A 544,905-nucleotide genomic window follows, 5' to 3' on the forward strand; every position below is an offset into this window, starting at 1 on the left:
CTGTCTTTTATTTATTGCCTTAGATATTCAGTAAATGACCTCCAGCTGCTGGCGTTAGGGTCTGCCAAAAGGCTGTCCATCTATGTTGGAAACTTTGGCCGCTTTTTGTGTCCATCTTAGGGTTCTCCACTCTCTCCATTCTCATTAGTTGTATCATCTGCGCTCTCCACTGTATTATGGTAGGAGGTTTCCTGGATAACCATTCCTCCAAGATGACCTTCTTTGCTACTACGGTGGACCGTTTTGCAAAGGCTTTATATCCCTTTGGCGCCGGTGCAGTTATCTTGAAGTGGTCGAAGAGTAATTTGCAATCTGGCTTCCACTGCACTCCCATCTGCGAGCTTCTTTGTAGTAGTGTTTTCCAGAATTTATTTATTTGAGGGCAAAGCCAGAACATGTGTCCCAGTGTTGCACCCACCATGTTACATTTTGGGCATTCTCCTGCCGGGGACAGTCCCATGTGGAAGGCCCGTCCGGGTGGCATATGCATTCTCAATGCTGTCTTGTACTGGACTTCCCAACTCCATGTGAAGTTTGTCGTGCTCCTTATTGTTTTGATATGTTTCTGGAATAATTCTGTGGGCAGACTGATGCCTAAGTCAATTGACCACACCTTTGCTAACTGTGCAAAGTGTAATTCTGCTGCCGTATCTCTAATATAGTAACATAGTAACATAGTAGATGACGGCAGAAAAAGACCTGCATGGTCCATCTAGTCTGCCCAAGATAAACTCATACCTTGAATTTGTACCTGTCTTTTTCAGGGCACAGACCGTATAAGTCTGCCCAGCAGTATTTCCCGCCTCCCAACCACCAGTCCCGTCTCCCATCACCGGCTCCGCCACCCAATTTCAGCTAAGCTTCTGAGGATCCATTCCTGCTGCACAGGATTCCTTTATGCATATCCCACGCATGTTTGAATTCCGTTACCGTTTTCATCTCCACCACCTCCCGCGGGAGGGCATTCCAAGCATCCACCACCCTCTCCGTGAAAAAATACTTCCTGACATCTTTTTTGAGTCTGCCCCCCTTCAATCTCATTTCATGTCCTCTCGTTCTACCACCTTCCCATCTCCGGAAAAGATTTTTTTGCGGATTAATACCTTTCAAGTATTTGAACGTCTGTATCATATCACCCCTGTTCCTCCTTTCCTCCAGGGTATACATGTTCAGGTCAGCAAGTCTTTGGTCATACGTCTTGGAACGCAAATCCCATACCATTCTCGTAGCTTTTCTTTGCACCGCTTCCATTTTTTTAACATCCTTCGCAAAGTACGGCCTCCAAAACTGAACACAATACTCCAGGTGGGGCCTCACCAACGACTTGTACAGGGGCATCAACACTTCCTTTCTTCTGCTGATCACACCTCTCTCTATACAGCCTAGCAACCTTCTCGCTACGGCCACCGCCCTGTCACACTGTTTCGTCGCCTTCAGATGTCTATGATGGGCTGATAATGGTGTCTTGTTCTGGGCTGCCAGCGAGTATGCTGTTGCTAATTCCTCTTGCACATCTTCTGTTAAGTTTTGCCACTTCAAGCTAGTCGCATAGTGCTTCAGTTGCTGGTAGTGGAAAAGATCAGAACTTGGTATGGAATAAGAGCGCTGTAACTATTGAAATGTCTGTAGACGGCCTTCCTCTGTTAAGATCTGATATAGGTACTTGATTCCTTTTTTTCTGCCATTTTTGGAAGGCAGGATACATGTCTCCTGGGGGGAACGCAGGATTTCCACAAATGGAGAGATACGGAGTGGCCCTTGCCGAGAAATTGTGGAGCTTGCACATCCATTTCCACACTTTTTTTGCTGTAGGCATTATGGACGTTGTCACTAGCACCTGTGGGAGAGGCCCTCCTGCCCCATGCAGTAGACTGCTAAAATGTCAGTTCCACAGGGGTTGCCGTAAAATCTTGTGTTTCTCTGTACCAATCTGCTATGTGCCTCATGCCACTGGCTACTGTCATATGTCGAATGCTGAGCAAGCCCAATCCCCCATGCTCCACTGGTACTTGCAGGATTCTCAGAGGGGCCCTGGGTTTTTTCCCCTTCCACAGAAACTTCTGGAGCTGTCTATTTAAAATGTTTTCATCTTTGTTTTTCAGGTATAGCGGAAGGACCTGCAACACATATAGCCATCTAGGGATAATTAGCATATTGTATATGGCTATACGTCCCATCAATGATAGTGGATTTCCAGTCCACGTCTTTAATCTGAAATTGGGTGGCAGAGCAGGTGGGGGGAAGAGGGGTTGGTGGTTGGGAGGCTAGGATAGGGGAGGGCAGACTTATACGGTCTGTACCAGAGCCAGTGATGGGAGACGGGACTGGTGGTTGGGAGGTGGGAAATACTGCTGGGCAGACTTATACGGTCTGTGCCCTGAAAAAGACAGGTACAAATTCAAGATATGAGTTTATCTTGGGCAGACTAGATGGACCATGCAGGTCTTTTTCTGCCGTCATCTACTATGTTACTATGTCCATTGTTTCATTCAATAACCTGGTTCTGTTCAAGGCATACAGTTTGCTCAAGTCCTGTGAGATATAAACACCCAAATATCTAAGAGGTTCGTCTTTTTGTAGGATAGTGATATTTTTCCCTCCTGTCCCCACCGATTTCCCTTGCACTACTAAAGCCTTTGTCTTTTGCAAGTTTAATGTGAATCCTGAATGTCTCCCGTATCGTTCTATTTCTTCAAATAGTCTTGGCATTGATCTTTGCGGATTTTGCAATAAAAGTAACAATTGTAATTATTTTATTAGTTCATTGTAAGCCGCTTTAGGGCTGCGAAACTGCGGCAAAAGGCGGGGTATAAATGACCTAAAATAAATAAATAATTTTGATTGTACCACAATCAAACCATAAGTTGTATTTCACTACTTATCACCCTCCCCTCCCCACAAACATCCTGCTAGACTAGGGAATGCTTTGAAGTCCCCATACACATCTCCTACCCACCCTGCTAGACCATCTATGAGGGACTGATATATACACTGTCAGCTAACACATTTGCTTATTTCCGATCTGAGGAAGAAGGGCAACCTTCGAAAGCTAATCAAGAAATGTATTAAGTTATGTCCAATGAAAAAGGTATCATCTTATTTTCTTTTCCATGTTTTATTTTGTTTGATTTCTATAGATTCTACATGGAATGTTGCTATTCCACTAGCAACATTCCATGTAGAAGTCGGACCTTGCAGATCACCAATGTGGCCACGCAGGCTTCTGCTTCTGTGAGTCTGATGTCCTGCACGTACGTGCAGGACGTCAGACTCACAGAAACAGAAGCCTGCGCAGCCTTCTACATGGAATGTTGCTAGTGGAATAGCAACATTCCATGTAGAATCTCCAATAGTAGCAACATTCCATGTAGAATCTCCAATGGTATCTATTTTACTGTCATAGTAATGCTTGAATGTTTTCACTTATATACACTGTCAGCTAACACATTTGCTTATTTCCGATCTGAGGAAGAAGGGCAACCTTCGAAAGCTAATCAAGAAATGTATTAAGTTATGTCCAATAAAAAAGGTATCGTCTTATTTTCTTTTCCATGTTTTAATTTTGTTTGATTTCTATTGATTGCACCACAGAAAGGCAGTATATCAAATGCATGACCCATGACCCCTGAGTGTTGGTGTCATTGACCCCTCTCTTTGGAATAATTTTTCCTGGGAAACATTTAAGAAAGGCCTGAAAACTTAATACCATTGAGGGGACAAACAACATGGGACTGTAATACATTGAAGACTTCCTTTTCACTTGTTTTTCATACCCCTACTGATGACAAAACCTTCTTTTTCTTTTTCTTTTTTTTTTTGCTTTATTATTGTAACTACTTAGCTGTTGTTATGATAGGTAGTATCAAACATATAAACGGCGAGTGACCGTACTCACTCGCAAATGCGCAGTAGAGACCTTCTCTGCCCCGCCCCCACGTCAATACGTGATGACGGGGGGCGGAACACAGAGGGTCTGTACTGCGCATTGCTGAGGGAGGGACACCGCCGTCTAACGCTCCCCCCACCCGAGTCGCCGCCGCCACCCACCTTCTACCCGGTCGGGCCCTCGCTCCACTATTGAAACAGCGAGGGTCCGGGAACGCAGCACTGAGCTCTGCTGAGCTGCCGACATCGCCCTTCCTTCTTCTTCTCTGCCTCTGTCCGCCCTCGACGACGTTACGTCACACGAGGGCGGGACAGGCAGAGAAGAAGAACGAAGGCCGACGTCGGCAGCTCAGCAGAGCTCAGTGCTGCGTTCCCGGACCCTCGCTGTTTCAATAGCGGAGCAAGGGCCCGGCCGGGTGGAAGGTGGGTGGTGACGGCTCGGTGGGGGGGGCGCGAACTCGGAGGGGCAGCGGCAAACTCGGCGGTGGGGGCGGGCCTTTCAACCCCCCCCTTCCTATAATAGCCCGTTTTTACGGGCTCAAAGTCTAGTATCAAGAATAAAGTGAATTTGAACTTAATCATGTATTGATAATGCATGTGACTATGCTGCAGCCATAATAATAAAACCACTCCAAACTATGGGGATAGTGTTGTGGTATTGTGTTCCAAGACTGTAACACTGCCTATATGTGGTTGGCATAGTTGCAAATTGCAGGCTGCCCTGTCTGTGATATCAGTGTTTAATCATGAAGGAATGTAACCTGCACAGAGTGGCAGGTGAGGTTGTGGCCACCTTGTTGAGCAGATTGGATGGACTGTGCAGGTCTTTGCTATCATTTACTATCTTCTAATAAAAGAGCTATAGAAAATACGAATGGCTAGTATCGGCATATAATACTCCAATTGTGCCTCAGCTTATCATAATCAGCTCCACCCACACCCCACATTGTCAGCAACAAGTAAAACAAATTCCAATTCATAGGGTAAGGGAGTGGCTTTGTGGTTAAAATAATGACATGAGCCCTAGGACATCTAAGTTTAAGATCTGTTTTTACCACCAACATTTATTTGACCTTGAACAAGGTGTTGGTGGCATACGCCTCAGGCACCCAATTAAATTATAAACTCTTTATACAGGAATTAGTTATGTGTGTTTTTGTTTTATGGCACCTTGTTTCAGGATGATACATAATGCTGAAATCAGGGCTGGCTTAACCATTGGACAAGGTGAGACTCTGACCCAGAGCGCTGGCAATTAAAGGTGCCAAAATACCCAGCCTGTGACCGCACCTGGTGTGCAGGTTTCTTCCCCCCACCCCCAGTCCAGGCTCTCCAGGTCCGGAACTGCTCCTTCACCTCTCTCATTCCCCCACAGTCCTGTAAAGTTTATGTTGGGCAGCAGCGGGGGGGGGGGGGGGGGGGGGGGCAGAGAACATGGGAAAGGGAAGACCCAGGAGCTGGCTGAAGACAGCCTGTCATTTGCTGCTGCTGCTGCTGCTTGCAAGGTAAAATTTACAGGACAATGGGGGAGTGAGACTGGTGAGGAAGCAGTGCTGGACCCACAGGGAGGGGGGACAGGACAGAAGAAAAGGACAGAGGAACTAGACTGGGGGGAAGGATACCTGTCCAAGGGAGGGAAAGGGGAGGAGCACCACTAAAGCAAGTTGGTTCAGGGTGCCACTATCCCTTGAGCCAGCCCTGGCTGAAATCAATACATAAAAACAATCTGGGCTTAAACATCCTACCGTAGAATTTGCAAACATTTTGCAGAATCTAAAAATCTGTCATAGGAAACAAGGGGCTGTGAATATGGGGAACTGTGTACAATTCTGAGGGTGTATAAGCTACAGGCACTGCCACCCTGTTCAGAAGGAATGGATCCTAAGGAGCTTAGCCGAGATTGGGTGGCAGAGCCGGTGGCAGGAGGCGGGGATGGTGCTGGGCAGACTTATACGGTCTGTGCCAGAGCCGGTGGTGGGAGGCGGGACTGGTGGTTGGGAGGCGGGGATAGTGCTGGGCAGACTTATACGGTCTGTGCTGGGGCTGGTGGTTGGGAGGCGGGGATAGTGCTGGGCAGACTTGTACGGTCTGTGCCCTGAAAAAGGCAGGTACAAATCAAGGTAAGGTATACACATATGAGTTTATCTTGTTGGGCAGACTGGATGGACCGTGCAGGTCTTTTTCTGCCGTCATCTACTATGTTACCATTTGTTCAACTACCTGAAAATGTTAGGGCTCATTTTCAAATGTTATTTTCCATCTCTTCATATTACATATTATTACAGCATATGCCTGTTTGTTTCACAGAGTGCATGGCCCACCTCTACAGATGGCATCACGCCTGTTGAGTGATGTATATATTTATTAAAACTCTGGTTCTTTTTGTTATATTAAACCAGTTCTTCTTAGCCCTCTCCTGGAGGCAAACCTAGCCAATTGGCTTTTCAGGATTACTACAATAAATATGCATGGATAGATATGAATATATTGCAGGCCTGGTGTGCCTCCAGTCCAGGGAAAGGTTGAGAAGCACTTATTAGATGTCTTGCTCTGAAATCTGAAGAGCTATTAGCAGGTTTTGATGGAAATGAATCAATCACACAGACAAGGCCATTTGTTCCGTAATCCCTTATATATTGCCGAGCATTAAAACAAACATCATGACGACACTGTACAATAAATAAAACATATTTTAATCAAAATCAGTGGTTCTCAACTCAGTCCTCTAAACACACCCGACTAGCTGGGTTTTCAGGATATCCATAATAAATATTTACAAGATTGATTTATATAAAAAATCAGTCTCATGGGATTTCCACAGGTGTGGGTGGAGATCCCCTGAACTAAGTTTAGCATGCTCTAACAGAATTAGCACATGCAAAATGCTGTGCATCCTATTGTATACCTATGAATGGAAAACCCTTCCATTATGCTGAATTGTTTACTGGGGAATACAAATATATACTCAGTTTCAATGGATTACAATTCCTTGTTTCTGTGATATTTGCTCCCAGTCCTGGAGGGCTATAAACCAGACAAAAGATTGCCAATTAATACTGTCAAGTACTAAGCATGATGTACTTAGGAACAACAAACATAGTTTGAAATGTCTATATGCGAATGCCAGGAGCCTAAGAAATAAGATGGGGGAGTTAGAATATATTGCACTAAATGAAAAATTAGATATAATAGGCATCTCTGAGACCTGGTGGAAGGAGGATAACCAGTGGGACACTGTCATACCGGGGTACAAATTATATCGTAGTGATAGGGTGAATCGGATTGGTGGAGGGGTAGCATTGTATATTAACGAGAGCCTTGAATCAAATAGATTGAAAATTCTGCAGGAAGCAAAACACTCCTTGGAATCACTGTGGATTGAAATTCCATGTGCAAAGGGGAAAAGGATAGTGATAGGAGTGTACTACCGTCCGCCTGGCCAGGACGAACAGACGGATGCGGAAATGTTAAAGGAAATCAGGGACGCAAACAAACTGGGCAACACAATAATAATGGGGGATTTCAATTACCCGCATATAGACTGGGGTAATGTAACATCTGTACACGCAAGGGACATAAGATTTCTTGATGAAATCAAGGACAGCTTCATGGAACAGCTAGTTCAGGAGCCGACAAGAGAAGGAAAAATACTAGACTTAGTCCTTAGTGGTGCTCATGATCTAGTGCAGGGGGTAACGATACGAGGGCCGCTTGATAACAGTGATCATAATATGATCGGTTTTGATATTGGCATTGAAGGAAGTGAAACTAGGAAATCAAGTACGCTAGCGTTTAAACTATAGAAAAGGTGATTACGACAAAGATGAGAAAAAATGGTGAAAAAAAGACTGAAAGGGAGCAGCTCGCAGAGTAAAAAACTTGCATCAGGCGTGGATGCTGTTTAAAAACACCATCCTGGAGGTTCAGGACAAATATATTCCACGTATTAGAAAAAAGGGAAAAAAAGGACTAAACGTCAGCCGGCGTGGCTAAACAGTAAGATAAAGGAAATCATTAGAGCCAAAAACCAATCCTTCAGAAGTGGAGAAGAGAACCAACTGAAAGTAACAGGATAGATCATAAGGAATGCCAGCAAATGCAAAGCGGAGATAAGGAGGGCAAAAAAGGACTTTGAGAAGAAATTAGCGTTGGAAGCAAAAATACATAGTAAAAACTTTTTTAGATACATTAAAAGCAGGAAACCGGCCAAAGAGTCGGTTGGGCCGCTGGACGAAAATGGTGTTAAAGGGGCGATCAAGGAGGACAAAGCCGTAGCGGAGACAATTAAATGAATTCTTTGCTTCGGTCTTCACCGAGGAGGATTTGGGGGGGACACCGGTGCCGAAAGAATATTTGAAGCGGGGGAGTCGGAGAAACTAAACAATTCTCTGTAACCTGGAGGATGTAATGGGTCAGTTCAGCAAGCTGAAGAGTAGTAAATCACCGGGACCTGATGGTATTCATCCCAGAGTATTAATAGAACTAAAAATGAACTTGCGGAGCTACTGTTAGAAATATGCAATCTGTCCCTAAATCGGTGTAGTACCGGAAGACTGGAGGGTAGCCAATGTTACTCCGATTTTTAAGAAAGGTTCCAGAGGGATCCGGGAAATTATAGACCGGTGAGTCTGACGTCGGTGCCGGGCAAGATGGTGGAGGCTATTATTAAGAATAAAATTGCAGAGCATATACAAAAACATGGACTGATGAGACAAAGTCAGCACGGATTTAGTGAAGGGAAGTCTTGCCTCACCAATCTAATGCATTTTTTGAGGGGGTAAGCAAACATGTGGACAATGGGGAGCCGGTTGATATTGTATATCTGGATTTTCAGAAGGCGTTTGACAAAGTGCCGCACGAAAGACTCCTGAAGAAATTGCAGAGTCATGGAATCGGAGGTAGGTATTATTATGGATTAAGAACTGGTTTGAAAGATAGGAAGCAGAGAGTAGGATTGCGTGGCCAGTATTCTCAGTGGAGGAGGGTAGTTAGTGGGGTCCCGCAGGGGTCTGTGCTGGGTCCGTTGCTTTTTAATGTATTTATAAATGACCTAGAGATGGGAATAACTAGTGAGGTAATTAAATTCGCCGATGACACAAAATTATTCAGGGTCGTCAAGTCGCAGGAGGAATGTGAACGATTACAGGAGGACCTTGCGAGACTGGGAGAATGGGCGTGCAAGTGCAGATGAAGTTCAATGTTGACAAGTGCAAAGTGATGCATGTGGGTAAGAGGAACCCGAATTATAGCTACGTCTTGCAAGGTTCCGCGTTAGGAGTTACGGATCAAGAAAGGGATCTGGGTGTCGTCGTCGATGATACGCTGAAACCTTCTGCTCAGTGTGCTGCTGCGGCTAGGAAAGCGAATAGAATGTTGGGTGTTATTAAGAAGGGTATGGAGTCCAGGTGTGCGGATGTTATAATGCCGTTGTATCGCTCCATGGTGCGACCGCACCTGGAGTATTGTGTTCAGTACTGGTCTCCGTATCTCAAAAAAGATATAGTAGAATTGGAAAAGGTACAGCGAAGGGCGACGAAAATGATAGTGGGATGGGACGACTTTCCTATGAAGAGAGGCTGAGAAGGCTAGGGCTTTCAGCTTGGAGAAGAGACGGCTGAGGGGAGATATGATAGAAGTGTATAAAATAATGAGTGGAATGGATCGGGTGGATGTGAAGCGACTGTTCACGCTATCCAAAAATACTAGGACTAGAGGGCATGAGTTGAAGCTACAGTGTGGTAAATTTAAAACGAATCGGAGAAAATTTTTCTTCACCCAACGTGTAATTAGACTCTGGAATTCATTGCCGGAGAACGTGGTACGGGCGGTTAGCTTGACGGAGTTTAAAAAGGGGTTAGATAGATTCCTAAAGGACAAGTCCATAGACCGCTATTAAATGGACTGGAAAAATTCCTCATTTTTAGGTATAACTTGTCTGGAATGTTTTTACATTTGAGGAGCGTGCCAGGTGCCCTTGACCTGGATTGGCCACTGTCGGTGACAGGATGCTGGGCTAGATGGACCTTTGGTCCTTCCCAGTATGGCACTACTTATGTACTTATGTACTTATGTTCAAGTTATGTATAATTAAAATTAATGAGAGATCTGCATACAATGGAGGTGGTAGGCATTCAAGTCGCTCATATTCATACTCATTAGGGATATCCTGAAAAGCTAACAGCCCTCCAAGAATGGAAGTGAAATCCTCTGCCATATTCAAAAATGTTTTAAGAAAATGATAATGTTACTGAAATTTAGAGCCAAATATACTTAACATTTTCCTCCCAATTATATAAAATGGGAAAACCTCTTTCCGGCACACATAATTATAGATTTTTCTATTTATAGCATTTGTACCCCACATTTTCCCACCAATTTGCAAATTTTGAAAATGCAGTATGGAATTTCTACTTGTCAAAGGCTTTACTGGGCATATTACCTCCTCCTCTACCTCATCCCACACGAATATTTTTCAGTGTAGTATGAAGGTCATATTCCAAGGTGTACAATTTTAAATAACGCTTAAATAGTCTTTGTAGAGTTACAGCATCCAATCCTAAACTGCTTGTTTTAAATATCAAAAATATTAGGCTTGCGAAGTGCTCCTACTGTTGGATCCTACAATAAGTCAATTTGAAAGCAACTTCATAGCTATCAAACGCACACAATAGCCTCGAAGACAAGATTATTATGAAATAAGAGCAGTTACTTAATAATGTTTTATGCTTTTACAAAATAAAATATGTGTGAATTTAGAAACAGCTTTCTGGTTGAACAAAAAAAAAAAACCTTTGGGAAGTCAATGACTTTTGCGCTCCAATGCATCTATGAAAGTAATGGGACGGTGTAAAAGCCAGATCTGCAAAAAAAAAAAAAAAAACTTTTGAAAGGTTTTGTAATCGAATTCGGGAGGATCCCGCTGTACCCGTCTTTCATATTTTGCCGAAAGTAAAACACTTCCAAAAGGACTTAAAACTGAAGCCCTACATACAGGTCATGGGGCAATGCAATGCGAAAGCCTATACACTCGGCCCTAATCTGCAACTATTACAGGAAACTCGGCTCCGACAAAGGTGACTTTCCTCAGATAACCTTGAGAAATAGAAAACAAATGACCTCTGTCCGGCAAGGAAAGTGCCTGGTTCCCTCCCAATAGGGCGCTGCAATGAGAGCTTGTCCCATACCCTTGGCTCCTCAATAACACTCAAGGCCTGCTGGGGTTTGTACTAAAACTTTGTCCCCCCCGCCACATGGCAACTAGTCCTCTAAAGAGCGAGCGCGAGCACGGGTTTTCTTTGCGTAGTAGGACAAGACAAGAGACACTAAAAGCTCCCCATGTGACGCGCGCGAGACAGACCCAGCGCGAAAAGGATCTTTCCGAGGGAACCTTGTTACGTCGGCGTGACGAGCGCAATGACGCTAGGCGTCACGAGACGCAACTAAGCGCGAGCGGTGGGCGGAGGCGAGGCGAGCGCGGAGGCGTGGGAGGGGGCTTGGTTCCCGGCGGCGGCGGTTGCGTCTGGAACACGCCGGCGAAAGCGGAAGATGGCGGTGGGTTGGCTTGTCTTGCGGCAGCTGCGCAGGAACCGGCTCTGACGGGCTTGGCCCTCCCTCTTCACTTCCCTCTGACTGTCCCCTGGATGGTGAACGGCCTCCCTACCTGCCGGTGCGGTAAGAGTTAGACGCCTCTCTCGCGGGCTGTCGGCGGCGCCATGTTCTCGGTGCTGTCGTACGGCAGGCTGGTGGCCAGGGCGGTCCTTGGCGGCCTTTCTCAGACGGACTCCCGCGATTATAGCCTGGTGACGGCAAGTTGTGGCTTTGGCAAGGACTTTAGGAAGGGCATCCTGAAGAAAGGCATGTGCTACGGGGATGATGCCTGCTTCGTGGCCCGGCATCGGACGGCGGACGTGCTCGGTGAGTCGGACTCTCTGGGGGGGCGCAGGGGAGGGTTAGTAGCGTAGGAGAGCGGGAGCTCCCCGTGAACGAGTGAAAGGAGCGTCGCCCACCAGAGCCGCTGAGGCCTAACGTGTGTGACTTTCACCCTGACCTATAAAGGGCACGGTGAAACCTTTCAGTTCCGGATTTCCCACAGACACCGGGAGTTGCTACGCGAGGTTTGTTTTAAAGATGATCAAAGGCGAGTCACAGCCTGGTTCACTGTGCCTCTCCTGCTGGGTGCAAGCTTCTCCCCTCCTTGACATTGTCTCTGACCGGCAGTTGTCAGACTTTCATTTTCTCTCGCCAAGTGTGTGCTCCCTGCAAAGCTAAGAAGTGATTGGACTTTGTCCAAAATTTAACTTGGCTGCCTTATTAACCTAAGTACAAACACATTTAAATGTAAAAAAAACATTTAACGCTCTTCCACTGGTTTTTTTTTTTTTTTTAGTGAATTTTTGCTGTTCGGAGGGTGGAATGGCGAGGTGAACTTGCTGTCCAGTGGGGCTGTTCTATTTTTGTTTTTTGTTTAAATGCATTTGGAGTTGGACTCTTCTTTCCTGGAAATCCAGGAGAAAATTATATGAGCTTAGTGACAGAGAGAAACGATCCCAGATCACCTAGGGAATCCAGGTGCATTCCTGTTTTTACAGTAGTGTAACTGATTTCTGTTTGTTTATTAGCAGTAAAGGAAGGGATGCACGTTGTTTGAAAATTCTAGGTCATAACAAAACTACATTTGCTTTTAGAAACTGTGGACCTACTTAATCCTCATTAAAATGTTTTGCACTAGAAAACCTTGAATTAGAAGAGGTGACTTTTTAAAAAAATCTCTAAATTAGAATTGGCTTCTCACACATTGAGGCGTATTATGTACATCTCATCTACTCGCTATTTCTTGACAGTAGTATCCTTTCCAAAATCCATTGCCAAGTTCTGATTAAGTTTATTAAAAGTGGTTGGTGGTGTTTGGATGCGAGTGTAGCAGATCACATTGAAAACAGCCACTCCCATCTTATGTAAAAAGCGGTTTAGATGTGGAAAACAACATATTTTTGGAAGAGGAAAAGAAAGCATATCCAATACCTTCTGACTCATTTTTGAGCCTAAAATACATTCCATATTGTAAAAAAAAAAAGTTTTGTTCAAGATTGACTTTTATAGCTAACCACAATACTTTCTGGAATGCATCAGGTTTTTGTTGTAATATTCCTGACAGAAATATAATTATCCTGTGTTTATGGTATTTTAAAACAAATTAGCTGAAATGCTGCCCTTTATAAAGTGAATATACAGACACATTCGCTTATTGTATCAAGTCACACCTGTAAGTTATACAAGCCTAAGCTTTTTGTGTCAGCCACTGTATTGGTATTATGTAATAGTTATAGTTTAAGCCAATGTGGTATAGCAAGCTTAATGCATTTGCAAGAACACTGCAATGTACATCTTGAAAATGTAAGACTGAAAAGAGCACCATTTAAAATATGAAAGACACAGCTACACAAGATCACTCTAAAAAAAAATAACAAAGCAAAGCACGTTAAAAAATCGAATATATTCAAAGATGTACAGACTTGGCAGTGGACGGCACACTGTGTGTGAATGCGCCCCCCCACCAAAAAAAACCCCAAATAAACATGGTGTATAATTATTGCTGAGCATATATTGTATTGAGTGAAATTAGCTGGAAAATAGCCACAAATATAGATGTATTCTACACATCATAGTTAAGACTTCTAAAAAGACTTATGAAGGACTTGGGGGGGGGGGGGGGGGGGCATTTATGAGATGTGATATCTGTGTGTGTGATAAATGTTTCAGATCTCTCGAGGTTTGCAGCTATCTAAGATTATCTTAGAAGCCTGGTCTCAATCTCTTATGACCATGGTGAATGAAAATTAAAACAATCTGTGTTTATGTGGTGGCAAATGGAAATAAAATTTTATAATTCAAAACTCGCTTTGCTCCAAAGACACTGTTGGTAAGGTAGTGTATTTTACGTAGTAGATGAGGACACCCAAGATGATAATGTTATCTAGTTAGCAAGTTACAGCCTAATGGGAAAATGCATTCTGACACCACCTGACTGGAACAAACTAGGCTGTCTTTCAGCAGTTTGTAGGCAGCTGAGGCTTATGCAATTTTTAAAGTATTTTTTGTTGTCCTCTGTTTTCTTCCTGCTTGCTTTTGGATTCCAGCTTAAAAGGAGCCAGATGTAGAAGTAGTATTTAGTAGAGGTATATAGCCCCAAAATGTTCATTTCATTCTGTTTATAGTAATCTTTTTTTTTTTTTTTTTAGATATATAGTTTTTTTTCTTAAATTTGCTGTTACAGGAGCAATATCATTGGAAGTGCGCCCTCTTTTGGGAATGAGGCACATTATTACCACACACAAAAAAAAAATGTTGAAGTTTTTCTCCCTATCTTTTCAGGCACAAAACAATAGAAGGGAAGGGAAATGGGACTTGATATACTGCCTTTCTGAGGTTTTTGCAACTACATTCAAAGCGGTTTACATATATTCAGGTACTTATTTTGTACCAGGGGCAATGGAGGGTTAAGTGACTTGCCCAGAGTCACAAGGAGCTGCATTGGGAATCGAACTCATTTCCCCAGGATCAAAGTCCACTGCACTAACCACTAGGCTACTCCATGTGGGAAATGTCATTTCAAATGAATGCACATCCCTAGTATTTAGGGCTCCTGGTGGGAGACAGAAGGTGAGAGGAAGTGACACCTACCCCTTTATGGGTAAATAAATTAATTTGCATGAACAAAATGTAAATCAAGGTAAGAGAAAATAAATAGCAGAAATATAAAAAAAGAAAAAAACCCTCTCCCCTATCCAGACTCACCCCATCCCACTCCCATATCCAGACTCACCTCCTCCCACGATACCTCACCCTAAATGTTCAGTGATCAACCTTCAGGCCACTGGAGAAAAGTGTGTTCCAAAGTTGCTCCAGATACATTGCAGTCGGACTCCTGGTAGAGTGGCGCTATCATGAAAAGCTAATCACTCCATCCATAACGAGATAATCTTGTGAAAACGCCATTGCTGCAAGAATGAGGCTTGAGGAGAGAGCCAACACAGCAAGATGGACTTTTTTCCCATTAATACTGCACAATGTAAGAAGCCCTTCATCTCCCGTGGTACAGGAGTTGAGAGAGTACAACAGTCAAACAGGAACAGAGGAGTAGTCCATTGTGATGAGATACTAGAAAGTAGTTGTTGCCAAAGCTAAATACTACTGTACAAAGACAGACCAGGCTTATTTTCGAAAGAGAAGGGTGCCCATCTTTTGACACAAATCGGAAGATGGGCGTCTTCACAGGGTCGCCCAAATCGGCATAATCGAAAGCTGATTTGGGCATCCTCAACTTGCTTTCTCGTCACGGGGGACGACCAAAGTTCACGGAGTCATGTCGGAAGCATAGCGAAGGCGGGACTGGGGCATTCTTAACACATGGGCATCCTCGGCTGATAATGGAAAAAAGAAGGGCGTCCTGACGAACACTTGGGTGACTTTACTTGGTCCTTTTTATTTTTACAACCAAGCTACAAAATGTGCCCTAAAATGAACCAGATGACCACCGGAGGGAATCGGGGATGACCTCCCCTTACTCCCCCAGTGGTCACTAACCCCCTCCCACCCTAAAAGAATATTTTTTCCAGCCTCTATGCCAGCCTCAAATATCATACCCAGCTCCATGACAGCAGTATGCAGGTCCCCGGAGCAGTTTTAGTGGGTACTGCAGTGCACTTCAGGCAGGCGAACCCAGGCCCCCCCCTCCTGTTACAGTTTGTGGAGGAAACAGCCGAGCTCTCCAAAACCCATCAGAAACCTACTGTACCCACATCTAGGGTGCCCCCCTTCATCCCTAAGGGCTATGGTAGTGGTGTACAGTTTGAGGGAGTGGGTTTTGGTTGGGGTTTGGGAGGCTCAGCACACAAGGTAAGGGAGCTATGGCACCTGGGAGCTTTTCCTGAAGTCCACTGCAGTGCCCATAGGGTGTCCGGTTGGTGTCCTGGCATGTGAGGGGGACCAGTGCACTACAAATGCTGGCTCCTCCACGACCAAATGCTTGGATTGGTTGTTTCTGAGATGGGCTTCCTCGGTTTCCATTATCACCGAAAACCGGGGATGACCATTTCTAAGGTCGACCTAAATGTTGAGATTTGGGCGTACCCAACCATATTATCGAAATGAAAGATGGCCGCCCGTCTTGTTTCGATAATACGGGTTTCCCCGCCCCTTCGCGGGGACGTCCTGCGAGGACGTCCTCAGGAAAACTTGGGCGCCTCCATTCAATTATGCCCCTCTATGTGTCCCAGAGTTGCCTCAGTTGATGCATACTTCAAACAGGCACCGATCTTTGCAGTGTCGATGAGAATGCGTCCGAGGTGACACAAGCAAGGCAAAGGTTATGCTGCCATTCCCAACCACTTGGCATTCTCTATAAAGCTGTCTATGAGCAATACATGAGCTTGGAATTGTGCCGATGAAAGCACGACAAAAAGGAGGCATTCGATAGGGTTGAATGGCCGTACTTGTGGGAGGTTTTGCGATTTATGGGTTTTGGCCCGCAAATTCATCAGTTGTTGCAGTGTCTCTATGAAGTCAATGGAGGTACTCATCACTATTCTCCATTACGAGGGGAACCAGACAGGTTTGCCCCCTTTCTCCTTTATTATTAGCATTGTCTATCAGATCCTTTGCTGAAAGGATTCGATCCCTTCCTGATATAAAGGGGATACAGATAGGGGGTATGGAACACAAAATTGCTCTATTTGCTGATGACATACTATTTATGTGAGAGCAACCAGCTGACACCTGCCTATAATAATAAGGGAGCTTGATAGTTTTGGGGGAAAATGTCGGGCTTTAAAGTTAACTATGACAAGTCAGAACTCAAGGGGTGTCACCATATCAGAGGAGGAGGAGGATAGATTGTTACAGCCTTTACCTTTCGCAGAGCGCGGGTTAGCTTCCGTTTCTGGGTATACAGATATCTAAAGATCTGTTTAAATTATATGCTTTCAACTATACCCCCTTATTCCCAGCAGTTATTACGGACCTGAAACAATTGGAAGAATAGCTGGCCGAACTTGTTGGCTAGGTTATTATTCCTGTTTCAGACTCTCCCCTTGGCAGTACCGAGAGTGGAATTCGTGCAACTTAAGTCTGAAATCTCCAGCTTTGTTTGGGGGAGTTGCTCTTTGAGACTAGCTAAGAAGGTGCTGTGGGGATTGGTGGATTTTTGGAGGAAGGGGAATGCCCAGTTTAGTGTGGTACTATTGGACTGCACAATTAAAGCTTATTATTTTATTTATTTTATTTTTTTTACATTGTACCCCGCGCTTTCCCCACTCATGGCAGGCTCATGCGGCTTACATGGGGCAATGGAGGGTTAAGTGACTTGCCCAGAGTCACAAGGAGCTGCCTGTGCCTGAAGTGGGAATCGAACTCAGTTCCTAGTTTCCCCAGGACCAAAAGTCCCACCACCCCTAACCACTAGGCCACTCCTCCACTGGTGCCAGAGGGGACCGACAACCCATTTTAGAACAATATTTTGTTAAGGATTTTTCCCTTGACGTTGCTCTTTGGGCATCGCTCTGTAGTCAGCCTATGAACAGTTGACATCCAATCCCTTGTCCTACATTTGTTGTCTCCGTGGAGCCTCTTAAAAAACAGCTGACGGGCTCTCGTGCTTCCTCCTCATTTGCACATACTCACTCAGGAACAGGATTTCCGGCAGGTCCGAGACAAGGGATATTTGTTGACTAGGTTCATCATGGCCTCCTTAAATTTGGGGATTTCTTAGATATTGGAGAAATGCACTCCTTTGAGGACCTAAGGGAGTCTCATGGGCTATCTCCCACAGATCTATTTCCCTACCTACAAGTTAAGCACTACCTCTCTAGTCAGGGGTGGCTGAAAGTGGACCCTGATGAAACTGAACTACTTTGAAAACTTATGGGCCTCCTTGGCAAAGCTAGGGGGACCATCACTCATTTATACTGTTTTTATAAGGGGGGATGACTTCTTTAAGTTTCCTTATGTGCAGGCATGGGAAAGGGAACTGGGTTTGTGAATTAAGTGTAAGTGACTGGAAAGCAATTTGCATGGAGGTGAAAAAATCTATATGTGTCTTGATTAAAGAAAATGCATTTAAAGTACTGAGTAGATGGTCTAACACCAGGCAGGGATAAAGGTTATGTTCCCTGCTTCCACAGACCTGTGTTGGAGGTGTGGATGGGACGTAGGCACCTTTTTCCATGTCTGGTGGTCATGGCAGGGAATTACACAAAGCTCGTCCTCAACTCTTGATGTACCGTTCCCTTATGATCCTAAATGGTGTTTTCTTGGTTGGGGTAATCGAAGAGACTTGCAATGGCAGCGCCGTCTCAAACACCTATGCTTAGTGGCGGCGAAGACTGTTATAGCTGCTCACTGGAAACAGGATAGAGGACCTTCCCTAACCAGCTGGCTCTTGAAATTAAAATTGTTGGGAGAACTGGAGAAATTAACAGATCGTTGACTGGGTCAGTAGGACCCCACATTTGGATCGGTTGTTGAAAGACATTTAAGCAAACCTGGGGGTGGGGTGGACTTAGGGTTGGTTGTGCCTTAGAAGAGTTGTTGTTTTGGTTTTTTTGGGGGGGGAGGGGGTGTTGCCTGAATGGGGTGATGTACTCTGAAGGAATCATGGAGTGCTTGGAACTTGCTTCCTAGGCACCGGGGGGGGGGGGGGGGGGGGCGGGGGGGGGGGGGGGGGGGGGGGGGGGGGGGGGGGGAGGGTTAGCTTTGTATTTGGAAGATTACTTTCTGCTCAGTACCAGGTTATTGCTGTATGTTACACAAAATTTGTAATGTTTAAGCCCTTAATAAAAATGTAATGTAAAAAAAGAAAGCATGACAGAAAGGTCTCCACTCCAAAGCATGAAAAACCATAGATACCTACCCCTTTAATCTGTAATCTCGTGTGTACAATTTTACGCTTGGTGCACAAAATTGTGCATGCAGGTTATAGAATATCTACAGTTATGTCCATAACTTAACAAATTAGCTGCTAATTGGCACTAACAACCAATTGCTGATAATTAGCACTATGTAAGTGCACTTAGTTGGTATTCTATAATGTGTAACTTCAAGGGGGGTGGACATGGGAGGGGCCAATGGTGGGTCAGGGGCATGCACAGAATTTACACACTAAGGTGTTAGAATATTGCAGTTATATGAGCAACTGACATTTCACACCAGTCATTAACATATTCTTAAATGTTGGCATGTAAATTCTGACTTACATTAGTATTCTAAGACAGCAGTTACAATTGTGGATACAAAATTTATGCTTAGTGTGCAGCAACCCAGCACCTAAGTTTTGACGATCTGTAGAGAATTATCCCTCTAGTGTCCATTCTAAGAGTGATTCTGTACCTCGCAAGTATATTGTTGGATTGGCTTATGGGCTTTCTTTAATAATGGCTGCACTGTTCTGAAAATATGGGGTGTTTACCTCCATCTGCTGGTGGGAGGGGATGAGAAAAAGGCTAGCCTTTTCAGTGAACTCACCGGTATAACCTGCTGGGACACTGGGAAAGTTCCAGTATGCCTCTGCCACAGCTTCACAAGGTCCCCTTGTAACGCATACTCATGCCTGTGTGCATGACAAAGGAACCTGCTGCTGCTTTGCCAGGTAGCAGAAGAGAGGGTCCAGGGGTACACAAACAAGACCAGCAAAAAAGCACACAAGGGCAGAGGCGTACTGAAACTTTCCCAAAGCACCAGCAGGTTATACCGATGAGTTTCTGGAAAAGCCTAGCCTTTACTTACATCTCCTGCAGCCGACTAAATTATCAGGTAAGATGTAGTTTCATCTTGGTTGGTAAGGCAGTTATCTGTAACCTAGTCAGTGGAACAAGGAGTGTCTCAGGGCTCATTGTCACCTATTTTATTTAAACTATATTTGAGTTGTGTGGGACCTGTTCTGTGATCTTTGGGGAATGCCATATTACTGATATGCTGATGATACCCTTTGAAGACTACTATTCAAGGTACATGCATTACATTGTGCATATTTGATTAAATGTAGGACTGGATGCAAGAAAGTAGCCTAAAATTAAGTCCTGTGAAGACTAAAATTCTGTGACTGGGAGGCCAAAATTCTGAATTTGCTAGGGTCAGTCCAGTATTAGCAGTGTTTGTGTCCTGTTATGTCCAGAGTCGAAGATTCTGGAGGTGGTACTGGAATCCATATTAAGCATAGAATCACAAATACTTATGTTGATTTTAGGTTTTTAATCTAAAATAAATTTATTATATTAAACAATTTTTGTGCTTGGATACTTCCAACTAGTTGTACAACTGTTTTGACCCACTTAGAGTATTGTAATATAACAGTGTGGTAGCTAAGTTGATTTGGGTGGGGTGGGGGGGAGGCAATCAAGCTACTCCCTAACTTTTGAGATTACGTTGGCTTCTGATAAGAGCATGTGTTATGTTTAAACTTTTTTATTGTTTGTTTTTTAAAATATTGCGAGGTTTGCCCCCCCCCCCCCCCAAATGACTGTTATACTCAACAGATTACATTTTGGCTTCAAATATCAATTAAAGAACTTCAGTTACAGAAAGCACGTCATAGTGGAAGGGTACCAGAAGAATGGAATTATTTGCTGAATGATTTGTTATGCTTATCCTGTAAGGATCTTATGCCTTAAAATGTGGTTGTTTCAGAGGTATTTCTTTTTAAGTTTATCATGATTTTAGTGTAATTGTATGATGTGTGGGATTTAAAATGCTGATATATATTGCATTAATGTCGGCTTAATCTGCCTTGTGTCCATATTATAGCCTGTGGCCCCCCCGGTAAAAGCTGTTCCTGTAATGACAGGGCTAAACAGAGGGATTGGTGGGGTTATGAAATTGAGTGGTAAGTCCTGGATATTATGTATGAAAGCTCCCTGTTGGACTATGACACAAGAGCTTGAAGAACAAAGGAGCAGGAAGAAACTGCCAGCAAAAAAAAAATGATTTATTGGTTGTGAGGGTTTCTCCACCTCCATTGTTAATTGGTATGAATCTTAGACTACCAAATGTGTGTTTTGGGATTAGTAATATGATGCCATCCTCCTCTTTATAGCACAGGGCCTTTAAACATTTCAAAGTAGGAGCCATCTCATGCTTTTGTTTTTTTTTTAATCCAAAATAATTTAGAGAGTTGCAGCCATTTCCTAAATTCTTGCACTCTTTTACATCACTTCCTAATCTTTTCCCTCCCTGCACCTTCAAACATTACCTCTAGCAGTCAGACATTTTCTTTATTTCTGACTCCTCTAACCCTAACACATTTTGTCTGCTCTTCTCCTTGCCTCTTACCTAGAGCAGTTAGTCTCCATTCATGCCTCTCCATCATCAGCCTCTTTTTTTTTCTCTTGAGTCCATGTTGTGCATCAGTGCCTCAAGAGTTGCTTTCAGATCTTCAAAGAATTTGAGGCTTCAAACTCTTGATCAGTAAACACAATGTAAAATGTACAAGTCCTAGAAGTTTGTTATACCATCTTTACTTAAAAAAAAAAAAAAGGGTTGAGGCAATTTACAAGTACAGTACGGTCCCGATTATCCTATGTAAACAGGATCGAGCTGTTGGATAATATGGAAAACAATGGTAATCCTTAAAAATGCATGGAATACATACTTTATGCATAAAGAAGAAGCATAGGGTATCTGTATTTAAAATACTGTTTATTAACACTAACCAGCAACAGATCAAGCATGGCTTCCTTGCGGCATGTGAAGCCGGAAAACAGGAAGAGAACCTGCGCGCACTTAATGGCAATGTGGTGATGTCGCAGGGTGGGGGTGTCGGATATGCCAGCCGGATTAGTGAAGGTCAGATAATAGAGACTGTGCTGTTTGTTAGAGGAAAAGATGCCAATAGCATGAAAGAAAAGTCAGTTACTCATACCAAGAACTTCTAAAGAGTCTAGCAGGAGAAGGTGGTCACTGGTGGCTGCTATCCTAGAGTCTGGGGTCCCTTGTCACCAAAGGCCATAACAAAAAAAAAAAAAAGTGTTTTCAGTAAAGTTTTAAACTTGGAAAATGTTTGTTTTCTTGTGTGAGGCTGTGGTTGAACTTCATTGAGCAAGGTACACCACTGGAATAGAAACTGCAAAGGTCAGGCAGCTCTCCACTCATAGACCTACATGTTGGGAAGGAGTAGAATTAATTTTGAGTTTATAACAGAGAGCCTGCCATACTGCTGAATTAGAATTTAAAATGTGGCACACATACCACACATTTCTTCACGCTTTTCCTCCTAAGGTTATGAAGTCTCTGGAGTCACATTTTCCCCTGCTATTCAGAATACATCTGAACAGCAGGGTAATTCAGGGTCAGTTTGGAACTATTATTGGTACTATTTTAGGTCAGCCAGCAAAGTCTCAATTCCTGGAACATGAGCATAAAATATTGCCAATATTATAATGAACCTGCAGACTATCACTTGCACAAGTTGCTTATTAGAAACCGAGTGGCTAGAGTGCAGCTCAGATGAAATAATGCTTCTAATTTTATACAAGCAGTTAAATAGAAGGGAATATTCATTTAGATTTTATTTTTGTATTTTATATTGTAATAAAGGGGGGAAAAAGAATGATGACTCAGTAGATTAATATTTTTCAATGAAAAATACTTAAGGAAACTTCAGGAACATACCAGGATGGAAAACATTTGAAATTAGAGTGATAAATACTTTGAAACTACCACAAAGGGATTCGGTATATAATTGGCTTTCTTACCCATTATCAGATATAGGGTCATTCAACTCTGAAATTTTGTTGTCTCATCTCACCTCTGTCTACCCCTTCCCATGTTTTTACTGAACTATAATGGTATATGCAGACATCCCATGACACAAAGCAAGCTTCTGCTATTTAAACCTAATGTAACTATTGTTTTATCATTGACATAAAGAAGTGACGATATGTTTGTCCCACCAGTTTCTAAACTGAAGACTAGGTTTGACAAGAAACTCTGCCTTCCATTGCACAACTTCCCACTATTCCCGAACCCGTGGGATAGTTGTGTCAATCAGCCAGCAAGTGGCAATAGAAAATACTGGATGCCGAGAGAGAGATGTCTCGCCCCAGTTTTCAGTTCTCCATCGTCAGCAAGTGGATGGACACACTTTTCATCCTCTGAGTCTGAGTACTTTTCTCCTGGTCCAGTTGTCAGCTGGTCCCCAGTTAAGCTTTGTGACTGGCTTGAGTCTGCAGAATCATACCTGGAGGTCTTCAGATCCCTGTCTCTGGTGCCCATGAATTTACTTCTTCCCTCCCTTCATCTCTTCCCTGTTTCTGTGGAGCTCTCCTCTTCCAGCACAACAATCTTAAGAAAAAAAGAAGGAAAGAGGTTTGCTGGAGAACATGGGACAGAATCAGTCTTTAGCCTTTCTCATCATCTATGGTAAGACTTGTGGAGACTGTGAGCTTGGGGGGAGCAGCCAGCAGTGGTAAGTCTGATTAAAGTTTGAGGCAGAACCGCTTGGAGGGCTGCAGGGGAGGGATCCTAACTCACTGCTTCAGACACATTGTGCTGTGCTTGTGACAGTCGAGATGAATTGTGACTCCCGCGAAAGCAGTGAAGCGGTGTTCCTGCTGTGGGCCCCACCGGCCTGCGTTGAGGCGTTGCAGTGTGTGCATGCAGGGAATCCCACGGGAGGTGGAGGAAACAGTCGGTGGCAGCACATCTTTGGATTTGGAACAGTATCCGAATATGCCGGGTGGACTCCCTAGTTACTGCAGTGACTAAGAAGACCACCTTGCCAGTGGAAATGGGATATTCCCCTAAAAGACGTACAGGATAGGAAACTAGAAGGCTTGCTGAACTTCGAAGTGGCCCCTTTGGCCCTTCGAGCGAAAGTGGACAGCTCATTTGTGGCAAGAGCATGTCTGAAGTGGCATCAAGCCCATCTTTGCCTCCCGTACCTTTCCCTTCTTACCTTGTTCTCCCGCCCTAACTACTGAAATGTAACTGTAATGTATTTATTTTAATTAGTTCATTGTAAGCCGCTTTGGGGCTGCAAAACTGCGGCAAAAGGTGGGGTATAAATGACCTGAAATAAATAAATAAAGACGAGCGCCATAACACCCAGCTGGAAGTGGGATTGGCCTACTTGGCAGATACTATTATGACATGTCTATGCCTGTCACAGCATATTGGCAACTCTGGTTGCAGCATCGGGTCATGGCTCCAAGACATATACCAAGGTTATAGTGGTGGTGGTGATGGCAGCGTCCTTCCTTTGGCACCAAAGAATCAGTTCACCCGTATCTTGAAGGCTGGCTCATTCATGTGTCGTCCTATTAGGACAGCATGGTTGTGCCCGGACAAAGTTGTCCATCTTCTGCAGTTGTTAGTTGGGTGATCAATTTTGAGAAAAGCAGACTAAGTCCATTGCAGACGCTGGAGTATCTGGACGTTCAACACAGCACTGGAGAGGATCTTCCTCACGGAGTGCAAGAGGTCAAAGCTGTTCAACAAATTAATCTTCTCCTTAGCCAAGGCAGGCCCAAGGTCTGGGACTACATCCAGGTTCTGGGGTCAATGATGGCAGCGATGGAAGTGGTGCCATGGGAAAGGGCTCATATGCAGCCTTTACAGGAATCTTTTCTCAGCTGCTGGTTTCCAGTGTTGCAGAAGTGTGACCTTCATCTTCCTTGTACGCTGGTTGCTAGATGGAGTATGTAGCTGTGGTTGTCACCCAGGAATTTCACTATTAGAACTCCGTTTCCAATAACACAATGGGAGGTGGTCACAATGGATGCCAGCAAGTACAAGTTCCATGTTGCATAGAGCACCTGGATGAGACAGGAGTCTTGGTGGTTGATAAATGACTTGGAGCTCAGGGCAGTGTGGAATGCATTATGAAACTTCATTTCCTTTTGTGGTGGGGGCTCCTGTCTGAGTTTTTTCTGACAATACAGCAGTAGTGGCTTATATTAATTAGCAAGGTGGGACCTGTAGTCATATGGTGGAGGCGATCTCCTTCATGAGTTGGGCGGAAAAATCTTTTCTGCTTGTCGGCAGCTCACATCGCAGGGTCTTTGAATGTGGAGGTGGATTTCTCAGCGGGCACTCCTTGGATCCAGGAGAACTACCCAGACAGGGTTTTTCAGCTGATAGTGGATCGATGAAGGTTCTCCGCTTCTGGGCTTGATGGTGGTGAAAAGGAATTCCAAAGTGATCAAGTTCTTCTGAAAGAATTGGGCTTGATGGGGATCAATGCTGTACTGCAGCTGTGGCCTGAGAATTTGATTGTATGTCTTCCCTCCTTTTGCCCATGGTAGGCCGTGTGTTGAAAAAGGTCACATTGCACAGGGGTTGAATAATTCTCGTAACCCTGGATTGTCCATGGTACATAGACTTTAATTGCTCGACAGTGGTCCTGTCCATCTTCCGCAGGTTTGCAGCCTACTAAAGCAAGGTCTGGTGCTCAAGGAGGATCCTTGTCCCTTTAGTCTTATAGCTTGGCCACTGAAAGGGCTCAATTGAGACGAAAAGGTTATTCTGATTCGGTCATGGCTACCTTGCTTCAGGCTCTGAAACTATACATCCATGGCGTATGGAAGAGTGTGGAGGACATTCAAGGGCTGGTGTTCTGAGCGTGGACTTCTCTACTCAGATTGCACGCATCTTAGCATTTCTCCAGCCAGGTCTTCAGAAAGGATTGGCATTGGGTTCTTCAATTTCAGGTTGCGGCTTTGGCCTGTTTCAGGTGCCAGCTATAGAAGACATCTCTTGTGGCTCACCTGGGTATCATTCGATTCTTGTCGGAAGTGGGCTGCTTGCGGCCTTCCTTTTGTATGCCATGTCCAGAGTGGAACCTACACGTGTTTTAAGACTTGTCCGCAGCATGTTTATTTTCTGAGACCTTTTCTTGAGGTCCTTAGCCCTGGTTTCTGTTTTAGAGTATTACTAGCATTTGCTCCTTTTGGTTTTTCTCTCCTCTTCTGCTGCTTGTTCTATTTTCTATTCTCTACTTGGAGTTTTTATGTTATTTTATTGATTTTTAATTGTATACCTTTTTGATTATTCTGAAATGCGTTATATCAAATGCCAATAAACTGAACAAAACTTAGTCCAAGCTCTTCAGAAGCCTCTTTCTGAGCCACTCCGGAAGGCCTTCTTGGAAGCTCTTAAACTGAGGATAACTTTCTTGGTGGCTAGTGCATCAGCACATAGAGTTTTGGAACTTTAGCCTCTCTTGTCAGAATCCCTTTCTTTGCTTTTCAGAGGCATGGATCTTCCTGTGCATGATTCCTTCTTTTCTTCTGAAAGTGGTATTAGCATTGCATATCAACCAATCTGTGGAGCTTCCATCCTTTCCTTTTGCAGAGAAGAGGGAGAGGCTCAATATTCTTCCTTGAAGTTTCTCGATATGCAGAGTTCTCAAATGAGTTTCGCATATTGGACAGAGTGTTTGTGCTTTTTGGTAAACAGAGGCTTGCCCTCATGGCTTCCAAGCCCACAGTTGCTAGATGGCTGAATGAAACTATTGTGCCAGCTTATTTGCTTGCAGGCTCCTCGTGCCATTCGGGCTCATTCTGTGAGGCGTACAGCAATATCCTGGGCGGAAATTACTGTCTCTGGCAGATATTTGTAAGGCATCAACTTTGTCGATGCTGCATACCTTTGCCAAGCAAGGTGGACATTGCAACGTACTCTGAAGCCAATTTTGGGGCTATGATCCTCAGGGTGACAGAACCAGGATCCCACCCACTCTAGGGATTATTTTTGAACATCCGACAGGTTCAGGAATAGTGGGAAGCTATGTAAATGAAGGAGAAATTTAGGTCTTAGCTGATCATTTTCTTTCCATTAGTCCTTCCTACTATTCCAGAGGCCCACCTGAGGTTTCTGAGATGTTTAGTCGGTGCAAAGTAATGGGTCAAATGACTGTTAACTTTGCATGGTGCTTCCTGCATATCTCTTGTTCTCTACAAGAGATGAGAGGTCCACACATTTGCTCTTCTGATTAGTGTTAGGTCAGCGAGTTAAGATTGTTGTGCTTATTCTGAGTTTCTCCTTAATGCTTGTCTAAGTAAAAACTGAGCAACTGGACTGTATGCCAAGAGGGATGTCTCGGCTCAGTTTTCAGTTCTCTGTCTCCACCTGCTGGTTGATGGTCACAACTATCCCATAGGTTCTGAAATAGTGGGAAGGACTAATGGAAAGAAAATTATAAAATAAGACCTAATTTCTCATTTTATTGGATGCAGCTTTGCAAACCTGTGATTTCTTATGTTGAAAGGCAGTAATCAAGATTATCTTAATGAAAAGGTCTTACTTGTTTTGACCCTCTTCAGGTATCCAAGTGGACTAGCATAGCAACCACAATTCTATGCTCACATATGTCTCCTGGTTTTTATGTGGAGGTTTTGAATTGTTTAATACGGACACTGCTTTGTTTTCAGTGCTGGAAGTAAGTGTGTGCACTTTATTTTAATATTTATTTTAATAAACTACAATGGCATATTTCAGGCATATCTCCCCCTTCTGAACTTCTTTGGGTGTGCCTTTGGTGTGTAGAGATACAGGTGCCAGAAATGGTTTTCAACGCTGACGAGTCGGAGAAACTGAATCAAATCTCTATAAACTTGGAAGATGTAATAGCACTATTTGACAAACTGAAGATTAGCAAATCGTCTAGACTGGATGGTATTCATCCCTGAGTACAGATAGAATTGAAAATGAACTTGCAGAACTATTAGTTATGTAATTTATCTTTAAAATCAAGCATGGTACCGGAAAATTGGAGGGTGGCCAATGTACTGCTGATTATTATTTTTTTAAAGGCTCCAGAGGTGATCCGGGAAATTATAGACCAGTGAGCCTGACATTGGTGCCAGGCAAAAAATGGTAGAGATTATTATAAAGAACAAAATTATAGACCATATTCACAAGCATAGATTGAGACAAAGCCAACATGGATTTAGTGAAGAGAAATTTTGCTTCACCAATCTACTATATTTCTTTGAAGGGGTGAACAAACATGTGGATAACGGTGAGCCGGTCGATATTGTGTATCTGGATTTTCAAAAGACATTTGACAAATTACTTCATGAAAGACTCCAGAGGAAATCGGAGAGTCATGCGATAGGTTCTATTATGGATTAAGTAGAGAGGTGTGGTAGCCGTGTTAGTCCACTCTTAAAGGTTATCAATAGAAATCAAACAAAATAAAACATGGAAAAGAAAATAAGATAATACCTTTTTTATTGGACATAACTTAATACATTTCTTGATTTAGCTTTCGAAGGTTGCCCTTCTTCGTCAGATCGGAAATAAGCAAATGTGGTAGCAGATAGTGTGTGTGTGTGTGTGTATATATATATATACAGTGGGGGAAATAAGTATTTGATCCCTTGCTGATTTTGTAAGTTTGCCCACTGACAAAGACATGAGCAGCCCATAATTGAAGGGTAGGTTATTGGTAACAGTGAGAGATAGCACATCACAAATTAAATCCGGAAAATCACATTGTGGAAAGTATATGAATTTATTTGCATTCTGCAGAGGGAAATAAGTATTTAATCCCTCTGGCAAACAAGACCTAATACTTGGTGGCAAAACCCTTGTTGGCAAGCACAGCGGTCAGACGTCTTCTGTAGTTGATGATGAGGTTTGCACACATGTCAGGAGGAATTTGGTCCACTCCTCTTTGCAGATCATCTCTAAATCATTAAGAGTTCTGGGCTGTCGCTTGGCAACTCGCAGCTTCAGCTCCCTCCATAAGTTTTCAATGGGATTAAGGTCTGGTGACTGGCTAGGCCACTCCATGACCCTAATGTGCTTCTTCCTGAGCCACTCCTTTGTTGCCTTGGCTGTATGTTTTGGGTCATTGTCGTGCTGGAAGACCCAGCCACGACCCATTTTTAAGGCCCTGGCGGAGGGAAGGAGGTTGTCACTCAGAATTGTACGGTACATGGCCCCATCCATTCTCCCATTGATGCGGTGAAGTAGTCCTGTGCCCTTAGCAGAGAAACACCCCCAAAACATAACATTTCCACCTCCATGCTTGACAGTGGGGACGGTGTTCTTTGGGTCATAGGCAGCATTTCTCTTCCTCCAAACACGGCGAGTTGAGTTCATGCCAAAGAGCTCAATTTTTGTCTCATCTGACCACAGCACCTTCTCCCAATCACTCTCGGCATCATCCAGGTGTTCACTGGCAAACTTCAGACGGGCCGTCACATGTGCCTTCCGGAGCAGGGGGACCTTGCGGGCACTGCAGGATTGCAATCCGTTATGTCGTAATGTGTTACCAATGGTTTTCGTGGTGACAGTGGTCCCAGCTGCCTTGAGATCATTGACAAGTTCCCCCCTTGTAGTTGTAGGCTGATTTCTAACCTTCCTCATGATCAAGGATACCCCACGAGGTGAGATTTTGCGTGGAGCCCCAGATCTTTGTCGATTGACAGTCATTTTGTACTTCTTCCATTTTCTTACTATGGCACCAACAGTTGTCTCCTTCTCGCCCAGCGTCTTACTGATGGTTTTGTAGCCCATTCCAGCCTTGTGCAGGTGTATGATCTTGTCCCTGACATCCTTAGACAGCTCCTTGCTCTTGGCCATTTTGTAGAGGTTAGAGTCTGACTGATTCACTGAGTCTGTGGACAGGTGTCTTTCATACAGGTGACCATTGCCGACAGCTGTCTGTCATGCAGGTAACGAGTTGATTTGGAGCATCTACCTGGTCTGTAGGGGCCAGATCTCTTACTGGTTGGTGGGGGATCAAATACTTATTTCCCTCTGCAGAATGCAAATAAATTCATATACTTTCCACAATGTGATTTTCCGGATTTAATTTGTGATGTGCTATATCTCACTGTTACCAATAACCTACCCTTCAATTATGGGCTGCTCATGTCTTTGTCAGTGGGCAAACTTACAAAATCAGCAAGGGATCAAATACTTATTTCCCTCACTGTATATATATATATATATATATATATATATATATATATATATATATTATGGATTAAAAACTGGTTAAAGAATAGAAAACAGAGAGTAGGGTTAAATGGTCAGTATTCTCAATGGAGATAGTGGGGTTCCCCAGGGGTCTGTGCTGGGACCGCTGCTTTTTAACATATTTATAAATGATCTAGAGATAGGAGTAACTAGTGAGGTAATTAAATTTGCTGACAAAAAGTTATTCAAAGTTGTTAAATCGCTAGAACATTTGTGAAAAATTACAAGAGGACACTGGGAGACTGGGCATCTAAATGGCAGATGACACTTAATGTGAGCAAGTGCAAAGTGATGCATGTGGGAAAGAGGAACCCGAACTATAGCTGCGTAATGCAAGGTTCCACGTTAGGAGTCACCGACTAAGAAAGGGATCTCGGCGTCGATACGTTGAAACCTTCTGCTCAGTGTGCTGCGGCAGCTAAGAAAGCAAATAGAATGTTAGGTATTATTAGGAAAGGAATGGAAAACAGAAGTGAGGATGTTATAATGATTTTGTATTGCTCCATGGTGTGACCACACCTCAAATACTGTATGCAATTCTGGTCACCGCATCTCAAAAAAATATATAGTGGAATTGGAAAAGGTACAGAGAAAAGTGGCAAAAATGATTAAGGGGATGGGACAACTTCCCTAAGAGGAAAAGCTAAAGCAGCTAGGGCTCTTCAGTTTGGAGAAAAGACAGCTGAGGGGAGAAATGATAAGAGGTCTATAAAATGTGGAGTGGAACAGATAGATGTGACTTGCTTGTTACTGTTTCGAAAATATTAGGACTAGGGGGGCACGCAATGAAGCTACAAAATAGTAAATTTTAAAACAAATCGGAGGAAAATATTCTTCACTCAATGTGTAATTAAACTCTGGAATTCATTGCCATAGAATGTAGTAAAAGCAGATAGCTTAGTGGGATTTTAAAAGGTTTGGATAGCTTCCTAAAAAAAAATTCCATATAAACATTATTACGATGAACTTGAGGAAAATCCAGTGCTTAATTCTAGGATAAGCAGCATAAAATGTATTGTACTGTTTTGGGATCTTGCCAGGTACTTGTAACCTGGATTGACCACTGTTGGAAACAGGATGCTGGGCTTGATGGACCTTCAGTCTGTCCCAGTACGGCAACTCTTATGTTCATAAATGCTTTAAGAAATACAGATCTGTAATTCAAAAACCATTAAGACTGAATAGTTTCTTTCATGTCGACAATCGCTTATCTATATAAATAATTCTCACTTCAAACATTCTGAAGCTCACTCTGTGGCAGGGAAACACTGAAGCCCTGCACTGTTGGTAGGTTAGGCTGTCAGCACCACTCACTGTCACTCATGCACCACTCACTGTCACTCATAGACCCGCCCTCAGCCACGCCCCTTCCGCACATAATTCACAACCCCAACGTTCTAATGAAGCTGCAACTTCCGAGGTGGCATAGATCGGAATTTTTCCCCATGAGTGTCTGCCCCACCCTCGCGTCATGATGTCGAGGGCGGGGCGTGACACTCAGCAAATCGCATCGCCACACCCACTACTCAACCTCCAGCACAGATCGCCGCTGCTCCCCCCCTCCCCTCCGTCCGACGTCAGCTGTTTTGTTTTTCAACAAACATGGGGAGGGGGTTGTTTTCCTTCCTCTGGCGGACGGCCGTTAAATGGAAACTGCAACTATCTGGAGGACCAGGTGAGATTGGGTGCTGTGAGAACTCACACTCCCCCACCCCCTTTCTATTTTTCTCTTGCCTGCGTTCGGCGCTCATACAGCAGCAAAACGGCCGACAACATCCGAGCCCTATGACGTCGCCGTCACACCGAGCCAGCCCGTAGCGAGGACTGATCCCTCAGTCAAAGGGCACGAATCTCTAGCCTGCCTGAACGTTACCTGCCAGGACCAGCGCGGAAAACCTTGCTAGCGCCCGTTTCATTTCTGTCTGAAACGGACCTTTTCTACTAGTATTACTATAAGCTCATTCCTGTAGATTTTACTCCATATGGTATAGGTTCACAAGTGAGAAATAGTTTTTGTTTAGTGTGTGTATGTGGCTCAGAAGCTTAAAAGGTCTGTACATGTGCAAAGTAGTAGAAGTCTAGTAATGTACACCTGTTACCTGTTTCAATTAAACATTAACTTGCACAATCATATCTATTATGTGATGAAGCAGAGAAAGTTGGGGAGATACAGTACAGATTTTGTTGTGTGTGTTACATATTATTAGAACCTGTCTAGGTTATAGGAAACTACAAAGAAAAATTAATAAATGGTTTTGTCTTTGACATTCTAATCATTTCTCCAGAATGCTGGGAGCAACCATGTAGAGAATATTGTTAAAATATTACACCACACAGAGCAGGATTTGATTAGTTGAAACCTCATGTGCGATTCTTCTGTTGTAAAATTGCGATCATTATGTTTGTTAGATCCAACGTACAGCAGCTAATAGTCGGTACTCTTCTGCCTGAAACTGAATATGTCTAAGACTGAACTTATTGTCTTCCCACCCAAACCCACTTCCCCTCTCCCTTCACTCTCTATCTCAGTTGAGAACACCCTCATCGTCCCCGTCTCATCTGCCCGCAACCTCGGTGTCATCTTCGACTCCTCCCTCTCCTTTTCTGCGCACATCCAGCAGATAGCCAAGACCTGTCGCTTCTTCCTCTATAACATCAGCAAAATTCGCCCCTTCCTCTCCGAGCACACCACCCGAACCATCATCCACTCTCTCATTACCTCTCGCCTTGACTACTGCAACCTACTCCTGACCGGCCTCCCACGTAGCCATCTACTCCCCTTCAGTCCATCCAGAACTCTGCCGCACGTCTATCTTCCGCCTTAACCGATATACTCGTATCACACCTCTCCTCAAGTCACTTCACTGGCTCCCAATCAGATACCGCATACAGTTCAAGCTTCTCTTACTCACCTACAAATGCACTCGATCTGCGGCCCCTCCGTACCTCTATACCCTCATCTCCCCTTACGTCCCTTTCCCTGTAACCTCCGCTCTCAAGACAAATCCCTCCTTTCAGTACCCTTCTCCACCACCTCCAACTCCAGGCTCCGTCCCTTCTATCTCGCCTCACCCCATGCCTGGAACAAACTCCCTGAGCCCATACGCCGTGCCCCCTCCCTACCCATCTTCAAATCAATGCTCAAAGCCCACCTCTTCAATGTCGCCTTCAGCTCCTAATCACTACACCTCTTCTCAGAAAACTTATCTACCCCAACTTGACATTTCGTCCTTTAGATTGTAAGCTCTTCCGAGCAGGGACCGTCCTTAATTGTTAATTTGTACAGCGCTGCGTAACCCTAGTAGCGCTCTAGAAATGTTAAGTAGTAGTAGTAGTATATGGGAACTATATAACTTCAGTGTTTGGTTTTTTTTCTAATCAAGAGGCAGAGTATGATTATTTTGCTATGTGCCTTGTGAAATATTGTGTGGAGTACTTGGTAAGTACAATTTTCTTTTAAGATATACCAGGCTTTGACTGGCATGCAAAACTGTAAGCAAATTTCTGGTATGTGGGAAAGATTTGAGTAGGAAAAAATACAGGTCATGTTAATGTAGTGCAAACTGCAAATATGAGTTTTCTGTTCCTCTACATTGATTTTGTAGTTTAAGGATGTATCAGTAGTTTTAGAAAATTCACACTTTGACATATCAGGCCTTTAGTTTAGAAGTGAATCTAGTCAAGTGTTGGTTTGAATGCAAAGAAATATATTTGCCATAACCGAATATCCTGCTTCCCACAGTGGTCAATCCAGGTCACAAGTACCTGGCAGAAACCCAATTAGTAGCATCTTTTGAATATTCTGAAATATAGGAGCTAGGTAGAATACATGACAGCAGCCTTGCAGCATGACCCCTGTGCCACCTCTCCATTGTCTTCTCTTCTTACTACTTTGCTAAAAACATCCTGCATTGTTCCTCTCAGTAAGGATCAGCACTGATAAGCAAGACGTGAATAAACGTGGTTAAAGGTGAGCCAATTGGTCTAGTGCTGTGATGGCGAACCTTTCAGAGGACCGAGTGCCCAAACAGCAACCCAAATCTAATTATGTATCACGAAGTGCCGGTACTCATTATGGGCAGGGTCACCACATATGACTCCACCCCTATGATAGCCACACCCCCTCACACCAGCCGTGGTGCAGATAAACAGACATCATTGAAAATATTATACTTGTATAGGAGAAAAAAAATAACATGATTTTCTTTCATTATAAATCATTTCTGTAAGTTGTTACAGCTCCAGTATACCCAGTGCAAAATAAGACAGCAGATGTAAATTCTCAAATTGGACATATTCCAAACACTAAATGAAAATAAAATGATTTTTTTTCTACCTTTGTTGTCTGGTGATTTTGTTTTTCTATCCATATTGGTCCTAGTCGCTGATTCTGCTGCTCTCTATCTGTTCTCTTAACTCCGTTTCCAGGGCTTCCTTTCCATTTATTTCTTTACTTTCCTTCTTTCTTCTTCATTTCTTGCCCTCCATCCATGTCCAGCAACCCTCCTCTCCCCTCCAGCCACAAATGTCCAGCCACCCTCCTCTCCCCTCCAGCCACAAATGTCCAGCCACCCTCCTCTCTCCCCTGCCCTCCCACCGGCAGGCCTCCCTCCCACCCAGCTCCAAGCCTCCCTCCCTCCCACCCACCCAGCACCAGGCCACCCACCCAGGCCTGCCACCCACTACCAAGCACCAGGCCTCCCTCCCAAGCACCAGGCCTGCCTCCCTCACACCCAAGCACCAGGCCACCCATCCAGGCCTCCCACCCGGCAGCGGCATCAGGCCACCCACCCACCCGGCGCCAAGCATTCCTCCCTCCCTCCCACCTGTCACCAGCCCGCCCGGCCTCCATCCCTCCCTCCCTCTGAGCACGAAATTTAAAAGTCTTCCCTTGTCTGAGTTAAGGCGGCATCAGCAGTAGCAGCGAAAAGCGTGCTGCTGATTCGGCACGCCTTCAGCCTTCCGTCTCTCAAACTCTGGTCCTGCCCTAACAGGAAATGAGGGCGGGACCAGAGTTTGAGAGATGGAAGGCTGAAGGTGCGCCGAACCAGCAGCACGCTTTTCGCTGCTACTGCTGACGCCGCCTTAACTTGGACAAGGGAAGACTTTTAAATTTCATGCTCGGAGGGAGGGATGGAGGCCGGGCGGGCTGGTGCCAGGTGGGAGGGAGGGAGGAAGGAATGCTTGACGCCGGGTATTTGGGATGGACGACGGAGGGCTGGAACGGGCTGAGGCGACTGGCGGCGCGCGTGCCAACAGAGGGCTCTGCGTGCCCTCTCTGGCACGTGTGCCATAGGTTCGCCATCACTGGTCTAGTGTATTTAGACTTTCAGAAAGCTTTTGACAAAGTTCCTCATGAGAGACTCCTGAGAAAATTAAAAAAAATTATGGGATAGACAATGTTCTGTTGTGGATTAGAAATTGGTTATTGGACAGAAAACAGAGAGTAAAGGGCTATTTTTCTCAATGGAGGAGGGTGAATAGTGGAGTGCCGCAGCTATCTGTACTGGGACTGGTGCTATTTAACATATTTATAAATGATCTGGATATCGGTACGACGACTGAAGTGATTAAATTTGCAGATGACACAAAACTATTCAAAGTTGTCAAAACATGTGGACTGTGAAAAATTGCAGGAAGTCCTTAGGAAATGAAGACTGGGCATCCAAATGGCAGATGAAATTTAATGTGGACAAATGCAAAGTGATGCATATTTGAAAGAATAATCCAAATCATAGTTACCTGATGCTAGTGTCCACTTTAGGAGTTCGCACTAAAAAAAAAAAAAAAAGATCTAGGTATTGTAGACAATGTGCTGAAATCTGCCCAGTGTATGGCAGCAGCCAAACAAACAAGCTAGATGGTAGGAATTATTAGGAAAGGGATGGTAAATAAGGTCAAGAATACTATAATGCCTCTGTATCACTCCATGGTACAACCTCACCATGAGTATTGCGTTCGGTTCTGGTCGCTGTATCTCAAAAAAGATATAGTAGAATTAGAAAAGGGTCAAAGAACAGCAATCAAAATGATAAAGGGGATGGAATTCCTCTCATATGAGTCGATGCTAAAGAGGTTAGGGCTCTTCAGCTTGGGAAGAGAGACGGCTGAGGGGACATATGATTGGGGTCTACAAAATCCTGAGTGGTGTAGAATGAGTAGAAGTAAATTGACTAGGGGACACTCAATGAAGTTACATAGAAATAGTTATAGAACAAATAGGAGGAAATATTTTTTTACTCAACAAATAGCTCTGGAACTCTTTTTGTGGACAAGTTTCTGGAGGAAAGTCCATAGACTGCTATTGAGACAGACATGGGGGAAGCCCATGGGGGATTGGTAGCATGGAATATTGCTATTTAGGATTCTGTCAAGTACTTGTGACCTGAATTGGTCACTGTTGGAAACAGGATACTGGACTAGATGGACCATTGTTCTGATCCAATATGGCTATTCTTATGTTCTAACAGCCAGCAGTTGATTTTTGCCCATGTATATGTCTGATACTTTGGCGTAGTCAAAAGGATATAAACCAGAGTGTCTGTCCATCTACTAAAATGATCAGTGGTCTTTATGATAATGAATATAGGGATTGACATGGACAAATATGTATAACCTGGAAAAAGGCAGGATAGTGAAGACATGATGGGACATATAAATACCTGCAAATTATGGAACATGTAGAATATGATCACCACAATTCTGAAGATTCTACAATGACTCAAGTGTTCAAGGGTGACTATAGACACCCAATTATGAAAGTTGGTGGAGAAAAAAGACCTCAGTGAAACTGGACACTCCTCTTTTAAAGGACACACCTTTTAGAGAGGGGACCTCCTTAATCATCAGTCTAAAAAAAAAACTCCTTTCATACTGTGTATGCCATAGCACCCTTTCAAACACTCGTATCTGAAGACAATACAATGTAACAAAAAACCGTTACTTAGTTTGGATGGTGAAACAAACTTAGTCTTCTTCCACGTTACCGTGCATAATCTTGCTTAATCCTTTTCTGCACTCTCATCGATTCCCGACAGGGAAGCCCTGTTTCGCCACGAAATGGCTGCGTTAGGGGAAAGTATTTCAAAAGCACCTGCATGTTACTAACACGCCTTCAATGCGCCCTCTGGCATCCAAAATGAAATGGCGGTCGGCTTCTTCCTCCAGCTTCAGTGTTTAAATACTCTACGTCTGACGTCATTCCGTGGTATGTAAATCTCTGTATAGGAAGGCTTTCCATTCAGTGGAAACATTTAAATCCCCCCCCCCCCCTCCGGTATTACAGATTGCAAGGTAAATATCCATCGTTGCTCTTTTTGTTGTAATAAACTTCTAATATCTCCTTTTCGTTCTGTGATGTAAATCTGCTCGATCACAATACATTTCAATTCAGAAAAGTTATGATGTTTGCTCATGCAGTGAGACACCATGGGTTCATATATACATATAATACCTCCAAGGTATAAATGCACAGGCAGAATCCTTTCAATGGAAATTAAGCTCTAGTGCAAGAGATTATAAGATGATGTTGAAAGGGGGGAGAATCGAGAGTCATCTAAAGAAATACATAATTCTCAGGCAAAAGGCTGGATAATGCAGCCACACATTTCTGAATACAAGAAAGCGTAACACAAGCACAGAGGATTTCTGAAGGACATGGAGGAAGTGTTAAGCTTAGTAGTTGGCAAGGATAGGCAGACTGCATAAGCCATATAGTTTTTATCTGCCTTTTTTTTTTTTTTTTAGGGGGGTGGTATTTAAAATAAGAGACTGAATGAAGATGAAGATTTTTTTTTAATGCTTTTACTTATCTTTTTTTCTGCTTAGAATTAAAGCATTTTGTATACAATGTAAGGTGTATATCAACTTAAGCTATAATGAGGATGGGGCAGCTGCCAAGCGCACCAAGCATGATGAGCTGCTGGTTCCATATGATGCACAGACTGGAAGCCGAGCAGTGTCTAACAGAAGTGAAGGGGGAGCAGCTGGTGTAGATTGACTTGCACCCCAACCCCCCCCCCCCCCTTACCGGAAAAAAAATTAGGAGGATGTCCTAAAATACTATCTATGCTTCCTTGCCCCAAGGAGAGCTGCAGAGAGTCAGTCTGGTCTCCCTCCCTACTGGAAAAATTCTGCAGGGAAACACATGTTCATCCACCCTTGGAGGGAGGAAGTGTGCTATGTTGTCAGTTCATGCCTCTAGGTCTTCCTCTTCAGGAAGTGGAGGGTACTGGTCCAATTTGGAGAGGAGTGTGTGTGGGGTTTTTTTTTTTTTTGGGGGGGGGGGCTCTCTGTTCTATGGGGCTAGGTGAATCTGAACTGAGCAGAGGGTTTCATGAATCCACAGGAACAAAGGAAGGGCTTAAGGACCTCTGAGGGGGATTTTGTTTGGGAAGGGAGGAGAAATTACTGTTGGGAAGTGGAGAGGACTTGAGGGCCATTGGGGCAATCAGGTAGAGGTTGACCGCTAGAGACATTTGAAATTGTTTTAGTGCCGTGGATGCAGTGGTGTGCTGGAGCAGGCTCTCACAGGCTCGCAAGAGCCGGTTGTTAAGTTTTTAAGAATTTTGGGAGCCGGTTGTTACAGTAGGGCCCTCCATGGCTACTTTAACAACTGGCTCCCAAAATGCGGGCTTGGCCCCCCTGCTGAATTCTCTTTTACTTTGCTGGTGGGGATGCTGAGCCCTGCCAGCCAAGTAAATAGACTACTGCTGCTCCCTGCTCCTTGTTTCCAGCTCTGGGCAGCAGGCTGGGACTTCTCGAGCATATGAGAGAAGTTCCAGCATGCTGCTCAGAGCAAGACATTGGGAGTGGTGGCAGTCCATTTATTGGCTGCCAGCAAAGGTATGCCTAGTGTGCCCGCACAATGGGCGGGAGGAGAGAGGCAAGTGTTGCTCCCCCCCCCCCCCCCGGCCGCCCCTGGCCCTTCCAACTGCAGAGCTGGCTACGTCCGGAGAAAGAGCCTGTTGTTAAAAATTACCAGCACACCCCTGCGTGGATGGCAATTTTCATGAGTGTCAGACTTAATAGGTACAGTGGAATCCCAATATAACGCTATGATTGGGATAAATCACGTTAAATGTGGGGTTAAGTTAAGCAATGGTCAATAGAATATGAACACAGTTGAACCAAAAATTGATTTCTTGAAAAGGAAGCTGTATTTAAACAAAAAAAGGGGGAGGGGTGAGCCAAGACATTATCGCATTATGGGGGTCTTTTCTAAGCCATGGTAACATTTTTAGCTCGTGGTAGAGCTCAGCTGGTGGTAAATGCCGAGATGCCCATTATATTCCTATGGGCATATCGGCATTTACCGCCACCTTATTTCTACCGTGATTTATTTATTTATAGCATTTGTATCCCACATTTTCCCACCCATGGGCAGGCTCAATGTGGCTTACATCAGTCTGAAAGACATACATCAAACAGGCAATAAACAATCAAGTACATTGAAGTTGAAGAGGTTAGGGAGTAATTACAGAGGAGAAGAGAAGGAGATGGACAATAGGGTTCAATAAGTCATTATGATATCTAAAAAGGTAAAGATTTACTAAGCTGTGGTAGCATTTTTAGAAGGCCACCCCCCTCTATATGCGGATTCATGTTACTGCGGGGAGCACTGTATCATGGTTCCACTGTATTAATGAAGGCACTGAATTTATGGAAGTATGCCTGTTTAAATAATGGCATCCTACTTTAAGGTTCAACTGTAGCCTGTGCATAACTTTTGTATCTGGTCTCGAGAGGGGTTGTCAGTAAGGAAACTAAGGAGGTTGTACACAAGATGTACTTGTTTTTGTAGGATTTTTTTTTTTTCAATGAATACTTTGACAGTGCAAGATTTCTTTTCCTTTCTCTTTTTATTCAAAGAAAGGACACAATGTCGGGCAGCTCATTTATATTACTAGGCATTCCATCCTATCCCCATGATAATAGCAAAGAAAAATACTATTTTGGCATTCAGCTCAGGTTGATAGCCTGTAGATGAGTCCAGAGTTGTTGCTTCTCTGCTAAATGAATGCAGTAAGTAGCTTCCTAAAAGAAAAGTCCACAAGCCATTATTAAGAGGGACTTGGGGAAAATCCATTGCTTATCATAAACAGCATAATTCTGCCTTGCCTCACCCTATGCCTGGAACAATCTTCCTCAACCCCTACGCCAAGCCCCCTCCCTACCCATCTTCAAATCTCTGCTTAAAACTCACCTCTTCAATGCTGCTTTCGGCACCTAACCTTTCGAGAAATATAGTATGCCCTATCAGATTGACTCTAGATTGTACACCTGTCTTTTAGATTGTAAGCTCCTTGAGCAGGGACTGTCCTTCTATGTTAAATTGTACAGCGCTGCGTAACCCTAGTAGCGCTTTAGAAATGTTAAGTAGTAGTGTTAAGTAGTAAACAGCATAAAATATATTGTACTATTTTGGGATCTTGCCATTTACTTGTGATTGGCCACAGTTGGGAACAGGATGCTGGACTTGATGGACCTTCGGTCTGTCCCAGTATGTTAACACTTATGTTCTTACATCTTGGAGATGCGTTTAGCCTAAAGTGTGATATATCCTTTTAGGTGAGTGGATGTGGGTTCCAAACATAAATCTTAGTAGCTCCTCGGAAAATGTTACTCCATGTAGTAATATTTGGGCTGAAAGTGAAATTGGAAAATTATTATTTGTAGCATTTGTATCCCACATTTTCCCACCGATTTGCAGGCTCAGTGTGGCTTACATTTCCGTAACGGCATTTGCCATTTCCGGGTAACAGAATACAAAAGTCGTTGCATTAAGGTACATACATACATGGTGAAGAAGAATACATTGTGGTAGTGCATATTGATTCCTGCGTGATAGATAGGATTGTAACATACATTGGGTCATTGACTGTAGAGAAACCATATTCAACATAAGGGTTAAAGTGAAGGAGGTTAGTCAGTCAAGTGAGAGTTCGATTTTTCTAGTTCATGTGTAGTCTCATTATTTAGTAATGAGAATGAATGTTATTGAATGAATGAATGTTAATGGAACCAAATCCAAAGGGCCAGATCTCTTAAGCCCCCTCCGCCCACAGCATTGAACATAAAGCTCTAGTAAATCTGTCTGTAAGTGGCTGATGCACAGTGGCACCTGTTAAATATGGGTGCCATGGTAAACATTAACAGATTGCAAACAGTGACCAATGCACAAAAGGAATCGCATGCAAATGAGATGCACCAATCTCCCTTTGTGCATTGGTCGCTGTTTGCAATTCCAAGCTGTCAAATGCATTTGACAGGTTGCTTGCCGAAAACATGTGCCCCCAGATTCTTTTTTTAAAACTTAACCAGGTGGTCCAGAGGAACCTGACCCTCCCCCCCCCCTTTTTTTTTAAATTAAGTTTCCCTGATGGTCCAGTGCACCACATCCCTACCTGTACCTTTACGAGGTGGAGGCAGGACCACACGTCCTGCCTCAGGCCCGCCTGGAACAAAGTAATGGCGCCCAGGCCCTGCCCATGCATTCTGGAATGCACTGGGTAGGGCAAAACACCATATAAGGATTTTTTTTCCTTGTATGGTGCTTAGCCCCGCCCAATGCAACCTATTTTGTTCCGGCGAGCCCAAGGGAGGAGGTGTGGCTCCACCTTGTAAAGATACGGGGGAGGGGGGGGGGGTCAGGACCGGGAGAGGTGTGTTTGCAGCTTCCTTGTTCTTACCTCCTCTCGACAGCTCTATACTGAGCAGCTGTAAAATTTGCTCATTAAAGCTAAGTGCTCTGGAGCTATGCATTGCCTGGAATGCTCATTAGAATAATAATGAGCTCATTGTAATACATTTGCATGGGTTTCTCAGTGGCTGCTAACGACACATGTTACTGTGTTTCCCTCAAAATAAGACACTCTTATATTAAATTTTGCCCCCCAAAATGCGCTAGGTCTTATTTTCAGGGGCTGTCTTATTTTTCGGGGAAACATCGGGGTTGGCCCTCCTGCCCTCTGTCGCTCCCAGAACTAACCTTAAATGCCTCCTTTCACCTTCGCAGCAAGCAGCAGCAGGGCAGGCCACTCCTTCCTTCCGTGTCCTGCCCTTGCCTGATGTAACGTCCGCGAGGACGGGGCACGGATGGAAGGAGAGGTCTGCCCTGCTGCTGCTTGCTGCGAAGGTGAAAGGAGGCATTTAAGGTTAGTTCCGGGAGCGACGGAGGGTGGGTGGAGGGGGGGCCTGGTGACCTCGGGTGGAGGGGGGGCGGCCTTGTCCGGCTTTCGGCGGCCTTGCTTTCAAACAAAAATTTGCTAGGTCTTACTTTCGGGGGAGGCCTTATATCTACCAATTCAGGAAAACCTCTACTAGGTCTTATTTTGGGGGGATGTCTTACTTTCAGGGAAACAGGGTAGATCCACGGAAACCCTTTTGTGCATTACTAGCTAAATAACATTTGCTTTAGTCTAGAACTAGCTTTGTGCATCAGGGCCTCAGTTTAGTGCATTTATTGACACAACTCTTTGGTACTGGACTGGTGTACTACGACTTGAGGAAAGGAAATTTTGCCTTGCTCTCCCTCCCTTTCACTGCTTTAAGAGCAGATGCTTAAAAGATTTGCACTTGTCCAATTTAATGTTGATAGCTGTGTTGTCTGGCTTTAGTTTGCTATCATGCTACATCACTCGTGAATGTCAAATCTAAATGTCCTGGTCTTTCTCATTTGGCTTTCCATTGGAAGGCTATTCTTGAAGCCTCAAATGGCACTCTGCCACCTAAACTATTAGTACTCCGTAAGAGACTGTTGCCTGTTTAAAAGGAAATTCCTTTTGAGGAGATGGGACAGTTGGATCTGGGGTAACTGTTGGATGTGAGACCTATGGCCCATCAATGTGATGAAAGTAAGACCACTACTGATTTAGGTCAGAGTGACTCTTAAAGCCTTTGAGCTTGAGTTATTTAACTAGTGCTTTGTATTACCCAGGCAACACAGCACAACAAATGATACTAATTTCTGTTCTGTGGAAGTACAGATTTATACTGTAATACATTGGAGGAAAATACAAAGCACACCACAACAAGGGAATCTCATTTAGACATTAGGTAGAGGGCAGTTCATCAATTATATATACATTTCCCCCAAATTCTATATATGGTGTCTTAGGTTGTACGCACTAATTTGGCTGCATAGCCACATTAGGTGCACAACTTAGTTGATTAGCAAGCCAATCAGTGCTGATAATTGGAGGATAATAAGCAATTAGCACTATTTGGCTTTAATTAGAATTTATGCGCAAAACTTTCTAGGCATATTCTATAACGCAGTACGTGTAAATTCTAGTGCGCACAATTGAAAAGGGGCATGGCCATGGACGTGGAATTCGGTGGGTTGTGAGCATTTCAAAAACTATGCGCACTATTATATAATATGCCCGATATGCGCCTAACTTAGGGGCAGGTATTTAGGCCTGGTTTTAGGTGGCTAAATGGGTGCACCTAAATTTTAGGTGCAAGAACGGTACATGAGTGTATTCTATAAAGTATGCCTAACTTTAGGCATAGTTTGTAGAATCATGCTAATTACACAGAGTTTTACGGTGACTATTTTTAAGGTGCCATAGATAGAATTTCCCTCTTTGTGTTTTTTAAAAAACCCCTTTTGTGGGACAATAAAAGTATCATATTATCCAGTATCATATATTATCCAATATGGGAAAGTGCCCTATTGGACAAGCTAAAGTTTTGCCCCTGTCAAGGCAGTTGCTGCAGAAACATCTAGATGTCGGATGTTCCTCTTGAAAGCTTCTAGTCTGCTTAGTTGGTAAACTAATAAATTTCAGCTTCTGTGTTACATTGAACAGTCAGCATTATGTATTTTGAATGGAACTTCTATTTAATTCATCTTGAATTTCACATCAAGCTTTTTCAGGAAGTTCAATTTAGTTATATTGTGGGGGGGGTTGGGGGGAGGGGGTTGACATTTGAAAAAAGGGTGATTCTGGGAATTGCTTATTCTACAATAAGAAGGCAGATTAAAGGTTTTTGCAGTTTAAAATATAATCTGGCAAATTTGAATGTGCTGGATTATATGCAGCATTGTATATAATACTTTCTAAGTGTTCACTTGTGTGATTTGTTCTTGGGAACCTTTGAGATTAGAAATTAATACTATTTTAGCAAATATGTACTTGATTTTTAATGTTTTGAGAATAAGAAATACTACTTTAGTAATGTTGAAAATGTTTTGTGTTCTCTGTATGAAAATTTTAACATGCAGTTTTATAACTGTGGAAGGTGAAATATCAAACAATAGCTGTACTTTCATTTTCTTTGAAGTGTAAAATAAAGCCTTGTTGATAGGCAGTACTGCTCACAAGTTTCAGTCTTGTGTGGATTTCCCTCTTTCCTGTTTTATGCAACCATGTGTCCAGTATCGCATGTGTTGCTGTGTTTCACTTCTATGCTTCTGTGTTTGATTGCTATCTTGGTTCTAACAAAACTCAAAACTGTGTACCACATATAATTTGATTGTCATACTGATATATCGACCTTGCTTGTATATTCATGCTACAATATCTGCTGCTTTTATTTGCAGGTGTAGCAGATGGTGTAGGGGGTTGGCGAGACTATGGAGTTGACCCTTCTCAGTTCTCAGGGACCCTAATGCGAACATGTGAGCGCCTAGTTAAAGAAGGACGGTTTGTACCAAGCAATCCTATTGGAATTCTCACGACAAGTTATTCTGAGTTGCTGCAGAACAAGGTACCTTTGCTTGGTAAGTGAAATACTTTTCCTGTATGCAGTTTCTAGTGCTTGCTTTAATCATTTCTTTCTGAGGTCTTGGCCAAGATCAGCAAAAAGTCCTGGCTTTTAGGATATCCACTATGATCATAAGATTATAGTTATAAAGTCAGATGCTGACGCCTTAAATATAACAAAAAAAACAAACAAACCCAGATAAGATGCCATCAATGAAGAAACTGGGTTTTTTCCATTGTGGCAACATTTATGTTGACCAGTGTTTCTCTTCCTATCCCCATCTGCTGCTCATCTTGATTTTTCATAATTTAAAACCAGTAGCTGCAGCACCCAAAACTGCAGGGGAAGATGATGTGGTTTGAGGCACTTATACTACAAAATCAGAATAGCTGATGTGGACAGGAAAAAGACGTGTTGGCTGGATTGATTTGTCTTTTTCCTTTGCTCATGCATTTATATGATTTTTCTTCCAGCACTGTTATGCTACTACATGCACTGATTTGTACCTGCAACCCACCACAGATTAGTAAACATCTAAGAAAATAGGGTGGTGAGGTCCTCCTGCAGTCAAGAGGCAGAATGATTCAATCTGCGAAATTAAAGGTTCTGCAGTAGATGTCCCTAGATAAACGCCTCTCCTGAATCCCAGCCCTCTTTTATAAAACTGAATCAACTGAAAATATACCCAGGAGGTATTCCTAATGTGAAAACACCAATAAAACTTATTTTCAGGATCTTCCCAAAACACCTACATTGCAGTGAATAAACATTCTATAACGAGAAGCTGTAGCTACGTTTACATATACTAGATTTGACCTAATTCTTGCATATTTCTCAGGATTCTATATAGTGCGCTTTAAATTGTGTGCACAAATCCAGTTGTAGTGCACATGCAACTTAATTTGCTAACAAGCCAGTCAGCGTCAATAATTGCCACTTAGGCAATTATTGACATTAATTGGCTTTAATTAGAGCTTATATGCAGAACTGTCTAAGCGTATTCTGTAACATCATGCGTGTAAATTCTAAGTTGCATAGTTGAAAAGAAGGTGTGGCCATGGGCATGGAATGGACAGGTTGTGGGCGTTTCTAAAATCTGTGTGTTGTTTTAGAATACACCCAGTCTATGCATAATTTAGGCGTCAGCATTTATATCAAGTTTTACTTGGAGTAACTGTCTTTGACTAAATTTAGTTGTGTGGACGGGCACTCGGCATATTCTATAAACTGTGCGTAAATTTAGGCTTATTCCATAAAGTACGCCTAGGTGTATTTTGTTTCAGTACTAGTTATTTTAGGCATCATACATAGAATTTAATCCATTATGTGTACTGTAAAAATCAGGAAGAACTGCCATAAAGGCAAAAACCACAATAAAGGAAAATGATAATTTCCTTGTCATCAAGCAGATGAAGCCATTACGTATGGGTTGTGTCCATCAACCAGCAGGGGGAGATAGAGAGCACTCAATTTTTCACAGTGCCTCATGGCCAGCTAGCTCCACTGCCTCTTCAGTATTCTCTATCTCCCCAAGCAGGGTGGCTGCAGCTTCTTTGAGCTCCATCAAAAATCTGCCTGGGGGTGGCTCCTGGCTTGTCAGTTGTTAGCCGGGGTGTTAGAGGTTATAGCAGCTTCACTTTGAAGGCACATAGGTTAGCCCTTTCCCTGCCTTACCCATGCCCCCGTGGATGTGGACATATTAGCTTGCTTTTCCCTGTCCTTTCCCACTCAGTGGATGCAGGCACATTGGTTCGCCTTTCCCTGCCTTTCCCACTTATCTAAGCCTCCCGGGTGTTTTTATTTACCTCTTTTGCCTCTGCTTTCCTCACAGCGTTAACAAAAAAAAAAATAATTAAAGTCGCGCTTTAGCGCAGCGATCTTGGAAAAGAGGTTTTTTTTCTTGAGATTCTTCTGCAGGACCAGTGCTGTGATACTCGGTCTAGTGAGGTAAGAGTGTTTTCTGACTTCTCGGGGGTGGGCCCGCGATCAGGGCGTTTTTGGCGCGAACCGCCATTTTTGAAGTTTACCGCCGTTTTCGGCGATGGCTGCGGAGACTGTAAAACGCTGTTCTAAATGTGGCAAGCGCAAATCAGCAGCGGGGCTCTGTAATTTGTGCTATACAGACGGTAGAGCCGGCCCGAGCATGGTGACCGGTGATCTGGCAGCGGACGCCATTTTGGATTTTCCACATGGTGCGGCCTCCGTTGCGATGGAGAGCCCTGAATCCGGGGGGGGGGGGTCCTCTGAGTGAGGTTAATAATAGAGCTGAGAGCCCTGGGCAGGATCCGGGCGGTCAGGGAGCGTTTTTCTCCCCCCCCCCCCCCCCCCCCCCCGTGGATCCTGGCCTTTTGGAGTTGGCTTTGCCTGTTTCTTATCCTCCTGATAAACGCAGAAGCGCTAATTCCCCTTTGGCGCACCCCACCCCCACCCCCTTGGTCGGGCTTTGAGGATTCTGAGGGGTCTGGCAGAACGTCTTGGGCTGAGGAGCCAGTCGGGTGCAGAATTGCCACAGGAACTTGATGATCCGTCTGCGGTGAGGATTTTTCACCGCGAGGAGCTGCCAGCGCTTATTTCAGATGCCTTTTAGGTATAACTTGTCTGGAATGTTTTTACGTTTGGGGAGCGTGCCAGGTGCCCTTGACCTGGATTGGCCACTGTCGGTGACAGGATGCTGGGCTAGATGGACCTTTGGTCTTTCCCAGTATGGCACTACTTATGTACTTATGTACAAGCCCTCTGGATTGAAGATCCTGGGAGTGGCACAGCCTCCTCTGTTAATCCAAGGATGGCTAGTACCAGAAAGCCTGCTCGAGCCTTTCCTTTGCATGACTCCATCCAAGAGCTTATTTCGGCTCAATGGGCTGACCCCGAGGGACCTTTGAAGGTTGCCAGGGCTATGGGGCAATTATACCCTCTGAGTGAGGAACATTTGGCTCGCTTTGCAATGCCTAAAGTGGATGCCCTGGTCACGGCTGTGACAAAGAGAACTACCCTCCCTGTTGAAGGAGGTGTTGCCCTGAAGGATATTCAAGACCGCAGGCTTGATTCAGCTCTGAAGCGGTCCTTTGATTTGGCATGTCTCACTGTTCGGGCGTCTACATGCAGTTGTTATGCTGCTAGAGCCTGCCTGGCTTGGTTACAGCAGGCAGTGGAACAGCCCGGTGATGGAGCGGAGACCTTATCTGAAGTGGCTCCGCGGATGAAGTCGGCCTTGTCCTTTTTGGCTGACGCCCTTTATGATATGGTCAGAGCTTCGGCTAAACAAATGGCTGTAGCAGTGGCGGCTCGCCGCACTCTTTGGCTACGACATTGGGCGGCGGACATGGCCTCTAAGCAAAGGTTGGTGAAGTTGTCCTTTCAAGGCCTTCTCCTGTTTGGTGAGGAGCTGGAAAACATTGTTAAAGGCCTGGGGGATTCCAAACCTCAGCGCTTGCCCGAAGATAGGCCGAAGCCTTTTGTCTAAGGGTCAGGCGGTCCGCTCCTCTTACAGACCTCGCTTCCGTGAAGCTAGAAGGTACCGCCCGGGGCGTGCTGCTGGGTTCATTTCGCATGCCCGCTTTCAGCAGAGAAACTCCTTTCACTCGGACAAACGTTCCGCAGCTGCCCGTTCAAGGCCTGGAGTTCAGGGGCGACCCTCTCAATGATGGTGTGCTGGCCCCCTCCTCGTTTCCTGTCATCGGAGGAAGACTTTCCCTCTTTTTCGAGGAGTGGGCCAAAATCTCCGCAGATCAGTGGGTCTTGGACCTGATCAGAGACGGATACCGAATAGAATTCGATGCCCTGGTGAGAGACATGTTTGTGGAGTCCCGATGCGGTTCTGCAGCCAAACGGGCGGCGGTAGAGGAGACTTTGCACAGTCTGTGCCGGATAGGGGCTGTGACCCCAGTGCCTCCCACCGAACAAGGTCTAGGCTGCTACTCCATTTACTTTGTGGTGCCATGAAAAGGCGGGTCCCCGATCCTGGACTTAAAAGAGCTAAACAAGTCCTTAAGAGTGCAGCATTTTCACATGGAAACCCTGCGCTCCGTTATTGCGGCGGTACAGCCAGGAGAGTTTCTCACGTCTCTGGACCTGAAAGAAGCTTACTTGCACATACCAATTTGGCCCCCGCACCAGAAGTTTCTGCGGTTTGCGGTGTTGGGAAAACATTTCCAGTTTCGGGCCTTGCCTTTTGGCCTCACCACAGCTCCCCTAACCTTCTCCAAGGTAATGGTGGTAGTAGCTGCCTTTCTCAGGCGAGAGGGTATCCGGGTTCACCCTTACCTAGACGACTGGCTCATCAGAGCAGAAAAAGAGAGTCATCTAGCTACAGCCAGAGTGGTTTCAGTCCTTCAATCTCTGGGCTGGGTCGTCAATATGGCCAAAAGTTACCTGACCCCCCTCGCAATCTCTAAAATATTTGGGGGCCAGGTTCGACACAGCCTCGGACTATGTGTTTCTTCCCAAGCAAAGGCGGTGCAAGCTTCAGAATCAGGTCCGTCTGCTCCTGAGGATGCCCCGCCCGCGAGCTTGGGACATTGTCCAGCTGTTGGGATCGATGACGGCAACCTTGGAAGTGGTGCCATGGGCGAGAGCGCACCTGAGACCTCTACAGTATTCTCTACTTCAACGATGGTCTCCAGTATCTCAGGATTATCAGTGCAGACTTTCTTGGCTTCCTGCGGCCCGCCTCAGTATGGAGTGATGGCTCTCGGACAGCATGTTGCAGCGGGGAATGCTGACCAACTCTCTTGGCTCTAATCCTCGACTTCTCTTCACCACATTGAACTCTCTCCTCAAGGTGCCCCCTCCCCCAACTCCACCTTCATTATCTCCTCAGACCCTTGCTGAATTCTTTCACAACAAGGTTCAAAAGATAAACCTTGCTTTCTCTACCTCACCAGCTCTCCCTCCACTAGTCCGTTCCCCTCTCTCTCCTTCCCCTCATTCCCTTTCCTCCTTTCCTGAAGTTACTATTGAGGAAACTACACTTCTCCTTTCTTCCTCAAAATGTACCACCTGTTCCTCTGATCCCATTCCCACCCACCTTCTTAATGCCATCTCTCCTACTCTTATTCCTTTTATCTGTCACATTCTCAACCTCTCACTTTCCACTGAGACTGTCCCTGCTGCCTTTAAACATGCTGTGGTCACACCTCTCCTTAAGAAGCCTTCACTTGACCCTACTTGTCCCTCTAATTACCGACCCATCTCCCTCCTTCCTTTTCTCTCCAAATTACTTGAGCGTGCTGTTCACCGCCGCTGCCTTGATTTTCTCTCCTCACATGCTATTCTTGACCCATTACAATCTGGTTTTCGCCCTCTCCACTCAACCGAAACTGCGCTTACTAAAGTCTCCAATGACCTATTACTGGCTAAATCCAGAGGTCAATATTTCATCCTCATTCTTCTTGATCTTTCCGCTGCTTTTGACACTGTCGATCACAGCATACTTCTCGATACCCTGTCCTCACTTGGATTCCAGGGCTCTGTCCTTTCCTGGTTCTCTTCCTACCTCTCCCTCCGCACCTTTAGTGTTCACTCTGGTGGATCCTCTTCTACTTCTATCCCTCTGCCTGTCGGCGTACCTCAGGGTTCTGTTCTTGGTCCCCTCCTCTTTTCTATCTACACTTCTTCCCTTGGTTCATTAATCTCATCCCATGGCTTTTCCTACCACCTCTATGCTGATGACTCCCAAATCTACCTTTCTACCCCTGATATCTCACCTTGCATCCAAACCAAAGTTTCAGCGTGCTTGTCTGACATTGCTGCCTGGATGTCTCAACGCCACCTGAAATTAAATATGACCAAAACCGAGCTTCTCATTTTCCCCCCCAAACCCACCTCCCCGCTCCCCCCCCGTTTTCTATTTCTGTTGATGGCTCTCTCATTCTCCCTGTCTCCTCAGCTCGAAACCTTGGGGTCATCTTTGACTCTTCTCTCTCCTTCTCTGCTCATATCCAGCAGACCGCCAAGACCTGTCGTTTCTTTCTTTACAACATCCGTAAAATCCGCCCCTTTCTTTCCGAGCACTCTACCAAAACCCTCATCCACACCCTTGTCACCTCTCGTTTAGACTACTGCAATCTGCTTCTTGCTGGCCTCCCACTTAGTCACCTCTCCCCTCTCCAGTCGGTTCAAAACTCTGCTGCCCGTCTCATCTTCCGCCAGGGTCGCTTTACTCATACTACCCCTCTCCTCAAGACCCTTCACTGGCTCCCTATCCGTTTTCGCATCCTGTTCAAACTTCTTCTACTAACCTATAAATGTATTCACTCTGCTGCTCCCCAGTATCTCTCCACACTCGTCCTTCCCTACACCCCTTCCCGTGCACTCCGCTCCATGGATAAATCCTTCTTATCTGTTCCCTTCTCCACTACTGCCAACTCCAGACTTCGCGCCTTCTGTCTCGCTGCACCCTACGCCTGGAATAAACTTCCTGAGCCCCTACGTCTTGCCCCATCCTTGGCCACCTTTAAATCTAGACTGAAAACCCACCTCTTTAACATTGCTTTTGACTCGTAACCACTCGCCTCCACCTACCCTCCTCTCTTCCTTCCCGTTCACATTAATTGATTTGATTTGCTTACTTTATTTATTTTTTGTCTATTAGATTGTAAGCTCTTTGAGCAGGGACTGTCTTTCTTCTATGTTTGTACAGCACTGCGTATGCCTTGTAGCGCTATAGAAATGCTAAATAGTAGTAATAGTAGTAGTAGTAGTAGTGGTGCTCCCCGATTGGTGCCTAGTGGTGATAGATGCCAGCCTGAAGGGCTGGGGCGCATATTGCCAGGGGAACCATGCCCAGGGTCTGTGAACGCCCGACGAGTTGGAGTGGTCTATCAACCGCCTGAAGTTGAAAGCGGTGTTTGTGGCTCTTCTGGCCGTTCAAGTGACCCTGGAAGGATTGGCTGTCCGAGTGATGTCAGACAACATGACAGCAGTGGCCTACATAAATCGAAAAGGCGGCACTCAGTGCAGAGCTCTAGCCGCGCAGGCCGAACAAATTTGCCACTGGGCCGAGCTGCATCTAAAGTCCCTGTCAGCAGCTCACATTGCAGGTCAGAGCAACGTGCAAGCCGACTATCTAAGCAGGCATTAGATTGATCCAGCGGAGTGGGAGCTAGCAGACGAAGTATTCCTGCAGATATGTGCCAAATGGGGCAAGCCAGTGATGGATCTTATGGCGACCAGTTCCAATGCCAAAGTCCCGTGCTTCTTCAGCAGACGGAGGGATCCTCGCTCTGCCGGGTTGGATGCCTTGGCTCAACCCTGGCCCCTGGGCTTGCTGTATGTCTTCCCTCCGTGGCCCTTGATAGGGCGAGTGCTCCTGCGGATTCGGCTGCATCCAGGAGAAGTGGTGCTCATCGCCCCGGATTGGCCCAGGAGGCCTTGGTATGCGGACCTCCGACAGATGCTAGTGGAGGCTCCCCTTCCTTTACCTCTGGTTCCGCACCTGTTGTCACAGGGTCCGGTGGCCATGGAGGACGCCTGCCGCTTTGGTCTTATGGCATGGCGATTGAGAGGGCGCAATTGAGAGATAAAGGCTACTCAAATAAGGTAATTTCCACTCTCCTGCAGGCCCGTAAGTGCTCCACTTCCGTGGCTTATGCCAGGATTTGGCGCCAGTTTGAAGTCTGGTGTGCTTCAAAAGTGATCACACCCATGGGGGCTCCTGTCTCGCCGATTCTGGACTTTTTGCAGAATGGTATACAAATAGGCTTGGCCTATAATTCCCTGCGGGTGCAAGTGGCAGCGTTGGCCTCCCTTCGTGGTAAGGTTGAAGGCGTGTCTTTAGCTGCTCATCCAGATGTGGCATGGTTTCTTAGTGGGGTGCTTCGGCTCCGGCCTTCCGTGCGAGCACCCTGTCCAGCTTGGAACCTGGGGCTAGTTTTGAAGGCCCTGCAGGCTTCTTTTGAGCCGCTTCGGCGAGCATTGGAGAAAGATTTGACACTAAAGGCCGTTTTTCTTGTGGCCATTACTTCGGCGAGACGGGTGTCAGAGCTCCAGGCGCTGTCCTGTAGAGACCCATTTCTGCAATTCTGAGTCTGGGGTCACGGTTCGGACCGTGCCTTCCTTCATGCCTAAGGTGGTTTCAGCGTTTCACCTAAACCAGCCTATTTTCTTGCCCTCCGTTGATAAGGAGGAGTTTCCAGAATCTTTTGGGCAGTTGCACCTGTTGGATGTGCGCAGGACTCTGCTGCAGTATCTGCAAATAATTCTTTCAGGACCTCTGATCATCTTTTTGTGCTGTTTGCAGGTCCTCGCAGAGGGTCTTCAGGTCTAAAGCCACTATTGCCCGTTGGCTCAAAGAAGCTATCTTTTCAGCATATCTGCTGTCTGACCGGGCTCCGCCTGAAGCCCTTAAGGTACATTCCACAAGAGCGATTTCTTCCTCTTGGGCTGAAACTGGAGCACTCTCTCGTCAAGAGATATGCAGTGCAGCAACATGGGCTTCTAAGCTCTCTTTTGCCCGACATTACAGGCTGGATGTGGCTGCTAGGAGGGATGTGCATTTTGGAGCACAAGTGCTAGCGCGTGGGGTGACCTGTTCCCACCCTATATAGGGATTGCTTTGTTACATCCCATACGTAATGGCTTCATCTGCTTGATGACAAGGAAGGGAAAATTAGGTTCTTACCTTGGTCATTTTCTTTCCTTTACTCATAGCAGATGAAGCCATGAGCCCTCCCTGTATGATTGTCTGTATGCTGTGAATCTGTTTCAGGTTCTGTTCTTGTTTCCTGAAGTTCCTTCCTTGGGAGAAAGTTGGAAAACAGTCTTCAGGATTCATGTTCACTTATAGGAGGATGAGTCCATTCCCTCCAGCTTATGTTTTGGAGGATGAGTTTATTCCCTCCAGGAGGTTGCGTGTATCCCCTCCAGTTATACAATAAGGAGGACGAGTTTATTCCCTCCAGGAGGATGTGTTCATTCCCTCCTTTTGAGTTCATGCCCTTGTTAAGGGGCCATCGTTCACTGTGAGGAAAGTTCATGTTATTGCCATTGCGGTTTGCCATATTGCTTTGGAAGCTTCAAATACTGAAGAGGCAGTGGAGCTGGCTGGCCATGAGGCACTGTGAAAAGTTGAGTACTCTCTATCTCCCCCTGCTGGTTGATGGACACAACCCATACGTAATGGCTTCATCTGCTATGACTAAAGGAAAGAAAATTACCAAGGTAAGAACCTAATTTTCCCTTATCCAGGTAAGATGAAATGAGTTTTTGAGGTTTCACATGGACATCTTGAAGGAGCAGTGTATGTAATCTTGAAAGCTTATGAACTCTTGGTGGCTGGATAATTCTCTAGAGTCAGTAGGCTACATTTGTTTGTTTCTTTTTATTGGCTGGTATCAGAGAATCATTCACTTGTCTGATTCTAAAGATGCTACAGTCATGTTAACTATGTGTACTAGAAGACCATCTGTGCACTTCAGATCTTATGATGTAGCATATGCTGCTGTTAATGTGAACTTAAAGGTCAGACCAAACTTGGATGTACTATTCTATTTATTTCTGGGGCAAAGGGCAACTTGTCATACAAGGTGTCTAGCAGGTATTTATAGTGAGAAAAGACAGTTCTCTGTTTTTTTCCATTATAAATCAGAATTGAACTTTAGGAGGCAAATGGTAATATGGAAAACAGTGGACGTTAAAGATATACATTTTTTAAGGTGTTTGGCTTATACTTCAAAGAAAAATATGCAACTTAAGTTACAAGGAGATGCAGTGAGTATTGTTCACAGTTACAGCTATTATAAAGCAGCATTTTGGTTTAGCCAAAGGTCACATTTGTCAAAATGTGTTTTAATCCTCCCCCCCCCCCCCCCCCCCCCCCCTCTTTGTCAAAATGCATTTTAATCCCTCCCCCGGACTTTGGAGCAAGCTTGTGTGTGTATAGAATTTTTTACGTAAAATATTTTCTCCAAGGACAAGCAGGCTGGTTGTTGTCGCATGTGGGTTGATGTCTGCGTCTGCCCAGGAATCGGCAAATTTTTGCAAGCAAAAACGTAAAGTTTTGCCAGAGTCTTCTGGCATGCGAACACCGCGCATGCACGGACAACTTCCTGCCCGTCGCGTGAGCGTGCCTCCTCAGTTTTTTCTTGTCCACAGCAGAGAGACAGCGTACTTCGGTTCGTCTCTTTGTGTTTTTGGCCCAGGAAGAGTCTTTTGACGATTTATCTTTATATTTCTACTTTCTTTTTGTCCTTTCTTTAAAAAAAAAAAAAAAATGTACCTTCCCTTATTTTTCTTAGTTTTTAGACCCCTTTTGTAAGTTTTCTTTCTTTTTCGAAGCAGCCATGTTTTAGGCCTCTCGGGCAGGTCTTACCCCTTTTCTTTTGTGCCTTTCTTATTTTCAAGGGCACAATCACGTCTTTTTCGCCGAAGCCGTTTTCCTTCCATGTCATCGAAGACACCCAGCGGCTTCAAGTGTTGTATGCTATGCAACCGGACTATCTCGGGTACCGATACCCACACCTGGTGTATCCAGTGCCTTGGGCCCGATCATAGCCCAGCCGCTTGTAGTCTGTATCGTCTCGAGAAGCCCAACGAGAGAAACTTTTTGGGGCTCAGTCCGGTCGTCCTTCGACATTGGTACCGAGGTCGGTGGCATTGACGTCAACATCGACAGGAGTATCGACGTCGGGAGGGAAGGTAATGGCTACTGAGAGACGCGCTGGGAGCAGTGAGGTGTCGAGTGGGTCTCCACCTACATGTGAGAACAATCAGCCTGCTGTCCTCGGAGAATACCCGCTACAGCTAAGTATCTTCGCTTTCTCTTGCAGAAGTGTTGAGAGATCAAGTTGTTGCCAAAATGTTAAAATGGGGCAAATGATCTGACTTGCAGGATTTCAGGGGTTTTGTTTTATTTGTACTACTTCTTGCTCCTTAAATCTGATCCTGCGTCTGAGAGAGTGAGCATGAAGTCAGTTGAGGGAAGATGTTCTTTTAGGTCAATGTCACAAAGTTGTTTTGTGATGGTAGCCCTAAATACAGCCATGCTGTTAATAGATGCTTTAGATCAGTGTTTATTCCAGGACTAGCTTCAGACACCCCAGCCAGCCCGGTTTCAAGATATCGGCAACAAATACGCATGAGCTAGATTTTCATGAAAGAGATTTTCCATACAATGGAGGCGCTGCATCCAAATCTAACTCGCTCATATTTGTACTGTTTCGCAAATGCAGGATCAGATTTAAGGAGCAGGAGCAAGAGTCCCACAGCATGAGGACTATTTCAGATGCGGGACTGGGCAGTAGTGACTCATTACAGCATTTTTTAAAAAACTTGCTGCTCCACTAGCACAGTAATGCTAGGCAGAACATTGGTTCATGAAAAGTTTTGTTTGATAGGGCACAGTGTATTTACTGTCACATAGCCTAAGTAAGTTGGCAGTGAAGAGGAGATGCATCGTGCCCTGATCCCTAGAAGGAGGGTAATTTTAGTTCTTTCCTGAAATATAATCGCTCATCTAGCATGGAATTTCAACTGACCAACACTTACTCTTAGTATCTGGTTAAACATGCTGGAGCTGTCAGATCACAGTTGCACTTCAGACAGCAGCTAGCATTAATAATGAGAAGATATGCATTCCTGGAGTCTGGAGGTAATTTTATATAGTAGAAATAGATAAACCTAGAGTTTAATTTTTATTACAAACTTCATTGGCCTCACAGTTATAGCCTGGATTATGCCCCTCTACTAGTTTGGAAATCTGGATGTGGACACAGAAGTTTTAAATAAATTTTATTCAAGAAAAAAAGTGTTGGTTGAAGATTGTATGATGGTTCTCAGTACTGTTAAGAGGAATAGTGTTTAATTGCTATATTCAGGATGAATGCCTACAATATGGAATTATTTAACATAGAAACAGATAATGATGGCAGATAAAGACCATGCAGCCTGTCAAATCGGTTCATCCATACCATCTAATAAGCCCTGCGATCGTCTCCTCTCCCTTAGCGATTCCCTATGCTTGAAGCATACTTTTTAGAATTCAGATACAGCCCTGTCTTCACCACTTCTGCACAGGGACTGTTCCGTATCCCTACCACCCTTTCTATAAAGAAATATTTACTTTATGGTCTCTCCCTTTTCACATTCATCCTATGCCTCTTTCCAGAGCTTGCTTTCAATTGAAAGAGCCTCGCCTTGCCTCCTGTGCACTTATGCTGTGTAGGTATTTAAACATGTCTATCATATCTCCCTTCTCTCCCCTTTCTTTCAAAGTATACATATTGAGATATTCAAGTCTGTCCCCATGCACTTTATGACAAAGACCACTGACCATTTTAGTAGCCATCTTCTGGACCAATTCCATCCTGTTTATATCTTTTTGAAGGTGTGGTCTCCAGAATTGTACACAGTATTTTAAATGAGGTCTTGCCAGAGTTTAATACAGGGGCATCATCTCTCTTTTTTTTTTTTTCCACCTACTGGCCATTCCTTTCCCTATGTACCTAATCATCCTTCTAGTTTCCACCATCACCTTTTCTACCTGTTTGGCCATCAGAGGATCATCACACATAATCACACCCAAGCCCCAGTCCTCTTTCGTGCGCAAATGTTCTTTACCCCCTAAACTGTCCTGTTTCCTCAGATTTTTACAGCCCTAAGGAATGACCCTGCTTTTTTTTTTTTTTTTTTTTTTTTTTTTTAAGCATTAAATCTTAACTGCCAAATTCTGGGCCATTCTTCAAGCTTTGCTAGGTCCTTCCTCATGTTATCCACACTATTGGGATACAATATGTCTACTTTATTGCAGATTTTGGTATCATCTGCAAAGAGGCAAACCTTACCAGATAGCCCTTCAGCAATATTGCTTACAAAAATGTTTAAAAGAACTGGCCCAAGAACCAAAGCTTGTAGCACACCACTGGTGAGCCCCATGCCCACAATTCCATTCCATTCCGTTAAATTTCTATGTTATTTTGCCCCCCAGAGGGGACATTCATGATCCCTTGGTGGTATTCTTTCTAACTTTGAATGGAGCGGGCTTTGGGAGAGAGAAGAGGTTACTTCTGTGTGGCAGGATTACTTGAACTGCTTTCACTAAAAGAATCTGATTACTTTTAATTTTGTGCAAACTGTGGTTTCCTTTTGGTTGTAGAGTAAGGAGAGCTAGAATCTTGCCATTTTTTGGATTTCAGTTAGTACACAGAGCAGTCCAAAAGACTGTGCTAAAACCATTCCCAAGATGTTTTATGTGCATAGAAGTACACGCTGCTAGCACATAGTGTTTTTACATGGTATATGCATAGACATTGGGGGCAAATTTGCACTAAGCACGGATTTGTGCAATCCTCAATGGAAGTTACATCAGAGCAGATGTAACTTTGTGTGGAAGCTTTCAGGGAGGCAATTTCAGAAAAGCACATGGGCCAATGTGTTGCCTTTTCATAAAACAGGTGCAAAGTTTACTTGGGTGCCTTCACGGCATAGACTGACTCTCCTGGCACTTCTGAGTTTTGAAAAATATGCCATGCTTTTAAAAACACTTTTAAAATTCAACTTCTTATGGGCATTTAAAGGCTGAGATTCTTTTATAACTTTTAAAGCCATTTTGACATGAGAAGCATGCTTTATGCTGGATGCACATGTAGGTTATAAATTGGAAGATCGGGTCAAAGTTAAAATGCAGTGAATGAATAAATGTGCAGTTAGACTTTGAAATTAATGGATTTATAAACTTGATGTTAACAGGAGAGCCAACACCATCTCTTTTCCTCCAAGGTAACCACAGAAAACCATTAAGAAAACCAAAGAATATTTTGAAATTTTGTACTACTAGAACTTCAGAACTTATCTTCATGTAAACTTCTCATTACCATATTTACTTTATACATCTGTGTTAGACAGTTAATTCACCAGACTCATTGAGTTGGTATAAACTTGAACAGTGAAATCCTACCCACGGGCCTGTAGCACTGAAAGACGTTGCTTATACCTACGATTGCTTTGAGGCCTGCTGCTGAATGGCAGGGCAGCTGACTTTCACACTTCCTGCAAGATGTTATCTGGGGACTGTAGTAGCAGTGTAGGATTGTTGAGGTGACAGCATGAATTCTCCTGGTGTGCAAAGCTAGAAAACAAGTTCACTCATTTCTCAAGAAAACAAGTTCACTCTTTTCTCCTTTTTGGGGGGGGGGGGGGGGGACTGTAGCACTGTGGACCCATGGAGATGTTCAGTCTTACTGACCATTTCTGTCAAAGATTGAAGTAGCCTGACATTCAAAATTCTTGGCTGTTTGAAGTGTTGAAATTGCCGTGCAATTTCTCCCAATATTTAGCAAATGGTTATGCAGAAAGGTTAAAAATAGTGCGAGACTCGCAATCTTTTTCCAATCAGGGAAGCCTGTGACTTTTGAAGATTTTATGGTTTATCTGGAATCGGTAAATTTCAGTGAAACCCACACACAAGTTTGATATGTTTTTTAAAAAGTTATTGTCCTATAGGGTGGAATAATACCAATTAGGAGGCCCTTGTTTAGTTTGGAAAATTGTTATAGAGTGTATGGTTCTCAGTGAGTAATAAGATGTTTTGTGTGACTGACCAGGTGAATTTGTTGCAGGTTTCTGAAAATGGTCCACATTCCGGTATTGGTGACCATCAACGTCTTTCAGGTTGAAAACTATTGAATTCTCTCTGGCCTGTCACGTGTAATTAAAATGATTCCAAATTGGATGACAGCCAATAGGTTTCAATTGAATGTTTGAAAAACACAAGTTCTTGTTTTTGTCAAGAATGGGATGGTCAAATTGTCCTTTAAGACTTTTTCATGTAGATGGATGTACCGTTCTGATTTTGAAAAAAATTAGGTATCTCGGGGTATGGCTGGATATCACATTGTGAAGTCACATTGGATATGCAATTAGACTGTTTTGTTTTTGTTAAACTAAGATTACTGCGTAGGTTACGGGATTTACTCTTTTGAGAATTTTCAAGCAACTTTGCAAGCTGCTATTTTTCCCCACTTTATTATAATGTTTTATTATTTGACTTGCTGGGCTATATGCTATAAGCACTCCCAGGTTGCCCAAAATTCAGTGGTGAGATTTTGTAATATTTTCCTTACTTAGTTTTCCTGTTAACATCTACAGCATCATTGCACTGACTGCCAGTTTATAGGATTAAATTTAAGGTTCTTACAAACATTGAATAATGTCTCTGCTTCCTCTCACTCATAACATTTATAAACCTACCCTTTTTTTTTAAGGTCTGAAAACAAGTATTTATTGGTTGTTCCAAGTTTTCGATCGATGAGGTTTTAGGTATCCATGCTACTATTTTTACCAATTGTGGGGCCTAAATTATAAGAACATAAGAATAGCCATAAAGGGTCAGACCAATGGTCCATCTAGCCCAGTATCCATCCTCCTTCCAACGGTGACCAATCCAAGTCATAAGTACAGAGCAGAAAACCCCAATTAGTAGCAGCATTCCATACTACCAATCCTGGGGCAAGCAGTGGCTTCCCCCATGTCCATCTCAATAACACAGTATGGACTTTTTCTCCAGGAACTTGTTCAAACCTTTTTTTAAAACTCCGATACCTTATCCGCTGTTACCACATTCTCCTGCAATGAGTTCCAGAGCTTAACCTTTCTTTGAATGAAAAAATATTTCCTCTTATGCGTTTTAAAAGTATTTCCACATAATTTCATTGCGTGGCCCCTGATCTTTGTACTTTTTTGAAAAAGTGAAAAATCTATTCACTTTTACTCATTTTATACCACTCAGGATTTTATAGACCTCAATCATAGCCCCCATCAGCTGTCTCTTTTCCAAGCTGAAAAGCCCTAACCTCTTTAGCCTTTCCTCGTATGGGAAGAGTTCCATCCATCCCCTTTATCATGTTGGTTGCTCTTTGAACCTTTTCTAATTTCGCTATATGTTTTTTGAGATACGGTGGCCAAAATTGAACTCAATACCTCAAGGTGAGGTTTTACCATGGAGTGATAACAGAGGCATTATAATATTCTCAGTCTTATTTTTCATCCGTTTCCTAATAATTCACAGCATCCTGTTTGCTTTTTTGGCTTCCGCCACACACTGGACAGAAGATTTCAGCGTGTTGTCTACAATAACACCTAGATCTTTTCTTGAGTGCTGACTCCTAAGGTGGATCCTAGCATCAGGTAACTATGATTCAGATTATTCTTCCCAATGTGTATCACTTTGCATTTGTCCACATTAAATTTCATCTGCCATTTGGATGCCCAGTCTTCCAGTTTCCTAAGGTCTTCCTGCAGTTTTTCACAGTCCGCATGTGTTTTGACAACTTTGAATAGTTTCGTGTCATTTGCAAATTTAATCACCTTGCTCATCATACTGCTTTCCAGATCATTTATACATATGTTAAATAGCAGGAGTCCCAGTACAGATCCCTGCAGCTGTCCACTATTCACCCTCCTTCATTGAAAAAAATGTCCCTCTAACCCTACTCTCTGTTTTTTGTCCAATAACTAATTCCTAATCCACAGAAGGAAAATACCTCCTATCCTATGACTTTTTAATTTTCTCAGGAGTCTCTCATGAGGAACTTTGTCAACAGCTTTTTGAAAATCTAGATACACTACATCAACTGGCTCATCTTTAGCCAAATGTTTATTCACGTCTTCAAAGAAATGAAGCAAATTGGTGAGGTAAGACTTCCCTTGGCTGACCCCATGCCTATCCCATTAAACCATGTTTGTCTGTGTGTTCCATAATTTTATTCTGTATAATAGTTTCCACTGTTTTGCCCAGTACTGACGTCGGGCTTACCAGTCTGTAATTTCCAGGATCACCCCTGGAACTCTTTTTAAAAATGTTACATTGGCCACCCTACAATCTTCAGGTACTGTGGACAATTTTAAGGACAGTTTACAGATCATTAACAGCAGATCAGCAATTTTGTGTTTTGAGTTCTTTCAGTACCCTGGGGTGTATACCATCTGATCCAAGTGATTTATTTCTCTCTAACTTGTCAATTTGGCTCAGTATGACTTCCAGGTTCACCAAAATTTCTTTCAGTTCCTCTTGTAAGAGATCTACCTGTACTGGAAATGGTTTTCATCTTCTTCCATAAAGACTGAAGCAGAGAATTCATTCAATCTCCCTTCTATGGTCTTATCTCCCTGAATGGCCCTTTTTGCTTCTTCGTGATCTAATTGTCCCACAGATTCCCTTGCTATGAGTGTTTTGTCTCCATGGCAAATTTATCTTCCTATTCTCTTTTAGCCTTCTTTATCAGTACTTCGCAGCTATTTGACAGTGCTTATTTTCTTCATTCGGATCCTTTTTCCATTCTTTGAAGGATGCTCTTTTTGGCTCTCATAGCCTTTTTTACTTCACCTTTTAACCACGCTGTTGTTTGCTCTTCTTCCACCTTTGTTAATGCGTGGAAATTATGCAGTAGTTTACCACTTGAAATGCGAAAAAGTGAGGCATTGTTTTCTTTCAGAAAACAGTTAAAAACATTTTTATTCTTAAAAATATTTTTCAAAGCAGGGGGCTCTAAGGGAAAATAGAGGTGAAGGGCTGATACATGGCTACCTTGGATCAATCACTGTAATCAATGAATCTTTGTTTAGAGATTTTGTTTTGTCTTGGAGATGTGTTTTAATGATTGTATATGATTTTTGTAATCTGCCAAGAACATAGGATTTTGAGAAGTAGAAATTAGGTAGATAAATTTGTGGGGCTAGTGTGGAGGAATTTTCTCAGCTATGTAAGAGATGTTTCAAAAACAAGTTAATCTTTCTGCTGTACAAATAAAAATCACATTCAAGGGAGTTGTAAGGGAGGGTATATCTAGGCATTAGGGAGCTACGAGTCCAAGCTACCTAATCATGCAGAATGGTGAATTGGAGAAGGAGGAGGATGGCAACAGTTTCCATTTCTCCATTTAGTTTTTAGTAATGGTGGGATAGGGAATCTTGGGAAAGTAAAAGGGGGTTAATGAAGTAATTTGTTAATATAAAATGGTGATGGATTATAATCATTTAAAGTGGTACAACACTCTAAATATTTTGTCCTTTGCATTTGTGATTATATTTGTAAGCTTACAGTTTTGCTCCTTGATACCATAAACTTAAATATTAAGATATCCCCCCCTCCACCCCTCCCTTTGAAGGGTACAGAGTGCATGTGCATATACAGATTTGCCATTTCTAACACAGGCTGGTTTTCTCTTTAGGAAGCAGCACGGCCTGCCTAATAGTTCTGGACAGAGCAAGTCATCGGTTGCATACAGCGAACCTGGGGGATTCTGGTTTCTTGGTAGTGCGAGGAGGCGAAGTGGTCCACCGGTCTGATGAGCAGCAGCATTACTTCAACACTCCATTCCAGCTGTCTATCGCACCCCCTGAGGCGGAAGGAGCCGTTTTAAGTGACAGGTATGGGGACAGGTTTTATGCAGATGTGTAGCCAAACGTTTGAGATGCCATACATTCACCAACTACGAAGTGCATACCTACAATCCATGAGTTGAAGTTTTATTTTAACTACTTAATTATTTCTAAGATTCTGAATCTGTTACATTCCATTAAAACTAAAGTCCACCATCAACCTCCTCTGTATTAAGAGGCAGATGCAGCAACCAAACGTAAAAAAATCAAAATCGTTAAAGTCCCTAACGATTTTTAAAAAACGAAGAATGCACCAAAAAAAAAAAGTCACACATGCTCAGATCGGTATTCAAACGTACAATGTATCAAAGAATCACAATACACATCGGTAATCGGCCCCTAAATCATGCGCAGAGCAGCCAAGTGTTTTGCTGGCTGCTCTGCGCATGCTGCAAACGTAAAAACAAACAAAAAAAAAAGCCACAACAAATACACGTGGCTACCCGGTCAGCAAAATCCAAAAACAAAGGATCGGGAGGGGGCAAGGGCGCTCATCAGGAGCGTCCTGTATGGACGGCCTTGCCCCCCCCCCCCCCCCCCCCCCCCGCTGCTCCCCACTTTCCGCCGCTCCCCCCCCCCCCCCCCCCCGAAAAAGCAAAATGCTAGCTGCCCCGGTCCCCCTCCCTTCCTGTTCCTGTGTTCTACAGAGCTAACTCCGCCTCCCGTCATTCTTCTGCCCCGTGCCCCGCCCCCGCTGCCCCCCCTGCGGTCGACTACGCCGCCCCCCCCTCCACCGAGACCCCCCTCCCTATTAACGACCCGAGCAGCGCCTCTCACCTCTTTCTGAAGCGCTGCACGGGCAGGAAGATCTATTGTGTTGGTTGTAGTCTCCATGACGTCTCTTCTTCCCTGGCCTAGGCCCCGCCTCCTTCTGACGTAAGTAACCTACGTCAGAAGGAGGCGGGGCCTGGGCCAGGGAAGAAGAGACGTCATGGAGACTCTACAACCAACACAATAGATCTTCCTGCCCGTGCAGCGCTTCTGAAAGAGGTGAGAGGCGCTGCTCGGGTCGTTAATAGGGAGGGGGGTCTCGGTGGAGGGGGGGAGCGGCGTAGTCGACCTCAGGGGGGGCAGCGGGGGCGGGGCACGGGGCACGGGGCACAAGAATGACGGGAGGCGGAGTTAGCTCTGTAGAACACAGGAACAGGAAGGGAGGGGGACCGGGGCAGCTAGCATTTTGCTTTTTCGGGGGGGGGGGGGGAGCGGCGGAAAGTGGGGAGCAGCGGGGGGGGGGCAAGGACGTCCATACAGGACGCTCCTGATGAGCGCCCTTGCCCCCTCCCAATCCTTTTTTTATTTTTTTTATTTGATGTGTTTGCTGAGGTCCTTTGGACCAATCACAGCGCTTTTAGCTCTGCTAATGCGCTGGGATTGGCTCAAAGTTTGTTTATTTTTTCACTTTACTATTTTTCCTGGCACAGAGCTGTCCTAACGAGAGGTCCAGACCTCTCGTTAGTTTTCCTGCCTTTTTCCTGCGTAAAGGCAATCGGAAAAGGTTAGTGCATGTCGTTTCAATGGGGTTTTCACACTAATTGCTCATCTCCATTCCGTTTTCGTTAGCTGCTGGCTTCCTCGGTAAAAGCCCTTTGCATGCAACGGATCAAATTTTCCTCGTTGGAGGGTCATTAAAGGCTCATTTAGCTTTAGTGCATCTGCCTCCAAGTCTCCAAAGAAATTCACATAGAAGTGCTAAGTAAGCCATTTGTCTCTATTACTGGAAGCCTTTGATCTCTCAAGCCTGGTCTGAATGTACAACTTTAAAAAGCAGTTGATTTCTTAAAGCCTTAATCCTACATTGCCATCTAGTAAGACTGCTGATCCACAGAGTGCACTGCAGTGCCACCCAGTGAAATTTGCCTAACTAGCTTCTGACACAAAGAATGTGCCTTGGTCCGGCAGACCAAGAGACATCAGGGATCCCGGTGGTGTGTAGGAGAGGAAACTATAATCCCCACCAACCAAAGAGAAGGCAAAAGTGCAAGAGGTCAAACACCTACATAACAGTACTTATGTTTAACAATTTTTATTGATGACCACACCAACAGTACAAAGCCACCGGAACATGTCAATCTCGAAACATTTGTATATAACTCAGTGGAACATCACTTAAAACAAGTATCAGTACATACAGCCATCAAATTTTGTCATATAATATTGTCCCTCCCTCCCCCCAACCCCTATTCGGTATTTATTTTAATAATAAAAGAAGAAGCTATTGTATTGATATTACATTCAATTGCAAATATAATCAATAAACATTTACCTGATACAACTCTTCGTCTGTTTTTTCCGTTTTGTTTCTTATCATAATCTAATCTAGAATGTCATCAAAGGTTTCATTAAATGTTCCTTTCCCCCCTTCCCCCCCCCCACCCCTCCCCCCCTGTACCTATACCATGTAATTCTATATCAACGTTAACCATGTAACATATAAAGCCATTTATCTTCCCCTACCTTCCTCTCCCATGAGTGTGTTCACCAATAAGCTGCGAGCTCTGCTTGATAAAGCCTGTACGTATGGTTCCCAGACTTCCCAAAAACGTTGTCTACTTCTAGGACTACTAGTCATAGCACGTGCTTCCATTCGCACCAAGGAATGAAGCGAGCTCCTCCATTGCCAGAAGGAGGGCCCTATGTCTTGTGTCCAGTGTTGTAATATACATTGTTTCCCAACCATTAGTACCTTATAGATAAATATGTTTTCTTTATGTCGTAGTGTTGACCCTCTTCCCCTTAATCCAAGCACTACAGTTTTAGCCTCTAACCAAAGCTTCCTGTGTAGCACGGCCTCACAGTATTCCAGCACTGGACCCCAGAAATCTTGTATGGCTGGACATCCCCAAAACATATGATATAGTGTTGCTCTCTGAAAATGACATTTACTACAATGTGTTTCTTGCAATCTACCTGCATAATAGGCCTGTATGGGAGACATATATGCCCTCAGAACAATTCTAAATTGTATCTCCCTATATCGGGCACTCACCACTTTATGTACTATCTCCTTTAGAGATTGGACTATATCTCCACTGCTGATCTCTACCTTTAAATCCTCAGACCATCGTCTTGCCACTGCTTCGTAACTACGATGCTTGGCTATCAAATTTAACTGTTTATATAGTATGGATACCGTGGTCTGTTCTCTTCCCTGTGGCAAAAACAGATTCACCAGCAGCTCATATATCCCTCTATCACATTTTCCCCTATGTAGTTTCTCAATATAGCTGTGGATCTGGCAGTAATCATACCATATCACATTCTCTACTCCCACCATGCCCTCTAAGGTTTCTCTTGATATAATCTTTCCCGTGTCTTGCATAACATCTGCCACTAGTACCACTCCCTCCTGTGCCCACTTGGCAAATTTCGGGCACGTATTCCCTGGTTCGAATGCTCCATTCCCAACCAGTGGGAGGAGATCCGTACATCGTGGGTTTTTATTAAATCTCCTCAATATGTACTGCCATATACTTCTCATTGGGTGCAATAAAATATGATGTTTCCATTCCTTTGGTATCTTTGTACTCTCAACATGCATCATATAATAAGGGTGATATGGTCTAAACAGTGCACTCTCAATATTCCATTCCGTATGCTCTTCTGTTTCCATAATCCAATCTGCTAAGTGTCTAGCTAGACAAGCCCAGTTATACTGTTTAATGTCAGGCAACCCCAATCCTCCCTCAGATCTTTTCCCATAGAGATATTCCAATTTAACTTTAGCCTTTTTCCCACTCCAACAGAATCTAGTCAACATTCCTCGAATCTTCTTTATATCTTTAGTCTGTATGACTAGTGGCAATTGTCTTAATACATACAGCCATTTTGGGAAAAGTATCATTGCAAACAAACCCACTCGCCCGCTTAAAGTTAAGGGCAGTCCCTCCCATATTGCTAATTTATGCCGCGTATATTGCAGTAACTGGTCAATATTCTGTCTATATAAGCTACTCATATCACTTGTCAGTGTTATGCCTAAGTATTTAAATTCCTTGTTCGCCCATCTCAATGGGAACCTACCCTCCCATTTCTCCTTTACCTGAGTTGTTGTGGGCAATCCCTCTGACTTTTGAAAATTCAATTTAAATCCCGAAAAGGCCCCATATTCTTCAAAAACCTCCATCAATACCGGCAGCGATCTCTCCGGTTTAGCTAGGTGAACCAAAATGTCATCGGCGAACGCCGATATCTTAAATTCTCTGGTTCCCAGATTTATACCTTCAATCTCAGGGTTACTCATGATGTCTCTAATCAACGGGTCTAGCGTTATAGCAAACAGTAAGGGAGACAGAGGGCATCCCTGTCTGGTACCTCTATTAATTACAAAATTTCGAGAGTACGCTCCGTTAACCAGCACTCTCGCCATAGGATTCTTATATAATATAGATATTGCTTGTGTAAAGTAACCTTCAAATCCGTACGCTCTTAGTGAAGCAAACAAGAACTCCCACTCTACTCGATCAAACGCCTTTTCGGCGTCGAAACTAATCAATAAGGAATCTCCACCCCCTCTGCGCACATTCTCTATTGATGCCAGTATCAGTCTAATATTTTTCCCACTCTGTCTCCCCTGTATAAATCCCACCTGAGGGGTCGCCACTATGCTTGGTAGCACTTTTGCCAATCTTGAGGCCAGAATTTTAGCTAGCAGCTTAGCTTCATAACTAATCAGTGAGATTGGTCTATATGAGTCTGGTATGGTCGGATCTCTCTCAGGTTTTGGGAACACCACAATATCCGCTAATCGCAGAGACCGTGGAAGTTCACCTAATTCGACTGATCTATTAAAGAACTTTGTTAAAGGGCCTCCTATATCCTGCATTAGAATTTTATAGAATTCAGCCCTATAGCCATCTGGTCCCGCCGCTTTATGCAAGGCACTGGCTTTAATTTCTTTGAGGACCTCCTCCGTCTCAATCGGTTTATTTAGCTCCCTCTGCTGTTGCTCTGAGATCTTCGTCTTAATATTTTCTAAATATATATCAGGGTCTAGATCATCGTCATCATTTTTGGCATATAGCCTAGCGTAATAATCTTTAAATACATCTCTTATCTCTGTGTCATTATGCACTAGGTTCCCCCTCTGTGTCTTGATCCCCAACACTCTCCTCTGCCCCTTCATCTTCCTCACCAGCCCTGCCATGAGTTTCCCGGGTTTATTCCCAAATCTATGCAATTGATATTTATAATATTCAACAGATTTACTGGCTCGCTGATGTATCAGTTCATTTAAATTTACCTGAGTAGCTAATAGTTGCTCTCGGATATGATTTGCTACCCCTTGTCCGTATGCCCTCCTCAATTGCACCAACTGCTCCCCCAATCTAATGATCTCTCGATCTCTCTGTTTTTTCTTTCTGACACTGTATGCTATGATCTCACCTCTTAACACAGCTTTCCCAGCCTCCCAGAACAGTATTGGTGTATCCATATGTGACTCATTATTTAGTTCATATTCTTCCCACTTTCTCCTAATAAATTGCCTAAAATCCTGATCATAATACAGATCTAAGGGGAATATCCATCTGAACTCTCTGCTTTGCGAATTCAGATCTTTAAACTCAATCGATATTGCCGCATGATCCGAAATTATCGTGGGATCTATTGCTGCCTCTAAGATGTCTGCAAAGCTGTCTTCATCTATCAGTATGTAGTCTATTCGCGATTGCGTGTGGTGAGCTCTAGAATAGTGCGTAAAATCTTTAATAGTAGGGTTAAGAACCCGCCACACATCAACCACTCCCACAGCCCCACATATCAAATTGATACCTTTATCTATCCCTCCCATCGCACCTGCTATATGATGTGATTTATCTATGGTGGGATCAGCTACTACATTGAAATCACCCCCAATTATCTTCTTCGACACATTAAATTGCTGTATCTTGCTTATGAGAGAATGGAAGAATTTCTTATTGTACACATTAGGGGCATATATGTTGCTAATGAGGTAGGTAGTGTTATTCACCTTGACCTGTGCCAGAATATATCTCCCTTCGGCATCAATACATGTCTGCCCCACCTCAACCTGGAGTGATTTATGAAACAAAATCACTACCCCAGCCTTCTTTCCCACCGCTGGGGTCTCCAGTACTGTTCCCACCCACCAGGTTTTAAGCTTAAGGTGCTCCTGAGACGACAGATGTGTCTCCTGGAGAAGTGCTATATCCGCTCTTTTCTTTTTAAGACTATGTAATATTTTCTTTCTCTTAATGGGAGATGAGATACCCCCCACATTCCAAGAGTATATCCTTAATCCCATCAGTCTCCTAAGTCTCGCTTATGCATCCGCCACTGTTCCACATTCACATAAGAGCAGTCGTGGTGTCCCAGCAGCACCACTCCCGCTGTTTGTACAAGCAGCCACTCCTCATTCAACTCACTCATATTTCTCTTCTGACTCCATATGTCTAATTGAGGTTCTGTTAACCTAATTTTATGTATCCCCCTATCTCTCCTCCCCCCCCCCTCTCTCCCCCCCAGCTCCCATCCTTCAAAGCCTCCCTCCCTCCCTCCTGTTCCAAGAACTAGTCACTTATTAACCCCTACACTCACCCTGCCGTGATTATTAACCCCTCTAACTCTTCCCAGTCTTAACCACCAACTTATTCACAAATTTACATATCACTTTTCGTATACCAGTCTTTGATCATCTTCTTTCACCACATCCTAGCAATGGTTCAGCACCCTGTGCTGTGATTCAGTTCTGTATATTCTTTCAGCCTCATATTGCATTCCGCCTCTCCATGCACATACGACCCTTGTAATTCAATATTATATTCCACAGTCCATGTCTGATTCCTCTGTTGTATATATATATCATATCGTCTACAATATCCCATATATTCAAGCATTGATCAGGGCGTAGCTGAATCTCTGTTTCATCCTTCAATGTTCCATCCTAGAGAAATCAAAAAGTTTTCCGGGGAAGATTCCCCATAGCAAATTAGTTTCAAGTAAGCCCCCGTCTTGTAGAGCTCCCTCGAATGCTTCTGTAGTTATATCCTTCCCATTAGAGGGTCTGTTCTCCACCATGTTGTTGAATGTATGTTTTAGCTGCTTCAACTGTGTCCAAAAATTTGGTAACTCCATTTATCGTGAGACGCAGCTTAGCCGGATACAAGAGCGCAAATTTTATTTTTTTATTGAAAAGGTCCGTACATAAAGGGGCAAAGGACTTCCTCCTCGCCTGAACCTGCTGAGAATAATCCTGAAAACAAAGGATCTTCTTATCTTGGTAGGTGAGAGTTTTGCCTCCTCTTATCGCTTCCAGAATTTGTTGTTTATGCCGAAAGTTCAGAGCTTTTAGTATGACTACGCGCGGCCTGTTCTCAGGCTGTCTCGGAGGCCCAACTCTATGGGCTCGTTCAATACAAAAACTCTGTAGTTTGTCCTCTATATGTAATGATTTCGGCAGCCAATCCTCCAAAAAGGTAGGCAGATCTTTATCGATAAGCGATTCTGGCAAGCCAACCAAACGCAGGTTATTTCGCCTGCTCCTATTTTCCAAGTCATCGATCTTTGTCTCCAGATCCTGTACTTTCCTCTCCAGTTTCTTGTTGATCTCCTTCTGCGCCCCCACCGTCTCCTCCAACTCTGAAATCCGCTGTAATCCTTCAACTAGCTCCATATTTATACTGTCTATACGCTCATGAGCCTCCTCCGCCCTATCGAGCAATTGCTGAAGCTTTTTGTCCAAAGCGGCCTCGACCGCCGCTGTAACCTCGGCCGTGATCTCCGTCAGCCATGCGGAACCCACCGCTAATTCGCCGGGGTCTCGCTGGTCGGCCATCTTGGTTTCTGGCGGTTTCGATTTGTCTCGCTCTCTTCTCACTGATTTTGCTGCCATTCTCGGTTTCTTCACTCAATCTCTACTCGCCAATCGCTTTCCCACCTTTTAAGTTCAAAATTGTGGCGTTTCGCTCCCTGGGTAAGTCAAATTATCTGATTTCCGGGTGAGTGTGCGCGGAGCTTAGCTTTCCAGCGTCAGCCCCGCACCATGGCGTCACGTGACCTCTCTACATAACAGTACTTAAAAGAGCACCTCAATGCCATACCAAAGCTACCACCAGCACCCCCACACCCCCCCCCCCCTTGGAAAACTGTAGGACTAGTGAATGCTAGATCAGCTGCAAAGGAATCCTCAGTGATCCTTGATGTCATACATGATCAGCATCTTGACATCCTAGGAATATGTGAAACTTGGCTACATGAAAGTTGGGGTTTACCACTGGCTGAACTATGCCCAACAGGTTTCAATATCCAACGTTAGCCAAGACCAGGAAGACGGGGTGGAGGGGTAGCAGTCTTGATTTAGGATACAGTCAAACTGCGCAGAATCTCTACCCCTCAGCTAAATGGATCGGAATCTCTTTTAATCCAGCTTGAAGGGTAGAAAATCTGGCTACTCATGGTATACCGGGCACCTCGTAACAACACATTATCTGTGTAAGAACTCCTAGACCTGATTACTCAAGTGACCATGAATTACCCTACGATGGTGATCATGGGAGATTTCAGTCTACACATCGAATCCCCAGATACCACCACAGTTGCCTTTCTGGACACGATGACGGCACTATGATTCACACAGGTGATCAATTCTTCAACCCATGAAAAGGATCACATACTAGATTTGGTATTCTACAAAGGGGTTTACATCCCAGAATTCTGGATAGTAGTATTGAAATAACACCCCTATCATGGTCAGACCATTTCCCAAGTGACCACTTGAAACAAGTGGCACCTCCCAGAGTTGAGAATTTCCTAGAGGCCTTGGACTATCCACATGTGGATGAAAAAACAACTACAGTGTTAGAACAGGTTAACATTTGGAATACACGCTTAGCCAAGATCTCTCTAAGATGTTAACCTCTCTAAGAATGGCACCACTAAAAAAGGTCTTATGCCCCACTCACAAACACTCATCTTGGATTTCTCCAGAACTTCGGATCCTTAAGCGCAAAGGACGGAAACTGGTGGAAATCTTGCCTGGATGAAGACAAGGCTAAACTGTAGGAAGCACATGACAAAGTGTTGCCAAGCCTAAACAGCAACCAGAAAACAATACTTCTCTCAGTGCATTGCACAGGCAGCCAATTCAGCCAAGCAGCTATTTAGTATAGTAAACAGCGTACTACAACCCCCACAACAGAACCAGCCTGCCCAGTGAAAATTGAACTGCAATGATTTTGCTGCATACTTTGCCAACAAAATGTAAAAGTTTCTGCCAGGATTTACAGGCAGTCCCACCCAGCCTCAAATCAGTTAACCAGGTGTGCACAAACTCTGCTCCTCCTGGCGGAGACATATAGGACACTTTTAACCCAATAACAGAGGAGAGCCTTGACAAATTCCTAAGAGACTTTTGACCAGCTACCTGCTCCCTCGACCCCTGCCCATCAAAGATAGTGCAGCAGGCAAGTATGGGCCTCACAGAAGGTGCCAATAAAATTGAGAACTCCTCTGTTTCTAATGGGCAACTGCCAACAGCATTGAAAAGGGCAGTGGTTCACCCTTTGAATTGGGGAGACGGAGATTTATGGTGTGCACTTGTCAATTTATGGGCTTTATCTTATTACAGAAAGTGCTAGTCCTATGGGGTGGACTAATAAAAATGTATTTCTGTTGCATGTCCTACAAATACAGGAAACGTACACCCCTGTTGGAATAGAGCAAAAATGCCCAATATCTTATGTATGCTACAAGCTTCAACACTGCTGAAAACTAGAAGATGCTAAAATAGTTTCCTTGACTTTCTTTCATCTCAAGCTATTGTTGAGCCACTTCAGTCTGGCTTTCGCCCCCTTCATTCAACTGAAACAGCGCTTGCTAAAGTCTCCAATGATCTGTTCCTGGCCACATCCAGAGGTCTCTATTCTATCCTCATCCTTCTCGATCTATCTGCTGCTTTTGACACTGTTGATCACAACCTACTCCTTGATACGCTGACCTCACTTGGATTTCAGATCTCTGTTCTGTCCTGGTTTTCTTCGTATCTCTCCCAGCGTACCTTTAGTGTATACTCTAGTGGATCCTCCTCTACTTCTATCCCACTGTCAGTTGGTGTACCTCAGGGATCTGTCCTGGGACCTCTTCTTCTCTCCATCTATACTTCTTCCCTTGGTACTCTGATCTCATCCCATGGTTTTCAGTATCATCTTTACGCTGATGACTCCCAGATCTACACACCAGAAATCTCAGCCGAAATCCAGGCCAAAGTATCAGCCTGCCTGTCTGACATTGCTGCCTTGATGTCTCAGCGCCATCTGAAACTAAACATGACCGAGCTTCTTATCTTTCCCCCTAAACCAACCTCTCCTCCTCCCCCATTCTCTATTTCTGTGGATAACACTCTCATCCTTCCTGTCTCATCAGCTCGTAACCTTGGGGTCATCTTCGACTCCTCCCTCTGCTTCTCTGCACATATTCAGCAGACTGTCGTTTCTTTCTCTATAATATCACCAAAATTCACCCTTTCCTTTCTGAGCACACTACGAGAACTCTCATCACCTCTCACTTAGACTATTGCAACTTGCTTCTCACAGGTCTCCCACTTAGCCATCTCTCTCCTCTTCAATCTGTTCAAAATTCTGCTGCACGACTAATATTCTGCCAGTGTCGTTATGCTCATATTAGCCCTCTCCTCAAGTCACTTCACTGACTTCCTATCCGTTTCCGCATACAGTTCAAACTCCTCTTATTGACCTATAAGTGCATTCACTCTGCAGCTCATCAGTACCTCTCTCATCTCTCCCTACATTCCTCCCCGGGAACTCCGTTCACTGGGTAAATCTCTCTTTTCTGCACCCTTCTCCTCCACTGCTAACTCCAGACTCTGTTCCTTTTATCTTGCTGCACCATATGCCTGGAATAGACTTCCTGAGCCGGTACGTCAAGCTCCATCTCTGGCCGTCTTCAAATCTAAGCTAAAAGCCCACCTTTTTGATGCTGCTTTTAACTCCTAACCCTTATTCACTTTTTCAGAACCCTTATTATCATCCTTACTTTAATATTCCCTTCTCTTGTTTGTCCTGTTTGTCCTAATTAGATTGTAAGCTCTGTTGAGCAGGGACTGTCTCTTCATGTTCAAGTGTACAGTGCAGCGTACATCTAGTAGTGCTTTAGAAATAAGTAGTAGTAGTAGTATAGTTTTTATTGCCTTGGTAATGAAGATTTCTTTTTGTGTGTGGGGGGGGGGGGGGGGGGGAGGATAGGTCATAGAATGCTGAAACATGATTATGACTTATGTTTCAGTCACAGCCACCGATAGTTGCCAGCAGCACATTGTGTACTATATCCAAGAAAAAAGCTGGTGTTCTGCCAAGTGCAGACTCCTAGATGGGTGTGTGAAGATGAAAGCATGTTCTGTCCAATGGCAGACGCACAAGAAACAGCACAAAAAATATATCACAATAGTAGCCTGGTCATTGGATTTAGACCTCTGAACTTGTCAAATTAAAAAATCTAAAACAAACATAGCTTGAGGCCAGTTTTCAAGCTTTCCTTTCCATTATGTAGCTTTCCACTATTCCAGAACCTGTGAGGAGACAGAGAACTGAAAACTGAGCCGAGACATCTCTCTCTTGGCATCCAGTCTAGCTCCTCAATATTTTCTATCTTCAGCAGGTGGGTGGACAGTTTTCAGCCTCTGGTTCTGGTGATTTGCTCCTGGTCCAATTAGTCAACGGTTTCCCACTTGAGCTTTGCAGGTGGCTTGAGTCTGCAGAGTCATATCTGGATGTCTTTGGTGCCCCGCAAATTTACTTTTTCCCTCTGTTCATCTCTGCCCTGTTTCCTATGGAGCTCTTTTTCCAGCACAACCTTAAAAAAAAAAAAAAGGGAAAGAAGTTTGCTGGAGTTTGAGGGACAGAGTATCGGTTCTGAGCCTTTCTCACCTGGCGCAAGACTTGTGAACTTGGGGGGAGCAGCCAGCAGTGGCTAGTCTGACTAAAGTTTGACTCAGAACCACTTGGAAGTTTGCAAATTCTGCTTGGTGCAGGGGAGGAATCCTGACTCACCACTTGGGACCACATTGTGCTGCGCTTGTGACAGGGTGAATGGCAACTCCCATGAAGGCAGTTAAGCGGTGTTCCACTATGTGAACCGCCAGCCAGCGTTGGGGCATTGCAGTGTGTGCAAGTCAGGAATACTGCGGGACACAGAGGAAATGGTTGGTGCAGCATCCGAATATGCCAGGAACTTCAGGCTTTCCGGCAGGACCAGTGCACAGTTTGATGCAGAAGAGCTTGGGAACGGGCACCATTTTGTCAGGGCTCACTGGCAGTGAGGAATTGCCTCTGTCTGATCACGTTCTGAGCACAGCCGCTATTTTACAGTCTCAGGGCCTGACAGAGCCTTCAGCTGCATTGGAATCTTTGTTTTCAATGGAATTTATATTACTCTTGATGACTGTCTCTGCTTCAGTAAGTAGGCCTGGTGTAAGAGTTTGTGCAAAGGCGTTTCAGTTTCTCACCTTGCCAGTAGCATAGCTAGAAGGCAACTTTTGGGTGGGCCAGTGGGCAGGTTTGGTGGGCATTCATTTCCTCTTCCCTCCCCCCACCCCCCCAAGCCATGAACTTTAAAAATTAAATATTTAGCTGAAAAAGGCCCTAGCCCACTGACCCCTGTGTAGAAAAGCACAGCAGTCAAAGGCAGTGCTTCAAGCCAGTGACACTGACATTGGCACCACAGGCACACTCAGTTCTCATGCATGAACTGAACATGCATGAGAACTGAGGTATGCCCACAGTACTGGTATTAGCAGTTTGGAGCACCACCACTGACTACCATGGTTTTCTAACTGAAGATTCAATGCACTGTGGATGTCTTTAATTGGTGAGGGCTTGGTGATCCTCGCTATGTGAATGATGCACCTAGGGTTGCCAACGTTTTGAAAGATAAAACCTAGCACCTACCATCACCCTACACCACCACTGTGCTGCGCATCCCACCCCTAACAAATAACTGATGTGAGGGCAGTAATACAGGATTCAGCAGTTGGTGTAAAAATAGCAGATGTCAGGGTCAGCACACAGGGGAGAGGGGAGAATTGCTACCAGGGCAATTGCTCTGGGCCTTCAGGCCAGAGAAGGCAGGTGTCCATCTCAAATTTCTGACTTGGGTCCTGGCCTAGTCTAACACCAGTTTTGTACATTCTAAAAAGTGACATATTCCAATCACTAAATAGAAAATAAAATTCTTTCTACCTTTGTTGTCTGTCATTTTATTTTTCTAATCACGTTGTCCCAGTCTCTGGTTTCTGCATTCGTCTGTCTTCTCAACTTTTTTTCCAGTATCTCCTGTCCATTTGACCTTTGTTCTCTCTCTCCATGTCCGTCATCCATCTCCCTTCTGTGTCCATGTCTTTATCCTCCCTCTGTGTCTTTGCTCTTATCCTCCCCCATGTTCAGCATCTCACCTTTTATGACCCTGGTCTTATCCTTCCCTGTGGTCATAATCTCCCCCTGTTCCTTACCTCATGTCCAACATGTCCTGCATCCTGTCCTTCCTTTTGTGCAGAATCTCCTCCCATTCTTTCATTCATGTCTATCATCCCCTCTCTGTGTCCAGTCCTTCCCTGCATCCATTCTTCCTTCCATTCCTTTCCTCATCTCCAGCATGCCCTGTGTTCTATCTCTCCGTGTGTCTAGAATTTCCCTCCATTCCTTCCCTTATCCAGCAACCCTTCTGAGCATTCATTCTGAGTATCCAAAATCTTCCACCATTCCTTCCTTCATAACCAGCATACCCTCTATATGTCCTGTTCCTCCCTGTGTCCATCCCTCCCCCCCCCCATTCCTTCTTTCATGATCAGCATTCCTTCCCTATATCTGTTGTTCCTAATCTAGCATCTCCTCTATTTTCTGTCCTCCTCTGTGTCCTTTTTCCTCACCCTCAATCCAGCATATCTTCTATTTTTCTGTTCTCTTTGGTGTCCTTCCTTATTCCCCATTTTCCCTTTCTTGTTTTCTGGCACTCTAAAAAAAAAAAAAAAAAAAAAAAAAAAAAGTATTTTTGTCCCCTGCAGCATCTCTGTCCCCTGCAGCCGCCAACAGCTCCTTACCCGTTATTACCACCGGACCACCCAACGATGCAGCACCAATGCAGTCTTTAGAAAGTGGTGTGGGATCTCAGCCGCATCATGCTGATGGCTCTGTGGCGTGTCGTCCTTAAGACGCAGACTTCCTTTTTCTGTGAGGGCGGGACTCCCACCCTCACAGAAACAGGAAGTCATGTTGGACGTTACAGAGCCATCAGCACAACGGGACTGGGAGGTCCTGCAATGCTTTCTAAGGATTATGTCATCGCTGCAGGCTGTCGGGCAGCCAGATGGATGCCATGACACCTGTGGAAGAGGGAGGAGGTCTGGAGGGAGTGCGATCTGTGTCTGGCAATCTTTTGCCAATCAGGCCAGCTGCTGCTGGGTAGGCCTGGGACAAAGGTGGGTGGGCGGGCCTGGGCTACGCCCCTGCACCTTGCTGCTGCTGCTCCAGTTCTGGCCCTGGCTCCTAAGAGATCTCATTTAGACCTCCAGGAGTCTGCAGATGAAGCTGTCTCTGCTTTTCCCTTGGCATGTTCAGAGGAGCCATTAGTGGCGGGGGATGATCTGAAAGTACTGAGATTTTTTAATAAAGAGGAGCTCATTACTCATATTTCTGAGGCACTGGTGATGCTTTCCATTGAGGAGCCGCCGCCTGCTTTGGCGTCAGTTCCATCTTTGTTGATCATGAGGAGCCTTAGAAGTTCTTCTATAAGCCTTCCCAATGCATCTAGACATTCAGGACCTGATTACAGCAGAATGGGTCTCGCTGGATGTGGGGCTGAGAATGGGAAGAGCCATGACTTGCCTCTGCCAGTTGGTTCTGGAAGAGAAAGAGAAATGCAGCTTCCCAGGGTGAACTCCCTGGTTACAGCAGTGACTAAGAAGGACCATATTGCCCTAAAAAAAATCTACAGGATAGAAAGGTTAGAAGGCTTTCTGAAATAAGCCTTTGAAGTGGCTTCTTTGGGCCTTCAAGTGACAGTGTGTGCATCTCTTTCGTGTCAAGAACATGCCTGAATTGGCATCAGCAGTGTGCAGTGCAAGACAGGTGCGATAATGCACAGCTGGAAGCAGGGTTGGCCTACTTGTGACATGCTATTTGACATGTTACGGGTTATGGCCTGCAGTATGTCTTTGGCTGTCGTGGCACATATGCAACTGTGGTTATGGCATTGGGCAGTGGATGCAGCGTCAGTCACGTCTTTTGGGGCAAGTGGGCTATTTGGAGACGATCTCAGTAACTTGATGAAAGAACTGGGAGAAACTAAACCACAGTGGTAGCTGTGGAGGATAAGCTGAAAGACTCTGGTCATCTGTCTTCATGGGGCTCTCGATCTCAATGGTACTGGTCTTGGTAGTTAGCAGTATGGTCTGAAGTCCCGCTTTCAGTCACACCAGTTTTCCTTTGGTGTGGACAGGAAGTCCTCCTCTCAGCTAGCGCGCCCAATGCCTCCAGAGCTTCACAATAATGCAAGGGCTGGTACACCCTTTTCTTCCTCCAGATATGACAGAAGTTCACACGTATTTGCTTGTCAGGTTAGTGTTAGGTTAACGAGTTGTTTAAGGTTGGTGGTTCTGAGTTTATCCTTACTGCTTGTCTAGATAAATACTGAGGAGCTGCCAAGAGAGAGACGTCTCAGACAGTTCAGTTTTCTATCTCCACCTGCTGGTTGATGGACACAACTGAAATAGTGGGAAGAGCTAATGGAAAGAAAATTTCTCCTTAAGGCCTCACTGACTATGATTTAAAGGGTGCAATAAATGTCCCAATTGACCTATTTTTAAAAAAAATCTAATTCAGTTTTGTGTATCATAGAATTTGATTTGTTCTAAATGCACAAGCTGCTGTTGTATGTGGGGGCGGGGGGGGGGGGGGTTCAGTTTAAAGAGGTCTTTATTAAACAGTATGCAGTTAACATTACAATACGCTTTAGAGTAGTTAAAATAGTAGAAAACTAACACAAAAGAAGAAAGTGTGTTGCTTACAATTCTATTATCCTCAACCATGAACATCCAAATAACCGAATGCTTACAAGGTGTACCCACATAGTAAAACCCTCAAGATGTATAAAATTTTTAGAGACCATAAAAATGAAATAAAGGTCCCCCCTCCAAAATAAAACTCTGCCTATCATGATTCATGTGTGTATTTTCTAATTTGTATATGAAAATCAGTTTGAACTACCAATCATTCTGTTGGGCACCATTTTTTTTCTTTGTAGAAGAGATTCAAGGGTCTAATGTTTTATCCAGCAAATCTTGCTCACGCAGAATTTATTTTAAACTAGGAAAAAAGGCCCGTTTCTGTGCGCAATGAAAAGGGCGCTGGCAAGGTTCTGTAATGGTAATTTTGTCGTTCCCCCCCCCCCCCCCCCCGGAGGTTGCCACTCACCCCCCGAGGTCGACGGAGGCAGCGCTTTAAAGTAATGCCAGCTGAGAGGAAGAGAAGCACAGTACAGCAGACTCGCGTTCAGCTTTCCCCTTCTCTGTCTGCGAAACAGGAAATGAGGGCGGGACGCAGAGAGAGAGAAGGGGAAAGGTGAACGTGAGGCTGCTGTACTGTGCTTCTCTTCCTCTCAGCTGGCATTACTTTAAAGCGGTGCCTCCGTCGACCTCGGGGGGGGGGTGAGTGGTGGCCTCCGGGGGGGGGGGGGGGAGGCAAGTGAGCGATGGCCCTGGGGGGGGGTGCAGGAGCGACTGCGCGTTGACCCTGTGTTTGGGTGGGTGGGAGGGGTTGCAGTTGCTGTACTGTGCTTCTCTTCCTCTCAGCTGGCATTACTTTAAAGCGCTGCCTCCGTCGACCTCAGGAGGTTTGTGGCCGCCTCACACATCTGGTTGAGGCTTCATTTAGAACGTTCGGGTTGCGAATTATGTGCGGAAGGGGCGTGGCTGAGGGCGGGTCTATGAGTGACAGTGAGTGGTGCATAAGTGACAGCCTAGCCTACCAACAGTGCAGGGCTTCAGTATTTCCCTGCCACAGAGTGAGCTTCAGAATGTTGGAGGTGAGAATTATTTATATAGATAGATATTGCATCCAAAGAAATGACTTGCTTTGTATATTTTTAGACTATAGAAATGGTTTTACTTGCTACCTACAAAGTATTACGTGTGGGCTGCGATTTGCATAGTGAAGGCTTTTCTCAGAATTTCTTTACATAATAGGATCTCGCAGCTTTACCTCTACCTTTTTTAGCTAATTACTCTAGCTGTTAACATTGGAGCTGATGCATAGTTTTACAGCAGGAAAAGGTGTCTCTTAATCATTCTATAGTTCTTCATGCAAGAAGGATAGTTATGTTCATGGTTGGAAGCTTTAATTGAAAATGAGATCCAAGCACACTGCTTTGATATAGCATTTCATTGGTTTCTATTTTGCTGCTGATTTAAATGTTAAAGAGAATTTTCTATTTATAACATGGTAGTGCATTCCTCAGATTCGGTGTTATTTTTTTCACAGCCCTGATGCTGCGGATAGCAGCTCCTTTGATGTTCAGCTAGGAGACATCATTCTCACTGCAACAGATGGCCTGTTTGACAATATGCCAGACTACATGATCCTTCAGGAGCTAAAAAAATTAAAGGTAACTGAGGGAGTCGGCAGATGATGTAGTTAATTTTAAGAGTATTAAATTCTTGTTTATAATTGTTCTTTCTGTACCTGAATGTAACTTCCCTTGAGCTACAACTAAACAAAGTTGTGAGCCAAATACAAATAAATATTTGAGCTAGAACTGAAAGCCTTGAAAATGGAAAGAGATGGTCATTTTTCTATAACTGAGCTTGGGTGCATTCATCTTTTTTTTTTTTCTACAGATGCAACTGTTTTGAAGATGTCTGTTAAATATTTCAATATTTAATATGGGTGAACCTCTTCATAAAGGTGGTTAATAAATCCCAATAAATAAGATATAACCAACTAATATGAAGATATAACCCATCTTTTTAACAAGGCATACCACAAAGATCAACAAATATGAACTCCTACACATATATCCAGTATTGCCTTATGAAACATGCTTGTTAAACCACTGTCATGCTTTATCTTTATCATTTTACCCAAGATCCTTATGTAATACTAAATGTCTATTGTATTATGTATTTCCACTATTCATGATGTATTGTAAGCCACATTGAGCCTGCAAAGAGGTGGGAAAATGTGGGATACAAATGCAGTAAATAATATCAGACTAGTTAATTTGAAAGAGATTTTTCTTCAAATGCAACCAATTTAACTTTTGAGTCTTTAAAAGTGAGTTTTTAAACAGTAAATTACCACTTGAACTTGAAAAGTATCTTTTAATAACCACTTTAGTTTCAAGAATGCAATTGAAGCACCTTTTTCTTTCTCTAATTTGACTTACAGGTCAAAGTATAATTGCATGAAGAGTAAAAAGAGTACAATTTAGCAACTGTAATCAATGACTTTTTTAAATTTTAGAATTCAAACTATGAGAGTGTGCAACAGACTGCACGGAGCATTGCTGAACAAGCTCATGAGCTAGCCTACGACCCTAATTACATGTCCCCTTTTGCACAGTTTGCATGCGACAATGGTTTGAATGTGAGAGGTATGTATTTTTAATACTTTCAGTCCATGTGCTCTTTAAAGGAAGCTATTTTTAATAGACCTTTGTATTCTTTGATGGATTCCAACCACCCCATCCCTCTCCAGGAATAAAACTCTGAAAATCTAGTGGAGTAGGACCAAATTTTGTGTAGGGGATAAACCTGGCTGAAAAGCCAATTGTTGAGACTAAAAATGGGCCAGAGATTTCAGAGAAAAACTCCCCTTACCAGTGCATCTATGGGTAGAGGCTTTGATGCACAAACATATTTAAATAATTGCTTCTTCTGTTTTCCCAGGCCCATGCACATTCCCTGTAAGTGAAGCATGGTCTGCATACTTTCCCCATATGCTTCTCTATTCCCCACCATCCTGTGTTGCCACACCCCTAGCCCTGCTGTACTGCCTTTATATTTTGTTTTCTTTGTTGTAAATGTCGCTGAAAAAATAAGTTACTTACCTGTAAGAGGGATTCTCTTTGGACAGCAAGATAAATCGGCCACGGAGATGTAATGAAACCAATGTAATCTGACTGCCAGGATGGATTAGCTCTCCTAGATCATGGAAAGACCTTTTGAAAAGGTCCTTCTGAACATGTGCCTGCAGCCCCCACCCTTAAACCAGCACACTTCACTTCCTCCTTCAGTTATTCCAGAGCTTTGACAGGTTCATCAAGAGGGGTGGTGGGTGGGTTATTGTGGTTGACTTATCTTGATGTCCACGGAGAACCCATTTCAGGTAAGTAACTTTGCTTTCTCCTTGGACAAACAGGACAAGTCAGCCACACATGGGTGACTCCCTAGCTAGGGGATGTGAAGGAAGTTCAGTTACTCTTTAGGGATGAAGCTGTAAATAGCATTAGAGAGCTGGGCAACCACTGTTTTTGGTGAGTGTTGTTCTAGCTTAGGGATGGGCAGCCACAGTTCTCGTGGACAACAACCCAGTCAGGTTTCCAAGATTGCCACAGTGAATATGCATGAAATCTATTTGATTTGCATGTGTTGCTTCCATTTTATGCTGTCTCATGCACCTTTAGACATTCGTATCTCAGACTGAAGGCAAGCAGCTGAGGACAGAGGGAGCTGAGAATCCACAGCCAATGAGAACGAAAAGAAAATATGGTAGATCACTTTTTGTCCTGTATAGTCCTTGTAAGCTCCAATGAGGGGTAAACAGAATTGGATATAAGGGTAACCCTGGGGGAGATAAGAGCAGACTTGGGGCTGTCTCACTGTAAAATTCCTGGAATGGAATCTGTCGTTTTGCAGTTTGGGGGCTATAGAGTGGGCCACATGCTATGGACATGAGTGGAGACAGGAGCTCCATTTACTTAGATGTGCAAGATGTTGCAGTTGGGATAGTGTGGGTATCGGCATGAGCGGAGATGGGAACTCCATTGGTTGGTTGGACAGGACGGTGCGTTGGTAGACCACAGGCCTATGATTGTGTAGAATGCTGCCCCAGTCTATAGGGGATTGGTGCTGAGAATTTTTCCCTTGGTGATGAGCCTTAAATGAAAGAGTGAAAGCAAAGTTGGAGCCAACCCCTGGATGTGAAGGTACAGGCAGAGCCTCTTGAAAGTGCTCAAAGAGAAGCAGATAATTGTGATGGAAAAACATTTTCTGAGCAGTTTGGGTTTTTTTTTACCAGGACAATGGAAAAAGTAGTGTGGCTCTAGACCACCAGGGAGACTATCCTTTATGATGGGCAGACAGCGTGGTGGCTAAAATGAAGGGACTAGATGCTGACATGTGTCCTAGTAGAAATGGTGAAGGTAGTGAGCCTGAATGATTTTTGGTGGAACTCAGCATTCCCAAGAGAGGGAATGAGGGGATGATCTGGACTGTTTCTCTCCAAAATGGCCGTCACTGAAGTTTCTATCTAATGGTGAAGGATGAAGGGAGAACTGTAACCACTGCCATTTGGGAATGCTTGATAGTGGCCTTAAAAAAGGTACCTTGTACAGGTGTTTTGCCCAGGTGAGAATAAGTGCAAAGGTTTTTCTATGAGTGGATTTATGCCAATATGTAAGAAGAGGTAGAAGAGGAACTTCATCCATTCATATATGGTGCCGATTTTGCAAAGGAGATCACACCCCAGAGCCCTGGGTGTGCTGGTGGAGCCAGATTTGTGGAGCCACAATCATTATAAAGGCAGGCAACTAGAATGCAGAAATATATCCTCTTGAAGAGGCTAAGAGTGTGTGGAGTCAATGTAATTTTGCTGGAGTGTGAAGGGAGAAATCTGAAGAGTGGTAGGAATTTCAATAGAATGAGAGGCACGGTGAATGGCAACCGCAGCATAACAGATTTTGGGGTTGCTTACTTGGGGATGCTTATAGCAGTGGCTGAGTCCTTGCAGGGAGTTGGAATAGGAAGTGTGTGCCCAGATAATTCAGTATTCCATTGTTGTAACTGCATAGCAAATTTGTGGACCCAGTTTGATTCTTTGTAATATGTTGTGATTGAAACATTTTTTTTTTACTCAGAGCTTGCAGTGCTCCAGAAATAGAGATAAGTTTCATTCAGGAAAATTAAGGTGTTCTGTGCCCCTCAGAAGGGGGTCACAATCGGAACTGGTGTCAGAGGCAACTGAGTGTAGAAAACTAGGCATAAGTAGGTCCCCCAGCTTTCCAGTGTTGGCTCAGGACAAATACAAGTTGCGGGTTGTATTCATAAAAGTAGATGCTTTTCTGCCTAGACCAGTAATAGATCTGACCCAGGTTTGTTTGTATTCAGTGCACATTTGATGTAGTGCTGTAAGAGTGACCAGTGGACTCTCGTTGAGAAGGCCTGGCTATAGCTCTAATGAATCACTGGGAGGCCATCTTACACCCTCATAAGAGGGTGCTCATGCTCTACTTAAAGAAAGGGGAGGGGTTCAGGCTGTTCCCAGGAGGGTGAAATGATGATTCACCAGTGGTAATTCTCCTGTTGAAACAACCTGAGCCATGGTGTGTAATGCCTTTAACATCACTACCCAGTTAGGGATTAGTTTTTTGCCATGATACTTTAGCGAATTCTTCCTTTTGGAGAGAACTTGTGCAGGGTGTTGAAGGGGACCTGCATGTGTTGGATGTTTTCTCAGAGGGACTTGTACCTATGTGGTACCAAAGAAGGGCTTATAGAAGTGAGGGGGAAACATGTCGTGAAGACTAAGACCTTTGGTCCCTTCCAGCACATAGAACAGTGCTTCCCAATCTTTTTGTGGTGGTTTCTCCCATGATTGTGACCTGAAGGTGCAGAATGATGCACCTATAGAGAGCCCACCTAGGTCATAAAGAGATAATATCCTTGATCATCCTGAACACGTGGGGAATTCCAGAACAGGCAAATGAAAATAAGGCTGAGGCGTTAAAACAGGAGGAACCATTTGGAAGGAAGAGGTTGCTTAGCTCCTGTCCCAGGTGAGTAGTTGGGGCAGGGATCACATGAGAAGTGAAGGCAGTAGAACTCTACATTGTATGTGTGCTGCTTGGTACTTGTGGTTGGCTTCCTGACTCTGAGGTTTTTGATGATTGATAGCCTCTTTTTTTGGAGGCTAAGAGTGTGTGGAGTTTTGGAAAGTGATCTTAAGCTTTCTGATTGCCTAGTTGTGGTTCCTATAACATCCTTCAAAAAGAGGTCATAAGAACCTAAGAATCGAGGTCCTGGGTCATCCCAGAGGCTTATCAATTCCTGTATCATTTCCAGCAGGGCCAGTCCAGTACATAAGTACCTGCTGGCTTCCTGATTTGCTATTCCCCCCCCCCCCCCACCACCACCACCAAGGATGAGCAACAGCTTTTGTCTTGGTCCCTACCTGAAATAAGTTTAGGAGTTTCCCAGTGTCATGTCCCACTGGCTTTGAGCCACAAGGGAAACTAAGGAGACAGAAGTCAGAAAGAGATGACTTAGATGCAGGGAAGGTCAATCCACGAGCAAGGTGAACCAGGACATGGATTAGGGATAGGTGGGAGACCTGCCAGATCTCTTGATAAGTACTCTCAATGCAGTTTTTGGAGTGTGGGATGGAGAATTAGGGAGAGGGTCCCAAAACAACAATTGAAGACTGGCGTAATTGGACTCACCTTAAGCATGTGCTCTGCTGCTGCGCCTGCTGTATCTAGTGCCAATATTGCAAGGTGGCACTGATTAGGGCTCTAATGTTGGCACTTGAGTCTAGATGCAGGACTGTATTGCAGATTACAACTCCTCCCTCCCCTCAATATGGGCTCAGCACGGGAGCAACCTTGTCAGATAGCAGGGGCATGTCTGCATTTGGGGAGAGAGAGAGACTGGAAATGGAAATGATGCTGTAGAAGTGCTCATAGCATTAATGACATAGCAAAAGCCTCAGGCTGCACTTGTAGAAACTGTCGGTGCTGGATTCTTGGTGCAGTACTCTCATTTTTGCTCTCTGGGTTTGAGCACTGTGAAGCACAATTGACCCGACCTCTAAGCAGCAAGCTTACCTGTTCCATTCCCTGCACCAGCATACTCGGCATAGTGGGTGGCATCTAGAGGCAGTTCCTGTGATGGTAGGAGGAGCGTTTCCTGCATCAGGCAAAGAAAGGTACTAGCATAGAGAGTGTAGTCTATCCTTAGGGGACCTACACTACTCGGTGCCAGCATACTCAGAACAGTGAGTGGCACCTTGAGTGGACACTCAGTGAGCGCCATCAGATGATTCATGGCATGATTTAGCTTGGTCCTCGCTTGTTCTGGAGCTTATACCATGCTTGTGGGTCTTTGTCAGTGAGATCTCTCAGAGTGGCCACTTAGATGCAAAATCTTTGCTGCCCCTACTGCTTAGATGCACTCTGAAGCTGGAGAGCTGTATTCTCCTGCATGCAGCACAGTAAACAAGAAGAGCTCTTACGATGAATCTTCCTGTCTCATGTGATCCCACAGTCAGTAGAATATCAGGCCCTATGGGAGGTCAGCATTTGAAGTCGCCTGGTTGTGAGCTCAGCAGAGGAGAAATCCCTGGATGTGTGGATCAGTTCCTGCCTTGCCTGGGAGGGGGAGAGGGGTACATGGTAGCATTGCTGAGTCTCTTGTATCTGCCCTGGGGGCAGAATTCCCAAGGGGAGCAGATTTTCTTGTGTTCCTTGAACTTGGAGAAAGGAAAAATTAAGAAAAGGAGAGCAGGGAGATCATCCATCTGATGAGGCAGATAGAACAGACTGAGGGAACAAGTTAGCTGGATCAAGAGTGCGGACTGCTGGCACATGCTCTTTCCATGAATTTGTCCTGTCCTGTCAGATGTGGCTGGCTTGTCTAAGGAGAACCTAGTGACAACTGTAGTTTTCTTAAATGTTTGCTATGTATTATGACACCTAGTGACTGAATTGTATAGTTAACAGCCACAGTAGTAGAGGTGGAGAGGTACAGTAATTGCTTCTGTGGAACCTTGGCACCCTGTGGTTGAACTGTAAAATCTATTATTTGAAATCCACACACACATGCTGGAAAGAATTTTATGAGCCGTTCCCTGCATGCTTTTTCCCACCTTACTGATACCTGTTTTCTTTGTGTAAATATAGCAACCATCTCATTGAGTGTTTTTGTTTTATTTTTAATTTATTTCAGGAGGAAAACCAGATGACATCACTGTTCTTCTTTCTATAGTAGCTGAATATACAGACTAAGTGAAATGTGGGCTTTTGACACTTTTTGCTCATTATTCCAAACCTCTACCTTCACATCCACAGTTTCCTGCTGGCAGGACCATCTACTTTCCTTGCAACTCATTCAGTGGCCAGTTACTCATTTAGCTGCTTTGCCTCACTTCTTAAAACAGTTGAGGTCCTTCTAAGAAACACTAGTTATAATAACTTTAATTGTGCAGTATCTGCCAGCTATCAAGAACTGAAGAAAATGAGACTTGAAGCTTTTTCTTCATGGTTTAATTATCCCAAGATGGGGCAAACTTTAGCCATGTGGTTGCTACTTAAAGAAAAGTTCTGAATTTGAATGAATAACAATGAATTTTACAGCAAAATGCTGAACTGAATGTAGAAAACTAATATCCACCTTTCTCATCCAAATTTTATGAAACGTTTGCACTTAGAAAATGTGTAGCTATGTAGAAATGTCACCTTTTTTGCTAGGCACAGTAAGGCTTTCTTGCATTATATTTCCATTTGTTTCTTTCGCTTTGTGCATACAATTCAGGGTGCTTTCCCAAATTCACTTCATTCTTTGAAGAGGAGGGAAAGACCCCACCCTATCACATTTATTCTGTGTCACAAGCGGTAGGTACAAGCCTAGTAAATTTACCCCATTTCTAATATTGCATTATTTATAATTGACATTTGGAAATTTTGAGAATCATCTCAGTTTACATTTACTTAAGTCATTATGAAATACATCATTTCCATGAGATTGTAGTAGCTTCCATATTTCTAAATTTTTCCAACTAGCTTTTATTTTGGAGGCTAATATACAAGATAACTGCTGTAAGGTTCCATTCTTGGTTGGTGTTCCCTCATTAACTGTTTGTTGCTAGAAACATTATATAGCTACTGAAGCCTAAACTAAAGCCATGTTTTATATATATATGTGTACAAAACAGTGGGTAGCATCTGATGTTTAGATATGTACATAGTGAAACCATAGCAGCAGTTATCCTTTAAGATAAGAAGCTTGTTTTTCCAAATTCAGGTATTTCTTACAGGTTAGGTACAGGAAATGTGTAGTTTTAAAAAGGGTGATGTATTGCCTGGTTTCACTGTGTTTAATAATTGTTTTGTTTGATATGTTACCTCAACTTGTATATGATTTATTTTGAAATGTTTGTGAAGTTGTACTGTATATTTGCATAACTGTATGTCTAAACTTTTATTTAAAATTGTTTAACATGTACTATGTACATGTCATTTTACTATATCTGTGCATCATGCTTGTAACAGGCAATTCATTTATAGTGTTAAGTATTTGTGAGACAGTTTATGTACTATTCCTAAATTGGCATATTTGGTATACATTTGAAATCACCATAAATGACTTGTCAGAATGCCTTAAATACCCTCAGCAGGCAAAATTGTGAAACTTCTAAAAGAGCATCTTAGCGGTGCAAATCAATGCTATGATAAAATGTGATACGTGGTAATAGGCAAGTGGCAGACAATTTGTTTGCTTACATAACATAGTAAATGACGGCAGATAAAAGACCTGTACGGTGCATCCAGTCTGCCCAACAAGATAAACTAAGTTCTTCTTATTTAAAATGTTTGCCCAGCTTCATATCCGATCTGCAGCTTTCTCAACCCTTAGCATCTACCTCTCCCATGCAAGCACCAGCAGAGGGAAGAATCCAGAGCTGAGGAAGTAAGGGGTCCAAAAGCTGAATGCAGAGGTTTGTAGTTTGCCTATGTGTTCTAATTTCTCTCTCCTTCCCTATACACACTAGTTCTTACATTAATGAGCACTCTTGCAGCACAATACTGTGCTTTCTGAGGGCAGCAGCTAATGTTGCTGCTGTTGTGTGGAAACAGTGGGTGGCAAGGGGGAGTGTTCCAGGGCACATGACTAGTCCCAAGTCCAGATTCCATATATATATATATATATATATATATATATTTTACGGGAGGATACATTGTTTTGTCTAGTTTTATTTGTGCAGTACATGATACTGCAAGATGTTACTGTCTTGGTCTCTTTTTTTCATATCCTAAAAAAAAATCTTTTAATTTTCTCCCTCCTTTGTAATAACATTAGTGTCAGAGGCCAGATTGCATCAATCTACTTAAGAACTTGGCCAAACACTACCCTGTCAGAGGCAGGCTGATAGTACGTTTCAATATGTTTTGTTCTTTAAATGAAAGGATTTACAAAAAAAACACCTTACATTGTAGTAGCATGAAAAGAACACCCTTGGAAGTAGAATATAGACCCCAGCTCTGGAAATGTATCTGATATGGTCATTTTTCACAACCAACCCACTATTACTGCTAATTTGGGAACACTCTTTGTGGACCAGTCAGCTCCTTTTCCCTGAAAAAAATAGTTGCCATATGCAAAAATATCCAGTCTCTAGTGATTCAGGGTCTGCCGTTGAGATCGTGAGTTTCATGAACTAATGACATTAATAGCTATCACCTGATAGGTCTGATTTTTTTTTTTTTAACCTTGTGGTAACACAGTTACACAAAAGTAAACAGTATGTTTTAAGCCATTTTGCCTTGCATCACATAAGATCAAATTTGGAAGTAGCAAACTTATCTGTCCCTCACCAGACACACCAAAGACCAGTAATAAATGCTTTTCCATCTATATTTGTAAAGCAATACTGTATTATAAAGAATTAGTATTTTTTCATTATATGCCTGAGTGTTCATTTATTCAGTGGTTTTAAGATGTGCATTCTGAATATACCAGCCTGATTTCTTCCAGTAACCTTATTAAAGCTGTCTACGCACAAAGTAGTAACAAGAACAAAATGGCCCCAAGCAGGTTTTATAAGATTATAATGGGAGTAATGTTACCTAAGAATTAGGTCATGGGATCTAATGCAGTAATTAGACCAGACTGATTAGCTCATTTTCATAAGACTAGAAATATGGTAGCAAATGCATTGATTAAAGTTAGTTGGTTCATGACTAATTGGATCCCAGCCTTTAGAGATGGTGCATTTCTGCAGCTAGGGTACAGAATAATTTGCAAGGTTAAAACTTATCAGTTAGTGGTATACAAAGTAACATTGTGTCCGTTACACAATTTCATTTGGAGCAGCCCACAAACCTGCTGGTGTTATAGGTGGTAATTGTGAGAAAAGAGGGTGTAGGCTATTGAATTCCTAATGGAAAAGAAAACGTGTCGGTTCCAACATAATTATCCATGAACTACTACTGAGATTACATGAAGGAAGATGTATGGAATGAAGCTTTCCATAAAGAGATGTTTTTAAAAGAATGTACAGACATAGAAAAAGATGACAAAGTGGCAGGATACCCTGCTTACTGCAGGTTTTGCAGGGTAGGAAGCTTGTGGGATTCTATTAGATTAAAATTTTTCTCTGTTTGCTTAAAAACAGACCTATCAAAGCTAATCTATTGTTTGCATAAACTGATATTTTGAGGGTAAGAGAAAATGCTGGCAGGCAAAGTCACTAGTTGACTGCCACTTCAAAGGCTCCTAACATAGCACTAAGCAATGCTGTAGCCTGATGTCTAGCATTTTCTCTGATCTCATTTATTGTAAAAATTTCTTAGGATCTGCTGGATCTCTTTAAGAAGGGACCCAACCACTGTTACATGGGGTTTCGCAAGTCTCCAGCGCACTATGTATTTTAATTATGCAGAGTAGAGACTCTGCTACAGTAATGTCTGGTAAATATGTAGCTTCTAATCTGAAAAGCAGATTTTGAAAGCTGGCTGCATGAAGCAATTCACAATGACAGCAAAAAAAAAAAAAAAAAAAAATAGCCTAAAGAACGAAGCAAATCTATTAGTTTGTGTAAAATATTTTTGTGTTTTTGTTAAGAGACTATCATTGCTCACATAAGAGGTGATTATCTGAATTTGATGTGTGATGTGTAACTTTATGCAGGAATAGTGCTGTAAATACATTTAAATTGTAAAAATATTTAATAAATATAGTATTTGAAGTAAAATGCCTTTTTAAAGAAAACTAATCTAAAAGTGTTAACTATTTTTTTTTAAGTCTCTTAAAACCTAGGCTGTGATCTATCACAATGCAGGAAACTTTTTGTGTTGTGTAAATACATGATCTCTCACATATCTGGCTAGGGAAGTTATGCACTGACCTGGTGATTCATTTTGAGCACAGAAATAGTGACTTATCTGGACAAAGGAGAGAGGAGTACATAGCTGTCTGTTTCCCCTAGACTTGTATATTAGGAAAATATATGCTATTTTGTAAAAGTAAAACCTTTGGATTATAACATTTCTTTGACTTTAATGAAACAATATGCTCAATTTTAATAGTTAAACATCATGAGGTGAATATTCGGAGACCCACCAACTGTATAACTTTAGGAGAATAAGCTATCTATATAAAGTTGTTTATAGTCATTTATGAAAATACGTGGTCATGTGGTAAGAAAGAATCCAACAAATGCCATGAGCTCCTTGGCGCACAGACTCTAGAAGGTTTGAGAGAGTTGATCATTATTGAAATACTCCTCTTCATTGTCACTTGCTGTTGCCAAACTGCATAATGTCTGATTGAAGTTGTCTTCATTGGCTGAAACTGCTCCAAAGAAGAAGGAACAAAACTAGAAAATAGAAATTAAAAGGGGAAATGTGTTCAGTAGCTGAAATTTTAAGTCACACTTAAATTCTGTATAACAAACTGCACCTTAGGCTATTTCTCACTTGGACTTTAACCTTGTGTAAGCAATTTTAAAACCTGACTGTTGTTGGCCAGGATGCAGTGGTGCTTACACAATGGAGTTTTTCATGCCCAGATCTACCTCCAAACCTCCAGTTGGTTGGGTTTCTCATACTCATTCCCAGCTGCTGTTTCTGCTCATCTCCCTCCCCACAAGGGTAAAAAGAAAATTAAAGTAAACATGATGATGTGGATTTAATATTTATTCCAAATTTACCAGCTAAGCCATGGCTATCATTAACCAAAAATGGATGGGAGAAAATGGAAAATATTCAAAAATAACGTATTATCAAATGTTTTACTTCTGAAGATTTAACTTTGTTTTCAGAAATACTCAGTATCTCACAGCAACCTTAAGCTTTGGAACAAGAGTATTTGTGGATGTTGGAGTGCTGTAGCTTTCGTCTGGATAATAAATGCACGTGAATGCTTCATAAGGCCAGAAACAGCCAGTTTGAATGTGAGCAGCACCTCTTTCTGTGGATGAGCTTTTGCTGTTTAAGTAACTTGCACTATCATCGTTGCTTGCTGTTTTGCCACCACAGGTTTTTGTGTATTTCCATTAACTAATGTATTTCTTTTACCCTAAAAAATGCACAGGACTGTTCATGACCCACATAAATTATCATATGGAAAAACGTGACCCCATGGCAGAGAACTGCTGTAGACTACACAATTCACACAATTAAGGTTTTTCCTGAATTTGAACTGGTTTTTTATTGCAGTATAAGTAAAAAAAAAAAAAAAAAGTACAGAGAAGTTAAAATTGAAGACTTTGCTTTAAGGTAAGTCTTCTTACTGGATATTCAAAGTTGCAGATGAATTGATGCACATAGAATGAGTTTCATTGTAGAGAATAGTGCTTGAAAGGCTGAGCTTTAAAAAAAATATTTTGGATGGGAGTGCTTTTAAGGAGTGTGGTAAAAAGGGATTCCACATTCTCAGGAGGAGAGGGTAGTGGGCCAAGGTGAAGCATCTGCCTTGCAGAGAGGAGGGGAGTACGAAGGAGAAGACCCACAAGGCTACAGAGCAAGGAAAGGGATTACTACGGACCGTGCCTGACACTAGGTCTCAATGAAGATCACTTGAGGCAGCACTTGATTGGAGGGGAGGCAGTTGCATGCATCTGCTAGGACTTCAGTGATTGCAGACAGGGTCCATGCAGGGGTTGACAATCAGAACGTAGATTTTTGTAAAGGCAGTCAGTAAGTGAATAATAGAGCAATGGAAGACCCAGGCTCTGCTGATAGGGGAGGAAGTCATCACATGCAAGGGAATGATCACTTGGAGTAAAGATTCACACTTAAGGAAGTAATAGTTATATACTAGACTTGACTACACTACGCACAATGCACTGCACATACATTGTGGGGGCAGAACAGTTGCAGAATAAAATATTTAGCCAACCAACTGAAAGAAATTAAGCTTTATGAAGTCAATTTGTGTTACAGTTAGGTGCAGGAACATGCCACAAGGCACTTGCCCCGATATCATTAGCATATATACAGATCACTTTTACTAGGGCAGTGACTCCTAAACATATCCTAGGGGGCCCTTGGTCACTTTCTCATGCAAATTTCTCATGCATCTTCGTTGTGGATATCTTAAAACCCTGAGTGGCTGAGGGTCCCCCAGGACAAGTTTGGGAACCATGCTGTTGTAATCACTCACGTACTATGAAATGACATTAAATCATTCTCTTCCTACCTTGTCATATCTAGGACTGCTTGCCACTACTTCCTCTGTGCTGCTACTGCCTTCTTTTGGGAGCAATGTCTTTTCTTCTGAGAAGACTCTAAAGTTTTCCCTTTGTTTGTTTAGCAGTGGTCTGCTAATGTCTCTTAACAATATTTGGTTTTCATTTTGTCTTCCATTTTCACATGTTGCTGTTTCTTTAGTATCCTTTTCTAGGTCATTAAAGTCATCTTCAGTAGTATCGAACAGGGTTTTCAAGCCTAATCTGGATGTTAAAGTCAGCAAAATGGTTAATTGCCCTTGAGTGCGGTTATTTGGTAATCAAAGATCATTCTGGGCTGGTTCATTGTTTTTCATTTGTTCTTTCACCCAGCTTTGCAAATCATTTTGATAAGTTCTAAAATATTTACCCCCCCCCTGTTTACTAAGCTGCGCTAACAGCTACCGTGTGCTAATGCCAACACAGCCCATTCACTTTGAATGAACTGTGTCTGCACTGCCGTGCGGCAACTGCTAATATAGCTTAGTAAACAGGAGGGGTTTAGCTTTACCTAATTTCAAACTCTTTCTGGCATTAACCTAAGAAAGGGATTTTAGAAACATAGAAACATGATGGCAGATAAAGGCCATATGACCCATCCAGTCTGCTCATCCTCTGGTAACCCCTAATTCTTCGTGTTCCTAAGCGATCCCACATGCTTATCCCATGCCTTTTTAAATTCAGAACAGTCCTCAACTCCACCGGGAGGCAATTCCATGCCTCCACCACCCTATCAGTGAAATAATACTTCCTTAGGTTACTCCTAAGCCTATTCCCTCTTAACTTTGTCATATGCCCCCTCATTCCAGAGCTCTCCTTCATTTGAAAAAGGCTCTCTTTCTGTACATAAGTGCCCTTGAGATATTTAAACGTTTCTATCATGTCTCCTCTCCATTTTATTTCAAAAGACTTTGTCTTTTGAAATAAAATAGCTACCCTGAGCTGAGATTGTAATTCTATAAAATGGATAGGGTTGGTGCAAGAAGTTTGCAATTACAAATTGTGAATCATTGTTTGAAAAACTGTTCACTTTGAAAGTGTACTGTGTAATTTATTTTTTGGATGGTATGTTTGACAGCTGAATGTGAAAAATGTATTTGTATATATATAAAATTTTAAACCAGATAGAGATATCATATTGTCCCAGTGTTTTTATTCTGAAATCTGGGCATTTTTGCACTGAACAAAATTCAGATTATCTGTACTACATGCTATAACAGTGGTATGCCTGCAGTAGACTTCCAAAAAAGCTGGAGTAATCTGTATGGAGAAATCATATTTACAAGTGCTCTGAATTCTGCTGACCAGTGGCGTACCAAGGGTGGGGGGGTGCCGCGGCGTGCGCCTGCTCCTCCGAGTTCGCTAAACTTTGTTCGTTCGCTGCAGCTCCCTCTGCCCCGGAACAGGTTACTTCCTGTTCCGGGGCAGAGGGAGCTGCAGCGAACAAATGAAGCTTAGCGAACTCGGAGGAGCAGGCGCGCGCCACGGCACCCCTCCCCCAAGCGGCGTGCACCCGGGGGGGTGTCATTTTGCCGGAGGGGGGGAAGGTGTCATCTAGCGGGGGGGGGGGGGGTGCATCAGCTCTCCGCCCTGGGTGCCATCCAGGCCAGGAATGCCACTGCTGCTGACCTATAAGGGAATATCTCTTATACCACAGAGTCATTAGGCAGGTTCCTACTCCATTGAATAAGGGGTCAATGCAGAAAGCCATGCAATAGAGCTGCACACAGATTGCCGAGCATGTGCCTGCTACTGCAAGATTAACAAAATATTCCACAGTGATGCAGTAAGTTAATGAAATGTAAATTCCAAAACACACAGAACTTATGCGCTCATCAGGGAAAGCCTGCCAGACACATGCACGCAAAGGTTCTCTGGTAAGGATGGCTTCACTGTGCACATGTCTGAGGAAAACAAGTGCCAGTACATATTTATGCATGAACTGGAATGTTCTGCGCATAAATATTTGCCTTGCAAAAATACCTTGCACTGTTTAAGATAATAAGCAATACTGGTACTTGCCAAATACAAATTACCTGGTAGCAGTCTGAGAAATTGCCTGTACTCTTTGAGTGGAGGCTCTGCTCTCTGCATCAGCTAATGTAGCAAGCACAAAATATGCTTCTAACACCATGTCATCAATACTGAATGCTATAGGTCTACAATGTACAAGATAAGACACATTATTTTATGTCATGTGATGCATATGGTAGCATTCTAACATCAAACATGATACAGATCGATTTTTATTTAGCAAAAATGTTGGCCATGCTCAAAATTCAGCGAGATTTAATCACAGAAAGATTAACTACACCTTATATTTACCATTTCCTTTTGTCCATACCAGACTGGTCCAAACCAATGGATTATATTCATCTACCAGCAGAAGGAGACTGAGAAAAATATTACCCAGTAATTTGCCCCTTAAGGTTATCGTGCAGCTTGGGATGTTCAGTATTTTTCTCTGTCTCTAAGCAGATGGTACACGGAATATGCAGCCCTTCCTTGGTGCTTATCTCTAAGCTCCTGACCTGGTTCTGGGTGTCACTTGAGCAGTGGGTTACTACTGGTGAATTCTGCTCATTTCATTCCTGGCGTTATATATGGTGCCAAGTCCCTCATCTCCCCTCCCCCCCCCCCCCCCCACACACCATATACTCACACAGCTAGGGTGACACCTGGTGGTGCTGGGTTCCTCCCCCCCCCCCCCCCCATCTGCTCACACTCCTGTGGGGCATCATAAGGAGTCAAATGTGGCTACAGATCTCTGTGCCATTGTTTACTTGTGTCAGCATCACTGAGGTAAGTTGTGTTCTTTTCTCTCTTCAGTCTCTGCTGGTTTTTATTTTGCCAGCAGTTCAGAAATCAGCAATTTAAAGCTTTTAGCAGATATGGTCCTGTTCTCTGGCTCCCAGCTGTCAATGGACAGTGGGAATTCTCTTTGCTCTGAGCTTTTCTGCTGAGGGTAGCGGTTCTAGCTACCTTCTTTTTGGCGTGTCTTCCCCTTTTCTTGTGTCCTTTTTTTCTGTTTGCATTTTATGGCTGTACAACTCGGCTGGGTAGCCTTTTCAGCAATTTCCGTGGACTAGCAGGTTCTCTTCCTGCTGCTTCTATTTGGCTTCATCTATTGGCTATAAGACATGGATATGGTTGTAGTTAGTGTGGCTCTAATGATACAGCTGCATGTAGGATATGGTTTGGGCATACAAGGAGGTGGCTTTAAATTCTGGCTTGACTCTAAATGCAGCATCCTCATACGTGGTTTCAGATTAATCCTATTCAGTTGTGACCTTGGATGCAGCATCCTCATCTGTGGAGTCAAATACAAAATATCCTCAGGGGTGGACTCATCTGACACACAAGTGTGGCATCAGTTACAGTGTGAACAGAAGTGGTTTCATGACAACCTTCACAGTTCTGTATGAGATACAGTGGTCTCTTCTCTGGCCTGTTGCCACATTCAACTATAACATGTATCCACACCACATGTATGTGACCCCATGCTGCAGTCACCTATCTATCTACAATTCTCACAGCTACCTCATTTTGAGCAGGAGTAACTTCATGGTTAGCCTGCTAGGAGCCAGCACAGGGAACTAGACTTTGCCAATTCTGGTTCTGCTGCTTTTTACTCACCTGTGTGTGGGAATGTCTTGTGTAGTACCGCTTTCATCCCTTCATATCCTCTAGCGCAATAGCTGATGTACCAGCTATGACAATTGTCTTGTTAGAAATAGCCACAATAGGCGCTGGCTTCCATGACCACCTCTAGGGCTTTGACTCTAGCAATGGCTGGAGGCCACTTGTATGACACTGGCTTTGGATATGGAACAGCCTGTGAGGCACAAGCTGCCACAGTTACCTTGGGGCTGGATAATCCAGACACCTATGGAACATTGTATGGATGTGTTTTATTGATGTATTTATTAATTTATATATAACTAGTAAAAAAAAGGCTCGTTTTGGTGAGCAATGAAACGGGTGCTAGCAGGGACGACGCGACGACCCTTTGGGGGGGGTGGGGAGGAGAGGGTGGTGTCCTGTACGTCCGGAGGTGTATCGTGATGGGAGGGTGGAGGGTAGGAACGAATTGTTTGCCGATTCGAGAGGGAGTGTGTGGGGGAGGAGGGGGATGTCCGAAGTGGTAGAGAAGAGGGCGGGGGTCCGAAGTCAGATGAGGGGGACGTGGTGAAGTGGCACCTCGGGAGGGCCGAGTGACAGAGGTCCGGAGGGGGGGGGAACTTACCGGCACTGCTCTTCTGTTTTAGCGCCTTTGGCGGTTTTTTGTTTTTAATACTTTTTTGGTCCGCTGTGACTCCGCCCTCGACGTCATGACGTTTGACGCGAGGGCAGGGCACACAGTCATGGCGGAATTCCGAACTACACCATGACTGAAGTTGGAGATTAGAAATTTGGCTTCATTAGAACGTTGGAGTTGTGAATTATGTCCGGAAGGGGCATGGCTCAGGGCAGGGTCTATGACTGAGGGTGAGTGGTGCTGACAGCCTAGCCTAGGAAGAGTAGATTCAGTGCTTCACTGAATGTTGGAGGTGAGACTTATTTATATAAATTATGCGTCTTTATTTATGGTATTATGAAGCTATTAGCAGAAGTTTTAAAAGGATTTTGATGTTCATTTATTATGTACCTTTTAATGCTTTTATTTAGTGCTTGTTTTCTTTGCCCCTGACGCAGCCGGTTTTTGGCAAAACGTGGCTACGTTGGACACATATGTGAATCCTTAACATATATATGCACATGATATGTCTATACCATGATCTGTTCACGAATGTTACATGTATGTTACCATGAATGTATGCAACTTAACACATTACCATTTGTAATTCTGTTACCCGGAAATGGCAACCGCCATTACAGCAAATGTAAGCCACATTGAGCCTGCAAATTGTTGGGAAAATGTGGGATACAAATGCTACAAATAAATAAAGAAATAAAATAAAGACTGCTTTTCTTCATAAGGTCTGCTTTTCTTTTTGTTCCATGTTGGATCTAATAGACCATTTGCCTTCTTGTTTTCTCATTCCTATGTTGGATGCTGGCTACAACAGAAAACCTGTTAGGTGCTGGCTCCAGCAGCCTGTAGGGTATTGGCTGCAGCGGTCACTTTTGGGGCCTTAACAGCACCAGTTGTCTGTATGTGCTGGTGTCTACAGTCACCTGTTTGGTACTGCTTAAGGCAGACGTCTTTTGGACCCTGTATGGTATGGTCTTCAGTAGACATCTGTATTCTTCTCCCTACTTTCCTGCAGGTTTGTTATCTGTGAAGATGGCAGCCTATATCTTTCTAATTACAACCGCTGCTTCCAATTTTCCTACTGTCACTCCCCTTTGTAATTTTTCAGTTCTCCCATGGTGCCTGACAGCTCTGGCACACTCACTGGATGTCTCTCATAACTCGCTTACTTTGACCTTATTTGGCATTGTTTTGTGGGCAATCTATTTGCTCCTCTTATTCAGACCACATGGGTATAACCTGCAGCTTAGCTGTTTCCACTACTCTCTCAGGGACACAGAGGCCTTGGCCAGCAGTTACACAGCTTCTGAGGTCTGTCAAATTGAGACCCTTGGACTTTGGGTTCAGCCTATGGGTTTTCCTCTATTTATCCTGGCTGTGTTTCCCTCATTTCATACACTTTTTCATGCACTTTTCAAGCCCTTAAGTTACTTTATTATTCTTATGTAAATATTAGAGTTTGTGAATATGGCCTTATAGGTAATTCACCCAGACTCTTACCATTTTATTTGGGCCTCACTGGCTTTACTTCTTTGTTTTATTCTTCCGGGACTTTCAGTTTACTATTTGTTTTATGGCTCTCCCTGTTTCACCTCCTCTGGCACTCTATTTGAGGATTAGGTGTTCCCCTTCCTAAACTGTCCTTTATTTGTGGATGGTTTTTGTACAACATTCTTTAGTACTCAGAACTGTTTTTCCTCTGTCTCCTCCTTCTGGTAGATGGACAAAAAACATTGGTCTGGTAGGACTAAAGGAAAGAAAATTATCAGGTAAGACATAATTTCGCCATACAACAAGCATCCAGTAAGCAGAACTGGTGTAGTTGGAATTTGTTGTGAATAACATTTAGTACCCTAAGAGCTAATTTTTTTTTTTATAAGTGTCCTTATAAGTTGCATCCCAGTCACGTTTTGTTGAGTGTTCCATGACTGCTTCAGAGGATACTCAATTGTACAGATGCAGAAAAACACCACTTGCATAGCACATTTACTGTCCAAAAGTAGCCTAGTGGTTAGTGCAGTGGACTTTGATCCTGAGGAAGTGAGTTCGATTCCCACTGCAGCTCCTTGTGACTCTGGGTAAGTCACTTAACCCTCCATTGCCCCTGGTACAAAATAAGTACCTGAATATATGTAAACCACTTTGAATGTAGTTGCAAAAATCTCAGAAAGGTGGTATATCAAGTCCCATTTCCCTTCCCTTCCATAGCCTATGTACTGGTACAACTCGCAAGGATGCGTTCATGCCACTGTCACTTCAAGATAACAATGTGATATATTTAGTATTTTAATTACCTTTGGAAAAAAAAAAAGCTCAGGATGACCTTGAGACTGCTGATCGTAGTTCAACACACAGATTGTAGAAATTTTCCTCCCTTTCTGAGGTCTAATATATCTTGCTCTTTGAAGATGGGCTGAGTCTATAGATACAGTGTCTGCAGTGTGAGGTGGTCCTCCTCTTTGTTCAAAAACTATCCCCCAGGTCATCCAGAGGGTTAACTATGGTGTGTAGTCTTTTAGTTCGTCCACTGACCACTCAAACCTTACTGCTTTGAAAGGTTCTGACCTTACCTTAGCCAAAAGCAATGACTTCATCAGAAAATTAATGAGTCTATATTCCCCTATTAAGGGCATAGTTTTCATTATTATTCTGTGCTACTATAGTGCATAGTGCTGAGAAGATGCAGATTTTTCTGTGTGATCTTCAAGCAGTTTCAACACACAGGTTCCCACAATTCACAAAATATCTCAAAATGAAAATGTACTTATGGCCCCATTCACTAATACTCTTTCCCCCCTCAACCTTTTCCCTTTCTGGGCCTAGCTTTGCAAAAATAAATATGAAATGGTTGGTATTCATTATTTTAAAATAACTCATTGTATCCATATTGTGCAAATATAAGCATAAAAATTCCTGCAATAGTACTAACTGCTTGAATTGGAAAACTTACTTTCCAGACATTCCAAAATGAATTGAGATGGAAGTACTGACTGCTTCTGCAAATGTCAGGAAACCCTATACATAAACAGGAGAAAACTTTTAGTAGCAGTTTGTTAAAGGCAATCGTGACTACATCATGTTGGATTTTCTTAAGCTTGCCCTATTCAGTTCATTTTCACTTAGATGAAGTGCTGGGGCCAGATGATATTTTAGGGCTAAAATGCCTTCTAGGCATAAAACGCATGAAGCTTGAGCTTTGTACCTTTAAGCAAATCTACTTTCTAGTCAATGAATAAACTCTGGGATAGTCATCTGACAAGGGGCTGTGTGTACCTTTTTAGATATGATAGAGGTCTATAAGATAATGAGTGGAATGGAACGGGTCGATGTGGAGCGTCTGTTTACACTTTCCAAAAATACTAGGACAAGGGGGCATGCGATGAAGCTGCAGTGTGGTAAATTTAAAATGAATCGGAGGAAATTTTTATTCACTCGACGCGTAGTTAAACTCTGGAATTCGCTGCCGGAAAAGGTGGTTAACTTAGTGGACTTCAAAAAAAGGGTTGGACGGCTTCCTGGAGAAAAAAAAGCCATAGAATGTTACTGAATGGACGAGGGAATGGATGGGCGGGACAAATTGCTTGTTCTTTTGGCTGCTGTCGGTGACAGGGTGCTGGGCCCGATGGACCCTTGGTCTGTCCCAGCATGGTGATGCTTATGTACTTAATCTGTCCTTTCACCCTCATTCCTTATTCCACAGCCTCTCTTCCATTGAAAAAGGCCAGACTCCTATATTATCTATACCTTGGTGGTATTTAAATGTCTGTTTCATATATCCCAGACCACAAATATAGAGGCTGAAAAAGTAATTACTTTTCAAATTAGGAATAAATAAGGATATTTCTTACTGTATTTAAAAAGTGAATATGCTGGCTTGATGTGATCTTGCAAGAGACTGGAGTGTCAGAAGAACACCATGTCCTCTATCACATGGTCTAGTGGCACCTCGGAGTGTTGAGATGCCATTATAGAAAAATGTGCTGGTCATACATGCTGAAGAGCGAGAACTAGCTCTTGAATACAGAGAACTACTGTTTGAGGTTTGTTTTGTTTTAGTGCTCTTTTACCAAACTGTGCTGATTCCCAGCATGTCAATGCCCACTAAGCCCATTCACCTTGAATGGGCTTTGTTGGCAGTTGGCATTGCCACTGCCATGTGGGAAGCACTAGTATGGTTTTGTAAAACAGGCTCTTAATTCACAGCTCCATAAAATTTGGTGACTCAACCTATGAGCCCTTGATACTAAACTACATTATTGGTATATAAAAAACGTTTGAGTAGTGGAGTGCCTCAGGGATCGGTGCTGGGGCCGATTCTGTTCAATATATTTGTGAGTGACATTGCCGAAGGGTTAGAAGGTAAAGTTTGCCTATTTGCGGATGATACTAAGATTTGTAACAGAGTGGACACCAGGGAGGGAGTGGAAAATATGAATCTGTGGAAGCTAGAAGAATGGTCTAAGGTTTGGCAATTAAAATTCAATGCAAAGCGATGCACCTAGGGAGTAGAAACCCATGAGAGACGTATGTGTTAGGTGGTGAGAGTCTGATATGTACTGAGGGGGAGAGGGATCTTGGGGTGATAGTATCGGAGGATCTGAAGGCAACGAAACAGTGTGACAAGGCGGTGGCCGTAGCGAGAAGGTTGCTCGGCTGTATAGAGAGAGGTGTGACCAGCAGAAGAAAGGAAGTGTTAATGCCCCTGTACAAGTCGTTGGTGAGGCCCCACCTGGAGTATTGTGTTCAGTTTTAGAGCCCATACCTTGCTAAGGATGTAAAAAAAATGGAAGCGGTGCAAAGAAAAGCTGGTATGCGATTTGCGTTCCAAGACGTATGAGGAGAGACTTGCTGACCTGAACATGTATACCCTGGAGGAAAGGAGGAACAGGGGTGATATGATACAGACGTTCAAATATTTGAAAGGTATTAATCCGCAAACAAATCTTTTCCGGAGATGGGAAGGCGGTAGAACGAGAGGACATGAAATGAGATTGAAGGGGGGCAGACTCAAGAAAAATGTCAGGAAGTATTTTTTCACAGAGAGAGTGGTGGATGCTTGGAATGCCCTCCCGCGGGAGGTGGTGGAGAAGAAAACGGTAACGGAATCCAAATATGTGTGGGATATAACAAAGGAATCCTGTGCAGAAGGAATGGATCCTCAGAAGCTTAGCCGAAATTGGGTGGTGGAGCCGGTGGGGGGAAGAGGGGTTGCTGGTGGGGCGGCGAAGATAGTGGTGGGCAGACTTATACGGTCTGTGCCAGATCCGGTGGTGGGAGGTGGGACTGGTGGTTGGTAGGCGGGGAATAGTGCTGGGCAGACTTATATGGTCTGTGCCCTGAAAAAGACAGGTACAAATCAAGGTAAGGTATACACATGAGTTTATCTTGTTGGGCAGACTGGATGGACCGTGCGGGTCTTTTTCTGCCATCATCTACAATGTTACTATGTTTTTGGTTTTTTTTAGGGGTGGGCTGTTTACAATGACATGGAAAATGTTACAACATATTCTATATCACTGAATGAAAATGCACAAAAAAAGAACATGTTGTGCTTTTGTTTGCTGATAACCTGTGCTCTTTTTTTAAAGAGTGCACTATTTGCAAAGAGGGTGCACTTTTTCAAAAAAGTATGCGCTCTTTTCCTGAAAGCATACCCACTTGAACCATTGTACATCTGTGAACCCCTCTTTCCAAAAATGTGCTGTCTTTTCAAACAGTGACAAAACAAAGAAAAAAGCAACATTCCTGGAAACAACAAGGGAAAGTACATGAAATTAAAATTTTTTCTGGTTACCTATCCCTACCTTTTTTTGGTCCAGTTAAAAAAAAAAAAACTTTTTTCAAAAGCTCTTGCTTGTTAATACAAAAGTTGGTGGAGGTCACAAATGGCTTAGAAAATATGAACAAATATCTATAATTAGTTTTACTATAATATTTAAAATTATATTCACCCTTAGTTCCTTAAGGCAAAATGTTACTTCAGAGTCAACTCCTACTTGAAAGTAATCAAATTCATCAGGACTTAGGTGTACTTCAGTATGCATTACCTTTGGAGAATCTGTAGAAACAAACAACCAACCCATCAGCCCTTGTCCCAGAAGCTGTGTTTACTAACACAGTCTTTTACAAAGCCACATTAGTGTTTTTAGTTTGCCGTAAAAATTAGCTGGTGGTAAATGCTGACACGCCCATGGCTGTCTCTGCATTTATTGCCAGCTGATTTTTTACCACAAGCTAAAACTGGTAGTGTGGCTTTGTAAAAGGCCCCCTAAATTTCTGAAGCCTATAAGTGCACATACATTGCAAGTTTTAGAGAATGATAAATTGAATAGGCTGGCAATGTCATTACTCTGTCCAATTTTGTTTGTTTTATTTTGCAAAGAAATAGAAACAAACCAAGTTGAAAAGTACATACAGTGTGCTAAAATGGTGCATTTTCCCTTTCTCTGCAAACTCATGCATGTCTGTGCTGGAACTGGGTATAAAAAGACATTGTAAAGTGTGTCTCAGGATGACAGGCTATATGAGGTGGGTGTGGTATGTCTTTCTACCTATGCCTAGAGACAAAGATAGACAGAGCTTCCCCAATAGGTGGCATTGCTTGGGTGAAACTCATTTAAAAAAAAAAAACATTTGCAGAAGTCTGTTTTGCAATAATACCAGCTTATATAACATATCATTTTTAAAAATTCACAAAGAAACCAAACAATTGAAAAGCAGACTTTGTTGGGTTTCTTTGTTGTGATGTGCTATACCAGCTTCAGGCTCAGGGTGGCTTGGGAGTTTTTTTTTTCATTATTACCAAGTGGCACACCTTAGGATCTTTGCAGACTGGTTCTGAGGTCATCCTAAGGCGTGGAAATGTGGTTGGCTTTGTTCCCCTTGTGGGCAATCCCATGGCTTCCATGCCTGCTCCTTTGGGGAGGTAGCTTGGGGGGGGGGGCCTCCTCTGCTTTGCTGACTCCTTTTGGGGTGGAGTCGGATCTGGGCTCAATTCTACCCTGACAGAACCTTTTTTCTACACACTGGGAACGTTGGCTCCTTAGGGAGCTGGGGCAGGTCTGGGAGGAAGGGGAGTTCTTTTCCTTTAGGGATCTTCAGCAGGAGTGATCCTCCCTTCTCATGTATTTCCAAATCAGCAGCTGAGATTATATTACTCAGGTGAAGGAGAGTTGAGTTTCACAGAGACTCTCCTGGAGAGTACAATAGGAGTTGGGGGTGGGAATATCTCACTAGCGGGAAAATGTGGGGTATAAATGTATTAAATAAATAAATATAGAGCTCTCTTATCAACCCATTTTGCATTATGTTGAGAAACAGGAAAGAGATCTATAGGCCTCTTATGAATATCCCAGTTGGGAGCATGCCTTTAAATATCTTCTTAAGGTACCTATCACCAGACGGTTGATAGACAACGGTTATAAAATCCTATATCATTGGTACTATATCCAATGGCTTGACAAAATGTTTCACCAACGTTCTGTCTTGGAAACAGTGTGACCAAGTGGGAGTTATGTTTCATAGATAGTGGACATGCCCGAAGGCACAGCTGTACTGGGCCATGGTGTTGAAATTTATCATTAGCCTTACTCAAGTTTCTTATCCCTTGAAGGCAGAATATTGTGTGTTGCACTTTAAACCTTATGGGGCGAAACCAGCAATCTATAAACTAGTGACTCGTGTCTTTGTGGCTAATAAGATAGTGCTGACGGCAGCATGGAAGCAGCCCACATTGTCGGACCTCCAAATAATATTGAGAAAATTGGCATACATACAACAGATGTCCAGCTAACTGTTATTCGGACTGGTAACATTCTTTCCTATCATAAAGTATGGAACTCTTATACAACTTGGACCTTGCACTCAAATATTTTTTCATATCCTCCTATGATGTTACCACCTTTTTCTTTGCACCACTAGGGGTTGTGGGTGAGGGGAGGTTTCACTGTTGATTTATGCTTGATTTGGTAGAAGAGGGGGTTATATTGGAGGGTGGGGGAATTGTAAAGGAAATAGGTATCTGATGGGAGTGGGAGGTTTCTTTCTTTTTCATTACTGTTTATGGTCTCTTTTTATATGCTACGGTAATGTTGCTGTTTTTCAGATTTGGATTATTTTGGTACATTTAAATAAACTAAAAAAAACAAAAACAAAGACGACCACAAGGTGAGGGGAAGGGAGGGAGAAGGGGAAGAGATGCCTGGACTGTGTTGTAACAACATGCAGATGGAAAGATGGGGTGGAGGGGGGGGATCAGGAGTCCCCCTCAATTTCTGCTTAATTGGCAATAATTAGGATGTGCATTGGAAGATGCCCAACACCCTATTCCAGTGGTTTGCAAACCTGGTCCTGGAGGCACCCCAGGCCAGTCAGGTTTTCAGGATATCCACAATGAATATTCCTGAGAGAGATTTGCATGCAGATCTCTCTCATGAATATTCAATGTTGATATCCTAAAAACCTGACAGGCTGGGGTGCCTCCAGGACCAGGTTTGAGAACTACTGCCCTATTGTACAACACACGTGCCTAAATTTCATAGTGTACAACTCAAAAGAGTGTGTGGCCATGGGTAGGGTAATTTCTAATTCCTAGAAATTACAGACCATGTTATAGAATACCTGCATTTGCGGGCACTAGCATTTACATCAACTTTGGCAGGCATAAGTGCTTGTGTGTAAAACAGGCTAGCATTCTGTAAAGGTTGCTCTGTTCAAGGCATCCTTTGCAGAATGTTATCTTAATGTGGAACTGTGGATCATAACAGCGCCTAACTTTTATCATTTACTGAATCTGGCTCTATATGTGTACTCATACAGAATCCATATTTGGGCACTCATATATTATATACTATATTACATGATCTTATGGAAATCCTTGCTAGTACTAATATCAGTGCTTTTTTTGTAGAAAAAAAGGTGCCGGTACTCATTGTGGGCGGGGTCACCACACATGGCACCGCCCCTATTATAGCCACACCCACATTAGTCACACCCCTTATACCAGCCATGGCGCATATAAACAGACATCATTGAAAATATAAAACTAGTATAGGAGAAAAAATAATGTGATTTCTTTTCATTATAAATAATTTCTGTAAGCTGTTACAGCTCCAGTATACCCAGTGCAAAATAAGACAAATTCCAAACACTAAAATGAAAATAAAATGATTTTTTCTACCTTTGTTGTCTGGTGACTTTGTTTTTCTATCCATATTAGTCCCAGTCTCTGATTCTGCTCCTATCTGTTCTCTTAACTCCATTTCCAGGGCTTCCTTTCCATTTATTTCTTTACTTTCTTCCTTTCTTCTTCTTTTGTTGCCCTGCATCCATAAGTAAAAGCTGGGTCCTCCTCCATGGAATTGACTGGAGGAGGTATAACATGGATCCAGCTTTTGCCTATTTTCTCCATCCATGTGCAGTTTTTCTCCTCTTCCCTTTCCCTCAGCTCCATCCATGTGCATCTTCTTTTTTCTTTCCTCCCCTCCATTCATGTCCAGCACTTCTCCTCTCTCCTCCCCTCTATCCATGTCCAGCATTTCTCATCTCTCTTCCCTCCTCTGTATCCATATAAAGCAATAATTCTCTCTCCCCTCTCCTCCATCCAAGTCAGCATTTCTCCTCTCTCCTAGCCAACTCCTCCATCCATCCATGTCCAGCAATTCTCCTCTATCTCCTGCTCTCCTCTCCATCCATTTCTAGCATTTCTCCTCTCTCCCCTCTCATCCATGTCCAGCAATTCTCTCTTCCCTGTCCTCCCCTCCCCATCCAGCGATTCTCCTCTCTCCCCTCCATGTCCAGCAATTCTCTCTTCCCTGCCCTCCCATCCCATGTCCAGCAATTCTCTCTCCCCTGCCCTTCCCTCCCATCCCATGTCCAGCAATTCTCTCTCCCCTGCCCTTCCCTCCCATCCCATGTCCAGCAATTCTCTCCCTTGCCCTTCCCTCCCATGTCCAGCAATTCTCTCTCCCTTGCCCTTCCCTCCCATCCCATGTCCAGCAATTCTCTCTCTCTTGCCCTTCCCTCCCATCCCATCAATTCTCTCTCCTCTGCCCTTCCCTCCCATCCCATGTCCAGCCATTCTCTCTCCCCTGCCCTTCCCATGTCCAGCCATTCTCTCTCCCCTGCCCTTCCCATGTCCAGCAATTCTCTCTCCCCTGCCCTTCCCTCCCATCCCATGTCCAGCAATTCTCTCTCCCTTGCCCTTCCATGTCCAGCAATTCTCTCTCCCTTGCCCTTCCCTCTCATCCCATGTCCAGCAATTCTCTCTCCCCTGCCCTTCCCTCCCATTATTTCCAGCGATTCTCTGCCTCTCCCCTGCCCTCCCATCGACGTGCGATTTTTCCGTCCCTCCCCTGCCCTCACCTCTCCCATATCCAGCGATTCTTCGTCCCCCAGCGTCCTCCTTCACTGCCTGCCAGCCAGCATCGGATGCAGAAGTGAACGGTGCAGGCAGCGATTGGCTGGCAGCGTCGTAGCTTCCCTCTGCAAGTCCCACCTACAACTTCCTGTTTACGCATAGGCGGGACTTGCAGAGGGAAGCTACGACGCTGCCAGCCAATCGCTGCCTGCACCGTTCGCTTCTGACTCCGACGCTGGCTGGCAGGCAGTGAAGGAGGACGCTGGGGGACGAAGAATCGCTGGATATGGGAGAGGTGAGGGCAGGGGAGGGACGGAAAAATCGCTGCACGTCGATGGGAGGGCAGGAGAGAGGCGGAGAATCGCTGGAAATAATGGGAGGGGAGGGGAGGAGGAGAAAAAGGTGCCGGTACGCCATACCGTTGCGTACCGGCACAAAAAAAGCACTGACTAATATATATATTCATGCAATTTTTTGGATCAAATATGTTTTCAATTTTTGAAAATTTAGTTGTGGCTTCCTAATTATTCATTATTACTACTACTACTACTTAACATTTCTAAAGCGCTACTAGGGTTACGCAGCGCTGTACAGTTTAACAAAGAAGGACAGTCCCTGCTCAAAGGAGTTTACAATCTAATGGACAAAATGTGCAGACAATCAAATTGGGGCAGTCTAGATTTCCTGAATAGAGGTATAATGGTTAGGTGCCGAAGGCGACATTGAAGATGTGGGCTTTAAGCAAGGATTTGAAGATGGGCAGGGAGGGGGCTTGGCGTATGGGCTAAGGAAGTTTATTCCAAACATACGGAGAGGCAGAAGGGGAAGAGCCTGGAATTGGCGGTGGTGGAGAAGGGTACAGAGAGGAGGGATTTGTCCTGTGAGCGGAGGTTTCAGGTAGGAGCGTAAGGGGAGATAAGGGTACAGAGGTAATGAGGGGCTGCAGATTGAGTGCATTTGTAGGTTAGCAGGAGAAGCTTGAACTGTATGCGGTACCTGATCGGAAGCCAGTGAAGTGACTTGAGGAGAGGGGTGATATGAGCATATCGGTCCAGGCGGAAGATAGGACATGCAGCAGAGTTCTGAACAGACTGAAGAGGGGATAGATGGCTAAGTGGGAGGCCAGTGAGGAGTAGGTTGCAGTAGTCAAGGCGAGAGGTAATGAGAGAGTGGACGAGAGTTCAGGTGGTGTGCTCAGAGAGGAAAGGGCGAATTTTGCTGATGTTATAGAGAAAGAAGCGACAGGTCTTGGCTATCTACTGGTTATGCGCAGAGAAGGAGAGGGAGGAGTCGAAGATGACTCCGAGATTGCGGGCAGATGAGACGGGGAGGATGAGGGTGCCATCGACTGAGATAGAGAGTGGAGGGAGAGGAGAAGAGGGTTTGGGTGGAAAGACAATAATAGAACTAAAAAATGAACTTGCGGAGCTACTGTTAGAAATATGCAATCTGTCCCTAAAATCGAGTGTAATACCGGAAGACTGGAGGGTAGCCAATGTTACTCCGATTTTTAAGAAAGGTTCCAGAGGAGATCCGGGAAATTATAGACCGGTGAGTCTGACGTCGGTGCCGGGCAAGATGGTGGAGGCTATTATTAAGAATAAAATTGCAGAGCATATACAAAAACATGGACTGATGAGACAAAGTCAGCACGGATTTAGTGAAGGGAAGTCTTGCCTCACCAATCTAATGCATTTTTTTGAGGGGGTAAGCAAACATGTGGACAATGGGGAGCCGGTTGATATTGTATATCTGGATTTTCAGAAGGCGTTTGACAAAGTGCCGCACGAAAGACTCCTGAAGAAATTGCAGAGTCATGGAATCGGAGGTAGGGTATTATTATGGATTAAGAACTGGTTGAAAGATAGGAAGCAGAGAGTAGGATTGCGTGGCCAGTATTCTCAGTGGAGGAGGGTAGTTAGTGGGGTCCCGCAGGGGTCTGTGCTGGGTCCGTTGCTTTTTAATGTATTTATAAATGACCTAGAGATGGGAATAACTAGTGAGGTAATTAAATTCGCCGATGACACAAAATTATTCAGGGTCGTCAAGTCGCAGGAGGAATGTGAACGATTACAGGAGGACCTTGCGAGACTGGGAGAATGGGCGTGCAAGTGGCAGATGAAGTTCAATGTTGACAAGTGCAAAGTGATGCATGTGGGTAAGAGGAACCCGAATTATAGCTACGTCTTGCAAGGTTCCGCGTTAGGAGTTACGGATCAAGAAAGGGATCTGGGTGTCGTCGTCGATGATACGCTGAAACCTTCTGCTCAGTGTGCTGCTGCGGCTAGGAAAGCGAATAGAATGTTGGGTGTTATTAAGAAGGGTATGGAGTCCAGGTGTGCGGATGTTATAATGCCGTTGTATCGCTCCATGGTGCGACCGCACCTGGAGTATTGTGTTCAGTACTGGTCTCCGTATCTCAAAAAGATATAGTAGAATTGGAAAAGGTACAGCGAAGGGCGACGAAAATGATAGTGGGGATGGGACGACTTTCCTATGAAGAGAGGCTGAGAAGGCTAGGGCTTTTCAGCTTGGAGAAGAGACGGCTGAGGGGAGATATGATAGAAGTGTATAAAATAATGAGTGGAATGGATCGGGTGGATGTGAAGCGACTGTTCACGCTATCCAAAAATACTAGGACTAGAGGGCATGAGTTGAAGCTACAGTGTGGTAAATTTAAAACGAATCGGAGAAAATTTTTCTTCACCCAACGTGTAATTAGACTCTGGAATTCATTTCCGGAGAACGTGGTACGGGCGGTTAGCTTGACGGAGTTTAAAAAGGGGTTAGATAGATTCCTAAAGGACAAGTCCATAGACCGCTATTAAATGGACTGGAAAAATTCCTCATTTTTAGGTATAACTTGTCTGGAATGTTTTTACGTTTGGGGAGCGTGCCAGGTGCCCTTGACCTGGATTGGCCACTGTCGGTGACAGGATGCTGGGCTAGATGGACCTTTGGTCTTTCCCAGTATGGCACTACTTATGTACTTATGTACTTATGTACTCTGTCTTGGCCATGTTCAGTTTCAGGTGGCGGTTGGACAGCCAGGCAGCAATGTCGGATAAGCAGGCCGATACTTTGGCCTGGGTTTCCACCATGATGTCTGGTATGGAGAGATAAAGCTGGGTGTCGTCAGCATAGAGATAATAGTGCAAACCATGAGATAAGATCAACGAGCCCAGGGAAGAGGTGTAGATTGAAAAAAGAAGGGATCCAAGGACAGATCCCTGAGGAACTCCAACAGAGAGCGGGATGGGGGTGGAGGAAGACCCATGAGAATGTACTCTGAAGGCACGGTGGGAGAGATAAGAGGAGAACCAGGAGAGGACAGAGCCCTGGAACCCAAATAAGGACAGTGCAGCAAGAAGTAAATTATGATTGACAGTGTTAAAAGCGGCAGATAGGTCAAGGAGGATGAGGATGGAGTAGTGACCTTTTGGATTTGGCAAGGAACAGGTCATTACAGACTTTAGTGAGTGCCGTTTCTGTCGAGTGTAGAGGGCGAAAACTGGATTGAAGCGGATCAAGGATGGCATGAGAGGAGAGAAAATCAAGGCAGCGGCTGTGAATGGCGCGTTCAAGTATCTTGGAGAGGAAGGGTAGGAGGGAGATGGGGCGGTAGTTGAAGGGACAGGTAAGGTCTAGTGATGGTTTTTTGAGGAGTCATGTGACTACAGCATGATTGAAGGTGTCATTAACAAGTTACATTTCTTCTTTAATACGTCATAGCACTATTGTTTCTTAAATGTATTCCCTTTTAAGAGAAATCTTCTGTAGTCCACCTAGGTGAAAGTCTGCAAGGTAGTATTGTACTTGTGAACCAGGTAGGCTGTTTTCAGAGGAGACTATCAGGGCAAATCTAGAACAGTGCACCTATTCTATAAAATAAAATAGGTGCCTACTTTCCTTTATGGAATACTAGTGTAAAGCTAAGTGGTGGGAGGCGGGGCTCGTGGTTGGGCGGCAGGGATAGTGCTGGGCAGACTTATACGGTCTGTGCCCTGAAGAGGACAGGTACAAATCAAAGTAGGGTATACACAAAAAGTAGCACATATGAGTTTATCTTGTTGGGCAGACTGGATGGACCGTGCAGGTTTTTTTCTGCCATCATCTACTATGTTACTATGTTTTCTTACCTGTAGCAGGTGTTCACAGAGGACAGAAGGCATATATTCCACGGAGCTTGGTGTGGACACTGCCATAGTGCACTGTCACTTTAAAACGTTGAAACAGTGCCTCTGCCATGCATACACAGGTGAGTTCCTGCCCAACGCCGGAGCGTGGGACCAGCAGTACAATACTAAACCTAAGAAGACAACTCCAAGGGGAGGCGGGAAGTAGGCATAATATTCTCACAGGTGGGTCTCACTTGCTACCAGGCTTACAACAGAATTAATTTTTGGCAACTAAGCAGAAAGTGAGCCTGGTGGGCAAAAAAAGGGACGGAGGACAGAGTTGACTTTTAAGTAGTAAAAACAAATCTGCAGGACTGCTTCAGACAGTAGTGAGCAGTGAAGGAGTGGATAAAAGATCATGTTTGCTGTCTTGCAGATTTCTTCAATGGAGGCAGAGGGGAAATGGGCTACTGAAGCTGCCATGGTTCTTACATTGTGAGCAGTGACCTGGCCATGATGGGTCAGCCCAGTCTGAGTACATGTGTAGAAGATACAAATATAGTGCCTTTGGGAAAGGGTATCCCCAATCTGTTAGGGTCGAAGGATACAAACGCTGGGCGGATTTTCTATGATGTTTTTTTACGCTACAGGTAATACGCTAGAGCATGCCTGCAGTCTAAGGTATGCAGTGCTGCTTCTCCAGGATGAGAATGTGGCTTAGGGAAGAAGACAGAAAGTACTATGGACTAATTGAGGTGGAACTCTGATACCACTTTCATGAGGAATTTGGAGTGGGTTCAGAGTATGACCCTGTCACTGTAGAGTCTGGTGTAAGATGGGTCTGCCACGAGGGTTTGATTACTCTACTGGCAGAAGTAAGAGCTATTAAGAACACTACCTTATATGTGAGGAACTTCAGAGAACAGGAATTAAGTGGTTCAAAAGAAGGTTTTATGAGAGCTGTGAGGATGACATTAAGATCCCAAACAACAGGTGGTGGTTTGATAGGAGGTTTAGAATGAAATAAACCTTTTATGAATCTTACATCAAGGGATGAACAGAAGCTGGCGTATCAACCTTGAAGTGAAACACTAATGGCACTCAAGTGTACTCTGAGTCAGTCTTGAGGCTAGTATCTGAAAAATGGAGAAGATACTCCATAAGGGTAGCCTGCCTGTACACCAGAGGGAAAATCTTTTCCACTTGAAATGGTAACATTTTCCAGTAGAAGGTTTCCTAGAGACTAGGAGTAATCTAGAGACTCTGGCCCAGATGTATAAAACCTAACAAGCCAGCAACGTGGTTTTTAAACTGGTTCTAGCCAGTGTAGTGAACAAGAAGTACAGCGAGGCATGCACAAAAGGGTTCTCTGAGCTCTTTTCCTATCATGATAGCAGCTAACGAAAATAGAATGCAAAGCTATTATAATGAGCTAATTACTATACAAATGTGCATGCAAAGTGATGCACAGCCATTTTCCAACCCAATGCACAGAAGCAGATCCTACCTTTACCTGACAGTTCTTCATGCTGAGTGAGCTTCACATAACAAAATATTAGTGTAGAGTGCTGTAGGCAAATGCACTGTAACAGCAGGGCCTGCTTTTAACCCGAACACAAAAAAAAGTGTGACACAAATCCAACCTGTAAGGCTGTAGAGAGCTGGTGAGTCCCTGCGATGGAAGGACCAGGCAAATAAAGAAACCAAGCTGATAAAAGTTACACCCTCAATTTAATTGCTTACCTACTGTTCAGGCCACAACTTTGTCAGTAACCTGCAGCTGAAGAGTTCACATGCACCACTAAAGGTCTCCCTAATGAGATGGTACCTTATTGCTCTGTCTGTGCTGGGATTCCTCCTTTGAAAACGCATATCCTGTTCTCATTTTTTAAGTGAAACCAGCAAATATGATCCATCTGAATGACAGCTGAAAGTATTTGCCCTACAGCCGGCTGCCCTTCTTGTAATCTCCTAGGCTATGCAAGCAGTCTCAGCAGCCATGAGATGGGTATCTCTAGCAGCTAATTGCTGCCAACCCAACACAAAGACCTTTTCGGTTGGTAGAATTTCAGACCTTGCCAGACAAGAGTGGAGGCTTGTGAAAAAAAAAAAGTTACCTCTACTGCTTTCATAGACACAGCTTGTCTGCGTATATGAAAGCTGTTTGTAACATGTGCAGTGCAGCCACGCTTAGCAATAGGCTGCTCTGCACATCCTCAGCTGACCGAGTGGCTTCCCCCCCCCCCCCCATGAAGAAAATCGCATGCAAATGAGCTAACAATAAGCAGCTCATTTGCATGTGATTTCCTTCATGCATGCCTGGCTTTTTCAAAATTGCTAAGCTGCAATGAGGATTGGTAAAGTAAGGGCTTTTTGCGTGGAGATTAGAGCATCTTGACCTCCATCAGGAAGGTTTAAGGAACGTAAGTCTATGTCATGAGGAACCAAGCTGTCAAGCTAGAAAGCATGGGTCTGGATGGAGAAGGGACCCCTCATTCTGTGTTATTAGGACTGGAAAAGGATCTAACCTCAATGGTTCTTTGGAAGATAACTCTAGGAGAAGAGGGAACCAGACTTGATGCATCCAACAGAGAGCAATTAGAATCATAGTCCCTTGGTCTTGACACAGTTTGAGAAGAGTTTTCCCTAGGAGAGTTAGTGGGGGGAAGGCGTATAGAAGATCTGTTCCCCAGTGGTGTAAGAAAGTATCTGGGGATGCACAGTTGGGAGCACATACCCTGGAACAAAAGCGGGGAAGCTTATTCTGAGAAGTGAACAGATCTATCACTGAGGACCCCCACTGCTGGAATATTTGATGAACTACAGAGATGTTGAGGGACCATTTGTGAAATTGAAGAACTCTGCTTAGTTTATCTGCTACAGCATTCTGCTTGCCGGCTCTTATAGAGATGTTTCAAGAAGCTGCCCAAGTCCTTATCTGGATTGCTTAACCCGATGTTGATGTCAACACTAATGCAGGTTCCACATTGAGTACCGAATCCCCTGCCGATGTTGATGCAGAACTAAAAAGGTTTTCAGGCTGGACTCTGTGGGCTTTAAAGGTCCTTGTTTGCATGCACAGGCTGAATGTATGCCACTGTATGTCCCAGTGCTCCAGCCCCAAGCACTGAACACACTAATTATGGGGGTCTGTGCCTGAAATAGTCCTACTGCATCAAGTATATTTCTTAAAGCCACTTGGCACCCTCATTGCCATGAAGGGAAAAACAGTCGACGCAAGGCCAAAAGGCTCTATGGCCCAGGGAGCTCAAGTAGTCACAAACCCAAAAATGGCGGATGCTTTCTGGCCAAAAGAAGGACTTAAAGGCCCAAAGGCTGAAACATGAAAAATATTTTGACAAAATGAATAAATTAAACAAAATTAATTAAAAAAAGAAGAATCTGAAGAAAAATATCCCCAAAAAAGGGAAGGCACCAAAAGTCAAGTTTGATGCACTGAGGAGAGATTAGAACAGCAACCTCTCTGCTGTACAGAAAACAATAGACTGCTGGTCCCGTGCTTTGGCATTGAGCAGGAAGGCACCTACGCATACGTGGTGGGAGTACTGCCTCAAAGTTTTAAAGTGACAGTACACTATGGCAGTATCTGCACCAGGCTCCGTGGATGACATCACTCACATATGAGAATATTATTCCTGCTTGTCCTCAGAGAACAGATCTAATATGTACATGTAATTTAGGCACAAGTACTTACGCCAGCCATAAGAGGTGGTGTAAGTGCTCATGCCAAAGTGCCAGAGATACAGGGGCAACTTATAGTAGTCTATAAGTTACATGTGTAAATGTGAGTCTCATCCAGACTCCACCCATGAGTACCCCTTCCTGTCAAATATACACTATGTAAGATATACATATATTTACAGAATAGCTTGTAAGTGGAATTTCAGCCTGTACGCCGATAATCTACTCATTTACACGTGCAATCAGAACATCAGTGTTACAGCCTTATTTAAAGAATTCCCCCCTCTGTGTGTAGTTTTTCTTCTAATAATTTGCCTACATGAGTAAAGGATGCAAAATTCCTTGTGGATCCTGCAGCTGCTTTTATGGAGACAGAGAAGGGGGAAAATATATATATATGTAGATTTGAAAATGCCATTCTGCACTTGAGCCCACTTAAATGTGCCCCCTGCCCAATGCTCCTTTTAATGTGACTAAAAGACTGTTGAATCCTCTGTATATTTTTAACAACGGTGAGGAAGGCAACTTTCAGACAGTTCAGCTTACTGAGGTAAATCATTGTATACCTGCACAGTACGTTTTGTTTACTGAATTTATGTGCTGTTGTGTATATTGAACCGTCCTACAAGGATTTAAAAAAAATCTTAAGCAATTGTTCTTCAGAAAAGTAGTATGTAACACATACACTTCTAAGCAGGCCAATGCAAATATATAAGCTATACTTTAGTAATCATATGCTTTTGTTTCTTACCTGTTACCTCTTCAACATAACTCATGAAGCAGACTTTCAAAGGACTAACTGCTAATGTAATTTCCACCTGATATGCTGGAAAATGAATCATCAAATCTGACAGCACCCTAAGAAACATTTTGTAAAGAATACCTTTTTAAAGATATAAATTATTATTCTTAAAAATTGATTTAAATTATAAACAATTAGGGGTAATTTAAAAAGATTTCTATGTGCACAAACGACCTTTTTCTAAAGGCCATTATGCTCATACACACACTATATGCATAAGTTATCCAACCTGAATGGAGGCATTCGTGAGGCCATAGTTTGGACTGATTAATGTACTTTATAAAATATGCATGTATATATGCAAAAAAAAAACTTTTGTGTGTGCCAAACAGCAGGTGTAAATACGTGGAAGTATTTTCCATGAGGTAATTTTCAAGCAGAAAGAATGCACATATGTTCTCTTAGAAAACTGGTGTAACTTATACATGGGCCCAAGCAGGGTTGCGTAAGTTGGGTCAATTATGGAAAGATGGGGAAATGATACACTTTACAGATCTTCAGGAGGAATATGGCCTGGTGGACAGAGACCTTACCTACTACTGCAACCTGCGTAGCTTCCTTAAGAAGAAAGCCCAGGATGAATTAGACCTAGCTGAAACAGCCCTAGAATTAGCGGTCAGTAGAGGAGGAGGTAGGGGAGGGATAACCCGTATATACTTGGCCCTGCTGGGTACGGACAAATCCTCAGGTACTATATCAAGCGAAGTGGGAGGAGGTGCTACAAACCACCTATCCAGAAATAGTTTGGAAGGGGAACTACAAATATTTGCTTAAACCATCCCTAGCACAAACGGTGAATGAAAATGGTTTTAAAATGCTCTATTGGTGGTACTACACCCCTGACCAGCTACAAAAGCTGTACCCAGAAGTGTCAGGGCAATGCTGGCGGGAGTGTGGCCACAGAGGCACATTCTATCACATTTGGTGGTCCTGCGAGAAAGTTGAAATGTATTGGAAAGCTGTAATGCAACTGGTTAATAAAGTTCTACAGAGGACATACCCATGGGGGGCAGAACACTGCCTATTACACTTTAGACCAGTGGCAATACCTTGCTGGCAGCATAGGCTGGCGATTCAATATTTTGTAGCGGCAAGACTGGGGCTGGCTCGTGCATGGAGGCAAGTGGAACCACCATCACTTCAGGTGGTAAATAGGAAAGTGGAGCACCTTTATCAAATGTCAAAACTAACAGCTATGCGAAGAGGGTCCATGCTGGTCTTTAACAAAATTTGGACACTTTATGAACAATATAAGGAACAGATTTATTCACCACCGGAATAGGGAGGGAAGGGAGGGAGGGAAGGTTAAAGTTGGGGATAGGAATAGATTGATGTAAAAGCAATATGTAAATGTGCAGTTGGTTGTCTGTTAAGATGTATTTGCGAAAATTTCAATATAAAAATACAATAAAAAAAAAGCTAGAAAACTGGTGTAACTTAAGCAATCTGTTATAAAATTAACCTTCCTATAACTCCAAACAATTACAGAGGAAAACAGCAACTTTTGACGAATAAAACTACCTTATATTTTTTGTGTCTGAAATGTTTGAAAACAAAATCTGTGCTCCTAAATTTGTGACCTATTTTTAGCCAAATTTTGGAGCCTAAGGGGCCCTTTTACTAAAATGAATTATACACTTAGCACATTTTAACACGGGACTTTCACATATTTTACACGGCAGTATACTAAGGATTTTCCCTTTCTTTTTGGAGGTCCTGTGCTTTCTATTAGTATGTATTGTAGGACTTGCAAATAAATAATGTGGAAGCACTTACCGTCTCCTATTCAGGAGGCGGTAAATGCTCTAATAAGTCCACGTTATTCAGTTAGCACATGCTAATCAGAACACACTAGTCGGATAACTCTTCCACGTCCATTCCCTCCCATGGCATGCCCCTCCCACAAAAACACGCAATTAGTGCATGCTAACAGGCAAATTACCACAAAATGCTTTAACACAATGTACAAACTCTTTTTTCCTGTGTTAATCGTGTGTTAGTGCTTAGAGTAGTTTAGTAAAAGCGCCCCTAAGGTTTCAGCAGAAAATTCATCTTTAGAATCTCTAAAAGTTATGCTTATAAATTTAGGCCTTCCGCTCATCAGACAACACGCTTCCCAACTCCAGTAATGATTTTAACAAATGATATACAAATACTGGAGTCCAAATCACATTCTAACAGACCTCAGTAGTGCAACTCAAACCTCATGTGTTTCGCTTTGAGAATTAAGCACTCAGTTCAGTTCGTCATCAGTCTTCTTATAGACCATATTTTACTTTTATCCTTATAAATTATTACTGTAGTTTTTCATAGAGCAAATTTGTTTAATAGAAATCTTCTGTGGGTAGTAACAATAAACTTAGCTGTGTCGGCTCAGGGGCAGCAGTCCGACATGACGCATGTTTCGCATGAACCTCCTGAGCCGACACAGCTAAGTTTATTATTACTACCCAAAGAAGATTTGTATTAAACAAATTTGCTCTATGAAAAACTACAGTAATAATTTGTAAGGATAAAAGAAAAAAAATGATCTATAAGAAGCAAAACACCTGAGGCTTGAGTTGCACCACTGAGGTCTGTTAGAAGTATATTAGAGCTGCTTATATCATGCATAAATTTAGGCCTGCCATACGTTTTATGAATATAGTGCTGAAAATCGGTGCTAAGCTCTTATCCTTTTCCCCACCCTTAACCCGTTCCTATTGTGACCCATTTTTTATGCTTCTAAATTTGAGTTTAGTGAAATTTTGAATACAAGTTAAGGCACTCAGCCACAGTAAATTTTCAGAGAGGCAATTTAGGAGCATAACTCTCAAAGTTAGGATCATAAATCCCTTGCATATTGGGCCTTTTGTTTTTTATTTATCAAACTTTATTTCTATACATTTAACAAAAAAACACTATGTAACAGCATAAGAAATGCTGTGCTGGGTCAGATCGAAGGTCCATAAAGCCCAGCATCCTGTCTCTGACAGTGGTCAATCTGGGTCACTAAGAAATACCTGGCATATCTTAAGGTAAAATTATGTCTTACCTGATAATTTTCTTTCCTTTAACGCAGCAGATGAATCCAGGAACTAGTGGGTTAAGTCCACCTACCAGCAGGTGGCGATAGAGATAAACAAACTAAAGGCAGTGATGCCAGATGGCCAGCTCCTTCCTTAGTTAGTATGTCATTCGTAAGCATTTGCCAAGGCCAAAAATATGAAACCAATAACAACCAGAAACCATCCTCACTATGAAAAACAGAGAACCAAAAAAGAACTTCAAAATAACTGCAACTTGATCCAGAAATTGGAATCCTTTCCATGGTCCCATATCTGTCTGAACTCTGCAAAAGAGAACCCGGAAGGAAAAAATAGCCACACTGCACAGAAAATGAAAAAAAAAAAAAACGTCGGTTGAACTAGGGAAGGATCCTGGATTCATCTGCTGCATTAAAGGAAAGAAAATGATCAGGTAAGACATAATTTTACCTTCCTTGTCACTTGCAGCAGATGAATCCAGGAACTAGTGGGATGTACCAAAGCATTCCTTAAGTAGGGTAGGAAGCCAACGCTCCCCGCGCCAACACTCCCGCCCCAAAACTCGCATCCTCCCGAGCAGACACATCTAGCCTGTAATGCTTCTCAAAAGTATGACGGGACACCCAAGTAGCCGCTTGACAAATCTCTTCCAGAGATAAGGCTGACACCTCCACCCAAGAAGCCGCCTGTGCCCTAGTAGAATGGCCTTCAGGGCCACTGGAGATGCCCGTCCTTGTAGCAGATACGCCGCTCCAATGGCTTCCCTAATCCAGCGAGCAGTGGAAGCCTTAGAAGCCGCCTCACCTCTTTTCGATCCTGACAAGAGCACAAAGGGATGATCCGAGCATCGAAACTCGTTAGAGATCTGCAAGTACCGAAACAAGGGTCTCCGCACATCCAGGAAACGTAGCGAGGCAAACTCCCCCAGATAATCCTCTCTTTGAAAAGACAGAAGATAAACCGCCTGATTGACATGGAAAGCCAAAACCACTTTAGGTAGAAATGATGGCACCATCCGGATTGACACCCCTGCTTCAGAAAACTGCAAAAGAGGATCTCTGGAAGACAAAGCCTGAATTTCAGAAATCCTCCTAGCCGAAGCAACGGCCACAAAAAACACTGTCTTAAGTGTGAGATCCTTCTCAGAAACCTTATTCAACGGCTCAAACGGTGGGGCCTGGAGGGCTCGCAGTACCACATTCAAATGCCACGCTGGGCACGGCAGCTGCAGAGGAGGCCGAAGCCGAAAAGCCCCGCGTAGGAAACGGACCACATCAGAGTGAGCTGCTAAAGAGGAACCATCCAGTTTGCCTCTAAAACAAGCTAGCGTGGCCACCTGCACTCAAAGGGAATTATATGCCAATCCCTTTTGAAGACCATCCTGAAGGAACTCCAGAATAACCGGAATTTCCGCCCGAAATGGCGATTCAGCACGCAAAGCACACCATGCCGAGAAAGCTTTCCACACTCGCGCGTACGCTGCTGAAGTAGACTGCTTCCGTGCCCCCAAAAGAGTGGCAATAACTGGTCCTGAAAATCCCTTCCTCCTCAGCTGCCGCCTCTCAATAGCCAGGCCGTAAGATCAAAGCGGGGGAGATTTTCCATCTGAACTGGCCCTTGATGCAGCAGATCGGGAGTCACCGGAAGTCGCAATGGTGGCTCTGAGAGTGCTCGAACGAGATCCGCATACCACGGCCGTCGGGGTCAGTCTGAGGCCACTAGAACAACGGTCCACGATGCCACCCTATGTGGCAAAGAACTCTCCCTATCAGAGGCCACGGAGGAAAAACATACAGTAGCTGTTGTTCCGGCCATGGCTGGAGAAGAGCATCCAATCCTGCGGATCCTGGCTGCCGTTTGCGGATGAAGAACTGGGGAACTTTGGCATTGCAAGCCATGGCCATGAGATCCACTACTGGTCTTTTCCAACATTGACAGATCAGTGGAAAAGCCGAGTCCGACAGCGTCCACTCCACAGCGTCCAAAAGAGTACGGCTGAGAAAATCCGCTTGAACATTGTCTTGACCCGCAATGTGCGCTTCCACCCATACTAGAAGACGAGATGCTTCCACTGCCAAGGGAAGACTGTGAGTGCCCCCCTGCCGAGTGATGTAGGCCACTGTCATGGTGTTGTCCCAGAATACACGAACCGCCTGCCCCTGCAGAAGGTCCTGAAAACTCCGCAGCGCATTCATGACTGCTCGCAACTCCAGACGATTTATCGGCCAAGTCGCTTTGAGAGGGGTCCACAATCCCTGGGCTACTCGATGAAGACAATAAACTCCCCAGCCCGCAAGGCTGGCATCCGTCATGACTACCATCCAATTGGGAGGCGCCAGAGAAACACCCTTCTGCAAATTGGCTGACCGGAGCCACCACATGAGACTGTCCCTGGCCCGGCTCGACTAAGGAAGGCATCGTTGATAATCCAGCGACGTCGGCGACCATCTGCTCAAAAGGAAATTCTGAAGAGACCGCATGTGAGCCCCTGCCCGTGGAATGACCTCCAAGGTCGCCGTCATGGAACCGAGGAGCTGAACATAGTCCCACACTCGGGGAGCGTGACGACTCAATAAGGTTCGTACCTGAGAAAGCAATTTGATCCTTTGCCCCTCGGGGAGAAACACCTTCCCCTGCTTCGTATCGAATTGCACTCCAAGATACTCTAGACTCTGAGTAGGAACCAAATGACTCTTGTCCTTATTGACCACCCAACCTAAGGATTGCAACACCACAATCACTCGGTCGGTGACCACTTGACTCTCCTCTGCTGTCGTCGCCCGAATCAGCCAGTCGTCAAGATATGGATGCACTTGAATCCCCCCCCTCCTTCCGCAGGAACGCCACCACCATGACCTTGGAAAAAGTGCGTGCGGCAGTGGCCATTCCGAAAGGAAGGGCCCAAAACTGGAAGCGGTGACCCAGCACCGCAAATCTGAGAAATCTCTGATGGGGCTGCCAAATGGGAATGTGCAGGTAAGCTTCCCTCAAATCGAGAGCCGTCAAAAACTCACCTGGTTGAACAGCAGCAATAACTGCCCTTAATGTCTCCATAAGGAAGTGACAAACCCGCAAAAACTGGTTTACTTTTCTGAGATCGAGAATAGGCCGAAAAGCCCCTCCCTTCTTTGGAACCACAAAGAAGATGGCGTACTGACCTGTGCGGCTTTCGAGAGGAGGAACAGGCACGATAGCCCCTATCCTTAGCAGGTCTCGCAAACACTGCAGAACCGCTGTCCTCTTGGCCCATAATACACAGCGGGACTCCAGAAAAAAGTCTGTGATGGGAGAGAAGAATTCTAGCTTGTAACCTTCTCGCACCACATCGAGGACCCACTGGTCCGAAGTAATTCTGTCCCACTCTGGAAGAAACAGAGAAAGCCGACCACCGATCTGCTCTCCTCCCAAGTGGACCTGTGCCCCATCATTGGGAGGCCCGAGAAGGAGCCCCCTGACAAGAGGGGGGTCCAGCCGGACACTTCTCGTTGTGAAAGGAAGAACGCTGCCCAAAATGAGGACGCTGAAAGGCTGCGTTGGACCACCCCGGGCAATACTGTCGCATCTCTGAAACTTGACCTCGAGGCTCCCTGCCCAGAAGTAGACTTGGGTCTATCCTCCGGAAGATGCTGAGATTTGGAATCCCCCAAATCTTTAACAATCTTTTCTAGGTCTTCCCCAAAAAGCAATTTCCCTCGGAAAGGCAATTTAATAAGCCGTTGCTTAGAGGCCATATCTGCGGCCCAATGACGGAGCCACAGAAGATGCCGAGAGGAAACGGTCAAGGCCATGAGTTTGGCCAAAGCACGAACCAAATCATACAAGGCATCCACCAAGTACACCAGCCCAATATCCCTCAGTGACATCTGAGGAGTTCCCGGCATATCAGACTCTGAAATCGAATCCATGACAGAATGTAGCCAACTGAGACAAGCTCTAGCCGCATAAGAACTACAAACAGAAACTTGCAGTGTCAAAGTGACCACCTCAAAGGCACGTTTTAAAGAGCCTCTAGCCATCTGTCTTGCATATCCTTAAGTGCCACACCACCTTCCACTGGAAGAGTAGTCTTCTTAGTGACCGCCGTCACCAGGGCATCCACCCTAGGCACAGCAAACTGCTCTAAACGGTCCGCTGAAACCGGATACAGCCGGGCCATAGCCCTGGCCACTTTCAGCCCCCCATCCGGATCGCCCACTGGGCCGAAATTAACTCTTCAATAGCTTCATGTACCGGAAAGACCTTAGAAGGTCATCTGGTACTAGCCATCTTAGGGTTGACCACCTGAGAAGCCGCAAGCTCAGGGTCCTCTATATTCAGGGCTTCCAGCGCCTGAGAGATAAAGGAGGACAACTCCTTATGGAAAATCCTAACTCCTTATGGAAAATCCTCACGGCGGAAGAGTCCTCCAGGTTGGTGAGTGAGGACACCGTCCTCCACGTCCTCTACCCCCGTCTGCTCCAAGAGAGCCACCACAGAGGAAGCTGCAGGTGACCGTATGCAGGACCCCTCCTCAGACCCCAAAGAAAGCCTAGGCTTTTTAAGGGAGGAGAAATCCGCTGGGGGACAACCCAAAATCTCTTGGTTACCCCCAGACCCCCTGAGAGGATCAAAGGCCGAAGCTGTCGCAGCCGCGTGAAGGGGGGGGCAAGGCCCTTTTAAACAAAAACGCCTGATAGAGTAGCAAAATAAACTCTGGCGAAACCCCTCCCCTGCAACTGAGGAGGTCGCAGCCATGGCACCTGCACCACCGCCCACAGTGCCTGACAGCCCCCCCCCCCCCCCCGACTCCCCTACCAGCAGAGAAGAAGCTTTGCCCAAAACCGCTACCGGAGCCGGCTCCATGACCGATCGCAAAATGGCGCGAGAATCGCCAGGCTCTGGGCAGGAAAGCACGCTCTTGGGGGGAACCACCGCTCCGTCGAGTCCCGCCAAATCAGCGCACCCTGCACTGCAAAGGCCCGCCGCTGAACGCCATTTTACGCATCGGGAACAGCGTTTTACCGCCTCCACTGCCATCGCCCGCCCCCGAACAGGAGCCCAGCAGGACTTACCCCAGACCGAGAAAGCGCGGGAACTGACAGCTGAGCTGAAGAAAAAACTCTCCAACTCCACTTCGAGGCAGGCTCAGACAAGCAGGCAACAGAAAACAGGACTCGGACTGCAGTAACCAGGGCCGCCGAGAGGGGGGGGACAGGGGGGACAAAATTCCCGGGGCCCGGGCCTCCAAGGGGGGCCCAGCGCCGCCACAGGGCCAATTCCACCCGAACCCCCGCCAGCAGAAGTGATGTCTTCTGTTCTGACTCCAGTGTGCGTGGCCCACACAGACGCGCTCCTCTCAGCTGATCTTCGCTGTACTCTGCAGGGCTTCTGTGCATCTGACGTCCTGCACGTGCAGGACATCAGACGCACAGAAGCCCTGCAGAGTACAGCGAAGATCAGCTGAGAGGAGCGCGTCTGGGTGGGCCGCGCACGCCGGAGTCAGAAGACAGCACTTCTGCTGGTGGGGGTTCAGATGGAAAAGGCCCGGCCCGGTGGCGGAGGCGGGTGGGACTGTGGCGGGGGGCCGGCGACAACCTGGGGGGGGTGGCAGTGGGGGCGGGGCCGGGGGCCCAGGGGCGGCCTTGTCCCTGCCCCGGCCCAGTCTCTCGGCGGCCCTGGCAGTAACACAAACCTGCTCTCAGCAAAAACACACTTCCCTGTGCTTCTCTGTTTCTCTTTTAAACAAATTCTATGGTTCTCTTTTTTTTTTTTTTTTAGCGAGGAGGCAGAAACAAACAGGGAAGGAAAGGAACAGCAAAAGCCTGTTCAGAGGGAATTTGAGGTGCAGCATGGACCCAGCAACTGCGTATGCTGCCAAAGGGCTCAAACTGGCTCAAACTGGCCACCGGCCCAGGAGCACCCTCAGAGGCCTTGGGCCCAGGAGCTGGAGAAAAAGCCATCCACCACCTGCTGAGATAGAGACATACTAACTGAGGAAGAAGCTGGCCGTCTGGCATCACTGCCTTTAGTTTGTTTATCTCTATCTCCACCTGCTGGTAGGCAGACTTAACCCACTTGTTCCTGGATTCATCTGCTGCAACTGACAAGGAAAGAACAGATCCATTTATTGCAGTTTCTTCTAGGGATGAAGAGTATTCTGAGATCTACTTAGTTAATGATTATTTATGGGCCTCTCCTCAAGAATTTGTTCAACCCCCTTTTAAACCCGTTAAATGCCTTTTTTGTAATCTGCTTTAAATCCTTTGGGGTAAATTTAATATAGGGTATTATAACCCACTACTTTCAATCAAAAAGATTATATAGACTGGGTTACAGCTATCAATCCTCCTAAATCTCCCTACAGCTAAAACTACAGCCAGGTTGAAGTGGATCAAGAATAGCTTCAGATGAAAAAGTCAAGACAATGGCGATGAAAAGCACATGCCAGTATCTTGGATAGGAAAGGGAGGAGGAAAACAAGCCAAATAGACACCTCCAAACTGAACTGAGACTCGGCATAAAACTGGATCAGGAGCACAAAACCCCCAAAGGGTACTTAAAGCTCAACTGGAACTAGTTAGAAACCAGGTCAGGAGCAGAGATGTTAGCCCATCATCCATCCACTTGGGAGACAGAGGAATACAGAGCATTCTATGCTACACAATACCTTTAAGGGGCAAGTCACAAAACTATTTTCGTCCTCTGTTTCCATCCACTGGTGGAGGGACAGAACCCATTTGTTTGGACTGGTCTTATGGGATGCTATGGAAACCTCCTTTGGATTTTTACACCCTAGGTGCATCACTCTGCATTAAATTTTAACTCTAAACATTAGACCACTATTCAAATTTTTGCAGATCGCTTCTCATGTTGTCTGTTTCCTCTGGGAGTGTCTACTCTTGCAAATCTTCATATCATCTGCAAAAAAGGCAAACTTTTCCTTCTAGCCCTTAAGAAGTGTATAATCTTAAAGGATATACTAGTAAAATTTATATTTCATTTTGCAATTCAACATTCATGTTTTGAAACTAATTATGATTTACTCTCAGAACCTTTCAGCAAAATCGCAGACTAATATTTCACATGCAATGTAGCCTTCTTTATGTTTCTAGAAATGTAAAACTTATTACCTTGATTGTACTTTCAATACATTAGGACATAAATGCTTTGCAAATACAACTTGTAAAGGTTCACAATCTTGAAAGGTCAAATTATGGGTTTTTGTAATACCTGGAAAAACACAGATGATCAAAGTGCAAATTTATACATATATCACCATTTTCAGCAGAGACTAAAAAGGGGAAAGTCAAAGCTAACAGAACATTTTCTACAAATAAAAGTAACCAAAATGTCAATGTGAGCTTTTGTGAAACACAAAAGTAGAAAGAGGAGGATTTATACATTATGAATGTCTATAAGTTGAGGCCTCTTAACAAACCACGCTAGCAGTTCCCTTGCGGCAATGTCGACAGAGCCCATTAAAAGTGAATGAGCTTTGTCAGAATTTCTACACCAGGATCCGCTAGCGCAGCTTGATAAAAGAGGCCCTTAATTATCAAGTTGTATTTTTAATAAAGTTCATTCTTTAATGTTTCAACAATTTTTATTGAACGAACATAGAAATTAACATCTTGAGTAAGGTAATCAATAGAAATCAAACAAAATAAAACATGGAAAAGAAAATAAGATGATACCATTTTTATTGGACATAACTATCATCTTATTTTCTTTTCCATGTTTTATTTTGTTTGATTTCTATTGATTACCTTTAAAAGTGGACTAACATAGCTACCATACCTCTCTACATCTTGAGTAAGAAACAATGAGTCGTTCAGTTTTGTATACATATAATCCCACCTCCTTCCCCACCCCTCACCTGCCAATATTAGTGTACAATGATTAAAGTGAACAAAGTGAAAAATATAATCACTGACAATAACTCAAAGATATTACCCAAGTTAACAAAAATACCATACTATCTGGCAGTGGCGTAGCCAGACAGCCAATTTTGGATGAGCCTGAGCCCAAAGTGGGTGGGCACAATATTTTCTCTGCCCTGCCCTACCGCAAAATATAAATACATTAGCTAATAAGGATCCTCAAGCTCTGTCAGCTGAAGACTTTCTCTGAAGGTGGCCAGAACTCCCTTTTACCAAACTTGGCAGGCAGCAGCAACATCAGTAAGCCACTGATGCCAGCACCCTATGCGTGCTTAGCTGTCGGTGACTCAAGCATGCTGTCACCAACTGCAGAGTTTGGTAGAAGGAAGTTCTGGCCGTCTTTGGAGGAAGTCCTCAGCTGGGGAGGCTTGGGATCCCTACCAGCTATACAGCAAGGGTCAGAACTGGTGTTAGACATGCTAGGGCCCCCTCCCTGATCCCCTCTCCTCCCTGCCTGCCCTCCGATTTCCCAACCTGCCATTACTGTCACACCAACAGACCCTCACCAAATACAGAACAAGGGATCATGTATCAGAAATAAAAATATTTAGACAAAAATTGAACTCGGAACCCCAAAAAGTTAAACTTAGCATGTACTTCAACACTGGAGAAATAAAAACAGAAATGCATTTCCTTTCTCCTGAACACGATACAAACACTTTTGCTATGTAGATTTCCCAAAGCCAACATATTCCATTAAAAACATTCAAAATACATTGCTTTTTTCTACCTTTGTGGTCTGGACATTGTATTTTTCCATCATGTTGGTTGCAGTTTCTTTTCTGCTTTCCTGTCTGTCGTCTTCTAATTCTCTTTCGAGCAGCTGCTGTCCATTTGTCTTCTTTTACCTTTACTACACCTGCTTCTGACATATTGACTTCTTATTTTTAGCTCTTTCCTCTCTTTTTTCTTCTTTCTGCCTTGCTGTCAACTCAAATTTCACCCTCTCACTGTTCTCCTCCTTTTTAATTTACAGCTACCTATCAGATTTTCATCTTTTTCTCTCACCCACTAGCTTTTCCATTTCCCCATCTTACTCCTTCCTCAGCCCTCCATTCCCTTTCATTACCATATTTCTATCCTCTGTAATCACTATCTTTTTATTTATTTCCTTGCCACCCTCTTCCTCTCCCTCCTGGTTCCGCCATCTTCCTTTCCTCCACCCTTCTAGCCCAGCATCTGCTCCCTCTTTCTCCCCACCCCACTCTTGCAGCCTTACATCTCTCTGCCCCTTCTCTCTTCCCTCCTGCCCTCTCCCTCATGTTCCAATGTTTCTCCCTCTCTCTTCCCTCACTCCCACTGTCCGGCACCTCTCTATCACCCTTCTGCTCCTGAATCCAACATCTCCTCCTTTCTCCCCTCTCCAGCTCCTGTGTTTTTCTTTCCCTCTCATTCACCGCCAGGTCCAGCATATCTCCCTCTCTCCCACTTTCTACCATTTCTCCCTCTCTTGTGCCATGGGTCCAACACTTCTCTTCCCCCTCCCCCCATGCAGCATTTTCTCTCTTCCTCCCTTCCACTGCCATGCCCAACATTTCTGCCTCTCCCCCTCCCTTGTGCCCCATCCAACATCTCTTCCTGCCCTCCACCATCATGTCCAATTTTTCACCATCTATCTTCTCTTCCTCACCACCCCCGTCCAAGTCCAACATTTACCATTTCTCCTTCCCCACTACCCCCCTATGTCCAACATTTCTCCCTCTCTTGTCCCTTTCCCCTCCCAATGCAAGATTTTTTCCTTTCTTACCCCTCTCTACCCTATGTCCCACAATTCTCTCTCTCTCTCTCTTGCCCCTCTCCACCTCATGCCCCCCCTTCCAGCATCTATCTTAAGAAGACCTTCCCCCAACTCTCCATCTCTTCAATGGGGCACAGCACCACCCTTAGCAGGCTGAGGTCCGATCCTGCTTCTGCCTCCCTCTCTCCCACAGCGCTTCTCAAACGCTGCCTACCTACCGCCGCCACGATCTAGTATCTTCCTCCCGTCTCAGCACTGCAGCAGCGGAGCAGCGGTAGCGATTCATGCTGCCTCCTGCTTCGTTCTAACCCGGAAGCGTCTCCTCTGCCGCACGCCTGCGTCCTGCCCCAGCAGAAACAGGAAGTTGTAATAATGGGGGCGGGACGCGGCAGAGGAGACTCTTCCGGGTTAGAACGAAGCAGGAGGCAGCATGAATCGCTACCGCTGCTCCGCTGCTGCAGTGCTGAGATGGGAGGAAGATACTAGATCGTGGCGGCGGTAGGTAGGCAGCGTTGCTGTGGGAGAGAGGGAGGCAGAAGCAGGATCGGACCTCAGCCTGCTCCCTCCACTGCCGAAATTGAAGCTCTCCGCTGCTGGGTGGGCCTGAACCCCAACTGGGTGGGCCTAGGCCCACCCAGGCCCACCCATGGCTATGCCCCTGCTATCTGGCCCATTATCTGGTCTGAAGCCAGTGGGCAGAGCTTGCCGCCATACTGAGTCATCCAAAACATTAGCAAACACTATTGAAAACAGAACTTCGGATCCTTAAACATGAAAGACGGAAGCTGAAAAGGAGATGGTGTAAATCTCACCTGGATGACGACAGGCTAAACTGTAGGAAGCACACAACAAAGTACTGCCAAACCTTAACAGCAACCAAAAACCAATATTTCTCTCAATGCTTTGCACAGGCTGCCAATTCAACCAAGCAGTGGTTCAGTATAGTAAACAGACTACTGCAACCCACACAACAGTCTCCAATCAATTAAGAAGGCATACACAAACTTGGCCTCTCCTGACAGAGGTTCCCCAACAAGGAAAGCACTGTCAGTTGAATTAGAGCCGGTATACCCCACCAGACACTGCCCCGCCGTTGCTCTGTGCTTCCCACAGTGAGGGCAGTGTTTTACAGTCTCTGCCACCATCAGAACTAAAGTGAAACCAAAGATGCAAGGTCAACCCAAAGATCAATTAAAATTTAAAGTAACACATACAATGCAACAAATTATAAGAATGCCATACCCTGGAAGAGCAGACTATTGCTTACTTCACTTTTAAGCCTTCTGGGATCAAGGTGGAACATCATATGCTGGTGATGCATCTTTTCACATCAAGTAAACTGGCCTTAGCACAATCTTGGAAACAGCCTTTATAAAGTTTGATGTATTGATGAGGCTTGGAGAGTCATGCCCAGCCAGGGCCCACAGTAGGGGGGACACTAGTAATGAGTCACTGTTTTTTAAATGTTTTGTATGGCCACATATGAAATTTTGAAGTTTAGCCACCACTACATTCTTGGGTTGTAGGGTGGGGAAGGGGTTTGAGAGGATAAGGGTTGGTAGGGGATTGTTGACAATGCTCTATTATGTTCATGTTATTCTGCTTCTGTTGTTCTTTATGAATACTTTCAAAATAAAACTTAAAACTAAAGTAGCACTCATTCCAGCACTTAAAATGAAGTAGAGACAGTGGCGTACCAAGGGCGGGGCGGTCCGCCCCAGGTGCACACTGCTGGAGGGTGCAGAGAGCAGCCGCGCGCCTGTCAGCTCCGCTGGTTTCCTGCTCCCTCTGCCCCGGAACAGGTTACTTCCTGTTCCGGGGCAGAGGGAGCAGGGAGCCAGTGGAGCAGACAGCCGCGCAGCTGCTCCCAGCAGCTAAGAATGCACTCGGAGGGGGGGTGTCATGCTGCACCCTGGGAGGACGGACGCCGCTGCACTCGGGGTGGGGGGTGCAGCGGCGATCCACCCTGGGTGGCAGCCGACCTAGGATCGCCACTCAGTATAGAGCCACTTTTCTGTAGAAAAAAGAGCCAACATCCCTTCCAAGAAGTAACCACAGCCATAGAAAAAGCTGCTGAAATGCCTCTTTTCCTCCCTTTCTAAGTTTTTTTTTTTTTTTTACTGCTGTGAGGAAGAAGAATGGAGGAAGCAGCTGGAGAGGGGTAAGGGGTGGGGGAGGGACCTGGCATCACCAGATGTATTCCTTAAAGTCGGCACCACTTAGCCAAAGACACCCCCAAGCTCAACTTAGGCTAGGAGACCCAGAACAGGAGCTGAGACATGATGAGACCAGGAGCTTGTGAGAGCCCGTCCATCTGCCTGCTGGATGGAGATAGAAATATACTAACTAACCATAGAGCATACCGTCCTATAAGACAGAGTTCAGTTCAGTGCTCTCTATCTCTATCTCCTGCTGGTAGATGGTCATACCACACAAGCCTCTGGCTTCATCTGCTGCAGACGCTAAGGAATAGCACTGTGAGACCCCCGGGTGAGAGTTATGGGGGGCCCTCTCTATAATACAGTTGGACAATATTGTAAATATGAAATAAGTGCTTTTATTAACTTAAATCTGAGGCCTGTTCCTTAACAGGCCTAGCACAAAAGTAAAGTCTCTTATCTTCAGAGAGGGAAAAGAGTTTGCATGGGCTCGTGGCCTACATGACCCAAAGCACAGTCTATTGCCTATGACAGCTATGCCATAAACACAGTTTGTAGTTTCTCTCTTTCTCTCTTTCTATTTCCAGATCTGGCTCCAGCCAGACCTCAGAACAAGGATCACAATTCTTCAAATAAACGACTGGCTTAACTCAGCCAGATCACAGCAGCTAGAAGTGTTCAGTAAAAGCATATACCGGGGCATCAGTTCTTCTTTCCCTGGGCCTCCTTAACCTCAGCCTAGCCCTATCTTTTAAACTCCCAGGTATTGACTCCACCCCTCCAGGCTCACTTCTTCCTGGGGCGGGATCAGTGCTCTTAAGGTAGTTCAGGCTAGTTAGAGAAGGCCTTTTCTTAAGGCTGAGGGGAAGTGTTCTATAAACCCCGTCACAAGCACATAGCAAGATGCACACCCAAATTTAAATTACTGTCAATTAATGCCAATCAGCACCCAATTATTGCCATTAATTGGTCTGGTAGACAATTTAGTTGGGTTGCACATCTTGGATCGGCACCCAATTTTGGGTGCCATATATAGAATTTGGTGGATTATGTTAAAGTGTTGCCTTAAAACTTTCTTTAAGTTAGTCCCCTTATTTTCTAACTCATGTTGCTCTCTACCTTATCTATCTATATGTTCCATGTTTGTTTACACCCAATGTTATTAAAATATTTTATCACATATTGTGTTGACATTGTAATGTAGCATACTATGCCATGCTTTATATTGTTGTTTGAATATTTTTCCTGCTGTAATTGCTTATGTTTGACTTATTCTTGCTGTATATTGTCTTGAGTGAATTTCTTCAAAAATGCAGTAAATAAATAATACTAATAATAATTAAAAATAGATTATATGTAGTCAACCTACCATGTTTGCAGAAGAGCTGAAAATCCACACGGCATGAATTAAAATTTGTGTAAATGTTACATTTCTCCACATTCCTTTCTAATATAGTAAGACATCTAAAAACAGGAAGAATTGACTGCAAGAAACAAGTATACTACAGCACTGAGAAACTTATTTAAAATGTTATGGGAATTAAAGAATTATTAAAAATCAGTCAAAGGCAAGAAAATGACATGAAAATTATATTCAACACAAATATTAGCAGCCCACATTATTCTTTTCTTCTCAGACCTATATGATTTTAATAATAATGGAAGTATTGCTTTTTAAGATATGCTATATACTAACTAGAAATCAATGTAAAATAAACATAAATATATGGGGAGGTAGAAGGCTCTTGTAAAATTGGAGAAGGATTGCACATCCCAGCCCTTCATAGCCAGAGGAACAAATGAGTTTAGAAAGCTGCATGTGGGAGGAAAATGCTAATATTCCCGCCCCCCCCCCCCCCCCAACACACACACACACACACATATACATAGACCTGGAAGCAGCTTTCTAAAATTGTTGCTCCCTCAGCTAAGGCTCTGATGCCAAATCTCCTCATTCCTCCCCTCCCCCCCCTCAGGGCCTAAGGTCCTTAACAATATCACTCAGCCCAACAACTTCCCTGATTTACCAGGGGTCCCTGGTTTCCAGTAAAGTGAGAGTGATACCCACTCACTCCCGCCACATGTCTGGGCCAAACATAAAATGGACATTGAGACCTCTAGTGGTAATACTACAATATTACTGGTGGAATCAGGCTTCCATATTGGGCCTGACCCCTAGTGTTAATATCATAATATTACCACTAGAGATCTCAACATCTAGTTTTCCCAGTGCAGACATGGATTCCCTATGTGGAATAGGAAACACATATCTGTATTGTAGTCTTGCCCAGACCACTCCCTCTCCCCGTTCTCCCCATACCTCCTTGCCATCTACACATACTAAGCTTCCCCACATTTGAGTGGCCCATGTTCTGAAATGGCATTTAAACAACTGGGTCTTTTCAAATGTTAAAACGCAGACAGCTACATGATGGGGATGCTTTTATAATAACCACCATGACACCACAATTTTTGATATATGAAATAAAAAATTAAGATGTCTTCTTACCTATCATTAAGGTAAATAATATAAAAGTTTCATAAGACCATTAAAATATGCAGTCTGACTTAGTTGTTAATGTCAAAATTGATCTGTTTTGAATGATTACCATCGTTCTTGGCATTAATCTATCATTTCACAACAGTTTCCAGTTCTTAAAGTGAATGCCTTACTTTTCCTTCTTTCTAAATGTATTCTGATTATGTGCTTAACTGTTTAAAAAGTTAAAACAATTCTTGTTTGGGCAGACTTTGATTTAAAAACAGTTACACCAGTCCTTCCTAATTGCTTATATCTGCAACATAACTGATTAAACAGTTGGAAAATGTCAACTGTTGTGTGTATTAATTACTATGCAATTAAGTAACTTTTGTAGTCATTAATTCACAATATGATGAGATACATTTTCTGGGCTGAAAACCAGATTGTCTGCTAAAAGACAATTTATGGACAGGATCAAAACTTCAGGAACTGGAGATGATATGTGGAAGCATACGTATTTTAATTTGCTGGTACTTCCATTTTTAATCTGTGACATGTCAATTAAATTTAACAAAGGTGAACAGCACTTGAAAGAAAAACCATTGATCATTCTAGGTAGCACCATCAGGCTGTTGACACTGCTCCTTATTTTTTACACCTTCCAGCAAAGTGTAAAAAAAATATATATATATCCAACGTGAATTGCCCATCTATAGCATAAAGAAATAGCGGTACACACGAGAAACACTATAATATTGAAGGAATTTTAGATCCTTTTTAGTCAAAAAGCTCTCTGTGAATATTTACCTTCATTGCAAATTTACATTTGAAATGCACCTGTACATCCCCCTGACCTGGTTCCTGAATGGTCACCCTGCTGTAGTGCTGAAAAAACATACATGAGAAGAAGACAGAGGCATATGCTGACCTGGAAGAATTCACTGATCTCAGAGCAAGCTAAAAAAAAAAAAAATAAATAAATGTGTAAACAAAATGTTCTATTAATGTGAAACCTCACTTAAATCATGTAGAGGACAATAGTGAATGCACTTTCCTTCTTATGGAAGTCAAGGCTTTTAACTATTGCCAACCATCTGGAGGTAGAAGTGTGTGTTGTTCAGCAATGCACATACCTTTTGTCCACAGACAGCAGAGGCAATGCTGGGGATGAGAGACTGCAGGTTCATGAACAATATATGTAGTTTTGCATTATCAAAACTGCATGTTGTTTCCTACAGAAATATTATGCACACAATCTGTACAGGTAATTTTTCTGAGGAGCATAATAAAATCCCACACAGGCTTTTATTGTATTGTATTTTATTGTATTGATACAAACTCAGTGGGTAGTTTTGATCATTGGTCTCATAAAAATATTACAGGCAGTCAATTGTGTGCATAGATAGGTATCAAAAGAAAAAATGAAAATACACTCCTATTCCAAGTAATGTGGAAGCTGTTTATTTATATGGATAAATCAAACGCTTCAAAACTTCCAAGGCCAGCTGTAAGAAAATGATATATAGGGGCCCTATCTGCACAGCTGACTATGTTTTAACTTTGAATGTGTTAGTAATATTTGAGTAATTTTGAAAGGCAATTATGTGGGTAAGAGTAATTTACATGCAGAAATAGCCTTTTATAAAATTGTCCAGACTATAAGGAGGTCATTTTAGAAGGGTTATGTAGCATTTGCATACATAAATAGTGGCTTTAGATGTGTAAAGGGCCCTACGTGTCTAAAAGGCCCCTTTACTAAAGAGTGGAAAAAATCTGCAGTTAGAGTGTGTCAGTTGCTAAAATGAATGCATGGCACCTGCAAAGCATCTGTTGGGGGCATTCCCAGCATCTGCCCATGCAGTTAAACAAAAAACTTTTACGTGATGTGTATGACAGATAATTCAAATACACTTAATGCACACAACCGTACCCCATTCCATGCTATGCACTAACCACATTAAATAGCATCTGCTATACTCCAACAACCTCAGTCCATGGGTAATATCTGGTCAGGGTCTACGATTGCCACCATAGACCCTGACTTGTTTTTGACCCCTCTCTAATTTAAAACACATTTACCCCTTTTTCATTTGGGTCAAACCACAACTCATCGCTAATTCTTGCAAGGGCGTGAACTGCTCTCCCAAATACTGCAAAGAGAAAAGAATATAAACTATCACAATTTTGTATTTCATTCTCAATATAGCAAACATAGGGCCATAAAGCTTAGAGCATGCTAATTACCAAGCAGCACATTTTATTCCTATGGGCCATACAGAATTTAACGACAAAGGCACATTAAGGTTCAGTAAACAAGGCCCATAAACAGAAAGTGCCTCCTACATGTATTCATTGTTATAGTAGTCTCATAAATGTTTTCTTTCATTCTAAATAAAAGGAAACTTTCCACCAATCAACCAGCTGGTAGCTTTCAAAAGCAGATCAAGAAGAATAGATACAGAGCACAGCAGTAAGGTCAGAGAGGAAAGTATCAGACAGAATGAATGGAAGAGAGGATAGGCCAGATTTCAAATGTTTGCTCAATAGCATGGAACAAGACATTATCAAAAAGAATTAAAGAAAGGTCAGTGTCCATAAAGCAGCAGTAGACCTACTTCAACTCTCTAAGAAGTACAGGCAAGATTAATCAACATAAAACTATAACAGGAGACCACATGATGCTTTGAGGTGCTTAGACATATGGAAGAGTAGCTCCAGCCCCCCTGCTCCTGTACCCTAAACACTTACCTTTAATTTCACTATTTTTGACACAGAGCTGCTTTACCAGAATCTCTGTGCTGAACAGGGACAAATTCTTAGCGAAACCAGATGGAACCATGGCGGCAAAGGGAGATAATAGGGACAAGGACAAATTGAAGTGTGGAGAAGACAAAATGGTGGAGCTCACAGTGGCACCAGCGTCCTCGTTCTCCAAGGCCCAGATCGCACAGCTTTTCTTGGCAATTGTGCAGGTCTTGGAGCTTCAGTTGGCGCAGATATCTGGACAAATGACCAAATGAAGAATTACTGCTTTCGGAGACTACTCGCCGCACTGGAGAATTAGAACGATGGGTCTCGGCAGCGAAGGACTCTTTCACCACCATGAGTGCACTGGTTAACGCCCTACAGGCCACCTTAAAGCAGCATGAGCAAAAGCTTGAAGATCTTGAGAATAGATCGAGGTGCAGTAATTTGCGTTTTATTGGACTCCCTGAATCATTGCTGGAGCAATATTTGGGGAAGCTGTTGGAAGCTTGGCTGCAAAAAGAGTTTCCAGCTTCTGAAGGTTTGGGCCCTGTTAGCCTCAAACGCACACACTGCCTGAGATGTTGCTGAGATGGAGCTGTAAGGCCCCACTGGGTATGACAAACGTTCACAATTACCTACATCAAGTGGCCATTTTGCGAGAGTTTAAAAACAAAAGGGAAACTTTGGAGCATGATGGCCTTAAAATCTAACATTTTCAAGGTTATTCACAAGCATTGTTGGAACAAAGGTGTCATTTTACACCTTATGTGCCCTTTTTAGTGAGCATAACTATCGCTTCATGCTGTTTTACCCAGCGGTTTTAAAAATTATGGTGGAGGGCCAGTGGCACACATTTGTCATTGCAATTGGTGCAAGATTACATACATGGGCCTTTGTTTCCTACTCCTGATTCTCCTTCTTGATTTGGATACAGTTCCAGAGCTGCATTGACTGTTTTCTGATTTACTGCCATCACTGCTTTTGACAGTTCTGACTTTTTTGGGTTGTTTTTTTTTTTTTTACTGTTTTTGTCTTTAATAGCTATATTATTGTACTGCAGCTTTTTATTGCATTGTTCTGGCTATGTGAAATATTTTGTTTTGCAAAGTGGTGGATCTAGATTGTAAGCTCTTTGAGCAGGGACTGTCTTTTTGTGTATGGTGTACAGCGCTGCATATGCCTTGTAGTGCTATAGAAATGATAAGTAGTAGTAGTAGTTGGGAGTTGGAGAGCTCCCTAGCATGGACCGTGTGTCTCACTAATTGACGTCTTATGTGTTGGCTAGTTGTAGGATTACAGTGTGATTGGGTATTGGATAGGGGTTAGGGGATGAGTTTATTTTTTAGTGAGTGTTTAGTGTTTTCGGGGGGTGCAGTGGGGTACTGTAATGATATCTGTACTGTTTTGGGGACTGTGGTCACACTTCCTTCTTTTGCTTCTGGAAGTCCGTAAAGCGAATGCTACATACCTGTAGAAGGTATTCTCCGAGGACAGCAGGCTGATTGTTCTCACTGATGGGTGACGTCCACGGCAGCCCCTCCAATCGGAAACTTCACTAGCAAAGGCCTTTGCTAGTCCTCGCGCGCGCATGCGCGGCCGTCTTCCCGCCCGAACCGGCTCGTGTTCGTCAGTCCCATATGTAGCAAGACAAAGACAAGGGAAAACACAACTCCAAAGGGGAGGCGGGCGGGTTTGTGAGAACAATCAGCCTGCTATCCTCGGAGAATAACTTCTACAGGTATGTAGCATTCGCTTTCTCCGAGGACAAGCAGGCTGCTTGTTCTCACTGATGGGGTATCCCTAGCCCCCAGGCTCACTCAAAACAACAAACATGGTCAATTGGGCCTCGCAACGGCGAGGACATAACTGAGATTGACCTAACAATTTTTCCAACTAACTGAGAGTGTAGCCTGGAACAGAATAAAACATGGGCCTAGGGGGGTGGAGTTGGATCCTAAACCCCGAACAGATTCTGAAGCACTGACTGCCCGAACTGACTGTCGCGTCGGGTATCCTGCTGCAGGCAGTAATGAGATGTGAATGTGTGGACAGATGACCACGTCGCAGCTTTGCAAATCTCTTCAATAGTGGCTGACTTCAAGTGGGCTACCGACGCTGTCATAACTACACTCATGGCTAACTTTAGACGTGACATCAGTGCTGGCAAGAAGATCATAGTCCCATTCAACAATGACATTCACATCATCCAGGACAACATCAAGTCGGACCTGACTTGATGGAATCTTGGGCAGCTGCTTTTAAACTAAAACCTAAGAGAAAACAAAATTTTTGGTCTTAACCAATCCTTTTCACACCATCTCATACAAACACTTCACAACTGACCAAACTAATTATCCCCTTGAGTCAAGCATAAAAATCTTGGGAGTAATCTTTGACCAACAACTATCACTAGAACCTCAGGTGTCTCAAATGGTGACAAAAATCTTCAGAACACTATGGAAATTAAAAAGGATTAGATCCTTTTTTTCAACCGAAACCTTCTGTACTTTTCTGCAATCCCTAGTTTTATCCCAAATAAATTATTGCAACGTGATTTACACCGGCTGCAAAGAAGCAACACTAAAAAACCAATCAGGTGCTACTTTTAGTATGTGACTCGGGCTTATATCTAATGTGCAGTGTGATGACGAATATTTAAGTAGGAAAGATTTTACTTGGGATAATGTAGGTAGTGTGAATGTACACCAAATAAAATCTGCTTTAATGTCTGTATTCCAATGGTAAGTTCTGGAATGAAGTTTATTGAGTCAGTGTTAGGATGGCACGTACACACTAATTCTTTAATGTGCACTAAATATGTTAGCACACCTTAGTAAAAGGACCTGTAAAGATAGGGAAGAGAAGAGAGGAGGGGATGGGGGAGATGGAAATCACTGTACTCATCAAAAATAATTCAAGAAAAAATGTTGAAAATAATGTCCAGTCAGTGGAAAAAAAGGTTCTATGGTAAACTGAAATGTCAAGGAGTAGCCTAGCCTAATGGTTAGAGTAGCATGTTGAGAACAAGGTAGAACTAAGATTGTAAACCCTTTGTAGACAGGAAAATACTTATTGTACCTGAATGTAGCATGCCTTGATCTACAACTGAAAAAAGGCATAAAAGTACAAAAAAAATCCCTTCCCTTCCATCCCCCTTAACACATATTTGTAATTTTTTTTAATTTTTGTGCCTATTTTCATTCACTTTCCTCATTTAAATAACAATGCCTTAGGTCAGTGGTATCCACTTTCAGTCCTCAAGGGCCACAAATGGCTTGATGTTCCTGCTTTCCCTGAGATACAAACCTATTTCATGCATATTCATTATGGTTACTGTAGGTATAGCCCTTGAGAACGGCCTGTGAATACCATTGCCATTGGTCAATAAATTAAACAACAGGCCATGGGGAGAAGAAGTAGCCTAGCAGTTACAGTAATGGCCTCACACCCAGGCAACCAAGGTTAAAATTGACCACTTCCCAGCATCTGCTGTCCTGATCTTGGGTAACTCATTTTAGGGTCCTTTTACTAAAGTGTGTTAAGTGTTAATGTGTAAACCACTATTGCTATTGCAGAAGCATGCTATGAGTTACCGTAGCGACATGACAGTTTGTATGTGCTAATTCCCACGCTAACTGCATCTTGTGTTAGTGGGCAGGAACTAGACGGATCATGGGTGAAGAATAGATATGGACTGCATAATGCAGTGAGTGCACCATACAAAGTTTGGCAATTAAAATTCAATGCGAAGAACTGCAAAGTGATGCACTTAGGGAATAGAAATCCATGGGAGACGTATGTGTTAGGCAGGGACAGTCTGATAGGTACGGATGGGGAGAGGGATCTTGGGGTGATAGTATCTGAGGATTTGAAGGCGACGAAACAGTGTGACAAGGCGGTGGCCGCAGCTAGAAGGTTGTTAGGCTGTAAAGAGAGAGGTGTGACCAGCAGAAGAAAGGGGGTGTTGATGCCCCTGTATAAGTCGTTGGTGAAGCCCCACCTGGAGTATTGTGTTCAGTTTTGGAGGCCGTATCTTGCTAAGGATGTAAAAAGAATTGAAGCAGTGCAAAGAAAAGCTACGAGAATGGTATGGGATTTGCGTTACAAGACGTATGAGGAGAGACTTGCTGAACTAAACATGTATACTCTGGAGGAAAGGAGAAACAGGGGTGATATGATACAGACGTTCAAATATTTGAAAGGTATTAATCCGCAAACGAACCTTTTCTGGAGATGTGAAGACGGTAGAACGAGAGGACATGAAATGAGATTGAAGGGGGGCAGACTCAAGAAAAATATCAGGAAGTATTTTTTCACGGAGAGAGTAGTGGATGCTTGGAATGCCCTCCCGCGGGAGGTGGTGGAAATGAAAACGGTAACGGAATTCAAACATGCGTGGGATAAGCATAAAGGAATCCTGTGCAGAAGGAATGGATCCTCAGGAGCTTAGTCGAGATCGGGAGGCGGGGCTGGTGGTTGGAAGGCGGGGATAGTGCTGGGCAGACTTATACGGTCTGAGCCCTAAAGAGCACAGGTACAAATCAAAGTAGGGTATACACAAAAAGTAGCACATATGAGTTGTCTTTTTGGGCAGACTGGATGGACCATGCAGGTCTTTTTCTGCCATCATCTACTATGTTACTATGTTTTTTGTGACCAGCTTCTCCATGCATTAATTTCAGAGGACATAATAGGCACACCCTAACAATTAGTACACATGCTAATTGTTACTGTTTGGGCACTTAAGTGCAAAAACTTAAGCACACTTTAGTTAATGACCCCTTTTACCTCCTGTTGTCTGAAAACCACATCTACATTAACACTTTGGATCCTGAACTTAATGTACAGCACCCTAAATACTGCAGCAACTCCAAAATAAACCTGCTAGGATGATCATAATTAATCAACTGATTCAATCTACTAGCTGGGGAACGCTTAGCCTGCTACCTTTAACATTATTGCCGGGAATTGTGCACTTCATGCTCACGTTGATTTTCCACCTCGAGATATCACCAGCGGCTCCCAGCACGTTTTTAAAACTACGACTTCCTATCTCGATGCTTTCAGGAACCGGCCCAGGGCTTATGCTATACTTGGGGGCTTTGCCACCAGCCTCCCTGTTGCTAGGGCAGACTAGCAAGTATAACCTTCTTAAATGTTTATCTGTGATTATGCTGTGAGTTAAGCTAATTATAAAACGCACAAAACATAGCTCTCTCTAATCACAGATATGATACTAGCTGGTCGACGTCGACTCCACACAGCTCAGCACAGCCAACCCAGAGGGCGGGAATGGCGGAGGCGCGCGCAGCACTGCAGTCTGCGCCTGCGCTTCTGAGCTGCCCTAACTGCCGTCGTTGTGTCGCTCGACTTGGGCCTTGAGTTGCGTTTTAGCCTTTGCTGCCAAATTTTTTCTGGTCGGACAACGTCATCTGTTCGAGCCTTCAGTATTTACATTCTTGAGGGGGGAAAAAAAGCGAATTCTACAGATGCAAAGCGGTCGTCAACCTTCCCGCTTTCGCGCAGGCGCTTTTTTTTGGGCCTGAGCAGCTGCCGTAGCGACTCGTAGTAGGTCAAGAGGTTGGCGTTAGCTGCTCCTACTTCTTGTCCTGCGGCGGCGGCTGTTGGTGCTGCTTTTCTTGCTTCCTGTCATTCCTTCGCACCCTCAAACAGCATGGTAGGAAGGTGTTGCCCTTGTTCTTGCTCTTACTGTCGGCAGTGGGCACCTACTGTGAATGAGACCGGGTTCCGAAAAGTCTCAAACGATGCTTGTGGGGAAAGGGTAGGGGTAGTCTTTCGAGGGGCCTGGCAGCTGCTGTCACATGATCTCTGCTGGGGGAGCGATCACTTACATGGGAAATCATTCTGAGACGTGGATACAGGCATATCGGTTATAGGGCTCTATGTTCTTTTGCCATAACGTTCTTTCTCATGATGGGGATGCCCATATTTTAAAAAAAACCTCTTATACAAACCCAGTTTATGCTCTATTTTTAATTTAGAATTCTGAACGTAGATGGGCCAATGAAAGAGGATCACATGGGTGTGTCAGTCATCAAATTTGCTAGCCGATATTTAAAACCTCCTTTTAGTTTTGGTAACTTTAGTAGTAAGAACATAGTTCCTGGACCCTTATGTTTATTGAATGCTTTGCTATATTGCCCTTCAATAGGATCTGTATGTTTCCGAGATTGTTTTCTTTGTATTCGTGTGGCATATCAAGCCAGATTTGCTTCCGATTTTCACTAAAAACACGTGGTAGGCCATTCAAAATAGTATATAGCATAGGTACATAATATCTGCTTGTCTTAAAATAGAACTTGTCAAGGATGTTGTAATAGGATGGAGACAAGGGAATTAAAATGTCCAGGTCGAGATGTAAAAAAATTCCTTTAATATTTTCCAAAGGCTGTTCCAAACACAAGCCTTGTGTAAAATACCTGTAAGGACACACAAGACTGCATGTCCAAGTTTCTCCATATCCAGCAGGAGCAGTAGCAAGTTCTAAAAAGCTGCGCATAGGGGGAGAAAAAGTGTTCAGCCTTTTAAAATTGGTGCTCCTGTCAGCATTCATCCCCCCACCACCACCTAATCCCCCTGCTCTATCACAGCAGCTGTTCAGTTTCCCCACACCCTTTGACATTTTGCCTCATTTTTTGGTAGCCTAAACCCTAGTGATGGTGTAAGATTATTGTTAGGGATCAAGGTACCAGTTTGAACGTAGTATTTGCAACAGCAGGAGTGAATGGAGATCACACCTGCTCCCACTAGACTACTAGGGGCCCTAGTAAGGTTTGCCAGGGGAGAGCCTTTTTGGGGTTGTGGGGGAGTGTAAGGCCTCGGCTGTGGATCACCACTTGTAAAAAGTGGCATTTACATATAGGGTTCCTCATAAAATAAGGCCTTATGTCTAGAAAACTGTATCAGGTAAAAATCAGTACAGTCCTGTAGCCTTATTCCTTGTGTCTCTAGTCTTGCAAAAATAACGGCCAAATTAAGACTTTCTCCTATAGATACAAATTGAGAGAAAGCCTTTGTTTATCATTTATTAATTTTACTGTACTGTCACGTTTTGCAAGGCAAATCAGAACGGCAAATACTACACTAAAATAACCATAAAATGAATTATTTAAGAACTCCATTAAAAGATAGGAAAGGACAGACAAATCTTTTATACTAAAGAAAATAATAAAAACAGAAACAATCAACTTTACAACAGTCATGCATAAACACAACACAATCCAAAAACTTCCGAAACATCTCAGGAACCTGTGCAGTCAACCCACTAAAGTTCAGTGGCAGATGTTAAAAGCTGTTTGGTAGTAGTGCTACACGGAAGAGAGAGTAATATATTTATAATCTGATTAGCTGTGGCAATGAATTCCATAACGCTGGGGAGAGAAAGTAAAAAGCTGACGTACGGGTGGAATCCCATCTAGCCCTAGATGGCGTGGGTAAGACCAGTCTATTGTCAGCTAATGAATGAAGGGTACGGACAGGTGTATATGGGAATGGGCAGAGCCGCAAGATAAGATGGGTTAGCAGTATGAAGAGCCTTATGTGTCAAAGTGAGAATTTAAAATTTTACTCTGAATTCAGTTGTTGAATGGGACCGTTAATGAGTTAGGCCCTGTTATTGGATTTATGAATGTGTGCCCTGTTCTTCACTAGTAACAGCAGTTTAAGTTAAATTGTAAACAGAAATGAGGCCTTATGTTTCCATTCAGGTATTTGTGTTTTCAGGACAAAAAGATGAGTCTTGTATTTGATATCGAAAGAGAGAATATTCCTGTTTTAAGATGGATTAAGACAATCTCAGGATGTGATACTTTTTAAGATAACAGCTCCAACCTGAGATTTTCAAAGATTACAAAACAAGCAGATTGATTTTGAGACTGAGCACATTTTGTGGATGTACTGGTTTTATACTGTATAAAATGATGCATATTTTTTTCAGACATCATGTTGAATAATGCACTTTTATATTCAGAGATGCCCAAGTGTCCCATTGTAAGATGAGACCCTAGACCAGTCCTGAATTTCTGGCAATGCCGTCCTGATGATGCATATGTTATCTGCAGCATTGATTCTAAATGGTACAGGCAGGGACTACATATACCATGAAACATTGTGATGTAATTACAAAAATATATAAAGTAGACTGGGCAAGTGTCTTCATGTATTTAATTGGGTTACTTGACAGCTCTTTCAGAAAGAAATGGTTTAGTTTAAAATAGTGAAGAGTCAAACTAGGTTTAGGATTTTTTTTTTTTTTTATGTGGGAAGCATTTTCAGATTGCTTTAGCAAAATATAATGTTCTCCTTAATTGACCAAAAATGATAGGTTCTAGTGCTGTCACTCCTTATCTAATTTGGCTTAAAAACCTTCTAAAAAGCAAGAGGTAAATTTTAGTTGAAATTTGATGTGTTGTTATTCACACATGAATATGTAACTATTTCTTGCCACTTTGCTTTAACACAAGTTGATTAAAAATATTGTTTTGGGGGGAAAAGTGAGAATAAGTAGATACTTTCTTGGAACGAGAAAGTATTCTGTTCTAAACCCTTTACTAAGAATTGCTACTTAATGAAAGGACTTCTGCCATTTAACACTTTTCTTTCATAACATTCAGAATTCATTCATTGTTTGCAAATTCAGTTGGCTAAAGATTATTTTCTTTTGCTTTCTTTAATTTAACATTCGTCATCTTTCACCCTGTTTTTATTCCTGCCTCCCTCACCCCTCCTTGTCTGCAATCAACCTCTTCATTCCAATGAGGCTGGGCACAGAGTAAGTTCCTCCTCTTAGCTTCTGCTAACACTGGTGAAGGTGAATGATTTTCAGCATTATTAGCTACCATGCATCTTATTTGCCTATTTGCATTGATATTTGAATACAATCGAGGTTTGTTTGTTTTTTTTTTCCTTTTTTACACATTTCCCCCCCGGATTCTATGTAGTGCGCCTAGAAATACGTGTCGAAATCAGGTGTATTTTATAACAATGCGTGTAACTTAATTGGCTTAAGCTAATTAGCATTGATAACAGCACTTAACAAGCAATGAGCACTAATTGGCTATAATTATAATTTATGCGCATAACTTGCTAAGTGTATTCTGTAATGCACTGCGCCTAACTTCTAATGTGCAAAGACAAAAAGGGGCATGTTATAGGTGGGAAAATGGGTGTTTCGTGGGCGTTCTGAAATTTACACACACAGAGCCCTGTTTACTAAGGTGCGCTAGCATTTTTAGCGCGTTTGCAAAATTTGCGCGTGTGCAAAATTAGCGCACGTTAACTGTAGGCGCCCATAGAAATATTGTGGGTGCCTACACAGCGCGCACTAATAGCATTAACGCGCCTCTAGCGCAGCTTAGTAAATGGGGCCTATAGTTTTAGAATATAACCCAGTGCACAAAAATGTACGCGCCGGGATTTGCATCACATTTTCATTGGTGTAAATGGAGGCGCATAGTTTTAGGCGCTGGAATATCAACTGTGTTCTAAACCTTGCCTAAGTAGGTGCCGCTTATAGAATATGCTTGGTTGGCAATGTTTTTCTACGTGGATTTATAGGCGCCATATATAGAATCTCCCCCTTTATATTTTCTGTTTTATAGTTTTGACAACTTGCCCAACCCTGCACTTGTCTACAAGTTCCAGGCAAGAGTAATTCATCTGTTCTTCCTGAATTCCATCCTTTCCCTATATCCCCCAATCTCTCTGTAAGATGACGCAATATAATGTAGGAAGGAAAACTGCTGTCTCTAGCGCCACATTTGAACAGACCTGCCAAGATGGGCATCCACCATGTTCAGGAAGCTAAGGCAGGAGTCACAGTTGTGCTTCCTGTATAGCACACTAGATTAGCTATTAGGGAGGCCACTGCTGTAGATTTGAGTGCAGTGCCCTAATCCAAAATGTAGCAAAGCAGAGTTCTATATTAATATTAAGGAAAAACTTACAAGCCATTATTTTACTGACCTGTTTGGCAGTAAAGGGGGTGAGGGTTACCTTATTTAGCCATACCTAGAGCAAAAAAAGCTTTGATTCATAAAATGACCAAAGGCTCATATGAGCATAAAACAATTGCAAAGGAAGTACATTTAAAAACCATCATGTAATCAAAACATGCATTCTGTACAAATATATTTATGCAGATCAAAAACACTTCTGAGCCCTGAAGTTTCTGTATTTCGTTTGCACTTGTAGATTTTAAACACCTAGCACAAATAACTGTGATAAGGTAAACGAAACCGAACATGATCTTAAATTCAAGAAATAGGTCACCAAGTTTAAGTAGGTTTTCATTCCTGTTAGCTGTTAACACAAATAACTGACAGAGCCCAAGACGTTTTCAGTATGCTGTGTTCTTATCCTAGCACTTTCTGGCTAAAATCAAATGTACGGTTTGAGCCATGTACTGAAAATATTCTCAATATCAGCCCAAAGACCAAGAAAGCACCATGTTCATTATTGGGGAGAAATGGGTAGGCTTAACTGCCTTACCACCTGACCACTTTTGAGATATGAATACATAACATGGCCAAAGTAGGATGAAATCTCCTGTTAAATTAAAAAAGTAAATACATCGTGCAATTAAGAAATATAAGAAAAAGATGACATCCACGTTAATTCATGCACATGCTGCTTTGCTGTCTTCAGGTTTCACAAAGATTGATTTAAATCATGAGGTGTAACTAAAAGCAGTTGATTACTCTAATGCCATGATCCTGTCTTGCTCTGAAAGCCTGCCATGCATTTTGGTTTTATAGAATCAAAATCTCACATTTCTACTTTCTTGCATGATTGTGTTTATTTTATTTTTCTCTTAACATTCACATTGAATTTAGAATCTGCAGCCTTGGTCAGTTTACGTAGTTAAAAAAAGAAGATGCAAGGTCTAGGAATTCTTAAGGAAATGATAATCTAGGTGTTAATTGGGTTTTCAACATTAGTAGCTTAAGATGAGGTATATTTGGGTACACTAGGTATTTTTCCTGTTCTTGGAGGGGTTGCTATCTTTGTGAAAGGGGCCCTGTACTAAGATACGCTACAAAATGAGCTTAGTGCATCCTAACATGGGACTTTCCCATGCATGAAGCCCATTTCTACTGCATCTATAAAACAGAGCATTTTTTTTTAATTTGAAGGTTGTTCACTAATGTCGGGCACAACAACTGCAAATAACACAGGAGCACTTACTGCCTTCTATTTAGAAGGTGTAAAGGCTCCTACGTTAACCCTGCATTATTCCGTTAGCTTACACTAATGTGAGCATGCTACCTGAATAGGTCTTCTACACCCATTCTCTGCCCCTGACATGCCCCCTCCAAAAAAAAAAAAAAAAAGGCAGCACACGAAAGGGAAAATTACTGCAAAACACTTTAATGTGTTTTGAGGTAATCCTTTATTCCTGTGTTAAACACATGTTAGCACATAACACAGTGACCGCTAAGTTTGTACTTGAGGAAATGGAGAGTTAAGGGCCCTGTTTACTAAGGCGCGTTAGTGTTTTTAACGCACCTACAATTAACGCACATACTAACCATGTAGGTGCCTATAGGGAAATTGTAGGTGCGTACATTTTATTTATTTATTGCATTTGTATCCCACGTTTTCCCACCCATTTGCAGGCTCAATGTGGCTTACAGAGTTTTGTTATGACATAGACATTTCAGGATATCAGATACAATTGGTAATGTACAAAGATTGGTAAGGGAAGAGAGAAGGAAGGTTAGCGCACGTTAAAAATGCTAACACGCCTATAACGTGGCTTAGTAAACAGGTCCCTAAGGGACTTGCCCAGAATCATGAAACAACTAGCCAGAGTAGTGCTTATCCATTTGGGGTTTCTTTGGGTGAAGGCGTCAATTAGAATTTTTTTTCCATTAGCCAGAATGTTGGCAATGTGCGTACAGTGCTCTATTTTGGCCAAATGCACTTTTAAATTGTGTATCTCTACTAGAAGAAAGGTTGCGGAAGACCAGTGCAGTCTTCTGCTTCAAGCTTTATATTGAAAAGCTTCCCATTAGAAAGCAGCTACTACTGGTGACCAGCCAAACCATTTTATATCTGGCTTTGTGCAAGGTTGCTCTGGGATTGCTTTAGGTTATTGTATAAACAGAAACAAGAGCTAAATTAATGAATCAAATACATGTTGATTGAGGATTTTTAAAACAAAATATAGAAGAATAGCCTTGGGGGTATTTTAAAAAGTCTGTAACGAGGCATGCCATGGGTGATTATGGGGCTCATTTTTAAAGCACTGGAACTTTGTAAGTCCAAGTGCTTTGAAAATATGCCTCTATGTAACTCAGTGTCAGAGATGAGCAAAACCAGTTGTGGTTTTACACCATTGCATGCTGGGATGTAGTCCTTTTCACACAAGCAACTGAGGGCATAGTTAATGTGGGCTATCATTAAGATAGATGGATTATTTTATAATTAACTTGTGCTATTTTAGCATAGGCCCCATTTTATTCAATGAGGTCTGGTTACTAATGACTGGTATTAACAGTGAAATAACGTGCCTTAGCGGTAGCCCGCATTGATAACTTCCCTCTCAGTTGGGAGAAAAGCAGATATCATCTTCATTCATGCACTGGGGTAAACCAAGACTCATTCAGCTTGTACTCCTACATATGGAGGCACCCTAGGCATAGCTGATACAACAGCAAGTGATCATGCTTGATACTCTCATTTACACTATTCTTTGCTAAATTTTTTTTTCTGTGTATCTGTGGCACCTGATAAGTTGGTGTTAGTATTAGGAGACCTCCATATCCCACATCGCTGCAACAGTCTGCCAGCAAAGTTCAAAAAACTGCTGGTTCCAGGAAAGATCCAGCATATTCTCTGCACAGGAAACCTCTGCACCAAGGAGAGCTATGACTATCTGAAGACCCTGGCTGGGGATGTCCACATTGTCAGAGGGGACTTTGATGAGGTGATGCCTTTTCTGCAAAAATGATGGTCATTTGTTATGGTTTTGTATTTTGTATGAAATGGCAAATATTTCCATAAGGATTAACAGAATTAGTAACATGTGAGGTCCCCCACCCCATGCAACTTAGTAGGTGCTTAACTTGCATTGCGCTGCATTTATACATTAGCAACTGCTGTGATTGTGTTCTCTCGAGGGTAATTTCTCCAAATGGTTTATCTTTGTGCATACAATGATAGTAATGAACCTCACTCCTAAGCCAGGGTATGTGGAGTATGATTTTAGTCTCTCCAACCTACTGCTAATGCTAACCACAATAAGTACAAAAGTATTGCCATACTGGGACAGACCAAAGGTCCATCAAGCCCAGTATCCTGTTTCCAACAGTGGCCAATCCAGGTCACAAGTACCTGGCAGGATCCCAAAACAGTACAATACATTTTAAGAAATGGATTTTCCCAAGTCCATTTTAATAATGGCTTATGGACTTTTCTTTTAGGAAGCAATCCAAATCTTTTTTAAACCTTGCTAAGCTAACTGCTTTTACCACATTCTCTGGCAACAAATTCCAGAGTTTAATTACACGTTGAGTGAAGAAATATTTTCTCTGATTTGTCTTAAGTTTACTACTTTTGTAGCTTCATTGCTGGGCTTGATGAACCTTAGGTCTGTCCCAGTATGGCAATACTTATGTAATTTTTAAGTCTTTTTATATGGAATAGGGAAAAGACCTAGTATTGCTTGACAGGTTCTTAAAATGAAAAAAAGTACAGGGGAGAATTCAAGGTTTATTGTGATACACTATTGTGCCTCTAAGTTGGGATGTATCAAGCTGAGAGGGGGGAGGAGTGGGGTGGGTTTGGTTATTGAATAATAGTATATTCAACTTGAAGGCTATTTTAATAAAAAGAAAATGCAGGAGTTGGAAACTAGACAATTGGCAATTCAAAAACTTGTATAAAGAACATTACCAAAAAAAAACCCTATGTTTTTGTTCACTGTATTAACTAGTAGTTCAGAATAGTATCAACCAGTAGCTCAGAACAGTTTACAAGGCAGTAGTTATCAAAAACCAATATATTACATACAATTAATGGTACTAGAATTTTGCTAACAAAATTCAGTCTAACAGTTTAAATCCAATGCTTTGCTCTCTATAAAATATATAAGTTGGTAAGACAAAGTGAAGATAAAAAAAAGTAACAATATTTATAAAGAATCATATTAGCTCAGACTAAAGGTCCATAAAGGCCACTATCTCCTCTCCAACAGTGGAATCCAAGTCACTAGGAAGAAAGTCCTTGTTGCTCATTCCCAGAGTTTTCTTCAGGTAGACTTTTCCTCCTAAAACTTGTCAAAACCCCTTGTAAACACAGTTGTTAAGATGCCATGACCACATCCTCTCTCAGAATATTCCATAGCCTAATTGTGCACTGAGTGAAAAAATATTTGAATAGGTAACTAACTAACTAACTAACTAACTATTCCCTACTACATGTTCACCTCACTCATAGTTTTATAAACCTTTGTTGACTCTTATCCAAGTTAAAGAGCTTTCACCTGTTTGGCCTTTCTTCCTAAAGGAACAATTGTGTCCTTTTTTTATCATTTTTCTTATCCTTCTCTAATTCACCTAAGTGTTTGAGATAGGGCAACAGGAACTGCATAATCTCATTGAATGTGAAGGTGCCTCCTAATTTATTTTCCATTCCTTTCTGAACAATTCCTAATGTTCTATTTGCTTTTTTGATGACCACCACACACTGAGCTAAGGATATGAATAAATTGTCCAGAAAGGCTCCAAGATCCTTTTCTTTGATGGTGACCCCTAATATAGATCTCAGCATTGTGAACATGTAACTTGGAAGAATTTTCCCTACGTGTATCACTTTGTGTTTTCCCATAGTAAATTTAATTTGCCAGTTAGATGACTGGTTCTTCAGTCTGCTTGAGTTTTAATGGCTTTAAATATTTTTGTGTCATCTGCAGGTATAATTGCTTCACTCGTTGCACTTTTCCATTAGTGTTGGTACAAATCCCTGAGGCACTCCACTGTTTAACCTCTTTTCACTGGACCATTTAGCCCTATTTATTGTTCCCTTACCTTTTAGTCAGCTACCAATCCACAGAAAGATGACACCTCCTATTCTGTTTAAATATTGCCCACTATTTTATTCTTAATTATACAGCGTTCACCTGATTCCTTAATCACTAACAAATAATATCACTGCATTTTTTAATTATTATAAAAAAATTTTTAACAGACCTCAGAGGTGTTGTTGGAATAGATTTCCACTTTGATGTTAACACACCAAAAATCAATCATGTGTGCCTCTCGTCATTGGTCTCCACTTTATGAATTATTTTTTTATAAATTAAATATATTATTAATCGATTTTCTAATGTGACTCTACCTAAATCTCATAATCCATAGCATAAAACTTCTCCATATATATGTATCCCCTTACTGAAGTTCACTTATTATAGTATGAAAATATCTTTATACTTAGCTTTTTTTTAAAAAAGCTTCCATCCAATAGCGTTGCTGTCACTCCAAATCCGATTCATTGGACTTTGCTATCGCTCCAAAGTTGAAATTAATTCACTCCAAAGAATCATCTTTCAGCTAACGAATTATCTCTCGCTCCAAAGGCTTACATCAGGGCTTAAATCGACACGTGTTTCGCCATCCAGCTGTTTCAAGACTATATGCCCTCTCTCATATCCGAGTAGAATCTCTGTAGTGTGCCTCTAGGGGAATAAATATAGCTTAATTCAATGTATTTTATATGTCCAAACCATTCAACGTCGGGTCTGGTCTCTTACTCTCTCGTATCCGAGTAGAATCTCCGTAGTTGCAGGCCACCAAAATGGCCGCGGCTTTTTATTTTCATTCAAACAAAATCAGATGACTCAACCAACCAATCACAGCTACTTCCCGTAATGGTATCGTTATAACAATGTATTCCATTCAATTTCCCTATTCAATCCATAGGGTTCAACTGATTTTAATTTATATATCCAATTTTGTTCCTTAAAGTTTAAAATGGACTCTATGTTGCCCCCTAATTCATTAGGGATAACAATGTCAATAATTCTCCATCTCAAATCATTATAGGTATGTTGTTTTTCCATCCAATGTTGGACAATAGGAGCTTCAATTGTTTGTGTGTTAATTTTTGACTTATGTTCATTTAATCTAATTCTGATGGGTCGGCTGCTTCTTCCAACATATAGCATATCACACGGGCATTGAATTATGTAAACTACATAAGACTACTGAGACCTCCTATTCTGTGACATTTTAATTCCTTAAGGAGCTTCTCATGAGGAACTTTATCAAATGCCTTCTACAGATCCAAATACACTATGAGGCTCATTTTCAAAACACTTAGACTTACAAGTTCCATACTAACCTGTGGAACTTTGTAAGTCTAAGTGCTTTGAAAATATGCTTGCATGTAACTTTGCAAGATTGTGATTTGAAAACGAGCAACTATATTCACATCTGCATGTTTGTTCACACTTTAAAAGAATTCTCTCATATGACTGAGGCAGTATGCCCCCCCCCCCCCCCCCCCCCATGCTGGCTGTTCTGTTAAGAGGAAGGCATATAGGCACGTATGCTGCACCTCTTTTATGTAAACAAAATATATCGGTATTTATGCTCTATCATCTGTACATAGCACTGTACAGCAATGTATCTTTTACACCCTATAATTTTTTTTTAAATTCTACAGAATCAATTGACATTTATTCTGAAGATCAATAAAGACATCAGCATTTGTAGGACCTCTTAGCTGATTACACAGCAAACTAACCCCCCCCCCCCCCCCCCAGTTTACTATGCCGCATTTAATGCAGACACAGCCCATTCACTTTGAATGGGCTGTATTGGCATTGCCGCACAGCTTAGTAAACGGGGGGGGGGGGGGGGTGAGGGGGTAAGTATTATAGCACAGCAATAGAAAACTCACAAGGATACAGTTCCAGAAATTGCAGTAAAATGTCTGGAATGAATTCATGAAAAATTGAATGTTGTCATGCTTTACAAGATAAGATGAATACTTTTCTGCTGCTGTAAATCTTGAACAATATCTGAATCTTTCTTCTAGAATCTCAATTATCCAGAACAGAAAGTTGTCACCGTTGGCCAGTTTAGAATTGGTTTAATCCATGGGCATCAGGTTATTCCTTGGGGTGATATGGCCAGCCTGGCTTTGCTACAGAGGCAGCTGGATGTGGACATTCTTATATCAGGACATACGCATAAATTCGAGGCATTTGAGCATGAAAACAAATTTTACATCAACCCAGGATCAGCTACCGGTGCCTACAATGCTTTGGAAAGGTAAATTGGCAATATTTCAGTGTCATGTCATCTTAGGGCTCATATGTGCTACCTGTATTACTTCTGGGCTAAATATTTTGGGCTGTGCTTGATGTCCTGGGTGCTATTTTGTTATGCGATCCATTATGCTTACTCCAAGGCAAAAGGACAATCCAGATTTGGTGCACAGATTACTCTTATTGCCTGTAACAGACTACAAGCTGCTACGGTCACACACTTAAGTATTACCCTTACCTATATTCTCAACCTGTGCAATCAGTTAAACTTTGCCCTTGGGACAACACAGATCTCCTTGATAGCAATCCTATATCTATTTTTAAGACAATCACCATTGGCTGTCCCTTCACTAGTAGGAGTGAAAGGATATGCTTTTGATGTTTGAAACTTCAGTCGGGGAGGAAGTAGGGGAGTTCTTAAAGGCAGAAGGTAAAGACTGTGAATATATTACAGCAAAATTAAAATGTTCCCTTGTTATCCCAGCTTGGAATAAGGAGAACAAATGTCTGAAAAACTAATCATTTACTGGTTGTGGAATTGGGGAAAAATCTTGAATCTTCTCCCCCCACCCTCATGCCCCCTTCCCCTCTGTGCCTTAGGACTGGGCAATCCTGATAGCTTTTAGAGTGAAATAATGAACTCTGAATGCATACACTGTCTGAATAGTATCTGCAATGCAGCACAGTGAATCTGTGAAATGTCCCAGTATACTATTACCTTGGCTCCTCCCACCCTTCTCTACATACATAGCTTGACCTGGAGGACTTAGGTAGCTACCAGCTGTATTTTCAGAGAATGCTGTATGAGTGCAAGAAGTAGAATCTTTATATTGCGTTATTATATATTTTATTATTGCTGATAGATGCTCCAAGATGTTAAAATACCTCAAAGGGATAATAAATGCACAAGAAACAAACCTTTTTTTTATTCAGAAGAAAGAAGGCTCTAGAACAGGGCTTCTCAAATCTGTCCTGAAGTCCCCTCACCTAGTCTGGTTTTCAGGATATCCACAATGAATATGCATGAGACAGATTTGCACCCACTGTCTCCATTGCAAGCAAATTTATCTAATGCGTCATCACAGAGATCCTGGAAACCTAACTGACTGGGAGGCCCCAGTGACAGATTTGGGAGACACTGTTGTAGAACAAGAGGTCGGGAGCAACCGCAGAAAATATTTCTTTACTGGAAGGGATAGTGGATGCATGGAATGGCCTTGGCAGTGGAGCCAAAAACAGTACAAGAATTCAAAACACCTGGGATTAATAAATCGGATTTATAATCAAAGATGTGAAGGGAAAACCAGAGATCAATTTGAGCCTACAGTGCATACCAAGTAATAATTTGGGTAGGTTAAATGGGTCTTAAGGACCTCATCTGCCCTTTGATTTTAGATTTCTATGTCAAAATATTTATAAAACAATTGTTTTCTTAGCATCTGCGCCACTGTTCTGACCCAATGGGGGTTATCGCTTCCTACCAGCAGGTGGAGGTAGAGATCAGCAGCATAAACAGAGGTGCTCCCTGGAACAATATTTTTCTCTACCTTCAGCAGGTGGTAAGTTGTGTTGATGGTTCTACTGTCCCTGGCCTAGCTCCCTGCGCTGCTGGCTGCGGCCGCACAGCGTGGTTGAGCCTAATGGCCGCTCCCAGGTCACGTTCTCAGGACCGTACCTATTTGAGCGTGGAACTTGGCTCCAAAGCCCCCAGTCACACTACTTAATACCACTGTGTGAGGCTTTGGTTTGGTCCTGTGGGGCTTTGCCCAAGGGATGTGGGTCCCTCCCCCCCCCCCCCTTACCTGTTCACCCGGTTTGGGTGTATTCCCCATAGGCGCCTCCTGCAGCTCCCAGGCTTTACAAAAGTGCTCACTTCAGCAGCACATACAGTGGTGGAAATAAGTATTTGATCCCTTGCTGATTTTGTAAGTTTGCCCACTGACAAAGACATGAGCAGCCCATAATTGAAGGGTAGGTTATTGGTAACAGTGAGAGATAGCACATCACAAATTAAATCCGGAAAATCACATTGTGGAAAGTATATGAATTTATTTGCATTCTGCAGAGGGAAATAAGTATTTGATCCCCCACCAACCAGTAAGAGATCTGGCCCCTACAGACCAGGTAGATGCTCCAAATCAACTCGTTACCTGCATGACAGACAGCTGTCGGCAATGGTCACCTGTATGAAAGACACCTGTCCACAGACTCAGTGAATCAGTCAGACTCTAACCTCTACAAAATGGCCAAGAGCAAGGAGCTGTCTAAGGATGTCAGGGACAAGATCATACACCTGCACAAGGCTGGAACGGGCTACAAAACCATCAGTAAGACGCTGGGCGAGAAGGAGACAACTGTTGGTGCCATAGTAAGAAAATGGAAGAAGTACAAAATGACTGTCAATCGACAAAGATCTGGGGCTCCACGCAAAATCTCACCTCGTGGGGTATCCTTGATCATGAGGAAGGTTAGAAATCAGCCTACAACTACAAGGGGGGAACTTGTCAATGATCTCAAGGCAGCTGGGACCACTGTCACCACGAAAACCATTGGTAACACATTACGACATAACGGATTGCAATCCTGCAGTGCCCGCAAGGTCCCCCTGCTCCGGAAGGCACATGTGACGGCCCGTCTGAAGTTTGCCAGTGAACACCTGGATGATGCCGAGAGTGATTGGGAGAAGGTGCTGTGGTCAGATGAGACAAAAATTGAGCTCTTTGGCATGAACTCAACTCGCCGTGTTTGGAGGAAGAGAAATGCTGCCTATGACCCAAAGAACACCGTCCCCACTGTCAAGCATGGAGGTGGAAATGTTATGTTTTGGGGGTGTTTCTCTGCTAAGGGCACAGGACTACTTCACCGCATCAATGGGAGAATGGATGGGGCCATGTACCGTACAATTCTGAGTGACAACCTCCTTCCCTCCGCCAGGGCCTTAAAAATGGGTCGTGGCTGGGTCTTCCAGCACGACAATGACCCAAAACATACAGCCAAGGCAACAAAGGAGTGGCTCAGGAAGAAGCACATTAGGATCATGGAGTGGCCTAGCCAGTCACCAGACCTTAATCCCATTGAAAACTTATGGAGGGAGCTGAAGCTGCGAGTTGCCAAGCGACAGCCCAGAACTCTTAATGATTTAGAGATGATCTGCAAAGAGGAGTGGACCAAAATTCCTCCTGACATGTGTGCAAACCTCATCATCAACTACAGAAGACGTCTGACCGCTGTGCTTGCCAACAAGGGTTTTGCCACCAAGTATTAGGTCTTGTTTGCCAGAGGGATTAAATACTTATTTCCCTCTGCAGAATGCAAATAAATTCATATACTTTCCACAATGTGATTTTCCGGATTTAATTTGTGATGTGCTATCTCTCACTGTTACCAATAACCTACCCTTCAATTATGGGCTGCTCATGTCTTTGTCAGTGGGCAAACTTACAAAATCAGCAAGGGATCAAATACTTATTTCCACCACTGTATACCAAAACAAAATTTAATTTAATTGACCTGGCTAGCTTCATGCCCTTTGTCAGGGCTAATACTATTGTAAAGTACTAAGTAAGGAATTTCCGTCTTGGTACACCCAGAGGCAGCAAAGATGCTGGAGCCCCAGGCCAAGGTAGACCGGGGCAGTTAGGCAGGCCAGCACACATCTGCAATGGGGTAGGGCATGTTGCTGAGCAGGTGTCATGGATTATTTTTATAGTGTGTAAATGTGGCTCATTCAGGCTGTCTGACTTTCAGTGAGCATTTTTATATGTTCTGTTCCTTTCCCCACTTCAGCTAAAATGGATATCTGGGCTTCTATGTGTTGGGGCGGCATTTTCAGTTTTAGGCTTTGCCCTTTGGTTGGGCTAAGGCACCCTGCACGTTTTCCAAGATAATGGAGGTGGTGGCTGTGCACCTCCTGGCATCGGGGTACTCTGCTTCATCCTCACCTGGATAACTGGCTGATTTGGGCACATTCGACTTCAGAGGTCAGATTGGCTACCTCGCATGTTGTTTCCTTCCTGTAATTCCTGGGCTGGGTAGTGAAGCGGCCCAAGAGCCATCTGGCCCTGTCTCAGTCCCTGGAGTATCTCAAGGTCCTCTTCGACACGACCAGAGAGATGGTTTTTCATCCAGAGGAGCGGGCAGAGATTCTTCGGGTGCAGGTGTGTGATCTCCCAGAGCCCACGGTTTGAGATTACTTGCAGCTCTTGGGCTGAATGGATGCAAATCTAGAGGTGGTGCCATGGGAGAGGGCTTGCATGGATCTGCTAAAGTAAGCCCTGTTGTCTTGGTGGACTCTGCCTTCTCAGGACTTCCATCATTCTCTCCCGGTCACGGCCAGGATGAGGATCAGTCTGGCCTAATGAGACAGTCTGGTGGATCCTCTCAGCTGGTCACCATAGATGCGAGAGTTGGGGAGCTCGCTATCTTGAGCATGGGGCTCTGGGTCCAACAACCACCTGGAGTTCCAGGCAGTCCATCTGGCTCTTCAGGAGTTTCAGCCACTCTTGGGAAAATGGTCAGAGTGCTGTCGGACAACACCATGGCGGTGGCATATATCAACAAGCTGGGCGGAACCGGAGTCTGGCAGTGGCCCTGGAGGTGGGGAGACTCTGTTGGTGGACAGAGATGCATCTGCAGGCTCTCTCAGCAGTCCATATTGTAGACAAAGACAATGTGCTGTTGGACTTTCTCAGTCACTCTTTCCTGGATCTGGGAAAATGTGATCTAGGGCTTCAGGCCTTCTAGCTTCTTGCCCACTGGGGGACTCCTCAGTTTCAAGATGGCATCCAGAACCGATGCGAAGATGGAGCACTTTTCAGTCACTGGAGGGTCCCGACCTCTCTCAGGATAGATTCCCTGGTACAGTCTTGGTCGGTAGTGGACCCTCCCAAGTCTTCATGGCCTCTCATTGGTCGCTTGTTGCACGGTATTGCACACCATCCTCATTTACTTGCTGGTGGCTTCAGATTTGCCTTGCAGACCTTGGTATGCAGATCTCCAGCGTCTGCTGTTGGAGGATGTGGACCACTTTTGGCTTATGGTACGGCGATTGAGAGGTGATGATTAGAAAAGAGCAGGTTTTCCTTTGCAGTGTTTTCTACCCTGCTTCACTCCAGGAAGTCCACTATGTCCCTGACTATGTCAAGGCTGGGCATGTGTTTGAATGCTGATGCGGGATATGGTCCCTATATCCCTGGAGGGCTCAGGTTCCTGATGTTTTGGGGGGGTTTTGCAGCAGGTCTGGAACAGGGGCTGGCCTTGAGCTTCCTGAGGGTCCAGTTGGCTGCATTGTCCAGCTTTCAGGAAAAGGGGAAGGACATCTCTCTGGCTTTGCTTAGAGAGGTAGCTCTGTTTCTGAAGAGGGGGGTGCATTTCCAACCCCCCCCCCCCCCCCCCCCCCCCTCGCCTTTTTCCTTCCTTTCCTTTTTGGGACCTCAATCCTGTCCTCTGGATGCTGTCAGAGATTCTGTTTTAGCCGGTGTGCTTGGCTTCCAGCAAGGATCTAACCCTCAAGACAGTGTTTTACTACTACTACTACTTATCATTTCTTTAGCGCTACCGGACGTACGCAGCGCTTCACACTTGAACATGGAGGGACAGTCCCTGCTCGATAGAGCTTACAATCTAATTATGACAGACAGACAGGACAAGTAACATCACCGCATTCATTTCAAACTCCTCTTACTGACTTACAAATGCATTCACTCTGCAGCTCCTCAGTACCTCTCCACTCTCATCTCTCCCTACACTCCTCCCCGGGAATTCCGCTCACTGGGCAAATCTCTCTTATCTGCACCCTTCTTCTCCACCGCTAACTCCAGACTCCGTTCCTTCTATCTTGCTGCACCGTATGCCTGGAAGAAACTTCCTGAGCCGGTACACCAAGCCTCATCTCTGGCCATCTTCAAATCTAGGCTAAAAACCCACCTCTTCGATGCTGCTTTTAACTCCTAAACCTAAACCTTCAACTGTCCCCTATCCCTGATATGTCCTGTCTGTCCTAACCCTTATCCCTTACTTGTCCTGTTTGTCATAATTAGATTGTAAGCTCTATTGAGCAGGGACTGTCTCTCCATGTTCAAGTGTGAAGCGCTGCGTACGTCCGGTAGCGCTATAGAAATGATAAGTAGTAGTAGTAGTAAGGGTTAGGACAGACAGGACATATCAGGGATAGGGGATAGTTGAAGGGTTAGGTTTAGGAGTTAAAAGCAGCATCGAAGAGGTGGGTTTTTAGCTTAGATTTGAAGATGGACAGAGATGAGGCTTGGCGTACTGGCTCAGGAGGTTTATTCCAGGCATACGGTGCAGCAAGATAGCCACCAAAAATCCTTCTATCACCTCTGCTAGGTGGATTTTCTGAATTGCAGGCCCTGTCATGTCGGGATCCTTTTCTCTCCTGCTCGGAGTATTCCATGTCCTTGCGCACAGTACCATCTCTTCTTCTGAAGGTGATGTCTATTCTATGTGAATCAGGAGGTTTATTTGTGCTCCTTGGTGGCATAGGGATCGTCGCCAGAGGGTCAGAGGTTCACGTGCTGGATATCCAGAGGACGCAGGAGATGAACAAGTTTTGTTTCTGTGACCTCCCCCTTTGTACTTTTTCCATGGCCCTTGGAAGAGCCAGGTGGCCTCGAAGGCCCTCCATTGCAAGGTGGATTAAGGTAGCTATTGAATCCACTTACATTGGCAAGAATCATCCAGTGCCTCAGGGGCTCAAAGCCCACTCTGCAGACTGCTTCCTGGGTGGAGGCCAGATCCTGCAGGGTTGTCGCTTCATTTGTTTGCTACACACTACAGATTGGGTGTGCTGGCTAGAACCTGTTTGGACTTTGGCAGAGCTGTCATTCAGGGGGCCCTGTTTTCCCCCACCCAGTATATCTGCTTCAGTACATCCCATTGGTTCAGAACAGTGGAGCTGATGCTAAGAAAGGAGAAATTATGTCTTACCTGATAATTTCTTTTCTTTAGTCAGTGACACTGTCCTGAAGTCCCTCCCTTGGAAGACCTCAGCCTGGGATTCTGGGTGTGCTCTGTACTTTAAAAAAAAAAAAAAAGAGGAATTCATTTTGTGATTGTCAGCCATATGGGTTCCCATGATATGGCTATATCCTGATATATGCAGGTTAGTGAGTGCCACTCTGTTGTTTTGTTCTCTTGATTATCATTGCAGCTGCACTTGTTGATGGGGCATGGGTGTATTACAAGGGAACCTTCTGCTACTTGGGCAGATGCCTAGTGGATTGTTCCAGGGAACACCTCTGCTTATGCTGGTGGTGTCACTGGCAAAAAAATAATTTTTTTTTCTCTACCTCCTCCTGCTCGTAGGAATGGATAACGCCCATTGGTTCAGAACAGCGTCACTGACTAAAGAAAATAAAATATATCTGGTAAGATAGAATTTCTCCTTATGCTATCCTTTGTTTTAAATGTGTTTTTGTTTTGTTTTAATTTTAAAGCAATATCATCCCTTCGTTTGTGCTGATGGACATCCAAGCTGCCACAGTCGTCACATATGTGTATCAGCTAATTGGAGATGATGTGAAGGTGGAAAGAATTGAATATAAGAAGTCCTAAAGCAAACCCTTCTCACTAATGTTCTTCACCTTTCCTTCCTTTTGTTTTTCTCCAGTCAAATCAAATCTCTAAATATTTTAAGGTCCATAAAGAATTTATTGTAACGTGTCTGATATTTTGCTTCCTATACTCACCTGGCTGTCTTATTTGCTAACAAATACTGCTTTTACATCTACTGTAAGCAGCAACTCAATGTTTTACAAAATACATTTCTAAGAAAAGATGCGTGCCACATAATAAACGGATCTGTGTATAAAATACTGTCTTGTAAATATCGTAAATATTAATGTTCACCCTAATGTTATCAAAATAGGAAGTTAAGTTAGAAATGTACGAATAGACTCAGATTTTGCCTTATGAAATTTCACTGTACTGTAATAAATCCTTTTCTCATGTATATACAGTTAATGCATTCTTTTTATGGGCTTTTAAAGGGTTTCTAGTTAAAAATAGTTACATAGTAAAGATAAAGACCAACATGGCGCACCTAGTCTGCCCAGAAAGATTGATCTGTGCAAGTAACCTCCCTTCCATGCCTTTTTTTTTTAAGTGTGAAAGTCGGAACTGAGATGGACATTCTTTCAAAAATGCCCCTTCCTATTTATCATTGCTGATTTCCAGGGAAGAGAACATAAGAATAGCCATACTGGGTCAGATCAATCCAGCCCAGTATCCTGTTTCCAACAGTGGCCAATCCAGGTCATAAGTACCAAATGCCTCCCAAGGCCTATCCGGTTAATTTTTTATGGACTTTTCATTCGGAAACTTGTCCAGACTTCTACTGAACCCTGCTATGTTAGTCACCATGACCACATTCCCAGGTAGCATATTCCAAAGCTTAATTATGTGCTGCATGAAAATATACTTTCTGATTTGTGTTCTGTCTGCTGCTTGTTGGTTTTCTGGCGTGTCTTCTTGTTTTAGTGTTGTTTGAAAGAAACCATTACCTGAAACCATTCCACTCCACTTATGATTTTATAAATGTCTCCATTGTCTTTTCTCCTTGCTGAAGAGCCTTAAGTTCTTAAGCATTTCGTTATGGGGATCCAGTTTATCGTCTTTATCATTTTCGTTGTCCATCTCAGAATTTTTATTCAATTATATCCTTTTTGAGATGGGGGTGACCAGACACAATACACAAGCTGGAGACACACCAGGGACCTATACAGAAAGATAAATTATATTTTCGGTTTTGTTCTCTATTTCTTTTCAATAAGCCCTAATACTCTATTTGCCTTTTTGGCAGCTGTGGCACACTGGACTGAAAATTTCAACATATGGAGTGATTCTGAGATCTTTTTCTTGGGTTAATTCCCCAAATCCAAATCAAGCATTATGTACCTGTGGTTGGGATTATTGTTCCCTTTATGCATCACTTTGCAGTTGTCCACATTAAATGTTATCTGCCACTTAAATGCCCAGTCTCTTAATCTCGTCACCATCCTCTGCTGTTTCAGAATATGACCGAGTCCAACTGGATTGTGCTACTGAAAATGTCCAGTTTAGCACCTGAGCCAAAACAGGCTATTATGGGGGCAGAGTCGGCACTTAACTAGTTATGATAACTGCATAAATAGAACCACATAAAACACGTTCTATCTTTTGTGCAGTTCTCCATAGCCGGTTAAGTGTCAAAATACTGCACTTAACTGGCTATGTTTTTGCTGGCTCTATACCTGGAAATTCAATGCCAGAGCCTGTATATGGCTTGGTATTGAATTTCTGGGGTTAACACTGATGGCAATCAGTAAAACACTTATCACTGCCGGCTGAATAGTTTATTCTTCTTATTAGACCGCCTCTACTGCAAAACGGGCGAAAGCGGTCTAAATACTAACATAAAAATTGGAAAAGAACGCCATCGAGGGGCAAGATGGCAGCCGAATGAGAAGTGCGGGAAGTCGCTCCACACCTACCTTTAAAGTTTTTCTAAAAACCTTATTTCCCGATGCCAAAAAGACGAGGCAAGCAACGCCCTAGCCCTGCGGCCCAGCCTGTGTCTTCGGTGGGAACGTTGGACCGCTTTCTGCAATCAAGTGCAGCGACGGGAGCTTCTTCGCAGCCGGTGAGCCTGGGGAGAGGATTGCCATTCTCCTGACTTGAAGCCAAAACAACTTTAAGCCCCGAGACACGGAAACCCCGAGTGCGGCTCTGGAGACACCGGACGCCAAAGAGCCGATAGGGTTTCCCCGCGTTTGGAACAGTGGATGACGGAGGGGAGAATATCATTGGGGGAAATCAAACTGCATTTGAAAGTCAGCCATCGATGGAATCAACATTTGCAATTGGGCTAGCAAGTAAGTCTTTTTTGCCACTAAAACCGGAGACTATAACTTTGGACACAATTTGGCAAGCATTAGTGGGTTTAGAAGCTTCCTTTTCACAGAAATTTACATCAATGATTCAACATTCTAACCAAATGCTTGAAAAAATACCAACACTCAAAAAAAACAAATTATAACCATGGGTAATGAAATGGAAAAAAATTCTAAGACTTTACAAGATTGCCAACAGATCCAAGTTTAACGTGATTAAAGAAAATCTTGTTCTTCAAAACAAGATTGAAATCCTGGAAAATTATCAAAGGTCCAATACCCTTAGGCTTATAAATGTTCCTAAGCAATTGTCAATCTCACCTCTTATAACTTTTAAAAAATATCTAACAGAGGTTTTGAAAATTCCGGAACAGTCACATCCTCCTATATCCAAAATATACTACATTTCGTCTTTCCAGAAGAGAGAATTAGACTGAGGAAATAGACTTGATGAACCTGTGGAAACCTTATACCCGAATTTAACACAGATCTATGAGGATGATAATGTGGGACTGACAACTGCTACACTTAAAGTAACTTTATTTTACAACCCAATAGAGACTGGATACTTAAGCAGTATTTTCTAAATAGAGATCAAAATTTCCTTGAATATAAAATAAGAATGTATCCAGATGTATGTAAAACTACTCAAAAGAAAAGGCAAGAGTTTCTTAAATTGCGCCCTAAAGCTTTGCAGCTGGGCGCTTTATTTTGGTTAAATTTTCCTTGCAAATGTGTCCTAAAGTTAAACTCTGTTAAATATATATATTTTTGATCCTAAGCAATTTAACTTTTTTCTGAAATCCAAGACTGCTGACTTATCTATGCCACAGCCAAGGAATATAAGAACTTCAATGCCGTGATAATTTAAAGATCACTCGAACTTCTTTTCTGCCGCCTTTTTCTTAAATTTATTTAATAAATTAAAAAAATTTTCCTATGTATTGAGGAATTGCCTCCTAATAGTGGACTAAAGATGAGCAAAGCCAATGATTTAGTAAGATGTAGTAATTAGTTTCCTTAGTCTTGCAAAGTCTTATAATCATCTATTCTGTATCAAGCTTTCTACTTGAAAATAATATTGTAAATCTAATAAAAACAAAAAAAGGAAAAGAACGCCATCAATTAAAATGGAACAGAAATAAATATCCCAAACATTCAATGTCAGGAAAGACATAACCAACAACATCTAAAACATAATAATATATCAAGTAAAACCACAGTCAATCTAGACCAAAAAAAAAAAAAGTCTTTGTCATCATCTCTCCTGAACTAGCCACCAGTTGTGGTTCTGGCTTCATTGTAGAACACGGTCTGTCTGTCTTTTCCTAGGTCTGCTTAAGTCTAGGTTGAGAAAATATTCAATTTAATTTAGTGTCTAAAAATAACATCTTCCAAAAAGCTGGATTCACTCATGTACAGTTAACTATTGAAGGCAGTTTAAAAAGACAATTGCTTCGGCAGCCTGATTCAGCGTTCACAATGTGATGACTGTAAATTTCTGTCTCAGGATTTGTGAAGCGTTGCTGATTAGACTCTCTCTTAATCAGCTTCTATTGATATGGAATTCAGAGATTCACTCATCAACTCATCCTCTGTCTTTTGTTCACTTTCACCGGATGCAGACTGATGAGCAGAAACTGAAAGAATATACAGAATGTTCTGGTCAGATTTGCAACAAATGAGACTGAAATTAAAATAGCTTTCAGTGCTTAACCAAATGACATCTGGAGACTTACCCAGCTGTTTAAGAGGTTCTCTATCTCTCGAGGACTGTTGAATTCGATGTGATTTATTTTCTGTTCTAGGTAAAGCTCCTGGCTTTAGCCTGTAATAAATACATGGGGCAGTGTGAATTCTCCTTTATTACTGTTTTCCCTTTCAGGCTATGCTTAAAGAGGATCATATGTAAAAGGATTTGCCTGGTTAACATCAGGTGTTAACTGGATCAGTCCTTTGCTGTCAATATTAAGGTTGTTGAATGGAAAGTTTTTGGCCAGATGTCCTGATCTCTAGAGAGGCCGCCAAGGTGAATTTTCCCTTTATCTGGATAGTGGCAGTATCCAGATCCTGACGAGTTTATCTGAATAAGTCAACTACAAAGATAGTGAGCCTGAGATATTCGGATAAATGTACCCAGATATCTCAGGTCCACTGTCTCTGTGGCTGATTTATCCAGATAGCTGTGATTATCCAAATCCCGACCAGTTTATCTGAGTAAGTCGGCCACAAAGATCGTGAGCCTGAAATATTCAGATAAATGGATGAAGATATCTCAGGTCCACTATCTCTGTGGCTGACTTATCCAGATAACTTTATTAGCTAGATATCACAGATATCCGGACAGGTCACGCTTTCCAAAAATACTAGGACTAAGGGGCATGCGATGAAACTACAGTGTAATAAATTTAAAACAAATCTGAGAAAATTTTTCTTCACCCAACACGTAATTAAACTCTATAATTTGTTGCCGGAGAATGTGGTGAAGGCGGTTAGCTTGGCAGAGTTTAAAAGGGGGTTAGACGGTTTCCTAAAGGACAAGTCCATAAACCGCTACTAAATGGACTTGGGAAAAATCCACAATTCCGGGAATAACATGTATAGAATGTTTTGTATGTTTGGGAAGCTTGCCAGGTGCCCTTGGCCTGGATTGGCTGCTGTCGTGGACAGGTTCCTGGCCTCAATGGACCCTTGGTCTTTTCCCAATGTGGCATTACTTATGTATGTACTTATAAAGATAGTGAACCTTATTTATCCAGATGTCTCAGATTCACTATCTCTGTGGCTGACTTATCCAGATAGCCGTGATATCCAGCTCATATCCAGTTAAAGTTCTCTGGCCAATGGGCAACCCTACCTCTGTTTTGCCTCCAACAGTTCTTTATTTTGAATGCACAAAACTTTATCCATTCAGTAGCTCAAACATTGACAGAAAGGGTTTATCCGGATACCACCAGCTGTGAATTGGATAAATCCATTTAGACGTCAACCCCCATATGTTCACCCTATATTTTCTTTTATCAGGAGACTCTTGATGTTTTATTTGGAGATTATCATAATTAAAACTTTAAAAAGGAAATAAATCAGGTATCAAAGGAGGAGAGAGGCTTTCAGCTCCCAGTTATCTATCTGGCCAAGTATTATTGCCAATGAAATACCATTTATGATGTGAATAAGTTGTTATACTCCATCCATCGCATAGAAAATCCATACAATTACAGAGAGGTTATGAAATAAGTCAGGACAGCACAATGTATAGAGTTAGGGTACATTGGTAAGTTAGTATGGGAAAGCTGGTACATTCACTCAACAGCGTTAATAAAGATCTTCAGTTTCAATATTTTCAATTGAACACATTTACTGAGCACCTAAATCCACTATCAAAAGAATTAAAGCACATTGGTGAGTTAATTGGGAAAGGTCGTACATCCACTCAACCGCCTGAATAGATGGAGGTCTTCAGTTTCAATATTGTCAATCAAAATATTTTTAATGAGCACCGTCCTCACCCCACTATCAAAAGGAATGTTTCTTTTGATAGTGGGGTGAGGTGCTCGTTAAATGTTTTTAATTGACAATATTGAAACTGAAGACCCCCATCTATTCAGGCTGTCGAATGGCTGTACGACCTTTCCCATCAAAAGAAACGTGAGCTCCTAGCTTTTACTCGCATCTCATGGAGGCGCTCCAAAGTCCCTGCATTATAGTACCCACAGAAAAAGTAGGTATAAATATCAATAGGGTACTTTGCTCTGGGCAGTAGAATATACCTTTCCATTGAAAATGGATGCAAAGTCTGTGTGTAAAAAATAACCACTGGACTTTGCAGTTATGCAAGCAAAATGGAAATTTTCTTCCTAAAACACTACCATGTTCTGGGAGCTTTAACATAACACTGGGATGTGTATTTGCTCACATTTGGGGTGAACCTCTTCATAAAAGTGGTTAATAAATCCTAATAAAGAAAGAGGCCTGTTTACTAAAGCTTAGCACGTGCCAATTCTGTTTGCACACTCTTTATTAAAAGGGCCCAAAACAAACAAACCTGCCTTAAAAATGTGCATGCAAAATTAATTTAATGCCCATTAATTTGGGAATCAATATCTGGAAAGTTGATTTGAATATGCTAAGAAGTTCCAATGGATATAAAAAAAATGTTATTAACAAAAATGTGTGAAACAAACCAAAAATTAGGGAAAAGGGTCAAAAATCCCAAAATGAACTTTTTCCCTGTGCATGTCTCTAGCATAAAAGGGTCTGACAGCTCAACATGGCCAAATTTAATTACTTGAGCATTTTTTTCCATTTTACTGCTAAGCAGGGGCGTAGCCAGACCTCGGCGGGAGGGGGGTCCAGAACCCAAGGTGGGGGGGCACAATTTAGCCTGCCTCGCGCCCCACCACCACTGCCAACCCTCCCCCTTTGCTGCCGCCAGGTACCTTTGCTGGCAGGGGTCCCCAAGCCCTGCCACCTGAAGTCTTCAGCGCCTGTCGACTCCAGTGCCTTCGCTGATCTGTTTCTAACTCCTGATGTCCTGTGTGCACGTCCTGTATGTAGCCCGTGCAGGACGTGCATGCAGGACATCAGGACTCGGAAACAGATCATCAGCGAAGGCGCCGGAGTCAACCAGTGCTGAAGAAGACTTCAGCTGGCGGGGGTTGGGGACCTCCGCTAGCAAAGGTACCTGGTGGTGGGAGGGGGGTCAGCGGCTTGGGGGGTCAAAAGTAAAAGGGGGCCAGGGCTTAATCTGTGGGGGCCCAAGCCCCCGTGCCCCCACCTAGCTACGCCCCTGCTGCTGCTAAGCAAACTCCTCTCTCTAAAACAAAAACTCATTTCATCAGAAAAAGAGTTGAAACCTTGACATCTGACTCTACTGCTCACACAGTCCAAACTTTGATAATTCAACCTGTGTTCCGGACAGCAGTGAGGGAGAAGTACAGCACACCTTTGCTTGTGTGGAAAGTTTAATTTTCCATCCCTTGCACTCGGTGAATGCGCAGAGGAAATGGGGGTAAGAGTTGGTTTCGCACTTTGTGAAGTTTTCTTCCTTTTAATCCAGGTGTGTTGCCTTTGCGAAGACTCTGGCTTGGCCTGATTTTCCTGGGATGTATTGAGACCTTCAGACCATAGAACAAATACAAAGTATCACCTATCTGCTAATGTATCGGTGTATCATTTCTACAATGAGTAGTGAATTCTTCCATACCAGTACATCTCGGTGCTCCAAGTTGTTTCTGGTGATGAGATAAAGTCGTGTACTGTCTTTTTATACATGTCCGCATGAAGCTGGTGCTGTAGATTCTGGCAATGCTCCAGAGATATCTCTTTTGTCCTAGGGTAAGGTCTGGATGCTGCAACATAAAATGAAATACAGAAAATATTCAATCAACCCTATGGGATAGCAAACTACAAATTTAAGCAAATACCTCCATAAAATAGTTTTGAAAACTCTCATTCACCCTTCCTATAAATCATTCATTAATAGACATATGATCAAACAGCGCTGGAATAGCACGGAGTTTTACTGCACTTATGATCAGAGATAATTGCATGCAATTCTCTCTGATCATGGGGTAGAAGTGTGGGAGGATTGTGCCTGAGCACATTCCTGCACTTGACAAGCCTCCCGCACTTGTTTGACAGGTCTAGGCTGTCAAAAGCCCAGATCTGTCAAACAGGGGCTGGAGGTCCATTGGACCACCAGACCCCAACTACCCAAGCCCCGAGCCAAGCAATATATTAATAAGATTGCTAGATAAGTTTGGGATTGGTGGAAACATACTTAGCTGGATCAAGGGTTTCCTAACCACATCAAGTAAAATCAAACTCAAACATATCACCATGGAAAGCAGACTGCGGAGTACTACAAGGATCACCACTACAACCGATCCTCTTCAACCTAATGATGACCCCACTAGCCCTTATCCAACCAAGGCCTTAACCCCTTCATCTATGCAGACGATGTCACAATATACATTCCTTACAAATCTAAACTGACAGAAATCACCAATGAAATCAAGATCAGCTTGATCATCATGGACTCTTGGGCAAATGCATTTCAACTAAAACTCAACAAAGAAAAAACACACTGTGTTATCCTCTCATCCCAACACAGCGCGCATAACCCCACAATTATCAACACCCCAGATTACACCCTCCCTATCTCAGACGGCCTGAAAATCCTCGGCGTTACATTGGACCGCAACCTTACACTAGAGAACCAAGTGACATCCACAACAAAGAAAATGTTCCACTCAATGTGGAAACCCAAAAGCATGAAACAATTCTTCCCGAGGGAAACATTTCGCAACCTGATACAATCAATGGTACTAAACCATGTAGACTACTGCAATGGAATTTATGCGGGATGCAAAGAACAAACATTAAAGAAACTTCAGACCACTCAAAACACAGCAGCTAGGCTTATCTTCGGAAAAACGTGATCTGAAAGCGCAAAACCCCTCCGCGAAAAACTACACTGGCTCCCAATCAAAAAATGCATTGCTTTCAAAATCTGCACTCTGGTTCACAAAATTATCTACGGTGAAGCCCCGGGATACATGATAGACTTGATCAACCTACCAACTAGAAACACATCCGAATCAACACGGACGTACCTAAATCTGCACTACCCAAGCTGCAAAGGACTCAAATACAAATCAACTTGCACATCCAGCTTCTCCTACATAAGCACACAACTGTGGAATGAATTACTAAAAGCCTTGAAAACTACGTACGACCACCTAAACTTCCGGAAAAAAAAAATAAAAACTAACCTGTTTAAAAAGGCATACCCTACCAACCCAACATAAATGCCTGATCTCTGCAACACAACAAAACTAAAGTACGTAAAGGACATAACACAACTCCTCCGTTGTACGATTCCCTAATGTGGCTGTACCACATGAACTTTATCTTACCACAACATCACTTTGTATTTGTGGAATAGTACCGGAATCTGCAAACGCCTCTCCGGTACTATGTAAGCCACATTGAGCCTACAAATAGGTGGGGATATGTGGGATACAAATGCAACAAATAAAATAAATAAATAAAAACGGGGGCTGGAGGTCCGGTGGACCTCCTGTCTCCCCGACACAAATTTGGGGGGGGCGCTGGAGATCTGGGGGTCTCCAGCCCCCCTAACCCCCCCCCCCAACATCCCTTAGATGTCCCTGGTGGCCCAGTGGGCTGTGGGTCAATCCCCCCACCTGGTGGTCTAGTGGCCCTTCCCCACCCCCCTACCTTCAGTGGTTAGTGGGGATGTGGTGTGGGACTCTCACAATCAGAGACTCCCCTATGCAAACTGCTCTCACAGTATGTCTCAAAAATTATGCTTTCCCCTGGAAACTTCTCTTTTTTTTTTTCTCATGGTTGGTATACCTTTAGAAACGGTGCTGCCGTTGTGGTCTTGGGGATGTGAATTGTTTTGACTTGTGCAATATGAGATGAGATTGTTCTAGACTCCTTCTTGTCCTCAAATTTATCAGGTTTGCCAGTCATACTTGCAGGGGCTGAAGAAAGGGAATAAGAAACCCTGAAATCAACAGTGGTGATCTAGTACAGCATGCAGCAAAACTGGAATAAACACAGCAACTAGAACACAGATCAAATACATGGTAACATCAGTATGGGTTCACATATTCTGCTAACGAGGAAAGTAAGCATTAATGATACACCGATACATTAGCAGATAGGTGATACTTTGGAGATGAGTGGATGTGGTCCCTCTTCACAAAAGCGGAGACAGGGAAGAAGTGGGAAACTAAAGACCGGTAAATCTCACGTCAGTGGTAGGAAAAATAATGGAGTCGCTGCTGAAAGAAAGGATAATTAACTTTCTAGAAGCCAACGGGTTACAGGACCCGAGGCAACACGGCTTTACCAAAGGAAAATCCTGCCAAATGAATCTTATTGACTTTTTTGACTGGGTGACCAAAGAACTGGATGAGGGACGTGCGCTAGATGTAATCTACTTGGACTTCAGCAAAGCCTTTGATACGGTCCCCCACAGAAGACTCGTGAATAAGCTGAAAGGGTTGAACTTAGGACTGAAAGTAGTGAACTGGATAAGAAACTGGTTGACCGACAGGTGGCAGAGGTTGGTGGTAAATGGAATCCGCTCGGAGGAAAGGAAGGCGAGCAGTGGAGTTCCTCATGGGTCGGTGCTGGGGCCTATTCTGTTTAATATATTTGTGGGAGATATTGTTGAAGAGTTGGAAGGTTAAGGTGTGCCTTTTTGCGGATGACATGAAAATAGCCAATAGAGTGGATACCCTGGAGGGAGTAGAAACGATGAGAAGGGATCTCCGAACATTAGAAGAATGGTCGAGGGTCTGGCAGTTAAAATTTAATGTACTATTCAAAATTCTGGGTTTACTAAAAAAAAACAAAAACGGTTTCTAATGACTCAACTGGTAAAGAAGTTATAGAAACCAAAAGAATATGGTAAACAGGTATCAGACAAACAATTACAAAAAACGTTCTATTTTTTTATTTTTCATATATATGCAGTGTATAATATTATATTGTGCTCAGTTTATTTTGGTGTATTACAATGACCCAAAGATTCAGGATGTGTTAAAAACACCTTACCGACATCATCGCACACCCTGCCTCCAACCTAAACGTAGCACTCCAGTACTAAAGTAGTTTCTACAAAAATAAAAATAAAAATAATGAAATATGAGCTACTTAGCTTAGGCGGATTTCAGAGGGCGGAATAGTTCAGCAGTCTCAATGTTGTTGACAAATCAGGAGGTAAAGTGAGGTCCCGGTCAATGCAATACAATTTTTAAAAGTAACCAATTAGTGCGTGATTACTCCATCAATCTTATGATCAGTGTCCAAAGTTCCCTTTTCACGGAGAGAGTGTGGTGGATATGTGGAATGCCCTCCCGCGGGAGGTAGTGGAGATAAAAACGGTAATGGAATTCAAACATGCGTGGAATAAACACAAAGGAATCCTGTTTAGAAGGAATGGTTCCATGGAATCTTAGTGGAGATTAGATGGCGATGCCGGTAATTGAGAAACAAAATGGGAGCTGGGCAGACTTCTACGGTCTACGCCCTGATCATGATTGAATAGATAGGGATGGGCTAGAGTGTAAATTTTAAGGGGCTTTGATGTTAGCTTCAGAACTTAGTACAAGAACAGTACTGGGCAGATTTCTACGGTCTGTGCCCTGAGAAAGGCAAGGACAAATCAAACTCGGGTATACATATAAAATATCACATACCATGTAAAATTAGTTTATCTTGTTGGGCAGACTGGATGGACCGTACAGATCTTTATGTGCCATAATTTACTATGTTACTATATTAAGAAGCGTAAAACATCTGAAGAAAAGGGGTCAGATACAGCTGGTTGTACTGATCTTTAACTGTCACTACATAAGTATTGCCATACTGGGACAGACCAAAGGTCCATCAAGCCCAGCATCCTGTTTCAGCAGTGGCCAATCCAGGTCACAAATACCTGGCAAGATCCCGAAAAAGTTCAACACGTTTTATGCTGCTTATCCTAGAAATAAGCAGTGGATTTTCCCCAAGCCAATTTAATTATGGTCTATGGAATTTTCCTTTAGGAAGCCAGCCAGACCTTTTTTTAAACCCCGCTAAACGCCTTTACCACATTCTCTGGCAACGAATTCCAGAGTTTAATTGCACATTGAGGGAAAAAAATAATTTCTCCGATTCGTATTACATTTACTACTTTGTAGCACTCATTATTTTATAGACCTCTATCATATCTCCCCTCAGCTGTCTTTTCTCCAAGCTGAAGAGCCCTAGACGCTTCAGCCTTTCCTCATAGGTAAGTCGTCCTATTCCCTTTATCACTTTCGCTGCCCTTCTCTGTTCAGGGCCAGCATCAAATATGATTAGGAACCCATGCAAGGAAAAAGCCCTTTCAGGATCAAAGGCCATTAACAACTCAAGTTTCCAAGTTTAATTCATATTTGATATGCCACTCAATTTGTAAGATGTTCTAAGCGGTGTAGAATTATTTGAAATAGATTGTGCAGAAGGTTAAAAGAACATGGAGTGCAGAGATACCCCCATCTTACCATACTGACTATGCTTCCTGTGGTGTTCTGTATATTTCTATTACTTGATCTACTAGGGTGCAAACTCACCCCACCAGTTAGAAAAGCCCTTCAGGATTGGCCTGCTTAACAAAATCACTACTGTACACTGTACACACTTTGGAGTGGAGGAGTCGCCTAGTGGTTAAGGTGGTGGACTTTGGTCCTGGGGAACTGAGTTTGATTCCCGGCACAGGCAGCTCCTTGTGACTCTGGGCAAGTCACTTAACCCTCCATTGCCCACCGCATTGAGCCTGCCATGAGTGGGAAAGCGCAGGGTACAAATGTAACAAAAAAAAAAAAAATAGATACTATTGGAGATTCTACATGGAATGTTGCTACTATTGGAGATTCTACATGGAATGTTGCTATTCCACTAGCAACATTCCATGTAGAAGGCTGCGCAGGCTTCTGTTGCTGTGAGTCTGACGTCCTGCACATACGTGCAGGACGTCAGACTCACAGAATCAGAAGCCTGCGCGGCCACATTGGTGATCCATGTAGAATCTCAAATAGTAGCAACAGTGGAGGAGTGGCCTAGTGGTTAGGGTGGTGGACTTTGGTCCTGGGGAAGTGAGGAACTGAGTTCGATTCCCGGCACAGGCAGCTCCTTGTGACTCTGGGCAAGTCACTTAACCCTCCATTGCCTGCCACATTGAGCCTGCCATGAGTGGGAAAGCGCAGGGTACAAATGTAACAAAAAAAAACAACTGAAGATAAGCTGGATGAAGCCAGAGATCTTCTGAGACAATGTCCTAGGGTACTTTATATCTGTGATCTTTGCCCCAGATTTAAAAAGAGAAAGTACATGCATATTTTCACCATGAAACTTCTTGCAGGTTTAATGTTCCCACAGACATCGGCCCCTGCTTTTTGTGCGAGTTGTTTATTCAAAGCAAATAATGCACGTGATAGAGTTAAAATACAATCTATGGCGGGGGGGTGGGGGGGGGAATTCTTTTAATTGTGCCCAAACTTAGGCGCCAGGAAGATCTCCACTAAACTGGTATTCTGCAAAGGCCGCTCTGCAAAGAGCATCCTTTAAAGAATAGTAGTTTAGTTTAGCATGGATCTCGTGCCTAACTTTGGGCGCTGCACTTACGCCTGCTGAAACCTGGCGTAAATGCTGGCGTGCGACTAAATGGCAGTTGGGTGCATAAATGACCCTATTCTGTAACATCGCACTTAATTTCTGGGACGGTCCCTGACCCACCCATGCCCCTCCCATGGCCACACCCCCTCTTGAGTTGCACACTTTATAGAATAGGCAGGTGAACAAGTAAACCGAAATTAGTATCAACTAACACTAATTACTGATTGTAAATGAGTCATTAACTAATTAATCTGCATGTGGATCTGGGATCCAGTGACCAAATTTTAACGACATATAAAAAATCCAGGGATATGTGTGTTATTTTTTGACCCCCCCCCCACCCCAAATACAGGGAACACCCCCTCTAAATATGACTAAAAAGACAGCACAATCATTTCAGCTACATCGAGGGTGTGAGGAGGAGAGGTGCAGTGGGGTAGCCATGGGTGGGTCCACCTAATTTGGGCTCAGGCCCACCCAAAATCGTAGCACTCTTGCCATAGCTAGTGGGGATCCCTAAACCCTGCCAACTGAAGACTTCTTCCTTCTTGGGCACCCAGCGCTCTTCCAAATGGCAGCCAGCAGCACTTACCTCAAGCTGATGCTAACACCGGCCCCTCTGCACATACTTGGTTTTCACAATTGTGTGGCCTGCCAGTGGTGGCCTCGGCTCAAGGCAAGTGCTGCCAGCTGCTCGAGGAGGAAATCTTTAGCTGGCGGGGTTTGGGGATTCCTGCAAGCTCAGGTATTTAATATTTTGGTTGGTAGGTGGGAAGGGGCAGAGAGCGTAGCCAGGGAGGATGAATTCCATACCCACCCAGCTTGGGCTCAGGCTCACCCAAAATTGGCCGTCAAGCTATGCCCGTGGAGAGGTGATTCTCAAACAGCACATATTTCATTATTATCTGCTTACACAGCTTGGAAAATAATCCTCACTGTGTGCTACTTATAAAATGCGTTTGCATGATGTTGGTTTCTCTGTGACCCTGTAAAAAAAATTATTCTGAAAAATAAACTTTAGCTCAGAAAATCTTGTATGGGATAAGTAGGCTAAGTTCTATTAAAAGAATGGGTCTTTTTTAAACTAATTATCTCTTTCAATTCTATGTGTTAATTACACTTATTATCACAATCCTCAGGGTACTACTTACCAGTATATTTTTGGTTCTGGTAATGATGGTACCCAGCTAATCTGTGAAAAGAAACAGGCACTGTGAGTAACAGCATAGAATTAGCTCTGACTACTGAAAAGAACCAAAGAAAGGAAAAGGGACATTTAACCAGCCTCATCTGTGTCCCAGTAACACCTAATCTTGGTAGAAAATCTCAATGTATTGTGCCATAACATATTTCAAACTTGCTACTCCCTTTCCTAGGTAACAGACAGAGAGGGAGAACCCAATTGCAAATACAAAAAGCAATCAGGAAACTATATGTCAAATAATTTCAAACATTACAAAAGTCTTTCTTACAAAACTAAATGTACATAAAACTACATATACAAAGCTATAACGCAGTGGGGCTGCCACATATGATATACGGTGGAAATAAATACGATAGTCATTCCCTGTTATGAGAGTATTCTCATTTTTATAGCCAGGGCCGGTCTTAGCAAGTGCGGGGCCCTGTGCAGACCAATTTGGTGGGGCCCCATCCTAGCCCTGCCCCCACCCTAGCTCCACCCCACCCTAGCTCCACCCCACTGATAAGATTATTCTATTTTTAGAAAATTTTTTTTATTTATGAAATTTAAAATAAAGACAAATGAAGCTAAACTTGTACAAAAAAACTGATTGAAATAATAAGCACAATGCTCTCATCATGAAACCTCCCCTCCCCAGAAATTATTCAGTTCAAGTCCACTACAATTAGTAGTTCCAATTCTCATAACAAAGGAGAAAATAAGGAAAAATATTAAGAAAAGATCCAGCACAGTGCTACAGTGTATACCAGGAATGCTTTATCTGCCTATGGCTGGAGAGAGGTTGACTGACTCGATGCGGTCCCGGTCCGGGTCGGAGCGGAGACATAAGGCAGAGTTGAGGCACACTGAGCGGGGGCCCCTTAGGCGCGGGGCCCTATGCGGCCACCTTGGTCGCCTCTGCCTAAGACCGGCCCTGTTTATAGCAATCCACTGCATTGTAACTTCCTCGAGCACTGTTCTCTGCTGCATTGCCTACCCTGCTTCCCCTCACGTCATGCCAGTGGCATAGCTAGGTGGGGCCACGGGGGCCTGTGCCCCCCAAAAATTACCTCCAGGGCCCCTGGTTTTGCTGGCGGGGGGTCCCCAACCCCCGCCAGCTGAAGCGTTGTCCAGCGCCAGTCTCCGGCGCTGCCGAGTTGCCTGCCCTGCTCTCTCTTCCCCCTCACGTCCTGCACACTCCTTTTAGTGAAATTCAGTTTCACTTATGTTTCAACATTTTTATTGACCAACCAATACAGAAATAAAATTTTGCACACATGAATCTACAAAGGCAATTGTCGTCTGTGATCATTATCATAATCCAACATTATTTCCCCCCCCCCTTTTCACCCTCCTCCCCCCACCCCTCCTTCCCTCTTCTTTCCAGTGATACCATCCAATTGTTTACCCCTTCACCCCTCTCTCCCCGATCTCCCTCAATTCAGTTTCACTTAAAGGAGCATGCAGGACGTGAGGAGAAAGAGAGCAGGGCAGGCAACGCAGCAGTGCCAGAGACCGGCACTGGAGAAGGCTTCAGCTGGCGGGAATTGGGGCCCCCCGCCAGCCAAGGTACTTTGCTGCAGCAGTGGGTGGGGAGCGGTGAGGCGGCGAGGGGGGATGGCGGCAGACTAAAATGTGTCGTCGTCCCCTACCTCGGGCTCTGGCCCTCTCCCACCGTGAGGTCTGGCTACGCTCCTGCATCACGCATGCTCAATTTCACTAAAGCTGAGTATACCCGCAATGTGAGGGGAAGCAGGGCAGGCAATGTGGCAGAGAACAGGGGCCACAAATCTAATTTGGAATCCTGTGTCTGCTCCTCCCTGACCCCTAAGGGTGGTCTGGCACTGGGGTCTGTCTTTCTCCTGCTCCTGTTGGGACCCAGGTTAATGTGATCACCCGAGTTCCATCAGAAGCAGGAGAGAGACAGACCCCAGCGCTGCCCCCCCCCCTTGGAGGCCAGGCCCTGGGGAATCTTGCCCCCCCCCTCTCAGCAGCCCTTTCAATCTCGCAGTTCACATACCATTAGCATTGAGAATTGGGAAGATAAGTTTTGCTTCTGCTCCCGTGGTATGTGTTGGGCACAGTTCCCTCTACAGTAAGGGAGTGCAGAGCATCGGCCTATCGATGACCTCTGAACCCCTTCTATGGATTTCCAAGGAACAGCATACTGCAGCCGTCTTTCTTACATAAGAAGGGGGAGGGGGTGAACTATTAGTAGGTACAAATCAGCGTCAAAGGCAGTGACAGATTAAAAAAGTCACAAGGATGGATAATGGCCAGGACACAGCCTGGGGGACCAAGACCCCTTTAATACTTCTCTGGTCACAACATATAACCTCTGCCTTGCTGAGGAAAAAAAGCTCTACCTGCAAATTAAGGTAAGTTTCCTGCTCATTGTTTATTTATTTATTTATTTATTAGGATTTATTTACCGCCTTTTTTAAATCATTCACTCTGCTAACCTAAGCCTCTCATTCCCAAAAGTTAAACCATCAGCTACAGCAGCATTTCTCAACCAGTGTGCCATGGGAATTTTCTGTCACTCCTTTCCCATCTCCAGCCAGTGGCCCGGCATTATAAGATTTCTTCTGTAGTGGTTGGCAGCAGCGGACGACGATTCAGACAGCATCAAACCCTGAGTCTTCTCTCTGATGTAACTTCCTGCTTCCACATTATAGGTAAGAAGCATCAGAGAGAGGGCTCTAGTTGGTGCGAGCAGGCTGTTTGAATCACTGCCACTGCTGCCCACTGCAGGAAAAAAGGTGAGGGAAAAACAGACAGGCTAAATTTCCCAGTTTGTGTGTACCCAGATAGCATGAGGAAGTTAATGGATCCTTCATACTAAATCTACTTTAACTTGGCCATACATTGGCTCAATGTAACAAATGACACAAACAAGTGGAGGCCATCTTTACTTGCTTTATTTTTTGTCTATTAGATTGTAAGCTCTTTGAGCTGGGACTGTCTTTCTTCTATGTTTGTGCAGCGCTGTGTACGCTCTGTAGCGCTATAAAAATGCTAAATAGTAGTAGTAGTAATTATAGTGAGTCCTTGGGTTGGATGTGTGTATTCCTGTGGCAGTTTGCCTAGCTCTCATCACAAATTTTAACCAGATTATTATACTGAAAATTGTATGACATTTAGATTGTGTCCATTTGGTATGATCTCATTACTTTGTCATTAGGGGGGGGTAGGTCTATAAATGTGTGCCTGGAGTCTATTATAAAGGAATTTAGGCCTACAGGCTGAATGCAGTGAAGGGATGTGAATGTGATCAACACCAGCACTGTGGTGGGTGGGTGGGTGGGTTCGCTTTAAAATTGTTTTTGAATGCATGTTATTTTTGGCTAATTTTGTTATCTTTGCCATGTATTGTTGCCCTTTTGCCAACTTGTGATTTCAATACAAAAAATTATTCAACTCTAAAGATAACACAATTATTAAAAATTTAATTGAACTTAAAAACATAATCTTACTAATTATTGGTTACATGATAAAATACATAACCCTAAAATGCTGATGGTGTGTGTCTCCAGTTCAAGATGAAAGGTTGGCTTGTAGCCATTTCTTAACTATTGGCTACCTACATTCAAATATGACGCTTATAAAGATTGACATTTATCTTTTAAACCGCTTTGCTCATATTCTATGCTGATCGAGCTCTAGACACGGTGGAAAGCTAGCTGGCTCCAGAAACAACTTTGCAGGATGTTATTCTAATGATTCATGTAGAGAGGGCCTCTGCACACGATGACTCAGTTCCAGAAACGGCCTCTAAAAGCATCACTTAAATACAATGACTTAGTGACGGTGACGGCTGGAGTTAGATGAACTATCACGGCACATCCCCCTCACCTACCTGGTTGTTGTTAAGCGCTTTTCAGCTGGGCACTGCCAAGTCTGTCCTTTGCAGACTTTCAGGCTCCTGTCATCCTGTGCAATGAACGTGACTTGTTTTTTCATGGTCTTATTATAGGATTGTAAAACAAAAATAATAATACAAATTAGCTTTTATCTGGCAGCCCCCGCATAAAACAACGATGCACAGACTGCATTACCTGGGCAGTATAAATAACATCGGCTTGCCTTCATCAGCTGAGCACGACAAGCGCATGCGCAGTCTGGGGTCAGGCTGAGGGTCAGAGCTACGAACAATATTCAGAAGCAACAAGCAGCTGCATTACACGTCAAAAGAAGCACATTTTCTTTCATTTGTGCTATGCACTGAAAACGAGGCACAGAACAGCGCAATTTTCTATAGATTTCTACAACTAAATATGTTAACTGTCTTTCCCCCAACCAAACACAATCAGTATTTTAATGATATTTGTTTATTATGGGAACAACTGGTGTGTAATGCATTGGTTGTGCATATAGCGAACATGTAACTAAAACCAGAGCAACTGATTGGCATAATTTTCAATAAATAAAATGCCTTTTCTTGTAGAGATGCCAGAATTCCAGTGATATAATCTGAAAGCAGACAAATGTATAGTTTTGATAAACGTATGCATTTTATTTAGAAAAAAACTGTACCTTTTATCTAGTGAGTAGATACACAGAAAACAGTAATATGTAACCACCAGAAATAGAAGGGATGCACCAGCCTGCCAACAATAACTTTATTTAAGAGAAAATCAACAGCGTTGTTGGATGTAACTGAATGAAACCGTTATTGAACTGACCAATGTTTTGTATTAAATGCAAAATACTGACTCACAAGAAAAGCAATTCTGTTACAGAAATATCAATGGTAATCCTATTCCTAATAGAGAAAAGCATCCATTACTAGCAAAAAAAGAGAGAGAGAGAGGAAACAAAAACAAGTTATCCATTTATTTTGGACAATCAATCATAAAGGCGGAAGAGATCAACAGATTAGAAAGCAAAGAAAAGGCATAATCTGATTCTCCCAGGGTACTTAACATTCCCAGACCAAGCAATGGGTTGTGTGCATGCTGACCCCATAGCTTGTTTGCCCATTTAACAAGTGACTCATGTCACCCACCTACAATATATTGAATATAATCAATTACAATTCATTCCATATTCGACAAGGAGAATGCTATTCTCAAGCATTCTGCTACCTTGCTAAACGTGGGAACGCCACTCCCAAGTGTGCTCACCTTGAAATGACCACTGTAGTAGATAATTGTGAAGTAATATTTAAAATGGAACTTCAATATATAGGCCTTTAATTTTAATATACAGACTCATGACTCATCTGGCCGTTACAACTCATTTGACCCGCTGATCCAATTTGAGAATCTGAATAATATGTCTGCTTTTAGCAATTTAGGGGAACTGCATGGGAACTGTGTGACCATAGTGCCAGGGGTCTGCTGCATACCTTGGGGCCTTACTCCCTTTTGCTGGCTCTTTTGAAAGTGCATGATGAGTTACAGATGGGGAGGGAGAATCTGGGATCTAGTCTAGTCAATCAAAGTAAACAGGGTGTAATCCAGTATGCTGACATGGCTATTGTATCAAACTCACTAAAGTAAATAAGGATATTGTACTCGTTTTGACATGGCTAGATTAACACAACGCGGGCTTACTAAACAGAAAGTACCGTCAGGCTACCACAACAGCCTGGCAGTACTTCCCACCCCTAGCGCATTGTCATATTTGGCACTACAAAAATGGAGTGTACTCAATGGGAGGTGGTAAGGGCTCCCCCCCCCCCCCCAAATGACCAAAATAAAACATTTTGCTCTCTATGGTACTTCTGAAAAATGTTCAGTGGAATTTGCCTGGGAAACTTAATTCTGAGTTAATTTCCTGGGTTGAAAACTTTATTTAGTATTTGCACAGATGCATTTGTACCAGTGGACTTCTCCACTACAGCCCAAGTTTTCAAAGGAAATTCTATTTATTTCAAACTGCTCCCTCTCCCCCCCCCCCCCCAGCAAAGACACCCAAACTTACATAAAGCTCTCTTGTCTAGTGCTGTCCTGCTGCTCATGTGCTCATTCAGGCAGTGCCTCCACCCCCACCAGCTCTGTCCACCATCATGTAAAATTCTTGCATTTTGTTGCCAGTTCCTTTTTCAGCCTGCACAGACCCTTCACACCAGGGGCGTAGCCAGACAACAGATTTTGGGTGGGCCTGGGCAAGACGTGGGTGGGCACCAAGTGTTCTCCCTCCCCCACCACCATGAAAAATATATCTCAGCTGGCAGGAAAACACTTCTTTCTACCTTGGCCGTCTGCAGCAGGCTTATGCTGAAAACTGAGCATGTGCAGGTGCCAGTATCATGGAGAGTAGCGTTTTCATTACCATCAGGGGGAAGTCTTCAGCTGGCGGAGCTTGGGATCCCCACCAGCTACTGCTAAACATGTGCTACTGATGGGTGGGCCTGAGCCCTAAATGGGTGGGGCCCGGCCTACCCAGGCCCACCTGTGGCTATGCCACTGCTTCACACTTTCTCAGATTATTCTTAAATTCCCACTTCTTTTCAACAATCTCTCTCCCTCTCAGAACACTTACTGGTTCCATAGTTCTCTCCAGAGACCCATGTGTTATTCAACCCGCACCCCTCCCCCTACTCCAGCACTTGCATCTGAGCACCTCCTTCCTGTAACTAGAGCAGCATTTACCTGGATCCTCCTATCACTTGAAGGGGAAAGGATTGGAGAAGCTCCCTATACTCTGAAAAATATCCACACACTTTAGCCATTCTTCTGGCTTGGTAAGTTTGTAGAATCTTAAAAAAAAATCCAGACAGCTGACAATCCTTACCTCTTGAGTCGTGAGCACATCTGGCAGCCCCCCCCCCCAAACCTTTGGACCCTAGGCACATGTCTAGTTTGCCTAGGCCTTCATTTGACCCTGAGTTTCAGTGTGTAATAATTGAATAATGTCTGATGAAACTAAGAGCAAAGAGGAAGCAAATCAAGTAATGTGGACATCAGATAGTTTAAAAGAGGAGATGTGAAAAGGACAGGTGATACTGGAAGAGAATACAGATGGTCAGTGGTGTTCCTAGGGGGGCTGGCACCCGGGGTGGATCGCTGATGCACCCCACCCCCCTGGGTGCAACGCCCCCCCCCCCCCCGATGCCACGCGGACCCCCCCAGTGAAAGGACACCCCCGCGAAGGAACCCCCTTCCCCCCGCCGGGTGCACGCCTTTCCTCTGTTGTTCGATGCTTCTTCTCTGCCCCGGAACAGGTTCCAGGGCAGAGAAGAAGCATCGAACGGAGGGCAGGCGCGCGCGGTACCCCCCGGCAGCGTGCACCCGGGGCGGACCGCCCCCCCCCCCTAGGAACACCACTGCAGATGGTAAATCCGATGGCTGGAAGAAATTCCATGTTGTGGAAACTAATGAAGGCAATCCTGTGTTCGGGTGGGATGTGTGTAGTGACCAAGGCTTTTTTTTGAGGGTGTACTGAGTACCGGCACCTTTTCCATTGTCTGCTAAAATTGACCCATGGTCCCCAAGTTTTAATGAAAGAGCTCAGGCTCTGCACAACAATTCTGCCTTGTCATCGATTCTGTGACTGGTTACAGGGGGCCTTGCTATTGTGAGGTGGGTCCCTCAGTGATCACCCCACTGCTGAAGGGTGGCCTAGCATTTGAGTACCAGCACCTTTTTTGCTAGAAAAAACGCACTGGTAGTGACTGTTACACCTGCATAATGTAGAAATCCAAGGCTCAAGATGTCTCAGTAAAATTATACGGAACAAAGAATATGAAAAATCATATGAAGTCATATTTCACCAGTTTTAGTAAGCGACTGACAATGACTAGTTTTGTGAAACGAGTTCCAGGTAGGAATTTCAGTGAATCAGACAGAGCAACTGTAAAAACAAAGCTGAAATGTGGCTTGTGGTACAGTCTACTTATCATTTCTATAGCGCTACTAGATGTATGCAGCGCTGTACACTGGACATAAAGAGACAGTCCCTGCTCGAAATAGCTTACAATCTAAGTAGGATAGACAAACAGGACAGATAAGGGAATTACAAAGGTGGGAATGATAAAAATGGGTACTGAACAAGTGAGTAAAAAGCGGCATCAAAAAGGTGGGCTTTTAGCCTAGATTTGAAGAAAGCCTGAGATGGAACTTGACGTACTGGCTCAGGAAGCCTATTCCAGGCATATGGTGCAGCAATATAAAAGGAACGGAGTCTGGAGTTAGCAATGGAGGAGAAGGGTGCAGATAAGAGAGATTTACCCAGTGAATGGAGTTCCCGAAGAGGAGTGTAGGGAGAGATATGAGCGGAGAGGTACTGAGGAGCTGCAGAGTGAAAGCACTTGTAAGTCAGTAAGAGGAATTTGAACTGTATGTGGAAATGGATATGGAACCAATGAAGTGACTTAAGGAGAGGGCTAACATGAGCATAGCGACAATGGCAGAATATAAGTCATACAGCAGAATTTTGAACAGATTGAAGAGGAGAGAGATGCCTTAGTGGGAGACCTATGAGAAGTAAGTTGCAATAGTTTAAGCGAGAGGTGATAAGGGTCCTGGTAGTGTGCTCAGAAAGGAAAGGACAAATTTTGGTCTATGTTGGTAGCTCCTTTGCTATCATCGATAATCCAGGATTTCGTTCCTTTGTTCAGCTCATGATTCATATTGGTAGCAAAGATGGCAACATAAGCATCAATGATGTTTTATATGGGTCTCACACCATTAGAACTGCTATATTTGATACAATGAAGAAATGCCAAGAGGAAATCAAGAAACAAGTTTCTTTTTCACCTAAATAGAATGCTGTATCTTTCTGCATTGATACATGCATGTAGCGATTTCACAGTTTTCTGGGTTCAACACTGGCAAGTGAAACATGCCATGTACAAGTGTGAATACTTTCCAGAAAGGCACATGGCACAAAATATACAGAAATTTGTTGGTGAAACATTTAATGAACTGGGGTTGAGTTGTCTTGATACCCCATGTACAATCAATAAAGTCTCCAAAATTGTTGCTTCAGCGGCATCAAAGATCCATGTGGATTGCTCCTGTCATCACCTAAATATGTCCATAGATACAGCCTGGAAAAGAAACATTCTGTCTTTAGATGCTTATCTTCGTCGTCTTGATAGTTTGTGCCATGAGCTCGTAAATACATAAACGAAACATCTGGAATACAATCACTTCTACCTACATTGCTAAAACATGGTGGTGAAACAAGGCCATGAAGCATCTTAGGTGGAATATTTGCTTCTATTTACCAGCACCGTGAAATTCTTCTGCATGTTCTAAGAGACAGGAAAAAAAAAAGATGTAGTAGCTCAAATTGATTTTGATTTGCTACACAAAGTTGTATCGTTCTTAGGTGTGTTTGTGTTCCCAGCTCTTTTTGATGTTCTGGAATATGCCAGTGTTCCTACTCTGCAGAACGTCTTGCCTGTGGTTTACATTCATGAAGCGTGGCAGCCAGAGTCTTTGGATAGTATCCAGATTTCTCTGCTAAAGAAAGAGTTTCTAGCAGCCTTAATCAGCAACTGTTGGTGGAGTTTAAATATGCAGCATTTTGTTGGAACATTCCTTGATCCTACTTTACGAGACTTGAGACGGTTTTCTCAAACAGAGCAAAGAAAATGAAATGTCACTAGTGAGTGAAGCATCAGAACAGGGGCATCAAGTTTGTCAACACGTGAAGTTACAAATTCTGTTTCCACATTAGGAAGCATTAATGCACCTGCAACCAAGAAGATAAGAAGCAATCCATTTGACTGGTTTCAAAGTGCTACAGGGCCCCTGGTGATGCACAAGCAAAACATGTTGCATCACTGGCTGACAAGACTTATGATGCGATAACGAAGTACACTATGGAACTGATTCCACACATACTGTCCCTCCTGGAGAATTTGATCCACTTCAATGGAGGGGGCAGCAGAGTGACAGATGTCCCTTACTTTCAGACATTTTGCCAGAAGGATATTTGTGTTGCCTGCTTCATTTGTTGAATGCAAAAGGCATTTCAGTGCCTTCAATGCTCATCATATCATTACTCCATATACAAACTACTTCCCATACATATGGAATTTATCATAGACCTCAGCAGCGTCACTTACTGAAGGCTTTTCTGTCAGTAAGATTTACACACTCACCTCCTCATTGGTCTAACGGTAGAACCATTTTCAGCTTTCATATTCAATTTTTAAAGACTTTTTCAACTTCTTTTTTGATATTTATTTATTTGCTGCATTTGTATCCCACATTTTCCCACCTATTTTCAGGCTCAATGTAGCTTACATTGTTCCGTCATGGCTATCGCCAATCCAGAGTTAAAGATACAAGTGGTGATACATAAAGAACATGAATAACATAGTAAAATTAATCAAACAAGTATGAAGAGATCACAATTCGGGACTAGAGAAAAAGTGGTATTGCATTAGGGTTTATATGATGGATCATTGCGGTATGCTTTGATGAAGAGGAAGGTCTTCAGTGATTTCCGAAAGTTGGTTAAGTCTGGAATTTTTTTTCACACCAAATGGTAGTGCATTCCACAGCTGCGTGCTTATGTATGAAAAGTTGGATGCATGCGTTAATTTGTATTTTAGTCCTTTGCAGCTGGGGAAATTGAGATCACATGTGAATAAGCGTAATTTTCTCTTTAACACTTCAGTAAAATTAATTTAGTCAAAATACTCATCTCCAGATGAAGACCATAACCATCAGTCAGGGAATTACTTAATCCAACATAGACTATGTTTTGCCCTGGAGCTGTTTCAAGGAACATCCCCTGCTTTAGACAGCGCCAGCTAGTTATGTGGAGGGCTGAGAGAATTAAAATGTTAAAATTCACATATAAAAAAGAAGTTGAAAAAGTCTTAAAAATTGTAATATGAAAGGTGAAAATGGTTCTGCCATTAGACCGATGAGGAGGTGGATATGTAAATCTTACTGATAGAAAAGCCTTAGTTCAGTAAGTGAAACCGCTGAGGTCTATGGTAAATTCTATATGTATGGGAGGTAGTTTGCATATGGGATCTATAAGACCCTCCTAAAAGATTGTTGCTATTGGAGTTGGGCATCATATCAATACAGCACAACAACGTGACATCATGCATCCCAAAACTGTACAAGCATTGTCAATTGTCCTCAAAGGATATAAGAAAAAGAATTGTCACTGATTATATTCAATATATTGTGGGTGGGTCATGGATAAAGGAGGAGTGGCCTAGTGGTTAGGGTGGTGGACTTTGGTCCTGGAGAACTGAGGAACTGAGTTCAATTCCCACTTCAGGCACAGGCAGCTCCTTGTGACTCTGGGCAAGTCACTTAACCCTCCATTGCCCCATGTAAGCCGCGTTGAGCCTGCCATGAGTGGGAAAGGGTACAAATGTAAAAAAAAAAAAAAATGGGTCATGGGTCAACTTACATTACTTGCTCTGGTCCCTCCATAAGTAGACCATTACTAACCATTAAGGGCAGGAGCCACAAGGACAGTGTACGAAGTACAGTAAATTCAACAAAATGATGTTAATGACTCTGACAATAAAGGACTTAGGGCTCCTTTTACAAAGCTGCACGGCAAATGCGACGAAGCCCATTCAGTTCCTATGGACTTTGTCACATTTGCCCTTCAGCTTTGTAAAAGGAGCCCTTAATGAACTGAACCTGAATTAGTGGGTAAAACAGGTAAAAACTGTGAAAATGTTACTGTATGCAAACTGTCATTTAGATATGTATTTGTTTTTGTTGAACACAATACATTAGAACTTTATAGATTTATGTTTTATAGATTAGCTTTGTGCAATTTGTTAATAATGCTGCAGCTAATTTTGTACACCCCCGAGAGGTACAGTATTCTTTTAAGCAAGGGAGCAGTGAACTGTCACGTTTTATCATTTAAAAATGTGAACATTTATAATATCCTGAGGTTTTTATATTATTTTAAAATTAGTATGCATGATACAATCATATTTAGGTGCTAAACATCTTTCTACAGGTTATGTTGAGGATTAGATTTAAAATTCCTTACTTAGTTTTAAAGTACTGAATCATGTTAATCCATTTTATTTAAAAACATTTTTGATGCTCTGTGTCCCCCAGTGGGCTCTTCCAGCTACTGCTGGTCATATCTGTTTGGGAAGCCAGATTATCATGGTACCTCATTTTCAGTTACAGAGCCCACTTCCTGGGGGGGGGGGGGGGGGGGGGCAGGGAAGGAAGAAGGGTGAGGGAGGGGTTGCATGATGAGAGTAATTATATGAAAAATTGTAAATGACTGAAGGTGATGTTTGAACAGACCTTTGTATAGTTTTGGGAAGGTTAAAGTTTTATGTTATCTTTTAGGGCTAAATTCAGTAAATGGCATCCAAATAGCACTGGGATCTGTGCTCAGTTATGGGCACGAGGATTTACATCAACTGAAACCTGGTGTAAACCTTCATGCCTAAATTTGGTGCAGATCCCCTGAATTCTACAATACTGTGTGCATCTTTAGTGAATGCCCCTGACCCACCTATGCCCCTCCTATGGCCACACCCCCTTTTCAGTTGCACGCTAAAAGGTTTATGCATGCATCTTTATAGAATACTGCTTAACAAGATGCATGCGTAAATTCAAATTGTTGCCAATTAATGCCAATAATTATTAGCGCTAATTGTCCTTTTACGCAAATTGCACAAATTAAGTGCCCGCCCAAATTTGCTCATGCAGTTTAGAGCATCATTTATAGAAGTTGGGGGTTAGTGTCTAGGTTTTTGCTGCATGTTTTTATTATGATTAGTGTCTACTGGATTTGTGGTCTGTAAGTGTAAGTGGAACTATAACATTAACAAATAAAAAGTAGTGTAGAGGTAGCCAACTAATGTGCATTTACATTAAATACTAAGACCCAGATGCAGAAATCCTAATGAGCCAGTAACGTTTTTATACCAGTTCTAGCCGGTTTAGCGAGCAAGGAGTAAAACGAGACATGCATAAAGGGGTTCTCCAAGCTCTTTTCCTATCATGGTAGCAGCTAATGAAAATGGAATGCAAAGCTATTATAATGAGCTAATTACTATACAATTGTGCATGCAAAGCGATGCACAGCCATTTTCCGACCTGATGCACAGCAGTCCCTAGCTTTACCGTGGAAAAGTTGTCGGTCCTGACAGCTCTAGACCTCCCGTTAAATTTGAGTGAGTTTCACACAACAAAATATCAAAGCAGAGGGACTGCTTTTAACCAGAACACAAAAAAATGTGAAAAAAATCCAACCTGAAAGGCTGTTGGGAGATGGTGAGTCCCTGCGGTGGGAGGAAAGGATCCTGCTTCAGCTCTCTGGGGTCAGGCAGAGATGAGGGAGAGTTGCAGGAGTTATTGTGCTGCCGCTGCCCTGTCCCTAGCAAGGAAGTGGGGGCAGCAGAGAACCCTGAAGCACACAGGAGCTAACTCCAGGCTCCTGGCATCAGTGGGACCCCCCCCAGCTCCCCCCATAAACTGGGTCGCAAAAGCAACGAGCAGCTCATTTGCATGCGATTCTCTTTGGGAATAATTTCCAAATTGGTAATTTGTACCGATTTGAAAATACGAATGGATTCTTAATGGGAATCTTAGTGAATCAGGGCCTAAGTACTTTAATACTAGTAAGGGTTGTTTTGTAAATAATCTTTATTAAAGTTGACATAATTATGCAAAACCATATAAAGCTGGTTAATTATCATTAATAACAAGTTATGTATGCATATAACAAGGAACAATAGGCTTCAAACATGAAGCATAAACAAGAGAACAAATGAGCAGATAAAGATAAAACTTCTCACTTACCAGTAATGGTTTTTATTTTACGAGACTGAGACGTGACAGTGCTGTGAGTTCCTTTCAACATCCAACAGTATTTGAACCACAATGACAGAACTCCCAAAATTTTATTAAGTTAGCCTAATAAAAAGGAATCACATTATTATGTTTACATTTCTGTCTGCATTTATTAAACTTTCATTGGTACTCTCTTCCTTCCCGTTCACATTAATTGATTTGATTACTTTATTTTTTGTCTATTAGATTGTAAGCTCTTTGAGCAGGGACTGTCTTTCTTCTATGTTTGTGCAGCGCTGCGTATGCCTTGTAGCGCTATAGAAATGCTAAATAGTAGTAGTAGTAGTAGTAGGTACTTGGAGAAATGAAAAGCTGTTAAACTGGATTTTGGTAGTGGGTTCAGGACACTTTTAGGAAGTAGAAAAACTTAAGAAACGGGAACATTAATAACGCAAAACAGGGGACAAAGCAGTGACATCTCTGAAACAACTCAGCCCAGGTTAAGAGTTCTAGGGCAGGGCACTGTACAGTTCGCATCTCTTCAGAGCTAATAACGACGAGCCTGCGCATAAACTAGGGACTAGGCCATTCCAGGGACTTCCGGTGGGCGTCACACATTCGTACTGCGTGGTTTGAGTCAAGGAGCTTTGAGAACAGGCGCCGGCATGATGTCACAAGGCTGAAGTCGGTCTCCAAGGAGTTTTTAATTCTAACTATGCAGCCGCCGCCATCTTTCTACATCCAAAACTATTAAAATTGATAGGGTGATAAGTTCCGCCTACTGGTTTCAGCCTACATAATAGGCCAGATAGGCACATGCCGCCTCCTGTTATTAAACCTTTTTGTCACTTTTAGCGCTCCGTAAGAGCTTGCGCGAGAGTGACTCCACGGTCCCGGAAGTGGGGATTGGGAAGCTCAAAGGCGAGCGGCGAGCGCACGGCTGCGGCCATGCCGCGGTATGCGCAGCTGGTGATGGGCCCGGCGGGCAGCGGTAAGGTGAGAGAACAGCTGTGCAAAGTCATCATTCCTCTTTCTGGGGTTGAGGGTGGATGCATTATACCCTTTCATGAGGATAGTGCCCTGGCGGTGGACTTGCAATTATTTTATCAATCCTGGAGGGCGGGAGAGAGATGGTCGTTATATTCCTCCCTGGAGTGACATGGGCTGGAAGGGGGGGGGGGGGGGGGGTTAATTATTATACCCCTCTCAGGAAGCGTTTAGTATGTGGGAAGAACTTTGGTGTGGGTCTCCCAGAATAACATTAGTTTTGTTTATTAATCAGTGTTGTATATCTCCTCTCCCACCAGGCGAGAAATAAAATTAATTTAAAGCAACACACATATTTAAAATGATTAAAAGAGACACTAAATGAAAACTGTACAGCTTGTGTGTAAAGATAAGCTTTCGGGTTTGTTCAGGTTGTCTAGCCTCTGCAACTTCAAACCCATCTTAACCATATAACGTCACCTTGTCCATCCAAATATTTAATTGGTTTGCTTGATGGGCTCATGGATCTGCATTCCCAGTTGAATGGTTTATAAATCAGAGAGGAATTAGAATTGTCTTTAACGTTTCTGTAAGTCCTGTAAGGCGCAGATGCACAAAACTTTAACGACCCTTTAACGAAGAAATTTTAAACCGTAGCATGCATTAAAGGCCATTTTACGACGACGCTAGCAGCTAACGAAAACGGAATGCAAAGGAGGCACTTCCAATTGAAATGTGAATAATTCGCAATGCACTAACCATACTGACGATTGCAACGAATCATTTACCGTGATATATTTAACGTGAAGTCAGACCTGTCGTTAAGGCCTGAGCTGTCATACAGACACTGCTCCCCGCTTCTCCCTGCAGCATAAAAATCCAAGCTGGCATGTTTGAAAATAAAAAAAACCCCCACACAAACACGTGTCTCCCCGCTTCCCCCTGCATAAAATTGAAAAAAAACCTCCCAAAAAGCAAAAAAGGATCGGGCGAGGGGGCGGCAAAGGCGCTCGTCAGGAGCGTCCTGTATGGACGCCCTTGCCCCCCCCCCCCCCGCCCAAGGTCGACGCTGCTCCCCGCTTCCCCCTGTATTAAAAAAAAAATCAAAAGAAAACTCAAAACTGTAGCAGCCACGGCCCCCTCCCTTCCTCTGTCTAGTTCTCCTTTTCCCACAGCTTTAAAAATTAACACTCTGCTCTCCTCTGAAGCCAATTTCCCCGGTTCTGTAAACAACTTTAAGCTGCCCCAGTCCCCCTCCCTTCCTCTGTTTCCCCCAGCTGGAGGCGGGCCCAGGTCTCTCTGCTGAGCTAAAGGGAATCACAGTGAAAGAGGTCTTTTGTTAGAAAGGGGGGTTTATGAAGGACGTCCTTTTTGGAGTCTTGAGGAGGACGTCTTTAACTGCACTCTCCTGCTAGGATCACAGAGCTAAACGCTCGCACGTCCCGATCCCCCCCCCCTCGCACGCCCCCGTCTGACGTAAGCAACCTACGTAGGTTTAATACGTTTGTGTTGACGTTTGTGGCATGTGCAGAGCAGCCAGTATAACGCTTGGCTGCTCTGCGCATGTTTTAGAGGCCGATTACCGACGGGGATTACGAATCTGTAATGCATTGTACTTTACAATACTGCACCGAACATGTGCGACTTGTTTTTTTGGTGCATTCTTCGTTTTTTCAAATTCGGTAAGCACTTTTACGTTTTAGATTTTTTTACGTTTGGTTGATGCATCTGGGCCTAAGTGTTGTAGGGTTACTAGGGAAGATGTAAACTTGTGGCTTTTCTATTTTAAATTCTAGAGCACCTACTGTTCTACAATGGTTCAACACTGTGAAGAAGTCTTGAACCGCTCTGTACAGGTCGTCAATCTGGATCCTGCAGCTGAGCATTTTGACTATTCTGTCATGGCAGGTGAGTTTTCAGGTTGTATAGTTAACTGCATGAGCTGCAATAATTAAGAAAATGGAAAAGTATTCTGGTACAGCAGAAGCACAGTTCTGTTATACATTTTGGTACACTCTAAGAATGTTGTTTTAAGCCTGAAATGTAGTTTATCGGGATACTGCAGAGCCAACATCACAGTTCTAGTATGGAGAGAGGGTGACACTTCTGACCAAATGTAGGGCCCATGATTGCAGAGTTCCAAAAGGAGCCCTGATGCTTGGGCCCTGGACGAGGACTGTTGTTGCAGTGACTGTGAGTTAACAAGGGAATATGAAATAGAAAAGTTGTAGCTAGGTGGGATGCAAGGGGAGCAGCCACTCCCCCCAAACAGATTTTGAATGAAATGGTTCCTCTGCAGATTGGCCCTTCAACTTTGCACCAGCACTTACTTTTACAAAATGTCTTCTCCCCCTGACATCAAAACCTGGCTATGCTTCTGAAAGACTCATCAATTGCAACTATATAGGGTTTCAACAAAAGCCAGTTCTGACTGATCTGGAAACACAAAGGAGCAAGAAGAAACAGCTCCTCTCTCCCCATCCCCCCCCCCCCCCCCCCCCCCCCCCCCCGTAAATAAAAAAGAAATGCAGTAAAGAAACTACATTATTTTTATGTTAAATTATGTAGTTAAACAAACAAAGCAAACACTGGGCCTTCAGGATTGAGAAAAATGTAGTTCTTTATTTATAATGGAGACCCGACACGGTCCATGTTTCAGCGTACGAACGCCTGCATCAGGGGTCAAGGGACTCGTATAGGTCAGCAAGATAATAGGTTGACAGAGATGTGGAATAAACAATCAGGTTATATTACCTGGCAACGAATGGGTTAAACTCTGCAATTGTGCCCTGGCACCGAGTCCAGCAAGTTCCCTCGCATTCCTCCTGTTTTGTTTTTGTCGTTGTGGTGTAAATTGGATTTTTTTTCTGAAGAGAAAACAAAGCAAAGGCGAGCAGAGCCCAGTGTGCAGTCGGTGGGCAGCAGCAGCTCTTTGTCTGGGGTGCAGAGGCTTTCAGTGGTGACTCTGATGGCTCATGAAGTAGATATGATTGGCAGAGTTTAACCCATTCGTTGCCAGGTAATATAACCTGATTGTTTATTCCACATCTCTGTCAACCTATTATCTTGCTGACCTATAGGAGTCCCTTGACCCCTGATGCAGGCGTTCGTACGCCGAAACACGGACCGTGTCGGGTCTCCATTATAAATAAAGAACTACATTTTTCTCAATCCTGAAGGCCCAGTGTTTGCTTTGTTTGTTTGGTTGCTTTTGTATGCTGTATTCCCTCTCTTTTGTGAAATTATGTAGTTAGTAACTTTTTTTTTTCAGTGAAAACCTAAGGGTTTTCAGAATTTTGTACAGAATTTTGTTTCTATTGGTGAGCAAATGAACTTAAAACTTATTAGTTTAAATAAGGCATTTTAAGCTGCTTTTACCAAAACCAGTCTGGTTTGATTCGGTTTACAGACAAAATCAATCAACATAAAAATGTTTTTATGTAATAGAGGGTTTAATGGGATTTAACAGTTCTAGTTTGATCAAGAACTTCCAGGAATGCAGTAGCATATCGATTGTCATATGTTCTCAAATGGCTTCTATTAACCTAAATCCAATGCATCAAGATCTGAAGTATTATGTTACAACTGTTACCCAACAATATTTCATCTTAGATGGTCCTATTTATTTGAGGGACCTCAGTCGCACCACATAGTAGAATTTTTATTTATTTACAAAGCTTGGTATACCGCTTTGACAGAATATGGCATGCATACATTGTCATTGCCCCATAGCTCCAACTTTATAATATTAATTCTTATTTAAACTTGCATCATTTTATATTTATATAATCAAATTTGTACTCATCTAGATTGATCTTCTTTAAATTGTCGGCTAGGAGAACGTCTCATCCAACATGGCGTGCCCCCTATAAAACACACATTAGCCCTCTCCTCAAGTCGCTTCACTGGCTCCCTATCTGCTTCCGCATACGGTTCAAACTTCTCCTTTTGACCTACAAGTGTATCCACTCCGCAGCTCCTCAGTACCTTTCCGCTCTCATCTCTCCCTACACTCCTCCCCGTGAACTCCGTTCGCTGGGTAAATGTCTCCTGTCGTCCCCCTTCTCCCCCACTGCTAACTCCCGGCTCCGTTCCTTCTATCTCGCTGCTCCCTATGCCTGGAATAGACTCCCTGAGCCAGTACTTCAGGCTCAGTCTCTGGCTGTCTTCAAGTCTAGGCTTAAAGCCCACCTCTTTGCTACTGCTTTTGACTCCTAACCATGACTCTCTTACTCAACACCCTCACTTATCACCCCTACCACTGCAATTTCCCCACTCCTAGCTGTCTGTTCATCTGTCCAATTTAGATTGTAAGCTCTGTTGAGCAGGGACTGTCTTTTCATGTTCATTTGTACAGCGCTGCGTAAGTCTAGTAGCGCTATAGAAATGTTTAATAGTAGTAGTAGTAATTTACTGAAATCCCTTGTCTTTTGAATTGTTGCTTAAAATAAAACCCATCAATTGCTCAAACTATCTTTTAACAGACCCAGCTCATCTTGCCGACCATAACCACAACTCATGCTGTCAAGATGACGGCTGCATTTTCTATATGTAAACTTTATATATCGGCTGATCTTACTCAACACAGTCTGGCCAGTCTCAATTCTGAAACTGAGTGGATGGCATTAGTTTGAGGCCGGGACTCTGTGACTGGTGTGGTTGGTTGGGATCAGCTGATGTATAAATTTACATATAGAAAACACGGCTGCCTTCTTGACTGGATGAGTTATGGTCAGCAAGATGAGCTAGGTCTGTTAAAGGTAATTTGAGCAATCGGTGGGTTTTATATTCTAAATAATTCAAAAGACAAGGGATTTCAGTAAATCTTTTTCTGCTTTATATGGGACATCCTTGAAAAAAGCTATAAGTGAAACGTATGCCGTGCCAGATGAGTTCCCCTAGCTGACAATTTAAAGACGAAAGATCACTCTAAATATAAATGATGCAAGTTTAAATAATAATTAATAAATATATGCATGTATATCGTAAATCAAGAAATATTCTACTATGTGGTAAGACTGAGGTCCTTCAAATAAGTAAGACCATTTAAGAAGAAATATTGTTAGATAACAGAGTTGGTTGACATAATACTTCAGATCTTGAAGCATTGGATTGTTCCTGAGAAGATCTGACTATAACTTGTGGATTTATTCTATAACGTCAGCCTTTCAGCTGCCTAAAGAACAGGGTTATTAGGTTTTTGTGAAATAATATATAATTTTCTTCCAGTTTTAATTCCTTTGGAAGAACATTCCTTGTTCTGTGTGGAAGCTAATCTTAAATTCCTTGGGCATCCAGAGTTCAATATTCAGGTTATGATTAGATTGGAGCTGTTATGTGGGATGGTATTCTCACTCTCCTCACATCCATACTGAATCCCCTTTCACCAGATTCAAGAAGTTGGTTAAAACATGGCTCTTCAAGGCAGCCTTTGAGGAACATCTTAGTGACAGCCTCTTGCTCCCTTTTTATTTTTTGATAATATTGATTTATCTGAAAGCAGTCTTATGGACGGTCTATCAAATCGTAATAAAACTTCCTAAGAAAGTTTGTTTGTGAGAAATGTTATGGAGAAGACATTTTTGTCATTTTCTAGATATACGAGAGCTGATTGAAGTAGATGACGTGATGGAAGATGATACTTTAAGATTTGGACCCAATGGTGGGCTCGTCTTTTGCATGGAATATTTTGCTAATAATTTTGATTGGCTAGAGGGATGCCTGGGACATGTGGAAGATGATTATATACTCTTTGATTGTCCAGGTACGTATCAGAATCTGTATCTCAAAATTGTAACCATCTACTGTCTATTGTCACAGTAGACACAAGTATAAGACTATCCATTGTTTTCTTACATTTTAAATAACTGTACAGTGTCCTCAAGATATAGCTTGTTCTCCCTCAGAAAACAAATCTTGTTTCATTTTGATACAGCTCCTTCCAAAACAGGTTTTAATACTGTCATTGCAAAAGATACCTGTAGCTCATGGGCAGGGCGAGTTTTGGGTTGGGAGAGGGAATTGAATGGGGTGATGGCCTTAGTTCCCATGCTCATAGGGGCCCTGTACTGGCTATCTCACTCCTAGTCTACCCTGCCCACTTGATCATTTGTATGCTGCCTGGTGAATTCAGTTGTTTGTGCCAGCTTTGGAGCGGTAGGGCCTGGGAGAATCTGGAGGCCAGTGCTTAGCGCTGAGTGCGGCAAATTTAGAAACTTGGCCTCGTGTACAGACTCGGCTTCCTGCTTTTGTAGCTGGTAAGAACACAGAAAGCCTAGTATAACAATCTGTGTTCCTAGGCCAGATCGAATTGTACACTCACCTGCCAGTGATGAAGCAGCTCGTGGAACAGCTGCAGCAATGGGAGTTCCGTGTCTGTGGCGTTTTCCTCGTTGATTCTCAGTTCATGGTAGAATCTTTTAAGGTACAGTATTACTAGTTCATATTTTATTTTAGTTCTGTAAAACGTGTAGAATTTGTTGCCAGAGAATGTAGCCAAAGTTGCTAGTATGACTTAAGATTTGGAAAAGTTCTGGAGGATGGATCCATTAACAGTTATCATCCCGCTAAACTTAATTCACTGGCTCTTACCTCTAGGGGTGGATTTCTCCATTAGGATCTTTTGGGTACTCGGATTGGCCTCTCATAGAAAGGATGGGTGGCTTATTGGACCTTTGGGTGGACCCAGCACTGCACTTACGTTCTTATTCATATAATAAATGAAGAGTAGAGTGATAAAGGCAGACAGATGAGCAGATTGTGTTCTGCTAGCTCAAGGAGAGGAGCTATGCCGTTAGCCCACTGGTAGAGTCCTTAGAAACAAGAAGTTCAAGTCCTAAGGTCCCCCAGTTGTAAAAGATCATAGCACTGGGTGATGTTGCAGCCATTTCTCCCTTAGCTTTCTACATTTATATTATTAGACTTCAGCGTTCCTGTAAATCGTTGCATTTTGTCTCATGTATATTTCTGTAGTATTTTTGTTTTTATTTTGTAGTTTATCTCTGGTGTCATGGCAGCCCTCAGCGCGATGGTGTCCTTAGAGATTCCCCAAGTTAATATCATGACAAAGATGGACTTACTGAGCAAGAAAGCTAAAAAAGAAATTGAAAAGTGAGTTCTGGACCATGTCCAGTAGCTATAATTGCAGTTCACTGCTGAAGTTTTGTGAAAGTCTGCCCTGGTAATGAGAAATCAAAAACTAAGGAGTCTGAAGCTGGTGATTTTGGCAGCACTCATCTGGGAACATGAGCGGAGGGGCATCACCGAGAAAACTAACAGCAAATTAGCTCCTGTAATTTGTAATATCAGGTGTGTTAGGGAGGATAGAGAAAAGCAAATTGTTTAGTAAAGACTAAATATCTGTCTGGTCTGGTCCACTTCCCTGCTGTAGTACTGTAGAGCCCACCTGACCTCAGCTTCCTGGCAGCTAAGAATCCCACACTTTTGAATTTCAATGTTCTTTTTACCCTTACCTGCTCCCCATCACATCTTCTGGTAAACTCTGTGCCTGTGATGAGACTTTGTTTAATTTCCACCTGTTCAATGGTTTGTGACTCCTAGCTTCATTTCTCTGTTTGGCTTTTATTTAAAACTTTGCCAGTGATTGGCACAGTGAAGTGGAAATCGGTGTTGCGGTGCAGTGGAACAGACCTGCTACTATAGTCATCTGGGTTGTTCTTAGGACCTGATGGAATAGGGACATAAAGTGATGAACCTCATTAACAGCAAACCAAGATTCGAGATGCTCCAGTCACTTAGCTTGTCATTTTATTCTGCCTATGGGAACAACAGAATTAAAAAATGACAGCCCCATTCTCAAGCTGGGTAACTCCCTTTTAGGTTCTTTTTCATCCTTGGTGCCCACAGATTAGGCTCAAACGTTGATAAAGCAAGCCCTGTGTCACCAGTTTAACTCCGGCTACACCTTTCTTTGAAGCTGTTATGGAATCATTGTGTAAGATTGACGATGACCAGACCTGCATTTTATTTTTAGATATCTAGACCCCAACATGTATTCTCTGATTGAAGACACTTCAAGTGCACTAAAAAGCAAGAAATTCAAAAAGCTAACTGAAGCCATATGTGGCCTGGTAAGATCTTATCCATATCTGTCATATGTCTCATCTAGAAAACAAAAACGTTGTGCATGAGATGGGATAGATCCTCTCAGTTTTATTAAGGAAACCATGTAGTCTGAAGTCACTTGGCTAACTGTGGAAGATCCTGATTATTTGTGATGAAATCATGTGTCTTTAGGACAAATTAAATAGTAAGCCTTTTAAAGATGGGGATTAAAGCTGGCTGGAGATTAGGGAAGAATTGTGGCAGAACAACTGAGGAATGATAGGCTGCTGACTGTGGTAGTGTGGAGGCATACAGATTCAGGAATAAGGTGAGAGCCAGATAGTAAGGTAAACTAGTTGCCCTCTACTTGCATATTTGCAATGGCTTCTCTTTGAAATCTTTCCCTCTCCTAGATCGATGACTACAGCATGGTTCACTTTTTACCTTTTGACCGGTCTGATGAGGAATGTGTAAACATTGTACTTCAGCACATTGACTTTGCCATCCAGTATGGGGAAGATTTGGAGTTCAAGGAGCCAAAGGTAAATAGTCTTTTGTGAGGATTTCATGGAGCTTCTCGGAAGCAGCTAGTGTATATCCCATTGGGTGCTGTACTAAGTCATTGGACTTCATAGTCGCAGACCTTTTTAGAGCATTCTGTTTGGCTCATGCCTTCATGAATTTATGGGATGGGAGTTGTGGCGATTTAGTGTTATGACGCTTATGGATTTTGAAGGCTTTAGGATTGGTGGTGTCTGGTGTGCTATTAAAGCTGAGTATTTGGGTCCTGGTGGTCTGGGCACATATATTGGCCTGAAGGGACTGTATAGAAGCTGAGAATGGTAGACCCGCTGTCATATGACTGGGTTCTGATGAAATTATATATAGTAAATCTAACCATACGTTTACAGAAAAATAACAAGAAACTTTAGCCAAAAATAGTTTAGTAAGGGCTCAGGATTGAAAGTATACTATTGCAGATCAGCGAGAACACAGTTTTGTTACCGCCTTGCTGAAGAATCAGATACAACCAGCTTTCACTGTATTGTCTTGTTTCATGACAGGAATCGGATGCTGACAATGCTCCAAATTTTGATGAATATTTTCAAGACAAAGTGGACGAGCAAGATACATGAAAATGTTTGATGTAAATGGATAATGAAGTCAGAATGATACACGACTTAATAAATGGGACAATGTCTTCAGCAGGAGGAGGATACAAAGCGGGAGGTGCTTAATTCAAAGAGTCCCGTTGCTGCTAGAATATTCAAAACTTGGGCTAAAGTCAGATATCTCTTGTGATGGCTCTTTATCCCTGGATCCATTTTTCCTGAGTGCAGACCCATAGTTCTGTGGGTCAGCATTCAGTCATCCCTTTCTGGGAATGTTTAGGGTCTAATTCAGTACAGGGCACTAAGCATGAATTCGATGTTGGCACTTAATTGCCAACATTTATGTGCAGCTGCTTACTCCAGGTCAGTGGCTAGTGTAAACGTCTGCATTACAGTTGTATTCTCTAACCTTAATATTGGGTATGCCCAATGGCGTTCCTAGGTTGGCTGCCACCCAGGGCAGATCGCCACTGCGCACCCCCCCCCCCCCCCGGGGTGCAGTGGCATCCGTCCCCCCAGGGTGCAGCAGGACCCCCCCCCCCCCCGGTGCATTCTTAGTGTAGAGAGCAGCCGCGCAGCTGTCGGCTCTGCTGGTTCCCTCTGCCCCGGAACAGGAAGTAACCTGTTCCGGGGCAGAGGGAGCAGGGAACCAGCGGAGCCGACAGGCACACAGCTGCTGTCTGTACCCCTCCAGCAGCATGCACCCGGGGCAGACCTCCCCCACTGCCCTGCCATTGCAATGCCACTGGGTGTGCCCCTGAATGACAACACCGTCCTTGCGGTTACATGCTATAGAATTTACACACTATCTTGACTAAAGTGCAGTTACATAGGTAACTGCAAGTTAGTTCAAGTAATGCTAATGAACCCCAGTTATCATCGAGAATTGACAATTAGTAGCCAATTTGTCAATTTAACGTGTGTAACTGTAGGATTATAACATGCAAGAGTGAGGGATTTAAGGAGCAGCTATATAATCATTTTGTTAAATTGTGTTGTAAAACTCTCACAAAAGATCTTTGCCAGTAAATTTCATTGTTAACAGCTTTTGATGGTCCACTACGAAACTGTCGGGGGGGGGGGGGGGGTCTTTTACTTTAAAAAAAAAAAAATATATATATATATATTGAAGCTTGTGATTTTTCGAGGAAAAGGAAATATTTTGTTTTTAGCAATGATTTTAAGTCTTAAATTGCAGGAAGGTTGAGTAAGCTTGTCAGAGGTAGTAGGACTTGCAGAACTTCATAATGAGAGCTGGACGTGGGGTTTTCAACCTAGTGCTTGTTTTCAGGCAAGTCATAATGCATAGGCATGAGATGCAGTTGTATCCCTGCTTCCATTGTATGCAGATCTGTCATGTTTGTTCATTGTGGATCGCCTCAAAACCAGACAGGCTATAGAGGGTGCTGACAGTCTGGGTTGAAAGTCCCTTACGTAGATTGACATTTCCTAGTTTGCCTGTGACCTTAAGATGAAGGGTCCCCCCAGACTTCGTCCTCGTCAAATTTCCCTGTATTTCTGCAATGACTGGTCATGAGATCTATTGTATACCAATAGATCTCATCCATGGAAATCCTGAACTCTGAGTAGGTTGTGACCTTTGACACTTGTTTTTGGAATCTCTAACTTAAGAGCTAGAATTATGCTGTCAATGCAAGGACAGAAAGAGTGGGGTTTTTTTTTCTTGGACATATACAGTATATGCTGTTATGTTATAGTAGTTTTGTAACATTTTCTTGTATTTTATAAAAAACAAATCCTCAGAGCTATTCTGATGTTTTCATTATTGTTTATAATACACTTACTGAGAACTGTTTGTTTTAAAATGTAATACAGTGTGAGGCTCATTTTCAAAGCAATTAGATTTGCAAAGTTACATAGAGGCATATTTTCAAAGCACTTTGGGAGGCTAAGTTCCATAGGTTTCTATGGAACTTTGGGAGGCTAAGTGCTTTGAAAATGAGCCTGATAGTAACCTATGCAACTTAGAGAGCCCAATGCACAAAAGTCTCTATTTAAAAATTGCATGTGTTTAGAACCTCAGTAGAACTTGCCGATTTTGGAAATAGCGAGCAATGCTCAAAGGAAATAACATGCAACCGAGCTGCAGGCAGTTCTGTAGGGAAAGTGCCTAGCCCATGCTCAGAAGAACAGTCTGTTAGTGTCCCTGTTCTACGCATGTGTTTTCCTTTCCCCTGCAGTACTTGCTGGCTGTACTGCCCCCCCCCCCCCCCCCCGGGTCTCCTTTCCTTTGCAGTGCTCTAATACTGGTTCCACCCTCCTCCTACAGCTTGCTTGCCTTCCCTCTGGGAATCTCCTCCTTGCTGAAAGCCCCCCCCCCCCCCCCCCCAGCTGATTGGATGGCTGCTTGTTTCTCCACCCAGCTGACAGCATAGTGGCTTTCCCCAGCTGATTGGCTGGCTGCTTGTTTCACCATCCCTAAGCTATTCTCTGCTCTGCTCTCAGACACTTTGCTATTGAAAAAAATCTCCTTGCTGATGTTTAAGAATTCACTTTTCACTATCGTAATGCCCTCCATTTCCTTACCATGCTCACTATGTAATATGAAATTACATAGAATGATGCACAAAATCTTTATGTACTTTGAGAACACCCAGGTATCTTGTGGCCTAGTTGAACCTTCAGCTGTGCACATGCTTCCCCCCTCCCAATTGACTCAAAGCCTTTCCCCAACCAGTGTAGTATCTCACCCCTTTCCTCCCCCTGCTGGTCAGATCTCTGCTTCCTCTTTACCCCATGTCCAGTATCTTACCCCTTTCTAGTCCTGTGTGCCCCCCTCCCCTCATTCACCTGGGTCAGAAGAAATATCTGCACAGTTAGGGCCTTCCAGCCCAGTTCTATTCTTAAGTGCTATCATTACCACCTACCCCCATGCAGAATCCTCTACCAGAGTGCAGGCCTATACTTAAAAGGCCCATGCTGTTTAAAGAGCTGCTCTCCTGCCTCATGAGTACTGCCCCCTGCTGCTACCCTCATCTTCTGCTGCTCTAGGTGAATGTCTGGTTTGCTTAGGAGCAGGGCCCTAAGCAAATGCTTCCTGGGCAGGCTGTGAGAGTATGTTGTATTATTATTATTTGGCAGACTTGTGAAAGAAGAGGCACTGTTGAATTCATAAGCCTGTGGAGCTGAGGCCATTATTGTAGTGCATCTTCTTTTTCTGTTACAGCCGCTCTGTTGAGTGAATACCAGCATTTTAGCCATTAAAACATTACCGTTTCCCCTCTTGTACTTATTTATAATTTCTGAAGCAATAATGGGTTAAATTTCAAAGAAACATGGCAGTGGCAGCTGATGTACTGACCCTCAACACAACCCGGTTCAGCCATCATCACCCTGAGACAGGTGAAGCATGGAAACACCATACACATGTGACCACTGGAGTAGAGCTGTAATTTTGGAAAAAAAAAAAAAAAGTAAAAATATATGGAATAAAACTATTTGGATGAATGGGAGACAGAACTACTGCCTAATCTGCCCAACAGCTAAACACCTTTTCTATTTGGAATATTTCAGTCTGCGATTCTAATAAATGTACCACAGTTCCACACGTAGAGTACTTTGGTTTTCCTGATTTGATTCATATGTACATAGCCACCTACTTTCAAATGAATGGGGGGGGGGGGGGGGGGGTGCCAAACACAATACAAATTGGCCTGTTATGGATACTGTAAAGAAGCTTGCTCAATATTGGGGGTGCTCAGTACCCACTGTGCTGGCTCCAATGTAGATATTTTAGGTTGGATTATCTCACTTAAAGCAGGTAGATGGAAGATGGGATGGCTCAGGGCATAGCAAAATCTTTCACCTTTAGGTCAGCAGTTCAAATGTGCCTGAGCCTGACTGATATCAAAAAGTGATTTATATCCAGTTCCCAAAAGCCATAGCAGAAGCCTTTATCTCTCCTGCTATGTCCCATTCCTGGGCATCTGTGAATTTTGTTGTCAGCCTCCTTACCAAATTTTGGACCAGTCGCAATAAGAGCACCGAGTACTCAATATTACCTTTGAACAGCACACTTGCACAAACTGTGAGGCTCATGTTTTTTCCCATTAGGCCTGTATTTTGAAATAGGTAACTGCCTAGGGTACTAAATTTTGAAGGCCAAAGAGGCAGGATCGGCCTGATCACTAGGGGGCCCTGTTTACTGCATGCAAACTTTGTAGTGTGCAAATGATAGAGACACTCATAGGAATATAATGGGTGTTGCTATCATTAGCTTGCGCTAAAAAGTTAGCACGCCTACAGTGCGGCTTAGTAAATGGGGCCTAAGGTGAACTCTGTATCCACCGAAGGCAACATAGTTTGAGGTGGGGGTAGAAGTGAGTACATCTATAAACTCGCTGTGGTGCTTAAGCATCATTCATGCTCAAAGCCTGCAGGTCCTATCTCCTCTGAACGTCCTGCAGGCTTTGAGCATGATGCACCATGAGTCATCCTATATAATAATTTGCACCTCCAACGTTCCATAGCTGTCTGGCTGCCTGGGTTCGTAACATGACGTCAGCCAGCGTTCCATGCCCCCTCACTACCCTGCCCTTGTCTCAAAACGTAATGATGTCAGGGGGCGGAACAGTGAGAGGGAAGGGAATGCTGTAGACGAACTGACGTCAGGATGTTACCAACAGAAGGGAGGCCAGCCAGAAAACAATGAGGTACAAAGGAAGAGAGAATCGTGGCACATCGAGGGGCAGGCAGAGCAGAATTGATGGATGGGAGGAGAGAAGAGAATCATGGGACATGGATGGGAGGGCAGGGAAGAGGAGAATTGCTGGACATGGAGGGGAGAGAAGGGAAGAATTGCTGGACATGGAGGGGAGGGGAGAGACAAAAAATCGCTTACAAGAGAGCCTTCCTAGGGCCTATTTCATTGTTGAGGAAATGGGCTGGGTTCCACTAGTTTTTACATATGTTGATTACCACTCTGGTGCCATCCCTGAGAATTTATTTATGTATTTAAAATATTTTAAGTCTGCACAATCTGTTAATTCTAGGTGGATTTGAATACACCCATACATAAATAAAAATGACACATAAATATCAAGAGGGTTTCCTTCTGGTCTTGTAATCGGCGACTCGGGAGGGAGGGAGCGAGATGGTGGACTATAGAATGAGGAGGCGTAGGATGAAGATGAAAGGGGGTAGATTTAGAAGTAACCTCAGGAAATACTTCTTCACAAAAGGGTGGTGAATTCGTGGAATGGCCTCCTGGTGGAAGTGATGGAGATGAAAACAGTATCAGAATTCAAGAGAGCTTGGGACAAGTACATAGGGTCATTAAGGGCGTATGGTCTTTATCCGCCTACATTTTTCTCTGTTTCTATGTAGGGAAGGGAAGAGGAGGGTAAATGCTGACATGGGTGGGAGCACATGGCTAAATGTTGGCCTAGGATGTCAGTTACCATTGGCCTGCCCCTGCAAAAATGGCCCTTTGCATTTGCTACTTCAAATGGCCATCACTATGGCCTCTTTAAGCAAATCTTTGGGTTGTGTAAATGGGTTCTGTGACCCCTTCCCCCCCCCCCCCCCCCCCCAACTCTTTTTGGAATCTGATATTTGGTCTTGCTTATGAAAGACAAACTCAAACCTGACCCTGTTTTTTTTTTCAAAAATGTTATGACCATAAAAGGATCATTTTAATCTAGTAATATTTAACATTGTTGGTCTTTGCTGGGCTTCCCTAGTAAGACCATAAAAAAGGAGGGTTGATTGAGAACAGTAGGCGGCATGATGTCAAAAAGTTGAAGCCACGTAGGTTAGTCTATGTTTCCCTTTCCCTGTGCAGCTGTCGTTCTGCGTACACTCAAAACAAAGGAAACAAACAAACCTCTATGAGCTGCTGCATCCATGTTGTTGTTCTTTATTGTTGGTAGCACTTTTATTTAATCTCACTTATATTTTAAACATGCCAGCTTGTGCAGCATAGGGATGTACACAGAGGGAGTATAACGGAATAACTTTTAATAGGTAGAGTAGTAATTTGTTATAAATTGTAATCAGTGTGTCATTTGTAGGGGACACCCTAGCATGTGTTATATTGTTTTTTTTTTTCTGCTGGTAAAGGGCCCCTAAAACAGATATCATGCTATGAGAATCAGGTGTTCAACAGAGTTTCTATCTTTATTTATTTACTTATTTATGGCCGTTATAGCCCACATTAAACATGAATTAGGTTGAAACCTGGGAGCATTTAAAATCTTTTTTTTTTTCCTGTGCCTAGATCAAAAGAGAAATAGGGTTTGTGGGAACTTGCTAATTTTGTTTTGTGGAATGCAATGATATATTATAAAAACGCACTTAATATTTTTTATTACTACTATTTAAAAAGATATTAAATAATTAGGGTAGAGCTACCTTCATGCAGAAGTCCAGAGTCAGGCTAAATGTGCCAACGTTTTCCAGTTCTGTGATATATATATATTTCTTCAAGTCAATTTTTAACAGCATTTTCTCAGTTATTACCCAAATGCGAACACAATTATAATGTTAAGTTTTGGATGTTACTGAATTCTATTATTCAGTCTCACTGTATTTCCAGTTTTGGCACAGTATAAGTCACCACATGGACAAAATATAAGAAAAACAATGGACTGCATTAGGGGCTTAAAGCCCATTTAGTTAAACAAATGGGAGATCTGCATGAAAGAAAATATCTATTTTTATTATTTTGATTTATGAAAACCACTTGTCCCTGAAACATGCTCAAAACAGAATAATCCAGTTGTACAAAAGAGATGCACTGAAGATGTGTTTCCATGTGCCCCAATGAAAGGAGAGTTTAACCCATTAGTTCCCACTGTTCCCATTTGGGATTTTATTATGGGAACATTGGTCACTAATGGGTTAATTTCACTTCCATTTAATTTTATGTTTAAATATATTTTATTGAATGGTAGTCATAGTCAACATCACATTTGCACAATTCTTCCATATATATTTAAAACCAGGTATTATTTAGTAATATTTCCATCATATGGTTGTGTATATTGTAAACGAATGCTATCGTCCTTTTTCTTAAATTTCTAACAACAAGAAAAACTATATAGATAGCAGTCATTGTATATTTGAACTTAGTTATCTTTTATCCTTTTGAAAACCTTTATCTCCCCCCTCCCTCCCATTCTAACCTTTTCTCTCCCCCCCCCCTTTTTCCTTTTTTAATCAAAGTAAATTAGTCAGTAGTTCAGTATGTGACTACGTGCCGCAGATGTCATTAAGTCCCAAAACGGACTCCAGCGCTGTTGGAACTTCACACCAATCTTTGATTCTAAGTCCCTTATAGACATGCGCTCCATGCGTAAAAGAAACACCATACGAGTATGCCACTGTTGCCATGTTGGGTACTGATAGGATAGCCACTCCGCCAAGATCGCTTGTTTACCAACAATTATCGCTCTCTGTACAAATGCAGTATATCCTTTTTGGGAGGACACCCCCAAATTTGGATGTCCAAAGAGTAGTAGTGGTTCATAATGCCATGACTGTCTCCACGTTTTGGTAACACAGGCTATGATTTGTTTCCAAAATTTCTGTATACCAACGCAAGTCCAAAGCATATGGCCCAGAGTAGCTTTCCATTTAATTTTAATATATTCCATCTTAATAACACCAGATTTCCCAAGGCAGATTACAACAGTTAAGATGAATCCATCAGTAAACAGGATATCCTCACTGAAATGTGGCCATGTATTACTGTACTGTGTAGAAAAATTAGCACAAAATACAGCCTTTATTAATTCTGTTTCCAGCAGCTACAATAGTTTTTGAAGCTGTTTTAGTGATATTCAGTTTTGATTTCACCATATTTATATCTACATATGGGACCCTTTCAAATAAATTAAAAAGCTGTCAAATAAAAATAATTAAAAAAAAAAATCTTTTGTCCTCCACCTTTTAAGGCACTGTCGATCAGCTTTTGACTTTTTACAGATGGACCACGCATAGGCAGCCCATTATTGCTAATAATCTTTTACTATTGCTTTCAATAGCGTTTGCTATTGTTTTGGGTGTACTTGGCTTCAACCATATAATGGGCTAGATAGCCTTGTGCCATTCCCTGTTCTCAATCAAACTTCCTTGGACCATAAAATAGGAATCTAAAGAAGAAATTGTCCAAAAACCATTTAAGAGCTTTATTAAACTTTCAGCGAGTTGCTGTGCGAGTGGAATTCGAGCGCCGCCTGGTGGTCGTTCGCAGCACTGCAAGGCGAGTCGTCAGTCACTAGTCACTTCCTGCTGCAGCTGCTTAGGGTGGGACGGACGGTGGAGGTGCCGAGGCTGCTTCTCTGCCGAAACATTCGTTTCCTGCCCTTGGACGCGAATTCACAGCGATCAAAATGCCAGTAAGGTTCTATCTAGCCTTTTGTGCTGCTGTACGTTCAGGCTGCGGCGTTCTAGTAGTCGCTGGCTGCAGTTAGCGCGTAGATAAATGTACCGGAGTCGGGGACTGAAAATCAGGAAGTAGGATCGCAGGCCTGAACAGAGGCAGAGCAGACGAAGAATTGCAGCATTTTAATTGGTTTGTGGTATAGCCTAGATGTAGAACCAAAGAGGAACGTGGCGTTCTTTTAATCGTCCGAGCTGAATGGCTAATGTCCTTACATGGGCAAATCTGTTGCCACTGGGTAGGTTAAGAAATGCAAAACGGAAGGGGACTCAGAAATCTTAAAGGTATTATTAGTTTTATTGTGATAGGAAGCAGGGGTGGACTGACAGTGATCTGGGCCCCCCCCAGGCAGTAATGGTCATTGGACCCCCTCCTGGCTGCTATTTTGTTTTGTTCCATTTGTACCCCGTGCTTTCCCACTCATGGCAGGCGCAATGCGGCTTACATGGAGCAATGGAGGGTTAAGTGACTTGCCCAGAGTCACAAGGAGCTGCCTGTGCCTGAAGTGGGAATTGAACTCAGTTCTTCAGGACCAAAGTCTACCACCCTAACCACTAGGCCACTCCACCACTCACCTTGTGCTGTTCCCTCCTGTGCACTACAGTCCCTAAGCCTCGGTGAGCCCTTCCTACCTTGAAAGGCACTGGTAGTCTAGTGGCTTCTGGGGCAGGAAAGAACCCCACTCCAGTGACGATCCTAGGTCAGCTGCCACCTGGGCAGATCGCCGATGCACCCCCCCCCCCCCCCCCCGGTTCATTCTTGGCTGCTGGGAGCAGCCGCACGGCTCTCGGCTCCCTGCTCCATCTGCCCCGGAAGAGGAGGTAACCTGTTCCAGGGCAGAGGGAGCAGGGAAACAGCGGAGCCTCTCTGCACCCCTCCAGTGGCGTGCATCCTGGGTGGACCACCCCCACCGCCCTGCCCTTGCTACCGCTGCCCCACTCTTTCCTGCCTGGCGCCGCCATGTTTTCAAAATAAGTGCCAAGACATCTCGTGGGTCTCGGCAGCCATTTTTAAAACATGGCAGCGGTGGTTTGAATAGCAGCAGTGGGCAGGAAAGAGTGTTCTTTCCTGCCCCAGTAGAGGCCACTAGACCACCAGGGCCCTTCAGGGTGGGGGGGAGAGAAGCTGTAGTGTGTGGCAGCAGAAGGGGAGGGAGAGAGCCTCGGGGCCCTGCTCAGTCACTGCCCAATTGCCCGAATAGTCAGGCTACCCCTAATAGCAAATCTGATTTATTTCTGCGTGTTTGCTAAATTCAAACAGCAAGTTTATTCTCACATAAAAGATTAAAAGACTTGACGCAGTCCTGCGTTTCGGCGTTTACCGTGCCTGCCTCAGGAGTCAATTTCAATTATCTCAGCCACTGGTGATAACACATAAATGGGCTTGAGAATCCAATAATACAGCATTCAGTGAAGACACAAGAAGGTATCGTCACAGTAACAAATTCAAGCATAATTGCGTGTCAGCCAAGGACAGGCATAGCTGTATGCTGTATTATTGGATTCTCAATCCCATTTATGTGTTGTTAATTGCCAGTGGCTGAGATAATTGACATTGACTCCTGAGGCAGGCGTGGTAATGATAAAGAGGATGGGACAACTTCCCTATGAGGAAAAGCTAAAACGGCTAGGGTTCTTCAGCTTGGAGAAAAGACGACTGAGGGGAGATATGATAGAGGTCTGTAAAATAATGAGTGGAGTGGAATGGGTAGACGTGAATCGCTTGTTCTTTCCCGCAATGAAGCTACAAAGTAGTAAATTTAAAACAAATCTGAGAGAATTTTTCTTCACTCAACATGTAATTAAACTCTGGAATTCGTTGCCAGAGAATGTAGTAAAAGCAGTTAGCATAGCGGGGTTTAAAAAAAAGGTTTCGATGGCTTCCTAAAGGAAAAGTCCATCGACCATTATTAAGATGGACTTGGGGAAAATACACTGCTTATAAGCAGCATAAAATGATCTTGGCAGGTACTTGTGACCTGGATTGGCCACTGCTGGAAACAGGATGGTGGGCTTGATGGTCCTTTGGTCTGTCCCGGTATGGCAATATTTATGTGAGAATAAACCTGCTGTTTAGATATATAGTTGGTCTACCCCCTACTTCTATTTTTTTTTTGTATATTGTTTGATTTGTGGTTAGGGGGACACTTCTTTTTGTTTTGTTTGCTAAATTTGCCGCTGGAGCTGCATTTTGAATGTATTTATTATACTTACATAAACACAGACCATTAGAATATGATGCTTCAACTGTCTGCGTACAAGTAAAACTATTGAAACTCTGTGTTTGCTCCGCAGGCTTACCACTCCACCCTCATGGACCCTGATACCAAGTTAATTGGTAATATGGCCTTGTTGCCAATTCGAAGCCAGTTCAAAGGACCAGCACCCAGAGAAAGTGAGTACAGGTTAAGCCGTGTCTTACCTTTTGAAATGGCTTGTTTATTTTCAAGGGCAAGACTGCTAAGCTGCCTCAACTCAGGTAGGTAAGTTTTTGAATGCCACTTTATATGGAGCTATAAACTAAAAATATCAAAAGGAAACTGGTTCCATTCATACACTGTACTTATAAATACAGAACACAGTTATCAATGTGTAAGTCAGAGTTCTTCAAATAAAGGAGGAGAACGCCTCAAAAACAAGCCCCTCCCACGGATATAAATGGGATGAAAGCTACAAATTCATCATGATAGGCGTTTCTGCAAACCTCCTCATTTTAAAACATTTTTTTGAAAAGTTCTTTTTCTTAATGCTCAGTAACCAAGCCGCTCTGTCGAGTAAGCTATACAAAATTTTTTTTACTTAACTTCGGCTAACTGCAGACTTTCTCCTCCCAGACCGTGATTCAACTGTGGTCAACGGGTCCCGTTTCACATTCCGCTGCTTCAGGACCACAGCCATTCAATCAACCAGTTCATCGGTCATAAATCAATCCGTTCAAAAATGCCCTTCATGCTACCGTCTTAAATTCCTGCTAAATGCTTTTGATACCAATTTTAATTGGAGCACTGTATTTACCATATAAACTATTGTGCAAGATCATAACCACATTAGTTGCAATTGCAGTAGTAAAAAGAAAAATAGAAAGAATAGCCTCCCCCCCCTCCAATCTGCCTTACAACCCTGATGGACTAGTGGTGTACTTGGGGCAGGTGCTATGCCCCAGTTGCAGCAGCCATTTTGAGAGCAGAGCTGAATTGGGCAGGAGTAACTGGGGATTGCTCCCTTCTCAGCTACATCCCTAGACCACCAGGGATTGTAAGATAGGCCTCTGGGGTCCAGGAGGGAGGGAGACAAATGGAACAAGGCACAAATTTTCGGCTTTCACTGAAAACACTTGATCATTTTTGGGCGAAACTGGAAACGTGGCCTATTAAAATAACTTTTTGGCTGAAAGGCTATTAGGCCAGTTTCAGCACCATAACCGTTTCTTATCTGAAGACGAAGGGTTTCCTTTGAAAGCTAATCAAAAAAAGGTATTAAATTAGTCCAATAAAAAAGGTATCATCTTATTTTCTTTTCTGTGTTTTGATTTATTTCTATTTAGCACCAAAACCGAAAGTCAGTTGGCCTGTACAGCAGACTGTGCTGCCTCTTTCAGCTTGAAGTAGGCTTGGGCTGCCTTTGACGGGGGAACCCAAGACTGTTGTCTCATTTGATCGCTCAGTGCAAATATGCAGACGCTGATATTCTAAATAGGCCCTGTTGCTGAAAATTCTTTCTTCACTCAGTTTTTCCTCCCTTTTTTTAGCTAAAGATATGGATATTATCGAAGAAGCCATCTACTACTTCAAAGCCAACGTCTTCTTCAAAAATTATGAAATTAAGGTGAGCTTTGCAAGACTCCTAAGCACTGCTGCTTTTCAATACAAGAAAGATAGTGCATATCATCCGAGTCTGCCATGATTTCAGCCAGTTGGAATTGTGTACTTGTACTATCGAGCGCTTCCCAGGACCTCAAGTGATCATTAGCCCCTCAGTTCTAGAAATGACAGCCAAAGTCAGTTGTACAATTGGGCGCAGTTATAGAATAGGCCCTATTACTAATTTGGGAAGTAACTGGTGATGGCATCCAGTAATTTTTGTAAACTGGTACTAATTGGGGGTGTAACAGACTGTAAACAGTGTGCTTAATTAACTTCTCTCGTACACTAATGCAAAGGGAGCATTGACATGGGTGGGGCATGGGCAGGTCAGGTTGTTCTGACTATTCTTGCACATGCTTTATAGAATAGTTACATTTACTCGCCCAACTGCCACAATTAGGTGCCACCATTTTCGCCAATGGTGAAGTCGCACCTAAAGTTTGATGTGTAACTGTGGACTTACACTAGTATTCTAGAACAGATTTGGTGCGCAACTCTGCTGTTATAAAATACTAGCTTAGTACTCATTTTTTTGGCACCTATATTGAATTTATTCCCTTGTGCTTGACTTTGAAAAGATTTGTTGTGTCTGTTTCAGAATGTAACTTGCTAGCAGCATCTCTTCTTATTCCTGGAGGGCTGCCTAGGGATCGGGGTGTCTCTTATTTGAAGTCTGTGTGGTTTGGTGTCCTGCCCTCCGCCTGCCCAGGGATGAAGGTGTCTCTTATTCAAAGTCTGTGACCTGGTGTCCTGCCCAGGGTGTCTCTTATTCAAAGTCTGTGTGGTTTGGTGTCCTGTTCTCTGGCTGCACAGGGTGTCTCTTCTCCAAACCTCAGAATACTATATTTTGTCTTTCTAGCAGCCCCTAGAGGGATTGGGTAGCTTGAGTATTGCATTTGAGGTCACTGTATAATGGACTTTTTTGTACAGACCACGAGGTGGGGGTGGGGAAGTATATTTTCAACTTAGAATTGTTGTAATAAAATACAGCTTTTGCTGGCATTGTTAGTGTTTGTTGGTAGAACTGCATAAGTGCTGTTTAAGCTTTTAGCTGATGTGTAACTGTATCTTTTGGGTTGTGAATCCTGGGCTTATGTTACCTTTGTCTTGCAGAATGAGGCTGATAGAACTCTGATCTACATAACCCTCTACATCTCTGAGTGCCTAAAGAAATTGCAGAAGGTAAGTCTTTACTGTTTTTTTGCACTTTGAGCGTTATTCAGAAAGGCGTTAGTTAAGGTAAGGAAGATATTTGCATCAGGGAGGGTCCCTGGAGCCAGGCTGTTTGGCTGTCCTGTCTCAGGTATGTGGGCCACTGCACTGCCAGACCCTGGTGAGTGATTCCAGGGGGTTTACGCATGAGGGGGTTTTCCTTCCAGTCCTATGCCAACAAAAATGGCAGGTTATTTTAAGAGCATATAACATTATATAGCCATAGGTGGCCTTTCAGTTGGCTATGGAGATGACCCATTTTGGGTTTTCTTGTAATCTACTGGACTCATGTTTCTTTCCTTATAAATTAACTTCCATCCCTTCACTCTAGTTATTCTCTTCAACGTTTTCAGTCCTTTTTCCTAATCTGATGTAAATACGGTAGAGATCCTTCCCACATTTGAATCAAGAGCAAAATAAGGGGGAACTGGAGTTGGCTTTTGGCTATTCTTTCGGGGTTTTTTTAGTTGGGGGGGAAAAGACAGTTATGTGTCGGTTATGTGTTCCTCAGTGCAATTCCAGAGGCCAAGGAGAGAAAGAAATGTACACTCTAGGAATCACAAACTTCCCGATCCCTGGAGAGCCAGGCTTCCCGCTCAATGCCATGTATGCAAAGCCTGCCAGCAAACAGGAAGATGGTAAGTGGCTCAGCCTTTGGCAGCTTTCGTACACACAGCTAATAACACAACTGCAGTAGCTTGGGTTTACTAAATGCCACCTCACTTAACGTACCTGCTCATCAGGACTGGAAAAGTCACGATAAGGCTGATATTCAACATGATGGGCAGAGTATAAATTAGACTGTTTCACATCCTATATAATAATTTGCACCTCCAATGTTCCATGTCTGGCTGCCTGGGTTCGTAACATCTCCTGACGTCAGCCAGCCTCCAGCGTTCCATTCCCCCTCACTGTCCTGCCCTCGCGTCAAGACGTAATGACGTCAGGAGGGATGTTACGAGTGGAACGGAAGCCAGCGCCAGCCAGCCAGAGAAAGTTCAGGTACAAATCGAGGGGAGGAGAGAATTACAGAACATCAAGGGAAGGGGGGGAGGAAGAGAAGGGAAGGGCAGAGAATTGATGGACATGGATGGGATGGGAGGACAGTAGAGGAGAGAATCGCGGGACACGGATGAGAGGGCAGGGAAGAGGAGAATCGCTGGACATGGAGGGGAGGGAAGAATTGTTGGACATGGAGGAGAGGGCAGGGGAGAGAGAGAAAAAAAAAAAAAAGCTTACATGACAGCCTTCCTAGGGCCCATTTCATTGTTGAGGAAACGGGCATATTTCCACTAGTTATATATATATATATATTCCATTAGATGTCTCACTTATTCATGTGTCTGTATAGCCCAGTTAGATATATCATGTGTACATTTTAGCAACTGAATATTTAGAGAGAATCCACGTACGTGTAGAACTCGGTAGATCCCACGGAGTAGCAAGCAAAAAGTAGGAGTGGGAATGTGTACCAGGCTTATCCAAAGACTAGAGCCAAACAAAATTTTATGTATAAACGGTTTTTATTGATGGACATACTTCAATTCAAACATATTAAATGCTTACAATTTATATCCTTACCGATATTTCTATAGCAGCACATATCTTACAACATGTCTATCCCATCACTTTTTTAACATTTGCCCTCTCCCCCCTCCCCCCCCCCCCCCCCCCCCCCCCCCCAGGAAAATGAAAAACAACAACCTCTGGATTTGAGCTTCATACTTCCTATTGACACTCTCGTCAAACCTTATCCAATTCTTAGTCGCTTGCACGAGGGGCTTATAACTTCATTATATCGGTCCTAGCCTATTAAGTACAGCCAAACAAAATTTTAACAAACAAAATTTATTAATATATTTTTTTAAAAGGGGACTCGACACAATGTTGTGTTTCGGCCTAGGTGGCCTGCATCAGGAGTCTTATAACCTTGATTGATTACAAAACTCATGAACTGTTGGTATGAAATGATCTTGTGCCTCAACTGGAAAATAGAAATCTTGAAGCAATAATTTCAAAATGGTCTTTAGAAAGACCGTTGTGTTGATCCGTAAAACACTGGGGTATAAGCGAATGCGGTAATCATGCCTCAAGCATGTTATAAAGCACTAGTTCCTTAAAACAGACACCATGAGGCTTATTTTCAAAGCACATATTTTAGAAAGTTAAATAGGTTACTTTATAACTTTGTAAGTCTATGTGCTTTGAAAATGAAGAGCCATGTATGTTAATACAATAGCAGAAGCAAAAGCGCCTTACTGAAAACAGATCACAGTGATATATACTATTTTGCTTTTCTTAAAGGCACCTCTCAGATTGTGCTGAGATTTACATGACCTGGGAGGGCTGAGGATATGCACAGTGAAAATTTTTTTCCAGTGCATGTATGTAAATCGTGTAGCACCTTTTGAATATGCAGTACAGGTGATGCTTGGTCTCCGTTTTTGTCTCTCACAGAAGTGATGCGGGCATACTTACAGCAGCTCAGACAGGAGACTGGCCTCAGGCTGTGTGAGAAAGTATTCGATCCCCAGAGTGACAAACCCAGCAAGGTAAGTACAAGCCTGTTTCATGCATCGTACATTTCTCGGGCGCAGCAGGACTCAGGCAATGTCTGCAACCCCTACAGAAAACCACACAGGAACCATACAACCTCTCAAAGCATTTTACAGTTGTTTTATGTTGAAATATATTTATTGGTATTTAACAAGATTCAAAGTTAACACAAAATGCACAAATACATCATCCGTGAGCACACATCCCATCAGTACCCCTTCCCCCACCGAAAATGCCCGCCATGGTGGCAACAAGTAATACAACAAACCTGTCTTGGTTATACCAGGGAGTCCAACAGTACTATTGACCAATTTGTAGGCAGTATTGGGATTAGCAATCCAAGGTGTTCAAAAAGACAGAACGAGCCTTTGTAAAACGGCCCCTAGGCCCTTACAATCTGGGGGTTAGTGCTTTAGTAAAAGGGCCTCTTAGTCTTCCTGTAGTTACCATAATCTAAGCTCATGAAAAAAAAGTTCATTATTTTCAGTTCTCTACTGCAATTTCTGAGTTTTTTTTTTTACGTCTGGCCTTCAGTAAAAAAAAAAAAAGGAATATCTTTTCTCAGCTCTTTGCGTGTCCGGTGGTTCTTGTTAAACATACAATAATATCTGTGCATCCACTCATTTTTAAGATAACATCTTGGTGAAAACCTTGCACTCACTGTTCCCTGGGAGATAGCTCGCAAGTGTAGTCCTCTGATCCACTTTGGGGTTGTCACTGTTCTGTCCGTATGTGTCCCAGCTACGCGGCGTGGATGCTGGCCAGAAGACGACCCAGGTGTTTCTGCCACAATGCAGAGCAGTGTACTTAACATGTTAAAAGCACGTGTGTTGGTTTGGGAATGCAATGTGTGCTCAGTGTTGACTGTGATCTCTTTGCTAGTGGTGGACCTGCTTTGTGAAGAGGCAGTTCATGAACAAATCACTCTCTGGACCTGGCCAGTGACCCTCTGGGTGCAGCAGGAAGAGAAGCACACCGGACGCTTGAAAAATGATGGATAGTTTTTGCATTTGTTTCATATGAGGAACCCGTTACCTTTGGACCTCTTCTTGAGGGGAAATAAGGGTAAAAGATCGCTTTGGTCTTTGTGCAAAACCATGTTAAGCTGGTGCTTAATTAAAAAAGGAAAAAAATTAAATCAGTTCTACGTTATGTATCTAACCTATATGTTGAGTTTTCTGTCAGAGTAGCTAGCTAAGATTATTGTTGAATTTCTAGAAAATACTTCAGGAATGAGCAGGTACCACACTGGCTGGAGTACCTCTATTTTGCAGGAAATGTATGATGTATTGCTGAATGTTTGAACTCTTCCTTTATTTTAATAAATAAAAAAAACATGACTTAAGTGATAAGAACTTGGTTCAGTGGGTTGTCAGTGTATCTTAAATTCCATCTGTTATAAGAAGGGCCATGCTTCACTTCCACTGTGGCACATGTGATACAAGGTTCTAGATGGGGGGAGGGGTTTTCAAATTCAGTATCCCCAATACAGTTCTCAAAATCACCACAAATAATTTTCAGATGTGTTGGAACAAAACTGGTCTCATATCATGCTTATCCTGAGCACCACAGAAGGCAAAAGTAGAGACTAATAGACGATTCACCACTAGAGACGTGAGTCCAACAGTCTTTATTATATCAGAGACTGTTGGACTCACGTCTCTAGTGGTGAATCGTCTATTAGTCTCTACTTTTGCCTTCTGTGATTCGTCATCGTAGAGAACTTTTCCTGTTCTATATTTTGGATTTTGGTATCCTGAGCACCAGACTCGTCTGTGGGACTTTAGGACTGTATTTGAGAATCACGAAGGGAGGTACCTCCTGCCCCCTCCCCCTTGCCATTACAAAAATGCCTCAAGCTCTGTTCAGCCAGATTTCACAGCTTAGTGTTGGTTTCAAAACTCAAGTAAACACCCACAGAAGGTGATCTCTCCACAGGAGAAACAAAGACAAAAGGTACAAACAGTGGATCCAAAAAGGTCCTCTCTCAGTGGGTGTCTTTCTAAACAAGGTCTTTATTCAAGTCAATAAAAACAACCTGACAAGTGACGTGTTTCGGCTGTAACGGTCTGTGTCAGGGGTCTATTGATCTTTGATGCAAAAAAAACTTGTAAAGCAGATGACACACAGTCAATTGTAGGTTAACAGAAATATCTTCAAACTGATCTTTGAGGATGCTGCCAGTGGTAGGAATAGCATCTAACTTCTACAGTTTCAAATTGTCAATTGTTAACCTACATGAAAAAGAAAAGACTTTAAAATCAACTGCTAAATATTTGTTGCACAGGAAAGTTACTGTGGATTTGATGTGCCTTAATAAAAACATCAAACCAAGTAACGCTCCAGCAAATATCAAATATTGATAAACACATAAAAAAAAATAAACTTGACGTATAAGTAATTCTGAGATAGTCATGAAAAATGTTCTAACTAAGGGAAAGCACTATGGACCGGATTCTGTATAAGACATGGCAAAGAGCACATGTTAAACTGGGCATGCGGCCAATTTACATGTGCTACTTAATTGAGTACGAGGCAATTAGTGATTATTGGCTAACCAATTGTCAATAATTGGAATTTATGCTCGCTTTTTAAGTGCATTCTAAGAAGAGGCGAGCAGGGAAGCCAGAGTTTAAATCCTACTGTGGCTCCCTGCGATCTTGGTATGTCTGAGGCAATGAAAGATCTGCCCCAAGTCACACACACACATTCAGTCCTGTTCTCCAGCTCACATGCCAGGGCCCTCTTTCATGTATATGTGAGGATGACTTTTTTTCCTAGGTGCAGGCTCTTTCCAGCATCTTCCCCCCTCCAGTCCTTTGTTGCTGGCAGTGCTAAATACTCGCTGCCTCCAGCCACCTCAAGGCCTACTAATCATTTCTATAGCACTACTAGATGTTTGTCGCCCCTGTTGCTAAGTGGGGTGGGACATAAGTAATGCCACACTGGGAAAAGACCAAGGGTCCATCGAGCCCAGCATCCTGTCCACGACAGCGGCCAATCCAGGCCAAGGGCACCTGGCAAGCTTCCCAAATGTACAAACATTCTATACAATCAAGCCATTGTGACATCACTAATGAGGTTGGCTCTTACTGGTGGAATGAGCCACTATGACATCACAATAGGTTAAATCACTGCTCTATGTAATAAAAGTGAGCCAAGTAGAGGACATAAGTAATGCCACACTGGGAAAAGACCAAGGGTCCATCGAGCCCAGCATCCTGTTCACGACAGTGGCCAATCCAGGCCACGGGCACCTGGCAAGCTTCCCAAATGTACAAACATTCTGTACATGTTATTCCTGGAATTGTGGATTTTTCCAAGTCCGTTTAGTAGTGGTTTATGGACTTGTCCTTTAGGAAACCGTCCAACCCCTTTTTAAACTCTGCCAAGCTAACCGCCTTCACCACTTTCTCCGGCAATGAATTCCAGAGTTTAATTATGCGTTGGGTGAAGAAACATTTTCTCCGATTTGTTTTAAATGTACTACACTGTAGTTTCATCGCATGCCCCCTAGTCCTAGTATTTTTGGAAAGCGTGAACAGACGCTTCACATCCACCTGTTCCACTCCACTCATTATTTTATATACCTCTATCATGTCTCCCCTCAGCCGTCTCTTCTCCAAGCTGAATAGCCCTAGCCTCCTTAGTCTTTCTTCATAGGGAAGTCGTCCCATCCCCGCTATCATTTTAGTCGCCCTTCGCTGCACCTTTTCCAATTCTACTATATCTTTCTTGAGATGCGGCGACCAGAATTGAACACAATACTCAAGGTGCGGTCGCACTATGGAGCGATATGACGGCATTATAACATCCTCACACCTGTTTTCCATACCTTTCCTAATACCCAACATTCTGTTTGCTTTCCTAGCCGCAGCAGCACACTGACATGTCAGAGGAAACATTCTGGCTGGCTGGATTCAGCAGTTATTTAACACTGCTGCCGCCAGCTGCAAAGGCAAGTTTAAAGGATTGCCAGAGGGGTAGAAAGCATGGGATCTGTGAGGGAAGGAAGAAGAGGGAGAGTTGCTGGACCCAGCAAGAGAGGGAAGAAAGAGGGACACATGCTTGATTCCCAGGGAGCAGGTCAGGAAAGAGAGAGGGAGAGATACTGGCCCCAGGGGAAGTGTGGTGCGGTACAAGAGGAAGGGAACTGTGAGGCAGGATATTGGGAGGGATTTTTTTTTTTGGTTACATTTGTACCCCGCGCTTTCCCACTCATGGTAGGCTCAATGCGGCAGGCGATGGAGGGTTAAGTGACTTGCCCAGAGTCACAAGGAGCTGCCTGTGCCGGGAATCAAACTCAGTTCCTCAGGACCAAAGTCCACCACCCTAACCACTAGGCCACTCCTTCACTGTTGCTACTATTTGAGATTCTACATGGATCACCAGTGTGGCCGCGCAGGCTTCTGCTTCTGTGAGTACGTGCAGGACGTCAGACTCACAGAAACAGAAGCCTGCGCAGCCTTCTACATGGAATGTTGCTAGTGGAATAGCAACATTCCATGTAGAATCTCCAATAGTAGCAACATTCCATGTAGAATCTCCAATAGTATCTATTTTATTTTTGTTACATTTGTACCCTGCGCTTTCCCACTCATGGCAGGCTCAATATGGGGCAATGGAGGGTTAAGTGACTTGCCCAGAGTCACAAGGAGCTGCCTGTGCCTGCAGTGGGAATTGAACTCAGTTCCTCAGTTCCCCAGGACCAAAGTCCACCACCCTAACCACTAGGCCATTCCTCCACAGGGAGTGGGGGGAATAGGGAGTGAAGGGGTAGCCTAATGGTTAGTGCAGCGACCTAAGAACCAGGGGAAGCGAGTTTGATTCCCACTGCAGTTCCTTGTGGCTCTGGGCAAGTCACTTAACCCTCCATTGCCCCAGATACAAAATCAGTACCTGTATATAAAACAAAGTTACCGGTAGCAGGCCGGAGCAGACACTGACTAGTGAGATTAAGAACTTTCTAGTAGTGTCCCACTGGGCAAGTGTGGGTCATATACAATAGCTAAAGAACTCGGCTCCAAGGAGAGGTGGGAGGGTATGTGAGAATATTTGGTCTGCTGTACTTGGAGAACACCTGCTACAGCTGAGTTACTTCACTTTCTCCGAGGACAAGAAGGCCTTTGTATTTTCACAGCTGAGAAGCCCTAGCTACCAGGCTCACTAAAAACAGCCCTAGAAGCAAAATGTTGAGGCCTAGAAGTCAACCTGAAAATATGTACATACGAGTTGTGACAGTTCAACCAAGCACTAAACAAAACTGGGCCTAGGGGGGTTGGAATTGGATTCTAGACACCAAATAAATTCTTCAGCACTGCCTGTCGTATTGGATATCCTGCTGAAGGCAATAATGAGATGTGAATGTATGGATAGATGACCATCACAGCTTTGCAAATCTCCTCTAGGGAGGCTGACCTCAAATGGGCTACTGACATTATGAGCCTTGATATGACCTTCCAGAGTCAGCCCAACCTGGGCATTAGTAAAGGAGATGCAATCTGCTAGCCAATTGGAAACGGTACATTTCCTGATGGCTACTCCCATCCTGTTTGGGTGAAAAGACACAAAAAGCTGGGTGGACTGTCTATGGGCTTTAGTCTGCTCCAGATCGAAGGCTAAGGCTCGTTTGCAGTCTAAGGTATACACTCTTGCCAGGATGAGCATGTGGTTTTGGGAAAAATATTGGCAGGACAATTGACTGATTAAGATGGAACTCTGACACTACTTTAGGAAGCAACTTGAGGTGTGTGCGGAGAACTATATTGTGGTGAAACTTAATGTAAGGTGGATCAGTTACTAGGGCCTGAAGCTCACTGACTCTGTGAGCTAAAGTCACCACCACCAAAAATACAACTTTTCAGGTCAAACACTTCAGATAACAGGAATCAAGTGGCTCAAAAAGAGCTTTCATCAGCAGAGTGAGGACACCATAGAGATTCTATGACACAGTTGGAGGTTTGTCAATAGCAAACCCTCTCATGAAGTGAACAACTAGAAGCTGTCCAGAGAAAGGCTCCCTACTACACAGTGATGATAAGCACTGATTGCATTTAGATGAACCCTTATAGAGTTGGTTTTCAAACCAGATTCAGAAAGGTGCAGGGGGTATTCAAGCAGGGGATTTGAATAGGGCAGATGAGGGGATCTAAGGCCTTACCCTCACACCAGATGGCAAATCTCCTCCATTTAAATGAGTAACACCTTTTATTGGAGTCTTTCCTGGAAGCCAGCAAATCGTGGGAGACGCCCTCCGGCAAGTCCAAGGATTCAAATTCTACGCTCTCAACTACCAAGCTGTGAGGGCCAGGAATTGAGATTGGGATGCAGGAGAGAGTCCTCTTCCACGTGATGAGGGTTGGAAAATATCCAGTCTCCACAGATCTTCAGAGGACAACTCCAGAAGATGAAGAAACCAGATCTGTCTCAGCCAGTAAGAGGCAATCAGGATCATAGTCCCCTGGTCTTGCTTGAGTTTCAGTAAAGTGTTCTCTCTGAGAGGTAGCGGAGGGTATGCATACAGCAGTCCCTTACTCTAATGTAGAAGAAATTCATCTGATGCTAATCTATTTATTTTACACATTTATAGACCGCTTAAACAAAAGCGATTTACAAAAAAACATACAAAGCAAAATACATCAATAAAATACATGTCCTTAGAGAATATCCCATTCTTCCCAGGGATCTATGAGGGAGGGGAGAGATAGGGAGAGGTAATTCTGGATACTGGGGTGTAGGGACAAAAAGGGGTGATGCATAACAGGGCAAGAGCATAGGGGTAGGGTCACAGAGAGAAAATGCTGGCCAGGATAAATAATATATGGACAAAGTAAGCCTGCCACAAAAGTTAAGAGCAAATAGCTAAAAGAAAGCACTAAGAGCCTTCAAAATCAGGACAAAGTCTCTTTAATCAAACAATCTATTTAGCATTAAGGGACTGCTTTCCTCTCTAATACTTGTGCAAAAGAGCAAGTCTCGCCACTACATTTTTAAACATTAAAAGTTTTAAGACTCCTGACGCAGGCGCTGTGAGCTGAAACACGGCCCGTGTCAGGTCAACTTTGGAAGATTGTTTCAATAAAGAGACTTTGTCCTGATTTTGAAGGCTCTTAGTGCTTTCTTGTGGCTATTTGGACTTTGTTGTGTACTTCGAACCCTCTCTGTGCTGTGGACAAAAGTTAAGAGAACACCGAAGTAACCAGAAACGGGGCCCAACACAATTAGAAAAATACGACTAATACATAGTAACATAGTAGATGATGGCAGAGAAAGACCTGTACAGTCCATCCAGTCTGCCCAACAAGATAAACTCATATGTGCTACTTTATGTGTATACCTGACTTTGATTTGTAGCTGCCATTTTCAGGGCACACTACTACTAAGCAGGGGCGTAGCCAGCCTTCCGTGGGAGAGGGGTCCGAGCCCGGGGGGAGGGGGCACATTTTAGCCCTCCCCCCGGCGCCGCCCCCCCCACCGCCGACATTGCCGCCCCCCCTCCCGCCGCGAACCCGCCGCCGCTGCAGCCTACCTTTACTTTTGCTGGCGGGGGATCCCATTCCCCGCCAGCCGACGTCTTCTTCTTAGTCGCTTCCCGCTCTTCAATTTGTTTGCTGACGTCCTGCACGTTGTACGTGCAGGACGTCAGACTCAGAGAACAGAACTGTTCTCTGAGTCTGATGTCCTGCACGTATAATTACGTGCAGACGTCAGCAAACAAATTGAAGTGCAGGAAGGACTGAGAAGACGTCGGCTGGCGGGGAATGGGATCCCCCGCCAGCAAAAGTAAAGGTAGGCGGCGGCGGGTTCGCCGGGAGGGGGGGTCCTGGGGTGAATCTGCGGGGGCCCCGGCCCCCTCAGGCCCCACGTAGCTACGCCACTGCTACTAAGTCTGCCCAGCACTAGCCCCGCCTCCCACCACCACCAGCTCTGCCACCCAATCTCCGCTAAGCTTCTGAGGATCCATTCCTTCTAATAGTCAACAAAGACAGAAAAAAAAATAATTGTATTCTCTATTTGTGGATAGTCCATATATGGCTCCAGAAAAAGGAGGACAGATTGAGCCAGTCTGGGTTTTACTTCCATTGCTTTCAAAATGGAAGCAAAACTCATACTGGATCAATGTGTCTTCCTTTTTCTGGAGCCATATGGTAACCCTAAGTACATCTGCTAGCGCTGGTGTTATTCATGGCTTTAGGCCTGCAATTAAAAAAAACTAAAACTCTCTGGTTCTGGTGGTAAAGATCTATCTCTTTAATAAGGCATACCACAAAGATCAACAAATGTGAACATACACAACTCCTCCACTTTATATTCGGAATTGTCTTACAATATCTGCTTGTTATACTAATATCATGTTTTATCATTTTCATGTTACCCAATATCCTTCTGTAACACTAAACGGTAACAGAATTCAAGCACACGTGGGATAAACATAAAGGAATCCTGTTCAGAAGGAATGGATCCTAAGGAGCTTAGCTGAGATTGGGTGGCAGAGCTGGTGGTGGGGATAGTGCTGGGCAGACTTACACGGTCTGTGCCCTGAAAAGGACAGGCACAAATCAAGGTAAGGTATACACAAAAAGTAGCACATATGAGTTTATCTTGTTGGGCAGACTGGGTGGACCATGCAGGTCTTTTTCTGCCGTCATCTACTATGTTACATTGAGCCTGCAAAGAGGTGGGAAAATGTGGGATACAAATGCAATAAATAAACCTCACTCTTTGCGATGGGCCATCCCCCCGAGGACAAGAAAAGATGCTCCAATGTTAACTTGCCAGAGCTAAATGTAAATTCTTCTGAGTAGCCACCACATCACCCCCCCCCCCCTGCCCTGGGTAAAAAGCACCACTTTTCCCATCATCCCCTCTGCTCTCCCAGCATGCCACATAGCTGTCTCCAAAACCAAGAGGGGGGCGGGGTATAAGGTGATCAGCCCAGTGCCTGACAGACAGTTCTTTTCACGGGCGGCGGCGGGCCTCTGGCGTTCAGTTCTGTTTCTCAGCGCCGCAGGCACCGCCGGAACCCTCGGTGTCCCTTTGTGTGTTTATGAACAGTTCCGGCACCGTGCCTGCTACGCCTCCCGCTCGCCGGGGTCCTCATTTGAGGCCCTCGGAGTCGGAGCGCCATCATTGCCAGCGAGCTGGGGAGGAGGAGGGAAACGACAGAAGGGCCGCTGCGCTCTGTTCTCCCTCCGGTCGGGCTCTCAGGATGAATGTGATAGACCATGTGAGGGATATGGCGGCCGCAGGTCTGCACTCTAATGTCCGGCTGCTGAGCAGCCTGCTGCTGACCATGAGCAGCAACAACCCGTGAGTAGGAGGGGGGGAATTTCGGAAGGGGTTTCACTCTGAGCTATTGTTCCTATAGAAAAGGAAAGAGAGAATATAATAGTAAGCAGAAAGCCTAAGATCCTTCTTGGTTGCTTCATCGCGGGGCTTTAACTGTCAAGGAGGTTTAATAAACACGAGTGGAAGTGAGCCTATCTTGTCCACTGTAAGCCAGGAAGCCAATTAGGATAGTCTAGGTTTTCCCTCCCCAGTGCAGCCGTCATCCCCGTTCACTCAAAACAAAGCAAACAAACCTATGAACTGCTGCATCCACATTGTCGTTTTTTTATTTTTTTTTTATTGTTGGTCCATCTGTAACAAGTCTAAAGCTGTTTGAATTGGATAGGCAGTGCCTTCAAAGGTGGAGGACAAAAGTTTTGTTTTTTTAACTTATTGGGATAACTTTTTAATCTATTTGAAAGCTTCCCATATCTATCTATTACTACTACTATTTAGCATTTCTATAGCGCTACAAGGCATACGCAGCGCTGTACAAACATAGAAGAAAGACAGTCCCTGCTCAAAGAGCTTACAATCTAATAGACAAAAAATAAATAAAGTAAGCAAATCAAATCAATTAATGTGAACGGGAAGGAAGAGAGGAGGGTAGGTGGAGGCGAGTGGTCACAAGTGGTTACGAGTCAAAAGCAATGTTAAAGAGGTGGGTTTTCAGTCTAGATTTAAAGGTGGCCAAGGATGGGGCAAGACGTAGGGGCTCAGGAAGTTTATTCCAGGCGTAGGGTGCAGCGAGATAGAAGGCGCGAAGTCTGGAGTTGGCAGTAGTGGAGAAGGGAACAGATAAGAAGGATTTATCCATGGAGCGGAGTGCACGGGAAGGGGTGTAGGGAAGGACGAGTGTGGAGAGATACTGGGGAGCAGCAGAGTGAATACATTTATAGGTTAGTAGAAGAAGTTTGAACAGGATGCGAAAACGGATAGGGAGCCAGTGAAGGGTCTTGAGGAGAGGGGTAGTATGAGTAAAGCGACCCTGGCGGAAGATGAGACGGGCAGCAGAGTTTTGAACCGACTGGAGAGGGGAGAGGTGACTAAGTGGGAGGCCAGCAAGAAGCAGATTGCAGTAGTCTAAACGAGAGGTGACAAGGGTGTGGATGAGGGTTTTGGTAGAGTGCTCGGAAAGAAAGGGGCGGATTTTACGGATGTTGTAAAGAAAGAAACGACAGGTCTTGGCTGTCTGCTGGATATGAGCAGAGAAGGAGAGAGAAGAGTCAAAGATGACCCCAAGGTTTCGAGCTGAGGAGACAGGGAGAATGAGAGAGCCATCAACAGAAATAGAAAACGGGGGGAGCGGGGAGGTGGGTTTGGGGGGCAAAATGAGAAGCTCGGTTTTGGTCATATTTAATTTCAGGTGGCGTTGAGACATCCAGGCAGCAATGTCAGACAAGCACGCTGAAACTTTGGTTTGGATGCAAGGTGAGATATCAGGGGTAGAAAGGTAGATTTGGGAGTCATCAGCATAGAGGTGGTAGGAAAAGCCATGGGATGAGATTAATGAACCAAGGGAAGAAGTGTAGATAGAAAAGAGGAGGGGACCAAGAACAGAACCCTGAGGTACACCGACAGGCAGAGGGATAGAAGTAGAAGAGGATCCACCAGAGTGAACACTAAAGGTGCGGAGGGAGAGGTAGGAAGAGAACCAGGAAAGGACAGAGCCCTGGAATCCAAGTGAGGACAGGGTATCGAGAAGTATGCTGTGATCGACAGTGTCAAAAGCAGCGGAAAGATCAAGAAGAATGAGGATGGAATATTGACCTCTGGATTTAGCCAGTAATAGGTCATTGGAGACTTTAGTAAGCGCAGTTTCAGTTGAGTGGAGAGGGCGAAAACCAGATTGTAATGGGTCAAGAATAGCATGTGAGGAGAGAAAATCAAGGCAGCGGCGGTGAACAGCACGCTCAAGTAATTTGGAGAGAAAAGGAAGGAGGGAGATGGGTCGGTAATTAGAGGGACAAGTAGGGTCAAGTGAAGGCTTCTTAAGGAGAGGTGTGACCACAGCATGTTTAAAGGAAGCAGGGACAGTCGCAGTGGAAAGTGAGAGGTTGAGAATGTGACAGATAAAAGGAATAAGAGTACTTCCAACGTTCGCTGGCTGGCTGAGCTTGTAACATCCTGATGTCAGCAAGCCTCCAGCGTTCCTTTCCCTCTCACTGTCCCACCCTTGTGTAAAGACGTAATGATGTCAGAGGGTGGAACAGTGAGAGGGAAAGGAACGCTGGAGGTGAGCTGATGTCAGGATGTTCGGAACAAAAGCAACTGAAGGCAAGTAGGCAACGGAACGCTGCGCTGGAGGGGAGGACAGAATTGCGGGACATCGAGGGAGGGCAGGGCAGAGGAGACTCGATGGACATGGATGGGATGGGAGGAGAGAATCGCGGGACACAGATGGGAGGGCAGGCACTGGACAATCGCTGGACATGGAGGGGAAGGCAGGGCAGAGGAGAATTGATGGATGGGAGGAGCGGAGAGAATCACGGGACATGGATGGGAGGACAGGGCAGAGGAGAATCGTGGGACATGGATGGGAGGGCAGGGCACAGGACAATCGCTGGACATGGAGGGGAGGGCAGAGGAGAATCATTGGATGAGAGGAGAGAATCGCGGGACACGGATGGGAGGGCAGGGAAGAGGAGAATCGCTGGACATGGAGGGGAGGGCAGAATCGCGGGACACGGAGGGGAGGGCAGGGCACCGGACAATCGCTGGACATGGAGGGGAGGACAGAATCGCGGGACATGGAGGGGAGGGCATGGCAGAGGAGAATTGATGGATGGGATGGGAGGAGCGGAGAGAATCACGGGACACGGATGGGAGGGCAGGGCAGAGGAGAATCGCCGGGGAGGGCAGAATCGTGGGACATGGATGGGAGGGCAGGGCACAGGACAATCGCTGGACATGGAGGGGAGGGCAGAGGAGAATCATGGGATGGGGGGGAGAGGAGACAATCGCGGGACACAGCCGGGAGGGCAGGGAAGAGGAGAATCGCTGGACATGGAGGGGAGGTCAGAATTGTGGGACATGGGAGGGGAGGGAAGAATCACTGGACATGGAGGGGAGGGCAGATGAGAGAGGAAAAATCGCTTAGACGAGAGCCTTCCTAGGGCCCGTTTCATTTTGGACGAAACGGGCATGGTTCCACTAGTGTAGCTATAAATATCATGAAACAACAATTGAATATCTGCCTTGGGAAGCCTGGTGTTATAAAGATGATGGAATATATTGAAATTATTAAATGGAAGTAGAATTAAACTCTCCTTTCATTGGGGCACATGGAATCACATCTTCATCTGTTTTTTAGACGTTTACCTTTTAGATACACAAATGGATTATTCTGTTGTTTGAGCATGTTTCAGGGACAAGTGGTTTATAAGTCAAAATAATAAACATATTTTCTGTCAATCAGATATCTCATTTCTTGAAACATAACTAAATGGGCTATAAGCTCCTAATGCAGTCCATTGGTTTTCTTACATTTTGTCCTTGTGATGACTTATACTGTGCCAAAACTGGAAATACAGTGAGACAGAATAATAGAATTCAGTAACATCCAAAACGTATTTTTTATGTTTTAATCATCTTTATTAAAAGCAAAACATGTTGTTGATAAGCTTCATACAGAACAAGAAAAAACAGTAAACCATCCAACATGGCACAATAAAAACGTTTACAGAGAACATACCCCAATAACCCTTCCCCTCCCTCCCTATAAGCCCACCTGTTTCCACCCACCAAATAACACAACAGATGTACAGATCAGTAGGAGTCAAAGCATTTTATAACAAGCACCTCCTCCACTGTTTGCAAATCTCTTTCATGAATATTCATTGTCAATATTCTGACTGCCTTGGGTAACTCCAGGACCAGGATATCCTAACTACCATAAGAGGGAGACACGGTTGTATAATTAACATTATAATTTTTATTTGTATTTGGGTAATAACTGAGAAAATGCTATTAAAAATTACATTACAAAGCATGACGTTGACTTGGTTAACTTCTGCTGTATATCAACCAGTAGTAAATAATAGTAATAAACAATATTAAGTGCATTTTCATAATATCACTGCATTCTTCAAAACAAGGAACCAGTTCCTACAACCATTTTTCTTTCTTCACCTAGGCACAGGAAAAAAAATAAAGCTTTCAAATGCTCCCTGGTTTCAGCTTAATACATGTTAAATGTGGGATATGAATGTCATAAATAAATAGAAACTCTGAATGTTGAGCACCTGATTCTCATAACATGATGTCTGGTTTAGTGGCCCATTACCAGGAGAAAAAAAATCTCTGCACGAATATAACGCGTGCTAGGGTGTCCCTCCAACTACCACTGATTAAGATTTATAACGAATTTCTACTCTACCTATCAAAAGTTATTCCATTATTATACTTCCTCTGTGTACATCTGTATGCTGCACAAGCTGGCATGTTTGAAAATATAAGTGAGATTAAATAAAAATGATACCAACAATAAAGAACGACAAGGTGGATGCAGCAGCTCATAGGTTTGCTTGCTTTGTTTTGAGTGAACGGAGATGACGGCTGCGCAAGGAAGGGGAAACGTAGACCTAATTGCTTTCAGTATTCTGACATCACTTCATCTATTAAACCTCCTTGTTAACTCTACAGGACCCCCACCGCACAGTAAAGTGAGGAGTTAAACATGGTAGCAGATCTTTCTTGAGGCTTGGTCGGCTGTATCAGTAGACTTAAAGTTTTCTAGCAATAAATAGCAGCAAATCTATTTAATTGCACTTAGAGAATGATGGCAGCTAAGGTCAGCAAAACTTGTTGGTAAGGAAAAGATCCGTAAGATCTGCGGGGTTCGTAGGATCTGTATTTTACTCTGACTCTTTGGCAGTACCCGATACAATAATTCGCAGCCTATTTGATCTCCAGTTTTGGATATATACTCTGTGCGTCTTCCTGGCTTTCCTGAATTCTCTTACTACTTGTACGGTTGCTTCCACCATCAACCTATATTGACCATTCTTTCCATAAATAGCTTGTGCCTTTTTATTCTGGAGGGTAAGCCAGGGGTATTATATATCATGGTAGTGTTCTTGTAGCTTAGGCATGAGCATCAAACCGCAGGCTTGGAGGGATGCAAACTAGCCACCTTTTCAGGGTGTCTCTAGTGAATGTTTTTGGGATATATTTGCATATACTGTTACGTATTTTTTGAGGCCCTAAAGGATTGCAGTTTAATTCTCCTGACTTAGGGAGTAGTATTCTCGCACAGAATGGAGAGGAGACAATGGTTTCATACCTTAGAGGCAGCATGCATGATCCAGAATCAGCACTAAGTGTAATTCGTAATATATCAGGGGATCTTGAGTAAAAACACCAGGGAAAAATTTTTTTCATTCATTCATAGAGTTGCATAATTGTGCTGTAGCACAACACTATGCAGGGACTAATCTTTTCTATCTAATTTTGTCATCCATAGTTTTTATTTATTTTTCTCTATTGATTGTCACCTTCCCCTCTTTCCTGCCCCCTAAACAGCATACCTAGACAGCAGAAGTAATCCCATTTTATGTACTTTTTTGTCTGTGCATTATAGGTTTTCTTTTACTCAACTTATGTAAAAGTGAAAGTCCCGTATATGTGGAGAGCAATTCTTAAAGGTGTTTTCTGATTACAGTTAAGTGTTGTCTGCAGCTGTGAAAGAACCTGGGGGGGGGGGGGGGGGAGAATAGCCTCCCCTCAATTTGCTCACATGCTCCCTAGGCTAGCCAGTATCAGCCCAGTCTGTCTCAACAGGGAGAGAACCATGTAGCATGCTGACAGAGATCAATCTGGAAGTCAATGTTGCTGCATAGAACAGGCTTGATAATTAAAAAAAAAAGTTCATTGTATTGAAGAGCAGTTATTTGCTTATTATTTAGTATTTTACATCCTAGCATCTATATTTTAGTTTTAGCAGTTTTTATTGATGACAAGACATAAACAGCGCAATTGCCATAGAACAGATACATATTTAAATATCAAAAACATTCAATAGGTATAAGTAAAAAGGCCCGTCATCAAAGTTTTTAAATTGTCATTCTTGTCTCTATCCCTAATCCCTTAATTCTGTTATTCAATAATATTGTAAATCGTAAGAATTTATGAGAGACAATCCAATTGGCACAAACTATTGTACAAACTCTACCCCCCTAATCTCCCGAATTAACTTCTAAATGACATTTTCCCACCCTACCTCTATCCTCTCTTTTAAAACATTCCAGCCTCGTTGCTCATCTCCCGAAAAGAGCAATTTATAATCTCCAAGGCTACAGGGGCCTGATCTCTTAAGTCCCTGAAGCATCAAACTGCACAAAAGATGAGGGTGTGAAATCTGTATTCCCCCTCCCCCAACTATTTAATACATTGGACCAAAATAAAATAAAAACATAATTAAAAGGACCGGGCGGGGGGGGGGGGGGGGCACATATGTTAGACTAGACTACTTTCTAATTTCCAAATCTCTTTCTTCTTTAATATCCTCATCCAGTATACACCCTATATATTTATCTGATCATGCTGCCGTCTCACTTCATTTACTCTGTCAGGTTATGTCACATTCATCCCCCTCTTGGAGGTTAAATAATGCTATTCTTAATGATGGAACCTGTATTCACAAGATTTCAGACTTCACTAAAGCCTTTTTCCTCCAAAATAACTCTCCTGGTCTCACCTCATCCACTATTTGGGAGGCTTATAAGGATTCACTACGTGGGGAACTTATAAGTATCCAAGCTTGGAATACCAAGCAAAGCCTTGCAAAAGAATGTGCTCTTGAACTTGATATCAAAAAAATTAGAAGTTCATCATAAGATTAACTCTAATTCATCCACCTATCATCAAATCCTAAAAGCAAAATATGAATTTAATTCCATTGTTTCTAAAAAAAAAGCCAAAAATGACCTTTCAGGCATCAGGACACTATTCAATCAACAACAAAGTTGGTAAATTATTGGCAAAGTTTTTAAAAGGAAAAAAAAAACATATATCTACTTTGCAAAATGAGCAGGGTCAAATTGTTAGTTCTGAGAAAGATAAAGCTGCTCTTTTTGAACATTTCTATTCCTCTCTTTACATCCGAGGCTAGAGGTTCTGCTCATGACATCTCCAAGTTTCACATCCCACAATCTCTAATCTCACCAAGAAAAATCTGGACTCGCCCATCTCTGAAAAAAAATTACTTTCCGCCATTACTTCCCTTGCCGCAAACAAAGCTCCAGGCCCTGATGGCATCACCACAGAATTCTAAAAAAGCTTTAGCATTCTGTTAACTCCTCATCTCGTGAATTATTTTAATTTCTTCCGAGAGAATCCTGAAAAACAACGCAGGTTTACGGAGGCCACAATCATAATTATTCTTAAACCTGGTAAAGATCCCTGTAAAGTCCAAAATTAGAGGTCTGTTTCTCTTTTAAACCTACGTTACAAAATCTTGGCTAAAATTCTCCCTGAGAGATTGAATAAAGTTATAGGCCAACTGATAAATCTTGATCAACTAGGCTTTATGAAAAATAGATATATTGGCAATAATCTAAGACTTTTTCATTCTATCAATCATATAGCTAAGACCATCCTAGAGCCTGTAGTAGGTTGCGTTAGATGCTGAAAAAGCTTTTGATTACGTTGAATGGCCTTTCCTGTTGTATGTTCTGGGTTGGTTTGGCTTTGGTCAAACATTTATAGATTAGATCGAAGCTCTTTACTGGAATCCTATTTCCAAGGTACTTGTTTATGATACATTGTGGCACATTCCAAGGCTGTCCCCTTTCTCCATTATTATTTAATTTGGCTTTGGAACCTTTGCTATTGGTGATAAGACAGTCTCCTCTCATTTCTGGTATTCAAACTAAATCTTGCCAAATTATATTGGCTGCTTGTGCAGGTGATGTAATTTTTGTTTATTACTAAATCACAATCCTCATTCCATGCTTTTATTGACCTAGTTTCTCTCTACTTTCAGTTTTCTGGTTATAAGATTAATTGGGAGACATCAGAGATCATACCTTTGAATGATTTATCATCCCGGTCAGATTTTCAGCATATGAAATTTGTGTGGGCACATAAAGAGTTCAAGTATTTGGGAATCTTTATTACAAAGATCCTGAGCAGATCCTCAGCCTGGATATTACAAGAATCAAAAATTTAATTACAAAAGACCTCACTAGTTGGTCACCTCTCAATCTTACTTGGTAGGGTCGGATTTCCGCTTTCAAAATGACTCTTGCCCCCAAAATTACCTACATACTCTCCATTCTCCCTTCTGTGCCTCAATCTTTTTATAAACGGATTGATCACAAATTGTTTGAGTTTATATGGAGAAGTAGAAAACCCTGCATAGCTCTTAGCAAACTCAAAGCCTCTCGAGTTCATGGAAGCTTAAATATCCCCAATTTATATTACTATCACTTAGCTTCCTTTGCTAAATATGGGTCATACTGGTTACAATCTTTCCTTACTCAAACTGTTTTACCTACGTGGTTCCTTGTAGAGGAAACACTTGATCTGTCATAAGACCTTGCAAAACCACTGAATATTTATTTATGTATGGGGAACCTCAGAAAATACCTGGTGATGTATTAACCTTCATGCCTAATAGTTTATTGGCTCATTGTGGCTTTTTGAATCACTCTAAGTCTCTACTTGCATCAGTTATTGGTTCAGAAACCCCCCCACAAAACTCTTTAATTTTCACAAAATACGTTCTCCCTCAGTGTCTTATTTCTTTTATTTTTTAAGTTCTTTGTCATTTTTTAAATATAAAATAATTCAAAACAATTCAGAGGATAAACTGTGTTTGTTCACTTATCTGTTGGCAGAGATCCTAACAGTCACCCATTTTGCAGAACCTGCTTCCTCAGAGGATCTTTGGCATAGATATCATTTCTAGAACAGAAAAGTTTTAATAATTATTCAACTTCTATATTGATCAGCCGGCACTTACAGAAAAAAATGTGCCCCAAAAGGATGCACCATCATTTTCAGGCAGGCTGATCCAAATTACGCAATGAGGTAAACTCTGAGCAGATCCTCTGAAATGTCATCAGCAAAGCATCCATGTGCTTCCCATTACTCAGAGTATAAGCCACTATCCTTATAGAAAATGGCTCCTTGAGAGCAAGAGCATGCAGCCCCAGCTTTAGTCCAGTGTATCATTCCAGCTGCAAAACAATGTCAAAGTATCTTAGTAATACTGTTATCAAATCACTGACAAAAAATGGTCTATCTGAGCATGACAGACAAAGGCAATATTAAGTCGCTATATTAGCAAGGTGACGTCTCCTTATGTAATCAAAAAAAACTTGATACAAAGAAAATGGACCACAGCTCTGTCTCCGAGCTGTCATAATTTAAGATGAAATCATCTGAAGTGTACAAAGTCAACCACGTGGAGCGGATGAGCCCCCTTCTCCTGCCATAAGTCGTTGAAACAGTTCCTGCACCTCCGCTATATTACCATAGATGCGTATAGTGCCATTAATACCACCCTAATCAACCTGCCGCCTAGGAACTTACAAATCTGCTCGCTCGTACTTAAATCTCCATTATCCAGTATTTTGTGGCCTCAAGTATAAGACCATCTACGCATCCACCTTCTCCTATATTAGCGCTCAATTGTGGAATAGGCTGCCTCACTTGGTCAAACTTACTCCTGATCACCTGACCTTCAAGAAGCGCTTCAAGACCTTTCTTTTTGGAAAAGCTTACGCTTCAAACCCGCCTGGCATCTCTTACTTCTGAATTACAACTGTCATAGTGACATACTGCTCATCGCTACTCTTTCCCCTTCTTAGCTATTACCCTCTCTCTCTTACGCTCTTATGACATGGTATGTTTGTTTGTTGAATTGTTGTATGCTTTTGTAGGCTGTTGTACGCCACATTGGGCCTGTCCATGGGTGGGAATATTGTGGGATATAAATGCTATAAATAATAATTATGGGTGACTCAAAGTTTAGCAGGGTATAACAGCACAAAGCGTATTTTAAGTTGAAAAAGTTTGGAGCATATAGTGCTAAAGGCTTTCCGTTAAGCCTCTACTCGCATCAAGTAATCTTGGAAGCAGAGTATGTTCTTCTCTTACATAAGCTGTTACCCTGCACGTTTCGCTTGTAGTGCAGCTATTTTATGAGCAGAATTCAGAATTTTTATGGTTAACACTTGTGGCCTGGTTGTAGCGTCTTGGTGGGGACCCAGCCTGTGCGCCCGTTCTATTTGGAGCAGGCCATAGCATTCCTGCAGGTGTAACTCTCGCTTCAGCCATGGTTCTAGAAAACTGATTAATTCATTGTCTCGAATGGATTCTGGGAGTCCCACTAGGCACAAGTTGTTTCTCCTCACCTTATTTTCTATGTTTAAATCTTTTTATTGACTGAAAGATCAATACAAACAAGCAGAGAACTTCAACATGAACACTGTTCAAGTACAAGAAAATCATTCAGCATCCCACAGTCAATGAAATTTTCTTTTTATCCCCAAACACCCCCACCCCATCCCTAATCCCTCTACTTTAAATCTATTTATTAAAGTATTCCAGTTATAAAGAGTAATCAGCAGTATAACCTGGGGGAACATAATACAGTTAACGTATTGCATTACCGAATAATATCTCAAAGGGCCTTGTTTCTTATAGCCCGACTTTGAGAGACATCAACTCTGGTAGAACCATATGTATGGCCTGCCCATGCTGCAAAATCTTATCAAATTTTCTCCATTCTGCTAGCATGAACCTTATAGAGTTTTGCCTAACCATGCTTGCTGGCAGGTAATGGCAACTTCTAATTTCCTTTTGATCAAGTAATGGTACAAAAATATTTTAAACATCATAGTGTCTCAGCCTACATTTCAATGCAATCATTAACTTCATACCCCTTGCCTCCACCCCTCCTCTCTTCTCAATCTATCCCCCCCTCAGCAAACCAAGCCTAGTTGGGAATATCCTCGGGAGCCACTGAGAAAACACTTCAGGACTTAGCAGGTATTCAACAGTTTTATCTTAATAATTCAACATTTGCAGTGCAGACTGCCAATTCCATCTGAACCTCTTTAGGAAACATATCATAACCCCACAATAGTATTGTTCACCGTTATCTTCCATAGTGCGCAATAAGTCCCCCCCTCTCCCCCAACAGCACTGCTACACCCATCAGACTCTTACTTGTCTACTCCCCCCCTCGCCCCCCTTTCCCCTTCCTCCTAGTTATCAGACCAATAAGGAAAATCCCCCCCTCCCCCCCTCTAAGGAGATACCCAGACTCTTGGTCTATATCTGAAATGTATGGCTCCCTATCAACTTATATCTTAGAACGAATTGATCACCAAACTCCTCCCCTTAGGAGATAAGCTTTGAATATATGGCCCCCAAATGTCCAGAAACTGCCTCCTCCGCTTAGGGGAACAGCCCACCCCCCTCCTTTCAAATAGCATGAATTCATGCAGTCTGTTCCGCCAGTGCCAGAAATCCGGGGAGGACTCCTCCATCCATTGACTCATTATGATCCGCTTACCAATCAAACAGGCCTTGCGAATCAGTTGTCGGGCCGCACCCCCCTGTAACAAGAACAGCTCATGCTTATCTAGCAAGATCCCCATCGGGGAACACATGACTCTCGATCCCAAAAGAGTGCCCAAATACCGAACGATGGAGTCCCAAAAATGCCTCACCTTATAGCACCCCCACAAATAATGAAAAAACGACCCCGGAGCCCTTCCACACTTCCCACAGAGAGGAGTAGACACCCCTCCCATCCTGAACACTTGAGACTTTGTTAGGTAGGCCCTCTCCTCACCTTATTTTCTAAATCTTCAACCTTTGTCCTCCAAGGCCGTTACCTGTTTAACAAGCTCAGCTTGACAATCTTCCACCACGGTGACGCGGTCCTCAATGCTGCTTGTCCGTGCTTGGTAAGAGGAGAGTTCTCGATTCATTTCTCTCAGCTGTTTCTGTAGGAGCCCTAATTTTGCGTCAATAGGGTTGAGACGTTTATCCAGCAGGGTTTCCAGTGCAGCAGTGATCTCTGTGACCCAGGCCAACGAGATTGTCTGGTCCAGTCAGCTGGAGGGTGCCACCATCTTGTCGTCTGCTGCTTTCCCTTGTTCTTTTGTATTACGGAGTGCTTTTGTTGTCGCGCTTTCCGTTTTGTATCCAGAACATCTAGATAGCATGCAGCTATCTTACTACACGGTAAGGGCTTTGTAGCGATAAGAGGCGATGATCAATCTAGGTTTTGTGGCAGAATGGCTGAAGAGGTGCTTCTCAGCATCCTCTCACGGACATAGGCTCATGTGACTCCCCTAGCATCTATATTTTAGCTGATGTAAAAACTGATATTTCAAGATGTGAAGTCAAATCAGGAGTAAACTATATGTGTGTGTAGAATTTTCAGGTATGTGCACTTAGGTAGCCTTGTGTGTGTGTAGAATCCTATATAATAATTCTCACCTCCAACGTTCTGTGCCTGGGACCGTAGCTTCCTAGGCTGGAGGTGGTCTGCTAGGCAGACACGCACTGACGTCATGACAGCTGATTCCAAGGCAAGGGGAGGCGCGTGTTTCCCTACTTCTCCCCCTGCTTTGGAATCATCTGTCACCCCCCCGCGCTACAGCCCCCTTGACCCCCCCTCCGTGAACCTGTGGCCCCCCCCCCCCGGGACCGCCGAAAACCGCCCCCGCCACCGTTGTGTACTACCTGTGCTGAGGGGGGACCCAAACCCCCGACAGCCGAAGTGTTGTTGTGCCCTTCGCGTTCCTTCCTCATCTTCTATGGAAGTTCCTCTGCGTGCGTCTGACGTCAGACGCACGCAGAGGAACTTCCAGAGAAGATGAGGAAGGACCGCGAAGGGCACAACACCACTTTGGCTGACGGGGGTTTGGGTCCCCCATCAGCACAGGTAGTACACAACGGTGGCAGGGGGGCGGTTTTTGGCGGTCCAGGGGGAAGTCGACAGATTCGCCGAAAGGGGGGGCAAGGGGGCCATAGCGCAGGGTGGGGGGGGGGGGGAGGAATTGCCTGCCTAGGGCCCGTTTCCTTGCCTTCAGAAACGGGCCTTTTTTACTAGTTTTTAAATATGTGCACTTGGGTGTCCTTGCTTATTCCAGTCTGCATATATAAGTATGTGACTAATTTTGTGTTAACAGATTTTCAAAGAGAAACTACCTGAGCAGTTCCCATTTGAAAAAATTGTTACAATTACACAGCACAGAAGTATTCATCTGCTTTGCTGTTTGGTGACTTTGTGAAAATTGCTTCCAAAATAGCTACAGTATTGGCCATTCAGAAATAAAACACATGTTTCCCCCCCCCCCCCCCCCCAAAAAAAAATAAAATAAAAAATGTCTTAATACCTTTCTCTTTGTTTCTTTGTTTCAGTGAATTATTCTCGGCATCTCAGAAATATCAGCTGCTTGTGTACCATGCGGATTCTCTCTTTCACGATAAGGAATATAGAAATGCTGTGAGTAAGTACACAATGGCTCTACAGCAGAAGAAAGCATTAAGTAAGACAGTAAAAGTCAGGCCTTCAACAGGGAATGCCACATCAACCCCACAAAGTCAGGTATTTACAAACAGAGCTTAACCTGATCGTGAACGCTTTTCCAGGGTAATAGTTGTAAACTAATGAGGATCTCTTCGTTCATCCAGTCACCACTGTCCATGAAAACCCTACCTGCTCCTCTTCCTCCTCTGTGCTTCTTGATCCTCTCCTGGAAGCACACCTAGCCAGATGGGTTTTCAGGATATCCACAATGAATATGTATGAGAGAGATTTGCATATGAAACCCCCATTGTATGCAAATCTCTCATATATATTCATTGTGGTAAACTGAAAACCCATCTGGCTAAGGGGTCCTCCAGGAGACGATTGACAGATACTGTTCTATATTTGTCTTGGACATGTTTGAATTCTCTCACTGTTTTTTGCTCACTACCACATCTGCCATATTGCAGGTATTAACTGCACTCTCACTATGATGATAATTTCTTTCACGTCTTCTAAGCTTCCCTTCTTTTAACTTGTGATCACAGATTTGTTTATTTGCGTTTTCTGAGGTTAAGCCTTGCCATTACAATGACAGTCTGATGTAGGGTGGTCACTGAATAGTTGCTAAAGAAATTTCAGCGTGTTAGTTCATTTCTTTATGTGAAGGGAGACTCAAAGGGAAAAGGTAGATTAGATCTGCTATTATTTTTGTATTTATTAGGATTTATTTACCACCTTTTTTGAGGAATTCACTCAAGATGGTTTACAGCAAGAATAAGTCAAATATAAACAGACAATTACAGCTAATACATTGTTTTTAAAATGATGAGATTTTCAACATCTCTCAAATTGGAAGAAAATATTAATGAGACTGGGACAAGTAGAAGTGAGGCGCAGGAAAGAAAATATCAGGAAATACAAACAGTGAACTTACATCTTATACACTCAAGTTGTTTAAAGAAAAATCAAATCTAGGCACATTCTCTGCATAGAAAGTGCTCTAGAATTTGGATTTCCATTTAGAATATACAAGTCTGGAACCATCCGATGTACCTGTCCATTTCATTACTCGTTTGCTTCTTGGTACAGGAATTATGTAGATGGTATTATTGTATTTGTATTCCAGATGGCATATTTCAGTTTGATTGCTTTTCTGACAGTATGTAGAAAGAGACATTTCTTCACCCTTTGTATTTTTAGTGTCTGCCCTCTGAAATTGAAGTGAAATACAAAATGGCGGAGTGTTACACGATGCTAAAACAGGACAAAGATGCCATTGCAGTACTTGATGGGATACCTTCTCGACAGAGAACTCCTAAGGTAAGTGTGTTCGGGGGCAGCAGCACAAAGCCCTGTGCTCCTAGGGACCCTGCATTTAAGTCAGCATTATATATACAAAATATTTGTCATTGTCTTTGAGGTTGGATTACTCTTTTGAGTTTGCATGTACCTTTTGTATTGCAGTGTTTGCATTTGCAAGTGATGACAGCAAAGATACTTCACAATAACTGAGTCAGCACCTTGCAACCCCTCCTGCCCACAGTCTGGTGTCAGCTTATTTGTTTAAACCTTCCCCCCTCCCCCCCACATAGACACACACATTCTGGCATCCCCCCTCTGAGACTTCCTTCCCATGTTGTTTGTTAAACGGTGTCTGTCCCTGAGTCTACAACATGAGGGAGGGGGAGACCCAGAATTTGGGGGTGGGGCGGGTTTAGAGAGAGGGGCAGACGCTGGCCCCAAGTGTGTGTGTGAGCCTCTTAGTGATCATTAGTAGTTGGTGGCTGAAGATAAATTATAATTTTATATTTATATTTTTTACAAATAGGTCTTTTTTCTATTTATTGTAGATTAACATGCTGTTGGCAAATTTATACAAGAAAGCGGGTCAAGAGCGTTCTTCTGTCACAAGTTACAAGGAGGTGCTGAGGCAGTGCCCTTTGGCGCTCGATGCCATCCTAGGTATATCATTATTGTGTTTTGGGGTGTAGAATATGCACTATCATAAGACAAGGAACTGGAGATGCACCTTGCTGTAAGTGATAGAATGGCTGAACAAATTTGACTCTCCTTCATGCCTGTAGTAATTTTATACAGACCAACTTGCATTATCCTAAATAACTATTCATAAGCTAAACCCACTCCCCCCCCCCTTTCCCCAAAGCTGTAATTTTACATATACAGTGAAACCTCGGTTTTTATCGATAATCTTTCCGAAAACAATCGGGGAAATCCGAAACCGATGAAAACCGAGGCAATTAACGAGGACGCCCAAAATCGGGAGAAGGACGTCCATCTTCCGATACAAATTGGGAGATGGACGTCCTTCTTTTTCGACGAAATCCGAGGCAACCAATGAAAACCGAGACAAATTTCTTGTCGAAAAAATCAACGAAATCCAAAACCGACGAAAACCGATGTCAACGAAAACTGAGGTATTACTGTAGTTGCTGGTGCTTCTTCTGCCCTGGAGAGGTTTGAAGTAACCAGCTTTGTTTTATTCCCTTCCCTCCTTTCCTGGAGATACACAACTTGCTAAGAATAGATACAGCCTATTTGCATAAAGAATCTAAAGCTCCTTGTGTTAAATGTGATACTAATGGACGAGGAGATGTACATCTACTTTATCTGCTTCTCTTTTTGTTAGGTTTGCTGTCCCTTTCTGTGAAAGGAGCGGAAGTGGCCTCTATGACAATAAATGTAATTCAGAGTATCCCTAATCTTGACTGGCTTTCTGTGTGGATCAAAGCCTATGCCTTTGTACACACCGGAGAAAACACCAGAGCCATCAATACCATATGGTAAGAAGGAGGGGGAAAGGGAATGGGATTTTCTGAGGTTTTTGCAACTACATTCAAAGCAGTTTACATATATACAGGTACTTATTTTGTACCAGGGGCAATGGAGGGTTAAGTGACTTGCCCAGAGTCACAAGGAGTTGCAGTGGGAATCAAACCCAGTTCCCCAGGATCAAAGTCCGCTGCACTAACCACTAGGCTACTCCTCCACTAGTAACATTCCATGTAGAAACCTGCCCTTGCAGACTCACAGAAACAGAAGCCTGTGCGGCAGTGTTGCTGATCTGCAAGGGCAGGCTTCTACATGGAACGTTGCTAGTGGAATAGCAATATTCCATGTAGAATCTCAAATAGTAGCAACATTCTATCTAGAATCTCAAATAGGGAAAGGGAAGTGGGACTTGATATACTGCCTTTCTGAGGTTTTTGCAACTACATTCAAAGCGGTTTACATATATTCAGGTACTTATTTTGTACCAGGGGCAATGGAGGGTTAAGTGACTTGCCTACAGTCACAAGGAGCTGCAGTGGGAATCATACCCAGTTCCCCAGGATCAAAATCCGCTGCACTAACCACTAGGTGAGTCCCCAGCAGCTAAGGCTTGAGCTTTGGGATTAGTACCAAAAATGTTCAGAGGCAGAACAGCATCATGTTAATACCCAGAATGTGCTTCACATCAGTTTCTAAGAACATTTCTCTATTTTTCTAGAAAACAAAAAAAGGAGTTAGATCCCCTACAGTGGAGAATGACACGGGGACGGGGATCCACAGTAACCGTGGGGTTGGGGGCAGGGACAGCGCCCACGGGGACGGGACGGGGACAGACTTTGTCCCCGTGTCATTTTCTATTTTGAAACCTGTTAATGAACTGGATTGTTAATGTTTGATGCAGACAACGATATTTTGATTTTTTTGAAAAACATGCTGGCCACAACTAGCAAAATTTGCATGGGGGATCCTGTACATCCTGCTACCGGCACATCTTCTAAAAGACATGTTCTATTGCAGGAAGGACTGTGGAAGAAAGGAGAGCTAGACTGAATCCTGAGATTGTTGATGACTTCTTATTTATCCACAGATTACAAAATCATAACAGTGCTTTATAGGCCATATTTCTTCCCTCTAGGGCATACAGAATGGATTGTATTTTGTATCCCTGGACATTTTAACAGAGTGGCTTAGGATTCCTTGAGGTTGAGAAATCAGCTATTGTTGGGGTTGGAAGGGTAGAGGGTGGTGGTGAGGAGAGTTATTATAGCTGCTTGCTGTTATTATTGTTTTCTATTTGTAATTTATACACAATAGTTGCACAGCATATTGTTCCTTTTTATAGTTTAATACAAAGATTTAAATATAAAATCATAATTGTTTGAGGCTTCTTCAGATGAGGACAGAGCCCATGGGGACGGGGCGGGGACGGAGACAGAGCCGACGGGGCGGGGACGGAAACAGAGACAGAGCCCACATGGACGGGACAGGGACAGACATTCTCAGAAGAAAAGCCAAAAGACAAGGAAGTAAGGGTGGACCAATAAAAGTGAATTGTGGAACCTTGGAGTAAGAATTGATAATACTTAGTTGATAGCGCCAAAACACGGAACCATGTCAAGCCAGTCTTCTGTATTTCCACCATCTTTTGAGGATTTGTTTTACGTAGACCTACTGTCTTATTTTTTATCATAATAAAACTTTGTTTTATCAATTCTTACTCCAAGCTTCCACGATTCATTATTATTGGTCCACTCCCTACTTCCTTGTCATCCATCATTTCTCTGCCATTAAGAGAAATAGTGGAGAGTATGACAGGAGTGAACAGAGAGACACAGAAAAGGAGGATGATGGCAGGGATCATTACATTTTTTTGATAAACGAGCACAAACGAGTTTTTTTTTTGTTACATTTGTACCCCGCGCTTTCCCACTCATGGCAGGCTCAATGCGGCAGGCAATGGAGGGTTAAGTGACTTGCCCATAGTCACAAGGAGCTGCCTGTGCCTGAAGTGGGAATCGAACTCAGTTCCTCAGTTCCCGGGGACCAAAGTCCACCACCCTAACCACTAGGCCACTCCTCCACTCCACTCCATTTAGCTGCCCATATTGATGTCTTAATTTAACAACTTTCAGGCACAGAAAGGAACGTCAAGAGCAAGAAGCACAAACAACTGTAGAGTTCAGTGGGACTGAATGTAGACCTGGTAATAGAAAAAAATTACAGTTTAGCAAGACATTCCAAAGTCCAGGATGTTTTTTCCCCATCATTGTCATATTCCCCCCCCCCCCCCCCACCCCGTTTACTAAGTCGCACGTCAATGACGACAAAGCCCATTCAAAGTGAATTGGCCATGTCAGCGGCTTAGTAGACGAGGGGGAGGTTATTGAGGTAACGTGAATTAAAGAGAGAACAACTAGACTGCTATTTTTTTTCTCCTTAAGTTCCTTAGAAAAAAAATCACTATTACGAGACAATGTGGACCTGCTGGGGAGCTTGGCGGATTTGTACTTCAGAGCTGGTGACAATAAAAATGCGGTTTTGAAATTTGAACAAGCCCAAATGTTGGATCCGTATTTGATTAAAGGTACACACATCTAAATCGTAACAAACTTTTAGTTTTTTTGAGAGAGCCTATATGCTGAATCCAGTTAACATAGAAATAAAGAATACAGGCAGTTAAAGATCTTAGGGTCTATCCAGTCTGCTCATCCATACTAATCACTTATAGGCAGTGTAGTATGAATAATCCCCAGAGACACTGAAATGGGAGAAAACTCTTTAGGACTTGGTCCGTAATTTAGGAAGCACTCCAGTAGAGGTTGACCAAGTTTCAGATTCAGCACTGAAACTCAAGTTCGGGTTTCTGCCAAAAATGTCACTGCAGTTTTGTCAGAAACTGAAATTCTCCTTCCCCAGGCCTACCTTAACAAACCCTAGTGAGATAGTGACTTTTTCGAGGGCAGGAGTGGAGCCCGCTCGTTTCTGGTTGCTGCTTCCTCTGAATCAAAATGGCTGCCGAGACTTCCTGCAGCAGCCATTTTGAGATTGGCATCCAGCATAAGGCTCCGTTCCTGCCCCCGAGGAGGCCACTTAAACCACCAGGGATTTTTAAGGTAGGCCAGTGTGGGCCTACAGGGTAGTTGGGCAGTCCGGGGGAGGGAGGCCATGTTCTGCCGGGAGGCGAGATAGGGCAGGTTGGTTTCAGTTTTGGCCGGAACCAAAACCATTGGTTTTAATTGACCTCTACATTCCAGTCTTCCTAAAATCAGAAATGAGTTGGATAATTATTTAGAGAACTTCGAGCACAAAAGTTATTAAGAACCAGGGTAAAATGTTTTCTATGTAACTTTTTTTGTTTATTTTTGTCATTTTCTTGTTCTGTCTGTGTTTCAAATTCCCTTTTCAGGTTGGAATTTTTGTTTTCTTTGTATTTCTTAGTTGCTTCCTTTTGTTTTTATTTCCCCCCCCCACTCGCGTTCTCTTCTGTGCTGGCAATGGCCATGGCAGCTCCTCTTCTGGCTTGGGCCTGACCACAGAGCTAGAGTTGGGGCTGTGAGCTCTTGTCAGTGCTGTGAAATAGTGTTAAGTGATATGAACAGAATTTCTGAGTTTTCAAATTGGAATGAACTGTAAGTATGTGCACTGCTCATTCTCCCATTTCCTTTGTCACTGTTCTGTGCAGATCATTCATCCTAACTGTAGCACCTATTACCAGTGCCCTTAGTTTCTCATGATGCCTTGGGAAAGACCACAAAATCTGGCCCTTTTCATGAAATTCATTCTTCACTGTGAGAGATCAGTGGGCTGGTGAAAGCTGTGCAGGGACCCCAGGACCGGTCAGCATCAGACCTGACCCCAAGGTGACATGGGGATTCAACATAGTCTTTGTTAGCATCGAAGAGCATCGATGACCAGCTTCAGGCGGTCTGAGAAGCATTAGCATCGATCCCCTTCGATGCTGCCAGGAGCTTTGGGGCACCGAGGGATTTGTTCCCCAAGAATGCCGGGAGGACCACTCCCCCCTCCATACAGGAGGTGTTGATGTGCGGGTCTCCATGCAACTAGGACCAGGCACCTGTCTCGACCCCTGCAGTTCAGCAAGCTGTCTCTGAACAGAAACCCCAGCCTTTCCCAATGGCTTCTCGATGAGTGCATCTGGGCCATGCTCTATGAGCACTTGGCGGGAATTGTACAACAGTTTGCATCAGCATCTGGGTGCCTGCACCAGCCGTGTCTCTTGCTGCTGCAGCCCTGCAAGGCCTTCAGCCTGTGGTGAGGTCTCTGGTGCTGGTGTTAACAGCTGCCCGTGTTGGCACTCAATTGACGTTGGTAGAGGAAGCTTCGGCAGAGTCGAGGATGGAGCCGACACCTCAATGCCCTTTTCAGGGACATTGCTCCTCTGTTTCAAGGCAGGTTCAGTCTCAACCCTCCCATGAGTAATTCTTTGCGGACACCTGTAACAAAACGGGTTTTCAAAACCTGTGAATTGAGGTTGTTAGGCCACATGGCCTCCACTTTCCATGTTATCTCCATGGCACGTCTTCACATGAGAACTACCCAATGGAACCTAGCTTCCCAATGGTGCCAATCCTCGAGGAACCTAGTGGATGTCATCTGAGTAACACCGGAGTTGGTTCAGTCTCTCCTTTAGTGGCCAATTCATTCCAGTTTGACTGTGGGACTTCTGTTCCTCATTCCTCAGCCCTAAAAGGTGCTAACGATGGATGCTTCCAGCCTGGGATGGGAAGCTCATGTGGATGGGCTTCACACCTAGGGTGCTTAGCCGGCTCAGGAATCAGATCTTCAGATCAACCTCCTGGAACTACAGGCAATCTGGAATGCTTTAAAAGCTTTCAGAGATCAGCTGTCTAACCAACCAAATTATACTCATTCAAACAATCAGGTCGCAGTGTACTACACCAACAAGTAAGGGGTACCAGATCTCACCCACTTTGTTAGGAGGCTGTCTAGATGTGGCACTGGGCAGTCCAGCATGGGATGCTCCTCGAGGCCACTTTCCTGGTGGGCAAATCCAACAGCCTGGCCAACAGACTGAGCAGGGTCATGGGACGGCATTAGTGGTCACTCAACATGGGTGTTGCCCGTGAGATCTTCTGAATGTGGGGCACTGTGATAGTCTGTCTGTACAGACAGTTCTGCAGAATTTGTTTGAGGTCTAGAATCCAACTCCACCTCCTAGGCCTGTTTTGTTCTGTTCCAGGCTGCACTCTCACTCAGTTGCATATAGTTTCAGGTTGATAGGTATTTTGCCTCACCATTGCAAGGCCCAATTGACCAGTGGTTATTTTCGGTGAGCCTTGTAGCAAGTGATTCCCACATGTGAGAATATGGTCTGTTGGTCCTCTTAGAAAGCGAAGATAAATACCTGTAGCAGGTATTCTCCAAGGACAGCAGGCCATTCATTCTTGCATACCCTCCCACCTCCGTCAATTCCATGCTATGTTATTGTACTGATAGTCCTGTGCTTTCGCAATGGGCAGGAAGTCAGTCGCTCTTGTGCAGTGGGGATGCTGCACGTGCTCTTAAAGATGTATTAGCTTCTTTAAGCTCTGCACCGGGCAATGTGGATGATGTCACCCACACGTGAGAACGAATGGCTTTCTGTCCTTGGAGAATACCTGCTACATGTAAGCAACTTTGCTTTTAGTGACATGTTAGGAGTTAGCACTGTTAGTGGCTAACAGCGACATATGAAGCTGTCACTAGTGGACATGTGGTTTAGGAAGGGGGTGTGAGGGTTTCATCGATCATTTAGGGTACAAGAATCAAAAAATGTTAAGATAGTAGAAGAGCAGGACTGTTTATCTGCTGCCAGCCCATTCTAACATTTCAGCACCCTGGACAACTGCCCCTGGCTCCTGCTCTGCCCTGCCCTCCTCTCTTCTGAGCACTGATCACTGACACTTAGATCCTTTTTCCTAAAAAAAGAATAAAATATATTATCGGGAATCACATGGGATGTCGGAAACAAATTTTGTTTTATAATATAAAATTTGTATTATTTTATACAGAACTATGCAAATTTTCTACACAGTTACCACAAAATTTTGAAAACCTACCATAAAATTTACTGAGTTTTTTTGAGAATTCGTTGCAGGAAACTGGGCACTGTGCCTTAGCATAAAACTGAAACTCATGAACCGGAGAGTTTATAGGACATTTACAAATGTCCATTTGTTAGAAGGGTCCTAGATGATATTTTTCTGTTTTATGTAGTAAAGTGGGTAATCATATGATCACTGTCTATATGATTTCATAATTTGTGATGCATCAGAGAGAGAATTGAAATGCACTTGGGAAAATGTCTCACAGCATGCTCAGTCTACTCTGCTTTTATACTAGTTTTGTTAAAATTAGTTTATTGTTGCCATGATATCTTTTTCATGGCTGTTATCAGTGATCCTACGTGTCGGGGAGCTTCCCGGGTCTGGTGTTACTACTACTACTACTATTAAACATTTCTATAGCGCTACTAGACTTACGTAGCGCTGTACAAATGAACATGAAAAGACAGTCCCTGCTCAACAGAGCTTACAATCTAAATTGGACAGACGAACAGACAGCTAGGGGTGGGGAAATTGCAGTGGTAGGGGTGATAAGTGAGGGTGTTGAGTAAGAGAGTCATGGTTAGGAGTCGAAAGCAGTAGTTTCAGGCTTTATTTTATATTACCTAGTCCAGAGCTTTCAAAAGGCTTAGTGGTAAAAAGCATTTTCCTAAGGGTTGAAACCTATCTTGGTGCGTTCATAAGTAAGCTGATTTTCCTTGTGACCTATATCCCTTCCTAGGAATGGATGTATATGGTTACTTACTGGCACGTGAAGGTCGACTAGAAGATGTAGAGAACTTAGGTTGTCGCTTATTCAATATTTCGGATCAGCATGCAGAACCATGGGTGGTATCAGGGTAAGTGTCATTGTTTCTTCTTTTACAAATGGTTTCTGGGAGGGTAATACGATGCGAATCTGACAGATCTGTTGTCGTCACGAAGGGGGAGGGGGTGAAAATGTTAATTCAGATGAACTTTTTCCAGTATGCTTTTATATCGGGCTGGCTTTCGTCAGAGAAGACGACATCATGAGAAATAATGCAATGTCGTAGGCAGTCGGTGACTCAGACGTTTGGGGAGGCTAAAGAGGGTGGGGCTAGGATGGGGTGGGATGTGGCAAGGCAAGTTCAATTCTTTGGGGTGGGGTGATTACACCTATTTTTTTGACTAGCTTTTAGAGGCCAAAATCACTTTCCTCAGGTCGGGTTTTGGCTCCTGAAAGTGAATCAGAAATATATCGAATTAGTCCATTGAAAAGATATCACCTTATTTTCTGTTTTATTTATTAATCTTTAAACTGGACTAACTGTGCTGCAACACTGCTTCATCCTAAATAAACAGTTAAATTCTTTTCTCTACCGTTGTTGTCTGGCCACTTTTCTTTCTAATTGTGTAGGTTTCAGTCTCTAGTTACTGCTTTCCTGTCTTCTCTTAGATCTCTTTCCAGGATGTCCTTGTTTGTTTGTTATTCTTCTCTCTCCCCCTTCACTTCCTCCACTACATCCATCTCTGACGCTGATCTTTTTCTTTCAGCGTTCTTCTATTTTTCTGCTGCATCTACCAGATTTTTCCCTCACCCAGCCCCCCCCCCCCATTCCTCTTCTTATTCCCCAGTCTTCAATTTACTTTTCTGTCTCTCTTGACCTGCCAATCGGCATTGCCCATGTCTCCCTCTTTCCCCCCTCCAGCATTACCCCATCTGTCTCTGCTCCCCATCTGGCATTACCATCTCTTTTCTCCCCTATCCGCATTACCCCATTCTCTCTGTGTGTCTGTTCTCCCCATTCAGCATTACCCTGTTTCTCTTTCTCTTTCTCTTCTCCCTCATCCTGCATTTCCCCATCTCTTTCTCTGTCTATTCTCTCCATCCACCACTACCCCATTCTCTCTCCCATCCAGCATTACCCCTTTTTCTTTCTCTCTCTCTCTCGCTATCGATTCTCGCCCATCCAGAATTACCCAGTGTTCTATTTTTCTCTCTTTCTCTGCTCCCTCCCTCCAATCCAGCATCACCTGCTTTCGATCTCTCCCTCTTACAGCCTTCCTCAGTTGGGACAGGCTGGAAGCAGTAGCAAAAGCAATGTGAAGACATACGGGACCAGTTTTCCTGCATGCACCTCTACTATCTCTACCGGTCACACCCCTCCGATGCAGGAAGTTTGTATCAAGAGGGCTTGACTTTCAGAGCTAGCAGCGGCACGGAGGAAACTGGTACTGCATATCTTCACATTGCTTTTGCCAGTGTGCTGCCACAGACCTTGGAAGAGACTGGGCTATGTATTGGTGGCAGTGGGAGGTGAACTGGGAAAAGTCACAGTTGGGGCTGGGGAAGCTAAGCCTCTCCAAGCCTCTTATAACGGGTGCCTATGTGCAGTGTAATAGTGACTGAGCCCGGGGGGGGGGGGGGGGGGGATTTTACAGGCAAATCCAAACTCGGGGTCAGGAAATAATTGTTTACATTTTCCAGGGTAAATATCTGCATTTACTAAAGAGCAAATGCATGGAAATGAAGCCCTGAAACCCTTTGGAGGAGGGGAGAGCAGGAGCCTCAATGGGATGTTTAGTTTTGATTCTATTATTTATAAATAAGTTGATGGTTACTGTACCTCCAGAGAGAAGGGTTCAAAGAGGGCTCTTTACACATTCCCCTCAGAGTTGTGAACAGTATGTATCCACCTTTTATTTTTCTCTCCCTTTCTGTCTAGATGTCACAGTTTTTACAGTAAACGATATTCCCGTGCATTGTATTTGGGTGCCAAAGCCATTCAGCTCAACAGCAACAGCGTTCAGGCCTTGCTGCTGAAGGGAGCTGCACTGCGAAATATGGGGAGAGTCCAGGAAGCAATAATCCACTTTCGAGAAGCAATACGTCTTGCGCCCTGCAGGCTGGATTGTTACGAAGGCAAGTTCAAGAACCGAGCAGATCTTCCCAGTGGTCTTCTGTGTAGAACTGGTGGTATGTCTGGTGGCATTGTGAAAGCCAAATGAATTCCTGGCTCAGATTAGTGACTTTAGGAAATGCCAAGTGCTTATGATTACTTTTCTGCTCCTTTAATAAGGAACATATAACAGTTGAAACGAAAAATATCCCCAGGGTTAATGATGGTAACATTCTGTAGCACCAGCCCAGTGCATATGGTCATTGGAAGATGGAGTTTTGATTCCCAAGCACCCCTTTTTGACGCCTCCTCAGGCCACGACCGGAGATACCGCCAAGGCAGTGCTTACAGTACACAGGGGAAGGGAATCTCAGTCTACCACACAGTGGTTAAACCTTGTGTCCGGGCTCAGGATTCACATATACCGGACGCTGGATTAAGCAGTGGTCAGGAGCTCACTGAAAGATTTTCAGTCTGCTGATTTAGCAAAATTGAGGAGGTTGAACTGCAGTCCTGGAGGGCCACAAACCAGTCAGGTTTTCAGCATATTCCTAATAAATATGCAGATGTGTTTCATGCATATTCATTGCTCCAGGATTACAGTTTGACACAGGGCCGCCGAGGGGGTGGGGACAGGGGGGACAAAATTCCCGGGGCCCGGGCCTCCAAGGGGGGCCCGGCGCCACAGTCCCACCGCCACCGGGCCCCTTCCACCCGAACCCCCGCCAGTAGAAGTGCTGTCTTCCGACTCTGGCGTGCGCGGCCCACACAGACGCGCTCCTCTCAACTGATCTTCGCTGTACTCTGCAGGGCTTCTGTGCATCTGATGTCCTGCACGTCAGACGCACAGAAGCCCTGCAGAGTACAGCGAAGATCAGCTGAGCAGAGCGCGTCTGTGTGGGCCGTTCACGCCGGAGTCGGAAGACAGCACTTCTGCTGGCAGGGGTTCGGGTGGAAGGGGCCTGGCCCGGTGGCGGAGGCGGGTGGGACTGTGGCGCCAGGCCCCCCTCGGGGGGGGGGGGCGGCGACAACCTGGGGGGGTGTCAGTGGGGGTGGGGCTCGGGGGCGGCCTTGTCCCGGGCCCGGCCCAGTCTCTCGGCGGCCCTGGTTTGACATCTGTGAATGGGAGAGGATTATAAAATAGACACTCAGGTAACTATTCAGAACAACAACAAAAAAAAAGGCTTATGGTGCAGTAGCCCAACACAGACTGGTTCTGATTGAGCTGGACAGGTAGGCTGAAATGACTGGGCTAAAAACACTATGTTCACAAAGTGGCAGCAATGCCTAGCAAATAACATAAGAACAGGACTAGGAGAGAGAAAAGGATGGTGAATAACTGCACAATTCCTCTTGTGAAATGGGAATTTCACAAGTAATTCTGTTACTGTGCAAGGTAATTTGCTGTGCATTTTGTCTTTACTAGGCCTTATTGAATGCTATTTGGCTTCTAACAGTATTCGAGAAGCGATGGTAATGGCCAACAACGTTTATAAGACGCTGGGAGCAAATGCACAGACCTTGACGCTTTTGGCAACAGTTTGCCTGGAAGATCCGGTCACCCAGGAGAAAGCAAAGACCCTCTTAGACAAGGCTCTGCTGCAGAGGCCCGACTACATCAAGGCCGTGGTGAAGAAAGCTGAGCTCCTCAGTAGGTTTCCCTGATTCTCTTTAAAATTCCCTACCATGTCTGTCAAATTCCTCTGAATGTCTTTACTGTAGAATTGGTATTTTTCCAGTAATGTTTTGCATTTAGTCCTATATGCTTTTGTCTTTGTAAGTACTGATACAATATTCAATAACCCAGCTCAAAAATATTTAGCAGTTAAATGGAATTTCACTTCCACCTGAATTTTTAGGAGCTTCTTTTTTTAAAGCAGGAAAAATCAGTGTGAAACAGCTAGTTCCTTCAAGGGAAACTATTTTATTGGTCGCTGTGGTGCTTTGGATTTTCATGTCCCTAAGAGTTTTGTTGGGATGCCCTATCTTCCCTGTTTTGGTGATCTCTTTTAAAGATACCTTGTTCCGAACCATGTGTTTCTGAGTGACTGTCGGCCTTCCCCCAGTTTCTAGTTTAAAAGCTGCTCTATCCTCTTGTAAATGTTGATGCCAGCAGGGTGGTTCCACCCTGGTTAAGGTGGAGCCCTTCTTTCTGGAATAGGCTCCCCCCGTTCCCAGAATGTTACCCAGTTCCTAACAAATTTAAAACCTGCGGCCTTGCACCATTGTCTCATCCAAGCTTTGAGACTCCAGAGCTCTGCTTGTCTCTTGGAACAGGGAGCACTTTTGAAAATGCTACACTGGAGGTTCTGGATTTGAGCTTTCTACCTAAGAGTCTAAATTTGTGTTCCAGAACCTCCCTCCCTCATTTTCCTATGTCATTGGTACACAGATGTACCAAAACAGCAGGTTTCGTCCCAGCACTGTCTAAAATCATATCTAGGTTCACCGTGTTTGCACTGAGGCTTCTTGTGCCTATTAGCTGTGCTTTATACTGATACTATAGTACCTGTAAAATAACCCCCTTAAATGGTAGCCTATGGAACTGTTAACATGCTAAGAAAAAACTATTCCTTAAACTCCTTTGCTAAATGAGCCAAGTAACTTAAAATAAAGTTTCTAAGGTTACCTATTTAATTCTAAGTCTACCTTTTCCCAAGTTTAAGAAAATTTCACCAGCAAATTCTTACTACTAATGATCTCTCCCTCTCTGGATCTCTTCTCAGCACCTTTTCTGGACTGAGGGGACCTGAGCCCTGCTTTACTTATGTGTTTGTGCTTCCTTGGTGATTCACACTGCAATCAGTGTGCCACTAGGGCCCTTTGAACTTTTTTTCTTTAATCGGTCACTGTAGTTTGATTGATGAATAACTGAAAACTGTGTTTATCTTGCTGCCAGTGATCGCTCCCTCTCTGGAAATCCTCTCACAGCTCAAGCAATTCAAGTTAAGATCATTGAAACATTGTGCTACAACAATGGCAAACTCCAAAACAGAATTCCAAATGCATACCTCCCAATTTTTAGGAAACTTTTGTTCAGTGTCCATTCCAATTACCCCCCTCCCCCTCCCTAAACAAACAAAAGAATTCAGGGTCATACCTGTTTTTGATCTGGCTTCTCGATTCAAAGACAGTTTGTCAAGGCCTGATATAATGGTTGCACTTTATGCTTTGCACTTCAGATTTAAGAAAGACTAAAAATTTTGCTGGGTTCTGTGTGTAGCGAGAGGTGAACTAGTTTCTGTTGGATTAGTGTATCAAACCTATCATAGCATCTTCTTCCAGGTCGGGAACAAAAGTATGAAGATGGCATCGCTTTATTGCGGACTTCTCTAGCAGATCAGAGCGACTGTGTCTTGCATAGAATGCTGGGCGATTTCTTGGTTGCGGTCAACGAGTACCAGGAAGCCATGGATCAGTACAGCATTGCGCTAAGGTGAGAGCCAGGATCCTCCCAGAAAATGATTTAAAGAAGTAATGTAGAAACAAATTGGCAGCTGACATATTTCATCTTATAAATAGTGATTTGTTTATTCCAGGGCTTTTACTTCAGAAAGGAAAATAAGGGACTTAGGCATTTGTAGAAAGATATTTATTAGGGATGCAGATATATTGGGTTAATAACGCAGTCAGGCCCTGATGCTCAAAACTAATGCAGGCTCTAGAGGCCATTGGTGCCGGTCGAGCAACTGCATTTGCAAGCGATCTGAGGGAAACAATGTGGGGAAACAACACGCACACTGAAGAAAGCATAATGAGCATGCAAATATACTCAAAATGATGCAGATGAGGTCATTTCCTATTACCCTCTAATGCACAGCGAACAACGCTGCTAACAAGGGTGCCCTAAAAACTCTACACCAACTTGGAGCTGGTGTTATGGGGTTTGTGCGTATATTTGTGTGCTTGAGTAGCCCGAAAGGCTTGGTGTTTTCATTTTTATCTCCATGCTGAACCGGTAGCAGTGCTGACTGGAAAACCCAACTTACTCAAAGGACAGGCTTCATGGGAGCTGTTGACTTGGCCGTCGGGGTGGATCTGCAGATGAAAGCCAATGCCCACCGTGCAGTAGAGGCTCCTCTGAAGATTGCTGCGGCTCTCTGATCTGCCGCCTGGTCTCGCCGCTGTGACGGAGGCAACTGGCAGCTCTACCTCCTGCCTCTGATGTTTACGCTGCCCAGACTGTGCATTAGTCCAGGAGCTTAGCTTATGGAGCAGCTTTTGTGCTCATGCCTCAGGCACCATCCTTCCCCTTGCTTCCAAACAACTTCCTAATGCTCAACGCTAACAGTGCGCCTACATTTGCATCTCATTACAAATGAGCATTAGGGATTTGTTCAGACGTGCACTTGTTTTGAGCATCGGTGCCTCAATGCGCTAAAATTTTTAAATACGTTAATACTTGCATCACCTGTCTCTCTTCCCCAGCCACTCACTCAGCAGCACCATCTAACCATGGTTGTTTGTCTCCCTGTCCTCCCCACACCTCCTTGTTTACGTACATGGCCGGGCTGGTGCTTCTCCTGGTTTGCACAGCTGATAACGCTTCCTGTTTCCTGAACCAGCAGAGCCAGTGGTAGCGTGTACAAGGCAGTCTCCCCATGTCAGCCTGCTTTTTGGTGTTGCTGCTGTCCTGTGGCTGTGCAAACTGAGAAGCAGCAGCCTGGCCATGTGAGTAACGAGGGTGGGGAGGAAAGTGAAACACACAGCCATGCTTGGATGGTGGCGGTGATGAGGAGAGAGGTAGAGATGATGTCATACTGGATGGGTGGGGTGCAGGGGGAAGAGACAGGGCCATGCTGGATGACGGTGGTGATTGTAGGAAAGATGGGGCAATGCTGAATGGTGGTAGTGATGATGAGAGATGGGGAGATGGAATGATGCTAGATGGGGGCAAAGAGAGACAGAGGTGAGGTGATACAAGATGATGGTGGTATGTAGGGAGAGAGAGATGAAGCGATACTGGACAGTGGAGGGGGGGGGGAGAGAAGGGTAAGAAGCTCTAGAATTTGGTAAATTGTAAATATTATTATATGTTCTATAAATATATCTCAGATCACATCAGCTATATACCATAATCCAGTGGCTTAAATGTGTTTGTCATATTTTCTTTAAAAATGTCTTGATAGTTAACTGTCCAAAATAGCTCATATATTAATTGCAATTGTAAAAGTACAAAATAGCTCCTATGTTAATCGCAATTGCAATAGTAAAGTATGATTAATCATGATTATTTATTTATTTGTTGAATTTACAAGTACAGCCTTAGTATTAAGAAATATGTTTTGTTTTCTTGACAAATTACCAGTGCATTCCTAGAAAAGAGAGAGAGTTGTATGATTGAAAAGATATTTATAAACTTAGAGCAAGATTTAACTGTTGGACAAACATTGAAGAATTAACATGCACAAAGCTGGCAAATCAGTTGCTTTGCACATTTTGAAATAGCTGAAAGGTTAGAGTTGCTGCTATTTCTGAAAACGAAAATATCAACTGAAAAGAAACCCTCCTGCAAACAAAAATGTGTACAGAAAGGGCTGAGCACCTTCTTTAGTCTGATTCTTAAATTTAGAATTTTTGGTCAAAACACAGACTCCAGGAGTCCTCTGCAGCTTTTGTTTGATTAAGCCAGTATATGACCTTTTTGCACTAAGATCCAAGGACGAGGTTTAAACTGTGAGGTAAGAATGCTTCCATCTGGTCCTTTTAGTTAAGGCGGAGAACTTGTACATCATAGGGTCAACATCTTGCTGTCCTGACCCCTGCTAAGGCCACACCAATGTGATTAGCACTGCCAAAAAAAAAAAAAAAAGAAGGATTAAATCTGCATTGAAACTAATCCATAAACCTTTTACAGAAGGTACCACAGCCATTTTTCTCATCCAACTTTTTTATTTTATTTTTTTGCAGGAGAAATTTCAGGAAATTATTATTTTTTTTTTTGGCAAAAGCTGTGCTGTTTAAGAATTAATCATATTTTTTTAGGGGGGGGAGGGGGTCAGTCACCCTGCTTTTTCTCTTCAAACAGGAGGTAGGGGAACGGTGAGGAATGAGCTTGGAAGCTGGGAGATGGAATAAGGGTGGAAGGTGAAAAAAGGCCGCCTGGCAAGTCATATCTCTTTTATTGTTTTTGTAGTTTGGATCCTAATGACCAGAAGTCATTGGAGGGGATGCAGAAAATGGAAAAGGAAGAGAGTCCAACGGATGCCACCCAGGAGGAGGACGTGGATGACATGGAGGGGAGCGGGGAAGAGGGGGACTTGGAGGGCAGCGATAGCGAGGCAGCTCAATGGGCTGATCAGGAGCAGTGGTTCGGCATGCAGTGACAATTGAGCAAAGATTGCCCAAGAAGGAGCAGTGCTCAGCGGCCTACTCAGAGTTCGGGTTGCTGGATTAGGGCGCCCTCTGAATGTTTTCGCAGTCACAGCTGGTACTGAGGCAGGAGAGTTGAGACTGAGACACCTGGGCAGAACTCAGGACTCGCTGGTGAATCATTCCCACAGTGAGCAAAGAACTGTGAATGAGCTCTTGGAATCATTGTTATGAGACTCCATTTCTGTTTGTCGTTTCTCTTCCCCTGTGTCCTTTCATTTGGAATCCTGAGGACCAGAAGATATTCTCCATTTGGCCCCGAGTGGGGCCTGTGTATTGGTGTGCTTTTGTTTTGTTTTTAATGTGTTTGTAGTCTCATGGAAGGATATTTTCTACTGAACCACATATATGCTTCCTGATACCTTGTAGGAATCTGGAACTGTATGAGATTTGCATGTTTCTGTGCGTACAGTACACACAATGCCCTGAATCAATGTCTAAAGTCAGAGCGGTCCTAAGAATATCTGATTTCTGGAATTCTTTTCAGCGTGCTAATCAGTATTGTGCACGTGGAAAAAAAAATGGGACGTTAAGTTCTCATTTATGTGTTTACATTAACAATGTATGTACAAAGTGCACAAATACCTGTATTCTCTGGGAAAACCTCTATATAAAATAAAATTATGTTCAATTTCTTTTCTGTAAGCGAGAAAGATAGAATGTGGAAATTTTTGAGGTGGTGTGTTGGGGTATGTGGGGCAAAGGGCAACTATTCACACTAGTAAAGTCATGTGCTGTGTAAGCCCAGGTCCCGGGAAGGTCTTGGATGTGTCCTGTAGCTGCATTTTTCCATAAGCCAAGCTGAACTTACAGACCTTGCCTGCCTGCACTGTATATCAGGTTTTGTTAATGCAAGCTGTAGATCTGCCTCATTCACACCCCCCCCCCCTCTCCCATTTCCCATCAGCAGCCATGTCTGATGTGCCCATACAGAAGTTCAAAACTGGACCTCCTCAGGGTTTTTCTCAGCTTGTGGTTCCTGGGATTCGAGCATGATGTAACTTTCCTGTTGAAACAAAGATGAGGAAGTCCTTGGGTACCACTTCTTTAGTGCGTGTTTGCTTTCTGGGCGCCATGTTTTGACATTGCGCCATCGAAAAGCTGGCCTGGAGAAAACAAGGGCATTCCATAGGAATGGAAGTGAGTAAGTCTGACCTTTGTTGCTGAAGTACCTGAAGTATGTAGAAAGTGTCGCACAGCCAGCCTTCAGGCTTGGTACAAATTACCCTGGATTTAATTGTCTTACTATAAACTATTTGCAGTGGGTGATATAATCCAAGAAGGGTTTGAGATAAGCAGAATAAAATCCTCTTGGGAGTGTTGGGTGGTTCAGATAACTTCACTCTGAAATTAGGAATAGACACTCGTTTGAAATGACATAGGAAAAGTTTACAGCATTTCCCATGTTGGTGAACAAAAACGAGCAGAAAAAGGCAACATTTTGTGTGTGTTAGGGTGCTCTCTTCATCATGAATAATATGCACTAGCAACAGCACACAATTTGTGAACAGTGCATACTCTTTCCCAGTAGTGCATTGAAAGCATGTGCATGCTATCTGCAAAGAGTTCTTGCACTTTTTGAAAGTGTGTGCACTGTTTTCAATGACATCGCGAAAAAAAAAAAAGAAAACATGGGAAATGATATGACAGATGAAAAGCAGGAACCAGAGAACAGCTGCACATTAAGTACAGTGCAAATGTAGCTTCACGTATTAAACTTGATACTCCAATTTATAATTCTGAAGCAAATTTAATATACAATCTTTATCTGTATAAATATTCCACTACAGTGCAGACAACTGACATGGACCATGTTTCGTCTCTGCTTCAGGGTGGGTCAGCTTGAGAATGAAAAGTCACTATGGAAAGAAATATGCTGATGACCCACCCTGAAGCAGAGACAAAACGTGGTCCTTGTTGGTGGTCTGCATGATTGTAGTGGAATGTTTATACAGATGAAGACTGGCTATTAAATGTGCTTCAGAATTATAAATTGGAGTATCAAATTTTGAGTTTAACACTTGAAGCTACACCAGCGCTGGGCTATTTGCTTACACATGTTGTGGTTTCCCCTGCTTGAGATTCACTTCCTTTTTAATTTGATTCCTTAAGTACAGTATGGCATCTGTATTAGGGATTGTATGAATGGAACCATTTCTAAAACAGAAGAGAGGTTTGCATCCAGTTGTTAAAATTAAGATGCCACTATTGTATGTTCTGTAAATAGCTCCGTTTAAAGATCTAGGTCTAAGGCTATTAAACATGTCACTTTAAATGTGTGTCACTTTAAAGCCATGAGGGTTGAATGAAAAGTAATGCCTCCATAGTCTTTCATTTAAATGAGGATATTATAATGAACAAACATTTCAAAATAGTACTTCCGACTTTGCTTTTATTGTATGTATTTACTTTTCCACATAGTTGCCACCATTCACCTCACATTTCTGCTAACGATGGACAAGTTTTTGAAAGCTCCTTAAGAACTACACATCTTGTCTCATCAACGAGTTGCTCACAGTTCTCTCCACCTCTTCATTTGAGTCAAAACAGAGGGCCCAGAAGGAATTTCTTCCATTTTGGAAAAAGATGGAACTCACATAGTGCTAAGTCTGGGCTGTATTGCAGATGGGGGTAAGACTGAGACCCATCTTTGCAATTGCCTTTGTTGTTGTTTTGTACTGTGTGAGGCCTACCAATGTCATGTTGCAACAAAATATCCTCCTTGTGTTTCCAAACTTTTTTCAGTAGTTCATTCAACGTTTTCAGGGTTGCAATGTACTGGATCTCTTAGTGAACCTATACAACAGCAGCACCATCCATGTCCAAAAAGACTGGAACTATGGTTTTTCCTGTGGAAGGTTGATAAACCCTTCAAATGCTATTCCATGGTTTGGCGCTTTGTTTCTGGCTCATAAGGCTGAGCCCATGTTTCATCTGTTGTAGCAATCTTGTGAAGAAATTCCTCACTTTCATTCTTGGATCGGGACAGCACTTGCTGACAGATATCAAGTCTCTAAGCTTTCATTAGTCAGCATGTGAGGAAACCATCTTGCACAAACCTTTTGATACTCGAACATATCAATAATGGAATCAGCACAGTTCTATGAAATACCAAGTGTGTTAAGCAAGTTCCCTTTGATCCTCTGCTGGCCTTTTATGAGTTTTGTCAACTTTTCTCATATGTGACTCAGCTGTTGCTCTCAATGGCTTATCCATTTTGTTTTTGATCAAACAAATCATCCCGTCCTGGTCTACAGTCTACATTTTGTGGCCTGGTGCTGCACAGTGCTTGCATCAACACATTCATTATAAACACCTTTGTTCTGAATTTCAAGTGGAGTAACTCCTTCACCAGTCAAATTCTATCACAGTATTTTATTTTTTGTTACTTTTGTACACCGCGCTTTCCCACTCTTGGCATGCTCAATGCGGCTTACATATACAGGTACTTATTTGTACCTGGGGCAATGGAAGGTTACGTGACTTCCCCAGAGTCACAAGGAGCTGCCCGTGCCTGAAGTGGGAATTGAACTCAGTTCCCCAGGACCAGAGTCCACCACCCTAACCACTAGGCCACTCCTCCACTCCATTGCTTAACTTGTTCACTGCATGCTTCCAGTTTTCAAGCAATAGCAAAACAGCCTCTTACTAAGCGAGGTGCAGAAAGAGAATTTAAAGAACAAGTGTTGCCATTTATTAATGAATTACGGAGGTGGAGGCATTACTTTTCATTCAATCCTCATAGAGTCTATTACCTTTAAAATGCACAGCAAATCTATAGACCCTAAGTACCCAAAATGCACATCTTAGAAAGAAATGTTCACTTTTTTTTTGCTTGCTGCCTTTCATAAGCAGAATAAATTATATATATAAATATGGATTTGCATGGCCTTAAAAGTGCTGAAACTTGTGATTTGCTTCTTTCCTCCAAAAGCTTGGTCCCTGCTTCAAGAATTTGCCATGCACAGCTACAGGGATAGACCAGAAATCTTGCAATTATGTATCAGATTCCAACTGCTGTATCTTTTTCAAGTGGTTTGCCAGCCCTAATAATGTAATGTTTATATTATTATAGCACAGTAAACTAAACAGAGGCACTACATAAGTAATGCCACACTGGGAAAAGACCAAGGGTCTATCGAGCCCAGCATCCTGTCCACGACAGCGGCCAATCCAGGCCAAGGGCACCTGGCAAGCTTCCCAAACGTACAAACATTCTATACATGTTATTCCTGGAATTGTGGATTTTCCCAAGTCCATTTAGTAGCAGTTTATGGACTCCCTCGCCAGCACCGGCGAAGCTCCCTCCGCCGACGTCGTCGGGGAGTCTGCCTGGGAGGCGGCCGTAGTCGTCACCGGAGACCTCACCCCGGGCAAGGGGCCAGCCGTCGCCTCACTCGACGGTACCGGTGGCGCAAGCACCCCTGGTACCGGAGGAGAAGGGCGCAACAGCTCTCCCAGAATCTCTGGAAGAACGGCCCGGAGACTCTCGTGCAAAGCGGCTGTGGAAAAAGACTGAGAAGCCGATGCAGGTGTCGAGGTCAGAGTCTGTTCTGGGCGTGGAGGCGGTTCTGGGCTGTCCAAGGGGGAGCGCATCGACACCTCCTGAACAGAGGGTGAGCGGTCCTCCCGGTGCCGATGCCTACTGGGTGCCGACTGCCTCGGCGACCCAGAGCTCTCGGTACCGAGACAGGAAGGAGACTGGTGACGATGCTTCTTTGACTTCTTCAAGCAAAGCATGTCACCGGAGCTTCCCGGTACTGACGAGGAGGACGTAGAATCCAACCGTCGCTTCCTTGGGGCCGAGGCCGAAGAAGGTTGATCTCGGGGGGGGGGGGGGGGGGGGAGGCTGTACCGCAGGAGCCCTCAGGGCAGGGGGAGACCCACCCGAAGGCTCACTGCCACCAGCAGGGGAATGGACAGCCCTCACCTGCACTCCAAACGAAGCACCACCATCCGACGACATCAGCAATAGCGGAGGCCCCGGTACCACCGACGTCGACGCAGCCTTTCGATGTCTCGGTACCGACGATGCAGGAGGTAGAAGCCTCGATGCAGTCGATGCCGAGGTCGAAGACTTCGATGCTGTCGACGTCGATGCACTCGATGCGTCCCGTGCTGTTGTCGTCGAAGAGCCCGAGAACAATGCATTCCACTGGGCCAATCTCGCTACCTGAGTCCTCTTTTTCAAAAGAACACAAAGACTGCAGGCCTGCGGGCGGTGCCCAGCCCCCAGACACTGAAGACACGAAGCGTGCCTATCAGTGAGCGAGATTACCCGGGCGCACTGGGTGCACTTCTTGAAGCCGCTGGAAGACTTCGATGACATGGGTGGAAAAATCACGCTGGCGAAATCAAAATTCGCGATGATGACGAAAGGCACCAAAAAGAAGGGAGAAAAAAACCCGTACCGAGGCCAAATAGGCCGGTCCCAAAGCGAAAGGAAACTTACGCGGAGAAAAAGCTGGAAACACGGGAAAGGGGTGAAGACCGTAAAGGTCTCTGTTTTTTTTTTTTTTTAGCGAAAATCGCGAGATCAACTTGAGGGGCATGAAACGGCGGCAAAACACTACCGTCCCGAGCGCGGACAAAAGAAGACTGACGAACACGAGCCGGTTCGGGCGGGAAGACGGCCGTGCATCGGCGCCCGAGGGCTAGCAAAGGCCTTTGCTAGTAAAGTTTCCGATTGGAGGGGCTGCCGTGGACGTCACCCATCAGTGAGAACAAGCAGCCTGCTTGTCCTCGGAGAAATATACTTTCCACTCCGTAAGAATGGTGTTCTCTGTTTTAGAATGAAAACGTTTCCCTTCACCTCCACGAAGAATGTTGGCCGTGCACTGCATTGCTTGGTCCTACCTGGAAGCAGTGTTAAATCTTTGTCAGGAGCTGGAAACTGTGGTGATTTGCTGATTCTCATTTTCTTTTGCTGGAAGCTTTATAACAAATTGTTTCAACGTTGAAATGTTTACGGGGAATGGTTGCAGCTCCTGGTTTTTGGTTGTTTGCATTGTATGCAGTTAAATATGGGACCTAAGATAATATAGATTAGGGCTGCTCCTAATTTTGTCACTTTACGGAGAGGTGATAGGTGCCTCTGAATGTTTTCATAGTTCCATGTAAAGAAAGCTTATAGGATTTGTGTCTGCATGTATTCCTAAATAACTGCCATTTTGTACATCCTCGAAACCTAGTCATTGTAGGGACAGTTCTTAACCCCCCCCCCCCCCCCCCACCTTCCAGGAGACTGAACGCTGCCTCTACACTATCGCTTGTGCCACACAGAGGTCTCTTAAGTCAAAGACAGGTCCTTCACGTAGCACAGCACTCCCACCTCCCACTGAGCCACACGTTGGTTGATATACCTAATACGTTTACTAAGCTTCTAGCTATCTTTAGTTTTGAGAGAAGAATTCTCAGGCAATTAGTAGGGGCTGGCTTTGGGGTATACACAGCATGAGGGGGTACTGGCCCTCTGCCCAAGGGCAGATTGCAGCAAAATAAGGGCCTGGGACTTATCCTATCTTCTTCTCTCATCACCTCTTTGACAGGTAAGAAATAAGCATGGGTCCTCTGAACTGCTGCAGGGCTCACACCACTGCTGTGTTTCTGCCTCTTCCTTCGGTACAAACTTCCCTGCAGTGGCTTCTCTTGTCTTCCTCTTTGCTTCTTTAGCAAATGCTGCTCATGTGCTCCCTGGTTCCAACTCCCAGCAGCACTCAGCTCAGTGCCCATGCACTGTTACCTCATGTGCTATATTATGTGAACTGGGGAAAGAGAGGGTTGGGGAAATTACTATCTGGTGTAGAAAGAGAGAGGTGATGTTTTGCTGGATCAGCACTACATAGTAACATAGTAAATGACAGCAGATAAAGACCTGTACGGTCCATCCAGTCTGCCCAACAAGATAAACTCATTTTACATGGTATGTGATACTTTATATGTATACCCGAGTTTGATTTGTCCTTGCCTTTCCCAGGGCACAGACCGTAGAAGTCTGACCAGTACTGTTCTTGTACTATGATCTGAAACTAACATCGAAGCCCCTTAAAATTTACACTCCAGCCCATCCCTATCTATTCAGTCACGATCAGGGCATAGACCGTAGAAGTCTGTCCAGCTCTCGTTTTGTTTCCAATTACCGGCGTCGCCACCCAATCTCCGCTAAGATTCCACGGAACCATTCCTTCTAAACAGGATTCCTTTGTGTTTATCCCACGCATGTTTGAATTCCATTACCGTTTTCATCTCCACCACCCTCTCCGTGAAAAAATACTTCCTGACATTAGTCCTGAGTCTGCCCCCCTTCAACCTCAATTTATGTCCTCTAGTTCTACCGCCTTCCCATTTCCGGAAAAGGTTTGTTTGCGGATTAATACCTTTCAAATATTTGAATGTCTGTATCATATCACCCCTGTTTCTACTTTCCTCCAAGGTATACATGTTCAGGTCAGCAAGTCTCTCCTCGTACGGTTTGCAACACAAATTCCATACCATTTTCCTAGCATTTCTTTGCACTGCTTCCAGTCTTTTTACATCTTTAGCAAGATAAGGCCTCCAAAACTGAACACAATTCTCCAAGTGGGGCCTCACCAACGACTTGTAGAGGGGCATCAACACCTCCTTTCTTCTGCTGGTTATGCCCCTCTCTGCACAGCCTAGCATCCTTCTGGCCACGGCCGTCGCCTTGTCTCATTGTTCCTTCACCTTCAGATCCTCAGACACCAACACCCCAAGGTCTCTCTCCTGAGTCGAGTTTACTAATCTCTCCCCTCCTATCCAGTATCTCTCCTTTGGGTTTCCGCACCCCAAGTGCATCACTCTACACTTCTTGGCATTAAATTTTAACTGATGGACTGTTACAGAAACTAGGAACTCTGAATATTGATTTTTCACCAAGACACAGATTGATATTTAAAAAGTATTGCAGTGATCAAGAACGTACAGCAAGAAAACGATTGGACTTGCACAGACTCGACCTAAGCTAAGTAGCTGATATGTATTTTTTATTAACAGAATATCAGTTTTTTGGATAAATAATATTGCCCCTTTACTTAGCGTTATGATTAGGATGGAGGCAGGGTGTGCAATGATGTAAATGTGGTGTTTATACACACTTTGAACCACCAGGTCACTGTAATACACCAAAAGAACTGAGCACAAACCAATATTATATATAAGTATATTTTTTATACATTTATTTTTCATTTTTTGTTTTCAAAAGATTTTTTTTGTGATACCAATATATTTTTATTGTGGTTTCTGTAACAGTCCATTGTGATATTAGAAACCGACCTTTATAGGTTACCCAGAAATTTAATTATGAAATTTTAACTGCTGGACCTTCGACCATTCTTCTAACGTTCGGAGATCCCTTCTCATCGTTTCTACTCCCTCCAGGGTACTCTATTGGCTATTTTCGTGTCATCCACAAAAAGGCACACCTTTCCTTCCAACCCTTCAGCAATATCTCCCACAAATATATTAAACAGAATAGGCCCCAGCACCGACCCCTGAGGAACTCCACTGCTCACCTTCCTTTCCTCTGAGCGGATTCCATTTACCACCACCCTCTGCCACCTGTTAGTCAACCAGTTTCTTAGCCAGTTCACCACTTTTGGTCCTAAGTTCAACCCTTTCAGCTTATTCACGAGTCTTTGGTGGGGGACCGTATCAAAGGCTTTGCTGAAGTCCAAGTAGCTTACATCTAGCGCACGTCCTTCATCCAATTCTTTGGTCACCTAGTCAAAAAAGTCAATAAGATTTGTTTGGCAGGATTTTCCTTTGGTAAAGCCATGTTGCCTTGGGTCCTGTAACCCGTCGATTTCTAGAAAGTTAACTATCCTTTCTTTCAGCAGCGACTCCATTAGTTTTCCTACCACCGACGTGAGACTTACCGGTCTGTAGTTTCCCACTTCTTCCCCTTCTCCACTTTTGTGAAGAGGGACCACATCCACTTGTCTCCAGTCTCGCGGAACCTCTCCCGTCTCTAAAGATCTATTAAATAAATCTTTAAGAGATCCCGCCAGGACCTCTCTGAGTTCCTTCAGTATCCCATCCGGCCCCATAGCTTTGTTCACGTTCAGATTCTCCAGCTGTTTAGAGAGGTGTGGTAGCCGTTTTAGTCCACTTTTAAAGGTAATCAATAGAAATAAAACATGGAAAAGAAAATAAGGTGATACCTTTTTTATTGGACATAACAATACATTTCTTGATTAGCTTTCGAAGGTTGCCCTTCTTCGTCAGTACTACCAACAGAGAGGGTGCTATGCTAGAGCTGCCCCTGCTGGAGGTGCAGGAGGGTACCAGTTCTAGTTTTTGTACAGAGCATTGGTTAGCCTAGAGCTGCCCTTGCCAGGCATGTGCCTGTACATCAGGACTAGCTCTAATCCATCAAGGAGACCCAGTTTCCAGTGGTCTGGGAGTTGCAGTTCTGCAGAGTCAAAGATGCATCCTACCTTGCTAGCCAAGGAGGTATAATTAACAGGAGACAGCGGGCGCCTGCTTGAACTATTATCTGGCTTGAAGCCAGTAGGTGGAGCTTGCCACCATACAAAGTAATGTATTTTGAGTGTATTAAGATGGTGGCAATTAAACCTTGTCACATGATGCTGTCTGTCAAACCTTGTTGCTATCAGTATGTGTCTCTTCTGGAGTAAAGTTAGCCAGAGGCATATGGCTGCCCATTTCAGGGAAGGGACCTTGCCTGCTTGAGGAAGTGTTTGCAGTCATTGTTCACACCATGAAAATGTCTCCTTTTTTAAAATGTCAATCTTCTTCCCCTAGCCTATAAGTCTGAACAATTGGATTGACTATTTCTACACATACCAGGTTAAAATATTTGTATAAATACTTAAGAAAATATTGTCATAGCAACTAAGTGCCAGGTCTTGCTCATGGTTGAATGTGTCATACTTTTCAAACAATCAGATCTGGGTGTGGACAATAATGTGATTTCTTTAACAAGTCAAATCTCTTCCTACAGCATAACTCTTGACAGCAAGATGAGGGCTGAGCCTGTAGCAGACTTCTGTTGCCCTGCTCCTGTAATGGAACTTGAATCTGAAGGAGGAGGAGGAGGTTAGGAAGGCATGTGATGATGCCTGAGTGTCTCTTTCCTTTGCACAAGTAGCACATACGTAAATGTATTTACTAAGAAACACGCCTCCAGCAAACTAGGTTTAATTTGTAGACAAAATAAAAAAGATGTGGAGCTGTAGAGGGCTGGCAGGGGCAACAGGCGGAAAAGGGGCTAATTAGGGAGCAGAGTGACTCTTCTCTCCTGCTTCTGCTGAACCCCATTCCCTCCTCTTCCCTGTAGACTGCCTGAAAGGAAGAGGTTGGAGTGGAATGCTTTTGCTGCTTTGGAGGCTGGAAAGAAGTGGAAATGCATTCCAGGTAGTTCTGCCAGCAATTAAGCCCTGCAAGCAGAGTACTGTGTTTTTTTTAGCGTTAAGCTATTTGCTTGCCTGAAGCATATATAAAAATGAACTGTCACAAGTCCTAGTAAACAGAGGACGTGTGGTGGGAGCCAGACTGGTAGCACTGGAAGCTGATAATCTTCCATCAATCCAGGGACTAGGTTCCACAGGAGCAGTGTCAGTGTCAGGTTGCACAAACCATGCTGCCAATAAGTTTCATCTCTGCCTCTGAGGGACACAAGTTCGTGCCAGAACATGCTGGACTGAACCTCTATAGTCAGAACTGGACTAAGATCAGTAGCCCTGGTCGCAGAAGCCTCTAGTCTATTTTCAAACCATAGTGACTTTTGCTGCTTTTTGACCTGAGCTTTCTTTCAAGCAGTGATGTAGGGTTGAAAGCCAAGTCACAGTGTGCCAGTTCCTTAAGCTATCCTTCATTTACCGATCTGTTTCATCATAAAAACAAAACCAAGGAACTTGTTCTGTGTTCCAGTTTCTTCTTGCTGTGGATAGGGGCAGATTCCCCAGTAGTCAGAGTAAGTAACTTTTTAGGAGTGACCGCCCTGCCACCACAAGTCTGCCTCTGGCACTGAGGGGGAGGGGTCCAATGAAACTTCCCCTTGCAGTAGCTTTACAGCAAACAGGGTCTCTTGTCAGGATTATGAGCTCCTAACGTCTGAATAATTGTCACTTGAAGATTTGGGATTGTGACTGCTTATGAGCTTTTGAATAACTGTGATTTGAAGATTTACCATATTTCCAGACTTTTTTTTTTTGCATGTAGTTTTGAGTTTTTAGAGAATTTGATATGTGAAGGGTTTTGTTGTTGTTGTCTTTTGTTTCTTTTACTTCCTTCTAACAATCTATGTATGTTTTAATAGTTACTACCAGTAATTGAACTTTATTTTGTTAAAGATTTGTTTTGAACTAGGTTTGTTTTCTGACCATGATTGAAATAAGCTGGCCTTGCACTTTAAGGCAATGGAGGATCTGGTAATATTACACTGTTTTAGGCAAAAAGGAAAGACAAAAAGGCCTCAGACACACACAAAAAAAACTTTTCTAATGTGTGATGGTTATAGCTGGTTGCCTCCCCTCAGATTTTGTTTGACTGGCAGCAATTTTCTTGTTTTGTTTGCTTGTTTGTTTATTAGATTCCTGAGGTGCCACCTCTCTGTGGTGCTGGTACAACTATGCCTATTCCATACTGGTTCTGTTTTTTCTCTGTCCCTAATGGGCTCACAATCATTCCTGCCATTATCCTGACATCTTTGGTGGTGGTGGGGGGGATGACGATGACACCCTGCCAGTTGCATTAGAACTTGTGATTTCAGAGGGGGCCCTTTCCAGTCCCTAACAGCAACCACAGGGTTAAATTTTGAACAGGGCTTTTTCTGTGGTCAAGCATCTGTTTACACACAGAAGATCATGTTACTTTAAAAATGTTGTAGTTTGCCTGGAGCAATTGGTAAGGTTTGTAAATAGCTGCATAAACAAAGCCCTTTGAAAAGCACCTAAATAATTGGGTCTGCAGTATTATTAAAATGTTTTATATCAGGAATACCATCTGCATTTATATCCTGGTAAATTTTTCCATTTGGTTTTATTCCTGTGTCTAATTTCTTTCATACTTAAATGTATATGTTTTGTTTCTTGTCCATTGCTGGTTTTTTTTTTTTTTAATGGAATAAGTGATTGAATCATCCTCTATTATTAAACATCTCCTTCCCTTTTTAGTTCAGTATATCCAGATGGTGAAATGTGTCTCTCCCTGCCCCCCCTCTTTTTATAACTTTAGGAGCCCTTAATTGTCCTAAGCTTGATGTGGTACTCAGGGCTGGTCTGAGGCTTTGAACTAAATCTCACACTTTCGGCTTCTTTTCCTTTTAAATTGGATTTTAAAAATATATTTTTATTGACAAGTGAAACACAACATATCACTGAATATATTAAACAAAACCATTGCATATTATATATATTGTGATAAAGTCATATCCAGGATAGCTGGGTTAAGGCAGTGTCAGTTTAAAATACAAGTCCCAGAAGACATTGCAGGCAAGGAGCCAGGGGGTGAGATGAGGAACCTGGACTGGACTCCTAGCTGCAATGGGGGAAGACATGGGTGTAAGCTGGCAGGACGTGTAGATTGACTGCCGCTAGGGGGAAAGAGAGTTAGGAAACCCTGTGTGCAGGAGCTCATCATTAGTCTAATGCTTAACTCAGCTGGTATGGGTGTGGGGGAAGCTAATGGAAGGAGAATGATTGGTTGTGAGAGCAGAAGCCAGGGATTGATTAGGCAGGTGGGAAGGAGACCCACAGTAGAGAGAAACAGTTGCAGGCTGAAAACCCTTGGGTAAGAGAGGTCCCTAAAGTACTGAAGCAGGCTGAAATCCCTTGGGTGTGAGGAAGTCCCAAAAGTATTTGCAGGCCGAAAATCCTTGGGTAAGGGAGGTCCCTAAAGTATTGAATTTACCAGTGAAGCTGATGCAGGGTGAAATCCCTTGGGTATGAGGAGGCCCTAAAAAGTATTGAACTCTCCTGAAGGTAAAGAGTGTAGAAGGTAGAAACTGTTGCTTTGTGACTTAACTGTGATGATGAACTGAAAGAACTGCTTCTATTTGGAACTGAACTACTATTTATTGTGCACTGGATAAAGAGCCCAGACTGGAGCTGACTGTGAGCCTGTATTGAATCCTGATATGTGCTGATAGCCTACTGCTTAAAGGGGACTATTTGCCACACACTTTCACGTGGCTTATATGTGCTTAAGATTGAAGGTGAATGCTGCTGTTGGAACTGTGTATCAGGTCTACTAGAAACCTGCATGGAATAAAGTCCTTAAGATTGAAGTTGCTGGAGGACATTTATTTCTTGACTGTACTGGGAGCCTGTGGCTGGAGGAGATTGTTCTATCCTTGGCTGCACTTAGAGGTACCTGGTTACAATATATATATATATATATATATATATAAAATATTTTATTCCTATGGGCCCTGCTGCAGATAATTTGAGCTCATCTTTAGTAAAAGACCCCCACACTGAATCAGACAGAAAAACAAAATCCACTACAACCTTGTTCCACACCAAACGTCTGAGAAGTGCCCACTTCTCCCTCCATCCACCCCCTCCCTAACCCAGTCCATATCTAACAATTAGGTACCAACAATCTTGGACAGCGTGAGCATATGTTCTTGGTAGAGCTGCCAGAGGCTACCATCTGCCTGTGCATGCCTTTGGGTGGAGTCAGAGATCCACCTGACCTCCCACTCTGCCATCTGCACCATACTAGCATACCACTGAGCAAGAGGAGGGGGAGCCCGACCCACCCAATGCCTTAACGTAATTTTCTTAGCCAACACCAAGGCCAGGAGAAGAAACTTGCATTGATAATCAAAAAGCCCCTGGGCCACAAGATCAGTATCTGAGCCCATAAGCAAAATCTCATAAGACCATTCTAGTGGGGTATCCAAGACCTCCTCCAGCAGGGCAATGACTCCTGGCCAAAAGGTTTGACGAGTAGGACATTCTTAAAAAAGGTTTACTATGGTACCCTTGCCTCCCATACATTTATCGCACTTGTCAAAATCCCAGAGACCCATAGACTTGCCTTTGCTTCTAATGAGGTAAGCATTATGTAGGATCTTGTACTGTATTTCAAGTAGACCCACATTAGGAGTGACCTGGAAGGTCAAAAGAAAACGAGAGAGCTCCTGCACTGTAATCTCGGTCTCCAAATGTGTACGCCACAGCTCCACCAGCTGTGAGAAAAAAATGGGAAGGCTGCCACTCCTTGTCCAAGTGATAACACCTGGAGAGCCAGTTATGGTCAGCAGGCATCTGCAAAAATATGGTGTCCAAAGTAGTGAAAGAGGGATACTGGCGATCAGGACTTTTCGAAGAATGGATGTAATGCCTACGTTGCAAATATGAATAAAAAAACTTCTGTGGGAGATTCCAAATAGTCTGAAACCTTGAAAAAGAAGGACATTGACCCAAAGAGCAATCACCTGCCCTATATATCAGCAACTCCCCTGCATCCACAATTCAAAAGAGGATCTCTCCTGTCCCACAGGGCAGCCCAGATTGTTTTGTAACTCCAAAAAGGGAGAAGGTCCAGTTATGCCCCCAAATGAGTATGCTACCAGTTTCAGACTAGTTTCAACAGATGTAGTAGAGGGGACATCCTGGCCCGAGACCCCTGGGAGTGGAGAGCATTTAAATACTGAGGAGGGGGAAGCGGCATCCACCCACACATAGGGAGGGACAAACTCAAAATGCCCAGAATGAAGCTCATGGATCCACTGAAGAACCACCGCCACATTATAGAGCCTAAGGTCAAGCAAGTTCACAAGATGCGACATAGACCACTGAAAGGGCCAATCATCTGAGTCCCCAAAATTTTATAATATTCAGGGCCCAGACCATCAGGCCTGGGCACCTTTGCCAGTTTAAGTCTCTTAAGAGCTTGCTGAATTTCAACTCCTTGAATAGATACATTAAGGCTCGCCACTGTTCCAACGTCAAGAATGGGAGCTGAAGTCCACAGAAAAATGCTTCACATTGTACCATGTCACAGTGACCAGAGACATACAAAGATCTATAAAAATCCATAAATGCCCCCTGAATCTCCAAGGATCCGAGCGGGACTTAATATGAGTGAGTGAGTGTTTAGCAGTGCAGTTCTTTAAGGTGGCCAACAACCTGCTCGCCTTGTTCTCTCACCGATGGAGATTATACTTGAAGATTTGAATATCTCTCAAGGCCTATGATTCAAGAGCTCGTTGATCTGCCCCTTCAATCTCCTGTAAGTGTCCCAAGCACCAATATCTGCACCATGGATTATTGCAGTTCTAGCGGCCTGAAGCTGCTGAAGCAGGGTAAGGAGCTCTCTGACACTTTCCCTATGAGTGCGGCAAGCATGCTCTATAATCTTTCCCCTCATCACTGTCTTACTGGCCTCCTAATAAATGACTGGATCCATCCCCATAGTAGGATCCTTGTCACCATGAAAGTGATTCCACTCTTCCACTAAGAATGTCCGAAAATCAGGATCCAAATACAGCGTAGGATTCATTCACCAACCTGTGGATGACTTCCCCTGCAATAACCCCAAATCCACCCAAACTATGCTGTGATCTGACACAACTCCTGCATCAATGTCAGCTGTGCGAGCTACTGAGAAGAGAGATGGAGAAACAAAATAAAATCCAGTCTGGCTTGGACTTTATGAACATGAGAGAAGAATGTATAATCATGGGTATCTAGGTAGAGCACTCACCAAATATCCACCAGGCCCATCTCGTGCTGGAGAAAGTTTATGCCACTCCCTTACATCTCTTTAGGCTGTGGCTTCGGAAGGCTACAGTCAATGAGCGGGTCCACTGTGATGTTAAAGCCACCCCCAACCACATACTGATAGTCACATAGCAGAGCCAAAGCAGCTAGCTATGAGAGTACACACTTGGGGCGTAAACAGAACACAAGGCCACTCTATGCCCCTGAAAGTTCCCCATCCAAATCACAAACTGCTCATCTGGGTCCTGTGTAATCCTGGGTGCATACTGTCTAGCGACTTATGAATAAGAATGGCCACACTATAACTCAGAATTTTCATTCAACTGTTGAGTGAATGCCATCCACATTGAGAGTGGCCACTCGCAAACTACCCATCCCAACATACACTGTACACCTTCCTTAAGAAAGCAAAACTCTCTGTGTACCCCCTCCACGTGTACTGGCCCTTGCCTGGAGGGAGCCCCAAAGCCTGCGGCAGCCAGCATTCAGACATCTCCATGTGCTCACTGTCTGGGATGCTCTCTGGGACACCAATAATGCACATGTTATTCTGGTGTCCCCAATTCTCCTGATGCTCCACCTTGTCTGACAAAGCTTTCACCTGAGCCTCCAAGGTCTGATGCATCCCTCTGCTGTGGCCATGTGATCTTTCTGGGCAGTGACACTCTCTTCCGCCTGCTGTATCCGCACTGCATGGCCCGTGACACAATCTTTAATTTCCTCCATTCCTGTATGAAGTTTTGCTAGCTCGTCATCCAGCAGCTGTGAGAGATGTCGCACAGACACCTGAACTGTGACTTCATGAAGGGCCAGCGGGGACTCGACCTTCTGGGAGGACGGAGGTGACGCCATCTTTTTCAGGGTTGAAGCACCACCCAGGCCTCAGTGCCTTAACTGGCATGCTGGAAAAATCCAATAAGATTGGGCTTCTGCAACGCCAGAGTACTCAGTCCACCTTAAAGTTATACTTCCAATTGGTTTAGAGGCTATTTCATGAAGAAATCACAAGTTAATCAGCAGCAAAGAGGTGAGTGGAGCCGAGCCACCAGGCATCTGCTCAGACTGCTATCATCATGTGACCCCCTGAATTTGATTCTAATCCTTGGATACAGTGTTTCAAACGCCTCTCAGCTAGCTGCTTCCACCAGTCAGTCACCATCGAATTACCTAGGATTATTTAGGATCCTAGGTGGGTGGCAATGAAGGCAGTGAAAGAAGGCTTCCCCCTCATCCTGCTCTAAATGAAAGGCTTCTTAGCAGGCAAGAGTAAATCGCTCTCCACATCTTGGGCACATTTTTTTATGGTGATTGTGAATTTTAGTGGGAAGATCTGGGGATGAGTCAGAGCCTGCCAGCTCATTTCACACAGGCCACATTTCTAAGTCCATACCAGCTTATTTTCTTTTGGGATATACTGCTGTAAATTAGGTTTATTTTGGTTCAATTAACATGTGCTCTTATGAGAAAATTCAACACATGACCTGTGCACATACAGATGGATGGGTGAGCATTATTTTTCTTATATCACCATTTCAGGAGCACTGATGTGTCTAGAAGGTAAATGATCAAAATCACACATATAATTCTAGACCGTATGAAGCTTGATCTTTGGTAAATCTTGAGACCTTAGGAGGTGTTGAGTGATTATTTCTGATACCATTCATTTAGATTGGTTCATATAATATTTTTTTTTCACCAATGCTATGTCCAGGGGTTCTCAACCTAGCCAGTCAGGTTCTCAGAATATCCACAATGAATATGCATGAGATACATTTGCATGTATTATCTTCCTTGTATGCAAAGTTCTCATGCATATTCATTGTGTGTATCCTGAAAACCTGACTAGATATGTCCTGAGGACTGTGTTGAGAACCATCGATTTGTAATGCGTGCATAAAAGGTTAATAAAATTACCCCCAGAAAGTAGCTGCACACATTTGCGTCTTATCTGAGGTTAAAATAAAGTTCTAGTTAATTTTATATGCATCTGTGCTATTTTTTTAAATAGGTACATGAGTCTCGGCTCTGCTCTTGGGAACACCAATACACAGATCATATGAACTGAGGAGTCATAAATGCATAATTTTATATACTCTAGCTAATTTTATCATTATTTCTGCATATAAACAACTGTTTTACCTACTGGATAACTATGTGGATAATTTTATAAGCTAGTTATAAAATTATCCACATAGTTACCAGCCAACCCCACTCTCTTCCACTATGAAGATTCCAGGATAATTCTCCCAGGCAAAGATGCATTTAATCCCAAGGTTCTGAAATAATAGAAGATTGGAGAGCCTAATCTTCTAAAGGCGAATGGTAAAACCACCACTATCACCGATCCTCTTCAACCCCATTATGGTCCCACTAGCCAAAGCCTTATCCACACAAGGCCTTAATCCATTAATTTACGCTGATGATGTCACACTATACATCCCCTACAAACATGATTTAGCAGAAATCACCAATAAAATTAAGTTCAGCTTAAACATCATGAACACATGGGCAAACGCATTCCAATTAAAACTCAATACAGAAAAAAGCTCACTGACTCATCACCTCATCCCAATACAACACATACAAACCTACAAACATTAACACCCCAGGATATACCTTCCCGATTTCAGACAGCCTGAAAATTCTCGGAGTAACAATCGACCGAAACCTCCAACTAGAGACCCAAGCTAAAGTCACCATAAAGAAAATGTTTCTCTCAATGTGGAAACTAAAACGTGTGAAACCATTCTTCCTGAGGGAAATATTTCGCAACCTGGTACAATCAATGGTACTAAGCCAGGCAGACTATTGCAATGGAATCTATGCGGGATGCAAAGAACAAATCATAAAGAAACTTCAAACCGCCCAAAACACAGCAGCAAGGCTTATATTTGGAAAAACGCATTTTGATAGCGCCAAACCACTCTGAGAAAAACTATACTGGCTTCCAATCAAGGAACGTATCGCATTCAAAATCTGCACGACAGTTCACAAAATCATCTACGGCGAGGCACCAGGATACATGACAGATACAAATGCAACAAATAAAAAAAATAAAACAATTGTAAAGTCTTTAAAATAAACCTTATTCCAGGGACGTAGCCAGACCTCGCAGTGGGAGGGGGCCAGAGTCTGAGGTGGGGGGGTCAATTTTGGTCTTCCGCCCCACCGCCGCTCTCCACCCACTGCTGCAGCAAATACCTTGGCTGGCGGCCGGTCTCCAGCACTGCCTGCCCTGCTCTCTCTTTCCCCTTATGTCCTGTACACTCCTTTTAGTGAAACTGAGCTAATTTCACTAAAAGGAGCATGCTGTACATGAAGGGGAAGAAAGAGCAGGGCAGGCAACGCGGCAGTGGCGGTGCCTGAGACCGGCGCTGGACAAAGCTTTAGCTAAACCAGGGGTCCAGAGGAAATTTGAAGGGGCCCAGGCCCCCATGGCCACACGTAACTATGCCACTGCCTTATAGGACCCCTATGATGAGGACCACTGGTGGGGTTGGGGGGGGGGGGAGAATGGGCACATACCTATCCTAAACCTAGGGACATTGTGACAGATGGCACAATCCAGTGTTTATCATATACAGTGAACACCTGCTCTAAGGACAACAGTAACCCAAAGGTGATTATTTTAGGAGCACTGTGTGTAAACAGGAATTTAGATGGGTAAATCATTTACACGTGTAAATCTCAATTGTAGAAATCCAGTATGTACAGATGGTCTGGGTAGGACTAAGATTCCCATTTCAGGAAGGGAATGGATGTTAATGTTCTCTGTGATTTACAGTTGTTGCTGAAGAGGTCATTTTAGTCCTCACCTCCAACTCTGAAAGCTATACTGGCAAATGATATCGTGATCTGTGATTGGCTGCCATTTTAGAAGCATACATGTGTATGTTCTGAAATACTAACATGCATATATATGTTTCTGTGTTGACCCTGTTGATAATTACAAAACAGGTGCTGACGAGTAACTGGAATAAACACATCCAAACCCTGCACATATTTTAGAAAAGGCTGTATGGTAGCCGATTCTTTTCTATACCAGCAGAAATTGACACATCTTGACCTGAATGTTTCAATTCCAATTTGTAAGTTCTTTCTAAAATATGCCTTCATATGACAGATAACATACGCACCTTTAAATAGCGTAAATGATCAAAGAATGTGATCGGATGTATTATTTCTAACTAATATTGGACAATAAGTATGTTTTCAATTAAATGATTTGACTATACACCGTATTGGCCTTGAAGAAGCCAACCAGGTGATCAATGTGGAATAATGAAGACGAGTAATATCGGGGGATAATCAGGTTAATACCACGTTTTGTTTTTTTTCTGTTTACTGTTTAATTGATTTTGTCTTGTTTCACTCTCCCTATTTAGTGGTCTAAGGAAGAGAATAGAATTACCTGACTGAAATAATTCCTATATATTACTTTCTCTGTATTTCCGGCAAGTTGTTTTATCGCTTGTAAAAATTTAAATGGTTATAAATAAAAAATAAAAAAATAACGTAAATTAATGGGATGTTTCTTCTTTCAAGCACAGGCAAAGTCTAGCATCAGACGTGGGCCATACTATTTGAGCCTTTTCACCCAGACCCCCCCCCCCCCAAAAAAAAACAAAAAACTTTATCTTCCTTTCTGCCTAGCTCTGATAGTAGTGAGCATAGGCTTTTCAAACTGTTTCTTGTCCTTCACCCTGCTAACTTTAGCTGTAGCATTCTAATTTTGGTTTCTATACTGTGGACAAGTTCTGCCAGGTTTATTTTTCATTGCTAGTCCTAAGTGGAAAAGCAGCTTTAGTCTTACAACTGGCTTAATTGGCATTTACATTGCAGAGACTGCTATAATTATTGGGAATATTTAGATTTACAGGATAAATTAGCTTCTAGCTGAATTAAACTGCTGTATCAAACTGAATTTGATTATTTTAGTAAACTGTGTCATTGCCTGCCCCTCCTAGAGAACTTGTTTGATAGAGGGCTTGGTTGCCTCACTGGGATTTATAGTCCCACCCACACGCCCCACACCCCATGCTCCCCAGGGTTTTATAGTCATATAGAGAGAACCCAAAAATCATTAACATTACTCCTTAGTCATACACAGGCAATCTTACAGCCTGTTAACCCTATTATAATATACCTGTTTATACCCATTCCAACCAATCAATATAACTTTTATATAATCGTGGTGCTTTAGTTTCAAGGCAAACCATCTAGAGGCTTGTCCTGTCTTCAGTTTCCTAGTATAAAACACGAGCTCAGCAAACTAAAGCAGGAATTGGATGCAATTAAAGCAGCTTCTATAACTGCACAGAATCATACCAATTTCACACCACTGCCTCAAAGAATAAAACCACCTAAGAATTTCTTTGAAGGGGTGAACAAACATGTGGATAAAGGTGAGCCGGTTGATATTGTGTATCTGGATTTTCAGAAGGCGTTTGACAAAGTACCTCATGAAAGACTCCAGAGGAAATTGGAGAGTCATGGGATAGGAGGTAGTGTTCTATTGTGGATTAAAAACTGGTTAAAAGATAGAAAACAGAGAGTAGGGTTAAATGGTCAGTATTCTCAATGGAGATGGGTAGTTAGTGGGGTTCCCCAGGGATCTGTGCTGGGACCACTGCTTTTTAACATATTTATAAATGATCTAGAGATGGAAGTAACTAGTGAGGTAATTAAATTTGCTGATGACACAAAGTTATTCAAAGTTGTTAAATTGCGGGAGGATTGTGAAAAATTACAAGCGGACCTTTCGAGACTGGGAGACTGGGCGTCTAAATGGCAGATGACGTTTAATGTGAGCAAGTGCAAAGTGATGCATGTGGGAAAGAGGAACCCGAATTATAGCTACGTAATGCAAGGTTCCACATTAGGAGTCACAGACCAAGAAAGGGATCTCGGCATTGTTCTTGATGATACGTTGAAACCCTCTGCTCAGTGTGCTGCGGCGGCTAAGAAAGCAAATAGAATGTTAGGTATTATTAGGAAAGAAATGGAAAACAAAAGTGAGGATGTTATTATACCTTTGTATCAGTCCATGGTACAACCGCACCTCGAATATTGTGTTCAATTCTGGTCACCGCATCTCAAAAAAGATATAGTGGAATTGGAAAAGGTACAGAGAAGGGCAACGAAAATGATAAAGGGGATGGGACGACTTCCCTATCAGGAAAGGCTGAAACTTCTAGGGCTCTTCAGCTTGGAGAAAAGTTGGCTGAGGGGAGATATGATAGAGGTCTATATTGAGTGGAGTGGAACGGGTAGGCGTAAATCGTTTATTTACTCTTTCCAAAAATTGTCCATGTAGAGCTCTCCATAACTTCACATTACTGCCCATAGTAGCTTTCTGCATTGCACTGGGTTAGATCCTCTCTCTCTCTCTCTCAGTTCCCCCCCCCTTTTCTCCTATGTCTGACTTCACCCTTCCTTCTGCTCGTTCCTCAGCAGGTCCCTCCCTTTCCTGCCAACCTTCTCCCCTATCCTGTCCTTTTATCTCTTAATTTCTTCAGCCCATTCTCCTAAATTTCTCATCCTCCTTCTCTTTCTCTCTTTTTCTTTCCTGTCCTTTCATTTTTCTTTTCTTTCTTCTCCAAGTCTTCTTCACTCAATCTTTCTTTCTATTTTAGCCTGCATCTTGTTTCACTCTTAAACTGTTGTCTTTTTTTTCTTATTAGAGTGCAGTGGGGATTTTTATATTTTGTTTGTATTAAGTATTTTAAGGTTGTATTTGATTTCTATTAGTTATTAGACCTCATAATAGGTCCACAAAAAGTGATAAGTAAACAGAAGTTATAATTACATTCAGGCCCCGCTCTTCCGGCATCAGTATGTACCCTTAATTTCTACAAAGGGTCTCCCACTGACTCTGCTCTTCTCAGTGAAAAGCTTTTCATCAGAAAAATTAGCTTGATGGGGGGAGTAGTTTGAACAAGAGGCTCTGCCAGCTGTGACCGGACCCATAGCGCAAAAAAACCAACAACAAAAAAGCCCAAAACAAACAAAACTGCCAATTTATTGTAGAATAAACTTTATTTACCTGAAACCATGAAGTGTGTGATGCATAATATATTGTCAGCATTGAAATAAACAACGGACTTATTTACAGTTTATCTAAGATCACACGTGCGTCTGTGGTTACTGACTGCTTTTTTTGTTTTTTTAGAATGCACCACAATCTTTGTATTGCACCAACACTTGGCTATCACTTAAGATTTAAATAAGTTAACATTACAGTGCAAAAAAATTCAGTTTGCACACCCAAAATAATAATAATAAAAAAAAAAAAAAATCTTGAAATTGTGACCTGGAGGTTTACAGTTTAAACATTCAACATCTGTAGTGTTTTCAATGACTTTATAAATACTGACTAGCATATTGTACATAGCTGTTTATAAAGTAGTTATGTTGAGGTGATACTACTTACAAATGAAGCCATGCATCAGAATATTGTACATTTAATAAACCAAAACGTTAACACAGAGAAAGAATGGGAAGTTGGTGGTTTTCTTCTCTATTCTCAACTTCAAGGAAGAGCAGACAAAAAAAAACATTCTTCTCTATGTAGCAGTTTCCCCAAAGATCTCTGAATATATTTTTTTTCTTGCTGATTTTATGCTACATTGTACCTCTGTACATCTGTTTCATCTCTATCTGAAACCCTATTCGTACCACACATTTCTGCATATCACGCAAATTTTTTGTTACTTTGGTTTATTTCATTTTTATTTTTTTGGGTGTAGGGGGAGTTTTATACACATTACACATGCAGAGATTTTTTTTTTTTTTTTTTTTTTGGAAGATATGTTGCTACAATCACATGCATGCAGCAACAAAACAACCTTACATTTCTGCACAATTGTTTGGGGAGGGATTACTCCAGTTGTTCTGAAAAGGAAAGAGAAATAGAAAGAGAGAGAGAGAAAAAAAGAGGTCAGCTTGAAGAAATTCCACAGCATGAGCTGCTGCATCACAGACATCTTTTCCAACACATCTATCTCTGCAAAGTCCTCTAACAGTTAATTCGCGTTTCCACTCTGTAATCAAACGTGTGTAATCTGATTTGGAATTTAAAGCAACTGACACGGCATAACTGAACAAGTCTTTACCCAAACCAGACAGGCATGACAGTTCGTTTTGGAAGGCTAAGTAAATTAATACCTAATAGATCTGTCTTATAAGAACACCCTTAGGGCCAGTGTCCTTCAAACAGGAACAGCAAATAAATTCTATCCACATGAATGTCCTTATTTAAAAACAATATTCTAAGGTCTCCATGCTCAAAATTCTGGCATTGTTCTGAACAGTGCTGTAAAAATACCACGGGAACAGCACAGAAGAACCTACACCCTAATGCTCAAAGCTAAGGAGACACAAATATAGGGACACTCATAGCAGTGAACATTAGGGCAGTGACATTCCTAGGGTGGCTGACACCCGGGGCGGATCGCCGATGCGCCCACCCCCGGATGCAGCGTGACCCCCCCTCCCCCTGGCAAAAGGACCCCCCCCGGGTGCATTTTTACCTGCTGGGGGGGGGGGGGGGTGCCGCGCACCTGTCGGCTTCGCTCGTTCCATGCTCCCTCTGCCCCGGAACAGGAAGTAACCTGTTCCGGGGCAGAGGGAGCACGGAACGAGCGGAGCCGACAGGCGCGCGGCCCCCCCCCCCCCCACACACACACACAGCGGCGTGCACCCGGGGCAGACCGTACCCACCACCCCCCCTTGGTACGCCACTGCATTAGGGAGCTCAGCAGGAGGATTGTGCTTGGTGCATGCGCAGAAGAGTTAACGCGGTAAGCTCGGCTCCTCTGCACATGCACCTGGTAAAACTCAAATGTGAAGCACATATTGGAGTGTTTTCTGTGGCCTAAATGTAAGCTTTTTTTTTTTTTTTTTAGCTTGGATGCTTATATTTAGATTTAGGAAACGGATGCCAATGTGTGTTTTCATGTTGGGCATTTAAATTGTTTTTAGCATGCACGCTTTAAATTTAGATGCAGGAAAGAGACACCAACTTGTGCTTCCACTTGGGTCTGTTGTTTCTCATGACCAGCGCTTAAGGGCTTGCGGGGGCTTCCTTCTGCTTCCAAAAGCAATCCAAACTGGCAGATTTTGCAGAAAGAATCGTAAGAAATCCTCTCTTCCAACACCCTAATGCCTGCTCCGACCTGGTGTTATTTTTTTGCAGTGGCAAGACAGTTTTGTTTCGGGCACTCTTTTCTGAGTATTAATCATTTAAGAAAACTTGCTATACCACCTTTCAAATCCATCAAAGTGGTTTACAATAAAAAGGAACGCTAATAATAATTGAAAAGGCCCATTCATTCAAGAGAGGGGAGGAATACAAAATGAACTCATTAACATGAGCTTGACTACATTAGCAGGCTACTCGTGTTGTTCGTCTGTGTGCTCTTTTGTTCCCGTGCATCAGGCCTCTGAACATTCTGCGAAAGAAAATGCAGGCACCAGTACGGTGCTAATGGCCTTTAGAACCACATTACTTTTGAGCATCGAGGCCTGAGTATCCAGTCAACGTAGCCTATAAATCACTCATAACCAGTGTTGTGACCCTTCAGAAAATGTCTTAGTACACGGAGGGTTAGACTAAAGTTAGTGAGGGTGAGGAAAACACACAGAAGAGTTAGAGGTGTGAAGCATATACACTCATGCTTTCTTTTCTTTCTTTCCCCTTATTCCAGGGTACTCAGGTTCCCTCAAGCCTCCCTCCTAACTCTTCGACATTGCCCCTTTTCTGAGCTGATCTTGGAAAAAGTTGATAACATGCTTTTCTTTTTGAAACAACTGCACAAAATGTTATGTGAATGTGTTTGCTTATCTCTCTATTTATATCAACGTTTGGATTCCCTCTGAATGCTTTCTGTAATCTCTTCCTAGCATGCTTAAATTCTCTGCTATAAACGTGTCTATATTAAAATGTGCACAGCTATATCTAGATTCAAAATATCTATGCACAAATTCCTCAAGCAAGAAAATTACTGCAAATTCTAAGAGCTGGAACGAATACAGATAAGAAAATATTTCTGACCTCATTTGCAACTCTCTTTAACTAGTCCCTTATTTTCTTATTCCCGTTACTTTTATCTATATGTTCCATCTTTGCTTACACCCTATGGTGCCCTTTTACTAAGGCGTGTAGGCACCTACGTGCGTACAACGCATGTGAAATTGGAACTACCGCATGCCCCAGGCGGTAATTCCATTTTCAATGTACGTCCAAAATACACGGCAGAAATATTCTACCGCGTGGTGCTTACCAGGCGGTAATCGGCAGTGTACGTGCACTGACGACTACCACCCAGTTAACGTGTGAGACCTTACCGCTAAGTCAATGGGTAGCAGTAAGGTCTCATGCTGAAAATGGCCACATACTGCTTTTAATTTTGCCGCACATCCATTTTCGGTCACAAAAAGTCCTTTTTTGCAGACACACTGAAAAACGGACCTGGGCATGTCCAAAACACATGCTCACACCAGCACAGGCCATTTTTCGGCACGCCTTAGTAGAAGGGCCCTTCTATTCAAATATTTTGTGTATTGTGTTGACATTGTAAGTAGTACCTATGCCATACTTTGTACTGTTGTTTGAAAATTTTTACAGCTATAATTGCTTATGTTTGACTTATTCTTGCTGTGCACCGCCTTGAGTGAATTTCTTCAACAAGGCGGTAAATCAATCCTAATAAATAAATGTAAATCTGGTATCTTATTTAGAAAACTGGAATTCACAATAAAGTGTCCGGCACTGGTGTCAGCACGTGGGTTTTCTGGGTGCTGCAATCACTTTTGCGCAGCAATAAAATGGCTGCCTTGGCACATGTTCCTATAATAGCTACACACTAATTTCCCCATTAGCGAGTGGCCCTTACTGCCCACTATGTAGGAGGCGGTAAGCGCTCCCGTGCTAATCACTTAGGAAGCAGTAATGTGCATGCGCTCCCCGATTAGCGGGGGCACGCCTAGTCTCTGCCCATAGGCATGCCTCCCATGCTGGAAAATATGGGTGGGATTAGCAGACGCTGAGTGGAGGTTCTCAGGGATTTGAAAACAGCTGCAAGTTAAGTGTTTGGACTGTTTTTAAAGTAAAATCTACTACATTTGAGAAAAGTTAACAGAAAGCCAATTATCAAGGTGAAGGTGAATTACTAAGCTGAAGCTTGAATTAAAAAATAAATGTGATGGATCGATGAAGATTTGCACATCGTTGCTCTGAAATGTCTAGCTGAAGCAACGTTGATGCTGTGAACTCTGATGATCCTCATAAGAACAATATCAAAATGTTGAAAAGTTGTTATAAAATTTTGTAAAACAGTTGAAGTATATGATGGGATTTTGAAAGGTGAATAATCGTGTTGCTGCATTGTGTGTATAAGGATATAGATGCCTGGGCCAATTACCAAGGTATTTTATATGTCTGTGCATGGTAATTAATTCGGTCCTACGTATTGGAGTTGGAAACCACAGCAGGATGCCTTTTTAGTGTGCGGTAGGCAGTGGCGTTCCTAGGGGGGCTGACACCCGGGGCGGATCGCCGATGTGCCCCGCCCCCTGGAACAGTGCAATGCCCCCCCCCCCGTGAAAGAACCCCCCCCCAGGTGCACACCGCTGGGGGGGGGGGGTGCCACGCGCCTGCTGGCTCTTCGTTTTCATGCTCCCTCTGCCCAGGAACAGGAAGTAACCTGTTCCGGGGCAAAGGGAGCATGAAAACGAAGAGCCAACAGGCGCGCGGCACCCCCCCAGCGGCGTGCACTCGGGGCTGACCGCCCCCCCTTGGTATACCACTGGCGGTAGACTTGCCACACCTTAGTAAAAGGCCTCCTAATTGATAAGGAGAAAAACAAAATCTCAGAACTTACTATGCAGTGACTCATATAGAATAATAAATGGTTGAAACTATCATTGATCAGGAAAAAAAAAACTCCTTGCATTTTTTTTCCAGATATGATAGATCTTTATTTAACTAAATATTCTATCAGATGATCCCTGACATGGGTGTAATTTTGCCAATTCTGCTTCAAGGGAGATACAGTCTAAAAACAGAATTTACTTAAACAAACAACTTAAACCCCCCCCCCCCCCCGTTAGACTTTTTTTTGTTGAAAGTTTAAGTAAAGTTTCTGTTTCTCGACAGTATCCCTTGAAGCAGAAATGGCAAAAGCAAGGTCCAAGTCAGAGCTTATGTGATGGAATATTATCATTAGATCTGTTAAAAAAAAAAAAAAAGTGTATATTTTATTTTTCTGATCAATGATGGAACAGGAAGTTTTTGAAACTATGAGAGTCATCACTGCAAGATAAGTTCCAAGATCTTTTTCTCCTTGTCACTTTGGGGTCCTTTTACTAAGGTGTGCTAAATGATATGGTGCTCGTTATACTCCTATGAGCATCTTATCATTAGCACACGCTAAATCTTTTAGTGCACCTTATTAAAGTGACCCCTTGATGAATTCCAATTTTCCTAAATAAGATATCAGATGTAGAAGTTTTCTTTGTTATTAGTTCCAGCTCTTAGAGCAAATTCTATGTTTTAAATTCCAATGTGCATACCATCTAGACAAGACATAAGGACTCATTGTTGAACTTAAAAGCTTGAAGTAGACGTTGAACTGATTGATACTAAGTAAAAGTTAAACCCTTTAATAACGGAGGTGTTATGGGTAAGAATCGTTATCATATATGAGAGCCTCTCCATCTAATAAGGTGGATGATCACAACAGTGCACTAATCCTATATAATAAAACTCACCCTCAACATTCTGAGGACACTGACGTCAATGCAGCCAAGCCACTGATGTCACTTCCGTCATGAAGGGTTCGTGGTGGTGAAGCCACCGAAAGCACCAAGTCTCTGGGCCCCACCCTCACGTCAAACGTGATGACGTCGAGGGCGGAGCAGTGGCTTCAGTGGCTTCAGAACCAAGAAGCTCATGAAGGTGCGTTCACGAGGTCCGGAGCAATGGCGTCAGTGGCTTCAGAACGACGAATGGGTGGGTGGGTAGGGAGGGAAAGGGGGGGGGGGGTGTTGGAGAGGAAAACCTTGCTAGCGCCCGTTTCATTTGCTCCAGAAACGGGCCTTTTTTTACTAGTTTTTCATAGTGATTGACCATGGTTTGCATATTCCTACAGATAACTCAAAAAGCAGATGTGCTCAAAGCCTTCTATTACTTGCATTGTAGAAAAATCTGTTTTACATTTTAGGTAAAAATGATTTAAAAAGGGTTGTCCAAACATGAAAGATTGTGTGTGTATAATTATACACACAGTATTACTTAAACTGTGACTAGCCTGAATTCATAGGGATCACATTATTCTGACACTGAAATACTTTTATTTGTGTATTTGATGCTAGAAGCTTTTTGATCACAACTTAAAGGTAGTTGTCTTTTGTATTAAGAGTGTTCTACAGTACCTGCCCTTATTTGAGGAATAGATCAGCGTACACTATCCCTATGAAAAATTTAAGGTTTTATAGAAAGCTCGAGAAAGCGCAAAAGGAATGGAGAAAAAAATCTGGGCATGGGTGGGGGGAGCCCAATTAAATTCCAACAAACTACAGCGATGAGTTAACATGCATAAATTGTGGTTATTAGTAGACAAATGAAATCAATGATGGCAACACGTTCTAAAACCAATACAATATATTAAAAATAGCCTGATTCTATTACTTACAAAGAGGAGTTTGCAATATACACAAAAATATTGTCAGACTCTTTGTGGAGTTTTAGAATGTGGTACCATTGTTGATTTTTTTGTCTACTAATAAGCACATAATTTTATGCATGTTAACTCGCCTCTGTAGTTGGTTGGAATTTCATTGGTCTCACCTGACTCCTGTTCTTTTGGATTTATAGAAAGCTCTCCATTGACTGCAAATCAAGCTGTAGGAGCTAGACACTGAGGGGCCCTTTTACTAAGCCGAGTATGGCTCTACGCATGCCAAAATGGAGTTATCACTACTACTACTACTACTTAACATTTCTAAAGCGCTACTAGGGTTACGCAGTGCTGTACAATTTCACAAAGAAGGACAGTCCCTGCTCAAAGGAGCTTATCACCTTGCTAGCATGTGGCTCTTGCGGTAATTTCATTTGTGGCATGCGTCCAAGACACATGGCTGGAAAATAATTTTTATTTTTGGCCACACATATCAGACGCGTGCCGGTCATTAGCACCTGGTTACCGCATGACACTTTACAGCTAGGTCAATGGCTGGCAATAAGGTCACAGACCCAAATGGACACGTCGCACATCCATTTTTGGCAAACATTTTTTAAAAAGGGGTTTTTTTTTACAGGCACGCTGAAAAATGGATTGGTGTGTGCCCAAAACCCATGCCTACACTACCGCAAGCCATTTTTCAGCACACCTTAGTAAAAGGACTCCTGAGCATTTTCCCATAGGGGCCCAAAGCACTGAAACATCTTCATTTATTTATGATCTGGAACAGGAGAAACAAGTGACTTGGTAAAATTAAATGACACAATCAAACTGTAAGGAGCTGCCACAAGATCTTGCCAGGCTAGCAACTTAGGTGTCTAAATGGCAGACAAAATAGAATATGGATAAAGGATGCACACGGGAAAGCAATCCAAACTATAAATGGAGGAGTGGCCTAGTGGCTAGAGTACCGGTCTTGCAATCCAGAGGTGGCTGGTTCAAATCCCACCGCTGCTCCTTGTGATCTTAACCCTCCATTGCCTCAAGATTGTGAGCCCTCCTGGGACAGAGAAATATCCAGTGTACTTGAATGTAACTCATTTTGAGCCACATTCAAGAAAAAGGTGTGAGCAAAATAGAAATTTGAAAAAAAAAAAAAATGTCCAGCGTGTGGCTTATATAAGATAAGCTATACCTTGCTAGGCTAGACAAAAGCCCCAGCATCTTGCCTCAGCGCAGTATACAGCAGTAGTTAAAACACAAATAAAATGTTAAGAGAATGTCACAATGCTTTTAATATAGATCTATGAGCTGTATGCACTTTGAGTATTGTGCACCGCTTGGGTCACCCACCTAGTAAAGGTGCAAAGACGTGTGGCAAAACTGATAAAAGAGATGCAATGACACACTTCTGAATTGAAGCAGACCAGTCTTGGAAAAGAGAAAACTGAGAGGGGATATGTTAGAAGACCTTTGGTCTGACCCAGCATGGCATGTCTTCCGATGGTGGATAACTATGCTGTGGAGTAGCTGCCTAGTGGTTAGAGCACCAGTCTTGACATCCAGAGGTGCCTGGTTCAAATCCCACTGTTGATCCTTGTGATCTTAGGCAAGCCACTTAACCCTCCATTGTCTCAGGTACAAAATTGATTGTAAGCCCTTCTGGGCCAGGGAAAATACCCAGTGTACCTGAATGTAACTCACCTTGAGGTACTACCAAAAAAGGTGTGAGCAAAATCTAAATAAATAAGTTATTTTTAAAGAAAAGATATATCACTGTTGCAGCAAGCTTGAAGTGACTATTGTTTTAGCTCCTGTGTGTTTAAAGCTCTCTTGCAGAAACAGTTTAACCAGTGTTTCACAGACGAGTCTTAGTATTCTGTACATTTTTTATCAGAACTGGGATGCTAGAGTTCCAGGTCTGCAGTATGAGGGCAGAGGCATTTCTAATCCTATCCTGTGAAAGCACCCTTTATGGCTGCAAAGGGTTGTGATTGCTTTAAGGATATGTGTTAACTTGTGTGTGATTGCGTGGTTGTTGTTATTGCTGCTAAGAACTTTTTATGTAAGGTTTAATTTCTAGCGAGTAATCCGATGATAGATGTGAAGGCATTTCACGTATGTTTTTTCATGCATGAAGTAACAAATTCAAACAAGATCGATCACCTTAACCAGAACAAAGAAGCTCCTTGAGTTTTCCATGTTGTAAGTTGAACTATAATTGTCTTAAACAGTTGCTTTGAGCAATCTTTTGTATTGGAAAATTGGACTGAAAGAACAAGTCGGCTTAAGTAGAAAAGGCTCAGCCTGGTGTTGCTAAAGTGTAATGTATCATTACACGTGGTATGTAGGGATTATGCTACACAACTGGAGCTGAAATATGAATAAAGTGTTTAAGGTAGAGCCTTCTTATGCTATTAAGACAATGGCAGAACACTACTTTTCTACAATATATAGCACTAGTAAAAAAAGGCCAGTTTCTTAACGCAATGAAACGGGCGCTAGCAATGTAATGAGTTCCTGCCATTAATGTTTCCACGGTTGTGTTCTGAATATAATTGTTGTTTACATGTGTAAGATTTCTTTATATACAATATTTTTTGTGTAAACTGTGTTACAATGTGGTAAAAGGTTTCCTTGTTCAGGCCCTTCAATCAGTTTAACAATCACATCAGAAGAGCTCCTTACTCCTGAGAATGCAACATACAGTTGCCCATGTGAGAGACTGAGAGTGACAGTGTGTTTTACAGACAGTGTAAGAGAGAGATACACAGAGTGATTGAGTGTTTGTGTGTGATTGTGTGTGTGTGTGTGTGTGTGTGTGTGTGTGTGTGTGTGTGATGTGTGTGAGTGACAGTGATTAAATGTTTGTCTTCCCTTCCGTGCACTTGCCTCCACTGATGTTCGTACCTCCCTGTATATGATGGTTTGTTAGAGATTCAATCCACTCCACTTCCCTCCTCCAAGTTCCGTTCTGTATGATTGGTTCTTCGTTCCTGTGATGTCACATTTGTTTGCTTGACAACTATGCAGCGTTCCGTTTCCTCGACGTGAGGGCGGAGACAGTGAGAGCCAATGAAACGCTGAACTACAGACTTACGAACCCTACACTGCCACAGTGCCACAGAGTCAGCTTCAGAATGTTGGAGGTGCTTTTTATTATATAGGATATCCGGATCCAAAACCAAAGCCTTCCATAGAAAGTAAACAAGACCTCAGTCACGGTCTCCTATTGGCATCAGGGACTTGCATTGCACTCAATATGTCCTATATAATTTGTGATAATCTCTGGGGAAAGGGTGACAAAGTCTCAGCCAAAATGGTGAGACTGGCCCCATTTTTCACATCATGAGTCCATAGGCAGTCTGAAAAAGTTACCAGTTTGAACGTATGTAACTTTTTTTTTCTCCATATAAAAGAACAGGATTTGAACTGTTATGTAACACAGGTTTTGCTCTACTAAGAATTAATTAAAAACCTTTTTGTTTCTGGTGACTTTAGTTACCTTTTCCCAGAGATGGTCACATTTATAAAATTCCACCCTGAGCCCGTCCGGTCCTGGGGCCTTACCTCTCTGGCATGCATTTATTGCCCAGTGCACCTCATCTACTGTTATGGGGGCTCTCAACCTCTCTTGATCTTGTTCTGTGAGTACCGGGTGCTCCAATTCCTCCAAGTACATATCACTATTAAGCCCTTCCTCCTTCTCTTCTGAATATAGTTTTTGATAAAAAAAAACTTTAAAGATTTCTTTAATTTCTGGGTCTGTATGACATGCTTTGCCCGTTTGGTCTTGTAATGTTATAACTGTTCTCAACGCTTGTTTACAGGCAATTAGTCTCTAACATCCTCCCCCCCCCCCCCCCTTATTTCCATGTTTATACAGTTGAAACTAAATCCCAGGCCTACTATAAATCTCTCTCTCATGGATGAGGGAGTTTAGGGCCACTAGTGTCGCCAGTAAATCCTTCCACAATTGTATCGATGGGTGCTCTCCGTACCTCTTTCTCAGGGTTTTTATGTGGCATTCTAATTCATTGTCTCTTGCTTTTTTGAATTGGCTTACAAAACTAATAATTTCTCCTCTAAGCGTAGCCTTAGCCACCTCCTAGAACAATACAGGATCAGCAGCAGCTTCAGAGATGGTCACATTTATTGTAACGTGGTACACATTCATGACTGTTTATTCTGCACCAAGTCCTTGACTTTCCCTCTGCAGCTTGGATTGTGAAAATATTGAACATTGAATTTTGAACAATTGCTCATGCAATTATTTATTTGTTGAATTGACCCAAGGCAGGTGTCTTACGCCAAAACACAGCCCATGTCAGGTTACAAATAAAGCACACTTGTACCATTTTTAAGAGCCTGTTCTGCTTTTGGATCATGTTTGTTGTACAGCATCAAGCAACAGGGTACTCCATCAATGCTGATTGTCTGGAGTGCACATATTCAACAGACTACTAAAACCTGTAGTTTCTTTCTCTATATCATCACCAAAATTCATCCTTTCCTTTTTGAGCACACTAACGGAACCCTTATCCACACTCTTACCACCTCTCACTTAGAGTTTTGCAACTTGCTTCTCACAGGTCTACGAGAATGGTAAGAGATTTGCGTTACAAGACGTATGAGGGAGAGACTTGATGACCTGAACATGTATACTCTGGAAGAAAGGAGAAACAGGGGTGATATGATACAGACGTTCAAATATTTGAAAAGTATTAATCCGCAAATGAACCTTTTCTGGAGGTGCGAAGCCGGTAGAACGAGAGGACATGAAATGAGATTGAAGGGGGGCAGACTCAAGAAAAATGTCAGGAAGTATTTTTTCATGGAGAGAGTAGTGGATGCTTGGAATGCCCTCCCGCGGGAGGTGGTGGAAATGAAAACGGTAACAGAATTCAAACACACGTGGGATAAACATAAAGGAATCCTGTTAAGAAGGAATGGATCCTAAGGAGCTTAGCCGAGATTGGGTGGCAGAGCCGGTGGCGGGAGGCGGGGATAGTGCTGGGCAGACTTACATGGTCTGTGCCCTGAAAAGGACAGGTACAAATCAAGGTAAGGTATATACAAAAAGTAGCACATATGAGTTTATCTTGTTGGGCAGACTTGATGGACCATGCAGGTCTTTTTCTGCCGTCATTTACTATGTTACTTAGCCATCTCTCTCCTCTTCAATCTGTTCAAAATTCTGCTGCACAACTTATATTCCAACAGTCACTATGTTCATATTAGCCCTCTCCTCAAGCCACTTCATTGGCTTCCTAATCGTTTCTGCATACAGTTCAAACTCCTCTTACTGACTTACAAGTGCATTCACTCTGCAGCTCCTCAGTACCTCTCCATTCCTCCCCAGGCGCTCAGTTCACTGGGTAAATCTTTATCTGCACCCTTCTCCTCCACTGCTAACTCCAGACTCTGTTCCTTTTATCTTACTGCATCATATGCCTGGAATAGACTTCCTGAGCCGGTACGTCAAGCTCCATCTCTGGCTGTCTTCAAATCTAGGGTAAAAGCCCACCTCTTTTTGATTCTGCTTTTAACTCCTAACCCTTACTCACTTGTTCAGTAGGCATGTTATATCATTCCCACCTTAGTAATTCCCTTATTTGTCCTAATTAGATTGTAAGGTCTGTCGAGCAGGGACTGTCTCTTTATGTCCAGTGTACAGCGCTGCATATGCCTAGTAGCGCTATAGAAATGATAAGTAGTAGTAGACAGTAAAGAGAAATTTACTTTTTTCATAGACACAGAATGGGGGAGGGGAAAGAGTCCTTGAGAAGACTCCATATACAAACTCTTTGTATGGGTTTTCCCATTCAGATAATAGTGTTGCTGCTTTATCAAGTTAGCTCACTTACAGTAATGTTCTCAGGGGTCAGGGCTGGGGCCAATTCTGTTTAATATATTTGTGCAAGATACTGCTGAAGGGTTAGAAGGAAAAGTTTGCCTTTTTGCAGATGACACAAAGACAGGCAATAGGGTGGATAACCTGGAGGGAATAGAAACCATGAGAAGGGATTTCCAAACATTAGAAGAATGGTCAATGTAATACCAAGAAGTTCAGAGTGATGCAGAAATACAAAAGATGTACCAGATAGGGAGAGATTGGTAAGAAGAGATTGGTAAGATCGTCTTGGGAAAGGGACCTTGGAGTGATGGTGTCTGAGGAACTCAAGGTGTCTGAACAGTGCGACGAGGTGGCGGCTGTGGCCAGAAGGATGCTAGGCTGCATAGAAAGGGGTTTAAGCAGCAGTAGAAAGGAGGTGCCCCTCCTTTCTGCTGCCCCTGGGTAAATCATCGGTGAGGCTCCACTTGGAGTATTGTGTTCAGTTTCAGAGGCCTTATCTTGCTAAGGATGTAAAAAGACAAAGCAGTTCAGAGAAAAGCAACAAAAATGGTGCGGGGTTTACATAGCAAGACGTACATGGAGAGACTAGACCTAAACATGTATACCCTGGAGAAAAGGAGAAACAGGGGTGGGTATACTTACTTTCAAATAATCCGCAAACAAACCTTTTCCAGAGACAGGAAGGTGGAAGAGGTAGAGGGTATGAATCGAGGTTGAAAGGGGGCCGACTCAGGAATAATGTCAGGAAGTATTTTTTCACTGAAAAAGTGGTAGATACCTGGAACGCCATCCCACTGGAGGTGGTAGAGATGAAAACCGTAACGGAATTCAAAAATGTGTGGGATAAACACAAAGGAATCCTGTTTAGAAGGATCAGATCCAAAGAAGCTTAGCAGAGATTGGGTAGAAAAGCCAGGGCTGGGCAGATTCAACGGTCTGTGCCCTGATCAAGGCTGAATACATTTGGATGTGCTGGAGTGGAGCTTTTCAGGGGCTCTGATGATGGTGTCAGAAATTTTAGAACAAGGCCAGTGCCGGGCAGATTCTATGGTCTGTGTTCTAAAAATGGCAAAAATAAATCAAGATCAGATATACATATGGTGTATCACTTCGTGCCATATGTAATGAGTTTATCTTGTTGGGCAGACTGGATGGACTATACAGGTCTTTATCTGCCATCATCTACTATTTTACTATGCTTGTCAGTTGCTAAGTCTTTTCTTATTATTAAAAAAAAGATTTGGAATATATAAAAAAAAAAAAAAAAGATTTTTTACATTCTGATTCAGCACCTGGGGGGGGGGGGGGGGAAGAGTATGGTTCTTTTCATCGCACCCTCACCAACAGAGGTCACAATTAACTCTGAACTGCACTATCCTTTTAGCAACATTTTATTTCTGCTTGGGTGGGGAGGGACCACATTCACCCTCCTCCAGGACCACAGCTGACTAAAGCAGCAATGAGAAAGTTAGAAAGCAGACGCATAGAACTGCCGTGATTTCCTTTAATACAGTGGCTCCCAAACCTGGTCCTGGACGTATTGCAAATCTCTCATACAAATATTCATTGTGGATATCCCAAAATCCTGACTGCTGGGATGCATCCAGGACTAGGTTTGGGAACCACAGCTTTAATACCCTCTGATATATCCCATTGGAGTCCACTGGCTTTGCCTACTTTTAGTTTAGCTAGCGACTCATGAATAAGTCTTCTGAAAATTCAACCATACATTCATTCCTATACTTTTGTTTTCTGGGATCCTACTCCTGACCCTTCGTCTGTGAACAAAGCAGAAATATTTGTTGAGCAATTCTGCTTTATCCTTAACTTCTCTACATATTCCTCCCCTTCACCCTCGAGTCTGACAACTTAAGTATTTGTTTGGATTTAGCTCCCAACTTTTTTTCATTTGTAGCTAAAGGCGAGTTACATTCAGGTAGATTGGGTACTTCAATGGCCCTGGAGGGCTTACAGTCTAGTTTGTAGCTAAGGCAATGGAGGGTTAAGTGACTTGCCCAAGATCACAAGCGGCAGCAGGATTTGAACCGGGCTTTCCTTATTGCTAGCCCACTGATCTAACCAACTTGGCTACTTCTCTGCTCCAATCCTCTTTTTGAACTTGCTCCTTTCACCAATGTATCTTAAGAAAAAAAGGTCTTGTCCCCTTATTTTACTGTATTGGCTATTTTTCATCCATTTGCATCTTTGCTTTCTTTTTTTTTTTTTGTTACATTTGTACCCCGCGCTTTCCCACTCATGGCAGGCTCAATGCGGCTTACATGGGGCAATGGAGGGTTAAGTGACTTGCCCAGAGTCACAAGGAGCTGCCTGTGCCTGACGTTTGACTACGTTACCAGCTTCTTAGCTTTTCCATAGATTGTTGCTTATCTTTCTCTTTCTGTAACTTCTTTACCATATAAAAGCTACCCTCTTTTTCCATATCTTTTCAGCTACTTTTGAGAACCAGTGTGAGCTTCCTAACAAAACAGTTAATTACTCTTAAAAGCTCCTGCTTTTCTACTTTGCTCAGATGTTGCCATCTAGTTACCAACTTGATGTGATCGAGACAGCTTTTTTCGTTTCAACCAAAACCATCTGAAAGCTTTCAACTGAAACCAAACATGCAGTTCAAATTCAGCATCTGGTTTCGGCCGAAGTTGAAAACAGAAGCCTGGTTGTGTGAATAAGAACCAGCGAAGGGCGCAGGATGATTATCAGAACTTAAAACTCAACACCCCTCTTGTAAATCCAGAGTATTCAAGCAAGACTATTTTACCTCTCAGTAAAATCGCCTCCACACATGGACTGCAGTTAATGAAAACTAAAAGCCATGGTGCGTTTATAGTGGCCGACTCTAATGTCACAACTCCACAGAGAGGCTAATTCCTAAAGGCTTATCCCAAATTTAGACTTAAATTCCTGCTAAAAATGTCTATCAAAAGCATTTAGAGCACTCTATTTACCCTATAAACTATCGTGCATGATAATGTAGGCCCCCCCCTCCCAACTACCTTGTAATCCTTGATGGTTTTGTGGTATAGTTGGAGCAATGCCCCAGTTATAGCATCCATTTTGAGAGCAGAACCAGAATGAGCAAGGGGAACCGGAGATCGCTCCTGCCCAACCTACACCTCCAGACCACCGGGGATTGGGAATTGTAAGAGAGGCCCATGGGCACCTATGAAGGGGGGGGGGGGGGGGGGAAGAGGCACAGACAAATGGGACAAAGCACATTTTTAGCTTCCACCAGTGTCATTTTTGGCCAAAAATTACAACAACTTTTCGGCCAAAACTAGGCAGATTTTGGGCCAGTTTCAGCACCATAATAAAAAAAAAAAAAAAAACCAAAAAACTGAAATTCGGCCAGCCTCTGCCCCCATTCTTGATAAAATTAAGTTTTCCTGAAGTCTAAGATCCTACTTTTGAATGAACGCTGTCCATGCTTGTCCTAATATTAAATCACACGACCCGGTGAATATACAATTCCATATGATCACCCACTATAGCAGTGGTTATCAATTCTTGGGAAACAACCAGCCCTGTTGGGTTTTCAGGATTCCCACAATGAATATGAATGAGATTGACATACAATAGAGGCAGTGCATGCAAATATCCTCAGGCAAGGTGTGCCCTGAGGACCAAGTTGAGAACCACACTATAAAATGAGATTACAATTTTTTTTTAAACACAGACATCCTAAACATTCTCTTTCTAAGAAATAACAATGTGCCTGCCACCCCCCCCCCCCCCCCCTTATCTGACTAGAGAAGGAATATCAGCAACAGCCAGCAGAGATGGTCCAGAGAAGGAGACAACAATCATAGGTTCACCACATACGATTTTATTGTGTCACTACACAAAAAAATTCTATGTGGTGAATCTACGCTTGTCTCCTCCGTCTCTGGACCATCTTTGCTGTTTTTATCAAAATTGCAGAGTGTTTTTTTTTTCTCCTGTTTTGTTGCTCTAGTGGAGGAATATCAACATTCTAACCCTGGTGGCAAATAGTACTCTGGTACTTCAATATTATATATTACTGGTCTGTTTTAGACTACCATTTATTGTCCAGCTAGGGGGCATTTTGATCTGGCTGGATCCATGAATCATCTTTAACTGTACCCTAAATGACACTCCATAGATCTGAATCTCTGCACTGCAGAAAAAGTATGCAGCAGCACCACCTCCTCCTTTGGCTAACTGCGGCTTTTCATCTCCTTTCTTCCTTTATTAATGGTCCTTTGTCCTTTCTTTCCAAGCCCTGTTAGATAAAAATATTTGCTCAGTGCAATGCTAACTAGAGGAAACTGATCCAAGTTCATTTACGGCTGTAGGCAACACACTGTGTTGTTGGCCTCTTCTAGGACAGACTAAAATAGGAGCATTGTGCAGGAATTTTCACTCATGTTCTAGGGTGAATTATACACTGATTTTCTCGTAAACAAAACTGCATCCATGAAAGCAAAATAACTTTTTCAGCAATTTTGGGGACCACAGCTACTATGCCCTTGCTAGACCTAGAAGAATTAAACAGAGGAACTGTTAGTTTAGCTCAACTGCAATATATTTGTGACTAAATACAGTACTTTTGGGCGGATAAGATCAGGCCCAGTACTTTAGCATTATGTGGCATCTGTATGTCATTTAAGTTTTGGAATATTTCATATTTTTTGGATAAGGTAAATGCTGGGAGAGATTGTGAACAAGATGTTGAAATTTTCAGTGTGCCAAAAAAGTAAATAGAATATTAGGATTTGTTGGGAAAGGAATGGAAAACAAAACAGATTATTATGCCTCTGTATAGGTCTCTGGTATTTCTGCTCCTTGAATACTGTGTGCAGTTCTGGTTGCCCTATCTCAAAAAGGATCTAGTGAAACTAGAAAAAGTTCAAAGAAGGGTGACAAATGATAAAGGGATGGAACACCTCTCATGAGGAAAAGCTAAATAGGCTAGGCAAGGCTGGGAAAGATCATGGAGGATACAAGAAGTTGATGAAACGATGAGTGGGGAAGAACAGTTAAATAGGAAACCATCGTCTAACCTTTCAAACACTAAAACAAAGAGGACTCTCTGAAATTAATGATCCTTAGACTGAAGACTCCATAAAAAGTTCTTGTTTTCATGCCAACTCATAATTAAGCAGGGTTACAAAGAGGTGTGATCAAGTTCATTGAGGAAAAGCCCGTCAATTATTAGTCAGGCAAACGTGGGCGAGCCACTGCTTATCCACAGAAATGAGCTAACAGAAATCCACTCGGTAATTGTGAACTGGACAAGCCACTTTTGGAGGCATGATGAGGGGCTCCGTGGACTTTGCTCCAATGCAGAAGGGCTTTTCTTACATGGGCCTGCGACAGCTCCATTACAGTTTAAAAGGGGGGGGGGGGGGGGGGGGTAGGTTAGGGCAAATTTTGATCGGTGTCCATTTCATTCAGGGTGTTTAAAAAAAAAAAAATACTTATATTGACTTTTTTAAGGCTGTGGATAAATCACTAACTCAATTAGCATGTTAATTTTCTGTGCAATTAAAAATTGTAAATTCTTCACTCAACATTGTGTGTAGGATGCATTGTCGTCAGCTCAGTGCTTTACAAATTAGTGACAGCTATGGCCTTCAATACACCTGGTTCATATGTGGTTTATGTTAAATTCCTCGCATGTAAACAATCTGAGTATAGCCTACCGCCTGAGAAGCAGAAATGGTTTTGTTTGTAAATGTATTGTATTTTTGTGAAAGAACTAGAGGACATGAATTGAGGTTGAAGGGGGGCAGACTTAGGAGTAATGTCAGGAAGTATTTTTTCACAGAAAGGATGGTAGATACATGGGAGGTAGGAAGCAAAACCAGTGCTGGGCAGACTTCTACGGTCTACGCCCTGATCATAACTGGATATTGAAAGTTCAAGAACAGTGCTGGGAAGACTTATCGTCTGTGCCCTGAGAAAGGCAAGGAAAAATCAAACTCAGGTATACATAAAAAGTATCACATACCGTGTAAAATGAGTTTATCTTGTTGGGCAGACTGGATGGACTGTACAGGTTTTTATCTGCTGTCATTTACTATGTTACTATGAAAGCGGCAAGAAGTGCCTGTTCAATGGCCAGTTTATATTTTTCAACTTAAACACACTGGTTTGCAAATACTATGGTAAATATTACGAGGCTCATTTTCAAAGAACATAGAAATACATGTAACTAAGTCTATGTGCTTTGAACACGGGCACCTAAGTATCACCACAGTACATCATCGCTTCAGTATCACATGCAGAACAGTCATGCTTTCAGTGCAGTCTCCACATCAGCACGCAAAGATGATACAATTAGTCATATTGAAATGCATTGTCAGATACTGGACAACATGTGGTAGAGAGGAAAAACAATGGATCAAGCTAAACAGGACAGGATAACCAACTGTATTGCTAAATGGGTAGCAAAAAGCTGTCACCCAATTAATGATGGTTTGCAATTACTTGAATCGTTTCTGGTAATGAAGCATACATTTTGCTAAGAAGCAAAAAAGAGGGCCTACTCTCCACAGGTCAGAAAGACTATTGTACTAGCATTGCAAATACCAGTTTTCTTGGTATAACTACTTATTTTGTGGATTATGAGTGGAATTACTGACCATTAGTTCTTGGCATATACCTCATGGACGAGCACCACTTTGTAGAAGCCTTAGCTCATCACTTGAAGGACATTATTGACCAGTGACAACTTTCAACTAAGTAACAGTAGGGACAAGATAATGTCTTATATATAGTTAATGCCATTAAACAAACTTTGTATGAGTCGCTACCATGTGCTATGCATACAATACAGTTAGTAAAGAAAGGATTGGCTGAAGTTGGCCTGAAAGATGTTTTGGCAAAATGTCATAACATGGTGGGTCATTTAATGAATTAAAACAGGAACTAGGAGAGTCACGTGATGGGCTGAGGGAAGAGGTCGCATTCCTTTTCACTCTCGGGTCCTCCCTCCCTCGAACCCTCCACAAACTGGATTGACTTGCTGATAAACAAAGGAAAGTAATCGGAATCAAACTTAAGACACATGGACTCTTATATCATCCGCGAAACTAGAGCGATGACGGGGAAAACAGCAAAAAAAGAGCCAGAGAAGCAGCGAGGGGTCGGCGAAAGCAAGATGGCGCTGAGCCCAGCGTCAGACTCGGCGCCAAGGTTCCATCAGGCCCAACTCGAGCAGCTCACAGAAGCGGTAAAGTCCGCTTTGGAACCGCAACTAACCCAGATTGCTGAAAGGCTAACAAGCGTAGAAACAAAGCTTGGTGAAACAACAAAAAGAACGGGCGAACTTGAAGCACGTGTATCGGAAGCAGAGGACGCCGCAGTTAGCGCTGTGGCGTCGTTGCAAGAGATACAAAAAGAATTGAAAGCGCAGGCAATGAAAATGGATGATCTTGAAAATAGATCTCGAAGATCCAACTTGAGACTTATAGGTGTCCCGGAGTCGATACCGGATCGGTCACTGGCGGAACAATTAGAACGCTGGTTAAAATCAGAATTTGCCCTTTCTGACAGTATGGGACCACTCTGCCTCGAAAGAGCTCACAGGTTGGGGAAAAGACTTAATAATGGAACTCGACCAAGAGCAGTGATTGTTAAAGTACATAATTTTGTACATAAAGAAGAAATTTTAAGGGGAGCACGATTAAAATGGGATTCCTTAAACTTTGATGGAGTTAGTATTAAAGTGTTCCAAGACTATTCACAGGCGTTACAGGAACGCAGGAAAGCTTTTACCCCGATTTGCAGACAACTTGCAGAGAGGAACCAACGATTTTTGCTACTATACCCAGCACAATTAAAAATCAACATGGATGGCACTTGGAGATCCTTTGGCTCTCCAAAAGAAGCTCAAGAGGCACTTCAATGTCAGGATCATAAAAACTCTGAACAGGAGGGAAGCAACAGTTGAAGAGCACAACTTAATTCAATGAGAGCTAGAAACTCAGTAATCTGAAGTCAAGTCTCAGTTGGATGTTAGAAAGTTGGCTGAATAGCCTAATGTTGAATAGTAAGTACAATATGTAGTGATCTACAGCGCTGTGTTTTTTCCTGCAGAGAGAGATGAACCAGTTTGAACAGTGAGATACTATCTATGGCAAGTGTGGAGGGGGGAGGGAGGAGACCCTACCATCGTTGACTCAGCACACCTGATCTAAGATAAGAGAGGGGAGTGCAAGGTTGGAGTTAAGGGGGATAGGGGAGGAGGGGGGAGGGGGGGAGGGAGAGGGGGGGATGGGTGGGAAAGTTAAATGTAGGACTTTCTGGGACACATATAGAGATCATCGCGCTGTTGGACACATAGAAAGGGGAAGGGCAACAGAACAGGTCACTGGAGTCATGTGGACAGATAGGAAGGAACACGGGTGGAGCTGGGCCCCGGGGTTCCTCACAAACAAAAAATTTCATCGCTACTCGACAACCGGACATAGTAATGACTAAGCACAATTTAGTTCGGTTCCTTACTTGGAATGTGGGAGGTATTTCATCCCCAATCAAAAGAACAAAAATTCTAGCAGCCCTTAAAAAACATAGAGCGGATGTAGCCTGCTTGCAGGAAACCCGCCTCAATACAGAGGAACATCAGAAACTGAAGCGGGCGTGGGTAGGAGAAGTACATGCGATTCCAGCTGAGGGGAGGAGTAAAGGAATAGCTATTCTGATCCGCAAGGGATTAGTGGCCAAATCGGAAGTTATAGAAAGAGACACTCAGGGGAGATATCTGCTGATTCACCTATGGATTCAACATCGCGAATATACGCTGGTAGCACTGTATGGGCCAAATCTATTTGACAAATCATTCTATGAGCGGGTGGCCCAAAGATGTCTCATCCGCAAAACTATCCCCCTAATTATAATGGGAGACTTTAATCTCGTAGCAGATCCAACATTAGATTGTTCAACACCTAGACGGGCCAGCAGGGGAGGAATGAGATCGAGAGCCCTTCCACAATTCATGCAATCACTAAATTTGGTAGATGCGTGGCGGACTCTACATCCGGACTCACGAGACTATACTCATTTATCACGGGCACATGGCAGCTGGTCAAGGATAGATTACATACTTGTAGATCAAAACATGTTTCATATGGTAGCAGACGCAGTAATAGGGCCAGAAGAGGTCTCAGATCACGCGATGACATGGATTGACTTGACAGATCCAGGGTCATCTGGAGCCGGGGCGGGGTGGCGCTTCCCAACATACTTAGCCGCAGATACTGAATTCAAACGATACATACAAGATAGCTGGGAGGAATATGAAAAATTTAATGCAGTCCACAAAAGCCAGCCATCCTTGTTTTGGCAAGCAGCTAAAGCAGTATTAAGAGGGGCAATTATAGCCTTCACAGCAAAAAGAGAAAGGCGAATCACTAGAGCAATCACCAACCTAGAAAAAAGACTCCAAAAAGCAAAGCGCAGGTACATTAATAATCCCAACACACATTTCAAAGAACAAATGCAGTCAGCAAGAATAGCGTTAGATTCCCTCCTACAAGATCGAGCCTCTAGGGCATTAATACGTAGGAAATATCGGTTACAACGTTTTGGGAACAAATCGGGAGGCATATTAGCACGTGTAATAAAAACTTGGGGAGGAAGCAGAGTAATAGTGGCGGTCAAGGATAAGGAGGGCCATATTCAAAACCAAAGAGACAAGGTAGCGAAGGTGTTTCGAGATTTCTATCAAGACTTATACTCTACGCCCATGCCCCACTCTACAGACTCTATTAATCAGTATCTAGAGCAGGCAGGGCTAAACAAACTTGGTGAGATGGAGTTAGAGGAACTCAATTCACCAATAACAGGGAAGGAGCTACAAGACATAATTAAAACGATGCCTAAACACTCGGCTCCGGGGCCAGATGGGTTCTCTAGTGCATTCTACCAAATGTTAACCCAGCAGATAATAAGACCTCTGCTCTCATATTACGAAGAGGTGGTGGATCTGGGAGAATTCCCACTCTATGCTAATGAAGCGTTAATCACATTACTTTTAAAGCCAGGAAGGAAAGAAACGCAGGCAGACTCCTACAGGCCCATATCACTAATCAATCAATGTGGATACAAAAATCATGGCCAAGCTTCTAGCAAACAGAATTCAGAGAGTGTTGCCGACATTAATAGATCCAGAGCAAGTGGGTTTTGTACGAAATAGACATGCCGCAGTAAATGTGAGGCGTCTACTTATGGCAATGGGACAATGTAGTTGTACAGAAACAAAGGCGGTCTTGGTGAGTCTGGATGCCGAGAAGGCGTTCGACAGAGTGGAATGGGAGTACATGTTTGCAGTGCTACAACACATAGGTGTCAAGGGATGGGCATATCAGGCGATTCAATCGTTATACTCGGGTCCCACAGCCGCAGTACTGATTAATGGCTCAAGAACAGCACAATTTTCTATAGCAAAGGGCACGAGGCAGGGCTGTCCATTATCTCCGGCCCTCTTCCTCCTCTCGATAGAACCACTGCTGAGGAGCCTGAAACTAGAAAGGGAGATAGCTGGGGTAGAGGTAGGGGGAGAGACAGTGAAAGCATTAGCGTTTGCAGACGACTTATTGATAATGACCTCTAAACCAACAACGTCACTGAGTGTGCTGATAAACAGGGTCTCCCAATTTGGTAAACTCTCAGGCTTTAAAGTCAATTTAGAGAAATCTAGTGTTATGCACATCCAGTCCAGCCCCGATGACATGAAGAGATTTAAATTCCCATTACGTAGAGCGGCAGGCGCCATCAAATATCTGGGGGTACAGATCCCGAGCGACTTATCCCAACTCTATAATCTGAACATTCAAAAACTGCTGACTGAAACAGCAACAAGGCTGGGTCATTGGCAGGGGCTACCTCTCTCTCTCTCGGGACGCATAGCGTTGTATAACATGATGATAGTGCCACGCTGGCTGTATATCTTTCAAGTTTTGCCATTATACCTTTCTAGTAAAGATGAAAAGCAGTTGAATGTAATGCTAAAGAAATTCCTCTGGCAGGGGAGAAGACCGCGACTGCCTCAGTCAGTGATGGAGATACCAAAAGAATATGGGGGAATGGGAGTGCTGAGCATGCGGCATATGACGGTGGCCTGTGCAATGAGACACATCAATGACTGGTTCCGTAACACATCAGATTTTTCAGCGACTCAAATGGAGAAAAACTTATTAAAACCCTTCCACTTCAGTAGTGCCCTTCATGGTTTGGGTAAGAGAACATTCCCAGTTTTGGCGGCCACTAACATTTTACAGACTGCGCAAAAAAACCTGGAAGTGGATTTGCAGAATGCATCAATTCTCTTATAAAACTACTCCATACTTGACATTGAAGGGGAATCCAGACTTCCCTCCCGGAGATTTATACACGATGTTTCAACGATGGGAAGACCAAGGAATAATCTACCTTCAACAAATACTAACAGAGGAAGGGAAACTAAAATCATCTACAGATCTTCAAAGGTCAAAGCTGATAACTCCGAAAGACTATTTCCACTATTGGCAGCTACAGCATTATGTGTCTAGCCTGGAATGGGAAGACCTAACAGAAGATGTCCAAGTGGAAGTGGCGGAGGCATTCTCATTCAACTCTCAACAGAAAGTGCCTTTGAAATACCATCACAGACACATCAAAGATCATAAGCTGGAATTGGACTATGATAAATATGCTGGGGGATGGGAGAGTGACTTGAATATCACAGTAACGTCTGACATGTTCAAAAGACATGTCCTGACAATCCAACGATCCTCCTTATTATCAGCACATTGGGAGATGCAGTATCGATTTGCCCTCAGACTACACATTCCCCCACGGCGAGCGTTTCACATGGGAGCCTCCCCAGACGGAGAATGCCCCAAGTGTGGGAAGGAGGGAGCGACTTTGGGGCATATGTTCTGGCTCTGTGTACAGGTGGAGGAATTTTGGAAGATCATTCTGAGACAAGTCTCTAAATTGTGGGCTATAGATTGGCGATATTCCCCGTTGCTGCTATTTGGTAATCCTGAGGTGAATGCCCCGGTCCCAGGAGGCTGCATTGCATTCATAAACCGGGCCATAGTCATAGCGAAGGCAACAATTCTTGTAGATTGGCTTTCCCCAGATGGTCCCTCAGCACAGGTGTGGAGAATGAAAATGGTGGCATTAATGCGTTTGGAAAGACAGATGTGTCAAGGCAGGCCAGAATCAGACTTGCAGCAATTCCTAAAGAAATGGAACCCATTTATACAGACATTACCACATGCTTCAAAGAGTTACCTGTTGAACTTTTAGTGACAACAGCTTGTATTCAGATTGTCAGAAAGTATCCTAGATTTTGAAGGGAAGGGAGGGCAGGGAGGGAGGGTTTGATAACTGGGAAAGGTAGGAGAAAGGGGTTAATTGCGGATCAAAGAGTTACACTATGATTCATTGTGGAATGTGAAGCGAAACTTGACAACTCCATGATATAAGATTGTTTATTATTATACGCTCTGAAATAGTATGTGTGGTCTCTGTCAATATCAACTGCAATGGTTAAATATAAACAGATTTAAGGCAGAGGGATAAGAAACGGGGTTGGGGTGTCTGGGGATAAAAAGAAATTTCATTGACTGTGAAATACTGACTGATGTTCTTGTATAAGATTTGTGTACAAGTTGATGTTTCCTGTTCATATGTATTGACCTTTCAGTCAATAAAAAAAGATTTAAATAAAACAGGAACTAAGCAAAAATCACCTGTCTCGGGGAAGGGGGGGGGGGGGGGCAGGATGTTTAACTAGATGGTATTCTACTTTTAAACATGCTTGTGTGTACTCTGAAGAAAAGAAATGCAATGATAGCTGTAGTAGCCACCCAAACACAATCTGTCAGTGCCTAATGAAGGGGAATGGCAAAAGCGTAGAATTCTGAAATCACTAATGAACCAATTCTGAAATCACTAATGAACCATGCAAATCAGGTACAGAGAGTTTGGGTGGAGAGAAGTTCATTTCATACTCAGTTACTCTTCCTTGTTAACGTATTTGCTGAAAAACAGATTATGGTCTCACTTATGTCTAAGATTTAAAACTGATTTTTCTAATGATACAGAAAAGTGGTTGGAAAATTATAATCAGGAATGGCCAAAGATTTCCATTACCTTGGATCTGAGGTTTAAAAGGCATCCAGAAGGATGATAGATGATTATTGCAAGTAAACTTAGTGATCCTCAAGCTGTTCAAATTACTGCAGTTGAAGGTGTATATGACGAAACTCCGGCAACGAAGAAAGCCAAGTTACAGTTTGATTTTTCATTTGATACTGATCAGTAACATGTCACAATTTGATGCTCATGTTGTGATTGTTCAATTTCAGGCTCAGATTTAAAACGTCCAGAGTGCATGTCTACTGCGATGGTGGTGATCATACCAGGCATCGCCTCTACTTGTGGCATGGCTTGAATTGAAGTATTTGTCATTACCTGGGACTACTGAGCCACATGACAGACTGTTTTCACTCACCAGGCATGTACTTGACAAAAAAGCAGGCATTGCTCAATGCAACTTAAGACAGAATTATTTGTCTTATCAAATCTTTAAGTGAACAAAATGAATAACTTCATGTGTGTAAAGTGCTTATGTTGTCGAGTTAGCAATAGGAATAACAATTTAATTTCTATTCTGCAATTTTTAATTTTTACCATTGAAGGATGTTAAAAAAATGGAAGCGGTGCAAAGAAAAGCTACGAGGATGGCATGGGATTTACGTTCCAAGACGTATGAAGAGAGGCTTGCTGACCTGAACATGTACACCCTGGAGGAAAGGAGGAACAGGGGTGACAAGATACAGACGTTCAAATATTTGAAAGGTATTAATCCGCAAACGCACCTTTTCCGGAGATGGGAAGGCGGTAGAACGAGAGGACATGAAATGAGATTGAAGGGGGGCAGACTCAAGAAAAACGTCAGGAAGTATTTTTTCACGGAGAGGGTGGTGGACGCTTGGAATGCCCTCCCGCGGGAGGTGGTGGAGATGAAAACGGTAACGGAGTTCAAACATGCGTGGGATATGCATAGAGGAATCCTGTGCAGAAGGAATGGATCCTCAGAAGCTTAGCTAAAATTGGGTGGCGGAGCAGTTGGGGGGGGGAAGAGGGGGTGGTGGTTGGGAGGCGAGGATAGGGGAGGGCAGACTTATACGGTCTGTACCAGAGCCGGTGATGGGAGGCGAGAAATACTGCTGGGCAGACTTATATGGTCTGTGCCCTGAAAAGGACAGGTACAAATTCAAGGTAAGGTATACACATATGAGTTTGTCATGGGCAGACTGGATGGACCATGCAGGTCTTTATCTGCCGTCATCTACTATGTTACTATGAATATTTAAAAATTTCTATACTGCATGATCCAACAGTTCAGTGGTTAACCATACATAAAATCAAAACATTATTTGTTCTTACAGACATAAAACTTCAAACAAAGACATATACAGATCAAAGAGTGTTAACAGGCACAGGACTTCAGTCCAATCACACCAATGCAGTTATTTCTGCCAGCTTAATCTTCTGCCACTCCATATGCTTGTATAAAAAGATAAGTTTTTAGCTCTCGTTTGAACTGTTTCAATTCCTGAATTTATTTAAAAGTCTTAATGGTAAACTATTCCACAAAGTAGGGCCTGCTACATAAAAAAATGGTCACACTGTACTCAGTTTTATAACTCGATGTGACGGTACATCTAAACACAACTGTTCTGCAGATCTCAAAAGCCTTGAGGGTTGGTATACAAGCAATTTTGCTGCCAGCACTTTTGGTAAATGACTAACTAAAATCTTGAATACTAAATACAAGATTTTAAACGTAATGTGATATTCGATGGGTAGTCAATGTAAGGCTTTCAAGGCTGGTGAGATGTGCTCATATCTAATGGCAATCTTCATATTATCCCAAACACTAGAGATCAAATCACTTTTAATACTCTCACAGTGTACCCATTAATAACTCCTTCATATTTGAGTAGGCGGGGATCTTCAGAATTTATAACGGCAGAAACCATCTAAAAAACACTTTTCAGTTATAACGATGGTGCTGTTCACCTCGTCATATCAACCCGTTTTCTCCTATTTTCTTATTTTCAATCATTTCTTGAATAAACTTCTTCTTAAATATTTTTAAATCTTTTTCCAAAAGAGATGGAATATAACTTAGCTTTGAAGAGACTTTAAGCTGCAGTGTATCTCCAATTTAAACCTCTACCGACTTGGCCAGGTTTCAAAGGTCTTCTTCAGGGAAGAGGTTTATGTGATATACCATTTTAAACTTCACTTCTTCGTATAAACAAAATGGCAGCCATAAATATTCTAGCAATATAGTTTTGTGCAATTTGTAAAGCTTTTAATTGAGATGTAGATATTCCAAGCAATAAACTGTTACAGTAGTTAAAGCATGGCATTACAAGGCTTTGAATTACTGATCTAAATTTTTGAGAAGTTAAATTCTTTAAATGTCTAAAATCAATCACAATTTTCTGCATATGCAACGTCGCACAAGCTGGAATCTACAAACACACCCAGATCCCTCAAATTGTTCATAGTTTACTGAGGTTTGATATACTGCCAAGCCTAACTGCCAGATCTAGGTGGTGGTTTACATAGGTCCAAAATCTTCTGAAAAAAGAAACTACAATATTCGATAGAACAGGGAAGGCCAGCAGGCACACAGGAGAGGAACAAGAAGGGTGGGGGGATAGGGTGAAGCCAGATGAGAAAGTTAAGAGTAGGCAAACTGAAAGGAAAGGGGATGGAGAAACAGCATATCCAAGGTATCTATACACTAGGTTGGATTGAAGTCCTAAGTGAAAAGCCAGGCCTTTAGTCCTGCTTTAAAATTCTTAAAGGACAGCTCTGCTTGGATATGTAAATGGAGGGAATTTAAAAAAAAAATGCATGATGTCTAGTGGACTTCTATGGGTAAGTAGGACCAGAAGATGATTGTTCAATAAGCAAAGAAGGCAGATAGGGAAATATGGAATCATGAAAGGAGATATTGTGAAGGCCAAACCTGTGGGCTTTGAAGGTGAGTGTTAGTAACTTGAAAATAATGCACTGATTGATGATATTGAAAATAGAAGGAAACATAGATGATGTTATAATAGTCCAGTCTTGTAGTTAAACGGGCAAGAATCAGAAAGTGAAAAACAGTGGGACTGAAATAATGGACAACAAGCAGTTGACAAGAGGACAAAGAACCCCATTTTAAAGGCATTAGCAACTTGGGGCACAAAGGATGCGAGTCAAAAATGATTCCTAGGTATTACTTCTCCATCAAATTGGAATGATCCAGGTATATCAGAAGAGGCATAAGGTAACAACAACAGTATCTTTGTTTTACTCACATTTAATTTCAGATGATTTGCTTTCATCCCAGCTGACCACAACAGACATTATTAAACTTAATATATCAAAAATATTTTTAATTGTATCATCAATTGGGAGCAGAAACTGGATGTCATGGGCATAGAGTCAAATTCAAATTTCAACATACACAATGGTAACAAATATATAAAAAAAACTGCTGACAAGAAGCCCTGAGGTGCTCCAGTTTTCATCTCTTTCAAATCAGACATTCCATCATCTAAGGCTACACAAAATTGTCTGTTCTGTAAAAAGGAGGGTAAATCAACTTAACACCTTGCTTGAGATACCAACTGAATTATTAAAATCGTATGATTTACAATATCGAAAGCTACAGAATGTCTAATGCCACAAGCAAAAAAGTCTATCTTCATTAAATTCAGTTTGAATCGCATCAAATAAAAGACAAAAGCAAAGTTTGTGTCGTGATTAAAATGAAAACCAAATTGATTTACATACAAAATATTATTTTGTCTCCAAAAAAATCCAAAAGCCCAATGTATACAATTCTTTCCATAATCTTCGCTAAAAAAAAAGGTAGTGAAGAGATAGGTCTGAAATTTTCTACCGATTCTCTACTTCCTTTATGCTCATCCATTATTACAACGCATCTCGCTGGTTTTATAGAGCATTTTCATTACAACTTGAGGTTACCTGTGGCTTGAAGTAATAGTTAACTCAAGATTAACTTTAATTGTGAAATTGCGATTACATTTTTTAAATCTATAAATTTCTATTCAGTGATTAAATTTTGTCATCATCCAACAACCCCCCTTTTTTTTAATGTGCTGTTTGTTCTGTATTTTGTAATTATATACTATATGCATAAGATACTTTGGCTAGAAAAGGCAATTAATAAAGTTATTTGATAAACCATATTTGTTTTTTTAATCATGTGTGAACTGGAGACTAAACTGCTTCAAAAGAGACCATTAAAAGTCAATTTCTGTTCCTCACATTAAAAAGTGGGCATCTGACCTTTATTTGGGGAGTATTATTGTGTTGTCTGTACTGATTTGTCATTTCTACTTACTGCAGATTGATACAGGGTTTGGTTGGATATCCAGGAAGGGGGTAAGGGGCTCTCCTGGGATGGGGGATTTACATAGGGTTTTTAATAAGAGTGGAGACTATAAGAAACCAAGGGGAGGGGGTGTCTTTTACAAAGGTGCTCTAGTGTTTGTTTAGACACCCACAACACTCCTATGAGCGTCTACACAGCACACAAAATGCTAGCACACTTTTGTAAAAGGGGCCCCAAGTTCTCCACCATGTTTGTTTTCTGGAACTGCAGTATTTCTGCTCAGTTATATAATTCTTGTTTCAAACTTAAAAGTGGACACTTGCAGCCACTTCAGCTTAGTAGAAAACAAGCTGTACTAAAACTGGAACCACCACTTCATTTATAATATAAACAGAGCAAAATCAGGTTTCAGCCAACACTAGTGTCTTAACTTAGAAGGAAGTTTAATCTATAGTAGAAAATACTCAGAAGTACAGTACTATTACTGCAATAGCACCTGGATCTTATTCAGAGTGCTTGGCATCAGGCAGCAAGTTTTGAACTATTATACAAGTATGGAACTAGGTTCCCCCGAGGTCTAATGCAGCCCACAACATATAACGTGTTGGATACAAAGTAGGCATTGTATTTGCTAGCAAAATGCATTCTCCTACTGGATTGTTTTTCAAAGAAAAATTATAGGTAATGAGATGAATAGTAGGTATTTTTTTTTTTTAACAGAAACTGTACTTGCTATGTGCTGGGAATGCAGAAACCTGCAGGAAAAACCAACAGCACCCACTTCATAGATTAATTTTTTTCAACTTTTTGTCATTTCCTAAATTTATACTGATGTAGTTCATTCAGTTTTGTTTTGCTTCTTGGCTGTTTATTGTATTTAAATGGTTTGCTATTGCTGTTACTGGTATGTTTTAAGTTGTTTCTACCTGCTCCTTTGTATTGAAACCAAACTGGGATTTGGTACATGAGCCTTCATTCAAGGCTGGTCATTTCTTCCTCTATTTTATAATCCCCCACCCCGACCATACATAGTCTGGTCATTGCAGTGACTGTCCTGGGCCCATGAACCACAGCTCCTGCCAGAACCCTGTAAATTATGGGATTCTACTCCCTCCATTGTCCATCTCCCTCCCCTCCAAAGGGGGTTGTGAATACTGTTACCTCCGCAGTACCCCACGACAACTTGAGGCATGGAGAGCCCAACTCAGGGACCAAATCAAGACCCTTCTGTAGCATTTGCCACCAAGCTCTTTTCCTCCCTAAGAATTTATACTTGTCTCAGTCAGTGGCGTAGCCAGATCTGACATTTTGGGTGGGCCCAGAGCTAATATGGGTGGGTACTATGTATATAAGTATGAGTATGTTTCTTGTGATACTACAAAATAATGCCTTAGAATGCACTTGATAATGGATTTCTAAGTAGTCTGCCCAAAAGCTGCCCTGCATCAACATAAACCATACATACATCATGTAAAAATTGATATTTTTAAATATAATTACATTATCCCATATATTAAAATTGACCAGACATACGTCTACTACAATAGCAAGTCTCTCAACACACATGGCAGGATCCTGCAATATAATTACATAGGAAAAATGTATTCAAATTCTGGTAGCACCTCAATAATAGCAATACAAAATCCCTTCACTGCCAGGTACTTTTTGAAGCAACACTAAAGCCTGGCTTCTTAGAGCCTATGTTACAAACCTTAACACCATTTCTGAACACAAAATATCAACAACAGTAATTTTATAAAGGCAACAGTGAATATACATAGCAGCAATACACATTCCATTGAAAAATTCAGACAAGTCAGACTCATAGACCCCACACAAACCACATGCCAGCAGAATCTCTCACCTCGGTCACATGCAGAATACATACCAACCTTCATCAATTACAGAATAGAGGACCAAAAATAAAACAATTGTCCTGTAGCCCGGCATCAGCCCTTCCCTGCCCCCCCCCCCAAATCAATCCCAGTAGCCCGGCATCAGCTTTTCCCTTCCCTACTCCCTATCCATCCCATTAGTTCAGCATCAGTCCTTCCCCTTCTACCTTACCCCCCCCCATCATCCCTGTACCCAGTATAAAATCCATCCCTTCCCCACTATCCATCCCATAGCTAAGCATCAGCCCTATCCTACCACCCCACCCCCTTCCTGTAGCCTAGCATTAGCCCTATCCTACTTCCTACCCACCCCCCATGGCATTATGTCCTGGGTACTGCAAAGCCTACCTCCACCCAGAGAAAGCCGCCTACACTTTTTTTTTTATTTTAACCTTGGCACTGCAGAGACCATCCCCTACCCCAAAACCTACCAACATGAGAAATAGACAACTTTTTAAAAATTAATTTGGGCACTATTAAAATGTATTGTTGGTGAGTTTCTGGGTGGGAATGGGCTTTTCATTGCCTAGGGCAAGAGAGATATATTTAATGATTAAATATACCTTTCTTGCCCTAGGCTATGAAGAGTCCACCCCCCACCCAGAGCCATCATTTTGATTGCAAGAGTAAATCAAAATGCTGGCTGGTGGTGGGCTCTTCACTGCCTATGGCAAAAAAATAAATATATTTATCATTAAATATACCTCTTTTGCCATAGGCAATAAAGTTCTTAGTTACCCCACCCAGAAGCCCACCATCACTAGCCAGCATTTATTTGATTACAATTACATGACACGTTAAAAATGAAAAAAAATATATATGTATTACCTTCTGGGCAGCTGCCTGCAGTTCCACGTGGTGCAGAGCTCCCTGGCTCCTGTACCTGTGTTGTTTGTGTCCTGTGTCGGGGCCACTGGGGGGGGGGGGGGGGGGGGGGTGCTGCTACTGAGTGCTACTGTGCTATGATGATTCTAAAAATTACATCTAGACCTGACCGGCAGGGCAGGCAGGCAGGCTGTGTGGATTCCAAGGAGCCATGCCCATAACAAGCTGGCAGGCAGCCTTTCCCCTGCGGTACTGTGTGCTGTGCTGGTGCCATCGTGCCGTGCACACTGCAGGGAGTAGACAGTAAAGCGTGGCGTGCAGCTGAGCTCTTACATATCAGCAGAGCGACGCAGGCGCAGCAGCGTCCGAGACTGAGTTAGCGGCTTAGCGCGGCTGTGAGAGCGGTGCGGGATGGCAACGCAGCGCTGGCCGAGGACCAGAAGTCAGAAGATCTGCCTCTGCCAAAAAGCAGGTGGGAGGTGGCGGAATGGGCTGCGACGCAACGGTAGAAAGGCTGTGGCTGCTCTGCACTTTTGGTGCTTAAGCTGGGTGGGTCTGAAACAAGATTGGGTGGGCCTGGGCCCACCCATAGCTATGCCCCTGGTCTCAGTTAAACTCAACATTCTGAACTAGCAGATATTCATCAAAGAGACGAGACTATCCTAAAACTGGTTAAAAATGCTGCTCAAACAAACTAGTACCAGTACTATGTGTACAGTGCTGCGTACATCTAGTAGCGCTAAAGAAATGATTAGTAGTAGTAGTAGTACAGTAATAGAGACTATTTGTTTAAAATGAATATGCTGTACGTGGCTATAGTGCTTAAGGAAGCGCTCTACTACTTTTGTAAAAGTTCTATAAATAAAATATTAAAATGACTTTGGGGAAAAAAGTGAGATCTATTAATGTTATGGATTTCTAGATATCTCAAATCCACTGCCATGCACCTAGAAAACACTGTTCATGATATAAACATACTGATTTTTCAATATATTGCAATATACCTAGATACAGAAGTTGTAGTTTTAAAGCGAGATTTAAAAAAACAAACAAACCAAAAAACACTGATCTGTATTTAGTGATGCAGTATGAAAAAATGTTGTCTGTTTTGATAATTTTCTTTCCTTTAGTCACACAGATGAATCCAGAAACTTATGGGTTATGATCACCTACCAGTAGGTGGAAGACAGAGAGTAAACTGAACTCTGTCATGTAGGATGGTATGCTCCTTGATCAGTTAGTATATCTCATAACAAAGCAGAAAGGACAGAGAGTTCCTGCTGAGGAAGTCCCACTGCTCCTGCTAGGTGCACTGCTGAAATCTGTTGCAAGTGACATTCTGCTCAGCAAAATAGCCAACGGGCCTATATTGCTCGAAAGTATCAAAACTAGCTTGTCTTCCAGCAGAGACTGAAAGGCTAGAACTGCTTTGAAGACTACCCTGGGTTCTAGACGATTGACTGGCCACATCAACTTCATTTTGCTCCAGACCCTGTGTGTGTTGCAATAAAGACAGTGAGCACCCTACCCTGTCAGACTGGCATTGGTTACCATCACAACCCAAAGGGGAGAGGCCCACGAGGTGCCCCAGAGAAGATTGCTGGAGTGAAGCCACCATGTTACTCTTCACATGCGGTGCCCACTGGGGACACATCTTGTAATCCTGAAGCACCAGCAACCAACAGCACAACAGCGACTGCTGAAGTGGACACATGGGTTCTATGGCAGAAACTTTGGATGTGGTGCCGTGGGCCAAAGCTCACAATGCCTGGACAAAGTCCCAAGTGCGAGAGCTTGGAGTCTGCAACAAAGACAAATTTGATGCTGAGTCTTGACCATTCTGTGATCTGGCAAAAATACTTTGCCCTGGGAAGTGTCGAAGTGAACACCCAGGTATTCCAGAGTTTGGATGGGCATCAAGTGACTTTTGCGAAGGTTGATAACCCAATCTAGAGACTGCAAGAGGGCTATCACTCTGATGGTGACCTGATGACTCTCCTGGACCAGAGAGGCCCTGATCAACCAATCATCCAGATGGATGCACTGTAGGAGTATTTACCCGAGATCTCACCTTTGCTGGTCTTGGCCTAACCATTCTGTTATAACAATATGGATACTTCTGCCTATGGCCTGTATGCATCAGTAACCATCAGAAACTAGCTTTGTTACAAAAGGAAACTTACTGTTGAGCATACCAAGATGACTTCATCCAAGGACATATTTGTTGCAAACTAGCCCAGTTATCTCCTGGGAAGATTGGAGGAGACACACAAGGCTCCAGGAGTATGGGATCAGACAGGGAGGTTTGCATGCCATTAATAACAGTTTCATTGCTACAACAAAGGCTCTCTTCATGACCATGAAGCTGGCTGGACATTATTACACCGTCTGTGATTGGTCCACAGGTATCATCTGACCCATGGATGCCAAAAAGTTGGACTGAAGAAGAGGAAGAGGACCAGAAGTCTGGCAGGAAGATAGAAGGCTCAGAGAGAGAGAGATAGCAAGAGACTGTTTCCTAAACACCAGTGAACTGCATACCTTGTAACACACTCGCAAGGTTAGCTCAGCTACAATACACAGCCTTACCTGAAGACTGTGTCATCTGCATCCAGAATACAGATCTCTGACTCTATTCCTGGACTGAGAGACTCGCTGAGGCTTCAGCTTGAGTCTCAGAGGAGGAATCCGCTTCTTTACCACTGGAAGTCTGCCACAGAAGGCAAGGTGAGATAACAGGATATACTACCTATGGTCATGGGGATAATTAGTCCTTGGCTTTTGTCTGAGACAGATGGGTTTTATGTCATGACTTATGGTCTATGAATTTAGCTGCTGTGTATTTTGCATAAGACGTGTGGTGTAAGTTCTCATAATAATCATTTGAATATCAGTATTATGATTGGTTATGTAATCCCTCATTTAGTTAGCCCATTAGGATAATCATACATCATTATCTATATTTTGGTGATCTATTTTTATAGCAAGCTATTTTGTATTTTGCTTGGCATTTTGCTTCAGAACTGATATATATATATATATACACACACACACGTTTCTTTACCTATATATAAGAAACGTGTGTGTGTGTGTGTGTATATATATATATACACACACACACACGTTTCTTTACCTAATAAATAATATATATTCCATCTGTGGCATTGTTCCTTTTTCCAGCACAGCTAGCTAGCCATTGGGCCAAAGAGGTACGCATCCCCTAGACACAAGTTCAGAATAATTGCTGTTTAGTGGTGTTCTGTCAGCTAAGTACCTCTGGATATATATTAGGAGTGGTCCTCCTGGATATATATATACCCTACAGCACCCTGATACTCTCTTGCCTCAAGAAAGCCGCCACTGCCAGCATCATCTTGGAAAAGGTTCTGGGAGTCATTGCGAGGACAAAAGGCATTGCCTGGAACTGACAGCGTTGTCCCAAAAATCACAAACCGAAGGAAACACTGATGTGGTGACCAATGGAAATGTATAGGTAAGCTTCCTTGAGATCCAATGCCGTGAGATATACCCCCATCATTTTGAGGGATGTGAAATGGCTGAGGATCTGGAAGCCTAGGTGGAAGATTGCTTAGTGGAAGATTGCTTATCAGAGCAAAAGGACTGCTTCTGTTGATATCTAGTTTTCTGAAAGGAAGACCGGCTAGGATGATACCTCTTAGTATCCCTTAAGGGGAGGAAAAGCCTGAGCAGATCTAAATGAGCTTCTAGGTTTAGGTAAAATGCTGAGATTTAGAATCACCCAGGTCCTTGACTAATTTTTCTAGATCCTTGCTAAATAAAAGCTTCCCCCTGAACGGAAGCTTGGTAAGACCCTACTTAAGAGGCAGTATCCACCACCCAGTGGCTTAGTGAACGCCTAGCTGTAACTGCCAATGACATTTGTTAAGCAGATGCCTGAATAAGATCACACAAGGAGTCAGCCAGATAAATCAAGCCCGTCTCCACGTTAGGAAACTCAGTCTGGCTGAGTATCAGAATCCGCCAGGGCATCCGCCGCCTGCTGAACCCAGCTAAGAGATGCCCTGGCTGAATACAAAATGCAGATGGCTGCCTGTAGAGGAAGCACAGAGACTGTGAAAGACTATTTTCCTATCCTATACATTTAAAAACTATTCCACCTTCCATAGGTAAAGTGGTCTTTTTAGTGACTGCAGCTACTAAGGAATCAACCTTGGGTAGCTTGAATTTTCAAGTTCCTCCTGAGAAATGGAATAGAGATGAGAAATGGCTCTGGCTACTCTAAGGCTGGTATCTGAAGTAGCTCACTGAACGTTAATCAATTCCTCATTAGCTTCATGCACTGGAAAAGACTTTGGAGGTTTCTTGGTACTATCCATCTTAGGGCTAGATGGTGATGTCTGTAATAAAGCCAGATAACTCCTCTTTATGGAATACCCAATCAGCAGCTTCAACATTAACCAATTCCTCCTCCTCAGCCCCACCATGCATATGAGAAGTCTGTGAAGCAACTGACATGTTCCCTATAGACAGACAGCAGCTTCAACATTAACCAACTCCTCCTCCTCAGCCCCACCATGCATATGAGAAGTCTGTGAAGCAACTGACATGTTCCCTATAGACAGACAGCAGCTTCAACATTAACCAACTCCTCCTCCTCAGCCCCACCATGCATATGAGAAGTCTGTGAAGCAACTGACATGTTCCCTATAGATAGATGAGGAGATGGGGAATTATCTTTCACCTCAGAAACAGTTTCTACTGGCTTCCATTTAAATGAAGGGTTATTCTGCAGAGGCTGAGAAGCTTGCAGAGACCCAGGCAGCTCTACTGATTAGACAGGATTGGTGTAATCAATTCTAGAGAGACCGTCAGCCCTGACATGGCAGAATTCACATACGCAGAGGCAGAATTCAAAGAAATATCACCTGATTGAGCCAGCAATGAACAGGAACAAACTCATTGCTGCAAAATGGCCATGGGAGATTGTATACAAACTATGGCTGAGGCAGAGAGCTGAGGAGAACGTGGACCTGAGAATGGAAGCATTTTCCTTTGAGTCGGAGCATGAGCAGACTGCTGAACAATGACCCAATGCTGCTCTGCGCTTCCCACAGTGAGAGCAGCATTTTATCACCTCTGCCGCCATTGTAACAAAAATGAAAGCAAAACTGCAAGGTCCCCTGAAAGAAAGATAAAACAAAGGACACTCACCCAAGGCTGAAAATGAAGGAAGACACTTCTCTGACAAGAGCTGCCACAACCCCCTCCAACTGCAGACTGAACTGCTAACAGTGCCTGTCCCTCATAATTTTTTAAAAATGTAGTTCTGTGAGGAAGAAAATGGAGGAATGGCAGGAGGGGGTGGGATGGAGCAGGGTAAGGGACCTGGCACCACCAGGAGTGACCCCCAAAGCTAGCACCACTCAGCCAGTTCACCCCATACCTCTATTGAACCAGGAAACCCAGACCAGGGGCTTCTGAGAGACCATCCACCACCTGCTGGAAATACAGATATACTACTGATCGAGGAGCATACCATCCTATGTGACAACGTTCAGTTTAGTGCTCTCTACCTCCACCTACTGGTAGATCACAACCCATAGATCTCTGACTTCATCTACTGCAGATGACAAAGAATTACTCATCTGCTGGAGACTGTGTGTGTGTGTGGGGGGGGGGGGGGGGGGGGGGGGGCACCTGCTAATGTGTTATGCCAGTGCTGAAGTGTGAACAACGTTGCTCCTGATCTGTTTCACAGAATGATGATACAGGGTATTTAAGTTGCTCAGATGGAGCTGTACCAGAGAGGACAAGAAACTTTCAGTATTAGTACACTGATGCACCAGGAGCCAATGTACTGGTGTCCACTCTTCACTAGGCTAGTCCTCCATTCTACCCCATATTCTAAGCATACTAAAAATGTAGCACCACCAAATATAAAACACGCAGTATGGACTGGGGAAACACTATGATTTATTCTGTAAGTACATAGCATGTCACACTGCACATCAATACTTCAGGGGGCATTAAAATGTCTGAAGAGCAGGAAATACTCACTTGAGTTGAATGTTGGAAGGCATTGAGAAAAAACACCATAGTTAGGCAGGACTGTTAATGGTTTTAAACATTACTGGACACAGGACAAGACCTAAATCATGCGCTCACATTTCTCATAACAATGGTGGTGGTTAGTGTCACACTAAAATAAAAATAATTCTGTACAGTATATTTGGTCATGTGCTATTTACAGATTTTACAAAAAAAAAAAAAAACCACACACACACTTCTTGAAGTTTTCTCTCTAAATCTGGTCAGCAGAGTGACTCGCAAAACATATCAATTATTAGTGCCCCACATGACATGTTAAGACATCCAGCTTCCAAATTGGTAGCACACAGCAATGCAAGCATACACTCCACCTATTTCTCTCTATGCAGATGAAGGAAAACCGCTAAGGAACTTTGGTGATAAAATCATTTAAGACATTGATTTTTCTCTATCCATTAAAATGTTTTATTTTTTTTTTTAATCTAGAATGTGAAATAGCCACTGAAGTGGCCAACACTGGCAAACAAGGTCTGGTACAATAAAATACAACAGACATTTTAAATAAATAACCTTAAAATCTGAGGTGGTAGAAAAGAAAGATGGGAGGGGCTGAAAACTATTTTTCTGCACAAGCAAGAATGGCATACCTCGAAGACTGGTGTAAACAAGACAGTTCAAAAACAGAAGAGGGAAAAAAAAAAGGGGGTAAAGGAAAAAAACAAAACAAAACAACAAACGAGACAGCAATTCAATCCAATACCCATGCAGAAAAACATTTCATGCTTTTAGTTTTGTGAAAAATTCATTCCCTGTCAATTTTTTTTTTTTTTTTACTATGTCCATTGGTTCATTTTTTTTATTTTTACAAGGATGAACACACTATGAAACAGAACACTGTACATGCTTTTTCATCTACAAAAAAATATTTGCATAAAATAGTGTTAGTTCTCTGTACATGTCAATGGACATTAAGTGTATAAAAAAGGAAAAAAAAAATTGTCCCCACTGGAGTAAAAAAAAAAAAAAAAAAAAAATCTAGAGTATGAAACTTCCTTCACCAGTAAGATGTTCATGTGAAAATTCAGCAGAAAGACAGTTGCTTTAAACAATTAAAAAAAAATTGGTTAAGTTAAACATCTTATGTAAAACTAGGTCAGTCAAGACCAGAACATCTCTGTAATATTAGTGTCTGTACTATAAAGCCAGATAATCAGTGGCATGGTAATGCACACAAAGGGCCAGGAAATCCCTTCCAAACATGCGGAGAATGCGCAGGATTTGGCAGCAGGCTTTTCACACTCTTTACCAGGTTCCAGGTAGTTACGTGCGATGAATTTAAGGGTCTCATCCAGCAAAATAACAGGTATTGAGATTTTCAGCACCATGAGCCACTGTATCAAGTTTAGAGGAGTGATCTGGAAGATGAGCTGAGAGGTAGGAAACAGAGGTTTAGTTTTATAAAATCACATTTATTTTAATTGAAAAAATATGTTTATATATCCAACTCTGTATGAAGACCATTCCACACAGTTTACAATAAACACCCATAAAATCAGACATGAGGTATCAAACCTAAGTCCCAAGTTAAAAAAAACAAAAACAAACCGCATCCCTTATATGAAACCACTTAAAAAGCAGTGATTAATCATAAGCACTTTCAGCTTCCTTCTAAATCCATTAAAACTCCATTCTGACTTGACCTCATTTCACAGCAGAGGCCAGCTACAGATGCTGCCAGGGATTATACTGCAGCTGATTTTGCAACACTTGAAGAGCACACTAGTAACAAACGGACAGACTGCGCGTAAAGAATTTTTCATGGAATACTGAGTGTAAACTCTTTAGATAACTGGAGTCTGAATCATGCAAAACCGTGCACATTAAAAGTGAGTTCTAACGCAACACAAGATAGATAATTTCAGTAGATGGGTATTTTTATTTATTTATTGCATTTGTATCCCACATTTTCCCACCTATTTGCAGGCTCAATGTGGCTTACATAGTTTTGTTATTACATTGTCATTCCAGGCTATCAGATATAGTTATTGGTAAGGTGCAGAGATTACCTAAGGGAAGTAAGAAGGAAATGATTAGGGGATAAGTATAGAAGGTGGAGAGTTGCGACTTAGGAGACCATTTAACAATGCCAATACATATGTAAAATACCATGTCAATGCAGTTTAGTGTGAAAGCTCCTGAGGCAGATCAAGAGGTAGAGTGACAACTGCTCCCTCTTCAACCTGCAACTCACTAAATACATTTGGGGATTATTCATTATTTCCTGGTTCTGGCATATCAGTGGGAGATAAAAACTTTGAGGATTTTCCACATGCAAAGGCTATACTAGTAGTATAAAATTGCCCCAGTGTATCTGTGTATAAGTACATGTACCAAGAAGAGGGTGTGCAGGCAATCTTGGGGGCTTAGCTAGGGCACAGCAGGAGCAAGAGAATATGCACACTTATTTGTGCACTACTGGTGCTGGATCAAGGTGCCTATTTTATAAAAAGGCACACAGGCTTCAAAATAGGCATCGTTTTGGACTTAAAAAGGCAATATCAATGCCTATCACATAGATGTCTAGTAATAAAATCAGGCTGAATGTGCAAATAAAGATGTCAAGTCATTCACTTACCGGTAATGGCTCTACATAGAGGATAAGGAAATGGAGCGACATGGATAAGCAAATAGAGCCCAAGAGCCATATGTTCTCCCATGGTGGCATCCGCAGAAGGGACTGGTTTTCTGACAAACTGAAAGGGAAAGTGTTCAGTTTTTAAATTATTTTGTGATAAATTAGGGTCCCAACCCAATTCTTTTTTTCACGCCTTCTGGGAGTGTGAGGTGGCTAGTAAATTTGGGGCCCAACTTGCTAAGATACCTGGAGCAGAAATTAAAACTCAATGGTGCCCAGTTCTGTAGTTATCCTGCTGGATAAATATGAGGTGGGGGGGGGGGGGGGGGGGGGGGCAGCGGAGATTTCTCTGAAAGACAGCACTCCTGGGCAGGAAGGCAATTCTTAAGGTATGGACCACTTCTGCTCCCCTATCCTATTGGGGTTGGCGGAATTTGCTACTCCAACTTATGTTACGGGAACGTAGACTGATAGGCACGTCTCCTAGGTGCAAAAAAGAGTTGTCGTCTATTTGGGAACCTTATATTTTTTTCACTGTCTCCTAGGTCACGTAGTTTTATATTAAATTGTTTGTAGAATGTTTACGGGTCTCATTCTTGGCCTAGGTGTCCCAGGGAAATATTTTTTGTTTCCCCTGGAGGAGGTGGATTTTCATCTATCATTTATGGTTTGATATTGTGGTTTCTCGTGGAGGGGGAGCTATAGGAGTCCAGGCGGCTGCCCCTAAACTAGATGTATCTTAGTGTATTATACTGATTAACTTCCTCAAGGGTGGGTTTTTTTTTTTTTTTGTCAGTCTTGAGTGGGGTTTGGTATGGACAGGAGGGGTTTAGAGGTTCTATAACAGACTGTTCTTGGATTTCTCTCCTCGCCATGTATTTGGTTGGGGAACAGAGGATGGGGGATGTTAGCGTAGGGAGGAAGGGGTTGTAATTCATGAAATTGGTGGTGGTGGCAATTTGTATTGTACACTGTTCTACTCCATTGGTTTCTGCATTTATTTCCACGGTAATATTGTCTGTATTATTAACAGATTGTACGAGCGCATGTCACCAATAAAAATTATTGAAACAAAATAGTTTTGTGATTTACTGATGCTCTCTTGAACATATAAACTCAGCATGACATGTAACCCTTTAAATACATTTCAAAACAAGACCATGAGCAACTACCACTTCAACTGTGCTTGGTTCAGAAACCTTGCTTTGGATTTTATTTTATTTTTTTACCAATGCTAAAATGATAAAACAATTAGGACTAGCTGGGGGACTGAAGTAGCCTTCTCTCAGCAATACATTGTTAAGTCTGAATGGCTTTATACTGAGGAGACTGGCTTCATTCTCAGTAGAAGTCAAGAGTGGCTTAGAGTAAAAGGCTGCAGACTGGAAAGCTGATGTCTGAATCCTGCTTCACTCACTGGCACTTTTTGTGACTTTAGGCAAATCACTCCACCCTCCACTGTCACAGGCACAAACCTAGATAGTGTCTTCCCTGGAAGGCTACTACTACTAATTTCTAAAATGCTATTAACCTAGCTACCTAGAATGCAATGTTATATTTTTCAATGATTCTTAACATCTTAATACAGTTTAGAACATTATCAATAAAAACTACCCTAAAAAGGGAATCTGGCTATATCTAGTTAGCAACTGTATTGGTCCTGGAGAAAAGTGGATTACTTCCAGGCTATGATAACTTTTTGATCAACCTAAGAATTATTTGATGTTTTGAGACTATATAGGTTCTTCTAACAAAAGTTGTCTCTGAAGGTAAAGATTTTCAAGGCTGTCCATCCCATCCCACTGTAATTTTACCAACCTGTTAAGAGCATTACACATCTCTATCGTAACCAAGACTGATAGAGCCATTGTCATTGGATATGGGGATTCAAAGACCTCACACTCCACACCGGAAAAGTCTGGATTATCCTCTTTGCACTGTAGGAAATGGCTCTGCAATGAAACAAAAACATCTGGTAATATTTGGAGAGAAAAACAAACTTCAATAACAGCATCAAGCAGCACATGCATAACAAAGCTGAAAAGCCAGCTTCAATGAAAACGTGGAAGATGTTTTCCTCCTCCATACTAACTATTGCTTCTTATATGAAAAAAGGTTCCATGCAGATCTAACAGTCCACTTTTCAGGACATGCCTGCGCAGTAGGTGGATCTTTTAAGAAAATGTTAATGTAACTTATTATTCTTGATGGTTAGTTGACGATCATGTGTAATATTTCTGGAGTTGGTCCCGTTTACTCTTTTGTGAGCCACACTGAACTTTTGTGGTAAGTGTGGGATACAGGTGTTATGTATTATTATTACCTTCTGCTCTACCTCTCCCCAAACAAACAAAAAAGGTTTCCCCCTGAAAATCTGGTATAGCTTGAACATCAAACAAAACTAGTTACTGGGGATGAGATGCAGTGTGATCTCATAAGCTTACTTTTCTTCATTTGGAAAGAAAAAAAAATTACATTTTCATATTGGAAATTTGCCAGATGGCACTTAGATTTTCAAACAATAACTTAAAAGCAAGCATAAGGATTCATAGCTATTTACAAGTGGTTAACGCTAAGCTCTATGTTGCTTGAAAATTAGAAGAAGATTAGCACTCACAGTATCAGGTTATACACATTTAATAAAATGAAATGGATCAGTACCAGCTGATAATAGGTAACCCTTGGACCATCCTCTGCAGCAATGAACCACCAGGCAGCAGCACCCACTGTAGCAGCTCCAACATAACCTGAAAAAACAAATTCTTTAAATTATTTTGTAGGAAAGACAAATGTCTAATTTTTGTCTATCCATTGTTAATATACATTTTACTATATTTCTAGGAACCAAAAGGACCATTATGACCATCTACTCAAAGGACAGCTCTCTTCCTTTTCAGTTTGTTTTGGAATAGGGCTATAGGAGAAGAACTGTAAAAATTGTGAAAATAACTGATTATGGGCTGTAACATCCTACAGAATGCAAAATTGACAGCATTCATAATTACCCAGAAACTGATTCAATTGCTAGTTCAAAAAAATATGAATAGCATTCTTGTCTGAAGTGCAGATCATTATTCTACCTCATGTTTAAACAGAAATCATTTTGAGCCCTTGTAAGCTGTTCTGTCCCACTGTGTGTCACAGAATGCTTCTGCAGACAGGAGCCCCCTGGTTCTTCATGCGCAGCCTCTGCTGGTTATAAACTTAAAATTTCCTAGGAACATGTCAAAACCCCAATAAAATACCATTAATTCTAGAAAGCCATTTAAACTATAAAAACAGCCCCTAAAAACAGCGACAATCTTATGGCCACTGCAGTGTTTAGGAGCTCTGGTATGTCAGACTTTCGTCAGCTCAATGCATTCCAGAATAGACCACAGCTGCATCACCAACAGCTGTTAAGTAAGTCATATGATGTGCCAGGATCATAACTGCATGCATACATTTTCAATACCTTAAAAAAAAAAAAAAATATCCCTTCTATACTGTAAAGTACATGAGAAGCATCAGAGGACAAAATCTTGCGCTCCTATAATAAGTTACTTTCTGTAGACAGCAGAAGGGAACTGCTCTTCCACAGAGGTTTCCTTAATTCCAGATCATAAGTCATTAGGCAATGCTCAGGGAGGTGGAAGGGATCATACTCCACAATCCTGCTGTCTACAGAAGACACCTGTGGTGGGTGATCAACATTCTTTTTTTTCTGTTGACAAGCAGGATTTATCGGGAACACATGGGTGACAAGCTTAAGGCTGATCAAACTGTTTGTACCTTTTTGCAATTTTGAGAGCAGCCCAAACTGGCAGAATGTGAGAGTTGTTAGTCCAAGAGAGACAGATTAGTCAGGCTGTTCTGGCCAAAAGCACTATTTCTGAAGCTTGGTCCAGGCAGTAATGTGAAGTCACTTGGGGTACTGCACTCCCAAACACCTAACTCCGAGCTGCCTCTATCTGTGGAACTACTTTTCTTATGTCTGCAATGAGCTGATCCCACTTAAGCTTCTACCTTCTCTCCACTGATACAGCTCATGAAACTACAGGGTTCCTTTGTGCTTATTAACATGTAACTGTGAGTAATCATCTATGTTATTCAATAAAGGAACTTCAGAAAAGAAGAGATTTAGGTGTGTTGATGTGCTAGGGGTTTATACTTCAAGATATTGAGACTTATAGCTAAATAACTCTTAAGAAACAGCTATACAAGTCTCGAGTGGAGGAGTGGCCTAGTGGTTAGGGTGGTGGACTTTGGTCCTGGGGAACTGAGGAACTGAGTTTGATTCCCACTTCAGGCACAGGCAGCTCCTTGTGACTCTGGGCAAGTCACTTAATCCTCCATTGCCCCATGTAAGCCGCATTGAGCCTGCCATGAGTGGGAAAGCGCAGGGTACAAATGTAACAAAAATAAAATAGATACTAGTGGAGATTCTACATGGAATGTTGCTACTATTGGAGATTCTACATGGAATGTTGCTATTCCACTAGCAACATTCCATGTAGAAGGCTGCGCAGGCTTCTGTTTCTGTGAGTCTGACGTCCTGCACGTACGTGCAGGACACAGAAGCAGAAGCCTGCGCGGCCACATTGGTGATCCATGTAGAATCTCAAATACTAGCAACAGTGGAGGAGTGGCCTAGTGGTTAGGGTGGTGGACTTTGGTCCTGGGGAACTGAGGAACTGAGTTTGATTCCCACTGCAGCACAGGCAGCTCCTTGTGACTCTGGGCAAGTCACTTAACTCTCCATTGCCCCATGTAAGCCGCATTGAGCCTGCCATGAGTGGGAAAGCGCGGGGTACAAATGTAACAAAATAAAAATAAGTACAGAGTGAAGACCATGTTGCTACTTTGTAGATGGATACAAGTGATTCAGACTAATAGGGCTACACACAAGAATGCATTTATGGCTCAGAGCTCGAAGGGCTCTCTCACATGGGTTTTTATATGGTTTTGGAAAAAGGGTAGTAAGAACATTTTCTTCACTTATGTGGAAAGACACAACCAGCTTTTGATAAGGATTTAGGGTGGGTTCTGAGAACAACCTTCTTCCCAATGCTTGAAGCTCACTCACCCTTCTAGTTTAGGTTACTGCAACAAAAAAAAAGTACATTCTGAGTAATGAAGTTCAGGGAAGAAATCTGATGACTGAAAGGGTGGTTTCATTAATGAAGCTAGCACTGTTAAGGCTGCAAGAACAGGAGGTTTCTGCAGTGGAGGCTTCACATGGAGAAGCCCCTTCATGAAATTTGAGATCACAGTAGAGTGGGAAGGTGGAGGATTATCCACTATGGCATGGTAGAACACTAAGGTACAACTCAGAGTCCGTCTGAAGGCAGCATCAATACAGATGATACAAGTACAGTAAGACTGTAGCCAGTGGACACATTATGGGATTGTGTCCATTAATGAAATAAACCTTTCCTCTTGAAAGAGTAAATGCATCTAGTTGATGGCCTCCTAGCAGCAAAAAAATGTCACGAATGGGTTGAGGCACACAGGTGAGACTAGTGATTGCTCAATTTCCGATTCAAGAGGGCCAGAGACATCAAGGTCAGATGAAGGTGCTCCTCTTGCTGAGTTATCAAATGTTGGAAACTGATGGCCTGTGGAGGTAAAAATGCCAGACACAAAGTCAAAACCAGTTCTGCTAAAGCCAGTAGGGTTTGAAATGAGTGGTACTGGGGAGCACACATGGAGGAAGGACCAAAGTCATGAACTGACAATGCATACTAGGCTAGGTGCAGGAACCCTGAGAGAAGCAGAGTGAAAGTTTGGCATTCTCACTAAAGGTGAATAGGTCAATCTGAGGTGTTACCCATTCTTGAAAGATGGAATTCATCAGTACCACTTGTGGAGTTCCAAGGACGCTGCTGAGCTTGTTTGCTATTTGGTTCTGTACTCTGGGGATGTAAACTGCTTGAATCTGAATGCAGATTAACTATAGTATAATCCTGAATTCTTGCTTGATGCCATGGTCAACCAAGTGGCAGTGTTCTGTGTGTCGTAACACCAACAAATTCTGAATAATGTGGAGGAATTCCCTGAGGGTATAGTAGATTGCGCTGAGCTTCAATAGTATTAATGTGAGTTCCCCAGCTCAGTGTCGATGTATCTTTAAGTTAGAACTGACCAATACTGGTTGATATGAAAAGGATCTCCTGCAGATTGTTCTTGGGAGCAAGGTGTCCAAATGAGTTAGTTTTGTGCAAATCATGACAGCAATGAACCTCACTTCATACTCCATATACCCTCTCAAATTTACTGAAGCAGCTTGCCTTAGTACTTGCATCATACTAAGAGCGCTTCCTTTTGGTGTTCATAATATGAATTACGCAACCTATCCAAAAGTGACTGAATATTCCTTTAATGAGGCCTGTAGCACCCAGTAAATGGTTTTCTTGGTCTCTGACTGCACTTGGTATTTAAGGATCTTCTCCCTCCTCACCTGATTCACAGAATAGTCACTTGGAACAGACACTTCTATAAATCAATGCTGTTCTGGTGTTTTTCTCCTTTACCACTGTATATGGTTTCCTTACAGTCAGATTTTTAGTCAGTCAGAATATGTCCCAGGTAATAACTTCTTCATTCTCAATAATTTTATTTGGATTGTGATACCCATGCTTTTCCAGTACAGCAATATTATAATGTTTATGAAGTTTCCAATGGATGAGACATACCACCTTGTTGTGCCTTTCCCTATAGAAAGTTTGTCATCAGAACTTCACAACCAGCCGTGAGCAAGTAAATCGATTCCAGTCCAGTTTACAGATGTCTGTTGTACTACTATTTTTTTTTCTATGCTTGCTATGTACCACCTTGTCCTTAATTCGCTTTTTAACCATTCATGTGTCTGGTTTTGATTAAGAAATGGTTCTTGGAGCTACACTTTACGTTTCACACTATTTTGCCATTTTTTGCTGATCCAATTCTTTGAATATTTTTTTTTTCTTTTCTGCAAATTCTGTTGCTCTCTTCTTTGGTGGAATCACTCATTTTTTTCTACTCATCTGAACATCTGTAAGTTTAATGATGCAGTCACCTGACTCAGTCCTGCTTCTTGATAGAAAAGTAGTATATCCTGCATCATCACTTGTTAATTTATTAGGAATGTACACAAGCATGAAAAGTTCAGTTTTTGGTCCCCCCCCCATCCCCAATCCTTGGGTGTTTTTTTTTCAAAAATTAGGTTACACATTGTTTTTAGCGCATGCTAAATTGATTTAGCAGCACCAAACGGGATTATACTTAGCTGTATCTAATATGGTAAAGGACAGTCCTAGACCAACCTGATACACTGACTGTAAGAGAATTTGACATTGTATATATTAGTTACTTCCCCAGCACAAAAACGCAGGAAGTTACTATAATTAATGGCTCACAAGTTACAATTCTTAGATATTGACAATTACTAATTGCTGTGTGAACTCAAGCACTATAGAATCCAGTAGAAGTAGTTAAAAGTTAAATGCTGCACTATTAGTCAAATAAAGTCACGTTGCATGGAATAATGAATTACAACATTCATTCACTGTACAAAGTCACTGATTTCTCTAGCTTTGACATCCCTGATATTCAATCATTCTAATTACATGCATTCCCCTGTTCACCCTCTCAAACCTACCTCATTCTATAAGGAGGCAGACTGAACTTTCCTGTTACATATCCAGAGATATGCATACGTGGCAAAGAGTGACTCAAAGATTTGTTGAATGCCCATTGGAAGCTCCTTGATATATGACCTGCCACCCACTCTCTCTCTCTTTTTTAAAGTAAATAAATCAAACCTAAAGGACACTCCTATAATCAAAATGGCTCCAGTATGAAAAGAAGCTCAAAACGTTTATTTTACTCACATCCAATGGCTAAGTAGCGGAAGAAGAGCCATCCGCTGATAAGTGGTTCTTTGGGATTGCGGGGTGGTTTGTTCATGATGTCCAGATCAGGTGGATTAAAACCCAGAGCAGTGGCAGGAAGGCCATCAGTTACAAGATTCACCCAAAGAAGCTGAACAGGAATCAAAGCCTCAGGGAAACCAAGAGCAGCTGTCAAAAAAATACTGAACAGAAGAGAAACATGGGATTAATGTTACACTGCTATAGAAGACTCACCTTTTACAGTATCTCTTGTGATGGAAGTTGGAAGAACAAAAACAAGACCCTTCAAAAATCATACACATAGAAATGTTCTTGACAAAAGCTGACCTGGCCCATGCTTCACTATAAAATTAGTACTGTAGAGGCTTATGCATTATGTGCCCCAGATAGATTATCAAGCCATGGCCTGCAGAGGAGATCACTATCAACAAAGGAGTGGGGTAGGGGATAGCCAGGTCCCAGAAATGAGTTTACTTCAAAATAAGAATCCATCTTTACAGACCAGCTAAAACATTCTATGTGTTTTGAAAATGTTATGCTCTGTCCACCCAAGGAATCAATGCAATAATGGGTTTTATCCATTACAATAGACTGAATTTGACTTTGGTATGAGTAATTTACTTTGTCCTGTTGTATGACTTTTTTTTTTTTTTTTTTTAAATAAGTGTAATCCACTTTGACATTTGGGGGGGAGGGGCATATCGAGTGTTCATTTCAAGCAATTACAAGTTTATTTCTTTCAAAGTAATCTGTGTAAGGGTCCTCAAGTATGCTGGGCTGCATAGTCTAAGACTGATTCACACAGTCCCTCACAGCTTTAAGTTATTCTTGCAGTTTTACATTCATGGTGTGAAAACGAGGAAGAACAATCGTTCTGGACTGGTGACATAGTAAAGGCTGCTCTTAAAAATTCCAAGCAGAAAACCACTGTAAATAAAGGTCAACCCTTTGTTTTTTTTTTGTATTAAATATATCTAACCGGCTTTCAAATTTCAACTCCCTTCCTCACATCCAAACAAAAAAGATTCTGAGTATACATTATCTCCAGCAGGACATGCAATTTATATTTTGTTGTACTGTACATTTTGGTTTGATATATGTAATTAATAAGCAATTTATAATGTAATGTGGGTAGAAGTGTCTCTCTTCAATTATGTGATACAGCTTGCCACTTCACAAGTAGGGGAGGAGGTAGGTCCATATTAATAAAGGATGCACACTGTGTACATGTTCTCTTGTACTGCCTTTTTTTGTTGTTGTTGTTACTAGGATGCAAACTATTTGGGGTTCCCTGTCTTATCTTCAAGGCTCTTAAATGAAATTGTCCAGAGTATCTGAAGAACAGGATTCCTATACACCTCCAAAGCCACTGAGGTCCTCCCAAGCATCCCTAACCATACCCTCTCCAGAAGGACATCACACAATGTGATACCTACCAGTCAACCTTCTCTACAGTAGCCCCCACCATACTCCCTGAAAGTCTTGGGTTGAGCAAAGCCTATCTCTACTTCAAGAAGCAGGTGAAAGCTTGGCTCTTCTCCCAAGTCTTTAATGGAAGGTAAAATTATGTATCATACCTGATAATTTTCTTTCCATTAATCATAGCTGATCAATCCATAGACTGGTGGGTTGTGTCCATCTACCAGCAGGTGGAGATAGAGAGCAATCCTTTTGCCTCCCTATATGTGGTCATGTGCTGCCGGAAACTCCTCAGTATGTCGATATCCAAGCTCCATCCGCAGGACTCAGCACTTAGAGAATTACACCCACAAAGGGACACTCTGCCCAGCTCACCACCGCCGAAACGGGGGAGGGGAATTAACCCAGCTCATCCCCACACAAGTGGGGGAGGGGAATCCGTCCAGCTCATCCCCGCGGAGCGGGGGAGGGACACCACACCCGCCGATGCGGGGGGATCTGGCTTATCCTGCAACCGCAACTGCGGGAGGAGCTGACTGACCCTAACACCGCCGAAGCGGGAGGGGTACAAAGCTGCCCTACTGCCGCACGAAGCGGGAGGGAGCGCCGGCAGAATTTAAGTCTCAATCCAGCCCCGTAAAACGGAGGGGAGAGGAATGCAGCAGCTCACTGTAACACAAATTCGTCTCAACTCTTGAAGAATCCATTGAAAAACTTGAACACGAAGTCCTCCTGAACAGGAACTGAAGACTAAACTTTAACCTGAAATGCAACCAGAATATAACCAATACAGATATCTGGGAGGGACTATGGATTGATCAGCTATGATTAATGGAAAGAAAATTATCAGGTATGATACATAATTTTACCTTCCATATCATCATGCTGATCAATCCATAGACTGGTGGGATGTACCGAAGCAGTACTCACCCAGGGCGGGACAATGAAATCCCTGACCGCAACACTGAAGCTCCAAACCGGGCCTCCGCCCGAGCAGCCACAGTCAAGCGGTAATGCCTGGAGAAGGTATGGGCCGAAGCCCAAGTTGCCGCCTTGCAAATCTCTTCCAAGGAGACGGACCCGGCCTCTGCCATAAAGGCCGCCTGAGCTCTAGTGGAGTGAGCCTTCAGCTGGATAGGCGGCACCTTCCCCGCGGTCACATAAGCCGCTGCAATGGCTTCCTTGACCCATCTTGCCACTGTAGGCTTAGCAGCCTGCAGACCCTTACGCGGACCTGCAAACAGGACAAACAGATGATCCGATTTCCGGAAATCATTGGTCACTTCCAAGTATCTGATGATGACACGTCTCACATCCAGATATTTGAGAGCAGAGTATTCCTCTGGGTAGTCCTCCCTACGAAAGGAAGGGAGACAGAGCTGCTGATTCACATGGAAGCGAGAAACAATCTTGGGCAGGAAGGAAGGCACTGTGCGAATAGTCACTCCTGCCTCAGTGAACTGCAGAAAAGGCTCTCGACATGAGAGTGCCTGGAGCTCGGAAACTCTTCTGGCTGAAGTGATAGCCACCAAAAAGACTGCTTTCAACGTCAGGTCTTTCAGAGATGCCCTCGACAAGGGTTCAAAAGGCGGCTTCTGCAATGCTCTTAGCACCAGGTTGAGATTCCACGCAGGCACCACTGAGTGCAGAGGAAGGCGCAGGTGATTAACTCCCTTGAGAAAGCGCACCACATCTGGCTGCGAAGCCAGGGAAACACCCTTCAGGCGGCCCCTGAAGCAAGCCAGAGCCGCTACCTGGACTTTAAGGGAACTGAGCGACAGGCCTTTCTCCAGACCTTCTTGCAGGAACGCCAACACTGAAGAAATAGGAGCAGTGAAGGGAGAAAGTGAGCCTGCTTCACACCACGCTGCAAAGATACGCCAAACCCTGGCGTAAGCAGTAGAAGTAGAGCGCTTCCTCGCTCTCAGCATAGTGGCGATGACCTTGTCTGAGAAGCCCTTCTTTCTCAGACGCTGCCGCTCAATAGCCAGGCCGTAAGACCAAAGGGGGAGGGATCCTCCATCACCACGGGACCCTGATGTAACAGGCCCTGCTCCACTGGCAGCTGCAGAGGATCGTCGACTGAGAGCCTGATCAAGTCCGCATACCAGGGACGTCTGGGCCAATCCGGACCCACCAGGATTATCCGGCCCGGATGCTTTGCCACCCGGTCTAGCACCCTGCCCAGCATGGGCCAGGGCGGGAACACATAGAGAAGCTCTTGTGTCGGCCACTGTTGGAGAAGAGCATCTACTCCCAGGGATCGAGGGTCCCGTCCTCTGCTGAAAAAGCGCGGCACTTGGCCGATGACGCCATCAGATCTAGGCTCGGCTGGCCCCAGCGCTTCGTGATGTCCAAGAACGCCTGAGCAGATAGCTGCCACTCTCCGGGCTCCAAGGTATGGCGACTGAGAAAGTCCGCCTTGACATTCATGACTCCGGCAATGTGGGCCGCTGACAGCTGTTCCAGGTTCGCTTCCGCCCACTGGCATAGATTCATGGCCTCCTTGGCTAGAGGGGCGCTCTTGGTACCTCCCTGGCGGTTGACATAGGCCACAGCCGTGGCATTGTCCGACAGGACCCGTACTGGCTTCAACGCCAGTACCGGGATGAACTCCAAAAGCGCCAACCGAATGGCTCTGAGTTCCAGGAGGTTGATAGACCACTTTGCCTCTGCAGGAGACCAGAGCCCCTGCGCTGTCCTTCCCAAGCAGTGGGCTCCCCAGCCCGACAAAGAGGCGTCCGTCGTGACGACAATCCACTCCGGGGTCACCAGAGGCATTCCCGCAGACAACTTGTCTGTCTGCATCCACCAGCTCAGCGCCTTGCGCACTGCTGAGTCCAAGGGAAGGCGCACAGCATAATCCTCCGACATCGGAGTCCAGCGCTGCAGCAGAGAGTGTTGTAGTGGTCTCATATGAGCCCTGGCCCAGGGCACTACTTCCATCATGGCCGTCATAGAGCCCAACAGCTGCACATAGTCCCAAGCCCGAAGAGGAGAGGCTACTAGGAACTGGTCCACCTGAGCCTGAAGTTTGACAATCCGATTGTCTGGCAGGAACACTCTGCCCACTTGGGTGTCGAATCGAACTCCCAGATACTCCAGGCACTGAGTCGGGCGCAGCTGGCTCTTCTCCCAGTTGATGATCCATCCCAGGGAGCTCAAAGAGCAACTACCCGGTCCACAGCTTTGCCGCACTCTGCATAAGAGGGGGCTCGGATCAACCAGTCGTCCAGATAAGGATGGACTTGTACTCCTTCCTTTCGCAGGAAGGCCGCGATGACCACCATTACTTTGGAAAAGGTCCGCGGAGCAGTAGCCAACCCGAAAGGGAGGGCTCTGAACTGGAAGTGTCGTCCCAGGACTGCAACACGCAGAAAGCGTTGATGAGGAGGCCAGATGGGAATATGCAGGTACGCTTCCTTGATGTCCAAGGAAGCCAAGAACTCTCCTGCCTTCACTGCCGCTATAACAGAGCGGAGAGTCTCCATGCGAAAGTGCCGCACTTTCAAGGCCCGATTGACCCCTTTGAGGTCGAGGATAGGCCAGACAGAACCTCCTTTCTTTGGTACTACAAAGTAAATGGAGTAACGTCCCTTGCCAATCTGATTTTCTGGCACCGGAACGACCGCACCCAGGCGGATCAGGTTGTCCAAGGTCTGCTGCACTGCCACAGCTTTGACCGGAGACTTGCAGGGAGAGAGTACAAACCCGTCTCTTAAGGGTCGGCAGAACTCTAGCTTGTAGCCGTCTCTGATGACTTCCAGCACCCAAGCGTCTGAAGTTACTTTGGTCCACTCGCCCAGAAACGAGGACAGCCGTCCTCCAATCTGCACTGGGCCATGGACCAAGACCCCGTCATTGGGTACGAGACCCTGGGGGAGGACCGGAGGGCGTACCTCCGGGACGGCGGTCTCTGCGAAAGGAATGCTGCTTGGGGGAGAAGTTCCTTTTGAAGGAAGAGGGGGCAGAGGAGCCAGACTTGCCCGGGCGGTACCGACGGGCTTCTTGAAACCGTCCTCTGGAGATCCCGGGGCGAGCACTGGCCCGAGCCCTGACCTCTGGTAACCTCTTGCCCTTAGACGTGCCGAGATCGGTCACGATTTTGTCCAGCTCGACCCCAAAGAGCAGCTTGCCTTTAAAAGGCAACTTAGCCAGGCGGGACTTAGAGGTGTGGTCCGCAGACCAATGTTTCAGCCAAAGCCAGCGCCGCGCAGAGACTGTCTGAGCCATGCCTTTAGCCGAGGCTCTCAAGACATCATACAGTAAGTCTGCCAAATAAGCCAAGCCCGATTCCAGGGCCGGCCAGTCAGCCCTCAAGGAAGGATCCGAGGGGGAAGCCCACTGCACCAACGTCAGGCACGCCCTGGCCACATAGGAGCCGCAAACTGAGGCCTGCAAACTTAAGGCAGCCGCCTCGAAGGACGACCTTAAAGCCGCTTCCAATCTTCTGTCTTGGGCGTCCTTTAGTGCCGTGCCACCTTCCACCGGCAACGCCGTTTTCTTAGTCACCGCAGTGATTAAAGAATCCACGGTAGGCCAAACAAAGGCCTCACGCTCACTTTCAGGCAAAGGATAGAGGTGGGACATAGCCCTAGCCACTTTGAGGCTCGCTTCCGGGACATCCCATTGAGCCGAAATTAAGGTGTGCATGGCATCATGCACGTGGAAGGTTCTAGGCGGGCGCTTCGTCCCCAGCATAATGGCGGAGCCAACAGGGGCTGAGGGAGAGACGTCCTCCGGAGAGGAAATCTTCAAAATGCTCATGGCCTGCATTAACAGGTTGGGCAAATCCTCTGAGCGAAAGATCCGTGCTGCAGAGGGGTCATCCGCTCCATCCGAGCGGGAATCCGTCTCCTCCAAGGAATCCCCAAAGGACCGTTGGGAGAACTCAGATACGCTGCCCTCATCTACATCAGAGGAAACAGCGTCCTCTAAGGCCTGGGCATCCACCCGAGGGCGTTTACTTCCGGGGGCCTCAACCCCTTTATCGGACAAGGGAGAAGGAGCAGCGTTTTGCATAAGAAAGGCCTGATGCAGCAGCAAAATAAACTCGGGGGAGAAACCCCCCAGACTGTGCACTTCAGCAGCTTGGGCCACAGCCCTAGACGCACCCTCAACCGGCACTCACAAGAGCGGGGGAGAACCATGCTGCGCATCCAAGATGGCGTCCAGCGCGACACTCCGCGAAGGAGCCGCGCGGGAAGAACGGCGCTTAACTTTAGCCGCTTTTTTGCCGTCGCCCAAATCAAGGGCGGCCATGGCATGAACGTCTCCCAGCTCAAGGGCGGCCCAAGAAGAAGCCGTCTGAGCAGAGTGGCCGGCCAAGATGGCGGAGGCGAGCAGCGGGGGATGGGCGTTTATGGCGGGAAAAACCGCCGCACCGGAGGAAGACCCGGGACACTGACCGGCCTCCAAACTGACACCCAACAAGGGCGAATCAGATTTTAAAACCCCCGCATCCCCGTTAGAAGCGCACACGCGGTCCGGGGAGCGATTCTTCGCGCCCTCGCCCTCCGACGCCATAGGCCACGTGGAGATCAATCGGGGAACCCCCTGCCAGCTATAAAAAGGAAAAAATTACCTGAGGAGTTTCCGGCAGCACATGACCACATATAGGGAGGCAAAAGGATTGCTCTCTATCTCCACCTGCTGGTAGATGGACACAACCCACCAGTCTATGGATTGATCAGCATGATGATATGGAAGGAGCAATTAACTTGCTAGTCTCGCACATACAAGGATGAATTCCTCTCTGCACATACAGCTGCCAGACTTGCTTATCCACTCTTACCCCTGAGATTATATTCATGCACCTTTGACTTCATGTGCAACTTTCTTTAAATTAATCCCCTTATTTTCTAACTTCTGTCACACTTCTCCACATGTCCCACCTTCAATTACACCTTACACTGTATATCACAATGTTTTACTGCATACTGTATTGACATATTCTTGCTATACACCACCTTGGTGAATTTATTTCAAAGAGACAGTAAACAAAAAAATGAAAATAAAACATCTACTCGCTCCTAGCAATTAAATGCATGGGCCTATTATACACCCCTCATCTGTCATGTAACAAACACTGGCTAAGGCCACATCTGAATTGATGCAGACACCATTTTACCAGCTAAGCATGCATAAGCAGGTTTTAAGGTATAAATGGAAATTACTTATAGGTGAAAAGCATACAGGAAAATCAGACAAAATGATGAAAAAAGAAAAAACCCCATACCCCACCATTTCTTGTTTATTACAAGAGATTAAAAAAAAAACCCAAAAAACTAAACATTTATACAAAAATGTTTCACTCAAAGAATGGACTTCTCTCCTTCCTTAAACTTCTACAGTCTGATTAGAAAATACGATTCCCCCTACAAAACTGCTTTATTTAATATTTTAACAATGTTGGAAACATCCCTAACTGCCAAGGTGCAGAACCTGAAATTCCACTTTAATACCAGATAAAATGCAAACACTGAACAAATTTTCACTGAACATACCATACTACCTCTCCTACATTGGAAGATATGAGGTAACGAATGAACTGTTTCATGTTGTTGTAGATTGCACGCCCTTCTTCAACAGCAGCTACGATGGTTGAGAAGTTGTCATCGGCCAGTACCATTTCAGAGGCTGTTTTAGCCACAGCTGTGCCCGACCCCATAGCAATACCAATCTCGGACTTCTTCAATGCAGGGGCATCATTCACACCATCACCAGTCTACAACACAAATTCAAAGCTTAAACCATTGTTGCTATTTTCCATTTTTTCTCTTAAGTCTAAGTGATATGGGGTATGGCTAGAATAACTGGGGGCCTGTTCAAAGCTTATACTCTTGCTTCAGTACAAAAAAAAACAAAACAAAAGGGGTTGTTTTGACGGAAACATTTCCTCAAAACAACCCCTACTTATTAAGCTGCAAAGCTAGGCAGCTTCGTAAAGCAGTGGGTCATACTGCCAGCAAGAGTCTGCCCACTGGGAATGCAACAGTGCAAGTGATCATATACCCTCAATACCGAGAGAAGCTGAATTTTCACCCCAGGTAAAATGTTCATGTTTCATGTAGCTTAAGCACAGTTCTTTTGACAGGGCACAAAGGCCTAAAGTGCCTGAGACTACTACAAAGAAATACATTCAGATATACAGTTCAAACATAAACACACGTGCACATTATGTCCATCTGTTTTAAATATACTGGTCAACAGCACTGAAGTCTTACCTTTTTATCTATTTGCTTAGTCTTATTTTTCACTCATCTAGAAAACATACTAATTACCACAATGAATTTGCAGGTCTTAGAGACTCCTCTGCAGGTTACGTACCATTGCTGTGATCTCATCAAAAGATTGCAGAAACTCCACAATCTTAGACTTGTGTGATGGCTCCACACGGGCAAAGCAGCGAGCATTCATGCATGCATCTCTTTGAGCAGCTGGAGAGAGTTCATCAAATTCACGACCTGTGAAGGCCTTCTCAGAGACATCCTCATCTTCCCGGAAAATGCCAATCCGGCGGCAAATGGCCACGGCTGTTCCCTTGTTGTCACCAGTAATCATGATCACACGGATGCCAGCCAGCCTACACAACTTTACTGATGAAGCTACTTCAATTCTTGGTGGGTCTAACATACCAACACAACCTACAAAGGTCAAATTGGTCTGAATAAAAGAAAAAAAAAATTTCTAGTTGAGCCCAACATACCAATAATTTCCAAATCTTACTGTATAGTTTCCAAAAAATTCACTTTATGTAATTAGCTCATTCTAAGTTCTTTCAATATTAATGGAAAAATGTTAAAGACATTTGGTTTTGACAAGTTGAGAAAGAAATCATTGCTGCAGACCCTATACTCAAAAAGAATATACAATTTATACAGGTCTGACATTCACCGAAAGAGAAAATTACAACAGTCTAGCAATAAGAATAACATGGCATTTCAGTATAGCAGCTTGAACTCGACAGACAAGCTAGACAAAACACAAAAATGCAAGACTGCACAAGTGATTTGGCTGTTTTTCATCCACAAAGTAGGTGGCCTCAATTTCAAGGGTAATGGGGTAATCTGACTACTGTCTGAGGTTGGTCCCTGGTTTAAAAAAAAAAAAAAAAAAGATCCCCACATTTGACTTCCCAGCTCATCTTGCCACTGCTACCACTGGGAGGTAAATATAGTTAACACAAGTCCTCCACCTTGAGGAGGTACAATATGAAGTGAAGAGCACGTCACAATGCTACATTGTAAACTAGTCCCCTGAAGTTCACAATGACTACATACGAGATCTATGCAACGGAAAAAAGCAAATGCAAATATATCTTATACATATTCATTGCAGAAATCCTGAAAACCAGGCTGGGTTGTAGACCTAGAGGACTAGATTTGAGGATCCCCGCTATAAGCGATACTGAAGATTTTATCCAGTTATAGGCCATTACCAGTAAATCTGCTAAACTTTCCAAATGAAAGTCATCTGATTGCAAAAATGTCTTTTAATAAACTAACCTCATAAGTGACAAAATTTGCAGAGTCCTCAAGATTCATTTCTTCTTTTCTTGGTGGATTATCATGAGTGGCCAGAGCCAAACAACGTAAAGTATCTCTGCCAGTGCCCCACTCTCTGATAACAGTCAGTATTTTCTGCTTAATGCCCGGTGTCAAAGGTAATTTGCTGCTGCCAACACGGATGTGCGTACATCTATCAATCACACCTTCCGGAGCACCCTGCGATCAACACAGCAATTCAGTTTGAATCTTCTCATTGTGTGACTAATCACTCTGACTTTATAAAGAAAGGGGGTGGGGAGATTGGTTATACAAAGCTTAGAGCTATTAAGAAATATTACAACAGCCATACTTGCCTTAACAAACATTTTGTTCATGGAAGTACGACTTGGTTTATTTGGTGAGCAATACACAGACATAGACTTCCTGTCTCTTGAAAATTCTAATGTAAATTCCTTTTTCATTAGTTGTCTTATGACCTGTGAATGAAAATCAGAGATATTACATACTGGTCTAATACTGCCATATCAATAAAACACACTGCAACTTAGAATTAAGTAGATACCAACCGAGTTGCAGGCATTTGCACGTTCGATTCTGGAAAGTCCTTTAAGGTCAGTATCAAATACATTCATCTTCTCAACCAGACAGGTGAGGGCCGTCTCTGTAGCTTCTCCAACTTTCTCATACACTCCTTTAGCCTTTAATCAGGATGAGATGAAAAAAAAAAAGAAAAAAAATCCCTCAGTTCAAGAAACATTTTAAAATGACCAGCAATATTAAAGCACCATTTATGTTAGTGCACGTTTAGAAGGTAAGAAAAAAATTGCTTTCACTAGATGAGAACTCAGGAGTCTGCTCCCAGTAGTACAGGAAAACATTCAGCACAGTGTGCGAAAGGGCCATCTTGTATTTGACCAGTACCAAGGAACACAGAGAAGGGAGGAAAGGGAAATTCAAGTCTCAGAAATATGGTGGTAAACCATATGGTGTAGAAGTATAAGGCACTAAAAGAGCACTACATATTCATTAAAAGTACTTCGGAATCAAATCGAGTTGGCCCTGTTGAATCCAAACTCTAAATTGGCAAGTTAAGAGCTGATTATATAAAACATGCACATGTAATACTTATTTTGAAACAAGCCCTTAATTTTTAGTTATTTTACATAAGTACATAAGTAGTGCCATACTGGGAAAGACCAAAGGTCCATCTAGCCCAGCATCCTGTCACCGACAGTGGCCAATCCAGGTCAAGGGCACCTGGCACGCTCCCCAAACGTAAAAACATTCCAGACAAGTTATACCTAAAAATGCGGAATTTTTCCAAGTCCATTTAATAGCGGTCTATGGACTTGTCCTTTAGGAATCTATCTAACCCCTTTTTAAACTCCGTCAAGCTAACCGCCCGTACCACGTTCTCCGGCAACGAATTCCAGAGTCTAATTACACGTTGGGTGAAGAAAAATTTTCTCCGATTCGTTTTAAATTTACCACACTGTAGCTTCAACTCATGCCCTCTAGTCCTAGTATTTTTGGATAGCGTGAACAGTCGCTTCACATCCACCCGATCCATTCCACTCATTATTTTATACACTTCTATCATATCTCCCCTCAGCCGTCTCTTCTCCAAGCTGAAAAGCCCTAGCCTTCTCAGCCTCTCTTCATAGGAAAGTCGTCCCATCCCCACTATCATTTTCGTCGCCCTTCGCTGTACCTTTTCCAATTCTACTATATCTTTTTTGAGATTTTATAACATGATAACTGAAATAAAAGTGTGGGTCTACATTTAACTCCCTCTTAGCACTGAGGTTGTCTGACCTGTTATAACTGGGTAATACTGTTGCTCCTCTGATTTCAAAGCAAGCATACAGCAGTCTAGATACTGGAAATGGGCTTTTTGCCCCTTCACCCCAAAGGCTGCTGCATGCAAGTTTTTGAGGTTCCTTTGTTTCCATTCAAATTACAATGATTAGAGATTCACTTTTATGAAGCAGACATTTTGGCAATTAAAACAATTAGAACTAGTCAAAACTGCGTTTTGCTACTTACCTCATTGTAATCCAAAGAGGAGTCATTGCACAGTGCACAAATTGTGGCCAGTTCTATAAGGCCATCATATTGATGGCACTTAACCAGTTTGTCATCTTTATGCCTTCAAAAGAAAGAGGTAATATTAATTTCTAAACTTGTAGGCAGGTCCATGAAGTCTAACGATCTTGCAATCTATAATAGTTTTGGAGAAACTTTGAGTCTCTAAGCTGCAATCTCTCAAAAAAATAGTGAAAGTGACACTACCACACCTGTGTTTTTCAGATCACACAGGTGTCTTCAAATGCCATCTGTGGAGGAGGCTTGCAAGTTGACAGTTTATATACAATATTCGACTGGCCCTTTAAAAAGGTGTCATAGTAACATAGTAGATGACGGCAGAAAAAGACCTGTGCGGTCCATCCAGTCTGCCCAACAAGATAAACTCACATGTGCTACTTTTTGTGTATACCCTACCTTGATTTGTATCTGTCCTCTTCAGGACACAGACCATATAAGTCTGCCCAGCACTATCCTCGCCTCCCAACCACCAGCCCCGCCTCCCACCACTGGCTCTGGCACAGACCGTATAAGTCTGCCCAGCACTATCCCCGCCTCCAAACCACCAGTCCTGCCTCCCATCGGCTCTGGCACAGACCGTATAAGTCTGCCCAGCACCACCTCCGTCTCCCGCCACCGGCTTTGCCACCCAATCTCGTCTAAGCTCCTTAGGATCCATTCCTTCTGAGCAGGATTCCTTTATGTTTATTCCACGCATGTTTGAATTCCGTTACCATTTTCGTTTCCACCTCCTCCCGCGGGAGGGCATTCCAACATTTCATCTGATTTAGGTGGCCATTAATTAACAATATACATGTGTGTGCAGTTAATAGATGACCTTGCTGGTATTTATATTTTATTGATATTCAGAATTTAGATCACAGAAGTTTCTAGTTTCTAGGGTAAATAATCTCTCAACTATCACACTACTCTTCTAAGATTACTTTAATCTCATCAAAGATGAAACAATCAATGGCTGAACTCAATGAGGAAACACCCCAACAGATTAGGTGAATCATCCACTGGAATTGTTGGAAATTGCTTACTTCTGCATAAAACTGAATGGCAACAGCTACAGCTATTAAATTCATGAAATATTTTATATCCAACATTTTGGAATTCCTCATCTAGCATATCCCTTTCCTCACACTTAATTCTCACAATAACTCAATGATGTAACTATCCCCAGACAGCTTTCTGTTATTACAGTTATACTTGTTAGTCTGAACGGTACTAAGTTTCTATTACACCACCTCTGTGCTTAAAATATCAACTAACTAGCTACAGAATAGAAGAATTTTGTGTGATAGGATTCTTAAAACGTAAGAATAGATGCTCAGTGGATAAACAGGACATTCCATTATCTTCAGCAGCTACAGCTCTGCCATTCATTATGAAGGGCCCATACTCAGGAGGTGGCAGGGGGAGGGGGCAAAGGAAGCCTGTGAACAGGCCTAAGATTTTAAACACACGGTAAAATACTAAATCTCACCAAACAAGATACCAAAGCAGTTTTAAAACCCCTTCGTTATGTTTATAAAATTACTATAAATAGCATTTTCTTTCAAATCTAGTCTAATCTAGACAGCAGCATTTCTTTGCCAAAATAAAATCTGTTTCTCATGGTGATTACAGGCTGTTATCTAAAACATTTTCCATACACAGGCAATGTCCTTATAAAGTGTTGCAAACATTGAGGCACAGCAAGAACCCACTTTCCCCCCCCAAAGTTACAGGTCAGTTTCTTATAACAAAGCTTTTAAAGCTTATTAAAATAACTTGATCAAGATTTCTGTCATAAAGCGCTGCTAATTTAAGAGCCATTTGTTTGGACACAAGGTAAGCACTGCATCTTGAAGGTCATAATCATAACACTTATGAAAGTACTTCCACTAACCAATTACTTGTTACCCAATCAAGCACAGATTTCAAATCCTTAGCATTCCTTTACAGTACCCATGATATGCATCTACACCTGCTTTTCTGAATAGAAGTGTCCTAATGTAGTCGCCCCTCACCGTATTAGGACAGGTACAAATCAAGGTAAGGTATACACAAAAAGTAGCACATATGAGTTTATCTTGTTGGGCAGACTGGATGGACCGTGCAGGTCTTTTTCTGCCGTCATCTACTATGTTACTATGTAACTGCAGCTGTTAAGAAGTCGTCTAATCTTATACTCATTGATATGGCTTTAGCTTACTTGGCTCAGACAGCAGTTTGCGATGAATAGTGAAATTACTCCCGATACCAGAGATTAACTAGGTTCCAAGGAATTATATCAGGCTCAGTTAATTTCATAATAAAGCTACATACTTAAAAAGGCACTTCAGCATATTTAGAGATTGAAAATGTTTCTTGCAGTATATACCTTACAGCAGTAGCGTAGCCAGGTAGGTAGGGGCCCATCCACATTGGGTTAAGGCCCACGAAAAACTAATACACCCTTGTGCTGGGGATCTTCAAGCCCTGCCAGCCAGCTAGAACTCTTCCAAGCTGGACAGCCAGCAGCAGTGTCCCTGAGTCGCCCCTCCGTTTGTCCCCTCCCCCCTTCCAAACACATGGTGAAGTTTAGTTGTTAAAATCCTTTTCTTTAATTCTATCCTTAACAAGTGGGTGTTATCCCTTCCTGCCAGCAGAGGGAGTTAGAGAAACTGATCTTTCTAGGTAACATCACCAGTACAAAGAAGCTGTGCTTAGTAGAAAGCTCCAGGTTCGTTTGCAGATTTATACCTTTCAAGTATTTGAACGTCTGTATCATATCACCCGTTTCTCCTTTCCTCCAGGGTATACATGTTCAGGTTCGCAAGTCTCTCCTCATACGTCTTGTAACGTAAATCCCATACCATTCTCGTAGCTTTTCTCTGTACCACTTCTATTTTTTTTTTTTTTTACACCCTTCGCAAGATATGGCCTCCAAAACTGAACACAATACACCCCCCCTCCTTTAGCAGTTGTGTACTAAAGAATCTGCGCTAAGGTAACTGAACTACGACTAAGCGCAGTTAGGTGCTTAACTACAAAGTAGTGCTACATAGCACCAATTAAGTCCAATTATAGATGATTATTGGTAGGTAGTGCCAGATGTAACTGGCATGATTCTTTAACTTATGTGTAAAAATATGTGCACAAGATTATAAAAATGAGGCGAAAAGTGTCTGGGTGATCTCTCACCTTTTTGGATTGTTCGTATGGTCATTTTTGTTATTTTACTTTAGTGATTCCCAACTCTAGGGTGGCCCACCTTAATATTAATTTTTTGGGTATTCACAGAAATATGCATACAGAGATCTAAACCTCATGAAACCAGCATTAGCTGAAACAGTGCTCTATTCCAATTCAGTTTATTCTTGGAATTAGGCATGCAATCTTATCCTGCACAGATATGTTCAACCAGCAAATCAGAATTTGTTTGACATCAGTAAGAGACAGGCAACTTACACTTCTCCCATTGGAGCATATGTAGAACCAGTTATCGTAAATTCATTCAGCACACAGTTATCACCTTCCACTCTGTCCACAACGAACATCTGTAAAGTGAAAAATTAAGTTTTTCAATCTTATTACTGTAATGACATCTTGGAAATAATCCGCTTTTGATTTGGCAATACAAATACTTCAAGCACAAAAAAAAAAGAAAAAAAGTGTGGGCTTCGTAGTATCTATAATAGTCTCTGCCACCCTAGCTGGAGTCTTCAAACAGTAGGTTATGGGCATTCAAAAAGCCCCTGCAGGTCCCAGGGTTGGAGGTACGTCTGTTCTACTAGTTGGTCAGTAGGAGTCGCTACTCAGAGCCGCAGTCTATCCTTTCTCCATGAGCACTATACTGCCAGGATCAACTTTTAAATGAAGGCAAAACTTACAAGTAAAATGTTCTATTCTCACATCAATTTGTATATGGAATGCACTAATCTGGGTTGTAATAAATGTGCAAGAATGTAATTTTATTGTTCAGTGTAAAAATGAACTTTACTTAGAATACTGTTATGGTGCTCAAGATGTCATGCACTGCCTATATAAAAAACATCTTAAAAATTATACCACCTCTCTGTATCAACATGTTTACATTAAAGAGAACAAAAACTGCAGTTCTTCAATATGCCCAGGCCCTTCCAGTTTAGCTTGAGTATTAGGCTTGCAGTCACAAGTTTCAAGTCACGGTAAGGTGAGTGCATTTGGCGATTCTTTGTTGCATTTTTTGTGTATTTTGCTATCCTTTTTGTGTCTTATTGTGTATGTTCCTGATGTACACTAAGACTAATGGATAGTGTGGTTTAGAAATGTCTTAAATAAATAAATTAAAATAAATGAGCTGCTAAGAATGGTTTTATAATTTTGGTTGCAGTATAATTGGATTGGCCACTGTCGGAGACAGGATGCTGGGCTTGATGGACCCTTGGTCTTTTCCCAGTAATGGCGGTGCTTATGTACTTATGTATTGACAGTACTTGATTAAACCAATAATCGAACACCATTAACTCGTAACATTTTACTATCAACTTCAAGATCTGTCCCTCCCATACTCCCCAAATGTGATCTAAAATGTGCATACTTGATCTGTTTTTGCTATTTTTGGGACACAAATGTAGAAGTTTGCCCAGCATTAGCCTTACGTCCCACAGTGCTCCTTGTTTCATTCTGAAGAGGATAAGCCCAGACAAGATTAGAATTAAATTGAAATAAAGTGATAGGAAAATAATATTTCCTGTGTACTGAGCATCTATGGAGGAATACGGTAGTTTGTACTATGTAGGGGCAGTTGTGGGGGATGTGTTTTAAGGGTGGGGGTGGAGCAGTTTGTAGGGTGTTTCATCTTCAGATAGGGTATATAGGGTATATTTTTGGTGTGGGATAGTTGCAGGGGGTAGTTTTTGGTAGAGGCAAACCAAATTTCAGTTTTGACAGCAAAGCCGGTCAGAAATCTGGGTTCAGCCATGCTTAGGTCTCAGCCAAAAATGCCAATGGCTGAAACCAAAATCTCTCCCTCCCCCCCCCCCTTCCCACTATGCATGCACAACTACTGTCTGCTCCCCCCTCCAATCACAAGCTCTGTCTTCCTACCATCCACAGGCTCCCCCCTGAGCTATCTTAGAAGCCTTAGTGACCTTTTTGGGGCAAGAGCGATCTTCACTCGTTCCTGCCCACGTCAGCTCCACAGTCAAAATGCATGTTGCCACTTCTTGCAGCAGTCTTGCAAAAGTGCTGCAGGAAGTCATGGCAGTCAGTTTGACACTGTTCCTGCCTATACCTGTTTCCATTTCAAAATGGTTGCTGTGATCCCCCCCCCCCCCCCCACAGCAGTTTGGCGAAGCCCCCGTGGGAAGTTACAGCAGCCATTTTGAACATGGAGTTGGCATGGGCAGGAGCAGTGGGGATCGGTCCTGCTCCATAGAGGTCACTAGACCAGGAGAGTTTCTAAGACTACAAGTGGAAGAGCTTGTGGTTTGGGAAGGGAAGGGGGGGAGCAATAGTTTTGGATTTGGCCGAAACCAAGCGGCGAGTTTTGGTCAAAACCGAAAACTCTGGTTTCAGTCACCCTTTAGTTTTTTGGGGGTTGTTTTCAGTGGGACATTATGGAAATAGTGTGGCAGTTATAGAGGGTAGTGTGTTTGTGTGTGGGGCAATTGCAGGGTGCAGTTCTGGTGAATAAAGCAGCACTTTCAGAGAGTAGATTTTGGAGGTGGAGCAATTTGTGAGGTGTGGTAGCTAATGAATAGGTTCTTTCACATTGACTTTTATCACACTCTAGATCTTGCCAAATAACTATTAATGTATTTAGAGATGGAAACTTGACCGGTCAGATTAAGCTCTAGAGTAAACAGAGGCCTTAGTATGGTTCAAAGAATGCCCACAGCTGACAATGGGGGAGGGAAATTTAGCCCCCCCCCTTTTTTTTTAACTCTGCGATAATTTTACCTTTGTGAAAACTTAGAGATGGGGTAATTTAGGGGCTGCCTTGCTCTGTTCTCTGCTACATTTCACTCTACGTTTCTGTGCCTCAGAATCTGCAACTCCTCCTTCCACAGAAATACACTGGCTCCGTTTTTGGGGAGCTTATATCTCTGGAGCTCCTAGAGCAATTTAGCATTTTTTTTTTTTAAACGCAAGTCTTTTTACAGATTTTTTTTCCCCTCATACAAGTTTTACCCATTTTGTTACATTTTTGGAGAGTTATTCTGTCCCAGAAAGATATTCAACTCCTTTTGTATAACAGTTTCCAGCATCCGTTGGGTTGAAAACGGAACGATAACTGCAGCATTTTAACAATATAGTTTGCAAATTTCAAACAAGACAAACTAAGAACACAAAGTTATTTCTGTAGCTCTTTGTTTTAAAACGCTTTAGTGTCCAATGTTCCCGTAATAAGCCATATGGGAACGGATTGATGGGAACATTGGACACTAAAGGGTTAAGGGCCTCTCTAATTCTCTCTCTAGAACAAATTCTCTTAAAAAAAAAAAATAAATAAAAAAAAAAAAAAAAAAACAACTTACTGCACTCTGGGAGAATTCTATCATGAATTCATATAGTGAAAGATTGAACTAATCCAGACAGAAAACACATTTAAGAACCTCAGATGAACACTCGCATTTAAAAAATGCAAGTTGGAGGGGTAGGAGGGCCATCAGACCACAGGCCCCCCTGGCTCTCTTGCGGAGGGGGGTAAATTCACACATTATGGTTTGATTTTAATTCAAGGCTTTGTGAATGTAAAGCTGACACCTGAAGGTGGTTATATTTTGGGGGTCAAAGCATTTGAACATATGGTGTCAATTGGTAGAAAGGAAAGATGGGGGGAAAGGGTTGTTGGGGAATTGCTGTTAATAGATCTTGTTGATTAAATGTTAGTTAATAGTACAAAGGGGGGGGGGGGATAAAGTTAAAAGATTAATGGAGATGAGTAATATCGTACAATTTCCGTACTTGGTGTGTGTTGATTGATTGTAGAGACATTTACATTATGTAAACACCATTTTTGTGCTTCATTAATAAAAACTGTTGAAACCTAAAAAATGCAAGTTTTTCAAAATTTACCAGTATAGTATGTCAAATTCCAGCAGCCATCTGAAAAGTCTCCCTTACACTGTAAAACATGCATATACATGCAACGAGGAAACAGAGAAAAGATAAAATTATCGCAGAGTTTAAAAAAAAAAAAAGGGGGGACTAAAATTCCTCCCCTCCGCTCCCCCATTGTCAGCTGTGGGTGTTCTTCTCAACCATACTAAGGCCTCTGTTTACTCTAGAGCTTAATCTGATCAGTCAAGTTTCCATCTCTAAATACATTAATAGTCAGTTATTTGGCAAGATCTAGAGTGTGATAAAAGTCAATGTGAAAGAACCCGAATGCTACTGGAAAGGGGTTGGGGGAATTCCCACTTTTCTGGGGAAAGAACTATTTAGACCACAGTAGTTATTTTTTTTGCAGAATCGGAAAGAAATAAGGAGATTATGGACACCTGTCAAAGTGCCTTGCTCAGACAAATGGTGACGGAACCCACGAAGGAAGGAAGGAAGGAAGGAAGGAAGGAAGGAAGGAAGGAAGGAAGGAAGGAAGGGTCGAAGCTGGATCTAGTGCTCACAAATGGAGGAAGCGTTTTCAATATCCAGGTGGGTGCCCACCTATGATCATCACATGATATCATTTGATATAAGGGCAAAGGCGGAATGCGGACGCAGAAAACTCAAAGTACTGGATTTCAGGCGTACTGATTTTGATAAAATGGGGGAATACCCGAAGAAGGAGCTGCTGGCGTGAGAAGGTGTAGAAGTGGAAAATCAGTCGTCAAAGCTAAAGGCTGCTATAAATATGGCAACTAATCTTTACGCGAGGAAAGTGAACAAAAACAAGAGAAACGGGAAGCCTATATGGTTCTCTAAACAAGTAGCTGAAAAAATATCATGTCCAGAAGTGCAGAGTGATGCACTTGGGGTGAAGAAACCCAAAAGAGAGATACCGAATAGGAGGGGAGAGATTAGTAAGATCATCTCAGGAGAGAAACCTTAGGGTGTTGGTGTCAGAGGATATGAAAGTGAAGAAACAATGTGACAAGGTGAAAGCTGTGGCCAGAAGGATGCTAGGCTGCATAGAGGGGTATAACCAGCAGAAGAAAGGAGGTGTTGATGCCAGTCTACAAGTCGTTGGTGAGGCCCCACTTGGAGTATTATGTTCAGTTTTGGAGGCTGTATCTTGCTAAAGATGTAAAAATCGTATGAGGACAGACTTGCAGACCTGAACATGTATACCTTGGAGGAAAGGAAAAACAGGGGTGACACGATACAAGACGTTCAAATATTTGAAAGGTATTAATCCTCAAACAAACCTTTTCTGGAGGTGGGAAGGTGGTAAAACTAGAGGACATGAATTGAGGTTGAAGGGGGCAGACTCAGGAGTAATGTCAGGAAGTATTTTTTCACGGAGAGGGTGGTGGATATGTGGAATGGCCTCCCACGGGAGGTGGTGGAGATGAAAACGGTAACGGAATTCAAACATGCGTGGGATAAACACAAAGGAATCCTGTTTAGAAGCAATGAATCTATGGAATCTTAGCGGAGATTAGGTGGCAATGCTGGTATTTGGAAAGCAAAACCAGTGGTGGGCAGACTTCTATGGTCTATGCCCTGATCGTAACTGAATAGATATGGATGGGTTGGAATGTGAATTTTCAGGGGCTTTGACACTAGCTTCAGAACTTTTAGTATAAGAACAGTGCTGGGCAGACTTCTATGGTCTGTGGCCTGCAAATGGCAAGGACAAATCAAACTCGGGCATACATATAAAGTATCACATACCATGTAAAATGAGTTTACCTTGTTGGGCAGACTGGATGGATTGTTCAGGTCTTTATCTGCCGTCATTTACTACGTTACTATGAGACTTCCTGTGGCAGTCTCACAAGATTAATGATAGAAGTCTCGGTGTCTATTTCAAAAAAGCAGCAGCACTGGCCCAGAGCAGCAGCAAGGAAACAGTGGGGTTCTTTTCTGCCCCTGATGAGGCTTCTAGACCACCAAGGCTTGGGGTGGGGTGGCGAGGGAGAGGCCCAGTGACCAGCATTGCTGCCTGGGGAAAGGGGAGCTCATATTCTCACTGCGGAATTCTGCCCTCCGCAGTTGCGCAGAATTTCAGCAGGAGTAATACTGACATGGCATAGGCCAAAAGTATAATGAAGAAAAGCTTGAAGGGCATTTCCTTTTTCATTTATTTTCTTCTCTCCCTGTTGGAACTTTTTTTTTGGCTGCATTTAAGTTACTGAATTATTCAAATATACCTTTGTTTAAAAAAAGATACAACTTTTTTCAAAAAGTTTGAAAAATAAAATTTAGTCTAGGCAGAACTAAATCAAGCCTACTTTGCAAGACAGACTTACATCCATGAATATACATGGATTAAAAAAATAAATCAATCTTTAAAAAAAAACTAAACACCAACCCCCTCCTCCCCGGGTCAAGAACCCCTCACCTACTGAAAATTTGGATGTTGATAGGATACAAAACACAGATGTTAGAAGGCAGATGTGACAATCTCATAAGCTTTTTCATTCTTTCACAAAGAAAATGAAAATGTGCATTTTTAATGTTTGATCTTGAGCACATTTGAGACTATTTAGTCATGCAGCCAATGGTGTGCAATGAAACAAAAAAATTACTTGGATATTTAATAAGTCCAACACCAAATCAAATTGCCCACCACAAACTAAGAGTAAAAAAAGTATCTCAGGACAGAGCATTCATGACATGGGATACTTGCAATGCACAGAACCACAACGTTGACATTGCTGAATGATCACCTTAACAGCTAGAAACATGCACTACACACTACATAGACTAACATGGTAATCAGCACTGGAAATTATGTTTTTGGAATTCTGCTGCAGCATAACGTACTGCATTGCTCAGAAGAAATCTAGGGAGACACTGAAAATTTTCATCCAAAAGCACTGTAGACAAATTTCTGAGACAAATGTCCCAGTGACCAAGCAATGGAGGAGAATAAGACAACCTAAATAATATGTTAGCAGGAACCCCATGGTAGAGCCATTACAGATACGGCCACTAGTGTTGCAGGACAGATTGAGAAGTGGTACAAGCTGAAATCATTCCCTAACATTCTTTTCATACTTCTAGTTCTATGGGGAAAAAAAAAAATAAAGAACATAGTGGAACCAGTTATGGCCCCATGTTGGCCATCCTGTTTGCTAAAATTGTAGAATACAGGAGCAGATAAGGATCCATTTAGTCTTCACAACTGAATAGCCTGAAGATTGGACAGTCACACAGCGAAAAAGGCTACAGCTAATATTTTGGGACCTTTTGTATGTCTGATAAATCAGTACTGTATAAGTGCACAGAAGCAGAAAAATCTTACATACCCTACAGACTGACATCTGGTTGGTGGTAAGGGTACCAGTCTTGTCAGAGCAGATAACAGAGGTACATCCCAGGGTTTCCACAGATGGCAAGCTTCGGACGATAGCATTCTTCTTTGCCATCCTACGGGTTCCTAAAGCCAAGCATGTGGTAATAACGGCGGGTAAACCCTCAGGAATAGCAGCAACAGCCAGGGCAACTGCTATTTTAAAGTAGTAGATAGCACCTCGAATCCAGGAGCCGCCATGAACTGGGTCATTGAAATGCCCAATGTTGATTATCCAGACAGCGATGCAAATGAGCGAAATGACTTTTGACAACTGTTCACCAAATTCATCCAGTTTTTGCTGGAGTGGAGTCTTATCTTGTTCTGTTGCAACCATTTCATCACGAATCTTGCCAATTTCTGTGTTCACGCCAGTTGCTACCACCACTCCCATGGCTTTACCAGCAGCAATGTTTGTACCCTGAAACCAAACAGGAAGCAAAGATTTGCATTAAAGATCCATATGATAGATCTACACAAAACACTTTGTTAACATTAAAAGAATGACCACCTTGAACCCGAAAGAGTTGGAGATGGAGTTGATAAAATAAAAACTACCATGCTGAATAGACTTTGGATAGGTCTGAGTGTAAGGGACAGTAAAGGGATGATGCAAAAGGGGATATAATGAAGGGTGTAGGCAACATGTTAGGAAGTATTCTTGATGTATCAACTGAAGCATTAACTGTTGTCCTAACTGTAAGATAACAATAACATTTTTAAATAAAAAAAAAATAAAAAAAACCTACCTCTTTTCCCCACAATGTTCCATTATAAAAAAGTTTTATTCTTGGTTAATTTTAGAGGTAGAAATCTAGTACACTAGCAAAATTATGTATGGTGGTGTCAGGTGCTATTTTTAGAAACTGCTATTCCTAACAGATAAGCTGCATTTTAAAAAGCTTTCATCTCACTGCAGTTGATTAGCATGCTGAGTCAAGTATGTAGGGGGCCACTTTATAACACCTTTCTGAGGGCCAAATTGAAAACAAAAATATGAAGTCAATCCTCTAGAACACTGCTCCCAAAATGCAAGAGGTACAAACTGTGTATGGAGATGATATTCCCCTCCTCCCTCCCCCACCACTTCACCAAATCATATGCTTTCCTAAGGAAACGTATATAGAAGGGGCTGGAACTGCTACAGTGCCTGTGAGCAGGTGGGTCATAGTGTCACACTTGAAGGCTGCCTCCACTACAATCCTTGAGTAGCCAAACCCAGGATGCTCTGCCTCTCCCTGGGACAGCACAGGTACAAATCAGGAAAGAGGGGGTAGTTCTAGAACTAAAAATGTAAATATTCATGCAATGACTTAACTCTGTCCAGGAAACACTCAGCCAGGCATATTTCCAAGATATCCACAATAGGAAGGAATAAGATAAAACATGCATGCAAAAACATTCACTGTGGATTTCCTGAAAATTCAACTGGCTGAGTGTGACCTGCAGACTACTTTGAGAAGTTCTGCATTAGTGATTAGGTTCTGATGAATTCAAAGACTGGTGGAAATTATTAAAATGTATGCCATGAAAAACTACTCTGCAAAATGTACTTTTGTTCCCTGCATTTCTATTCTGTGAGCTACTTTGGATAGGGCCTTGAAAAGATATCAAAAGCTAGCCAGGGGGCAGGTAAACCAAGAAAATGTATCATAAATTAGGGCAAATTATTGGTTTTCTGATATCCTGGTCTTCCTCTATTGTCAATGTTTCTATCCCCATCAAGTTCTCAGTGAAAGTTTTAGAGGTTATCCTAGATAAATTCTCTTAAGTCTCACTTCTCAGCATTAACTAAATAATTAATTCTGTGTGTTACAATCGTAACGATCAAGAAAGGTCTTCAGACCCTGACTCATACTTTTTTACATAACCATCTGGATTACTGTAATACTCGTTGACCTCTCACTCTTCTCTCAAATGTGTACAACTGACACTATCCACATTCTCTTGATTCCTTACGGTTCTCCTTGTCCTCTAATTTCTTTTCAGAATTCTCTTGTCCTCATCCCTTCCCCCATCACATCTTAGGTCTGAGAAAATGTGGCTTTCATCACTCTTCTATACTGCATTTGTTCTTTGGATTCTATTCCTTTTGGGCTCTGTACTGAAAGTGACTATATTAAAGTCAAGAAATTTTTACTTGAATTTCTCTAGCCTTTGAGGATAGGTAGATCTCCCTCTGGCTGCAATTGGATTTTTCTATTAAAAAAAAAAATCTAATTGCCATTCTGGAATGTACGTTTTTATCTCTACTCACTTTCTGTACTAACTTCCAGATTTACTGTAAACCACTACAATTATTTTTGATGGAGTATATCAACAGTAAAGGAATAAAACCATCCTTCATGCATTTAGTTGGCACAGCATACGATAAAGAAAAGTTGTGTCTTACCTGATAATTATCTTTCCTTTACTCACAGCAGATGAATCCAGAAACTTGTGCGTTATGACCATCTACTAGAGTACCAAACTGAAACTCTGCCACATAGGACGGTATGCTCCTTGTACAGTCAGTATTTCTCATAACAAAGCATAAGGAGTAAGACAAACATTTCTCCCTCCTCAAAGACATGAGACAAACCTGTCAGCTAGCAGAATTATGCACAGGCAACCACAGCAAGAAACCTAAGCAGAGAAACAGACTGAACCGATAGTGTCAACCTTGTGAAAGGGTGGGACTCTGGATTCATCTGCTGTAACTAAAGGAAAGAAAACCATCATCGGGTAAGAAATTTCTTTCCTTGTCATCAGCAGAAGAATCCAGAGACTTGTGGGATGTAGCAAAGCAGTCCACAAATAGGGTGGGAACCAGACACAGCAGACAGAACAGACGACCTGAAGGATGCCTTAGACCTAGCAGAAACTATCAACCGGACAAGGTCTGGAAAACATGCGTCACAAGGACAGAAGAGAATGAAGTAGAGATGTCCCCGGAGGACATACGCCCAAGCAATAGGCACCCAACTCCAGCGAGTTATGGCTGCATATGAGGCTGTACTGCCCCAAACTGGGACCACCAGAAGCAGGACGGGAGACCACACCCAGACATCCATTGGTGGCCTGAAGGTACCAGAAAGGCCCATAGCAACTATGATATAAAGCAGCAGATGAAAACTCCCAGGATGATTTTCCTTCCAAAGAATGGAGGAAACAATGGATGATTAATGGCAGGGCCATACTGAGACACCCCCTAGACTCAAACACAAATAATGAATCTGCACAGAACACAGTCAGGATTTCAAATTAGCAATGGAACCAAGCGAAAAATGGAGCCAGTTCGAGCATGAAGGCACAGAGGAGAACTCTGATGTAAGACGGGGAGGATCCTGTTGAACAATAGGGCTGAGGTTCAGGATGAGACTGCACCCAAGGCTTGGCGCCAGAACCCTATAGACATAGGATGAGCTGAAATATGATGCCAGCTAGCAACATTCCGTACAGAAAGGGCTGAGCTGAACACTACAGAACAACAGAGGTGCACTCCCCAGCTAGAACAGATTTCCCAACAAAGTGGGAAAGTTACAGATAAGGATAAGACCAGTCCAAGAATCAGATATAGAACAGCATCAAAGCTGCTGTGCACAGAGACAGTGCACTTCTACCTCCATGAATGGCACAGTGCTCCTCATCCAGACATGCAGCTGCGCCCAGATACGGCAACCAGAACTGAAAGCAATAATCAAGATGCAGACGCACCACGGAGTGATATAAAGGCACTAGGAAAAAATGCCTGTTTCTGAGTGCAATCAAACGGGCGCTAGCAAAGGGCCTCCTCCCTCCGTCCCTTGGAGCTACTTGCTTGTTCGGGGTTTGCGTTCGCCTCGCGTTTCGGCCCTCGAGTGTTATAGCTCCGCCCTCGACGTCATGACGTTTTGACGCGAGGGCAGTGCAGACACTCCAAGGCACACCGGATATCTCGGGCGCCTCAACTTCCGTGGAGGCTTCAGAACATTGGGGTTGCCTTTTATATAGAGAGATTATAGTGTTTTTGGTCTTATTCACCATCCCTTTCCTAACAATTCCTAGCATCCTATTTGTTGTTTTGGTCACAACTGCACAATGAGAAGATTTCAGCGTATTACCTATGACCCCCAGATCTTTTACTTGAGTGCTGACCCCAAGGTGGACCCTAGCATCAGGTAACTATGATTTGGATTATTCTTTCCAAATGTGCATCACCTTGAATTTGTCCACATTAAATTTCATCTGCCATTTGGACGCCCAGACTTCCAATTTCCTAAGGGCTTCCTGCCATATTTCACAGTCTGCATGTGTTTTAACAACTTTGAATGCCACATAAGTAGAAACCTGCTCTCTTCCAGCATTATGTTTTCTCAAAGTTCTGTGAGGAGGGAGGAAGGAAATGGCAGGAGGAGGGGCAGGACCTGGCACCACTAGCCACCTTATAATTGAAAGAGAAAAACACCTAGATTTCGACCCAAATCGGGAGATAGATGTTTAGCTCACAAAAACGAATAAATCGGTATAACGGAAAGCCGATTTTGGACGTTTTCAACTGCACTCCATCGCGGAAGCGTACAAAATTGACGGGGGCGTGTCGGAGGCGTGGCGAAGGTGGAACTGGGGCGTGGTTATCGGCCGAGGAGAGATGGGCGCCTTTCGCTGATAATGGAAAAAAAGTATGCGTTTGTAGCTAGAATTTAGGGCACTTTTCCTGGACCCTGTTTTTTCACGAATAAGGCCCCAAAAAGTGCCCTAAATGACCAGATTACCACCAGAGGGAATCGGGGATGACCTCCCCTGACTCCCCCAGTGGTCACTAACCCCCTCCCACCACAAAAAATGATGTTTCACAACTTTTTATTTTCACCCTCAAATGTCATACCCACCTCCCTGGCAGCAGTATGCAGGTCCCTGGAGCAGTTGTTAGGGGGTGCAGTGGACTTCAGGCAGGTGGACCCAGGCCCATCCCCCCCCTACCTGTTACAATTGTGCTGCTTAATGCTTAGTCGTCCAACCCCCCCAAACCCACTGTACCCACATGTAGGTGGCCCCCCTTCATCCCTTAGGGCTATAGTAATGGTGTAGACTTGTGGGCAGTGGGTTTTGAGGGGGATTTGCGGGGCTCAACACACAAGGGAAGGGTGCTATGCACCTGGGAGCTTTTTTACCTTTTTTTTTTGTTTTTGTAAAAGTGCCCCCTAGGGTGCCCGGTTGGTGTCCTGGCATGTGAGGGGGACCAGTGCACTACGACTCCTGGCCCCTCCCACGAACAAATGCCTTGGATTTATTCGTTTTTGAGCTGGGCGCTTTCATTTTCCATTATCACTGAAAAACAAAAACGCCCAGCTCACAAATTGTCGAATAAAACATGGACGTCTATTTTTTTCAAAAATACGGTTCGGTCCGCCCCTTCATGGACCCGTTCTCGGAGATAAACGCCCATGGAGATAGGCGTTTTCGTTCAATTATGCCCCTCCACGTGTACCCCAAGTCAGGCACCTCTACCAACCAACACCCCCAAGTTCAACTGAATCAGGGAACCCAGAACAGGAGCCACAGGAAGCAGGAGAAACCAGGCGCTTCTAAGAGACCATCTACTGTCTTCTGGAGATAGAGAATACTGACTAACCAAGAAGCATACTATCCTATGTGGCAGAATTCAGTTTTGTACTCTCTCCACCTGCTGGCAGATTGTTATAATCCACAAGTCTCTGGATTCCTCTGCTGTTGAAGACAAGGAAACTTTTGATATGGTTGAAATCTACATGTTCACTAATTTCATTGTGCTAATTAACATCTAGGAAAAATACAAACACTAGATTAGAAACACACAAAACATTTACTTACAGAAAACAGCATGTTCTTTTTGTCTTGGTTGACAGCACGAGGGTCAGGAACAGGGTCAGTGTGTTTGATAACAGAGACTGATTCACCTAGATTGAAATATTAAAAGTTAAATATAAAATATAGCTATGCAAACATTTGACATTAAGTTTTTTCATCTTTGATCTGCGTAGTTTCTAAATGTTACTTGCTCACAAGCCTAACCGTCAGATTCTTACAGAAACGTAATTTGATGAAACTTCCAGCCTACTCATCCAGTTTTAGATCAATGTACAATGAACTAACTAGGGGCATGCTTTCACATGTTTCATATTTTAACATGAAGTACTTTCAGTCATATGCTTCCAAGCGGGTTTGGAAGAAAGACAACTTTAAAATTGCTCATTATGTAGCAGCAGGCTCACGAGAGGAAGACGAATTTCCAACACCCAGAGCTTTTATACACCACTATTCTCAAGGCTCTCCAACCTTGGCAATCCAAGCCATACTCCCTATCAAAAAAGCCCTCCGATATACTGTAGCTGAAGAGGTTACCAAGTGCCATTGAGCGGGCACAGCAGTCCATTCTGAAGCATCCTGTTCTTGCTTACAAAAAACTTCAAAGCCAATGACTAAGTTCAGACCAACCAGAAAAAATAACCAACAACCCCCCCCCCCCCCCCCCATTTCCACACACTCAAGAACAATCTCTGTGGCTGTATTTTTCAATATCTCCATTTAGAGCTACATTTTGACTATTTGCCCAGAATTTCAAGCTGACAAGTTGAACTGAGGATTGAGCAGTCTCCGAGTATTTTCAAGTAAAGTTTAAAAATAAATCCTCAGAATATTAGACAAGACTTTTTTTTTCTTATAATGAAAAGTAAAGCACCAAGTTAAAAACAAAAACACAGCATCCAACAATGCAAAACTGAAGATTACAGGGGCAGCTACTGGTGATCTATTGTGCCAATATGAATTCAAAGCAGCACATAGCAAGTGGGGATAGCAACTCAGATTTACAAGGTCCTTAAAATAGGTTATCACAAACAAGTTGGTGTTCTAAAGACCAGACTAGTGCCAATGATTTTACTTATCACAATATTAATATCTTCAGTCAAATTTCCTGAACATCTTTCAGCAGCAAACTCCCCCCTCTTTGGGTAAAAATACTACTACTATTTCTATAGTGCTACTAGACATACGCAGCACGGTACACATTATATACAGGTATTTTCTCTGTCCCTAGAGGGCTCACAGTGTAAGTTTTTTTATACCTGGGGCAATGGAGGGTTAAGTGACTTGCCCAAGGTCACAAGGAGCTGTGGTGGGAATTGAACCCAGGTAGTCAGGATCAAAGCCTGCTGCACTAACCATTAGGCTACTCCTCCACTCTGGGTATGCTCTGAAACAATTCTGAAAGACATCTTCAAAATGTTTTAAGCCCCTTTGCTAATTCTAAAATACTAATTTACACTGGGCTGCAGAGCCCCACCTGGGTTCCATTCTAGTGGCAAACTCAAACACCTCACTAAAAAAAGGAGGCGTGGAGAGCCAAACAAGGTCCAGGCACAAGGGTGTGCAGTACAGTTATCAAACTTTATTAAAATGACATGGGACCCAACAAGGACTGTGTTTTGGCCTAATGGCTTGCATCAGGGGTCAAAAGCCACCTAAAAGATGATCAATAAAACCAAATTAAAATGACAGATACAAGCAAAATATATAAACAGTGTGGGCAAAAAAACAGATCAAAAAGTGAAAAAGAATGATCAAATCACCAATTAAGGATATGTCAAATATTCACAAATGTATATATGTCTATACACACTGCATCACAGAGACACAGCGAACATATTACAGAAAATTCCACGCCAATTTACATAACGGTTATAGGATGTTTATCCTATGATACAAGAACTACAAATATGTCTAGCGCCTAAGTATTTATGCGGCAATGTCACACATTTCTCATGTTCACTTCAATGGCAGTTTTCATATCTATTTTCCCATTTTGTTGACACTGGGTTTTTATGTTTGATATGTAATGGCGTAATGGCGCAACTGCCAACAAGCTATGTTTCTATCACATTGGGTTCAATGAGGTCTCCATCACAACATTATTTGTCAGTTTTGAATGATGCCTTGTTTCAGAGGAGTTTGTTCATACGTTATGACCAATCCCTCTATGTGGGAATACTGGTGCTGTTATCCGGTTACACACTTGATGGTTCACTGGTTCCATTTCGTGTTGCAGCCCTTTTTCACAGTAGTATAATACTAGTGAATTTATTGTTTTAGTTCACGACTTATGTTAAAATTATTGCCTTTGACTACATCAAGACAACATTTGTCATATAGCCGATTACAGTTACAGGTATGTACTGTACCACAAGTCATGATTTTTTTTCATGTGCTTTGAGTTTATTTATAATGTATCATGTAAGATATATTTTTAAATATTCAGGCGCTAGACATAATTGACTCGCTTCACTCACCTCATGTTAATGTGCCTTAATGCACATTAGTAAATCTATCGTAAGTTTGTATATACCTGAAGCAACGGAGGATGAATGACTTGACCAAGGTCAAAAGGAGCAACAGCAGGATTTGAACCCTTGCTATGTTAACTAAGCTTGTCCTCCATAGCCATTCATTATGTTACATGCATAGAAACAAATTATTCCAGAAAACACAAAGGGTTCCATCAAAGTGGAGCAAAAACACACACAAAATATGTATATGTTTAGAAAGCCAATTCATAGCCAGATGAAATCTTGAGTACCTGTGAGAATTGACTGATCCACTCTCAACGTCGTAGATTTGATTGATGTAAGTCTTATATCAGCAGGAACTTTGTCTCCAACTATGGATTAAAAATAATCAGCAAGTTTAGGTCATCAGTAAATAGACAATTTTCATCTTTTCACATTAAAGGAAATCTTTGAATTAAAAGTTTAGCGACACCATAGATCAAGTTAAAATTCTACTCAGTTGGACAAACACTCCATGTGGAAGCAAGTAGTTTGAGTATCATGGGTCAGGAGAAATTTTTGAATCAATTTTACATACAATTTAAACAAATGGCTAATAATCAGATATAGGGGTGGAATCAGGATTGTACATTATAAATCTGTCCCTCTCACAGCTACAGGCATTGTAGAACAAAAAAGGACAAACACAGAGTCTATTTACCATATTATATGCATATTAGCATTAATGCTGTAAGCTTTGAGTCGACTAAAATGTACTATTAGAAAAGGATGTCCAGCAGCACACTTCTATGAAGGCAAATGTTATGTTCCTGGTAAGAGTAGTCACACCTTAAAAACACTGTTCACACATTAAGCATGATGGAAGGAATTTCTCAAACATACTGAAACAAATATATCATGTTTAAAGTTTGAAAATGCAGACTGAAAGTGTATAGTATTAAAACTTTACTATGAAAAGTAAAGAAACCTTGCAGGACAAAGGAAAGTTTTTAGCAGTGCAAAGCAAGGGCTCATGACAATTCCCCTCTCGCTTACTGCAGGGACATATTAACGTGCACAGAAATTCCTACAGGAACTGCTTATGCAACCAGCAGCAATAGCTGACATTAAGAGACCATGGTATAAAAAGTACCAGCAATGTCGCAGTCTCCTGTCCCCAACCTGTACATACAGTCATAAGCAGTATTTATTTATTTATTTGCATTTGTATCCCACATTTTCCCACCTATTTGCGGGCTCAGTGTGGCTTACAATACATTGTGAATGATGGAAATACAATTTGTTGCAGTACGATTATGGGTTACATTGTGAAGAGTTATGGGAAGACAAAGTAGAGTCAGGATATCATTTGGGAATAGAACAATGGAATATGACAATGGGGAAGTTGAGAGGGCGGTAAATCAGTATCAAGGGAACATAAAGGTCTAGCAAATTTAGCTGTGGGTAGAGTATTAAGAGTGGTGAGGATACGGGGGAAGAGAATTCAGAAGAGAGTGTATTGATGCGTATCTATTAGTGTGTAACATATGAAAGAAAGCAAAGGGAAGCTAGGATTATCTCTTGTAAGAACCATGAAACAAGAGAAATCTCAGATATTAAAAAAAAACACCTTCAGTACTGAAATTTGAGACTACAATGGCCGATATGGCATATGCCTTCTCTTAATAGCCTAGGAGGGATGAAACGAGGTGGGGTTCTCTTCTATGAGCAGCTTGTATTTTTATTTCTGTAGAAAGCTTTGAAATATTATACAGTGGGGGAAATAAGTATTTGATCCCTTGCTGATTTTGTAAGTTTGCCCACTGACAAAGACATGAGCAGCCCATAATTGAAGGGTAGGTTATTGGTAACAGTGAGAGATAGCACATCACAAATTAAATCCGGAAAATCACATTGTGGAAAGTATATGAATTTATTTGCATTCTGCAGAGGGAAATAAGTATTTGATCCCCCACCAACCAGTAAGAGATCTGGCCCCTACAGACCAGGTAGATGCTCCAAATCAACTCGTTACCTGCATGACAGACAGCTGTCGGCAATGGTCACCTGTATGAAAGACACCTGTCCACAGACTCAGTGAATCAGTCAGACTCTAACCTCTACAAAATGGCCAAGAGCAAGGAGCTGTCTAAGGATGTCAGGGACAAGATCATACACCTGCACAAGGCTGGAATGGGCTACAAAACCATCAGTAAGACGCTGGGCGAGAAGGAGACAACTGTTGGTGCCATAGTAAGAAAATGGAAGAAGTACAAAATGACTGTCAATCGACAAAGATCTGGGGCTCCACGCAAAATCTCACCTCGTGGGGTATCCTTGATCATGAGGAAGGTTAGAAATCAGCCTACAACTACAAGGGAGGAACTTGTCAATGATCTCAAGGCAGCTGGGACCACTGTCACCACGAAAACCATTGGTAACACATTACGACATAACGGATTGCAATCCTGCAGTGCCCGCAAGGTCCCCCTGCTCCGGAAGGCACATGTGACGGCCCGTCTGAAGTTTGCCAGTGAACACCTGGATGATGCCGAGAGTGATTGGGAGAAGGTGCTGTGGTCAGATGAGACAAAAATTGAGCTCTTTGGCATGAACTCAACTCGCCGTGTTTGGAGGAAGAGAAATGCTGCCTATGACCCAAAGAACACCGTCCCCACTGTCAAGCATGGAGGTGGAAATGTTATGTTTTGGGGGTGTTTCTCTGCTAAGGGCACAGGACTACTTCACCGCATCAATGGGAGAATGGATGGGGCCATGTACCGTACAATTCTGAGTGACAACCTCCTTCCCTCCGCCAGGGCCTTAAAAATGGGTCGTGGCTGGGTCTTCCAGCACGACAATGACCCAAAACATACAGCCAAGGCAACAAAGGAGTGGCTCAGGAAGAAGCACATTAGGGTCATGGAGTGGCCTAGCCAGTCACCAGACCTTAATCCCATTGAAAACTTATGGAGGGAGCTGAAGCTGCGAGTTGTCAAGCGACAGCCCAGAACTCTTAATGATTTAGAGATGATCTGCAAAGAGGAGTGGACCAAAATTCCTCCTGACATGTGTGCAAACCTCATCATCAACTACAGAAGACGTCTGACCGCTGTGCTTGCCAACAAGGGTTTTGCCACCAAGTATTAGGTCTTGTTTGCCAGAGGGATTAAATACTTATTTCCCTCTGCAGAATGCAAATAAATTCATATACTTTCCACAATGTGATTTTACGGATTTAATTTGTGATGTGCTATCTCTCACTGTTACCAATAACCTACCCTTCAATTATGGGCTGCTCATGTCTTTGTCAGTGGGCAAACTTACAAAATCAGCAAGGGATCAAATACTTATTTCCCCCACTGTAACTGCCCACCAAACAAAAACTGAAAAAACCAAAAGAAACTGTTTTGAAAAAGGACCATCCAGCAGTTAGCCACTCATTTTCTCCCTTTCATACCACTATAGTACATGAAAACCAATGAATGCTATTATGCCCTTGAGCAGTGAGAGAAAATAGAATTGGACAAACAATAAGCAAGGCCAAAAATGGGAAAACTATTTGGATACCCTCCCCTGATGTTGTGAGGCAGTTTATATGTGGACATATGATAGCAGCTGGTTTTCAGCTATCACAATTCCACATGAACAGTGGGGCTGCTTCCCCTCCTCCAGTGTGGTGCATGTCTTGTCACTCCATGCACACATTGTTTTTAAAATTTTCAACAGCTGAGCAGCTACCAACAGCCCAAACCCAATATTAGGATCAATGAGGTTATATTATGGGCTGGATCCCTGAAAGGGAAGAAGTCAAAACATGGACTAAACAATAAAGCAGGACTGTAAAATATGAAAATTTTCTTACACCATTTAAGCAGGTAATCAATAGAAATCAAACAAAATTAAAACATGGAAAAGAAAATAAGATGATACCTTTTTTATTGGACATAACTTAATACATTTCTTGATTAGCTTTCGAGGGTTGCCCTTCTTCGAAAGCTAATCAAGAAATGTATTAAGTTATGTCCAATAAAAAAGGTATCATCTTATTTTCTTTTCCATGTTTTAATTTTGTTTGATTTCTATTGATTACCTTTAAGAGTGGACTAACACGGCTAACACAACTCTTTACCATTTTAGCAAAATTAGCATATTTATGTCCTTGACAAAAAAACAAGCAGGCACAATATATGAATGTTTAGAATCCATCACATGATATATTAAACACCCTGTTACACAACTTGTTATATCTCAATATTGTATGATTATTAATGTTTTTGTGTAAGCCACATTGAATTGGTACTATGTTTCAGTGTGACGTTTGATAGTGAGTTGCGTGCCAGCTTGGTGTTTGAGAAATCAGTGAATGGATATTAATAAAGGTGTCCATGAAATTTAAACTCAATAGTGGAGTGTTTTGTGTATTACAGAATTAAACTTTGGGGTACTACAAGTAGTTTCTTGGTGGGGGGAAGGGCAAAGGAGGGCCAGATGGGGAGAAAAAGGGGATATCTGATGACTACTTTACTAGCCAATCTCTGTTAGTTTGTTAAATGATATGCTATTTGATATATGTATAATGTGTCTGTTGCCTGTTTATTTGATTCTGTCATCAATAAAAAACTATTACACCTAAACTTTGGGGTACTCCTATAACAAGTTATTTCCCTCTATTTGTACCAAGATTAAATTTTAACTGCCAGACCCTCGACCATTCTTCTAATGTTTGTAGATCCCTTCTCATCGTTTCTACTCCCTCCAGGGTATCCACTCTATTAGCTATTTTCGTGTCATCCGCAAAAAGGAACACCTCTTTGGTCACCCAGTCAAAAAAGTCAGTAAGATTTGTTTGGCCGTGTGGATACAGGTTCCTTGTTCTGTTTGTGATCGATAACAACAGTTGTACAGAATATTGTTTCTTCTTTACACTTTAATAAAATAATTTAAAAACAAATTCATAACTGTTCGAGACTTGTGTGGATGGGATCAGACAGAGCTCAAAGGGACAAGCTTTGTCCCAGCATCATTCCTTAGATTAACTATCCACTTACTCTGCACCTGGACTAGTTTGCTACACACCCTGGGCCCAATGCTCAAAACCTAACATTGGCATTGGTGCTGAATAGCTCTGGACTAGCACTGGCGCTAATCTGCGCAGAATGCTCAGAGAGCTCTTGTGCAGGAAACAGCACGCATGCCAAAGATAGCAGCAAACTGTATTTAAATGTCAAACTGATGTAAACGAAAAATTATGTCTTACCTGATAATTTTCTTTCCTTTAGTCACAGCAGATTAATCCAGAGACTTGTGGGTTGTGATCATCTACCAGCAGGTGGAGATAGTGCGCTGAACTGAACAGTCTTATAGGACAGAATGCTCCTTGGTCACTCAGTATTTCTCATAAACAGAATTATAACATTTCTCCTTCACCACAGCAAAAAGTAATAAACCAAGAACTGCAAACATGTAAACCAATTTTTAGACAGTATCTAAAAAACAAAATGCAGCAACACAGTCCAAAAGAGAGAACAGATAGGACCCGCCGGAAAAAACAGAGTGGGCCTCTGGATTCATCTGCTGCGACTAAAGGAAAGAAAATTATCAGTAAGGTACAATTTTTCATTCCTTAGCATCAGCAGCAGATGAATACAGAGACTTCAGGGATGTAGCAAAGCAGTCCTTAAATAGGGTGGGAACCTGAAGCTCCCATGGATCACACAGATACTCCAAAAGATGTGTCCGACCGAACAGACATCTAAACGGTAGTGTCTGGAGAAGATATACAAGGAAGACCATGTCATCACCCTACATATTTCCTCCAGGGAGAACAGACGGGCTTCCTGCCCAGGAAGTCGCAACAGCTCAGGTAGAATGTGCCCAGAATCTGGCCAGAGGTGGATTACCTGCTAGTAAATACGTGGATATGACAGCCTCCTTGACCCAGCAAGCAATTGTGGCTTTGGAAGTTGCATTAAATTTTTGAGGACCCAAGCAAAGCACGAACAAATGATCTGACCAACAGAACTCACTGGTCACTTTCAAATAATGTAGGAGTACATGGTGAACATCAAAAGTGAAGAAACAAAGGGTGATCGAGACCAAAGGCAGACCACCTTACGAGGAAAAAAAAAAAAAAAGACAGGATTATGCGACCCGTCACCCCTTCAGGAGAAATCTGGAAGATCTTGACAGGACAAAGCCTAGAGTTCCGAAACCCTGCTTTGGCCGATACCTGGATTTTTCAAGTACTCACCAAACAGCTTGCCCTTAAAAGGGAGCTTAACCAGCTGCTGTGAAATTGTATCTGCTGTGGTGCAACCAAAGCAAATGAAAGGACGTGACCGCCAAAGGCATCTGCTTGGCAGACATCCAAATCAAATAATACAAGGAATCTGCCAAATATGCCAGTCCTGTCTCCACATCCGACAATTTGGTAAAAGGCTGACTGTCGGACTCCTGGAAGGAATCCAAAATCTGTTGCACTCAGCTAAGGCATGGCCTAGCAGTATATGAGCTGCAGACAGCCACCTGCAGATAGAGAGCACTTCTGAATTGTCATAGGAAGGCTGTGCTGAATCCACCAGTTCAGGCTGAGCTTTGCTTGGAGGGTCCAAGAGAGATGGAGACGAACAGCTGTGAAAGGACTAAAGTGGTCCGATGTTGAATCTGGCCTGTGAAAGATCACTCAAGATAGAGAGGCCAGACCCTGGGACACGGTAGGATATGTAGAACCTAACTTGGGTGTGCTGGGCTGGGTGTGCTGATGAGCAACAGGAAGAAATGTCTTCCCTAAGCCTATGTAGAATACCACTCCCAGATACTCCAAGATTTGTGCTGGAAACAATTGACTCCTGATAAAATTGAATACCAATCTTAATGACTGAAAAAAAAAAAAAAAAAAAAAAAAGAGTAGCTATCATGGATGAAACTTGCAGACTCTCTTGATAGGAAGAGTCGCAAGTCAGCAAATCGTTGAGGTATGGATGAATCTGCAATCTATCCTTGCAAAGGAAGGCTACCACTACTACCATGACCTTGGAAAAATGTCCTTGGTGATGTGGAAAGGCTGAATGGCATGGTCGTAAATTAATAATGTTCTCCAAGGATTGCAAATCATAGAAATTTTCTGGGAGGAGGTGAAATGGGAATATGAAAGTATATCTACTTGTTATCCAGGGAGGTTAGAAAATCTCTCCCTGCCAGACAAACTATTAGTCAGTAAAGTTCCCATTGTGAAACGCTGAACCTTTAATACACTTGACTCTTTTGAAGTCCAAACCTAGGTGGAAGGACTCTCCCTTCTTTGGGGCTACCAAGTAAATGGAATAACTTCCCGCTCTCCAATTGCAAGGAACAGTCTCTAGTGTGCCTAAATAAAGAAGTGTTTGCAAGGTGGGTTGAACTGTTTGACATATTTGGGCTGGAGCTTGCATGGAGATTCCAAGTAAAAAATCTGCAATGAAATGGGAGAACTCCTTGCTAAATGTGACTTAGACGCCACATCGGCTGAAAATGCTTAAGCCAGTGCCATCTTCTTGTTAAGTGTCAAAAATTGGCTGGTGTGGTTGTGAACTAGAATTAGCTACCATGGCTGCACAACACTGGAGCTAGTGTGACTGAGAGCAAGAGTTAGATGGTGTAGCACAATGTACCATTGTGAACTATTGATGGCAAGCTGCAGTGGGACTTGAACCAGCAACCTCGTCTCAGTGCTTACTGAGCTGGTTGCTTTAACCATTAAGCTATTCCTCTACACTGAAATAGCTCTGTAATATCGCTGTCCAATACAATGAAAAGTTGCAAAAGTGCAACAGAAGCATTTAGAGACACTACGACACAGTTAGCAGTGCCGCTGATACAGTGGTAGCTGGAGCTGGTATGCAAGAGTTTTGGCCAGTGTCACTGTGCACTACCAGAGAGCAGAGCTGCTGTGGAAAACCAACACAGCTAACCTTTAGCACTGTAGTGTACTGTTAGCTGCCCCAGCCATGCAAGGAACTGCTTGTCAAGGCAAACAATATGGAAAGTGAAGTAAAATATGCCCCATCTGAAATAGAGCCAAGTTCCATTGCCTCTAATATTATGCACAAACCAGCCTTGAACCTATGACCTTCAGGTTGGAAGCCAGCCACCTTCTAGAATAAACTACTGTGTAACACTGCACCTGGAAAATATCCCACTATGGCAGCACCAAGGTTCCCACTCATCCATGGCTACTATGGAGACCACAAGAGACATGTACTAGCCTCAGAAAAAAAAAAAAAAACTCAATGTAAAACTTCTCACAGAAACATGGAGCCAATAGCAGTAAGCTTGACTCCAAACTAAACTCCTGTAAAGATACTGGGGAAAAAAAAAAAGGAATACCTGTACTGCCAATATAAATAGAGTTCTGGTAACAAAAAGAAAGTTCCACAAATGAAGTGAGGGAAACTTTCAGGGTGCTTTTTTTTTTTTTTAAGTAACTGCCCTCTGTCAAAAAATTGATGGGACTCAAAGCTCTCTAAATTAAAGGTATATAAGAACACTAAATAGGCCTTTTCAGAGGACCTAACACACATGGTGCATTGCCCTGATGCTGTTCGCTGGCTCCCAGCCTAGCAACAGCATTTAATCAATTCTGGAACTATAAGCTAAATCTTACCACCACAGACAGCGTAATCTTTTTTGGTGACTGCTGCCACCAACAAATCCACTTTAGGCAAACATAGCTTTTCCTGCTCAGGTCTGGAAATGGGGTTAAGCTACGACACAGGCTTTGCTACCCGAAGGGTAGCTTCACCCCAATCTATGGAGCAGTGATTTCCTGCATAGCCTCATGTACTGGAAAAGACTTAGGTGGTCTTCTAGTGCTTGCTATTTTAGGATTAGCAGATGAGGTGTAGCAGGATCAGAAGAAGAAATATTAAGAACCTAGAGAGCCTTAGGTATAAAGGAAGGCAACATTTCCTTATGAAACACCCGCACCATGGTGGGATCATCAGAGTTCTCTGCAAATAGTCCCCCCTCCTCCAATTCCTCCTGCATCTGTGCAGAAAGTGACTGCCCTCACTCAGATTGCAAGGGAGACAAGGAAGCAAGAGACCCTACTTCTGAACTGGAGTGCAAACGTCTCCTCTTTGGGGCAAGGTTCCTCAGGGGAGACTGAGGCAGGGAACAAGCCAGAAATCTCCAAAGGCCAAGCTAAAAAGGAATTGTCAGTTCCCCTACCAGACTTCAACATATAGGCATTATGGAGCAGCAGAATCAATTCAGTGGGGGTGGAGAGAATCGGAAGATCCCACTACCAGAAACCCCCTCAGAGCGGCTGACATTTGTGTAAGGAGCTCTGAGGCAGTGCCACAGGGCTTGCGCAATATGGTAAGTGGGGTAGGCACAGCTGGGGGGGGGGGGGGGGGGGGAGACCGACATTCAGGGCACCAGAAGCTGCCAATACTTACCCCACTGCATGACAGTCCACTGGCTTTAGCCGTCCCCAGCTGCCCTGCTCTTTGAAATACTTAGCAGAACAACGGGAGCATCTTTTTGACTGCCACCGCTCTGCCTCCTGTCAAATGAGTCCGGTGTGCTGGCATGGTGTACTCCTCTGAGTCACAAATTAACTACTTCCAGGCTCGAAGGAGCATGTGTTGCCGGCACGCCAGTCCCATTTGACTAGAGACAGAGCAGCAGCAGTGAAAGATGCTTTGGGGGGGGGGGGGGGGAAGAGAGAGGCGCTGACAGAGTTTGCAGGGAGGGACCTACAGTTGCAGGGAGGGACCTACAAAGTTTGCAGGGGGGGTGGCAGAGACCCTAGCACCAGCCCTGCAGTGCCGAGTAAAAGAGGAGTCGGCAATACTGCTGTAAAATAGCTGCCAGATCACTTTCTGCCCTATGAGAATGAGCCCATGTCTCTCCCACACAGAAAGCTAATGAGACCTCCCAGAACACGGCCCCCTCTGCCAGAGGAGTCTGCACAGCCACCCAGACACTGCCCTGATGCTGCTCTCTACTTCCCACAGCAGGAGCAGCATTTAACAACTTCGGCAGCCATCATTAAAAAAAAACAACCACCAAACAAAAGTAAAACTGTCCCGAAGTTGAAAATGTTTTTAAAGATACACAACGCCAGGAGAGCTAGCCATTGGGAGTCCTGCCTGTCAAATTCAGTGCTTGCTGCTGGAAGCACACTCACATCCTCTCCACTACTAAGCACTTTATACTGGTCCAAACCTATATTTCTTCTATAGCCAAGGCTGTGGGCTTTAAAGAATTATACACCAATTTTTTTTCTTTTGTCAGTGAGAAAAGAGAATGAAGGAAGGGCTGTAGAGGGGAGAGGAAGGGGGAGGTGGAAGGACCCGGTATCACCTGGTGTACCCCCCCCCCCCCCCAAGCTGGCACTGCTCAGCTGCGCACCCAAAGCTCCACTGAACTGAAAGAATAGGAGCCACCATCAGATGAGACCAGGAGCTTGTGCGAGACAGTCCATCTGCCTGCTGGAGATAGAGAATACTGAGTGACCAAGGAGCATTCTGTCCTATAAGACAGTTCAGTGCTCTCTATCGCCACCTGCTGGTAGATGGTCACAACCCATAAATCTCTGGATTAGTCTGCTGCTGACACTAAGGAATGATGTCATTTGCTATTCTCTACCAATACTCAGAGAACAGTGCACAAGCAAACCCTGCCCTTACCTAAGGAAAAATAACACCAGCTTGGAGCTGGCACTGGGGGGAGGGGGGGAGGGTTTGGAGAGAAAATTTCTTGTGATTTTCTGTTTAAAATCTGCCAGCTTTCATTTGTTTTGGAAGTGGAAGAAGCTTGTGCAAGCTTCTAAGTGCCAATACTGAAAAACAAATGCGTGCAAGTCTGAGCAAACCTGAAAGTGAAAACACACATTAATGAATCTTTTCTATGTTTAAATATAAGCATTTTAAGTGAAAAAATAATCCAAGAAACCTATAAAGGCGCAGAAGAGCAGCGCTGATGTGTGCTTCACATTACACATGTGCACTAGAGCTGTACTTACTGTGAAACATCTGTGCATGTGCATAGCACATTCCTCCCCCTTGTTTTCGTTTTTACAGTGAGCATATAATTTAAATTCTATTAGCTTTGAGCACTGGAGGGCTATGTTTCTGTGCTGTTCGCTTCAGCGCCAGAGCTTTCAGCATCGGGGTCCCTGGAAATTACACCAGTTCCTCATATCTTATTCAACTGTACATATAACTTGCCTTGAGTTTAGGCACACATTTATCCTAACTGGCCTTGCATTACCCATCTTGTCCCTGTCTATACCTGCATTTGGCCTCCCCGTCCCCTCTAGTTTCCTTGTATTGTAGGAACAGCATTAGAATCATATCTATGTTAATATTTTAATGCATGCTTATTAGGTGTTTCATTGGTATTATGCTAACGTCATATCTGTTATTTGAATGCTCTTCCATGCTGTCTGTCATTTGTATTGTACTGACATTACATTTCTATTATACGATTGTTCTACAATATTAAATATATATATTTCTCATACTGTTTTATGTTAGTCCTATTACTAGGTCTCATTTTGCAGTTTCCAAATTTACCTCATTGATTGTATTTATGCTTATATTTGGTCATTTCACTATTGCTATGCTGTTAACAAAACTAAGTTTTATGTTAAACTGTACCTAACTGTACACTGCTTTGGGTGAATCTTTTCATAAAGGGGGTTAATAAATCCCAATAAGCAAACCATTAAACACATGGCTTGCTCTACTGCAGGAGCTCTTAACCTTTTTTGGTTCCCGCACCCCTTTACCTGCTCAAATGAAACCCTAGTACCCCCTTCCTAAACCATGGGTCCTCTAATAATTACTGACAACTACATATGTCTCTGTTAGCTGCCAACAGTTTTAACTGATAACATTGCTAAAATTACAGTGGTACACAAATTACCAAAGTCACACTTAAAACTACAATGCTACATAAATTGTACTTAATCCTATATAATAATTTGCACCTCCAACATTCCATCACTGTCTGGCTGCCTGGGTTTGTAACATCTCATGACGTCAGCCAGCCTCCAGCGTTCCATTCCCCCTCACTGCCCCGCCCTCGCGTCAAAACATGACATCAGAGGGCGGAACAGTGAGAGGGAAGGGAACGCTGGAGGCGAACTGACGTCAGGATGTTACCAACAGAAGGGAAGCCAGCCAGGCCAGTCAGAAAACGACGAGGTACAAAGGAAGAGAGAATCACGGCACATCGAGGGGAGGGCGGGGCAGAGCAGAGTCGATGGACATGGATGGGAGGAGAGGACAGGAGAGAAGAGAATCGCAGGACACGGATGGGAGTGCAGGGAAGAGAAGAGGAGACTCACTGGACATGGAGGGGAGGGGAGAGATAAAAAAAAAAATCGCTTAGAAGAGAGCCTTCCTAGGGCCCGTTTCATTGTTGAGGAAACAGGCTGGGTTCCACTAGTGTTGAATAAAATGACCATTTACAAATAGGAAACATTCTGTTCATAAGCCTTGAAGTAACAATTCAGTAATCTCAGTCATTAGGTCACATCCTTTGTCTTGAAGGCATGATTGTGCAACATGGAGAAGTATGCAAATTAACTTGAAAAATAAAAATAAGTTTTGTCACCATTAGTGAGAGTGTGTTGCTGCTGTACCCTCGACCAATGCTTGAAACTGTGGTTCAGTTTGACAGCATAAAACAAATATTACATGCCTTCAGGCTCTTTTTGTTCTGGGCAAATTCCTTTGAAAACTGTCCTAATAACTGCCTTTATTCTGTCTAGAAAGTTTCAATAAATTGCCTCAGATTTCAAGACCTTTTGCTTACCACATTTGACCTCTGCCTGCACCCCTTATTAGGTACGGGGACCACTGGTTAAGAATCCCTGCTCTATTGGACAGAAATTACTGTCACCCAGAAAGCCCTTTCTATAACATGGTGAGGAGCTACAGAAGTGAAAGCTGTGCCAGTCTACTATAAAAGTTCTGTTTCCACATTCGAGTGATAGCTCAATCTATAACAATGCAATAGCATGGAATTATTCCTCCGAAGATTTTAAGCATATTAAAATTAAAGAATTTATAGAATTTTAAATACAAAAAAATCCTATTGCACAGAAAACAGGGCAATAGTTTACAAAAAATTACAAAAAGAAAAAAGAAAATTAAACACAGGAAAAATCAAAACACGCTAAACCCCCCTTACTAAGACTACAAACACAACATGGGGACATTCCAATAAGAAATTACTGGAAAATATAACAAAAGAAAATTTAAAAAATGAAAATAAAATATTGAAAGAATAATCTTTGTTTGTAACATCAATAATCAAGCAATAAATATGTACAGAAATGTTTAACACAAGGTAAATACAATTAAAGAAAAAACAGTTTTACGTTAGGCAAACCCTAAACATCAGGTATAATGGAAATTTGTAAAGTTCTCTAACTTTCAACAACAGTGGACAATATGGGGGTCCAACAATTTCTATATTTGATTTCCATATTGTGTTAAGATTGAAAATCTACCTCAGGGGGGAAAAAAGTGATCACAAACAGGAGATAATGTCTCCTGTGTGTTAATATCGTAGCACCTTTTAATACAGCTAGAGGGGGCAATCAAGTCATGGGCCTCTTTGAAGCCAAAAAAGGAGAGGAAAAGGAGAGGTGAAAATTAAAGATCCAAAAAAATATATATTTATCATTCTGAAAGGATACAATGCATTCACAGGAAAATTTTACAGTAAAAAAAATGCCTCTAGCTGGAACAACTGCCATTTTTATTTTATTTTATTATCATGACTCAAATCTGGGAACAGGTACATCTTTACCACCACCTCCTCCCCCCAAACCGAAAAGCTCATCAATATTCTTAAAGTAGAATCCAAGAATTTTATCTCTCTCAGTACTACTCAAATTAATTGCAAGTGTTGAAAGAGAATACCCCTTCTGACCACTTATTTCAGTATTTAAAGAATCAAGCACGAGTTCCCCACAGTAATTCCCTTTCTTCTTTGAAAGAAGATATGCTTTAAAAGGTGATGGCAAAAAGGGGGAGGAAGTGACATCAGTGACGGCAATGGCAGCTTAGGGCTACAACTCCTAACTAGCAGATGTTAATATATTATTATCATTCCTCATATATAAAAAGCATTTTGAATCACTTTGAATACAGCAAATGATAGCTTACCAGATGGCTTCTAGGAAGAAATCAGAATAGAGCTGATCTACAGGACTGCCTTGGGAACAGTAGTGGATTCACATGGGATCCAAGAAAAGGAACTAAGCTGCTTTTAGGTAACGCGGGTGTCACAGGGAAGAAATTAATCCTTAAATCCTGGGTCAAACAGACCCCACGCTCATATTGGGGGCTGATGGAACATGCTTCATGCCCTAACAATGGAGCTGCAAGGAGTGAGATATACTCAAGCTTAAGAAAAAGTTCTTGCTGATCTGGGACAGCCTATATACTGTTACTATCCCAACAGCAAGGAGTTTAGTTTTAAATGACTAGGACAGTACAGTGTAATCTTATGAAACACAGGCTCATACTAGTGTAGGAATAATGAAAGTGGAAGGGGGATGCTTAATTTTAGAAGACTGATAATACGACCCTTCATGGAGGAAAAGTAGGATTTGGATGAGAAGAGTGGCAGATAGGTTGGATTGGGGAATGGGGGAATGAAGGACTGGGAGAGAAAGGGAGGATTATAATAAAAATGTTATGTATTGTGTAATTTAGTATTGGATTATTTATGGTTAATACGAAGATTTGAACTAAAAAGGCTTTGCTGGGTTTTGAGCTCTTGAGTCAGGGAAGCAATTTTCTTTTCTTAGCTCTCCTAGAAGTTTTAGGTAAAATCTAAATGTTTTGTTTCACAAGTTTGGCCTCTCTCTGTATCCTTGGCACATCTGCAGTTTGGTTACAAAGCAAATATATAATGTTACCTGGCTGCTCGACAACAGTTTAGTCTATTGCTCTCGGAACACTATTCTTGAATTGCCTGGTTCACTGTTTGTCATTATCAGTGTCTATGGGATAAGAGAAGGCCGACACTGACTGCTAAAGCCAAAGTGTACCAGACAGTATTAATGTTCATACTGCTGTACAGATGTTAATCTTCAACACTATACTGCAAACACATCTGCCAACTTGGTGCTCTTCAAGATCCAGTTGTAATATAGGGTAGCAAGACCAGATCTCCAGAGAAGTCCTTGAATAGGTACCTCTTCATCTCTCAATGTATCAATCTAATTTGATATGAAATAAGAACAGCCATACAGAGTCAGACCAATGGATCATCTAGCCCAGTATCTCGTTTCCAACAGTGGCCAATCCAAGTCACAAGTACCTGGCAGGAACCCAAATAGTTGCAACATTCCATGCCACTAATCCCAGACGTAGGGAAGTCACTACTTGCCCTATCTCAATAGCAGACTATGGACTTTTCATACAGATATGCTAACTGCTGTTACCACATCAAGTTCCAGAGCTCAACTATTCGTTGAGTGAAAAATATTCCCTCCTATTTAAAAAATTTCATGTAACTTCTTTGAGTGTCCCCTAGTCTTTTATCCATTCTACATGACTTAGGATTTTGTAGACATCAATCATATCTCCCCTCAACCACCTCTTTTCCAAGCAGAAGAGCCCTAACCTCTTTAGTCTTTCTTCATATGAGAGGAGTTTCATTCCTTTTATTTTGGTTGCTCTGAACTTTTTCTAAATTTCACTATATATTTTTTGAGATAAGGCGACCAGAATTGAATACAGTACTAAAGGTGCGGTCACACCATGGAGCGATACACAGGCACAGTATTCTTGGTCTTATTTACCATCCCTTTCCTAATAATTCCTAGCATCCTGTTTGCTTTTTGGCTGCCACCGCACACTGGACAGATTTCAGTGTATTGTCTACACTGACACCCAGATCTTTTTCTTGGGTGTTGACTCTCAAGGTGGATCCCAGCATCAGGAAACTATGATTTGGATTATTCTTCCCAATGTGCATCACTTTGCATTTGTCCATATTAAATTTCATTTGCCATTTGGATGCCCATCTTCCAGGTTCCTAAGGTCTTCTTGCAATTTTTCACAGTCCACATGTATTTCAACAACTTTGAATAGTTTTGTTTCAACTGCAAAATTTAATCATCCATTGTTCTGATTTCCAGATCACTTACAAATATGTTAAATAGCACAGGTCCCAGTACAGATCCCTGTGGCACTCCACTATTCACCCTGCTCCACTGAGAGACATAGCCATTTAACCATACCTCCTGTTTTCTGTCCAATAACCAATTCTTAATCCACAACAGAACATAGACTCCTATCCCACGACTTAATTTTCTCAGAAGTCCATCAGGAAATTTGTCAAAAGCTTTTCGAAATCTAGATATGCTACATCAACTGGCTCACCTTTAATCCACATGTTTATTCACGCCTTCAAAAGATATGAAGCAAATTGGCAAGGAAAGATTTCCCCTTGGCTGAATCCATGCTGACTCTGTCCCATTAAATAAACCATGCTTGTGTATGTGTTCTATAATTTTATTCTTATACTAGTAAAAAAGGCCCGTTTCTGGAACGAATGAAACGGGCGCAAGCAAGGTTTTCCTGGGAGTGTGTATGTTTGAGAGAGAGAGCCAGAGTGAATGTGCGGGTGTGTGACAGAGTGAGACTGACTGTCTGACAGTGTGTGTGTGAGAATGAGAGTGTGGCAGGGCCCCCTCCCCTGTTCCTAATGCCCCTCACCCCGTTCCCGCCCCTCCTTTTCCTCCTCTTTCCCACACTTTGGGTTCCTTAAGGCTTTCAAAAGTCTATGTATCCCCGTGGCCCTAACGCCCAGTATCTGGATACCCCACTGCTTTCCTCCTCACCCCTACGCCAAGATGTAACACTTTCACGTCCTTCATTTTTTTTTTTTTTAAAGTGTCCTATCTACCCTGTGTCCAAATGCCCGGCATTCAGATTGTGTTCCTCTCGTAAATTTTCATTTCTTTCATTCATTCAGAACTTGCCCCCCCGCGCCCCCCCAAACACTTTTGGTTCCTTCAGTCTTTTAAAACTCTGCTATGTACCCTGTGTGCTAATGGCCAGCATTGAGATTGTTTTCCTGTCCCAAATTTGCATGTCTTTCAGTCGTTCACAACTCCCCCCCCCCCCCCCCTCCAGTTTAACACTTTCATTTCCTTCAGTCTTTTAAAACTCTCCTATCTACCCTGTGTCCTAATGGCCAGCATTCAGATTGTTTTCCTTTCCCAAATGTTCATGTCTTTCAGTCGTTCAGAACTCCCCCTCCCCCCATTTAACACTTTCAGTTCCTTCAGTCTTTTAAAACTCTCCTATCAACCCTGTGTCCTAATGGCCAGCACTCAGATTGTTTTGCTTTGCCAAATTGTCTGTCACTGACGTCAGTGCGTGCCTGCCTAGCAGACCACTTCCGGCAGGCACGGTCCCAGGCACATCCTGTTGGAGGTGAGAATTATTATATAGGAAGTTTCCACTATTTTGCCCAGCACTGAAGTCAGGCTTACCAGCTAATTTCCTGGATCATCCCAGGAACCCTTAAAAAAAAAAAACAATCGCCATTACACTGACCACCCTCCAATCTTCAGGTACTATGAATGATTTTAACGACAGGTTACAGATCAACAGCAGATCAGCAATATCATGTTTGAGTTCTTTCAGTATCCTTGGGTGCAAGCCATCTAGTCCAGGTGATTTACTACTCGATTTGTCTCAGTTCGCCTTCTAGGTTTCCCGAGATCAGGTAGATCTCTTACATCTTCTTTCTTAAAGACCAAAGCAAAGAATCCATTTGGTCTCTCCACTATGGTCTTGTCCTCCCCAAGTGCCCCTTTTGTTTCTTCATGATCTAGCAGTTCCACAGATTCTCTCACAGGCTCTCTGCTTCTGATGTATTTGAAAAAGTTGTTACTGAGTTTTTGCCTCTGCAGCAAGTTTCTCTTTATATTTTAGCCACCTTTATCAATGTTTGCTTCTAACTTACCAGTGCTTATGTTGCTTCTTCTTTTCTTCATTCAGGTCCTTTTCCCATTCTTTGAATGATGTTCTTTTGGTTCGAATAGCCTCTTTCATTTCACTTTTTAACCATGCTGGAATACATCTCCTCTGGGCTTCCAAGATGGTATTTTTAAATATTCATCTTCGAAATGCAGGGTCTCAATATGTAACTAGCTCTACAAGTCCACACTAATTGCTTATTATTGAATTCAGAAATGTTTTAAAGGTTTTTAATGTATCAGTTAAAATAGTTCTTTTCTCTCTGATATTTTTTCAACTACCATGAAGTGGAGGTAGTGTAACAAGGAAAGCCTAATCAGAAGAGTGTAAAATTGTGATAACCAATGAGCATATTTGGAAAATTAGAGCTATTAACTCTATGGCTTGTAAACCATGTGATATCACCAAGCCAAATCGATTAAGCAGATCAGTCTAAAGAGAATCACAAATAGACAGAGCTTTGTCCGATGACATGTGGGGAAACCTACCACCTGGTTATTTATACCATCCTCACTGGTGACAGACACTTGCCTGGACACACAAATGTCATTGGCACATTGCCCAGAATTGCATGCTTAGATATGTATCCCAGTGAGGTGCATTGCTATTTCCCTAAATGGTCATCTCTCCTCAGACTCCATATTAAAGACAATGCCTACCCTAAAAACTTGAGACAAAGGCATGCATACAGTCCCTCTCACACCTCCAGGTCTTGACAGAGTAAGGTAGACAGATATATGTAATGTACCCTGCAAGAATGAGACAAGGGAATTTAACGCTATTTAAACTAATTTGTCAAATTTATTGCACACTGTGCCTGCTACCCAAATGTAGCAAAATGAGCTTAGCAGTGTAGAATGTACATACTAGTGACTTGTAACCATGTACTTTACAGCACACAATATAAATCACCAAAGACGCTACTGTATCTGTAGTTGAAAACAATGCAATAGATCATGGATTACCTCGGCAAATCTTGCGGTTCAAGCTAAAAAAAAAAACACAAACAAAAAAAACTCCCACAAATTTCTCCAAACATGAGTGCAAAAGAAATTTCACAGTGTCTTTGAAACAACTCAAATGAATTTCATCTAATAAGCAGAATATAATGCTAACCACCAGTTTAAAGATAATAGGTAAAAACATTCATGCATCAACTGATGGATGGCTGTGTGTAACAACTGTAGATTACATCCAATAGTTTCAATAATTCTGCCAACTCTATTCTGTTAACATGAAAAAAAAAGGCACTAGTTTTAAAAAGCCAAAATGTTTGTACTCTAATGCATACACGAATGTAATAATAATAATTAGAACTTATTGCCCACTCATACCTTACAGTTCAGAGCGGCTAACATTGTGAGAGACTGGTCATATCCACGAATTACATAGTTCAATAACAGCACATATAAATAAATACTATACAAAAATATTATGCGGAGTTTAAAAGAAATATCTTAATATTTTGTTAAAATTCTACATATGAGCATGACGATCTGATCGTAGCTGAAATTTCTTGACCAAGTTTTGTAGCTTGAAAAGCTCAAAGGGACTCAAATATTTTAAACCTTTTAATACCTTTCACAGATGAAAAAGAGAAAAAATGTCTACAGTTCTTAATCTCTTCTGTATCTTAAAATGACCATAAAAATAGAATGGTACTGAACCATATAAAACCATATAAAGAAAGTATGATAAATTGGATTTTTGCTTCCACCGGGAGCCAATGTAACTTTACACAGAACCAAGATATGTCACTTTTTTTAAAAGAAAAAAAACAAACAAAAAGAACTGTATTTTGAATAGTTTGTAGTTTGAGTAATTGTTTAGTACAGCCCAAGCAAGCAATATTGCAATAGTCTGACTCACTATCATAGACAGAACTAATATCCTAAATATCTTCTTTGAAATATTTACAAGTCTGCCAGAGTTTTCTAAAAAAAAAACCCCAAAGTTTTCCTAGTTAAATGACTTGTTGTTCAATTCAAAATGAATCCTTTTTTTTCAAGTTTTTTTTTTTCCTTTTATAATCTGTGGTGCAGCAACAGTGATAAACAAATTGAAATGGCGGTAGGCATCAGATCAATGTTCTCACATTTGTTTTTTCAAGGTAACCAAAAGATAAGACATATAGATCCAAAAACCCAAACATAAGCAAACATTATTCCACAAATATTCATTGGGGATATTCTGGTACTCTTGGGGTAATTCTGTGGAACTGCACAACCCAGTTAATACAAAATACCCAAAGCACGCAATACTTTAAAGTTGAGCATGCAGGATCCAGAAGAGAAGAGAAAATATCAGAGACCCTTGCAGCTGGAAGAGGAGGGCTAAGAAGCATCACTTGTGCAAGTATGGAGAAGTGGCCAAAAGACATGGGGTAAATGCTCTCACATTTAAGCAGTTCTTTACACGAACTGACTGAATGTGCACCTGTGCTTTAAAATTCAAATGCAGTGCGAAGGCTACAAGGAAACAAGACTTCTGCTTAAAGGTTCCGGAATGAACTGCGTACAGTCTTTTGTCATTCTTTCTTGCTAATGCTCGCACCAAAGAAAGAAACCTGTGAAACAGTCACAATTACTGAGGTGGCATATCAAGGAATATAAAAAGACAAAAGAATGAGACAATCGGGACAAATTAAGGGTCTCTCAGAAGCCTCCTAGAAACCCTCCAAAAATAATGTCACAAGACATTTCTGTGGTCACTGACAGAGTGGCATAGCCAAATCACCTGCCACCATTTTTTCCAGCTGTTTAGAACATCACTAATAACAGATCTATATATAAAGATAGAAATCTTCAGTTGAATGGAAGACCTTCTACCATGTTACCCATCTCTGCTCATCACATCGGCTGTCTACGCTGATCAGCATTAAAACATGAGATCAAGCACTGCCAGAAAATCCCTGCCTGCCTCTAAAAAAGGCTACAGCTTTGATCCTGCCAGTCGGGCCTGGTACACACTCACGGGAAACAAGTGATACATATTTTGTATCTAGGGACGAGTATGTTTGATCCATTTTATATTTGGTGAGAATTTATAAAGAACTCCTTCTTTAGTCTGTGATACTCTAAAAAGATTCAAAGTAGCATTTCTTTCTTTCTATAAATAAAGTCCTTGTTATTGTTCGGTTTCTTTTGGTTAGTTTATATAGATAAGGGGTAGAACTCAAAATCGCATACTTGGAGATGTGATGTTATAACAACTAATAAATCCAGAGTGCATAATAGCATTTGCACATCTCCATTTACACCACTAGGAGGTGGTGTGATCACTGGCCTTTACCCAAACAGTAAAACGTTTCAGCTGCACAAGTTAAGAGGAAGCTCAGCAGGTAAAACCAGAAGAGAGGAGGAGAGCCGGGAGGAGTGCAGCACGTGTGGGAAAGAGGAAGGAGGACAGCTTGTGAGGGCATGAAGCATAGGGGAGAACTGAATCTGGTCTCTTTCCTCCCCAAAGTGGGAAACAGAGAGGAGGAACACGAGCTGAGAAACTGAGCCTTGACACGGGAAAATTAGGTTCTTACCTTGGTAATTTTCTTTCCTTTAGTCACAGCAGATGAATCCATTATGAATGGGTTGTGTCCATCTACCAGCAGGGGGAGATAGAGAACACTGAAAACTATAGTGCCACTAGGACGGCTAGCTCCATCTGCCTCTCAGTATTTTGAAGCTTCCAAAGCAGTGTTAAACCGCAAAGTAGCATAACATGAAATTTCCTCACAGCAAACGAACGCCCCAGAACAGGAGCAACAACACAAAGGAGGGATGAACTCAACCTCCTGTAGTAGAACAGAAATCCTGAAGACTGTTTTCCAACTTCTCCCACTGAGGGAACATGTCTGCAGGAAAAACTGAACACAAAACAGTCAATCCGGGAGGGATCATGGATTCATCTGCTGTGACTAAAGGAAAGAAAATTACCAAGGTAAGAACCTAATTTTCCCTTCCTTGTCATCAGCAGCAGATGAATCCATTATGAATGGGATGTATCAAAGCAATCCCTAGATAGGGCGGGAACAAGCCACACCACGCGCAAGCACTTGTGCTCCAAAAAGCGCGTCCCTCCTGGCAGCCAAATCCAGCCTGTAATGACGGGCAAAAGAGAGCTTAGAAGCCCAAGTAGCTGCACTACATATCTCTTGAAGAGAGAGAGTGCTCCCATCTCAGCCCAAGAGGAAGAAATCGTTGTTGTGGAATGTGCCTTAAAGGCGGATATGCAGAAAAAATGGCTTCCTTAAGCCAACGGGCTATAGTGGCTTTAGACGCTGGAGACCCTCTGCGAGGACCTGACAACAATACAAAAAGGGGATCAGAGGTCCTGAAAGCATTTGACATCTGCAGATACTGCAACAGAGCCCAGTGCACATCCAGGAGGTGCAACTGCCCAAAGGATTCTGGAAACTCCTCCCTAGTAAAGGAGGGCAAACAGATAGGCTGGTTTAGGTGAAACGCTGAAACCACCTTAGGCATGAAGGAAGGCACAGTACGTACCGTTACTCCGGACTCTGAAAACTGCAGAAAAGGGTCTCGACAGGACAGCACCTGGAGCTCAGATACCAGTCTCGCCGATGCAATGGCCACCAAAAAGACCGTCTTTAGAGTCACATCCTTCTCCAAAGCTCGCTTCAGCGGCTCGAAGGGCGAACACTGAAGAGCCTTGAATACTAGCCCCAGGTTCCAGGCCGGGCAAGGGGCCCGCACGGGAGGCCGGAGCTGAAGCACCCCTCACAGAAACCGTGCAATGTCCGGATGTGAAGCCAGGGAGAGGCCAGCGACCTTCCCCCGAAAGCATGACAATGCTGCCACTTGAACACGCAGGGAATTATAGGCCAAGCCTTTTTGTAAACCATCCTGCAGAAAGTCAAGTATCGGCAAGACAGAAGCCCGCATGGGTGTGATCGCTTTAGAAGAACACCAAGCCTCAAATTGGCGCCAGATCCGAGCATAGGCAATGGAAGTGGAACGATTGCGGGCCTGCGAGTGGAGATGACCTTGTTAGAATAGCCCTTGTCTCTCAATAGCCATGCCGTAAGACCAAAGCGGCATGGATCCTCCATGGTCACCGGGCCCTGCGTCAACAGGTTCAGAACCAGAGGCAAAAGAAGGGGAGCCTCCACCAGCATTCGCCGGAGGTCCGAATACCACGGCCGCCTGGGTCAATCCGGGGCAATGAGGATCACCACTCCTTGATGTAGCCGAATTCGCAGGAGGAGCCGCCCTATTAAGGGCCAAGGAGGGAACACATACAGGAGGGCCCGGAGGCCAGTGTTGAGCCAAGGCATCCAACCTTGAAGAAAGACTAAGGAGGCTAGGGCTTTTCAGTTTGGAGAAGAGACGGCTGAGGGGAGACATGATAGAGGTACATAAAATATTGAGTGGAGTGGAACAGGTGGATGTGAAGCGACTGTTCACACTTTCCAAAAATACTAGGACTAGGGGGCATGCGATGAAACTACAGTGTAGTAAATTTAAAACAAATTGGAGAAAATTTTTCTTCACCCAACGCATAATTAAACTCTGGAATTCGTTGCAGGAGAACATGGTGAAGGTGGTTAGCTTAGCAGAGTTTAAAAGGGTTAGACAGTTTCCTAAAGGACAAGTCCATAAACCACTACTAAATGGACTTGGGAAAAATCCACAATTCCAGGAATAACATGTATAGAATGTTTGTACGTTTGGGAAGCTCGCCAGGTGCCCTTGGCCTGGATTGGCCGCTGTCGTGGACAGGATGCTGGGCTTGATGGACCTTTGGTCTTTTCCCAGTGTGGCATTACTTATGTACTTAACAACCCCGCCTCTGAGCGAGGATCTCTCCATCTGCTGAAAAAGGACGGGACTTTGGCATTTGTGCTTGACCCCATAAGATCCATTACGGGCTTTCCCCATTGGGCACAGGTCTGAAGGAACACTTCGTCTGCCAGTTCCCACTCCACTGGGTCGATTTGATGCCTGCTTAGAAAATCGGCTTGCACGTTGCTCTGACCTGCTATGTGAGCTGCTGACAGAAGCTGCAGATGTAGCTCGGTCCAGTGGCAAATTAGAGCGGCCTCTGCGGCCAGTGCTCTGCACTGAGTGCCGCCTTGTCGATTTATGTAGGCCACTGCTGTCGTGCTGTCTGACAGAACTCTGACAGCCAGTCCCCTCCAGGGTTTTGTGAAAGGCCAGAAGCACCTGAAATATCGCTCTCAGTTCTAAGCGATTGATGGACCACCCTGTTTCCTCGGGTGTCCATAGACCCTGGGCATAGCTTCCCTGGCAATGTGCTCCCCAGCCCTTCAGGCTGGCATCCGTTACCACCAGGCACCAATTGGGAAGCGCTAGCGGCATTCCTCGCCGCAGCATGCTGTCTGAGAGCCACCATACTGAGTCGGGCCGCAGGGAGCCACGAGAGTCTGCGTTGATAATCCTGGGACATCGGAGACCATCGTTGAAGCAGGGCAATCTGCAGAGGTCTCATATATGCTCTCGCCCAAGGCACCACTTCTAAGGTGGCCGTCATCAACCCCAACAGCTGGACAATGTCCCAAGCTCGCGGGCGAGGCATCCTCAGGAGCAGATGGACCTGATTCTGAAGCTTGCACTGCCTTTGCTCAGGTAAACAAACCCTGAGGCCGTGTCGAACCGGACCCCCAAATATTCTAGAGATTGAGAGGGGGTCAGGTGACTTTTGGGTATATTGACGACTCAGCCCAGAGATTGCAGTACTGAGATCACTCTGGCTGTGACATGACGACTCTCTTTTGCCGAGTCTGCTCTGATGAGCCAGTCATCTAGGTACGGGTGAACCCGGATACCCTCTCGCCTGAGAAAGAGTAGTTACTCACCTGTAACAGGTGTTCTCCGAAGACAGCAGGCAATATATTCTCACTGATGGGTGACGTCACGTCGGCCCGGAGGACTTTCCAGCAAAGTCCATGACAAAAACAAAAATGTCTCTCGTCGCGCGGGTGGATGTAGTGCGCATGCGCGCGTCCACTTTCCCGCCCGTCGCGCGAGCACATTCCTCAGTTAATTACCAGAATCAGAGGAATACAACTCCAAAGGGGAGGTGGGAGGGTTGTGAGAATATATTGCCTGCTGTCTTCGGAGAACACCTGTTACAGGTGAGTAACTACTCTTTCTCCAAAGACAAGCAGGCCAATATTCTCACTGATGGGGTATCCCTAGCCCCCAGGCTCACTCAACACAACAAAGAAAGGTCAATTTGGTCCCGCAACGGCGAGGACAAAAACAGAATTGACCTGAAACCAAATTCAACTAACTGAGAGTGCAGCCTGGAACAGAACAAAACGGGCCTAGGGGGGTGGAGTTGGATTCTAAACCCCAAACAGACTCTGCAGCACCGACTGCCCAAACCGACTGTCGCGTCGGCTATGCTGCTGAAGGCAGTAATGTGATGTGAATGTGTGGATTGAAGACCACGTCGCAGCTTTGCAAATCTCTTCTATGGTGGCTGACTTTAGATGAGCCAGTGACGCCGCCATGGCTCTAACATTATGAGCCGTGACATGGCCATCCAAAGTCAGCCCAGCTTGGGCGTAAGAGAAGGAAATGCAATCTGCTAGACAATTAGAAATGGTGCGTTTTCCCGACAGCAACTCCCCTCTTATTGGGATTAAAAGAAATAAACAGATGGGCGGACTGTCTGAAGGGGCGTGTCCGCTCCACGTAACAGGCCAGTGCTCTTTTACAGTCCAAAGTGTGCAACTTGCTTTCGCCCGGGCTCATGTGAGGAGGGGGAAAAAATGTTGGCAAGACAATTGACTGGTTCAGATGGAACTCCGACACCACCTTCGGTAAAAACTTCGGGTGCGTGCGGAGGACTACTCTGTCATGATGAAAGACAAGGAATGGTGCATGAACTACCAGGGCTTGGAGCTCACTGACCCTACGAGCTGAAGTAACAGCCACCAAGAAAATGACCTTCAAGGTCAAGTACTTCAGATGACAGGAATCCAGTGGCTCGAAAGGAGTTGTCATCAGCTGGGTGAGAACGACATTGAGATCCCATGGCACTGGAGGGGGTTTGACAGGGGGCTTTGACAAAAACAAACCCCTCATGAAACGCATGACTAAAGGCTGTCCAGAGATAGGCAAGCCATCAACATGAGAATGATAAGCACTGATTGCGCTAAGATGAACTTTAACCGAGTTGGTTTGAAGGCCAGACTCGGATAAATGCAGAAGGTACTCAAGCAAGGTCTGTGCAGGACAAGAGAAAGGATCTAGACCGTTGCTGTCACACCAGACGGCAAACCTCCTCCATTTAAAAGCGTAACACTTATGTGTGGAATCTTTTCTGGAAGCAAACAGGACTCTGGAGACACCCTCAGAGAGACCAAAGGAGGCAACCTCTATGCTCACAACATCCAGGCCGTGAGAGCTAGAGACCGGAGGTTGGGATGTAGAAGCGCCCCCTCATTCTGAGTAATGAGGGTCGGAAAACAGTCCAATCTCCATGGTTCTTCTGAAGAAAGCTCCAGGAGAAGGGGAAACCATATCTGACGGGGCCAAAAAGGCGCTATTAGAATCATGGTTCCCCGGTCCCGCTTGAGTTTCAGGAGAGTCTTCCCCACTAAAGGGATGGGAGGATAAGCATAAAGGAGTCCTGTCCCCCAAAAAAGGAGGAAGGCATCCGACGCTAGTCTGCCGTGGGCCTGAAGCCTGGAACAGAATTGAGGAACCTTGTGAGTGTCCTGGGAAGCAAAAAGATCTATCGATGGAGTTCCCCAAACTCGAAAGATCTTTTTGGCAATAGTCATGTTCAAGGACCACTCGTGAGGCCGCATAACTCTGCTCAGCCTGTCGGCCAGACCGTTGTTTACACCGGCTAGATAAGTGGCTTGGAGAAACATTCCGTTTTGATAGGCCCATAGCCACATCTGCACGGCCTCCTGACACAGAGGACGAGAACCGGTACCCCCTTGCTTGTTGGTGTAATACATGGCCACTTGATTGTCTGTCTGAATGAGAACAATTTTGTTGGCTAGCCGATCTCTGAAGGCCTTCAGAGCGTTCCAGATCGCTCGCAATTCCAGGAGGTTGATCTGGAGATGCCTCTCCTGAAGAGACCAAGCTCCTTGAGTGTGAAGCCCATCTACATGCGCTCCCCACCCGAGGAGGGATGCATCCGTCGTCAGCACTTTTTGAGGCTGAGGAATTTGAAATGGGCGTCCCAAGACCAGATTGGATCGAATGGTCCACCAACTGAGGGAATTGCGAAAATTGGTGGACAGCCGGACAACATCCTCTAGATTCCCTGTGGCCTGAAACCACTGAGAAGCTAGGGTCCATTGAGCCGATCTCATATGTAGACGTGCCATGGGTGTCACATGAACTGTGGAGGCCATGTGGCCAAGCAATCTCAACATCTGCCGGGCTGTGACCTGCTGAGATGCTTGTACTTTGGAAACCAGAGACAGAAGTCTGTCTGCTCTGGGTCCTGGGAGATAAGCACAAGCTGTCTGTGTGCACAACAGAGTTCCTATGAATTCCAATTTCTGAACTGGGACGAGATGGGACTTGGGATAATTGATGACAAAGCCCAGCATCTCTAGCACCTGAGTAGTCATCCGCATGGACTGCAAAGTTTCTTGCGGAGAGGTGTTCTTCACCAGCCAATCGTCTAGATAAGGGAACACATGCACTCCCAGTCTGCGTAGCGACGCTGCCACAACTGCCAGGCACTTTGTAAAAACCCTGGGTGCAGACGCCAAGCCAAAAGGCAAAACACAGTACTGAAAGTGCTGTGATCCCAGCCGAAATCGAAGATACTTCCTGTGAGCTGGAAGTATCGATATGTGAGTGTAAGCGTCCTTCAAGTCCAGAGAGCATAGCCAATCGTTCTCCTGAATCATGGGAAGAAGAGTGCCCAGGGAAAGCATCCTGAACTTTTCCTTGACCAAATATTTGTTCAGGGCCCTTAGGTCTAGGATGGGACGCATCCCCCCTGTTTTCTTTTCCACAAGGAAGTACCTGGAATAGAATCCCAGCCCTTCTTGCCCTGGTGGTACGGGCTCGACCGCATTGGCGCTGAGAAGGGCGGAGAGTTCCTCTGCAAGTACCTGCCTGTGGTAGGAGCTGAAAGACTGAGCTCCCGGTGGGCAATTTGGAGGTTTGGAAATCAAATTGAGGGTGTACCCGTACCGGACTATTTGAAGAACCCACCGATCGGAGGTTAAGAGAGGCCACCTTTGGTGAAAATATTTTAACCTCCCTCCGACCGGCAGATCGTTCGGTACAGGCACTTTGACTTCGGCTATGCTCTGCTGGAGCCTGTCAAAAACCCGTCCCTGGTTTTTGCTGGGGAGCTGCAGGGGGCTGCTTCGGTGCCCGCTGCTGACGAGAGCGAGCGGGCTGGGGTCGAGCCTGAACCGGCTGACGGGAATAGGAAGTGTACCTGCGGTTCCTAGAAGCGAAGGGAGCACTTCTCTTTCCCTTAAAAAACTTCCTAGCAGTGGAAGTGGTTGCAGAAGGTGCCCGGCGGGAGAGAGAATCCATAGCGTTATCACGCTGGTAGAGATGATCAATCATCTCTTCTACCTTCTCTCCAAAAAGGTGATCCCCCCGGCATGGGATATCTGCTATCTTCCGCTGAGTTCTTTCCTCCAGGTTAGAGGCACGCAGCCATGAGAGCCTGCGCATCGCTATACCTTGAGCAGAAAAGCGAGATACCACATCGCAAGTATCAAAAATGCCCTTGGACAGGAACTTGCGACACGCCTTCTGCTGCCTGATCACTTGACGAAAGGGTTCAGCTTTCTCCTCAGGGAGTGTATCCACCAAACTCTCAAGTTGCCTCACAGAGTTCCGTAAATGAATACTCGTGAAGAGTTGGTAAGACTGGATCTTGGTGGCGAGCAGACCGGCCTGATACGCCTTCCTCCCAAAAGAGTCCAGAGTTGCAAACTCCCGCCCCAGGGGCGCCGAGGAGAAGTTCCTGGAACTCTTGGCTCTTCTGAGGGCGGAATCCACCACCGCTGAATCATGAGACAATTGGGTCTGCATGAGACTGGGTTCCCCGTGGATCCGGTATTGGGACTCAACTTTTTTGGGGACGGTTGGACTAGAAAAAGGCTTCTCCCAGTTCCTCAGCATAAGTTCCTTAAGAGTCTCATGAAAAGGAACTGTGGCAGAAGATGAAGGTGGAGATGGATAGTCCAGAACCTCAAGCATCTTGGCCCTGGGCTCGTCCACAATTTCCACTGGGAAGGGGATGGCCTCAGACATCTCCCGAACAAAAGATGAAAAAGACAAGCTCTCGGGAGGAGACAACTGCCTTTGAGGTGAGGGAGTGGAGTCAGATGGAATGCCTTGAGAATCCTCGCCAGAGAACTCCCCATGCACTCCTTCCTCATCCTCAGATGAGGTATCATCAGATGGGGCTAAAAGCTCAGACAGAGCCGCCCGGATCTGAGCCCGTCTCGACGCAGAGGCTTGACGGCCTCTATGATGATGCCGAGAAGTTGAAGGTCCCTGAAGCTCCGGAGAAGCTTCCCGCTCCGATGCCTCGGGAGAGTCAACTCGGGAAGTCAAAGCCACCGGCGCCGGGGGCGACACCGGTGACACAGACCGAAGGCCTGATGCAGAAACATCCGGCATCGGTAATGTCGACACACTCGACGCCGTCGGCACCGGTGCCTCTGAAAGCATCGACACCGGCACCGCCGACGCCGTCGGAACCGACAACCTCGATGCCGACTGCCACTGCTGCATCATGTCCATAAAAAATGGGAACATGGCCTGCATACGCTCATCCAGTTGGTGTCGGAAGAGGCTGCGGGGTCGGTTGAGACATCGGAGGCAAAGTCTGCTGAGGTTGGGGAGTGGGGACTCTGCTGCCAGCGACCCCATGCGTCGGAACCTCAGTAACAGAGGGAGAGCGATCCTCTCGGCACCGACGCTTCTCGGGTATCGAGTGCATCGATGACCCGGAGCTCCCGGTGCCGTGTCTCGAAGGAGACCGACGACGATGCTTCTTGGCCTTCGCCCGACGCATGTCGTCGAGACTCCTCGGCACCGGAGAGGAGGACGTGGAATCCACACGTCTCCTCGGGGCCGGGTCCGACGCAGGACGGTCCCGGGGGGCCTGCAAAGCAGGAGGCGCCGAGGCGGGTGGAGACCCACTCGATGCATCACTGCTCCCAGCGTGCATCGGTCTTAAGGCAGCCTGTCCCCTATATCCCGGTGCAGATGCCTCCTTCGACGTCGACCTCGACGACGCCGGCTCCAAAGACATCATCCTCGACGGCATCGACTTCACCGGCGCCGACTTCCCCGGCGCCGACTTAGACGACGTCGACGGCGCTGACGCCGAAGCACCGGGCCCAAAAATCTTTTCTCTCTGGGCATCTCGAGAGAGCAGTGTCCGCTTTTTCATGGCGAGACACAATTTACAACTCTCCGAGCGGTGGTCCGGCCCAAGGCACTGGATACACCACGAGTGTGTATCAGTGCCAGAGATGGCCCGATGGCAGCGGGCACAAGGCTTGAAGCCGCTGGGCGTCTTCGTTGACATCTCTGGAAAAATAGTCCCTGCCAAATCAAAAGACGCGATTGTGTCTATAAAAAGATGACACAGAAAAATAAAAGAAAAACGGGAAAAAATACCCGACCGAGCGATTTAAATAAAATCGCAGCTAAAAGAAAGGAAACTTAATAAACGAAAAATTATCTAAAATAACTATAAAAGGATACTTCGCTTTTGTTGAATCTTCACCTCCGGGCATAGGAGGAACACGAAGACGAAGGTCGAGCTCCGTGTCACCTCAGACGCGGAGAAGAAAAAACTGAGGAATGTGCTCGCGCGACGGGCAGGAAAGTGGACGCGTGCATGCGCACTACATCCACCCGCGCGACGAGAGACATTTTTGTTTTTGTCATGGACTTTGCTGGAAAGTCCTCCGGGACGACGTGACGTCACCCATCAGTGAGAATATTGGCCTGCTTGTCTTTGGAGAAAGGCAGCTACTACCACCATTACCTCTGAAAAGGTTCGGGGAGCTGTGGCGAGGCCAAAAGGCAAGGCCCAAAACTGGAAATGTCTTCCCAACACTGCAAATCAGAGGAACCGTTGGTGCGGGGGCCAAATAGGTATGTGCAAGTAAGCTTCTTTTAGGTCCAGAGACATGAGGAACTCTCCTGGCTGTACCGCCCCAATGACGGAGCGCAGGGTTTCCATGCGAAAATGCCGCACTCTCAGAGACTTGTTGACTTCCTTCAAGTCGAGAATGGGCCGAAAAGACCCGCCTTTTCGCGGCACCACAAAGTAAATGGAGTAACGACCACAGCCGTGTTCGGCGGGAGGCACAGGGATCACCGCCCCAAGGTGGAACAAGACTTGTAGGGTCTCCTCTACCGCCGCCCGTTTGACGGCAGTACCGCATCGGGACTCCAAAAATATGTCTCTCACCAGGGCATTGAATTTCAATCGGTAACCTTCTCTGACCAGGTCCAGGACCCACTAATCTGAGGTAATCTTGGTCCACTCCTCTAGAAAGAGGGAAAGGTGTCCTCCTACAGCTGTAAAGGAGAGGGCCGCCCTTGAAATCCAGGCCTAGCACCAGCCACTGCGGATCGCTTGTCTGAGCGAAAGGAGTTCCTCTGCTGAAAACAGGCATGTTGAGTAAACCCAGCAGTGCGCTCCGGGCGATACCTTCTAGCTTCACGGAAGCGAGGTCTATAGGAGGAGGGAACCACCTGACCCTTGGAAGAAGGCCGCGGCCTAGCCTCAGGTAACCGCTGGGGGTTAGCATTCCCCAGGTCTTTAACAATCCTCTCCAAACAACAGAAGTCCACAAAAGGGCAACTTCACCAGCCTTTGCTTAGAGGCCATGTCAGCCGCCCATTGCCATAGCCATAGAAGGCACCAGGTGGACACTGCCACAGACATCTGTTTAGCCGAAGCTCTGACCAGATCATAGAGGGTGTCAGCTAAAAATGACAAGGCCGACTCCATGCGCGGTGCAACCTCAGCGAGGGACTCCGCACCATCCACGGGCTGTTCCACTGCCTGTTGTAACCAAGAAAGGCAAGCTCGAGCAGCATAAGAACTGCAAACAGACGCCCTTAAGGCTAGGCCCGAAATCTCAAAGGACCGTTTTAGCGCTGATTCCAGCCGCCGGTCCTTCAGGGCGACCCCTCCCTCTACTGGGAGGGTGGTCTTTTTTGTCACAGCCGTGACTAAGGTATCCACTTTAGGCATCCCAAAACAGGCCAAGTGCTCCTCACTCAGAGGGTAAAGATGCCCCATGCCCTGGCCACTTTCAAGGGCCCCTCTGGGTCAGCCCATTGAGCAGAAATAAGCTCTTGGATGGAGTCATACAAAGGAAAGGCTCGAGCAAGCTTCTTAGTATTCGCCATCCTCGGATTACCAGAGGAGGCCTCGCTTTGAACAGGATCATCAATAGAGAGGGCCTGTAAGGCATCAGAGATAAGCACTGGCAGCTCATCGCGGTGGAAAATCCGAACCGCAGTGGGATCATCCAGATCCAGTGATAAACCGGCACCTTCCTCTGGTTCCTCAGACCACGAAGACCTGCCAGATCCCTCAGATTCCCCACAGCCCGACCACATGGGGGAGGAAAAGGGAGGTGCGCCACTCTCCAACGGGGAATTTACCCGTCTATGCTTAGCGTGCATCCAATGCTCAGGGGCATCCACTTCTGACATCTGCCCTGGGCCATCATCAGTCGGAGGGAGACCAGGTAGCAACGCAGTGTCAGACACCTGCGGCAGAACTATTTTCAGCATGAAGGCTTTATGTAAAATAAGCACAAACTCAGGAGAGAAAAACTCAGCCTGACCTCCCGTCTCCGAATTAGGAGCTATGGGGAATGGAGCTCCTCTGGTAGCCTCGGCCCAAGGCACCCCTCCGCTCACAGACTCCTCCGCAACCACAGGGGGTCGAGCCATGCAGCGCTTCCAAGATGGCGCCCGCTGACAGCTCCATTGAGCGGGAAGACTCATCGCTCACCATGTTCATACTGGCTCTACTGTCTATACAGCATGTTTTATAGAGCCCTGCTGCTGATCTGCGCTTGCCACAACAGGAACAGCGCTTAACTCCCTCAGCACCCATCGCTGAAAAACGGCGGAATAAAATACAAAATGGCGGCTTCGCACAAAAATCACCCCGATCAGAACGCCATCCATGGGCCCTCCCCGGAGGAGCTGAGTACCGCTCTTACCTCAAAGGACTGAGTCCACTGAGCTCCGGTCAAGCTGCACGTCAATAAAAGCCTCAAAATAGCAGCGCATATAAAGCGCGTTTTTTTTTTTTTTTAACACTGTGAGGAAAGTTGGAGGCAAACAGCTACAGAGGTACTCCGGAGGCAGTAGAGGGTGGGAAAGGCAGGGACAGGGCGAACCTATATGCCTACATCCACAAGGGGGAAGTGGGAAAGGCAGGGACAGGGCGAACCTATGTGCCTGCATCCACAATGGGTAAGGCAGGGAAAGGGCAAACCTATGTGCCTTTAAAGTGGGCACCCAAGCCAAACCACCACAAGGGTGGAGGTACACAAATTCATACGAAAAATAGAATCTGAGGAAAGGGGGAGTAGGAAGAGTAGGCAACGTAGGTTAGGAACAATCTCTTTATTTATACACTCGACTCAACACAGCCATGTTTTGGCGCTACAGACGCCTTCTTCAGGAGTCTATGAAATAAAACCAAACAATAGTAATATAACAAACATGCAAAACAAAAATAAAATAAGTACAAAACGTTAAATGTGTGAAACAAATTACATATAAAATTTAAAAAATTTTAATGAAAATTTTTTTTATAAAAAAAGTATTGCAGAAATGTTATAATATATATATATATATATATATATATATGTTTAAATCTTTTTATTGGTAAACGACAAATTTTGAGACAGTTGTCAACATAGTTTATAAAACCAAAAGTCATTCAAGAAACTGAACCCAGTAGGTAAAGTACAACTGCAGAAATTCTTAGTATTTTCATTTTCTCCCCTCTTCCCTCCCTATGCCTCCTATGTTAACTTGATATATTCCAATAATTTATAATGCCACTTCACACCATAACTTGTATTAATCTATTCAACTCTTTCAAGATCCCTTCCCCCCCCTTTCGCCAACCCCCTCTCCCATCTCTCTCCTTATCTACCCCTTTAACCCCCCCCCCCCCCACACACACACACACATCTTCCCTCCCCATCCCCTTCACCCCTCCCTAACCCTCCCTCCCTCTCGTCCTCTATCTTAAATCTCTATAAATTCACTAGGTAACTCCTGGCCGGTGCCGACAAAGATAATATATTATATATATATAAAATCCATACATATACACATACGTTGCCTACTAGTGTTGTTCAAAAGCCTACTCCTCCTACTCCCCCTTTCCTCAGATTTAAAGTGGGCACCACCAGCCACAACACCCCAGTTCAACCGGCCAAGCACAGGAGCCTCCCCAGGCAGAAAATTTCAAGGAGCTGAACAAGCTGCGTCCTACCCTGCTGGGAGATAGAGAAATACTGAGAGGCAGATGGAGCTAGCCGTCCAAGAGGCACTATGGTTTTCAGTGTTCTCTATCTCCCCCTGCTGGTAGGTGGACACAACCCATTCGTAATGGATTAATCTGCTGCTGATGACAAGGAATGGGGATTTTGACATCTGCAGAAATGTGTAGACTTTTCAAATATTGTGTGCATAATTCCCAGAAATATCCTAAAAGCCAGCCAACGACTCCCTTAAGGACCAGATTGTCTGACCTGCTTCTAAACCTAAAGATTTGCCACTGCTTCATGTTATCAGCGCCTTCAAAAATATAATAAAGCAAAAAAAAATACAGAGAAAAACAGTATAACAAACCAAGTTAAAAATAATAAATGAGACCAGGATGATAAATTCAAAAAGACAAAACCCAACATGGCCATGTTTTAGCTCACTCCTGCCTCAGGGGTATAAAATGTCAGACTATCTATAAAAACAAACAGAAGAGTCCCCCTAGCAACAAACCAAACAGTATCAAAGAAAGAAGAAGCAGGGGGTAGACCAAATGTGTATTGACAGTCCTGCATTTCGGTGCTCACTGCTCCTGCTTCAGGAGTCAAATCAAGTTTCTCAGCCATTGATACCATCACATAAAATGGGCTAGAGAACCCAACAGTTACAGTATACAACTCTAACACGGAAAAGTGTCACCCAGACAACATGTACAGAGCAGAATGAGTATCAACCATGGACAGATCGAGTCTTTGGATTTTATTTTTGAATAAACCTATTTGGATATACATTTGGTTTACCCCCTACTTCTTCAGACATATCTATAAAACAAACATGCGCATAGTCAAAAATCAAAATAAGTTCAACATATGAGACACAAAACTTGCCTTGCCAATATCCTCCATCAGTTATTCCTTCGCTCCGAAGGATCAAACCTCCCCCCCCCCCCCCATTTACAAAAACAAACCTCTTCCCCCCCTACAGACCACTATGTGGTGCCAACTGGAGTGTGCGATTGCTCAATCCAAGTTGTACAAGGATCCCAGACCTTATGAAAGGGAAGACTGAGTCCAGTGCACAGCGCTGTAAACTGGTGAATATATGCTAGTTTGTGCAATATCATCAGGAGATCTGGCAGCATAGATGTTTCCAGCCCGCTGCTACCAATTTGCTAAGCACAAAAACATGGGTCACTAGTTTATGGGTTGCCAGTTTCACACCATGAGGCTTGAGACGTAATACACAATAGTCTGCTTTCATGGGATAAGAGGTTTGGGTGAGGCTAGTAATAAAATTAAACACCACTGTCTAATAGAGCTGAGCCTTCGGATATGCCCACCATACAGGAAGCATATCATCTATTTGCGCACATTGCCTCCAGGATAATGCAGACGGTGAAACATTTTAACCAGTCTGTAAGGAATATAGTACCAATGATAAAGAATTTTATAACAGTTTTCCATTAAACTGCTAGCTACAGATACCTTGAGAAGATATTTAAATGCCTGTTGCCAGCTAGGGTATTCATAGGACGTTCCCAGATACTTCCCCCATTTCATAACATAATGCATAATGGGTTGGTGAAAAGATAAGAAACCCCTATATATACGGGTAATCCCCTCCCCCCCCCCCCCCCCCCCCCCATTGCCTGGTCCAGGAGGGTCTCAGCCAAATTCAACTCCACCAAAAATACTGTCTTCAGAGTCAAGTCTTTCAGAGAACAGGACGACAAAGGCTCGAAGGGAGGCTTAGTAAGAACCGAAAGCACTAAATTCAGATCCCAATGAGGAAAAGAACATTGAGATGGGGGACAAAGGAGATTAACCCCTCTCAAAAAATGCAGTACATCCGGATGACTAGCTAGAGACCTCCCTTTGACACGACCACAAAAACATGTCAAAGCTGCAATCTGCACTTTAAGAGAAGCCAAAGCAAGACCTTTGTCATAACCCCGCTGCAAAAAATCCAAAATCTGCAGAACAGAGGCACAAAAAGGAGACAGACTAAACTCTTTACACCATGCCTCAAAAATCCTCCAGGTGCGCACATAATTCAAAGAGGTAGAACGGCGACAAGAGTGAAGCATAGTAGCAATGACCTTAGCAGAATAACCTTTCTAGTCAGCTTAGCCCTCTCAAGAGCCAGGCCATAAGACAGAATCGACCCGGATCCGGATGAAGTCACCGGGCCCTGCGTTAACAGATCTTGTGTGACCAGAAGCCTGAAGGGAACGTCTAGCAGAAGACGCTCAGGTCGGCATACCATGGTCTACGAGGCCAATCTGGTGCTATTAAGATCAGACGCCCCCCCGTGAGTCTCAACCTTCTGAACAAGACGCCCTATCAGAGGCCATGGAGGAAAGGCATACAGTAGACCGGTTGGCCAGGATTGAAGAAGCGTCTACACCCTGCGCTTTGGGATCCTGCGACGACTGAAGAACAGAGGAAGTTTTGCATTGCAGGTGGAGGCAAACAGATCCATCCTGGGACACCCCAACAACGATTCACCAGTTGCCGAAATGCCACTTCGCTTAGAGACCACTCTCTGGGATCGAGCAAGTGACGACTGAGAAAATCTGCTTGAACATTTAGGTCCCCTGCCACATGAGCCGCTGATAGTGCTACCAGATGGACCTCCGCCCACTGAAACAGCAGCGATGCCTCTCACTCCAATGGTAGGCTCCTTGTCCCTCCTTGTCGATTGATATACGTTACCGCGGTGGCATTGCCTGACCAACACCCAGACTGCTCCGTCTCTCAGAAGATGAAGAAAACCCTGGAGTGTCAGACGAATTGCTCTGGTCTCTAACAGGTTGATCGAGAAAGATATCTCCTGACAAGACCAGAGACCCTGAGCATACTGTCCCTGACAGTGAGCTCCCCAGCCTTGGAGACTGGCATCTGTCATCACAACTGTCCAGCTGGGCTGATCTAGAGGCATACCTTTGGTCAGATTGGCCTCTCGAAGCCATCATCGAAGATTACCACTATCGCTCCAGGTGAAGACCAATCTCTGATGAAGAGAATCCATCTGCGATGAGTATCTCAACAGAAGTGACCTCTGGAGAGTCCTCATGTGAGCCCTGGCCCAGGGTACCGTCTCAATCGTTGCCGCCATGGATCCCAGAACCTGTAGATAGTCCCTTGCTGATGGTCTCAAATTCTGCAAGAACTGACGAATCTGAGACTGCCGCTTGAAGACACGGGCTGGCGGAAGAAACACGCGGCCCTGCCTCATGTCGAACAGGACTCCCAGATACTCTAACAACTGAGAAGGCTGAAGACGGCTCTTCTGCATGTTGACTACCCAACCTACGGACTTGTAAGAATTCTACCACATGAGCAGTCACCTGAACACTCTCGTGGTAAGACTTTGCCCGGATCAACCAATCGTCTAAGTAAGGATGGACTAAAATGCCTTCCGTTCTGAGAGCCGCAGCTACTACAACCATGACCTTGGTGAACATACGAGGAGCGGTTGCAAGTCTGAAGGGAAGAGCCCGAAACTGAAAGCGCTGACCTAGCACTGCAAAACGGAGGAAACATTGATGTGCAGGATGAATAGGAATATGGAAATAGGCTTCTGTAACATCGAGAGAAGTCAGAAACTCCCCGGACCGGACCGCAACAATGACAGACCGCAAAGTCTCCATACGAAACGAGGGCACCCTGAGAGCTTAATCGACCGCCTAGAGGTCTAAATTCGTCCGGAAGGAACCCTCTTTCTTGGGTACCAGAAAGTAAATGGAGTTAACAGTCTTGACTGGACAAATTGCTCGGAGGTCCAGAAGTCTGCAAAGAGTATCTCTGACGGCTCCGGCCTTGATACGAGAACTGCAAGGAGATTGCTAATCCTTTGTCAGACGCTTTCCTACAAACTCCATGGCATACCCATCTCAAATAACCTCTAGTACCCACTGGTCCAAAGTAATCTGGGCCCACCTCCCCTGAAACTGTGCCAACCAAGCACCTACTTGGACTAGAGGCTGGGCCTGCAAACCTTCATTGTTGAGGATGGGAGGAAGAGGAAAGGGAATTCCCTGCCTCCCAACCTCCCCAAAAAGACTGAGTCCTTTGGAAAAACCTGGAGCATTGAACCGGAAAAACTCTGCCCGGCTGATGACGAAAATCACGGCCTCTACCACGACCGGAAAAATTATCATGGCCGGAACCTCTGGGACGATCCTCAGGCAACCTTGGAACCTTAGCCTCACCCAGGCTATGCCCCAGCTTGTCTAATTCTTCACCAAACAGAAAAGAACCCTTAAAAGGGAAATTTTACTAGGCTTGGATTTAGAAGCCACATCCACTGACCAGCCACGCAGCCAAAGAGTGTGACGGAGAAAGCCTTAGACTTAGAAGAAGCCCGAAGCAAATCATAAAGAGCACCTGCCAAAAAGGGCGAACCCATTTGCCACTTTAGCATCAACAGCTGAAAGATCATCTGAACAGTCAACCTCTTTCTGACCAGCAGAAACAAGCTCTCGCTACTAAGGACCCACAACTTGCAGCCTGCACTGCCACAGCAGAAACATCAAAGGAATTCTTCAGCAAGGATTCAATACGGTGATCCTGGGCATCTCGCAGAGCCGTTCCACCGCCCACAGGAACAGTGTTTCGCTTGGTAATCGTAGAAACTACCGCATCTACTACTGGAAGGCGCAAAAGGTCTTTATCCGAGTCAGGAACCAATAAAGCCTGACCATAGATCTAGCAAGCCAAAAAGCAGAATCAGGAACCTCCCACTGAGCCTAAATAATATCCCTATTATCCTGATGCATAGGAAAAGACCTACCTGCTCTGCGAATAACCTTAAGCAGCAAATCCACCTTTCTAGGCTCGGCCACTTGGACATCAAAACACAAAGTAGAAGAAACCTGAGAAATAAGCTCCTGAAGGTCATCTTTATGAAAAATCCTTACCACCGAAGGATCCTCCCCCGCAGGAAGAGATTCTGCTCCATCCTCTGGTTGTTCAAGGTCCTCAGAAATTTTTTTTTTGTTACATTTGTACCCCGCGCTTTGCCACTCATGGCAGGCTCAATGCGGCTTACATGGGGCAATGGAGGGTTAAGTGACTTGCCCAGAGTCACAAGGAGCTGCCTGTGCCTGAAGTGGGAATCGAACTCAGTTGCTCCTCAGGTAACCATGCTTCCTCTTCTAAGAATGGCATTTCCTGATCAGGGGCAAAGGAAAAATCCTGCTCTGCCTCCACAGAGTGTCTGACCCGTTTTACATCCAAAGAGGAGCCCTCCAGAGATGATCTTCCTGGAAGGTCCACAGGAGCAGCTTTGTGCAGCAGAAAGGCTTGGTACATGTGTACCATGAATTCAGGAGGAAATCCTCCTTCACCCGCTGACAAAACAGGAGTTTGAGCAGTAGGCAGAGGCACAGCAGACAGAGAGGTCTGGGGTGCAGCACTCAGCGAGGCATCCAAAATGGCGGCGTTTCCCTGAGGGAAACGCGACCGCGGCTAAAACGCCTGAATCGCACCCCCCCCCCCCCGCGGCGCAGACGATTTCATGGCCCCTGCACCCTGCTCCACTAAAACCTCCGCAGCGGTGCAGAATTTACATACCCTGCTTGCGCCAAGCCCCCGTCGCTGACAGACTGAACACCGGCGAAGTTTTTCTGTCATCACTGTCAGCTGTTCAACACCCGACAAAGAAGCAAAGGAGCCAAGAAACACAGGAAAAACATAAGAGCTGCACTGCTTGCTTAAATCAAACCCAAACGTGGCTCTGTTTGCATACAGTAGACCGGTTGGCCCTTTTTTTTTTTTTTAAGTAGCTGCCTCTCCCTGCCTCCAAAGCTCTTCCCCTGAAGAGCTTGAGAAAAATGTTTTGTTTTTTTTTAAATAAAGAATGCAAGCTTTCCAAATAACTAAAGAAGCCCAGCACCAAAAAATATCAGGGGAAATAAAAGGGGGGGGGGAGGGACTCGCCCCCCCCCCCCCCCCAGGCACTAAGAGACCCCCACGGGCCTCTGCAAAACAGGGTTGTTTTTTTATTTAAAGATGCACAGAACTAAATCAGCTATACAAAGAACCTTTTACAACATAGAGAAATAAAGTACAGAATAGAAAAAGACTGAGACTGAAGGGCTCACCACCTTCCACCTGCTGGAGACTGAGATTACTGAATCTTTCTCTAGCTGGCAAGGGCTCTTATTGGCTCGCTAGAGTCACAGTTTTTTTTCTCAGTCTCCACCTGCTGGAAGGCGTGCACAACCTATCAGTCACATTCTGGGCCGGGCCGGAGGGACGCTAAGGAACAGAATATTTTTCTCAAGGACTTCACTCCTAATTTGGACACAGATCACACTCACCATTAACAGTGAATTCTGCACTGAGAAATCAAGGAGTTCAAGTTACTTTTGTTCTCTTGCCTCCTACAAAGAGCTATGATTCACAATCTTTAAGCAGAGCAGCCGGCATACTGAGTTACTAGCCTATTCTAAAGCACTGTAAGTCATGGAAGACTTTCCAACATAACTAAGTGCTGCCGAAAGGACAATTCCCAGAAATCTATATGAAGAGGGAAATCCAGAGATAAAATTAGGGAAACCCAATACTTGCAAATGGACTTGTATCCTAGGAGAACAAAATGCATCATCTACTGTCTATTATTAGATTATTATATTAGATACTGCACATAAATTATGTTCGGAGTGACACATTACATCAGTACAATTAAATGAGCCAGTGTTGTACTAGTAAGCTGGCTGTGAAAAGGACTCTGGAATATTCAACAATTTCTGAGATGTGACAATCAGCAAAGCGTTTATTAGCACCACTCAGATACAAACATTCCACATAAACATCCAAGTGCCAAAATCAAGTAACAAGAACAAACTCCATATTGCCACCACCAGTAGCAATCAAAAACCTCTTCACCGTGACATTTACCTTAAAGCAGGGGCCCAGAAGACTCCCTCCTTTATCCTCTACCAGAATGGTATACTTAACAAAAGTGATACCGTGTTTCCCCGAAAATAAGACAGTGTCTTATATTAATTTTTGCTCCCAAAGATGCGCTAGGTCTTATTTTCAGGGGATGTCTTCTTCGGGAGTAGTAGGGGGACTGTGGCGGTCGGGAACAGTATTGAAGTGGGGGGTGGTATCCTGCAGGGGTAGGCCGTGGCTCGCCTATCTGCCCACAGTGACCACAGGACTCGAGCAGAGCAGAGCTGCCCTGGCCGGGCTGGGAATGGAGGAGGGGTATGCACTAGAGAAGGTAATGGAATGTGGGGCCGGGCTGCTCTGGATGGGGGTCTCGGGAGGTTGTTAGAGGGCTTAGGGGCAGGATCATCCCTACCGTATTACAAACGTTAAAAAAAATTCTACAGTAGCTCCGTTCCCTGTTGGTGGCGCTTTATGCGCTCCTCCTGTACATTCGCAACACTTTCCATCCTTCTAGTCTGACTTAGCTCTTGGGCGATGGAGCAGTGCCAAAAGGGCTCAGTTACTCATTTTCTTTTCTTTCATTATTTCTGCAAGGGGGATGTTTCTTTTCTTTCCGGGCTCACTTACCGGTAGTTCATCTTCACAAAAGCGTGAAGGAGGATGGTAGGAGTCCGCTGGACGATAGATTTTCCACCTCAGTCTTGTTTCTTGCATTTCTTTAATGTTATTTCATCTTTGGGTTGCAGCGAAAAAAATTAAGGTTTCTGTGTCCATGTCCCATCGGGGCCAAACAAAAACTTTGCTAGGTCTTACTTTCGAGGGAGGCCTTATATTTAGCAATTCAGCAAAACCTCTACTAGGTCTTATTTTCAGGGGATGTCTTATTTTCGGGGAAACAGGGTATATGGTGGAGTTACAGATTTAAAAAAAAAAAAAAAAAAATCAACCCCTGGCACAAAATACATGCCCTTAAAATAATCTCTCATACCTGCTATCTCCACAATATCACCAGGTACAATGTCTCTAGCCTTGATCCTCTGCACACTCTTTCTGTCTTGTCGATACACTTTACCCATTTCAGGTTCATATTCTTTAAGGGCTTCAATTGCATTCTCAGCATTTCTTTCCTGAAAAAACAAAACACAGATTCAAAACTTTACAAACACCTTAACATTCCCACATTTGACTAGAGATGTAGATGTGCTCTACATAAAGGAAAAACCTACCGAGTAAATTCGGATTTCCAAGTTTTGTGCAAACAAAGGAGAAATTTATATCTTTATATTTTCCTCCCCTTCAGTCCTGTTAGGCCAGTCCAGACTGACAGGTTATGTCCCCCTATCAGCAGATGGAGGCAGAGATAAAGATTCTAATGACATCACTAACAGTCAGTGCAGCCAGGAATATTCCCAATAAGAATTAAATGAACCTACGTATACAATGAACCCAGTGGTGTAGCTAGGACTAAATGGGCCTTGACTGGAAAAAATTGAGATGCCCCCCACCCCATAATACCATCACTACTAAGGTAGTGGGGCGTACATCTGCTGAAGCTGACATATTGCAATTAGTAAATTCAGAAAAACACTTTTTTCTACTTTCTTGCTTTGGTCCTAGTGTGTCTTCTGCTTTTCTATTTACTCTCTCCAGCGTCTCCTGTCCTTTTAACATTTCTTCTCTGTGTCTACCAACCATCTTTATGTAAAGCTATCTGTCCTATCCAGTATCTCCCCCTCAGTGTCCCTACTACTACTTAACATTTCTAAAGCGCTACTAGAGTTACACAGCGCTGTACAATTTAACATAGAGGGACGGTCCCTGCTCAAAGAGCTTACAATCTAAGAGACAATTGAACGGTCCCTATCCCTATACTCCAGCATCTCATGTGTGTCCCTGTCTCTCTTCATGTCCGACTTCACTCCTCTTTTCTCTTCCTCCTGCGCCTCCATGACCCCCCCAACCCACTCAACTATTGTAGTCTGGCATCTCTCACGCCATCCCTCCAGTTCAGCCTGTGTCTCTCACCTAGTCCAGTCTGCCTCTCTCTCTTCCCTCTGCTCCCTCTCCAGTATCTGCCTCCTGCTTCCCTTTCGTTCAAGGTTTCTCTCTTCCCTCACATCAAGCATCTTCCTCTCTTCCCCAGGCTCTTTCCCCTTCCCCCCACCCACTCCTGGGTCCAGCATCTGCTATTCCTTCCCTTTCACCCCTGGGGTTCTCCAAATGCTGGCAGGTTGCAGCAGAGGAAGTGCTGAAGGCTGCTTTCTATTCAGCAGGGTCTTTCCTTTGCCCACAGGAAGTTGCATCAGAGAGGTGGGATGCAGCAGAGGAAAGGCCCTACCGAATAGGAAGCAGTTCTCAGTGCTACTTGTGCTGCAACCCGCCAGTGTTTGCAGGACGGGGGATGAAGGTAAGTAAATGCCTGACCCGCATGGCTGCCAGGGAGGGGGGGGATCCAATTTCAGGTGGCCCTGGGCATTTCACTGGGCACGCTCAATGGTAGCAAGGTAGCTACACCCATGAATGAACCTATTCTCAACTGGAAAACCGGATTCAGACCCAAAAACATTAAATAAAACTATATATAATTATCAAGAAAGGGGGCAGCCTGAAGCTAAGGACTAGCAGGACTCTGCATCTTCTCAGATGGGTCTGGACTGGTCTAGCAGGACTCAAAGAAAGGAAGTTATTAAGAGTAAAATTTCTCCTTACCTACTCCGCTAGACCAGTCCAGATGAATGGGTTATGTCTCCCCATGAATAGAAGTCAGAAGACACTTGAAGATTCCAATGATATCAGAACAAGTAGTGCAGCCAGAAATATTCCCAGTATGCTAATGTCAAAGCTAAAAATTAACTATATAGTTAAATTTTCTTCGTACCCTCTTCTGGACTTTGGTTTTCTGGTGGGGATATTGGGGAAGGGGAATTTTCTACAAATTTGGAAGTTCTTGATTTATTTTCTACAGTTTGTAAACAGTTCTGCAAATTTCTTTGCTATGTTTGTGCAAACTTTTAAGATTTTTATTTTATTATACATATGGAACCCACTGCCAACCAGGGAACCCCTCTGCAGACCCAAGAATATTAAAGAAAACTAGGTATAATTAACAGAAATGGCAAATTAGATTTAAGGCAAATAGAATTTGAAAAGAAGATCACCTTACAGGCACACAAACTTTAGGTGCATTTGAAGCAAGGAGCCAGTAAGAGAATCAGTTGGACCATTAGATGATCAAGGGGTAAAAGGAACACTATGGGAGGACAAAGCCATAATGGAAAGACTAACATCCCTGTTTACTAAGTCGCGCTACAGGCTGGACTGTGTTGGCATTGCTGTGTGGCTTAATAAATGGAGGAGGGGTGGGGGGAGTGAATTATTTGCTTTAGTCTTCATGAAGGAAGATGTGAGGAAAATGCCCATGCCAGAAATGGTATTTTAAATGGTAATGAAGGCACAAATGTTCAACAGATCAAGTTAAGATCCTAACTGAGGAAGAACAAACCAACATGAAGGTACATTGTCCCTCTCAGGAACACGATAAAGGGATGCCTTCAAGCCATACCTGAAAAGCCACCAAAAGCTACTAGAAATACCACCAATGATTTCAGCACACTTAAGGATAGGCCTTCTCCAATGCTCTCTTATAGGAAGGCCACGCAAAAGGATGGAAACCCAAACTGAAAATCTTTCCACTCATCACATCAAGCCTCAAAATTCTATCTATATACAAGAAGCAGCCAATGAAATGGAAGCATTGTGTCTGAAGAGTGGTACTATATTGTCTCAGGCAAGAGCTCCTAGGGGCCAAGGTGTAAGACAAGTGAGACAGGTCTCCAAGTGAAGAGTCAAGGCACCTTTAGATGCTTCTGTAACCATTAGATCCATGCCTAACATGTCCTACTGAGCATGAAGGAAGGAGAATATCTGCACTAACTACTACTCTCTATCAGGAAATGCTTCTCAGAAAATTAAGACATGAAATATGAGTCACCGACAAGCCTGCAGGTGTCGTGTGGCCCACTTAATCAGCAAATAGGTCTCTTGCACCCCTCTGCCAATAGACTACCATTACTGTAACAATGGCAAAAATACTGGCCACCTTTTTGCAAAAATCATAGATTTGAAGGTCTGCAAATAACTTGAAATGGCTAGTCTCCAACATCTATTGTCCACTGGACTTCCTACTGGGGCCAACAAACCCCCTGGGCCCTGGTAATGGCTCTTCAACCCATTACCAGGGAACCGAATTGGCAACGATCACAACATTCCAGCTGGGTGTCTCCAGATCCACAGCCTAGACAAGTTTTGAGGCTTCAGTCACCAAGGAAAACTGACCCTGGCCTCACAGTCCACAGGATTTTGGTCATAATATGGAGATGGCACTGACCAGCACAACAGCAGAGAACTCCAAAACAGCCTCATATGTACTTGTTTCAGAACCTGCATGTAATCTCATAAACAGGGAATCCTCCTCACCAGGGAATCCTCCTCACCAACAGAAAAAGCTTACTAGCTCCTGAACAATTTACTCAGTTCTCCAGCAAGAACACCTTCTCCTTCTGAGTAACAGTGAGCTCCATAGCATTGCAAACTTTGGGCGTGTACCAGTGTGTTCTAGCAATCCTGATTCATCATGACTCTACATCTGCAATACTGAAAAACCAATTAACCAAACCTTCCAACCTATACTTTGAAGATCTCAAGTTGCCTAAATAGGAGGTGTACCAGGCTGCCTACCTTGCAAAGTACTAGCACTCTGGCAATGATCCTTTTTGAGGTGTGAGGGTCTGTTAAAAAGACCAAAGGGCAAGGTCTAGAACAGATGACAATGCTCAGAACAGTAAAAATTTGAAAACTAATACTTCTTACAAATAAGAATATGCAAACATGCTTCCTTGAGATCTCAGGAGGATTTAATCTTTGTGCAGCACTACCTTTATCCAGTAGGATAGTTTCCAACTGGAAACTTAAGAACAAAAATCACCAAGCTTATGCCCTTCTGATCAAGAATGGGAAAGGAGCAGCCAAATTCTTCAGGACCTCAGTACTTCTGAACACTTGCCTTGTCCCATTCACTCTCCAATCTGAGAGCCACCCAAGCACAATAAACTTTCCAGCATCTCAAGAGCTGCTCTTAGCTGCAGCCTAGCAAAAGAGAAAAACAAAAAACAACAACAACAAAAAAAAACATCTGCAATATGGCAGGAAAACCTAAAAAATCAACCCAGATGAACAATGCCATGGCGATACTAGCCCAATGTGACATGGGATCACTCTGATAAAATTGATAGTTGGATGTCTGACAGCTTGTTTGAGGAGACTACCTTAACCCATCAATCCGGCATTGTTGGAGAATCTGGTGGTTGTAGAGCCTACTATACCTCTTTCTCGCAGCACCAAAAAACTGATCCACTCAAACTGGGAGCACCAAGAAGACATCTTTACCCAGATGATAACCAGGCTCATGGAATCTGAACCTGTGCAGCCCTGATATCAAGCACCCAAGGACTAAGCTTAGACATACACTATGTACATAAGTACATAAGTAGTGCCATACTGGGAAAGACCAAAGGTCCATCTAGCCCAGCATCCTGTCACCGACAGTGGCCAATCCAGGTCAAGGGCACCTGGCACGCTCCCCAAACGTAAAAACATTCCAGACAAGTTATACCTAAAAATGAGGAATTTTTCCAGTCCATTTAATAGCGGTCTATGGACTTGTCCTTTAGGAATCTATCTAACCCCTTTTTAAACTCCGTCAAGCTAACCGCCCGTACCACGTTCTCCGGCAATGAATTCCAGAGTCTAATTACACGTTGGGTGAAGAAAAATTTTCTCCGATTCGTTTTAAATTTACCACACTGTAGCTTCAACTCATGCCCTCTAGTCCTAGTATTTTTGGATAGCGTGAACAGTCGCTTCACATCCACCCGATCCATTCCACTCATTATTTTATACACTTCTATCATATCTCCCCTCAGCCGTCTCTTCTCCAAGCTGAAAAGCCCTAGCCTTCTCAGCCTCTCTTCATAGGAAAGTCGTCCCATCCCCACTATCATTTTCGTCGCCCTTCGCTGTACCTTTTCCAATTCTACTATATCTTTTTTGAGATACGGAGACCAGTACTGAACACAATACTCCAGGTGCGGTCGCACCATGGAGCGATACAACGGCATTATAACATCCGCACACCTGGACTCCATACCCTTCCTAATAACACCCAACATTCTATTCGCTTTCCTAGCCGCAGCAGCACACTGAGCAGAAGGTTTCAGCGTATCATCGACGACGACACCCAGATCCCTTTCTTGATCCGTAACTCCTAACGCGGAACCTTGCAAGACGTAGCTATAATTCGGGTTCCTCTTACCCACATGCATCACTTTGCACTTGTCAACATTGAACTTCATCTGCCACTTGCACGCCCATTCTCCCAGTCTCGCAAGGTCCTCCTGTAATCGTTCACATTCCTCCTGCGACTTGACGACCCTGAATAATTTTGTGTCATCGGCGAATTTAATTACCTCACTAGTTATTCCCATCTCTAGGTCATTTATAAATACATTAAAAAGCAACGGACCCAGCACAGACCCCTGCGGGACCCCACTAACTACCCTCCTCCACTGAGAATACTGGCCACGCAATCCTACTCTCTGCTTCCTATCTTTCAACCAGTTCTTAATCCATAATAATACCCTACCTCCGATTCCATGACTCTGCAATTTCTTCAGGAGTCTTTCGTGCGGCACTTTGTCAAACGCCTTCTGAAAATCCAGATATACAATATCAACCGGCTCCCCATTGTCCACATGTTTGCTTACCCCCTCAAAAAAATGCATTAGATTGGTGAGGCAAGACTTCCCTTCACTAAATCCGTGCTGACTTTGTCTCATCAGTCCATGTTTTTGTATATGCTCTGCAATTTTATTCTTTTATGGGATTTGGACTCTCCCAATCTATAAACCAGTTTTATCAAGCGTTACCCCAAAAACCACTCAAAAAGGGGGGCCTACTCAAAAGAATTTGAAGCTACTTCCATTGACCAATACCAGACCCACAAACACTTGGCTGCAACAGATACCACCATGCCTCTAGTGGAAACTTAAACGAGTTTGTACAAGACCCCTGTCCCGCATGTCACAGCCACCTCCAAATGTGTGGCATCCTTAGAACTCAACTATCTATCCTTCAAAGAATCTGCAGACAACTGCTGGAAACAAAAGTTCTTGATATGCATTCACTGCAAACTGAAGCTTGCAACCCTTGTGCTTCTGCCTCAAACACCTGAATCAACAAGACTTCTATACTGTGATATGGAAAGTCCTTAAGAGCCAAATTCCTTTCAATAAGAATGGAGATCTTAGTCACTGTAGCACCCGTGGCTAACAAGCAAGAGGGCTCATTAAAAATATAAAATTCATAAACCCATATATTTCAAGAAAGAAGAAAGAACGAACCATAAATACATAAAACCTTCCTCTTGTACTTTGCAATTTTGGGCTGCCCGCAAAGACCCCCAATAATGACCTTCTCTGAAACAAAGGCAAGAATGACCTTCTCTGAAACAAAGGCAAGAAAAATTGGAACTAGGTTCCCGAGACAGATCCTAAACTGGCCACCATTCTTGTGTCAAATCCTTGGCTCCTTGGTCCTGCCTCCAAAAGACTTAATGTCTTGTGTCAGTCTTTGATGCTACTCTGAAAACTCCTGGACTTTCTGGTCCAAGCCCAAAGTCGATTCAGCAGCAGCAGCTGCTGCAGTAGTGGAACAGCACTGCACCTGCTCACATGGCACCACCACTGCAAGACTGTATGTTTTTCTCTCCCCCGCCTCCCCGCTCCAAAGAGCACCACTGAGGACTGCCATCAACACTGCTCCCAGCACCACCACCACCTGAATTCAGTCTGCATACTGGCACACCACAGTATGCAGACTGAATTCAGGATGGTGGTGGTGCTGGCTCCCCATGGCTCAATAGCTTCCGGCCCTTTCTTTCTGACCAGCCAGAATGGTTCAACAGCTGCTTCCATGTTCAACACAGCCCTGCTTCCCACAGGGCAAACACACTTTCTGCTCTCAAGCAATGCACCTGTCCTTTTTTTTTTAGGCAACGCCTTATGGGGGAGGGGATGAAAGCCACTCAAATGTAGCAAAGAAGCTATATGAATTGTAAACTGCATAAATGTACGAATAGCTCAATGAGATGATTATAGCTCCTTATACAGTAGGTATCAATTTTACTACATAGCTGATACTGCATGATACAACACTGATACAGCAGTCAAAAGAATTTAACCCCCTGATGGAGCCTTTTGTGAAACGGTGGCCCAACTGGGTTTCTGCAATCATTCACGGTAAGTCTTTTTTGATTATTTGTGTGTCACTGTTTTTTTTGCACTTTAATAATGTCACAAAATATTTTTTTCTGACCGATGATTTTGATTGCAACCCTAGCTTTAAACACCAGATGCAACAACAAACAGGGTATCTCAGATCTTTTCCTACTAAATAAGAATCTCATTAGAAATGTAGGTGTATAGGAAGCTATTAATTATTGAGCTATTTGTACATTTAGGAAGGGGAAAAATGAATGAGAAGAGCCCAAAGTGGGAAAGCGATCTAAGGGATTTAAGGATAGACAAAGCCAAATAAGTAGGACCTTCTGGCTGCCCAAACTCAACCAGGTTTCAGGAGTAAAACTCTACCACCAACCCAACACTGCATTGGAGATGTCCATCTACTATCTGTTGGAGGCATTAAAACAAGAGAGGCTGGCTGCACTGTGTTATATACTGGAGGTTCACAAGCATTTATTCCATTTTCACCTGCAGGTAAGAAGGACATAACTCATTCGTCTGTACTAGTTTGATGGATAAGGAAAAGGTGATTTTTTTTTTTTTTTAATATCACCTACAAGATGGGTCAGCCTTTGTATTCTGGCAAAGTGCCAAAGTTCTCTACTCCTGCTTTTATGAAGCCACATTGCCAAACTGGCTTATAGCATAACAGGATGAATCTCATTCTTAAAACAAGGAATGATGTGTATAATCTCAAGTTCAGCATGTCTACTAGAAGGCCACAGCTTTACTTGCAGCCTTGTTCAGCCTAAATGAGCTGGCTGATGTTCCACGATGTCTCTAAACTAAATTTCACAGTTATTTGCTCACGTCTTCCCATGGTACCTAGTAATTAGCAAAAGGTCGCTCTAGGATACAACTTCTTATCTGAACAAAAGTTTTTCCTTCTAACAAGTTAGTAAAACAAACAAACTTTACAGGGTTTTTTTGCTTTGGAAAAAGAGCATACTAGAACTAGATATAGTTCTATACAACAAAAAGTAAAAATATAACCAACATGCCACTTATCTAAAACAGAAGCATTCTTGTCTACAAATGAACGCAATCCAAAACTATTGCATGACATTTCACCACTGCAACTTGCCAATAAGGTACCCATAGTTTATTATACAAAGTGCCAAGAATGAGACTGGATTCCAGAACAGTGGTATGAATACCCACATTGTATTATGTACAAATAGTTCCACTGATAAAAGCCATACAATTACCAGATGTCTGTGTTGTGCACTTATTATGCCTCTGCACCTCTACTTTGAAGAGCTCATTAGGTAAGAAACAAGCTAATACAGTGGTCCCCAAACTTTTGCAACTCACAGTGCTCAAAGTAATTTTTTCCTTACTAATTGTGCCCTTAGGCAACGCATTTCCTTTCAGATCTTCTCCCCTCCCCTAGTGACGGCAGAGTCCTACCTTTACTGGTGCAGATGCCCAAGCTCCGCCAGCTGCAGCGAGGAAATCAGTGGCATGCTTCAACTGCCAACACCGGCACTCCTGCGAGCATGCGGGGGAGTGCTGGTGTCAGTGGCTGAACATGCCGCTGATTTCCTCGCTGCTTAGGCAGAATGGAGCTTGGGGTTTGGCCAGAGGTCTGCTTCAGCTGGCAGGGCTTGGGCATCCTCTGTCAGTCATTCCACTGTTGCCACAATTTTATAGGGCGTCTTAAAATATGATGTGGCTCCCTTGTGAATTTGCTGCAGCACCCCAGCCTACAGTTTGGGAACTGCTGAGCTAATATACAGTAACTTTGCTAAACCAAAGTTCCTTCCCAGACTTTGTTATAATGCCTCTGGTTAGGGGGTGCATAACTTTTTTTTTTAAAGCATTTTTTGAAAATAAAACCAAGCTATTATAACTTGTACAGAAAAGTTATCATAGAATACTATTATGAAAACAAAATAAGGCAAACAGCCTAGACACAGACTATTCAAGTTGACAAACTGAGATCAAAATATTAGCCATGAGTGGGAAAGCGCGGGGTACAAATGTAACAAAAAAAAAAAATACAGGAAAAATATAAGAAAAAAGTAAAAGGTATGCCTAATAGCTTCAGGACCTGTAAATCTAAATTAAAGAGCTAAATATTTCCAGAGGAAACAGTCACAATTGGCTGAGAATTCCCCAGTGAACACTTAGTTGCAAGCAAAGCTGTGAGAAGGATCAAAGAAAACATATTTGAAAGACTGGAGTCTAATGACACATTTACATGGGTATCTTAGGAAAAGGTACCCAGTCTGAACTACTCCTCCTGGTCTTAAAAGTAAAAATGGTCTATGATGTTTCCTTCTCTCTACAAATGTCAGGGAAAATTCTGATCTCGAGTCCCACAAAATGTGTGTCTATTTTTGAAGTACAACTTCATTAACCAATCTTTATCAAGAGTAAGAACAAGCGTTGCAATCAGAGTAGCAGGTATCACTGCATTAGTGTTCGAACACTCCAATACTGCAGAAACATCTAGCAGCTTGAACTAAATTCTGTCGTCCCTCATCTTTGATGGCAAATAATATACTTGACAGAAAAGGAGGTAAATTCTCAGAAACACTCAATATTTCCTTTACGTAATGTTTCAACATATGAGTCGTGGCAAAAAACTTGAGGGAAATTCAGAAAATTAAATTTACTATTGAAGAGTTATGCTAGCCCTAGATCTCAGTAAAATACAGGCCAATGGCTCAGGCTAAAGAGCTAGGCCTCTCAGACATTTTTCTGCAGCTCAAGCTGAAATGAGTTCCCAGAGAGCTAGGCCTGTAAAAATCATAGATCACCTTTGACACAGTTATATTTCACTGTAGCAAGTGCTGAACTGGCAAAGGAGGGGGGCATTTGCTCTCGGACTGGCACCTGTGAGAAGTCATGAGAAAGATGTTGTGGCTAACAGAAGTTGATAAGGGGTTAGATGTACGTAGGATGCGCATACCCAAGGGGAGGGGGCGCTGAAGAGAACAAAATGACCTGTGAGATCATCTCACAGATGCGCTCTTGTTTATAGTTAGAGCTTGAGAACTTGTCAAGTCATTTTGATCAACTGATAAGGACCAAGATCTCTGGTGAGCAAGCTAGGGTCCATTGGAATGAATGGGGTTAAAATTGTATATAAGCAGCAGTCTGAGGGGTATTAGATCAGTGAGTGAAGAAGGGAGAAGGAAGGCTACAAGAGAAGACTCCAGAAGGCCAGAGAGAGAGGACGTGCTATGATGTGCTGCTCCACTATGTGAATGCCTGATTTGCCTGTATTGGTAAGACTGTAATAAACTATCTTATTATATCTATTGAATATTGGGTTCCTTTCTAATTACAGACCTAGCTACAGCTTAGTCTGTGAAGAACTGTCATGAGCAGATACAGGGTCGGGGTGATTAAGTGTCTAGAGGGGATATGCAATCCTTCTCAGGATAGTAGAAAGCCCATGGCTTCCGCTGCTCAAACGGGTGAGGCAGATATAATCATTACACTATTTAGAGATTTTCCAGCAACTCTGCTTATTCCTCAAGCTAATAATGACCTTAAGAATTGCATTTTGTACTGCTTGAGTCTGTAAATGGTCTACAAACAAGGATTTTATAATCGGATGCATTTCTTTCTACTACTTTAACCTCTAATTGTTTTACCTTTAGCTCCAAAACTGGTACCTGCGAACAAAGTCTTGACGAAATCAGCTATCAGTTGCCATATAATGTCCAAAGTAACTTCATTTTTACTTAGTAAGCCAGCTGATGTTATCAGTTACCGGCACTTGTTTAATAAGCACTTCAGATCTTTCCTTTGTCACCATACCGCCTCCTTCACTGGTAAAAGCCCCTGTGCCATCACAAGGGCCTTGTTATCGTTGTCCTGTTCTTCCATAGCCCCTTGCGGTGCAGCATCTCTCACACTTCTGGACACAGACTGCAAACGTCGAGATTGGCAAACTGCTGCTCTGCAGCTGAGAGGAAGGAGCTCTCCAGTTGGAGCTCAAAGTAAAGCCAAGCCCTGGAGACGCTGAGTGTTCTCCCTTTTCACCCAGCGCTTCATGTGGGCCAGCCTCTGACAGTTTTTCCAAAGGTTCTCTATATAAAAATATCCATCAGGTCAGGCACACACGCCTGCCCTTGCAAAGAGATTGAGAAGAGGCCTTGCCTCTTTGATTAGGCATGGAGGAGAAAAAAAAAGGGAGGAGAACTACAGCACATCAGCTACTGGTGACCGGCACATTACGTTTTTGACAAATCTTATTTACTGCAAATACAAGCTCACCAAGAAAAGTCAAGACTGCTGGCAAAAGTCTATTTGATACACCCAGGCTTCATTCATAAATAATCCATACTAAGTACTAAAGAATTGCTATTCTGGCTTCTCATATAATATGCAGATAAATCATGCATTTTATTCTATGATTTACCTAAGAAATCTGGTAGGTGGAAGGTGTTTTAAATTTAAAAAAATAAGACACCAACCCTGGCAAATGAAGATCTGCAAGCCCTTCCTAACTTAATTTTGCTATTTTTAGGTGAAACTTTCCAGGAATATTATGCCAACTAAACTGCACCAGCTAAGGGAAAATTAGGTTCTTACCTTGGTAATTTTCTTTCCTTTAGTCACAGCAGATGAATCCATTACGAATGGGTTGTGTCCACCTACCAGCAGGGGGAGACAGAGAACACTGAAAACCACAGTGCCTCCTGGATGGCTAGCTCCATCTACCTCTCAGTATTTGAAGCTTCCAAAGCAGTGTTAAACCGCAAAGTAGCATAACATGAAATTTCCTCACAGTGAACGAACGCCCCAGAACAGGAGCAATAACACAAAGGAGGGACGAACTCAACCTCCTGTAGTAGAACAGAAATCCTGAAGACTGTTTTCCAACTTCTCCCAATGAGGGAACATGTCTGCAGGAAAAACTGAACACAAAACAGAGTCAATCAGGGAGGGATCATAGATTCATCTGCTGTGACTAAAGGAAAGAAAATTACCGAGGTAAGAACCTAATTTCCCCTTCCTTGTCGTCAGCAGCAGATTAATCCGTTACGAATGGGATGTATCAAAGCAATCCCTAGATAGGGCGGGAACAAGCCACACCACGCACGTCCCTCCAGGCAGCCACATCCAGCCTATAATGACGGGCAAAAGAGAGCTTAGAAGCCCAAGTAGCTGCACTACATATCTCTTGAAGAGAGAGTGCTCCCGTCTCAGCCCGAGGAAGAAATCGCTCTTGTGGAATGTGCCTTAAAGGCGTCAGGCGGAGGCCGGCCAGATAGCAGATATGCAGAAAAAATGACTTGCTTAAGCCAACAGGCTATAGTGGCTTTAGATGCTGGAGACCCTCTGCGAGGACCTGACAACAATACAAAAAGGGGATCAGAGGTCCTGAAAACATTAGTCATTCGCAGGTACTGCAACAGAGTCCTGCGCACGTCCAAAAGGTGCCCAAAGGATTCTGGAAACTCCTCCCTAGAAAAGGAGGGCAGAAAAATAGGCTAGTTTAGGTGAAACGCTGAAACCACCTTAGGCAGGAAGGAAGGCACAGCACGTACCGTTACTCCGAAAATTGCAGAAATGGGTCTTGACAGGACAGCGCCTGGAGCTCAGACACCAGTCTCGCCGATATGATGGCCACCAAGAAGACTGCCTTTAAAGTCATATCTTTCTCTGAAGCCCGCCGCAGTGGCTCGTAGGGTGAACCCCGCAGAGCCTTCAATACTAGCCCCAGGTTCCAAGCCGGACAAGGTGCCCGCACAGGAGGACGGAGCTGAAGCACCCCTCTCTAAGAAACCGTGCAATGTCTGGATGCGCAGCTATGGAGAGGCCAGCGAACTTCCCTCAAAAGCATGCCAATGCTGCCACTTGCACCCGCAGGGAATTATAGGCCAAGCCTTTTTGTACACCATCCTGCTAAAAGTCAAGAATCGGCGAGACAGAAGCCCACATGAGTGTGATCACCTTTGGAACAGGCCAGGCCTCAAACTGGCGCCAAATCCGGGCATACGCCAACGGAAGTGGACTGCTTGCGGGCCTGCAAGAGAGTGGAGATTACCTTGTTAAAATAGCCCTTGTCTCTCAATTGCGCTCTCTCAATAGCCATGCCGTAAGACCAAAGCGGCAGGGATCCTCCATGGTTACCGGGCCCTGCATCAACAGGTTCGGTACCAGAGACAAAGGAAGAGGAGCCTTCACCAGCATCTGCCGGAGGTCTGCATACCAGGGCTGCCTGGGCCAATCCAGGGCAATGAGAATCACCACTCCCTGGTGCAGCCGAATTCACAGGAGTACTCGCCCTATCAAGGGCCAAGGCGGGAACATATATAGGAGGCCCAGAGGCCAGGGTTGAGCCAAGGCATCCAACCCCGCCAAGCGAGGATCTCTCCGTCTGCTGTAAAAGCACCTGACTTTGGCATTTGTGCTTGACGCCATCAGATCCGCTACGGGCGTTCCCCATTTGGCACAGAGTTGAAGGAACACTTTGTCTGCCAACTCCCACTCCGCTGGGTCAACGTGGTGTCTGCTTAGATAATCGGCTTGCACGTTGCTCTGACCTGCAATATGAGCTACTGACAGGAACTGTAGATGCATCTCGGCCCAGTGGCAAATCTGAGCGGCCTGCACGGCCAGTGCTCTGCACTGCGTTCCTCCTTGATGATTTATGTAGGCCACTGCCATCATATTGTCCGACAGCCAATCCCTCCAAGGTCGATTGAAAGGCCAGTAACACCTGGAAAATTGCTTTAACTCCAAGCGATTGATGGAGCACTTCGATTCTTCGAGTGTCCACAGACCCTGGGCATGCCTCTCCTGGCAATGAGCTCCCCAGCCCTTCAGGCTGGCATCGGTTACCATCAGGCACCAGTTGGGGAGTGCTAACAGCATTCCTCGCCGCAGCTTGCTGTCTGAGAGCCACCACTCCATGCTGAGTCAGGCCGCAGGGAGCCAACTGAGTCTGCACTGATAATCCTGGGAAATGGGAGACCAATGTTGTACCAGGAAACACTGCAGTGGTCTCATGTGCGCTCTCGCCCAAGGCACCACTTCTAGGGTGGCCGTCATCGACCCCAAGAGCTGGACAATGTCCCAAGCTCGCGGGCGAGGCATCCACAGGAGCAGACGGACCTGGGTCTGAAGCCTGCAACTCCTTTGCTGGGGTAAAAAAAAAAAAAAACAACCTCGAGGCCGTGTCGAACCGAACCCCCAAATACTCTAGAGATTGAGAGGGGAGTCAGGTGACTTTTGGGTATATTGACGACCCAGCCCAGAGATTGCAGTACTGAGATCACTCTGGCTGTTACATGACGACTCTCTTCTGCAGAGTCCGCTCCGATGAGCCAGTCGTCGAGGTACGGGTGAACTCGGATACCCTCTCGCCTGAGAAAGGCAGCTACTACCACCATTACCTTGGAAAAGGTTCGGGGAGCTGTGGCAAGGCCAAAAGGCAAGGTCCGAAACTGAAAGTGTTTTCCCAACACCGCAAACCGGAGAAACAGTTTGTGCGGGGGTCAAATAGGGATGTGCAAGTAAGCTTCTTTCAGGTCCAGAGACGTGAGAAACTCTCCTGGCTGAACCGTCGCAATGACTGTGCGCAGGGTTTCCATGTGGAAATGCCGTACTTTGAGTGACTCGTTGACTTTCTTCAAGTCAAGAATGGGCCGAAAAGACCCACCTTTTCGCAGAACCACAAAATAAATGGAGTAACAACTGCAGCCGCGTTCGGCAGGAGGCACGGGGATCACTGCTCCCAGGTGCAACAAGCCTTGCAAGGTCTCCTCTACCGCCGCCAGTTTGACGGCAGTGTCGCATCGGGACTCCAAAAACACGTCTCTCACCGGGGCACTAAATTCCAATCTGTAGCCGTCTCTGATCAGGTCCAAATCCCACTGATCTGAGGTAATCTTGACCCACTCCTCGAGAAAGAGGGAAAGACGTCCTCCAACTGCAGGAATCGAGGAGTGGGCCGGCACACCATCATTGAGAGGGTCGCCCATGAACTCCACGCCTTGAACCAGCCGCTGCGGAGCGTTTGTCCAAGCGAAAGAGTTCCTCTGCTGAAAACGGGCACGCGACGTAAACCCAGAATGCCCTGGGCGGTACCTTCTAGCTTCACGGAAGCGAGGTCTGGAAGAGGAGGGAACCACCTGACCCTTGGAAGAAGGCCGCGGCCTATCCTCGGGTTACCGCTGGGGTTTAGCATCCCCCAGGCCCTTGACAATTTTCTCCAACTCCTCACCAAATAGGAGAAGGCCCTGGAAGGGCATCTTCACCAACCTTTGCTTAGAGGCCATGTCAGCCGCCTAATGCCGTAGCCATAGAAGGCGGCGAGCGGACACCGCCACAGACATCTGTTTAGCCGAAGCTCTGACCAGATCACAAAGGGCGTCGGCCAAAAATGACAAGGCCAACTCCATCTGCGATGCCACCTCCACAAGGGGCTCCACTCCATCCCTGGGCTGTTCCACTGCCTGTTGCAACCAAGCGAGGCAGGCTCGAGCAGCATAACAACTGCACACAGACACCCATAAGGATAGGCCTGAAATTTCAAAGGACCGTTTCATTGCTGATTCCAGCTGTCGGTCCTGCATGTCCTTCAGGGCGACCCCTCCCTCTACTGGGAGGGTAGTCTTCTTCGTCACAGCCGTGACTAGGGCATCCCTGCCCATCTTCAAATCCTTGCTCAAAGCCTACCTCTTCAATGTCGCCTTCGGCACCTAATCAGTTTACTTCTATTCAGGAAATCTTGACTGCCCCAACTTGACATTTCGTCCTTTAGATTGTAAGCTCCTTCGAGCAGGGACTGTCCTTCTTTGTTAAACTGTACAGCGCTGCATAACCCTAGTAGCGCTCTAGAAATGTTAAGTAGTAGTAGTAGTAGTACTTTAGGCACGGCCAAGCCTGCCAAGTGCTAAGAGGGTATATGTGCCCCATTGCCCTGGCAACTTTCAAAGGCCCCTCGGGGTCAGCCCATTGAGTCAAAATAAGCTCTTGGATGGAGTCATGCAAAGGAAAGGCTCAAGCAGGCTTCTTAGTACTTGTCATCCTCGGATTACCAGAGGAGGCCTCGCCAAGCGCAGGATCTTCAATAGAGAGGGCCTGCAAGGCGTCAGAAATAAGCGCTGGCAGCTCATCGCGGTGGGAAATCCTAACCGCGGTGGAATCATCTGGATCCAGTGGCAATCTGGCACCTTCCTCTGGCTCCTCAGACCACGAAGGCCTGCCAGACCCCTCAGAATCCCCACAGCCCGACCACGGGGGTGGGGGGGAGGTGCACCACTCTACGCTTGTCCTGCAGCCAACTGTCTGAGAAAAAAACCCAGCCTCCACCGGAGGGGAACCAGGTAGCAACGCAGAGTCAGACACCTGCGGCAGAGCCCTCTTTAACACGAACGCTTTATGTAAAAGCAACACAAACTCAGGGGAGAAAGGCTCACCCTGTTCTCCCGGTTCCAATCTGGGGCAAGCAGCTCCTCTGGTAACCTCCATCCGAAACTCCCCTCCGGCCTCAGACCCCTCCGCTCTGCGGGGGTCGGACTATGCAGGAAGAGACATCGCTCGCCATGCTCGTGCCGGCCCGGACGTCTGAAGAGCACAATCTACAGAGCCCCGCTGCTGATTTGCACTTGCCACAACGTGAACAGCGCTTAACAACCTCCGCAGCCATCGCCGAAAACGGCGGAAAATTTCAAAATGGCGGATTCGCGCTAAAAACGCCCTGATCGCGGGCCCTACCCAGAGGAGCTACAAGACGCTCTTACCTCAACAGACCGAGTCCCAGAGCTCCGGTCACGCTGCACAGACAGAAGATAGCCTCAGAATCGCAGCGCTAACAAGCGCGTTGCATTTTTTTTTTTTTTTAAACGCTGTGAGTAAAGTTAGAAGCAACAGCTACAGAGGCACTCGAGGTCCAGAAGCGTGGAAAAGGCAGAGACAGGGCAAACCTATATGCCTGCATCTACATAGGGGGAAGGGTAAGGCAGGGAAAGGGCTAACCTATGTGCCTTTAAAGTGGAGCTGCAATAGCCACAACACTCCTGCTAGAACTGGCAAAAGCACAGGAGCCACCCCAGGCAGATTCTTGAAGGAGCTGAATAAGCTGCGTCCAACCCTGCTGGGAGATGGAGAATACTGAGAGGCAGATGGAGCTAGCCGTCCAGGAGGCACTATGGTTTTCAGTGTTCTCTATCTCCCCCTGCTGGTAGGTGGACACAACCCATTCGTAATGGATTCATCTGCTGCTGATAAGGAATAAATGGGTTTGCTAGTTCATGCCAACCCTAAATTAGAGAGGCCCAATTTAAGCACAGTTGTCCGAGGCCTAAAGATTTCAGTCTGTAGATGCATTTATGCTATTCTGAATATTAAAACTACAGTAACAAATTGGGCATGTCTATAGTTTTGCGTGATTAGGTGGGATTTCAGCTTCTCTGGTTCTTAAGATTCTTGGACAGAAATTCTGTAGAGTTTCATGCCAATTTTTAATACCATTGTTTTGCCTGGTCTATTCCCTTTAATGAAACTAGATTAAAACACCTAACAAACACTTGTGATCTCGTTCCTTGTGTTCTGTTTGAGCTCATTTGTTTTGGGTTTAGAATTCTGCCAGGTATTTGTGATCTGGCTTGGAAACAAGATACTGGGCAAGATGGACCTTTGGTCTGACCCAGTATGGCTATTCTTATGTTCTGTACTGGTGAAAGAATGCCTATATGCTTATAAGTTTACAAGCAGAATGCCAAGTTACATTCTGCATGGACTCTTGCTCACTGAAACACTAGTATTGTGAATAAAGCGCTTGCAACCAGAAGATTAATGTGAGCTTAAGGGTAAAATACATTAGCAGGCAGGAAACAGTTTAGTTTAATGAGATTTGATATATCACCTACAAGAGCTTATCAAGGCGGCCTGCAAGGGAATTAAAAAAAAAAATGGAGATTCAAATCTGACTTGGGTCTCCAACATCTCGAATGGTTTGCTGGTAGCTACAGGAAGCAACGGACCCAATTAAATTGGGGGTGGGGGGGAGAGAACTATGACACACAGGTCTAAGACAAGACAATTTAAAAAAAGGAAGACATTCAAGCAAGGAACGCTATTATTTCAGATTTTCTCCCCAAATACAGACGATATGGCTGGGGAGTGGGGGGAGAAAGTATATGGGTGGTCACGTGAGGATATGTAAGATCAACCCCACTACCTTTTAGCACAAGGCTGATGGGCAAAACAGACAATGGTACAAACTGGATCCTATTTAAGTTTTATAACTCATGGCTGGTAGGAAGAAAACAAAACCCTCACTACCAGTGCTGGAAATTAGATTTCAGGACACAAACCTTGGTGACCAAGACGCATCAAAGAGGCAACTGAGATAGGAAGGCACCCTAATAACATCAATGGAAGCAAAGCACTCATCCGAAGAATGGCAACCGCTTGTTCAAATTTGTGAGCCACAAAATCTCCTTCCTTCCTCAGGAAACCACACACACCGCAAACCCCAGCTAATCAGGTTTGAGAAACCACTATCTATATAAATAATTCTCACCTCAAACATTCTGAAGCTCACTCTGTGGCAGGGAAACACTGAAGCCCTGCACTTAGGCTGTCACCACTCACCTCTCACTGATAGACCCACCCGCAGCCAGGCCCCTCCCGCATATAATTTGCTACCTCAATGTTCTAATGAAGCTGCAACTTCCGGTTTTTGAGGTGGCAGAGATCAGAATTTTTCCCATGTTTGCTCCACCCTCGCGTCAAACGTGATGACGTCGAGGGCGCCGTTTCGCCAGCAGGGCCGTCGGGCAACGGAGTCAGCTGTTCGCCCGAAACCACAAAGTTGGACGAACGCAAGGCATTAGGCAGGCAGCCTGAAGGTCGGAGCCAGCGAGGGAGCCAGCCAGCCCGGACGAACGGAGGGAGTGAGGCAGGCAGCCAGCCAGAAGGTCGGAGGCAGCGAGGGAGCCAGCCAGCCAGTCTCCACGTGGCACTGCAGGAGGGGGCCCACCACCCTGAAGCACGGAGGGTAAGGCCAGGAAAAAGGGGAGGGGGATGGGAAGGAAAGGGCCTTGCTAGCGCCCGTTTCATTGGCCTCAGAAACGGGCCTTTCTTACTAGAATATAAAGAAACTACAGACCTCACAGCAAACCCTGAAGAAAGTCACAGCACGATGGCAGACATGTTGGTTCCACTTACTCAGATGCAGCAAAACTCCAACAACTGCAATAATCAAGTTCTTAATTCTCCATCTCACTACTTCTAGTGTTTTACACGCTTGTATCAAGGCTTAACCTCACTAATCCTCATGGAAAGCAGGATTTCCTTAGCTATACACTATATAATCAAGTGCACAAAAATTGGTCTAATAAGAGTCCAAACCTGATCACATTTGGATGTTTTCTAAGTAGAATATTTTAGTACAATGTAGAGGTTTAGGAATCATCCTTTCTTCTCCCAATTTGAAAGACCATTAAGATCATAATGGATATGAAAAATTTATAGGAATTTTGCGTTATGCAATGTAAGTTGTAAGTTAAACACTTCAGATGTTCAAAAGCAAGAACCAAAACAAAGTTGTATTTCTAGATTTCTTAAACAGATTTGTTAGCATTGCTATTCACTCGGGTTAACTAATAAGCTTACACTTAGATCCAAACCACACACACTGGGCGAGGTAATTCATTTGGCCAAGAATAGAATTTTTGATAACGGGAGAGCCAGGAGTAAATGGTGGCTACTTGTGAAGAAGGGCGGGAAAAAGCAAGCTATGGAAAACTACGGCACTTCACCTAGGTACAGCAGGCACCTTTTGCAATTATTGAATTTTTCAACCAACATGCCCAGAACACTAGAACAGAGCTTTGCAACCTGGTCAGGACCCCAGATGGGGTTGCAAAACCTGTGTTTAGGGTCACAATCTGAGTGGGCACTCCATAGGTGCACCATTATTCTACTCTTTGAGAAAAAGAGAAAGGGGGAGGGGGGGGGTCAGAATTTTATTTGGCTGCTATCATAGGGTCATAGAAAAAATAGATGAGCATTGCAATAGAATGTCCCAATTTTGTCATGTACAGAGGTTTGATAGAACACCAATCACAAGTACAGTGTTGCTAAGTGATTAACAAATATAATTCTGAAGTGGAATGAAGAAGCAGCAATAGAGAAAAGAAGGGAGAATAAAGCAAGAGATGGAGGAGGTACTAGTTGAGACAATGCAGTTTGGAGAAAACAAAAGGGGGACAAAAAGGAAGGAGACATATCTTAACTGAATTTTCTTTCCTTTAGTCCTACCAGACCAGTCCAAGACCAATGGGTTATTATCCGCCTACCAGCAGATGGAGACAGAAAAAATTGTTCCAAGTGATTTGCCCTATAAGGATATCGTGTAGCCTAGTATATTCAGTATTTCAAATAGCCAAGCAATGCATAGAAGTCAGCTGTCAATGTGCCAAGCAGGCTCCAGCAGGAATAAATAGCGAGACTTTACATACAGGTATTTCCCTGTGTCAGGAGACATGCGACAACCACGCTGAGAAATGAAATCAGAAGACTTGATCCCTGCAAATAAAATAGAGAATAACAGAAGTTTTGGAGGTAGGGTGTCTGGACTGGTTTGGAAGGACTAAAGGGAAATAAAATCAAGACAATTTCTCCTTCCTTTGCATCCATAACAGACCAATGGGATGTAACAATATTGTCCCTTAGAAAGGCAGGGCTAAACATGAGAAACTAAACTTAGTTCCACGTTCTGCCATGTCAAACTGGTTACATGAAACTAGACATGAAAGAACTAAAAATAGGCCAAATAAGCAACCTGTCATTAGGAAGAATCCATAGCTTGAAATTCGGCAAAGGGAATGCAGCAGTGTTCACAGAAATGCCAGTGGCACTAACCTAGCCCCACTAGGATCACGAAACTAGCCAATAAGAAGAGTGTTCTTACCTATTAGACCAATAACATAACACACAAATCTATATCTCATATAGTTATGAAACAAGAAGACAGCAGAATAAGAGGAAAACGAACCTAGCAGGTTCCAAATAACCTGTTGGATACCTGGCTATCACCTGTAACCATCTTTGGTTCCACATCTACTTGATATGGACATATCGCCTGTTCAATCATTACGCTACCTAAGGGTAATATTGGACTCGCAACTCATCTCTTGAAGCGTAAATTTCCCAGGTGGTGCAAATAGTTTTTCTAACCCTTTGTTGTCTTTTTTCCAGTATGTACACTTATACAGGCATTCCTAATTTTGCAGTTGGATTATTGGAATTCAGTCTATGCAGGAATTACTACACAACAGAGACACTTGAGACCATCACTCAAGCTGCCCTGGTTAAGTTAGTAAACACTGTTCATTTTCTCTCTCTTCAAAAATGGTTAGAGTAGGAAAATGTCATTTATGCCTCCTCCTGATTTTTCCCCCTCATCACAAGTTCTTGGTCAAATGAATTCTGAAGCATATTTTAAGCCATCTATGCTGCCTCTTTGCCTCCGCTTTGTGATTTTCCTGAGGAATACATCTGTTGAACATACTATATGGACAGAAGAAATTTGGCTACCTGCAGCTAAATTGCAAATGCAAGGACAATTGGTTGCAATATCTCAACAGGAGGCAAATGGAAAACACAGCAAGGCATAAAAAGAAAGCCAATAGGAGCAATGCAATAAAGTATCTGTAAAAATGTACACCTTTAAAGAGAAAAAAAAAACAAGAAGTCAAAAGGTGATGTAGTGAAAGGACAATGATGGCTTTCGGGCATATTTTCAAAGCACTTAGCCTTCCAAAGTTCCATAGAAACCTATGGAAATTTGAAAGGCTAAGTGCTTTGAAAATATGCATGTCCAAGACTGCAAGCCAATTTTAATAATGTACAGACTAGCTGTATATTCTATAATCTCCTAATGCTGAGTTTGCTCACAGAACAAAATTTAGCTCAGCCCTTTTCACCTAAAAAAAAAAAAAGGGGGGGAGGATCTAAACTCTCTTACATTTGTATACATTCTTTAGATATTCCATATACTACTACATTTGGCTGTGTACACAGCAACTATGCAGAATTCCTCTTGCCAGCTAAACTTAAGGACCGTTATGATGGCTTACACCTCCCAAATTCAATAGCTCACAAACCCAAAACAGCAGCAATACTCTGAGTAAAATTTAATGTAAAATACTATATTCCGGGGGGGGTGAGGGGGGGGGGGAATGACCCATAAATTTTCAACCAGAACTTAAGCACAAATCTGCCTTATAAGTTTTCACGTGCATATTCGTGAAAGCTGTCCTCTTTCTCTCTCCCCACCTACCCTTTCCACCTCTGTTAGGGGGGGCCAGGGGGTGGGAAGAAGGTGAAGAGAGTTCACTTATTGTGAAACAGTGACACCTGGTGGTTGAATATAAGGTCCCCGATTACAGGTTTCCAGCAAGTCAATTCTCAGAACTCCAAGTCAACAGCATAGATCCCATACTGCTGGAACAGCACAGAAAAATAGCTCTCCAATGCTCAAAGGAAATATTCAAATTACATGCATGCTACAAATGCAAGAGGGAGGAACATGCTCAGCACATGCACAGATTTTCACAGTAAGCATAGCTCTTGAGTGCATGCATCAGCAAACGGCACAGCTCTTTTGCACCTTTAAATATAAGCTTTTCAACTTTTTTTAAATTAAATTTTATTTTGTTTTGTATTTGGAAGGCTTATATTTAAGCACAGAAAACAGGCACTAATGTGTGCTTTTTTCGGGTTTGCTTGGACTCACGCACATTTGTTGCTCAGTACTGACTTGCACAAGCTTACTTCTGCTTCAAGAAGAAAATCAAAACTGAGATTTTAAACAGAAAATCAAAAGAAATCCTCTCTTCAAACTTTCCACTGCAAGCTCGGAGCTGGCATTACTTTTCCAGGGTTTGTTCATGCGCTGTTCTCAGAGCATTGTTAATGGTGGCGTTTGCTATGCCTTCCCATAGTTTTGACTACAGTCATCTCTGCTGTGCATGTTGTTTCCTATGCTAAAGCCCTCCGAGTATGCCACACAAATTTTATATGCGCGCTATCCCTGTGCCAACTAGCCTTAACACTGGCAGTAGGTTTTGAGAAATCAGTTTGCAGAAGAGCTTTGATGTATGGCTCCAGCTAGGACTTCCGCTGTGCCGAGGCAGGAATTGATGAGGAGAAATAATCATCAGCTAGATACAAATGAAGGCTCATGGTGCTCATAGCCCAATAGAGGCTGGTTCCGATTGAAAAGGAAGGCCAAAAAGAGCAAGTAGAAGTTTACAAGTAAAAAAAAAAAAAAAAACACCCCCTTGCTCAATCATAAGACACCAAAGTAACTTGTGCTTTTTTCCTCATTTTCTAAGACTACATTTTGAGCAAAGGATTATTTGTTGTAGATATGGGGCAGACTAGTGGTTAGTATAGTAGACTGTAAATCAAGGGACCTAGGTTCAAATCCCACCAAGTACAGTAATCCAGTGGCTCTTTAATCTAATACCAAGAGGCAAAACTAAACTAAATAGTTGATAGACCTCCCCTGCTAGAAACAGATCTATTTCTTCACAAACTTATCTTAACCAACACCTTCCTGCCCCAACCTAATCTCGCCAACTTCCACCCTCAATTCTGTTCTGACTTAAATACCAGCCTCCCATCCTTTTCTTTCCATCTCTCCTTAATTTTATCCCTCCTTATCCTTTCTCCCAAATTACACTATCCTGTCTACTCTCTTTTATCCTAGTCATATATTATCTAGCTCAACTTATCATACACTACTAAGCCCAACTTTACATTGTTTTACTACTGTTTTATTAAAATTCTATTAACTTTGTATTTCAAATCTAATATAATAAAACGCACCGTGAACGTTCTGAAGTCACTCAAACACTCCCTGAAGGGTTCGTGGATTCATGGTGTGAAGCCAGCCAGCCGTCTCTGCCCCGCCCTCGCGTCAAACGTCATGACGTCGAGGGCGGAAAAAAAAAAAAAAAACAAATCGCACCCACGCACGGTGCGTTTTATTATATTAGATTTACCTCCGTGGTGGTGGTTCCGGCAGCGCAGCATCAGGGAAGGAGGTGGCGCTCCCGACATCTCTAGCCTTCCCTTCGCTGTGTTCCGCCTTCTTCTGACATCAAGGATGACGTCAGAAGAAGGCGGAACACAGCGAAGGGAAGGCTAGACATCGGGAGCGCTGCCTCCTTCCCTGACGCTGCCGGAACCGCCATGGAGGTAAATTTAAAAAGAAAAAAAAAGAAAAGGGATGTTGGGGGGAGAGAAGAGGGTGGGCCGTAAAGTTGAACAATGGGAGCGGGAGGGCAGGGGAGAAACGACAGCATGGATGCGAAGGGGGGGGGGGGGGAGAAGAGGGCGGGCCAGGCTGGGACATGGGAGAGAGAGGAGCATGGATGCGAGGGGGGGTCATGGAAGGGAGAGAGGGGAATTGCTGGAAAAGGATGAATGGAGGGGCAGGGGACAGAGGAGCATGGATGGGCATGGATTGGGAGGGCAGGGCTCAGAGAGAGAGGGGAATTGCTGGAAAGGGATGAATGGAGGGGGCAGGGGACAGAGGAGCATGGATGGGCATGGATTGGGAGGGCAGGGCTCAGGGAGAGAGGGGAATTGCTGGATAGGGATGAATGGAGGGGACAGATGGGCACGGATGGATATGGATTGCAGGGCAGGGCTCAGGGAGAGAGGGGAATTGCTGGAAAGGGATGAATGGAGGGGGCAGGGGACAGAGGAGCATGGATGGGCATGGATTGGGAGGGCAGGGCTCAGGGAGAGAGGGGAATTGCTGGAAAAGGATGAATGGAGGGGGCAGGGGACAGATGGGCATGGATTGGGAGGGCAGGACTCACACTCTCTCATATACAATGTCTTTCTGACTCTCACTCTCACACACTCTGTCTCACACTGTATCACATTCACTTCTCTATGTGCCACACAGTCACTCACACACTCGCTTGGTCTCATACATTCACTCTCACAGAGAATCTGTGTCTCACACACACTCTCTCTCTCACACTGTGTCTCACATACACACACTCTCATTCTCACACACACACTCTCTCACAAACACACTCACACCCAGACTCACTCTCTCTCTCACACACACACACTCACACTTTCACTCTGTCTCTCACACAGTCACTCTCACATACACTCTCCCAAACATACACACTCGGAGGAAAACCTTGCTAGCGCCCGTTTCATTTGTGTCAGAAACGGGCCTTTTTTACTAGTTACTATATAATCCGCATTGAGCCTGCATTGTGTGGGAAAGCGCGGTGTAAAAATGTAATAATAATAATAGTTTGACATACGTATTCAAAACATACAAATTAAAAAAAAGTCTACATTAAGAGAGTAGATTGATATTTAAATATAAAAATGAGAACACAAATAGAATATGATATTGAGATCATTGCATTACAAGGGCATACAGTACTAAGAAAGGGAAGGGAAAGGGGACTTGATATACTGCCTGAGGTTTTTGCAACTACATTCAAAGCGGTTTACATATATTCAGGTACTTATTTTGTGCCAGGGGCAATGGAGGGTTAAGTGACTTGCCCAGAGTCACAAGGAGCTGCAGTGGGAATCAAACTCAGTTCCCCAGGAAGAGGCAATCACCTCTGTAGGCCTCTATTTTAACGTACTAAGGAAAATTTAACATGTTTAGCCATTGAAAAATGGAAAGATGGGATCTTGGGGCTACACAAGTTAAAGTGAAATTACTTAGCACGTATTAAGTACCAGGGCTGTCGAGTTAGTACAAACCTTCAACTTTAAGACTAAGATTCCTCTATTTTTCTTCTGCCCGACTCAGAATCCAGCTCCACTTCCTACTGATATTAGGCTTTATATTTTTCAGTACTTTAGATCCAGAACAAAAGGTATGTATATATAAGTATAAAATTATGTTTACCATATATTATGCTTTTTTTATTTTGAAGCTGGAGTTTGTTTGTTTTTACTGATTTCACAGCCCTAGTAAATGCCTATATTATTGCAAAGTACAGAGCCTGTGCAGTAACTTTGGGAAGGTTCTCGGCATCTTCCCATATAACAATCTTACTGCGCAGTAAGTCCATCCATGCTATCTGCAACACCAAACGACAGAAAGAAGAGCCATAGCTCCGTAAATGAACATACACGAACTGCACTATGCAGACCCCCACCCTTAACAGAGTATGCAGTTAGAACATGAATTAGTGTGTGCTATCATATCCATACAGCAACAATTACTGTAACAGTGCACTAACAGTTAACCATGTGCTAATTCACATGGTAAAAGCTTCCTACTCATTAATAAAAAGGGCTCCACAATTGCCAAATTTGTTTTAATTTTCAAGTTCAATCACGTTGCAGATACTCAATTTTGTCAGGACACAAAACCAATTGGCTACCTGGCAAAGTCCATCTAAGAAAAATTAAGGCAAATGCTAAAATTAAAAGTTAATTGTCCATTAATCAGAAAAGCAATTGGCATATCATTTAATATTAAATTATACAATATTCCTCAAGTCTCTTATTTTCCAATTTCAACTCATGCTTTCTATTGAAACATAACCCCAGATACAGCTACACATCCAACAGATTAACCACGGTAGTCCAAAATGCCCTATAGATAATCAGGGGCCTTTTCACAAAGCTGTGTTAACTTATAATGAACACTTAACACAGGAAAAATGGCCTAATGAAGAAAACCTAAAGCATTCTGCATTAGTTTTGCTATTTGTGCACATAAAGTGAACAGAATTTTGGAAGGGGTTGTGTCAGGGGTGGAAAATGGGCATGAAAGTGCTATCCAGCTACTGCACTGACATTACCAGCAGGCTCACTGGTTAGTGTGTCTATGTGAGAGCCCTTAGAACCTCTTAAATAGGAGGCAGTAAGTGCTCCTGTGGTGTTTTTTTTTTTTAATGGCCATGCGCTAATGCTAACAGCGCACAAATTCAATAAACAGAAAAACTGCATCCTTCTCTCCTCCCTCACCTAATCTTTGTACATTACTAATTGTATCTGATATCATGGAATGATTATGTCATAACCAAACTCTGTAAGCCACATTGAGCCTGCAAATAGGTGGGAAAATATGGGATACAAATGTAATAAATAAATGCCAAAAATGGACTTAGCACACAGGAAACCCTGCATTAGGGCGCGCAAAGCCCATTTACAAGCGCAGCTTAGTAAAACAGCCCCCAAGTACCTACAAATTCATTCTCTAAAAACCCTAAAGAGAATATTTACTCACCTGCCACACCCCTACTATGGCATTTGCTACTAATATAAGTAATATTACAAAGGGTTCTACGAAGGCTGTAACTGTTTCTTCACCTTCTTCAAACCATGCCAGTACCTGCAGAAGAAAAGATTGCATTTAGTGAGGACATGTTCTTGCCTTGCAAACTTTACAGAAAAGTCAATAGGTCAGGAGTTTATTTCTGCATCTATACTACTGTTTCAGAAAAACACAGCTTCCATGTGCTATTAAATGGTGCCAAGCAATTTTTGCAGTTCCTTAAAACATCCTCATCAATCCTCTCATCTTTTGAGCACAGACACACTAGAGAAGAGTCAAACAACCTCACAGGACTCTCTCTGTGATACTTATATAACCAGTGGAAACCATATGCGATAGTGTGCAGTTCTTGTTGCAGATTGCTCCCACAAAGGGAAAGTGAAGAGTTGTTTAAAATAAAAGTGATGGTTTGCCATGCAAAGAATCAGGCTTGATTGCTAAGAACAGCTTCTGAGACGATGGGGCTCATTTTCAAAGCACTTAGCCTTCCAAAGTTCCATAGGTTTCTATGGAACTTTGGAAGGCTAAGTTCTTTGAAAATATGCCTCTATGATAGTTGAGCAGTCTCCTAGGTACTGCAAAAATGGTAATATCTAGTACCAGACTCAGGGGTACATACAAACCAGGATTTGGAGGCAACCATGGTATTAATACAGTGATTAGATTACACAGGAGTATCCTATTAGATGTCTTTTATATATTCCTGAAGAGCTAATTAAAGCTATCCAAGCAGTATACAATACTTTATCTGCCCACCATTTTAAAAATGTAAGAAAACCTATGAGTAGTTGCGACTGAAGGCTTATAGCGTGCCATAACCCTGAAAAGTGACTACTTCAACTGATCTGGACCATCCAAAGTAGGAAAAAACTGCCAGAAAATTATAAATTTTATATTATATATATATATATATATATATATATATATATATATATAAAATTTTCTTTTAACGTTCAGTCATTTAGTAAGCTCTTTGAGCAGGGACTGTCCTATGTTAAATTGTACAGCGCTGCATAACCCTAGTAGCGCTTTAGAAATGTTAAATAGTAGTAGTAGTAGTAGTAGTAAGGGACAGGATGTGAATTTCTGAAATGTTACAGAAAGTGCATTTATTATTTAAGAAACAGACTCAAGTTTACATAGGACTGCAAAGGGCTATCACGTTAGAAAATTTGGAACTAACCAGGTTAGGCCAGGGGTTTCCAGAGCATAAAGCCAAATAAAATGTGTCCGATAAATTAACTTTCGCCATATATGAGAAAAAGATTGCGTTAATGTGAAATACTCCAGCGGAAAACCCAAAAGGACAGCAAGTTTGATATTCAGGTTCTCTGGAGAGTTGACCAGCTACTTCTTTCCAAGTTCATTCCTTAAATCTTAACATAAAACATTCAGGCAGAACTGCAGCCAGTTATCTATTTACATAACACACTGAAATGAAACCAAAAATTACTAAAAACATGGTATGGCTGTTCTACCTAATGCAACAGACTTGAGAAACCTCAAATGATATCAAGTTAAAAAATTGTCATGTCTCTGGGTTTTATTCAGTCAGCTACTGAAGAGCTAAACTTGCTTATTACAATAGGGAAGACAGGTGGAGGTACTTTGGTTAAGTGCCAACCTTGTCTGAAAGAAAAAACTGATTGCATTTACTAAGAGAAAAGGTTTTAGAGGACCGTTACCACTTCAGGTCCAATTTCCTAGTGAACACAGACATCAAAGGCAAAATTACAAGCCTCTCCAACCTAAAAAAAAAAAAAAAAAAAATCGGCTCTCTCTCAGCATGCTCTGTTAAACTAAAACAAAACATTCTCTAGAGAAGGATTTCTAATATTTATGCTGGTTTAGTAATAGTGTGTTATGGCATAGCAGCAGGAAGTTGATAGTTCATGTTCATCAGCACTGCAATTCTCACTCCACTGGTTGGCTAAATTCAGACTCCAGATACATTAAAAAAAAAAAAAACTGCTCTGGATGAGATCACAACTGTTCTCCCGTTTGCATATATTTAAAGAAAATTTCCAGATGAATCCACTAAAACCTAAACCCCCTGTTTACTAAGCTGCGCTAGGGGCTGTTGGTGTGCCAATACTAACATGGGCTGTGTCGGCACTGCTACGCAGCTTAGTAAACAGGGAGGAGAGGGGGGTAACACATTAATGTAAGGTGTTACAACACAAACTCTAGCACACCTTTTAAAAGACCTTCTTAAATTCCTAAGCATAATCAGATGACAATTGTCCTGAAAAAAATTCTCTCTCTCTTGATCAAATTCATTTTCGTATCTCAAAAAAAAATGCTAGCAAAATGGATTACCTCTATTTCCCATTGAGATTTCTGATACAGAGTGAAATCTATATTGCCACAAGTAAATCAGAAAGAATTCATTCAATTTCTAGTCTAAACAATTTATTTTCCAGCAGGGCACCAGTGGAGGGGATACTGAAGACACACGAAAAAAAAAAATCAAAATGACTTTCACAGGAAAAGTATTGAGTATTGCCTCAACATTTAAAGTGATCAATCTAGAATTTAGTAATAGATTGCACTAATCATTCATCCTCCTGCTATTCTTGTTGCAGGCATCCTGCCCTCCATTGCCTGTTAATCATCTGTAAACAAAGTGATTACAGAATTAAGTTTTACATTTCCTCTAAATAGTGTGCCATGGAACAGAGAACTGCTTCTTAGTTGATTGAGAAACTGTATGGACAAGGCAAACTCACCCAGCTGGTATTTATAGGCCACAAGGTATGTTACCACTGATGTTGCTAAAGTACCTCTAAACTAAGTGCCACTTTCAGGTCACTGGGATCACAGATATTTGTAATATTTACATTGGAAGTCATCTTGCAAGTAATTTAACTGCAAGATTACTTTAGTACATGGAATTTAAAATTAAACTTTTAAAAAGCACTTAAGTTTTATTCTTATAAGCTCTTTGCCATGTAATGTTTATTCACAATTATCGCAGATGCACTTACCACCTCATAAGCAGGCAGTAAGTGCAAGCACACTATCTGCACAAGTGACAGCGTACAGCTAGTACCATATTTTATTTATTGCATTTGTATCCCACATTTTCCCACCTTTTTGCAGGCTCAATGTGGCTTATAATACATTATGAATAGTGGAAATATATAAGAAAATAGACAAAAAGATCTTGGGTAAACACGACAATGATAAAGCATGATAATAGCATAATAAGCAAATATCGTAGGCAGTTCTGGCTATATGTGTAGGAGTTCACATCTGTTGATCTTTGTGGTATGCCTTGTTAAAGAGATGGGTCTTCAATAGTTTGCGGAAGTTAGTTAGTTCATAGATCATTTTTAAGTTACGCCGCAGCGTGTTCCAGAATTGTGTGCTGAAGCAGGAAAAGGTTGATACATGCATTAGTTTATATTTTAGACCTTAGCAGTTGGGGAAGTCAAGATTAAGGAATGTGCGGGATGTTTTTTTAGCGTTCCTGGGTGGTAAGTCTATCAGGTCTGACATGTAGACTGGGGCATCTCCATGAATGATTTTGTGGACTAGGGTACATATTTTGAACGTGATGCATTCTTTGAGTGGGAGCCAGTGTAGCTTTTCTCATAGGGGTTTAGCACTTTCATATTTTGTTTTACCGAATACGAGTCTAGCTGCAGTGTTCTGGGCTGTTTTGAAGTTTCTTGATTATTTGCTCTTTACAGGCCAGCATAGAGTGCGTTGCAATAGTCTAGATGGCAGAGTACCACTGATTGTACCAGGTTACGGAATACGGTCCTTGGGAAGAAAGGTCTTACACTTTTTAATTTCCACATTGCGTGGAACATCTTCTTGGTTGTATTTTTCGCGTGATTTTCAAGTGTTAGGTGACGATCAATGGTAACTCCAAGAATTTTTAGGGTGTGCGAAATTGGACGATTCAGTTTTGGTGTGTTAATGGTGGTGAATTTGTTCGTGTTATGTTGAGAGGTGAGTATTAGGCATTGGGGTTTTTTCTGCATTGAGTTTTCCATGCCCATTCTTTGCCTGTAACCCACCCTTAACATGCTATAGTTAAGCATGAGATTTTTAGCAAACAGACTCCTAAATGCAGTGAAAGCCAGCACTGTGGATACTACTGCTGCAAGTACACAAGTGTTTGGTCTATTAGGCCCAGCTTTAACCCTCCACCTTCACATTATTCCAAAAGTGTATGACTTATTAGTGGGTCAGTACGCAAACATTAGGTTAAAAATCTGACAAAAAAAGTTAGTGGACTATATAGATGCACAGGGTTAGATCAAAGCAATAAACGGTACACCACCAAGAATGATAGTGCAGTTTTTATACCGCACAATTTCTATACCACACAGCTGTCTCTCCTAGCCAAACCCTTATTAACAAAAATGAGAAATCTAATTTGTAAATCACAATAAGATAGTTATATTTAAAAAAATGAAATACTTAATACAAACATTTTATCTTAAGACTAAAAGTTTCAAGTCACATAAATGCCCTGCACATTACCAAACAGAATGAATGCACAAAACTGAACAGAAAGAAAAGAGGTCCTAACAGTGTGAGCCCTTTCTGTTCTGAAATGAGTAAAACCATTGTATCCAATCACACACCTCAATCCCAAAACTACCGCATCCTTAAGTATACAATGCAAGACTGAAACAGTGATGGGAAAACCCTAATTATATACAGTGTGTATTAATTTAGGGTTCACTAGGAAATTGGACCTGAAAGTGGTAACGGTCCTCTAAAATCCTTTTTCTTAAATGCAATCAGTTTTTCTTTCAGACAAGGTTGGTACTTAACCAAAGTACCTCCACTTGTCTTCCCTATTGTAGTAAGCAAGGTTAGCTCTCAAGTTGCTGACTGAATAAAACCAAGAGACATGACCATTTTTAACTTTGGATATCGTTTTAAGGTTTCTCAAAGGTCTGTTGTATGTTCAAGCTCATTTTCAAAGCACTTAGCCTCCCAAAGTTCCATAGAAACCTATGGAACTTAGCCTCCCAAAGTGCTTTGAAAATATGCCTCTATGTCAAAAGCATACATTAGCAAGGACCATGTTGGAGATTCTGGTGGCATCTATTTTAAAAATACATTTTTAAATAAATTAGCACATACTTCAACAGTACACTCATACTCTAACAGCACAATTTTAAAAAATTGTTTCCGAATACAATGGGTAGTTTCTACATCCAAAATGTTCTCCTGTGGTAGAAAAGTAGATCAAAGTTGCCTACTTAGGATGTACTACTTTCAGAAATCAGAATAACGGTGAAAGCGGGTATGATTTCATATGCCACTTTTCTGTGGTTACATATTATATACAAGTACTTATACTGTACCTAGGGCAATGGAGGGTTAAGTGATTTGCCCTAAGCCACAAGGAGCTGCAGAAGGAATTGAACCCTTTCTCCTGGTTCTCAAGCCATTGCACTAACCATTAGGCTGCTCCTCCACTCTAAAATGAAAACTTGAGGGAAAACCCAAACCAAAGATGTTGCACTACCGAATTGCAACATGGACAGAAACAGTGAATTTGTATGCACAACTTGCTTGCTTGAAAGCAACCAAGATGAATAAATCTGTCAAGCTTGCTACTTCAGCTGAAAGTCAATGAGGCTGTATAAAACACTACAGCAAACTTGCAAAATGACCTTTTCTCATAAGAAACTCAAATGATAATCCACTACAGGAAAAAACACTTATGCATGGACTTCTGGAAGACAGAAGCAGTACTTCAAAATTAATCTAACCTTCCACCTGCTTTACACCATATATGCCTGTCCTTTCCCCATTTCATCACCGATATCATTTCACTATAAATTACAAGCACCACACTTCTCTCCCCAAAACTAGAATGATTTCAACCAGTTTCTGATTAATGGCCAAATGAAGCCTGATCCTACAGTAAAGATCAAATCAAACCATCAGACTCTTAGAAATAGCCTGAACAAAGTGCTTTACCCTCAAAACTAGTTTTTTTCTTACATCAGTTCCTAAATAGCAATGTATAATTTATCGAGTATCTGAAAGACCAACACCTCTCCTCTACATTATTTGGCAGAACATACATTTGACTCAAATTTACTAAGCAAATTATATGGAGTCTGTACTCAATATCCAGAGACCACAGTTCTCAATTAAAATAACTGATCTTAGTTAAGATATCATCAAGAGGAATCAGTTACAAGTTGTACTTTACTTCCACTTCACAAGCTTTTAAGGGGTGACAAAGTTTAGTTATATGAACAGAACAGCTGGTTTCTAAAGTTGTTCAGAACACATGCACACCACTTTCCCACCTAGTCTTTCACAGCTGTTCCTTAGCAACCACATAATACATACAGTGTTATAGAGCAACCTTACCTATTTCAAATCTAAGTTTTTTTTTCTCAGAATTTGCTACACTACCCAGTACTCTACAGACCCTGAAGTCAAGATGAGTCCGCCATTTTACATGAATAGACCATTCTAAAGGTCAGTTACCAAATTTGGTCAACAATGGTGCCATCTCTGCCGTCACTCTTGTCACTGTCAAGAGTAACAACTGTCACCTTGCTATTATCAGGACAGCAAAGCAACCAGAATATTCCCCATACAAATACTATTTACAGCTCCCAGTGTATTCAACCATCTTTATGCAACTATTCATTGAATGAATCAACTCAAAAAATAAAAAAAAAAACCTAGGATGTTATGTTTTAACTTTAAACAGATGTATACCCCTATCAGTGAAACACACACTTTAAATGATTTCTTAATAAAAAAAATAATTTACATTATATAATGAATTTGGATGCTTATTTCAATTACATTAATTAAATTTTTCATAAATAACTTATTAAAACTAGCAAAACAATCTGGTTTTATCTGTCCTTACTTTCTCTCAAACTACATTCCTAAAATTGAATGCTTGATAGTACATATAAAAAGATTTTCTCCATACTTACAAAAGATATACAAGCAGCCAACAACAAAATTCTAACTAATAAGTCTTCAAACTGTTCAATCACAAGCTCCCATAGTGTTTTTCCTGTAAATTATTTAAAAAGAAAAATTAGCCCAAAGAAATTAAAAAAAAAAAAGAGACAAACATTAAAATATGAAGAAAACAAAAACCAGACCAAAACCATTCTCACCTTCTTCCGCTGGTAATTCTGTTGGAGGTCAAGGTTTGCCAGGGACGTCACGGGGGAAAGGGGGCGAAGAGGGAGAGAAAAAAACAACCAATTAGAAATCTCTTTCGATGTAACAGTGTTCATTTCTATTATCATATTTCAGCATACAGTCAAATGTCGTGATCTGTCAATTTAAATATGATAAAATGGTATTCATTTTACAAGAATGGTCTTTGCAACAAATGAATCTCATTTGATTCGCACTTCTTGGCAGCTATAAGCCGGCTCAGGGCTCTTAGCGCCTCTCAATGCATTTCAGCCAAGTCATCACTCCTGCCAGCTGTGTAGTAGCTTCTGATTCCGCACACGAAGCTGGGCCAGAGACGACTAAAGCATTACAGAGCAAGGAAGGAGCCTGCTCAACTGCAACCAGGCAGATCCACCGCCTAACACACTTCAATCATTCAGCTTTCCGCTTGCATCACTCAATCCCAGTAAAAGCCCACGGAAATGGCATGTCTTAATCATCCCAGGAGCTGAGGAGGGGGGGGGGGGGGGGGGGAGAAAGGGTTAGGAGCGGACTGTGAATGAAGGTCACCCCCAACCCAAAACCGCAGCACAGGTGTCATTCGTTCAAAGGTTGACAACCCGGTTGAAAGGTGTGTTTACAAAACCCGGCCGCGACTCCGGCTCCCGGCAACACTCACGAGGAGGAGGATGCACCGGAGTCAGCCATCTTCTGTCTCATTCAGTTCCTGGTCGGATGCCGGCTCGGCACAGGTTAGGCCCGAGAGAGAGAAGCCGGCCGCGTAACCCCGGCCCATCCCCAGCCAGTGTCTTCCCGGCTACCTACCGTTGGGCCCCCACCTCTCCTTCTGCTTCTTCACTTGCTCCAGGCTCAGTCCCGTGCTCTCGTTGACGTTGAAATAAGCCAAAACTTCCTCCACGGTCTTTGTGTGCGCGTTCTCCATGCTGTTTTCCCCCACGTCTGTCTTCAGCCAGCAGAAAGCAGCGGCGGCGGTGACAACAACACAAAAAAAATTGAGCTCCCTGTCTGTCTCACATGTACGGAGAGGAAGGCTGAGGGAGGTGGAAGCCGCTCAGAAATCTCCCTCTCCTATCTGTGCCGTCCACAGAGAATTCCCTTCCCAGAGCCACTTCTCACCCCCTCCGGGATCGGCGCCTTCCTCTAATTCCCTTTCACAAGTCACAACGTTCTGTTTGTCGGAGGGGGGAGGGAGGAGAGCGCACGCGCAAGAGTCTGTGTGTGTAGAATTTATAAGTGTTTATCTAATAATATAAATAAATATTAGCCCTTCCCCCCTCGGGACTGCAGCTTCTGCCTGGCCCTGGGTGCAGCCGCTTGCTTCTGCTGGCCGCCGTAGCTGCCTCCTATAGCATTTATTCGCCGCACCTCGCCGCTGCCCCGCTCCCAACCCGCAGCATGTGGACGCCGCTCATTGGCCAGCGGTCGCCCGAAGAGAGCGAGCGAGAAAAAAAAAAAAAAAAAGGGAAAGAAAATGAGTCGCATAAGCTGAACCCGCCCCCCAGTCCTTCCAACAGGATCCTGGATTGGTGACGCAGGCCTCACACTGACGTAAACTAAACAGGGGGGAGGCAGGCTCCGCCCCTCCAAGCCAGCCCGGGGTTGACTAAGAGCGCGCGTGAGTTGCGCTGACTCAGGCGGAGGCGGGGCGAGTGCGGCTCGCGGCACGGTTCTTATGCAACCCTGGCAGGGTTGGAAACCAAAAAAAAAAAAAAAAAAATCGAAGGGGATCTTATGCAAACGAAGCGCATCGGGGTAGGGGGTGAGCGTGGGAGCTGAGCTGTCAAAGTGGATTCGGACCGTTTCTGATCCTCCCCCCTTGCTTCTCTTTGTTGCCGCTGTTTTGTTTCTGTATAAGCTACCTGCGCGTTTGACATTGGGGAAGTGTTCCTGGTACTATGTTTCTTTTCTTTTTTTTTTTTTGGAGTTACAGGATGGCAAATGCAGTCGGCAAGAAAGAGAACTAGTTGAAACGAAACATTTTTTTCTACATGTATTTAAAGCAAAACCAGCTTTAAACGGGAACACTATAAACCCCATTTTGTAGGTAACATTTCGCTGAAGACCTCCTACATAAAGGTGCTGAAAAGAATGTTTTTTTTTCTATAGTCAGGCTGTTCTAAGATCTGTTCTAAGATTTATTATTTGTTTTCAAATATTTCATCATTGAAGTGGTTGATCCATTGTTATTACTCATGAAATTATTTTTTTTTTTTTGTGTGGATGCAAAATAGACAAGGGGAAGGGTGTAGTTAGCAGGATAATTAAGCTAACCTTCCGACGCTTGGGGCAATGAGAAGAACTGACTAGAGAGTTTCCTACCGGTTTTCTTTTGGGAGATAGAGGGCAACCAAGGATTTTAAGCATGCACAAAATAGCCTAGTATGTTGTCATTCACACGCTATTTTTGGATGCCCACTGAAATCTAACGTTAATACATACACATGCCTCGAATCAGGGCAGGTTACAGAATTATTTACATGGGCAAGTAATGATTTACCCTAGTAAAGCAGCCAGTTGAAAATTCTCCTTCACGGTGACTAAAAGTCCACTGGCTGTACCAGTACTTTTAGATGTATTAAGTGGGAGAATTCCTAGGTGATAAAAAAAAATACACACAGATTGCGTTTTCAAGTTGGTATCTGTTATTTTCTCTGAGAACAATGTGTATATGCCTTCCAGGATCAGGGACAGCTGGGGCTATCTGGGATTTTGTTTTTAGCAGTGTGTGTGGTGATGATTGGGGGGGGGGGAGGGGTTCTGTGTCAGGACCCTTATGGCTATGGCCCAACTCATGTAAGTCTGAAATTAGGATAACTTCATCCCAGAAAGTGTTATAAAAGGAAAATAATTTACTGAACTGTACCACAGAGGCAGAAAATATGCCACTACAACTATTTTCTTTAGCTGACAAATACAACACATCCCTATTCTTTCCCCCCCCCCCCCCTTTGAGTAGACAGAAGGGTAGATGCTTAAATGTCTGGCGCTGTTCTAAACAGCGCCGAAAAAATACCACCACAACAGCACGGCAAAGGAACTCCCAAATGGTCAATGCTTATGACATGCAAATTTAGGCATAGTGTTAGCACTGAGCATTAGGGAGATCCGCAGGAGGGACAGTATCTGGCGCATACGCTGAAGAATTATGCATTAAGCACAGCTCTTCAGTGCATGTCCAGAACGCAAGAGGAGAAAAAGTTGCCAACTGCTAAGTGCAACTGAAGGGGAATAATCCAGCCCTTAAAAGTTATCTGACTTCTCTGTTGAGGTGGGGGAAGGAATGATGACTCCCTTCAAGGTCCAGTCCAAGGGGGGGGGGGGGGTGGTAACTCTGAATTCCAGCTTACTACTGGCATTTCCAGAAACCCCAGTGGCCCCCAAATTTTCTTCTCCAGGACAGTGAAGACCTGCAAGAGGAATTCAGGGGTCACTTCTTGCCAATGCATATGTGATAGCAAGGAGAAGTTCTTTTCTCTCACCATTACGAAAGCGAAGCTGACTTCTGTGCCTGGAGAGGAGGAGGGAAGGTGGATGAAAAGGTGGCCAGTTATCATTTTCAACAACCCTAATGCCAACTCTGAGCTGGCATTAGGTTCCGGGCAGTAAGAGTGCCCTTGTTTGGGGTGTTTTTTGAACACGGGAGCGAAGTGCAAGTGACCTAATTTAAATGCAGTTAGCATGCCATTTGTTATATCCTTTGGCGTGCATGTGCCCACATTTGCTTCTGAGCATCAGGGCCAGAGGAAGGAAGGTTGGGTTAGTTGGGGGCTGTGTGGCACTCCAGTTTTGGCTACACTCAGACAGTTGCCCTGCCTGCCTTACCTTAAAGCCAATCCTGCCTCTAATGCAAGAGATATTAAGATGGTGTTTAACAGACGGAAAAACACTGCTACCCAAAAACTGTGAGGGTTTTTTTTTTTTTTTGCATTTTGGTCACAATACTACACACTGAAAACAGTTCAAAGACAATTCTGTAACTGAGCACATGCACATAACTGCCCAGAAAAGCAGCACTAATGGGTGTGTGTGCATTATGCACTATTCTGTAAAACCATACATAAGTGCTATAGCGTATAAATGCAAGGAGGTGTAAATGTGGGCGGAACATGGAAGGGGCATGGGAATGTCTCTAACTTATGCGCTAACCTTACAGAATGCTAGAAGTTACGGCTATAGCATGGCACACTAAGGCACATCTGTTTACAAATGTTATTGACCTGGTGTAAATGGTCGCACCTAAATTTAGGCATGTGAATACTGACTTACACTAGTATTCTATAACACCATCTTGGCAAACGGATGCTGTTCCAAAATTAGTGCAGTGTGTGACATTGATGTTCCTAACTGGAGACACTTAGGTATCGAATTGGACTAAATTCTATAAATGACACTTGAAAAATCTTGCCTGAAAAAAATAACACTTAGCGCTGTTCTTTAAATGGCACTTAAAGTGAGGCATCATTTATAAAAGGATGTAGCCATTCTTACTAATGAAACTCTGGTATAAATCCCCACACCTAAGTTGGGCATGGATCCCCTGAATTCTATAACAACTCACATAAATTAAAGGAACACCCCTGATCTGCCCATGACCCTCCCATAGCCATGCCCCTTTTTGGACTCTGTGTAGATCCTGCAACTTAATTTAGACATGTACATTTTAATTAAAGCCAGATAGCACCAATAATTGCTTGTTAAAATTCTAGTTATCTGTGCTAATTGGCTCGTTATTCAATCAATTAAATTGTGTGCGCAAATTGGGGGGCATGCCCTATTTAGCGTGCGCAATTTCAAGCACCATTTATAGAATTCAGCGGTGTGTGCTGTTTCGTAAGGCTGCGCTATTACTTGGTAGCATGCACTGAAACAAAATAGTGTCCACTAAAATTACATGAAACCGCTGGCCGAAGACAACTGAAATAAGGAATGAAAAATAAAACTAAAATGTTTCCCCATGGATCCGTCCTTTTTTCTGGCCAAAGCAGAACAAGGCACTCCCATGTCAGCCTCGTTTACAACCAACTTAAGGTATGACAATCCAGCATCTACTGTCCCAGGGCACTGACAGGGTTTTTCCATGCACAATAACATAATAATCACCCTTATTCTAGAAACCTGCAAACTCAGTTTTACACTTAGTATGCAAAGCTGAGTACACAAGTTATAGAATAGTGGCATTTATGAATATCACTTAATTTAACAATGAGCTGTTAAAACACATGCAGACCGTGAAAAATTGCAAGAAGAGCTTAGGAAATGGGAAGACTGGGCATCCAAATGGCAGATGAAATTTAATGTAGACAAATGCAGAGTGATACACGCTGGGAAGAATAATCCAAGTCATAGTTACCTGATGCTAGGATCCACCTTGGGGGTCACCACCCAAGAAAACGATCTAGTTGGTATATACAATATGTTGAAGTCATCTGTAAAAAAACAAACAGGATGCTAGGAATTATTAGGAAAGGGTTGGTAAATAAGACCCAAAATACTATAATGCCTCTGTATTATTCCATGTTGCGACCTCAGTTCTGGTCACCGTATCTCAAAAAGTATATAGCAGAATTAGAAAAGATTCAAAGAAGAGCAACCAAAATGATAAAGGGGACGGAACTCCTATCATATAAGGAAAGGCTAAAGAGGTTAGGGCTTTTCAACCTGGAAAAGAGACGGCTGAGGGGAGATATGATTGAGGTCTACAAAATCCTGAGTGGTATAGAACGAGTAGAAGTGAATCGATTTTTTTGACTCTTTCAAAAAGTACAAAAACTAGGGGACACTCAATGAAGTTACATGGAACCAATTTTAAGACAAATAGGAAATATGTTTTCACTCAGTGAATAGTTATGATCTGGAACTTGTTGCTGGAGGATGTAGTAACAGCAGTTAGCGTATCTGGGTTTAAAAAAAGGTTTGGACACGTTCCTGGAGGAAAAGTCCATTGTCTGCTATTGAGACAGACATGGGGAAGCTACTGGCTTCCTGTTGAAGCCTGGGTTCTTTTCAGATTGGGCACTATGGCTTTTAAAATTCTACATGGAACTGCTCCATTATATTTGGTGGGTGCAGTCAACCCGAAACTATCAGAAATTGGGTCGGCTGTGTGAAAAATTTCTTATAAGTTATCCCTCAGTATAGAATATTAAACCTACCAAATTTTTAACTGCTTCTCTTTCTTATCAAATGCTGGTATTGCCAGTTGATATAAGATTAATGGGAGATTACCTAATCTTTAGGAAGTTGCTTAAGACCTTCTTATTTAAGACTAGTAAAAAAGGCCCGTTTCCGAAACAGATGAAACGGGCGCTAGCAAGGTAATCCCCCCCCCCACCACCCTCCCTCCCTCTTGAGTTCCAGACCCCCCCTCGCGCATCACCGAAGCCCCTCTCCCGGCACATCACCCAAGCCCCTACTCCCCCCCTCGGGCACATAAACCCCCTCACCACCTGCAGCCGCCAATACTAACGCTGTCTGGCCGCTGCTTCTTCTCCTGTTGAGCAGCAGCGGCCTGGACAAAAAGAAAAAAGCAAAAAAACATTTCAAACCTCAAACAGTGCTCCGTAGACAGCCAGCTGGCATTGGCTGTCATCTCTGCAGCCGCTCCTCCTCTCCCCTGCACGTCACTGCCCCTGGAGGAAGACCCCGGAGGAGCGCAGCGATGTCATAGGGGAGAGGAGGAGCGGCTGCAGAGACGACAGCCAATGCCAGATGGCTGTCTACGGAGCACTGTTTGCTCAACAGGAGAGGCAGCAGCAGCCGGACAGTGTTAGTATTGGCGGCTGCGGGTAGTGAGGGGGTTGGTGTGGCCGAGGGGGGGGGGGGGGTATGGGCTTGTGTGATGCGCCGGGGGGAGGGGCTTGGTGATGCGCCGAGGGGGGGGGTGTGAGCTTGGGTGATGCAGAGGAGCTTGGGTGTTGCGGCGAGGGGGGGGCACTGAGAGCTGTTTCGTAGGCAGGGAGAGGAGTAGGAAAACACGCTTCGCCTGGCCGGGGTGTTGATGTTCATTGAGTGGGGGGGGTGGTTTGGTGATGCGGCGAGAGGGGGGTGTCTGTGTTGCCCCGGCGCACTGACAGCTGATTCCCAGGCAGGGGGAGGCAGTGCATTCTAGCCTGCCTAGCAGACCACCTCGGAGGGAGCCACGGTCCCAGGCAGGTTAGAACGTTGAAGGTGTGTTTTATTATATAGGAAATGTCTGATGCCTAGAGTTCCACATCGTGATTTTTTGTTGTTTTTCTCTTCGGTTAGGAAAGAGGGGTGGGAAGACTGGAAGGGAGAATACAGAAAATTGTAATGACAATACACCTAGTATTTTCCTTTGCATTGTGTTGTAGTGCTTATTGTTTTCTGGTTTGCTGATTGTAGTATTTGAAGACCTCTTTCACAAGTGGTACTCTCCTTGATTCAGGTTAGATAAAACTGTGGAAGGGAGGGAGTAGGAGGGGAGGGGGTGGGGTGGGGCTGAGGCAGTTACTTGGAGGGAAAAACTCGATGATAGGTCACGTCTTGTTTATCTTATTTAGTATGCCTTGCCACTGGGTATTTCATATATACTCATGTTTGTTATACTACTTTTGTTATGCCATCAATAAAGAATGTTGCAACATAAAGGTACCTGTGCATTTGTTGAGTGTACAGATGCCCGCAAGTCTGCCTGTGGGCAAAGTGAAGGGTGTTAATGGAGTGACAAGGGTAACACCACCTTCTGCTTGCTCTAAAATGATTTTTGTCAAGCCAGAATGAATGTTTTCTGGGGCCACATCTCCTGAATTTGGCCTTTTATGGTGTATGCTGGGCTTGATGGACCTTGCTTTGACTGAGCATGGTTTTTCGTATGTTATTTCCCACTCTCTGGCCTCCCAAGGTTATAACGAATTGTGAGTGATTCAAGCCCAATTAGATTCCACCTTTCTGTACCTGAGGTTCCATGTTACATTTTCAATAACTATGAGAGTAAAACAGTACAGTGTGGGTGACTTGTGAAAGCATCCAAGTTGTTTTCCACTGCAGCTGGCTCCCTGTTAGCACCTCAAGAATAGAAGCTGAAAGAGGGGAATTTCAAGTAGTCTGCTGAAAGCTTAAGCATGAAGCTCCTTGGGTTGCTGTTGACAGGCTCTGGCTGCTTGGCATGTACTTCTCAATGATTTATTTCCTCTGGATGGTGTTAAGCTGATCACTTCCTCAAGCATGTACCAGATTGCAAGGAAGTGCTTGGCAGCAGGAGCCTCTTTTGACACTCGCTCTCCTTAACATGACAGAAATTGACTTTCAGATGTGCAGAATGAAATGTTCTCCATTCAAGGGTTCAGTAGCACTGGAAAATATAGACCATTGCGCTATTGCTTAAGTTGTTAAGAACAATTCGACGTTATTTTTGATTGTGGCTGATGCTATAACAAATTGGTCATGCTAGTCGACTCATTAAATCAGAGAATATTCAAGCGCACAAATTGAAACCCATCATATAAGGTCCTATGCAGTTCGTTCTTTTCCAAGTATATCCTGCTCCCCCACACGACCACTAGAAAAATGCAGTGCTGAAAAAAAGGCCATTTTCCTCAATCCCTCAAACTTTGGTACAATAAAAAGTGCCATCTAACATAGTAACATAGTAGATGACGGCAGAAAAAGACCTGCATAGTCCATCCAGTCTGCCCAACAAGATAAACTCATGTGCCATTTTTTGTGTATACCTTACCTTGATTTGTATCTGTCTTTTTCAGGGCACAGACCGTATAAGTCTGCCCAGCACTATCCCCACCTCCCAACCACCAGCCCTGCCTCCCACCACCGGCTAAGCTTCTGGGGATCCCTTCCTCCAGATATACAATGAGGACTTTCTCAAAGGATCTCCTGTGTTAACATTGTTTATTCTCTGTTGTGGTTCCCTTGTTAGTCTACTTAGAAAGGCAGAAATACACTTAAAACAAGCAGGTGGCATATAATCAGGTTCTCAGGGTCTCCACAATGAATATGCATGAGATCTGCACATTGGGGGCTCAGGGCCTGGAAATCTACCTCGTGCGTATGCCTTGTAGAGATCCTGAAAACGTGACTGACTATGTGTATCCTGAGGACTGGGCTGAGAAACCCTATTCAATAGGTTACTTTGGTGAATATGTGACAAGTTTTTATTATAGTCAGTGACAAAGGGAGTCTAGGTCTTGAAAGCAGTCACAAATGTATGAAATTAGAACTTTACAAAAGTGTCATTTGTAAATGTTACTGTACCACCAGTCCATGAAAGCACAAAACACAAAGGTCCCGGGTGTGAATAAAAACAGTCAAAAGCAGTGAAATATCTTGGGCATATCTCCCCAATGTTACTGACGCTGCATTGGTTTCCAGGAAGTGGGAAGGTGATGTTTAAGTTAGATGATCATTGTGCCTTGCAGTTGCACTTTTTCTGTCACCAGTGGCTCCTGCTTTCTAAGAAGTTAGTAAGGTTCTGTGATCCCAAAATCAGGGCCTGCTTGATATTCTTTCATTGAGGCTTGCACAGAGCTAGGCCTTGGAGACAGGCCTTTCAATAACCAGTCTACACTTATGGGATCAGTTGTCTTCAGCTATTAGATTGGAAACAGATGTACTGATATTTAGGAACCAGTTGAAAGAATGGATTTACCAGGAAGCTTTTGGTGATGAGCTGGAGAACTTGTACAATTAATTAGTATCTCCTGCCGTGAAAGTGAAGGTGATTAGACTGTTAAGGATGTGAGATAGTAGATTTGTTTTCTTTTAAAGATAGTAGGTTTGATTTTAGACTTAGGGATATGGGATTGGATTTGTAATTGTTTAATGTAATGTTTAACTGTCAGTGTGGACTGTAGTCTGCTCAGAATATCTAGGTGGGTGGCATATTGAGGAAGTAAGATAATGGATTTGTTTTTACATTTAGGGATGGAGGTGGGTTTTTATAATTGTTTGTCGCTTATTTAATTGCCAGTGTGAACTGTAATTTGCTCAGAAAGTTTAGGTGGGTGGAATATTGAGGAAATAAGATAACGGATTTGTTTTTAGATGTAGGAATATGGAGTGGGTTTTATAATTGTTTGTCTAATGTGATTTTATTTGTTTATTTATTTAAAATATTGATAGACTGCAACTATCCATAGTACTTGATGGGGTAGAATGAAAACATACATAATAAAATAAACAGAATAAGATACATATCTTACATATGAGTTTATCTTGTTGGGCAGACTAGATGGACCATGCAGGTCTTTTTCTGCCGTCATCTACTATGTATGTACATACTTAAAACATTACGTAAGATAAAGCATATAATTGTAGCAGTGCAGTATTCACGTTATTCTTTATCAAGGTACAGTTCTAAATGCCTGACTAAAAGTTAATCTCTTGAACTGTTTTCTACAGTCTTCTAACATTCTGATTTTATCTCGCAATTTACACAGTAACATAGTAAGTGACAGCAGATAAAGACCTGTACGGTCCATCCAGTCTGCCAGCTTCTCCTACGTATGCACGCAACTATGGAACGCATTACTGAAGGCCATAACATTTTTTTAAAATTTTTGTTACATTTGTACCCCACGCTTTCCCACTCATGGCAGGCTCAATGCGGCTTACATGGGGCAATGGAGGGTTAAGTGACTTGCCCAGAGTCACAAGGAGCTGCCTGTGCCTGAAGTGGGAATCGAAATCAGTTCCTCAGGACCAAAGTCCACCACCAGGCCACTTCTACATGGATCACCAATGTGGCCGCGCAGGCTTCTGCTTCTGTGAGTCTGACGTCCTGCACATACGTGCAGGACATCAGACTCACAGAAACAGAAGCCTGCGCAGCCTTCTACATGGAATGTTGCTAGTGGAATAGCAACATTCCATGTAGAATCTCCAATAGTATCTATTTTATTTTTGTTACATTTGTACCCCGCGCTTTCCCACTTGTGGCAGGCTCAATGCGGCTTACATGGGGCAATGGAGGGTTAAGTGACTTGCCCAGAGTCACAAGGAGCTGCCTGTGCCTGAAGTGGGAATCGAACTCAGTTCCTCAGTTCCCCAGGACCAAAGTCCACCACCCTAACCACTAGGCCACTCCTCCACTCAATACATGACCTAACAATCTTCCGTAGACTACTGAAAACAAATCTGGTCAAGCAGGCCTACTATAATGTTCCATCTTATATACAAAATAAATAGACTCTACACGAACTAGACAAAACCGAACTCTTGTCACTGGACTGTTTAACCTCACTGCTATTAAAGAAAGCTACACAATACGCACTACCAATCTATTTCCTAAATTGAAGATGACATCTTTATAGTTGATGACCTAACTTATGCTACAACTCATTTTATCACTTAGAAACCTCGATGCAATGCCATAATGCATTCCTCTGTACCATGTATGTATGCACCTTGATGCAAAATCATTTGTATGCAATGCCACAATGCAGTGGTGTTCCTAGGGGGGCTGATACCCAGGGCGGATCGCCAATGCGCCCCGCCCCCCGGGTGCAGCGCCCCCCCCAGAACAGCGTGACGCCCCCCCCGGCGAAAGAACCCCCGATCCTCTGGTGAAAGAACCCCCCCCCCGGGTGCATGCCGCTGGGGGGGGGGGGTGCCGCGCACCTGCCGGCTCTTCGTTTTCATGCTCCCTCTGCCCCGGAACAGGAAGTAACCTGTTCCGGGGCAAAGGGAGCATGAAAACGAAGAGCCGACAGGCGCACGGCACCCCCCCAGCGGCGTGCACCCAGGGCGGACCGCCCCCACCGCCCCCCCCCTTGGTACGCCACTGCCACAATGTATTCCTCTTTACCATATGTGTATACACCTAAATGTATTACCATTTGAAATTCTGTACCCGGAAATGGCGATCGCCATCACGGCACATTGAGCCTGCAAATAGGTGGGAAAATGTGGGATACAAATGCTAAAAAATAAATAAACTAATTTTACGTGGTATGTGATACTTTATATGTATACCTGAGTTTGATTTGTCCTTGCCATTCTCAGGGCACAGGCTGTAGAAGTCTGTCCAGCACTGTTCTTGTACTAAACGTTCGGAAGCTAACGCCGAAACCCCTTAAAATTTACACTCCAGCCCATCCATATCTATTCCGTCACGATCAGAGCATTGACCGTAGAAGTCTGCCCAGTATGTCCAGCACTGGTTTTGCTTCCCAATTACCGGTGTTGCTGGGCTCCATTCAAAAGGCCCAGCTAGGATAAAAGACATTTACATACCTCTGCCAATTGATAGGATGCAGCAAAAGCCCAGCACCTTCAGAACACAGAGTCCTGTTAGACAACTATAGCTTCATATAAGAGGGAGCTTTGCTGGAGAATATTTTGAAAATCATACACAATAATTTAAATTTAACACACCAGCATATTGCAACCGATGCAATGAAGAAAGAAGTGGACCAACATGGTCAAACCGAGAGGCTCCAGTTAGCCGAGCAGCAGAGATCTGAATTGATTATGATGCCTTAAAGCATAGATGAGGGCAGGCCTAAAATAAAGAATGGGGAACTATCAGAGGCAGGGGATCTGCAGTGCAGATGCAGCAAAACAAACAGAAGACCACCAATGTAGAAGGTAGAAAAAGGGTTTTAATTTCACCAAACAAATGCTTGTGTCCGACGTGGCCACGTTTCGCCAACTGGGCAGTGTTAGAGGCAAAAACTAGTAATTGATACAATACTGCCTTCTCCAAAATCATAGCCAGAAGTGGTAAAGAGGCAAGACTGGAGGCTGGATTGCAGGCAGAGACAGGAACTCAGGCAGTACTGGAAATGGAACACAGGTAGGACTAGAGACAGGAACTCAGGCGGGACTGGAAATAGGAACGCAGGCAGGACTGGAGACTGGAACTCAGACAGGACTGGAAATAGGAACTCAGGCGGGACTGGAAATAGGAACACAGGCAGGACTGGAGACTGGAACTCAGACAGGACTGGAAATGGAACACAGGTAGGACTAGAGACAGGAACTCAGGCAGGACTGGAAATAGGAACTCAGGCGGGACTGGAAATAGGAACACAGGCAGGACTGGAGACTGGAACTCAGACAGGACTGGAAATGGAACACAGGTAGGACTAGAGACAGGAACTCAGGCAGAACTGGAAATAGGAACGCAGGCAGGACTGGAGACTGGAACTCAGACAGGACAGGAAATAGGAACTCAGGTGGGACTGGAGACTGGAACTCAGGCAGGACTAGAAATGGAACACAGGTAGGACTAGAGACAGGAACTCAGGCAGGACTGGAAATAGGAACGCGAGCAGGTCTGGGGACTGGAACTCAGACGGGACTGGAAATAGGAACTCAGGCGGGACTGGAAATAGGAACACAGGCAGGACTGGAGACTGGAACTCAGGCAGGACTGGAAATGGAACACAGGTAGGACTAGAGACAGGAACTCAGGCAGGACTGGAAATAGGAACACAGGCAGGACTGGAGACTGGAACTCAGACAGGACTGGAAATAGGAACTCAGGTGGGACTGGAAATAGGAACACAGGCAGGACTGGAGACTAGAACTCAGGCAGGACTGGAAATGGAACACAGGTAGGACTAGAGACAGGAACTCAGGCAGGACTGGAAATAGGAACGCGAGCAGGACTGGGGACTGGAACTCAGACGGGACTGGAAATAGGAACTCAGGCGGGACTGGAAATAGGAACACAGGCAGGACTGGAGACTGGAACTCAGGCAGGACTGGAAATGGAACACAGGTAGGACTAGAGACAGGAACTCAGGCAGGACTGGAAATAGGAACTTAGGCGGGACTGGAAATAGGAACACAGGCAGGACTGGAGACTGGAACTCAGGCAGAACTGGAAATAGGAACGCAGGCAGGACTGGAGACTGGAACTCAGACAGGACTGGAAATAGGAACTCAGGTGGGACTGGAAATAGGAACAGAGGCAGGACTGGAGACTGGAACTCAGGCAGGACTAGAAATGGAACACAGGTAGGACTAGAGACAGGCAGGACTGGAAATAGGAACGCGAGCAGGACTGGGGACTGGAACTCAGACGGGACTGGAAATAGGAACTCAGGCGGGACTGGAAATAGGAACACAGGCAGGACTGGAGACTGGAACTCAGGCAGGACTGGAAATGGAACACAGGTAGGACTAGAGACAGGAACTCAGGCAGGACTGGAAATAGGAACTTAGGCGGGACTGGAAATAGGAACACAGGCAGGACTGGAGACTGGAACTCAGGCAGAACTGGAAATAGGAACGCAGGCAGGACTGGAAATAGGAACACAGGCAGGACTGGAGACTAGAACTCAGGCAGGACTGGAAATGGAACACAGGTAGGACTAGAGACAGGAACTCAGGCAGGACTGGAAATAGGAACGCGAGCAGGACTGGGGACTGGAACTCAGACGGGACTGGAAATAGGAACTCAGGCGGGACTGGAAATAGGAACACAGGCAGGACTGGAAATAGGAACTTAGGCGGGACTGGAAATAGGAACACAGGCAGGACTGGAGACTGGAACTCAGACAGGACTGGAAATAGGAACTCAGGTGGGACTGGAAATAGGAACACAGGCAGGACTGGAGACTAGAACTCAGGCAGGACTGGAAATGGAACACAGGTAGGACTAGAGACAGGAACTCAGGCAGGACTGGAAATAGGAACGCGAGCAGGACTGGGGACTGGAACTCAGACGGGACTGGAAATAGGAACTCAGGCGGGACTGGAAATAGGAACACAGGCAGGACTGGAGACTGGAACTCAGGCAGGACTGGAAATGGAACACAGGTAGGACTAGAGACAGGAACTCAGGCAGGACTGGAAATAGGAACTTAGGCGGGACTGGAAATAGGAACACAGGCAGGACTGGAGACTGGAACTCAGACAGGACTGGTGTGAGCAAAATCTAAATAAATAAAATAAAATATGTGTCAGCTAAAAAAAAAAAGATGGATATTCAGTGCTGAAGCCTGGACAAGACCCAGCATTGAAAATCTGGGCATAATGCCACTGCAGGAAGCAAAAGGCTCACCGCCATCATCTGAATATTGGAGGGATGGTTCACAAAGAATTTGCCCTATTTGCTAACACTCGTTTAGAAAGACAGTCTGAAAGAGCGCACATTGTTAGCGTACAGTGCACACACTGTTCAATATTCCGAACTGGCCGCTGACCGGTTAAATCACTTGTCCTGGGCTATCCGCTAATTTTCAACACACTTAACTGGTCAACAGGGGTGGCCCGACCATTAAGCCACCTGAGGTGGGGGCCTCAGACAGCACTCTTTAGGAGCAGCATCTCGGAGGGGTGGCTTTGCGGCATTTTACCTGGTCATGGTAACTTTCCAAACCCAGCAGCGGCAGGAATTCCCATACGCTGCCCTGCCCACCTCTTCTCTTTACTGCGGCCACCTGAAGTAACTTCCTGTTTTGCTCAGGTAGCCATAGTAAAGGGAAGAGGCGGGTGCCAGCAGCGGCAGGGCAAAGTATGGGAATCGTTGCCACTGCTAGGTTTGGAAAGTCACCGTGACCAGGAAAAACGCAGGGGAGGGGGGGCATGCAAACTCCGCCTCGGGCCGGCCCTGCTGGTCATCACTGCTGAAAATTAGCGGTTAGCGCCTAAATGAAAACCAGTTATTTTGGGGTGCATTCTGGGGGGGGGGAGGGGCACAGTCAGCACTTGGTCTATAAAGTGCCGATATTCAGCACTTAACCAGCCAGGGTAACTGTATAAATGGGATCACATAAAGGACAGGCTTATCTTTATGCGGTAACCCATAGTTGCTTAAGTTCTGAATACTGACTTAACCGGTTAGGCGGCGCCAATAAAAACCAAATATTCAATGCCGAAGCCGGACTTGGCCCAGGATTGAATATTTGGGAATAACAGCAACGGCAATCAGCAAAATGCTGCCACCGCTGGCAGAATATTGACCCCTCTGTGATTCAGGGTCTATATTCCAAAAAGATATCACACTGTTATTGACTTTGCTCCTGTGACAACGAAATGAACAAAAAAAAAATTAAAAAGAACATTCCCAGAAACTCCATAAATACAAATATTTCTGGTTGCCTACCCCTACCTAATATTCCAGCATCAGACAAAAGAAAGGTCATAGCCGGTAAAACCTGGATTCTGGATAAAGCACATCTCTTCTCCTTCCTACTTTTGGCAGCCCGACTGGTCCTAGCTATGTGTTGGAAGTGACCAATTCCTCCCACGGTGCTAGAATGGATTACTAAACTACATCATATTATCGAGGGTGAGAGGTTTCGAATGATCGGGAGGCGGGGCTGGTGGTTGGGAGGCGGGGATAGTGCTGGACAGACTTGTACGGTCTGTGCCAGGGCCGGTGGTGGGCAGTGGGACTGGTGGTTGGGAGGCGGGGATAGTGCTGGACAGACTTGTACGGTCTGTGCCGGAGCCGGGGTTGGGAGGCGGGGCTGGTGGTTGGGAGGTGGGGATGGTGCTGGGCAGACTTGTGCGGTCTGTGCCGGAGCCGGTGGTTGGGAGGAGGGGCGGGTGGTTGGGAGGCAGGGATAGTGCTGGGCAGACTTATACGGTCTGTGCCCTGAAGAGCACAGGTACAAATCAAAGTAGGGTATACACATAAAGTAGCACATATGAGTTGTCTTGTTGGGCAGACTGGATGGACCATGCAGGTCTTTTTCTGCCGTCATCTACTATGTATATGTTACTATATTGCAGAGTCATCTGAAGTGCTGGGAGAGGCGATGGGCGCCTTTAATTACATTTCTTACCATAGATTCTGCTACCTGGGGATTCTCCTTGACTTAATGTGCCCTGGACTTCACTGATGTTTTCATTAGTTGTGTTGCCACCTGTATGACTGTAACAGACAATTCCTTTCCCTCCCCCCCTTTATTATTTTGAGGGAATCCTATCATAACATTAGTTTTGACTTTTTTTTCCTAAGGATCTATTGATACTTGTTGTGTTTATTTCTGTTTTTAAATATTTTTTTATGGTTATAGTTTTACTGGTAGTGTTCTCATTATTGTGCTGGTGTATTAAAAACTTTAATACAGTGAAGAAGTGACCTAAAAGCACCGGTCTTGACATCCAGAGATGGCCAATTCAACCTTGGGCAACTCACTTAACCCTCCATTGCCTCAGGTGCAAAATTAGATTATGAGCCCTCCAGGGGTAGGGAAAATACCCAGTGTACCTGAATGTAACTCACCTTCAGCTACTATTGAAAAAAGGAGTGAGCAAAATCCAAATAAATAAATAAATAATACAAAATTATAAAACCTGCACATTGCAGTACCAATCAGTGGTGTAGACAGAACTGATTTTTTGGTGGGGCCTGAGGTTAACTGGTAGTACAGATGATGACATCGACTTCAGTTCTCCTCTCTTTGGCCTGTGTGGTGCTGCTGTTGACTGGGTGGACCCGAGTCCAAAGTGGAGAGGCCATGGCCCACTCAACTCCACCTACGGCTAAATCCTTGGTATAAATGGGGAGGCTAGCTAGCAAACTCATCTCTGAAACTGTAGTACCCACCACTGTGCAAGTTAATTTTCAAACGTTTCCCTTTGAAGATTTGTGGAACCGTAAAACAACCTAGAAGTAGGTGCAATGGTATCTTGGGCTTTCAAGATGAAATCTGCATGTGTATACTCCCGCACTCTGGTCAAACCTTCCTCCTCCTCCCCTTTTTTTTTGTTGTGGGTAAAAATATCCCACACTCTGACCGGCTCAGATGCTTTTATCACAGTGAGAAGGGATTTTCAAACTCCCCATTTCTGCAGCTAAACCTCTGTTCTAACTTTGGAAGTCACTTTGAAAGCTGCCCTTCCTGTGTCACAGTTGATCAATAGCTCAAGCTTCATCCTCCAGGGACTGTGAACTCAGCCACCCTGGCTTCTACAGTCCCGACCAACCTGAGCAGCAGATGATGGGCTCAGGACATTTGTCAGATGGACGTCAAGTTACAGTAAATCCCTGAATTTAGATACACATACACACATACAAAAATGACAGAGTATATCTGAAGCGCAGCATGCGTGTGAGTGAGGAGCTTTCTTAATCTAGGTACTCACTTCTGAACACTCAAGCTGTTCCTCTCAATCAACTGTAAGCTGTGGGTTGCCAGTACTTTAATCCTAGCCTTGTCTCTCCACCACACTGAACTTTCCACTGCCAACATGGGCATAGTACTGTGATTCCTGGTCCTGTCTAACTTCTGGGTTGTCTTCAGACTTCAGCCCTCTTCATCAGTTGCATGAGAGGTCTGTCTGCGTTGATCCCTCCAGCTGACTGAGTTCTTTGTTTTGGGAGTCTTTGGATTCCTATTCATCAAATTGTCCAAGGCTCTGTCTCCAGTAACATTTGTCTCCAGCATTCTCCATTTTCAACAATGTACACTAGTGACCAAACCTCCAACCTACTAGACCCAAAAATCTCACTTTTTGACATATCCAAATTTTATCCATTCTCCAGATTTTGTCAGTAGTTCATTTTTCAAATCTATCTGAGGTCAAACACATCGTGTCAAATTCTCCAGTGATATTGTGGCATTTCCTAGCTGAAAGTGGTTATGTTTAACCCAGGAAAGAAGAAATCTCTTGTTTTCTGTAAAACAGGGGCGTAGTCAGACACCCAATTTTGGGTGGGCCTTGGTCTAAGATGGGCGGGCAGAGGAACTCTGCCTTGTCCCACAAGTGATTTGGTCTCTCCCTCTCTCACCTGCATGTCATGTGGTCTATCAAACATTCCCCCCCCCCTCCTACATACCTTTTAAATAGCAGATTTTCACCGGCAGCGAGTTGACCCCAAAGCAGTGGTGTGCTGGTAAATTTTTAACAACAGGCTCTCTCCCCGGTCCACCTCGGCCCCCCCCACCACCTCGGTGCCCCCACATCCACCTCTGCGCATCCCCCCCGTCCACCTCTGCGCCCCCCCAAAAAAATTGCAGAGGGGGGGGGGGGCAGCGGCCAACACATTACTCTCTCCAGGAAAAAAAAATTAAATGATCCCAGGTTCCAATCTAATTCATGTTTAATATGGGATAAAATGCCATAAATAAGTAAATAAACATAAACTTTTAACGTTCAGCACCTGATTCTCAAAGTGGACATATTCCAAACACTATAATGAAAATAAAATTATTTTTTTTCTACCTTTGTTGTCTGGTGACTTTGTTTCTCTGATTCTGCTGCTCTCTATCTGTTCCCTTGACTCCGTTTCCAGGGCTTCCTTTCCATTTATTTCTTTTCTTTCCTCCTTTCTTCTTCATTTCTGGTCCTCCGCATACTTGACTGTACAGTGGATCCAGCTTCTGCCTATTTTCTCCATCCATGTGCAGTTTCTCTCCTCACTTCCTTTTCCCTCATCTAATCTCCTTCCTCTATCTTCCCTCCATGTCCAGAATTTCTCTTGTTCTCCCCGCCATCCATGTCCTGAAACTCTCCTCTCTCCCCTGCCCCTCTCTATCCATCCATACCCAGCAATTCTCTTCTCTCCCCTGCCCCCATCTTCCCATCCATGCCCAGCAATTCTCTCCTCTGCCCATCCATGCCCAGCAATTCTCTCCCCTGCTTCCCTCTGCCCATCCATGCTCAGCAATTCTCTCCCCTGCCCCCCTCTGCCCATCCATGCCCAGCAGTTATCTCCCCTGCCTCCCTCTGCCCATCCTTGCCCAGCAGTTCTCTCCCCTGCCTCCCTCTGCCCATCCATGCCCAGCAATTCTCTCCCCTGCTTCCCTCTGTCCATCCATGCTCAGCAGTTCTCCTCCCTCCCGCTCCCATCCAGGTCTAGCGATGTCCTTCACCCCCCCATCCTCCCCTGCCGCTCCCATCCGTCCATTAATTACCTGCCTCGAAGCACCGCATTATCTAAAGCCTGCCTGCTGCCCGTCTCCAGCTGCCTGCCTTCCCTGCTTGCTTCTCAGGAGTTGGTTTGCGCCCTTAGTCCCGCCGCGGGAAAAGGAAATGATGTCAGAATGACGTCAGAAGGTGGGACTAAGGGCGCGAACCAACTCCTGAGAAGCAAGCAGGGAAGGCAGGCAGCTGGAGATGGGCAGCAGGCAGGCTTTAGATAATGTGGCGCTTCGAGGCAGGTAATTGAAACGGACGGATGGGAGCGGCAGGGGAGGATGGGGGGGTCGAAGGACATCGCTACATATGGATGGAAGCGGGAGGGGAGGTAAGCATGGCGCCCTCCTGCCATGCTTACCTCGTGCAGTGGAGCCGGCTCGCCCCCTACAACAACCGGCTCGCAAGAGCTGTCAAAATTTAACAAGCGGCTCTTGCGAGCCGGTGCGAGCCGGCTCCAGCACACCACTGCCCCAAAGCCTTCCCTCTGATGCATCTTCCTGTTTCCGCATAGGCGGGAATACATCAGAGGGAAGGCTGTGGGGCCAGAGTAAGCAGTATGTATCAGTTGCGTCTCACTGTAGGTGAAGATCTGGTATTTACAAGGTATGCAGGAGGGACAATTGTTGGGAGCATAGGCGCCCCGTATAAGAGGCTTGGGGAGGCTAAACCTCCCCAGCCCAGCTGTGAACTTCCCCGCGGCCACGCCTACCTCTAAATGCAGCCCGAGACAAGACTCGACGAAATCTTCTGTTGAGTAGCGCAGCGGCAGTCAGGTACAGACCTGCCGTCGCTACTCTCCACCCACAGTCAGCATAACATAAGAAAAAAAGAAGCGCAGGGCCGCAGCAGCCTTCAGACATGCGCTGTCGGCTCTGCCGGTCTCTGCCCCGTGACGTCAATTTCCCGTTCCGGGGTCAGAGAACCGGCAGAGCCGACAGCGCATGTCTGAAGGCTGCTGCGGCCCCGCGCTTCTTTTTCGTCTTCTGTCAGCGCTGCTGTTAAGAGGCCCGGGCCGGAGGGAGAGGAGAGAACGTGGCTAATGGCTGGAAACGGTAGGAGGAGAGAGAGGGAGAGCCAGGGGGCATGGAAAAAAGCAGGGGAGAGCCAGAAAGAGATGGGGCGAGAAAGAGGGGCCATGGAAAAGAGCAGGGGAGAGCCAGGGACATGGAAAAAAGCAGGGGAGAGCCAGAAAGAGATGGGGAGAGAAAGAGGGGCCATAGAAAAGAGCAGGAGAGAGCCAGGGACATGGAAAAAAGCAGGGGAGAGCCAGAAAGAGATGGGGAGAGAAAGAGGGGCCATGGAAAAGAGCAGGGGAGAGCCAGGGACATGGAAAAAAAGCAGTGGAGAGCCAGAAAAAGATGGGGAGAGAAAGAGGGGACATGGGCAGGAGAGAGAGAGAGAAGCTGCTGGGGAGAAACTGGGGGAGACCCTAGCTGTCAGACTGAGAAATGCTGGCTGGATGAAAGGAGGGAGAAAGAGGAAAATGCTGGAAGGAGGGGTCAGAATGAGGGAATTCGCTGGTAGGGAGGGACAGAGGAAAGACACTGGAAGGATGGGGTGAGAGAGGACATGCTGAATGGAAAAGGGTCAAGAGAGAGAACTGTCTAGAAGGAAGGGGAGACAGAGGGAGACAATGGATGGAAGGATTGGGAGAGGGTAATGGGTGGAAGGATGGAGAGAGAAAGATGGATGATACTGGATGGAAGGGTAGGAGAGAAAGAAGGAAGGTGCTGGACATGGATGGAGGGAAGGAAAGTATATGCACATGGATGGAGGGGAGTGAGGAGAAATGCTGGATATGGATGGAGGGAAAACTGTTGAATTAAAGAGCTGGATCGGGATACTGAAGGATAGGGACAAGGCTACAGCTGGTAGACAGGACACAGGAGGATGGTGGACATGGTGAGAGAAAAAATATCAAATAGAAAGAAGACCCTGCATAAAACAGAAGACACTGGGACCAAAGCGAATAGAAAAACTAAATGATCAGACGACAAAGGTAGAAAAAAAGTATTTTATTCAGAATTTATTAACTGGAATATGTCAGCTTTTGGAAATGTGCACCTGTGATGTTTTGCATGTAAGTTTCAATTTTTCTAGTATTGCTGCATGCTGAGTCTGACTTCTTGAGGTAACTTTCCAGTTCAATATTTTGCCTTCATATCTGTTGTGTCATGTGTTTTTCATGTGATCAAGGTGCAGTATTCTGCTAGCGTGTAGTATTTTCAGCCCTTTTTGGTGTTTTTTTTGTTTCACTAGGTGGTGCACTGGTGTTTTAGAGCCCGGTGTAATAACAGTGCTGCCTTTCCATGCATAAGGTTGTAGCTTGTCCTGTCCTTGGAATTAGTACTGTTATGGTTTGGTAAGGTTATGAGTGTGTTTTTGCACAAGTTTGTGTATAGTGTTTTGCAGTGGAGAGATTGTGTATTGGCCTTACTGAAGTGGCACCAAATCATCAGAAAGGGTTTTAGAGCCTAAATCATGACACACTATCTCTTGAAGGATCTACATAAAAGGAGCTCATTGTGAACACTTTCCACCCTAAAAGGGTGTTTTGTGGCTCTACATGAGAATTGTGATATTATGATCCCTTGTTTCATATTGTTGACGGTCTGCATTTTCCGTATGGGTGGTATATTGGTTTATTAGGGTCTGCCCAGTGTTATGGTACAGTAAGGTTTATGAGTGTGTTTTTGCACAAATTTGTGCATAGTGTTTTGCAGTTGAGCAATTGTTGTTAGTACATGCTTTGAGCAACCACTTTATTCTTTGACATATGATACATATTTAATATCTAAATTTAATAAAAGGTATTGTGACTTATTTTTTACTTATTTTTTTTCTATGTTGTCAGACAATTATGGATGTAAGCCCCGCCCCTGGCCCCACCCCTAACCCCGCCCCCTTTAGCCTCCCCAAACAGTTGGGCCACCGACCGCCTATGGTTGGGAGTTTTCAGCTGGTGGGGCTTGGGGATCCCTGCCAGTCACATCATAGGTGTGCTGCTACTGGGTGGGCCTGAGCCCACCCTTGGCTACGCCACTGCTGTAAAAAGGGACAGTTGCAAATCAAATATAACCATTTCAAGGCTTCCTGATTCAGCTTAAAATAAAATGAAGCACAAGGATGCAATCTTGTCAAAGAGATTGTCTACCCAGGATTTGTGGAGAATTTCATAAATCAATCAAAAGGTATATCATGAATAAATATAAAATAGATATATCATCTACGTTTGGGTCCCTTGGTTTAATTCAAGCAGTAACCTGGTCTTGAAAGTTAGAATTCTAAAGAGTTTTTTTTTTATTTTTAGAATTTGAAATTATGCAATGCCAAAAGAAAGCACAAGAAAATAGAATAAAGCAAAAGTTTAGCTAGAAATATAACTCATCATATACAAAAAGTCCACGTCAAGGAGAACAAGATGGCTCTAAAAAAGAAAAGAATCAAGTAATCTTAATCAAGAACCCTAAGGTTCTGATATTATTAGCAGTGCAAAAGAAAGTAAATCTCCCACTATTCACCCATTTTGACCCTGCAGAAAATTTTCCAACTGAAAGAATCCCTAAAGACCCTGTTTACTAAGCCTTGTGGACGCGCTAGTGTTTTTAGTGCATACTAAAATTTAGCATGTTCTAACGCTAGAGACATCCATATTCCTATGGGTGTCAAACGCTAGCGCACCATAGTAAACAGGGCCCTAAAATATCTACTGGCTGATATTCAAAACGAGTTAACTGGTTGGGAATGGCCACTGACTGGTTCATTTGCTAGTACGTGGCTATCCAGTCACTTTCAGTGGTATTTAACTGGTTAGTGGCTCTGAAAATGGCCAGTTAGTGCTGAAGTGGAAGCCTGCTATCTCTGGAGCACTCCAGGGATGTTTCAGGGACAGAGACTGGTTGGCTCCCATTATTCAGAGTTAACCAGCCACCTGTAGCACATAAACAGGTCTGTATAAATAGCTGTCCTATATTTATGCACTAGCCCATGGTCAGTTAAGCCTGAATATTGACTTAACTGGGCCTGCGCTAGCCGGCTTTGAAAAAGAAATGGAAATTCAATGCCGAAGCCCGCACAGGACCCGGAATTGAATTTCCAATTTTAGTGCTGGCAGTGGGCAAAAAAAAACCCACTTCCGCCATTGGCTGAATATCGACCGGTCAATTCTTATATTGATAGTAATCATGCATTTACAAGGAAATTTCATAAAGAATGTGGCTTAAAGGGCGTTTTACAAAAGTGCATTAAGCACTTAACGTTTGAACTAGCTTGTGCTGTTAGCGCATGGCCATTCTATCAGATGCTGTGATGGCTTGACACTGAGCATGTGCTAATTCATACATGGGTCAGATTCTATAAAAGGCACTCAAAATTAGGCGCTGGAAAGAGGTGTACTAGGGGTGTAGCTATGTGGGGCCACGGGGGCATGGGCCCCCACAGATTATGCCCTGGTCCCCTCTACATTTGACCCCCCGCCGCCGCCCGTCTCCCGCCGCTGCATCAGGTACCTTGTTTGCTGGCGGGGTCCTCAATCCCTGCCAGCCAAAGAGTCTTCTTCAGCACCGGTCGACTCCGGCGTCTTCGTGGTGTTATCATCTGTTTCTGATGCATTACATCCTGCACGGGGCTACATGCACGGTGCAGGATGTAAGGCGTCAGAAACAGATGATCACACAACGAAGGCGCCGGAGTCGACCGGCGCTGAAGAAGACTCTTCGGCTGGTGGGGATTGGGGACCCCTGCCAGCAAACAAGGTATCTGATGGGGCGGGTGGTGGTGGCGGGGTTGTGGTTGTGGTGGCAGGGGGGAGTTGTGGTTGCGGCGGGGGGGGGGGGGGGGTCGGCAGCAGGGGGAGGCAGATAAACAGTGCCCCCCACCTCAGGCTCTGCCCCCCTTCCCGCCGAGGTTTGGCTACGCCCCTGGCTCGGCACTAACCCCCAGATTCTACATAGCTCGACGTAAGTTGTATACACAAATGCAATCATATTCTGGATTTGTGCACGCAACTTAATTAGTTAACAAGCCAATCAGCCACTTAACAAGCAATTATTGACACCAATTGGCATTAATTAGGATTTACGCACATAAACTGTCTAAGGCGCTCACTTTCAAAGCACTAGACTTACAAAATTACTATGGAACTTTGTAAGTCTAAGTGCTTTGAAAATACATCTCCACATGTATTATGTAACGTGATGAGTGTAAACTCTAAGTCGCATAGTTGAAAAGGGGGTGTAGCCATGGGGTGTGGAATGGGCGGGTTGTAGGCGTTTCACAAATCTATGCACATTGTTATAGAATACACCCGGTCTGCATCTAATGTAGGCATCAGGATTTACACCAAGTTTTACTTGGCGTAACTGCCCACTACTAAATGTAGTCACATGGACGGGTGTTCAGCATAACCTATAAACCACATGGAAATTTAGGCTTATTCTATAAGGTGTACTTTTTAGAATACGCTTAGATGTATTTCATTTTGGCGCTGATTTCTTAGGTGTGATATATAGGAATCTAGTCCTAAGTGCTATTCTGTAAAGAATACATGCCCTTTATAGAATAGCGCTTAAGCACGCATCTCGTGCTTAACCTTGGGCACCAGCTGAAACCTGGGGTATATGTTGGTACCCAAGTAAGGCGTACTGACCCAGTATTCTATAACTATACATACATAATTTTGGAATGCCTCTGACATGTCCATGCTCCTCCCGTGGCCATGCTTACTTTTGAGATATGCGTTACGGGAGTTAGGCGCACTGCCTTATAGAATAATGCACAGCCAGATGCATGTACAAACACTGAGTGCCAATTAACATCAATAATTGGTTGTTAGCAGTGGTGTAGCCAAGAATTTATTTTTAGAAGGAGGTACATCTCTCCCCGCCCCCTGCACCACCATCCATAATGCCACTCTGTCTTCCCCATAACTTAACATCCTCTCTGCTGCAGTCTTCACCCAGGCAGCAGTAGCAGCAGCACTCATAGACTGCCTGCAGACTGCACCGGGACTTCCTCCCTGAATCGTCCCACCCTTCACAAAACAGGAAGTTGCATCAGAATGAGTGGGACGGTTCAGGGAGGAAGTCCCAGTGCAGGCGGCAGGCAGCCTATAAGTGCCCGGATGAAGACCACAGCAGAGAGGATTTTAAGGTGCAGGCAGGGGTTAGGACTGACAGGAGTTGAGTACGCAACACATACACCTAGTTTAAATGTGCCACTGGTTGTTAGCACCCAATTGAAGTAATTGAGCTTGTTAAGTGCCTCTCAGGCACGTGCACAAATTTGGGTGCCATATCTGGGGGTAAGGGCCCAATTCTGCTATATAGAAATCTATACAGACTAAATGGAAGCGGTGGCTGCACAATGCATAGATTCAGTGCTGCTGATAATAAAGCGACATTAATTATATGTATTGTGTAGCTGAATGTCGCCAGTATCTGAATAATTTTTGTGGCCTGCCTTCACTCCAACCTCTTTCTATCCATTGAATATATGGGTAGTATAGAAGTGATTAGAGGGATTTCTGGCCTAGTACTATCCATGGATAAGGAAGCTATACATTTACTAACCATCCTTTGGACAATGGCTGTTCGGTGTTTATTGAATGAACACCATAAAAACATCACTGTCCCTAGTATCAACCTTCATGTTGGCTGTCTAGGATCCTGTACTTGGTTTTTGAGCCTTTTCTGTGCTGTTGATTGTTCAGCTGCTCTCTTTTTTTAGCATCTACCATAATCCTCTTCCAACCAGCTCTACTGCTCAGCTGTTCCCAAGGTTGAGCATTGGAGTCTGAGGTAAGAAGGCAGAATAAACAAGGGTGGTAGGGAAAGGGGTGGGAGAAAGCCGAGGACAGGCTAGTGTGAACTAAGAGAGTGGGGGGAGGGAAGAGAGCTAGTGGGGCTGTGGGGGTAGTGTTAGGTGAAGGAGCATGTGCTGGTGGCCAGGGGAAAGTGAGTCTGGTTACAGGGAGGTGGAGATCTGTTAAGTATTGTTTTGTTATGGCAGATTGTTTGTGATATGGAAATATATGAATTTGATTAATTCAAGAAAGGCTGCCAGTAATAATACCAGTTTTGTTGTACCCTCAAAAATACCCCTAAATAGCTGGAAACCCACCTACATTTCAAGTTTTAAACCCCTACAAATAGGCAGTGTATAAAAAAAAGACATGAAAAGTCCTAGATTCTGATCGCTGGTAAACCAGGATGGAAAATAAACAGGCCGGTAGTTAACTACAAAATGTTTGTACTGTGGAATAAATGGAATTCATATGTTCTTTTCTATAAACTCAATGATACTGGGTCAGGATTTAATTAATGCCCCCAAAGAACGCTGGAAATAAACATGGTAACATAATAGATTGTATTGTTAACTGTAAAACCTTACCACAGGGACCATAGGACGCTCAAGGAATGCTTTTAATATGTGGCTCCTTTCTTTGGTATTATCTTTTTCGTTTAATTGTTAGAAGTCTTTATTAAGTATTGAGAAATAAAATAATTGAAACAAATACAATTCATAATTAACAGGGCAAAACAAAGATCCCAACCGAAATCTCAATAAGAAAATTGTAGCAGCAAAAACATAACCTTCTAACATTTTTAGAAGAATTTTAAAGAGAACCTCCCCCTAACCCCAAACCCCAAACCCCCACCCCTACCTGATCCAACCCCCCCCCCCCCCAACTTTGTATTATCTTTTTTTACAAAAATCATTCTATAGACCACAACCATAGGATCTATCACAACAATTATCATCCTGAAACCTTATTTGGCCATAAATATAACCATAAGTATGACATTATTTTTTTAATATTTTTCCCCTTTTACACCTCCCTTCACCTCATATTTCCACACTCCTCCATCCCTCTGTGGCCTCCTTTCCAACCATCAAACTTAATCAGGGTTGTAGCAAGCTATGTGCAGTGGTACAGCTACACAAGACCCAAGGGAGGCGGGGATGCCAACATTGTGCCCCATCCAATGCGGGGTGGGAGCACTAGCAGGTGTGTCACACAGAGCATGTTTCTGGCTAGGGACAGTCCTAAATCTAATAAACCCTCAGGTCTGCGGTGACTCTTACATGTACTCTGACTAGCCCATCTTTCACCTCATCCCCCAAATCTGAGCCTATCTGCCCCACAACTGCACCATGCTTCAAGCTTTTGGAGGTAAACTATCCCTATATACTGCCCAGATCCTTTGAATGGCCACCCAGCATCTAATGTTCTCACTTCTGATCTTAATCTTTACCATTAACATAAGATCAAATAGATAATTTCTCCAATTAGTCAAATAAGGATCCTCCATTTTACACCATATTACCAAGCTGTACTTGTGTGTGCAAGCGACAGGGCTTTTGCCAAAAATGATCTCCCACTCCGTCTCATGAAACAGCACCAGGGCGAACTTAGGTCCAAACTCATTCCCATCACTCGAGACAGGAACTGGAGAATCTTGAAGTCTTGTATCATTCAACATCCTCAGAACTGATGACCTGGTGTTGCTCCTTTCAATCCATACTTCAAACAACGATTGTCAGCCAGTATCCCAGCCTTAACTGCCAACTTGGGTGCCAGATAGGCTCACATTACATTTTTTTTACTGATGCTCTTGTAACGCTGCTTTTTCCATCGACATTACAATATCCTTTAGGTTGCTTCTTAACTGGTCCTCGGTAATCAAGGTTCCAGCTCCCTCTTCCATTTTCATCACTGATTTTGAAAGATCAGGCTGTGGCCTCATGCTTGCCAACATCTTCCTGTACACTGTTTACTGCCTGCTGTTCTCTGCCTCCAGCAACAAGATGTCATCTAAGACTTCTGCCACTACCTCTGTCAGATCTTCCCACTTAAGCCAGTCAATATAATACCAAAGCTTGGAGGTATGCAGAAAAAACCTTGTTAGATAGCCTATACTATTCTACCAGATAGGGAAAGAGTTGTACCTTACCTGCCTCATCAACCATGTCTACAATATTCCACATTCAAACACCAAAAATCCCGGAGGCTAATCCTCCTACAAAGTCTTTCTTCCCAGTCTACTGTGGAGGAGTAGCCTAGTGGTTAGTGCAGTGGACTTTGATCCTGGGGAACTGAGTTCAATTCCCACTGCAGCTCCTTGTGACTCTGGGCAAGTCACTTAACCCTCCATTGCCCCTGGTACAAAATAAGTACCTGAATATATGTAAACCGCTTTGAATGTAGTTGCAAAAAAACCTCAAAAAGGTGGTATATCAAGTCCCATTTCCCTTTCCCTATTTGAGATTCTACATGGAATGTTGCTACTATTGGAGATTCTAGATGGAATGTTGCTATTCCACTAGCAACATTCCATGTAGAAGCCTGCCCTTGCAGATTAGCAATGCGGCCAAGCAGGACGTCAGACTCACAGAAACAGAAGCCTGCGCAGCTGATCTGCAAGGGCAGGCTTCTACATGGAATGCTGCTAGTGGAGGAGTAGCCTAGTGGTTACTGCAACGGACTTTGATCCTGGGGAACTGGGTTCAATTCCCACTGCAGCTCCTTGTGACTCTGGGCAAGTCACTTAACCCTCCATTGCCCCTCATACAAAATAAGTACTTGAATATATGTAAACCACTTTGAATGTAATTGCAAAAACCACAGAAAGGCAGTATATCAAGTCCATTTTCCTTTCCCTATTTGAGATTCTAAGTGGAATGTTGCTACTATTTGAGATTGTACATGGAATGTTGCTATTCCACTAGCAACATTCCATGTAGAAGCCTGCCCTTGCAGATCAGCCGCGCAGGCTTCTGTTTCTGTGAGTCTGACGTCCTGCACATATGTGCAGGACGTCAGACTCACAGAAACAGAAGCCTGCGCGGCCGCGTTGCTGATCTACAAGGGCAAGGGCAGGCTTCTACATGGAATGTAGCTAGTGGAGGAGTAGCCTAGTGGTTAGTGCAGTGGACTTTGATCCTGGGGAACTGAGTTCAATTCCCACTACAGCTCCTTGTGACTCTGGGCAAGTCACTTAACCCTCCGTTGCCCCTGGTACAAAATAAGTACCTGAATATACGTAAACTGCTTTGAATGTAGTTGCAAAAACCTCAGAAATGTAGTATATCAAGTCCCATTTCCCTTTAACTGCGGCAGAGCCCGAGGATTAAACCCCACATATTTAGGGGCCCTTTTACTAAGGTGAGTAGGCACCTACACGCATCCAACGTGCGTCAATTTGGAACTGCTTCCTGGCTACCACATGCCCTGGGCGGTAATTTCATTTTTTATGCGCATCCGATACACGTGGCAGAAAATATTTTTTTATTTTCTGCCACGTGGTGCTAACTAGGCAGTAATCTGCAGTGTATGCGTGCTGAAGATTACTGCCCAGTTAACGTGCGAGACCTTATTGCTAAGTCAATGGGTGGCGGTAAGGTCTCAGGCCCAAAATGGGCACGTGCCAATTTTTATTTTTGTCACATGTCCATTTTTTGGCCAAAAAAAGGTCTTTTTTGCAGGTGCACTGAAAAATGGATCTGTGTGAGTCCAATACACGCACTTACAACAGCACAGGCCATTTTTCAGTGCACCTTAGTGAAAGGATCTCTTACTGAGCCATTGCCAGGTCACTCTCTTGAACTGCTATGGATTTACAGCCTGTCTCACTAACACAGATTCTTTTAGATTCGTAATAGGTACATGAAAACCTTTATTAGAGGAGCTAAATTCTACAATGATTAAGATATATACAATGGTTAGCACATATACAATGATTTTATTTATTTATTAGCTCTATACACACAATAATTAGCTAAACAATCATTACATCACTGGTCTCTACATCTAAGCAATGCCAAGAGTTCTTATACCAGGAAAAGAAGCAATAATTACATCACTATACATGCAATCATCACTGGTCTCCATCATCCAGGCTCTTATCATCAGCTGGGGGGGGGGGGGGGGACCCTTACAGCGAGAGCTAGGAGCTTTTGGAACAGGAACAAACCCTCTGCACAGCACTTCTGCTTACAGATGAACCCCCACTCTGCTGTGACAAGCCCTCCCTTTTTATTAGGCTCTGAGACCATGTCCAGAGCTAAGGAAAGTTACAGAATGCTTAGGACTGTGGGAACGTGGTCACATGTTTTCCAACTCCAGGTGGCCAGGCTGGACCTGGAAACAAGAGCCAACCTCCCCTTTGCATACCAAATTAGTTAGAGCTGTGTCTTATTTTCTGCATTCCAACTTATTTTTGTATTTACAAGGAAAGTTACTTTCAGTCAAAGGCAGAGTTGAAAAACAATCTTTTAAAATTCACTTCCATTACACCTCTGCACTCTAATCACTATAGAGTAAATTCAGTAAAAATACCTGTGTTGAGCGCAGTTCTTTAAAACATGCTCTGAGTTGTGCACCATTTATAGAATAACGCTTAGAGTCAATTTTTGCATCAAACTTTAGGCTTGAGGATTTACACCAACTGAAACCTGGTGTAAATCCTGGTACATAAAGGCGTCTTTTACTAAAGCGTGCTCACATTTTTAGCAAACGCTAAAATTGTGGGCGCGCTAAACATTAGAGACGCCAATGTATTCCTACGGGCGTCTCTAATGTTTAGCACGCCCACAATTTTAGTGCACAATAAAAACGTGAGCACGCTTTAGTAAAAGACTCCCTAAGTTAGGTGCGGATCCTCAGTATTCAGTAATACTGCGTGCATCTTTAGAACACCCCCAGAGCCGCCCATGGCCCTCCCATGACCACACCCTCTTTTGAATTGCATAATAAAAAACTTTGCATGTGCATCTTTATAGAATAGCACTTAGCAAGATCCAAATTGTTGCCAATTAACGCCAATAATTGATTGTTAGCACCCAATTATTGGTGCTAATTGAATTAGCCAATTTAGTTGCGCGCTTGTCTCAGAATTACATGCATCTTTGTGTGCATAAATTTGCACTCCATATATAGAATTTGGAGGTATATTCCTTTGGGCACTGCCTAACAGGGGTGTCAATGATTTAACTAATTCTTTTTCAAATCATACAAACTTTGCAACCAGTCTCCCAAAAACTGTGTATTACTGGCTATATTATACAAATACAAGTCCAGGACCGCCATCCCACACATACATCATATGATTCAGATGCACCAGAGGTAACGACCCAACTGGGAATTTATCATTCTCAAATCTTGACTCTTTAGGTATATAGGTAATGTTACTATATAGTGCAATATGCCCCAAAAAGGAGACTGGGAAGGGTTTCCAACTCACTAACAAATCCCTATTACTCTGCAGTACTTTATGTTTAAAATAGCTCCATCTGAGATGGGAGATTCATCCCAAGATATCTTATTTATTTATTTGTTGCATTTGTATCCCACAATTTCCCACCTCTTTGCAGGCTCAATGTGGCTTACAATACATCATGAATAGTGGAAATGAGAAGAGAATAAACAATTGGTATTACAGAAGGATTTTGGGTTACATGATAATGATAAAGCATAGTAGTGAAATAGCAAGAAAGCATTATAAAACAGTTCTGGATACATGTGGGGTTTCACATGTTTTGATCTTTGTGATATGTCTTGCCGAAAAGATAGGTCTTCAGTAGTTTGCGGAAGCTGGCTAGTTCAGTGGTCGTTTTTAGGTTGCATGATAGCGCGTTCCAGAATTGTGTGCTCATATAGGAAAAGGTTGATGCGTGCATTAGTTTATATTTTAGACCTTTGCAGTTAGGGAAGTGAATGTGCGGGATGATTTTTTGGCATTCCTGGGTGGTAGGTCTATAAGGTCTGACATGTAGGCTGGGGCATCACCATAGATGATTTTGTGAACTAGGGTGCACACCTTGAACGCGATATGTTCTTTGAGTGGGAGCCAGTGTAGCTTCTTTCGTAGTGGTTTAGCACTTTCATATTTTGATTTTCCAAATATGAGTCTGGCTGCAGTGTTCTGGGCTGTCTGGAGTTTTTTGAGTATTTGCTCTTTGCAGCCAGCGTAAAGTGCATTACAATAGTCTAGATGACTGAGTACCAATGATTGAACCAAGTTATGGAAGACGGTCCTTGGGAAGAATGGTCTTACTCTTTTTAATTTCCACATTGAGTGGAACATCTTTTTGGTTGTGTTTTTCGCGTGACTTTCTAATGTTAGGTGCCGATCAATGGTAACTCCAAGAATTTTTAGGGTGTCCGAAATTGGTAGGATCAGCTTGGTGTGTTATCATTTTCCACACCCATTGTAGGGGAAAGCTATCTTCTTATGCCTCTTTAGTGATATTAAGGGGAATTGTTTCTGGTTTACTCCCACTTAGGTGCAGGCCTAAAACCAGACCAAAAATCTCAAAGGCCTACAAGGTCTCCCAAACGGACTCTACTGGGCATGTCAGCATCAGAATATATCATCTGCAAATGCACATCATTTTACCATCTGATTCCATGTGGCTCCTTTTTTTAAATAAATTTGGACCAGATGTGTTAAATATTAAGGGCCAGCTTCAGGATAGGATAAGCAAGGTATTTACAAAGGTCACTGCAGGACTAGAGGCTTCATGGAGAACCTCTGAGCACCCATAAACCAGGAGCACAGAACAGACCCCTCCACCAACCCAACCTGTCCCAAGCATACATGAATGACCCAGGAGCATGTATGCCCTCCCACCAACCCAGCATATCCTGAGTGCATGCAAACAAGAAGCACTGTGTAAGGGCATGATCCACATCGACACAACCTGTCCCCTTTTTCTCTGGGGGCATCATGAACATCCCCCAACCCCCCATCCCGGTGCACCATCAACATGCCCCCTCTCAATAGGAGGGGTGGGAGGGGATGTCATTGGACCCAAAGTCATCCCTGTAATCTGTATTCCTATAGAACGAAAGAATGCAGACTGAAGCCTACCTGCTGCATTGTCAGTTGGAAGTGGAGAAGTCCTGGATGCCATACAAGGGATGTTTCTTGGGTGATCAGTGAAGTGGCCCATTTTTGAAGAGGTTATGTGAGATCTGGCACTGACAAATGGAGACAGTGTCGCTGACCTCATGATCAGAGAAATTTTAAGGTCTAGTGATCACAGTACTCTGTGGTCCAATAATTTCAGCTTGAACAAAACTGTTGTATTGGTACATTCTTGGCCTTCAGAAGGGCTGAATTTAGTGTGAAGAAGGTCCTACTGGGATTCCTAGAGCTGAAGGTTACAGAGGAACTTTGGCTGGCAATAAAAGGGAACATTGTGCAATCAATAAACCTTTGTGTAAAGCAAGTTAACAAAGGTAAAAGGAAAAAGAAACTGATATGGTTCTTTAAGAGAGTAATGGCAATGAAAAGTGAAAGAAGATTAGCATTAAAATAAAATTCACGCACACATGCACAGGAGGAGGAGGAGAGGTAGAATTATAAGAAAAATAAAGGGAAGCAGTGAGGTGATTAGAAGTGCAAAGGTCTAAATGAAGGAGAAAATCACCCAATCAATAAAAGGAGACAATAAAATGTTCTGTAGATATATAATGGAGAGACAAACATAAAGAGGAAGGGGTGGTAATAATATGTTGTTTTCAGTTGTTAGGGGTACACTTCTGCTTTTTGTTTGCTTAATACAAAGGAAGAAATATAGTAGATTATCCAGCTCATTTTCGAAAGAGAAGGACGCCCATCTTCCGACAAAAATCGGGAGATGGGTGTCCTTCTTTCAAGGTCGGCCAAATCGGCATAATCAAAAGCCGACTTGGCCGTTCCTTAACTGCTTTCCGTCGTGGGGACGACCAAAGTTCACGGGGGCGTGTTGGCGTGTACCGAAGGCGAGACGGGGGCGTGGTTAACAGATGGGCGTCCTTGGCCGATAATGGAAAAAAGAAGGGCGTCCATGACAAGCATTTGGCCAAGTTTACTTGGTCCAATTTTTTTCACGTCCAAGCCTCGAAAAGGTGCCCGAACTGACCAGATGACCACCAGAGGGAATTGGGGATAACCTCCCCTTACTCTCCCAGTGGTCACCAACCCCCTCCCACCCAAAAAAAACAAATTAAAAAAAACATTTTTTCCAGCCTCTATTGCAGCCTCAAATGTCATACCTAGCTCCATGACAGCATCATGCAGGTCCCTGGAGCAGTTTTTAGTCGGTACTGCAGTGCATTTCAGGCAGATGGACCCAGGCCCATCCCCCCTACCTGTTACACTTGTGATGGTAAATGGGAGCCCTCCAAAACCCACCCGAAACCCACTGTACCCACATGTAGGTGCCCCCCTTTACCCTTTAAGGGCTATGGTACTGTTGTACACTTGTGGATAGTGGGTTTGGGGGGGGCTCAGCACCCAAGATAAGGGAGCTATGCACCAGGGAGCAATTTCTGAAGTCCACTGCAGTGCCCCCTAGGGTGCCCGGTTGGTGTCCTGGCATGTGAGGGGGAATCAGTGCACTACGAATGCTGGCTCCTCCCATGACCAAATGGCTTGGATTTGGTCATTTTTGAGATGGGCGTCCTCGGTTTCCATTATTGGCGAAAACCGAGGTCGCCCATCTCTAAGGTCGGCGATCTCAACATTTAGGTTGACCATCTCTAAGATTGACCTAAATGTTGAGATTTGGGCGTCCCCGACCGTATTATCGAAACAAAAGATGGATGCCCATCTTGTTTCGATAATACGGGTTTCCCTGCCCCTTCGCTGGGCCGTCCTTACAGATGGGCGCCCTTAGAGGTGGGCGTCCCCGTTCAATTATGCCCCTCCACAGCAGATAAAGACCCATACAGTCCATCCAGTCTGCCCAACAAGATAAACTCATAGCATAAGGTATGATGTGATACTACATATGTATAATTGATCTTGATTTGTCCTTGCCATTTTCAGGGCACAGACCGTAGAAGTCTGCCCAGCACTGGCTTTGCTTCTCAATTACTGGTGTTGCCATCTAATCACCTCTAAGCTTGTTTGGTTCTTTGCCTTCCATACAGGATTCCTTTATGTTTATCTCATGCAATTTTGAATTCCATTTTTGTTTTCATCTCCACCGCCTCCCATGGGACGGCATTCCAGGCATCTACCACCCTCTCTGTGAAAAGGTACTTCCTTATGTTATTCATGAGTCGGCCCCCCTGCAATCTAAATTCATGTCCTCTAGTTCTACCACCTTCCCTCTTCTGGAAAAGGTTTGTTTGTATATTAATACCTTTCAAATATTTGAATGTCTGTATCATATCACCCTTGTCTCTCCTTTTCTCAGGGGGCACATCTTCAGGTCATCAAGTCTCTTCTCATAAGTTTTGTGCCACAAACCCCATACCATTTTCATTGCTTTTCTCTGAACTGCTCATATCAAGTCACAGCAAATTCGACCACGGGCGTATCTGCGTGGGGCCACAGGGGCCTGGGCCCCCGCAGATTTCGCCCCGGACCCCCCTACCGCCGTCACCTACCCCCGAGGTCCGCTTCCTCCTGCCGGCTTTTTAAAATATTGCTTCAGCTGGCGGGGGACCCCAACCCCCGGCCAGCCCAGCCGCGGTCTTCTTTAACTTCTTCATCCTCGTCGTGCTGAAAGCTGCATGCATCCTTAGTTCCTCACTCTAGCCCCTGCACCCCCTACCGCCGAACCTCAGATACGCCCCTGAATTCGACTACATCAGCCACCTGGATACCTGAATGCGGAGTTCCACAGGGATCCCCCCTCTCACCGACCATATTCAACCTAATGATGACACCTTTAGCCAAACTACTATCGATGCAAAACCTCAACCCATACATATACGCTGACGATGTAACGATCTTTATTCCATTCAAACAAGACCTAAGTGAAATTTCCAATGAAATCAACCAAAGTTTACATATTATGCATTCTTGGGCAGATGCATTTCAGCTGAAACTAAATGCGGAAAAAACCCAATGCCTAGTACTCACCTCGCAACATAACAAAGACAAATATACCACCATCAACACACCAAAACTTAATCTACCAATCTTGGGTACCCTAAAGATTCTTGGAGTCACCAGTGATCGGCATCTAACACTTGAGAATCATGCAAAAAACACAACCAAAAAGATGTTTCACTCAATGTGGAAACTAAAAAGAATAAGACCATTTTTTCCAAGGACCGTCTTCCGCAATTTGGTACAATCATTGGTACTTAGTCATTTGGATTATTGCAACTCACTCTACGCCAGCTGTAAAGAACATATACTCAAAAAACTCCAAACAGCCCAGAACACAGCGGCCAGACTAATATTCGGAAAACCAAAATATGAAAGCGCGAAGCCCCTACGTGAGAAACTGCACTGGCTCCCACTCAAAGAACGAATCATGTTCAAAGTATGCACACTCGTTCATAAAATTATCCATGGAGATGCCCCAGCCTACATGTCAGACCTAATAGACCTGCCACCCAGGAATGCAAAAAAATCTTCTCAAACATTCCTTAATCTTCACTTCCCCAACTGCAAAGGTTTGAAATACAAATTAACGCACGCCTCCACCTTCTCATACCTGAGCATGCAACTCTGGAACGTGCTACCATGCTACTTGAGAGCGACCTATGAACTGACCAACTTCCATAAACTACTAAAGACACATCTCTTTGAAAAGACATACCACAAAGAATAATACATGTAAGATCTCCAAATACACCTACAATCGTCGTAATACATCTATTGTTTTACAATGTCTCTGCTACACAAGTATCTTGTATTTCTAATGTCTGATAATGTCTTCTGTAATACCACTATCTTGTATTCCTAATGTCTGTCAATGTTTTCTGTAATGCCAATATCTTGAACTTCATGACCTTGTAACCCAAAATCCTTCTGTAAAACCAAATGTATATCTTTTGCTATTTCCAGTATCCATGGTAAATTGTAAGCTACATTGAGCCTGCAAAAAGGTGGGAAAACGTGGGATACAAATACAATAAATATACATGCTTAGCAAGATGTGGCCTCCAAAACTGAACACAATACTCCAAGTGGGGCCTCACCAACAACTTGTACAGGGGCAGCAACACCTCTTTTCTTATGCTGGTTACACCTCTCTTTATGCAGCCTAGCATCCTTCTGGCCATGGCCACTGCCTTGTTGCATTGTTTCGTCATATTGAGCTCCTCAGACACCAGCACCCCAAGGTCCCTCTCCTGAGCTGTGTTTTTCAATCTCTCTCCTCCTATCTCGTACATCTCCTTTGAATTTCTGCACCCCAAATGCATCACTCTGCACTTCTTGGCATTCAGTTTTAACTATTTTTAAAACATTTTTTATATACATGCTCTTACAGTGAGTTTCCCTATGCTACACGTACAACTTTAAAAATGCTATATTTGTAAAGTGATAGTGCTCAGTAGTACCATATTACTCCGGCATAAGATGCTCTTGGCAATACGTAGAAAACAACATCACTGCACTATGACCCTGCCTGCCTCCTGATATTTACTCAATTATATCTTTTTCTCAGTGGTATAGTTAGTTCACATTCACAGTATTCTTGTGTAATTAATAGGTCAATCAGGCACTTATCTTAAGGTTGATCTTGCTTCGTGCTAGTGCAGATATCACTATGATTATGCCTTCGGAGTAACTGGTTAACGTGAATGTGCTCAAAATATTGTGAATAAAATCATTAACTTAGTCCTCGTCTCATTCACATTCTCTGGAGTTTAAATATCCAGAAACATACTGTCTGAATTTCTCCCTAAGTATCCTTTTTCCTGTCACAGAAAGATGTAGCCCATCATTACAATACAACCTGCTATTTTTCCCCCATACTACCCCATCCTCTTATGTATCTAAAATCTTCTTCTTTACACCAGACTTCAAGCCAGTTATTGAATTCCTCTGTTTTACATGGGATTTGTGAAGCGAGGGGGGTTGGCAAAAGGCAGAAATCTTATATGTTATTTTTCTCAGCAGTTAGAGAAGAAAGGGAAGGTGGCTCTAAATGTGAAGTTATCACAAATGAAACTACAGGCCAGGGGGGTACTTGAAGTACTTATGCAAATGAGTGTAGATAAGGCAATGGGACCAGATTGTGTATACCCTGGGATACCAAATGAGTTCAAGAAGGTGCTGACAGCACCCTTTACAGCTCTATTCAATTTGCCCTTGAAAACTGGGCTGGTTCTGAGGGGCTGGAAGATAGCAGATGTAGTCCCTCTAAACAAAAGTGGGGACAGGGAGAAGGCGACTATGCATCCATTATTTTAAGGCTAACACTGTACAAAGCTATGGAAGCACTACCCATGAAATAGGTAGCAGGCAAGACACCAGACAACATGATTTTATTAAGAGAAAAGATGCCAGGTAAATGCGATTGAGTTCTTTAATTCAGTGGTGGATGACAGAGGCAAGGCCAGTGCAGGGTATTAGGTGCCCTAGGTGAACCTTCAAACTTGCACCCCTCTCCCCAATTTACTTTCAAGTTTCTAGGCCCCACTTGAGATTTTGATATTAAATGCAACAGTCATTAACACCTCACAACACCATTCCCAGATCAATCCTGTTGAACTATATAACTGGACTTTATGGGGTAACCTAAACTTCCGGAAAAAAACTAAAAACTAACCTGTTTAAAAAGGCATCCCCTACCAACCCAACATAAATGCCAGATCTCTGCAACACAAGAAAACTAAAGTACGTAATGGACATAACACAACTCTTCCGTTGTACGATTCCCTAATGTGGCTGTGCCACATGAACTTTATCTTACCACAATATCACTTTGTATTTGTTTTCACCAGATCTGCAAAGGCCTCTCCGGTACTATGTAAGCCACGTTGAGCCTACAAATAGGTGGGAAAATGTGGGATACAAATGTAACAAATAAATAAATATTCAACTGGTGGCAGTGAGCAAATTTTTCGCCACCAATTACTTTATTGCTGGATATTCAATGCTGGTTCATGTCTGGGCATCAACACTGAATATCCAGCCCTTATCCGGTTAAGGCCAATATTCAGCCTTTAACTGAATAGGTGAAACTGGACAATGATAGGGCCTGTGTTTTATGCAGTCCGATTTGTCCAGTTACCTTATCTGGTTAAGTGCTGAATATCGGCATTTAACTGCATAAATGCCAATTTCACCCTGCCTCCACCCCCAGGTCACCCACTACGTAGACAGTTTTGTATTAGGCAGTTGGAGGGGATATTCAACTGCACTATCCCCTTAAGTGCTGCTGAATATCCCTCGCTAGCCCCGCACAGAGGATTTAACTGGGCAGGAAAATTGCTTTGAATATTGACTCCACTACTTTTAAATATCAAACTTTGTTTTATTTACAACTATACACTACTACTACTACTACTACTACTTAACATTTCTAAAGCGCTACTAGGGTACACATACAGAGTAGGAGAAATTCCATAAAGGGGCACCTGTGTGAAATGTCTTTTATAGCTACTTTGTAAAGGCCTCCAATATTCAACTCTAGAGGTGGAACATATATCAAATGACCACATTGATAATACACCTGCCTTTTAAAGCTTCACTGTATAGCTATATGGACCACGAGCAAAGAAGGTGCATAGCTTATTCAGTATGATGTAGGGGAAAGTTATCAACATGGATTACCTTTAAGAAGGGTTATTTTATTGTTAACCCCAGTTATTAGTAAGTAGGAAGTCGATATTCAGATGGCGGCAGTCAGCGTTTTGCTGACTGCCACTGGCACCAAACCCGGAAATTGAATGCCGGGCCTTGTCCGGACACCGGTATTGAATTTCTGGGTTTGCAGAGCCAGCTAACACCTATCTTGTTAAGTGTGATAATCAGCACTTAACTGGCTATGGGTTATCGAATAAAGGGGCCCTTTTACTAAAGGGTTGCCATGCGGCAATCTGGAACTACCACTGGCCCAATGCAGCTACCAGCGGTAGTTTCGCCTCCAGTGCTGCTGGATTAAAAAGATTGTGCCACAGGGGATTCCCTGGCGGTAATTGCAGTGTTGCCTGGTTACCACAGGGGTAGCAGAGGAGCCCTTACCACCACCTCAATGGATGGCAGTAAGTGCTTCCCCCTTCCCCCCACATGGCCACGTGGTAAGTGCAAGCTTACCATGTGGCCCTGTTTTTTTGGGGTTTTTTTTTTTTTTGGGGGGGGGGGGGGGTTACCTGCTGCGGTAAAAAGAGCCCAGGAGCAGAGCTGCCAAGTTACCCATTCCAGGAGGGAGACTCTTTGGCCGGTCCTGGTTTAAAACTTACATCCCAAAGCAGTGTGGGACTTGTAGTCCATGATTCTATCCATTGAAATCAGTGCTGCAGGTACCGTAATGCACTAGGATAATGCACTAGGATGAGGTTGGCAGAAATCCAGGACCAGCCAAACAGTCTCCCTCCTGGAATGGGTAACTTGGCAGCTCTGCAGGAGTGTGGCAAAAATGTCTGGCACTGCAGGGCCCTTTTTACTGCAGCTTGGTAGAAGGGCCCCAAAGATAGATCTGACTTCTATGCAGGGCTATTTTATTATTTATATTTTGCTCACACCTTTTTCAGTAGTAGCTCAAGGTGAGTTTCATCCAGATATTCTGGGTATTTCTCTGTCCCTGAAGGGCTCACAATCTAAGTTTGTACCTGAGGCAATGGAGGGTTAAGTGACTTGCCCAAGATCCAAGGAGCAGCAGTGGGGTTTGAATTGGCCACCTCTGGGTGTCAAGACTGGTGCTCTAACCACTAGGCCACTCCTCCAGTTAGCCTGGCTGGTTAGGTTCTGAATATCAGCATTTAACCGTCCAGGTGCTGATTCTGCCCCGAGAATGCCCTCAAATAGCTAGTTTTCAGTTTGGCACTAACCGGTTATTTTCAGCAGCACTAACTGGTTAATGACTGGTTAGCCTCAAACAGGTGATATAACCAACTAGGAGTCATTTCTGGCCAGTTAAATTGCGTTGAATATTGACCCCTAGGTCTCACTGCATAAAATAGGACCTGTGTTAAACTAGCACAAGTTAGTGGTAAAATAACACATCTTAATGCTAGTGTAACCCAAGGGGTTAAATAATCTCAACTGGGCTGAATAAGGGTTCTATTCAGTGACATCACTCTCAGACATCACTCAGCTGAGCAATTGGTTGTCTGGGAAACGGCTTGCTGGGCAGTTGGGAGGTGAGTGCTGAGTAGGGCAGAGCTGTGTTTAAGAGCTGTGCTCAGCTGGGAGAGAACTGTGGGTTAAAATTTAAGTAAAAGTGTTTAAAGATGTGTTTGATCTGAGTGTGCTGTGAGGGATTAAAAGTGGTACATTTAATTTGAGAGCCCGCCGCGTTTCAAAGGGCTTTAGGGAAGAAATTGATGACTGACTGTGAGTTGGGCTTGTAGATAAATTAAATTCCTCAATCTTGACCTCAGATTAATATGTTCTGGGCTCTCTGAGAAAGGGGTCCTGAGCTAGTGGTAGCTTGCTAGCACTTTAGAACTCTAGAGAACATAAATGGTTTAAAAAGAGTTAAAAAGTGAAAAGCTTACCTGAAAGTTAAAGTTTCTAATTGATTATAGAGAAAAAGGGTTTTTTTAAATTTCAACCCTGTAATTGTAAAGAACTACTTAGCATACGCTGATGTTATTACAATTCTGGGGGGGGGGGGGGGGAGGTAAATAGAGTAGGGATTAATAATTATATGTTTTTTTTAAAGCTAGATAGGAAATGTGTGCTGTGGGCATCTGTATTGTGGGGATCAGTTAGATTTTAGGGTTATTGATTTATTTATAGATTAGAGTAGTAGGTGTCTTCAGTCCCTGGTTCCTGTACCCTGGCCAGGGTTCAACTCTGCAGCAGACTTATGGTACCCAACGATTGGAAGAAGAGAGAAGATACAAAGCCTGCTGAGGGAACATAAATAAAAGTATCCTTTTGAACTTTAATAGAATAAAAAGAAAAATAGTATACTTACCTTGAAGTCTCCGGAGGAAAGAACCAAAACCTGAAAAAGAAGAAAAGAAACAAAGAATCAACTCTATATAAGGGACTCTTATTAGTATATAGTCGTTTGAATGCATGTTTAACTTTTAGTGTAGGAAATTGAACTGATACTTATCTAATGTGCAGTCTTTCTGAAGTTGAGTCTCATAGAGAATAGAGAAACCTATAGGAAATAAAGAAATGTAATGTTAAGGTTACTGAGGGGTGGAATCTATTGTGTTTATTTAAGTGCATATTAGAATAAATTAAACTTTTACTAATTAATTGGTATTTCAAAGTTTTTTTTTGTGCCCTTCTTCTGCTCTGGGTGAAACACTCGGCTCAGACTATATTTTATTTGAACCCTGGAGTGGGGGAGGGGTCACACTAGCCCACGTCGATAATTTCCCTCCTTAGTGTGGAAGAGATATTAAGATAGGCATTGCTGGAATAAACATTATGATAAGAGCCAACCTCATCAGAGATGTCACAATGGTTTGATTAACCTATACTTGGCTCACTTTTATTACATATAGAAGTGATTTCAATTTCTAGAGACATTTCTTTTTTCTTTAATTAATGGGGGAAGTAACCTGTTCCAGGGCAAAAGGAGCATGAAAACGAAGAGCCGACAGGTGCGCGGCACCCCCCCAGCGGTGTGCACCCAGGGCAGACCGCCCCCACCGCCCCCCCCTTGGTACACCACTGCCACAATGTATTCCTCTTTACCATATATGTATACACCTAAATGTATTACCATTTAAAATTCTGTACCCGGAAATGGCGATCGCCATCACGGAACATTGAGCCTGCAAATAGGTGGGAAAATGTGGGATACAAATGCTACAAATAAAATAAATAAATAAATAAATAAATGCTATTTTACTGTTAACCCCAGTTATTAGTAACTAGGTCTTATTGCTACAATAGCACGCTAGTGGTAAAATAACCCATCTTAATGGTAGCCCATGTTAAATAACATCCATCCTTAGTCTCCCAATTTTTTCTCATTTTTCCATTGAAGTCCAGTATATTTCTTCATTACTTTATTTATCATTACATTCCACAAGCTTTCCACAAATTCTTCCTTAAATTCTGACATGAATTCATATTGCGAGTCTGCATCTACCTCAGGAAACCAGGGCATTTATGACTCTCAGAATTATCCTCAATAATACACAAGTTCTCTCACACCTCCAAAAGGTGTAAATATGTGCAAATGCTCCATGCAGTGCGCATATATTTTATAAAATAAGTGCATTCATCACAACTTTGCCCCAGCTCAGCCCAGTCTATGCCCAAGTTCTTCAACAATGTCCCTAAAAAGATATTGAAAGAACTGATGTTAGTACCAAGCCCTGGGGTACACCACTGGGCACTTCGGACTAAATTCTATAAATGGCGCCTAAAGAAAATCAGCGTGGAAATCAGTGCCGACCAAGCATACTCAATAAGCAGTACCTAGATTTAGGCATGGTATATAGAATACGCTTAGTTGATATCTCAGTGCCTAAAACTATACGCATCCATTTACACCAATGAAAACATGGCATAAATCCCAGATTTACATGCACTGGGCCGTATTCTATCACTACATTCATAAATTTCAGAACGCCCATGAAACGCCCATTTCCCCGTCCATAGCCATGCCCTTTTTTCCTGCACACGTTAGAAGAGTGGTACACTTTGTTACAGTATACGCTTAGCGAGTTCTGCACCTAAATTCTAATTAGTGCCAATTCGTGCTCATTATTGCTTGTTAAGTGCTGTTATCAGTGCTTATTAGCTTGTTAAGTTACACGCGTTGTTATAAAATCCACTTGGATTTCGGTGTGGATCTCTAGGCGTGCTATATAGAATCTGAGGGTTTGTCTTCACTAGCGTGCACTGCATTAACCACTACTGTACACCAGGGCCACTGAGAGACTGGGCCGGGTCCGGGGCAAGGCCGCCTCCGGGGCCCCCCCCCCCCCGCCGCCCCCCGAGGTCATCGTCATCACCGCCCCCCCTCCGTCCACCACCGGGCTGGGCCCCCATGAATTCAAATCATAGCGCCTCACCTCGACCTCGCTCCGTGTGAAAGAAGCGCAGCAGCGGCAGTCTGCAGATTGCCTCCCTTTGGGCCTTCCCTCCCTGTGTCCTGCCCTCGTCTGATGTAACTTGCGCGAGGGCAGGGAGAAAAGGCTCGAAGGGAGGTGATCTGCAGGCTGCCGCTGCTGCGCTTCTTTCAAACAAAGCAAGGTCGAGGTGAGGCGCTATGATTTGAATTCAGGGGGACCCGGCCCGGTGGTAGATGGAGGGGGGTGGGTGGAGGGGACTGCGGCGCCAGGCCCCCCTTGGAGGCCCAGGGAATTTTGTCCCCCCTGCCCCCCCCTCTCAGCAGCCCTGCTGTACACTTCATACACCACATATCTCTACTGATCCAACTTCACAGTAAAATAAAGTGAAGCAGAAGCTTAAAGTGGCAGCTGTGGGGTTGTAAAGGAACAACTACAGACAAAGCAAAACAAATATTTCCTGACAGCCACCCTTATTCAAAGAACCATCAATGTATACTGTTACCTGCACGGAAGGATGACCAATTTTCACACGCCCATTTATCCAGGCAAATGGCTTTTGGAAATTGTTCTCATTGGTGGTATATTTGTAAGTAAATCATTTTACATGTGTATAGCAAGTTTTATGTAAAAATTGTACTTAGGTATAGACACCTATGAGTGCCAGCAAGAGCAAATGTGCCAGAGACATTCCTTGGGGCAGAAAAATATGCATGCCTGCAGATGATGTTAACATCTGTAATACAGTAAAGATGCCAGGAAGTATGAAGGATTGGGGGAAAAAAAGCAGAATAGTCAAAGGTGAGTAAAAAGAACTGCAGTGTAAAAAAAGTGTAAAACTGAGTCTTTGGGACACAAAATCCATTAGCTACGTATCAGTTTGAAGGTCAAGGAATGGAAACTGTCAAATAAGTTGAAGATCTGTCAACAATCATCTCAGATGACCTAAAGTCAATATAATAATGCAAGTGGAAAATCTAACCGTATGCTTGGGTGCAGAGATAAAGGTATGAGTCTTGTGGAGGATAATGTTGCCTCTGTATAGGTTGCTTATAACGTCCCACTTTGAGTACTGTGTTTAATTCTTGAGATCAAACCTTCAAAAGGTCATTGAATACTGTGTGCAATTCTGGTCACCACATCTCAAAAAAGATATAGGGAAATTAGAAAAGGTACAGAGAAGGGCTATGAAAATGATAAAGGGGATGGGACGACTTCCCTGTGAGGAAAGGCTAAAGCGGCTAGGGCTCTTCAGCTTGGAGAAGAGATGGCTGAGGGGTGATATGATAGAGGTCTATAAAATAATGAGTGGAGTGGAACAGGTAGACGTGAATTGCTTGTTTAATCTTTCCAAAAATACTAGCACTGGGGGCATGCAATGAAGCTACTAAGTAGTAAATTTAAAACAAACTGGAGAAAATATTTCTTCACTCAACATGTAATTAAACTCTGGAATTCGTTGCCAGGGAATGTGGTAAAAACAGCTTAGCAGGGTTTAAAAAAGGTTTGGCTAGCTTCCTAAAAGTCCATAAGCCATTATTAAAATGGACTTGGGGAAAATCCACTGCTTATTTTTAGTAGAAGCAGCATAAAATCTGTTTTACTGTTCTGGGATCTTGCCAGGTACTTGTGACCTGGATTGGCCACCGTTGGAAACAGGATACTGGGTTTGATGGACCTTTGGTCTGTCTCAGTATGACAACGCTCATGCTCTTATGGAAACAGTTCAGGAAAGGGCTACCAAGGCTATACAAGGCCCGCAACAGAATCCCATCAAAGAGATGTGCTTGCTGGAGTAAACTAGGGATGGGGGACATAATTAAAACATTCAAATATTTGACAAGCTTCAACAGAGTGCGGGAAAGTGACATTTTCCATAGAAAGGGAAATTCAAGGACAAAAGGTTGTGATGTGAATTTGCAGAGAGGAAGGCACATTACTGCTTGCTGAGAGTGTGGTAGATGCCTGGAACAGCCTACTAGCAGAGGAACTGACTAACTGAACTAGGAGAAAATGTATACATTCATAAGACAGACACTGAGAGCAGTATTGAGGGCACGTCGTTGGAAATAAGCAGAAGAAATAAGGGGATGAGTTTGTTTGCTCCTTTATATTAAACCTGGAGGGCAAGAGAGAGGAAAATACAAACCAATGGATAGAGTGTGATGAGAAAACTTCCCCACTCTTCTAAGAAGACTGGGGTAAACTACACAGAGCAACCCCAGTTAAGATCCTACTATCAATCAATGAATATGAGTTGGCTAGATGTTTTGAATTTTGGTGCTTGTGGGGATTGTATAAACTTTATGCTATGTTTTTTACTTAATGTTATTTATATTTTGCAATCAAGTTATTTTGAGTATTCAGTTATTGTGTGGCCACAATTTTTGTATGTTTGTATTTTAGTATCCCTTTTTTTGATTACTTATAATATATTTTAGATCTGTATACTGCTGGATGCTTTTGTGCATTCCAGTGGCATAATTTGCTTCATTGGAATGCAAAATTAATGGCATCTTGGAATGCATATGTTCTTAGCAGGGTTTAAAAAAAAAGGTTTGGATAACTTCTTAAAAGAAAAGCCCATAAGCCATTATTAAGATGGACTTTGGGAAAATCTGCTGCTTATTTCTAGGATAAGCAGCATAAAATATATTTTACTGTTTTGGATCTTGCCAGGTAATTGTAACCTGGATTGGCAACTGTTTGAAACAGGGCACTGGGCTTGATGGACCTTCGGTCTGTCCCAGTATGATAACACTTACGTTTTTATGCTCTTATTCTGGGCAGGGAAATCCACAGGAAAACAAAGGGAAGGATTACTGAACCAGCTTTTTAAGCTTTCCTCCTCAGCCTGAGGCTGGGGTGTATGTCATATACTGCTGCTGTAATGGATGCATCTAATTGAGGAAGGAAGTGGAAAAAGGAAAACTTGTTTTACCTAGCAAAGACCTGACTGGGTCAATGCTAGGAAGAATCATTCAGTCTCCTGTAAGTATATGTGAGGGACATTTTTCTGTATGAATAAGCGAGGGCAGAGTATATGCATAAGTATCTTATATGTATGCATGCCTAAACAGGACTTCCATAGGTGAGCAATCATAAATGAAGCAACATTAAATGTTAAGCTAATCATTTGCCATTCATCTTTTTCTGCTGACTGGTAGTTGGGTCCTGGTAGTAGTTAAAGAGATGGCATACACTATAGTTTGATTTTCATTTAGGTGAATCAGCTTATTTATTTGGGGGGGGGGGGGGGCAAACTAGCATTTTTACCACACGCTAAAAATAAGCATACGCTAAACGCTAGCGATGTCAAATATTCCTATGGGCTTCTCCAGTGTTTAGCGCATGCTAATAAGTACATAAGTACTGCTCTAATTGCCTACTGCTCATGTTTGATCTATTCTTACTGTACACCACCTTGAAGTGAATTCCTTCAAAAAGGCGGTAAATAAATCCTAATAAATAAATAAATATTACCATACTGGGACAGACCAAAGGTCCATCAAGCCCAGCATCCTGTTTACAACAGTGGCCAACCCAGGTCACAAATACCTGTCAAAATCATTAGTGTGCTCTTAAAACACTGGGGGTGAACAGCGTACAAAGAAAATACACAGAAAAAAAAGCAACACTGGGCCTTCTACTACTACTTAACATTTCTAGAGCGCTACTAGGGTTACGCAGCGCTGTACAATTTAACAAAGAGAGACAGTCCCTGCTCAACGAGCTTACAATCTAATAGACAAGTGAACGGTCAGTCCGATAGGGGCAGTCAAATTGGGGCAGTCTGGATTCACTGAACGGTAAGGGTTAGGTGCCGAACGCAGCATTGAAGAGGTGGGCTTTAAGCAAAGACTTGAAGACGGGCAGGGAGGGGGCTTGGCGTAAGGGTTCAGGAAGGTTGTTCCAAGCATAGGCCTTCAGAATTTGGAAATGGACTCTATGAAACATATATGTGTCCAATCTGCTTGCCTGTCGAAATGGACAGCCGCGGTTAAGGAACAAACTCCTGTAGTAAACTTGTCTTTTGCCAAGGGTTATTTGCCTTGGCAAAAGACAAGTTTGCTACAGGATTTTGTTCCTTAACCGCGGCTGTCCGTTTCGACAGGCAAGCAGATTGGACACGTATATGTTTCGTAGAGTCCATTTCCAAATTCTGACCCCTGAGGCAGGCGTTGTTTAATGCCGAAACACGGCCCGTGTCGGGTCACCTATCAATAAATACTCCTGTTGTCTCAGTCTTGAAGGCCCAGTGTTGCTTTTTTTCTGTGTCTCTTAAAACACTGGCGCACCTGGCGTAATCAAGCACATCAGTTGATGGCTTGGGAAGCGCGGGAAGCAAGAGGATCCTGCAAACGTAAAAAGCGCTTCCTTAGCATTTGGGGCCCCCTTTTGGAGACTCTAACTCAGAAAGGTAGAAGCCATATACTTAATTCGATGTGAACACGTTAGGTTCTGGCATATGAAGAGAGGGAATATTCTTTGAACCACAACCACACTCACATAAAACTACACAGCTGTCTTCCATGATAGATAAGATAGGATAAATTAAAGGGTCAGGGAGGGGGGGGGGAGGGGGGGGGAAATAACTTGTTTAAACCTTAGGGATGGAATATACCTGAGGAATTCCATTGCAGACACTCACATGCTTTAGAGAATTCTAGATGAATCTTGGTGTAGTTAGACTAAGAATATTGTTATTAATAAAATTGGTGGGGGGGGGGGGGGGAAATAAATAACATTAATGCTTGGGTGGGTGGGGGAAATAAAAATGTAAAACGTTTGATGACAGCAAGTAGAGAGGTTTATTTGTTATGTACTTACCACGCTTGTTGCACTGTTGTATTGAGGATACTGTATTGAAGTGGATTTGTCCTTCTTGACTTGTCATCAATAAAAACCGTTAAAAATAAAAAAAAACACTGGCGCACCTTTGTGAAAGACCCCCTTGATGTATTGATACCAAAATACAAGACTACCCATGTGTCCAACTTCTCTTACATAAGCACGCGTCTGTGGAACGCACTGCCATATGTGGTGAAAACAACTTACAATCACCTAAAATTCAGAAAATTATTAAAGACTCACCTATTCGGAAAGGCATATCCGAATGACCCAACTTAAATGCCTCAACCCTGCAACACTTCACTATCAAAGATCGTACTGGACATTAACAAATCCTTCTACCTTGACTGAATCTTATCTTCCCCATCCCACTATAACATCTTTTGTACTTATCCCCTACCGGACTTGGCGAATGCCTTTACGGTATTATGTAAGCCACATTGAGCCTGCAAATATGTGGGGAAATGTGGGATACAAATGTAACAAATAAATAAATATTTTTCAAGTAGAGAACTCCAATCCAAAGACAATTAATTTTAGGCGGGAAACATACACGCCGATCTGCTGTTTACTGTTGATACTAGCACTATGGAATTCATTACTACAACATCTTAGGATAGAGACTGCTTGGAAAGGTGTTGCGGTCTGTATTATTCTTGTTGCATTAAAAAAGAAAACATTTTAAACGAAAACCATTCTGATATTTTGTATGAAGAGTGATTTAGCAAACTGTAAGTAAACAGAACTTTGAGGGGCAAAGCCTAAACTGGCCCCTTTGAAAACTGACAAGGGCCAAGTACCTAAATTTAGGATGCCAGTTTGGTTATGCTCCTAAATTTAGGTTGCTAAAAATGGGTGGTTACAGAAGCAGATTTAGGGCAAGTAGGAATGTCAGGCGTTAACACTTACTTTAGTACTAGGCAACTAACTTGGGGCCCTAGTTACTCCGCATCTTTCCCATAGACCCAAAATAGGAGAAAATTGTGAGCAAATGGGCTATTTGGGCTCCTAAATCTATGCAAATAATCTACGCAAATGAAGTGTAGTTCTAAATTTAGGAACCTAACTTTTAAGGTTCAAAATTTAGGTTAATTTTCAGTAGAAAACATGGAGGGGCATTTTTGAAAAGACATTGCTCCTGCCCCCTGACAGTTCCTCCATAAAATGACGAGAGTTCCTATGGCAGCCTCACGAGATTGCCGCAGGTCTCGTGAGGCTGCCCCAGGAACTGGCGGGGCAGGAGCAACTGGGATAACTCCTGCCCTGAAGAGGCCTCTAGACCTCCAGGGGGGCTCATTTTCTTTTTTTTTTTTAATAATATTTTTATTGAAAAATTTTTTTTTTAAATTTTTTTATTTATAACCATTCAAATTTTTACAAGCGACAAAACAACTTGTTGGAAATACAGAGAAAGTAATATGTAGGAATTATTTCAGTCAGGTATCTTATATAGCTATAAATGAAGCATTGTAACCCCAAACCATCCATCCAAACCCCCACCCATAGCCCTCCTCCTCCCATATTGCAGATCAGTTAAAGGTAGGCCCTGGTAGGGCCTTTGGGTGGTCAGGGGGGCTGGTTTGGCAACACCTACTCTCTTCCTGGGGTGGGGTGCATAGCCAGCCCAGTCTAGTCTGGCGGGACCTGGTCTCTGTGGGTGGAAGGGGTGGGTAGTAGCACCGGCAACTTTAGACATTTTGGGCAGATGGAATTTTTTGGCCATTTTGAGATGTCTATGTGCTTTGAAAATGAGCCTTTTAGAGGGGCATAATCAAACGGGGATGACCATCTCTAAGGACATCCATCTCTAAGGACGTTCTGGCGAAGGGGCGGGGAAACCCGTATTATCAAAACAAGATGGACGTTCATCTTTTGTTTCGATAATACGTTCGGGGACGCCCAAATCTCAACATTTAGGTCAACCTTAGAGATGGTCGACCTTAGAGATGGTCGTCCCCGGTTTTCGGCCATAATGGAAACCGAGGTCGACCATCTCAAAAATGACCAAATCCAAGCCCGTTGGTCATGGGAGGTGCCAGCATTCATAGTGCATTGGTCCTCCTCACATGTCAGGACACCAACCGAGCACCCTAGGGGGCACTGCAGTGGACTTCACAAATTGCTCCCAGGTGCACAGCTCCCTTACCTTGGGTGCTGAGCCCCCCAAACCCCCCTAAAACCCACTCCCCACAACTGTACACCACTACCATAGCCCTTAGGGACGAAGGGGGGCACTTACATGTGGGTACAGTGGGTTTTGAGTGGGTTTTGGAGGGCTCACATTTACCACCTCAAGTGTAACAGGTAGGGGGGGATGGGCCTGGGTCCGCCTGCCTGAAGTGCACTGCACCCACTAAAAACTGCTCCAGGGACCTGCATACTGCTGTCATGGAGCTGGGTATGACATTTGAGGCTGGCATAGAGGCAGGAAAAAAATGTTTAAAAAAATTTTTTTTTAGGGTGGGAGGGGGTTGGTGACCACTGGGGGAGTAAGGGGAGGTCATCTGGTCAGTTCAGGCACCTTTTCGAGGTTTGGTCGTAAAAAAAAAGGGACCAAGTAAAGTCGACCAAATGCTCGTGAGGGACGCCCTTCTTTTTTCCATTATCGGCCGAGGACGCCCATCTCTTAACCACGCCCCCGTCCTGCCTTCAGTACACTGCCGACACACCCCCGTGAACTTTGGTCGTCCCTGCGACGGAAAGCAGTTGAGGACACAAAAAAATCGGCTTTCGATTATGCCGATTTGGGCGACCTCGGGAGAAGGACGCCCATCTCCCGATTTGTGTTGGAAGATGGGCGTCCTTCCCTTTCGAAAATAAGCTAGATAGGGTCCTAAGCTCCACTGAAAATAGATGCCTAACCTAGGAAGTCATTTTAGAAGCCCTTGTGTGGCAATAATGGAAGCATTTACATAAGTAGATAGTAACATATGCAATAACAGATGGCATGCAAGTGTAAATGCCTATTTCACAATCATCATGGGATACACAAATTCAAAAATTAAAAATAAAAATAGCTTAGTTGGTGGGGATCCCCAAACCCTGCCAGCTGAAGAAACTCAGAGCCCACCACGAGGATCCATTCCTTCGGCACAGGATTCCTTTATGCTTATCCCACGCATGTTTGAACGGTAACGGAATTCAAACATGCGTGGGATAAGCATAAAGTAATCCTGTGCTGAAGGAATGGATCCTCAGGAGCTTAGTCAGGATCGGGAGGCGGGGCTGGTGGTTGGGAGGCGGGGATAGGGCTGGGCAGACTTATACGGTCTGTACCAGAGCCGGTGGTGGGAAGCGGGACTGGTGGTTGGGAGGCAGGGATAGTGCTGGACAGACTTGTACGGTCTGTGCCAGAGCCGGTGGTTGGGAGGCAGGGCTGGTGGTTGGGAGGTGAGGATAGTGCTGGGCAGACTTATACGGTCTGTGCCTGTGCCAGAGCCGGTGATTGGGAGGTGGGGCTGGTGGTTGGGAGGTGAGGATAGTGCTGGGCAGACTTATACGGTCTGTGCCAGAGCCGGTGGTTGGGAGGAGGGGCTAGTGCTGGGCAGACTTATACGGTCTATGCCAGAGCCGGTGGTTGGGAGGCGGGGCTAGTGCTGGGCAGACTTATACAGTCTGTGCCCTGAAGAGCACAGGTACAAATCAAAGTAGGGTATACACAAAAAGCAGCAAATATGAGTTATCTTGTTGGGCAGACTGGATGGACCGTGCAGGTCTTTTTCTGCCGTCATCTACTATGTTACTATGTTACTATGAGTCAGGTAAAGCCATGACTCAATGTGCTGTTTCTGACTTGGGATGAACTTCAAATTTGTTCATTTGGCGGGGCTTGGGGATCCCTGCCAGCTACAGGGATGGTGCACCTGGCAGCAGGGTGAGCCTGAGGCAAAAGTGGAGGGGCCTAGGCTTACCCATGGTTATGCCCCATATATATATTCCCAATTTATAAAAATGTCCCTGTTCGTTTTTGCGTCCCCTCCAAATCACACATAGGAGACAGCAAAATGTGATTGTTTACTTTAGAGCAGGTGCAGTCAGTCTAAAGCAAACGTTATTTAGTGTCTAATACACAAAGGGGCTCTGCACCCCTTTTACCGATAACCCTATATAAATATATTGCAACAAGCTCATCAGTATTAAAATGAGCATTCTGGCTGTTGCACAGACATGTCCGTACACTGAGCTCCTACCATTAATATGCAAAACTTAACAGCAGGTCTGGAGCTGTCGTTAAGTTTTGCACAGTATTCCTGGTGGTCCAGTGGACCTCTCCCAAACCTGGGATGCACTGGGAGGGGCTAAGCACCATATAAGGAAAAAAATGTTTATATGATGCGTAGACCCTCCCAGTGCATCCCAGAATACATTGGGCAGGGGCTGGGCAGCACCATTTTGAGAAGGGAAGACCCAGAGGCAAGAGGTATTAGGCATTGCTCTTGCCCTCCTGCCTCCAATGCTTACAAGAAATGAAGAGGTGCGGGGAGGCGCTCAGGTCACTAGACCACCACAGAGTTTGAGTTGCATGGGGAGGCTGCTCGAGAGGGGGTCCAGTGGACCACCAGGGATTTTGTGGTTGCAGGGGGATGCTGGGGGGGGGGGAGGGGGAGGTGAGTTTGCTGAACCACCAGGGAGGTTTTTAGGTTTGGTGGGGGATCAGGGTCCATTAGACCACCATGGAGTTTTAAAGATTAGAGGGGTTGGGGTCAAGGTCCACTGGACCACCAGGAGTTTTAAAGGTTATGGAGAGTCAGGAGGGGCCTGATTATCCCTGGACATGCCCACAAGAGCTGTGCCTATCACACAGCACTTGTGGGCATGCGCCAGGAATACTTGGACCCTTTTACTGACCAATGCACGAGCACTGGTCGGTAATTCTGACTCGTTAATGAGACGGTGTTTCTCCGGAACCGTTCATCATGCCGCAACCATTCCTTAGTTCTGTGCATCTGGCCCTAAGTGCTGAATATTGGAATCTAACTGGCTAAGTGATGACTCCGCCCCTGGAACACGCACAAAATAGTCGGTTTCAACTTGGGCACTAACCGGACATTTTCATCGGCACTATCCAGTTAAGCGCCGCTGAATATACCTGATTAGCCCTAGACAAGCATATAATAAATATAAACCACTTTGGTTGTACCACAGAAAGGCAGAACATCAAATTCATTACTCTTTACAAGCAATTTGAATGACCAGGAACCATTTCTGTCCATTTCAATCACTTTGTATATCGATTCCTTAGGAAAAGTCCATAGTCTGTTATGAAGATGGACATGGCGAAAACCACTGCTTGCCTGGGATTGGTAGCATGGAATATTGCTACTAATTGGGTTTCTGCCAGGTACTTGTGACCTGAATTGGCCACTGTTGGAAGCAGGATACTGGGCTAGATGGGCCATTGGTCCGACCCAGTATGGCTATTCTAAGCCCTCTGGGGACAGGGAAACACTTACTGTACCTGAATGTATCTCACCTTCCATCCAGACCAAAGTTTCAGCATGCTTGTCTGACATTGCTGTCTGGATGTCTCAACGCCACCTGAAATTAAATATGACCAAAACCGAGCTTCTCATTTTTCCCCCTAAACCCGCCTCCTCACTCCCCCCGTTTTCTATTTCTGTTGATGGCTCTCTCATTCTCCCTGTCTCCTCAGCTCGAAACCTTGGGGTCATCTTTGACTCTTCTCTCTCCTTCTCTGCTCATATCCAGCAGATCGCCAAGACCTGTCGTTTCTTTCTTTACAACATCCGTAAAATCCACCCCTTTCTTTCCGAGCACTCTACCAAAACCCTCATCCACACCCTTGTCACCTCTCGTTTGGACTACTGCAATCTGCTTCTTGCTGGCCTCCCACTTAGTCACCTCTCCCCCCTCCAGTCGGTTCAAATCTCTGCTGCCCGTCTCGTCTTCCGCCAGGGTCGCTTTACTCATACTACCCCTCTCCTCAAGTCGCTTCACTGGCTCCCTATCCGTTTTTGCATCCTGTTCAAACTTCTTCTACTAACCTTCAAATGTACTCACTCTGCTGCTCCCCAGTATCTCTCCACATTCGTCCTCCCCTACACCCCTTCCCGTGCACTCCGTTCCATGGATAAATCCTTCTTATCTGTTCCCTTCTCCACTACTGCCAACTCCAGACTTCGCTCCTTCTGTCTCGCTGCACCCTATGCCTGGAATAGACTTCCTGAGCCCCTACGTCTTGCCCCATCCTTGACCATCTTTAAATCTAGATTGAAAGCCCACCTCTTTAACATTGCTTTTGACTTGTAACCACTCACCCCACCTACCCTCCTCTCCTCTTTCCTATACACATTAATTGATTTGCTTGCTATATTTTTGTCTATTAGATTGTAAGCTCTTTGAGCAGGGACTGTCTTTCTTCTATGTTTGTTCAGCGCTGGATACGCTTTATAGCGCTATAGAAATGCTAAATAGTAGTAGTACATTGAGCTCCTACTGAAAAAGGTGTGATCCAAGTAAAAGTAAGATAATAAAAAATAACCTAAGTAGGTGAGGCAGCCATGGGCATAATATATATAAGAAATCATATTTGTTAATTCTAATTTTTACTCTGCAACTAAAGTGAAGGTATGCCAGATGGTTCATATTATTTCAATGTCTAGCTTGCCGAGCAAAAGGTTAAAAAGGTCAGAGACAGGAATTTCTTTCACCCTTGTGAATAATAAATGCTAGCTCAACATCTGTATACTGTTAGGCATACTGTAGTTTAAAGCTGAAATAATTTCAGAAGTTCTTGATATGTAGATTTTGTTATAAGGAGATAGCTTAGATATATAGACCATTATAAGTATGTAGAATATGTCTTATAAGGATGCTTACTTTAGAATATGCTGTATTCTGTGTAAATTAATAATTCTGTGTAGAATGTCTGTTAAATTCTGTATTACTCTTTGTCTGCTGTTTAAGAGGTCAAGCAAGGACTGCAGTGAAGAGGCCAACATGTGTTTTAAGTTATCTGCAGTTCTGGCTGGTTCAATGTATAAGCTGATAGGTGAAAGAGGTCAGGACTAGTCAGCTCTCTTCTCCTTGATTAATTATAGGTAAAATGTAGAAATGGTCTTGAAAGTAATAACCTGATATGTATGCTATTAAGTAAGATTGGCCCTTGACCCCTTTAATGAATACCAGAGTTTAGTTAGCAGTTAGTACTAGGAATATGAGAAATCAATCATAATAACATGTAAGAGACTGGAGCCCAAATGTCTGGTGTAAGGGGCCCCAGGTCACAGGTCAGTTTAGGATGTCTGGAACCTATGTAACTGATATTTGTATAGAACTGATTGGTTGAGGCAAGGTAATCAATCTATTCCTTAACCAATTGGAGAGTAAGGGGGCTAGGCTAGGCTAGATAGAACTGTATTTAAGTGGGAGAAGAAGCAGGTTACGTCAGAAGGAGCTCAGAAGAAAGAGAAGGACAGAAGGAACAGACAGAAGAAGGAGAAGACAGCATAAGAAGAGAAGCAGCTGAGACAGAAGCCACAAAGACACAGAGAGCTGAGACAAAGACACAGAGAGCTGAGAAAGAGAAGAAGAGACTTAATGCTGATGTTCTACTTTGTTTGCTGGCAAATAAAGAAGATTACTCTCTCATTCTGGTGTGTGCTGTCTGACTCCTGAAGTATCATAAATTCATGCATCCATTCCTGCAACAATTCTTGGTGGCAGCGGTGGGATTCTGAATCCTGCATTAATCCCAGCACCCAACTGACTGGAGAACATTCGCCGGGTATGTATTCTGTATTCTGTATTGTAATTCTAGCTAGAAAATTGTAAACCAGCCCCTCAAAAATTGAGGGAAGGAGAGCCTGATCAACTCTCAGCGAAGGCCCTAGTACCTTCTAGTCGTGGGGACTAGAAGCGAAACCGCTTGAGCTTATCTGTATCTGAGAAATTTGAAATTGTTGGGTGGGATTTTCTGTATGGAATGTGTGATGCGTGAATGATTAACTGAGTGCGGACCCCTTACTGCACTTTCAAAAATTCCCTCCCCCTTTGTGTGTTGTAACTGTAAGCATTATGGGAGGGAAATCGTCTAGACAAATTGATACTCCCCTAGACTGTATGCTTAAGAATTTTAAAAAAGGATTTTTAATTAATGACTATGGACAGACTTTAAGCTCAAGTACTCTAAGAACTTTGTGTGAAGTTAAGTGGCCATCTATGGGAGTGGGGTGGCCCCCTAGTGGCAGCTTAGATATTGAAGTAATCCGGAAGGTCTACAGCATAGTTGTAGGAGAACCAGAATATTCTGAACAACTCCCTTATATAGATTCCTGGGATAGCCTTGTGACTGACCCTCCCTCTTGGTTGAAAACTTATATGGGATCCCCAGTAAAATTCATGTTAGGCCGTGCTCAAAGAAAGATTAGAAAATCTAAATTGGAAGAGGGAAAGAGCCCCAGGAAGCCTACCACCCAATCGGTGGCTTCCGCCCCTACCCTGTCTGAGAAACCCATACTCTCTGATGACCCCTCAGATCTTGAGCCACCACCTTATGGCCCATTGTTGGGGTTCCGTGCCGCCCCTAGAGATCCACGCCGCCCAGCCCAAGCTTCTCCAGTACAGGCTTCTCCGGATAGTTCCTCCCCCACTGTGCGAACCCCACCACATCCTAGGTTGGACTTTTCAGCTAGTCTCTACCCTCCTCTGCCACATCCTTCCCTGTTAACCTCCGAAGACCCGCTTTGGACTCCACTCCCTGACTCCTGAACTCCTGACAGCCCAGCCTCTCCCTCTAGTACCCCTACCCACTCATTAGGGGCCCGGCATCCCTTTCAATGGACTGACTCACCTGTGACTACTTCTCAGTCTATGAGTACCCCTCCCCATCCCTCAGGGTTTCAACCTACCTCCCCTGAATGGGTTAGACCCGCTGCAATCACTTTTGAGCATGATAGGAGGGTAGCTCCTAGCTCTACCTCAGATTCCATTCCCACCTCCTCGAGAGTTCTGCCACTCCGTCAGGTAACTACCACTCGACCGGATCCTAATAATCAGGGTCAGGTTATACAGGCACAGGCCTACCAGTATGTACCCTTCACAACCACCGATCTCCTGAATTGGAAGACGCATTACCCCTCTTATACTGAAAAGCCTCAGGCAGTGGTGGACCTAGTGGCTAGCATTATGGCCACCCATAACCCAACCTGGACTGATTGTCAACAACTTCTCCTGACCCTCTTCACAACTGAGGAGAGGCGGAAGATTTTGCAAAATGCTGAGGCCATCACGCGAGCGCGTGCCCCCGAGGGGACACAGAACCTAGAGGAATGGGTTAGAGCTCGGTTTCCTCGCGCAGCTCCAGTTTGGGATCCAAATAATGAGCAGCACTATGAACTGTTGTCTGGCTATTGCCGGGACTTGCTGGAAGGTATGAGGAAAGGCATAAAGAGGCCCATTAATCTGGCAAAGGTCTCTGAAATTCTCCAAGGGGCAACTGAATCCCCTGGGGCCTTTTTAGAGCGACTAATTGAAGCCTACAGAACATACACCCCATTTGACCCTGAAGCCCTAGAAAGCCAGAGAATGGTGAATAGCGCATTGGTGGCCCAGAGTATGCCAGATATCCGGAAGAAGTTGCAGCGTCAAGAGGGATTCGCAGGGATGAATACCACCCAGCTAATTGAGATCGCAACCAAGGTTTTCATTAATAGAGATCAGGAGGTGCGTCGAGAGGCTGACCGGAAGATGCAGAAGAAGGCCGACCTTTTAGCGGCAGCCATTACTAATTCCACCCTTAATCGAGGTCGACCTCTAGCTAATGGGAAGCCAAAGTGGGACCCCGGACCACCAGCCAGGCCCCGAGATTCCTTCAATCAATCCCGGCCAAGGGGGGAGAATCCCAGACCAAGATTGGAGAGGGATCAGTGTGCCTACTGTAAGGAAAGAGGGCACTGGAAAGATGAATGCCCCCAGAGGCGCCAGGGACTGAGAAGGGGACCAGGAGATCGAGGAAGCCGAGGCCGAGTTCGAGAGGGAAGATATGAGCCTGCTGAATCTGACATCATCGGGATAGCCGAGATGGCAGAATGGGACGAATAGGACAGACCGGGTTCCTACAAACTGGGCTCCCAGGAACCTATGGTCAAGTTAACTATAGGGAGCCGCTCAATTCCATTCATGATTGATACAGGAGCTGAACATTCTGTTGTGACGGAGCGATTAGCGCCTGTGTCTGGAAAAACTGTCCGAGTGGTGGGAGCCACGGGGGTGCAGAACCGGAGGCCCTTTCTGACAACCCGTAGATGCCAATTAGGCTCACACACAGTCACTCATGAATTCCTGTATATGCCAGACTGTCCAATCCCTTTGTTAGGTCGAGACCTGCTGTCCAAGCTTAGGGCCCAAATTTCCTTTGACTCTGATGGCCAGACTTCAGTCTCCTTTCGGCCCCCGACATCTAGCCCAAAGGGTATATTGAGTTTCTGCTGCCCTCTTGAAGAAGAATGGCGGCTGCATCAGTCACATGGCCAAGTTGACCTACCCCTGGCAGATAGCTTTCAAGTCAAAGGGGTATGGGCAGAAGATAATCCCCCAGGGTTGGCCCGAAATATTCCTCCTGTCCATGTAGACTTACTTCCAAGTGCCCGGCCAATCCATCTTCGCCAATACCCAATTCCCCGAAAGGCTCTGGAAGGGATCCAAGCACACCTGAATCGTTTGTTATCCCATGGAATTATTCGTCCTTGCCAGTCTCCATGGAATACGCCACTGTTGCCAGTTCAGAAGCCAGGGACTGAGGACTACCGGCCAGTCCAAGATTTACAGGTGGTTAACAAATCCACTATTTCATTACACCCTGTAGTGCCTAATCCATATGTCCTGCTAGGATTGATACCTTCTGGAGCTACCCATTTCACGACACTAGACCTAAAAGATGCCTTCTTTTGTATTCGGGTGGCCCCCGCCAGTCAACTGCTTTTTGCCTTTCAATGGGAAAACCCAGTAACAGGAAGGAAGCTTCAGTATACATGGACCCGCCTGCCACAGGGGTTCAAGAACTCCCCCACCATTTTTGGGACTGCCCTAGGACAAGACCTTAAGACTTTTAAATCTGAGCCTTCCAGGCGAGTTTTACTCCAGTATGTAGATGACCTCCTGATTGCAGCAGTGACTCAGGAAGAGTGTTTTGAGGCTACCAGAGAATTGCTGGAGCTACTCTTGGATGCAGGCTATAAGGTCTCACGCTCAAAGGCCCAACTTTGTCAGTCAGAAGTGAAGTATCTGGGCTTCTGTATTTCCCAGGGAAGTCGGAGACTGGATGTCAGTAGGAAGCAAGCAGTTGCTGCAATTCCCCAACCCAAGTCCAGAAGAGAAGTTAGGGAATTTCTGGGAGCAGCCGGATTCTGTAGAATTTGGATTCCAAATTTTGCATTGATGGCGAAACCCCTTTACCAAGCCACAAAGGGGGGTGAAAAGGAACCATTTGAATGGGGACCTACAGCTCAACAATCCTTCATTGCCATAAAGAAAGCCCTACTCCAAGCCCCTGCGTTAGGCCTTCCTGATGTGGAGAAACCTTTCTCACTGTATGTCCATGAGCGACAGGGGGTTGCTCTGGGTGTGCTGACCCAGATGATGGGATCCTGGCAGAGGCCTGTTGCATACCTGTCTAAACAGCTGGATGGAGTGGCTAAAGGATGGCCAGCCTGCATGAGGGCCATTGCAGCCTTACTGGTCCAGGAAGCTGACAAGCTGACCTTGGGGCAAGAACTGGTTGTTAAAGTCCCCCACGCAGTTCTTACCCTCATGGAGTATAAGGGCAACCACTGGTTTACAAATAACCGTATGGTTAAGTACCAAGCTAGCTTGTGTGAGAATCCACGGATACACCTGGAAACAGTGGCTACATTCAATCCCGCCACTCTTTTGCCAGCATCTGAGGGACCTCCGGATCATGATTGTATCCAAACCATGGATGAAGTGTACTCCAGTCGACCAGATCTTAAAGATGTTCCGTGGAGGGACCCAGATGTAATTTATTTCACAGATGGAAGCAGTTATGTGGAGAACTCCAAGCGATTGGCAGGCTATGCTGTGGTGACAGAAGACAAGGTGATAGAAGCAAGAGCCCTGCCCCAAGGAACTTCAGCCCAGAAAGCAGAACTTGTGGCCCTCATACGAGCTCTGGAGTTAGCAGCAGGACTAGTGACCAACATTTATACTGATTCCAAGTATGCCTTCACAACTTTACACGCTCATGGAGCTTTGTATAAGGAAAAGGGACTCATAAATGCTGCAGGCCAACCTGTTAAGTATGGACCTGAAATACTTCAGCTGCTAGAGGCTGTGTGGGCCCCTAAGAAGGTAGCTGTCATTCATTGCAGGGGACACCAAAGGATAGATACTCCAGTGGCCCGAGGGAACCGCCATGCTGATCGGGTGGCCAAGGAAGCTGCTCGAGGACCCCCAGCAAGTACTGTGACTCCCCTGTTCCAAATTCGACTGCAAGAATGGACGCCTATGTATACCCAAATGGAAGAGAAATGGGCTCAAGAGGAAGGTGCAGTAAGGAGACCTGATGGCTGGTTACATCTCCCTGATACCAGAGTTCTGGTGCCACGCCACCTAGCTTGGCCTGTAGTGTCTCAAGCTCATGACCTATCACACTTAGGGAAAACAGCACTAGCCCGCCTACTCAGTCGAGTAGTGGTGCTGGAAGGATTGGATAGTCTGGTTGCCACTGCCTCTGCCCGATGTACTCTCTGTGCCCAGAATAATGCTCGTCAGGGACCCCGTATTCCACCAGGAGTTCAGTCTAGAGGACTAACACCCTTTGAGTCTTTAGTTATAGACTTCACAGAAATGCCCAGGAGCGGTAGGCTCCGATACCTCTTGGTCATGGTCTGTACCTTTTCTGGGTGGGTGGAAGCATATCCTACAGTTACTGAGAAAGCCACAGAAGTAGCTCGAGCCCTCCTTAGGGATGTCATCCCCAGGTATGGACTGCCCCTTGCCATAGGTTCAGATAATGGGCCCGCCTTTGTTGAAGCTACACTTCAGGCCCTGTCCCGCGCATTGCGCATTACCTGGAAATTGCATTGTGCCTATCGTCCCCAGAGTTCAGGGCAGGTTGAGCGGGCAAACAGAACCTTGAAAAATAGCCTAGCAAAGATTTGTCAGGAAACCCAACTGAAATGGCCACAGGCACTGCCACTAGCCCTCTTCCGCCTCCGATGCACTCCAACTAAAGGAACAGCCCTCTCTCCCTTTGAAATTGTGTATGGGAAGCCCCCAGCCATTTTGCAGGGAATTAAGGGAGACATAGGGATTTTAGGGTCTGCCCAGGTGCAGGAGCAGGTAGCCCTCTTGGGCAAGATAATTTCTGAGCTTCAGTCTTATGTGAGAGAAATAAACCCTGTCCCCTTCCAGGCTCAGGTACATTCCTTCCTGCCAGGGGATAGAGTTTGGGTGAAAGACTGGAGGCTCCAGCCTTTGGGGCCCCGATGGAAAGGACCTTTTACTGTTTTGCTTTCTACCCCTGCAGCTGTGAAGGTCGCAGGGATTACTCCATGGGTCCATTGGTCTCGAATTAAGTCTGCTGACCAGACTGAGCCCAGCACGGATCAGACGGAGCCTAGACAGTGGAGAGCAGAAAGAGATCCAGCGGAGCCATTGAAGTTGCGCTTGACCCGAACCAAAGAATCTACTAGCTGAAAAGAAGGGTCAACTGCATACTGCAGGAGCTGCTGAACTTCGGCTTCACATTGAGACTCTTTCTGTCCAGATTCTGGCTTTCTTGGAATTTGAGAGCTTGATCCTTGTCAGTTGAGGGTCTATCCCAACTGGTATAAGAACTCAAAGACTGAGAACATTATATGAGAGTAATCTGTGATTAGCACAGACTGTTGAAATATTATTGCTTAATTAGTTTGCTGTATTTGTTTTAGATTAGGAAGAAAGAAAATGTTAGTAGTTTGGATGCTTTTGTTGTTTTCTACTCCTTGCCTCCTTGTTCCTAAAACCCCAACTCGCTCCAACCTTTGGTTACACTCTGTCCAGGAACTAATTAGCCAGGCAAAGATTACTTCCCCTTGTATTGTGTGTTCCCGATTTTCTCCTTATACTACAGATGTCCCAGCTGTTCCTGTCCCTGTGCAGCTCCCAGCTCTTATACCTCCCTACTTTTCGAGTTCAGGCCCTTGGAGCCAGGATTATACTTGGTGGTCCTTTTATAATGCTACTTCCCCCTCTGACTCTTCTCTAAGGCCAGTTTTTACGTCTCCCTATCCAGCTTCTGGAGTGTTTTGTTTAACAAGAGACATCTCAACTGTTCTTCCCATTCCCTGTAATTATACTAATGTTCTCCCAGAGAAGGAGGAACCTGTGTGGGTAGTTTCTCCAGGTACTCCTATGTGCCCTACTACCATACCTGCAGATTATGACCAAGGTGATTATCTGGCTCCTAACTATACTACTGAGAAGACTATAGTGTCCCATCCTATTTTCTACTTTCATAAGTCCCCGGGGTATGAAGGGGTTGCATCATATGAGCGGTCTGTTACAATTGGGGATTGGCACCTATGGTGTACAAAGTCTCCATTTCTTCTTCGTTCCCCCTGGGATAGGGGCTCGCATTATGGGCATCCTAATCTCCATCCTGTGCCTACATTTATTGGGAACTTTCGTCGCCCTCTCCTTGGTCATTACTGGCTCTGTGATAATGTCCTCCACATGATTCTTCCCCCCACATATGATTTTTGTGTATTGGTAACCTTGAATTATTTTCCTAAAGTTATTCCTCTTCTCAAACCACCATCCCCGCACCGCTCTAAGCGAGAGGCCTTGTCCTTACCCTCCTCCGTTGCCACAGAGGATGAGGCGATTGAATTAGCCCTCCAGTATATTAACTCTACTTATCCTCTGACTAAAAAGAGACTTGTAGCCCTTTCTGCTACGGCCTGGATTCCAATTGGGGGCCCGGTAGCAGGTATTACTGAACTAGGTATGGCCACCCGGAGACTTCAATCCCTACTTCATGTTCTAGTTCATGAGCTGAACGTGGTAGTCAATGCATTGCAGGATCAAATTAATGAATTAAGTATAGTTTCTCGGTATAACCGTATGGGTCTTGACTATCTCTTTGCAGCCCAGGGTGGTCTCTGCACAGTGCTAAATTCTTCAGAGTGTTGTACTATTGTCATAAATAGGACGCATGTAGTTAGGCATGCCATGGATAAAGTCCTACAGTTGGCCAGCCTCAATGTGGAGGATTACCGAGGAGGATTAGACCTTACCTCCTGGTGGTGGTCATTGACCTCCTGGATACGTCCCTTGTTTATTTCCCTAATAGTCTTAGTTTTAGCAGGGTTGTTGTTTTGTTTCCTGGCCTCATGTGCTTCGGCAGTATGCCGTCGGACCTTAACAAGTAGGGTAATGGTGGTTCATAAGTCTATTCCTAGTTAGGATCACTATAATCTCCAGAGTTTGAGTAGTGAGACTTATCTCTGCATAAGCTGATTTTAGTCTCAAAGGGGGGAATGAGGCAGCCATGGGCATAATATATATAAGAAATCATATTTGTTAATTCTAATTTTTACTCTGCAACTAAAGTGAAGGTATGCCAGATGGTTCATATTATTTCAATGTCTAGCTTGCCGAGCAAAAGGTTAAAAAGGTCAGAGACAGGAATTTCTTTCACCCTTGTGAATAATAAATGCTAGCTCAACATCTGTATACTGTTAGGCATACTGTAGTTTAAAGCTGAAATAATTTCAGAAGTTCTTGATATGTAGATTTTGTTATAAGGAGATAGCTTAGATATATAGACCATTATAAGTATGTAGAATATGTCTTATAAGGATGCTTACTTTAGAATATGCTGTATTCTGTGTAAATTAATAATTCTGTGTAGAATGTCTGTTAAATTCTGTATTACTCTTTGTCTGCTGTTTAAGAGGTCAAGCAAGGACTGCAGTGAAGAGGCCAACATGTGTTTTAAGTTATCTGCAGTTCTGGCTGGTTCAATGTATAAGCTGATAGGTGAAAGAGGTCAGGACTAGTCAGCTCTCTTCTCCTTGATTAATTATAGGTAAAATGTAGAAATGGTCTTGAAAGTAATAACCTGATATGTATGCTATTAAGTAAGATTGGCCCTTGACCCCTTTAATGAATACCAGAGTTTAGTTAGCAGTTAGTACTAGGAATATGAGAAATCAATCATAATAACATGTAAGAGACTGGAGCCCAAATGTCTGGTGTAAGGGGCCCCAGGTCACAGGTCAGTTTAGGATGTCTGGAACCTATGTAACTGATATTTGTATAGAACTGATTGGTTGAGGCAAGGTAATCAATCTATTCCTTAACCAATTGGAGAGTAAGGGGGCTAGGCTAGGCTAGATAGAACTGTATTTAAGTGGGAGAAGAAGCAGGTTACGTCAGAAGGAGCTCAGAAGAAAGAGAAGGACAGAAGGAACAGACAGAAGAAGGAGAAGACAGCATAAGAAGAGAAGCAGCTGAGACAGAAGCCACAAAGACACAGAGAGCTGAGACAAAGACACAGAGAGCTGAGAAAGAGAAGAAGAGACTTAATGCTGATGTTCTACTTTGTTTGCTGGCAAATAAAGAAGATTACTCTCTCATTCTGGTGTGTGCTGTCTGACTCCTGAAGTATCATAAATTCATGCATCCATTCCTGCAACATAGGTACCTGAGGCAATGGGAGATAAGGTGACTTGCCCAAGGTCATGGGGAGCATTAATGGGAGAAGGGAAATTTGAATCCTGGTTGCTCTGATGCTCACTAAACCACCTCTCTTCCTTTTAGACCTATTTAATTTTTTTAGTGGTAAGTAAGCTTCTCCCACAAAACCATCATGTCCATCATCAACTCATCGGATGGTTAATCAATGTAGGAAATTTGTTTCAACACAGCAGCATCTGTAGAGCTTCTAATTACACACGTGCAGAATGTATCATAGACAGATAGTTGTCTTCACAGAAAGAGTTCATTTTTACATATCCTGCAAAATTTGTGGTGATCGTGAAAAAGCTGGCTGTATCTGCAGCCGAAAGAGCCTTACTCAAAAGTGGTCTATCATGAGTTACGCTGGGAAAGATGAGTAGCACTTTAAACAAACATTTCAGATAGTTTGCTCATTAAAGCGAGCCTTCCTACATTTCTCCATGGCCAATAATGATCTCACTTTCCTAGCCAGCTCCACACTTAAAACTTGGTCATTTTAACTATTGTTACAGTGTTGACACAATCTAAATTGTTTATATCAAACTATACTGCCTTGGGTGAATCTCTTTATAAGGACAGTTAATATGTCCTAATAAATAAAGCTCCCAAAGACGTTATATATAACATGTAGAGCAATTAATCTCATTTAGGAATTCAGGATGCCAGGGATATTATCCACAATTTGAAGATAAGATTATCTTCTCTGCCAGGGCACTTACATTCCAGCAGACTGCTTGCCAAGAGTGTCTGTTAGAATAGGTCTGATCTTAGCTGACAGTGCTGCACATCTCCAGTAGCACTATAGTAATGAGAAACGGCTTCAATAGTAGAGAACCCTGTTTGGACCCCATATTCATGGAGCCAGGGTATATTGTGATGTATATTTAATATTATTTGTATTTAATTGCATTGTCTGGGGTTCTCCCCCCCCCCCTCCCCCATAGTTTGTAGTTTCCTGTGATTGACTCCTCGTGAGATCTCCCTATTGGCTCTCAGGTCTGAGCTAGGACCAGCCCTCTCTCTCTCTCTCTCTCTGTCCCTGTGAGCTGTGTGAGAGAGCCCAGTCTTGCTAGCATGCTTTGTCATCAGCAGCTGTTCTAGGGCCGATCCCTCCTTAATCTACTGTAATTCCATCAAGATTTTTCACCATCTCCCCAAGTCATTCCCCATTTATTTTCCCTGAGTTTCTCCCACTTATTCTTCTTTGAGTGTTACAGCTTTTCCTCTCAGCTGGGCTGAGGTTCTGGCCAACTCCTTTCCTCTGGAGTGGCTAGACTCTGAGCAGAACGCAACAATTCTTTTACAAGCAACTGAATTGTAAATTGGATTTTCTTTGTTTATTCTGAATACTACAATAAAGAAGATTTACTTACAGTGGTGGAAATAAGTATTTGATCCCTTGCTGATTTTGTAAGTTTGCCCACTGACAAAGACATGAGCAGCCCATAATTGAAGGGTAGGTTATTGGTAACAGTGAGAGATAGCACATCACAAATTAAATCCGGAAAATCACATTGTGGAAAGTATATGAATTTATTTGCATTCTGCAGAGGGAAATAAGTATTTAATCCCTCTGGCAAACAAGACCTAATACTTGGTGGCAAAACCCTTGTTGGCAAGCACAGCGGTCAGACGTCTTCTGTAGTTGATGATGAGGTTTGCACACATGTCAGGAGGAATTTTGGTCCACTCCTCTTTGCAGATCATCTCTAAATCATTAAGAGTTCTGGGCTGTCGCTTGGCAACTCGCAGCTTCAGCTCCCTCCATAAGTTTTCAATGGGATTAAGGTCTGGTGACTGGCTAGGCCACTCCATGACCCTAATGTGCTTCTTCCTGAGCCACTCCTTTGTTGCCTTGGCTGTATGTTTTGGGTCATTGTCGTGCTGGAAGACCCAGCCACGACCCATTTTTAAGGCCCTGGCGGAGGGAAGGAGGTTGTCACTCAGAATTGTACGGTACATGGCCCCATCCATTCTCCCATTGATGCGGTGAAGTAGTCCTGTGCCCTTAGCAGAGAAACACCCCCAAAACATAACATTTCCACCTCCATGCTTGACAGTGGGGACGGTGTTCTTTGGGTCATAGGCAGCATTTCTCTTCCTCCAAACACGGAGAGTTGAGTTCATGCCAAAGAGCTCAATTTTTGTCTCATCTGACCACAGCACCTTCTCCCAATCACTCTCGGCATCATCCAGGTGTTCACTGGCAAACTTCAGACGGGCCGTCACATGTGCCTTCCGGAGCAGGGGGACCTTGCGGGCACTGCAGGATTGCAATCCGTTATGTCATAATGTGTTACCAATGGTTTTCGTGGTGACAGTGGTCCCAGCTGCCTTGAGATCATTGACAAGTTCCCCCCTTGTAGTTGTAGGCTGATTTCTAACCTTCCTCATGATCAAGGATACCCCACGAGGTGAGATTTTGCGTGGAGCCCCAGATCTTTGTCGATTGACAGTCATTTTGTACTTCTTCCATTTTCTTACTATGGCACCAACAGTTGTCTCCTTCTCGCCCAGCGTCTTACTGATGGTTTTGTAGCCCATTCCAGCCTTGTGCAGGTGTATGATCTTGTCCCTGACATCCTTAGACAGCTCCTTGCTCTTGGCCATTTTGTAGAGGTTAGAGTCTGACTGATTCACTGAGTCTGTGGACAGGTGTCTTTCATACAGGTGACCATTGCCGACAGCTGTCTGTCATGCAGGTAACGAGTTGATTTGGAGCATCTACCTGGTCTGTAGGGGCCAGATCTCTTACTGGTTGGTGGGGGATCAAATACTTATTTCCCTCTGCAGAATGCAAATAAATTCATATACTTTCCACAATGTGATTTTCCGGATTTAATTTGTGATGTGCTATCTCTCACTGTTACCAATAACCTACCCTTCAATTATGGGCTGCTCATGTCTTTGTCAGTGGGCAAACTTACAAAATCAGCAAGGGATCAAATACTTATTTCCACCACTGTAAGAATTGAGAGTCTACTGGTAAAGCTTCTACTTGGAGATGGTTTATGCTGTCTGTTTAAGCAACACTATACTTGCCTAGAACCAGGGGAGGCCCGACCATTAGGCCACTTGAGCGGCATCTCCCTCCTTCCTTCCTCCACTCTGTTCCCCGATTTTACCTTCTTTTTACATTTTTAAAAGCCAGCAGCGATTCACACCTCTTCCCTTTACTGCGGCCGCCTCTGTGATGTAACTTCCTGTTTCCTCAGAGGCGGCTGCAGTAGAGAATAGGTCGGTGCCAGTGGCAGGGCAGCATATGGGAATCGCTACCATCGCCAGCTTAAAAAAAACATTAAAAGAAGGTAAAATCAGGGAATGGGGTGGAGGAAGGAAGGGGGGAGTCTTAGGCTTCTCACGGAAACACTGGGTTTGTGAGCCCTTAGACCACTGACGAGGAGCAGCAGGCAAAACCCCCCAACCAGCACTGAGCTAGCACACCAGCAAGGCAGGGACTGCTGATGCAGATAAGCAAGCCAGAACACACGGACTGGAACACACTGGACTGGAACTAGGCTTCACCTACACTTGACTGCCGTTCCCCAGGGGTTGAGCCCCTGGGTGCAGGCAGCCAGCAGGACTTAGAGGAAAACTGGTACTGGAGCAAGCAGGCTAGAACACCAATAAACTCACACTAGAAAAGATTCTTAAACTAGCTTGGCCAACACAGGGTTCAGGATAGGAATCAGGATTCAGGATTTCCAAACAGGCTTGGCTGGAAGGAAACTGAAAGCAAGCAGGGCAGACACAAGCAGGAGGGGAACTGAAGCTGAAGACAACCAGTCACAAACAGAGGAAGAATGGATACTATACAGGGTAAAGGACTTTAAGACAAGCTTGACTAACCAGGGTAGGGCAGAAGCCCAAGTTGAACATGGAACCAAACAAGACAGACTAGACAGGACACAAAGCTAGGCTACACCGACAAGATCTATGGCAATGACTGAAAGCTGCCAAGCAGCCACTAAGAAAGACATACATATACATAAAAGCAATAAAGCTAGACTGAAAGCAGAACCTAGCAGACAAACAAACAGAGAACACAAAGGCTAAAGTACACACAGGCACCAAGATCTAAACACAGAACAGGACAAGGCTAAAGTACACACAGGCACCAAGAAATAAGCACAGAACAGAACAAGGCAAGAGTGCAACTGCACACTGGTTACCTCGAGACCCTTGGCAATGCAAAGGCCCTGAATAGAAGAACACCAGTTCCTTATCAAGGCCCTGACTGATGATGTCACAACTACAGGACACAGGCAAAAAGCATACTGAAGCACAGAGAGGCTTAACACACACAGGTGCAGTATAGTGGAGTAATTAGAGCCATACTGGAAGCAGCCAGCACACAGAGACAGAGACAGAGCTAACTCAGGACGAACAGACAGAAGCCAGCTAAGAAGCTGACCGCCGGAAATAAGGTGAGTCTGAGAGGCATCACGACCACAATCGTGACGGGGAGATGGCAGAACTTGGCCAGGAGGGGGGGGGAGCAGCATCTCAGCCCTGCCTCAAGTGGCATTTAGCCGTGGGCCACCCCTGCCTAGAACAGTACAAATCAGATTACCAAAAATTTCAGGTCTGATATAAATGATTTAACTGGGCAGGAGAAGCTCCTGTCCAGTTAATTCTCATTAAGCGAGTCAGGAGGGGATATTTAGCAACACTTAACAGGGCAGTACCACTGAATACCCCCTCTGACCACCTGTCCAGGCAGTTCAGGAGTAGAGTCAGGGGAAGAACCAGAAGTTATGCAGTCACTTAGCTAACTGTACAAGCAGAGCCACTACTTGCACGTAATTGTGAAGCGCTGCGTACGACTGGTAGCGCTATAGAAATGATTTATAGTAGTAGTAGTAGTAGTACCCTACAGCTACTTAGTAAAAGGGCCCCTAAGATAATATTCAAGACCTTTCTGACCTCACATGCAACTTTCTTAAATTAGTCCCCTTATTTTCTAAACCCTGTTACTCTATCTTGTCTATCTATATGTTCCATCTTTGCTTAACCCTATGCTATCTATTAGAATGTTTTTTTTGCATATTGTGTTGACATTGTAAGTAGTATCCTATGCCATACTTTGTATTGTTGTTTGAATATTTCTACTGCTGTAATTGTCTATTGCTTATGTTTGACTTATTCTTGCTGTACACCGCCTTGAGTGAGTTCCTTCATAAAGGCGGTAAATAAATCCTAATAAATAAATAAATGGCAATCCTATCTTTGCCTGATTAGCCTATGTGAGTATGGTACTGGATATTAGCCGTACCCACATAACTTCCGGATACTACTGTTGACCTTGATATTCAGATGCAGTGTCCAGACATTGAATATCCAGGTTTAAATGATCTGGCGGCAGTCAATATGTTAAAAAGACGCTTATCGTTGCCAGCTCAATATTGTCCATTGTCAAGCACAGCTTTGCTGCCAACACTCAACTCAGGCGATCCCAAGCCATTTAAATAGTGAAATGTCCCCACTTCAGAAATGAAAAACCTCAGATTGAATCAGCTAACAAGAAAAAGTCCAGCAACTCTCACTCACTGACATCTCCTGCATTGCCTAAAATATAGCCATCATAAAGCTGTCTGCCTTCTCAACTGCAGGATGATTGATCACCCTCAGCTTTCTCTGTATATTTCTTTAATTAGTATTATTTTCTCTTTCTCACTGGGGATGATATCTTCATTAATTTTACCTTTTAACTTCATTGTGAGTACCCTAATCTCAAGAGCGAGAAGCCTAGTGGTTAGTGCAGTGACTTGATCCTGGGGAACAGGGTTTGATTCCCACTGCAGCTCCTTGTGACTCTGGGCAAGTCACTTAACCCTCCATTGCCCCAAGTACAAATAAGTACCTGTGTATACTTTGTAAACTGCTTTTAATGTAGTTGCAAAAACCAGAGAAAGGCGGTATATCAAGTCCCATTCCCTTTCCCCTAGTCATTTGGGAATATTTTATTGACTTGTTAGTACAGAGTTAGTGAGTTTATACAAGAAAATCAAAGCTCCTCAGGGCTGTAGAGAGTATATCATCATCCTATATAATAAAACGCACCTCCAATATTCTGAAGCTGACTGCATGGCTGAGGCATTCCTGCTCTCTGTATCCATCTCCTGAATTGACATCACGTACTTCTGGGTTCGTCACAAGCAGAAGTGACCAACCACACGAGGTTTCTCGGCTTCAGAATGTTGGAGGTGCATTCTATTAAATGGGATTATCCAGTTCCTTGAAGCACAGCCAGAGCTCAGCGTCCTGCACAGTAACGCTCAGACACCAGAGAGAGAGGGGGGGGGGGGAGGTATCTCTGTCACACACACACTCTCTCTCTCACAGTCAATGTCTTTCTCTCTCTCACTCTCACACACTGTCTCTCACATACTCTATGTCTCACACTGTATCACATTCACTCTCCATGTGTCACACAGTCACTCACACACTCTCTTGGTCTCATACACTCAGTCTCACAGAGAGTCTGTGTCTCACACACACTCTCTCTCTCACACACACTGTATCTGTGTGAAACACACGCTCTCTCTCACACACTGTGTCTCACATACGCACTTGCACACACTCTCATTCTCACACACACACTCTCTGTCTCACAGACGCACACAGACTCACTCTCTCTCTCACACACACACACTCGCACATTCACTCTCTCAAACACATTCACTCTCACATACACTCTCTCAAACATACACACTCCGAGGAAAACCTTGCTAGCGCCCGTTTCATTTGTGTCAGAAACGGGCCTTTTTTACTAGTCTAGTAATAAGATTCTTATTGCTGTATAAGATAATTCAGAGGACTACAGCAAAGAGGACTTATGAGCAGAGCCTGTGAGGATGGACAACACTGGAATAAGCACATCGGTTCTGTTGGATTATTTGTAGTAAATAATTAGCAGATTTTAGTACACACAGCTTCAGCTTTAGAAATGTTAATTTCTTTCTTCATCTCTCTCTCATTCACCCCTGAATAATTCACTGCTGAGTCACTTTAAAGTTGAAGTAACAAAACATCTGTTTACTCACAGTTTGCAGTTAGATTATAATCAGACAGGCTTATATATACATATTACTATACATTTGTATTATCAGCTCCTTCCATGTGCTTAGATGGTAATGGATGCTCACACCATAGTAGATCCTCTCAGGTTAGGAGAGATCATGAGCTCCATGTGCTCCATGTGCTGCATGTGCTGTGTCTAACCCCCACAGGAAGTTGCATAGCTGTGTGACCTCTCTAAGTAATTCACATCAGAGGTCACAGAGTAATCACAGAGAAATAATAGGTGACAGGCAATGCATGTAAAATACAATTACATTCCAACAAACCCCTTCTCATGCATAACTGTCATGCAATTATTTATTCATACAAAGTCCAAGCTTTATACGCAGATTCACAAAACGTTCTCTGGGTAACGGTTTGGTCATGATGTCAGCTGTCATCTCACTGGTGTGACAATAGTGTAGACTGATGACCCCTTCTTTCGCCAACTCTCGCACGTTGTGGTATTTCGTTGCGATGTGCTTGGTGCGTGACTGAACCTTGTCATTCTGTGACAGTCGGATGCAGCTCTGATTATCTTCCATTATCTGGATTGGTCTCTTTTCAGCTATTCCGAAATCCAGCAAAAGTTTTTCAATCCACATCAGTTCTCTGCACGCTTCCGATACGGCCACATATTCAGCTTCTGTAGAAGACAAACTCACAATACTTTGTTTATGACTGGCCCATGAAATTTGTACATTTCCATACATAAACACATATCCACTTGTGGATTTATAATCAGAATGATCCCCTGCCCAATCTGAATCACAGTAACATATTAGTTTTGGATTACTATTGGCTGAAATCTTTAATTTACAATCAATGGTACCCTTTAAATACCTTACCATCCTTTTAACTGCAGTCCAATCTGATTTGGTAGGTGAGCTGACCCTTCTGCTCAAAATTCCTACTGCATTTGCTATATCAGCCCTGTATGTGGTAGCTAGATATAAAAGCTTACCTATGGCTGATCTATATTGGATGTTATCTGGTAAAGGTTCTCTTACTGTTTCATCCTTCAGAAAATCAGTGATCATGGGAGTGCTTACAACTTGGGCATCTTGCATACCTAAACTTTCAATAAGCTCATTTATTTTCTGCTTCTGGCTTAGAAGATAAGAACCATCATTTTGTTTCTCAATTTCTATACCAAGATAGTATGACACATTTCCAAGTTCTTTTATCTCAACATTGAGGTTTAAATATTTTACAATGTCCTTGTACTCTTGCTCACTTTTGCTTGCAATGAGCAGATCATCAACAAAAGCTAAAATGTATGCATATTGTCCATTTGTGCACCTAGTGTACAAACATTTATCTGCTTCACCTTGCTTAAATCCTAAATTTGTCAATATTTCATGCAATTTATCATTCCAACATTTTGCACTTTGCTTTAATCCATAAAGACCTTTGTTTAATTTACACACTAGCTGTCTTTGTTTTGTATTTATGAAACCTGTTGGCTGTTCCATGTACAAGTCTTCAGTTATATCTCCGTGAAGAAACGCTGTTTTCACATCAATGTGGTTGACTTGCATGCCTTTTGAGACTGCAATGCTCAGAAGTGTTCTGATTGTCGTGTGTTTCACTACAGGTGCAAACACTTCATCAAAATCTTCTCCATATTTTTGAAGATATCCCTTTGCCACTAATCTGGCTTTATACCTTTCCACTTTTCCTTGTGCATTCCTTTTTAACTTGAATACCCATTTGCATCCTATAGCTTTCTTGCCAGGAGGTAATTTTGTAAGAATCCAAGTATTATTTTTATCCAATGCATCAATTTCTTCTTGTGCAGCTTTATGCCATTCAGCAGCTTCTTCTGCTGGCATTTTCTCAATCTCATCCCATGTTAAGGGCTCTTGAGCTTCTGCTGACTTTGTTAGGTAAGACAGTCTTGGGGGTGGAACACCTTTGTTTTCCCTGGATGAGCGTCTGACAACAGGTTGGTCTGACCTTTCCGCATCCTCTAAATCTGAGAGTCCTTCTCCAATTGATTCCCCTTCTCCAACTGTACTGTCTTCTTCAATGATCCTTTCTGTGTCTGCTTCCTCTGCCTGTTCCTCGTTAGATACAGGTGAGTTGCTTTCAGACATCTGCCTTGGTATGGCATTTATATACACTGGCATGTCTATTATGGTTCTAGTTTCATATTCTGGATGATAAGGCTCATCTGGGATAATCCAGCCTTTATCAACCCTTTTGTTTTCATCAAAATATGTAACATGTCTTATGCCAACAATGCCAGTTTTCAGATTCAAAATTCTATATCCTTTGTGTCCTGGAGCATAGCCAACTAAAATGCCCCTTTCTGTTGTGGAATCCAGCTTATGCCTTCTTTGCTTTGGTACATGAGCATATGCTGTACTTCCAAATGTTCTTATGTGTGACAGGTTTGGCTTCCTACCATGCCATGTCTCATGTGGTGTGCGCTCAGCGCCTTTAGTTGGCATTCTGTTTTGTAGGTACACTGCTGTGAGAATTGCTTCCCCCCATAGTCTTTTAGGGAGATTGCTATCTGACAGCATACATCTGGTCATTTCCACAATTGACCTAAATTTTCTCTCTGCAACAGAATTTTGCTCTGGTGTATAAGCTACTGTTGTGATATGTTGAATGCCTTCTTGTTCTAGAAATGTGCGCATGCTTTGTGAAGTGAACTCACCACCATTGTCGGTCTGAAGAACCTTTGGTTTTCTTTCAAATTTATTGCTCACCATGGCTACGTATTTCTTCAGCATGTCTGTGACTTGACTTTTCTCTTTCAGCAAATAGGCCACACAATATCTAGAGAAATCATCCAAGAATATTAGCACAAATCTGTTATTTCCCAATGATGGGATATTAAACGGTCCACATAAGTCACTGTGTATTAAGTCCAGCACTTTATTACTCCTATTTCCTGTGTATGCAGGAAATGAGGGTCTTACACCTTTTTGAGTAACACAGTCTATGCATTTCTCCATTTTACCAGCATCTGCACTTATCTGAATGCCTGTGGCCAGTTGCTTACTGTAAAGATCCTGGATCACCTTAAAATCACGATGTCCCAGGCGGCGATGCCAGATTTCCAGACTACATTTACCATCATTCTTCCTTACTTGCGCCATATGTGAGGCTTCACCTAAAATGTTCAGCTTATAAACATCATTATGCATAAAAGCTTCAGCATACACTTCATCATTTTTAGAGATTGTGCACTTACTGTTTTCAAAATGAATCACAAATCCCTTCTTATCTAATGTAGATACACTAAGCATATTGCAAACTGCTTGGGGAATATACAAGACATCACTTACAGGAATTTCTTTAACTTCATTAGACACTTTGCATTTTAAGAATCCAATACCTTTTGCTTGGATCTTAGCAGTCCCTGCGTTTGCAGTTTTAAGAATACCTTCCTCTGGACACATTTCCTGAAAGAAATCCTTAGAATTGGTTAAATGGCATGTGCTCCCTGAATCCAAAATCCAAGTACTTTCATTTGAATTATTATTTACCATAGTCAAAGATTTTTCTGCCATTAGAAAGCCCTTGTGTTTATCTTTGTCCTTCATACATTTCCTGGTTTGAAAATTCTTTAGTTCCATTGGCTTAGGTGAGCTAGAGGGAGTGTTTTGTGTTTCCTCACACCATTTAGATACATGTCCCTCCTTTCCACATGAGTAGCAAATCAGCTTGCCCTTGGGTGGAGTTTTCCCATAGCTCCGCCTTCCTCTGTTCTTTGCCAAGAAATTTGTTTCATTTCTCTCTGACTGACTTTGAGAACACATCTCCTCAGAATCATTTATTATGCATTCCTGCCTTAGTTTTGATGTTGCCTGTTCAAAAGATTGCCCTTCAATGGCCTCATTTACAGACCTAAAAACATCAAACTTCTTTGATAGTGAGGTAAAAAGAAATGCTCTTTTCAATGCATCACACATGGGAATTCCAGAAAGTTCTAGCTTTTGAAATGAAGACATAAGATGCATAATGTGATCATTACATTTACTTTTATCCCTTAATTTGGTTTCATTCAACTCTGCCAACCAAATTGGTTGCTGCTTTGCATATGTAGTTGCATACATAGTTCTCAGTTTATATAAAATGTCCTTTGGTGTATCTTTTCCCTCCACTAATATGGCTTGTTTCTCTGAGAGAGCTTCCAAAAGCATACACTTCACATAATAGTTTGCATTGTCCCATTCAGCCATATTTTCAGCTGTTCTGTCTTGGTCTAAGCATATATTTAATCCTTTTGCTCGAAGGAGACATATGAATCTTAATTCCCACTGCTGATAATTAAACTCAGTTAATTTAGGCACCTTGAGAGAATAGAACAATGGTGAATTTCTTCCCTCAGCCATTTTCTTAGCCTTCTGTCTGCTGTGTGGGGGGAGAGAGAGACAGACTGAATCTTTCCTTTAAAACTTAAGAGAAAAATGTGGCCTTTTTTTTCTGCCTGGTAATATGTCTCTTCTTTTTCAATTCCTGGCCCTGGGCCCATAACCCTTTTGTTGGATTATTTGTAGTAAATAATTAGCAGATTTTAGTACACACAGCTTCAGCTTTAGAAATGTTAATTTCTTTCTTCATCTCTCTCTCATTCACCCCTGAATAATTCACTGCTGAGTCACTTTAAAGTTGAAGTAACAAAACATCTGTTTACTCACAGTTTGCAGTTAGATTATAATCAGACAGGCTTATATATACATATTACTATACATTTGTATTATCAGCTCCTTCCATGTGCTTAGATGGTAATGGATGCTCACACCATAGTAGATCCTCTCAGGTTAGGAGAGATCATGAGCTCCATGTGCTCCATGTGCTGCATGTGCTGTGTCTAACCCCCACAGGAAGTTGCATAGCTGTGTGACCTCTCTAAGTAATTCACATCAGAGGTCACAGAGTAATCACAGAGAAATAATAGGTGACAGGCAATGCATGTAAAATACAATTACATTCCAACAGGTTCAACATTGGAATGAGCACATCTGTTCTTAAAGGAATTGCACTGTGGCTTTTAAGCAATAACAAGTAGACTGAATCTCCATTTTGCATCTTGCCCCAATAAGAATCTTGAAGTAGTATCTTGCAACTTGTCAGCCTAAAACAGAGCTTCCCAAAGTATGGGATGTAACCCCAAATGGGTTTCTGAAGCTTGTGTTTGGGGTCACAACATGGGCAGGCCCGCCACAGAGATGTCATTGGTCTGCAGCTCAGGAGGTCACGCACTTTATGTGGCTGTGATAATGGGGGTCACAGATATAGAATGTTTGATAAGCACCAGCCTACAGTCTTACCTAGTAAGACCAGCACCCGCACTATAGAGGGGCCTAGGGAAGGTGCCCCCCTTCCCCCATAGCCACTCATGTATCTTCTGAGGTGGATCCCCTTTTGATGTTTTGCTTGAAAGCTCTTCATTTCTACTTCTGCCACTGTCTTAGCTGGTGAGCTCTTCATCCTCTTGGTGTTGGTTAGCTGCTAGCAGGCTCACCGAGTTTATTGGACCAGCAAGAGCCAGTCAAGACTGACTAATTTGTATGTCTTCTGCCTCCATTTCCGTTCCCTACTAGCAATACAGATGTGCTTGGGCTTAGTTCCAGTGTTCCTGTCTCTAACTCTGTTCTGGTTCCTTTTCTTGTCCATTTGAATCCCAGCCTGTTCCTGTCCTGGACTCTTCCTGCTTCCTTCTAGACCGACTCCCCAGTTCTGACCTCTCTTTCTGCTTTGTAGACCTGATTTCCTACGGCTGCAGGTACATCCCTCAGATCTCTTGCTTTTCTTTGCTCTGTATTTTTATTGGCCATGACTGAAAGGTACAACTAGCACATCAGTGCTGGTACTGAACTCGAAATACTAACACTGGCATTGTCCCAGTGTGAGAGCTGAACATATGATAGGCCAAAAAATCCATTTTTGTATCAAAATCCAAAGAAGCCAACTTCAAAACAACTGGGGGTGCTGAACTCAACACAAATGATGCCTCCCTGGACACAGTTAAGGAATTTGCTTAATATTGGAGGTGCTCAAACACTCACTGCAGCCACAGCTTTGGCTCTCATGTCAAAATATATTTTATCACTTTGGCAGGACTACTTGATCTAGGGTCACTATAAAGTATGAAATATTTTCCCCCTGTATTATCACTAGAACAATAGTCACTCTGGGGTAGGGTTACCATATGGCTCCAGAAAAAGGAGGACGGATTGAGCCAGCCGGGTTTTACTTCCATTGCTTTCAATGGAAAGCAATTGCTTTCAATGGAAGTAATTGCTTTCAATGGAAGTAATTGCCCATTGCTTTCAATGGAAAGCAATGGAAGTAAAACCCGGCTGGCTCAATCCGTTCTCCTTTTTCTGGAGCCATATGGTAACCCTACTCTGGGGGGCTTTTACTAAAGATTAGCTTGAGTTATCTACAGCAGGGCTGCAGCTAACTCAAGCTAAGCTTTAATAAAAGACCCCCTTTACTGGTTATAGCATTGTTCCCTAAATCAGAGAAACCAGGGTTCAAATCCCACATTTCTTCTCGATATTCCTTCTGATCTTGGGCAAGTCACATCAACTCCTTTTGCCTTGAGTATATAATTAAATTGTAAGCCTTCAGGTACAAGAAAACACCTGAATGATAACCTGCCTGCACATGATTTTTAAAAAACTTTATTTATTTATTTGGATTTATTTATCGCCTTCTTGAAGGAATTCACACAAGGCGGTGTACAGCAAGAATAAGTCAAACATATGCGATAGACAATTACAACAGTAAAAGTTTTCAAACTACAATACAAAATATGGCAAAATACAGTGGCATTCCTAGGTTGGCTGCCACCCGGGGCGGATCGCCGCTGCGCACCCCCCCCCCAGGTGCAGCGGTGTCCGTCCCCCCAGGGTGCAGCACGACACCCCCTCCCCGGCACATCAAGCCCCCCCCCCCCGGGTGCATTCTTGGCTGCTGGAGGGTGCAGAGAGCAGCCGTGCACCTGTCAGATCCACTGGCTCCCTGCTCCCTCTGCCCCGGAACAGGAAGTAACCTGTTCCGGGGCAGAGGGAGCAGGGAACCAGCGGAACCGACAGGCGCGCGGCTGCTCTCTGCACCCTCCAGCAGCGTGCACCCGGGGCGGACCGCCCCCACCGCCCCGCCCTTGCTACACCACTGGCATAATATGCTACATTACAATGTCTACACAATCTTATAAAATAAAACTCACCCTCAATGTTATGAAGACACTGACGTCACTTCCGTCACTTCCTTCAAGACGGGTTCGAAGGGTTCGTGGTGGTGAAGCCACCGAAATCGCCAAGTCTCAGGGCCCCGCCCTCATGTCAAACGTGATGACGTTGAGGGCGGAGCAATGGCGTCACACACCGAGGGCGGAGCAATGGCGTACGGTGCCTTCAGGAGGTGCGGAGCAATGGCGTCAGAACGACGAAGGGGTTGGTAGGTAGATAGGGAGGGCGGGAGAAGGGGGGTGTTGGGGAGGAAAACTTTGCTAGCGCCCGTTTCATTTGCTCCAGAAACGGGCCTCTTTTACTAGTGTATAATAAAACATTTTCATAGCCTAGAGTATAAACAAAGATGGAACATATAGATTGATAAGATAGAGTAACAGGAGTAAGAAACTAAGGGGATTAATTTAAAGAAAGTTGCAAATGAGGTCAGAAAGGTGCTTGAGCATTATCATAGCTAGGGTAGGAGTGGGTAACATGTCCTGCTATAGTATGTGCAGCCAGTGACATTTATTTCTTTCATTAAAGGCCTGGTTGAAGAACCAAACCTTCACCTGCTTTCTGAAATATAGAAAGTCTTGTGTTAAGCGAACTAGCGAAGCCTTTCAGGGAGTGCATTCTGAAGCGTGGGGGCTACTCCGGAGAAGGTTCACTTTCGGGTAGCATATTGTGTGATGTTCTTTGGAGAAGGTGTGGTTAGGGATACTCCTTGGGAGGATCTTAGTGACCTTGGAGGTGTGTAGAGGGAGATCCTGTTCTTCAAGTACTCTGGGTCATCATTTCATTTAAGGGCCTTGTAAGTGAAACAGAGAGTTTAAAATTTGGACCTGTATTGTAGTTTTTGCTAAAATGCTATGATGATCATGTGATCATGTTGCATACAACCTTCTACTAGGCTAGCTGCAGCATTCTGAATCAATTCGAGCAGGTGCAGACCCTTTGAAGTCAGACTAGTGTAGAGCGCATTACAGTAATCCAATCTTGATGCTACCATGACGTGCACAAGTGAGACAAGGCTTGCCTTCTCAATGTAAGGAGACAGGCAGCGTAGGTTTTGCAAGTGATAGAAGCTGTTTTTGAAGGTTGCTTGGATTTGGGGGATCAGAATAAGTGTTAAATTGAGTTGTATTCCAAGGTTCCTGACTTATGATTTGAGGGGACTTAGGATTCATAGTAATCTCAGCTTCCCTTCTTGTACTGTGTTATCACTGTTTTTTGCAGATCCCCAGTGGCGTAGGAAGGGGGGGCGGTGGGGCGGTCCACCCCGGGTGCACGCTGCTGGGAGCTGCGTCGGCTCCGCTGGTTCACTGCTTTCTCTGCCCCGGAACAGGTTACTTCCTGTTCTGGGGCAGAGAGAGCAGGAAACCAGCAGAGCCGACGCAGCTCCCAGCGACGTGCACTCGGGGAGGAGCAGCCCCCCTGCCCGCCCTCTTTGGTAAGAATGTGCCGGGGGGGGGGGGGTGCGCGCCCGCCGAGGGGGGTTGCGTGCATGCGCCCAGGGGGGGGTGTGCCGTGCTGCACCTGGGGGGGAGGTGCGCAGCGGCGAACTGCCCCGGGTGTCAGCCGCCCTCGCTACGGCACTGCAGACCCCATTGACTCCATAAAGCCAAACCAAGGAACCTGTAAGTAGCTTAGACACTAGCCCTGTTTGCTGCATGATCTCATATCGTATGGCTAATGAGACTGAAGCATTTTTTACATATGGATTTCTTCTCTAGTTTCTGCTTATGGAAAAACTTCATAATAAATCTGGACTTTGCTCATCAACAAATTGCTCTTTGGAGAGATGAACTGTGTTGAATCGGTCCTTCTCCCATGTAGATTTCATTTCTTAAGGAGAACACAGTTTATTTACTGCTATTACTACTTATCATTTCTATAGCGCTACTAGACATGTGCAGCACTGCACCCTGAAAATGTAAGAGACAGTCCCTGCTTGACAGAGCTTACAATCTACTCAAGAAGACAAGCAGAACAAATAAGGGATTAGAGAGTTATTAATTGTGGGATGATTAAAATAGACATGGATACTGAACAGGTGAACAAGGATTAAGAGTTAAAAGCAGCCTCAAAAGCACGGGCTTTTAGCTTAGACTTGAACAGGGTCAGAAACAAAGCATGACGTACCAGCTCAGGCAGTCTATTGCAGGCGAAAGAGCAGAAGATAAAAGGAATGGAGGAGTCTGGAGTTGGCAGTGGAGGAGAAGGGTACAGATAAGAGTGGCTTACTTGATGAACAGAGTGAAAACTTGACACATTTACCACCTGGTCTACAAGAAATGAGCAGCCCTGTTTTTAGTGTTAAGATGACCTTGGGTCTATTCTAGGGTTAATATCACACTGTCGTTTTCATAGGTTCTTCTGTGTAGATTTTTGAAATTAAATATCTGAAAAGATTCTAATAGTAGTAACAGCGGAGTACTAAGGGCGGGGCGGTGGGGGCGGTACACCCCGGGTGCACACTGCTGGAGGGGTGCAGAGAGCAGCCGCGCGCCTGTCGGCTCCAGGGGAGTAGCCATGGGCAGGCCTGGAGGGGCCCGGGCCCAGCCACTTTCCCTCCAGGCCCGCCCATCCAACATCCTGCTGCTGTTGCTGCCTTTTCTCCCGCGGCTCCGCCGGGTCCGGGAAGCAGCATTCAGCAGCGTTGCCTGCCTGCCTGCCCTTTAAAATAATTCATCTCCCCAGGCTCCGCTGCATTTACTTCTTTGCCCGTTGCAAAGCGCTGCCGTTCGCACAGGCAGCTCCGCTCCCCTTTGCCGCGTCCATCTGGCCTTACGTATTGTGATAAAGTCACATCCAGGATAGTTGGGTTAAGGCAGCTTCAGTCTGAACTACAAGTCCCAGAAGGCATTGCAGGCAAGGAGCCAGGGGGTGAGATGGAAAACCCGGACTGGACTCCTAGCTGCAAGAAGGGAGGACATGGGTGTAAGCTAATAGGAGGTGTAGATTGGCTGCCACTAGGGGGAAAGAGAGATAGGAAACCCTGTGTGCAGGAGCTCCTCATTAGGGTCATGCTCAACTCAGCTGGTATGGGTGTGTAGAGAAGCTAATGAGTGGAGAATGATTGGTTGTGAAGGCAGAAGCCAGGGATTGATTAGGCAGGTGGGAAGGAGTCTCAGGAGTTCAGTTCAGGAGAGAGAAGGAGAGAAGTATTTGCAGGCTGAAAATCCTTGGGCAGGGAGGTCCCTAAAGTACTGAAGCAGGCTGAGATTCCTTGGGTGAGAGAAGTCCCAAAAGTATTGAATTCACTGTGAAACTGTCGCGTGCTCGCGGACCTTGGCATGCTGTCAGGCTTCTTCCCCGGGAGCACTGGGTTCGTGAGCCCATGGGCCACTACCGTGGAGCGGCAGTGGCAGGCAAGATCACCTCCAAGGTAGAGATGAGACAAAACTGGACCAGAACCCCGGACTGGAGTTCTACACCGGAATACACGGAACTGGAACGCACCGGACGGGTGCGCACTGGAGTGGAGCCCACTGGACTGGAACACACTGGAGGGCCCCACAGGACTGGAACATACAGGAGTGAAACCCGCTGGACTGGAACACACTGGACCTAGGCTTCACCTACGCTTGACCACCTTTCCCCGAGGGTTAAGCCCTAAGGTTCTGGCAGCCGGTAGGACTTACAGGAAAACCCGGAACTGGAACTTGCAAGCAGGAACAGCAGGAATGAAGATCCAGGAGTGCCCCCTGGCACCTAGGCGCAGGCAAGGCCGACAGGCAGGGACTGTCCGGGTTCTGGCAGTCGGCAGGTTTAAACAAAATGACTAGTAAACTGTACCTAGGCTAATAGAAACGCTATACCCAGGCAAACCAGTCATACACAAGAAACATACACAGCGCACACTCAGGAGACTTGAAAGCTATACACCAGCTAACAACAAAGCTGTGCCCAAGCTAACAAGTCATGCACTGGAAACAAACACAGAGCACTAGCAAAGCTATACACAGGCTAACAAGCCACACGGTGCCTAAGCTGGCTAGTCTAAACAAACACAGAGCACTAGCAAAGCTATACACAGGCTAACAAGCCACACGGTGCCTAAGCTGGCTAGTCTAAACAAACACAGAGCACTAGCAAAGCTGTAAACAGGCTAACAAGCCACACGGTGCCTAAGCTGGCTAGTCTAAACAAACACAGAGCACTAGCAAAGCTATACACAGGCTAACAAGCCACACGGTGCCTAAGCTGGCTAGTCTAAACAAACACAGAGCACTAGCAAAGCTATACACAGGCTAACAAGCCACAAGGTGCCTAAGCTGGCTAGTCTAAGCAAACACAGAGCACTAGCAAAGCTATACACAGGCTAACAAGCCTCACGGTGCCTAAGCTATCTAGTCAAACATAGAAACTCACAAAGAGCAAACACTGAAACAGTGTACAGAGCACTCTATACACCAGGGCCCTAAATGAAATGCAAAGGCCAGGGCTGTAGTCTCTAAGTGATTAATAAAGCCCTTCCACACCAGAGGCACACAGCTGCAGCAATCACCTTGCATCCAAACAGAGGCTTGACACACAGAGAAACCAGCCCAGCGGGAGCCATCTTGGATGCTGGCATAGAGGAGTCAGCGGCAGCCATCTTGGAAAAGGCATAGCCCACACAGGTGAGGTTCAGTAGGGCAATCAGCACACAGAGCCAGAGAGAAACTAAGACAGAGACAGACACAGAGACAAGCAGAAGCCAGCACAGTCACTGACTCCCAGAAACAGGGTAAGTCTGAGGGTGGTCACGGCCACAGACGTAACAGAAACTGATGCAGGGGAAAACCCTTGGGTAGAAGGAATCCCTAAAATATTGAACTCTCCTGAAGGTAAAGAGGATAGAAGGCAGAAAATGCTGCTTGGTGACTGAACTGTGATGAGGAACTGAAAGAACTGTTTGTCTTGGGAATTGAATTACTGTTTACTGTGCACTGGATAAAGAGCCCAGACTGAAGCCTGTAAGCCTGTATTGAATCCTGGTTTGTGCTATGCTGCTGTTGGAACTGTGTACTAGAAACCTGCATGGAATAAAAGTCCTTACGATTGAAGTTACTGGTGGACATCTATTTCTTCATTGTGCCGGGAGCCTGTGGCTGGAGGAGATTGTTCTATCCTTGGCTGCACAAGAGAGGCACCTGGTTGCAAATGGCACTTTCCCAGATGGGACTGAACATGGATCCATGCAAGCCCGAGAGTCTGGTCGTGGTGGCCTAAATGCTTAAATCCTGGATGCCTCAGGGTGAATGTGGTGGTGTCCTGGAGGTTCCTGAAGCCCTTCGAGGGGGCCAACGCTGATGAAGGCGCATTACTCGCCTGCCCAGGTAAAGGGTACCTAGGGGAGGCGAGGGAGGATCCTAACTGAGAAGGGCAGTTCCAGTAAACTGTAGAAAGGCTTGGTTGATGTGAATTCTGGTACGAGTTCCAAGAAGTAGCGCAAGTGTAGGGCCAGGGAAACAGAAAGTCCCCACTTGGATATTTCTCTTGTGTTACAGGCTGAAGTCCAACAGATGGGCGAGGAGGACGTCGGAGCCTTGGGAAGGCAGAGACGGTTCAGACCGGGGAGAGACGTCCGGAGGCCCGGGGAGCCAGAGCCCAAGTCACCAGCGGAAGGAATGGACATGGCAGAGTTGGACACCATGGTCCAGGTTCTGGGACTTGGAGGGGGATTGTGTTCAGGGACTGTTGGGACATTGTTTAAGCTTGAAGGGGTGTCTGGGGAAGACAGGACCCTGAGGAGAAGAGAAGTGATTGAGCCAGAGTGTTACCAATGTGGGGAAATGGGCCATGTTGGAGAGTGGTGTCTGGCAGTATGCAGTTCAGAGGATGAACTGGGAGACTGGGAGGAGGGAAATCCTACAGTCAGTTGGGGGGGGGGGGGTTAAGTGACATGGCAGGCAAGAGGAAGCCCAAAGGCCATGGGAGTCTGGAGGTGACCCATTCCTCGGGGGCAGACTTCATGGTTAGGCCAGGAACCCAAGGGGAAAGAGGTGTCTGCAGGGAAGAGGGTCAGGAGGAACCCGCTGCAGGGAAAGCACCCAATGTCCCAGGGAGAGGGGAGGCCACAAACCTAAAAAGTGCCAAGAGGGAGGATGGATGCCTGGACAAGGAAGGAAAACCCCAGTTGCAGGATAATGGTGGTCCTGGTAAGAAGGGTAAACCCTCTAGGAAAGTGAAAGGGGGTGTAGGCCCCGGTGAGAACTTCCCAGGTGACAGGATAAAAAGTAGTCCTGATGGTGTAGGGGAAGTCCAGGTACACTGTGAGCAGGGGGGTGAGACAACTGAAGAAAGAGTAGGCTGCCCATGCTACGGTGAAAAACTGGCAGTATTTCCATGTGGTGGGGAACCACGGAGAGTTGCCCCAAGGGAGAAATACTGGGAAATGGGATTAATTGAATTTCCCAAAGATGGCCTTGAGTTTGGTAGGAAACTCCAGGAGGAAGCCCAAGGGGAGAATGAGAACCCGCTATTAAAATCCCTTGGAGAAAGTATATGGCAGGTAGAAGGGGCATTACAGGCCCTATGTAAACCGGGGGAAGCCTATAGGCAGCCGGAGCAATGTGTGAGGGAGGTCCTGGAACTAAACAAAGGACTGATGGTAACTTTAGTGGGCAATATACAGCAGCAAGAGGAGTCCCATAAGGTAATGGAGAATAGTCTAAGGGAGAATGAGCAGAGATGGGTCCTATTTGAGTCAGCTTGTAAGAAAGAAATGGCTGCTTCAGTGCATGCCTTAGAGGCCAAACTGGCAGAGTCCCTTAAGCAGAAGGAAGGCTGTGAGGCACTGCTGCGCACAGAAGGTAGGCTAAGGGAGGAAAAGGAAGCAGAAGTAGCCCATCTTACAGCTACCCTGAAAGAGACCCAAGCCTTAAATGAGACCCGATTAGCTAAGCTGCAGTCCACACATGAGCAAGAGATAAGGGACCTCACAGACAAGTTGCAACTGGACCAGGAGCAGAGGGTATCCCTAATTAAAGCTGAGTTCTAGAATGCTCGCCAAGAATGGCAAAAAGAGCAGGAGGCCCTAAGGGAAAGTATAAGGGAACAGCAAGCCTTGATACTACTCCAGCAGCAAAGGGAAAATAAGCTTGTCACCTCTGTAAAGGCAGAATTAGAAGAAGCCAAGCAGGAGGTGAAGCAGAAGGAAGTGGAGTTGGCCAAAAGGCAGGGAAGGGTTAAGGAGATGGGTAAACTACAGCAAACAGCTATAGGAGAGCTGAGGGGGAGTTTAACCCAGGTAAAGGCTTGGCTGGGAGAATTGAAGGGCCAACAGGAAAGCCAGCTGAGGGAAGTGCAGCAGGGATATACTGAAGTGGTGGCTCAGTTAACTGTGGCATTGCAGCAGACCCAAGCTGAGGCCAGGGGCCTGAGGGAGCTTAATAGGGAGAAGGTAATCCAGATAGAAGACCTGCACAAGGGATACACCCAAAGGATAGAGAGGTTATTGGTGGAGATGCAGGCAGCCCAGGAAAGGGTAGGATACCTTACTCGGAGGAACCTTGAGTTGGAAACTCAGATAAAGGAGTTGCAACAGGTTCAAGCTCAGGTGGCAGCTGAGTGGGCGGTAGAGAGACAGCAAGCCAAGGAAACCACAGAAAGGGCAGAAAGCTGCAGGGTGGCCCTGGAGGAGAGGTGCAGGGTGTTGACCCTAGCGGTAGATGTCCTCTTCCAGGATGGGCAGAGAAGACTAAACGAGAAGACTAAACGAGCTTCAGGAAGCCCAGGCCTGCATTGTGGACCTCCAGAGAAAGATCGAGGGAAAGAAGGACCCAGGAGGGGTTAAAGCAAGTAAACTCCTATCCCTGAGTAATGATCAGGATAGGGAGAGTCAGAAGGGCACTGTTAAAACCCCAGAAAGAGGTAGTGTAAAGGTTAAGGAATTTGAGAAACCCCGGAAGGGCAAGCAGAAAAGGGAAGAGGCGGCCCAATGGATGGAAAGGCTCAGGCCTCAGAAGAAAGGGTTGATCCTAGGGCCCAGACACCGCACGTTAGAGTCAAGTGAGGAAAGAGCTCCTAGGCAGGGGACACCGGCTCAGGGAGGGTGCCAGAGGGATGCTAGATCACCCAGAGGCTGGGGGAAGCCTTGTACCAAGAGCGGTTATCCTATACCAAAAGGGAGGGATAGGAGACACTTAAAAGTCCCAGAGAAAAGGAGACTTAGGACCCTATACACAACCCACAAATACCAATCAGGGCCTAGTAGGCGAAGAAGTACAGCCCAGGGTTGTAGCCATGAGAGGGGTAGGACTAGGAGTTCACCTGAGGTGATAAGGGAATTAGGCCTGAGGAAAGTACGCCAGAAGCCCATAGTGGTAAAGGGGGTGTACCCATGGGTCAGGAAAGTGGGCGAAGAAATTAGACGCCGAGGCCTAGGGAGGCGTAAAAAGAAAGGACGAAGGGTTCTGTCTAAAATTGCGAATCCCTGGGAAGGTCCCAAAGGGACTCGCAATTTCTTAAGTGGGGGGGTATGTGATAGTCACATCCAGGATAGTTGGGTTAAGGCAGCTTCAGTCTGAACTACAAGTCCCAGAAGGCATTGACGCAAAGGAGCCAGGGGGTGAGATGGAAAACCCGGACTGGACTCCTAGCTGCAATAAGGGAGCACATGGGTGTAAGCTAATAGGAGGTGTAGATTGGCTGCCACTAGGGGGAAAGAGAGATAGGAAACCCTGTGTGCAGGAGCTCCTCATTAGGGTCATGCTCAACTCAGCTGGTATGGGTGTGTAGAGAAGCTAATGAGTGGAGAATGATTGGTTGTGAAGGCAGAAGCCAGGGATTGATTAGGCAGGTGGGAAGGAGTCTCAGGAGTTCAGTTCAGGAGAGAGAAGGAGAGAAGTATTTGCAGGCTGAAAATCCTTGGGCAGGGAGGTCCCTAAAGTACTGAAGCAGGCTGAGATTCCTTGGGTGAGAGAAGTCCCAAAAGTATTGAATTCACTGTGAAACTGATGCAGGGGAAAACCCTTGGGTAGAAGGAATCCCTAAAATATTGAACTCTCCTGAAGGTAAAGAGGATAGAAGGCAGAAAATGCTGCTTGGTGACTGAACTGTGATGAGGAACTGAAAGAACTGTTTGTCTTGGGAATTGAATTACTGTTTACTGTGCACTGGATAAAGAGCCCAGACTGGAGCCTGTAAGCCTGTATTGAATCCTGGTATGTGCTATGCTGCTGTTGGAACTGTGTACTAGAAACCTGCATGGAATAAAAGTCCTTAAGATTGAAGTTACTGGTGGACATCTATTTCTTCATTGTGCCGGGAGCCTGTGGCTGAAGGAGATTGTTCTATCCTTGGCTGCACAAAAGAGGCGCCTGGTTACAGTATCCACTACAGGAAGTGGATCAGAGAGGGCCAGATGGACGTGGCAAAGGGGAGCGGAGCTGCCTGTGCGAACGGCAGCGCTTTGCGACGGGCAAAGGAGTAAATGCAGCGGAGCCCTGGGGAGGTGAATTATTTTAAAAGGCACTCAGGCAACACTGCTGAATGCTGCTTCCCACCATGCTGGTGACTGGCACAGGGATGAGACTTCTCAAGCCTTGGGGGCCTCCAGAAGATTCTTCAACTGGCAGAGCCCGGAGATCCCCGCCAGCCCAGGTATTTATCTTTACGGGAGGGGGATGGACAGACGAAATATGTGGGTCATGCCCACCCAGTCCACCCCCAGGCCCACCCAAAAATTGAGGTCTGGCTACACTATTGGTCGGCTCCACTGGTTCCCTGCTCCCTCTGCCCTGGAACAGGTTACTTCCTGTTCCGGGGCAGAGGGAGCAGGGAGCCAGCGGAGCCGACCAATAGTGTAGCCAGATTGCACCCAGCAGCCAAGAATGCACCCGGGGGGGGGGGGGGGGGGGTTGATGCGCTGGGGGGAGGTGTCATTGTGCCAGGGGGAGGTTGTGCTGCACCCGGGGGGGGGGGGGGTGCACATCGGCAATCCGCCCCGGGTGGCAGCCGACCTAGGATCGTCACTGAGTAGTAATAGAGATTAAACATAGCCACTCTCATCAGGGGCAATCCTATTATTGACACATCATCAATGAAGGCACTATAAGGGGCACACTTAGCACAAAGGGCAGAATGACAGTGATCTGGACCCCCCGTCACTGCCTGCCGCCCTCCTCCCACACACCACACCACAGTCCCCTGAGCCTCAGTAGGCCCTTCCTGGTGGTCTAGTGGCTTCTTCAGGGGCAGGAATGAACCCCACTCTTTCCTGCCCACCCCTCCCACACTCCACAAAGGCCACTAGACCACCAGGGCCCTTTAAGGAAGGACTGGGAGGAGGTGCAGTGACGGCGGGTAACCAGGCAGAGCCTCTGGGCCCTCAGGCACTGCCTGGTTGCCCGAATGGTCAGTCTGCCCCTGCTTAGCATCAATTCTAGAAGAGCACTTAGGTGTTTGCACTAATTTTCTATAGGCCACATTGGCACAGCAAAATTTAGGCCACACCCACTTCTGACAGGTCAGTGACTAGTGTAAGCTGGTGTGCCTGTGCACCATGCAACACATGCAACTAATAGCATTCTGTAAGTTACAAATATCACTTGGTGACATCCACCTATGCTCTACCCATGTGTACACCCTCTCACAGTTATGGAAATGGGACTTGATATACCGCCTTTCTGTGGTATTTTGCAACTACATTCAAAGCGGTTTACATATATATATACAGGTACTTTATTTTGTACCAGGGGCAATTGAGGATTAAGTGACTTGCCCAGAGTCACAAGGAGCTGCAGTGGGAATCGAACTCAGTTCCCCAGGATCAAAGTCTGCTGTACTAACCACTAGGCTACTCCTCCACTAGCAACATTCCATGTAGAAACCTGCCCTTGCACACTCACAGAAACAGAAGCCTGTGCGGCCGTGTTGCTGATCTGCAAGGGCAGGCTTCTACATGGAACGTTGCTAGTGGAATAGCAACATTCCATGTATAATCTCAAATAGTAGCAACAGAATCTCAATAGTAGCAACATTCCATCTAGAATCTCAAATAGGGAACGGGAAATGGGACTTGATATTCCACCTTTCTGAGGTTTTTTTGCAACTACATTCAAAGCGGTTTACATATATACAGGTACTTTATTTTGTACCAGGGGCAATGGAGGGTTAAGTGACTTGCCCAAAGTCACAAGGAGCTGCAGTGGGAATTGAACCCAGTTCCCCAGGATCAAAGTCTGCTGCACTAACCACTAGGCTACTCCTCCACTCTAGTTATGTGTTAAGAGCTAGATTCTATATATGGTGCCTAAAAAAAAATCAGCGCCATTCTATAAACTATGCTTAAAGTTAGGCACAGTTCATAGAATAGCGTTTATGCTTGGGAGCTGCGCAGTGGTGTGCTGGAGCAGGCTCTCACAGGCTCTCGAGAGCCGTTTGTTAAGTTTTTAAGAATTTTGGGAGCCGGTTCTCCATGGCTACTTTAACAAATGGTTCCCAAAATGTGGGCTTGGGCCCCTCCTGAATTCTCTTTTACTTTGCTGGCGAGAGAGAGTCCCCTGTTAACAATTTACCAGCACACCCCTGGAGCTGCGCCTAACTTATGCACCTAAATTAAGTGCAGATCCCCGTATTCTATAACAACGCACGTAAATCCTAGGAACACCCCCGTTCCACCCATGACCCTCCTAGTTCTGTGCCCCTTTTTCTTTACTCATGCCTAAATGAACTCACACAAGTTCTAATTAAATCTAATTAGCGCTTGTTAAAATGCCAATTATTAGCACTAATTAGCTTGTTATCTAATTAAATTGCAATTTTTGGCAACTTTTACAGAAATAGAGGGTAAACGATATTTGGCCCATACTTTATGGAATGGCACCTAACATGCACATGGGCATCTCTGGCACCCATAAGTTCTAGAATTCTGTAAACTCTGCATGCCAGGGTTCAAATCCCTAATAGAAGGCGCCAAGGTGCTGGTGCTCACTCTTCTAGGACAGGACATGAAGCAGGCACAAACAAAGACTTCACCATGAAGATTACAACAGAGAAATATTAACCTAGGGGGAGGCGGGGACAGAGGTGAGATTTTCCTAAACCAAGGTCTGATGGGGACGACAATGTAAAATGAAAGTGCTAGTGGACTCCGTTTTCAGGAACACAGAAAGAGTGTGTGATAATCAAAAACTTACCTTTTCCACTGAAATGCAAGAGCTTAGAGGACAATAGTTCAGTCTGTTATCAAGCATGTGATCTTCCTCAGCCATTCAGTTCTATTACAAATCAAAGACTTTCACGGTCATATAGAAGAACACTTTATGAAGAGACTTTAGACGTGTGCATATGGGATTAATATGTAAGAACAAGCAAACTAGGTGAATTATCGTACATGAACTTAAAAATAGCTTGTTTTTCATCTAGTTTCACTAAAGTCTACTTGTGACACTAGAGGGAAACTTTCCAAGTGTAAACCTTATCCTCAGTTGTTTGTGTTCTGTTGCCATCACACACAGGATCTCCACTGGAGATGTTTGTCTGCAGGCTGTCTATCCCGGCCTCTTGCTCAAAGTTTCAGCATCCAGTGAAAATGCATCAACAGACACATCCCAGGGCTGTCCTGCAGTGCAGGAGGCAGCAAGTACCATCAATGCAATATAATGCATTACCCATGTAAGTCTCCCCCTCACCTCCTTTAACCCCTACTCATTCTAGGCAGTTTCTCTTGTACAGTATTCTTAGACCTTGACAACTGAGTTTGACAGTCTCAGGCAGAGGAAGTGGAACGGAAAGGAGTGGGCCACTAAGGACATGGCTTTCTCCACCAATATTTTGTGCAGGGGGCAGGATCAGAGATTGGTTGGGGTTTGGTTTGGCCTCTTTAAACAGAACGATGTTCCGCTGCCCCTGAACCTCAAGGGCGTCCACCACCTATAAAATCTAATCTCCCCACACACACACTGCAACTGCCCCACTATCCTTCAAATACTCCCACTCTGAAAAACTAACCCCCTCAAATGCCCCATTACCCCACAAAACTTACCCCCACTGCAACTGCCTCAAAACACACACACAAAACACTCAGAGGTTCCCGAGAAAGAGGAACTGCAGTTTCATAGAAGAAAAATGGCGGGACTTCAATGGAAAGCAAATCACTAGTATGGTTCTCAGCCTAGTCGGGACACACCCAGGCCATTAGGTTTTCAGGATATTCGTCTTAAATAAACATGAGATAGATTTGCAGGTATTGCCTTCATTGTATACAAATCTTATCTCATGCCTATTCATTTGGATATCCTGAAAACTCGACTGGCTGAGTGTGTGCTTACGTCTGGATCGAGAATCACTGTTTCAAACACAGAATCAAGGAACATACTGCAGATTAGGACTAGAGGGTCCAATATATTATTTTCACCCAATTTATTTTAGGGTACAATGCCACAGACCCCTAGTCAATCAGTAGGCCTTCCTTCCAAACTAGGGATCCTTTGGCCTTGTTGAATTCTGGGAGACAAAATACTGAAGACATGTAGAAGACATGCAAAGGAGTTGGCCAGTGTTCTGGAGATTTGCATGCTATGTATATTGACATTTAGGATGGTTTCTCTTTTTCCGTTTATATGGACTCAATCGTGCCTTTAGCATACCTTGTCAAGATTAAGCTAATATTTCTGAGTCTAGGAGAAATATCAGTACTTTCAGTCCTCTGCATATGTGTGTTGGCGTGTTTTTTTTGCTTGAAGAACTTTGAGTGGGAGTTAGTTCTTTCTCTGCATGCCTGCTCTTGGTTGTATTCTTTGGTTAATACACATTTTTTTTCCTTTCCCTTTTTAAGTGTTTCTGTGGAAATTCAATACTGCATTATTCTGAACCTGCCTCCTGGTGCTAAGAGTGGAGCTGTCATCTTGCCTTCTTAGAATATTCACAACTGGACTCTAGGTTAAGGATCTGAAGCAAAATCTCTCACAATTGGAAATGAGTCAGAACAGGTGGGAAATCAATAACAAAAAAAAAGAAGCATGCTGAGAAAAGACGTTTGGGGATAAATCATTAGTCCGACAAGACATATTAGCAGGGGGAGGTCACTTTCTAAAGAGCCACCCATAGCTCACTCAAATGATTCCTGTCTATTTCAGGTACCGGGGTATCACTAATCATTTAATGAATCATAACTTTTCTAACTTTTACTTAAGATCCGTTTGTTGCCTTCAAAGGCAGTCTAGATGCATGACAAAATATATTTATTAATTTAAAGACTGATACATTAATGACTTAGAAATACCTCATGTAAGCTTACACAGAAACAATGTTGATAATGACTCTGTAAACACTTTGGAGATCAATATTCAATGCTAATTAGCCAGGAAAGAGAGGCTCCCTACCCAGAGTTAACTAATGCTGACGGGTCCCCAGATGATATTCAGTGGCACATAACTGGAATATAGTTACCACTGAATATAAAGCGACCTATGAACTGATCAGCTTCCGTAAACTACTAAAGACCCATCTCTTCGACAAGATATACCACAAAGACCAAAGCATGTGAAACTCCCACATATATCTAGAAATGTTAATAATGCCTTCTGTTTCAGCATTATCATCTATTCCTTTACCATTCAACCCCAAATCTTTCTGTAATACTAAATGTTTACCCTCTTCTCATTTCCACTATCCATGATGTATTGTAAGCCACATTGAACCTGCAAAGAGGTGGGAAAATGTGGGATACAAATGCAATAAATAAATAAATAAATAAATATCCTGTCTGCCCCGCTATAGCACTCTCTGATTAAAATCGAATACCAACTGAATATCCAAAACATGAGGGAAAAGACCTCAGCAGTCATGCCACGGCAGTATTTGAGCAATGGAACTGTGCATATTTGTCTGATTTAGGGCTCCTTTTATTAAGCGGCAGCAAGCCCAACACGGGCTTACCACTCGCTATACAGGAAGTACCGCAGCAGCCCGGCAGTACTTGCCACTTTTAGCATGCTGTCATTTCGGGCGGAACAAAAATGTATTTATTTTTGTAGCTTCAGAATGTACCTGGTGACACAGCACTGCCCGGTTACTGCTGGGTTAACGCGAGAGCCCTTACTGCCACCTCAGTGGGTGGCGGTGAGGGCTCCCCCCGAAATGGCCACGTGGCAAGTGCTTTACTTGCCACATCACCATTTCCTGTAGGAAGGCGAGGCTTCCCTTTTACCAGCTATGGTAAAAGGGGGCCTCGGCGTGCGTGTAAAGCATGTGCCAACGCCAGCGCCGGGCCCCTTTTGCCACAGCTCGGTAAAAGGGGCCCTCAGTTTTTATCATAGGTCATAAAAAATACCTCCTGTTTCTATTTTTTTTAATCATTTATTTATAATTTTTCATTTTACAAGGGTCACTTGCAAACAGTAATACAGAGATGACTTTACAATAAAACAATATTAGAAGAAAACAATCTCAACTAGATAAATGGATTATATACAATCTTTCTCTTTCTTAGACCACAAAATAAATAGGGAGAGTGAAACAAGACAAGGAGATCAATTACTGTTTCTATTTTTTTACTTCAGGTGTGCACCAAATTACTCTTTCAAAGTATCATAATCATCAGAAAAATATCTCAAGCACTTAGCTTAAAAGTCTCGACGATGATCCCCGTTTCGCTTTACGTAAAGCTTCATTAGGAGTACTAAGAGCCAATTCTTACCGACTGCTCCTGTTTCTTAAATATACAAAAAAATCATAAAAATTCATCAGTGCTCAAACTCTTGTTGCTCAAAATATATAGAAAATCTCCAAACTTACTTCTGCAGTCTTAGCGCTCTGTTCTCAAATATGACATCTATGCTACCAGGGATCCAACCTCCATAAAATGGAAGTAGAACTACTGCCACTATAATTACCCTGTCCTCGAACACAAGGAACCTATGGGAAGCAAAACAGCAAGAAAAGCTATTTTTTTTTAAGTTCATATCATAAAAAAAAAACCATAAATTCATGTTGTTAAAAAAATACAGTTCACTCAATGTGTGAATTTAATCCAAATGATTCCAAGATAGTAATATAGTAACATACTACTGCCAACTCCAGACTTCACGCCTTCTGTCTCGCTGCACCCTACGCCTGGAATAAACTTCCTGAGCCCCTACGTCTTGCCCCATCCTTGGCCACCTTTAACATTGCTTTTGACTCGTAACCACTTGTAACCACTCGCCTCCACCTACCCTCCTCTCTTCCTTCCCGTTCACATTAATTGATTTGATTTGCTTACTTTATTTTTTTTTGTCTATTAGATTGTAAGCTCTTTGAGCAGGGACTGTCTTTCTTCTATGTTTGTGCAGCGCTGCGGACGCCTTGTAGCGCTATAAAAATGCTAAATAGTAGTAGTAGTAGTAGTAGTAGAAAAAGACCTGCATGGTCCATCCAGTCTGCCCAACAAGATAACTCATATTTGCTGCTTTTTGTGTATACCCTACTTTGATTTGTACCTGTGCTCTTCAGGGCACAGACCGTATAAGTCTGCCCAGCACTATCCCCGCCTCCCAACCACCAGCCCCGTCTCCCACCACCGGCTCTGGCACAGACCATATAAGTCTGCCCAGCACTATCCCTGCCTCCCAACCACCAGCCCCGCCTCCCGATCTTGACTAAGCTCCTGAGGATCCATTCCTTCGGCACAGGATTCCTTTATGCTTATCCCACGCATGTTTGAATTCCGTTACCGTTTTCATTTCCACCACCTCCCGCGGGAGGGCATTCCAAGCATCCACTACTCTCTCCGTGAAAAAATACTTCCTGACATTTTTTTTGAGTCTGCCCCCCTTCAATCTCATTTCAAGGTTTCTCTGACGATTATGATATTTTGAAGAGTATTTTGGTGCACATATGACGTTAATAAATATATAATGACCAATGATAAAAACTGAGTCAGACAAACGTGTGCAGTTCCATTGCACAAATAATTCCACGGTTGTGACTGCCAAGGTCTTTTTCCTCCTGTTTTGGATATTCAGTTGGTATTTGATTTTGAGATAACTTGTCATTTCTTTAGTTTTGAGTTTTGATTTTTATCAATGTTTGTTGCTAAAGTTTTTCCTTTAATACTATCTGATTAGTGCCAGGCAGAGCCAGGCGTTACCAGGCATCACCCATATTCAGTGGCAGCACTTACCCCCCCTCCCGCTAGCGGCTGACGCATGCTAATGATGACACAGCCCATTCACTTTGAATGGGCTGTGTAGGCATTGCCGCACAGCTTAGTAAACAGTGGGGGGGGGGGGGGGGAGTGTAGATAACTATCCTGTACTAAGGCTGTTCTAAGTTAAGAGGGTAACTCCCCGGGTACCACCACTGGGTAACTCCACGTTAATTGTTTTTCTATTTTCCATCTGTATCTACAAGAAAAGTCCATAACTACATCCAAGAGACGGCAAAACAAAGCAACAAACTTAACTGGACAAAATATCAGTGTATTCACATTACTGACTTTCTCAAGCATTTTCATTTGGGGGGGGGGGAATAAGCTACTAGTTAATGTTCAGAAAATCTGCTTGCTAATATTTATTAGGGCTCAGTAACAATGGTCGCTACCTTCTTTTACCATAGGCATGGCGACTTTAAAACCTTGCGAGTCTATTAAAAGTGTTGGGGCTCTTACTGGACCCAAATCTAGCATTTCAACACTATGTCTCATCCATAGTCAAGGCAAGTTTTTTCCATTTGCGACGCCTTCGGTCAGTCCAACCCCTTTTGGATCAGGATGCTCTGTGCATCCTTATTCATGCAATAAAGCTACAAAATAGTAAATTTAAAACAAATCAGAGAAAATATTTCTTCACTCAACCTGTAATTAAACTCTGGAATTCGTTGCCAGATAATATGGCAAAAGCAGTTAGCTTAGCAGGGTTTTAAAAAGTTTGGCTAGCTTCCTAAGGGAAAAGTCCATAAGCCATTATTAAGATGGACTTGGGAAAATCCACTGCTTATTTCTAGGATAAACAGCATAAAATGTATTGTACTGTTTTAGGATCTTGTCAGGTACTTGTGACCTGGATTGACCACTGTTGGAAACAGGATGCTGGGCTTGATGTCCCAGTATGGCAATGCTTATATTCTTATCTTCTTATTTGTCATCACACACATAGATTATTGCAATGCCCTCAGAGGGAAACTAAGTCCAAGTGGCTACAATTGCTTCAGAACACCGCCATAAAATTGCTCTATAAAGCATACAGATTTGACCAGGTGACACATACAGCTTGAACATTGGTTACCAGTGAACCAACGAATTAAATACAAAATTCTATTATATACAAAATTCTGCTATTATATATAAAGTTTTACAATCAGGCTCTCCAGCCTTTTTCTCTACTTAGTTACTTCCCTATGTTCCATTCAGACCATTGCAGTCCAGCCAGCAACATCGGTTGGTGATCCATGCATGCCTCAGCGTACTTTTCGAAATTCAATGTTTAATGTAGTGGGCTTCTCTCTGTGGAATGCCTTGTCATTAACATTACGAATACTGGATGCTCTCCCTAGATTTAAGGCTATGCTTAAGGATCATCTGTTTCATGAGGCTTTTAATAGATGAATAGCCCACTTATAGGGCAAGCAGTTGATCCTTTCGGGGCCTGCTGGGCAACAGCAGACTTGTTTGTTCATGTACCATCTAGGATGTATGTATTCCTGTCCATAATGCTGCTTGTACACTAGTTGTATTTTAATGTTTTCTGTTTAATCTATTTGCACCGCTTTGACGATCTGACCCAAAGTGGGTAATTATTATTATTATTATTAGCATTTGTATAGCGCTACCAGATGCACGCAGCGCTGAACACCTGACACAGAGAGACAGTCCCTGCTCAATAGAGCTTACAATCTAAAATAACACAGACAGACAAGACAATTAAGGGCGAGGGAAGTATTGGGTGAGAAGGAACAAGTGGTAATCAAATAAACCGAACCTTGAACATGGGTGGAGAGTGTGCATGGAAGCATTAGCCAGCTAGCGTATTATACTTCCTGCGGGCTAATAGACTAATGCACCATTAATATGGGAGAACTCACCGCTTCCTAAACAGGAGGGGGTAAGTGTCCCATATTAACTCAGACCAGGTCGCACGCATTAAGGACTATGCGGCTTTTTTCAGCTCCAGTTTTGAATGATTGTTTTTTAAGAGCATTCATCTGTCATTAGCCTTTTTAGAGGCTTGAATTGACTACCTCATTTATGGCGTTCCATTCTTTGGTTTACACAACAAACAGACTCCTGAAGCAGGTGTTTTTCGCTGAAACACGGCTCCGTGTTGAGTCTTTTTTAATTTTCATTTAATTAAATGTTTTATTACTCGTACCCACGGTGTCTTGGGAGTGTCGTGTTGATCTCGCTACTTTTTTGCTGTTCTTTTATTTTTATCCATGTAGCGGATCCTGTTTCTCCAGTCGTTGTTGGTTTTTGTTTTCCACATTAACTTGGAGCCTCAGAGCAGGTTGTACACATTACTCCAAATTATTTTAATCCATGACCTGCAATGAAAAAATTGTGTGAATGATCCTTCTTGATGCAGCTTTAGTTTTGGGCTTGCCGCATGATAAAATTCAGTGCTACAGCACATTAAACCCGAAACGACGCATTTTAGTAAAAGGCTCTCTTACAGTTTTAACTAAAACTCATTCAGTAATATTTTAACTCTATGTAAATAGAGGGATGAATTCAATCTAGTTAAGAATGGAACGTGGTGTGTGCTTTTCTTCCAAACACTCACAAAGCCATATAACTGTTCTGAGCAAAGCCAGCATTCATTGGTATAAAGAGATGGTAACAGGACAGTTGAAGAGGAGGAGGGCACTGTGCTTACACAGAGTTAGGGGCTACACTGCTGCAGCAGGTCATTTTACTTGAAACTCTATTACTGGAGAAGGATTGAGTACAGGAAACTTTATTTGCTGAGTTAATAAATTGGTCACCGGCTGGGTTCCCCCCTCAGAGAAAATAAAACTGAGATGTAACATAAGTAAAGCAGCGATACGCACTGTGCTGACCTTTCCCAGTGTCTAAGAAAACACACTTTGGATTCTGTACAGCTTAGCTGGGATTCAAATAGGATGCCAGGCACGGAGCCTTTCATGATCTGAGGTTCAAACTATTAATGCTGTTTAGGGACATACACTAAGAAGGGTGATCAGGTTTCAGACGTCAACAAAATATTCTTGAGGAAGGTAATAAGCTTACTGACCTATGCATGTGCTTTTTGGTCAGGGTTTCCCATTACCCCTCACAAACATACATGAAGTGAATTTGAACATGCAAAACTCAGCCAGTGAAATGTATTCCTCTAAACTAAGCTATTAAGAACATATAGGGCCCTATTTAATAAGCTGCAGTAAACTGTTGACAGGAAAGTAACACACACTAATTGTTAGCATGGGGGCACAAGCTAATTCCTGTGAAGTGTAAAACACAGAATGGAGTGGGGAATGGAGAGGATATTCTAAGTTTAAATTTAAGTTTATCAATTTGATATACTGCCTCTTTCGAAGCACGAATCAAGGCAGTTTATGTATATCTATTCAGGTACTTGCACTGTCCTTAATGGTCTAACAATCAAAGTATATTGTACATGGGGCAATAGAGGGCTACATGACTTGCCCAGGGTCACACAGAGCTGCAAAGGGAATTTAACCTGGCTTCCCAGGATCTTAACCCATTGCCCACTGTTAGGCAGCAGTGGGAATCAAACCTGGTTCCCCCAGTCTGCAACCTGCTGCACTAACCATTAGGTCACTCCTCCGCTCTTTATGGTTAATGTGGATGTAGTTACCATAAGTTAACTGTTTTCACCAGGGGCGTAGCCAGACAACAGATTGTGGGTGGGCCTAGGCAAGAAGTGGGTGGGCACCAAGTGTTCCCCCCCCCCACCACCACTACCATCACCACTACCAGATAAATATCTAAGCTGGCAGGAAAACGCTTCTTTCCACCTTGGCAGTCTGCAAAGGCATGTGCTGAAAACTGAGCATGCGCAGGTTCCGGTATCGTTGAGAGTAGCGTTTTTGTCACCATTAGGCAAAAGTCTTCAGCTGGCGGAGCTTGGGATCCCCACCAGCTACCGCTAAACTTGTGCTACGGTTGGGTGGGCCTAAGCCCTAAGTAGGTGGGCTCTGGCCCACCCAGGCCCACCTGTGGCTACGCCACTGGTTTTCACAGCTAACACGTAGCAGATATTGCCACTTCAGTAGACACTATTAAGTGTTCCTATATTATCTGCAATTAGCTCATACCTTTTCACCAGTATCTCAAGGAGATTTACAGTCATTAGGAAGCGATAGTTACCAACACAGGCTACCATTAAGACGTGTTATTTTACCACTAACTCATGCTGTTTTAGCACAGGCCTTATTTTATGTAATGAGACCTAATTACTAATAACTGCGATTAACAGTAAAATAGCACATCTTAAAGGCAGGCCATATTGATAACTTCCCCCTTAATTAAAGTAAAAAGAAATGCTTCTAGAAATTGAAATCACCGCTATATGTTATAAAAGTGAGCCAAGTATAGAGAAATCAAGCCATTGTGATATCACTGATGAGGGTGACTAAGAGGGGCATTTTCGAAAGGAACGTCCAAGTTCCGATTTGGACGTCCTTGCAAAATGGTGAAATACAGGGGTGGGCCTCAGACATCAGCTCAGCCCCTGACAAGCCAATCAGGAGCGAGTCCCAAACATTCCCCTGCCTATCTAGCAGAATCTTAACACCAAGAAAAAGATCTAGGTGTCGTTGTAGATAATACGCTGAAATCTTCTGCTCAGTGTGTGGTGGCGGCCAAAAAAGCAAACAGGATGCTAGAAATTATTAGGAAAGGGATGCTGAATAAGACTGAAAATACTATAATACCTCTGTATCACTCCATGGTGCGACTGCACCTTGAGTATTGCTTTCAGTTCTGGTCACCGTATCTCAAAAAAGATATAACGGAATTAGAAAAGGTTCAAAGAAGAGCGACCAAAATGATAAAGGGGATGGAACACCTCTTGGATGAGGAAAAGCTAAAGAGGTTAGGGCTCTTCAGCTTGGAAAAGAGATGGATGAGGGGAGATATGATTGAGGTCTATAAAACCCTGAGTGGTGTAGAATGAGAAGAAATGAATCGATTTTTCACTCGTTCCAAAACTACAACAACTAGGGAACACTCAAGGAAGTTACATGCAAATACATTTAAAACAAACAGGAGGAAATATGTTTTCACTCAACGAATAGTTAAGCTCTGGAACTCTTTGCTTGAGGATGTGGTAACAGTGGTTAGTGTATCTGTGTTTAAAAAAGGTTTGGACAAGTTCCTGGAGGAAAAGTCCATAGTCTGCTATTGAGACAGACATGGGGAAGCAACTGCTTGCCCTGGGATTTGTAGCATGGAATGTTGCCAGAATTTGGGTTTCTGCCAGGTACTTGTGACCTGGTTTGGCCACTGTTGAAAACAGGATACTGGGCTAGATGAACCATTGGCCTGACCCAGTATGGCTACTCTTATGTTCTTATGATTTAAAAAAAATGTATGTATGTAGTGCAGTAGGGATGTGCATTCATTAATGTGTACAAAATCAATCAAATACAGATTAACCTATGAATTAACATCTGTGCAAACATTCTGTATGAATTAAAAAGTTCTAATGCAGGTTAAAACATTAAAATGAATGCCTGAAACAAACAAAAAAATGCCCCTCAAATCAGGAAAATGTCAGAAATACAAAAATAAACTGAATATTTGTTGCCTGTGCTGTGCACATCCCTATAGATAGGAAGATCATAGAACTTTCAATTAATCACCATCTTGAACTTCCTAAGTTTAAATTCATGGCATTTTCTGTGCTAACTAAGCTGTATTTTTTTTTAAATTGGATATAAAAGGCTACATCATCAGCCAATCAGATCACAATTGAGCAAGAATAGTGGAATTGAGGATGGCACAATATTGGGTGATGCCCATCATTATGAAGAACTCTTGTATTTTAAACATCTACCGTGTTACAGTAACAACCATTCTATAACTACAATAATGTTTATTCCTTTGTTTTTTGTTTATTTTAAATAAGAGTTACCCCCTTCATGTTTCTCTGATTTAATTAATAACTTTTGACATTATAAGATATTGTAGAGCAAATGTTATTACAAGGTGCCCAGAGGGTACCAGAACCTAGTTGCACCTGCCATAGGCACCTATGTTTCCTTTATAAAATGAGAAGAGTGGGAACAAAATCAGGCTCTTCAAAGAACAGACTGAGGACGTCCAATATTTGAAGTAATGTTTATTGAGGGAAGACTCTACAAGATACCCTGTTTCGGCACTGGAAGTGCCTTCTTCAGGAGCCTTGGCAGTGGCGTAGCAGGAGGGGCTACCACCCGGGGCGGAGCGGCTCGCCGTTGCACCCCCCCCCCCGGGTGCAGCACGATGGCACCCCCTCCCCCCCGACCAGCTCCCGCACCCTACCTTTAAAAAGAATATCGGGAGGCTAGGCGCAGCGCCTCGCGCCTGCCCTGCACGTAAAAGAAATGTGGACCGTCGGGCCTTCTCTCGCTCTGTCTGTCCCGCCCTTGCGGAAATAGGAAGTTGCGTCAGCGGAGGGCGGGACAGAAAGAGCAAGGGAAGACCCGATGGTCCACATTTCTTTTACGTGCAGGGCAGGTGCGAGGCGCTGCGCCTCGCCTCCCGATATTCTTTTTAAAGGTAGGGTGCGGGAGCTGGTCGGGGGGGGGTGTCGATTCGCTGAGGGGGGGGAGCTGGCAGGGAGCACCCCCCCTGAGCTGACACCCGGGGCGGACAGCCCCTCCCGCCCCCCCCCTTGCTATGCCACTGAGCCTTGGTACTTTGTCCCAAATAACTTGTAGACAAAGCATTCAGGAGTGAGTCACTTGATGACAAACGTTCTGGTCTTGAAAAAGACCTGGAGTACAGTTTGAAATATGGCTTCTAGACACCACTAGGTTGACAACTGTACTCCTTACCAGAACGTTTTTCAACAAGAGACTCACTCCTGAATGCTTTGTCTACAAGTTCTTTGGGACAAAGTACCAAGATTCCTGAAGAAGGCACTTCCAGTGCCGAAACAGGGTATCTTGTAGAGTCTTCCCTCAATAAACGTTACTTCAAATATTGGACGTCCTCAGTCTGTTCTTTGAAGAGCCTGATTTTGTTCCCACTTTTCTCATTTTATAAAGGAAACATAGGTGCCTATGGCAGGTGCAACTAGGTTCTGGTACCCTCTGGGGGGGATTCTATATATGGCCCTGAAACTTAGGTCTCAAAACATAAGGTGCAAGCCTTATAGATAATAGCGCTTAGGTGCATATTCTGTACCTAACTTTTGGGTGCTGGACTTACGCCTGCTGAAACCAGGTGTAAATATCAGTGCCCAAGTTAGACTCGCTTAGGCCAAATTCTGTAATTCCGCATGCAACGTTTTGGAATGCCTCTGACTTACCCCTGGCCATGCCCTCTTTTCAGATTGGCATGGCCAAGGGTGGCGGAGCAGGTGGGGGGAAGAGGGGTTGGTGGTTGGGAGGGCAGACTTATACGGTCTGTACCAGAGCCGGTGATGGGAGGCGGGACTGGTGGTTGGGAGGCAGGAAATACTGCTGGGCAGACTTACATGGTCTGTGCCCTGAAAAGGACAGGTACAAATTCAAGGTAAGGTATACACATATGAGTTTGTCTTGGGCAGACTGGATGGACCATGCAGGTCTTTTTCTGCCGTCATCTACTATGTTACTATGTTACTATGTTAGATATGCACTAGAAACGTTGGGCACTAATCCTTATAGAATAGTATGCAGCCAGATGCAGACACAACTTCTAATCATAGCCAATTAACTTCAACAATTGGTTCTTAGGGACTTGTTAATCAATTCAGTAGCGCACACATCTTGGGTGAGTGCCCACATTTCAGCGCACAACCATGATATATCGAATCTGGGGGTCTGGGTGCAATGTGTATTTCCACAAATACATGCATACATTGCAACTCCAACCCACCCCGGAAAGACCTACATACGCTGCTATTATGAGCACACAATTCTGGAACGCGCTGCCGCGCAACCTAAAAACGACCTACGAACTAACCAGCTTCCGCAAACTAATGAAGACTCATTTCTTCAACAAGTCATATCACTAAGATCATCACATGTGAAATCCCCCACATGTACCCAGAATTATCTTAAAATGTTTTCTTGTTATTTCACTATTATGCTTTATCATTATCACGTAACCCAAAATCCTTCTGTAATACCAAATGTCTATTCTCTTCTCATTTCCACTATTCATGATGTATTGTAAGCCACATTGAGCCTGCAAAGAGGTGTGAAAATGTGGGATACAAATGCAACAAATAAATAAATTAATTAATATTAGTACAAATCTCTTGTTTTGAAAGTGCCTCCCATTTACTAATCAAATTACACTGGCTTCCCATCAAAGCGAGAATCACATTCAAATTATGTACCTTTATCTTTCACATCCTAAATGGCACAGCTGCAGACTATATGGTACCATTAATAAACTTACCTCAAAGAAACGCTAAATAGGAGGCAAGAAAGTATCTGAGACTACACCTCCCAAATTGCAAGAAAGTGATCTACAAAACTGTCCACTCTGCAGACTTCACTTACCTAGGAACCAAATGGTGGAACTCCTTACCACCCAAAATAAGAAATATACAGGAAAATACACAAAAAGTAGCACATATGAGTTTGTCTTGTTGGGCAGACTAGATGGACCATGCAGGTCTTTTTCTGCCGTCATTTCATTTACTATGTTACTAGATTCCGCAAAATCCTCAAATCGTTCCTATTCAAACACACCCTCACAAAGAACGACCATATCTCAATTAATTATATTACCCGAATTGGTTTCAGGAAATCTCTAAAGACCATGTTATTTGGAAGTGCATATCCCACTGCCTCTGCCTGTGTCTCCACTGTTGGAAGCGCATCGATTAGATTTCCCTAATCCTTCCGTCCATTCCTACTCTTCCCCAATATCTCTTGTAGGTTTTTCTGCTGTATTAGCTTCATTTTACTGCATTGGTGTCTGCCTCTGTGGTCCGTTGTAAGCCACATTGAGCCTGACACTGTTGGGAAACTGTGGGGTACAATGTGGGCTTACCGGGCTTACTGTGTTGCATCGGCCCTGCTTCTCATAGTGAGAGTAGAGCGTAACATTGGAAAATTACACCACAGGAAGTATACAGAAATGCAGGTCCAGAACTAGGTCATTTGGCATCAGGGCTGGCCAAGACTAAGTAATCGCCTAGAGTGGCTGCTTCTAAGAAGTGGATGAAAGCAGCTACAGTCAAAGCAAAACACTAAGTCCTGACAGCCACAGACACACAAAGAATTAGTATCATGTACTTTTACCCAGAGGGAGGTGGATAATTTTCAAACAGCCCATTTACCTGTGCAAATGATTTTTAGAAACTACCCACATTATATAAGTATAACTGAAATTAAGCTATTTCAAATTAAAATGCGAGGATTATACATTTTTAGACCAACGTTTTTGGAGGGGAAGTATTTGGTAACTATGCTTTCTGAATTTTAAAACAGTGTTGGGAGTGAGGGAGACTAGAGGTCTGAAAGACGATTTATTTGCAAGATTTATAATTTGGCACATTTGAAGCACATCATAGTGGAGCACTAAAGTTAATGGTATAGCAATACAAATAAAACAGAAACCAATACAAAAGCCAAAACTGGATAAAGAAACGGGCAATATTTAAACAAGAGGATGGGGGATGCATAGCACATGATAAACTTTAGACAGTGGCCATCAGAACACACAAAGGAGGGGCAAAAGGGGCTGAAACAAATTGCATTTATTTTTTCTGCACAGTTAAATCACGCTATTAAACCAAAAGTGGGGAGAGGAACATGCCTGGCACATGCGCACAAAGGTTTTACGGTAAGCAGATGTGCATGCCAGGACAAAAACAGAAGTGGCAGTGCTTTTGCTTCAGTGCCTAAATATGAGTTTCACAAATATTATTAACACAAGGTATTTTTGCAAAGTTCACAATAACCCCAAAACAATTCTACAACAATCAACTTTGAGTATTCAAGAGTAGATGGAAATCAAATGAAAAAATAGTGGAGAAAAAAAAAGACCTCAGTAAATACCGCCATTTCGGTGTAGATGCCAGAGGACAGTATGCTGGCGAGTCCATCGTTCTTGGAGGTGTTGAATAAGCATATTTTCCCCTGAAGGGGAATTATAAAGAAAGAGAGAAAGAAGTAAAAGAAATTCGTGAAGTTTCACAGATGGAAGTAGTCACCGTCCAAGATAAGTAGTAAATAAATTTGTGGCTTTTGGATAAGAAGCAGTGTGTCCACCCTTA

General features: G+C 43.7%; 8 protein-coding genes across 13 annotated transcripts; 5 read left to right on the forward strand and 3 right to left on the reverse strand.

The window, feature by feature from the left end:
• The first annotated feature begins 11,378 nt into the window (after positions 1-11,378).
• On the forward strand, positions 11,379-91,168 carry PPTC7 (PTC7 protein phosphatase homolog). Its single transcript, XM_030217695.1, has 6 exons — positions 11,379-11,799; positions 44,411-44,590; positions 62,736-62,934; positions 80,448-80,571; positions 81,429-81,558; positions 87,128-91,168. The coding sequence occupies exons 1-6, from the start codon at positions 11,598-11,600 to the stop codon at positions 87,184-87,186; spliced, it is 894 nt and encodes a 297-aa protein (XP_030073555.1). The 5' UTR covers positions 11,379-11,597; the 3' UTR covers positions 87,187-91,168.
• An 87-nt stretch (positions 91,169-91,255) lies between these two features.
• Positions 91,256-141,913, reverse strand: RAD9B (RAD9 checkpoint clamp component B). The gene is made up of 11 exons (XM_030218302.1): positions 141,880-141,913; positions 136,264-136,334; positions 134,992-135,141; positions 133,072-133,186; positions 126,996-127,095; positions 116,810-116,916; positions 103,833-103,939; positions 100,832-100,896; positions 95,663-95,785; positions 93,599-93,851; positions 91,256-91,775 (listed from the first exon to the last, which is right to left on the reverse strand). Exons 1-11 carry the CDS (start codon positions 141,911-141,913, stop codon positions 91,644-91,646), a joined length of 1,257 nt encoding a protein of 418 aa, XP_030074162.1. The 3' UTR covers positions 91,256-91,643.
• Positions 141,914-142,275: 362 nt separating this feature from the next.
• Positions 142,276-162,194, forward strand: VPS29 (VPS29 retromer complex component). 2 transcript variants are annotated; one of them, XM_030218012.1, is made up of 5 exons: positions 142,276-142,609; positions 145,712-145,723; positions 149,690-149,881; positions 153,994-154,229; positions 161,680-162,194. In XM_030218012.1, exons 1-5 carry the CDS (start codon positions 142,607-142,609, stop codon positions 161,795-161,797), a joined length of 561 nt encoding a protein of 186 aa, XP_030073872.1. In that variant the 5' UTR covers positions 142,276-142,606; the 3' UTR covers positions 161,798-162,194. The 2 variants fall into 2 exon arrangements, with proteins under 2 accessions (XP_030073872.1, XP_030073874.1); XM_030218014.1 differs by lacking the exon at positions 145,712-145,723 and having other exon boundaries at positions 142,278-142,609.
• A 2,820-nt stretch (positions 162,195-165,014) lies between these two features.
• Positions 165,015-180,592, reverse strand: FAM216A (family with sequence similarity 216 member A). Of its 3 annotated transcripts, XM_030219144.1 has the most exons (8): positions 180,532-180,574; positions 180,333-180,439; positions 176,442-176,482; positions 171,496-171,626; positions 169,319-169,463; positions 169,058-169,229; positions 165,852-165,940; positions 165,015-165,752 (listed from the first exon to the last, which is right to left on the reverse strand). In XM_030219144.1, exons 2-8 carry the CDS (start codon positions 180,434-180,436, stop codon positions 165,655-165,657), a joined length of 780 nt encoding a protein of 259 aa, XP_030075004.1. In that variant the 5' UTR covers positions 180,437-180,439; positions 180,532-180,574; the 3' UTR covers positions 165,015-165,654. The 3 variants fall into 3 exon arrangements, with proteins under 3 accessions (XP_030075004.1, XP_030075006.1, XP_030075005.1); XM_030219146.1 differs by lacking the exon at positions 180,333-180,439 and having other exon boundaries at positions 180,532-180,592; XM_030219145.1 differs by lacking the exon at positions 180,532-180,574 and having other exon boundaries at positions 180,333-180,513.
• Positions 180,593-190,970: 10,378 nt separating this feature from the next.
• Positions 190,971-200,821, forward strand: GPN3 (GPN-loop GTPase 3). 2 transcript variants are annotated; one of them, XM_030219237.1, is made up of 8 exons: positions 190,971-191,175; positions 192,963-193,074; positions 196,763-196,930; positions 197,466-197,590; positions 198,161-198,276; positions 199,160-199,256; positions 199,644-199,772; positions 200,295-200,821. In XM_030219237.1, the coding sequence occupies exons 1-8, from the start codon at positions 191,128-191,130 to the stop codon at positions 200,364-200,366; spliced, it is 867 nt and encodes a 288-aa protein (XP_030075097.1). In that variant the 5' UTR covers positions 190,971-191,127; the 3' UTR covers positions 200,367-200,821. The 2 variants fall into 2 exon arrangements, with proteins under 2 accessions (XP_030075097.1, XP_030075098.1); XM_030219238.1 differs by having other exon boundaries at positions 190,972-191,170.
• A 7,761-nt stretch (positions 200,822-208,582) lies between these two features.
• Positions 208,583-217,721, forward strand: ARPC3 (actin related protein 2/3 complex subunit 3). Its single transcript, XM_030219435.1, has 7 exons — positions 208,583-208,702; positions 211,041-211,140; positions 212,494-212,570; positions 213,722-213,790; positions 214,332-214,458; positions 216,278-216,372; positions 217,259-217,721. The coding sequence occupies exons 1-7, from the start codon at positions 208,697-208,699 to the stop codon at positions 217,319-217,321; spliced, it is 537 nt and encodes a 178-aa protein (XP_030075295.1). The 5' UTR covers positions 208,583-208,696; the 3' UTR covers positions 217,322-217,721.
• A 7,590-nt stretch (positions 217,722-225,311) lies between these two features.
• ANAPC7 (anaphase promoting complex subunit 7) lies at positions 225,312-257,948 on the forward strand. Its single transcript, XM_030218255.1, has 11 exons — positions 225,312-225,685; positions 239,093-239,279; positions 240,405-240,524; positions 241,055-241,166; positions 241,852-242,005; positions 244,436-244,578; positions 248,802-248,919; positions 250,768-250,964; positions 252,368-252,592; positions 254,227-254,377; positions 257,078-257,948. The coding sequence occupies exons 1-11, from the start codon at positions 225,423-225,425 to the stop codon at positions 257,265-257,267; spliced, it is 1,860 nt and encodes a 619-aa protein (XP_030074115.1). The 5' UTR covers positions 225,312-225,422; the 3' UTR covers positions 257,268-257,948.
• A 22,094-nt stretch (positions 257,949-280,042) lies between these two features.
• ATP2A2 (ATPase sarcoplasmic/endoplasmic reticulum Ca2+ transporting 2) lies at positions 280,043-438,488 on the reverse strand. Of its 2 annotated transcripts, XM_030220199.1 has the most exons (21): positions 437,891-438,487; positions 437,059-437,076; positions 436,870-436,952; positions 429,881-429,985; positions 402,294-402,432; positions 360,226-360,306; positions 357,465-357,550; positions 351,610-352,074; positions 344,678-344,766; positions 341,198-341,300; positions 339,718-339,849; positions 339,505-339,627; positions 339,149-339,367; positions 337,971-338,306; positions 337,148-337,368; positions 329,202-329,404; positions 324,013-324,098; positions 323,170-323,303; positions 321,352-321,469; positions 320,023-320,143; positions 280,043-280,919 (listed from the first exon to the last, which is right to left on the reverse strand). In XM_030220199.1, the coding sequence occupies exons 1-21, from the start codon at positions 438,006-438,008 to the stop codon at positions 280,906-280,908; spliced, it is 2,994 nt and encodes a 997-aa protein (XP_030076059.1). In that variant the 5' UTR covers positions 438,009-438,487; the 3' UTR covers positions 280,043-280,905. The 2 variants fall into 2 exon arrangements, with proteins under 2 accessions (XP_030076059.1, XP_030076058.1); XM_030220198.1 differs by lacking the exon at positions 280,043-280,919 and having other exon boundaries at positions 319,168-320,143; positions 437,891-438,488.
• Between the last annotated feature and the right edge of the window lie 106,417 nt (positions 438,489-544,905).

Source organism: Microcaecilia unicolor, chromosome 11 (assembly GCF_901765095.1).
Source record: "Microcaecilia unicolor chromosome 11, aMicUni1.1, whole genome shotgun sequence".
NCBI classification, from domain to species: Eukaryota; Metazoa; Chordata; class Amphibia; order Gymnophiona; family Siphonopidae; genus Microcaecilia; species Microcaecilia unicolor.

Coding starts and splice junctions, on each gene's coding strand:
- PPTC7 (XM_030217695.1), top strand. CDS start 11,598: ATGTTCTCGGTGCTGTCGTACGGCAGGCTGGTGGCCAGGGCGGTCCTT. Junction 11,800..44,410: donor TCGGACGGCGGACGTGCTCG/GTGAGTCGGACT, acceptor TTTTATTTGCAG/GTGTAGCAGATGGTGTAGGG. Junction 44,591..62,735: donor GAACAAGGTACCTTTGCTTG/GTAAGTGAAATA, acceptor TTTTCTCTTTAG/GAAGCAGCACGGCCTGCCTA.
- RAD9B (XM_030218302.1), bottom strand. CDS start 141,913: ATGAAGTGCACAATTCCCGGCAATAATGTTAAAG. Junction 136,335..141,879: donor TCCCGGCAATAATGTTAAAG/GTAGCAGGCTAA, acceptor TTCTCTTTGCAG/TATTTGGGAGAGCAGTTCAC. Junction 95,786..100,831: donor CATTTTGGAATGTCTGGAAA/GTAAGTTTTCCA, acceptor TGTACATTGTAG/ACCTATAGCATTCAGTATTG.
- VPS29 (XM_030218012.1), top strand. Junction 149,882..153,993: donor TCAGAGGGGACTTTGATGAG/GTGATGCCTTTT, acceptor TCTTTCTTCTAG/AATCTCAATTATCCAGAACA. Junction 154,230..161,679: donor GCCTACAATGCTTTGGAAAG/GTAAATTGGCAA, acceptor TTAATTTTAAAG/CAATATCATCCCTTCGTTTG.
- FAM216A (XM_030219144.1), bottom strand. CDS start 180,436: ATGAAAAAACAAGTCACGTTCATTGCACAGGATGACAGGAGCCTGAAA. Junction 169,464..171,495: donor CGGCAGCACCGTTTCTAAAG/GTATACCAACCA, acceptor TTTATGTTGCAG/CATCCAGACCTTACCCTAGG. Junction 165,941..169,057: donor AACTTTCCACACAAGCAAAG/GTGTGCTGTACT, acceptor TATTTATTACAG/GCTAAAGCCAGGAGCTTTAC.
- GPN3 (XM_030219237.1), top strand. CDS start 191,128: ATGCCGCGGTATGCGCAGCTGGTGATGGGCCCGGCGGGCAGCGGTAAG. Junction 191,176..192,962: donor GCCCGGCGGGCAGCGGTAAG/GTGAGAGAACAG, acceptor TTTAAATTCTAG/AGCACCTACTGTTCTACAAT. Junction 199,257..199,643: donor CTGAAGCCATATGTGGCCTG/GTAAGATCTTAT, acceptor TCCCTCTCCTAG/ATCGATGACTACAGCATGGT.
- ARPC3 (XM_030219435.1), top strand. Junction 213,791..214,331: donor GCCTAAAGAAATTGCAGAAG/GTAAGTCTTTAC, acceptor TGTGTTCCTCAG/TGCAATTCCAGAGGCCAAGG. Junction 214,459..216,277: donor TGCCAGCAAACAGGAAGATG/GTAAGTGGCTCA, acceptor TGTCTCTCACAG/AAGTGATGCGGGCATACTTA.
- ANAPC7 (XM_030218255.1), top strand. CDS start 225,423: ATGAACAGTTCCGGCACCGTGCCTGCTACGCCTCCCGCTCGCCGGGGT. Junction 242,006..244,435: donor AGAGCCATCAATACCATATG/GTAAGAAGGAGG, acceptor TTTCTCCTTAAG/TTCCTTAGAAAAAAAATCAC. Junction 248,920..250,767: donor GAACCATGGGTGGTATCAGG/GTAAGTGTCATT, acceptor CTTTCTGTCTAG/ATGTCACAGTTTTTACAGTA.
- ATP2A2 (XM_030220198.1), bottom strand. CDS start 438,008: ATGGAGAACGCGCACACAAAGACCGTGGAGGAAGTTTTGGCTTATTTC. Junction 339,850..341,197: donor CCTCTTTGGATTACAATGAG/GTAAGTAGCAAA, acceptor TCCTGATTAAAG/GCTAAAGGAGTGTATGAGAA. Junction 320,144..321,351: donor TCTATGTAGAGCCATTACCG/GTAAGTGAATGA, acceptor CCTACCTCTCAG/CTCATCTTCCAGATCACTCC.